The 576716-nt window shown below is 37.8% G+C and overlaps 10 protein-coding genes and 1 non-coding gene across 22 annotated transcripts in view; 4 read left to right on the top strand and 7 right to left on the bottom strand.

Moving 5' to 3' along the window:
* The first annotated feature begins 12899 nt into the window (after positions 1 to 12899).
* On the top strand, positions 12900 to 12981 carry trnas-aga (transfer RNA serine (anticodon AGA)). The gene has a single exon. It is a non-coding gene; the product is annotated as a tRNA-Ser (tRNA).
* Positions 12982 to 13145: 164 nt separating this feature from the next.
* On the top strand, positions 13146 to 30716 carry hs1bp3 (HCLS1 binding protein 3). The gene is made up of 7 exons (XM_052154146.1): positions 13146 to 13281; positions 15804 to 15969; positions 19092 to 19299; positions 19435 to 19618; positions 20841 to 20968; positions 23877 to 24003; positions 27075 to 30716. The coding sequence occupies exons 1-7, from the start codon at positions 13256 to 13258 to the stop codon at positions 27295 to 27297; spliced, it is 1062 nt and encodes a 353-aa protein (XP_052010106.1). The 5' UTR covers positions 13146 to 13255; the 3' UTR covers positions 27298 to 30716.
* A 1734-nt stretch (positions 30717 to 32450) lies between these two features.
* Positions 32451 to 33848, bottom strand: LOC127662800 (rho-related GTP-binding protein RhoB). The gene has a single exon (XM_052154150.1). It carries the CDS (start codon positions 33669 to 33671, stop codon positions 33081 to 33083), a length of 591 nt encoding a protein of 196 aa, XP_052010110.1. The 5' UTR covers positions 33672 to 33848; the 3' UTR covers positions 32451 to 33080.
* A 9353-nt stretch (positions 33849 to 43201) lies between these two features.
* zmp:0000001267 (b(0,+)-type amino acid transporter 1) lies at positions 43202 to 64550 on the bottom strand. 3 transcript variants are annotated; one of them, XM_052154142.1, is made up of 6 exons: positions 63780 to 64550; positions 49893 to 50026; positions 48904 to 49033; positions 48638 to 48762; positions 45363 to 45450; positions 43202 to 45153 (listed from the first exon to the last, which is right to left on the bottom strand). In XM_052154142.1, the coding sequence occupies exons 1-6, from the start codon at positions 64491 to 64493 to the stop codon at positions 44923 to 44925; spliced, it is 1422 nt and encodes a 473-aa protein (XP_052010102.1). In that variant the 5' UTR covers positions 64494 to 64550; the 3' UTR covers positions 43202 to 44922. The 3 variants fall into 3 exon arrangements, with proteins under 3 accessions (XP_052010102.1, XP_052010103.1, XP_052010101.1); XM_052154143.1 differs by lacking the exon at positions 63780 to 64550 and adding an exon at positions 58359 to 59095; XM_052154141.1 differs by lacking the exon at positions 63780 to 64550 and adding an exon at positions 53636 to 54355.
* An 8357-nt stretch (positions 64551 to 72907) lies between these two features.
* Positions 72908 to 113952, top strand: LOC127662798 (syndecan-1-like). Its single transcript, XM_052154148.1, has 5 exons — positions 72908 to 73097; positions 97085 to 97163; positions 100052 to 100536; positions 103777 to 103900; positions 107829 to 113952. Exons 1-5 carry the CDS (start codon positions 73032 to 73034, stop codon positions 107990 to 107992), a joined length of 918 nt encoding a protein of 305 aa, XP_052010108.1. The 5' UTR covers positions 72908 to 73031; the 3' UTR covers positions 107993 to 113952.
* Positions 113953 to 143154: 29202 nt separating this feature from the next.
* On the top strand, positions 143155 to 209347 carry tfb1m (transcription factor B1, mitochondrial). Of its 2 annotated transcripts, XM_052154145.1 has the most exons (9): positions 143155 to 143178; positions 147430 to 147563; positions 147978 to 148129; positions 148295 to 148403; positions 152489 to 152640; positions 154774 to 154893; positions 197512 to 197639; positions 200282 to 200587; positions 209133 to 209347. In XM_052154145.1, the coding sequence occupies exons 2-8, from the start codon at positions 147434 to 147436 to the stop codon at positions 200559 to 200561; spliced, it is 1071 nt and encodes a 356-aa protein (XP_052010105.1). In that variant the 5' UTR covers positions 143155 to 143178; positions 147430 to 147433; the 3' UTR covers positions 200562 to 200587; positions 209133 to 209347. The 2 variants fall into 2 exon arrangements, with proteins under 2 accessions (XP_052010105.1, XP_052010104.1); XM_052154144.1 differs by lacking the exon at positions 209133 to 209347 and having other exon boundaries at positions 200282 to 201025.
* On the bottom strand, positions 184166 to 185894 carry LOC127662799 (claudin-20). The gene is made up of 2 exons (XM_052154149.1): positions 185854 to 185894; positions 184166 to 185428 (listed from the first exon to the last, which is right to left on the bottom strand). The coding sequence occupies exon 2, from the start codon at positions 185322 to 185324 to the stop codon at positions 184593 to 184595; it is 732 nt and encodes a 243-aa protein (XP_052010109.1). The 5' UTR covers positions 185325 to 185428; positions 185854 to 185894; the 3' UTR covers positions 184166 to 184592.
* Positions 201217 to 373540, bottom strand: tiam2a (TIAM Rac1 associated GEF 2a). 5 transcript variants are annotated; one of them, XM_052154135.1, is made up of 28 exons: positions 373503 to 373540; positions 312287 to 312375; positions 310885 to 311953; positions 302035 to 302515; positions 301740 to 301912; positions 300227 to 300451; positions 284942 to 285127; positions 284720 to 284866; positions 283995 to 284039; positions 281368 to 281424; positions 263870 to 264037; positions 261668 to 261772; positions 261474 to 261552; positions 261281 to 261370; positions 260263 to 260475; positions 249884 to 249975; positions 219948 to 220136; positions 216043 to 216111; positions 214790 to 214915; positions 212066 to 212174; positions 209887 to 210066; positions 208311 to 208429; positions 208085 to 208193; positions 207030 to 207088; positions 205875 to 205977; positions 205699 to 205780; positions 205458 to 205615; positions 201217 to 202774 (listed from the first exon to the last, which is right to left on the bottom strand). In XM_052154135.1, exons 3-28 carry the CDS (start codon positions 311944 to 311946, stop codon positions 202191 to 202193), a joined length of 5010 nt encoding a protein of 1669 aa, XP_052010095.1. In that variant the 5' UTR covers positions 311947 to 311953; positions 312287 to 312375; positions 373503 to 373540; the 3' UTR covers positions 201217 to 202190. The 5 variants fall into 5 exon arrangements, with proteins under 5 accessions (XP_052010095.1, XP_052010094.1, XP_052010092.1 ...); XM_052154134.1 differs by lacking the exon at positions 373503 to 373540 and adding an exon at positions 354668 to 354799; XM_052154132.1 differs by lacking the exon at positions 373503 to 373540 and adding an exon at positions 315251 to 315652.
* Positions 372748 to 433882, bottom strand: scaf8 (SR-related CTD-associated factor 8). Of its 3 annotated transcripts, XM_052154139.1 has the most exons (21): positions 433715 to 433770; positions 421494 to 421577; positions 413838 to 413932; positions 393094 to 393138; positions 392756 to 392917; positions 392514 to 392670; positions 390023 to 390150; positions 389759 to 389935; positions 389564 to 389643; positions 389343 to 389463; positions 385369 to 385500; positions 385169 to 385278; positions 384873 to 385066; positions 382082 to 382182; positions 381691 to 381804; positions 379460 to 379616; positions 378145 to 378275; positions 377506 to 377644; positions 377343 to 377408; positions 377005 to 377229; positions 372750 to 375036 (listed from the first exon to the last, which is right to left on the bottom strand). In XM_052154139.1, exons 6-21 carry the CDS (start codon positions 392590 to 392592, stop codon positions 373517 to 373519), a joined length of 3474 nt encoding a protein of 1157 aa, XP_052010099.1. In that variant the 5' UTR covers positions 392593 to 392670; positions 392756 to 392917; positions 393094 to 393138; positions 413838 to 413932; positions 421494 to 421577; positions 433715 to 433770; the 3' UTR covers positions 372750 to 373516. The 3 variants fall into 3 exon arrangements, with proteins under 3 accessions (XP_052010098.1, XP_052010099.1, XP_052010100.1); XM_052154138.1 differs by lacking the exon at positions 413838 to 413932 and having other exon boundaries at positions 372748 to 375036; positions 433715 to 433882; XM_052154140.1 differs by lacking the exon at positions 433715 to 433770 and having other exon boundaries at positions 413838 to 413929; positions 421494 to 421517.
* A 1679-nt stretch (positions 433883 to 435561) lies between these two features.
* Positions 435562 to 550280, bottom strand: LOC127662626 (connector enhancer of kinase suppressor of ras 3-like). 3 transcript variants are annotated; one of them, XM_052153902.1, is made up of 25 exons: positions 550010 to 550280; positions 506822 to 506985; positions 502709 to 502911; positions 499824 to 499911; positions 497964 to 498005; positions 496258 to 496374; positions 495313 to 495372; positions 494351 to 494419; positions 491134 to 491280; positions 487272 to 487396; positions 485661 to 485842; positions 485373 to 485459; positions 482276 to 482529; positions 474572 to 474609; positions 472460 to 472505; positions 452182 to 452235; positions 451995 to 452034; positions 451719 to 451888; positions 447075 to 447148; positions 446776 to 446847; positions 444875 to 444933; positions 443502 to 443623; positions 439691 to 440042; positions 438219 to 438415; positions 435562 to 437324 (listed from the first exon to the last, which is right to left on the bottom strand). In XM_052153902.1, the coding sequence occupies exons 1-25, from the start codon at positions 550059 to 550061 to the stop codon at positions 437130 to 437132; spliced, it is 3009 nt and encodes a 1002-aa protein (XP_052009862.1). In that variant the 5' UTR covers positions 550062 to 550280; the 3' UTR covers positions 435562 to 437129. The 3 variants fall into 3 exon arrangements, with proteins under 3 accessions (XP_052009862.1, XP_052009863.1, XP_052009864.1); XM_052153903.1 differs by having other exon boundaries at positions 437185 to 437324; positions 438335 to 438415; XM_052153904.1 differs by lacking the exons at positions 435562 to 437324; positions 438219 to 438415; positions 439691 to 440042; ... (7 more) ...; positions 472460 to 472505; positions 474572 to 474609 and having other exon boundaries at positions 477998 to 482529.
* An 8412-nt stretch (positions 550281 to 558692) lies between these two features.
* The window catches only part of qpct (glutaminyl-peptide cyclotransferase), a 19265-nt gene continuing 1241 nt past the window's right edge, over positions 558693 to 576716 (bottom strand). Inside the window, exons 2-7 of the mRNA XM_052153030.1 lie at positions 566772 to 566918; positions 566108 to 566389; positions 564106 to 564273; positions 563249 to 563348; positions 562712 to 562828; positions 558693 to 559567 (exon numbers count right to left, since the gene is read on the bottom strand). Coding sequence (XP_052008990.1) covers positions 559392 to 559567; positions 562712 to 562828; positions 563249 to 563348; positions 564106 to 564273; positions 566108 to 566389; positions 566772 to 566918 — 990 coding nt within the window. The 3' untranslated portion in view covers positions 558693 to 559391. The remainder of the gene's footprint in view (positions 559568 to 562711; positions 562829 to 563248; positions 563349 to 564105; positions 564274 to 566107; positions 566390 to 566771; positions 566919 to 576716) is intronic.

Here is a 576716-nt window from a genome sequence, read left to right as displayed (position 1 = left end):
AGTGGACTAAAGCTCAGTTCTGAGTGGAGCATGGGGCACACCAACTGAGACTTTAGAGCTCTGACTAACAAATTGTCATTATTTTTATGTTCTTAGTGTTCAGGCTCAATAGGGAATTTCCGTTTAGCACAACATGATGTTGTCAAATCAAATCAAATCACTTTATTGTCACACTACCATGTACACAAGTTCAACAGTAGGTGAAATTCTTCCGAGCAACATAGCAGTCATGACAGTGACGAGACATATACCAATTACAATAAACAACATACTTACAACACAATTTACATATCAAATGTACACATACTTACACAACACGATAATTATATACAATACACACAATATAGAATACAATATAGAATACAATAAGTAAGGAGTATATGAAATATATATATATACATATACTGTGTATATATACATATACTGTGTATATATATATATATGAAGTAGTATATTGAGGAGAATATGTTGACAGTCCAGTGTGAGATTATAGCTGAATAAAGTGCAGTGCTAATTATTGATCCTGATAGATCAAGTGTTCAACAGTCTGATTGCTTGGGGGAAAAAGCTATCATGTAGTCGGCTGGTGCGGGTCCTGATGCTGCGATACCGCCTGCCCGATGGTAGCAGTGAGAACAGACCATGACTCGGGTGGCTGGAGTCTCTGATGATCCTCCAAGCTTTTTTCACACACCGCCTGGTATATATGTCCTGGAGGGAGGGAAGCTCACCTCCGATGATGTTCCTGGCAGTTCGCACCACCCTTTGCAGGGATTTGCAGTTGTGCGTGGTGCTATTGCCGTACCAGGCGGTGATGCAGCCAGTCAGGATGCTCTCAACAGTGCTGGTGTAGAACCGTGTGAGGATGTGGTGGTTCATTCCAAACTTCCTCAGCCGTCTCAGGAAGAAGAGGCGCTGGTGAGCCTTCTTCACAACGGCCTCAGTGTGGACGGACCATGTGAGTTCCTCAGTAATGTGGACACCGAGGAACTTGAAGCTGCTGACTCTCTCCACCGGTGCTCCATTGATGGTGATGGGGCTGTGTTCTCCGTCTTTCTTCCTGAAGTCCACAACAATCTCCTTGGTTTTACTGACGTTGAGGGAGAGGTTGTGCTCTTGACACCAGCGTGTCAGAGTGTGCACCTCCTCTCTGTAGGCTCTTTCATCATTGTCAGTGATCAGACCTACCACCGTCGTATCGTCAGCAAACTTAATGATGGCATTGGAGCTATGTGTTGCCACACAGTCATGTGTGTACAGGGAATACAGGAGTGGGCTGAGAACACAGCCCTGCGGGGCTCCAGTGTTGAGGGTCAGTGATGAGGAGGTGTTGATGCCCATTCTAACCAGCTGACGTCTGCCTGACAGGAAATCCAGGATCCAGCTGCACAGCGAGCTGTTTAAGCCCAGAGCCCGGAGTTTCTCATCAAGCTTGGAGGGCACTATGGTGTTGAATGTTGAGCTGTAGTCTACAAACAGCATTCTCACATATGTGTTCCTTTTTTCCAGGTGGGAGAGAGCAGTGTGTATTGTAGATGCAATGGCATCATCGGTGGAGCGGTTGTTGCGGTAGGCAAACTGCAATGGGTCCAAAGAGGGGGGCAGAACAGAGCAGATGTGATCTCTGATTAACCTCTCGAAGCATTTGCTGATGATGGGGGTCAGAGCAACAGGACGCCAGTCATTTAAGCAAGTGATTATAGCTTGCTTCGGAACAGGCACCATGGTTGATGTTTTGAAGCATGTGGGGACTACAGACAGGGAGAGGGACAGATTGAAAATGTCCGTAAAAACACCAGCCAGTTGATTCGCGCACGCTCTGATGACGCGGCCCGGAATGCCGTCTGGACCCGCGGCTTTACGGATGTTCACCCGTCGGAATGATCGGGTTACATCCACAACAGAGACAGAGAGTGAATCAACCTCTGTAGCTTCAGCCGCGAGTGCTCTCTCCGCGAGGGCCGTGGTGTTGTCCTCGAAACGAGCATAAAATGTATTAAGTTCATCCGGAAGAGATGCAGCGGTGTTCATGGCGGAGACTTTATTCCGTTTGTAGTCCGTGATTGTGTTAATTCCCTGCCACATACTTCTGGAGTCAGTGGTGTTGAACTGACCTTAAAGTTTGTGCCTGTACTGGCGTTTGGCTGTACTGAACTTAACTGGCTTGTTTACGCTCCTCCGTGTTAGAAGAATTAAAAGCGGAGGTCCGCGCAGTGAGTGTCAAACAAGCCTAAATAGGGTGAAGTCTAAACCTCTGTTTATTGTAATATTTTTTAACTAAGTGTACATAGGATACTATGGCATGATTATATAAAGCTATTTTAACTCATGTATGTTGGTCTATCTTTGTAAATTTAGTGGTCATGACCTCTGGGTAGAAATAATGTTACTCTAATTAAGTGTTTACTATCTAAGGGGACTAAACAAAATACTTTAAGATAAAAGGGTAAGCGTGAGCAACCATCTAATTAGTATTTAGTCAATTACTGTTTTAATTACCAATACTGGCATATTTGTGACACATATTTGTGACACATAGTCTCGTATTGGCCACATACACGGCCAATACGAGACTCTCTAAGCGTCAGGAATCCGAATGAACGAGTACAATATAAAACAGAGTTAAATACGATAATTGAATGTTAAATCTAATTTAATAATAATAACTAAGATTAGAACATTAATTTATCCTTAGAATCTTAATAGATAAAATAAACGAGGATCATAAAATGAATAATATAGTTATTTAATTGGAACGAAATAACTTAAACTGAATGAGCATGATAAGACAGAACACGCAGGAGACCTTCAGCCACGCCATTGGATACCATCCTTGGGCCATTTGGATGGCTTTCCTATTCCCCATTTCCCTTATTCCCCCTCCCCCTTACAACATCAATTCAGATTTTATACTTTTGACATATAAACACGCACATCAACCTGAAAACTTTATTTAGCGTTCATGTAAACTGTACATACAGAATCATTGATCCAATTAAAAAAAAAGTGTCCATGTAAGCGCAGTTAGTTTAAACAGTGTCTGTATGTTTATTTCAAGGGTCGACTTTAACGATGTAGGGGGTGCTTCCTACTGGAACTCTAAGCTGTTGTGTGACATTGTAAATTCTCTTAATGACCCCCTCTGTCTGTTGGTAGAATTATGTTCATTTTGACATTTGTTAAATTTGTTGTCATATGTTTGTGGCAGGGCGACAGTGAGAGAGAGAGAGAGAGATGAAAAAAAAAAACCTCTTACTCGCCAGTTCTCTGATACACCGCAGCTTGTTCCTCGGCCACTCCTCCACCCTCTATCGGACGACAGCCGCGCCTCTCCGAGCGGATCAGAGGCAGTCCTTCAGCCCCTGGTGGACGGAACACCCCGCCGCGTTCTCGGGGAACAGAAGGGGTCTCCCCCACCCCTGGCAGCGGTTCTCTCGCTCCAGGCGGTCGTCAGTGAGCCCCTCCCGGCTCGCGGTCGCCGGTCTTAAACCCCGCCACGTTTCAGCGGTTGGTAGGCGACTACTCCGCCCCTGGCAGCGGCCCTGACCGCTCCAGGCGTTTGGCTAGGAGCCCCTTCTCCCCTCCCGGTCGGCGGCCATCGTCCTCATTCAGGCGGCTGGGCTCTTCGTCCCCCGGCAGATGGCCGCGGCTGCTCCGTTGGGGTGGCGGCAGTGGCGAGAACTCTACTACGGCGTATCCCTCCTCCCCGGGCTTCGGCACCAGTGTAACATGATCAATGGAAAGGAGGAGGCGAGAACCGGCTTTTCAATGTAAATAATAGTTTAATGAGAAACTTAAAAGACAACATAAACACACACATGACGGACATGTCCGCTAACGATCTCTGTCTCCCGCACGACACCCTGCATCGACCTTTAAACCTCAGAGGCTTGATTAGCCTAATACGGGATCGGGTGTGTATGATCATGACCCGGCCACGCCCTCCGCCCTGCCACAATGTTATATAGCTTATCTTTTTCTAACACAATGTGAATATTTTGAAATAGTTAAAAATAAAAGCTTTTTAACCTGTTCTTCATCAAAAAAGCTTCATCTTCAGCTTTGGGGAAAATGGAAGGATGTGTACGTAAATACATCCTTTTTTATCTGATTTTGTCTTTGTGTAATTCCTGCAATGTGACAGTTAAAAATCACTATCAGCTGATAAATGTGATTGAAACCTTTAAACAAGATTTTAACTTATTATAAATATGCCACCATTTCAAATAATTGTTATCTTTATCCATTTTAAAGTTGGCATAAAATGGAAATCGCAACCAAATTTACTTCCATATTGTTGCAGGCTAGTCAAAGACAAGGATAAGACCATGATTCGTGTGAGTTTTTAACTGAGATTTAAAGAGATGCATACAGAAAAAACAGGTTTAGGCAAGAGACAACTTAGTGATTGTGGACACAGGCTTCATACCCATAAGACACCTGAAGAAGAGAAGCAAATCTAATAGAGATATCTAATAACAGTTTCATTTTGCCAAAGAACATTCCATGAGACTCCCTACACACAGACAACCCACATCCATAGCGATAGCAGTAGAAACAGAAATAGCAGTTGGGTACTTTGTATTTTAATGGAAACAGACAGAAGAACAAGAAAATGTTTCATTCAAAGACAGCATTCGGGCTGCAGCACACAGCATTTGCTCCAGAAGCTTCTATAAGTTCCTGTACTCCCCTCTAGAGTCTGGACACCAATGGCCCTCTGAGGGAAAAGAGAAACAGAGGACTAACAGAAACGCTGATTTTTGAGAAACACTGACATATACTTAGCGACCAATACAGACATATTCTGATGACGTCACGATAAGCGGGGTCGCAATGTGATGGCTAGCTAAAGGCTAAAGTACGGTGTAAAGGCACGCTAATGTTTATCTGGCTGTTTCTCCTGTTTGTAAGTGTTCATCTGTTGCCTTTGTGGCTCTTTAATTAAATATTTTATCTCTTGTACACCTGTGTAAATGCTGAATGACAATAAATTGAATCTTGAACATACAACTCTAGAATTCTTTACGTTTACATTAAGCAGTCAGGTTTCAATGTTGCAACTTTAGACTGTGTTGTCTAAGCGGGGTCACTTAGACAACACAGTGACACGAGCGTATATAAATTGCCAGGGTGGCGTTCGCTCTCGTCGCATGTTGCAACTCGACTCCATCTCCTCCTTTGCATTCAGCAGCGGCTGAGGTCACTGCACGCCACTCATATCCCAGGCAACCTAAACATCAGTGAGAGTGGAGACTCCACCCTTAGCTGGTCTAGTTGATTTGGGATTGGTTCAGCAGAGGTAGATCTGTTTGTCTCCCGAGATTCCGAGACTCTGGTACTTTCTGACAGAAGCCCCACTCGGCACAGACGCACTGGCACACAGCTGGCCCTGGGGGCTGCGCAAATTTGCATTTTCCCCAGTAAGCCTACTTGTACAAGTCCTGTGCAAGGTCAGGGAGGTCGAGGAACAAGTCATTCTACGTTTAGAGTAAGATTAAGTTAGGGTTAAGGGGAAGATTAGGATTAGGGGTAGACATAGGTGTGGGGTTTCTGTGGGACTTCAAATAAACACAATGTATGAAACTCACATTTGGCTCTCTCAAGACTTTCGGCAATCAGAGGGTAACCTTCTAGATACAACCAATAGAGGGAAGTGCATAAAATTTGGAAGGAGAATTTTGAGTGGTTCTGCGCAGAACTTGCCAATCTCAAACAAACCTTTTGGGACACGTGCCATTGTCCTGAAGAATAGAGTCAATTTATATATATTAGGGCTGTCGATACAACACGTTAATAACGTGCGATTAATTTGACAAAATTTAACGCGTTAAAAAAATTAACACACTTTAATCGCAATGCTTAACTGAGAAATTCAAGCTTGTAGTACCACCTGTTTACTCCAGAGGGCAGTAATTGAAATTTCAGCAGTGTGAGCAACACACAGTTTATACAGTGAAGAAAACAATTTCTTGCATTCAAAACACTTGATGGAGCGCAAATGCGATCTTTAAGGGATCTTAAGATGTGTTTAAAGATTGAGTATTAAACTATATTTAACTCGACATAGTGACCTAAACATTGTATTTTTATGACGCAACACACCCGAGACGCGACACAAGCATGTCTGATGCAGGTCGTACGGTCTTTACCTCATACATATTTAATTAACAACGAGGTTAAGTATGTGTCTTTTAAACTGTTACACTGTTTATACCCAGTCAATCTTTATTTAAGAAACATGCTCCCTGAAATAGATCCACTTTGCTCCTTCTGTAATGCTGTAGATGAAAAGTTTGTTTGTTTGTACCTCTATATTAACTAGTTTTTCTTTGCTTTATAAAGATATTTTATTTGGTTTTCACAGATTTGATAACTTAAGTTAATATTTTCTGATTAATCTGTTTATTTTTCTTGCCAAGTTTTTAATACATAAGTGTAAATTTATGTCTATAAAGCCCCTATTTGCACTTTTTTGTAAAGACTTGAAATATTATTTAAAAACTCTTTGTACCTCCAACAACTCCAAAGCATTGAAAACCATTACACTATGTAATGAATATAATGTCTTGGCATTATTGTAAAATATATCTGTAGTATTGTGTACTATGTATACCCCTGGCTTGTTTCCAAAAAAAAAAATGTCTAACGTAGGTGTAAATTGACGGGTCCCTAAAAAAACCCTCACAATAAATCTCCAACTGATTGACAAATTCACTTGTGAAATGGATTGCTGTGAACTGTGTGCCAATGATTGACTTATGATCAAAAATATGGTAGTAAACAATACATTGTATTCTAAAGCCACTTTTTATATGGTCTTATCAATGATGAACTCTTCTGCCACAAGAATGTAATGCATTTTAATTATCTGATATATCTTTCAACCTGAATTATCTAATCAACCAATCACATGGCAGTTGCTTCAATGCATTTAGGGGTGTGATTCTGGTCAAGACAATCTCCTGAACTCCAAACTGAATGTCAGAATGGGAAAGAAAGGTGATTTAAGCAATTTTGAGCGTGGCATGGTTGTTGGTGCCAGACGGGCCGGTCTGAGTATTTCACAATCTGCTCAGTTACTGGGATTTTCACGCACAACCATTTCTAGGGTTTACAAAGAATGGTGTGAAAAGGAAAAACATCCAGTATGCGGCAGTCCTGTGGGCGAAAATGCCTTGTTGATGCTAGAGGTCAGAGGAGAATGGGCCGACTGATTCAAGCTGATAGAAGAGCAACTTTGCCTGAAATAACCACTCGTTACAACCAAGGTATGCAGCAAAGCATTTGTGAAGCCACAACACGCACAACCTTGAGGCGGATGGGCTACAACAGCAGAAGACCCCACCGGGTACCACTCATCTCCACTACAAATAGGAAAAAGAGGCTACTATTTGCAAGAGCTCACCAAAATTGGACAGTTGAAGACTGGAAACATGTTGCCTGGTCTGATGAGTCTCGATTTCTGTTGAGACATTCAGATGGTAGAGTCAGAATTTGGCGTAAACAGAATGAGAACATGGATCCATCATGCCTTGTTACCACTGTGCAGGCTGGTGGTGGTGGTGTAATGGTGTGGGGGATGTTTTCTTGCACACTTTAGGCCCCTTAGTGCCAATTGGGCATTGTTTAAATGCCACGGCCTACCTGAGCATTGTTTCTGACCATGTCCATCCCTTTATGGCCACCATGTACCCATCCTCTGATGGCTACTTCCAGCAGGATAATGCACCATGTCACAAAGCTCGAATCATTTCATATTGGTTTCTTGAACATGACAATGAGTTCACTGTACTAAAATGGCCCCCACAGTCACCAGATCTCAACCCAATCCGAGCATCTTTGGGATGTGGTGGAACGGGAGCTTCGTGCCCTGGATGTGCATCCCACAAATCTCCATCAACTGCAAGATGCTATCCTATCAATATGGGCCAACATTTCTAAAGAATGCTTTCAGCACCTTGTTGAATCAATGCCACGTAGAATTAAGGCAGTTCTGAAGGCGAAAGGGGGTCAAACACAGTATTAGTATGGTGTTCCTAATAATCCTTTAGGTGAGTGTATATATGTTTCGAACGGAGAACAAACACCATACTGAAGCTACTACATGGAAGAAAACATGGTGTTTAACAGCCAACCCAACAAGACGCAACATGCAAAATGCTGAATTGAGGCAAATTTATGGCCAAAATGATAGGGATGAGGGAAGTCACTAGAGGAGTAATCACAGGAGTACATCCTTCAATATTGATTGAGGAAATCAAAGTCAACTTAAAAGGCTAAACATATAATGTCATGCAAAGATAATAGGAGACAAGACAGTCTCTGTATAATGATACAGTTTCGAAGTCCATACCTAATTGGGTATTTTTAGGTAGGATGATCTAGCAGGTAAGGGAATACATAACACTGTCCTTAAGGTGCTTTAAATACCAGCGGATGGGACATGTCTGCAAAAGCAAACAAAGAAGTACAAAATGTGGCGGAGAACATAAATAATAGCAGTGTATGGGAATTGTAATACAATGCTGTAATTGTGGTGGGATGCACGGTGCTGCATACAGAAAATGTGAAGTGTAAAAACATGCAAGAGCTTTTTTTTTTTATTTACAAACTTCTTTCACGTTGTCATTATGGGGTATTGCTTTTAGAATTTTTAGGAAAATAATGAATTTAATAAATTTTGGAATAAGGCTGTAACATAACAAAATGTGGAAAAAGTGAAGCTAATATATACTGTATACTAACTGATATACACATGATTTTGAAATCACTAAATAATATGAAAATTGATATGGGTCATTCTACAGGAGTGGTGCAAAATGCTGTCCCCTGCATATATATATATATATATATATATATATATATATATATATATATATATATATATATATATATATATTATATTTAATATAATAATATTTAATATTATAAAATATATTTATATAATATTTAAAAGGGCATATATTGGCAACTGACACATATTTAGAAAAGTCAAGTTGACTTCTAACAGAGGCAATAGAATTAATTTACTTAATAGCTTTACAGATCTTTAAAAATAGTGGTTTATATGTTATTTTCTATTGCGTGGTGCATGTCTCCCTATCTAACCCTGAAAAATACTAAAAAATTAAACACCTAAATTATTTTTAATATTTTTTTAAACACTTAAACATAATGCACCTTGTCAAGTCCTACTAATATTTAGTTGTCATAAGTTTTCTACCTTTAAAAAAAAACATGTATTTAGAGTGAAAAATTTGTTGTCAATTGTTTTATTTTTTTTTTTTTGTTGTTGTTGTTGTCAATACTGATACAAACACAAAAAGTCCCTCTAGACTGAAGCAAAACTTGACAACACCCCAAACTATGTGACCAGGAAGACAAATTATGCAATTTCTTCTCCTTGGACCATATCGTGAGTAGATGTATTTTAACATTTTGAAATAATATTGTTGTAAAGTCAGAAAACATGATGTGTTTTTAAAAAGTGCCATTACCGAACGTATTGTTAGTTTTATAAAACACAAAATGTGACATTTGTAAAAATTACATGAGTTTTTTGTGACTTTCCTCTGTTCATATGAGTAATGTCTAGAATTCTACTGTGCTGACATTTTAATATAAGGGGAAGATTAGCTTGAATTGTCAAATGTGAAACAGTCAATACCAAAAAAAAAATGTCTTTCAGATTTTATTTTTAAAAATGTACTTAATTTATACACATAATACATACACTCACCGAGCACTTTATTAGGAAGACTTGTACTCCTACTTTTTCATGTGATTATCTAATCAGCCAATCATGTGGCAGCAGTACAATGAATACAATGCCTAAAATCATACAGATATGGGTCAGGAACTTCAGTTAATGTTCACATTAACCATCAAAATGGAGAAAAATTTGATCTCATTGATTTTGACCATGGCATGATTTTTGGTGCAAGACAGGCTGGGAATTTCTGTATCCTACTGGGACACACAAAACTCTCCAGAGTTTACTCAGAATGGTGCCAAAACAAAAACATAAATCATCAAGTGAATGGCAGTTCTGTGGACAGAAATGCCTTGTTGATGAGCAAGGTCAACAGAGAATGTCCAGACTGGTTTTAGCTGATAGAAAGGGCAAGGCTACAGTAACTCAGATAACCACTCTGTAGGTGTGAGCAGAATAGCATCTTACGTGCTAACACTTCGAACCTTGAGGTGATTGGGCTAGAACAGCAGAATAATTAGTCTGATACTTAATTAAGACCATAATGTTCCTAAAAAATTGCTTAGTGAGTGTAAATCTATGTACATTATGTTTTTACTTGTAGACTGATACAGGCGGATAGACACAAGGGATGAAAATGTGCCCAAGAGTACAGCTGTGTGAAGGATCAGGGATGACCCCATAAGCTATCAACAATTAACTTACAAACCGAGGGGAAAAAAAGACAAAAGTAAAAGGGAACATTAAAAAAAACGTGCCAGCACACATAGGAGTGTATAGTAATGAGATTGTAGAATAGATGACATTAAAAAATGAACATGATCTATATACAGATTGATTCAGGGCGAGGATAAATTAAATCAATGAATGGCAGATGAAATTGGACTCTCATACAGGAAGAGTTTATAATATATAACCATCAGTTAAACACATACTGTGTCTCGTTTCGAAGGCTCCGTGATAAATGGATTGCGTCCCTTGAAGGCTGCAGTATACTGAGCGTCCTCTTTAAAACAATGCCTCGTTTAAAAGAGACGGCCTTCGCAGGACGAAAGGAAACGGAACGTATCATGGTTGCTATGACAGCACGACACTATTTAACAAGCGCGAGCACTTTGAGTGAGAAGGGAACAAAGTCCCTTAAGAAACGAATGTATGAGGTACATTTTAGGAGAGTTATAAAGATGTAGAGAGAAACGAACACGTGTACTTTTAGTCTAATACTTTATTTTAATTATATTTTCATATAATTATAAATATGATATACTCTGCACCCGTCTACGGGGGTATTTCAACTTGGGAATTTACACTTGCGTTTGAACATATTTACGGGCAAATTTGTGTGTTTTTTTGTGTTTTCCCACTAAGGAAACATCTCGTGCATTCCCCGAATTCCCGTGAAAGAATGTACATACTGTAGGCCTACATAGTGAATGTAAGTGTTATGTTATGTGCGACCAGTAGATGGCGCCAATAGGTTATGCTATGTAATCTTACCTCTGAGTCAGCCTTGTGGAGCAGTACCTCCTGTTCTATGTGCACTGTGGTTGTGCTGTTGGTGTGTTTTAACACCAGGGAATAAAGTACCAAGTTAATTACACACTGTTGTATCATATCGTGTCTGCACAAGAAATGTTACACATACAAAAATATTTTAGCCTATTTTTAGGACTTATGCATTTCAATTTCATCATAAAATGACATCAAACTGAATTCTGTTGTTTAAGAAATTGAATTAAACTTAAAATATTTAGTTTTTTACTCAATTCAATTAGCTGGAATTTTGTTATGAAATCGAAATTTGTAACTCTGATTTATTTTTATTATTATTATTATTGAGTGTGTAGAAAAGAGGAGGTTTTATCTAGATTGCAATTTGGGAATACAGGATACCCAAAAAAAAATAATTCTCATCATTTTCTCACCCTCATGCCATCCCAGATGTGTATGACTTTCTTTCTTCTGCAGAAAACAAATTAAGATTTTTAGAAGAATATCTCAGCTCTGTAGTTCCATACAATGCAAGTGACTGGGTACTAACATTTTGAAGCTCTATAAGGCACATCAAACCAGCATAAAAGTAATCTATACAAATCAATTTGTTAAATCTATGTCTTTAGAAGTTAAATGATAGGTGTAGGTGAGAAACAGACCACTATTTGAGTCCTTTCTTACTTTAAATTCTCCTTCCTAAACAGTAAGTGGCAATATGCCCGAAGATTGTAAATCACCAAAAACACAAGAAGAAGAATGTGAAAGTGGAGATATACAGTAAAAAAAGGATTTAAGTGTTGATCTGTTTCTCCCCCACACCTATCATATCGCTTCAGAAGACATTGATTTAACCTCTCAGGTCATATGGACATATTACCTTTTATGCTGTATTTCTGTGCTTTTGGAACTTCAGAATTTTGGTCACCATCCACTTGTATTATGGACTTACAGACTTACTGAGATATTTTTCTAAAATAATTTTTGACTTTTGCAGAATAAAGAAAAGCCATACACATTTGGGATGAATTATGAGAGAATTTACATTTTGGGGTGAACAATTAAATGCATCTTTTACATGCAACATGATACCGGTTGGTGTTGTTTTGGTGGAGAAATGGAAGTGGTAGAGCATGAGACAACGAAGAAGATAAGAAATTGATATTAGAGACAGGTTTATAAGATATGGTAAACCAAAGAGTAGCCTCAGAATGAGTTTTTTGGTTGACATAGGGTTAGATGAACACTTATGATGGCAGGTATTATAGAAATAATTTACATTGTTTTAACGCATATTGCACACACATGATTGACAGTCATGTGGTGTGGACTAGGACCGACTAGGACGGTATGGGAATTGTTAAGGCCTGCTATTGTTTTCTGTAACAATTGTCTAAAAACGCTAATATCCTAAAAAAGAAGTAGGCTACCCACGGAGACTTGAATAATTACGACACTGTGAAAAACAGGATATTATTACTTATAATACATAATATATAATTGTATTGTTACTTATGTGCAACGAAAGCTCTACTTAGTGCTTCGGGAATCCCAGCCCAAATATGTTTCTTACTCGACGTATTTTAAGCATAGATTAAATGCTAGAGTAAATTCATACTTAAAGTATCAAATAAGACAATTATTTCACGTGTTCAGAATTCTATAGTTAACATTCCTCAGAAATGGCGTCAGTGTAGTCGTGGCCGAGTGGTTAAGGCGATGGACTAGAAATCCATTGGGGTCTCCCCGCGCAGGTTCGAATCCTGCCGACTACGATGCTTTTACGTTATTCGCTTTTTAATCTATTGATATTTCTTAAAAATAAAAACAGATATGTCCAGATATCTATAACAATCGAAATAAACCATGTTTGTTTAGCATGTTTAGCTTTTCAAGCAGCTAGTATGGGAAAAAACGCAAACATAACTGTTGAACTCGTGACTTTATTACGTCATATGGGATTTCAAATTCCTGATTTCAATCTCTTCGTGTCACTTCTAAGCAATTTCACAAGACTAGGACCGTCGCTGCTTGTGTACACGTTAAACAATGCCAGATGGACTTATCACAAACAGGTAAATCGTCTGAAAACGTCAAAGGTTTCATTGTGTTTCGCTTAACATAGAATGCGATTCTTGCTATCTATGCTAGTTTCAGAATTGCATGTTTACATTTCAAACTGACGGTTGACTGTGTGACGCTTAAATAAACTTCGATTATAATCAACGAAGCCGTCTTCTCTGCATGCTCGCAATGTTTGTTTATTTTACTGAGTGTTCTAGTTTGTAGTGTAAATACATTATTAAGAGTCAGTGAACGGATTCAATATGTAATTTATGGGAGCAGGTAGAATTTGCCTTTACAACACTTTTTGTTTTTACTCATTTATAATAATAATACACGTTTGAAGCTTGGACATTTTGCCTCAAACGTCTTTGACATGTCAGCAGTCATCATTACCAATTTCAGGTAAATTTAACTTAATCAGTTCGGATATAGAGTATGTGCACTATACTATACTAGTATGCTGTACTAAACTAGAATTGGCTTTACTTGCAAACAGCATTTAAACATCAGACGACATTTAAACAGCAGGCAATATACATTTAAATAGAAACTACATATTTTAATAAACTTTAAATCCTTCCTTTTTTAAATCAACAACATCTGTGAAATACTTCCCTCTACCCTCCATCCACATGTTATTCTCATTGATAACAGCCAAATATGCTCTGTGCTTTCTTCACCTCACAATTTCAGCCAAACAGGCACTTGAGCAATATTACTGCTGTCTTGAAGACAAGTGTTATATGGATAGTATGCATACAGGAAAAGTGCAGCTTTTTTATTTTATTTTTAAAATTTCTACCAAGTTAGATCCTGGGCCAAAAATGCCCCTGAAATTCAAAATGTGGGAGCAAGTAATGCTGTTTCTGTTTTATTTATATAGATCACATCTGATATCGTTCTTAATATTCTCTTCTAAGCCTAGTTATACACATGATCACATAAAAATGGTGTTGATTTTTTCATTTTTTGGACAGGAGGTAAGATCATCTGAATCTTAATATTCAAATTGTGAATGTATTTGAACTGATTTAAGTATATGAATAAAAGGATGACCAAAAAATGTCCCTAAAAAAATCAAATCCAGAGGGCCCCTTTATTGAAAAGTTAATTTCTGACACTGGTCAGATCTGAAAAGAATTCATGTTCGTAAGTCGAGATAACGATTTAAAATAATGATTTGATGGAATTAAAATCATGACCTTAAAACCAAAAACTACATTAGGAAGGCATTTTTACTTTAACACGCTCAACAAATATATGTGTGTGTAAACTATTGCTGTTACTTTCAAATATTGTGGGAGGAAGGAGAGAATTGTCGAGCATGTGCACATATGAGTGCATTGTTACACGCCCTAAGATCATTCCAAACTCATATGACTTTATTTCTTACACAGAACACAAAATGAAAGAATGATCAAGGGCAGTTGATAGTGACTCACTTTAAAGCTGAATTATTCTCGTTGGCGTTAAATTTATCCCTGCTATTTTCCTTTATTCCCTACAGAAACCGCAGTAAACAGATGAACTGTGAAATGATTTAAATTGGTCTTTAGCTCTAAAGTAATCTTTTCATAGTTATAACAATTATGCAGTGTTATTGCTAATGTGTACTGTTACACTAATATAGATTTTGTAGTATTTTAAAATTGATTTATAGTTATGAATAAACAATTCACACAAATCCAAAATGTTTACCCTTAAATACATACCCCGGGTTTGTAGTCACCCTGACCTCATTTTACCTCCTTTACCTCATCCATTTTTTTTTTATGGAGGTACAGTATGCTGCCACCTCTTTAGTATTCCTCAACCCTTTTCTTATGAATTGTCTAACAATAAAAACATGCCAAAATTGCAAAAAAAAAAAGAATTATGAAATTATTTAATTGCCAAAAGTGTATTTAATACTGTCACTATATATATATATATATATATATATATATATATATATATATATATACATACCCTTCAATAAATCATATTTTATGATTATTTCATATCTATATAAGTTTAATATCACAGGATATCTATTTCTTTGTTTATTACAAGGTAAATGAGTGCCATGTTCATACAAAAGACTACTATATCATGTCGATTTTCTGTACAATAATGGTGAATTATCAGAATCCCACATACATGTACACATAAATATTACACATGTTATTTGTTCCTCAAGGAGGCGATGTTTCGGTAATTGGCTTGATTTGCATTTGACATTGTTATTTGATGAAGCAGGAAGTGAACTATAGCAAGTTTAACACATGAACAGGATGATTTGGCTACCGGTAATTACATTTTAGGTGTGTTACTGCAATTGTGTAATTTGTGCATCAATTTAGACTCAATAAGTGCCTGAGAAAATACAAATGTGTAATTTTGTGTTATGTGAAGCTCAATGTGTGTTTGAAAGCCCAGTTGCATCTCATGAAATTTCAGTGTGGAAGTAATGAATCCCGTTATATATGACAACGGTTATGAAACGAGATTTTGTACTTTTTTTCTACATATTTATTTCTTTTTAAAATAGGCCATTGCAGAATGAGTCCACTGGAATTGATCTGCACGTGCCACTGTATCAGGAGGTCAGAGGATCGATGATTACAGGACATGTGGAATATCAGATTGTTGTTGTGACCCGCCTTGCTGCTTTCAAGTCTGCAAAACACAAACCAGGAGATGTTGTGCAGTTTGTTGTAGGTGACTTAATTTATTACAGTTGAAGTCAATAGTTTACATACACTTAGGTTGACGTCATTAAAACTCTTTTTTTTTTTCAACCACTCCAAAGATTTCACATTAGGAAACTATAGTTTTGGCAAGTCGTTTGGGACATTTACTTTGTGCGTGAGACAAGTCATTTTTCTAGCAATAGATTACAGACAGATTGACAATATTACAATTCCAGTCGGTCAGAAGTTTACATGCACTAATTTAACTGTGCCTTTAAGCTACTTGGAAAATTCCAGAAAATGATGTCAAGCCTGTAGGCAATTAGCTTCTGATAGGCAAATTGGAGGTGTACATGTGGATGTATTTTAAGGCCTACCTTTAAACTTTACCTGACACAATGTGAAAATTTAAGAGAAATCAGTCAAGACCTCAGAAAAAAATTGTGGACCTCCACAATTCTGGTTCATCCTTGGGAGCAATTTCCAAATGCCTGAAGGTACCACATTAATCTGTACAAACAATAGTGCGCAAGTATAAAGAGATAAACCACAGTAAAACAAGTTCTATATCAACATAACCTGAAAGGCTGCTCAGCAAGGAAGAAGACCGCTCCAAAACCACCATAAAAAAAAACAGACTACAGTTTGCAAGTCCACATGGGGACAAAGATCTTACTTATTGGAGAAATGTCCTCTGGTCTGCTGAAACAAAAGTGTAACTGGTTGTCCATAATGACCATTGTTATGTTTGGAGAAAAACGAGTGAGGGGTCTAGCAAATGGACAATGACCCCAAGCATCCTCCAAATTTATGGCAAATTGACTTAAGGACAACAAAGTCAAGGTATTGAAGAGGCCATCACAAAGCCCTGACCTTAGTCCGATAGAAAATTTGAGGGCAGAACTGAAAAAGCGTGTGCCAGCAAGATGGCCTACAAACCTGACTCAGATACACCAGTTCTGCCTGGAGGAATGGGCCAAAATTCCAGCAACTTCTTGTGGAAGGCTACCCGAAATGTTTGACCTAAGTTAAACAATTTAAAGGCAATGCTACCAAATACAAACAAAGTTTATGTAAACTTCTGACCCACCGGGAATGTGATGAAAGAAATAAAAGCTGAAATAAATAATTCTCTCTACTATTATTCTGACATTTCACATTCTTAAAATATAGTGATCCTAACTGACCTAAGACAGGGAATGTTTTCTACAATTAAATGTCAGGAATAGTTAAAAACTGAGTTTAAAATCTAGTTGGCTAAGGTGTGTGTAAACTTATGACTTCAACTGAATTTTATTGTTGCGAAAGATTCTGGAACAGTACATGCCTGATCATCATGAGCTAGTTTTTATACCTGAGATTTAGTACAAGTTTAACTGGGTAAAATGCTTGTGTTGGAAGAAATGAGACCACAATAGTTATATTATAGTCTTGCTTAAACCTTACAGGTTAGTATAAAAAGCACTTCACATTATTTTTTTAATGTACTAAGGACAAAAGGATATTTAATCATCACTTTTTTCAAAGGGCGCTGCAGATATATAAACATCAAAAACCATTGGTCTGGTTTGGTCTTAGAAATTGAGGTGTCAGTTTGCACAATGCAGAGATCACAAAGATCTCTTAAAGTGCTCAGAAAGTCAGTCAAAGATTATGAGTCCGGAAGGACTTTTATGGCCATTTGCAAGCCATTTTGTTTTCAATCACTCCACAGTCTGGAAGACAGAAGTGTACAGTCAGCCCCTTCAACTATACAAAGAAGGGGTGACAAAAATGGGGATGGAAAATAAAAAACATTCTTTCCCCCTTTTATTTAGGGGGGTGTTACTCTACGCTCTGAATGGAGCCAATTTAGGGAATAATGTATTAAGCATTTAAAAAAAAGTTATTTGAATGTGAAAAACGGAAACATACATTAAAATGCTCTCTTTTCAGGTACAATTAATACTGGAAAGATTTATTTAAACTACAAATCTTCGTTTTAAAGTGTTGTTTTTAGGAGTTTTTTTTTAACTTTTAAAGTTTTTATTTTCTTTTTCCCCAGACCCTAATAGATAATTGACCCTATTATGAAATGGATGTGTGGATATGAAAATTGGTTCTGGCATCTGTGAATAGTTATTTGCTAGATAGTGTAAGCGATAGATGCAGATTTGTTGCTGTAAAAAAGAAAAGTGTAAACTTAAATACTTTTTTTGAACTTAGGTTACTATTCTGGCTCCATAGGCCTGTACTTTCACAGCGCTACAGAGAAGGGAACTATTAGTGTTCCCCTAATAGAGCGCAACAGTACCTGCCCACTTATTCAGCCATCTGGGTTCAGAAGTATTTTCCCCAAAAATTTCTTCCATAGAATTTTCATAAAATTTTTCATAAGCCATAAACTAAACCAACCAGCTCTGAGCTGAATCATAACATTACTAACTTTATTTTGAGGCAAAAAATTATTTGAACAACAGACAAAAAGACAAAGGTACAAGGCCTTAACTTCTTTCTTACAGTCTTTCATGAGGGCACAGACTACAATCCCATGAAGCATTGCTAATGATTTAATTGAATAAAAATATATATAAAATATAAAACTATTGATTTTAGATTGTTGATTATAAGTATAGAAACAATATATTTTAAGTTTATTGCAAAATATTCTGAAATGTACTAAAAGATAAGTAGTTTAAGGGTGAAGAGACACTGACTCGATTACATTACTCACAGTGTGTCATGGGAGTGGGCGGTCGCTGTGGGGCACATTTCGCGGGGGTGCTCCGATTTGTGAAGTTTTCTCTACCGTATCATGGGTAATGTAATTGTTTACCATGAATTCTGTTTTCAATCATGATTGTTAAACAATGAAGTTGAATGTATTTTTACTTTTGGAACCAGACTTTTACACTCTATTGTGGTGAACAGTTAACATGCCCCAGCTAAAGACAGCTAGTAGTCGTTCTCCATGGAGTATTTTACGGGAATGTATCCAAATTACACACATTGTTTTATAAACATTATTTTCTTCAAACAAACAGAATAATTGCATAAATGCATAAATCTTAAAAATAGGCTAAAATATTTTTCAGTGAAAGTTGCTTAAAGAATGATTTGATGATTATTTGTAACAAATAATGTAATAGTATTTTTTTTTCCTACAGGTCTCCAAGAAGTACAGTGAACTTGATGAGTTTTACCACAGCCTGATGACTAGATATCCTAGCATCACTCTGCCTTTAATGCCTCGCAAAGCCCTGTTTGTGGGTGAGACAGATCTCCGTGAGCGTAGGGTGGCTTTTGACGAGCTTGTCAAATTCATTTCCAAACACCCAATGCTGGCTAACTGTTCAGAGTTACTGGAGTTTTTAGGTTGGTCAGAATGATGTAATGTTGCTTTAAGCGATGCTAGTGGACTTATTAGCCTTTTATTTTGTATAGTTTTTATTTTATAACTACTTCTGTATATACTATAGATAGTATTTGTGTTCTCTTTGATGCTTGTAGGAGCAAAGACAACACTTTCTGATATTAAAACCACTAATAAGCCTGAAAATGCGGAGGAAGATGGCCTGGATTTTTTTGGACGAGATGAACCATCCAACCTTGGGTCAGTGTCACACACAAAAAGTGTAAAACCACCTCAGCCACCTGAAGAGGAGGAATTATTCGACCCATTAGGCAGTGAGCGGTAGGTGCCTTCAACTCCAGTATTCTGACATTAACAAACAAATGGAAAAGAAAAATAAACTTTTTTTTCATTTTCTGACAATTGCTTTTTATTGAACTAGTCTGATTTGAATGCCTCACAAACTTCAAGATAACGTGATACAAAAATGACTTTTGATATTATAGTTAAGGCATTTGTGTCTTTACAGTTGTTGAGATAATGGCAGGATTGATAATCTTATGATTTAAGACAGGATTGAATTTCCAATAGCTTTCCATCAAATAAAATAATCTTCATGTCACAGACCTGAAATTGTAATGTCTTACTATTAAGGAAAAGAAAGACCTATATCCTCCAAAAGTGTGGTGTGCTCCCTCAGATATTTGACCATGATCAACACAACTTCCAAAATTAATAAAAAAATTAAAGGTATACCAATATATCGGTTTTACGATTAATCTTGCCAATAGTTACTTTATGGAACTATCTGTTATCGGCAAAAATCCATGGCCCTTCATAGTAAGGAAAAACATTGTTTTATCATTCTATAAATCAATGTTAAAGAACTATCGGCCGATTAATCTGTTCTCAGCCTTTTCCACCACCTTAGGCAAAATCCACTACCGGACGACCTCTAAAATGAATAGATAAATAAAATCTGAAATAATCTTAATTTGGTCAGTCCGATCGAGTCACATCTTCCACAGATCTTTATTTTTAAATGATCATCTTCTAGCCACCCTTCTGCCATATTGGTATGCAGGAGCGGAGTAACAATCTGAAACTTTATATTTTTTGCATGCGTTAACATATGCCATATGCATTAAAGATAAATATATATATTTTATATGATTTATTACATGAACCAAGATTAAATGCTGTAAAATATTGTTCATTGTTTGTTCATGTTAAAACACAGCCTTATGTACCGATTAATTGTATAAATGTTATTATTGCACTGATTCACTGTGTAAACGGCAATCAAATAATGCTGTTCAGCAGTGCTGTTTGTGGCCACTAGTGTTATCAATAGCTTACCCTAGAAGTATTGTAATGTACTGTTCCCTTTCTCTTGATCATGTTGTCTTCACTCATGAATGTAATTTCAGTGCAAATAAAAAGCTCTAGTATTTGGAACAAAGGTCACATTGAGCTATTATTCATTATCTTTATAGGGCCTAATTTGGGTATGAGCTGGGTAACTCCACTTTCTGCATTGTATGATTGTGTGACTTCATCTTAGGTGTAAGAAACACATGAATCCTAGGAATGTGTCCCCAGTGGTCAAGTCTGTCCCTATACCCAAACCCAAAACACTGTTTGATGAGGAGGATGACCCAGACAAGGGACTATTTACACCTGAAGTAAAGGGTAATTGTTACATTTTCTACTTTTTAACACTACTCCGGTAACTTGATTGCAAAATATTATTGTTTAGTACTAAAAACATATGCATGTACAGTGCATCTGGAAAGTATTCACAGCGCTTCACTTATTCCACATTTTATTATGTTACAGCCTTATTCCTAAATGGATTAAATTCATTATTTTCCAAAAAAATTCTACAAACAATACCCCCATAATGACAACGTGAAAGAAGTTTGTTTGAAATCTTTGCAAATTTATAAAAAAAATAAAAATAAAAATCACATGTACATAAGTGTTCACAGCTTTTGCTCAATACTTTGTTGAAGCACCTTTGTCACCAATTACAGCCTCAAGTCTTTTTGTGTATGATGCTACAAGCTTGGCACACCTATTTTTGGGCAGTTTCTCCCATTCAACTTTGCAGGACCTCTCAAGCTCCATCAGGTTGGATGGGGAGCGTCGGTGCACAGCCATTTTCAGATCTGTCCAGAGATGTTCAATTGGGTTCAAGTCTGGGCTCTGGCTGGGCCACTCAAGGAAATTCACAGAGTTGTCCAGTAGCCACTCCTTTGTTATCTTGGCTGTGTGCTTGGGGTCGTTGTCATGTTGGAAGATGAACCTTCGCCCCAGAGCGCTCTGCATTCATCTTTCCCTTGATCATGACTAGTCTCCAAGTTCCTGCCACTGAAAAACATCCCCACAGCATGATGCTGCCACCACCACGCTTCACTGTAGGGATGGTATTGGCCGGGTGATGAGCGGTGCCTGGTTTCCTCCAGACATGACACTTGCCATTCAGGCCAAAGAGTTCAATCATTGTTTCATCAGACCAGAGAAATTTGTTTCTCATGGTCAGACTCCTTCAGGTGCCTTTTGGCAAACTCCAGGCGGACTGTCATGTGCCTTTTACTGAGGAGTGGATTCCGTCTGGCCACTCTACCATACAGGCCTGATTGGTGGAGTGCTGCAGAGATGGTTGTTCTTCTGGAAGGTTCTCCTCTCTCCACAAAGAAATGCTGGAGCTCTGTCAGAGTGACCATCGGGTTCTTGGTCACCTCCCTGACTAAGGCCCTTCTCCCCCGATCGCTCAGTTTGGCCAAGCGGCCAGCTCTAGGAAGAGTCCTGGTAGTTCCAAACTTCTTCCGTTTATGGATGATAGAGGCCACTTTGCTCATTGGGACCTTCAATGCTGCAGACATTTTTCTGTACCCTTCCCCAGATCTGTGCCTCGATACAATCCTGTCTCAGAGGTCCACAGACAATTTCTTGGACTTCATGGCTTGGTTTGTGCTCTGACATTCACTGTTAACTGTGGGACCTTATATAGACAGGTGTGTACCTTTCCAAATCATGTCCAATCAACTGAATTTACCACAGGTGGACTCCAATCAAGTTGTAGAAACATCTCAAGGATGATCAGTGGAAACAGGATGCACCGGAGCTCAATTTTGAGTGTCATGGCAAAGACTGTGAATACTCATGTACATGTGATTTTTGTTGTTTTATATTTGTAACAAATTTCCAAGATTTCTTCTTTCACATTGTCATTATGGGGTATTGTTTGTAGAATTGAGGAAAATAATGAATTTAATCCATTTTGGAATAAGGCTGTAACATAACAAAATGTGGAAAAAGTGAAGAGCTGTGAATACTTTCCAGATGCACTGTATATAGAGTCAAAAATATATCAAGTCAAGTCAGTTTTATTTGCATAGTGCCTTATTGCCCCTAGTGCGCCTGTGGCAAGTAAAAAAGTATTTAGACAAACTGTTGAAACGAACAAGTCATCATAATAATTATCATTTAAAGAAAGCAACAAATTACATTTATTTTCTTTCTTTGTTTAGATTTTTGTCAAGCTTGTCATACTTGGGATGTCTCGATACCATTTAAAAAAAGAGATTTAACTATGTGTACAGATATGTCCTCTGGTACTCACCCATACGATACAAGACCATGCCTTCTCTGAATTATACATATCAACAGTTTTTCAATTTGATCAAAATTGTTTCTAAATAAATGAATTCATTAAAATTTAATCAAATGAAAACAATGAATTTTCAACATCATATTGGATTCGTTTTATCAAATGAAGTGCTTTTATACAGAAGTCCCCTCCATTTCTGTGTGTTTTTGGCACCTGCCCACACATTCACAAATGCTCAAATTTGAAGTGCAAACTATATATATTTATCTCATTTAGTCACAGCCTTTGTGGTTAAATAATCACAAGAACATAATGTGATTTTAATTTGCTTGCAGAGTGTATAAGGGATGACATATGTACGTCAGATGATATTGGTTTTTGGTACTAGAGCATTTATATGAGCATGAGTACGAGTACCTGAATGCGGTATTGGACCATCCTTACAATATACCAAAAAAGTGGTAGTGCCAGTCTTGCCATCTGGGGGTAAAGTGCCACATGTCGCTCCGACACTGTATTATGTTTTGGCTTCCGTTAAACACAAAGCTGATATTGTTCTTAGGTTTCTACTTTTAATTTTAAAACATGGTCAATACAGCTTGTGTGCTTTAATCCAAGTCTCTCAAGCATAAAATAGCTTTGTGTAAAGAAAAAGACCAACATTTAAACCATTATTCAATAAAAAAAACTTCATCTGGAGCTCACAAATCACATCTGTGCTTGTGTTCCGTTCAAAAAGGGCAGCTTTGGACACGTTATGCCAAGTTTGACCCCGTTTATGCACTACTGACACAAAGCATTAAAAAAAAAAAAAAAAAAAAGTACCTCAAATGAGATTTGAGTGCTAATAACATAAGGTTTAGTACAAAATTACAGAATTTTCATATTGGGGTGAAATGTTCCTTTAGGACTGACCAACATTTAGAGTATGGGGTTGCTACCTCTAACAACTAATGTCTCTTTTGTGTCTTATTTTCCCCACAGCTGATATGAGGCTATTTGAGGACCCACACTTTGGAAGGACTGACATTTTGATGTGTTCAAATGCCAGTAACAACAGCATTCCGTCTAATAATACTAAAATTGACGAAGATATAGATGAGCTTTTCAGGTAGGATTTCAGTTAATTATTGCTATTTCTTACAAGTTTTAAATACTCATCGCATAGCCATGAAGATTAAAGAACACACAGGTAAATAATTTGAAAAAGCATACAGTGGCCCCAAAATGTATTTCAACACTGAAGCCACACTAAAAAAAATGTATTAATATACATTTATACATTTCTTTAAGTATGAGAACTCAATTACAGACGTTTTGACTCCTGGAAGTTGCGTAAAGCTAGACAACCAGACCTAATGATTTTTAGTCCGCTCTTGACATGCAAACTGTTCTCACAGTGAAGTCGGAAACAGTAGGTTGACCTTTTGTTTAGCTGAAATTATTCTGGGCTTACCGAAATGCGAAACACTACCCCCAGTGGCCAAAGCAGTAAGTTTTGTTGGGCTTATGGGCACGTGTGAGCTCCATTTTCCAAGTGTAATGTCCATGGAGGGGTGCCAAAAGTGAGTTGTGAAGCAAGTTATTTTCAGCTGCACAGTCTGTACAGTGAAGAGGAAGACATGTTTATAAACTGTATCCTTCTACCCAAACCCCTAATCAAAACTTAACACGTGCAACCTCTGAATTGCACACATCACTGATTATGCGCTCAAGATTACTTCTTGGTTTCAATGCGAGATTTGAACCGGGGTCTTCCATGCTGGTGATGCAACATGCTTCTGGTTGTGCCACAGGGGAAGATGAACACACTGCAGCCGATGCAGAAATGTCTGATATGAGATGCCTCTTGTCGGTGAGTCATAATGTGGCCAATCCTAGGGTACTGGAACTCTTGGAAACAACATGCCGACTTCCCATGTGATTATGTGGGAACTGTATGTTTTAATAAACTGGTTCAAAAAATGTTAAAGGATTATTCTGCATTCAATGCAAGTTAAAGGGTTCGTTCACCCCAGAAATGAAAATTCTCTCATCATTTACTCAGCCTCATGACATCCCAGATGTGTACTGTAATATTTAAGTACTTTTTCCTTCTTCAGTTGTTGGTGATTTACATTCTTTGTGCATATCACCGCCTACTGGGCAAGGAGGAGAATTTATTACAAAGAATTACTTAAATATTGATCTGTTTCTCACCCACACCTATCATATCGTGTCTGCACATATGGATTTAACCACTGGAGTCAAATGGATTACATTTATACTCCCTTTATTTTGGCACCCATTCACTTGCATTGTGAGGACCTACACTGCTATGATATTCTTCTACAAATATTTATTTCTGAGTGAACTATCACTTCAAGCTCAATCAACTGCATTTGTGGCATAATGTTGATTGGCAAAAAAATTATTTAGACTCCTCATCCATCATTTTCTTTAAAAAAAATAAAAATAAAAAAAAATCTGGGTTACAGTGAGGCATTTACATTGGAAAAGAATTAAGTCCAATCCGTAAATGCTAAAATATTAACAGTTTCAAAAGTATAGCCACAAGACGTAAACAATAAGCGTGTTAACATGATTATGTGTGATAAAACCACTTTTCTGTGTAAAGTTATGTCCAATTTTTCATTTCATGACGGCATAATGCCATGAACCCAATAAACCTAAAATGACTGTAAAACCAACTATTTACAGCTCAAATAATCCACAAGTTTAAACAGAAGAATTAATGCAAGTGCTTTTATAAAATTATAAGTTTCACATTTCTGCCTTTTTAACCCCTTCAAAAATCAGGCCCCATTGGCTTCACTATAATATAGTTTTTTGCTTTATTTAAAGAAATGAGGGACGAGTCTAAATAAATATTTGTGCTAATCAGTGTTATGTCACAAGCAGGGTGCAAATTACAGGGGGGTTTGACCCCCTAATCAAGGCTTGATACCCCCCGAAGGATGTCAAAGCAGGGGGGCATATTATAGTAATATGAAGCTTTATTTTTAAATATGCACAATTCTATAGCTCTGCTTGATTTTAAATGAAAGTGGTTCAAGTGAATGCATTGAAAAAAAAACCTGCTCATTCAGGGACACGCATTCATTCCACATATGCACCGATCGCATCGAATGTATGTGTCTAAAATGTTTGTGCAAAGTTCAGTTGAATGATAAAGTTTACCCTCTTCATCTTAATGCTGATGATTGTAATGTATGAAGCAAGTAAGCTGTCTGCTGATATAATAAAAAATAACCACAAATCTATCAACAAAGCTGAAATAAAAGCTTGCATTTTACATCGTTTGCTCAAAATCATCATTGGCCGGTAGAAGAAAAAAAATAAAGAAACAAAACTGTTCTATTTGAAATGAAAATAAGATTCTGCCCTCATGTCATACCAAATAACATTATTAAGAATAATGAATAAAATAAATCTTCTTTTTCTATTTTAAATATCCTGATGGTGGCGTTCTAAGACAAAAGCACTAGGTTTGATCCAAGAAAAAGTTCAATTAAGCTCTATAATGATAGCTAATTATAGCAACAAGGGGTGATATTTGCACATAAATGCATCCTCCTTTTTGTACTGATATTTAATCACCAGTGAAGACAACATGAGCAGGAGAATGAGAACAGTTTTTTAATATACAATGAAGAAAAGTTAGTTTAGGAGTAGATGAGAAAGTAAATATTTAAATTTAGGTAGTCTATCCATGGAAGTATTGTTTGATTAATGTTTATTAACTCTATCGGTAACTCATTACAATATGGTTGTGGGATACATTAACAATAAACAATTAATTAAAATGAAAAATGTAATAAAAAAAATTACACCATTTCATCATGGTTTGTCAATTTGTACATTACTAGTTTTTTATATTAAACAGTATTAGTAATGTTTTCATTCATTACGTCATTAAGAACTAACATGAACTAACAATGAAAAATATTGGATGTGGGCTATAAATTAACATTAACCAAGATGAAAAAATTTGTGAAAAATTATTCAAGAAATATTAAGAAAATATTGTTATTTCTTAAACCTAATTTGGAATGTAGTAAATTTGACATGTGCATGTGTATATAACCTTAGCGTAAAGTGTATCATTAAATCATGATCCCCAACATCAACACAACCTCAACACCACTGCATCCTAGAATGAGATTTATTTTTCCTCTTTAGGGTGGAAGTCGATTTGGACAAACTCCTGACCGTCAGCAAGACGGTCAAACGTAGACCAGATACTGCTCCGAAACCCAAACCCGAAGTGAAAGGAAAGTCGTCCCCTGTGACCCATACTACTGGGCTGCAGCAGAGCAGAGCTGAAGCTATGGATCAGATGGATATCCTCCAGTACATCCAGCAAAATGACATGCCAGCCAGTGAGGATTTGGATCTTTTTTAGCACTTATGTTCTGGAACATACCAGCTCAGTGACACCAGCATGACTCAACAGAAACACTCAATGAATGTTGTCTAAGAACCCTTGCCTTGCACTTTACATCCAGAAAGACAAAAATGTGTTGAGCTCCCAACACATTTTTCAGTTGTCATTTATCAAGGTGTCTGTCCTTTTGACATCCTCAAGGTGCCTTAACATAAAATACCTTTGGACCAACATGGAGTAAGAAAGCATTTTGATGTGGTTAGAAATACAGATTACTGGATAGACATGCATGTGTTTATAAGAAGTAAAGACTTCAATAAAATTAACATTCTAACATCTACTTAACATCTTGAAGAAACACAAGAAATGTTACCGATAGGCTTGCATTCTTAAAGCATTAAAATGATTAGCCAAAATCTTTGAATCGCTCTGTACTGATCGCAAATGTTATCAAGCAATGCCAGATGGTGATTTCAACAATGTGGCCTGCATTTGTGTACCACACTACTTGAATTACATAATACCTTTTTCAACAAATCATTTTGATGTTTTAGCACTACTTTTGACATTTACACAGTCATTAATTATGACTTTACGGAATTTTCAATGCATTTGTCACAAATATCACCTTAAATGTACAGTCTGAATTGCAAAAAAGTTGAGACTGTATGGAAAATGTTAATAAAAACAAAAAGGAGTGACTTGTAATTTCTATTCACTCTGGGCTATATTGAAAGCACTCATATTATAAGATGTTTTATCTTGTGAATTTTTTAAAATAATTTTTGTTATATACACTTATTTCAAATCAGATGATTGCAACACAATTCAAAGAAGTTGGGTCAGTTGAGTGTTTGGCACTGTGTAACATTACCATTTCTTCTAATTACACTCGTTAAGCATTTGGGCACAGAAGACATTGTGGCCCTGTTTCCACCTTGTATTAAGATACGTCTCGGGTGATCTGATCACATGTGGTCAGATGAGACATCACAGTTTACACCTGGTCACTTAAATGTGTCTCCTGTGACCACTTGTGGGATTTGGAAGGGAAGATCTGTTTCATGTCAGTGTGTTACTGCATGATAATGAACTGTGGCAAAGTCAGAAAAGACAATGAAAGTGGAAAAAAAACTTGATGCACGCCATTTCTCCCAGATGCATCTGAAATTTAATCTAAGCACAAAAATTAACATTTCGAGCAGAATTGTCCATTTATTTTAGTGTATTACCTGTATTAACCTGAGCTGCAGATGTTCGTGCATCTCATAAGTGTCCCTGCATGTTGATTTCAGACACACTGAAGAAGATCTGTGAAGTTATTATCCTTGTGTGTATATATACGCTCTCTTAATTTTTCAGATCAGACGATTAACTCCTTTTAAAACTCTTGTAACCGGCAAAGATTAAAATCTTGTGTTAGTTCAGTGGTTCATTGACAGGTGAGGGGTGGTGCTTCGCTGCTGCCAGGACAGATTAGCGTTTACACCTCAAATGTGATGCGGTTTGGGGGGGGGTTATTTGATCTGAAAACATTTTAGACCCTTTTAGAGCTGTATTTGGTGCTGACCACATGTGATCCGATCACCAAAAATGCATCTTAATAACAGTTTGAAACGGTCTATTTTGTTAATTTTAGCAAGTGGAATTTTCCCCATTTATCCATTATGCAGGTTCTCAGCAAAGCAATTGAACTGTGCATTAATTTGTTGTGTTTTGCGCTTCATAATGCACTCCATACACCGGTTGGAGACAGGTCAGGACTTTTACTCTTTGACCCAGAGAACACGACGGCTGTTTGTTCCCAAAACTATTTGAAATGGAGCACAAAACATTCCACCGTTCTACTTTTCATCTCAGATGAGACCGAGCTCAGAGAAGTTGGCAGCGCTTCTGGACAGTGTTGATGTATGGCTTCTGCTTTGCATAATAAAGCCTTAACTTGTATCTGTGGATGCAGCAGCGAATGCTGTTGAATGACAAAGGTTTAGCAAAATATTCCTGAACCCATGTCATGATATACATTACAGATAATTGACGGTTTTTAGACCATGAGGGATCGATGATCATGCTTACTCAGAAGTGGCAACGCTGCGAAGGCCCCATACATTTGCGCACGCTGAAGAAATGTATAATGGATGAATGGGTGAATATTCTGCTTGCTAAAAACACTTGTGTATTCAGTGCCCAAACACTTAATAAGTGTTATTAGAAGAAATGATGATGTCACATAGTGGTAAACACTCGACAGTCCCAACTTTTTTGGAGCGTGTTGCAATCCTGATTTGAAATGAGGGTATATTTATAAATGAATATGTATATTCATAAGGTGAAACATCACATATTTCTTTGTTCATCAAATTCATAAAAATGTTTAAAGCTGCTGTTCTTTCAATATAGCACAGGGTTATTAGAATTAGCAAGACACTTGTTTTTGTGTTTCATTGTATCAACTTTTTCATAATTTATGTATTTAATTTTTGAATAATGAAACTTTATATAATAGTGTATTTTTGTCCCTCCTTTTGTGCTTGTACAACATTAAATGTCTTTATATATTCTATAATATTAGAAATGTATTGTGAAAAAATGGCACTACTGTGTTGATCACATGCTTTGATTATTCACTCGTTTACCTTCATTCAAGCATATTTACAACAAAAACAAGATGTATACAACATTATAAGATGTATATTCCAGTGCCTTCACACATTTCACTATAAAAATGTATTCCCTTTCTAAATGGCTTATTTTCAACTGCGCTGTTTTGTATAGACATGAAGACTTGCCTCTGGAGTTGTTAAAAAATTCAGCCTGTCATTTCACCACCCAGACACTAGAATGCACATTTACCTGAAATTTGTGACCCTTGTTCTCTGGCTTTACACAAACCTTAAAGTCATGGACATGTCCACTGTTATTTCCCATGAAATAAGATTCAGTTTAAAAGAAACTGCTAAACAATTAGCTTGAACGATCAATACTAATGTAAACAATTATACAACCCACCGAAGGGACTATCTATACCCCTCACAGCCTTATTTTCATTTCCAGCAAATCAAATAAATATGGCACTACTGCGAATAAGGTCTATACCCAGAGTTTGAACAAATAGTTTGTGTTCTATCGTTCCATTGAAATAATAGAAGTTCTAATCATGCCCCGTGTTATCTTGAAGCTATTTATTATAAATAGTTGTGTACGGGTTACCACTTAGGTTCCAAATGGTTTGGTACAAAAAACAAACAAAAGAAAAAACCATTAGATTGTTTTCTCTTTGTTTATGGCTTTTACATGTCCTGTGGCAATAAAAATGCATTTTTGTGTTGTCAGGACAACAACATTTACTTTCCTTTTACACCCTATGCTTTTACATTATATCAAAGACATTCTAAAAAATATTTTTAACAAGGCTGTTTACATTGCAAGCGGTGCATTACAGTCACTTCTGGTGTAAACCGAGTAAAGAAGGTTTTCTTTAGATTCTCCTCTAAACCTTTCACAGCAGTGATGGACTGGACTAGAAGGTTTAATTTAGCATGCAAGGGAGGAAGTGGTTCATTCTGAATGGATCTGAATGGCTGCATGACAAATAAGCTGTGAAGCTTAGGAACAAAATCAACCATTAATAACTGGAAATGGCCCAGACTGCATTGGACACTGCCTCAGTCAATAAAACAGCCACTGTTTCATAGTTTCTACTTTTTAAGCAATACAGAATTTCTTACACATTTAATTTAAAAAAAAAATCTAAAGACTGGCAAAGCTGTCAAAATGCCTGTGCCACTATGTTACTGCAACTACTAGAAACCAATCTTTTAAATTAACATATGAGTGCTTTGTGATGAGAATATGATGAAAGATGTTTTAAATGTCTGTTGCACAATGTTTTTTAGGAATAGTTCACACATAAAAAAAAATTATTCTGTAATAATTTACTCACTATAGTGTAGGCATTATATATACATACATACACAGATCAACAACATTAAAACCACCGCCTAAAATTGTGTAGGTCCCCATTGTGCCACCAAAGCAGCACCAACCCTCATCTCAGAATAGCAGAACATTTTTTCTTCCCATTCCGATGGTTGATGTGAACATTAACTGAAGCTCCTGACCTGTATCTGCATGATGTTATGCACTGCATTGCTGCCACATGACAAAAGTCTCTAGAATTTACTCAGAATGGTGCAAAAACATCCAGTGAGTGGCAGTTCTGTGGATGGAAACGCCTTGTTGATAAAAGAGGTCAACAGAGAATGGCCAGACTTGTTCGAACTGACAAAGTAGGTAACTCAGATAACCACTATATATAATAGCATCTCAGCTGTTTTGGCAGCTGAGGGGGACCTACACAATATTAGGCAGGTGGTTTTAATGGTGTGGCTGATCAGTGTATCTATATATATTTTAACATTTTCTTTATACAATACTCCAATATTTTCTGTAGATATTAGTTATAAGCAATTAAACACAATATATATGGGTATTTCCCAGATAGCACAACTACATCTCTAAGATGTCTGTTCAAGAGCTTTTCTTCTGGAAAGAGAATTCAAATCTGGTAAGCATCTTAAAAAGATCAGATTTACAAGCATTCTAAATCATAAACATCTCAAAGACATCTCATGAATATCTTATTGACATCCGAGAGGAAACATCTTATAAATGTATTGTAAATTAGCAAAAATGTAATATATGCCTCCCAGATATAAAAACACATCAAACAGATGTCTGGGTTATGTATGTGTGCTGTTAGGGTTTTGTACTTTCCAAAAAAAAAAAAAGGTATTCTTTTCTAATGAATGCCTCTGATAACACAAGGACATCACCCAGACATGTATTTGATGTGCATGTTTACACCTAAAGACGTTTCTTCTCAGATATTCAGCAGATGTCTTTGAGACGTTTAGATTTTGAATGTTTGTAAATCTGATCTTTTCAAAGATGTGTAGCATATGTTAATTAGAATGTGATGCTTTCCAGATGCAACGCTCTTAAACAGACATCCCAGAAATGTGGGTGTGCTAGCTGGGGCTAATCATGTGACTAGCCGGGTAGCCCAGTTCTCCCCTGTAAATTTAAACAAGTTCTAGGAGAAATGTACACTTGTGTAATCTGAGGAAATTGCCCTCGCACATGCAAATTACCAACACATAGACTACTGAAACAATTAAAACATGGTTTTATTATGGCTTGTTTAACAAAAGACTGCAGAATCATCACTACCTAGTGAGGTAAAACGACACGTATGTATACATGACCTTTAATTAGGTTGTGTTAAACAAAATATTAATACAGCCCAAACTCAGTGGTGAATACTGTTAAAAAGGTACATTTCTTTTGCATTACACTGAGACCCAGTACAACATAATACATGTTAAGCACTCTTATGCCGATTATAGTGGTTCCTTTAAGCGACTAAAAAAACATTACTTTTCAGTCCATGATGCGTTTTCAAACAATGTGAGTTTTGAACGTAAGAAAGAAAAGTGATGTTCAACCACAGGTATTTCACTGCTGGCGATGTCATTCACACTTATATGGTTTCTTCATTCGTGAAGACGTTAGTTTGCCTCAAAGCGATTTACAATGCAGTGGCACAGCATCAGATTCGTGCTATACGACAGCCGGCCATCAGTAAACAATCTCAGCCGGACAATGGATCGCACACGGGGAGACTCTCGGCTCAAACACCAAATAAATCTGGCAGGAGGCTCATCAACCCCGTCTAGGCTCTTTGCACATTTGAGGGCCTGAACGAGACCATATCTCTCAGAAATGAGGACAAAATGATCTCACAACAAGTTACAGCATTTGGCACAGCCTCCAGACGGTCTGGACCTCTTCTGCAGCGCAGCCCGCGTGGCCGTCTCGAAAACCTCGCGAACGCCATCCTTCGTTTTCGCCGAACACTCCATGTAATCATACGCGCTGATCCGTACGGCCATGGCCCGGCCATCCTCGATCTTAACCGGCTCCTGTTTCATCCTGGCCAGCTCGTTTCTTACGTTCTCATCATTTCGCAAGTCCTTCTTATTTGCCACTAATATAATCGGCACGTTGGGGCAGAAGTGCTTAACTTCTGGAACCCATTTCTCGGGGATGTTTTCCAATGAGTCCGGACTGTCAACGGAAAAGCACATGAGAATCACGTCAGTGTCCGGGTAGGACAGAGGACGGAGCCGGTCGTAATCTTCCTGCCCCGCGGTATCCCACAGTGCCAATTCCACTTGCTTGCTGTCCACCTCGATATCTGCTACATAGTTCTCGAAAACGGTGGGCACATAAACTTCTGGGAACTCGTCTTTGCTGAACACGATGAGCAGGCATGTTTTCCCACATGCACCATCCCCGACGACAACCAGCTTCTTTCTTATAGCAGCCATTGGATCTAAATGTTCAGTCCCCCAATATAAACAACGGCGATTATTAGTTGAAATTCTTACTAAAACAAACGCACTGATTTTGCGTTCGAATCAAGCTCGCTGGTCTTTACAGAACCTTTCATTTGAGAAATGGAATTCCACCATGAAATTTTCATCAAACACAGAGCCCGGATGAGTCTTTATAAAGTGCCTTGTTTCTTTCCTAATATAGCAGACCAATTGGAAGCTTTAGTATTGCAGCTCCTCTTACAAGAAGATAACCGGATTGGTCGCTAGTTTATAAGGGGAAGGGTTTATTCCAGAGACAGCTTGGAAAAATGGACTGCGCCCATAGAAATTAAATAGGTAGAAAGGAATATCAACGAGCCAAACAGAAAAGTGGGCGGAGCAGTAGTGCCACACTGTAATAATTATTATTATTTTGGAGTACACTTTATTTATAAGATTAAAATTCACGTTTGTTTTCCTAAATTTGAAGGCATTTAAGTTTAATTGTCTCATACTATACAATTATATTTCATTGTGATATTTCACCCACCAAATAAAAATAAATAAAGAGTAATTTGTATAAAGCAAATGTTTCATTTACATAATTTTAATCACATTGGATCCTTTTAGCAGACTGTGTTGATGCATTTTCGCATTAATTTATCAGCATAAATCTTTTTATTTTTAAATTTTGCAATTATTTAATGTAAATTTATAAAATTATTCTTTGTGTTTATTACCCTTGCGTTATTAATAACAATATAATAATAAAGTCAATACTGCTGCCATGGGGCTTCAAATACAGTTGCTGAGGAAGTGACAGTAAATTGGGCATCTTTCTCTCTTCTGACATAATGCATCTCTCTCTCTATTTTATTTTTTCCTCTTTTGGAAATGTATGGAAATACAACAGTTGGAGACCAAAAATAATATTTGCTATGGTCTCCCATGTACCGCTATTTTTTATGTTAGTAACAACAACAACATTTTCACAACAACAAGAAGCTAGAAAAAAAAGGAGAACAATATGCAGAGGAGGCGAGGACGTGGTCGAGCATTCATTTTGGGAGAGAGGAAGCGGTAAATGTTTGCACCTGATATGAATGGCTGGTAATTGCTGTTTCTGTGTTCACAGTGAGAGACAGGTGAAGTAATAAGGGGCCAGACTTCAGAGTGGGAGAGAGAGCCCATCTGACAAGTCGTGTGTGTGTATTGGTCGCTGCAATTCCCTGAGCGTTTGAGTGTATCTGTAAAGCTTCAGCATTACGCCGTCAAGCAAACGTGTCTTCTGTTAATAAATGTAACTTTGAGTTGGATATGTTTTGGATCATTTTGATAATCCCACTAAAAACAACTCAAACACACATTACTCCCCTAGACTCTCTTTAAGAAATAGCAAATGCGTGTCAAAGAAATGGCTCACGGCAACAGTTGCTAAAACAGGATTGGTCAGAAACACATTTAAGGTGGGGTCAATTACAGTAATTTCGAGTCAGACATGACGTGAATGCAGCTTCAGTCACAGAATGTGGATACTGTAAATGAATAGGGACAGCCATAACCAACATCTGCCTGTCGCCTGCCTGACTTCTCTCATAAAATAGCAATTTTATCATAGTAAACTCATAGTTTACTCCAAAAGGATCAATTAGTGTAAAACGTGTTGGAGATTAGCAAACAAGCAGTCATTTTATTAAGGGGGCTTTCACACTAGCACTTTTGGTGCGCACCCCGGTTCGAATGACGTCAGAGTTCGGTTCATTTGGATGATGTGAACGCTGTCTTCCGAACTCGGGTGCGCACCCACGAACCGTACTCGGGTCCGCTTAAAAAGGTGGTCTGGGGTACAGTTCGCTGATGATATGAACGCAATCGAACCAAACCGCAGAAGTGAACCGCTATTGATGACGTATAATGTGGTCGTCAGTCTCACACGCGTCACTTTCAAAATGAGCGGAAAGGGTTTACTTTCGTGCGTGGTGCGTGCGTGTGTTTGTGTGTGTGTGTATACACTTACCTTGACGAAAAGCGGGATTGACGCACACGCACTGCAAGCAGAGAGATGATTTCTGCTTGCCTTCGCAAAAATTGTCTTCGGCGGACAGCCCGCTGTCTTTTGAACGATTTCAGTATTTTTGCGGCAGACAGACGCAAGTATGTTTCTGTATCTTGATGTTGAAAACAAAACCAAAGGTTAAAAAAAGAAGAACAAATGTGAACCGAGCAAGTCTATTCATTGAATTTTGGCGCTTTTCATTTCAGCGGTTATCAAGCAACACGATTACGCACCAGCTGCAGCTTGATGATGCAAGCGTACCGCGGTTCGGATGCAAATATATAATGTGAACACAGTCCATCGGGGGGAGGGGGGAGCAATCGAACTCGGGTTCGGAACAGGCAATCGAACCAAGTATGAAAGCCCCCTAAGTGATGAGCTGTTTTGTCATAAAAGCAGTTTATTCAGTGTACTGATGCATCTCATCCATTAACGTTCATTCAAAACAAACTGCCTCTGTTCTCCTCGCCAGTGTCCCGCTGCGTAACACTTTGTTTTGCTAACCTTGAATGCTCCTCTTGGTAGAGGAGTTCTGGCTTTTACTAATGAGTAGGGATGTGGTTCGGTTAACCGTTCCATGCGCCACTAACCGAATAGTGATTTTGGTGTTCGAATATTCCACACATGCAATAGAGCGCAACAGAGACAGCCCACTTTTTCAGCTGTCTGTGTTCCGGAAGTATTTTCCCCATTCATTTCTTCCATAGACTTTGAATAAAAGCCTTCATAAAAGAGTTGTGAGCCATGAACCAAACCAACCAGCTCCGAGGTGAATCACAGCATCACAAACTATTAATTGAGGCAAAAATGTATTTGAAAATCAGGCATAAAGCCAAAGGTACAAGGATGTGTACTTATCGTGTTTCATGAGGGCACGGACTACAATCTCATGAAGCATTGTGAATGATGTCCACCATACATCCATCTTCAACCGCTTATCCGAAGTTGGGTCACGGGGGCAGCAGCTCTAGCAGAGGGACCCAAACTTCCCTATCCCAAGCCACATTAACCAGCTCTGACTGGGGGATCCCGAGGCATTCCCAGGCCAGTGTGGAGATGTAATCTCTCCACCTAGTCCTGGGTCTTCCCCGAGGCCTCCTCCCAGCTGGACGTGCCTGAAACACCTCCCTAGGGAGGCCCCCAGGGGGCATCCTTACCAGATGCCCAAACCACCTCAAATGACTCCATTGGAAGCAAAGGAGCAGCGGCTCTACTCCGAGATCCTCACGGATGACTGAGCTCCTCACCCAATCTCTAAGGGAGAAGCCCGCCACCCTTCTGAGGAAGCCCATTTCGGCCGCTTGTACTTGTGAATGATGTCATTGAATAAAAAATGAAACTATTGATTTTAGGTTGTTGATTATAAATATAGAAACAATATATTTTAGGTTTATTGCTAAATATCCTGATATGTACAAAAAAGCCACAAACCTTTTTATCATCTTGTAGATATGCCAAAAGTAGTTGCATTTTGGTATGAAGTTTATACTAAAATATGCCCATGCCACTGATATAAAGTTTCTGTCTATCAAGCTTTCGAGATGTCTCAGTCAGGAACTACGCCACCTATGTCCCAGATGGTAGCCCGGTCGGAGTGCCACTCACGTTCTTCACGCCGTTCATCCACCAGCCAAGCTGCAGCACGAGCCCGAGCAGATGCAGAAGCTGCCCGCACCAGAGCACAGTACGCCAAACGCCAGATCGACATGGAGGTTGAGAAGGCGCGCATCGAGGCAACGCTAAACGCTCTGAAGAAGGAGGGTGAGGCTGAAGCAGCGCTTGCTGCAGCTCATGTCCTGGAAGCGGCAGCTGACGAGGAGCACCATGCCATCGACCTCACTGAGCAAGGCATCTCCCCTAAAACGCCTCCTTCCATCAGACAAGCTCGAGACTATGTAAATGCTCACTTCACCAACTTCAGTTCAGAGGCCAAAGAAGAAAGGCCCGTCACAGGACAAATGGTCGGTCATGACGACTCTCACCATCTACAACAGAGCCGAACACCAGTCGCTTCCTCTCCAGGTGAACATCTCACTGATTTTGTAGACAGGGAGCAGCTAAAGTCCCCTACACACATACAAATGGACATTTCACCCCAGCCTAGACCTTCAGTGACTCCACAGACTGAACTGTCGGATCTAGCAGCCTACCTAGCACGCCGTGATCTGCTCACAGTGGGTTTCAAGGTTTTCGACAACCGTCCTGAGTCCTACTTGTCCTGGAAGTCCATCTTCTGCAATGCCATAGTAGGCCTCAACCTCAAGCCCAGCGAAGAGCTTGACCTTCTAACCAAGTGGCTCAGTGGGGAGTCACTTCAACATGCTCTGAGGATCAGGGCGGTCCATGTGAACAACCCACAAGCAGGCCTCCAACGTTTGTGGCAGCGTCTAGACAAGAGTTATGGCTCCCCAGAGGTAGTCGAAGCGTCGCTCTTCCAACGCTTACAGACTTTTCCAAAGATATCCAATAAAGACGCTCATCTGCTGCAGGAGCTTGCAGATCTTCTGCTAGAGTTAGAGTATGCTCAAAGTGAAAATTATCTGCCAGGCCTTAGCTTTCTAGACACCCCAAGGGGGATAAACCTGATAGTTGAAAAGCTCCCTTATGGACTCCAGGAGTCATGGGTGAAACAAGGGACAAAATACAAAAGAGACAATGGTGCAGTATACCCACCTTTCTCATATTTTGTTCAGTTTGTAAATGACTATGCCAAAATGAAAACAGACCCTAGCTTTATGCTACAAAGTTCAAACATAGTAGCTCCAAAGGTTGACAAGACACTGGTAAAACCAACCAGATACAGAGTTCCTGTTGCAGTGAACAAAACAGATATCAGTCAAACAAATGGCACAGCCCAAACATCCGTTTCCAATCCGGACAAGCAATGTCCTATTCACCACAAGCCCCATTCACTCGCTAAATGTAGGGGATTTAGATCAAAAACACTTGACGAAAGAAAAGGTATTCTCAAAGAACATGCTATTTGTTATAAGTGTTGTTCTTCCACAAGTCACAGAGCTAAAGACTGAAAGCCATTATCCAATGCTCAGAATGTAACAGTGATGTTCACGTGTCCGCCATGCATGCTGGTCCACCTCCGTGGACACCCCTTCCGCACCCCCAGACAGCATTTGCCCAACAACAGGGACCAGGCCCTCAGTCGTTTAATGTCGCTCCGCAAAATGCTGAAAAGGAAACCTGAAATGAGGGAGCATTACGTTGAGTTTTTGGATAAAATCTTCAGTAAGGGCCACGTCGATCCAGCTCCTGCTCTTACTCCAGACCAAGAATGCTGGTATCTCCATAGTTTCGGAGTTTACCACCATCAAAAGCCAGGGAAAATTAGGGTAGTCTTTGATTCAAGTGCACAATACGACAATGTTTCTCTCAATGACGTGCTACTAAAAGGGCCAGATCTCAATAACACTCTTGTGGGAGTTCTGATGCGTTTCAGGTTTGACCCATACGCAGTCATGGCAGATGTGGAGCAAATGTTTCACAACTTTCTAGTCAGAGAGGACCACCGCAACTACCTTCGCTTCTTGTGGTTCAAAAACCACGATCTGGATGGAGAAGTGCAGGAATTCAGGATGAGAGTGCATGTATTTGGGAACTGCCCCTCCCCATCAGTGGCTATCTATGGACTGAAACGGTCCGCGATGGAGGGAGAAAGGGAATACGGCAGTGATGCAAGAGAGTTCATTGAACGTCACTTTTACGTAGATGATGGACTAAAATCATTCTCTTCCACAGATGAGGCCATTGACATTCTCCGTAGAGCTCAGAAGATGCTGGCTCAGAGTAACATACGCCTGCACAAAATCTCAGCCAACTGTCCTATCATCACAAGTGCCTTTCCAAGTGAGGACCTTGCAAAGGACATGCAGGGACTTGACTTCGGGCAGACTACCCCACCCATGCAGCGCAGCTTAGGCTTGGGCTGGGACTTGTCCACAGACCTGTTCAAGTTTCAGGTAACAGTCAAAGAAAAGCCCTTCACTAAACGGGGAGTGCTGTCAGTCGTTAATAGTGTGTTCGACCCACTTGGCTTTGCCGTCCCAGTCATTGTAGAAGGCAGGGCCATACTGAGAGACATTTCCACTGACATTTGTGAATGGGACACCGAACTGCCTAAAGACAAATTACAACGGTGGCAACAATGGAAGGACTCCCTCAAATATCTACAACAACTTGAAATCCCCAGAATATACACCTCAATACCACTATCTGCAGCTCTAACTAAGGAGATCCATGTCTTTTGTGATGCCTCCACTAAGGCAGTGGGCGCTGTTGCTTACCTCAAACTCACGGATAGAGATGGACACAGTGAAGTGGGTTTCCTTTTCGGCAAAGTACGGCTTTCCCCAAAACCAGACATCACTAGACCCAGACTCGAACTTTGCGCAGCAGTCCTGGCTGTTGAGGCTGCCGAGTTAGTCCTGGAGGAGCTAGACATCGCAGTCGAACATGTGAGCTTCTACACAGACTCCAAAGTAGTGCTCGGTTACATCTTTAACAAAAAGAGACGCTTTCATGTTTATGTGCACAACAGAGTAGAACGCATCAGGCGCTTCACACAAGCCCACCAGTGGCATTACGTGCCCACTCATTTAAATCCCACCGATCATGCCACACGAGCACTGCCCGCTGAGCAGCTCTCTAACTCCACATGGATCAGTGGACCTGCTTTCCTTTCCAACTTGGGAAAAAGTCAAGCACAGGCAGAGTTGTTTGATCTTGTAGACCCAGAAACTGACAGCGAATTGTGACCTGCGGTTACTACATGTGCTACCACTATCTCAAAGGATGGACTCAGTAGCGTCAGATTTGAAAGGTTTTCGAGTTGGAATGTACTACTCAGAGCTATATCCAAACTCCAACACATTGCCCAGTCGTTCAAGCTGAACCCAAAGAGCTCCTGTCATGGCTGGCACAGCTGTAACGAACACTCATCCGAAAAGCAACATAACCAGGCCAAGTATACTGTCATTCATATTGTTCAAAGGGAGGTTTACTCCGAAGAAATGAGACAAGTTGAAAAAGGTGTCCCCCTTAAGAACTCAAGCCCACTCAGTAAACTGAGCCCGTTTGTTGATTCGAATGGAATCCTCAGAGTGGGTGGGAGGCTAAAACGCGCGAAGTTGACATCGGACGAAACAAATCCCATACTCATCCCTGGAAAGCACCACCTTGCTCAGCTTATTATAAAACACTTCCACGGGAAAGTATGCCACCAGGGCAGACATTTTACTGAAGGGGCAGTAAGGACTGCAGGTTTTTGGATTGTGGGAGGTAAAAGAGCAATACGCAGAGTGATATTCAACTGCGTCACATGCCGCAAACTAAGGGGGAGACAACAGGAACAGATCATGGCTGAGCTACCAGAGGACAGGCTGTCCACGGACCCTCCTTTCACACATGTAGGCCTTGATGTGTTCGGCCCCTGGCCTGTCATGGTCAGAAAAACACGTGGTGGGCAATCGGATGCTAAGCGATGGGCAGTCATATTTACATGTATGAGCACACGCGCCATTCATGTTGAAATTATAGAATCAATGGACACGTCGTCGTTCATAAATGCCCTGCGTCGTTTCTTCGCCATCAGGGGTGCAGTCAAGCTTCTTAGATCCGATTGTGGGACAAATTTTGTAAGCGCCTGCAAAGAACTGCAGATAGACAAACAGGGGTGTCACAACAGCAAACTTCACAGCTTTCTCAAAGACTCTGGCTGCAAATGGCATTTTAACCCCCCACATGCATCTCATATGGGTGGCTCTTGGGAGCGCATGATTGGGGTCACACGTAAAATCCTCGATGCAATGCTCCTGGAACATAGACATGCAAGACTCACTCATGAGATATTAGTGACATTAATGGCTGAAGTCACTGCGATAGTAAATGCTCGTCCACTCACAGCAGTTTCATCAGATCCAGAAAACCCAGCCATTCTTACTCCTGCTATGCTACTAACACAAAAAGTTGCGACCCCACCGGTCCCACCAGGTCAGTTTGTAAGCAGGGATCTTTTCAGAGCACAATGGAGGCGCGTGCAATACCTCGCCAATGTTTTCTGGAGCCGACGGCAGGGGGAATACATCTCAGGACTTCAGAACCGCCGCAAATGGAAAACAGTGAAACCAAATCTACAAACAGGAGATGTTGTTCTGCTAAAGGAGGCACTTGAACATAGGAATAACTGGCCACTTGGACTCATCACCAAAATTTTCCCAAGCGAGGATGGACTTGTTAGGAAAGTAGAGGTGAAGATTTTCCGCAAGGGTGAACTCAGAGCCTACATAAGACCTATAAGTGAGGTTGTGTTGTTGGTGTCCAAGGACAATGCTTAAAAAAAAAAAAAAAATCAGGCATCTTGGTTTATTGTATTTTATCTGTATTCACATGCTGTTTATGGATGACATCTTCCTGATGTCAGGCGGGGAGTGTTCTGGCTCTCTATGCTCTCTAGTATTGCATTAGTTCGCCGATGTATTTCTTTGTCCCACCTCTGGGGGTCAGTATCTCCTTTAGCGGGTCTTGGGTTTCTTCTAGGATTTCTCGCGTGCGCTAGTAAAAAAAAAAGAAAACGCTCGGTAGTGATGTGCGGAAGCAGCAGGCAGAAAAGTTGGTCTCACGCGGTGTGAGGGTGTTCCTGAGGCGTTTACATTTCTACTCTCCTCTCAGTCCCCCCGTATATCTTTGAGAAGCGTTAACATGCCATAATCTGTAAGTACTTAATGGCCTATGTTGTTTTCTAAATAATCTGTTATTTGAGAGGTTATGTTAACTCTTCCTAGCTAACGTTACTAGCTTCATGTTTAGTATGCGATCGCGCGATATACCATAAGTCGATGTTAGCTCTGTTTTTCTCACAACCCGGTCGTCAGATTGTCTCTGTGTTTCCTGTATAGCTTTGACGAAGTCTGGGTGAGTTCGCGTTCGACTAAATCTAACTAAAAAGGGAAAATCCTGTTATACTTTTACAAAATAATGTAGAAAAATCAAAATTTACAACTTTCTTATTCAGTAGCGGGAATGTATGTCGGGGTCTCAGATATGTTTGAACAGTATTCTGAGCCGCTTGTGAATTTGTGTACTGAAACCGCAATTATCTGCAGTATATTTAGCAGTCCGCATGATAGCGACTTCATTCAAGCTGTATTGTTTAATCACTGTAATCTTGTGATTCTTATGTTTTGTATTCTAATTATTTCCAATATGTAAAGGCACTACAATGTGCTTTGGTTTGTTAAATAATGTATCTTTAATAGAGTTTGTTTGTATGTTCACAGTTTTACAGTAAAAACAACAAGAAGGGAAGATAGTGAGAAAGAGAAGTCTTCAGTAAAGACACTAAGAAGAAAACTGAGTCTTGTCATTCCTGGAACCGCCTTTCATTGTTGTATTGTTTAGCTCGCTGCATAGGCTGAGTAGCTACACACTCAGCTGAGGGCAGAAGAATAACGCAAGGCCTCTTTGAGCTTCCATATAAATGCAGTAAAATTGCTTTATTAAAGTTCAAATAATACAGAAGCAGGTCATGTTAATAACTATAAACTCAGAAACTGGCATTTCTCTGTGTGGTCGGTGCCTCTTCTATGGGTTGCGCGAATGTCCCGATCTAAGGGGGAGAGATTGAAACTTCACCGGCTGAGAAAGACTCTGCCTCGGGGAACTCCTCCCTCGCGCGCGCACGCTAAATGCAGCTAAATTAGAACTTACTCGTGACTTATTTAATCATAATATATGTCACTGTGCATTTCTTATCATGAAGAAAATTGGCAATATGCAGCTTTATTAATAAGAGAGCACTTTGCACATTAGTTTGGAAATAGTTTTTTATTAATTCTATTGTATGCTTGTTCATTTAGGCTTTTTTTTTAGTACTTGGTAAAAACTTAAATGAAAAGTTGCAAAAGTTGAAGCAAATCTTATATAAGTGTTCAACTTTAAGCATACATTGTTCAGTTTTGTTATAATTAATAAATAATATATTTAAATTAAAGTGTTGCTCAATGGCATATTTTTGTTCTTAGTTCTGCTGCTAATGTAGTAATGTAGACTTTGTTAATAAAAGAGTGTTGTTTAGTAACCTGTTTTTGCTTTGGTACCGAAAATGGTATCGAGTACCATGAAATTTCACTGGTATTGGTACCAACTACTGAAATTTTGGTACTGTGACAACACTAATGCAGAGAGTCAGTATTTACAGTGTTGACCCTTGTTCTTCATAACCTCTGCAATTCGCTCTGGCATGCTGGATATCAGCTTCTGGGCCAAATCCTGAATGATGGCGATCCATTCTTGCCTTATTAGTGCTCGGAGTTGATCACAATTTGTGGGCTTCTGCTTGTCCACTCGCCTTTTAGGATTGACCACAGGTTCTCAATTGGATTAAGATCCCAAGATATACTAATTTATATTGATATATTTCCCCAGAGTTGTCATGTGACATTATTATTCTCTTGGCCTAGTAAGAGGGCAATATGCATGAAGAATGTGAATCACCAAAAATACAAGAAGAAAAATGGGAAAGTGGCTTTTCATGTGGAGGCTGACTGAGCAGGGAGGATAATTTATTGCAAAAAATTACACTGTTTCTCACCCACACCTATCATATCGCTTCTGACGATATGGTTAACCACTGGAGTGGTATGGATTACTATTATGCTGATTTTTGGCTTCAAATTTTGGCACCCATTCACTTGCATTGTATGGACCAAAAGAGATGAGAAATTCTTCTAAAAATCTTAATTTGAGTTCAGCAGATTAAAGAAAGTCATACACATCTGGGATGGCATGAGGTTGAGTAAATGATGTGAGAATTTCAATTTTTGAGTGAACTATTCCTTTAAGATTTAATTTAATAAGACATCATAAGATGCCATTTAAGCATTTTCACACCTTCCTGTCATTGTTTTAGAAAACAGTAATTATTAAGACAGATGTTTTGATTTTTGATACACAGAGAAACAATAACAAAAAACATTGTCATTATCACATTTTCAAGAGCCATACCATTTTAAGGATAGAATTGAAATGTTGAATGATTCATATGTTTTTGTTTCTCCTTTACACAGTGTAGTAAATCAAACATATATTGCATTTAGAATTGTGGATGCATTTCTCTCTCCTTGTCAAAAATATTGCAAGGCTTGCTGGGTTGAGTAAAAGTTGAAAAGCAATAGAATTGACACTGTTCCCTCAGCATCACAGGTTTTTGTCAGTGGGTGCCACCTCCAGTACGAGTTGGAGGAAGACTGTGAGTTTATCCAGTATTCCTGGGAACAGCTTGAAGTGAATGAAGGGGATGTAAAGCAGCATTCCACTCAGGATGAAGAGGGTCACATAGAGGTACTCAATCTGAGGGTCATCAATTATGGGTGCCAGCACCAGAAACACAGCAGCCAGCAACACAAGGATAGGGATGATGATGGGCACCTAGGAAGGGTAAATGGCAATATATTTAATGAATGGTAACTCATCTGTCATACTGTCTACTTCTTGAAAAGAAGCATGATGTTAGCTAGAAATAGCAACTAAAATAGACAACTAAAAAACTTAACATGATGAAAGAACTTTGCTCCAATGGACACTTTTTAGTTTTGTTTGAGCAGTGTCAGTGAGCTTTAGGCCTGTGATGGTCTCACCGTTATTGCTCGTGGAAGTTCAGGTTTCTTGATTTTTAAATACAGAAGGCCTGAAAATGTGACCCCATAGAAGAACCAGGCAGTGAAGCTAAAACACACATGGAATAATGTTAGAGAAACAAAGCATATTCAGTTATCAGTTCTGTACACAAGTTCTAAAAGTGCAAAACTTTAGTTCCACGTGTTAGTTTCTGGTATCGTTACAGTGCTTGCAAGGCAGCATTGTGTTGATAGCCCTCTAACATTCTTGTTAGGGGTTTGTTCTTGGTCCTCAGTATGAAACTTCTGCAATTAATTCAAACCAAACCACTTAATATACAGACTCTTTTCAAAGTTTGTTTTGTCAGTGGCAGTCCAGACTCACATGGTGCACGAGACAAGATCAGACATGAGACGTCCCCCACATCACTCCACTCCACAACTCAAAACACAAAATATTTGAGGGGTACTCGAGTTTGGACTCAGACTCGAGTCCAAGTCATAAGTCCAATTTGAATGGACTTGGACTTGTTTGACTTGTTATATAAATATTTATATATTAACAATTACATTACAATGATTGGTGTTATCTTTCTTGAGTCTATTTAACCATCTGTTCTAAAGCCATTTGACCATTTATATTATCACGATTCTTTTGCAGCCTTGCAAGCACACGTATTTCCTTTAAGAAATGCAAATCTTTTTAAAGCTCGGAACACATTGTGTCGTTTTGTAGTCCGTTCTGTGGCCCGCTCGGTTCTGCCGATGGAGCATCGGCACACCGGAAAAATCCCCATTATGCCAGATCACCAGTCCAGCCCTGAATACACCCTAACATTCTGTTTTTAACCACAAACTTAAAGCCATGTTGTCATGCTGTTCTTTAGAATGACTAATGCATTACAATTCTTGAGTGAAACGAATGATAGCCTACGTCAAGGTTTTAGATTAGAATTTAAGCGGTAGTTTTATAATCAGCGTGCACAGGTCTTGTAAATGTTCACCATTTCCTTTTTTTTTTAAAGATTTTTAAGCATATTTTTAAGTTAATTAGATGGGGTGAGCTTAGTGTATAAGAGCTTTTCTCATTGAAGGTAAATTATATATTTGGGCTTTAGTGGAGTGGTTTATAAAGGATCCAATTTTATGTTTTAAGTGTATTCATAATAAATTTGCCATGTATAACGTTAGCTGCTGTTTCTTCATACCTGTTTCTTCACATCAAAGTCACTAATCTTACCGCACAGAACTGCATTTCTGTCAGCACGAAACGAGGCAAGCCCGTCTAGCTCGTCTCCGTGAAAACAAGGATGCAGCAGTCTCTAAGCTCATGCTGTGTAGTCTGATGGAGTCGGATGTAGTCCAGTTTATTGTCCAGGGAGCAAACATTTGATAGTAGGATAGACGGGAGAGCCGGCCGGCATGGACTCCCGCCCTCTTGCCGCGCCTTCGCTTCTTCGCACACCGCTCACGACATCCACCTCCCCCGGGCACCGGCATCAGGTGACGCCGAGGACTGGAGGCCTGGTCTCTGCAGCAAGCTGAGTTTGCGTTGCAACTCCTGCAGATCATCATGCAGCTTGGTTGTTGCATGAATCTTATATTTTAATTTTAATATTTTAGCAATGGTAGACACGAACACCGGTTGCTCCGATGTCCATGTGCCATAAATGTCGGGCTAAGTGACAAAAATAGCACCTGCGTGCTACCGTGCCGCCATCTTGGATCAACTCCAAAAATTAAACACTCAGTTAATTCAATTAAACACCTCCCAGGATGTATCCTTACCAGATGCTCGAACCACCTCAACTTGCTCCCTATCTGTTAGGGTAAGCCCAGCCACCTTGCGAAAAAATTTCATTTCGGCCGCTTGTATCTGCAACCTCATTGTTTCGGTCACTACCCAAAGCTCATGACCAAAAGTAAGGGCAGGAACATAGATTGACTGGTAAATTGAGAGTTTCACCCACAGACTTGGCTCCCTCTTCACCAGCACGGTCCGGCTATCAATCTCATGTTCCAGTTTACCCTCACTTAAGAACAAGACCCTGAGATATTTTAAGTCCTCCATTTGAGGAAGTAGATCAATCCCTACCCAGAGGGGACAATCCATCTTTTTAGACAGAGAACCATGACCTCACATTTGGAGGTGTTGACCCTTATCCCAACCGTTTCACACTCAGCCACAAACTGCCACAGTGCATGCTGTAGGTCACAGCCTGATGATGCCATCAGAATATCATCATCCGCAAAATGCAGAGATGAAACCCTGAGGCCCCCAAACTGGACACAATCCAATCCTCGGCTGCGCCTTCAAATCCTGTCCATGAATATCACAAACAGGATAGGTGACAAGGGACAACATTGCCAGAGTCCAACACCCACTGGGAACAAGCTTGACTTACTACCGAGAATGCGGACACAGCTCTTGCACCGGTTATACAGAGACACAATGGCATGCATTAGCGGCCCCGGGACACGATTTTCCCTCAGTACCTCCCACAAGACACCCCTGGGGACGCAGTTATAAGCCTTCTACAAGTCCACAAAACACATGTAGACTGGGTGAGCAAACTCCTAAGCCCCCTTTAGGATCCTCACTAAGGTAAAGTGCTGATCCACTGTTCCACGACAAGGACAGAAACCACATTGCTTCTCCTCTAGCTGAGTCTTCAATCCAGCACCCTAAATTAAACTTTACCCCACTAAATATAATTATTCAGTCATAATGCATTGATGTTTTGTTTAAATATAATTTTTTGGTCTATGTATTATGATGTAGGTTCACTGAACTCTCAGTGGGATGGAAAATGAGAATACCACTCTCACCATTCTACCACTCACACATTTAAGGGGGCCACTGATGGGGCTAGGCCTATTGACCCCATCCACCCACCCCACTAGAACTGCCTCTGTTGACTGAGCTTAACTTGTATTGAATCCAGAACATTCCTTTAAGGAATATTTCAGCAAAAAATACCTTGTTCTAACATAACAGTTTAAACTGAAACAGAATCTGGACAAATTATTGCATTTCTTAAGACTTTAATGAGCCTCAATCTAATACATAGATTGAGATGTTTTTGGAGCACAGTTTGAATAATATTTGAGTTCTGAATGTCATAGTATGTTTTCATTATACTGTATAATGAGCTCTTATCTTTAATCATAAGGGAAATTTGATCATGATATGACCCCTCTGATGAAAAGATGAAGAGCTAGTTGTCAGATAATGTCTAGTAAATGTCAGAAAATTTTTGACAGATAATGTCATAAAAAAAGCTTCTAAATTGTACCTGAAGAAGTTGACTATGCTCTGGAAGTCTCCGGGAATGAGCACAATAAGAGAAATTACTGTGGTGAAAATGAGGGCTGGAGATGGAGTGAGCCGGCGCATGTGAGCCATGGCCAGAATATCTGGCTGAAAAACAAGGAACAATTAAGGATTGTTCTTGTGTCTGAATATAGGAATGCAACACAGTGTAATGATAATAAGAGTACCCTACTGTTACTGTTATGTCTCCAATACTATTTCCAGCTATTACCAATACAATTGTCTTACCATGTGTCCCTCTCTTGCTGCTACATAGCACACTCTTCCTCCACTGAAGAAAGATCCATTTAGAGATCCGAAAGCTGAGAGTGCTGCAGCCACAGACATTATCCAGCCCCATCCTCCTAAAACTTTATTCCTTTCACATAAAAACAACAAGGGTACTTTAAATGACCAAAGTTCAGCAAGGTTTTTGAAAGCTGATTGGTCCTATGACATGTAATCGGGTTGCCAATCAAGTTGATTCTCTTGCTTTGTCTAACAATTACATTTTACAGTTGTCCAGATAAGCTAGTTTGACTGCAACATGCTGCAAGAGCTTTTCTCTAAAAATGCTATTTGTTCAGGTGGTTACACAGTAAGGTCTGCTTTTGGTCATGACACATAGAAGTGCTAATTAAGGTAATTTGTTAAATATTCAGCATGCCTCGCATTTTGTCTAATGTTGACTAACTCTGTATGCCTGTGTATGTTTAAGCAGTAGCAACTCTCCATACTTGCTCTGCAGCAGCATAGCAGATCTAGTCCACCAAGACCAATATCCTATCAATTCATCATACACACATTAACATGCTAAATTGTTCAGAGAGATGTCATGACTGAACTGTATTTTTTGCAACATACAGTATTTAACTAGTTTCAATATTTCAGCATCACACAACTGTACTATCAAAACACAGGATGAATTAAGGTAATCTGGGACAATGCCTTTTGAGGGACATTTCACCTTGCTCTCTGTCTCAAATGGAGGGCAGTTACATGTTGTTATCCAATATTTACACAAAGTTATTGATTGAGTAAAAAAAGCATAGAATGACCAATTGTGAATGCTGCCTATTTTAACATGACCATATTTTATCTGGGTTGGCCTGAAGGCTTGGGTTGACATCATAGTAATCTACAGAAGTCAAAAGTGTAAATATATATAAATATACAGTATATCCCATATTACTATAATTCAATTTAGTGGTTACATTGTGTAGATCTCAGTACCTTACCCCCAAGTAACAGCTACAGCACTGGATGATATCATCTCAGTGGGCGTCATGACAACCAGATAACTGACATTGACCAGTAGGTACAGAATTGTTACCATGGGAATAGCGATCATCAGGGCCCTTGGCAGGTTCACCTTAAAGACAAAATCACTTCATTAATTACATAGTTGTGGAGATAAACTATAAAATGTTGCAATTCTTTGTAACATATTAGGATTTATCACCTTCATCAAATAATAATAATATCTTACTTGACTTTATTACCTCACTCTCTCTCTCTCTCTCTCTCTCTCTCTCTCTCTCTCTCTCTCTCTCTCTCTCTCTCTCTCAGTTTGTCAAAATTGTACGTTATCAAAACATCATAAAGTTGCAGAAAACATGATCCTCATCTCACCTCTTGCCTTTTCACCTCCTCAGTGACATAGTTTAAGTTGTACCATCCAGAATATGACCACAGGCATTGATACAGTGCCATTTCAATAGGACTGACTGCAAGTTTTGTGCCTGCAAAGGCAGTCTCCACATTGCTGAGGCTTCCATAGTTTCCCTTTGCAAGTGTTACTATCCCTCCAATAACTATCAACATCAGACCTACCAGTTTAGCCACCATAAAGACAACCTGAATAGCCATAGTAAATTGTACATTTACCAAAGCATGGGTGGCGCACAGCCTGGGTAAAATTGTGCCACGGCATACTTGGCCAAGCTCAGGGAAATTGCTGTAATTCCAAATGGCTTCACCATAACATGGTTGTCAAAGCCACAAAGAATGCAGGCAAGGTCCATAAATTTGCAGGATATAGATTCTGTGATGATGGTGCCTATAAATATTTAAGGAATGCATGGGCAAGGAGGACACTGGGACCAGCTTAACAAGCACATAGACATTTCTTAAACCTAACATAATACAACTTCACGTGCTGCTTCCCCGCAAGACACGCCAAACACACACACACATCTCAATGTGTCTCTCTCTCTTTCTTGTTTGCCACTGGCTCCTCCCCTTAAATACTCCCACCACCCCTCACTGGAACACGAGATGCCTCTCGGCCTCTCCCTACTCGCCACGTACCCCCATCGCCAATCTCTGCATATAAAAAATGCAGCACACATGCATATTAAACAATATACTGCCCAGATGACCAAACTTGCCCTAGAACTCCCAATTTAAATCAGTACAAACTGCAGAGACATAAAAATTCCTGAGCCAGTCATAATGCCCGCAACAAGAGATGCAGCACCAGTCAGCCCCAGCACGCGTCTCAGGCGCAACTTTAATTTTCTGTGCTTTCATGGTGCTGAAATGCAGAAAAATGTTTGTGTCTCAGCTCTTCATTTTTGAAGAGTATAAAATGAACAAGGCAAAATATTTTAAGTTCAAAGTTCTTGTTTAATATTAACTACCCTTGCAGCAAAAGGTCTCTTTTGATTTATGGCTTCATAATATCTTGAATTTTCAGAGACCTGTTATCTTGCAGGTATATCTGTGTGGTCTGATAAATAGCACTGTGCAACCTTTGTAATATGTGGCACCACATGTCCCTTTTCATAGCAGGTTGTACACTTATCAACAAAACAACAACACACTGAAAACCCTAATAAGTTTACTCTACTCAATTGATTGTGTAAACAAATTTTGTGTCATTAAGTTTACTTAACTTGGATGCTCAAGAGCACAAGAACACAAGATGCAAACATTTTAACAGGATGATTTGTGTGTATTAGGGTAAATTTTGTGTAATGTAGCTTTTAAGGGCAGTACTACATAAAAAATCTAATAACAAAATATATGATCTTTTATCTCTTATATTTGTATACATTCTAAAAGAGTGTGAAAACTTCTAAAACAAAAAGGGTATGCAAACTTCTGCACTTAAGTGTGTATATAGTTTGTGAAAATGTAGTTTATATATATATATATATATATATATATATATATATATATATATATATATATATATATATATATATATATAATTCACAACATAGTAACCTAAATTCAAAATCCCCACATCTCAACATTTAAGTGCTTGTACTACATAAAAGTGCAGTGTAGCTTTCTGAATATGACATTGTCTGATTTACCTCCATGCTTGTGTGGAATTAAACATTGACTGTGACAGCAAAACACATAGCTTACATTTTAACGTGTGGCAGAAAGAAATAGATTTGATTCTTTTAGCTCCTAGTTGAAAACTCATTGTTTATATTCGGCCATTCTAACTTGCACTTACTGACAGGACGACAAGGAACGCAAGTACATGATGTCATTACCGTGGTTAAACCAATCATGTACTTCAAATTACATGGTGTGATTTTATTGGTTTTACAAGCCATATCTTTGGCTACCTTTGTTTAGAATACTCACGTGACCGATTTTTTTCAGAGTAAGTCGGGACACTAGAAAAAATGCTTAAATATGGGACTGTCCCAGGAAAAATGGGACATCTGGCCACCCTAGTGTAACTATCAGTGTGTGTGTCTCTCTCTCTCTTAAAAAACAAGAACAGCATTAATTTGTTTCAATCTACCTCATCCCTAAAGTCCCAAAGCACGTCACTTCTGTGCTAGTCTTTAATTACTTTAACATACAAAACTTGCTAACGTGCTGTAAAATTGTCTAAAATTGTCTTTCTTAACCTTTCTGGTAAAGGTACATCTGCTATTTACTCAAGCAATAACTTTCTGGCTTTTATACATACTGTATAACATCAGATTGCTGTTCAGAACTGAATTTTCTCATTTATGTTAAAGACTTTTTCATGTCAGAGCATTTTAACCTTGTGAATGCTCAAACCAGTAATGTCACAGTTTTGTTCACACATTACATACATTTATGGCAGTGTTATAACAACTCCACAGGCAACAACACACAACAACAGGTTATATATAAACTGGACCTGTACAGTGATGGTCGTGTTTGACACTCCCCATCCATACTCTGCCCCCATGTCTCTGAGTGAAATCATGTCCTTATTTCTATTCATCACTCAAGTTGTTCTGTAAATCTAGAGACATCTGGCTTTTTCAGTTGCCACAGCCAAATCTGAACAGTCTAACTATTTACATCAGGTCCTGTCCCTCCATGGCCTTCTTTATGTCCAGCATAAAGACTCATTTTAATTCCATCACTTTTAATACTGTCTGAGGTTGAAGAGTATTTTCAAAGTCATGCTCCCCCCCCCCGTTTAATTAGTATTATGATGTTTGATTGTTCTTTCTCTTTACTTGTCTTCATTTTCTTTATCTGTTTTGCTTTGTTGAACTGTACAACACTTTTCGGCTCAACTGCTGTTCTATATTAATAAATGTGCTATATAAATAAGCTTTGACGTGAATTGATGACCTCTAAAAATAATTAAAGATAGTAGGCCTATACAGTATGTCCCCTTTACGAGCATAATATTTTTGACCAGACATATTAAAGCCATTTAACAGAAATTCAGATATGTACACAAAAGAAATGTGAAAGATTCTGCATCCACTCCAGATGACATGCATAAAAAAAAGAAAATACTGAGTGCACCTTTATAGGTGAAGTGTATAATTTCTGCATCACTTTTGGTACCAAACGAAATTGCTAAATTTATGAGTTTTCAAACAGGAGTCTCTGCATATCAAGTTGAAATAAGAAAGTATTTTATCAAAAAATGTATCGGAAAAAATTATATCCTGAAACTTCTGCATCCTTTCCCCAATTTTATACATATATTTTGTTACTTTAAGTGAATTATGACAATTACCTCAGGATGTTTAATCTCTTCAGTTACAGAGTTCAGGTTGTTCCAACCATCATAGGACCACAAACACTGGTAAAATGCTGTACCAATAGCACTGACACTCAGTTTGGTCCCGTCCATGGAGTTTTGGAGACTGTTGGAGGTGTTCCCTTGTATAAGTAGCACAACACCCCCAGTCACAATCACTACCAGTGCCAGCATTTTCACAACTGTGAAGAACACCATGACTGCCATGGAGAGCCGCACATTAGAACAATTCACAACTGCCAATAGCACAATCCCTGTGGCTGCTAAACACTTAATCACTCCATTTGGTGGCGGGCAATCATCATAGAAAGGCGCAAGGGCATTTTGAGCAAAGCTGAGTGCCACTCCTGTCATACTGGTTGGCCTTACCACAACAACTGAGGTGAAAGCAAATATAAAGGCCATAAGGTTGCCTGAAGTACGTAAGATATAGATATACTCTCCTCCAGACTCACGGATCACAGTTCCCAGTTCAGCATAGCACAAGGAAGCTAACATGGCCAACACTCCACTAGCAGCCCATATTATTAGACTTGCACCTGGACTCCCAATGTAAAGTAGCACATACTGAGGAGACATGAAAATTCCAGATCCAATCATGACCCCTGCAATGAGGGACACACCACCCAAGAGCCCTACTTCAGTCTTCAGTTTCAGCTTCTCAGGTGCCCTGTCCTTGTCAGATGCCATAGTGGAGTTGTGTTGGCTTGTTTAGATTTTTACTCTGACAAATTACAAATGGACAGGGCACTGAAATGTAGAGCAAGGTAACACCCTTTACAATTGAACCAGTTAATGATTAACTGCTTGATGTCAAGCTGAAAGCAAAATTGCTCTACAGCAGCTCTGGAAGTAACAGCCATGGACAATCTTTTTCACTTTTATTAAGCTCCTGAGCAATAAAAACTATATTAACTAATTGCTATTCTCTTAAGCTCTTCTGAATTACTTATCAACTTCAGCTAAATTGACATCACTCCAACTTGTAAATCATCTCTTTATATGTTGGCTTACAATATAACTTTTAATTTGCAACAAATTGACATGGCTGGTTTAGTATAGGGAGATCAGTTAGTGAGCAGTGCAAGAAAAGGGTAGATCTGCATGTTATCCAAAGTGTATCTCTCACTTGCTCAGGCTCACACTAATTAAAGGGCAGTATTAAAATAGTGTGGTACATGAAGTCTATGCAAAAAGGCTGGAACTACCCAAATATACACCAACCATTGCCTGAGGGTCACAGCAGTTGAACACCTCACTGTTGCAGGTCTCTAATTGAGAGCTATTTATAGTTAAATAAATAAATACAATCTAATTTGATCTATTTAAAAGGTTTACTTGCCATTATCAATATCATATAAGTTACCCTAACTTACTCTTGATCCCATTTATAGTCACTACAAGTGAACTAGGGATATAGACAAGCCACTAGTCCTACAGCGTTCCCTCGGTCATGAACGAAATGTCAGGTAATTTTTAAATTGTGATTTCCAGGGTGGGTTAGGGTTCTTCTTGCAAGATTGTCTGTTCTTCAAAGACAACATGCAAGTCATTTAAGTGAGAAAAAAAAAACACCACAGAACTACTACATGCTATTTACATGTTAACACAGTACTAAAAACGAAATATTTATCTAAATAATCACAGTTTCAATAGTTTACAGTTGTAAATGTTTCAAATCACATTCAACTACTCTAGTTTCCAATTTCCAGTTGACATGTCTACCAAGGGGCACCAAAAGCAAGTTGTAAAGCGAATTGTTTGTAGTAGTAAATTATATAAGACAGTGAAGAGGAATGCCTACTTTATCAAATATATGCCTAAACTCAAACTGCAACCCAAAATCTAACCATCAGTGGGGTAACATAAATATGCAACCTCTGAATCACGCTTTTTTATTATGCGAACGCGATTACTGCCTAGTTTTCACACAGAACCAGAATCCCATTCTCTGTGGCTGCTGACAAAACTATTACATTCGCATCACAGGAAAAGGTAAACACATTTGAATGGATGTACAAATATCTGATTGCAAACGGTGAGGAAGATGGTAAGATACCCCCATCCCTGGAGAAAGATGCCCCACTATGGTAAACTTGTCCCAGCTGTCACCTGATGTTTACAAAATGTATGACATTCATATCATTATCATCCTCATTTAAATATTTTTCTTTTGAAAGCTCACATTAATGTAAGTCAAATCAAGTACAATCCCAATCAAGGAGATACTGTATATCTGAAAGGTAGCATTGTTCTAGGAATTATATATAGGCCTAAACATAAATACTGTACATAAATAGACTTCTATAATGAATTTTTAATTGAAGAGATGTAATGATCGTTTAATCATTCTGCTCAACTAGCCTATAGGTTATGATGAATAATGATACATTATTCATCAGTTACAGTACATTTAGCACAGTGCTACGTTGTAATGTCTTAACCAAGCAAATTAATGCAACTTTTATCAATCCAGCAGTCAGGCCTGTTAACGTATTCAAATATTAGTTTTATGAAATCTCATAAAATCTGAAATTCTGTCAAAATTAAATGATTTAGGAATGATTCATAAAAATAAGGAATTCTGACAAAAATAGACCAGGTTTTATATTGTCTGGCTTCAAAATCTTTTCAAAATATTTAACTAAGGAAGAATGAGGAGATCTTTTGCAATATAGCCTGTTATGAAGCAACATGAAATACTGGAGCGAACTACTTACCCATTGTTTGAAATCAGACATCTATTGTCTATCTGTCTTAGTTCCACATGCAGTGACTGGTACACAAACACACTTTCTGTCATTAAAACTGAATGAATCTAGAGTATATACAATTCGGCAGGAAATAAAATTTGACCCTATTTATTTACTGAATGCATGTTACTGATCATATTGGGAACGGTTCATCCATGCATATTTGTTTTTTTTAATATATAAATAGATTTGACCTTGTAATCTTTAATCAAAATGTAATAACTTGTTATTCAATAGATGTAACTGACTGTTATCTGCTGAACCCAATAATCAAAAGTTTTTAGTCAGTTTTAACCCCACCCGCTCAAGAACCCATCATGTACACAAACCTAGCATCGGTCGAAGCAGCAAATGCATAGATGATGAAAAGGTAATTTTGGCTGGACCCCACTGGCTTGAATTCTTACATTTTGAAGAAGGAGTTTATGTTTGAGACATTTCCCGCCTGAATGAGATGATTACTTCTGAATGAAACGTGATTCGGGTGCAGAGAATGTGGCTGGAGTTTGTTCAATTAAAGTTTGGAGTTTTATTTTTTTATACAAAAATATGAATAAAATACTTTGGGGAGTTATCTTGAGATACAGAACAAGTAAGTATTATCTATTCTGTTTATTAAGCGTATTGTGACTCAAAAAATTGTAATATTGTGATCTTGTGACTCTTGCTATTTACTTCCAACTGGCAATAAAAAAAAAGTAGAAACCCAATTTGTCCCACCCCCATTTCTTGTTTCAGTTGGAGATACGTCAAAACACCAATTAGATCTGAGCTCGTCAATGCACTTCATTGCAACTTTAAGCAGTTTATAGCTACACTTTGGAGTTTGTTTTACTCTCCATTTAATCGCCTTTTGCATTTGACCCCTCTCCATATGTAAATTAGATTTTTGAATTATCAAATTTGCCCTGACCTCTGAGTCTCCTAGTGCCTTGATCTCTGAGTCCTCTAGTGCCTTGACCTCTAAGTCCTCTAGTGCCTTAACCTCTGAGTCCTCAGCTGCCATGACCTCTGAGTGCCCAAGTGCCTTGACCTCTGAGTGGCCTAGTGCCTTGACCTCTGAGTCCTCTAGTGCCTTGACCACTGAGACCCCAGCTGCTTTGAACACTGAGTACCCAGCTGCTTTGACCACTGTGTCCCAAGCTGCCTTTACCTCTCCATCCCAAGCTGCCTCGACCACTGAGCCCTCTGCATCTCAAGCTACCTTGACCACTGAGCCCTCTGCGTCCCTGGCAACCTCGACATCTGAGCCCTCTGTGTCCCCTGCTGCCTTAATCTCTGAGCCCTCTGCATCCCTGGTTGCCTTGGCCTCTGAGCCCTCTGCATCCCCAGCTGTCTCAGCCACTGAGTCCTCTGCGTTCCCGGCTAACTCAACCTCTGAGCCCTCTGTGTCCCCTGCTGCCTTGATCTCTGAGCCCTCTGCATCCCCGACTGCCTTGACCACTGCACCCTCTGCAACCCCAGCTGTCTCAACCACTGATTCCTCTGTGTCCCTGGATGCCTTGACCACTGAGCCCTATGAGTCCCCAGTCCTCTGGTCAGCCTTGGTCTCTTGCTACCTTGCCTGGTCCACCCTACTCCCCTGACCATCTTCTGGATCCCCAGTGATCTCCTGCTGATTGGCTGGTCTGCCCTGGTCTCCTCCACAAACATTACACATGTAATGTCTTATTTTTGTATGTATATTCCCCACTGATCTCCTGCTACTTTGCCTGGTCTGCTCTGGTCAAGTGAAATGCTTCTTTTAGAAATTTCAAACCACCTACAAATTTTACAACATTTATGCATTTACAGATCCATTGTGACAAACTTATGGAAATCCCTCTCACTTTGTCCATGTATCCCCACATGAAAAACTTTGTTTCACATTTAGTATAACTAAGTATAATTTTAAATAATAAATTATCTGCTGACAAGTGTGGCACAAGTGAGTGTGGCATAATTACCTCAGGATTTTTGATCTCTTCAGTAACATAGTTTAAAGTGTTCCAGCCATCATAGGACCACAAACAGTGGTATAATGCTATTCCAATGGGCTTGACACTCAGTTTGGTCTCTTCAAAGGAGTGTATGAGGCTGTTGGAGACATTTCCTTGAATGAGAAGCACAATTCCCTCAATCACGATCACTACCATTGCAAGCACCTTTATGGCCGTGAAGAATACTGTGACTGCCATTGAGGAGCGCACATTCAGACAGTTCACAATTGTCAATACCACAAGTCCTAGGGCTGCCAAACCCTTCACTGCTCCATTTGGTGGTGGGCAATCATCATAGAAGGGTGCAATGACATTTTGGGCAAAAATTAGTGCCACCGCAGTCATGCTGGTTGGTCTCACCACAAAGTTAGTGGTGAAGGCAAATATAAAGGCCATAAGGTTGCCTGAAGTATGTAAGATGTAGATATACTCTCCTCCAGACTTACGGATCACAGTTCCCAGTTCAGCATAGCATAAGGAAGCTAACATGGCCAACACTCCACTAGCAGCCCATATTAATAGACTTGCACCCGGACTCCCAATGTAAAGTAGCACATACTGAGGAGACATGAAAATTCCAGATCCAATCATGACGCCTGCAATGAGGGACACTCCACCTAGGAGCCCTACTTCAGTCTTCAGTTTCAACTTCTCAGGTGCGCTGTCCTTGTCAGTTGCCATAATGGAGCAGTGTTGTCTTGTGGTTTAAGTTTTTAAGATTTTTATTTTAGATTTTAAATGGACAGGATGATCAGGGCAAAGTAACATACTTTAAAATTTAGAGAGGTAATCATTACTTGTTTGAGATCTAAATTTAACTGAAACTGTATTTAATCATAAGGGGCAGATCATGCTGGTGTCTGGCTATTCATTTATATTTCCCAGACTTGTCCTGATTTCCACTTTAATCAAGTTCATGAGGTGAATGTGTAAAAATAAAGAATTCAAGTTCACATACACCATACTTGATAACAGTGTGAAATGTGCAACAAATGGTTTAATTATTTACATTTCTGCATAATTAAGTTGCAAATTTCAGTTATCAAAATCAGTTATTCTCAATTTACTGCAGGTGGCAGACCTCAAAAATAACAAATCAACAGTTGTAGACCACCCTACACCCCAAATCTGAGGGAAATCACCAACTTTTATTCTTGTTTAACTGAAATGAACTAGAATGTGACTTTTGGCTAATGACCTGAAGCTTATAAATACATTAAAGGAATAACAACCATGCCAAGTTGTGCATTGCCCTTGCAGGAAAATTGCACATGGAATTAACACTCCAAGTTGGATACACAAAAATTGGATAAGGTGTATGTCACAGTCATGGCGCATAGCCCACACCTAATGCAGGTACGAAAGTAGAGCATTACATCTTTCAATACTGGATAATCTCATATTATGAGGAACAGGTGTTAACTCCAGCCTATGAATAATTAGGTTCTACTTGGTGCTTCTCAAAAGGTAAACAGCTCGTTAATATGGGCAGGTAGGGCAGAGCTCAACCACAATAGTCTTCCAATGAAAGCATTGATCTATTCCAATGTGTGGGCCAAGCAGGTGGGCCATGGCATAGACTAAAAAATGTTATGTGAAATATTCAAGTTTTTTTTAGATTTGGGGTACTTAAATCATACTTGTCATTATTAACTTTACTAAAATAAAAATATTAGGGGACCCCCAAAGTCTATTTCTTAATTCTTATCTTATCTCCATTCAACACAAAACAATCAAGATGGTGGCCCATGTTGTAGCAGCATTGTTGTGCCTGCTATCCACTTTAAGAACGCTATTAAATGTTACTTTGTACAACCTTCAAATTGCATTCCTTTCAAATGTGACGGGAAGTTTACTCAGAATTGCTCTCCAGCGCAGAACACAAGGACAATTGCGTTTCAGAGCATACATAGAAATTATGCAGGGCAACGCTTCTAATGTTTTTTCACATGCGAATTAAAATGATTTGTCTTTTCAGATATTTCAGTATGGATAAGCGGAAACATTTGAAAATAGAAGTGTGGACAGAGAGCATTTCGTAAAAGAAAATGCCATTTTTCATATATATGGATTAATATGGGCATAGCCTGAACAGACTTAATTTGAGGTAGTAGTTACTTAGTAGTATTTTCAGAGGTCTTGTAGATCTGGTTTCTACCCTACACAGCACAAACATGGGAAAACACCAAAGTTATACGTCCAGACCATGCAGAATGAACTGCTGAATTTTATGCTTGATGAGGTCATATCATAAGCGGCTCTATCTGTACAAGACGATTCAACTACGGATGTCTGAACTCGTTTCCAACTCTGTATTGTGTTCCATTATACTGAACCAGAAAACCCCAAACAAGAGTGATTCTATTATTTTAAATCAATTGATGGAAAAACAAATGCCAGATGATCCCTTAAGTACGTTAGGCACAGTTAAATACAGTTTGTTCCCCTGAGAGAGTAGACTTATAGCACAGACATTTGATGGGGCTAGTGTTATGCGAGGAGCATCATGTGGAGTGCAAAGTGACATTTACTCCAATGAGCATTTTGTGCATTGTAATGTATATGAAGTTTGGTGATGAATTGATTTCAGCTTTTTTCACAAGATCTCCAAAGAGAACAGCAATTTTGGATATGATAGCAGAGATGCGGCTACTGCGTTAATCTTAGACACAATGGGACCTCATAGCCATGCTGTCAGCACAGTCCATGAGAAAAAGTATTCTTCTGGAATGTTCTGTAGCTATCCTGGCATCTCGAGGCTCAAGTTTAAATCATTTATTTGCATTCACTGATAATCTGTATTGAACATGTTCGATAGGATATTTTCTGAATGTTCTAAAGTTTTTTCACAAAGAAATCACAAAAAAGGCAGTGGAGGCATATCCAGTGTTAAACTAGCAATGTCTACAAACTGAACTTTCACTGATATACGAGAACCCTGACTTTAAGACACTTGTCTTAAAAGAATTTGCTGGATTTATTTAATGAAATGGTAAAATTGCTTTGGATCCTCATCACTTCATCAGTGACGACTGCCAATTCTGAAAGATGTTTTACGACCCCAAAGTGGATTAAGAACTTTTTGAGGAACACTATGTCGCAGGACAGACTTAATGCATTGGCCATATTATCAACTGAAAAGCAGTAAATGCACATAATTTTTTATTTTAACAAAGTTAAAGTTCAATTTTTATAGTCTGAAAAAAGGTTGGGCTAAATTACCATATACGTAAATGTACATGAGGTCAATGATAAATTATGTCGGCCTGTGTGGTAACGTGTAAATAGCATTTCAGTAGTTCAACTTTCAGTGTTTTTAACGACTCAGTTATTCAATGTTATTAGAATAGGCTATTTTGCAATTTGCACTAAGAAAAGTGATTTTCTTTGATATAAGAATGTAAGACAACATTCTAAGATTAAGCATTCTCATTAATAACATCCCAACAATGTTGTAATATGTTCCCTGTCATGTAGTGTAAATGCATAATAAATAGAAACGTCTCCAAATCAAACATTAGAGTGCTACTACCATCTTGAGGTGAAATTGCAGTATTATGCCACAGCCCTCCAGAGTTTAGCTTCAGCCTCCTTGTAATCTTCAAGCACTCCTGAAGGCCTTAATTAGCTGCTTCATGTGTGTTTAATTAGGGTTAAACTCTGCTGGATTGTGGCCCTCCAGGAACTGAGTTTGACACCTGTGCTCTAAATGCATCATGAGGAGGCGAGGATAGAGGATGGAGGAACCTTACGAAGACATTTGAGCGAGGCAGCACAGGAGCATCCAATGCAGAAGACTTTTTTGTCAAAGCACCTGGTGCATGCATAAATTCTCCTCCCCCTTCTCATCTGACACAACAGTTTTAATTCATGTTTCACCTTTCCAGTTGAAATAAAGCACAATTTACACGTACTTTTAACTGTGCATCTTAACTGCGCCCAGTCAAAATCTACTAAACTGTCCGTACCTCAACACCCCTGGTCCCATCTCAATCTTGACTTCATCACAGATCTTCCTCCTTCCCAGGGTAACACAACAATCCTGGTAGAAATAGAGCAGTTCTCTAAAGGGTGCCATTCAATCACACTCAAAAAACAACCTACTGCTATGGCAACCGCAAACATCATTATCCACTACGTTTCATCTTTATGAATAACATGTGAAAATGTTCCGTCTGAGGAAATAGAGGTCCACAATTCACTTCTTGTGTCTGGAAAGCATTCTGCCAACATCTCAATGTATACATTACTCTCACATCTGGTTGCCACCATTAGGTGAAAGACAGACAGAGACTTAACCAAGTGAGTGAATGCTTCTTTCGGACATACTGACAAATCACTGGTATTCACTAACTGGCAGAATACATAAGCAAGACCTCCACTGGGCTTACTGGAGCTTTTTTATTAAAATGCTAAAAGCAAAAGTCTAAGCCTGATTTTCATGTGCTTACTAAAGTGAAACTTAAATGTTGTGAAAAAGGGGTGCTTCTCATTTCTGAAATTGTGCATCCTCATTTCCATTCCTTGCTCCACCCTCTTAGGCAATGAGGAAAGGATGGAAGGGAAGGAAAGGAAACTAGGACAAAAGAATCAAAGCAATATGTAATGAAATGTCTTACACTCTCAACCGTGAGTTCAAAGCATCGGAGTGCTTGACGTTATGTTGTTGAAACTCGATTTATTCATATTTTCATAATAAAACCTAATAATTCAAGATGCGCAGTTAAAGTATGGGACAATTATGGTTTATTTAAACTGCAAAGGTGAAACATGAATTAAAACCCTTGTGTCAGATGTGAAAGTGGAGGAGAATTTATCTGTGCATCAGGTGCGTCGACCTAAAAAGTCTTCCGCATAGGATACTCCTGTTCAATACAAAACTAGGGAGGGGCTCTCTCATGTGGAAGTGACCAATGAGCCAAATGTCTGAGACTGAATTCATAATAATAAAACTAAATCTTGGGTAGGCCTAGCCCTCCTTTGTCAGTCGGTCTATGTAACTTATTAAATTGTAATCTAGGACGCTTACCATTCCAAATGAAGGACTTCTCTATGTTATCAAATGCCCAGATCGCTCAAAAACCTTTTTATTAAGGGTCAAAATTAACTAAATAAATCTGACAAATTTGCTGGGAATTAAATGCCCAAATACTTAATGCCCTGTTTGGGCCACTGGAAGGTGCCCAGCTGAAAAGCCGTTACTGTTAATGTCTAGTTGCAAGTGGGTATGGTGAAATGCTGAAAGAATAGTAATATTGATTTTTCCTTTTGTGCATTAACTGCTACCTTGTTGAATGTCAAGAATATTTTTATGAGAGTGACATGCTACTTTTAAAGGCATGGAAAATTTGGTTGTCAGAGTGTGGAAAACAGTGGTGACATAATTACCTCAGGATTCTTCATCTCTTCAGTAACCCGATTTAAGGTGTTCCACCCACTGTAGGACCACAAACATTGGTAGAATGCTATTCCAATGGGCCTGACACTCAGTTTGGTCCCTTCAAAGGAGTTCTGGAGGCTGTTGGAGGTGTTCCCTTGAATGAGTAGCACAATTCCCCCAATCATGATCACTACCAAAGCCAGCACCTTTATGGCCGTGAAGAATACTGTGACTGCCATGGAGAAGCGCACATTCGAACAATTCACAACTGCCAAGAACAGAATACCTGTGGCTGCCAAACCCTTCACTGCTCCATCTGGTGGCGGGCATTCGTGATAGAAAGGCGCAAGGACATTTTGGGCAAAGACAAGTGCCACCGCAACGATGCTGTTTGGTTTCACCACAACAATAGAGGTGAAAGCAAAAATGAAGGCCATGGGGTTTCCTGATGTATACAAGATGTAGATATACTCTCCTCCAGACTCACGGATCACAGTTCCCAATTCAGCATAGCACAAGGAAGCTAACATGGCCAACACTCCACTAGCAGCCCATATTAATAGGCTTGCACCTGGACTCCCAACATAAAGTAGCACATACTGAGGAGACTTGAAAATTCCAGATCCAATCATGACCCCTGCAATGAGGGACACCCCACCCAGGAGCCCTACTTCAGTCCTCAGTTTCAGCTTCTCCGGTGCCCTGTCCTTGTCAGTTGCCATAGTGGAGCAGTGTTGTCTTGTGGTTTAGATTTTGATAGATTTCAAATGGAAAAGATAAACTGGGCAAAGTTACAATATTTTGAATCTAGAAAGGTAATCATTACTTGTATGAGGATTGCAACTGCATTTAGAGAAGTACTGAAAGTCATAATAATGGGCAGACAATGCTGGTGTCTGGCTATTCATTTATCTATCTTTCCTGATTTTCACTTTAATAAGTTCTTGAGGTGAATGTGTAAAAAGAAAGTACATGTATAAATAAGTTCACATTCACAATCTTTGACAACAGTGTGTATTGTGTAGCGGACATTTTAATTATTAATCTCTGCAAAGAGTTTAATTCATTTGATCTAAATCAGTGATTCTCAAACTTTTTCAGTTGGTAGACCATCAAGGTAGGGTCAGGAATAGCCCGGTTAGCTGCACCTACCTACCCAATTCTGGTTGATGGTGGAACTATACCCTGCATGGCAAAAAGCTTGTTTCCCCATTGACATCCATTCAAAATGAGTGATGTATTTTATGTAAAACAAAATTTTTAAAACAAATATTGCATTACATTGTGGTAGGTCTTTTTACTAGAGATGCACCGATCGACCGGCCAGGGACCGGAATTAGCCGATTTTCCGCATGCTCGGCCCGGACCAGTGACCGGCCGGTCAGCCTCACGTCTTTCTGATTCCAAGCCGGTCCATTTTGTTGCCAGCAGTGCAGGCAATAACGTCACAGCTGCACGTAAACATGTCATTGGCATGGAAAATCTTCACTGTGAATGAAGAATACATAAAGTTCGAAATGTGTAATAATTGTAAGGCCAAAGTAAACCGTGGGGGAACCACCACAATAACTTTCGGATCAACAAACCTAATTAGACATTTATAACACCATCACCCAGCTGAAAATGGCCATTTTAACAAAGAAGCTAAAAAGTGAAAGAGGCTAAAGCTAGCCAGAGCTCAGAGCCAGTCACAAATCATTCCTTGGAATGAGCAGCGAAAAGACCAAAGCAATTACGAGGAAAATTATGGAATTCATGGCCCTGGATGACCAGCCGTTCTCCATAGTTGAGGACAGAGGGTTCAGAAATCGGATACATTTCCTCGATACAGAGTAGGAGGTACTTTCCGACGTCGCGTTGCCCGAGTTGTTTAATCTCGTGTCATGTCACACACGCAGCCTGTTATCTGTCAACATTTGGGTACACAAATCTGGGAGAGGGGAAGTGGGGTGCTGGATAACAGAGGCAGGCTAAATACTATACATATTGTGCTGTTGTGATTTAATGTGCTGAGTAATGTAATTTTTCACACCGTGTCCGATATTAAAATCAGTGCGACACACATTGCAAAAGGCGTGGGCATTGTCGATATGGCTTCGGGATATGAAATTCAATTCTTCCATCCAGCTGTTGTTAAATTTACATGTATATTTAGTTTTTTTCACTGGAGCACCAGCTGAGTCTTCTCCTCCCCTCTACCAGTGATGCTTGATTTAACATCCCGCGTCTACTGCCTGCACAGATATCAACAGCGCAAATGGGTTGTACGTTGCCAGATTGTGGTCATAAATGATTTGTAATTTGTATGATGTGTCGATTGTGTGAGTAGGATGCGTTTCATTCAAGATCTGGCAACTGGACCACCTTGGAATAATAGATTGATGTGATTATTCATATAACGTGGTTTGGGCCATACAAATTTTGTTTTTTTGGGAGAAATGACAAAACGGGAGACTATCGGGAAAAACGGGAGTGTTGACAGATATGGTTACAAGCCGTTCCCGAAGCAGTGCTCAGTTTTACATCTAATGTAAGTTGAGCGTATTGGACACTTCAGTTTTTCAGATCTTTGTAATTGTTTTGTTAGATGAGTAATAAAGAGAAAAAGGTCCATTTATTTTTATAAATGGACCTTTTTAGTGGGAAGTGGGAAATGATAGTGGGAAACGACATCTGTTATATAAAGCAACTAATTTGCAGTTAATTGTTATTTCTACCTCTTTCTAGTTACAGAGCACTTTATTTTGAGAGTTGTTTAAGTGAGAGAAGATCCTGTAACTTAGTGCAGTTTGGGGGAAATTGTAATGTTTAATAATTTATTTTATTATGAAAATAAAATTTAGCATTGAAGAAAGGTAGACTTTGTTTGTATATGTGGTCAATAATAGTTCTTAGAAACAAAATCGGAATCTGAAAAAATCGGTATTGGCTGGTCACACTTGCAAAAAATCGGAAATCGAAATCGGCCAAGAAAATTGCAATCGGTGCATCTCTACTTATTACTATTAATAATTTTTTTTAGAGGGCTCTACAAAGCAAGAAATTGACATTTTTATTCTTGTCTGTTGCTATTGTCACAACTCAAGGGGCGGTCACATACATTCTCACTGCGAAATTCTGCAGGCGAAGTTGGCGTGGGTGCACGTTGAGCATGTGTGAAACCAGCAAAAATATGTCAAACAAACTTTTTTTAATGCTGCACTTTATACACACTGAGACTGAAGTTAAAAAGAGTTATGTTTAAGGGGCCGTTCACATGACAACGTTTTCAACTAAAAACGTATAAACATTTTGTGCAATTTGGCTGTTCGTTTACAAGACAACGGCATTTTGGGTTCTGAAAATGCAAACTTTTGAAAACGGGTTTCAAAGTGCAAGTTTTTGAAAACGATGCTGTTATCGTCTCTTTGTAAACATACAAAAATGCGAATTTGTGAAAATGATGTCATGCGCACTCACATTACGTGTTCAGTCTATGGGCATGCGCGCGAGTACTTCAAAACAATGAACATTCAAAACTACAATGGCGGACTACAGGACTGTGTTTTTGCAGCTTAAGAATTTGAGTTTATTGACGCTTCTCCAGCAAAGTGTAGATTTATTGCATCACTACTATGACCAGCGATCACCATCTTCATTGTTTGTATTCACCGCTCTGTGGAAGAATATGTGACCGCACCTTTACGTTTGAGCCTAAAGTGGCACTTAAAAGAGCAGCATCAATTGTTGGGTTTCCATCCAACTTTAGTTTTTTTGCCAATTTTAAATTAGTGCTTAAAAAATCCTGAATGTAAATGCTTGATGCGATAAACTCTCAAAATTCTCTTGTTGGCTTTTCCACAGTTTTGCAAAAGTAAAAATATGCATTAGCATAATGGAAACAGTTTACTTGCAAAATGATGATGTGTTTTGACCATTTGTGCATGTCTTCCTGCTCTTTCTCAGCAAAGCATTTATTCTAACATAGCCCTTGAAATTTAGATGTGTTTAACCCACAGCTTGTCCTCACGATCTGGCAGAAATGTTTTGACCGCGGGCGCTCCCAGGTATACGGATGCTGGCAGCGTATGATCATTGCATTCATTTCAGCCTTTATTATATGAGATAACTCATTCTGCAGCATCTTCTGGCAGCATTTAATACAATTATGTACAATTCTCCAATTCCGCAAATACAACTCTATCCGAAGCAAGAATTCAACTGCTCCATCATGACAAGTCGCACTGCCTCAAAATAATGCGTATGACGTAGTGGGTGGAAACGTGCAATGATTAGCATTTTTTTGGTAACATTTTTAGAAATGCGCATAAAGAATTTGTAACATTTGGATGTAAATCCTGCTAATGAGGCTCTTGAGCTAATGAACCTCCTTATTTCTGTATAATATATCACAAACTTATAAATTTGGCCGGTTGTCAAATTAACGTCAAAGCACCCATCGATGAAACTATTAATAGAGTCAAAGCAAAAAACATTTTGACGACTAAATCTCAGCCAATGCACACACACACACACACACACACGCAGATTCACAAAATCCCTGCATCAACACAATCTTTGGATTACAGTATCTTAATTTTGTTATGCTTTCATGCCTCCAACGTCCATATAATGGCATTTGATTAGTTATGTCCTCAGTTTGCAAGTGTGATGTAAATTGGTGGGCCTACCTCTTAACTTGTCTGCTTGTCAGTGCGTTCTTCTCTGGATATTTGTTTGCTGACTTTGTGAGACATGGTTTTAGTAGTCTTAAATATTCATTGTACATGATTGACTACAAAAAAACTGGCTTAAAAAAGCCCAAAATCATTAAGTGTCAGGTGGAATATCCATTCATTTAATAGCTCTTGGTTCAGGCAAAGAGTGGCTGAAATGTTGTTTAATAGGTTGCTGGATTTTGCTATGCTTCACTGTAATAAGAAATGGTAAGAACACATTAACACAGAGTACACAAAGTGACACTTATTGGTCATTCCAGGAAGTGTCTTCCATTAAAGTTGCAGTTCACCTAAAAACGACCATTCTCTTATTATTTACTCACCATTATGCCTTTACATTTAGTCACTGATGCCATCTCAAAATTGTATTATTATCTTTCTTTTGTGGAACATAAAGATTTTTTGAAGGATATATGATTTGTTTGTCCATACCATGCAAGTCAATGGAGTCCAAAATTTTCAAACTCCTAAAAGGACTAGAAAGCCACTGTGGCTGATATGTTTTGAAGCAATAAAATTCATTTCAATGCTATTATTCAGGTTTTCGGGTTTTGTTCACTAAGGTATGTACAACCAAGTCATTTAAGACTGAAGCAATAAAAGGCTTCATACATGAGTTACAAAGTTAATATGCTATGTAAAAAAAAAGATATATCAGAGCAATTTAATAACTGATTATTTCCATGTACTATGGATTGGAAAATATACCTGCTAGTGGGATGGGCAGTAACATTTTTACTAACGGGAGTGAAAGGTGCTTATGTGACTGTATTGAATTACAAACCTGTGCTGGTATTTGACATATAAGATCATGCGGTTTTGCAAAATGTTCAAGCCCTGATACTGTTTTTTGATGTGAAATGTGTTGTTTTGGGGTTTGTTTGACACAAGCTTCGATATCGAACGTCACCTCCGATCCTGTGCTTATCAGCTGGCCCCCATCTTCACACAGATCTTCAATAGATCACTGTAGTATAGTGTGAAGTCCCTTGCTGCTTCAAACGCTCAATTATTATCCCTGTCCCTAAGAAACCAAAAATCACAGGACTTAATGACTACAGACCTGTCGCCCTGACGTCTGTGGTCATGAAGTCATTTGAGAGACTGGTGTTGGCCCTCCTGAAGGACATCACTGGACCCTTTGTAGATCCCCTTCAATTTGCTTATCATGCAAACAGGTCTTTGGATGATGCAGTCAACATGGGATTGCATCATGTCCTGCAACATCTGGACAGACCGGGGACATATGCAAGGATCATTTTTGTGGACTTCAGTTCAGCTTTCAACACCATCATCCCAATAACTGTCTGGTTAGGTGTAGCTACGAAATCAGATATCAAAAGACTGCAGAGGACAGTTCGGACTGCTATTGGTTATTGGTTGCCTCCTGTCAGGAACAGTCTCCCCCCCCCCCCACCCAGGCTATCCATCTCATAAACAGTTAAAGCCACCCCATTGAGCAATAATTATGTGCAATACACAGTTTAGTCTATTTATATAATTTTTTGGTCTATTTATTTATTTTTTATGTATTTTTTATTATTTATGTCTTGCTGCTGTTTTTGTATTGTTTTTTGTATTGTTGTGCACTGGAAGCTCCAGTCACCAAGACAAATTCCTTGTATGTGTAAGCATACTTGGCAATAAAGGTGATTCTGATTCTGACATCACTACATTTTTGTATAGTTTTTTTCTGGAGGTATTTTTTTTTATCTCAAACACTGTAAATACATTTTGCTGAACTACATTTCACTTTTTGCACAATAAATGACTCCATGGATCTTATATGTTTTGTTACCCTTACATGTTCCTCACACAAATCAATCGCATAACTTCAGGAAGACATGTAATAGACCTGGAACGAAACGGGTCACTTCAGTAAAGCAGAATGTGCACAACGGATTAAACATTAAGCATTGCAACCTAATCAATGTTGTTGATTAAACATTAACCACTGTGAATAAATGTTGAGTTCAAATGGAATGAAAATCATACACCAACATATGTTATATGACAAACTTGTACCCAAACATATAATTTCATGATGATCATGATGATGTTTGGCCAAAGGTTTCTCATCAAATACAGACATTAGATGGTGATTTTAACACCTACAGTGCAGGGCTCTTGAATAACCTGACTTTGTTTGCCATATAGTCCTGAAAGCAGTATGTGCTTCCTTGCACTATGGCCAAAATGTTTAATTAGGACTGTCAATCGATTATAAATTTTAATCCATTTAAGTACATTACATATATATATGTTGATGTATATGTGTGTGTAACAGTTATAGGATGGGCAAGGGGGAGGTGGAAACCGGCTGAATAGTCAACATAAAGTTTAATGTAAAACTCAACTTTTAACAACATATAAGACAAACACACACACATGCAGCGCGGCCATGTGCGTCTCTCTCTCTCTTGAACTGGTGTCTCTGGCTCCCCCTTATACCCGGACTGACTTACTCGCCCTCCATCTCTGGAGGGGAGACTCTGCCCTTCCGGCCGTTCTGTCAGCCAATGGTCCAACCCGCCTCCTATGAACTTGTGGGAGAGACGAGGGGAGGCATGGGGAGATGGAAAATGTGAGCTGGAGACACAGAGAGAGAGAGAGGAGAGAAAAACTAGTTTTCCGGTCCCCGAACACGCAGTCACCAGGTACTCAACCGCTCCTCCGCCCTCTGCCGGACGACAACTCACTTCTCCCCCAGGTGACGGCAGCGAGCCCTCCGACCCCTGATGGACGGAACTGCTCCTCCCCTTATTGGTGGACGGCAATGGTTCCTCTGGCTCTCGCCGGCCGGCAGCGACCCCTCTGTCCCCAAGCAGATGGCCGTGGCTGCTCCTTCTTATGGCCGGCAGCGGCGAGGACCCACCACAGCAAATCCCTCCTCCCTCCAGTGTTTCACCACCATTGTAACAGTTAAAGGATGGGCAAGGAGGAGGCAGGAACCGGCTGAACAGTCAACATAAAATTTTAAAACAACATAATACATAAGACGAACACACACACATGCAGCGTGGCTGTGTGTGTCTCTCTCACTCTAACTGGCGTCTCTGGCTCCCCGTTATCTCGCTCTCTCACTGATCATCTGATTCAGCGCCGGCCATGCATCCTCATGGTCCGGCCATGCCCTCCTCCTCGTCACATATATATATATATATATATATATATATATATATATATATATATATATATATATATAATTCAGATATTCAGACTGAAACATATTGCATTATTGTGGCAGGCGAGCATTGATTAGTCAAAACAAAAAAGTGACTTCAGAAGTAAATATAATCCATTTTGCAATTGGGTTTGTCAGTCTGTCCCATTTTTTCCCAGCTGTTAAGAACGCATCCTGTGTGAAAGGCTCGTGGCTGTGGCTGTGCTGCATGTGAGGTTTGTTGATGTGCACTGACTGTCCCTTGCAGAAAAGTATATGAATTTCAAGCATGAATGGCTCCGATGTTAGGAAAATACATACGGAAGATTCCATAATGGAATTTAAATGTGGGTCAGGGGGCAATATTAATTGCTTAAAAACACATTTTCCTAAAAAAAATATTTCTAGTTGTAAGGGGGCTGTCTCCCACATTATATGGGGGGAAAGAATACAACAGAGTGATGGATAATTATTATTATTGTTTAGTACAACCTCTGATTGGGATAGAAATACCAATGGTGAATTAAAGACATCAAATTAATTATATTTTGAAAAGTTAACCTTACTTAAAAACCAGGGGGTAGTTCAAGTAAATAAATGAGGTCATGGGGGTTCCACTCACAAAAACATTTAGGAAACCCTAATATGAATAGTCAATCTCCTTTCAGTACAATTTTTCGTTGAGCTATCAGGTGAAGATTATGCATTACCCTGAGACTCACTTTTAATCTTCAGCATTTTATTTTATTCTTATTTAAGTTTTGTTTAAATTTCGAAAACCATTGTGCAAAACCACATTTTTATGTTGCCCTATTTTAAGTAATACCTAATAACCCAAAGGCAGTTTCAAACAATTTCTTGCAGTGCAGTTATTGTTTAATTGTAATACACCTATACAACTGCCATATAAAATGACATCATGTCATGAAATGCAGTAAAAGGTACACTGATGTTTGTGAACACGATGAACAACAAAAAGCGTGCACAGAGCTGGTCTTTCAGTGAATGTGGTCGAGCAGGTTCAGAATTCGGTATTAATAATTAGAAGAAACAAACTCTCTTCTGTTACCAATTGAAATCGAACCTGTCCTGATCAAATACATCAGTTTTTGGACCGAGTCGTCGACACGTTCAGTTCGAAAGAATCGCTTCTGCTAAATGATTCGGACAGTCGTTCCGGATGTACCCAAATATGGTCTATAGGCGGGCACTATGAACACCTTACTTCAGGCAATGGAAGGTGGAGTTTACTTGTAACAAAACTCGGCATTTGATTCATCGTTTAACGCTTGAGGTTTTGCTGTGTCAACACACTTTTGAAGTTAAAATTGGTGTCTAATTCGGGATCACTATTCAACGATCTTATAAAGTAGCTTGAAATGAAGATTTTCTCGAATCCAGCGCTGATTCTGGGTCTGTTTGTATGGATACCTGTTACGTATTCGGTAAGATCAAAATCATTTATTATGTCTTCTAAAACTAAATCGTGATATCCATTAGATTGGCTGTACTGTTACTGATTGAACTTGCATGAGGTGCTTCTATTATTTAGTCGACTTGTTACTGCTGTTTACCAACTCTCTCTCTGTGTGTGTGTGTGTGTGTGTGTGTGTGTGTGTGTGTGTGTGTGTGTGTGTGTGTGTGTGTGTGTGTGCGCGCGCGCGTGTGTGTTCTGAAATGAAAGCAGTAGATTTGTTATAAAAAAATATATAATTTCAAAGTGGGCTCACGTTGACCGATCCAATCACAAAGGAGATTAATTTGTTTATAGAACACTTGAGATGTTATGGAATGCCAAATGTGATTGGAATTAACAGGAAATTGGGCACCCTTTTCTTAAGTGGTGATTTTTTTTTTTAATAAGCATTATCTTTGTTATTAAAAACACAAAAAAACAACCGCAACATACTGTCTCAAAATGATCTGCATTAGTTGACAAATTCTGATCTATACTTATTGCCCCTATATCTACACAAATCACTATAACCTGTGGGGGCCTTTTACCCCAAGTGTTCTTTTAAACCTATTTAGGCATGAAACAGTTTTCTGTTTTCTTTTCACACAAATTATGTGTAATAATGTTGCTTCATGTTTTTTTCGATCTTGATACATTTTGTGACCAGAAAGCTATTTTTTTCTTAAGGGGAGACTTTAGCCCTGTGATACCCAACAGTTTGAATGTATTTGAAATGTTTGCCCAGATAAGTTTTTCTTAGTTAATCTACTCATTAGAGAACTCATTTGCTTGTTTTAGTTGTTTTGCAAACTTATCAAATAGTTCTTCTCATCCATGATGGGCAAACAGCAGATCAACTGACCATACAGGGGTAAAGTTGTTGTTGATTAGCAGCACCTATTGTGAATCTGTTAATTGTGACCTTGTTAATAATTTGGGTCACTTTCTACGTGATCATTCTTAGATGATTCGCCTCTCATAATCGCGTCACCTTTGGTGTGCAAAGGCCTTTAAGCATTAAAGAAACTGCCAATTCCTTGGGATAATTACATCAGTTAACCCATTGTCTCTCACACACTCCCCCACATGAGTTACTCACTTGCAATAAAAGCTTTGCCCATTTCCAAGTGGTATTTCTAAAGGTGTTTGTCTGTTAAAATAGGGTGCATTTGTGTGAAGTGAGATTATGTGTTCAGTTGGTTCCCAGGCAGCATAACTCTTGTCTATGTGATTGTTGAGTAATTGATGACACACTTCCTCTCTTTCCTTGAACTTGTGACTCCTAGTCTGGATGACCAAAGCTAAAGGTCAGTTTAGACCTTTCCCACTAGTTTTAAACTCATATGTCAGACAACTATGACTACTGTGACAGTGATTACTTTGTGGTTGTTGCCATAACAACAAATTCATTGTTTTGCTTGTAAGTTTGTTCAGGTCAGAGGCGATTGCTTTAACATGGGAAATAGAGCTTTCCCAAAAATGTTATAAGAAATGTGCAATGACAAGTTTATATGAAGAGATGAACTATATCAATTGTTATTCTTTGTGCATATCAATATTTGAGCAAATACAACAAAAAAAAATATTTAAATTGCAACATGGCAAATTAAGGCAAACTTAATTTATTTAAAAATACTTTAGCCATAAAGAGGTTATTTCTCCTATCTGCTTAAAAAAAAACCCAGCCAATTTAAAATATTATTAATGTTTTTCTCCCCTTTTCACCCAATTTGTCATGCCCAATTCCCAATGTGCTTTTGGGAAGTGATTCGCCTCAATCTGGGTGGCAGAGGACGAATCCCGGCTGTCTCCGCGTCTGAGACAGTTAAACCGTGGCTTGTTGAGCGTGTTACCACGGAGACATAACGCGTGTGGAGGCTTCACGCCTTCCACGGCGGCATCCACGCTCAACTCACCATGCGCCCCACCAAGAACGAACTACATTATAGCGACCACGAGGAGGTTACCCCACGTGACTCTACCCTGTCTAGCAACCTGGCCAATATGGTTGCTTAGGAGACCTGTCTGGAGTCACTCAGCATGCCCTAAATTCGAACTCGCGACACCGGGTGTGATAGTCAGCATCAATACCAAGCGTGCCACACAAGCCCTCAAAAGTGAAGCCAAAACTCCCCCCGGTGACTGGTCTTAGTATAGGTCATAAACCCCGCCTCCCCCTCTTATTCAACGGGACGTGAGACCAACTAACCAATTAAATTACACTTCACATATCTTTTTGCCAAAGATAGTTTCTGTCATTTACTGTAGTTTCTATCACGTTGATGTCATTTCAAGTATTTGTTTTCAAAATAAGTTTGTTTTTAGTTAGTTATTTGATGCTATAAAAACGGTGCTGTGACATCATGATTGACAGCTGTGATTGACAGCTTGTCAATGAAGTAGTCACTGAAGCACCAACTGACTTTTTTTCGGGATCTTCGGCGCACTGAGGAGATTGGAGCTTTAAATTTAATATCTACATTTCAATAATTATTTCAATTATTTTTTGCGATTGATTCAGCGAGAGTGAGGGCGGGGCCTTGATTTTGCGGCTTTACTTCCTGCTCACTACTGCGCAGGTCTGGTCCCGAAATCGCAACTGCGCAGACTCAAGTCCCAAGATGTCTGCGCCCTCTCGGGACACTGGCGGCTTCAGTTCTCACCAGTGGAAAAGAGTGAAGGGGCGTCGTCCATCTTTTTTTACAGTCTATCAATACTCTCCGAGCTAACCAGGCCCCACACAATGCATGTTAAGTGAACTCCAGGGGTGGTAGCCAGCGTCTTTACCACTGAGCTACCCACGCCCTGCCAATTAAAATTTTAAATGCAGTTTAATTCACTAGTCATATTTTAATGATTAAAATGTCATGGTTTGTTATACCCATGCTCTGGGAGTGTAATATGCATGCAGGGTCAGTTTAGGAGTGTCGGCTGTTCAGATCAGATTCTCATATAGGCTACATTTAAAATGTCATGTGAACAACCATCAATCTAGCGTTATAATTGTTAGTTTACATAATATCCATATCTAAATGCTGTAACCTACATGAAATGTTTCAGTGTTGACTGAACAACTGATCCTGTTGATAGATTGAATTTATTGTTCTTGTGTAAGAAATAACGATGTTTTAGCAGCCACACAATAAACTGTTCTGTACAAAAAGAACTATATGCAATACAAATAAACATTTGTTTGGACATACATTTTAAACATTGTACACAAAAGTTAAATGTTCTCTGTAAAGCAACTATACAACAGTATTTATTATTAAATACATTTAATTGATACTGTCAATGCCAACCAATCACACTAGCCAACAGGAAATTCTGCCCACCTTGCGAAATACACTGGACTCACTGAGAATATCGTAGATAGGTGTGTTCAACTTGATGCAATGCATGGCAGTTAGAAATGATGTCCTACTTTCATTGGCACCGCTTCTGCATCACCATGCCATTGAGTTACAGAGAGAGCGAGGTGAGACTAGCTGCCTGGGTCAGCCGCTGCAGTTACCCCAGGCGATTCAGCTTATTCATAATTGGCCAGACTTTCCAACAATGACGTGCATTTCATGTTTTTCCTGACACTTTCAGTTCCGTTAATGGGAAAGTTCACAGAGAAATTAAAATTCTCTCGTCATTTACTCTCCCTAGTGCCATCCCAGATGTGTATGACTTTCTTCTGCAGAACACAAAGATTTTTAGAAGAATATCTCAGCTCTGTAGGTCCATACAATGCAAGTGAATGGTGATCAGACCTTTGTAGCTCACTTACATTGTATGGGCCTACAAGAGCTGATATGTTTCTAAAAATCATTGTGTTCCGCTGAAGAAAGAAAGTAATACACATCTGGGATGGCATTATGTTAAATAATATAATTGTTTTCATTTACTTTCACAAAAATGTGTTTTTATAATGGTAAAAATATCTTGTCATGTAATCTTAATCTTATATATCATGTTTATTAAAAAAATATAGCTGCCTGCCGCAATTATGGGGCCAACACAACTGAAGCCTTTGAGGTTAAACTGAGGTGGTTTTAAGTCACTCTATGTGGGATCTGAACCTATGACCTTCAGATCACTAGGGGTGATCTTTATCTGATGCAACACACTGAGATATTATCAGTTGTAAAAGTTAAAGCAGTTTCTTATCATTTCAAAAGGCCAAACAAATGCTATGGCCTAAAATGATAAATGGAGTATCAATGGGGAAAACAACTGTTGGACAATATTTTCAAATGTTATAATTTTTCATAAAATGTATTATTTCTTTTGTTAACTAGGTGCCCTTAGGATTGACTAATATATATATTTTTTCAACTGATACAATTCTGTCTCATAACTGATATTCCGATTTGACCAAAACTAGGGCTGCACGAAGTGGAGGAAAATTGCGATATGCGAGATGTTGTTGGAAAATGCGTTATGCGCTATGATAATCCGATGAACATCGGAACCACTCCACCCAAATAAACTGAAGTTTATAGGAATAAAAAAAGGACTGTCCATCCCAGAGATCACAAACATAGCTGTCTTTTGTTCCAAATTGCATATAGACTGCATATAGTATGTACAGTTTAACAGTGGCGGGCCGTGCATTTAAAGTCTAGGCCTTCAGTAAGGTTTATGCCATTAAGAAAACACAGTTTCACAATAAATAAGACACACTATGCCTTTGGACATCATACATTATGTCGCAGCTAACTAGTAATACCAATTGTGGTTAAAATTCATCAATTATTTGTGTGTTTTTTTTTTTGTGCATATGAATATAAAGTTAATTTCACCATATCCTAAGATAATTTGTGTTTTTTTATTTTTACTCTAATTCATGCTCGTAATATCTTCAAAATTAGTTCATTAAATGTGGGACTTTTAATATGAAAAATTATGTCCAGAAGTGCTTTTCTTAGACATTCGCTTTCTGCTTTGGTTTAACCTGCTTGATGTCAATCCATGCTGAATTTGATACAGAGTGAATGATTTCACAGGACAACCCATTAAATATAACACATCCTTTGATATATCCACACAGATCACAGCAATGGCTGAATAAACAAGTTTGAGTTAGTATTCTGGCATTTGGTCTCATATTATCTACACACAATTCTACTGCACAAATAATTGAAAAAATTATCAAGATTACAATTACAATTATATAATCGTGAAAAGTATCAATTACAGCATTCCATTGAGGTGAAACCCATTGCGCCAAAATTGTATATTTACAAACATATTTTTGGGGCCACAGCTATGCACAAATTATGACACGATCCATCACCTGAGGCAGCACCTGTGCACACTACATGCACACACACCAAGTGGCAATTGCATTGCTTTAAACACCACATTTAATGAGCATCACACACTGTGCTTGTTGTTGTAGATGACAGAAGAGAGCACTTATTTTTGTGAAGAGCGCAGTGCCTGCATAATATAGAATTATATAATTAATTGCAACATTTTGCACAAATAATTACACTGATAAATAATCAATGTCTTAACCTGAAGTGAAATTATATTAATGGCACACTCTTTAGGAAACATAGTGGCCAAATAAAAAGCACACTACAATCTTTGCTAGACTCAAAATATTGCTTAATTTTATATAGTAAGCAAAATCACCATGATACTATTGTGAATAATTGATAAAGCACCCAACTTTTCTGACAGACCACTATTTTTACCATGTTTTTACCTTGAGCAATGCGTATTGTTTTTAAGGTTGTATAATAGCCTAGTAGTTTCCTGGAATAGGAAAATTAAAGACTTTTGTTAAAAACCGCATATGATGACCAAAATAACATTAAGTAAATATTAAACTAGTTTACCTATGAACTTCACTGTTTCCTGTTTAATGCACAGTGCAGAGTAATGCAGTATATTGACTTTACCACTCTTCTTTATATAACCACCAAATGGCGTCATTTATCGGTAAATTTGATATTGAAAATGCAATGCCCATTTAATCAAAAATATGTACATTTATAAAGAGCATTAGCAGAATAATTTAACAGTCCTTCAGGGCTGCACAATTAATCAAAATAATATCAAAATGGAGATATGGTCATATGTGATCATAAAACTTCAAAAGGCTGTGATTAAAGACAGATAAACATGTTCTGTGTGCACATGGGGATTGTGGGGTCTTGGTTTTTAATGCATTTAGAGCAGTTCACATGCATTGTGAAAGAGAAGTACTGCAGGTATCAGCATTTGCACAATTCCAAACTTTATTAACCACTACAAGTTAGTGTACAAATCTACAAAGGTGCCATAGCATAACAGAAAAGATGGAAATTACAGCGTTTTACTTGTTGCGGAACATTGTGAAGTACACAATCCACTTTCCGTGTCAAAATAAAAGCTCCAGGTGTAGGTGACATAAATAGGTCAGAAATATATTTCTACCAGGAAGACTCACAAACTTAAGTTAAGTTGAAATTACATTTATTTGATGAAATAACATTGAACACAGAATTGTAATGTCTCATCGGTGGTCTGTTGAGATTGCCACTTGAACCGTCAGATCCTACTGGAGATAAGAGGCAGGGGGGAAGAGCCTACCCCCGTGCAGGACATGACTCAACTCGTGGCGGTGGGGAGGAGGAGGTTGCCGTGTTGGCACACTGAAACAGCTGAGGTAGATTGAAATCAGGCTTTTGAAGCAATGGCTGACATATGATTAGGGCTGGGCGATATGGCCAAAATTGTTATCACGATAATCTTTTTCATATTGTTTGATATTTATCATGATATACTTTACACATTGCACTTTCTTTTTTTTAATTTCAAAGTTGATGGAATAAAAGAAGACAAAATTAATTCTAAACAGTCAAAATAGTCTCTACAAAACTGCACAGGGGGTCCAGAGACGGCCAAAGCATTGGGGTCTGTGGGATCTTTTACCAATTTTACAGTCTTTTACCGTTTATCAATTGAAAATGAATGTTAAAAGATCAGCTGTTTGTTCTGAAGCATAGTGACATCAGTCCAGTATTTGTTGGAATATTTTTTATATTTCTTTAGATTCAGATACCCAAGTATGGGGGCATAGAAGCCCTTGTGACTGTGGAATGATGCTGAATGTGGGTTCAGGGGTGTCCCAAGAGAAAATTTAGAAAGTTTTTTTTTTTTTTTTTTAATTATAAAACATTTGTATATTTTCATTAAAGTGAGAGACTAGGCTACCAACTAGTAATTTTAGTCTTTCCTTATCCATTCCAGACATCTAATTAATTTTCATAAAATTAGAACAGAAATTGATTTGTTTATTATTAAAGGCTCGTAACATGCTGATTAATAAATATACATTTAGAAGGGAAAATGTTATGGTCTAAAAGGTGCTTTGAAACCACGTTAACTCATGCAGCGCTTGATGTCTACACACATGCAGGGAAAAGAGGCAACGTGTGAGGAGTGGGACAGGGCAGAAATTATGCATGTTTGGTGCTAGAGAACAATATTCAAGATTATAGCGCAGAAAGATCAGAGCTGTTGTCCACATCACTGTTGTTCTGTCGCGATTTTCGCTAGAGATGATGAGAGGGCGCAACCGTTGCCATGATGGAATCAATCCGGTGTCCGACATAACCTAATTGTTAGCACGGCAGCTAGCATTAGCAAGTTCATCCAGTCTGACCCTACGTTACCACTGGTGCGTTGTGAGCAAAGCTGTGAGCGTTTTTAATTAATTCCTATGAAAGCCGAGCGTCATGCTCGCAAGGTGGATAGTAGGATTGGCAGCGGTGCAGAGCAAGCTCTCTCCTAGCGCTGTGAGCACCTTTGAGCGGATTTTGTCCGCAGCCTGAGAAAGCCGAATTGCTTGTGTTTTAGCGACATGCAGTAAATATAGAAAATTCCCAGCCCTACATATGATTGGCTAGCAGATAACTTGATAATAGCGTGACGATGTACAGCTGTGAGTCTTTCGTTAGAACAACACTTACATTATTTTTATATTACATTACTTTATAATACTCAAAATAAAAATGATAATTCAGTATTATATTATAATAATAATTAACTTGACTGGGTCCCACAGTAATAATTTAGTATTATGCAATATTCAACTGGGTTCCAAAACATACGTGGAGAAGTTTTTGCACACCTTGTTTATTCACAGAACATTTTTCAGTTAAAATATGTATGTAGGTAAATAATGATTTTTATTAAGCTACTACATATCATTGTATGTAAAATATACAATTTAAAAGTGCATGTCAATGAAAATGATTAAATCTCATTAACCCATTCATTTAGTGAAAAATTGGGGAAACATTGGCTAAAATGGCTTTTAGGATGAAACGATGTTTCCTCTGGGTTTTTTTTTTAAATTCATAAAAAAAATTAATTGAGCCATTTCAGTGTATATTGAATATCATCTATAGATTGAAAAATATATAGATATCATTTTGGTAGCCGTATCGCTCAGCCCTCAGTCCTAAGTTCTAGTTCAAACGATACATCAGTTTGTTAAAATTCAAAGTGCCATTTTGTCTGCTATAATGGCTGATCATATGGCTGATTCTGCATGTCCCATGGAATCCATAAACAACAATGCTCAATATTTTAGGTCTAATGGTTTAATTGGAGGCAAAAATGACCCAAAACTATTTGGAGACAGTTCTTTTATAGACTACTTTACTCATAGGATGCGCTGTCACCAAACGTGGTATGTAACCTACAATCATGGTTTTATTGTAGCATTCCATATAAATATTATCAAACCTTAGTAAGGTACATTGTCAATTCCCCAAATAAGGAAGAGAAAAAAATTCATACCCACCCCAATCAATTTCTATTATTTCAATCTTTATGCATGAATATGGAAAATAGAAAAGTGTTACAGCAGATCCTGATCAAAACAAGCCCCCCAAACAATAACACTATGCATAGGTGTTACAATTATCCTCACAGAGCATCATACTAACTTGGCTATAATACTGTGTTTCGCAGGGACTAAAAACGGTTCAAGGAACGAAAATTAGAACAAATTGTTCTTCATTTGTTCCGGAGTGAAAACATTGTTCTTAAATGCTGGTAACCAGTTATAACTTGTTAATTTTTTCATGAAACCAAAGGCCAAATGGTTTATTACAGTAATGTTTGGAATTACACCACTTCATGTTGCATAAAAAAATGAACCGTGCTGTGATCTTGAAGGAAACCGCTGCATCACACATTTCTTTGCCTAATCGCCCATTGTAGATGAAGCATTGTGTGAATGAAGACCTTTTTAACAACTATGTATAATTACTACATATACTGTACATGCACAGCTAATCCAGATACAAGGAAAACATTATTAAAGGTAAAGTACATTTTTCAGTTGTTTCCAAGTCTTCTCTGAATTATTGTTAGATTTGATGCATTAATACAGATTTGATGCTGATGGGTTTTGAGTGAGCAGCAGATCTTTAATAAAAGTTATACTTAACTGATAATTAAATATATGCTTGTTATGATTTTAATCCTGATAAATCTTGTTTTTCCCAGACCACATTGCTTGTCTCTCTTGTGAGATCTGGCATCACTGCAAATGGTATTTCACCCACCGCTTAGCACAGAGTACTGTCATTTTGAAAATAACTTTATTAATCGTTCTTTTATTTCGTTCTAACCCGTTACCATTTGGAATGGAGGCTGCTGAACTTCTGAACCAGAAGGAAAAAAAATGTGTTATTGCTCAGACAATCCGAAATGAAAAACATTTCGTTTTTAGTCCCTGCTTTCATAGGAACACACATGCTGTTTGTGCGCACACGCTTGAGACTGCCTGAAGAAGAGAAGCTACCAAGTATTTAGGGTTGCTAACGTTTGTTTTACAATATTCGTTCCTTATCAAGGCTATCAAAGTATCTGGGAAACTTCAAACTATCTGTCATTTGGTATTCTTGTTAGTAGTATTCTTGATTCATCATTGTCATCAGAACACATTTAATAAGTTTTAAGATAACGAATAAAGCACTTGTTATTTTATTATCTTTGAGTCTTGTGAAATGTGTTCTGATTAAGATGAATCAAACATATCTTGAGCCTCAAGAAAGATTTATCTGACTGAGGTGAATAACCTTTTGCTGCAGGACGATTGGGTGCTCATAAACTGCACGCTGTATAAACTCTGCCAAGTCCTGCAGGTTTGACATTTTATAAATTATGCCAAACAAAGCAGAATGACATTTTTTTTCTAAATGGATAAAACCACATTGTTATCATCATTTTATAGCCAATATAATTTTAAAGGTCTAACACAAATCTTTGAATTGATAATGGCAGAAATGCAGTATTTTTGTGCCCATGTGAAGATATGATAAAGAAATGCTTTAATTGATTATCTACCCCCAATGAATGAACTAGTTATCATCCAGCATTTTGTGTTCATTGTCACCTTCTTTATCCACAAATTTGATATGTTTAAAAAAAAAGAAGGAAAGGCTTTAAGGAAATTCCCATTACATCATAAACATGTCCCAACAGTTCACATACTGTACATCTGAAGACATGACTACTTTAGCATTGTTGTTGCTCATTGGATTGGATTAAAGCTTATTCTGAGGGTACATTTTCATTGGTAGACTGATCCCACGCCCAGTGTACTGTTTGCTTTGGCTTGGCTGAACTAACGTGGCATCTACAGGTGATCAGCCCATGTCGTCTTGTTCCCAGGCTTATGATCATAAAAACTTCCAGTCTCACTGTGAACTTACCTTGACTCCTATTTCTTTCTAGATGTCTAATATATACGCAACAAATACAGAATCAGCCACAAAGATTCACTAAACAGATTTTAACTCTTGACCTCAGGATCAGTTTTGAATCAGTCACTTTCTTAGCGAATCATACAGTGTATTCAGTGAGCCATCAGTGAGTTCACAACTGTCTGGCAGGGACTGATTACCAACCGGGCCAATAGGGCCAGTGCCCAGGGGCCACTGACTACCAGGGGACCTTTGACTACCCGGGGGTGCCCTGGGCTTTAAGGCTGCACAATCTAGTGTGGCGTCCTTCGGTCGGCTTGCAAATGCTCACATACGTATTTGAGCATGCTCTGTTACTCCTTTTATACTGAAATGCACAATTAATCAAATTACAATCGTAAATGTCCTAGTGTGATTATTAAACCTTTAAAGGCTGCAATCTTAATCTGCATGAGCTGCATGCTTTTAAATGAATTTTGAAACGGACTGCTCGTACTCATATATTGGAAACTCCACAGATATTGAAGGTCAGTTGCATTGTATGAGATGACAAAGCAGAGCATTCGTCCACTGTGAAGCACACAGCACATGTAGACTATATATTAATATAATTAAATCCCAGCATTTGCGCTTTAGGTCATCACACTGGGCCATGCAGTGAACTGTTTATCCGGAGAAGTGAAGCTTCGGTCAAAAACACACATCAAAATAAAAGCAGGATTAAAAATAAAAGCAAGATGCTGGAAATGTAAGAAATTGCAACCGAAATATATTACAACAGTATAGTAAAATGTAATATTCACTGCAGTAATATTAATAATAACAAATAATAAATAAGCAATATATCACAAGCAAGAGTGCTGTTGTACTACTGAATGAATGTTTGTTTAAAAAAATACAATGGTATGTTGAATAGTAATTGTTCTATTTTCACTTGTTAAAAGTTTTAAGAATTAATTTTATGAAATTGAATAATGGAATGCTGAAATAATAATAATAACAATAATAAAGGAAAACAGGATTTGGGGAAGAAAATCCCTAATTTCAGTAGGGCCTAATTTAAAAACACTTAAGCAATGCATACTTAATTGAGAAACACTTAAAGGAAACATGCATAGTCTATGCATAAATAGACTAAACGTGTGTCTTCAATAGCACAGTAACATATTAGCATATGTTTGTTGTGGTATCAAAATTGGTATCAAGTACATGAAATTTCACTGGTAGTGTGACAACACAAAACACAATAAACTGTATCTGGGTTTTCATTCAGTTTGATCTCTTGGAGCCTCTGTGTCTGGGCCACCCCGTCACAGTAAGGAATGACAAAGTACATATATAATGTTGTTTTTTTTAAAACTAACAGTTAATGAATCAGTTAGCAAAATGTTTTTTTCTCGAATTTTTCAAAACTCTGTAAAAGGAGGTTGCATTCAGCCTGGTTGCGTTAACCAGGCTGGGTGCGGACAGCCTCTTGTCATCATACCTAATACAGTCTGAAACCCCTTTAGATAAGCCCACATTCCATTAATGGCAGTGAGGCTGCTCAATGTAGCCTTTGAAAGCCTCTTGTCAATGTATCCTGTGATGTCTGGGACAATGAAAAGGACTACAATGGAAACAAAGAGAACTCAGGAACTGAAATACCATATAATCTTAAACTGTATAATTTTGATGATTCCATTTAAACATATAACGTTGTTTTGATGACAGTGAGGCAGTTTTAGACTCTTGACATGTATATATTATTACATGCAAAGATGGATAGGTATATGCAGGGTCCAGAATTAATACTCTCCTAAATACAAATGCGAGTGTAAATCAGCATGGCTGAGTAAATAAAACATCCCTGTTAACACATGTACATCTCTGAGATGTCTGTTTTAGATCTTTTCATCTGGAAAGCATCACATTTTAATTAACATCTGCTATACATCTTAAAAAGATCAGATTTACAACCATTCTAAATCATAAACACCTTGAAGACATCTGATGAATGTCTTATTGACATCCAAGTGGAAACGTCTTACAGAGGTATTGCAGATGAGCAAACAACCTAAAAAAATACATCTTCCAGATGTAAAAACACAGATCAAAAAGATGTCTGTGTTGTTTGGGTTACTGGCTTCCTGTTACTGGCCAGTTGGGACAAAGGTATTTTACACATACATGGTAGTACGAAGATATAATACATGCTTTAAATCACAATGTAAGCGTGATAGTCTGATTCTCGCTGATGTAAGTGATGCAAATCAAGTTTTCTAAAGAAAAATGTTTTTGCAAATTTTCAGAAAACTTTTACCTCAGAAATTGCTAGTGGTCTGTTGGTAGAAATTCTATCACCAGAAGTTTATAGGATACCTCAAGTTTATATCCTTTTTTTTCACACACATGTGAAATATTCATCACACTGAGTCACTAAAATGAAAATTTTAGCACTTTTCCACTGCATGTTACGGTTTGACTTTCTTCAACTCTACTGCATTACTTTCCTGAGCTTGCATTTCCACTGCAGTTTAGCGCCACCTCAACGTGGGTGGGATTATAGGCTGATAGTTATAGCTGCGCTGCCTTCTGCTGTAACTTAAACTTGTATCTTAAACACGACACAAACTGACCTAAACAATAACACGATCGCTAGCTGTTAGCTGCTAGCTCATTGTGCTGCATAAAGCAGTTGTTGCATGGTGATTTTACACAAGTGTAACAGTTAAATTGGCCTGGTTGTTTTAGAAGCAAGCTTCCAGTAGCTGCTCAACTATATAAAGTGAAGATTTAAAGCAGAGTAGTGTTAACATAACAAAACATACCATCCTCCATCGTGGATCAACGCCAGTCCAGGGCACTCTTCCTCCCATTGCTCGCCGGTTTAGAAGGCACCCATTTGGTCGAACCACTTCCACTTTTCCTTGATGGGTCTGTAGTCACTTTTCTTTTTTTTTTACACTGTTGGTTGTTTCCGGTGGTAGCCGTGTGCGGCCAACAGCTGATCTTCCTGAGAGACTTTTTCATTTTGCTCATCGCTAATGAGTGGACCGTCTGCACCTCGTTTATTGACCATGGCGTGGTTTTGTGCGCAGCCATTTATTTTTTCACAATTTGGAATTTGCGTGTTGAAATTATACTGTTATCGCTGTTGCTAAATTTAAAACTAGCGGGTTGATGTCGCGTGTCGGAAATCCAGTGACACTGGTAGTGATGATTCTCTCTGACCAATCAGTGAACTGCAGGATTTTGACGTCACATTTAGTATCAGCTCGGCTCGCTTGGAACCTCAGCTGAGGTGGTACTAAAAAAAAGTACCAGGTACTATCCTCAGTGGAAAACCACAAAAAAGCGAGTAGAGTCGAGTTGAGTCGAGTTGTACCGTGCAATGGAAAAGCCCCATATGAGGAAAAAAATTACAGATTAACTTCACGTTTTAGTCATTTCGTATATAATGCTACAAGTGACTGCTAAATAATTATGATAAATTAATAATTAAAAAATTATTTAATGCAATAATTATTCATGTCTGGTAAAGTTTCTAAGTTTACCCGCCATTAGCAGGTGTGGCAAAAAAGTTAGTTTTGGAGTCTGGGTGTACTTCAGAGGGTGCTAAATGACTCAGAGTAATCTACAGTATAAGCTAACTCCAACAAATCTCATAAACTGTTTCTATTATATTTGCTTTGATGATAAACTATGAGGTGAATGCCCTGGTATCAATAAAGAGCCCTGTGAGAGTATTGGCACTGTGAGATTTCAAATTCTTGCACCTTAAACATGTGCGTTCTCACATGGATGTCTCTCAAAAGCAAACTTATGGAAACGCCTCAGATTACTAGAGAGTGGAGCTTACTCTGGAAGGAACATACGGTTTGAATATAAATTAGTGGGGGTGTGCACTGAGATTTTGCCTGTCATGGTGGAGATTGATGACAGATCGTGCCCTTCCTGCAAAAGTGTCGGTCAAAGACTGGCAGATGCTTCAGTAGAAGCCCCCAGGGTTTTGAGGTTCCGGGAGTAAGATAGATAGACATGAAACTTATATGTTTAACAATATCTACAGTACTGTACAAACGTCTTAGGCACATTTGATTTTTTTTAGTAAAAACATTTGTTTTTATTCGTTATTGTATAGTAAAGTGTGTGGGACGAGAGCCTAAATTCTGAAGAGATTATAGGTCTTAGAAAGTGATTCTTCATAAATAGGCCTAATAAAGGATGGCAATGCCAAAAGCATGTAAAAACATGCACGTCTACTCCGATTCAATGTGATGTCAATAATTTTCTACAGCTACTGTTCTTTGAACAGACTAAACTGCTACTAAACCAGTAACCCCTCCCAGTCCACAAATAAAACTTGTAGCATGTGTAAACTAAGAGTGGAAAGTCATTCTTATTAGAAGTAAAATTAATTCTGCACTGCACTCCAACAATTGCCAGGTACAAGTTACAATGGTTTTGGTACTTCTTACAGAATTAAGAAAAAGTGATGTCGATGTGTTTGCAGATTTAAACTTAGTATGTAGACTTGAATAGGTGTCATTTAAGCTGTCAAACCACAAAAAGACATACTTGTAACTGAAAATAAATTGTGTAGGCTATATGAAAGATACATAAAGATACACAGCTGTAAGACTGTAAATGTTTGGTGGCGCAACATTCACATCATCCAACAGTTTGATGAGCCTTTTTACAACAAAACTATTTATTAAAGCAGTTTTAGACAGAATCTGCAGAATTACATTCAGAAAAAAGTCTCTGCACAATGCATTTTTTGCATAATAACAGGAACATCGATTTTAGCAGAGAATTTGATGTCAGACAGTAAACAAGCAGCACTTTTATGGCTGTTTCTGCGGTGTATTAAATGACTAAAGGTTAAGAATTAAAGAGGCTAAACTTCTCTTTGTTTGTGTGGAAATCTGCACAAATATAGCTTCCTACAATGCTGTGAAAAAGTATTTTCCCCTTCCTGATTTCTTCTATTTTTGTGTATTTTTCATACTAAATTGTTTTAGATCTTCAAATGAGATATAACATAAAACAAAGGCAGCCTGAGTAAACTCAAAATACAGTTTTAAAATATATATATATTTAGTAACTATGGGGGCAAATACCTTTTCACACATGCCCAGTTGGTATTGGATACATTTATTTGCTTCAATAAATAATATTATCATTTAAAAACTGTATTTTGTGTTTCTCAAATTGCCTTTGTTTTATGTTCGATTTTTTATTTTTTTTTTAAACAATTTTGTATGAGATATATTTCTACTGTATAGAAGAAATCAGGTTGCTACCAGTCGCACCCCATTTCTTGCCTCCCTCCCATAGAGTTCAGTTTGATGCAGAGCGTTTTAAATTGTTGACTGATGCACGTTTACTCCAGTCTCAGCCTCTGACCTCTGTAGCTCCTTTAAAGTGACTAATGGCCTCTTCTTGGTTTTCCTGAGAAGTCTACTTCTTGCTTTGTCGCAGAGTTTTGAGGAACAACCTTTGTTTGGGTGGTGTGTTGTAGGTTATTCAATCCAAAACTACTAAAGGGGATGTCTAAATGCTTTGATACTACTTTGCGATATTTACTCAGCCCAACAAATTTGTCATTTAATTTTAAAGAAGGCGAAAAGAAAGAGAAACAGACATTTTGAACCACCCAGGTAGCCTAAAGGCGGCAATATACTTCTAGTGAAATCAAAGAATGAGTGTGATGTCATTTCACACAAAATTTGTCCAAAAAGTCAGTTTAGATTTTGTTACGGTGCTTTGAATCAGCTTGCCAGCTTTGTACTGGCAGTTAAAGACCTTCATAGTGCCATTGATCCACATAATAATTGGTGGGTGTAACCTGCTGCTCCACCTATTGCACCTTGACCCTAAATCTGTATGATCATAGAGACAATTTTCAATATTTGATTAGTCTACTAAAGGAACCAAATATATTCAAATACTCTTAGGTGCCCTTTCACTCTATCATTTAATATAACTGCTCCATTTATGTGCCTTTGTCTGAAACTAAATCAGGAATATATTATATGCTTAATCTTGAGTAAATGTGGAGCTCTGCACTGAAAAAAAAAAAAACGTAAAAAATGCTCGCCTTACCAACACAAACTCTTGTTTAATCTCTTTACCATGCGTGTAGGCAATATGACCATCTCAAAGGGTTAGTTCTCACAAAAAGTTTCATTTTTGGGTGAACTAACCCTTTAACAAGCTCTTCTTAATTTGCTACAAAAATAAAATGTTACGTTTTCATAACATATTGATTTACTGTATAACATACTGTCAAACAAATGGACAAAACATCATACAGATCAGAAAGGTCTCTAGTAGAAAGCAACAAATATTGTACCCCTCACATACCAAATATATATCAAGGAAAAGCCGTGAAAGTTTATTCGTTTTTCACATTTTGCTTGTTAATGAAACAAAGTGTAAAAACAGCAGACAGTCCCGATTGAAACTAAAGGTAGAATATATATATATATATATATATATATATATATATATATATATATATATATATATATATATATATATATATATATATATATATTTTTTTTTTTTTTTTTTACTATCGGTTATCAGCAGAAATGTATGCCAATAGTTGCAGTCTGATGAAATAAATAATTTTGCACAATACTGTCAATATCATAAATGTGATTCTGCCGTATTAATCTGGAAAAAATAAAGGGGGGGTTATTGGGGATATCCTATCATCTGCATTCTCTGTGGCATTCACCCTTCCCTCAGAACAACTTCAATCACTCAAACTTCACAGCTGCTTCTGCCTCACACTTTTTTGCTGTCAGGACAAGTAAGACAGGTTTATTTAAATGAATTAAGAGAAATAAAATTCACAGAAATAAAACTGCTTTGAATCGTTGTCACAGTTGCTTACAGGTTAAAAATAATTATTGTTAAGCTGTACAGAGACCCTAAATAGCCAAGGTGGTGGGGACAAAATGAGTGGCATGATAAGCAATAAGAAAATCCTTTGGCTTTCTCTCATGAAACTTTGTGTTCCCCCAACAAACTTTGCGTGCACTTCCCCTAAGAAACTATGCATTCTCTCTCAAATGATTTTGCATTCTCTTGCAAAACCTGTGCTCTCGTATATGCATTCCTGTACCTGAATGCTCTGCAGGCTATTGCGTTTATGAAAAGTAAGTCGAGATGACTACTTGGTGCCTACTTTTTGTGGAAAACTGTATCCTGTAAAGGGTGAGAAATATACAGTGACTCCTTTCTGTATTGCATAATTACATCATACATAAATCTGAAAACAAACCAAAAAAACTCTACATACACACACACACACACACATATATATATATATATATTGCATGTTTTCCCAAACTACAGGCCTAATGGAATTTGAATATCATATGCTCAAAAATCAAAAAAATATTTATATACATGTATGTTAATGTGGCCGTCTATCATGTGCCAGCAGATGGCTACAATTGTGTTATGATTGAGTCGATCATTCAACATTGACATGTACCAAACTGCATAAACGATGCCTCAACAGGGCACAAAGTGGGGGACGGTTCACCGTTCCCCACTTTGCTTGGTACATTTTCCAATTTTTTTTGTGTGTATATACACCGGTCAGTCACAACATTAAAACTACCTGCTAATATTGTGTAGGTCCCCCTCGTGCCACCAAAACTGCACCAACCCGCATCTCAGAATGGTATTCTGAGATGATATTCTTCTCACCACAATTGTACAGAGCGGTTATCTCAGTTGCCGTAGACTTTATCAGTTCTAACCAGTCTGGCCATTCTCTGCTGACCTCTCTCATCAACAAGGCATTGCTGTCCACAGAACTGCCCCTCAATGGATGTTTTCTGTTTTTGGCACCATTCTGAGTAAATTCTAGAGATTGTTGTGAGAGAAAATACCATGATATCAGCAGTTATAGAAATAATCATACCAGCCCATCTGGCACCAACAATCATGCTATGCTCCAAATCACTGAGATTACATTGATGTGAACATTAACTGAAGCTCCTGACATGTATCTGCATGATTTTATGCACTGCTGCCACACAATTGGCTGATTAGATAATCGCATGGATGATTGTTGGTGCCAGACAAGCTGGTTTGAGTATTTCTGTAACTGCTGATCTCCAGGGATTTTCACACAACAGTCTCTAGAAAAAACATCCAGTGAGTGGCAGTTTTGTGGATGGAAACGCCTTGTTGATGAGAGAGATAAACAGAGAATGGCTTGACTGGTTTGAATTTACAAAGGCTACAGTAACTTGGATAACCACTCTGTACAATTGGGTGGGTGCTATGGGGGACCTACTCAATATAAGGCAGGCGGTTTTAGTGTGTGTGTGTGTGTGTGTGTGTGTGTGTGTGTGTGTGTGTGTGTGTGTGTGTGTGTGTGTGTGTGTGTGTGTGTGTGTGTGTGTGTGTAAACATATACACATATATAAACCTATAAATATACGGTACTGTGCAAATGTTTTAGGCACTTCTGAACTATGTTGCATAGTGAGGATGTCTTAAAAAAAGGCCATAAATAGTTTATTTATTTATCAGTTAATGTCTCAAAAAGTCCAGTAAACATCAAAAAGCAAAATCAATATTTGGTGTGTCAACATTTGTCTTTAAAACGGCACCAGTTTTTCTAGGTACACCTGGATACAGTTTTTCTTGGTTGTTGGCAGATGGGATGTTCCAACCTTCTTGGAAAACTCACCACAGTTCTTTTATCTGTCTCAATTGCTTCTGTCTCTTCGTGTAATCCCAGACTGACTCAATAGCTACGTTCTCACTGTCAGTTCTGCGGATTCATCATACCTCCTAGGGCCCAAGAGCCTTTGGCCAGCCGATTACTCTTGGGCCAAATAAGGACTGGTTTCTAAAGGTGGAGTCAATGTCAAAGGCAGAGATTAGCGAGATTTTCATTTCCCAATTTTTCATATCTAGCTACCAGTTAATAGATCAACAGAGAATGCAGAATCGTCAGTAGATGAAATCAGGGCTCTTCTGAATATTTGGGCTGATAAAAATGTGCAAAGTCAAATCGACATCTTAAAATAATCTCAGAGAACATTTTCAGTATGACCACTCCGAAAAACATCTAAATTATAGTCTATTATTATACCTTACATCTTAAGATAGTTAGATATAAGTTAGGACCATAAGATAGTTACACCACTGACTGTATTAAAAATATTGGCGGTTATTCCACTATGTGCTCAATAATAATAATATTTTAAAGGCTTAGTTCACCCAAAAATGAAAATTCTGTTAAATACAGGTATGATTTTATGCACAACACATTGTACTGTATCTTTTATTCTGCAGAACACATTAGAAGATAATTTAATGAATGAATGTTTGTTGGCTGAATTCAATACAATGGCCGTTCACTGTGACTTTATCATTTAATAAAGCATCCAAACGTGTCATAAAGCTATTTAAATAAAAGTTCTTCGCTACGTATGATGTCGTTCACAGCATATGGACAACTGACACAGAATTTATGGCATTGTGGTTTGGCTGACAAAAAAGGTTGGAACCACTGCTCTAAAAAGTCTGTCAATTTACGGACTCTCATACTGTTCCAAATACATATTCAAAATTTCTTTCTTCCATGGGATACAAAAAGTGTTATCTAGCAGCATATTAGCCTCAGTCACCCTAAGTTTCCATTATATGGAATACTGATCAAATAAAGATGAATGGTGATGGAGTGGAGTTTCTAACCTAACATCTATTTGTGTGTTCCATAGAAAAAAAACAGGCCATGCAAGTTTGGAACAATGTGGGTGGGTGAGTGATTGATTGATTACAGAATTTTAACTTTTGGGTGAAATATCCATTCAAAGTTCCCATGAACTTGAGGAGCACAGTTTTCTTTGGCGTTTTGACGTATTTCCTACTGAAACAGGAAGTTGGGGCGAGACATGTTGAACAGCAGGTCCTTTTTTTTAAAACAAGCCAATAGTTAACATTGCTGCATGGCAAAGATACATGTATACACCATTTCCACCAAAATTGTGCTGAGAAACATTCTCAGTACCGGCACGCTTTTCCACTTACTTGAGAACCAAACGATGATGTAACTGACCATGTTAGTATATAACCAGCCCACAAACAAACATAGCTCATATTGGTCTTTCGAGTTTTAAAGGGGTCTTGACATGCCTTTTTATTATTTTAAAATGTTCCTTGTGGTTCACTTATAATATTAGAAACATTTTTACACAAAAAAAACAGTCATGTATTTGTAAAATAGGTGTTGATGTGTTTTGTGGAGTCGGTCAGATGCAAATGTATGTGTGTGAGACATACAATGTGGAGGAAGTAGAGAATGAGTTGTTTTGGCAGCTTGGTTTCGTCAAAGGATCTTTATGCAGTGAGGAGGAAGATTTGTGTTCTGATAATTTTAATTTTGCCATCATTATAAAATCACTTTATTGTCCCTCAACCATATACACAAGTGCAACAGAGGGTGAAAGTCTTTGGTGCAGTTCCGAGCAACATAGCAGTCATGACAGTGATGAGACATATACCAGTTTACAATAAACATCAGATTTACACAACACAATTTACATATCTAATATACACATATTACACACAACACACTATACAAATAATACTGTAATATACTATGTGCAGTATGCAATATACACATATACACAATAGTATATATAAAATATACAGTAGGTTGTGTTGTGCTGTATTGACATTCAGGCTGTCAGTTGATAGTCAGTTGTCAGTGTGTTGGTAAGAGAGAATATATTTCATGACAGTCCAGTGTAAGATTAATAAAGTGCAGTGCTGATGTGTATTGATCGTGAGAGATCAAGAGTTCAAAAGTCTGATTGCTTGGGGGAAGAATCGGTCATGAAGTCAGCTGGTGCGGGTCCTGATGCTACGATACCGCCTGCCTGATGGTAGCAGTGAGAGCAGCACATGGCTCAGTATGGTTTTACGTCCTGCTTTTGATGCACCAGTCAAAATGAATAACATAAAATTCACATGCACCGTCATTTCACACACATTAACTTTTTTAAATAATCATTTATTTTAGACAAACCGGGGAAATGAACACTGACATGCGTAACATACATAATTCAGTGACTTTATTACATTGCAGGCTGTTTTTAATGCCATTATCAGGAGTCATTAAAATATATAGTGTAAAGCTTAAAGCATAGCAATTCATATATGACAGGGTTCCCCAATGAGTTTTCACCAATGGCCAAATTCTGTCAACTATACAAAGCCAAGAGCCACAGCCCTTGATGTTATGACAATATGTTTGTACTAAGGACGTGCACTAGTATTCGAATATTCATTCTGCAATAATTATTCGAATAGTACAAATTAAAAACTATTAAAATTTCACAAAGTTTTGCTTTGCTGGCCATATACAGTGAGATGCATGTTAAATCCTGAACACACAAACTAAATCTGGCATAACAGAATGCACTGGGTGGCGCTGTTGAGTGTGGACACAAGTTGGTCACATTTGTTGAGCAAACGGTTCTGTCAGTATGTTCAGATGGACACCAGAAAAGCGGGTTATTGTTAGAATGTGGCTTACTGTGAGAACTGGATTCCTGTTTAAATGTACTGGATAAGCGATGTACACTTTACTCGTATATGTCAGAAAGCAGAGTTCCTGTTGCAACTTAATCCCCACGATGCTTCTGTAAACAATAAACATGGCATCCGAGAAAGACTATACTAGCTGAGGTAAGGGACATTCCATAATTTAAACTGGTGTGTATAAATTAGTATAGTTTGCTGAGCACGTGGATATGGTTGTTTTTCTCAACAAAAACATGACTATTATATGGTGAGTGTTTATAATCCTGTACGTTAACTGTGTCAGTCTACTTCATTAGCAGTTTCTTTTTCTTTGCTTTGTGTGAGATTAAATGTTTTCATTCTATTCTTTTTTTTTTTATTTATTTGTTTTCATGCATTGCTTGTTGAATATATATAACAGAAACACACAGGACACAAAATAAGCTTGTTTTTATTATAATTAGAAGCTTGTTTTTTAATGGTGACGCAACCTATTACAATGTCTCTTTCTCATTTATTACCATCATTTAAATAATAGAATGTTCGAATATTATAATTTTTTTTTTATGAGCTTAAATATTCGAATACCAAATGATTGATGAATGCCCATCCCTAGTTTGTGCTGCTGCTATTATTAGAATGTTGTTAAGAGTCACAACATAAATATTCCAAAAAATGTATTAACTTTTTCTCCGTATTAGTAGCCTGTTTTATTTATTCAAACAATTATGATCATTTTGTTTGTACACAGATACACAAAACTACAAAACTTTGCCTTTTGAAAATTAAAAAATGAACTAACAAATGAACAATTTGGATCTTCATGTGGAGACATGTATAGATGTTTATAGAATAATAACAACGCAGCCTACTGTACAGGGGTGAAATTGTTTTTCTTTTTTTTTTTTCTTTCTTTTTTTTTTTGCAGACTCTTGTGTATAGACCTTTACTCCAGAAATTCATCTCGTGAAATTTTCACCGATTTGGTGTGAACAGGCATTTAGCGCGGGCTAAACATTTGTCTCGGGCCACCTATTTAGGAACCCTGATATATGATGTGTTAGGGATAGTCAGACAGTTTTTATTGCAAGATAAACCCCAACAGGACAGGTCTTGTATCATCTGAAGGGGTTTATTTCGTGATAACAACCGGCTGACTGTACATTATCCCGCTTATTGCACAGCTACAAACCAAATAAATAAATAAATACATTGGGACAAAATATGAATGAACTACAGCCACTTTCTTTGTGTCCAACTCCAGCATTTCATTAAGAAGTGATCATCCCTATGCCCTATTCCCTTTTAATACTATCACCCTCCACTTTGAGAGCTTCAGAGAAAGGTGATAAGAGTCAGTCAGAAATAATGTTTGAAACAACCACACAACATGGATTGTTCTCCCTTCTAAGTGTCCTGTGAAGGCATTATCTATGCAGTTTAGAACATAGGCATGCACACTGAGCAAATGTAAGGGGCAGGTACACAAAAAAAGCAGTTGATTAGACTGCAGCTTTGTGATGTCATTAATTTCTCTGGGACTTTTTAGCTGAAAGAAAATATCTGCTGAAAGTAAATTTGATCAATGATTAGAAGTACACTGCTACAAGACATAGGCTGAAAGTAACACAACTTTCATTTTGATTTCATAGGGTCTTTTAAGGTTTTATATTTCCAGTTACATATTTCAGTGGTTCAAGATTACTTTCTGTCTCCGCAGTTGTCTACAGATGCACCTGAGGATCAAGACACATCAGGAGATGATGAGGAGTTCTCAGGGTCAGGTTTGGCAGAATATGGTAAGTCACAAACCCACTACTGCAGGAACTGTATTTGTGGCAGAACTTGCTGTTAAGTTACTGCATAATTATGTAATCCAAGTTCTCACTGATTTTAATAATAGTTATTACTAGATTATAATAATAAAAATAATAGTTTACCCTAAAATTTCATTTATGTCATTATTACACACTTTAGTGTCAGTCCAAACCTGTATAACTTTCCTTCTTCCATGGAACGCAAAAGGTGTCTTCACAATGTTTATTTTCATAATGCAAGAGAAAAAAACCTGCACCAAATAAAATCACAGTTTAAGTAGTCAGTACAACTCATGTACTACACCGATCAGCCACAACACCTGCCTATTATTGTGTAGGTCCCCCTCGTTCCACCAAAACAGTGCCAACCCGCATAGCATTCTGAGACGCTTTTCTTTACACCGCAATAGTACAGAGAACTTATCCAAGTTACCATATACTTTGTCAGTTCAAACCAGTCTGGTCATTTTCTGTTGATCTCTCTCATCAACAAGGCGTTTTTGTCCACAAAATTGCCACTCACTGGATGTTTATTGTTTTTGGCACAATTCAGAGTAAATTCTAGAGACTGTTGTGCATGAAAATCCCAGTACATCAGCAGTTACAGAAATACTCAAACCAGCCCGCCTGGCACCAACAATCATCCATGCGATTATCTAATCATCCAATCATGTGGCAGCATTGCAGTGCATAACAACATTCAAATACGGGTCAGGAGCTTCAGTTAATGTTCACATCAACCATCAGATTGGGGAAAAAAATGTGATCTCAGTGATTTGGATCGTGGCATGATTGTTGGTGCCAGGTGGGCTGGTTTGAGTATTTCTGTAACTGATGATAACCCCCAATAGCTTTTAAATGTTAATTAATAACACCCCCAACAGTCCTCATAACCTGCACAGATATACCTCAATAATTATGCAACGACTACAGCCAATAGCATGTCCTCAAGCATTTACAACAATACGAAATATATATGACATTAAAGAATATTTACTTGTAAGGACTATAATTCTGTGTAGTTTTTAGGGGTGAAAAAAAAAAAAACACGTGTTTCGCCAACCATGGTTCGGTAAGCATTTGCTCCACGGTTCATGTCTAGTTTAATAATGCATCTGGATCATACAGTTTGGCGAAGAAAGTAAAGCGGCAAATAGATATGTGCCGTTGTAACCTACGCTAATGCACCTTTATGGCTCTGTAGATGGACACACTCTGCCTGTGTTTCACGTGGGTCAACTTTCTACAGGGAGAAGCTGTCCTCTTAATTGTTAGTATGTTAAATTAGGTGATGACATCACCGTTCTGCATGTGTTAGTTGGCAAAATACAAGCAGAGAAAACAAGCGAGAAGCCCCTGCGTCATTTAAGTCTCCTGTCTGGGAACTTTTCCTTTATAGTCAATTACAACAGCGATGGTCAATTTTTACAAAACAGGCACTGTTTGCAGACATTGCTCGATGCAAGTGCCGTATACTGGTAATACATCGATATTTGATTAGCTATTTACGCTGACGTCACCTGAGGATATATATAGCGCGCAGTGCGCACAGATCCACTGGTGAGCCCGAAAATACACACAGACACACCATCATAAAACAGGCACTTGGTGCTAGTTCAGACAGACATGAAATAAGATGCTTGAGGTGTTCATAGCCAAAGTTATGTTGCCCTTACTCTGTTGATGAAGATGTGGGATTTACCTGTATGATTAAAATACTTGAGTCGCATTACGACATCCATTCTCTTATTCATTTTAATAGCAAATGTATTTCTTTATATTTATGTACAGATTCTAAATGCTGAATATTCATTGAGTTGATTTTGAAATGCACTTTGTTCATGCATGTAGCGTAATAATGCAGGTATTAAGTTAAAATGTTGAGTTAGTAATTAAGAGTTTTGTTTAGTTAATGAAAATTAACTGTAGTTTTACTATAGTAATATTGTAGTAACAATGACTGCTATCACCATTGTTTTCTTGGCAGAAATCGTAGTTTTAAACTATGGTTAGCCATGGGGATTTTTAATGAGGGTACATCTCTTTGTCTTGTTCCAAATAGAATATTTTTACCTTGGATTTGGCAGTAATATTTTTTCCCTGAATATAACAAATACAGAACCATACCAAAACCGTGACCCTAAAACCATGATACGAACCGAACCGTGAGAAACTGGAATCATCACACCCCTAGTAGTTTTATCATCTGATATGTAAACTATTATATTTTGCCCTTTGCACCAAGAAAAGTGAAAAAAGGCTGACGTCTGATCGATCCATCTAGCCACTGATCTACAAACGCCCTGGTATCACCATTTTTATAATGGAGCCCCTTTGGCATTTTCAACATGATATAATAAATGGTCTGTAGGTTATTTTGAGCTGAAACTTCACAGATACATTCTGGGGACACCAAAGATTTAGATTACATGTTGTGAAAAGTGGCATAATAGGAGCTCCTTAAATGTTTTATTTGAGTGTGAGTAAATACTTAAATTTCGTTATGTTCATTGCACAAGTGATTGCCTCAAAAGACCATAGTGCATGAGTTTGATCACTGTTACTGTGGATGTTTTTTTTGTCCTTTTTCAAGCTTGATAGACCAGAATCACTATTCACTTGCATTACTTGCATTATGGCAAATAAACCTTGTAAAGACTTTAAAAAAAAAAAAATATATATATATATATATATATATATATATATATATTTTTTTTTTTGTGATCCACAGAAGAAAATAAGTTCTAAACATTAGGGTGAATAAATAATGACATAATACATTTTTTGGGGTAACCTATGCCTTCAGTGCTGTTTAAAAAGGTTTTGATAGCTTGGAAATCCCATTTTGACCTTTCATGTAACTAATGTAGATATCAAAGCCACAGAACCTGCCTGGATTACGGATGCCCCGGTGACGCTTTCAGAACAGACCACCAAAATACAGATAATCACGATAGCTCCACATGCCCCCTCCACTGTTTCTCAACCCATGCTGACAACTACCCAACAAGTTATTCCTGAAGATGATGCTTGGCAGGAAAAAACAACAACTGTTAGTCTTATGGCTGCAGAAGAGACCACCAGTGAAACAACGGTTTCAATTGTCAAAGAAGATAACAGACCCACGGTTTCAATCAAAGTCAGTGACAAAACAACTAGTGTTCCTCATATGGAGACAACACTTGTGCAGAAAACAATTGTAGCTGATGTGGTAAATCCTGAACGTGAAGTTTCGGGTGATGGTGCAATGTCCACCACTGTTCTGACCACTACAGAGGGCCGAGAGCTCATTCCTCCCAGTTTTGAAGACAACTACATTACAGAAGTCATGACAAAAGATGATCATTCTGAGTTGGTAAGTACATACCTACAAACTTGTTGCCTTCAAAATTTGCTGTTTTGAATTAGGGATGCGTATTTACAAGTAATTTTGTTGTTAAGTACTGTAATCCATGAAAACGAGTAATTGATTACTCGTAAATTAAAATATAAATAAAAATAAGTATGACAGGTATATGAAATGCATGTTTTGTTTTATCAACAAATGTTACCCAACAGTTTCAAAATGAGAACTCATTAGTCAGTCTTAATTGAAAAATAACTTTTACACTCACAAGGAGCTCACATAGAAACCAACACTGACGGTATTAGGGTAATGCCCATTTATAATTTTGGAGTCTGCATAAAGGCTATCATATTTTTATCATTTCACATGTTATTATTCAGAAAAAATGTTTTCGAAAATTGTTTTTTTATAAAATGTGCTCATATTCAGAGATTTAATGCACAAACACATACTGGTCTGATTAGCTTCCGAGTTACTTTTCAACATAAAAGCAGATCCTCGTTTGTTGGTTGCACGACTCCAAGAAGAACCGAATGCAAATCAAAATCAAAACATATAAGCATTGCCACACTTGGCTTCACTCAAAAGTACAGAAACCATTATTGCCCCCACTTATGTTGCACGGAAGATGGGAGTGCGATGCAAGGCGGGACTTCAGTGCCTTCGGAGCAGGTTTCAGTCTCCGGGCGTACCGTCAGCCGGCTGCATACCACACTGTCCGCTGCCCATGTATATGTTGATTTTTCTAAACAAAAATGGTAAGGATTGCCTAGCAGCACAATTTGTGAGTAGGCTGGCTGTTTTTATGCTTCCATTGTTAAACTGCCAAAAGTTATCACCTCGTAGGTTAATTGCACACTGCAAGCGATACGTTCGATTATTGTTCATTACGAAATAAATGAAGGAAACATATTGATGTTCATTCAAATGTTGATGTAATAACTATTGCTAAACATGCAAATCTGCCATGTGAGCTTGTTTAGTTTCAGCCAGTATAGAACTTTGTCATGCCTTTTTGGCCACTTGTTTGATTTATGACTTATCAGTTAATGGTTAATACTAGTGTTTACGGAGGCCTAGGTAGCTCAGCAAGAATTGACGCTGACTCACACCCCTGGAGTCGCGAGTTCGAATCCAGGGTGTGCTGAGTGACTCCAGCCAAGTCTCTTGGCCAAATTGGCCCGGTTGCTAGGGAGGGTAGGGTCACATAGGGTAATAGACCTTGTGGTCGCGATTAGTGGTTCTCGCTCTCAATGGGGCACGTGGTAATTTGTGCGTGCATCGCGGAGAGTAGCATGAACCTTTACATGCATAGTCTCTGCGGTGTCATGCACAACGAGCCACATGATAAGATGCATGGATTGACGGACCCCATAGGTTGCGTATTTATTGCAATACGTAGTAAATCTCTTAAACTTGAATCCTCCACAATATCAGTCTTCAGACTCTGGCTATCTGCTTTGCTAAAGCAATTGTGAAGCCACATTTACGATTCACGTAAGGGCATCAATACCGTTGTCAAATGCTGCTTTGAACTCCACATGAAAAGCGCTTGCAGACAATGTCTTATTCTGCGGTTTTGTGATAATTAAGACTTGACATGCTTCAGTGGTAAATTGCGCCTTACAGAGGCTGCAAAGTACTTGATTTCATTACATGTCCCATCTGGATTTGGTTTGTACAACAAATTTTGTAAAGAGGTACTTTCTTCATTACTTGATCATTGACACAGATTTGCTTTTGTGTGTGTGACCCCATTTATACCTGGTATTAAGATGCGTCTCAGGTAATCTGATCGCATGTGGTCAAGTGAGACACATTGCTGTTTACATGTGGTCACTTAAACATGTCTCCTGTGACCGTTTGAGATAGGCTTTGGAGGGGAGAGATACTGTTTCATAACGACATACTTCAAGCACCATGTTAGTGTGTTACTGCATGACATTAATGTGCAATAAAATCAGACATGTCAAAAGAAAGCGCACAAAAAAGGTACTCTATTTCTCCTAGATGCATTTGAAATTGAATCTAAGCTCAAAAGCAACATTTTGAGCAGGATTAACCATTATTTTAGTGTATTACCTGTATTAACCTGAGCTGCAGATGTTCGTGCTCCTCATAAGTGTACCTGCATGTTGATTTCAGACACACTGAAGAAGATTTGTGAATTTCTCACTCTTGTGTGTATATATCGGTTTATTTTATTTTTACGATCTGGCAATTAATTCCTTTTAAACCGCTCGTAATCGGCAAAGTTTAAAATCTTGTTTTAGCTCAGAGGTTGATTGACAGGTGAGGGGAGGTGCTAGGCTGCTGCCAGGACACTTACAGGACGGATTAGTGTTTACACCTCAAATGCGATGCGACCATATGCATTTTTGACCACATTCGTATGTGTTTTTTTGTGATCACAAAATGTTTTAGACCCCGTTTAGACCTGTATTTAGCGCTGACCACGTGATCGGATCACCAAAAACACATCTTAATACCAGGTGGAAACGGGGTCTGTGTTGTTATGTGTGTTAGTGTAATGAGCCCAGACATGCAAAGGTTCCGTCCTACTCCAACCAGTGTTTAGAATCATACAGAACTGAATTAAATGTCAGAATCTAAAATCAAATCGGTAAATGTGTAAATCGGTATTAAGAAAAATGTACGCGTTCAACAGCAGTTTTGAATAAGCTGGTTTTTGGTTGTTATCAGCGTATTGGTGTACATGTAAACACTCTCACTGTCAACTTAACCACAAGTTATTAGAACAACCAATCAGTAATCGGCATTACGAGTCATTGATTTAAGTATTTTTAAACTTATAATGTAGCATTTTTAATATTGCTTTCAAAAAGTACACGTAAAACAAATAAAAAAAATTGGCTCATTTCGAGTCTAATGATTGATTGAATTATCAAAGCAGATTCAGTGAAGTGAGTTTTCTGTCTGATTCAGACCATGTTTCAGACCAATGACTCCTGTGTTCAATTCAGAATGAACTGTCAATCTGTTCAACTGATTCGTTAAGAATATATGCACCAGTTGAATAATTTGTTTGCTAATTGAACAGCACGTTGCACTGTATGTTTGGTTTTACATGCAGTCAGTGAGAACACAACAGAACGTGACTATTCACTGTTAATATATTATACAGTATTTCTCAATTTAAAGTTTTTATATATAAACTGGATTCAGAATGAAACATTGTTTTTGAATCAAGTTGAATCTCCCATTAAACTGCAACTTCTCTCTCTACAGGATTCTGACTTTCACTTTGACAATGAAATTATTCCCAGAAGAATAGATCCTGTGAATGATGATGGAATAGCACAAGGTGCCACACAGAATGAGAGCTTACTAGAAAGGAAGGAAGTTCTCGCAGGTTAGTGTCTGCACAGAGTTATCCATTTAGAAACAGCATAATGTATGAACTTGTGTTCAGTAATATGTTTGCTTATGAAGTTATGGTTCATTTTTCATGTTTTTAGAGGTTTCAGTCATAAACTAAACCTTCTCTGTACTGCATGAAAACATTCATTCATCAATTAGCAATTTTGTATTTGTACATCTCATATATTCTGGATTAATGTTTCCATATTATTTATATTTCAACCAAACATGAAAGTTCTGTTATTACTTTCTCACTGTCATTTTGTCAGAATCAGAATGCTGTTATTCTTCTCATGGAAGTTAAAAGGTGACATTTTGAAGAGTCTTCACAAGGCACTTTTCCAGTGTTGGGTGTAATCTGATAAAAAAAAGTAATCTAATTACTTTTAAAAAGTAGTGTGATTTAGTACATTTTAAAATCCTTAAATTATAAAAAAACAAATTATTTTCAAGTAAATTACTAGCGTTAAACATTTTTAAAATGTTATGTAGAATACATTAAAACATGACTTATGCTCATATGTACTTTTTGTGTTGTAAGTGAAAAAAAGCTTGTGGTGCTGAGTGTATCTGTAACAATGAACAAGGGGGAAATATAGACCTTTTTTTAATTAGTTGAGCGGAAAATTTTCTTTTCCATGCAGCTTAAGTACATAGACTGTCACTCTTCAAAAAGGCTGTAAAGAAAGATAAAACACCTTAAAAGTATCATAAAATTTGTCAAAATCTTCTGAAGCCAGCCATATGGTGATCTTTTAGGTTACAAATATTAAGTTATTCACTGAAAATCTTCCCCTCCACTTTGCTCTCAAATATCATTCTTTGTTTCACAGATTTAAACTGCCATGCTATATTTGGCTATTACCAGTGCAATAAATGAGACCAAAACTAATTCTGTTTGGCATCATTGATGTCAAACCTGTTGCCAAGCATCCAGTCATGGTGCCATGATTTTAATTTTTGGGTGGGCCAGTAAAAGACATTTCTGTTTACATTTGAAAATACAGGCCATGTTTCATGTAAGAAAATATTCATTATTCGATAGAACTTGCTATACTGATAAACCCAAACAAGAAAAAAACAACCTAATTCAACTTTTAGATGGTATATACGTTTATTTAAATGTTACCTAAAAGGTCTCAATTCCAGCCACTTTATATTATTTTAAGAGCAGCTCAGTTTGATTAATTCCATATCACACCAAACCAAGATGGATATTGAAGTGCAAACATACTGTAGATTGACAGTAGAGAGAAAGACACAACTGCAGTAAAACATTAACCAAAAACTAGTCGCATACATTTTAAATGATAGAAAATAATAATCGCATAGTCTCTGTCATAACCCGAGACATTAAAGACAGCTTCTGATTTATAAAAATGTAACATAAAATAATAAAAAATATCAAACAATTAAGCCAAATATAGTAAACAAATTACACTGTTAAAGTGTGAAGTGTTTAAGTGGTTAAGTCTGTAATATACATTAAAATAGGCTAATTTAAAACTCTCTAAAATATGTGGTAAATGTGTCAATCTTTGAGCAATATTTGCACCACCAAATTCATAAAATGACTAATGTGCTCTGCCATACATTAAGATAATTAGCAATAGGGTTCTTTTATCCACATTGAGTTTATTTCACTGGCGTAGCTACAGATGGGTCTGGGTGGGCCAGTGCCACCTATTGGCATTCAGGCCCACCCAATTATTGTCTTATAACCCCTATTCCATCAACAGCCTAAGGTTAGAGGCTGTTGGGGTGGATAATGTCAGCATCAAATGCTTTTAAAACAGCAACTCAAAAAAACTAAACTAGATCGATCTCATTATAATAAAGCTATTTACACTGAACACCCGATGTGACGATGAGAGGTGCATACAGTTGATGGGTATCCCGTATCGTGCAGCGGCTCCAACCACTTTTTTTTCCCCATCTAATAAAATACTTATTTTCAAATGTTAATTGATCGCTATGAATTGTATTAATTAGGCTATATATTTAAATAAATTCTAGCCTGTCCATCAAAACCAGATCGAGTTTACATTTAGATGATGAATTAAATAAATTTCGATGTTAAAATGCACTCAAAACTCATAGAAACTGTCTTGCCACGCTATCGCAGCAGTGTCGAGTTGTTACGCAGTGACATGATCAGAGAGAAAGAAAAAAAAAACAAGTAATTTTATTGACAGAAAACCATAGGCGGAGATTATGGCGGCAATACCTATTTTGTTATTTTATCCATCATTCATCCATCCAAAGACACGCCAGCAAATTGTGCTAGGAACAAAATGTCCATTCTGTTTTTACAAATTTCTAGGGTAAATCCCCATATAATAATGAATGTGTTCTCAGCCACAATGCCTCCTAACATTCTGCATGTAAAATAAAAAAAATAAAAAACATGTCTGAATGTACTCAAACATGAATATTGTTGATTGATCTTTTAATGTTCTTAAAGTAGACAACCTTTAGTAGTTTAATGTCCTAAATACACCCTGGAAACAATTAGCTAAACATTAAAAACTTCAAATGAATAAATAAAAAGTTTACAGATCTAATGCCATCGATAATTTCTCTTGGCCCACCCACCTAAACATTTCTGCCTACGCTACTGAATACGGGACAAATCGCATCTCATATTGTTTAGATACGGAACACATCATTTCACCTTTAAATATGGGACGATCCTGTATTTTATGGCATGGGTGGCAACCCCTACACATGTGACCGTAAAATAGTGCAATAAACATTTAACTAAACTATTTAAAATATGACTGAACACCCCAATGCACATAACTGACATTAAAAATATGAAGATACTATTCCCATCAAATATTTTAAGTAATTAAGTAATTCTCATTAAGTATATTATAATTTTTTACCATATATCTTTTAGCGTTAGAATTACGAATATTTTTTTTTTACAATGCCATATGACGTAGAATATAGCGAGAAAGTCTCGTAATAATAAAAATAATAATAATATATTTTATTTGTATAGCACCTTTCATTCATCAAGCCCAGCTTAAAGTGTTTCATATACTGTATCTGAAATTAAAAGTCAAAGAGTGTGAGGGGCCTGGGTAGCTCAGCGAGTATTGACGCTGACTAGCACCCCCGGAGTCACGAGATCGAAACCAGGGTGTGCTGAGTGACTCCAGCCGGGTCTCCTAAGCAACCAAATTGGCCCAGTTGCTAGGGAGGGTAGAGTCACATGGGGTATCCCCCTCTTGGTTCGCGATTAATGGTTCTGTCTCTCAATGGGGCGTGTGATAAGTTGTGCGTGGATCGCAGAGAGTAGAATGAGCCTCCACATGCTGCGAGTCGCTGCAGTGACATGCACAACGAGCCACGTGATGAGATGCGTGGATTGACATCTCAGAAGTGGAGGCAACTGAGACTTGTCCTCCGCCCACCGGATTGAGGTGAGTAACCGCGCCACCACGAGGACCTACTAAGTAGTGGGAATTGGGCATTCCAAATTGGGAGAAAAGGGGATAAAAATAAAATAAATCACTAAACTAAATAGCAATTGAAAGTAAAACAATTTACACATTTAAAATGAAATAAAAAGGTGAGTAATACATTCACACTTATATCAACCAAATTTTTTATAAAATGTAATGAAATGCTTTAAAATATGTGGATAATTGAAAGCTGTTTAATTTTAATTGGTTAAATTTAACTGAAATCTTTAAAAATGTAAAGTTCGAAATTGCTGAAAAACTCTTGAGAACAGAGGTAAGTTAATTACCTTCAATAGTGGTTTTACAAATGCACATTTAAGGGCATTTGGGAAGATTACAATCTACAGCGAGCAATAGTATGCAGGTTGGGAACAACATGAGCATGTATGAAAAATTATTTTGTTTAGAACTATTCTTTTAACACACTTAATTTTTTTTTTAATACAGGTATTATAGCTGGTGGTGTGGTGGGTCTGATTTTTGCCATCATGCTGGTGGCCCTTATGATCTATAGGATGAAGAAAAAGGACGAGGGCAGCTATGAATTAGAAGAGCACAAGCATCCTAAAGGCTATCAGAAACCTCACAAACAAGTGGAGTTTTTTGCATAAAAGACTCTTTATTACCGACTGTCCTGGCTCTCATTCTATTGCAAACACTAAACTTGAGATGCATTAGCTTTGTTACCCATCCTTTTTTAAAAATCTATTTCATGTCCATTTTGGACTATCGACCAAGGGTTTGTTTGGGTTTGTTGACCATCTGGCCCAAATTTGAAAACTCCTCTGCTTTTATTTTACATGACCGACCCCAATGTTTGTGCCATTGTGACAGTGGGTAAATGTTCCCTCAGTTCCTGTAACTCTTTTACTGCCTTGAGTAACTGAGATGGCTGCCAAAGAGACTGAAAATTGAGGTTGCGCTTGTTTCTTTGTGGCAAGATTGAGAATTAAAATAACGTTTACTTTTTGCGTAGCATTAAATTATGACCAGCCCTCTTGCTGATTTAATTTAGGCTTTATATGGTCTTTTTTTTTTTTGTGCTCAGTAAAAAAAATATTATAATAATAATGGTAATAAGAAGTTTTGCTAGTGATGCCCACAATGGTTACTTCTAAATGTGCATTTCAGCCTCAAGCTCTAATCTTTTTTTTTTTTTTTTTTTTTTTGTCATATTGAAATTTATTTTCAGTGTTTCTAATTTGGAACCAAGAAAAATAATCATTTTTTAGGGTTCTTAAAATGAGTGTGGTGCACGCTTTATTACCTCAATTTGTATTTTTTTTTTTTTAAATACCCAGCTTCCTTGAAATGGGCTATAATGTCATTGTTAAAGTATTTTTGTTTTTCACCTGTTAGTAGTAAAAAAAAATTATATATATATATATTTTTTTTTTTTTGTATGAGTGCTTCGGGTATATGATTCTTAAAGGAATGGTTAACCCAAAAATGAAAATGATCTTATCATTTATCACTTACCCTCATGCCACTCCTGATGTGTAGAAAACTATTGAACACAAGTTTTTTAGAAGAATATCTCAGCTCTGTAGGTCCATACAATGCAAGTCAACATAATCCTGTACTTTGAAGTTAAAGAAAAGCACAAAGGCAGCATAAAAATTCTCAATATGACTCCAGAGGTTAAAACCTGGTCTTCAAAAGCAATATGATGGTGTGGATGAGAAACCGATCAATATGCAAGTTCTTTTTATTATAAATAGATGGAGCCTTATAGATTACTTTGAAGCTCAAAAAGTATATGAAGGCAGCATAAAAGTTTTGGACCCTGTTCACTTGCATTGTATGGACCTATAGAGCTGAGATAATCTTCTAAAAATCATCACTTGTGTTCAGCAGAAGAAAGAAAGTCATACACATCTGGGATGGCATGAGGGTGAGTACATAATGAGACCGTTTTAATTTTTGGGGTGAACTATTCCTTTTAGACTAGATGCAATCTATGTTTTTAAATGATTAAATAATAGGTAGCTGAGAAGAAATGCCTTTTTTCAGTTTATGTTTAGCACCAAAATACTGCTGTTGTGTAAAGGTGTTGTTGTTGTTTTTTTTTTGTTTTTTTTTTTGTATCTACCCTCAGTTATTTCCATTATTTCTGTTAATTCTTTTAATTATTTGAGTAGAAGTTGTGGATCTTTAGATTTCTTTAAATGGCTTTGAATGGGCTAAATTCTATTTCCATAGTTGTAAACACTTGTGCCTTCAGTTTGTCTTTGCTGGAACCTGAACAGTCTCATTTGTTGCTGCTGTACACATGACAAGCTGGCCACTTTTGTTGAACAAATCTATTTATTATCTGGATGTTTAATTAAAACAAAGCCTCTCCAATGTTTACATACTAGTTACTCTATCTCAAAAATCACTAAATATTGTAGATCTTATAGCATTGGATGATGTTGCAACATGATCACATGGGAAGTTAGCATATTGTTTCCAAGAGATCCATTAACCTTGGCTCAAATGCATTATGTTGACTTACTGACAAGCGGCAACTCCTATCAGTAATTTTAGCATCGACTCATGCATGTTTACCTTCCCCTGTGGCATGACAGGAAGTGCATTGCTTCAGCAGCATGGGAGACCCAACACCAACACTTACGGCTTTGACCACTTAGACCCAGTGTTTTGAATTTCATGTAAGCAATGACCAATTTTAGCTACAGAAAACAATAAGGTTTTTATAAAAATAACCCTGTTTCCGTGAAAGGAGGGAATCAAACACTGCATCACTTTAGCTGACTCTAGGAGTTATCTCCACAGGTGTAACCATTCTCAGAAACTCTTAAAAATCTCGTCAATTTTAATTAGCAGAAAATGCTCTTTGCTCCACCTCCGCGTGCGTCATCAGGCGTATATACGCCGATGCACAGTGCTATCTCTTTAGAATGTTCGACTAAAAGGTACAGAGTGATACTCGGCCCTTGTAGTGCGGCCAGCTTACGCAGTGTTTCATTCCCTCCTTTCAGGGAACCAGGGTAACAGTCGTAACCTTATCGTTCCCTTTCAAGTTAGTCATTTCAGTGCTGCGTCATATTAGCTGATGCTAGAGGAATGTATACCATCAAGCCATGCTACTGATTTGCATGTGCAATGATGCCATAGTTTCAACACAGAGGAACAGTGGCTCTACTCCAAGCCTCTCCTGGATGTCTAAGCTCCACACCCTATCTCTTAGGGTGAGCCCATCCACCCTGTGAAGAAAGCTCATTTTGGCAGCTTGTATTTGCTATCTTATTCTTTCGGTCACTACCCAAAGCTCATGACCATAGGTGAAGAAAGGAACATAGATCGAGTGGTAAATGGAAAGCTTTGCCCACAGACTTCGCTCCCTCTTCTCCACCACTGTCCAGTACAAGGACTACATTACTGCTGCCGCTGCACTGATACACCTATCGATCTCATGCTCCAGTTTACCATCACTTGAACAAGACCCTGAAATACTTAAACTCCTCCACATGAGGAAGCAACTCACTCCCTATCCGGAGGGGACAATCCACCCTTTTCCGACAGAGAACCATGGCCTCAGATTCATGGGCTAGGTGGTAGAGTGGGTTGGCCACTAATCGCAGGGTTGGTGGTTCGATTCCCGGCCCACATGACTCCACATGCCGAAGTGTCCTTGGGCAAGACACTGAACCCCAAGTTGCTCCCAATGGCAGGCTAGCGCCTTGCATGGCAGCTCTGCCTTCATTGCGTCTCATTCACCCATTCACACACCAATGTAAATCACTTTGAATACCACTATGGTTAAAAAGGCGCTATATAAGTGCAGACCATTTACCATCCTGAGGTGCTGACTTCCATCCAAACTGCTTCCCATTTAACCCATACTGTAATTAACCAACCATTATTTACAAAACAACCATTTTGGTTAAGGGCTTCAATTTTTGAAATCTGTGCCATGTGGAAAAGGATAGACCTGTTTGGATGCTGATGTTTCTGTAATAGAAGGACTGCATTTTGTGCAATTGAGTTTTAGTGATTCATAGTGACTAAACACACCTGCAACAAGTTCAAACCTTTACATTACAACTACTGGAGGAAGTTGCAACATGACGTATGTTGTTTGATTTAGCCAACTCACTGCTCTAAACTATCTAAAGATTATTGCCTTCAAAGGAAAGACCAACTGCACACAGTTGTAAACATAAGAAAATGTACTGTTGATGTTATTGAAAGTTCATTTTTATTCATCTTTAAAAGTGAAACTATCAAATACAATGAAGGAAATAAAATGTACAGTAGAGGGAAAAATTAAGCAAACGTTACAAAAATACATAATAGCATTTAATCACATGTTTTTTTCACTGATTATCTGTAAGTGGTCTATAAATGGTTATCTGAAATGATCTACACTCACTTCTATTATATATGGAGATAATGCCTCTTAAGCACTCAAAACAAGAAAGAAGGAACATAACTCTTCACGATGACGTCATGTTTCAAGAGCCCGTCCCTATTTAGTATTACTAGTTCTTTCTGTTGAAAATCACTCCACTTACGTAAATGACAAGAATGTACTTGATGGTGGCGCTGCAAAGAGTTAGCTAATGTGTCGAATGATTCAATCAACAGTCTGGCAAGCTGAAGCTCGTCCAAGTACAGTCAGACACCAAACCCCTCCCTCTCCATTGTTTAAATACTTCTTACTCAAGTGTGACTAATTTAGACCCAGGCACCATGATGAGTAAGCGATGTGTACTAAGAGAGTTGCTCAACTCCAAAATCAACTGTTCAAGTACACAGATGACAAATTCAGCCCATTGTAAATCTCTTTAAAACAGTTCACTCAAAATATTATAGTGAATTTTTTAGTTTTTTTTAGGTTTATAGTGTTATGTCAATTTATGTAATTGGCACACATCTTGTCTTTTATGTAAAAAGTTATAGAACATTTCCACCGTATTTTTCACCAGGAAAAATAAAATTGTCTAGCTCATTAAACATGTTGATTGCGGGGCATTTTGTCATGTCTATGGGGTATATTATCACTAGGCTAAAAAATGTAATATAATCTGCACTTAAACTGGGAAATGCAGATTCTCTGATTTACTAAATCATATTATGTGTGATATACACAACAAAATAGTTTTTCACTTATCATTTTTTTCCTTTTAGATTAATGTTATTCTCAAAAATATGCACTCTACTAGATTACATTATGTAGGGTGAATGATATCCAATCAAATCTGTTCAACAACAGCACAAAAAATATTTTTGCTTTTTTAGAGAATTGTTTTAAGGTTATTCCATTCAGTCTACTGAAATGTTTTAAATGGAAGCTCACTTAATACATTTGTGTTGGGACTACATAAATACTTTTTGTTGACAACTTAAACTGGGCAGGCAATTTGTAGGTCCCAGCATGCTTTGCTAAAATTATGAAATTAAGTGTTATTTTATGTATTTTTAAGCAAGAAAAGTGGGAGGCATAATAGTATATGTAGAATTAATGTCTAATTTTATTTAATGAATTGTATAAAATTGCAACATTTAGTGTAACTTGCCTCAACCGGACATTCTTGAAAAATACCCTTTTCCACAGTTCAACCTTGACCTTTATTATATAGTTGTTCCTTGCCTTCATTTATGCCAGTGTGGATTTATTGTGTTGCCTGTTCCTTTACCTAAGAGCACTTACAAAAAATGCTGATTTTGGAATTTTAGTTTGAAGGATAGAACAAAAATAAATCATAATAATAGTTCTGGACAAGGTGTGTGAATCTACATACGAAACCTCTGCTAGAGAAGACAAGACTTTGTGGGATTTTGCGACTAGTTCACCCAAAAATGAAAATTCTCTCATCATGTACTCACCTTCATGCCGTCCCAGATGGGTATGACTTTCTTTTTTTCTGCAGACCACAAATTAAGATTTTTAGAAGAATATCTCCATACAATACAAGTGAATGGGTGCCAACATTTTGAAGTTACAAAAATCACTTAAAGGCAGCACAAAAGTATGACTGCAGTGGTTAAATCCATATATCCATAAGGGATATGAAAGGTATGGGTGAGAAACAGATCAATATTTGTCAATTTTTGCTAGAAATTCTTCTTCCTGCATGAAAAATGTGAATCGCAAAAAACACATGAAGAATGTGAAAGTTAAAGTGCCGCCTGATTGAGCAGAGAGGAGAATTTATCATAAAAACATTTATTTTTCATTTGGACAGTCTTGTACATTGTATTAAAATTTCTTAATCGTTAACGTACTACTTGTTAGAAATAATATTTTATCTATTTGATAATTTCATTTCATTTTTCAATCCAAGCGAAATTATAGCCTCTATTTATAGTTCAACATACAGTACAAGCATTTGTTTTAAGGTCATTCTTTGGATTCAGTAATAAGTTTACTTATTTAAAAAAAAAAAATAATGGAAATGATTCTACACAATACTGATTATAAAATAAACATCTACCTACTGCTCTTGTGTTCCTTATAACAACTAATATAACATTTATGACATTTTTTTATGTGACTTAAGTTACAAGTTGTGTGTATGTGGTTTCATTATTTTGGTGAAAATTTGAAATTCAGATTTTGAACTAAAATTCTGGTTTGTTGTGCTAGCCCTCAACATGTCAGGCTGTGCTCAGCAAACAATACATTGACTTTTAATTGTGTTCCTGTTTTATTTTTCCAATGTTGTCACTCTCATCTATACCCACTGTCCCGTTACAGGGTTGAAGACTGTGACAGGGTTAAAGGGACACGTTAATTTTGTGTTGATTAATATGAAATTGCTTCCACGATTTACCCTAAACATTGTATTCCATTGGAGACAACCATTTAATGAAGACAAAAGACACATTTAATTACTAAGCCACACTCAATATTGAAATGGACAAAACCACTGCAGATTTTAAGGTGACTATTACGTTTATTATAAGGTGACTTATTCTCCACAGGTCCAAAATATTACTGAATGAAGTTGAATTTAATGTATGAAAGTGAATGAACATTTTCCTGGAGCAAGAAAAATGCAAAAACAGTAGAAAATGCACCGGTGTCAAAACATCTATTTTTACAGGAAGATCAAAGTGCTAAGCTACTACCAGGCAAGCATGTGTGTGTGTCTTACCCACACCTCCTGTGTTTGTGAGATGCCACACGCTGTTAAGTATTTCATCAAATTAGGCATCTAGAGAACACCAGGAAAATTGGTTTGGTCAAGCACACTTGACTTGGTTTTTTAATGCCAAGGATAATGCTTGGATACAGGTCATAATCATATTTCATTTTATTCCTCTGTCCAAGGACAGTGGGATTTCCTCACTGGATATCTATGCTGTGAGCTTCCTGATCAACTGGTAGTGATTCCGGTGTTGTGACATTCTTCCTGAAACTGAAATGATGCATGTTAAAACATATACAGTTTAGGCCTTTCTTTGTTGAATGAAGACAGCTGGGAGTGAAGACAAATGTATGTTGTGTTGGATCAAACTGAGTTTTCAGTTCTTCATTTGATGACCTTGAACTCGCTACATACAGTAGAGGTTCATGCGAAGGTGTGGGCAAGACTCTCAGAAGAAACACCTTAATTCAGAAGAATGGAGACTCAAAACTGCATTCACATACAGGCTTGCCTAGTAGTTTAGAATTAGATATACAGTACATGGAGTATCCCTCATATTAAAAACAAACATATGCTCTATGCAAGATATTTTCAAACTGACAGTGGCTGTGGTGGCAGATCTGTGACATGAGTTTAAGTTCTTCTGTGTTTGTCTCATCTTCTTGCTTCTTTTGAATGCTTCTCTTCACAGATTATACCAACTCTCCCACCACTAGGCTTTTTTTTTATTTTCTTCTTCAAAATGGCCATTGTTCCTCATGTGGTGTAGGACAGAAGGCCACATATCATGCATAAAATAAAACAAGTTCTACAGTATATGTATTTACGGATTAAATTATAATTTTTAAAAGTTCTTATTTAATATCTTAATTTCATGTGATGGGGTTGAGTTGTTGAGCTTGGCTATACCAATATGACGAACATACACTTCAAAATATGAATTCAAATTATAATTATTACAATTATTACCTGTTTCTGCACCACACTATTGAAGACAGCAGAATTATGTCATTTCTGGTAAATAATGTCACTATGAGTGGAACCAACTTTTTATGGGCTGAAATGGTTGGTTTTACGGGGCTGAGTTCAGACTGAGGGACAAACAATATTATAGACGGTGTACACACTTTATTAATTATTTTCTAGGTACAAATTCACTGAAGTGTAGGGTGGCCAGACGTCCCATTTTTCCTGGGACAGTCCTGTATTTAAGCACTTTTCTAGTGTCCCGACTTATTCTGAAAACTTGGCGTATTGTCCCTTATTTCACCTCTCCTAAAATTTCTCTGTCGCCTATGCGGCTTTCTCAGTCGTGTGAGTATTCTAATCAAAGGTAGCCAAGGATACGGCTTATAAAACCAATAAAATCACACCGTGTTATTTGAAGTACATGATTGGATTAAACTATCCAATCACAATGATCTATCAATAGATGTCCAGTTAGTGAACTGATTGAAGTGTCAGTATGAAAGAGCACAGTTGAAATTGCGGCTGGAAACATTTCAAGGAAGCATGCACGTACATTTAATGAGGATCTTCCAAAAAAAGTTTACATTTCAAAAAAGGAAGCTCTCTTTTCCATAACCCATGGAGGCCGCACCAACATTGCACAGCTTGTTCATACAAAAAAGCATGTGGTGCTGCTAAAAGTAAGTGTGCCACACCAAGTGTTAGTGATGTTTTTGTGAAGCAAAGTTCAGAATCTGCACACAAGTGAAGGACTTTTTGCTTATCATTATGTTGTGCACGGCCATAGTTTTTGGTCGGCTGACCACACTGCGAAATTGATCAAGAAACTGTTTTATCCAGTATTTTCTTCTTCCCACACCAAATCTGAAGCTGTCATATGCAACATACTCGCTTTTGTGCAGCTGGACTATCAGAAATTACTGCAGCATGGCAACACACACTTCCTGTCTCTTGGTCCAGCTCTTGAATGAATACTACACGTTTTCATTGGTCTGCGTGTATATTTTCTTTCTCAAGAAAAATGCCCAAAGTTTCTATGAGACATATTCAGCAATCCTTACACTAAACTCTGGATTGGCTTCGCACTCAAGCAAAGAGCCACTTTTAACCGTGCACTGAAGATAGTAGAGCAAGACCACTTATCAGCCACTGAAGTGGCTTTGCACATTCATGATCTAAGAAAAGTCTTGCAGGCCATGTTGGATGAATCATTTATACCGTCTGACAGTAAAAAGCAGTTGGATGCCCTGGTTGAAGCTGGTGACATGATTTATTTTGTGCAGTCAGAAACTTTTATTCAGTATCGGTGCATTACCTCCAAAATTGGAGCTGCTCATTGGAGAACACAGAAAAACTTGAGTGGGCCCTACTGAGAGACATCCCAGAGTGGAAAGGCATTCAGAGCAGCCTCCAACACTTTTACCCCAGAATCCCCACTCTCAGTTTGATTGACGAAACCACGATTTTGATGAGTGGGCTTGCGTGAAAAACGTTGTCACTCATCACATCACTGAGTGGAACATGAACAAAATGGCCATGTCTGAGAGATGGACAGACATTTTTCGTGACCTGGAGAGCAAGGCCATCAACTTAACCGAGTCTTAACCAAGGTAGTGGAGTTTGTTTTAGGCCTGCCTGGGACATTTGCATCTGTGTAGTGTGTGTTCTTATTAATGAACGAAGTATGGACACTGGATACATCTCGAATCAGTGTAACAGTCATGAAGGCAATGCTTTTCATGCATTTTAATTTTGGACTGGACTGCTCTGTGTTTTACGATAAACTCTTGAAAGATAATCGCAAACTAAGAAATTGCCACCAGTGAAACGTACAAGGCAACAACAGTTACAGATGTGTATGTACCTTCTACTTCACATTGATCTGTGCCTAGGTCAATACATCAGTTTCCTTTTTGCTGGGAGGGGGCTGTCCCGTTTTCCAAAAGCAGGAATCTGGTCACCTTGGTGAAGTGCCTCAGGGACATGGCAAAATGCTTAGTGTGACATAGAAAGAAGAACTATTTTTATGATAATGAAAATTTGTATCTATTCAACTAGACTCGTCAACAATAACACCATCCAGGTCAGCCAGAAATCTTAGGGTTGTGTTTGACGATCAGTTGATCTTCATGGACCACATCGCAAGAAAATCCAGATCATATAGATTTGCACAGTAAAACATTAAGAAGATCAGGCCCTTAATATCTGAGCATCCCACACAACTCCTGGTCCAGGCTCTTGTTATATCTATACTGGACTATTGCAGTGCTCTTCCTGCATGTAAAATAAACCTCTGCAATTAACCCAGATTGCAGCAGCACGATTGGTCTTCAACGATCCCAAGAGTGTGAACGTCACGCCTCTCGTCATTGAACTGCACTGGTTGCCAATGGTTGCTCATGTCAAGTTCAAGGCATTGATGCAAAACTCCACCCAATCAGCTGATTCTCTAGCCTCCTACAAGAAACCTCTTAAGACACATCTCTTTTAGGAGTACTTGTTCCAATCCTACTAATGCAATTTATTCTTTTTCTTAAAAAATAAATGTAAAGAGAAAATTTAATCCAATAATTATTTTCATTGTAATAGACATATCTTGTAAAAAGCTTTTAACATTTCTTTTTGGTGAACCTCCACTTAAAAAAGTCTGGGGGACTGAAATATTAACAAATCCCAAGAATGATCCGTTAAATCTTAAAGCCTAAATTATACTTCAGTCAGACAGAATGACACAAATCTCGTCATCAGCAGAGTGCACAAGCTCTGAACCGGCACATCCTGATTTTTCTAACCATCTTTGAACATGCAGACTAATTAGTGTGTCCACAAAGTGGCAACAGTCACATCTGAGCTGTTGTTGTCACTAAAAACCACTAGAAGAAGATATAATCACTGCTAAACAACAGGAGACAAAGGTTAAAACAACAACCTTGGACGTGCATGTCAAGAGCACGTGTGTGAGGTCTGGAGATACCTGCAATTGTATAACTTGAGTCTGAAGGACAAAAAATACATCTTTATGGGTCTAAACTCCTGAAGGGAAATAGTCCATTGTCTCATAGCAGTTGTAGCATGCATGCGCCAAACGCCTGTAAATGCTCTCACAGTCAAATGAAGTATAATTTGACAGGATCACTTTCGACTTTACGACAATGAGCATTTGCATCAAAATTGAAGTATACTTTGGGTTTAAGCAAACTGCTACATAACTCATTTGTTTAGGATTTAGTTTCCATTAAATACAGAAAACCTTTTTTGCCAACTATATATTACTAGATGTAAATGCATGGTTGAAAAGGTGGTATTGAATAATTCCTGAGGGTTCCACACCACAGAGGATGCAACATCAATGGAGGATGCAGCTTTTTATTAGGCAGTTCATCATTTTCTCTGGGAATTTAAAGTGATTGGATTAACTGAATTTCCATAATTTAGCATTTAATTTGAAGGCCTAGTCTTAAAATGCATGGGCTGGATTCGATTCAACCTGATCCTTAACAGTTCTAGGTAGACAATATGTCAAATAATTCAAAATCCTCGGGCTCTGCAGACACTTAAATGCTCAAGCTGACACCCCTAAGCAGGCCGCAAGCCCAGGAGCCGATTTGGCCAGAGACATGAGGGAAATTCGTAGAGAATTGTTGAGCATATTGGCAATTCTGATGAAGGTCATTGCTGATTTGGAGGATCTTGCTGTAATACATCGATCGATCACTACCATGGAGACCAAATTCACTGACGTGGATACAAGAGTGGAGGATGTTGAGAAACAGATCAATTATCTGGTGGAATAACATCCGAATTTTTGGAATTCCTGAGGACGAAGAAGGTCGGGATATGGTGAAATTCCTGGAGGGGCTCTTTCCGAGTCGCCTGGACATAACCGGCCATAAGCTGGAAATCGAGCGAGCTCACAGGTTTCTGGCTTGGTGATCCGCTGAGGTAGACAGGCCCCGATCAATTCTGGCCAAATTTATGAGATCATCCGATAAAGATTTCGTGTTACGTGAGGCGAGGAGTAAAGAAAGGCATTTTTGGAAGAATCACAGTATTTTCTTTTTTCCAGACTTCGACAACAGAGAAACGTGATGTGAACGTGATTAAGGAATGCAAGAAACTTACATCAATGGAAGGTTGCTTTTGCACTGATGTTCCAGGCCAAATTGAGAATAGATTCCAATGATGGCTGCAAAATATTTACATGTCCCAAGTAAGCAATGTCCTTCATAAAGTCAATGGACTAAGTAAGTAATTTTTTGGTAGTCACATTGCAGCCAGGTTGACCAACTCACTGAACATTCACTTTTCTTTTTTTTGTGCTGGTTCCACTAGTGGCTGGAGTTTGTTTTGTGGAGGAACACACCTTCAGGACAGTTATGTGGATGAATCTACATGTTCTTTGTGTTTATTCTGCCTATTGGCTTGAGTTTGTTTTATATATTGTCTTCTGTTGTGTAATTCTGTCTCAAAAATGTTTTATAGATACACCAGACTTGAGCAATCCGACAGCAAAGTTGTCGTGGCGGCTCTCGTAAGCGTACAGTTTAAAGGGATAGATGCCAGTTGGCCCTGTCATGCGCTGGGTTAATGTGCAAATTTTTCTTTTGTTTGTTTGTTTAGTATGGGGTTTGATTGTTGGAATGGGGTCTTTATAATTTTTCTTTGACACGTAAGCTATTTTTTCTAATATATCAAAATGTTAAATGTTAATATGAGTGGATTGTCTCTCTACGCATGGAATGTGAAAGGGTTGGGGCACCCCATAAAAAGAAGGAAGGTTATTTCTTTTCATAAACATAAGTAATATGATATAGTGTTTCTTCAAGAAAAGCATCTTTCCCCACAGGAAGCTGAACAATTTTGGAAGATATGGGGTGGACATGTTTCCTTTAGTGCTGACTCAAGTAAGAGCAGGGGAGTCATTACACTTATAAATAAGCATCTACAATTAAAATGTCATTATTGTTTTAGCAGAAATTCAGGGGCAAAGTTTGGCTAATATTTACACACATAATGCTTATGATCATGGCTTTTTTATAGATCTTGAAAAATGTTGCATTGCTGGCACCCCTCATGCTATAATATTGGGAGGAGACTTTAATCTATTGATGAACTCAGTCCTTGATCATAGTGAAGCAAAAGTCCCTCATATAATCTGTTGTTGATTGCTCAATTGGAAACATCTTAGTCTCCGATAACACCCTGGTGAGTTTAGAGGTGTTGCCACATGCAGAGAAAAATAAATCATAGTTGCCGCTTTAATGTATCCCTTTTGCAAAATTCTGAATTCCAACAAATGTTAAAGGCTGAAATCAATGTTTATTTGGAGACCAACTGGTTCTCAGTATCCTCAGTGGGCATGGCTTGGGAGGCACTTAAGGCAGGTGTCGAATCAAACAGGATGCCTCATTCACAAAAAAATTCCAAAGCACAAGAAATCATCGAGTTGGAAGGGAATATTAAACGTGCCAAGGCAGAGCTAAAGCGCTGAATGTCGGCTGATGGCCTCAGAGAATTGACCTAATTGAAATACAGATATAATACTATTTTGTTGAGGAAGGTGGAGTTTTGGCTATTCAGGGCAAGACAGTCAGGGGACAAAGCAGGAAAGCTTTTGGCTAGATATATGAAGCAGAGAGAGCATTTCTCTACCATTCCCTCAGTGAAATCTACTGGTGGTGAAATATTTACCTTGGCCATTGATATTAATGCTTTTAAAGAATTATATCTTGATCTTTATAGTTCCAAGTCTTCGTCTACTGATGAAGATATTAGAAACTTTGTGGAACCATTAGAACTCCCTAAACTGAGCTTGGCGAGGTAATTAAGGCCTTGCCCACAGGCAAGACTCTGGGGCCAGATGGCTTTGCCGCTGAATTTGTTTGATTTTATGCTACAGAGCTGGCTCCACTTTTGTTTGAAGTTTAAACGCAATCATTAAAGAATGGAAAGCTTCCGCAAACCATGACACAAGCCCGGATTAGTCTGATTCTTAAAATGGATAAATATTCATGCGAGTGTAAGAGTTACCATCCAGTTTCCCTGATCCAACTAGACAATATTGTCAATTATTTTGGCTAACCAATTAAGTAAAATTTTGACATCACTTATAGATATAGATCAGGTGGGATTTATTTTGGGCTGCAGCTCTTCTTATAACATCAGGCATTTCATTAATATATCATGTACACTACCGGTCAAAAGTTTTGAAAAACATGAGAAAAAAGGTTTTTCATTACCTCAAAAATCTTTTCATCTGAAGGCGTAAGCTTAAATGTTTGAAATGAGTTTTTTAGACAAAACTATAATTGTGCCACCATATTAATTAATTTCATTATAAAACAAAAATTTTATAACAAAAAAAGGTTTTTGAAATTGATGACTTGGACCAAATAATAAAGAAAAGCAGTCAATTAAGTGCCCAACATAGATGGGAACTCCTTCAGTTCCTCAAGAGGTTGGTTGAGAAAATGTCAAGAGTACATGTCCGCAAATTCTAGGCAAAGGGTGACTACTTTGAAGATGCTAAAAAGTTTTGATTTGTTTTGGATTTTGTTTAGTCACAATTCATAATTCCTATAGTTCCAGTTTTGTTATCCCATAATTTTGATGACTTTACTATTATTCTATAATGTGAAAAAAAAATTAGAAAAAGAATGAATAAGTGTTTCAGAACTTTTGACCAGTAGTGTAGTCAGTGGCGAATGATCAGACTTCAGTCACTGCCATCTCACTTGATGCCGAAAAGGCATCTGATATGATAGAATGGGATTATCTTTTTAAGATTTTTGAAATAAATGGGTTCAGGAATACTTTTATTGGATTGATTCATTTTCTTAATAGACACCCGGTTGCAGTGGTACAAACAAATGGATTCATTTCAGATAATTTTACTCTGGATAGGAGCACCCGGCAGGGTTGTCCTCTTTCCCCATTATTGTTCTGTCTTGGCCTGGAACCATTAGCAGCTGCGATAAGAAAGGAAGATTATTTTCCAGGGCTGGTGGCACCTTAGCTTTTGTGTTATGCAGAGGATATTTTATTATTCATCTCTGACTACACTAGATCTAGGCCTTGCCTCCACATAATTATTTATTCCTTTTCTAAATTCACAGGATACAGAGTCAATTGGTCTAAATCTGAAGCTTTGGCCCTGACAGCATACTGCCTAGTAACGGCTTTTCAGCTGGGTGCATTCTAGTGGCCAAAACAGGGCATAAGCATTGTATTGCCAGCAAATTTGTGTGATTTAGTTGTGATTTGACCCCTTAATAAAAAGGTTTTTGAGTGATGTGGACATATGATCTTCATTACATTTATCTATGTGTGAAGGACTCCACAAACAGAAGGGAATGAGGACACAGAGAAGCAGGTTTTTCCAGACTCAGGTAATGCTTTTAATCGGCCACTTCAATGCTTTACAGCTTCACAAACTCAACAGTCTCAGAGGCACGTAGGCACTCAAACTCATTAGCTTCACAAATATAAACACATCAGCTTTCATGAGTACTGTAGGCTCCCTTGTGCCAGACTCTCTCTGCTTCTCTGCTGATGGCGTGGCCGTTTATATGCCACTCTCCCTGTGCTCACTGGAATTAGAGACAGGTGCTAAACATAATCTAGCTCAGGTGTAAGCTCCCTTACCACTTTCTCTCTCTCCAGACGGACACCCGACCACGCCCCCACTGCCACACTTTGATTGGGTTATAAAAATGAATTGTATTCCAAAGTACAAATACCTGCAACAATCTCTCCCTGTATATGTCCCCCTCTCTAATTTCAAGCAATTTGATAGCATTCATTTCATTTGGAATGGTAAGCATCCCAGATTACATTTCGATAACTAACATTGGCCGATAGACAAAGGTGGGCTAGGCCTAACCAAGATTTTGTTTTATTATTATCCATTTGGTCTCAGACATTTAGCTCATTGGTCGCTTCCACCTGAAAGAGCCCCTCCCTAGTTTTGTATTGAACAGGAAGTTCTTGCACCTATTTTTTCATTGCAAAAAGAAAGAGGAAAAGGTCTGCTTTTGGAAAAGTTGTGGAGCTAGATAGATTTTCTAAATACTTTCTGTTGATGAGGAAATTTCTGTGTCCATGAGGAAATAGTGTCCCTAAAAAATAATCTGACGCCCTCACAGCAGATCGGGGCTCTGTGTAGGAAGGAGGAGTGTCCAAGGGATGTTCCCCTCCTAAGGTTCTACGATGCGAGGGGCGGCAGCTTCTGTGGCTGTCTGTATTCCCAAGTGCAGGAGAGTGTTAGGGGAAGGATGGCCTGGCATCCATGTCAGTCGGCCACGACACGTGCATCAATCCCCCAAAACTCACACCGGGGATGCAGGTTTAGCAACGCATCTAACTCAGCCGATACACTCCCGACTCTGCTCCTGGATCTGCGAGGACGCCACTGTGCACAAATGGAGATAGAAACCTGCTTACCGAGGAGAGGTGCGATCTATGTTTTTATGGCAGCTGTGATGAGGCTCCCTCACATCAGGTGTGCCTCATCATTCACTGCCAAAACGAGGCTCTTTAAGTTGCACCTCTCCTCTTTCCTGCCCATTCCCGATGTGAACTTGGGTAAAGAATGGCCCTAAGAGGCGGGGCGATGATGATGAGAGGGAGGGGCAGGTTGTTCTGCCACAGTATTTATGCATTGAATGGGAAGCAAGTGTCATGAGACTGTGTGTGTAAACCATTCGAGCAACACGTGCTACTGATATCAGTTCAGGCAACTCTTCAATAGGTGATTCGTGCAAGTAAGCGTCCTTTTGCATTCATCTGGCTGCGCAGTTGAGAGAATGAGAGCCTACAATTTCTTGTTTTCTTTGTTGCTTTTTGCTTTCAGAACGACACGTGATGTAGATAAGCTATCAATGTTTGGCACAGTGATAACAAGGCATATTACAAATGGCACTTCATGTCAAAAGGTTGCTGACCCCTGCCCTAGGCGATACACTTAGGCCGGCTTCAGAGTGTTTCCCTAGACGCTTTACTAACGGCTAGATTCCGAGAATTTCATTAAGAGCTTTATTATGGCTAGCTTCCGAGCATTTCCCTTGCCGATTTACTAGAGCTGGCTTCAGAGCATTCCCAAGGTGCTTTTTAGGGATAGCTTTCCATTGTTTTTCTAGGCACATTGGTAGGGCTAGCTTTTGACCGTTTCCCTAGGAGTGTTATTAGGGCAAGTGGTCACAAGCGATCCCCTCTAAATGTGACTAGTGCTAGCTTATAAACGTCTTCCTATTGGAACTTTACTAGGGCTGACTCCTGAGCATTTCACTAGAAGTTTTACTAGGGATATACTCTGAGCATTTCCCTTTGCACTTTACTAGGGCTTGTTCTGAAGGTTTTCCTAGGCCCATTAGTAGGGCTAGCTTTCGAGCGCTTCCCTATTGGCACTTCACTAGGGCTGGCATCCATTGATTCACTAGGCGCTATCCTAGGGCTAGGGCTGATTGTTTGATCTGAATTGTCTTCCCTTGGTTTGTGTCCCATTGGCCCCAATTCTTCCCTAAGCTTCTCTCATCATATGCACTCAGATCTATCATCCCTGTCTCATTAGTGAATCTGGCAGCACTCTGATCTATCATACCTGTCTTTTTATTGGGTCTGGCTTGGTTTAACACCAGTTCATGGGCCCACGCTATTCTCCGCAGCATCCACGCACAACTCACCACGCGCCCCACTGAGAGCGAGAACCACATTATAGCGACCACAAGGAGGTTACCACATGTTACTCTACCCTCCCTAGCAACTGGACCAATTTGGTTGCTAAGGAGACCTGGCTGGAGTCACTCAGCATGCCCTGGATTCGAAATTACGTCTCCAAGGGTGGTAGTTAGCGCCAGTACTCACTGAAGACACAACTTGTATCTGATATCTGTGTTTACATTAATCTCCCACCCAAACTCGATGATTCCATTGCTGGTTGCTTTCACTTATGAGCTCCATGGTTCATTCTCAGCTTTTGAATGGCCTTGTGCTACTTCATATTTTAAAAGTAGGCAAAATTGAATACGATTGCAAGTAATTAGGAAAAGAAGGTGAAAGCATTTTTTTTTTACTGCTGCCATGGTAAGAACAGCTTAAATGATTTCCAGATGAGAAGTGTTGCTAAGACCAATAAGTCAAGAGTGGTGGGACCAAATCCACATGTTTGATTACAGGGAGTGGGTACAAAATTTCTGCCTCAAAATTTTTTGCAAGCACCTACAGGCCTGTCTGCTTCTTAAGTACACGCCGTTAAGAAAAGCGATCCCTGTGCGCAAACGTATCGCCCTTGCCTTGTGGTGGCTTGCCACCACAGGGGCTGGCTATCACACACTGGTGCTTTTGTTCAGAGTGAGCCACTTCTCTGCGTGTTACATTGTTCAAGATTTTTGCTGTGCAGTAAAATGAAAGCTGCTCCACAAGTATGTGAAATTACCACAGGGTGATGATCTTCAAAATGTGGTGAGGGGATTCTACACCTGGGGTTTCCCTCAATGTGCTGGAGCAATTGATGGGAGTCACATTCAGATCAGAAGTTTTTCCAGTCTTCAACTGTCCAGTTTTGGTGAGCCTGTGCCCACTGCAGCCTCTGCTTTCTTATCTTTTCTTATCAGACAGGAGTGGAGTCTCATGTGATCTTCTGCTGTTGCAGCCCATCTGCCTCAAGGTTTGACATGTTGTTCATTCTGAGATGCTGTTCTGCTCACCACAATTGTACAGAGTGTTTTTTTTTGTTCTGTAGCCTTTCAGTCAACTCAACTTTTCCCCCATTCTTATGGTTGATGTGAACATTAACTGAAGCTCCTGACCTGTATTTGCATGATTTTATGCATTACACTGCTGCCACACGATTTCTTGATTAGATCATTTCATGAATAATAGGTGTTCAGGTGTTCCTAATAAAGTACTCAGTGAGTGTATTACTGCTCATTCCAAGATAAATAAGTTAGATTTTACTTAAAAGACACAAATTCCGATTTAAATATATGTAAAAAAAATATATATATATATATTATTTCAAGATGTGATTGAAAAATACTCCAAAATGGTCTTCTGCAATTATATTGTGTGTATGTTGCAGGTTTGGGCCACTGTTTCTGAGGCTGTTATATACAATACAACACCTAATCCAGATACAGAGAAGAAAGACCTACGTCTTTCAATGAGACCGTGAGCCAATGTTTTCTTACAAATTACTTTTAATATTAGGCCTATACTATGCGTCATAATTTTTTCTGTACAATGTTATTCTTAATGTGCCCTATTCCACATATATATTACCTTGTGTTACCCAGGTATTAATCCAGACATTATAAAAAATATAGTTGGCTTCGTGAGTCCATTTGGAATATACTTGTAGCAAAATACATGTTCAATATAAACAGGACGTATATTTATGCAACAGCACTCTTTACTCATCTCACTCGCATAAAAACACAGATTATATATCCTCAGAATGCATCAACATCATGGAAAGAATATTATGAAACGGTTATGCCAAATTAGCTAAATGAATGCTTTAACTGTGTTCAATATATTCATCTCTAACAGCTGAAGGTGCGGGCACGAGACTGGTATAAATGTTTATAGAACATCAACAGCACTGCCTACTGTACAGGGGTGAAATTGTTTTTGATTTACATTTTTTATGCACTCTGTGTGTGTATAGACCTTTGTTTTTCTTTATTGAAATTATTGCAATACTTTGTTACATTATCCATTAGAACAATACATTTACATTTTACATTTACATTTATGCATTTGGCAGACGCTTTTATCCAAAGCGACTTACAGGGCACTTATTACAGGGACAATCCCCCCCGGAGCAACCTGGAGTTAAGTGCCTTGCTCAAGGACACAATGGTGGTGGCTGTGGGGATCGAACCAGCAACCTTCTGATTACCAGTTTACCAGTTGTGTGGTTTAGACCACTACACCACCATACCACTCCGCAATATCAATATGAATGCTAATAGGTCTAATAATTGAATCTGCAATTAAAGAGATTTGTTTGTGTTACAAAAGTGAAACAAAAAATGTCATGTATATGATAACACACCTTCACTTTCTTTTTTTATTTAGTACACTTGATAATGAATGACTGGAATGCTGCATAGAGTAGTGGTTAACACACTCAACATAACATTTAAGCACTTTGTGTGTGTATTCGAGTCTCATTCTGACCGAGTTAAACTAAATTACAAGAATGTTTTTTTTTTTTTTTGCACAATCTGTCAAAGCATAAATATATTATATATTTTTATTTTTATTTTATTGATTATATAAAACAAAATGTTATTTTAGAATAAAAATAAATTATTGTTTGGTATTTAAACTAATTTTAAAACAGGCCAATTTATACATAATCTGCAAATATTGAACTTACGTCTGTACATTTATTTTTATTCCAGGACATTGTAGACAACAATAAAAAATACAGTAAATAAATGTTAATGCATGGTGTCATTGTAGCTGCTTTTAACTCAAGTCTTCTCATTGCATTTTACACACCAACTGATGTCCTCATCATGCGGCATTTCAAGCGCTTCAAAACAGTGAACCATTTTCCAAAGCAATTGGTTCAATTGACTCAAAGTTTCGGAAAGCTTTGTTTCTGCCATCTTTAACGTTAGGTAAATGTTTTCCAGAGCATCACTAAATCAAGACAGCCATTTCGATTGTGTTGCAGGCCAGGATTAAAAAACTGAAATATACAGAAGAGTTTGTGAACTACTTGAAAGAAGTGTTCCATCAAGACCTGGAAGAAAGATCCATCACTCTACAATGGGTATGCTCAGCATTCTCAATATGCTAGTTGATGAATTTGGATGAGCAAAATGTTTCACAATATCAGAGGCATTAATTACATCTATGTTTATTCCCTCTCAAAGATAAGTGAGGTGTTTCATCAATTGCCAGAGTTGATGAGGCAAGCGAAGGCCCTTGGATTGTCATAGGAGGACATCAGCAAGAAACTGAGACAGTTGTGCTTCTATTACCCATAATTTTTCGGATGGGACCAGTGGCACAAAATTGAAAATAAAAAGTGGCATTGAACTTAAAAAAAATAAATAAATAAATAAATTGAAAATAAACTTGAAAATAAATTCTACCAAAAAATCTTTTTTCCGAGTGTCTTCGTTGGATAATCATCACACATCACAGTCCTGAAACCCGCAGATAAATACATGTTGAAATCATAAAGACCCAAAAAGTGATGACACAACATGTTTCACAATACTTAGAATTGTAAAACATGGAATTTTAACCATTTTTGTGACTATGTATTTACACCATTCCCAAAAGTTAATTTGGCAAGCAATTTAATTACAAGGCCATCCCAAAATTCATAGTGTGGTAAAGACTATTTAGTGGAAAGCAATTATGATTCCAATATGTATATCCTTAATGTTTTGTATGTATTGTAATGTATTTTTAAGAGTGCATCTAGCAAACCATTTTATTCCAATCACACCATTTCAAAATTCATTAACTACATCCAATTCGATACACATTTAGGATTACAATATGCCTGTCCATATATTCCCAAAGGTACATGCATGTGGCACAGCATGTAATTCCATTCAGAGCATCTCATAATTCAAAAAATACTTAAACATTTGGCATGACAGAAATAAGGTGGCACCATTCCAAAATGTTGATTGAAATTCCATTACAGACATCTAGCACCTAGAACAATTTCTGGATTCCAAGAAGTCTTTACATGTAGTTCAACAGAGCCATGGATAAACCGTAGATTGCAACAAAATTACAGATTTGATGATTTTTCCTATGGACAACGTGAGTCTTAGGATAACGAAAGTGGTGTCAAATTGATGGTAGGATCGAGTGCTACAAAGACACATGGTTAGATTTTAGTCAGATGTTATCATCTTCCAACGAAAAATCAAGAAAATATATTGGTATCCATTCCAAGAAAATGTTCCTATAATAACAACAGGGGCACTGATGATGCCATCCTTACTGTGGTGCATGGCATTGTAAAACTTTCAAAAGCTAATTTGCGTGTGAAAATATTGAGTGACAAATTTGCAGCATGTTTAGTTTTTTTGTAAGGGCATTTTGATGTAATTCTTCCTCATGATCACGCAGTGTGTTTTTATGAGCTGAATGGAAGGCTAAACAAATGTTATAATGTGACGAGACTGCAGTAAATCCAACAGACATGCGCAGCACGTGCAAGCAATTCATGGATCACGAGCCGACAGCGATTCACTTTTCTGTTAATCGCCAGCGCAAACGCTTTGGTATGTGTTTATTCATTATATTAGTACCTGCCCCATCACCAAAAATCCAAAGTCTGGGGCAAAATACATTTTTGTGCTCAAGACCTCGCAAATAAAATTCTGAAACTTTAAAATTTCATATACATATTTAAATATTCTAACATTTTAGTAAAGAACCAAAAAGCATGGGCTATGTCCCCATCCTCCAACTGGCATCGCCAGAAAGTAGGTGTGTCTTTAAGGCCAAGACTATACAATCTGGAGAGAGCCCACTAAAAATTATGCAGAATCTTAAATCGAACGAGGCGCACCCTTGCATCTCTAGATGCAGACTTTACCTTTTTTCTTTCTCCATTCTCCATATTACAGTACTAAATTCAAGTCTCTCTCCCATAACTTCTTAAGATATGTTAAAACCCCATCCCCTAAACTCTGAATTAGCCAGGAATAGTACACTGAAGCCTTGTGACCATTTCCAAAAGCAGCAAGCACCATTTCAAGAGTGTCTGCCGCTTTAGGGGGCTGCGTACTACACCCAAAGATGGTGCAAAGTAGATGGCGCAGCTGTAAGTACCTGAATTGAGATCTGGGAATCCCAAACCGCTGTATAAGATCTCAATGATCCTTTTTCATACAGGTCACAAAACGTATCAACTCCATTCTATCCAGCAGAAAGGGGAGTTGTTAATGTACAATTTAGGGTTTAATCAATTACTTGCGGCAACATTCAGGTAAATGCCCGAATTGAACATGTGGGAAACATTTTGTCCACACTAAATGCATGTGCGAGATAACGGGATGTACCTTTACTTCTCCGGGCAGCTTGGTAGAAATACTTAGCAATGGCAAGATAGGGGCAAGGACATCCTGTTCAATAAAGAGACAGGAAGGGGCTCTCTCAGGCAGAAACGACCAATGCGCTAAATGTCTGCAATCAAAAGCATAATAGTAAAACAAAATCTTGGGGAGACCTCACCCACCTTTGTCAGTTGGCCTGTGTAACTTGCTGAAATGCATCCGAGGACGTTTACCATTCCATATAAAGGATTTAGCTATACTATCAAAATGGTTAAAATTAAAGAGGGGAACTACAATGGGGAGAGCCTAAGGATTTTGAATTCTAGTACAATTATGAAACAGTGTATCGAATCTCACCGGTTTATGACACACACAAAAATTGAAAACTAGGTCCTGGTGCTTTACCTGTTGGCAATGCTTCAATTACCTCAACAATATTAATATTAACAATATTAATGAATATTAACAATATTAATATCTGAGTCAAGAGAGTCTTTTTATCATTCATCAATTTAGGAAGTTCTAATGGCTCTAAGAAATTGCAAATACCCTTATCAGTTGACAAGGACTTACATTTTACATTTAAGCAAGCAACTTACAGAGCCCTTATTACAGGGACAATCCCCCTGAAGCAATGTGCCTTGCTCAAGGACACAATGGTGGTGGCTGTGGGGATTGAACTGACAACCTTCTGCTTAACAGTGTAGTGCTTTAGCCCACTACACTACCATGAGACTTGGAACTATAAAGATAAAAATATAAATCTTTAAAGGTCTTATTAATATCTGTGGCAGACATAAATATCTTGCCTCCAGAAGACTTCACTGAAGGAATAGTGGAAAAAAAAACTCTCTGTTTTATGAATCTGTCAAGAAGTTTTCATGCCTTGTCCCCTGACTCAAAGTATGTCTGTCTTGCCCTGAATAACCAAATCTCTACCTTCTAAAGCAACATAGTGCCGTACCTATATTTCAGCTGAGTCAGCACTCTAAGACCATTGGATGACATTCAGTGCTTCAGCTCTGTTTCAGCACTTTTAATACTTTTTTCCAATTCTATGAATTCCTGTGCTTTGATCTTTTTTAATGAGTGAGGCATATTGTACGATCCGCCCCTAAGAACTGCCTTAAGTGCCTCCCATGCCACACCCATGGAGGACATTGAGGACCAATTGGTTTCATCATAAACTTCTGTCTTTAACATTTGTTGAAATTCAGGGTTTTGCAGAAGGGATGTATTGAAGCACCATCTATGTGATTTTCTTTTCTCTATATGCAGCTACATCTCTAAACATACCAAAGCATGATCTGAAATTAAATGTTCCCAATTGAGCAATCAGGGGTAAAAGGAATGAGTGACTACATATATATATAAAATATATAAAACATGTAAAATATATATATATATATATATATATATATATATATATATATATATATATATATATATATATATATATATATTGTAGAGTAAATCTTATTATCTGATGAAAAAAAGGTTTAATCCCTCCCATATGGTTTCAGAAGTCTCCAAATGTCTGCAAGACCAAGATTTTTACTCATCCTTTGTAGTGTCAATGTGGCGCTAAAGGGTCAACACTGTTGCATCAGTAAGGACAGGGTCCATTAACAGATTGAAGTGTCCACCCAAAACCATATCATGGTGGATCCCAGCTGCTTATAATTTTACCTCAAAATCTATAAAAAATAGTTCTGATCATCAGCGTTGGGTGCATCGATAGTACTGTCTGGTGTTTTTTAATTTTTTTTATTTACGTTTTGCACATAAATGTATTAAATAAAACAGGCCCTAGTAAATAAACACTTCGAACCCACAAAATGAACTTAAGTCAATAAAGGAAGAAAGAGCAAATAAAAGAGTAGAGCTAGAGTCAGTGGGCAGCCAACAGAATAACAAACCCTCCTCATCAGTAAAATGTACGATTTGTAGTCTATATTGATTAAGTGCAGGCAAAGTTACCCACTCACTCCATTGATTTAATGAAGGCCATAGCTTTTTGTAGGCATGTAAAAGTCTTGCGTTCATCCTTGGCATAAATTCTCAGCTTAGCAGGGTATAGCAATGTGAAGCTCACCTTCTGTTCATGCAGAAATTTCGCTTAGCTTGCGTAGCTTTTGCAAATTCCGGCAAAAAACATAATGTTGCAGTCCTCCCAGCACAACTTGCCATTATTCCTCGCTGCTCATAGAACAAATTCTCTGTCTGCCAACCACAAGAATCTTGCCAGGATGGTTCGGGGTCTGTCGCCTGTGTCGATCACATTCGGATTGAGCATATCTAAGAACTTGGTCATATCTTGACCTTCCTTTCCCTAGGGGATTCCAACGAAACAAACATTATTACGTCTGCTCTGATTTTCCATATCCTCTATATTTTCCCACACCTGGTCCATATCAGCCTTGGTGGCAGCTGACTCCAGAAACTCAAATATATTTTCAGCATTGTCTCTTCTTGTAATAAGGATGGACAGTTTCACCTCCACAGATGTGATAACTCAATGTATTTCTACGAGGCCCTCCATGCCTGACGATATTTTCGTTAGTGCTGGATAAATGCTCGCTATGTCTTGACGTATGTCATGAGGCTAACTGTTATTATCATCTGGACCCCTGCCATCGTGATCCAGCAAGGCATCAGATGCATGCGAACGCAAGTGCCTTTTACTGTCCCCACAGGCCAACTATTTTTATTTTACCTGTCTACACTCCCAGCACAGTTTATCAATCAAAACTATTTCAGTTCTCACCAGTTAATATTTATTAAACAAATAATTGTAGCAAAATTAAGCAGAGCTCGCTTCTAAGCAACCAGCACTCACATAGCGTCTCAATGCCCTGCCTGCAGCATCTCGATGGACTCCACAGAGAATAAACTGTCCAATGTCTCCACTTCCCTGTCCAATGCTTACATCCCTTCTCTTGAAATGGAATGCATAGACAATAAATGACCAATTAAAGCCAATATCAGCCATTTACCAAAAGACACATTTGTGTACTCCCGCAGTCATTTCAGAATGGATTTCAAAGACACTTAATCATTAATCTTACAGTTAATTAATATCCTTTAGTTTGAAACATTTCCCAACAAGAATCTTCTCGGTTTATTTAATCAATACATGACTTGTATAGTATTATTTATAGTTAACTTATACTGGCATGATCTACCTTTTTCCTACATTCTGTGATGCTTACTGCGAAATATGGGCAGTACTTCCATCGTCAAGCAAACACAACTGTTGTTGCGGAGTTCGACCATTCATTCTTTCATTGTGGTGTAGGGATTTTGAGGAGAGCATGAATAAGAGGATATACATCAATCACAATATCAGTGTGTTACTGAATGATAATAAACTGCAAATAAAGTCATAAAGACAAAGAAAGCACAAACAAAACTGCGGTGCTGTTTCTTCCAGATGCAGTTGAGATTTAATCTAACCACAAATGCAACATTTTGAGCAAAATGATCAGTTGTTTTAGTGGAGTACCTGTGTTAGTTCAGATTCAGATGTGTGTGCTTGTACTTGTCAGCCTGCATGTTCAAATCAAACAGACATAGTGAGGAAGAGCTGTGAAGTTCTCATCTTTGGGTATGTAATTGTTTTTTTTTTTCAATCTTCCAATTAGACGGTTATTTCCTTTCAAATCTGCACGAAAATGTAAACTTTTGTTCAGCGGTTCATTGACTGGTGAGAAGTGGTGCTTTGCTGCTGTGCGGGATGCATCAGGATGCCGTTTTAAACTTCAAATGCAATGTGGTTTTTGACTACCTCTGTATGTGTTTTTGTGACCCAATCACAAAACATTTTACAACCCGTTTACAACTATATTTAGCACTGACCATTTGTGAATAGACCTGGTTTCTCCCAAGAATTTCTTTCTCCATTAACCAACATCTTATGAGTTTTGAGCTCCCTGCCACAGTCACATTTGCCTTACTCAATGGGGGCCTAAAGACAATAATTTAAGGCATAATTTCCAGTGATGTGTTTCAGTTAAACTGCCCAACATGGACTTTAATACATTACAGATATAACAGCAGAATTTTATGTAAAGCTGCTTTGAAACAATGTGAAAAGTGCTATTCAAATCAAATGAAGAGTAAAAACCCTTACAAAAAATCTAAACAAGCTGCAAACTTGCCTCAAATTTGCAGCAAATTTGCTGCTTGTTATTTTCACATGCAAATGAGCTTTTGATTTGCCTCAAATGTTTGCCAGAAGTTTGCAGCTCTTTGCCAGTAGTGGTAAACCTCCTGCAAACCTTTGGCAAAACAATGGACAATTTGCTCATTTGCATGTGAAAATTATCAGTGGCGAATTTGGGGCAAGTGTGCGGCATGAACTCTTGATTTTCGCAAGGAAAAGATAAAAAGTTCAGTATTTGAATATAGTGTAATTTTGCTCGCAGTATTGTATAGGCTCAAATATTAATATAAAATCTCTAAAAGCATGCCCATAATACAATCAAAAAAAGGGTAATTTTGTATTTCATATATATGCCATATAACGATTAGACTATGATCAAGAGATTATGAGGTGCCCCTAGGGACATTATTCAGAATTACCATGCACATACATGTACTTTTCCTCTCACATACACATATGAAACCAAATTCATTCACATACTATAGTGAAATGCTCACACACATACAAGTGAAATGCTTTAACAAACACAACTGAAACGCTCTCATACATACAACTGAAAATGTTACGCTCACACACACAACTGAAATGCTCTCATACATACAACTGAAAATGTTACGCTCACACACACAACTGAAATGCTCTCACACACACAACTGAAATGCTCACACACACACACACAACTGAAATGCTCTCACACACACAACTGAAATGCTCTCACACACACAACTGAAATGCTCACACACACACACACAACTGAAATGCTAACACACACACACAACTGAAATGCTCACACACACACACAACTGAAATGCTCTCACACACACAACTGAAATGCTCACACACACACACACACACACAACTGAAATGCTCACACACACACACAACTGAAATGCTCTCACACACAACTGAAATGCTCTCACATACACAACTGAAATGCTCACACACACGCAACTGAAACGCACTCACACACACAACTGAAACGCGCTCTCACACACACAAGTGAAATGCTCTCATACATACAACTAAAATGATTACACTCTCACACACACAACTGAAAAGCATTTCAGTATGTTGTATGCAAGCATTTCAGTATGTTGTATGCAAGCATTTCAGTTGAAACGGAAGGTGGTTAAAGTACCCACTCCACTCCAGTTGGTGGCAGTAGTGCATCTCAAGACGAATAACTAGAAGCTGTTGAAAGAAAGCATATAGGCGGTGGGCCGAGTCCGTCTATCTCGTTTAGTTTTTGATTTGATAGTTACCCAGCAGCTGTCTGGCTCATTTTTTTTATTGTCTGTATGAATAATTCACAAAAAGATTACCGATTGTTTCCAACGCCAATTGTTGCACATTAAAGTATAAAAATAGATTTAATTTTGCTAGCTGATCACAAACGTTGGCCGGAGTGAGATCCAATCAACGCTTGTGTTGTTACCTTGTTGAATTGATTTGGCCAATCACGTTATTCGTTGAACCGGCGTCGCGTGACTCGCGTCAGTCTGAAGCCAAATGAGTCTACAACCCAACCTGGAGAGACCGGTGTGTCTCGGCAAGACAACGTCAAGGTAAGATTTGTTTCACAATGATTATACACCCCTATATCTTAATGCTTTTCATATAAGTTGTATTTAAGACTGCAAGCTATACTTCGTCGTGAATATATGCGTTGTCGTTGATGAGAACAGAATGTTGGTAGTGGAGCAGTAAAGCTAGGTCTAACGGTATGTTGCTTAGGCTAATCCAAATCATTCGGTACATACACAATGAACTAAGCAAAAGTATTCAAATACGGGATAATTACGGGTAAATATTTAAACGGGAAGACAGTAGGAAATAATTTGACAGGTATGTCAAGGTTGGATTGGTTTATAGCAAGCTACCTAGGCTACAAGTAAGCTAGACTAATTATCAGCTAAAAAGAGTGCAAAGCAAAACAAAGATACAACTTTATAGTGGTAGTCATGGAGTTATATAAGCCATTTATAGTTGATCGTCACAGTTTATACAATGACACAATTCTGTGCATGGTAGCTTATGTGATTTAAAATTATCTAGTAATGTGTGATTTCTGTGTTTATTTATCTGAATATAATTCAGTTGTTTATCTAACACACAGACACGGACAGGACAACATCATATCTCTCCACACCCAAATGACTACAGAGGTGATCGTTTACAATCATCACATCAACAGCACCATGAATGGAGCAGGTCAAGATCACGGAGTTGCTTAGTATCCACATCACAGATGACCCATCTTGATCTATCGACACCACCAACAGAACCTGGCCAAGAAATTCCAAAAACCTCTGCACTTCCTCCCACAGTTGAGGAAGGCTCATCTCCCACAAATCCATCCCCTTAACTTTCTATAGGGGAATCATAGAGAGCCTCTTCCTTCCACCCCCACCCTCCAATAACCTAAGGGCAGCTGATTGACTCTTGCACAAATACACTGGTAGTTTACACTATGATGCTGCTACATTGGTTTATTTTTTTTATTTTTAAATTTGCTATGAACATTTGACCCCACTTTCACACATATTGCACTGCCTTTTGCTAATTGTCATGTCATACACTTGCACTGAAATACTATATTAATTAGGGATGAGTCACGATTTTCGAATATTCGATTAGTTGATTTTATTATAGAATATTGAATAGGATGTGCGGGATGATTGTCTTTAAAAAAATCCCCATGTTTTAGTTGTGGTTATAAGTTGCAATCCTAAATTCACATAATATTTTTATACATTTTATAAATGTATTCTTAATATTTTTTTTTTTTGTTTGTTTCTATGTTTGAGCTTATATATCTCAATATTAATAACAGTCTGGTTAATTTTGAGTCTTGAAATGTAAACTCTCAAGGGTTGGCTTTCTAAATATATGTTGGTTATGTGTATATTCAGAATGACTTCTGAGCAGCAACCTTTTTATTTTGGGGATGTCATGAATGCATCACTTGCCAAAATTGGGGCTGACTAGTAAGGGGTTAAACGTATATAAATGAAACGTTTTATATAAAAATTATACATTTGATACAAACCTTCACTGTTGTTAGCTGCATTTTCTATCTTCTTACGTGCTCTTCTTATGTGTTCTTTGTTGGTGAAGAGCATGTAGCATTCTCTGTGAAATCCAACATTAGCCGGCACATCTTGGACGTCTTCGAATTTAAGTTAAATGCCAATACGGCTTTTTCAGCTACTGTATTCTCTGTGGTTTGCAGGTTCACCCATAAATTTGTACATTGAACAATCTTTGCCCAACTTGTCTGGGAAAGGGGGTTACAGGGCTTTTTACATTTGAGGCTAAATGGATAAAACACCTTATTTTTACCTCAGTATTACTGAACTACAGAACTAAATTTACATTTTTAATGATTTACAGCAAAATTGTAATTTCAAGAACGCAGCTTCCTGGTCATCTGTGTTCATTATTTACATTGGTTGTCAAGGAAACGGGAGGTTTTCTAACGTTATGATTAGTACTCCTGCTTATTTGCCGGTTTAAAAAAGTAAGAGTTTGTAAGGACATTTTGCGTCAAATGTGCAAACAACAAAGTTGGAAACAATGTCTGTAGTACTTATACGATTTTATTACATGACCTCAGCAAAAAAAGACTTACACAGCTGTGAGGTAAGTATTAAATTCATAATTTCGAGGTCCGGCCCATCGCCTAATAGTAGAAAACCGCGCCTTCCACAACATAAGCGCTTGTTGACCGTTAGTTCGCCCGCCAATTGTGCTACACCAATGTCTTCCCAACAACAGCAAAGAACATTAGTCGATGCAGCGGGCTTGCTGAACACCATATTGGCTTCAGCGGAGACCATCAGAACACTGTCAAATGCCACAACAATCGGGCAGCAGCCGACCGTTGCAACTCCAAGTGTGGACACGTCGATGGACGATCACCTAGCGTCGCTCTTCCCTTCCCGCCAGCGTAGCAGCGTTGCATTGTCAACTGCAGGTCCAGTCAGGAGAGAACGTGCTCCACCACGTTATCAAGCACAGCAATGTTTCAGCCCATGGACGTCAGGCAAAGGAGAACAAGGTAAGTTAGCTAGAAACCAGCTTGCTTCAGCTTGTCATTTTTATTTCCTAATGACGAAAATGGGTGTTTGGAGGATACATCACGTTATCTACAGCTAACTTAAGTTAGGTGCTGTGATTAGTGGTCTTCCTAGTTTTAAAAATGACAAGCTGACGCAAGCTGGTTTCTAGCTAACTTACCTTGTTCTCCTTTTGCCTGACGTCCATGGGCTGAAACATTGCTGTGCTTGATAACGTGGTGGAGCACGTTCTCTTCTGACTGGACCTGCAGTTGACAATGCAACGCTGCTACGCTGGCGGGAAGGGAAGAGCGACGCTAGGTGATCGTCCATCGACGTGTCCACACTTGGAGTTGCAACGGTCGGCTGCTGCCCGATTGTTGTGGCATTTGACAGTGTTCTGATGGTCTCCGCTGAAGCCAATATGGTATTCAGCAAGCCCGCTGCATCGACTAATGTTCTTTGCTGTTGTTGGGAAGACATTGGTGTAGCGCAATTGGCGGGCGAACTAACGGTCAACAGCCGCTTATGTTGTGGAAGGCGCGGTTTTCTACTATGCTTTCTTTCAACAGCTTCTAGTTATTCGTCTTGAGGTGCACTACTGCCACCAACTGGAGTGGAGTGGGTACTTTAACCACCTTCCGTTTCAACTGAAATGTGCTTCCGTTTCAACTGAAATGCTTGCATACAACATACAGGTCCTTCTCAAAAAATTAGCATATTGTGATAAAGTTCATTATTTTCCATAATGTAATGAAAAAAATTAAACTTTCATATATTTTAGATTCATTGCACACCAACTGAAATATTTCAGGTCTTTTATTGTTTTAATACTGATGATTTTGGCATACAGCTCATAAAAACCCAAAATTCCTATCTCAAAAAATTAGCATATCATGAAAAGGGTCTCTAAACGAGTTATTAACCTAATCATCTGAATCAACTAATTAACTCTAAACACCTGCAAAAGATTCCTGAGGCTTTTAAAAACTCCCAGCCTGTTTCATTACTCAAAACCGCAATCATGGGTAAGACTGCCGACCTGACTGCTGTCCAGAAGGCCATCATTGTCACCCTCAAGCAAGAGGGTAAGACACAGAAAGAAATTTCTGAACAAATAGGCTGTTCCCAGAGTGCTGTATCAAGGCACCTCAGTGGGAAGTCTGTGGGAAGGAAAAAGTGTGGCAAAAAACGCTGCACAACGAGAAGAGGTGACCAGACCCTGAGGAAGATTGTGGAGAAGGACCGATTCCAGACCTTGGGGGACCTGCCGAAGCAGTGGACTGAGTCTGGAGTAGAAACATCCAGATCCACCGTGCACAGGTGTGTGCAGGAAATGGGCTACAGGTGCCGCATTCCCCAGGTCAAGCCACTTTTGAACCAGAAACAGCGGCAGAAGCGCCTGACCTGGGCTACAGAGAAGCAGCACTGGACTGTTGCTCAGTGGTCCAAAGTACTTTTTTCGGATGAAAGCAAATTTTGCATGTCATTCGGAAATCAAGGTGCCAGAGTCTGGAGGAAGACTGGGGAGAAGGAATGATGGTCTGGGGTGCCATGTCAGCTGCTGGTGTTGGTCCACTGTGTTTTATCAAGGGCAGGGTCAATGCAGCTAGCTATCAGGAGATTTTGGAGCACTTCATGCTTCCATCTGCTGAAAAGCTTTATGGAGATGAAGATTTCATTTTTCAGCACGACCTGGCACCTGCTCACAGTGCCAAAACCACTGGTAAATGGTTTACTGACCATGGTATTATTGTGCTCAGTTGGCATGCCAACTCTCCTGACCTGAACCCCATAGAGAATCTGTGGGATATTGTGAAGAGAAAGTTGAGAGACGCAAGACCCAACACTCTGGATGAGCTTAAGGCCGCTATCGAAGCATCCTGGGCCTCCATAACACCTCAGCAGTGCCACAGGCTGATTGCCTCCATGCCACGCCGCATTGAAGCAGTCATTTCTGCAAAAGGATTCCCGACCAAGTAGTGAGTGCATAACTGAACATAATTATTTGAAGGTTCACTTTTTTTTTTTTTGTATTAAAAACACTTCTTTTATTGGTCGGATGAAATATGCAAATTTTTTGAGATAGGAATTTTGGGTTTTCATGAGCTGTATGCCAAAATCATCAGTATTAAAACAATAAAAGACCTGAAATATTTCAGTTGGTGTGCAATGAATCTAAAATATATGAAAGTTTAATTTTTATCATTACATTATGGAAAATAATGAACTTTATCACAATATGCTAATTTTTTGAGAAGGACCTGTACTGAAATGCTTTTCAGTTGTGTGTGTGAGAGTGTAATCATTTTAGTTGTATGTATGAGAGCATTTCACTTGTGTGTGTGAGAGCGCGTTTCAGTTGTGTGTGTGAGTGCGTTTCAGTTGCGTGTGTGAGAGCATTTCAGTTGCGTGTGTGTGAGCATTTCAGTTGTGTGTGTGAGAGCATTTCAGTTGTGTGTGTGAGCATTTCAGTTGTGTGTGTGTGTGTGTGTGTGAGCATTTCAGTTGTGTGTGTGTGTGAGCATTTCAGTTGTGTGTGTGTGTGAGCATTTCAGTTGTGTGTGTGTGTGAGCATTTCAGTTGTGTGTGTGAGAGCATTTCAGTTGTGTGTGTGTGAGCATTTCAGTTGTGTGTGTGAGCGTAATATTTTCAGTTGTATGTATGAGAGCGTTTCAGTTGTGTTTGTAAAAGCATTTCACTTGTATGTGTGTGAGCATTTCACTATAGTATGTGAATGAATTTGGTTTCATATGTGTATGTGAGAGGAAAAGTACATGTATGTGCATGGTAATTCTGAATAATGTCCCTAGGGGCACCTCATAAGAGATTGTTTTCCCTTACATTGCATGTAAATTGAAATGCATTTGCATTGTATGCATTTTACACTGCGTTTTGCACTACACACATGTAAATACGTTATGCTCTATACTGCCATTTTATCATTATTATTGCTATGCAAGTTAACAATAAGCTCATAAATCTCCACTTTTCCAACAGCTCTCCAAAGCGCTCTTCTCTCCTAAGAGTTCTACTTTTGTTTTTGGCAATTCACATTCTTCGTGCATATCGCCACCTATTGGGCAAGGAGGAGAATATATTGGAAAAGAGGACTTAAATATTGATCTGTTTCTTACCCACACCTGTCATATTAAGTTGTATGGATTACTTTGATGCTGCCTTTATATGCTTTTTTGAGCCATCATTCACATGCATTGTATGACCTCCAGAGCTGAGAAATTCTTCTGCAAATCTTAATTTATGTTCAGTAGATTAAAGATAGTTATAAACATCTGGGATGGCAAGAGGGTGAGAAAATGATGAGAGAATTTTTGGCTGAACTATTCCTTTAAATGCTGTCCAACTTTATCAGTATCAACCTGAGCTACTTTGCAAATATGCCTCTGGTATAAAGTGAGAGAGAGTGAGAGGAAAAAGTTTTCTGTAGAAAAAATTTAGACTTTCTGCACTTCTGTAGACTTACTGCAAATTATCATTACCATAACTGGGTGGACAGAGTTATTGTATAGCGAATAGGCATCATTGATGACTAAATATGTCTGATTTTACTGTATGTGTTGAAGTATATTCATCTGTCTGAAGTCAAAAACCTGCTTTCAGAAGTTCAAACAAGTTGTTTTTGCAGCTTAGTATCATTAATTACTCTTTTTGGACTAGAGGAAGTTTTGAAAATTACTCCATGTTTTCATAAGAACTCTTGTCTCAAAAGATTATGGAACATTTTATTTTAGTGTGTGTGTGTGTGCGCGCGTGTGTGTGTTTGTGTGTTTGTGTGTATGTGTGTGTGTTTGTGTGTTTGTGTGTACGTGTGTGTGTGTGTGTGTGTGTGTGTGTGTGTGTGTGTGTGTGTGTGCCAAATGTCCCCACAAGGATAGGAAAACCTGAGATCATCTACCTTGTGGGGCCCATTCAGTGGTTCCCATGAGAGAAATGGCTGATTAAACATATTAAACAGTGTTTGATTTTTTTGTTTATGTAAAATGCAAAAATGTTTCTATGAGTGAAAGGTTTAGGGGTAGGGCTATGGTGTTTAAATTATCGTAAGATCTGTATCAAATTAATAAAATGTATGAATGTATTTGGAGAGTTTCCACAAATATAAAAACAAGTGTGTGTGTGGGGGGGGTTGACTTTATGAAATAACTACAATCTTAATTTCACTAAATGTTCTGTAAGATTGTAATAATTTTTTGCAATAAACATGCAATAAGATGCGTGTTTCAAGTTCGCTCATTTGTGAAACTGGCTTCAGAATCTCCAGTGGCCACTACAAGCCATTACAACGACGTCATATAGCACAAATGTGGTCAAGGACACCGGGAAGCCCCGCCCATATTCCAAGATTGCCATGATTGGCTAGCTTGTCCATTCTACACACCCCATTGGAGGAAATAATTACATCGTCAGGGGAACCGCCTTCACAATAGGAAGAGATCGGCACTGGTGAGGAAAACGTGTTTTTACTGTGCCATGTTTAGGGCTTTTATTTACAGCGTTGTTCTAATTGAAGATAGAGGGTGTTATCCAACTTCGTATTTGAGCAAGAAGTCAGCGTTTAAGGATATCACGAGGATATTTTTATTCTACAAACAATACGCTAATTTGTCTTGTTTGTTAGCAAACCACAGTCGTCTATTTATAGATAGAACATGCATTATAGTAAAGGTATATAGCCCTCCGTGCAGAAATGGACTGGAGGGACTGCACAGTAATGTTTTGAATTAAAACGGAGTGCGCTGATCCACGGGGTGGTCTCCGTTATTGCCCGCAAATGCAATGTTGGAAAGTTAAATTCTTTAAAAAAAAAAAAATGTTATCAAAGCTACAATCGTTACATAAATTGTAAAGCTCAGCGCATGTTATGTAAATTTTAGTCTGAAAATATTTAAGTGGAACAATAATTTTGACAGTTTGCCTGTAAAAGGAAGGTTCAGACATCAACCACTAGATGTCGCCAAATCATTATGAATTTTGTTTCCATTTAAAACGATAGTTCACGCAAAAATAAATATTCTCTGGTCATTTACTCACTCTCATGCCGTTCCCAGATGTGTATGACTTTCTTTCATCTGCTGAACTCAAATTAAGCTTTTTAGAAGAATTTCACAGCTCTTTTGGTTCATACAGTGCAAATGAATGGGTGGCAAATTTTTGAAGCTGCAAAAATCACATTAAGGCAGCATGAAAGTAATCCATAAGACTCCAGTGGCTAAATCATATCTTCTAAAGCAACATGATAGGTGTGGATGAAAAAACAGATCAATATTTAAGTCCTTTTTTTTAAATACTATATAAATTGTCCTCCCTGCTCAGTCACTCTCACATTCTTGGTGTGTTTTTGGCGATTCACATTTTTCATGCATATCGCCGCATACTGGGCATAGAGAATAGTTTCCTAGAACTTCCCTAAGCCCAAAAAATGAGTTAAATATTGGTCTTTGTCTCACCCGCATCTATAATATCACCTCTGAAGATTTGGATTAAAACACTGGAGTCGTATGGATTACTTTTATGCTGTCTTAATATTCTTCTAAAAATCTTCATTTGTGTTCTGCAGAGGAAAGTCATACACATCTGGGATGGCATGAGGGTGAGTATATAATGAGAGAATTTTTTTTGTTGGGTTGGGAACTATCCCTTTAATGTGTCTAGGTATCTTGGTTGGCAAGTAACATGGACAAGAACTTTTTTTATTATTCTTAGTTTTTACAGTGTAGGTAAAATTGTATATGTGAAAGTGTATATTTAAAAGTAAATAAATTATTTTTTATCTTTTGCACTGAAATAGGACAGTGAGGTCCAATAGTCAGAAACCTCATTGTAAATCAGGGATTTTTTAATATATATATATATATATATATATATATATATATATATATATATATGAGTTTAAGGAGGACGAAGAAAGTTTCTGTCCTACTTCCTGGTCTCTAATTAAATGTAAGCAAATGTATGGGATTAACCATGTTAAAGGGATAGTTCACTAAAAAAAAAAAAAAATTCTGTAATCATTAAATCACCTTCATGCTGCCCTTAAACCTATATACAGTGGGTACGGAAAGTATTCAGACCCCCTTACATTTTTCACTCTTTGTTATATTGCAGCCATTTGCTAAAATCATTTAAGTTCATTTTTTTTTCCTCATTATTGTACACACAGCACCCCATATTGACAGAAAAACACAGAATTGTTGACATTTTTGCACATTTATTAAAAAAGAAAAACTGAAATATCACATGGTCCTAAGTATTCAGACCCTTTGCTGTGACACTCATATATTTAACTCAGGTGCTGTCCATTTCTTCTGATCATCCTTGAGATGGTTCTACACCTTCAATTGAGTCCAGCTGTGTTTGATTATACTGATTGGACTTGATTAGGAAAGCCACACACCTGTCTATATAAGACCTTACAGCTCACAGTGCATGTCAGAGCAAATGAGAATCATGAGGTCAAAGGAACTGCCTGAAGAGCTCAGAGACAGAATTGTGGCAAGGCACAGATCTGGCCAAGGTTACAAAAAATTTCTGCTGCCCTTAAGGTTCATAAGAGCACAGTGGCCTCCATAATCCTTAAATGGAAGACGTTTGGGACGACCAGAACCCTTCCTAGAGCTGGCCGTCCGGCCAAACTGAGCTATCGGGAGAGAGGAGCCTTGGTGAGAGAGGTAAAGAAGAACCCAAAGATCACTGTGGCTGAGCTCCAGAGATGCAGTCGGGAGATGGGAGAAAGTTGTAGTAAGTCAACCATCACTGCAGCCATCCACCAGTCGGGGCTTTATGGCAGAGTGGCAGACACATGAAAGCCCACATGGAGTTTGCTAAAAAACACCTGAAGGACTCCAAGATGGTGATAAATAAGATTCTCTGGTCTGATGAGACCAAGATAGAACTTTTTGGCCTTAATTCTAAGCGGTATGTGTGGAGAAAACCAGGCACTGCTCATCACCTGTGCAATACAGTCTCAACAGTGAAGCATGGTGGTGGCAGCATCATGCTGTGGGGGTGTTTTTCAGCTGCAGGGACAGGACGACTGGTTGCAATCGAGGGAAAGATGAATGCGGCCAAGTACAGGGATATCCTGGACGAAAACCTTCTCCAGAGTGCTCTGGACCTCAGACTGGGCCGAAGGTTCACATTCCAACAAGACAATGACCCTAAGCACACCGCTAAAATAACGAAGGAGTGGCTTCACAACAACTCCGTGACTGTTCTTGAATGGCCCAGCCAGAGCCCTGACTTAAACCCAATTGAGCATCTCTGGAGAGACCTGAAAATGGCTGTCCACCAACGTTTACCATCCAACCTGACAGAACTGGAGGGGATCTGCAAGGAGGAATGGCAGAGGATACCCAAATCCAGATGTGAAAAACTTGTTGCATCTTTCCCAAAAAGACTCATGGCTGTATTAGATCAAAAGTGTGCTTCTACTAAATACTGAACAAAAGGTCTGAATACTTAGGACCATGTGATATTTCAGTTTTTCTTTTTTAATAAATGTGCAAAAATGTCAACAATTCTGTGTTTTTCTGTCAATATGGGGTGCTGTGTGTACAATAATGAGGAAAAAAAAATGAACTTAAATGATTTTAGCAAATGGCTGCAATATAACAAAGAGTGAAAAATGTAAGGGGGTCTGAATACTTTCCGTACCCACTGTAAATTTCTTTCCTCTATGGAACACAGATGGAGAAGTTAGCAAGAATGTTAGCCTCAGTTACCATTTACTTTCACCCCAAAATTATTTATTCACCCTCATGCTCACCAGATATGTATGACTTTGTTTCTTCTGTAGAACACAAATGAAGGTTTTTAGAAAATATCACAGCTCTGTAGATCCATACAATGCTAGTGGATGGTGGCTAGAACTTTGAGGCTCCAAAAAGCACTTAAAGGCAGCTTATAAGTAATCCATAAAACTCCAGTGGTTTAATGTCTTCAGATGCCATATGAGAGGTGTGGGTTAGAAACAGATCAATATAAGTCCTTTTTTACTATAAATCTCCACCTTTGACCAACCCCGACCAGTAGATGGCGATATGCACAAAGAATGCGAACTACCAAAAAAAAGCAATTAAAATATTGAAGTGAAAGTGGAGATTGATGGTAAAAAGGGACTTAAATGTTGATCTGTTTCTCACCAACTCCTATTATATCGCTTCAGAATTTATGGATTTAAACACTGGAGGCAAATTGGATTACTTTTATTTTATTGGCTTACTTTATGTGCTTTTTTGGAGCTTCAAAGTTCTGGGCACTATTCACTTGCATTGTATGGACCAATAGATATTCTTTAAATAATTTTGTTTGAGTTCTGCAGATGGAAGAAAGTCATACACATCTGGGATGGCATGAGGGTGAGTAAATGATGAGATCATTTACATTTTTGGGTGAACTATCCCTTTAACTGCTTTGCACAAATGGTCATATGTTTGTGCTTCCATTGAAGCACACAAGAAAGATTGGGATAATACTGGGATAACTTTTTTGCTCAAACTTGAATGTTGGCTGTCCTTAAAGCAAAAGATTTATAGCAAATATTAAAAAAATCTCAAATTCAAGCAACTTTTTTTTTATCAGACTTTTCACAAATTAAGTAAATGCTGATAATAACATTTCCTATGAAATTTCCTAGAAAAGAATGCAAAATAGACCCACCATTGTTTGTACCATTTTCATTTAATGTAAATAAAGGAGAATGGCAGCCACACAGAAACTGACTTATCGGTTACCACCTTTGCCCACCATCGGGGAGATCATCAAACTGTACAATCTGAGAGCAGAGAAACAGCTTTCCCAAAACTTCCTCCTGGATATGAGACTCACAGGCGAGTAAACTACTGCTCACTCAATTTTAAATGCATTAATGGTGTAATTTTTACCTTATTAAAAATGTTTTACTCGTACAGACGTGGTACAATAGTTCTTTTGAAAAATATGTTTCATGCCAAGTCATGTACACTCACTAATACTACTATTAGCTTTATCATAATAACCCCCCTGTTATTGGACACTTTTGCTCAAAGAATAAATTAATAATGGCTGACTGTGAATAGCATATTTATGCAATGTCATCTGCAACTAAAAATATTGATTCTGCTTTACTGCATCCAAACCGCTAGGTGTCGTTGCAAGTGAAATATGACTGCCATATATGCCAGGTCTAAAACTAATGAGTGCAACTTTTAATATTAAGAATGTGGATACTGAATGTTAACAGTAACTTTAAATATGGATTTCAGATAAGATTGTCCGGCAGGTAGAAAACCTGAAGGATGCGCATGTGTGTGAGGTGGGCCCTGGGCCGGGGGGTCTCACCAGGTCTATTCTGAAAGCTGGAGCTGCAGACTTATTAGTGGTGGAGAAGGACACACGATTTATCCCTAGTTTACAGGTTTGCATATCCATATATGCATACACTGATGACCGGTTGAACTTATTCTAATTTAAATCCTTCTAGTAGCTTTATGTATTTTTGCACAAAGCTAATAATTATTGTCTTATACACATGTATGTTGTTGTAAAGACGTTTTGGGGTCTTCTTTTTTTTTTTTTTAAGCTTTTGTCAGAGGCTGCTCCTGGGAGAATGAGGATAGCACATGGAGATATCCTTTCATACAGACTGGACAGAGGATTCCCAGCTGATGTCACCAAGACATGGGAGGATGGTAAACATTGCATGTGATCTCAATTGCAGTGCAGTAAATAACTAATAATTTGCTATGGAAAATTATGAAAATAACTTTATTAATCTTAATGTCTCAGGAATAGTTCACCCAAAAATGAAAATTCTCTCTTCTTTACCCCGCACCGTATCAAATCAATATGCGTTATGCGCAACACAAACGAAGATATTTTAAAGAAGACATGATCTGAATATATCCATTTAATTCAAGTCAAGCTCCAAAAAGGACATAAAGGCAGCATAAAATGAATACATACAACTCAAGTGGTGTATGCCGTCTTCTGAAGCAGTAAGATCGCTTTGGCTGAGAAATCGATCAAAATGTTATTCCCTGTTCACTGTAAATACATGAATATTGAATTCATGAAATGAATTGGTTCATTTTATTGTATTTATAATCAATTAGATGAATTAATCGTTGAATTCCATCACATTTATTTAATGCAGTTGACATTTACCTAATTTGACATTTAAATGATTTCATTCTGTTCTGTATTATTTCTGGTGCAGTATTCAACATGTTTAAAAGGATTATATTGCTTTAACTATTTGAAATGTTAAAATGAAGAAACATTCTGTAATCATTTAATTATGACTTAATCGTTTAATCGTTATTTTGTTTACTGTAGTAGACAAAATGTATTTTCAGAAAGTTTTCAGAAGCTGAAATGAACTTTTCCCAAAAAGGGGCTATTTATTAATTTGTTTTTGAATTTTAGGAATTTAGAAATTTGAAGGTGTTTTTTTTTTCTCACTAAATAAAAAATATACAATATAATTATTTTATGTGAAGTACTTGCATATAATCAATTAAAATAAATTATCCATATAAATAACTAGATTGAGAATTTAAAACCTCTTACCCCTAAATTTTATCAGTATCAACATGTACTTTATACAGTACTATGTAGTGTGCCTAAATAGAGGAATTCTTTATGTGGGCGTTTTCTGCCCCCATATTATAAATTCCAGGTCATTTTTGTTACTTTTAGTTGCATTTTTTTTCCTGAGCCCTCATCATTTCTGACCATGTGTTTATACAAAATATATATATATATATATATGTATATACACTCACTGGCCACTTTATTAGGTACACCTGTACATCTACTTATTAATGTGATTATCCAATCAGCCAATCATGTGGCAGCAATGTAATATATGAAATCATGCAGCGCTTCAGTTAATGTTCACATCAACCATCAGAATGGGGAACATTTTTTTACCGTGGCATGATTTTTGTTGCCAGACAGGCTGGTTTGAGTATTTCAGTAACTGTTGTTCTCCTGGGATTTTCACACACAACAGTCTGTAGTGTGTATAGAGAATGGTGCGAAAAACTAAAAATATACAGTGAGTGGCAGTTATGTGGGCAAAAACAGCTTGTTGACAACAGAGGTCAGAGGAGAATGGCCAGACTGGTCCAAGCTGGCAGAAAGGCTATGGTAACTCAGATAACTGCTCTGCACAGTTGCAGTGAGCAGAATAGCATCTCAGAATGCACAACATGTCGAATCTTGAGGTGTTGGGTTACACTTCAGTTAGCCAAGAATAGAAAACTGAGGCTGCTGTGAGCCTACCATTTTTGTATCTCAGCAGAAATCCAGATTTGTCAGACCAGGCGATGTTTTCCAAACATGTACTGTCTGTTTGGTGAGCCTGTGCCCACTGCAGCCTCAGTTTCTTGTTCTATGCTGACAGTAGTGCTACCCAGAGGGGTCTTCTGCTACTGTAGACCATCTGCCTCAATGTTCAACGTGTTGTACATTCAGAAATGCTTTTCTGCATAGAACTGTTGTAACGTGTGTTTATTTGGGTTACTGTCACGTTCCCGTCAGCTTGGACCAGTCTGGCCATTCTCCTCTGACCTCTGTCATTAACAAGCCATTTTCACCCACAGAACTGCCGCTCGCAAGATGTTTTTTGTTTTTCGCACCATTCTCTTTACACTCTAGAGACTGTTGTGTTAAAATCCCAGGAGATCAGCAGTTACAGAAATATTTAAACCAGCCCATCTGTCTAAATAACTGAGATCAAATTCTTTTTCCCCCATTCTGATAGTTGATGTGAAAATTAACTGAAGCTCCTGACCCATATATGCATGATTTTTTACATTACACTGTTGCCACATGATTGGCTGATTAGATAATCGCATGTATAAGTAGATGTACAGGTGTACCTAATAAAGTGGCCATTGAATGTACATATGTGTGTAATAGTATATTGTAACTAAATCAAATTATTGTCACTGTACAACATTTTTCTGCCTCTTACCTTTGTCATATTATTGTAAAGTGGGTATGCTTAAAAATGTAACTATCAACTATATTTATAATATAAAGGATTCATAAATATTTTATGGTTCTAAAGCTGTAAAAGTTTTTAGAGTTTACATGCTGTGAATATGTTCATATTGTACATTTCAGCATCTATCCAAACATACCAATATGTATGTTTAAATGTTATGTACAAATAGCTATAATAAAGAGATCAGGCTAAATAATCTTCCCCTCTGTCAAAGATCTAATCAGATATCATATGCAATCATATTCAAAAAACCTGCATGTATACCCTGCACAATTGAACAAAGTGTGCCAGTTCGAATATGCAAAATGAAGAATGAGATTTTAGAGCTGCAGTGAAGGGTATGAGTGAGGAATAATCCAGGACTAGCTGTGCGTTAATTGATTCTCAATAGACAATGTGGAGGCGAAGAACCACCAGACACGAAGTGCATTCAAATTGTTTAACGCACACCTAGCTGTGGTGGATTATCCCGCTTATACCATGATCATTGCCAGCATTGATTAGTTACTGCGGTCACTGATTTTGCAGAGCAAATTTAGACTGGAAGAATAACAATAACGGTTAACTTTCTCTACGGGTCATCAGATCTAGAGTTCTACCCATTCTAAATCTGACACAGAGATAAAATACTGTGATAATATTACATTTATTTGAATTAAAGAAAAAAAAAAAAAGCTGTACGAATAACTGGAAAATGTTTTTTGGAAACCAAACACTCTTTAAAAACTGAAATTAAATGCACAATCCAGAAATAATAATAATAACAACCACATAATGTAAAAGGGTCCTGGCTCTGACACCCATCAGACTTGCTACACTATATTCCTGTCCAGAGGATATTTGAGCAGAGGCATAAAACTCTCACAATGTCTCATTATGGAGAACAGCAGAGCTGGCACATTAATATAGAACGGTGATTAAAACTGACTGGAACTACCTGTGCATTAAACTTTTTAACGCACACGTTCCAGCCAATCAGAACTGAGTATTCGAATAGACCATGGTCTAATAACAAATAAATTTGCTTTGTTCCTCACACAAACATTCACATGGCTTCAGAAGACTTGGAATATACAGTAGTGCATGAGATATATGGACACATTTTATGGTGTTCTTTGGTCTTTTTGGAGTCATTGTATTGAAAGAGCTGCATGGATCTTTAAAATGTCTCCTTTTGTGTTCCTCGGAAAAAATAGAAGCATACAGATTTGGAACGACATCCCGTTAGCTTACCGATAAGTTAGTAAAAGATATTTATTTTTTTTTTGACTGAATTATTCCTTTTATTTATTTGAGTTTTCTCATTTCATACCTTTGCTCATGTCTCTGCATCGGCTGCCAGATTATGTTCGATTTCAGTTCAACACACTGTTCTTGGCCTATACAGCTGCCAATGTCCTAGCAAAGCCTTACATACAATCCTTCAAGAATTACACTCCAGAAACCTGTTAGAACAGCACTTTATTTATGTTGCAGTTGCATTTGCTCATTTTGGTGTATGTACCGTAGCAGCTTGGTTATGCATGAAATAATTAGAAACTAAATTAGGTTTTATTTTATCTGCTGTTGTTAGGAGCTGTTTCTTGGTGATTAAGGCCTAGCTAAGCAAACGTCTTGTATATTCAGCTGAATGTGCTGGTATTTGCCAGTAATCTGATTTGAACACTGTATTGTAGCTAAATTTGACATATAATTGCCTGTTAAGAAGGTACAGTACATGTGTTCTTTAGCACATGACATTGTGTGTGTTTCTGTTTTTAGTACCACCTAACTTGCACATCATTGGGAACCTGCCCTTTAGTGTGTCCACCCCTCTCATCATAAAGTGGCTGGAGCAAATGTCCAACAGAAGTGGTCCCTTTACGTTTGGACGTACAAGGCTTACACTGACCTTCCAGAAGGAGGTGGCTGAAGTAAGTTCAACAGTCATTCATGTGAAGGTGTACTTTTGAACAAATAAAGAGGTTGCAAGTGGTGCAAAAAAACTTTAATGACATTATAAGTATCATTTTAAGTAATAGAAAAAATATGATATGACTATTATAAAGCTGCGGTGTGTAATTTTTTTTATGTAAGAAATCATTTCTCCTCTCCCAGCTTAATATGCAGAGACAACAATAAGCCAATTTGTAGGTTGATTCCTTTAGAAAGTGCAAAAAATAAAACTTTGCTCTGTTTGTTTGAGAATTGCTACCACCTGGGCTGGGGACTGAAGGGTTGAGGATTCGGGGAAACCTGTTTGATAATGATAATTGTTTTAAATTACATTTGGTGGGCACTGACACACCATACCAAAACAGACACTGGCTTTTCGACCTGACGCTGCTAACAGCTTGGATGGTCCTTTTCCTCATTGGCCTGCAGAGCACATCAGCTTTTTTTTATTTTTCAAAAAACTATTCTGATAAGTTGGACTACAAAAACATTGCACTGTTCTACTTTCTATGTCAGATGAGACCGAGCCCAGAGAAGCATTTCTGGACATTGTTGATGTAGGGCTTCTGCTTTGCTTAATAAAGCCTTAACTTACATCTGTGGATGCAGCGGCGAATGCTGTTGACTGACAAAGGTTTACCAAAGTATTCTAGAACCCATGTCATGATATCCATTACAAACGCATGATTATTTTTAATACAGTGACGTCTTAGGGATTGAAGATCACGAGCATTCAGTAGTGGTTTTCCAGCTGGACAACTCAAAACCACATAAAGCCTGGATTAAGTGCATGGCTGTGTAAACAGAGAGTGCCGATGTTAGATTGGCCTGTATGTGTGGCACGTCATAAAGTATAAAATACAGCAACGAAGGCCCTGTACAAGAGATCTGCATAATGGATGAATAGGGGAATATTCTGCTTGCTAAATTAAAGAAATTTGTGTCTTAAATTAAACTTGTGTCTTCAGTGGCCAAATGCTTGAGGCATTATTAGAAGCGTTATTAGAAGAAATGGTGATGTAACACAGTGGTAAACGTGACTCTCCTAACTTTTTTTGGAGCATGTTGCTCCTCAGAAGTGGAGGCAACTGAGACTTGTCCTCCACCACCTGGATTGAGGTGAGGAACCGCGCCACCACAAGGACCTACTAAGTAGTGGGAATTGGGCATTCCAAATTTGGGAGAAAAGGGGGATACAAATTTTAAATAATATAAAAAAAAGAATTATGTGTTGTACTTTCGATATAGCACAGTTTTAATTACATTTACAAATCAATCATTTTGTTTTATTAGGATTTTCCAGGCTGTTTTTGGGATTGGGGTTGTAATTGGAGGTCGACCAATAGTGGATTTTGCTGATATGATAACTAAGTTGGTGGAAAAGGCAGATAACCAAATAATCGGCTGATACTTTTTAAAATAGTTTTAACAAAATTCTTAGTCTTTCCTTACTTTGACATAGAGGCTACAAGAGTCCAGAATGAATAAAATCTGAAATGCAGTTTATTGATAAACCAAAATCCCAATTGTAACCAAAAACAAAATGGAGATTTGGTGCATAATGTAGGACTTTATACAGTAAACAAGCCCAAACCACACAAGGGGCTCTTATTTGGAAATGGCTGAGACTTGGCTTCATTGCAATGCTCTAATTCAAGCATTCACCAAATTAAGCTTTTTATAGCCTAAATATTCACCAGATGAAGAGGTTTGTGTAAATATACACTTACGGCCACTTTATTAGGTACACCTATACATCTATTTATTCATACGATTATCTATCAACCAATCGTGTGGCAGCAATGTAGGATTTTGTAGGAACAAAAACAAACTATCTGCAACCATCGACATTGATATTTGCAGATAACCAATAGATCTCAAAACACCTTCCAGCACAGATTAATTTGTAAAACTGATATATCGATCTTCCTCTAATTGTAATAAAGTAAATTATCCGTTGATTTATAAAATCAGAACATGAACACAAAAAGTTCTAACAAGCTACTGCAATTGATAGACTCACACAGAGCAAACAAGAATATTTGACTTGGAAATACAATGTTCAAAGTCAAATAAACTCCATGGCACTCTTTATGTGCTTTTTTTTCCAGAGGTTAACAGCCAGTACTGGAAGCAGCCAACGCAGTCGTCTGTCTGTCATGGCTCAATATCTCTGCACTGTCAAAAACTGTTTCACCATCCCAGGACGTGCCTTTGTTCCAAAACCAAATGTAAGTCTTTTGTCTGTCTCTTTCTTCTACCATTTAGACATCTGTATCTCTCAGTGTCTGACTGCTCACGTGGAAGGATGTGGGTGTTAGCTCATTAGAAGAGCGCACAGTCAATGTTGTCTTAGATATGGAATCAGAGATGGTGACTCAAAGTGTCTAATGATGCCTGCAGGGCCTTTGGTGTGCAGTTCTTGTGTGCCACGTGACAATAAGAACTTTGTTTGAGGTTTCAGCATCGACTTGTAAGAGGAGTCCAATGATGAACGAATCTCTGCACAAAGTTCCCTCATTTGTAAATATTTGATCCAGCCGGAGTGCTTGGGAATAAGATGATAGGAAAGTGGGTCGAATTGAGCATTCTCTTGGATTAAATGGCATGGATGATTATTTCATCGCACACCGAGGCGCGCTGCTTCGTGGGGCTTCACACTAGCAGTAATTGAAACATCTGCTCTTGATAAAAATTGTACAAGAGTGATAATGCACAGTACATATACTCCTGAGAAAAAGGCCTATGTGTTTTTTAAAGAGTAACATTGAGCTAACACTTGTAAGATGGCTGAGGGATATGTAATGGCAATGCCATTTTGCATCTACTTAATTCTTTTTTCAGTTTTACACTATTATGATTCACATTTCAAATTAGAGATTTGATTTTGAACAAACCTCTAACCCTCAGTTATTAAAGGGATAGTACACAAAAATGATAATTCGCTCACCATTTACATCCTTTTTTTCTTTTGTGGAACAGAAACCATGATAATTTAAAGGATATATTATGTTTTTTTGCCCTTATTATGTCAAGTTAATGGGGTCCAACATTTTCAAGCCATGAAGGCATCATAAAAGTAATCCAGTGGTTTAATCCATGTCTTCTGAAGAAATACAATTGCTTTAGGTGAGAGGCCTTTTTTCCTATAAATCTTGACATTTGCATCCTCCTTGGCGCATTAAGAGAAGCTCGTTCACACACTTGTGCTTTACGGAGGGTTTTCTTTTTTTTGGGGGGGGGGGGTTAAATTACCACAGTCACCAAAATGTTGATGATAAACAGAAGACATAAGAAAAATTCAACGTCTTATTGATGTATAATGATACAGAGATTGCGGACTTGACAACCGTGTGCAGCCTCAAAGTATCACAATTTGAAAGTCTGCACTATGTTTCAGTCGAGATGGATGTCAAGATTTATAGTCATTAAGGAACTATATTTTGCTCTGTTTCTCACCCAGTGATTGTACCGTTTCAGAAGACACTGATTAAACCGCTCGAGTCATATGGCTTACTTTTATGCTGACTTTATGTCCTTTTTAAGCTTAAACATTTTGGACACCATTGACTTACATTGTACGAACAAAAACAAGTCATACATCCTTCAAATCATCTTCATTTGTGTTCTGCAGAGGAAAGAAAATCACACAAGTTTGAGACTGCATGAGGGTGAGTAAATGATGAGAGAATTATAATTTTGGGGGGAAACATGTGTCAAACAACTCATCCAGCAGCGTTTGTTCTATGGACATAATTGATACCTCAGAAATTCAAACCTTAAACCACTTTCCTAAGTTATACTTTTCACCTGGCATGAAATTTAAAATCTAATTTTATATTGAGATATGTAGAGATTTTCTTTATTGACTAAACTGAAAATAAATGGTGAGCATTTAGCCTGCAACCCTGAATCTCAGCTATATAATTATTCACTAAACTTCATTAGTGTTTGTCTTCAGGTATCTGATGTTGGGAAGACATTCATCTTATGGAAGTGCAGAATACTAATTTGTATTTATAGAGACATAACTGCTTATTATCATGTTCACATTTGAAGTTGGACATAACATGCAGTTGATGAAAATCGTTACTAATACACACGTTATGTCACAGCGTATACTTACCATGTGACTGAGTGGCCCTGCAGTGCTAATATTGTATGTCTCAAAGGTATATATATAATTATTTTATTATTATTATTATTAATTTTTTTTTAACTACGAATCATGCTCCCGGTGGGCAGTGGTATGCGCACGCAACGTAATCGCATTGGCATTTGAAACGTGAGAACTGATGCACTTGCGTCACACACGGAAGAGCTGTGCTGTTTACAAGTGAGGAGGAGGAACGCTGTAAAGTAGCTTGGTTGGTTTTGATCTGCTTTATTCTGTTTCTTTGCTCACAATGGTGTGTTTGTGTGTTTTATCCTGGATGTCTCACATGAGTGGAGAACATGAGATTACGTCTGTATCATAGCAATTTGAATACGTCTCACAAGAGACCTTTTGGACTTCACCCTCCCGTGAAGCTTACCCTCACCTTGGATTATAGTTAAAAAGTACTTAAATATTTATATTTTTTGAACACCATTTAACTGCTGGAATCATATCGATGAAGTTTATGCTGACTGTCTGTGATTTTTGGAGCTTCAAAAGAGAAATCTCCATTCACTTGCATTTTAAGGAACTACTGAGCAAGATATTTTTCAGTTTTTCTTCAAATGTGTTCTGGTGAAGAATGAAAGTCATACACACCTGGGATGTCATGAGGGTGAGTAAATAGAATTTAAATGTTTTGGTCAACTATCCCTTTAATACAACATATCTCACTAACCTAAAACTTTAACCTAAACCTAACCAACAGTGATCTAAAATTAAATGAGAGGTGAATAAAACAGACACCCTACGCTTAACCAATGGCTAAAGCTAAACGATAGTGTCCAAAAACAAAATGAGAAATGAAAATGCTTGACTGGTCTCAAACCATGTACTTCAGAGTCCAAAATCCAACACACTATCAGGTGAGCTACCACGGAAGCTAAAAGCTATCGAATAAAATGCACAGTAGTAGTACACCTCTATTTAGAAACTTAAAACTTTGTTATACTGTACGTTATATCAACGTTCATTCTTTGAGACTAGGTTGCACTTTCACAATCCAATCAATTTCTGATGGTTGAAGTCAAGTCCCACACCACATTTTTAATCTCGTTGAATTTCCTGTTTCGCTCTGAAATATGTCAAATTGTGTGATTTAATATATAATAAAATTATATGATCAAATAAAAAATGCAACATAGTTTAAATTTTATCATGCAATGTCTCAGCTGGGCTATATCTGAAAGAAGTAGGGGTTCATTTGTGCAGAGAACACAGAACGCTGTGCAAAGTTAATAGGATTTATTGAAGGTTTAGGGAGAATATCCATCTGAGAGTAAGTTGCCACACATGGTGTATAATGCACAGACTCCTGTTATGCTCTTGTCAAATTAAACGCATTAGAGAACTGAATATTGTGCAGCTGGTAATTAGCGCTAACTCATTCACTGTATTTCGAGAACAACCCTGAATTGCATTGCACTAGATTCACACTATGGATGGGATTAATAAGTTCACTTTGTTCTATTTCTTTATAGAACCCCTTGGTGAGGTCAGAGGAAATTAGCTGCACCGTTTGAGAATAGAACAGAGTCGTTCTATTTATAATCATGAGCTGATATCGGCACGCCACAAGGGATGTTTATTAAATGTGGCTTGTTTTTTTTTTGTCTGGCAGTCTTGTGTGGCCGCTGCAAGGCACTTTTTTCTGTCACATTGAGTGACTGTGGTTGTCCTTGAAGGCTTGTGTCCACGGTGATTGGCCGCGTGTTGTATGGCCTAAGGCCCGTACTGCACTTGGTCTCCTCTGTCATGGATCGTATTTGACGCCCACACCTGGCTGATCAAATGGCTTAAACCACATGCTTGCCCACGCAATGACTGCTAAATGCTAAAGTGTCACATATTTAAACAATAGTTCTCCATTCTGGCTTGTTTGTCTTATTCAGCTGCTACTCAAATCAAATGAATATGTCTCGTCGCCCACATTGTGTCTGCTGCGGCACAGTTCCATTCGCCAGAATAATTGCAGTCTTTGGAGTGACTGAATTAATATAATTATCATCTCGCCGTCATCAGATGTAGAAGTGGTTCAGTAGTTCCTCCCCCCCTTACCCATGGGTTGATGTGTACGGTCACAGACATGCAGCCAGCTGCTACTACAGTGTCCTTCTCACAAACAGGAAAGACGGACAGCTCGAGGATACACTCCTGACAGAGATTGATCTAAAGAGAGAGTAAATTGTACCTCAAGCAGATGTTTGTCTGGATATTGAGAGGAATTGCTGCACTGGCACCTCCATTTCTCTGCAATCTTTCACATGACCATACACATTTACGTGTGGGTGGATGATATAGGAAAAATGATTGAATAGCCATAAATATGTGCCCAACAACTTCAAGTATATGATAACTCTTTTTGGTATTTTAGCCTGTCTGTCCTCAACATTTTTTCTGAAATCTTACTAAAATTACTTTTAACAAAATAACTGTAATACAAAGAGATTTTTGACAGAGTGACATCACAATATGTGTAGCTCATTTTTTACTGTTTAAGACTTCTCATCAAATCCACACAAGTGAATAAACACAGATGTAATTAACATTAAAGGAATAGTTGCCCCCCCCCACTAAAAATAAAAATAAATATATTATCTGTCATTATTTACCAAAAAAAGGTAAATGGTCTGCACTTATATAGCGCCTTTTTTAACCTTAGAGGTTACCAAAGTGCTTTACACTTTGTCCCATTCACACACCAATGAAGGCAGAGCTGCCATGCAAGGCGCTAGCCTGCTATTGGGAGCAACTTGGGGTTCAGTGTCTTGCCCAAGGACACTTCGGTATGTGGAGTCGTGTGGGCTGGGAATCGAACCGCCAACCCTGCAATTAGCGATCGACACGCTCTACCACCTGAGCCACAGCCGAGATAATGAATAATGTACTGCACTTGAATAATTTGCTGCACTTGTTCTTGATTATTGCAGCCCAAAATGACTGAACTTGCTGTGGCTTTTCCTCAGAAATTGAGATGCCATTTGCATTTTTTTTTTTGTTGTTGTTGTTGTTTAACAGTGAGAGTCACAAAAATGTTAGTATACTTGTTTAATTTGTATCAATGACTCTTTTAGTGCAGAATAGCTGAATATGCAATTAGCATGGAAAAAAGTAATAAATACACACAAAAATAACACAATTAAACTGGTGAAACCCTTGATATATCTAATATGAGTTCAATGGGAGACCCGTAATTTTGACCGAAATGTATTTATTTAATTATGTATTTATAAATCAGACACAATGAAAAACACACACAAATACATATGCACACAAACGCACACAAAAGAAATGGTTGAGACTATACAGGGCAATTTTTTTTTTTGTCAAATAAAAATCAATCAGCAGAACACACAGAAGTGAATGAGTGAGACTATAACAAATCCTCAGTGCAGAATAAACACACACACTATGAAATGAATGGGTGAGACTATAACAGGATTTATTTTGTTGAATAAAAATCAATCAGCCCTAATGCAGAACACACACACGCACACACACACCTAGTTTAGATCAAAGTCTTAGTCTGACCCCACTGTGAGAGTTTACGCTTAGGTATGGGAGCTGCACATCATGGTCAGGTTTGACTGTAAGCATTTGTGGCATTATTGTAAAATCTCACCCTCCAACACAAGTGTTTTAAAAAACTGCTACAAATTTTACAAATAAATGTCTAACTAATTATATATCCATTGCATAACTAATCTAGAAATTAAGTTTGTTACAACATTGGCTTGTAGAAATCAGCCAATGCATGGGCCATTTTTACCAGCATGGCCCTTGTTGTCATTTCGTGTAATTTATTTTTATTCCAGCAAATGTCACCAGAGTGATGACATATTTTACATATGACATATTTTGATGTTTTGGCAATCTTTCAATTTTCTCAAATGATTTAAAACTTACTTTTGATAAGTGAACAAGGGTTACATTTTCTTCCTCAGACAATCCAAGTAAACTTTGGTATGGTTAAAACTGTAAACTAAAAACACAGATATTTGGCCTGTTGCGATTATTACATCGCCTGATAGCGCTAATTTGATGTAACTGTAATTTTTTTAGATTACTTCAAATATTGAGTTCAAATTCGAATTACATTTTACTAATTTAAATTGAATATATGGCATGAATGCCATGTTTGATTCTCTCATTATCTGGTGCAACAGTGCATTATGTGAGCCCTCGAAATGACAATCATCAACCTGCTCTGTGCACAGCACTCAGAGCTGCTCCTGAAGTGATGTATCATCTCTCTCTCCAAATAAGCACACAAGAAAAACTCAGCGATGGATGAGACTGGTAAATATTGTGATATTCCGTGCTGCAGTCACTTATTGTTGATTTCATCGTTGTGTGTCGCGTTAAGAGTGACGCAAAAGACCATTTGAAATCCAAATTGAGCAGCCAGAGCATCCGGACTGAGACGCTTCTGAAAAAATCTGATTTCAATCGCAATTTGAAACCACCTCCTGATGTGGTAAAATCAGATCTGGATACAATCTGGATATGCAAAAAATCAGATTTTTAGTAGCAGTCTGAACAAGACCTTAGTCACCATCTTTGATTTAAGTCAGGGGTGGGCAACTATTTTGGTATCGGGTTTTAAGTAGTGCAAGGGGGACACATTGTATTCCTTTTGAGATACAATGTTCTGAATTGATTTGGTTTTTGTAACTTTTAAGCCCAGAAATAGTTGTGTACTCAATTTTCTGAAGTGTATCTGTGACTAATGGGACTATTCTGCAATTGCCTAAAGTATTGTATTGCTCTACATTTCTATAGATACCTTATATCAGGCATAGGTATAGATACCTTTCTATCAGGCATTAACAAACTGAATAAAGGCTGAGCTTATACATTTAATTTACCATCTCTACTTCCCTGTTAATTTATTATTCAATTTAACAATCTCTACATCAGGGATCTGTTTTAATATAAAAAAATGAAATTTATAGAACTTTTACTGTTCGTTGCAAAGCATGTGAGTTTACTTATTTTTTTCTAAAACATTACCTGTTTACATGCTAAAAGAGTCATGATGTGGGTCTCTTCGATGGTTTGTATTGCAGCACACAACTGAATAACACCGTGAATAACACCGGCTGCATGACTGTGATAAATGATTACTGCAAGAGTTAGATTAACATACAGGTGTGAAGGGACTTCAACATTTCTAAATTGCACAAATAAAAAATACATTAGTCTCTGGCTTGCTTTTGCTCGCATGTCAATGATGCCGAGATCTGAGAAGGTTTACCTGCAAAGCAGCACCAAACATCACAAGCAGCCTCAAGAATGGACACAGAGTAGCCGTATAACACTTTTCCTTGAGCAGAATATTGCACTACAGATCAAGTTTGTTCAAAGGAGAAAGCGAGAGACAGAAAAAGCGCACTTGCATCCATGGTTGCCAGATTGCACAAAATAAGTATAACATTAAGCAGAATATTTCCAATTTGCACAAGTATAAATCTCAAACTGGGGGTGTTTCGTCTCTTATCTGGCAACCCTGAGCACGTTAAATGCTTGTGGAGATGCTTCAGGTCCCAATGCAAGTTAACTGAAATATCCAATGAAAAAAAAAACGCTTTAACGATAAATGAGCCGCGGGCCACATTAAACCACGTGGAGGGCCTGATCTGTCGCGTGGGCCGTATATTGCCCATGTGTGATTTAAGTGCATTATTAATATAATTTGATTTGTGAGTTGAATAAAGAATAAAATTTCATTTTGTTCATTACACAAATTGATTGTAACACTTCAGTAGACTTGAAATATATAGTGCATAGATTGCTTTTATTTTGTATATATAGTGGGGGTTTTTTGGTAATTTTTCGAGCTTGACAGACAGGAGTCACTATTCACTTGCAGTATTATTAATTACACACTACACATTATTAATGTGAAGACTTTTTATAAATTCACCTTTTGTGTTACACGGAAGAAAGTCATATGGGTTTGGAGTAATATTAGGTTAGGTGAACTGTTCCTTGTCTTTGTCCTTATCAACAAGATTAGTTCAGATCTATGAACTTTCTCAATCTTTCCTTCAAGACCACTTTTGTCTTCATGTGATTTGTGTTAATTCCCTTGACTTGTGGTTCTGTATAACTTGCGTATAGTATAACTTTTTAAAAAGCTCTGAAAAAAATTAATTTCAGTGTACAGTAAATGTGCTTAAGTACTGACTGCACTTCCATTATAATCTGATTATTGAACAATTCATTAGTAATGTAAACTGACAATTAGACAATTCACCACTTTTTATGCAGTGACTGGCTGGCCATGAAAAAGTGTGTCATTTCAACAATCATCCAATATGATATATTTTGAGAAGGCTTTAATTTTCCCCCCCCATTTTGTCTTTTCTATCCGTGAACGTTATCTCTTTCCTCCCTTCCAGGGACCATCACAGAAAATAACAAAATCCCATTTTGAATAATGGGGACAAATTTGGTATCAGGAACACTCCATTTCTATAAATGGGGTCAAATGAGGTACCAGAAGTAAAGTTATTTCAATGTCTCAAAGCCATCAGCCTTACCCTAAATAAATCAAGGCCCCAACATTTAATTAAAAAATGCCCTATTTGAATATTAAATGCAGTCATACATTATTTTAGTGTTTGTGTTTCTGAGCATTTACATAGGTAAGCACTAAGTGCTATTAATTAACACATTCTTATAGTTATTATTATATAGTAATATTAATTAACTTGAATATTTTATGCACATTTCTTAGTGTCATTTTGTATATCTACTATTTACTATTTTAATTTGATGCAACTCCTTTTTGGGTCATTTTTTGGTACTTGTACAAGGACAAAAGGTAAAGAACTATCAAAACTAATGTGTGTAACAGACCCTGCACAGACCCAGTGTTAGCCTAAATGCTTTGGATTTTGTCCAAAGCCCATTAGTTTTTAGGTATATTTCAACACGTATTAATACATTTATAAAATCAAAAGTTGTATATTAGTTACAATAAACTAAGATGAACTAACAATTGTATTTTTATTAACTAACATTATCAAAGATTAATAAAAGCTGTAGTAATATATTGTTCATTGTTTGTTCATGATATCTAATGCATTAGCTAATGTAAGCCAATGAAAAGTGTTACCGGTTTTGAACAAACTTGAAATTCCACATCCAATCAAAAAGGTTTGGTTGCTATCTGCTGTTGTTTTGTGCTACAGGAAACAACAGCGCTATTTTGGGCTGATACACCTCCCACATAGTTAATTAACTTGATTCATTATTTGTCTACTGCCCTTTTGTTTGTGAGGCATTTTTTCAAAAGGCTTTAGGGAGCTTATTGAAGGAAAATCATAGTGTTAAAAAATGAAAAAATTCTCTCATCTTTTACTCGCCCTCGTGCCATTCCAACTGTGTATGACTTTCTCTCTCCTGCAGAGCACAAACAAAGATTTTAGAAGAATGTCTCCTCTCTGTAGGTCCATACAATGCAAGTGAATTGTGACCATAACTTTGAAGCACCAAAAAGCACATAAAGGCATAATAAAAGACTCCAGTGGTTAAATCCATATTTTCTGAAGTGATATGAGAAACAGATTAATATTTAAGTCAGTTTTGCATATAAATATCCACTTTTACTTCCAAATTCTTTTGTGTATGGTGATTCAAATTTTTCATGCATATCGCAAAACTGGTAAAAGGTGGAGGAAAAAAGGACTTAAATGTTGATCTGTTTTTCACCCACACCTATTGCTTCTGAAGACGAGAATTAAACCACTGGATTCATATGGATTACTTTTATGCTGCCTTTATATGCTTTTTGAGCTTCAAAGTTCTGGCCACCATTCACTTGAATTGTTTAGCCCAACAGAGCTGAAATATTCTTCTAAAAATCTTAATTTGTGTTCTGCAGAAGAAAGAAAGTCAAACACATCTGGGATGGCATGAGGATAAGCAGTACATTTTCACCCAAAAAAGCATTTTGCCCTTAAAACAAGACCTTTTGCCATCTCATGAACAGCATGAGAAGATAGTATCCATGTAAACCAAAAACATCCTGTATATGTACATAATATGGACTTAAATAACCACTTTAAGTCCAAAAGCAGTTCAAATACTCTTAACCTTGTTTATGGATCGTTACAATGATCCTCATTGCAGAAACAGTGTAAAAATCCCTCATAACACTACATGTTTTGTGTGGGCTGAAAATATCTAAATCTGTAAGCTGGATGGTATTATTTTCATACAGGCTCTTTTATCTTAGTATTCTGTACCGCCTGTCTCAGCAGTTCACAGCGCACCAGGCAAAGGCTGTATCATTATTCCATTGTGCTCACAGTGCAGAGTGTGCATACGGACCCTGGAGTGTATCCAGCAGGGCAAGGTCATTCACACTGTCTGACAATCATATTACATCTTCCACTTCGCTCATTTCACCAAGAGAACACACTGGCCAAAATTAAAATAATAATAATAATAATGTTTGCCAGTAACTGCAGGCTTCTGCCTGTGAGCTGATTGATTGCCCTTGGACTTGTATTGTGGCATATCATTACAGCTGATGGGATTTTGATGGCTGATGACGTTTAACACTGATGTTTTCAATCAGTTTAACTGGTGTTACATGACACAAATGATCAGTCAGCACTTCATATTTGCACATAGACAAATCATGGACTTCTCTGGTCATGCTATGAAACGGGTGCCTTTTTTCATGTTTGATTAGTTGATTTTAAATATATTCTTGTTAGATTTTAAAGACAAATAGTACATTTAAGTGTTAATAAATTACATTGTGTCATCTCAAGCTATATTAAGAAACTGTAACATATGTTGGGACATAAGTATGTATTCAGAAAGTTGCAAGGTTGACAGTTTAAAAGAGCAATTTGACAACTAGCCTTGTGTTCAAGGTTGTGAAACTACAAGGTGGTTCTTAAAGAATTTAAAGATGATACCTTTCAAGTAGATATAACATTAGTTGATGCAGTAAGTATCATGAACTAACAATGATTTTTCACAGCATTTATTAATCTTGGTTAATGTTAATTTATCAAAAAACAATAATGTCATTGTTTGTTCATGTTAGTTTTTATTGCATTAACTAATGTTAACGTACAGTGTACATTGTATATTGTAAAGAAATCTGTTCAATCTATGATACAATTATAAACTTAATATATACTATCCTACTGGAACTATCAAAGTCCCTTTAGGTATTGCTAATGACAAAAAGCCACATGATGACTTAAAGTTCATCAAGAGTGACCCTTCCAGGTGCAATAATTAACACACATGTATAGACAGTGCACAGTGTTACTCACACAAAGCAACAACAGGGTAACATATGTGTACATTTTAGTAAATGTAAAAAATGATTACTCTAGCTTGCATTGATTTGTCATCTTTACAGTGTCATCATGTATCAATCCTAAAGTAGATAACCTTGTCATATAAATGCTTTAATTTGAGTAAATTTCACAGGTAAACAAAACAAGTAAATTTTAATCAACTTTTAGAGCTGGTGTTCCCAGCATGCACTGGGCTTGAATACTTAATGAGCTTGCATAACTTGTTTGTAAGTTGATTTAAACCATCTTTATTGTTGGTTTTTTTTAGGTTTGGTAACTTAATGTTGTGTGAAGTCTGAAGTAATTTTTATTCACAAAATGACCAATTTATGAAAACAAAAACGTCATCGTGTTTGCAGCTCTGGATCTTGTTTTTATTGCCAGTTAGGTGATGTTGTCTAATACAGGGGTTTTCAAACTGGGGTCCGCCAGGAGGTGCTAAGGTGTCCGCTGAAAATAAAATACCAAATTTGACAATATTATTCTTACATTCTGCTTTTTAAAGGGTATAAATATACAGTGCATCCGGAAAGTATTCACAGCTCTTCACTTTTTCCAATTTTTTTAATGTTACAGCCTTATTTCAAAATTGATTAAATTCATAATTTTCCTCAAAATTCTACAAAAAATACCCCATAATGACAACGTAAAAAGTTTGTTTAAAATCTTTGCAAATGTATTAAAAATAAAAAACGAAAACAAGTATTCACAGCCTTTGCCATGACACTCAAAAATGAGCTCCGGTGCATCCTGTTTCCACTGATCATCCTTGAGATGTTTCTACAACTTGATTGGAGTCCACCTGTGGTAAATTCAGTTGATTGGACATGATTTGGAAATGCACACACCTGTCTATATAAGGTCCCACAGTTAACAGTGAATGTCAGAGCACAAAACAAGCCATGAAGTCCAAGGAATTGTCTGTAGACCTCCGAGACAGGATTATATCGAGGCACAGATCTGAGGAAGGGAACAGAACAATTTCTCCAGCAATGGTCCCAATGAGCACAGTGGCCTCCATCATCCGTAAATTGATGAAGTTTGGAACCACCAGGACTCTTCCTAGAGCTGGCCGCCCGGCCAAATTGAGTGATCAGGGGAGAAGGGCCATAGGCAGGGAGGTGACCAAGAACCCGATGGTCACTCTGACAGAGCTCCAGCGTTTCTCTGTGAAGAGAGGAGAACCTTCCAGAAGAACAACCATCTCTGCAGCACTCCACCAATCGGGCCTGTATGGTAGAGTGGCCAGACGGAAGCCACTCCTCAATAAAATGACAGCCCACCTGGTGTTTACCAAAAGGCACCTGAAGGACTCTCAGACCATGAGAAACAAAATTCTCTTGTCTGATGAAACAAATATTGAACTCTTTGGCCTGAATGGCAAGCGTCATGTCTGGAGGAAACCAGGCACCGCTCATTACCTGGCCAATACCATCCCTACAGTGAAGCATGGTGGTGGCAGCATCATGCTGTGGGGACGTTTTTCAGTGGCAGGAACTGGGAGATTAGTCAGGATCGAGGTAAAGATGAATGCAGCAATGTACAGAGACGACCTTGATGAAAACCTGCTCCAGAGGGCTCTGGACCTCAGACTTGGACGTTTCATCTTCCAACAGGACAGCAACCCTAAGCACACAGCCAAGATAACAAAGGAGTGGCTACGGGACAACTCTGTGAATGTCCTTGAGTGGCCCAGCCAGAGCCCAGACTTGAACCCGATTGAACATCTCTGGACAGATCTGAAAATGGCTGTGCACCGACACTCCCCATCCAACCTGATGGAGCTTGAGAGGTCCTGTAAAGAAGAATGGGAGAAACTGCCCAAAAATAGGTGTGCCAAGCTTGTAGCATCATACACAAAAAGACTTGAGGCTGTAATTGGTGCCAAAGGTGTTTCAACAAAGTATTGAGCAAAAGCTGTGAATACTTATGACATGTGATTTATGTATTTTTTTTTATTTTATTTTTTTATTTTATTTTTTTATTTTTAATACATTTGCAAAGATTTCAAACAAACTTCTTTCACATTGTGATTATGGGGTATTTAGAATTTTGAGGAAAATAATTAATTTAATCAATTTTGGAATAAGGCTGTAACATAACAAAATTTTGAAAAAGTGAAGCGCTGTAAATACTTTCTGGATGCACTGTATTTCTATTCAATTAAAAAAATCTTTAGGTTTGTACATATATTATTACTCTAACAGTGGGTATAAAAAAAAGATATGCGTTCAACTTAATGAAAGTATTATTTTCCAAATGTTTTCATATTATAATCATTTCTTTTCATTTTCTTAATTTCCTTTATTACAAAATAACAGCCAATTATTTAATTTTGCAAACCACACATTGTCTTTATAAGATGATGCTTATGTCTTTCTAACACTGTTTAAAAGGGAATTTATTTCATTATCGCGATTGCCTGACACATTTTTACGTTTGGCCAATTTGTTTCTTATATATCTCCTTTTTCTCCCAATTTGGAATTCCCAATTCCCACTACTTAGTAGGTCCTCTTGGTGGCACGGTTACTCACCTCAATCCGGGTGTCGGAGGACAAGTCTCAGTTGCCTCCACTTCTGAGACATCAATCCACACATCTTATCACGTGGCTCGTTGTGCATGACATCGTAGAGACTCATGTGGAAGCTCTTGCTACTCTCCGCGATCCACGCACAAATCATCACAACCACGAGAAGGGTTACCCCATGTGAATTTACCCTCCCTAGCAACCGGGCCAATTTGTTTGCTTAGGAGACCTGGCTGGAGTCACTCAGTACACCCTGAATTCGAACATGCAACTCCAGGGGTGATAGTCAGGTCAACACTCGCTGAGCTACCCATGCCCCCTGGCCAATTTGTTTCTAGAGGGTGCTGAGAATCGCCTCGTGACGACAAGTCACGGTTCGTTTTGTTTTGTGCCCATCATGTTACTACAATAATAGACCGGTGTGCAACAAAGTGTCATTTAAACGGTCTGCATATCAGAGCTGTGGCAGATGCGTTTGAGCTCATAATGTTAAAGTGCTCCCCTGTTTCATTCTCCCTCTCTCTCCTCAACAGTTCCCTGTAATTTTTCTAATGATAAAAGGCAAATATCAATAAAACTTCTATTAAATACTGTCTGCAAATATGCAGATATCTCGTTTAAACGGATATAATTCACGAACCTCATGAAAATCCAGCGTCAAAATCTTCCCGTCAAGCACTGATCTAATATTTTCCTCTGAAGCTCGTTTTCTATCAGCCAGAATCAAAACATCAGGATCAAAAGTTCCTCTGATTTACAAAGCATGACTGTCACTCCATGACAATCCAAGTAGCTGATCCAGGTCGTTCAAAATCTCGGTAGATTGCTGCTGCTCGTGCTGAATCCACATGAGTGCAACTTCAAAGCAAAAGCGCTTCATGTGTGCTATGAGTAAGTGTCATATTCACTGTGCGCTGTATGTGCAGTTGGTTTGATTCTGTATTTTTTGAGAAAATGCGATTGTTTATGCGCACATGCCATCCATGGTTGCTGGACTACTGTGTGTACTGTTATTTCCTTCCGAATATATTAGCAATTACTTCATGTGCAAATAAATTACAAACATTTTATGACTATACAGATATCTGAAGAAACTGCTACCTACTATCTAAAATACAATATTATTTGATATTTTTATATTTTACATTATTATTATTATATATATTTTACATTATTATTATAAATATAATGCTAAATAAGAGTTTATTCATTATTCCGCAATTTTATGTTTATGATATTTGCTATATTAAATTGTGGGATATATCAGCATTGTATTGGCCTATCGGCCACCCTGCTCTCTGGATATCGGCATCAGCCATTAAAAAAAAACATAACGGTCGATCACTAATTATCACTATATTTTTGATGGATTGAAATAGTTCAATGCTTTAAAAGGGGGGAACATATGATAGTAACATGTTTAATGCACAAACTTGGGAAACAATCTTGTCTTTTTAACAATAGTACATTATGATAACTAATATATATATATATATGATAGATAGATAGATAGATAGATAGATAGATAGATACACACACACACCAAATGTTTGGAATGATGTACAGATTTGATAGCTTTGCAGATCCTTGGCATTCTAGCTGACAGTTTGTCCAGATACTCGGGTGACATTTCTTCCCACGCTTCCTGTAGCACTTGCCATAGATGTGGCCGTCTTGTCACTTGTTGTGCACCTTACAGTCTAGCTGATCCCTCAAAAGCTCAATGGGGTTATGATCCATAACACTCTTTTCCAATTATCTGTTCAGTGTCTGTTTCTTTGCCCACTCTAACCTTTTCTTTTTGTATTTCAGTTTCAAAAGTAGCTTTTTCTTTGTAATTCCCATAAGGCCTGCACCCCTGAGTCTTCGTTTTACTGTTGTCCATGAAGCTGGTGTTGAGCGGGTAGAATTCAATGAAGCTGTCAGCTGAGGACATGTGAGGTGTCAATTTCTCAAACTAGAGACTCTGGTGTAATTATCCTCTTGGTTAGTTGTACATCTGGCCATCCACATCTCTTTCTGTCCTTGTTAGAGCCAGTTGTTCTTTGTCTTTGAAGACTGTAGTGTACACCTTTTGTATGAAATCTTCAATTTCAAGCATTTTATAGACTTCATTCCTCAAAACAATGATTGACTGATGAGTTTCTAGAGAAAGCGTTTTTTTTTTTTACCTAACATTGACCTTAAGACATGCCAGTCTATTGTATACTGTGGCAACACAAAAACAAACACAAAGACAATTTTAAGCTTCATTTAACAAACTAAATAGCTTTAAACTGTCTATAATATAATGGCAAGTGATTTTCTAGTACCAAATTAGCAAATTAGGATGATTATTCAAGGATAAGGAGTGATGGCTGCTGGAAATGGGGCCTGTCTAGATTTGATCAAAAATGAATTTTTTCAAATGGTGATGGAGCTGTTGGTTACATCATTAATGTCCTGACTATACTTTGTGATCAGTTGAATGCCACTTTAGTGAATTAAAGTATCAATTTCCTTCCAAAACAGCTAAATCTGTACATTATTCCAGACTTCTCGCTGCCAAAAGAAACACAGACACTGGACGACAGATAATCGTGAAAGAGTGTTATGGATTGAGCTTTTGTGGGATCAGCTAGACTGTAAGGTGCGTGAGAAGTGCCCGACAAGACAGACACATCTATGGCAAGTGCTACAGGAAGTGTGGGGTGAAATGTAATTTGAGTATCTGGACAAACTGACAGCTAAAATGCCATTGATCAGGAAAGCTGTCTTTCCAGTACGTGAAGGATTTTTGGATGAGAAGAATTCTGAACATATTTTTCCAAATGTAATAGTAATTTTTCACGTAATTAATGTCTTGACTGTACATTGTGATCAGATGAATGTCAGTTTGGTGAACAAAAGATCCAATTTCTTTCCATAAGAGCTAAATCTGTACATTATTCCAAACTTTTGGCTGCTCGTGTATATATAAAGAATAGACAAAATGTGTATTTTAGATAATACAGTATACTGCCTACAATATAATATATGACAGACACAAATGGCAATTTAAATTTTTGGTATTTTATTTTTATAGAATTAACCCCTTTTTACTCTGGCACATCCCAGACTTTTTTGTCCCTTGTGTACAGTTCCACCGAATATGGTAGTTAGGTTCTGGGGTTTGTACAAATGTGAATGCATAAAAGCTGCAAATAAACTCTCTGCCTAGTGTGTGTGTGTGTGTGTGTGTGTGTGTGTGTGTGTGTGTGTGTGTGTGTGTGTGTGTGTGTGTGTGTGTGTGTGTGTGTGTGTGTGTGTGTGTGTGTGTGTGTGTGTGTGTGTGTGTGATGTTTCTTCAAACATCTGAGCCCAAAGCAATGGCTCGGTCATTACCACAGCACAGGGCAAAGACCTTTGACGTGAATTTAGGTTAAATACACAGAAGATTTGATCTCATTAGAGCTTCCACATGTGAAACAGTTTTTACACAAGCTGTTGCATAATCAAGACCAGATCCCCCTAATCAAGGTCATGTGAATCTTCTTGTCAGAATGGATGCAGTGGACCATAATGAGAAGGTATAAAAATTCTGTTTTAGAGCCAAGCAAAATATGTTGGCCAAAAAAAAAACTGCAAGGAGATTAACAACAGTGTTTTACATGTTTATATTTTACAAAGAATTAATCATTTTAGGGCCATTCTTTTGCACTGTAACAATTGTTTATAAAAATGAAACTATTTCCATCCAGAATTGTCAAAACTGTAATGTGAAAAATCTTATTTAGAACAACATTGGAATTATATTTTGTCTAATAAAGTGCTGCATAACAGAGCATCACAGATGTTAGATACTGTTTAAGTAAAATACAATTACTACTGATTTATTATTAGTAGTAGTAGTAGTAGCATTACAGTGACTATTACATACATTTACAGTGGTGATATATTTATTTAATACTTTTTCCTATAAATTTACCTTTAATTTTGATGGAGCTTTTATTTTTCAGTGTTTCTGAGTTGTTTTGATCAAGCAGCTCTGACTTAATGAAGGCAGATTCACACTCTGGATAAGCCGGTCGCTACGTGACTCAATAGGGGCTTTTCCACTGCATGGTACAGCTCGCTTTTTGGGGGTTTTCCACTGTGATTAGTACCTGATAATTTTTTTTAGTACCACCTCGGCCCAGGTTCCAAGCGAGCTGATACTAAATGTGACGTCAAAATCCTGCAGATCACTGATTGGTCAGAGAGAATCATCACTACCAGAGTCACTGGATTTCAGACACGCGACATCAACCCTCTAGTTTTAAAGTTAGCAACAACGATAACGGTATCATTTGTTTACGTGACTTTCAAATGTGAAAAAAGAAATGGCTGTGTGCAAAACCACGCCGTGGTCAATAAACAAGGTGCAGAGAGTCCACTCGATAGCAATGAGCAAAACAGAAAAGTATGGAAGTGGTTCGACCAAATGGATGCTATATAAAATGGCGAGCAATGGGAGGGAGAGTGCCCTGGACTCAGCCACGATGGAGGATGGTGTTATGTTAACACTATACTCTGCTTGAAAGCTTCACTTTATTCAGTTGACCAGCTACTGGAAAGCTTGCTTCTAAAACAACCAGGCCAATTTAACTGTTAAACTTATGTAAAATCACCATGCAACAACTGCTTTATGCAGCATGATGAGCTAGTAGCTAACTGCTAGCGGTTGTGTTATTGTTTTGGTCAGTTTGTGTCGTGTTTAAGATTATGTCACTGCAGTAGAGGTGGAGCAACTATGACGATCATCCTATAATCCTACCCAGTTGAGGGGCACTAAACTGCAGTGGAAATGCAAGCTCAGAAAAGTAAAGCAAGTAGAGTGGAGGCAAGTCAAACCGTAATCTGCTACAAACGGAGCGTGAGATGCTCATGATGGTGTTTTCCCTGTATGAGACTTGGAGGAGCATTAATAGGAATGAGCAGCCGGTGTCGGCACGACACTGTCTCCACACATTCACAAGCACTCAGATTTGAATTACATGCTAGCTATATATTCATCTCATTAAATCGCAGCTTTTGCGGTTAAATAATCTCACAAGGACATAATATGATTTTAATTTGTGGGCTAAATGTTTACGTAATGTCATTTGTACATCAGATGGTATAGTTTTTTGGTATCGAAGCATTTTTACGGGTACATGAGCGTAATATCGGGACATCTAATTACTAATACTAATACTTTCTCTTTACTTAAAATGGTGAGACAATTGTTACTAGACCATTTTTAGGTTGAAGGGATAGTTCACCCAAAAATGAAAATTTTCTCATCATTTACTCAATCACCTGCCATCCCAGATGTGTATGACTTTCTTCCGCAGAACACAAATTAAGATTTTTTAGACGAATATCTCAGCTCTGTAGGTCCATATGTTGCAAGTGAATGGTGACCAGAAGCTCAAAAATCACATGAAGGCATCATCAAAGTTATCCATCCACCTCCAGTGGATAAATCCATGTCTTCTAAAGCCATGTGATTGGTTGGTGAAAAACAGATCAATATTTAAGTCCTTTTTAATATAAATTCTTCTCACTGCCAAGTAAGTGGCAATATGTACAAAATAATGCAAATCACTAAAAACAAAAGGAGAAGCATGTGAAAGTGAAAAGGGAGATTTATAGGCCCTGTCCCAATTGGCACACTTGATTTGGACTTGCGGTCTTGTGCCCTTCATATACACATTCCCGCGGAGTCCATGAGACCATAGGGTGTGTCATTTGACATTTTAGCACTCTGAGGGGTGCTCACAAGCGCCCCCTTTGCACCCCTTCGTTTTCTCTCCCGGACGGGCGCTTGACCACGCCCCCGCTGCCACATACCCCCACCGCCCGACTCAGGCCGGGGCGTCATCCGGCCTGCCTACCACCCCCCCCCCATTTCTGGAGAGGAAGTCGGCGACAGCCATCTGCACCCCCGGTCTGTGGATCACCTTGAATTTAAAGGGCTGGAGAGCTAGATACCAACGGGTGATCCGGGCGTTAGTATATTTCATGCGATGGAGCCACTGCAGTGGGGCGTGATCCGAGCAGAGGGTGAAGGCCCGCCCCAGCAGGTAGTAACGGAGGGTGAGGACCGCCCACTTGATGGCCAAACACTCCTTCTCCACGGTGCTGTACTTAGTCTCCCTTAAGGAGAGCTTCCGGCTAATGTACAGCACCGGACGCTCTCCCTCCACCACCTGCAGAGTACGGCCCCCAGCCCTCTGTCTGAAGCGTCCGCCTGCAATACAAAAGGAGAGAGAAGTCAGGTGCATGAAGAAGCTGCCCCCACAAAGTGCGGCTTTAATCTGCAAAAACGCCTGTTGGCATTGCTCTGACCATTGGACCGGATCTGGAGCCCCCTTTTTAGTGAGGTCAGTCAGCGGGCTGGTGACATCCGAATAATTAGGCACAAACCTCCTATAATAGCCAGCCAGCCCCAGGAACTGCCTCACCCCCTTTTTGGTCTTGGGTCTAGGGCAAGTCGCAATCGCCGCGGTTTTGTCAATTTGGGGACGCACCTGGCCATGACCCAAGTGGAACCCCAGATACCGTACCTCCACAAGCCCAACCGCGCACTTCTTAGGATTTGCTGTGAGCCCTGCCCGCCGCAGCAATGGGTCACCATGGGATACTCGTGAACATCCCCATGCACACACCTCACCCTCACCAGTTTAGCTAAACCCAAAGCCCCGGGTTGAACCAAGCGTTGGTGGATGGTGGTCTGATTGCAGCCGGTATCCAGCAAAGCTTGGTAAATACCCCCCCGATCCTTACCGGAATCCGGTATGCTCCAGCCCGATAGGGGGCAGCCTGCGAGACGTCGGAGACCCGCACCACAGTCCCCACCTCCATCAGCGGACACTGATCCCGGAACTGGTCCGGGTCTCCGCACCTCCAACAGGCCGGCACAGGCGTTGCGGCCGCACTTGTGCTGGCGGGCGCCCCCACCTGAGGAGGAGAGCGGCTGAATGACGGGTAATGGGAGTGTACATTCTCCCATGGCCGGGAAGTTGGTCTCTGGAACCCTCCACGCCTGCGCGGGGCAGGAGTGGGCCCTGGGGAGAGAACAGAGGGAGAGAACATAGGGGAGGGGGAGAGGGCAGGGGCAGACACAAGGGAAGGGGAAAGAGAGAGAAGAAGAAGGCTCGTCCGCCCTCGGGATCGCCGCCAAGTGGTCCTCCGCCATTCGAACAGCTTCCTCCAGCGACGCCGGCGATGGCACTGGACCCACCCCGTCGTCTTCCGAGGCAGCCGTTGAACGAACTGTTCCAGTACCACCTGGTCGATTACTCCTCGACGCTGCGGTCCCCGCGAGCAGCCACCTCCGACAGGCGCCCCGGAGCCGTTGAGCTGAACGCGAACGGGCGATCGGACATTTCTAATTTCATGCCCGGAAGAGCTGGCGATTCTCTTCCGGGTCCGACCGACCCGCTGCAGAATAGACCTCTTCAGATCGGCGTAGGCCTGGAGGTTTGTCGCCGGCAGCTGCTGTGCCGCAAGTTGAGCTTCCCGGACAGGAGGGGAATCAGGCGGGCTGCCCACTGTTCGAGGGGCCAGCCCCAGATTTCTGCTGAGCTCGAACAAATCGAGGAAGGCCTCAGGATCATCTGCTGCCCCCATCTTCTGAAGCATGGGGGCAGCGTGAGCTGGTGTCCGGGGTCACGGTTGTGGCCGACGCTGCCTCCTGGCTGAGGAGGCTCGGATGGCGAGCCGGTCCTCTGCCTGAGCCCGCATGATTTCGAAAAATCGGCGATCTTGGTCCTGCCGGAGCTCAAGCAGGGATTGCTGGTGGCCTTGATGCAGCGTCGCAAGGGACTGGAGGACTTCTGCCAGCTGGGAGGACTCTATGGGGCGACCACTTTCCATGCTTGGAAATGTTGTTTCCTTTAAATTCCCGGGTTTCGGCACCAGTGTAGCACTCTTCACATGAAGGACGACAGGAAATTCGTATTCCCCACAAGGTAAGCTTTTTAATTCACATTGCTCTTTACATTATAACTTAACACACACAACACAATAACAGCGCACTGGGTTAGTCTGTCATCTTCCTCCCCTGGAGGCCCACTCGCTGCCCTTTTATGCCGCTCTCCCCGTGCTCACTGAAATTAGAGACAGGTGTTAGACATAATTTAGCTCAGGTGTAAGCGCCCTTACCGCTTTTCTCTCCCGGACGGGCGCTTGACCATGCCCCCGCTGCCACAGTTAGTATCACATTTTAGTCTTTAGTTTTTCTTGGTTGTTGGCAGATATGATGTTTCAAGCTTCTTGGAGAATTTGCCACAGTTCTTTTGTCTATTTAGGCTGTCTCAATTGATTCTGTCTCTCCTTGTAATCCCAGACTGACTCAATGTTCTGTGGTGGTCATGCCATCTGTTGCAGGGCTCCTTGTTCTTCTGTTCTAAGCTAAGGTTGGAGCGGTAGTGTTGAACTTGGGTCGAACCTGGCGACCCAAGTTCGATTCCCGCTCATGGCCAGCACCATCTGAACCTGTCCCGGGCCTCCCTAGGTCGACTCAGCCTAAAATGAGTACCTGGTGCTGTGTATAAAACATCGCCACTGGGGAGACAAAGGCGGTCGGGCGGCGGTCGGGCGTGGTCGAGCCTACAATACTGAACCTTTTCACAATATTCTAATTTTCTGAGATTCTGAATTTGGGGTTTTCATAAGCTGTAAGCCATAATCATCAAAATTATATCAAATAAAGGCTTGAAATATCTTACTTTGCTTGTAATGAGTCTATATAATATATTAGTTTCACCTTTTAAGTTGAATTACTGAAATTAATGAACTTTTGCACGATATTCTAATTTTTTCGAGTTTCACCTGTATATTGATTGCGCATTTCTTGGAAACCTTTTTTTTTTATTTAAATTTTCCCTACAGCACTCATAAAATGGTTCTTCGCCATCCAATAGAGTCTAATCTGATTGATTATACTACAACACAACCTGAAAGAAAGCTGTTGTTACTCATCCCTCAATGCTTAATTGGATGAATATATGTTCACATTGACACTCATGAATACAAATTAAGATGTGCCATTGGAAACCCGCCTCTTCTCAGCATTCCTCTTGCGCTGGTTTTCTAAGAAATTAATGAATGCTGATTTTATTTATTGTTATGTAATAATCTAAATAGCTATGCTCTCGACTTCCATTTGGATGCCAGTCATTTGTTTGAAAATGTTGTCTTCAAATCAACAAAATGGAACAAATGAATTACAAAAAGATGGCCATTATTGGAACATACTTCTTCCACCAAATTTTATTAATAAAAAATATAACTACTTGCACAAGCACACTGAGACAGCAGTACAGAAACATTTGGACAGTATTCTTTCCAAAATTAACATGTGCAGAAGCGTCCACTAAAAATAAGCTGTATTTATCCAAGGAATCATTAAATAGGGTCCAGGGCCGAACAAAAAACAGTTTGTTTGGATCATATGAAACACATTTTTTCTAGCGTGCTAATAAACAAGCTGCATCATAACAATATATGAATAGTGTGTCTTTATAATTACCAAAACATCTCTTTGACACATAGTAATACTATCTACAAATAATAATCTTCAATTTAGTGTATTTTATTAGCATGTACAGCAAAGAAAAAAATAAATTGCTTTCAAATGAGGTTACACAATTAAAGGTGTAAATGTTTGTCTTCTTATAAAGAAGATTTGCTGTGAACATGCTTGGGTGTTGAACAGTGCTATCAGTAAATAAATGAAATGCATTAAATTGTACGGTGGCCCCAAAAAGTCAACATTGATGTAATGAAACTTACATCACCCTTAAAAATATCTGAATGTCATTTCATTATATACAAGATTACAAACCAAGTAGCATCTGCAATAGCATTTTCACAGATTTAAAGGAATAGTTCACCCAAAAATGAAAATTCTCTCATCATTTACTCACCCTCATGCCACCCCGATGTGTATGCCTTCAGCTCTGTAGTTCCACTCAATGCAAGTGAACAGTGACCAGTATTCAGAAGGTCCAAAAAAGGACATAAAGGCAGCATAAAAGTAATCCATAAGATTCCAGTGGTTAAATCCATGTCTTCAGAAGCAATATGATAGGTGTGGGTGAGAAACACCCACAGATCAATATTTAAGTCCTTTTTTTTTTTTTTTACTGTCACTCTACACTTTTACTTTTACATTCAGACACTTACTAGTTGGGGCAGGTCAAAGGTGGAGAATTTAAAAAGTAGTAAAAAATGACTCCTATTAATCTGTTTCTCACTCACACCTATCATATCACTTCTGAAGACATAGATATAACTAATGGAGTCGTTTGGATTACTTTTATGCTGGCTTTATGCTTTTTAGAGCTTCAAATGTTGGTACCCTTTCACTTGCATTGTGAGGACATACAGATCAGTAAATGATGAGATTTAAAAAAATAAATTTAAAATTTTGGGGTGATTTTTTCCTTTAACTTTTCTGGGCCAATTTGCAGTGATTTTTAACAAACTTTCCCAAAGTAATTAAGCATGCAAGTCAGTCCTCTGTAAGTTCACACAGGTGTCTCAGCAAAGTAACCATTTCATTACATTAACTATGGACATGTTTTACTACTGTTTCACAACAATGTCCAAAACTATTTGTCTTCAGTTTGAATTTTATTTGTTTAGTTTTTTTAAACCTACTAAATTATGTATGAGAAATGTTTTGCTAATAATTTGTGCTGTATTTCGTAACCCTCCTATTGTCTTTAGAAACTGCACCCTCCTTTTGTTTTTATGGGTCATTTTTAACCTGTATTGAAAACCATTAAAAATGCATCAATTCTTGATTAGTGTACAATGGCACTAAAGTCCCCCTTATTATTAATGGAGTAACATAATAAAATGAAGTAAAAAAAACTTGGCAAAAGTTGACCAAGGATGTCTCAGACTTTTAGCATTTTGTAATATCTTAACTATATTACAAATAATTGAGATTTCTTATGCTTGTAAAAAACACGACATTATAGAGTTACAATTTTAGTACATGACAAATTCACAAATTAATCTCTTTTGCTTTTTTCATCCGTCAAAATGGGCCAAATTTGCACTCTCATTGCAACAAATTCATTCCTACCCACTCATTTCAAACAATTTGTTTGTTACAGGGGTTTAGGGAGGTGCTGTAATAGCTAATTCTGCTAATCATATGTTTTTTGAGAAAATACCACCTTATAGGTCTTTTACTATCAGGGGGATTTCAGACACATTATAACCTATAATCTAAAATCATGTTAGTAAACGTATTAACTAACATATTACCCGTTCGAAACTGCAAAAATAAATACTGTGTGTGTGTCTGTGTGAACAAACCCCGTTTTAGAAGAACGTTTTTGGGAAAGATGCAGTACCCAGTGTAGCAGGTGGGGGAGCTAGAAAACAGTATAAGAGCTAGGGGCTAAATTTAAGAACATTTAGAAATATTTTTAGGTCAAATTTGATTCATAGATGCACAAAAATATTCTTAAAGCTGTATAACATCCAGAAAGTTGAAAGATCACAACTGCTGCTTCACATATGGGTCAGATTTGACCCGTTTTCTCTTAAACAATTATTTATAAAAATTAATTTTCTTTTTTTATTTTGTTTGTTTTGATAGTCTTGACAAACACATGATGTTTTGTTCCAGTACCAAAAACTATGCAGATTTTTCTTTACCTGTCCTGAGTCAAAAATGACCCTATAAACATTAGGAGGCTTATAATAAATACCACTTTGTTTGAAGTTAGCGCCTTAAGTGTCCAAATACTTTTCGGGGCCACTGTATACTGTTTTGCAGAGCTTTGATGAATATGAAATCCCAAAGCACAATTTAAAATCAAACCCGCCCTTGTGCTTTGGAACTTCAGGGTGAAATACTGAAAATATGCCTGTTGATATGTACTGTTAACCTTTGCATTTTGTAATGCACCAGATGCCTTTCAAAACCTTAAAATCATTTTGCAGTTGGCAAACATCACCTGCACATACATTAGTAAAAGTAGTCTTGATTTGGCACATACACAACTGTAACATTTCAGTGCATGGTTACTTTTGGAGGGTTGGAGGAGAGTGGTTATTGCATTCAGTAATGACACATTGGTAGTCGTTATTGTCTAGGAGCTGGCAGGGCTTGCTGAGGAGGGCGTAATCTGCCCAAGTGGGGCTGCACAATACCCGGCCGTGCCCACTCTGCATGCCCGCTGCTGCCTGCAGGGGGCGAGCTGGGCCCAGCCATCTGCTCGCCTGTGGGAATCTGCTTTAGAGGAAGAATGCGCGTACCATCCATCACTGCCAAAGCTCTTTTTGCCACAGCAGAACAACACTGAAATTGCATTCCTCCCTTCAGCAGTGTTGAAATGCATGAGCACATCCAAGCCCAACACACACTTACTCCACACTTGGCACAAGTTGGGTGCTGGGTAAGGGGGTTCTTTTCTACATGCTTGTGTGGGGGTGTATGTTTGTACATGCACTGACAAATTTGCACATGACATGCAACTGTTCTGGCTGTTAGAGGCAGCGTCCTCAAGTGCTCAAGGAGAGAGGGATGGCATGCACAGGAGCAGTATGACATTTTGACTTAAGTCACTCACATTGAAAGGAATATTAATATCTATGGGCAACATCTGTGGTATTACCGCAGAGAAGTACCAAGTCTGGCACACTGTAAATTATCACAGAAGAGTTTGTAAAAACGAATGGGAAATGCATTTACAGTAATAAAATTGGAAGTCAAGCAGGCAGCACTCCAAATAAGCCATTTTAAGTGCATAATTGTGCACAGGTTTTCTGTTCAACTTTACAAACATGCCAGAGATGCTGTCCATAGACTTTATCGAGTAATAGTTCACCTAAAAAATGAAATATCCTGTCATTATTAAATCACAGTCTTTTCCAAATCCACTCCTATTTGATTTTATTTCTATTGTGGAACAACAACGGGGACATTTATCAGAATATTCAAGCTGTTCTTTTCCATGCAATGAAAATTGCCAGTAAAAGTGGACCATAAAAGCAGTCCAGATGACTTTTGCCTTAAAAATGTTGCTTGACAGATGTGATCAGCATTTACTGGTATTGTATGGAAAAAGAGTTTTGACATTTTGCTACAACAGGTGTCTGCAACCTTTTTGACATGACGTGTCATTTAAATTTTTCTTTGTTAATCACTGTGCTCACTGTGATACATTTGTGCAAATCCAGATGATCTGTTATCCCAGCATATAGCTGGGCAATATCGAATATTCGTGAGATTAACGTAATGATTTGGCTGATGATACAAAATTAAGTTAATACAAGTTAAGCTCAGTTGACAGCATTTGAGGCATAATGTTTACTATGACAAAGAATAATTTCTTTAAAAAAAAGCACAAATCTTGGTTACAATGAGCAATAAATGGGGCATAAACAATATGTTTGTAAACATGATTTCAGTGTGATAAAATCACTTACTGACCTATTCCGTGTAAAGTTATAACCAATTTTACAAGTTTGTTGCTATGACGATATAATGCCATAAACCCTAAAACGACTGTAAAAACACTGATTTAAACAACTGTACTGCTTATATAATTCAAGTTTTTTTTGTTGAAGTGCTTTTATAAAATTGTGACTTTGACTTTAAAGGAATATTCTGGGTTCAAAACAAGTGTAACTCAATCGACAGCATTTGTGGCATTTATTGTGTTGATTACCACAAAAATGTATTTAGACTCGTCCCTCCTTTAAAAAACATCACGGTTACAGTGAGGCACTTACAATGGCAGTGAATGTGGGCCATTTTTGGACAGTTTAAAGGCAGAAATGTGAAGCTTATAATTTTATTAAAGCACTTACATTAATTCTTCTGTTAAAACTCTATACATTATATCGTTAAGGCAACAAAGTTGTAAAATTGGCTTTAACTTTACACAGAAAAGGTGTGTTTTTGTGGTGTGAAAGGTGTGAAAAGTGATTTTATCACACTATAATCATGTTTACACACATATTGTTTGTCTTGTGGCTGTACTTTTGAAAAAGTGGTATTTTAATGTTCAGAAATTGACCCCCATTCACTTCCATTGTAAATGCCTCACTGGAACCCACATTTTCTTTTTTTTAAAGAAAAGGAGGGGCAAGTCAAAATAATTTTTTGTAGTAGCTCAACTTGTATTGACTATTACTTTAAAAAAATGTAACCCCACCGTCATTGCCTTTTAAGGACTGTGTATGCTGGGTTGAGTGTCTCTTCTTTTTTACATAAAATGCTGTTCTGAAAGCAAAAAAAGAAAAAGAAAATTTAGGCTGTCATCCGCTCAACCATGCAGCGCAATCAACGCAAAGTGGAATCGTCCAATTGGTGGTACTTATGCCGAAGGTTGCCGATACCTTTCCTATAAGAATCTACTTTTGCACCTCACAGAAGAAAGAATATCATATTGGTTTCATGAAGGTGAGTCAAATTATATTTTGTATTTTTGGGTGAACTATTCCTTTAAATTGAAAAAAAAAGAGAATGTTCTTTTAAGAGAACTTGTATTGTGTCAGCCTCTTGTAGAGTTGACAGTATGTCAGCAGATACACTGCTGACGCATTTGGCTGCAAACGTGTGGCTGCTTTTGCAAATTTGGAGAAAAGGAAATATCACCTGTCAAAGGTCTGTGAGTACTTCCTGTGAGAGTGGGTATTGCCATATTGCAGTCTCATCGGGTGCTACTCTCGCTGCCATGAAAATGGTGCCAGTTACTGAAACAGAATTTGGTTTCCATTTTTGTTTTAAGCTTACTGTATGTACTGTATCTCTGTTTCTTAAAACAAAACTGCTCTATGTACACTTTTTACTGATTATGTCCTAAATATCAGAGTTGGTCAGCAGGGCAAGGACCCTCTCATCTGAGAAAGAGTGTCGAAAAGGGCTTTGTCTCTAGACACCAACCCCTGCTGTGGGCTGGAGTGATTCATGACAGCCTCCGGCACATCGTGAGCAGCCCAATATAGAGACGACCACCATTCTCCCTCCCTCTAGACAATACACGTATTTGGGTGTAGAATACCGTTTCCATGGCAGTGAGTAGCAGCATGAGTGAAAAGCACACATGCAGCAGTAAGTGTGTGTGAGTGGCGAAGAGCATGCACTGAGCTCAAGGCAGCTTCTTTTTGTCTGGGGAAACATACATTGAAGTATTGAACAGCACAATGCCACACCGTCCACTCGCAGCCTCGATATGGAGTTTCACGTACATGCCTGACCCAGCAACACCTATATACTCTCTCCTCCAAACAGTTTCAGCGGTTTATATATGACAGCTCTTTAGGCACAGGCTATATGGCTACAATTCAGTCTACATCAGGCATTCCACTGCATTATGCACAGGCTTCAGAAAGCATGCTTAGGCAGAATATCAATCATCCTAACAGCTACCAAAATAAGACGAGAAACTTCATTAACGCAACCATTACTCAAGTAGAAAAAGAAATCTCCCAAACAATTCTCCCATACTATTGCCTCTCAGAGACATATTGCCATCTTACTTTGAACAGAGGTTACCAAGCGATTGCCTCCAAGTTCAATCTCTGTGAAAGAGGAGGGGAGGGTGGGGGGGGGGGGGTTAAGTAGCAGAAACATTCCCTTGTTACTAATCCGTTCCCAGAGGAACACTTTAATAAGATTTATGAAGATGCTGGATATGTGCATTTATTTATCGCCTGCACACTGCAGTGTTGCTCCCACTTGCCCCTCACAATTCACAATCCGTCTGTTCCAAGACGTCACTTGGGGGAATGCCTCCACCACTTGTGCTTGATGATCTCTAAAGGGGAGAGAGGGATTGTTGGTGGGAAAGACTTCAAAGTCATCCTTCTCGCCCTGTCGTCTCGTAATCGCGAGAGCCAGAGGAGTTGAGTGGCAGTGCGTAGCACATGTCCAGCTCCTCCACTGGTTTCCCGTTATACGTAGTCCTGCAGGCTGTAGCCAGTCTTATTATCCAGAGGTGAGAGAGAGCAGTACTGGTGCTGGAGCTGGTCCTGTTGTTGCTGTTGTTGCAGTAGTTGCTGTTGCTGCTGCAAGAGGAGTTTGTCTGGAGGGAGCAGTATCAAATCCTGGGGGCCATGCCGCTTACCCGAGCAAGAGAAACAGAAAATGGATCCACCCACGAAGAGGAAACCAGATGAGATGAAGGCTACGTAGACGGCACCGCCCGGCTCAAACTTGTTGCTCTCGGGCACGTTGGCATCGAGGAAGCTGACAATGACCTCATTTGTGTACCAGGAGGCAGGCACAAGGCAAAGGAAGCCGGAGGCCACGAAGCAGGATCCGGCCGCCATGGCGGCGTGGCGTTTAGCGCGCCATCCCCCACCCCAGCGAGTGCACTTCAGACCCAGTGAGGCCAAACACAATCCCAGCGCCGCCAACACACAGGAAAGCACCATAGTGGTGCGTGCCGTCTGCAGGTACGCGGGCAGCGCCAGCACAGAGTATTTCAACGTACAGCTGAACATGCCCGTGCTGTACCAGGTGCAGTCCATCCACAGCCCCTGCATTTGAGAGATGGCAGTAATGATGTTGGAGCCAACGTCCGCGCTCACCTTCCAGTTGGGCAGTAATGTGGCCACCGTGGCACCCAGGATGCCTAGCAGTGCCAGCACGAAGGCAAAGATCTGCGTGCCCGTGGACGCCATCCTGCCGTGGATCTTAACCCGGCCAACATTCACCCAGGCTTGCCTAGTCTCCTCTCCTTCGGTGGCAACTGCAACAGCAGAGACGTCTCAGCATTTGCGCCTTCCTGAGGAAATAAGCGAGAGAATTACACTAGTGTCCTCCTCCCCCAGCACACTGGGAACAAAGAGAAGCATGCACACAGTACACATGATGAGGAAGCAGGTTCCTGACTTTGATTTTAGTGCTGCTGTTATGCCTTTTCTGTTCATGCCTCATGCCGGTATCTGGATAGAACAAACGAGTTATAGGAGGAGTTGCAGTGTATGCACTCGGCGTTGCGATATCTCATCACTGAAGTCTGTATCAGTTTTCCATGCAATCAGGTAAATGAAATAAAGTATCGTCTTCGACACACGTGCACAGCTTGGCTGCACATTTTTCTTTTCATTTGTATTAGGCAGTAACAGAAACCTTTAATATTGTGTCTCACAGCGGAGATTGAAAGGTTTATTTATAATAAGGAGAGGAATGCAGAAATCCTGTCCTTACCTCGGCTGGTGCAGAGCGAGCTATGACTCGTCAGGTCTCCGAGCACACACACAAACACACACATACATGCACGCGCGCACACACTCTGGTAAATACATAAACAGAGGGTACGCGGTCGTAAATATTCTCAGTGTCCTCGGCTGCAGCGCTGTATGAGAGGACATCCGTGATGGAGCGAGGATGCCGTTTTCAAAGCTGCACGAATGATCGAGTACGTCACGCAGCCGCGGTCTCTTAAGTTGCGCGCCTGAAAGTGTCCTGTATGATCGTTGCGTTATTTATAAGCGCAAAGATTTTAAAACCTAACCATGATCGTATTTAGTCAGCGTTAGATTCACACCAACGTCGTAATTGCAAATGTAAACTTTTGTCTCATTTTCTTTATGTTCAGAGTCTGCTTGTTTACATGAAATATCGGTTCATATTTCTGCTGATGTCTACACGTCATACGTGTTTAGGCTATTGACATTATGCGAACAATCACCTTATTCAACATCTTTTTTTCCAACTACCTCCATTTTTGTTCGTTGCTCTTGGCGTACACTGGATTCTAAATTAATAAAATACTTTAAAGTTTTCAGGAAGCGGTTTTACTGATATCTAAATGTTTAAACCCCTTTTCTGTCACAGACCACTCACTTTACCATACAAATGTGTAGGTTGTCCTCAATATAAATTATGCTTGTTTTTATGAAATATTGGTTTATATTTTTGACGCTGTATAGGCTACCAGCTACATCATACATTGAATGTGTTAGATATTGGCTAGGCAAACGATCAACAGCACAAACTCACTCACCCCTCAACATCTTGTTTTTGGTGCTTTTTTCTACATTTATAAAATACTAGTTGTTAGGAATAAAAGCCATTTTACCCATTTCTAAATGTTTCCATCCCCTTTTCTGTCACAGTAGACCACTCACTTTGAAGATTGTTCCCCAAATGAATTAGGCTTGTTTTAATCAAATACTGGTACATTTTTGTTTTAATCTACGTATTAGCTGCATAGTGTTCTCTGAAAAAAATGACTAGTAAGATTTACTTAATTTTTATTTCGCAAGTTTTTACAGTAATGTTTACTTACAATTATAATATTTATGGTACATAAAAGGTTCCATTTGTGAACATTAGTAAATGCATTATGTATCATGAACAAACAATTAACAACATATATGTTACATCATTTATTAATCTTTGTTCATGTTAGTTAATAAAAATACAATTGTTCATTGTTAGTTCATGTTAGTTCATAGTGCATTAACTAATGATAACTAATACAACCTTTGATTTTAAATATGTATTAATATAAGTTGAAATTAACTAACAAATGCTTAAGTCTTTTTCATTGTTAGTTCAAGTTAACTAAATGTTGATAACTAATTTTAACAAATGGAACCTTATTGTAAAGTGTTACCAACTTTATTTGGTTAAATTTAACTACATTTAAATGAACGTATTACTAAAACATGTCACATTTTGATCTTTCCTTACAAACACATTTTATCATGTACCACATGACATGCCACAGGTGTGGCCTTCCACAGGGAACCTTAATGCATGCTATATTGTCTTTAAGACAACATCTTGCATTATTGGCAATAGAAATAAGATGTGCATGCAGACCTCAGCCCTTGATGTTTAAACACGATGACGGTGACAATCAACAGATCCTTTTTTTGATCATGAATGTGTTATTTTAAGTAGTAAGTGATCTTCAGACTGCACAAAACAAAAAGTTACCAAACGTAAATACCAAATTAACAATAAAAACAGTGTAAATAAACTAGCAAACAGTGAAACCATGCAAGCTCATTCATAATTCATGCCCAGTGCACTGAAAAAAATGGAAAGCTCTTTTGAATATACTAAACCTGTACACTTAAATTCAAACTAATACATTTATGTTTGAGATGAGAACATAATTATATTGTGTAAAGTCCAAGTAAAATTTAACACCATCATAAAATAGTGAAATGATTACATTGATTGGAAATGACCAAATTGATTCGGACTTCTAACAGATAGTGTTCGCTCAGCATTTTTAATTGCTTTCTCAACTGACATTATTAAATTAATTTAATCCAACACAATTCTTTAGCATTCGGTCTCAACACAATTTCATTGTGTATAATCCAACTGTGTTTACTAGGGATGCACAGATACCACTTTTTCTCTTCCCTTCCGATAACGGAAATCTCAGTATCGGCCGATACAGTGTTGTTTTTGTTTTTTTTGGCATAATCAGTTTAGAATATCTTTACATTATTGTGTGGAACTTTTAAACCCTCATGCTTTTATTCTGACATTCTGAACTCTCCAGGAAGTCCTATATGTGTCTGTTTGTAGGCAAGTTCATAGTAGTTTAGTTCACTTCTATTCAAATTCTGAAAAAAAAAAAAAAATTCACCTCCAGTGCCATAATTAATGCATATTATAAGTGAACCAAACTAATGAGCATCTACATCTGAGATGTTATTCGTGAGTAGAGCGTGAAGGCTAAAAATAAGCGTGAGAGTGTGTGTATCAGCAGAGCAGCGCCATTAACTGGTACGCTGGAACGGCGCATGCGTTTATTTATTAAACACAGCCTTTTGTGATTCACCAAAAGGTATCGCACGTCTTCAAGTGGCTTTGAATAAAATGCACGGGTCATATGAACTACTTTAATTGTGTTTTTATGATTCTTTTATATCATTTTGAGCTTGACAGCAACAAATATGACTAACACACAGTATTGGATTTGGATCTGGCTCGTCGGACCAATATCTGATCTGTTTAAAACATCAGTATTGGAGCCGATACCGATCCAGGTGCATCCCTAGTGTTTACTTAATCCAATTGTGTTGGGACTGTGTGATAAAGTTTTGTTGAATTCTGAAATGGTACAGGGAATTTACATTTCTCAGATGCTTTGCATGAGACTGGATTTGGAGAGTAAATTTTGAAATTAAGTGTTATTTTAATGTATTTCTACACAAAATGAAAGAAATAGGAGAATTGATAGTGTTTAATGTTCTGTTATGTTGGGATTTAGAGACGTTTCTGTCATGGTGTATATTTTTCATGGTTACCATTGTGGAGAAGAGTGAAGCTAATGGTTAGGTCGAGGTGGTTTTGTGATTTACAACATTGTACTTTGCTGAACAATGTGTGTATATTGTTATTGTCATGAAGCAAAAACTAAAAGATCATCAGCGTACAAAATGATTGAGGATTCTCAGTAGATTCTCAGCAGCAGTATTATTGCCATACTGAACAAAAATATTTGTATTATATGCTAATGTGTATTGTTGCTAGCTAGCAGCAAGCTGTTAAGTTATGTTGTGTAATTTGGACAGTTTTAATTTAAGTGAGGTTAACTCAATTCCTTTAGGTTTATGCAACACAAAATAGTTTCATATTTTTTCATTTCATATTAAGGAAACTTATGTTCATTATTTTGATCCAATGTCCATAATTTAATTCTATAAAACCAAAAATGTTCAGTGTGCTTGGAACACTAGCTTCGAAAAGTTTTATTTACCTGTGAAAATTACTCAAATTTGCAAATAAATACAAAGTTTTCTACTTTGCAGGATTTATACATGATGACACATTGTAAAGATAACAAACAACCATGAATAATATTTACTTAAAAACATTAAGTCAATTCTACATTCAAACATGTAATAATGAATGCTCTAGCTTCTAAGTTCACGCTTAAACTAACGTATTCAATGTAAAAAGTACTTAATCTTTTCGTTATATTTACTTAGCAACAAAATAAATAAAGTTTTCACTAGGTATGTTGTTAATTAAACAAACTTCTGGTTTTACTTGAGAATTGTGCAAGATATATTAATACTTCTTTTTTTTTTAAATCTAGAATTTTGTGAATTTTGTCAATCAATTGGCAGATTTTTTTATACTTGAAGCATAAACCACATTATTTTATTTCTTATTTTTTAGAGCCAGTTTTTGCAGCACTCTTGTTTTTGTCTAAATTACTAAAAATCTGTCAGGTAAAAAAGCTGTTTTATTGGAAGATGAGCAGTAGAAATATGCACGTATGTGTCTAAGGTAAACTGGCATGTCCCTTTCAACTGGAATTCAAGGTGTTCCACTATAGTGGCAATGCGCCTCTATCAGCCCTAATCATATGACCCACCACTGAGCAGGAACATTCACACCGCAGGAGGATGAACTCACAGCTGCTGCCCCTATAAACCCCTGCACCCCCACCCCTCTCGTCCTCCATGTGTCCTCTTGCTGCTGCAGGGAGGGAGTGGCTATATGGCCTTGGTTTAGAAATGACAAAGAGGGCAATGAAGGACAAAACATGCTCTTAATATATCTCTGAAAAGACATTCAATCTATCTATCTATCTATCTATCTATCTATCTATCTATCTATCTATCTATCTATCTATCTATCTATCTATCTATCCACTCAGTGATCACTTTATTAGGAACAACTGTACACATACTAATTAATGCGATTATCTACTCAGCCAATCGTGTGACAGCAGTGCATAAAATCATGCATATATGGGTCAGGAGCCATGGAGTTGATGTTCACATCAACCATCAGAATGGGTGAAAAAATGTGATCTTAGTGATTTCAAGCGTGGCTTGATTTTTGATGCCAGACAGGCACCTTAAAGCTGTCTTTTGTGTCAGCAAATTCTGTAAGCCTTTACCTGGATAACAAACAAGTTTGTGATGCACAAAAATTGGAGCAGGAGGTCAGCTGTTGTTGTCTTCCTCCCTCTATGAAATCAATACTTCTACACAGCGAACCGATTGACAGCAGGTCTGAAAGGGTGGTGTGCTCTTGTACCTTTGCTGGTGATGACCTTCAGTTGGCATGCATTTGGGCCCTGGTGGCGTGTGGGGATGACAAATGTCTTCTGTTTCTGCTGCTTTGTGTGTCTTCACCTAGTGTGTCTAAGTGCTGATGCTGGGGTTGTGCTGGAAAATAAATAATGAACGAAAATGTGTAAGGGGGGCTGTTGACATGCACCCAGGGAATGCGGATGTGTTGGGAGCTGACGTGTGAAGATGCCGAAAGCAATTATAAGCATGGTGCCTTGATTTTATCACCTCAAGCTATCATGGGCTTGAGTGGACAAGTGGTCTTTTTCATTTGCATGTGCCTTTTTATTATTTAGGCATCCGATTCATTTGTTATTCACAGCTGTTGATGGAGGACTCATTTCATTACCCTGCTGTAGCTGTTTGCACGTAATGCAGATGTCAAAATGGGTTTAACGCAACTGCTACAGAAATGACTGTTTAAATTCACAATAATAAATGGAAATTACTTTCCGCTGTACAAGAGGGAAGTGCGCAGGTTTCCACACCACTTTGATTTATGACCCTGGTGCTTTTTCTTGTGGATTTACTGTTCAATCAAATGGGAATGCTTTTCACTGGCCTGGCATTCCTAAAGGGTTAGCCCTTTTAACATGCTTTTCCTCACTGTCCGTCTTGCCTTATATCCTCATCTAGACACCTTAGAAATCTGAAGTCTCATAGGTTGGAGAGAGTCTTCCTGCGAAGCATTTTATATCTCAGAAGCACATCAGTGGTGCCTTTGTTTCCCATCGATGCCTTGGGCTGTTCATGAAGCGTGGGAAGAGCCAGTCGAACAGTAAAAACAAGCCTCTCTCTGGCAAAAGCCCTGTCAGGCTGCGCCGGTTACTTTCTCCACTCGTTCAGCTTCCTCATCAGATCCGAAGTAACCGTGGTTGTCGTTTGAAAGTGCTGTCATGATTAATGTATTCCTTACTCCTTACAGGACTTTTTTGTATTCCTCTCTGTAGGCATTCCCCAGCTATATACCCCATTGTTCACTGTGTAAAGGAAATTATAGTTACTCAGATAGCCCTAAGGGCTGTCACCTCGATTCGATAATTTTCCTTAGAAAAGACCAATTAAACTTCACACCGTTTGTATTGGGGTGCAGTTATGCTCAGGTGCAAACGGATGTGCAAATGACAGTTTTTGCTGAAAGGGGTTTGCCACTTTTTAGGCATCTGTATATCAGATTTTTAATCACACAATATATGTTTAACACAATATATACGTTTCTCTCTCTCTCTTTCACTCTTTCTACATATATACAGAATATGTATATTTATATATGCATATAGACTGTGTGTATGTGTGTGTGTGTGTATATATATATATATATATATATATATATATATATATGTATATATATATATATATATATATATATATATATGTATATGTATATGTATATTTAAGCAATATCACATGAGCAAGAGTGCGATATGGCCCTACATCAGCACTGCTGTGATTCGGCCACAGGCACAAGGCCACGAGATAATTACAGCAGTGCTGATTTAGGCCCATATAGCACGATTATGAGTGTGATATTGCTTATATACAACAGTTCAGTGAACAAGTACATTTTAAAAAATTAGGAAAAACCGAGTATGGTCATAAAAATGCATTTGTGCATGGAACTACTTTCTTACTTTCATATATATATATATATATATATATATATATATATATATATATATATATATATATGTGCACACTTATCACCATAACATTAAAACCGGCTGCCTAATATTGTGTAGGTCCCTGTGGCAGGGCGGAGGGCGGGGCCGGGTCGTGATACACACCCGGTCCCGTATTAGGCTAATTATGCCTCCGTGAGGTTTAAAGGCTGACTGCAGAGGGCCGTGCGGGAGAGAGAGATCGTTAGCGGACATGTCCGTCATGTGTGTTTATGTTGTCTTTTAAGTTTACCATTAAACTATGATTTATATCGTCAAGCCGGTTCTTGCCTCCTCCTTTCCATTGAATACCTTTACACTGGTGCCGAAGCCCGGGAAGGAGGAGGGATGCGCCGTAGTAGAGTTCTCGCCACTACCATCCCCCCAAACAGAGCAGCCGCGGCCATCTGCCGGGGGACGAGGAGCCCAGCCGCCTGAACGAGGACGATGGCCGCTGACCGCGAGGGGAGAAGGGGCTCCTAGCCGACCGCCTGGAGCGGTCAGGGCCGCTGCCAGGGGCGCAGGAGTGGCCTACCGGCCGCTGAAACGCAGCAGGGTTTAAGACCGCCGACCGCGAGCGGGGAGGGGCTCACTGGCGACCGCCTGGAGCGAGAGGACCGCTGCCAGGGGCGGGGGAGACCCCTTCTGTTCCCCGAGAACGCGGCGGGGTGTTCCGTCCGCCAGGGGCTGAAGGACTGCCTCGGATCCGCCTGGAGAGGCACGGCTGTCTTCCGATAAATGGTGGAGGAGTGGTTGAGGAACAAGCTGCGGCGTATCAGAGAACCGGCTTGACGATATAAATCATAGTTTAATGGTAAACTTAAAAGACAACATAAACACACATGACGGACATGTCCGCTAACAATCTCTCTCTCCCGCACGGCCCTCTGCAGTCAGCCTTTAAACCTCACGGAGGCATAATTAGCCTAATACGGGACCGGGTGTGTATCACGACCGGCCCCGCCCTCCGCCCTGCCACAGTCCCCCTTGTGCCGCCAAAACGGTGCCAACCTCTTCTCAGCACAATTTTTCGGAGCGGTTATCTGAGTTACCATAGACTTTGTTAGTTCAAACCAGTCTGTCCATTCTCTGTTTACCTCTTTTATCAACAAGGCATTTCCATACACAGAACTGCCGCTCACTGGATGTTTATTGTTTTTGGCATCATTCTGAGTAAATTCTAGAGACTGTTGTGTGTGAAAATCCCAGGAGATCAGCAGTTACAGAAATACTCAAACCAGCCTGTCTGGCAAAAACAAACATCCATGGGATTAACTAATGGTGTTTTGTGTTCCTTGCCACAGTCGCTTTCAGCTTGCTCACTGTGGTTATTAATACAATGATTATTTAATTACTTATTTTTAAAAACGATAAACAATCATATTTTATCTAATTACACAATGATGATTCATCGACATTATAATTTTATCGTCTGTTAATGCCTGATCTTCTGTAAAGCTGCTTTGAAACAATGTGTGTTGTGAAAGGCGCTATACAAATAAAATTGACTTGACTAATCAGCCAATCGTGTAGCAGCAGTGCATAAAAGAATGCGGATACGGGTCAGGAGATTCAGTTAATGTTCACATCAACCATCAGAATGGGGAAAAAAGTGTGATCTTAGTGATTTGGACCATGACATGATTGTTGGTGCCAGACAAGCTGGTTTGAGAATTTCTGTAACTGATGATCTTCTGGGATTTTCATGCACAACAGTCTCTAGAATTTACTCAGAATGGTGCAAAACCAATAAACATCCAGTGAGCGGCAGTTCTGCAGATTGAAATGCATTGTTGATGAGAGCGGTCAACAGATATATATCTCTAGATATATATACAGTGTGTGTGTATGTATATATATATATATATATATATATTAAAATCCTGCCTCTTGACCTTTTATGTAAATTTCACTACACACTGAAAATATTGATTACTCGCGTTGCACTACATAGATTTTCATCCAGTCAAATGCTCTCTTGAATGAGGTTGTCCTTCCCCCTGCAGCCGACAAACTAGTTGCAAATCATGGTTCATGGCTGTGATGTAAACTGAAGTCTTTTGGTTATTTAGGGCCGAAATGATATGTCCCACCCAGATTTCCTGAACTCCCTGAGCGATTTCATGGGGTCTTTAGCGTGGAGTTGATTTAAGGTAGAATAGAATTAATGGTTGCTGTGGTAAATATTACAGGCAAGTGGCAATTTACACCATGTAGCTCTGTTCCATAAATCATTCTCCAGATGAATTGGCTCAGTCCTTTTAGCAGAAATGCTGCTGCCTGTACCAATACATGAATTAATCTAGTCATTCTCCTAAATCCCAAGCTATGGAATAAAAATGGTCTAATTCTTCAGTGGAGAGTGAAATTTTAATCATTCACTTATCAGTGTTTCTTTGAGACAAAGGAGATTTGAATATACCTTGCAACATTTTCAGACATTCAGAACAAAAGTGACAGAGATTCTGTGACTGAAAACAACACGATCGCATGAGAAGATTGTTGTTTTCAGAAAGTACCGGTACCTTAGGATCGGCCACATTGTGCCAACTCACTGACAAGCAGCATCGACTATCAGAGATTTTTGCATCGATTCCAGTGTGTTTACTTTCCCTGTGGGGTGATTTGAAACGCATTGGGTCAGCATCATGGGAGACCCGGGTTCAAATCCTGCATTGAAACCAGGAAGTAATCACGTTCAATGATCAGTGACAAGTGCAATATGGAGGTTGCAGTTTCCCCTTTAATATTACAGAACATATTTACTCCACTGGTTAGGCTTAGATTTGGGGTTTGGGGGTTCAGTTTATAAAATATGCATTTGTCTTCACTGTATTACAGCCTGCACAGATAAAAAACAATTCTCTTCGCAACTTGCTTTTGGCGCCCCTCCATGGACATTTCACACGGAAAGTACACTCATGTCCATACGCCAAACAATCGCTTTGGCCATCGGGGGCAGTGTTTTGAATTTCGGTTAGCACAGACTGAATTTAGCTATAGAAAACTCAACCAACTGTTTCCAATTTCATTTTGATATCAGTCTGCTTTAATAACAGCACTCAGAGCAAGGTAAGTGACAGGTGGCCAAATTGATTTCCTTAATGTTGCCGCTCTTTCTGAACAACTGAGGCAGATGATGGCAGATTGAAATGGTTTCTGAAAGCTCTTGTCACATTTCCACATCTCTGTCATCTCCAATGTAGTGCGGTTTTGTGGCCCCAAATGCCCGTCAGTAGCATTTGTATCCTTGTAAAAAAAAAAAATAATTTAAATCCTTGTATCCTGCCCTTAATTTATTTAAAGAGAGCCCAAGAGTGGATGGCTCTCACCCTGTTCTAGAAAGCCCACTCAACCACCACATAAACGTCCTGCATGACTGCAGTTGGTTTTATGTGATACCACAGCAAGCAACACTGCTGAAATGCAGCATTAAATCAATTTGCATATTTTCTCTGCCACCTACAACTAATTGTGTTTTCTTCTGTATCTCTATTATGGATTTTATAACAAGCCCTATATAACTACAGGAACTGGAGGGGTGGAGACAGCAATTAAACGTTTCCACATTTCATGATACAGTACATACACAGTACATAGTTAGCTGAAAGAAAAACAGAGCAGTGTTAGGTCTGCCACTTTGAAACTATACTCTATCAAGTTGCTCATAATGTTTAAGTAGTCAAGTTACCCTTATAAAATAGTAATCTACAATCTACTAATCAGCAGTTTTTTCGGTGTCTGCAATGTTGCTCTTAAAACTGCTCAAACTTCTACTCAAACAGTGAAATCTCTCAACAAAAATAATTAACTTAGCTCTAAATTGTTTTTTGCAAGAAAATAGGCCAAATAGCTATGTTGTCATATAGTAAATAACTGTGTGTGTATCTCTGAGCTGCCGAATGCTCTGCTCTCAAAAGCGTGATATTACAATTCATACGCTGTCAGTCACATACAATTATTGTCTGTGTGTTGCAAAGTTCTGCCCATTTGAAAGCTCGACCAATCATCATATAGAGAATCAGGCTTCCAGGCAGGACAAAACTAAAATGATTGAAATCCCAATATCCAATAGGCTATGAGAGGAAGATCCAATGCAAATAGCAGTTATGCAGTCCCCATAGACTCCCAGATGCAGGGCGTCCGTGGGGAACCCAAAATGACATGTTTCGAGCCTCTTGTCCAATCACCATATATCTTTTGTGCCACTGATTTAAACAGTACAGGTATCTGCCATTGACTGCCATTAAATCTGACTGCCATTGAGCTCCATGAGCCATGCATCCACTGTCTTTTATGACCTGTTCATGTAGACAAAGGCAGACTGCATGAACAGAGCTGATTTGTGATGTTTTACTCTTTTATTCACTAAAGTATTTAAATGCACAAAAATAATGTCATTTATATAGATTATTTTTTGACACAAATTAAACTACGATACCTGCATACATTATACGTCCTGCCCGTGATTTTGCATAGCACTTCTCGTCTGGTGTGCGACCAGACATTTGATTCTCTGCTGGTGGCTGTGCTGGTGTTTGCACACTATTTCTTTTTATTGCGCACACTGGGGCGAAGAGCTGCCCTTTAACGGAGTGAGAGAAATACGGAGCTAGTAAATGTGATCTGAAGAGGTGCGTGGACGGCTGTACCGTCTATGGCACGGTTACTTAAACAGTGTCATATAAGCTTTATGCTGACTGAGAACTGGTCGAGAAAGATGCTGAAGACTGGCGCTATTCAACCCCTTCACTGCCAGGACAATAACCAGCACCAACTCGACCATCACATAACACCCATCATCCGCAATACGTGCTCATGAAAATCTAGAGACTACTAACAGCACTAGAATGCAGTTATAAGAACATTTAAGTAGCAAACGTGTAACAAGAGGATTACTTACTATTCACATTTGAAGAGGCTTGTTGTGATGGTCCTTCAAACAGGTGTTACTGTGGCAACCGGAACTTGCTTGTCATGGTGCAACGTCACCCACCTCCTCCTCTCCTGCAGGCTCTCTCTCTTTGCTCGTGTACCTCTCTCACTAGTTCTCATTCCGTTTCAGCTCTTGAATGCGCTTTTAATGTCTGACTGTAACATGCTGTTGTCTGTGTGTGTTTGCATCTCATCACCCGTGGTGTGTGTAGGTGGATGTGGGGGTGGTGCACTTCACTCCGCTGGCTCAGCCCCAGATCCAGCAGCCCTTCAAGCTGGTCGAGAGAATCGTCAAGAACGTCTTCCAGTTCCGGAGGAAGCACTGCTGCAGAGGGATCGAGTAAGCACTTCTCAGCCATTCCATCAACTGTTCCTTAAAACTTCTCCATCTCTACCTCTACTCCCACTCTACTACTCATCCAAACTCCTGTCTTTTTACCCCTACTCAATCTTCTACACCTACATATCTGGACTACAATTGTCTGTGGCTTGTAGACAGTGCTTTTCATTAACTACATTACTCCCACAGTCTTGGGTGATATTTTTTTAATGCTAAAATACTTTTTCCTACAGTTTGTCAGGTTAACTCTTAAATGTTGACCTCTGGTCTTTAGTTTTTTTTTTTTTTTATATATTACGCCACATCTTTTGTAATTCTCAACCTATCTCTTATGAATAATGTATAAAAAATGCAAAAATTGCGCAATATATATATATATATATTTTGTAATGTATTAATTAAAAAGGGTCTTTAGTGACCCGAAATATGTAGTAGTATCACTTTATTATATTTGTGCTTTCATAAATCATACATCTACCTACGTTTACTATCACAGAGATATCCATTGAGATATCCATGTTAATTACTAGAAAAATGTGTCCACATACATATGCATGCTATTTGTTACTCAAGGTGGCACTGTTGTTTCAGTGATTGACTTGATTTACATTTGACATTGCTATTTGACAAAGAAGTAACGTGGAAGTAAACTATAGCAAGTGGTTACATGGTTCATGTGTTAATATGAACTAGATAATATGACTATTGTCATTTGCATGTACTACCGGTACTGAAATTTTGTAAGTAGGACATCTATTTGGACTCAAGAAAATACATATGTGTTTTAGCTTATGTAAAGCTTGTGCTTTTTGTGTAGCTCAATATGTGTTTTTTCAGCCAGTTGCATGGAAGTAATATATCCTGTTCTATCACTTGTTTTATTCTCTTTTGAAATATGAAAAACAAAATACATAAAAAAAATATTATTTTCTAATCCTCTTGAAAATGCTTAGAAAATCTATTTTTAAGATCCATTTCTGATAGATAAAAAGTGCTGGGTCGCTAAAGACCCATGGTAGAGTGGTGGTGGCGTAGTTGGCTAAAGCACACAACTGGCAATTAGAAGGTCGCTGGTTCGATCCCCACGGCCACCACCATTGTGTCCTTGAGCAAGACACTTAACTCCAGGCTGCTCCAGGGGATTGTCCCTGTAATAAGTGCACTGTAAGCTTTGGATAAAAGCCTCTGCCAAATGCGTAAATGTAAATGTATGCAATAATGTTTGGCAAAACACCCATGTATTTAAAGGCAGGGATGGCTAACTTTGATTGTGCTGAGGGCCAACATTATAATTTTATTTTTTTTATCCTTTCTGGGGCCAGATAACAAATATGCATTCTCACATTGTTCACCCCTTACCCAATTTCCTCATTACTGTGGGTTATATATATATATATATATATATATATATATATATATATATATATATATGTGTGTGTGTATATATATATACACACCGTTATATACATCAGGCACAACATTAAAACCCCCTGCCTAATATTGTGTAGGTCCCCCTCCCCCCTTGCCACATAAAAAAGCCAACCCATGATGATATTCTTCTCACCACAATTGTACAGAGCGTTTATCTGCGTTACCGTAGACTTTGTCAGTTCTATCAGTCTGGTCATTCTATGTTGACCTCTCTCATCAACAAGGCATTTCTGTCCACAGAACTGCCCCTCACTTGATGTTTTTTGGCACCATTCAGAGTAAATTCTAGAGACTGTTGTATGTGAAAATCCCAGGAGATCATCAGATACAGAAATACTCAAACCAGCCCATCAACAATATTCCAACAATCATGCCACGGTCCAAATTACTGAGATCAAATTTTTCCCCCATTCTGATGGTTGATGTAAACATTAACTGAAGCTGCTGACCTGTATCTGCATGATTTATTCTCTGCACTGCTGCCACATGATTGGCTGATTAGATAATCGCATAAATAATTGTTGGTGCCAGACGGGCTGGTTTGAGTATATCTGTAACTGATGATCTTCTGGGATTTTCACACACAACAGCCTCTAGAATTTACTCAGAATGGTGCTAAGAAGAAGCACAACTGTTTTGAACTGTTCTAACAAAAATAAATAATTATGTGGCACATTATTTTATTAGTAGACTAGAGAAATGACTGATGAAAATGGAGCTTTGTCATCGTAGGTAAAATATGTATTTGAAAATAAATTAAAACTTTACTGGTGCATAAGGTAGTTATTTTTTATTATAATTATTTATTAATTTAATGTATCCAGGTCAGATTTCTCTATGTAGGGAAAGAGTTGTAAAAAATTTGTGAATTCAGATACCGCTAGAGACATGTCCTGAATGACAAAAGAATGTCCTTGAAATCCTGGCACTCTTCAGACTGAAATGCATCCCAAAATGTTTCAGATTTTACTGTTTACGCTGAAGGTTTTAAATCGGATATGCTTAAAATCAGATTTCTTTCAGCTTTTTGCAGTGAATTCAAAAATTATGAATCATTGCAATGAGAAAGATGTGGGAGAACGTTTATCACTCCAGCAGCGGCATTACCATCATGTCACTGCTTTTCAATATTTGAGAATCTTTTAGAATCCCACTTCTGTGCAACTTTTCTAGTTTTCAGCATGCAACGACTGTTCTCTTCTTTCCTGCAGAATGCTGTTCCCAGAATCACAGCGTCAAGAACTGACGGACGAGTTGCTATGCGCCGCCGATGTGGATCCTACACTGCGGCCCACGGAGATCTCTATTTCTGAATTCAGGGCTTTAGCAGATGCCTACAGCAAGCTCTGTCAGGAGAACCAGGGCCTCATCGACTATGACTTCAGAGAAGAACTCCGACTGAAGCATCAGTTAAAGAGACAGTGTGGCAGCGATAGAAAACAGCGTCACCTTCACACCACGATTGAGGGAAATGTTAATGGTGGCCATTAGCACGAGACAGCGGACTGCTCTCAATGGTGAGATTTTCATCCGGCAGAGCCATGAATTTTTCACATGATTTCTTTCTGTGCTAAATGGATGTAGATGCCAGATGCCTGTAGAAACATAACTGTAGCATAACTATGGGGGAGTGTTACACTGGTTGTATTTTAGAGGAGATGCTACAGCTAAATGTTCAGCTTAAAACATGTGAACTGCGTAAATTTGACATTCAAACACTCTGGCAGGGAAGTGAATAAAGGCTTTTCAAAAAAGTAATTGGAAAATAAATTTGTGCACAATTTTTTAAAGAAATTGTAGGAAGTATAACGGGATTGTATTGTTCTAATAATGGAGAAAAGAGATGAATACCCACAAAACCTGTCAAATCCTAAAACACTAATGGGAATGCTTTAATCATGTTCTAGCTAGGGCTGCCAACCATCTGACAGAGAAAGAAAATGTTTGCCAAAATTGACATTACAAAAAGAAAAAAACGTTCCTAGTCTAAAAATAATACTGTGTGCTTGAAAAAAGTTATTTGTGTCTCATCCTGCCTCTGTCTTGATGTGTTTATAGAGAATCATTTCACAATGTATTCATCATTTCTTTGTATTTATCAAAAAGCCTCTTTGCCTCTTTTTGCAGATAATTCAGAACAAAAATGACACACAAATTAAAAAGCCCCAACAAAACATGAGACACTTTTTATTGCAGCTATAACAGTTTGATCTCTGAAGTGTCAAATGTATATAAAACCTAAAAAAAAATTAAGTTACAATAATCCATGATAAAACATTATGTACAAATTTGAACAATAAAAAAAATGCCTTGGAAAACTGCAGGCTTTATTTCAGTGGTAAAAAGCACATTTAATCCAGCATAAGACTTTAAATTAAATTAATTTATGTTTACAGTTTACCACTTAATAATCAATGAGAGTGTGATGAATGGTGCGCTAATTAAGATAAAAATAAATGCAGGAATCTCCTGTCAATATTTCACATGAAGAAAAATCAAGTCTTGATCCAACTGCTTGGCTTACTATTTAAAAAAAAAAAACAGCAAATGAAACAATAAATAAAAAGCAAATCCATGACAAGGTAGCAATACTAAAATGTAAAGCAAGAAGTGTATGTTGTGTCTAAAATATAAGGCAAAATTAAAACCTGACAGAATATATCAAGTAGTTTTCACTCTTATTAGAACTCCAGTCAGGCACAGCTCAGATAGCTCTTGGTTGTGAATGTGTGTGGGAGCAGACTGGCTTTAGTTTAGCATCAGCAGCACTCCAAGTAAGAAGGGTAAAGGCATGTAATTTGGTTCTGTGGTGCAAAACGGTTGCTATGTGGGCAGTTTAGTAAATTAGTGCTGTGACTCATGGGGAATTAAGCAACTCAACATCAGCCTTAATAAAGGTCTGTCATACTGTGGCAAAACAAAGGGTGAATGATCATTATGATTTCTCTGAATTGGTTAAATGGATAGACAGACTTATCCATTTAACCTTTGTTGCTCCCCTCACTTTTCTACTAACTTTGCCTAGTTTACATGGGGAAAAAATGTAGTCCACATCAGGTCAGGCATTGATGTGATGAAGCCCTTCTAAGTGTTGTTATTTAGACCAAGTAAAGGATGCTATTAACTTGTTGCTGCAGGACCGTTCTTTGTCTCCATGGTGCCGTCATAAAAGCAGTCCTCATTGACAACAGACGTCAGACTTTGCACACTAAAGTCCTTCTCCAGGAGCGAGTTAAGGTCCATGCTATTTGCCATTGAATCAGTCTGGCTGTGTCGACGCACCTGCACTAGTTCCGCCTTGCTACGTCGCCAGCTATTCGTGCCTCCTCTAACAGGCTTGCGTTTCACTGCGTAGAAGTGAGCTTGTCTAATAGAAGACCGCCTTTCTGGAGTGTCCACTTCTCCGCTCTCTGGCAGCACACGGGGAGCGGGCGCCTGCAAGGCCTCCTCTGTCAACCGAAGCCTTTGAAACTGGGCCTCGATACAACTGGGAGAATCTTCACGCTCCTGTCGCTCACTGTGCTCATCGCTTATGATGTCGGATTCTTTGAGGCCACTGAGGAGTTGAGAAGCGCCAACGCTGCTGGTGGTCTCGCTGCTGATACTTATAGAGTCTGAATCCAGGAGAGCAGGACTTAGCAGGTCATTGTTGAGGGAATTGTCATTAGAAGGCTGTTTGCAGAGCCAAGATGCTCGAGAAGAACCTGCCAACAAATGCCAAATTAAGTAAGAATATGAACATCTGGTAAAGCCTGCCAACACTTTCTGTCATCTTAAATATCATTGCAAGAAACCATGTACTCAATACGATATTTTCACTCCACAGTATCTATATGGTGTCAACACTGGGCACATGCTGCAATCCATGTCTGGGGTTAAAGGAATAGTTCATCCAAAAAGAAGACATTCAATGATTGACTTGAGTCTTGTGGATTACTTTTATGCTGCCTAAATTGGACAGTCAAAGTGCTGGCACCCATTTAATTGCATTATAAGGATCTGACAGAGCTAATCTATAATCTTCTAAAAACCTTCATTTGTGTTCTGCTGAAGAAAGACAGTCATACAGATCTGGGATGGCATCAGGGTAAGTGAATAATGAGAGAATTTTCATTTTGGGTGAATTATTTCTTTAAAGGAATATTTTCAAAACGTTCCTTGTGCCCGACCCCAAAGATCGTATCCTAGTACTGACCCTAGTTGCTATGTGATAAAACTAAACGGACGGCCCTTTTGATGCTATGCCAGCCATTTTCCCTGTACATCTGAAATAAAATGATTTCACAAATTATTTACAGCAATCATCGCGGTCCAAGAAAATCTGAGGATAAGAAAAGACAGAACAGATCCTGAGATACTGTTTTTTGTTTTGTTTTTTTGTATCAAATTTCAACTGCTTTTATCACAGTTGCACTTTGAGGATGTTCTTAAGTCTTAGCGCCCACCCCCATAGCATTGGAAATTAATTACGTTTAGATTATCCTGTTGTCCATGTGTTTTATGTTTTAAAGAGCACCTATTATGTTTTTTCAAATATTACCTTTCATGTAGTGTGTTATAGAGCTGTTTGAGAATGTAAATAGTCTGCAATGTTTCAAAAATCAAAGTGCACAACAAATGGAGTTATTGACTCCCAAAAGAAAGAACTGATTCTGAACACCTGAAACGAGTCGTTATTAATTCCTGACTTACTTCCTGTACTAACCTACATAATTTGGTAACAAAAAACCCGCCTCTGGTCTTCATTGGCTGCTCGCGAACAGCTTTGACCTGCCCTCAAACACTACACTAAGCCAATCACAACAGACTGGGACATCTAACCAATCAGAGCAGAGTAGATTCTCTGAAAGGAGGCGTTAAGGAGGAGTTTAGAATGAATGCTCGATCATTGAACAAGTCGTTTTTGACACTGGGAAAAAAAGGTGTCTACTGTAATACTAAAAAAAAAATATTGAGCAAATTAAAGTGTTTTTTGACCTTGGATGCATGTAAATCTACTGATTGAGATCTTTAAAACAAAATTAGGCACGTTTAAAAACCATAATAGGTGCTCTTTAACATTGCGCTCACAAGATACAAGCCAATTAGACATTATAGGCCACACCCAAAAATGCATTCTTATATCTTCCAAACAACTAAGAAATTGAAAATCTTTCGATAACTTTTTGTTAGGAGCATCTCTAGATAATACATACTGTACCAAATGCCGGGCGAATCAGACTAATGGCTTAGGACAAGTTCGAAAAAGTAGTTTTTATTGCAGAAATGGAAATGCTCATGACCATATGATTTGGGGGCACTGAAGTATTTAGAGGAAATACAATTAATTTTATTCTAGCCTGTACTGTTCTTAAGTCAGCAAAAATGGGAATGAGCTTATTATACTGCCACCTTGAGGTTGATTCTCACAAAATGTGTTAAACAGCTTCTTGTAGACACCCAGCTTGTGTATACAAAGTTTCAAGTTATTAGGTGATGAATTTCAGCTTGATCTCATAAAATTTACATGAACATGACAACATTTTTGCAATTCAAAATGTACGCGCTGTATAACATATTTGGCTGCAGGTTTCCAGTGAAATGTCCAGCTGGGGGTGCCAAAAGCATGTCAAATGGTGTCGTATTCAGACAAGGTGAATTTGTGAACTGGTGAATGTAAAACTTTTGCCTGAAATTAACCAATAGTATTTAAATTTTTTTTTTTTTTTAAATGAGACGTTTAAAAAAAGACATCCTTACCTTATCAATGCCTAAATCTAACCATCAATGTTTTAAAATGCAGAAGTGAAATTAAATATCACATTTTATGAAACCACTTCATTGCCACTTCTATGACTGAGTAATGTCACGTGTCAGCTTAAGTTCATGGCTGGACTTGAACTGCAGTCCTCTGACTCTATGTCCAACGCCCTATCAGTTGAGCTACCACACAAGCTAATCATGTTGTTATAAGTCTATATACTATGTAGGTGAGTCTGTAATACAAGCATAACAATTTATAATTTTTCAAAAGATGTGTTAGACTCTGCTATTTTATGACACACATTTACTCTTGAGTAATAGACCGAAGTTTTGCAAAAATATATATAGTCACGCTTATAATATTAGACCAGGTTGATGAAATTTGATTGAAAAAAATCAACAAAAATTGTCACCAACAGCAAGGCAAATCAATATTTTAAGGACTTGTGATTGGTTAGCACTTACATGCTTTTGCATGTATGCCAAGTTCAAACTTCCTTGAAATGGTTGCGGAGTTAGGACACCCTTTAAGCAGAATTGGGAAAGTCTTAGTCAGCATCTTAAAAATGAATACATGTTGATGATGTGCAGCTATAATGCTTCCAGTCTAGACAAGGTATCATTAAAAAAAAAAGTCAGACTGACCTAACTTGGCCGAAGCGGGCAGAGTTTTCCGGAGGGGAATAAGCTGCTTTTTACAGGTTCCCTCAGCAGGTTGCTCAGCTCTAAGCATGTTTCGCCGCACGTTCTCCCGCAGGATGGAGCGAATCACCTTGATGATGTTGACTTTGCACTCTGGAGTGCTGAAAGTGAAAGAATAATGTGAAATCTTCAGCTCTTTATGGAATAAAAATTGAATATTAAGTAGCAAACAGGTAATACCCACCTGCTACACAACTGGAAAACGGTCTCTGGTCTGCCCTCTTTTTCGGATTTGGTGTGGACCAGCTCCCAGATGCAGTCAGTGTCTGTAGAAAGGATTGGAAGGTTGATTATTTATATATGTTGGAAATGTTCATTAGCTTAACCCACAAGTTCAGATAGGCCAGATATGTCTTTTACCTGCAGTATTGCCCAGTCTAACTTTCAGTGCTGACAAAGGAATGAGCCAGCGAAACTTAAATGCATCCTGCTCTCCATGGGAGTGCGCTAATCTTGAAGTTGGCTGCCAAACACACAAAGGCACATGATATTTAAAGACTTGCTTAGTTTAAAGGGGTCATGCCATTGTAAGAAATAATATTCTTTCATTTAAAAAACAAAAGTGAATCAGTTTGATGTCCTATGTTCTAGATGTAGAACAATATAACGGCTTTATCGATTAATCGGTCACGATAGTTGCTATTTGGAACTATCGTTATCGGCAAAAACCGATGTCGATAGTGGCTGATAGTTTTTTTATTATTATTTATATTTTTCCGTGTTCATCTGTGGCAGAATTGTTCGAACGGCTTGGTTCTACAGAATAACAGCGACCTCTAGACGCGAAATAAAAACAATCACTGACAGTTTATTTGGATTTTCAGTATCTAAATCTTTCATCATTGACTATATTTATCCATACATTTATCCTAACTTCAATGCACATTTTGTTATTTTGATTAGATAATCAAGTGTTCTAAACTGAAGCAAGGGTATGCGAAGAAAAAATTTAATGATATGGAAGCATGCCCCACCAGCACATACTGTACATCACATTTTCAACTTCATATTGTGTGAATAATAATACAAAAATCTGGTGAAATTAGGTTTTCCACCATCTTAGTTATCACTATCGGCATAATTCACTATCGATCCACCTCTACTATGTACACTTAAATTACTTTCATATCTCTAAACTCCAAAAAGCAACAAATATGGCTAGTTTTGACATCAGTGACTCCGCATAATGCAGAGTTTGCAAAGAGGCTGTTATTTAGGGCAGCACAAACAATACTAGACCTAAACAGCAAAGCCGCAGTCCACACATAAGCATTGTTACTCATTTCATATACAAAGAAGGCATTTACAGTCAAATTTCTTGAAGTCTTAAAGTTACAGTAGCAAAAATCTGCTTGTTTAATTCCAAGATTCAGAGAGAGAGTGTAGAATATTGTCATGAAAAACTAAATTGAGAATGTTTTTGGTGGAAGAAACCTTGACTAACAATGTAAGAAGTGGATCTTATAAAACTTATGACATGAACCCTTTAGGCAACACAAGAGTTATTCGACTCACCATCTTCTTTTTCAGTTTATTGTTCTCCCTGTACAGCAGTATCATGGCTCTCTTGAAAACTAATAAGACAAATGAGAGATTTTTTATGAGTCATGCAGATTTGAAGATTTAATTTTAGAAACAAAGAGAATTCTTCATCTTTGAGGCTGCAAAGCTGCTGCCAATATATGTAAAACAAGCCCAACATACTTTCACAAAGCTATAAAAAGCCTCCTTGTGGCAGAAGCATTCTGATATTATTATCATTTTTTCTGAGTCAATATAGGAAAAGGCTCGATTAATGCCGTCATTTAAAAAACTAAAGAAATCGGAACACTTTAAATTAATGTTCCCTTTGTTACTAGTTTATAAAGGGGCTTATTACTAACTCATTTTATTTACAAATACATTGTAAGTTATTAAGTTAAAATAATATGAATAAAAAAGGCGACTTTCGTGCAAACTTGCCAAACAGCGCACATTTAAACTGACTAATAAATAAACGTATTAATCATTATATTATTCAAAAACAAAAATGTATGCCCTAATTTATGATTTATATCTCAATGCAGCTATTAGATTACAGTCTGCTTTGTGTTTATATTATGGTAACATCTTCACTTACTAGTGTTGTCAAAAGAATGTTGCTACTCCACTTTACATTAAGATTTTATAGGGTACTAAGTGTTATTAAGCATTTATAACATCATGTAAAATGGTTAACTGTTTGGCAGGTATTGCATGAAAGTCACCCTTTTTATGCATCTTACTATATCCAAATATCAATTATTTATATTGCATTTGTAATGTATTATTAGTAATTAATGAACCCCTTATAAATCATTAACAAAGGGAACATTAATGCACAGTGTTACCAAAAAGTAAATAAATAAATGTCATGACCATTCAAGCTATATTTCTCAAGCTTAGTCATACAACTTTGAAATGACATTAGGGTTATTAAATGACTGAATTTTCATTTTTGGTGCTACCATTTAAGGTATAAACATTTATTTTGGCATGTGAAAATATAACTAAGAATGTAATGTTATTGTGGGAAAGAGAGCAAACCTCACCAAAAACATTGAGATCAGGATCTTTTTTCATACGACCCAGCGATGGGAACGGGTTGAGCCACATCACAGAGGAATGCATGAGGAACTGTCCCATAGAAATCTCTGTGACCTTTGAGAAAAAGAGGAAGAGAAAGACAAATGATAAATGGAATATGCAATAGAGACAGTCAATGTTAAGTCAGGGCATTAACCTGGTGCAGGGTTCAGACTAGATTTGTAGCTGTACCTCTTTCTCAGAACCGCTTTGTTCTGCTACCAGCTGATCAAACACAGCACCGTAGTCTTCATAGATCTTCTGCATCTCATTTATGTGGCTTGCAACTTTCTCCATTTCCTTAAATGCCTCTGTAATAAGAAACAACGCAATCTGTAAAACTTTATCTGTAAGAGTTGACTGTGTCTTAAAGAAATAGTTAGCCCAAAATGGAAATTCAATAGCTATATTATGTAAGTCCTTTTAAAAGCCGGGTTAAATATATCCACTAATTGATGAGGTGTGGGTCCTAATGCCCCAGTATATTGATGGGGACACTATACTATAAAAAGGCACCATACTTCGAATGAGACGTTAAACCGAGGTCCTGACTCTCTGTGGTCATTAAAAATCCCAGGGTACTTTTTGTAGAAGAGTAGGGGTATAGCCGGGGTGTCCTGACCAAATTCCCCCCATTGGCCCTTCTCAATCACGCCCTCCTGCTAATCCCCATTCATTCATTCACCTGTCATGTTCTGATCACCTTTGCAAAGACGAATCTATACGATTCAAGCCTTGCTGAAGCACCCCTATATCATCACTGATCTTCCACCAAATTTCACAGTGGGTGAGAGACACTATAGCTTGAAGGCCTCCCCAGGTCTCCATCTAACCATTACAAAACCAGTAGGAGGATTGATGATGATCTGGAGGTGCATTAGCAAGGCTGGAATCGGGCAGATTCATCTTTGTGAAGGATGAATGAATCAAGCCATGTACATGGTTATCCTGGAAGAAAACTTGCTTCCTTCTGCTCTGACAATGTTCCCCAACTCTGAGGATTGTTTTTTCCAGCAGGACAATGCTCCATGCCACATTGCCAGGTCAATCAAGGTGTTGATGGAGGACATAGAAAACACAATCTCCAGACCTGAAACCCATTGAAAACCTCTCGAAATTGATCAAGAGGAAGATGGATGACCACAAGCCTTCAAACAAAGCTGAAATGCTTGAATTTTTGCACCAGGAGTGGCATAAAGTCACCCAACAGCAATGTGAAAGACTGGTAGAGAGCATGCCAACAAGCCTGAAAGCTGTGATTGGAAATCCGAGTTCTTTACACTAAATATTGATTTCTGAACTTTCAGAAGTTAAAACAATAGTATTGTGTTGTTTAAAAATAACTATGCATTATTCGAGGTATGAAAATATGGCATCTTTTTTGCTATTTTGACCATTTTCTGCAGACAAATGCTCTAAATGACAATATTTTTATTTGGAATTTGGGGGAAATGTTGTCAGTACTTTATAGAATAAAACAAAAATACTAATTCTATTCAAACACATACCTACAAAAAGTACATCCAGAGACCATTTTGCAGTGGTCTTTAAATTTTTTCCAGAGCTGTGTGTATGTATGTATGTGTGTATATATATATATATCTTTGTAACTCGACAGCCACACTATGCCTAACATCTTTTTATATGTACGTTTGGGTTTGGAACAACATGAGGGCGAGTAAATGATGACTTTAACGAATTTTTAAATGTTTGGTGAATGATTCCTTTGAATGGATTAAAATCAACCCCTCCTGTGTGTGTGACATACCTGTGAGGTGGTAGTGCTCCTCACTATCTGCATTGGTCAGAGACACCAGCTCGCGGAGCAGCAGTGGGTATTTCAGCACTCTCTGCACTGGTTTGATTAGGTAGGATTCTAGTGTGGTCGAGTGTTGCTTGGTTGGATTCCTTGCATCAAGGAACTCCTTAAAGGATCGATCTGTTTTAGCTGGAGGGGGAGAAAAATCATAAATGTCACACACTGAGTTAGAAATACTGTTTTATCAGTGGCCACTGCTGGTAAGTGGCTTCAGGCAATGCACACAGGGCACAAAACACATCCACAAGGAGGCAGCACAAGCTGCCTGACACCTCATTACAACTACTGCAGTATAAGTGCAACACTGCAGACAATGAACAACACCAAGGTGATTATAGAGGAACCGGACCGATGGTGCTACATGAAGAGTAAGCACAGTCTCATTGTGGAGAGACTGGACAGTTCACTAAAGCCAAGTCCGACTGTGCGACCTCAACAATCTTTGATGTCCGAGTTCATGACCTAAATCTTAGGATTTTTGTTAACACATTGACTGGGTGATCAATCATGACACAAAAATGTTTAATGGTACTGTTTTTATTTATTTTCTGAATGTTTTGTGTTCACTCGCCTTCAAGTAACCATTTTTTTACCACAGTAACCATAGTTTAACCATGGTATTTTTAGTAAAATCATAGTAATAATTAATTGTATCCAAATCAACCCCCCCCCAAAGAAAACATGGTAATACAGTCGTGGTTAAAAATGCAAAAACATTTTGAGAGTGAACACAAAACTTATTGTGAGTTAACGCAAACTATTACATGGGAATGCAACACTTTTTGTGAGTGAACGCAAATCCTTTTGCTAGTGAACACAGACTATTGTGAGGGAATGCAAAACTTTGTGGCAAAAATCATACAGTGTACACCCCCGCGTACAGTGAGTGACAGTTGGCAGCGGTTTACGGTGGAGTTAAAGCGATAGTTCACCCTAAGATGAATATTCTGTCATTATTTGCTCACTTTAATGTTGTTACAAATCCAATGACTTTGGCCACATCCAACCTAATACTTTTTACATTTCAAAACTTATTTTGCTTTAAGCCTCTCCCACCCACATTGGAACGGCAATTTCTTCCACCAAAAGACTTTCGATAATGCTCTCCATAATCAAATACAACTCTGAGCCATAAAAGACACTAAGAAACTGAAAACAGAAGTTTCAAACTTAAATTAGTTTAGATGTGGCCTTTCTTTCTCTATATGTCCCGCATGTATACAAAAGGAAATGCTAGGCAGAATGTTAGGGGCCGACAGCCTCAGTCACCATGTTATGCAAACATTTTCATTCAGCTTAACATTTCCTTTTAATGTTCCACAAAAGAAAGACTGTATAAGGTTGAGTAAATTATGCATTTTTAATTCTCATTTGAAATGAAGGCTCAGCTATTCCTTTAAATGGCAACACTTCTACAGAATAAATCTATCACTTGCGTTGTCGTTCAAATCAAGAGGAGCTATTAGAGCTGTAATTGAGGCACTCCTCACCCCAGATGGATTGACACTTCAGGGAGCAATTGCCAGGCAATTAACAAGTCAACACAAAAAAGCAGTTTGTACTTTGCAAACGGAAGCCTTGGCACAACAGAAGCAGTGTGTGAGAATATGTAATTACAAACACTGCTGACAGACGGGCGTCACGCACTCCTGTTGTTGCGTCTGCAGCGCAAGTGCAGAGTGTCATGTCTTGACCTGGTACATTGTTTCGTATAGTCATTAAAGAGTCATTTTTGAGGCTGCTCGGATGGATTGTTCTCATCTTGTAATGGGGCGAGGTGCAGTTTTCTGCTTTGAACGTGAGCTGGGCATCTAATGCTCTCATTCATTGTGCACCGGGCAGGCTGCCCAAGATGGAAAACCAGGCCAATGCTGCACGCCTAAATTACGTTCAACATTTATAGTCAGTTATATTCTACCTCACTAATAATTAATTCTCTGTAGGGAAATTATGAGAAGATAAACCAACTACGGAGGCATTTTTTGTCAGCTTAAAACATCCCAAAGGGACCCACGCAGAATTTGGGCCATTACGTTTGTTCAATTGTTAATCTTTTAATAAAAATGATCCAATTTTAATTCCCTGAGAAGATCTACATGGGAATAGATGACATGAATGTCTGCTGTACCTCGTTCTAGAACCTTCTGCACTTTGATGTGGTTGGCACAGAAACCGCTGTAGAGTTTGAAGTGTTCTGCGTAATATAGAAATGAGCCACCCAGCGAGAACAGCAGCTTCTGCAAGAGGAAAGACAGACAGAGATGCTGAATCATGGAAAAGAGGGGAGTGTGACACAAAAGAATACTGAATCACTTTTAAAGGAAAAGTTCCCCACAAAAATTCTGAACTCAATTATACTTACACTTAATGTCATTCCTAACCTCTTTGACTTTCTGCCACGGTATACACAAGGAGAATTTCTAAGCTGCTTTTTACCATTCAAAGCATATAGTGACCATGGACCTTCAACATACAAAAATGACAAAAAGCACTACAATACAACCATAAAAGTACTTCATAAAAGTATCAGCATTTCCATCCCATTTGTTCAAGAGAACAAAATCATCACTTGCAGGGAAATTGGCACAAAATGGAAGTTGTAGCCACTGGGGAGGCCAATGCAGCTCTTTTGTTCAACAAAATACATTTCTTGCGGTTTAGAATGAAGTAAGCTCTGAGCGAATTATGTAGTCACATGGCTTGATAAGTGTCACATGATATGCAGGAAAATATTCTTTAAATTTTTTCAATCGTAGTTTAAGCGTATGTCTTCTTATTGAATAAATAATATATGGTAACACTTTACAATAAGGCTCCATTTGTTAACATTAGTTCACATGAGCAAACAATAAACAATATATTTATTACAGCATTTATTTAACTTGGTTAAATACATTAATTAACATACAGTACTTTGCAAAAGTTTTAGGCACTTGTGAAAAATGTTGCTTAGTGAGGATGTCTTCAAAAATAATGTCATAAATAGTTTTCATTTATCAATTAATGTCATGCAAAGTCAAGTAAACATATAAAAAGCTAAACCAATATTTGCTGTGTACACTTTTGCCTTAAAAACAGCACCAGGGTCAAATAAGTTTATGACTTACAATCTAATGAGAAAGAGAGTCAGCAGCGGCATGTTTAAATTACACAGACACAGTTGTTTTTTATGGAGATGATTGTGCTGAAATATCAGTGAAAATATTGACAAGTATTCCGATTTCGACCATGAGGTACAAGTCTGGTTGAGCATCTACTCGATGGAGGAAATCCAGAGAGATTTTGAGTCTGCAAAACTCAACTTTAAAAGTGTGAACAAGATTTGAGAGCTACAGTGGAGGGAAAGATATTCTGTGAATAAAGAAATACATTTAGGTCTGTTCTTGACATACATATTGTACAGCTTCAGATATGGATTACTTTTAGGCAGATTCTATGTGGTATGTGCAATTTACACCCCAGTCCAAAAAGTGGCAGATATTATTTACACCCCAACACTGGTGCAAATAATGTCAGTTACTATTTGCACCCATATTTAAATACTAACATACATATGGGCATCACAGCAGTGTGTTTATTTAGAGTCCCTCAGACACACATAATTAACCCTTACCCCTAAACTCAACCTTAACCGCACCTTAGAAAAAAGAACTTTGGTTTTACTACAGTAACCATGGTTTCACCATGGTATTTTTTGTAAATTTACAGTAGCCAAACATTAACCATGGTTACTATTTTACCACCATATTACTGTATTAAACCATGATTAATTGTATTAAAATTATGGTTTCTGCCAAAGAACATGGTTACTACAATATTAGTAATATAGTGATGCAATGTACACACAAGCGATGCAGAGCTGCGAAAACAAATGCGATCGACAGACCCTCCGGATCAAACACTTCTCTGCAATCCTCGACATTTGCAGTGACCAAATCACTGCAATGAAATCAACTTTTATATTTATTTTTATTTATTATTTTAAGTAGTATTAAAGGAAATATTAAGAGTGAAAACAGGAAATCAGATGGGAAAAAGAGTGGGACAAAACGCAGATTCGAACCCCGGTCACTAGGAAAAAAGTACACATTCAAACACCCACGCCACTGCCAGTGACATTTATTGATTAGTTTGTCTTTATATTTCTGTGGTTCCACCACCAGACTATTGGGGTGTGGAGCGGAGGGGGGCTGGGCCGGGTCGGAATATCGCACGTCCGGTCCCCAAACGGCCTGATGAGGCGCGCGAGGGATAAAGGCGGCCGGTGACGATGGTTCGAGAGAGAGAGAATTATGGGCATGTCCGTCGTGTGTTTATGCTTTTGGTTTAAGTTTTCATTAAATATTATTTATATTGACAAGCCGGTTCTCGCCTCCTCCTTGCCCATCCTTTGACTGTGTTACAGGGTGCAAATAGCTAGCCTGTGTGGCAGATACTATTACTCCGCTATTTTTATGAATCATTTATGGTGCTTTTTTTTTTGTCATTTTTGAAGCTGGTCATTCCAAGCCTTTATTGTATGGAGAGAAAAAAATATCTTCTTTGTGTTCCACGGAAGAAGAAAATCATACAGTTTTATATTGACATGAGGCTGAGTACAGCGAGAAGTGAGAAGCATTCAGAAACTTTAGAAAAATTATTCCAAATACAGAGATCTCATCCTCATTATCTTTGACAGGGCTTTAGTGCAAGCTGGCACCTGTCACCTGAATATGCTAAATGACACCCTGAAGAGGTTTAGTTGACATGCAGTTCAATTGCCCTTAACAGGTATGATTAAATTATGTACACGTCACAGACGTTCCAGATAAGAATATCCTATATGAAGTCAGTTTGTGCATTTGGTGTTCACCTTGAACTGCACAGGGGTTTCCAGCGTGCTGAAGTCTGGAGAGGAACTGATCTTCTCCTCCAGGGTCTGCAGGAAAACTTTTTGGAAATCCAGCATCTCTGGAAGACTGCCAAATAGACTCTCCATCTGTGGAAAGAAAAAACAACGGACCAATGAACACAAATCAACAAGATTTGCATTTCCTGAAGGAAATACCAGTGCTTGCAAGGCAGCAAAAGAACAGTATTACATTTTTAGGTAAGTTTTGGGTTTTAGGCTTTGGTTCTGTGTAAATCATATGCCACTGTCATGACAATCAGCGACAATTGACTTGTTTTCCGTCTATTGCATAAGAATCAGCACATAGAAGCAATGTGGGAGTAAACTATCGCAACTTCAACACATGGCTATTGCCATTTGTGTGCACTACTGGAATTCTGAAAATAGTGCATCTATTTAGTCAATAAGTGCCTGAGAAAATACATATGTGTATCAACAGTCTTGTAAAAATCTTGTAATGATTGTATTGAATCCTGTTCTATCATTTGTTGCATCATCTCTTTGACATTTGAAAAATAAATCATCAAAGTATGACTGAATATATTCAATTCTATTATTTTCTAATTGTCTTGACAATGCATATTAAATTTGACACTATCTTGGCATTTTGTAGATCCATTTGTGATAGATATACGTGTCGGGTCGCTGTAAGAATATTTGGTGAAACACCCATGCATTTAATGCTAATTACTAAGGCAAGATAGCGATAAGACAAGGTACTATTTAGCCTTTCACAGGGAATAAGACCCATTTAACATACAATAAGCATGCACAAGTTGTGCTAACACAGAGTTGCTCCTTCCGTTTCAGGCCTCTTGCTAAATGTTTATTGCCACGTTGTCACCATTATCTTGAGAACTAGCACTTAGGCCACTTTACTTTGGGTCATTGTTCAATTTGTGCGAGGGCACGATCCAGTGTCTATTAACAGGGATTTAATATGGCCCACTCCTCAGATAGTATTGACTGATCTCTCCTCAGGGACCATGTCAGGGTCAAATCCAGTTCACTGGCCAGCAGTGCAGGAACTGGTGAGTTGAACACACTAGTCTTTGGCATCAGTCACAGCAGAGGGGAAAGAGAGTATGTGAAGCTTAGCAACGCAGTGGCAAATGAGGCCAGATCCATTAATGCTATGAATGAGTGTGCGGTACCTGCCGACCCAATCCAACTTCGACCCTTTAAGCTAGTTTTGGTATGGGCTGTTGCCTTACCTCATCTTGGGTGAGAAAGGTCTCCTTTTGCAGGGGCTTCAGGTAAATTTCAAACAGGCAGTTAAGGTCCTGTGCAGAGGAGAGAGAGGAGTTCTGCTTAAGTAAGATACTATAGCCTATTTAATTGTTAATTTAAAGTTTGAGGTCTGAAGAAAATACACATTCAGAGAGTCCAGGGAGTAACAAGGTGTTACTGTGACTGCCCAAATCATACATTTGGTTACATATAAACACAATCCCACATATCCAACATTCATGATGCATGATCCTAAGTCGTTACATTTTTTTCTTGAACGAGTATTTGAAAATCAGACTAAAAGACAAAGAAACAAGACTATGTACTTACCGTCTTTCACAAGGGAATGATCTACAATCTCATAAAGCATTGCAAATTATGTAATTGAATAAAAAAAAAATGGAAATATATAAAACTATTGATTGTTGATTATAAGAAGAGAAACAATTTATAGTATTTTGAGTTTAATGAACTTTAACAGTGCGTTATGGAAGTGGGTGGACGCTACTTGTGTGGCAGGCTTTATTGGCTTCGGTTCACTGATTGGTAATGTAGTTGTTCATCAGAGATTTCCCTATTTAACACAATTTTTAAACAATATAGTTTGTACAACAAAGGCACATGCCATCGATGAACAACCTTGGAGCTCACGATAGGTCTGTCTTTAAAGGTTTATGAGTTGTTATTGAAAATTACTTTGTGTGGAAAAAATGGAAAGACAGCTTAGTATACAAAATTATATTGCATATTTCATTCAGCCTGGAACTGGAGAAATAATGGCCCGTTCTTGTTGCTGTCAAATCGGAAATATATAGACTGAAATAAAATAGGATATTTAAATGGATGGGTGTGTGTGTGTGTGCGCGCTTGAGTAGTTGGGGGTATTTTGGACATCCAGCCAAATTTGGTGTCTCCACAATTTTGTTGCCCAGACACTTTTCCGGTGGGCAAGTGGAAGAAGAGGAAGAAGAAAGAAGAAGCATAGTTTTAGAGCTCAGAGACCAATAATATCAACCGCTGCCATCTCCACATCAGACCACAATTCCTAGTCCGGACACGACCCAAAAGCTCACCTATAAAAGTGCTAAATAAGAATTTTCTAATTGCATATGAAGGTTTAGGCATGAACAGCAACACTTGCTGTTCCAGGTCTAAACACCCAAAGCCGTCCCTCGACGGCACCCAAACCCGCACTGCGTGATGTGCCCAGGTTACAACACTCGCAGACTGTCAGTGCATCAGCATGAATATTCTCATTAGGCTGATTTATAGCAGGCTGCCAGTGCCGATGCAGCATATCACAGACAAATGGCTCGTGCACAGGACTCTGGGATAGCACTCTTCCCCCCTCCCACAAATCACAGAGCGCTGGAATAATCAGATGCCTCCCTGACACACATTAACAGGGGGAGCACATTATAACCACACAGCTTTAATGCCAACAAAAGGTTCACTATGAACATCAACAGGGGGTGAAGCTGGCAGTGCTCGCTGCTTTTTTATAAATTGTATGCAAGAAGCCTCAGTGTTATTCATAAAGAAGATGAGATGGGAGGTGTTTCCTCTTTACCAGCAAAAGGAGTTCATTAATTGGCGGTCCTCTGGGACTCAATAAAGAATCTACTAGTAATCCAAGATATGCTTTCTGCAAAAATGAGTTTTTACCTCATTGGGTTTATCATATATAGAGTTGTAGGACCGAACTGATGTGACTTTCAGATTCTTAAATGTTAAAATACTTTAATCCCAGCTTCTACTACAGTTCAAAAGTTTCAAAAGTTTGGAATCACCAAGATATTTTTGTGCATGAAAGAAATTGATACTTCTCTCCACCAAAGATGCATTAAATTGATCTACTACCTTGTGTTTTGTTTAACTCTACTTTAAGCCTTAATCATTTGGAAATTATTATCACTGTTTTACATTTTATTTACTTAAAAAAGTCTATATTACCTTTGATGTCTAAGCCCCATTTTCAGCATTCTTTACTGCAGTCTACAGAAAAAATACTGTTTCACCTAATAATAATTAATAAATTATTGTAATATGCTAATCTGGCAGACTGGCACTCAAGAAACATATTACTAGAACAGATGAAATTTATTGTGCTAGTTAATGTCATTTGGACATTGTAATACGGGGTCTTTTTTCAGTTGCTGTAGTATTGAGTACACCTGAAGTCACTTTACCCTTGCAAGTCAAATTGTGGTTTTAAAATTGGACAAAAAGAAACAAATCTTTATAGAGATTCAACAGCATGTTTTACTTTGAGAGATGAAGGCTACTGTGCTTTCATGCACTACTGTCAAGAAAAATAAATCAAACTGAATCTAACCAGGAAAGAGAGAGAAGTGGACAGCCCATATGCACAACAACAGCTGTTGTTAGAAAGGTTTGGTTGGAAAATCTGTGACAAGTGTTCTACTAGCCAAATGCATCTTTGGGTAGTACTACAGAAAGCAAGGAATGAAACTTTGGCTTAATATCTTAATAAACTAGAATGTATGAGGTGTCACTGCTGCAAGTGGAGAATTCTTAGATGAGCAAGAAAGTTTGACAAATATAGAATTTGTTTAAATGGACATAGTCATTTGTAACATTATAAACGACTTGTTTTTCGAAAACCTACAAATTTCATAATGATTACAAACTTTTGAACAGTAGTGTAATATGCAAAGAAAACTATCTGTCCTGATTGCTCAGTCAGATTGCTCTCCAATTATGTACACACATTCCACATAAAAAAATGTTTAAGATTCAAGCACTTCAATTTGGTTACCAAATTCCATAAAATTAAATTGCGAAATATTGAAAGTAAAATTAATAAAACGTAATAAACTTAAGTTGTATTAATTTAATTTTGTTTAAGATTATGCAATTAATTTGGATGGAATTTTAGTATGAAATTTAAATGCATGACTCTTAAAACTAATTTTTCAACTGCATTTATTGTACACACGTAAATGTGTCATAAATGTATTATGGATAAAAATCCAATCTACTATTCCTGCACTAAATGCAAATATAACAGAGTTCCATTTGGGACTAGAAACTTTTACATGGAGACTGGTGTCTCTGAAGAACATAAATGGACATTTCCCAAACAGTGGGTGTTTTTTTTTAAAAACCGGATTGGTGTTTTTCAACCACTTTACTCGATTTGCCTACTTCATAGAGATACCCTACTTTCATTGGGTAGTTGAAAAACACCCATCCCGGTTTGAATATGCCCACTGATTGGGAAATGCCCATTTTCGTTCCGCATAGACCTATACTTCTTTACATATGCCCTAAACAACCAAGATACATTTACACTTGGCCTCGTCACATCTTATACGTGTCTCATAAACCTCTTTTGATTGAGTGATTAGATTGCTATATATCTCAAATATATCTTGGAGGGCATGCACTTGAACTTTTCATGAACTGAAAGTTACCCTATTAGTAAAAAATGCATGAAATGACTAAGTGTAAAAACCCCTTATAAGAGGGCTTTTCAAATACTTTCTCTGGAGAGTCAAATTATCCAGATGGAAACTAAAGAGGGGCCAAAAAATTATTAAAAATAATTTCAAGGTCTTACATTTTTATTGTAAGTAACATGAATATCAATTAACATGAAAACACCCACAATAGGGTTTATTTACATTAAATTCATAGTCAGGGGTATCGAATTAAAGTCTTTTAAGGTGTCGCCACGACTTCCTTTTCTAACATCGTCAGTTAACAAATAGGTTTCAACAAGCAGACACCCATAATTAAAACAGTTTTGATGAAATCAATGCAGAATATAGAGAGTTCAAGAGACTAGATGGCTCTCCACTCGGCACAAGAGTACATTCCTTACTGCTGAACTATGTTAACAGGGGATTACAGAGTCAGTTCTCACCTTTACATAGGATTTCTCAGTGTCTACTAATTCCTGGATGACCTTGCATAGTCTCTCTGTGGCAGACATGTGACGTGGGCAGGGCCTGATCATGGAGGGCTCTGGTCCCGCTGACTCCTTCTGGCCCTCCATTAGACCTCCAGACCCTTCCTGGAAGGAGTGGTACAGCGAACACACTGTATCCACGCTCTGCAGAAGACACAATTAAGAACATTCTATGTTAGATACCCACATGAAACAATGACATGACACACGGATAGAGGGGTATTGTCCAGTGTATGTTTGAATGTGTCTGTAATTACTAGATCTTTGGGGGGAAAGTGGTTGTCTCTGCGGTCCAGGAGGGAAATATCAGATGTTTCTGGGGTGAGTCTGCCATAGAGCAAAAGGTCTATTTTCACCATTTTGACAACAATTGATGGTAAACATTTTTTGCTCCACTTGTTTGTTAATGTTGGCTTTCAGATGTTCCTTGTGCTCAAAGACCAATTGGTCTCATTCGTAATTTTTTCAGCAGACAAAGGCTGTGTCTCGTTTGGAAAAGGGAGTAGGACACTAGCAAGTAGGACACTTGCGAAAGCATGTCCCTCCGGAGGTCGCATTTGTCGGCCGCATACAACATCGAGGCTTTCAGAAAAGCGAGTAGGGCACTACTACGAATGCAGCCTTCGAATGTGACCTTCTTTCACGGGAATTTGGAGGTCGCATGAGGTGTATTCTTAGTGGGCACTCACAACCCACAATTCTTTGCTTCAACGGAAATGTCTAAATATGATGTTCAAAAGCAAGTAATGTTAATTCCCAAGATGAAGTACCTCAGTAGATGGGTGCAGAGTACATAATATATATAATTATATTAATATATAATTAAAATAAAGAATTAGATTAAAAGTACACCTGTAAAATCTATTTTCTTTTCTCTCTACATCATTATATCTCTCCTAAAATTTACTTCATACATTCCCTTCTAAAGGGACTTTGTTCCCTTCTAAATCAAAGTGTGCACGGCCATCTTATTTAATTGAGGCTTGTTTAAAGGAGGATGCTCAGTATACTGCAGCCTTCAAAGGACGCGTCCTACCTAGCACGCAGCCTTCGAAACGAGACACAGCCGAGGAAACAAACCCTTCTCTACCTACCAAAAAAAATATTCTGTCATCAGACAAATTAAATCTCTAGTGTGAATAGGTCAGAGCTTATTTAGCAGAGAAGGGCCACTTCTATTAAAATTAATGCGAGAAATTGGAATGCTAAACCAAGGAGCACGGAGCGCCCAACTGTCAATGGATGTAGAAAGTAAGTCCCATCTTACACTTAAAAGAGCCAATCACCTTTTAGAAACAGACATCACCTGTCAATCAACTCTAGAACGTGAATAAGCATTAGCTATACAAGCCAGGAAAATTGTGGTTTTTAGTGTAATATGAGGTAAAGAATCACAATTTATGATACCAGTATTGTCAGATTTTTTGACTGATTGTAAATATGTTCTTTGATTGTAATCTTAACCAAACTTTGAGATTTCAGTGTCCCCCCATTCAATTAGAAAGGAGCTGCACAGGCATGACTGCTCTTCCGAAAATCTAGAGCTCATGTCAAATTTGCTGCAAACTTGCCGCAAATTTGGCACTTTAATTTTCACATGCAAATGAGCTTTGCAGCAAACTTGCAGCAAATTGTCTATTGTTGCAAAAGGTTTGCCGGAAGTTCACCACTACCAGCAAAGAGATGCAAACTTCTGTCAAACATTTACAGCGAATCAAAAGCTGATTTGCATGTAAAAATAAAGAGCGGCAAATTTGTGGAAAGTTTGCAGCTAGTTTTTATTTTTTGTAAGGGCATGGAAAGAGCATCCCGAGAGCATTCCAAAGATGGCTGATAGTGGACTGACTTGCTAGAAAGACTTTGGAATAGGTCCCGAGGAATTGGTTTGATTCAAAGTCTTTTTGAATATGCACCAGACTCCACCAATGTCGCTTCTTATTGCAACGGCTTGAGGCTATGTAATATAAAGGTGTAAGCAAACGTTTTAAAAACATAACATGCATGGACAAGCAGCTGTGGGCAGTACCAGCAAGCATATGTAGTGTGTCAGAAATAGTACAAGGTGCTAATAAACGTGTCCGTCACATCCAGTGTAGACAGTAGAGGTATACTGATATATCGATTATACCAATTAATCTGTGCCGATAGTTGATTTTTGGAACAATCTGCAAAAATCCATGCAAATAGTTGCTGATAGGTTTTTCATAATTTCTTAATTTCAAAATAGGAGTCCCTGGTATGTTTAGGGCTTCTTTATACTTAAAAGTCCCGTGTTATGCACCAAATCAGATTTTTTTTCCTGGTTATTATTGGGATTTTGGTTGAACAATAAACCGCATCTGGGATTTTCTTTATTTTGGACTTTTTTTCTGTACCTGCCATCGTACGGACATTTTTTTACATTCTATAAACCGATTTTAAAAACTATCGTCCAATAAATCACTTATCAGCCTTTCCCACCACCGTAGTTATCAGTATCGGCATAATCCACTGTCGGCCGTCCTCTAATATACATCATCATTGATTATAAAAGGAGCGATTTGCTTTTGATTTGACACCTCGCTCTGCAAACATCCAGTGTAGACAGGTAAATATAGACCTTAAAATCAACATGAAATAGTGTTCACAACCCATTTTACTTTCATAATGTGATATATTTGAGATATGTAATGTAGTCTGTATATATATTATTGAGCAGTGACTCTTCATGTCACAACAAAAGGGCTAGCTTTTCAAGTGCCCCTAAAAAATCAAGATGAAAAAGTTATATATTTAGTGCATTTTGGGAATATTAAATGCATACTTGAAAGCTGTCTGAGCTGTAGAAACATCTCTGAACTGATGAGTATAGTTTTATTGTGACATAATTGGTCCATATAAGCTGGGATGTGTGTGAAAGTATTACATAATTTATGTTGGATTTAAACTTGACTTACACCATATCCTCTCAAATATAGCAATTGTTTTTTAAGTAATAAGGGTTACATGTCATGCTACCAGCTTCACAGCATTTACGGTCTCCAGCCTACTTCCTACAAATGCATTACTTCAATACAAACAACATTATCGTTTACAATGAATGTCTCAAAATAAAAGCTGCAGCATCACTCAGAGCTAGCTCTCAGAGAGCTGTGGACAAGCAAAACAGCTGACAGGGACAGATCTGCTGGACCACAGCAGACAAATCAGCACCAAAGCCTTGTTCTGGCTTAGAACCAGAACTTACAGTATAAACTCAATACTGAAAAGAGCACAACTCCCTGCCTCACAAACCAATCAATCAGCACAACAACCGTTCTGTCTTATTGTGTATGTTTGGGTGCGATAGTCTTCAAACATTAACATGAACCCATTGACCAAAGACCTCACAACAACCAACCAATACACCGCGACAGAGAGCACACTGCAATGCAAACTGTGTGTGTGTGTGTGTGTGTGTGTGTGTGTGTGTGTGTGAGTGTTTGTGTGTGAAATGAGCTGGTGATTTAGCCGAAGAGCATTACGAGAGAATGGATTCGTACAAGGAACAAGCAGATTGCTTCTGCAGCTCCGTTTACTAATTAAAGCATGGACACTCCAGAGACTGTGTGCAGTAGAGAGGCTTCAATGTGGCTTAGTAAGCCGGGAAAAGGTGAGAGACAGTATGAAGAGGGCTCTGCTGCAGTGCAACAACAAAACGCTTAACAAACCTGTCAAGAACATGTCTGGGTCATATTTCACACCAAAATCTAAAGAATGAATGAATTAAATATATGTCTTAAATAATTAATAATTAAATAATGTCAAATTGCAAAAAAATCATCATGTTCTAAAATAGGTTTCATTTTCTTTAAGCAAAATTAAAATTCCTAGTTTGATTGATTTTTTTGACCTGGTGTAACGGTTACCCTGTTGCCCTTTGTTTGTAATTTTGTCACTTTTGGTATTTCTTAGTTTTCACTTTAGTCCCTTATTTAACTCCACGGTCCTCTGTTAGCGTTCGTGTTCACTGTTCATTGTTTACACCTGCCCTTGTTAATTTGCCTTTGGTTTCTGTTAATCACCTTGTTATCTTGTTTGAGTTCTGTTCTTTCATTGGCCCCTTTTCCCATGTTTGTGTATTTATACCCGTGTCTTTGTTCAGTCTTTGTCGATCGTTGTTTGATGTTAGCCTGATGTGTGCTTCTCTCCCTTGTTCCCTGTTTGTCTCTACCGTGGTTACCTTAACTAGTTTATGTTTCTTTTCCCCATCGTGGGTTGTTCTTTTGTTCATTTTGTGTTTTCTGATTAAATAAACTCAAACTGCGTTTGGATCCGCATCTCCTCGTCAGCCTCGTTATTCAAACGTTACAGAACGATCGACCGCACAATGGATCCAGCAGTTTTTCGGGCTGAACTATGAACTGCTCAGCCTGAAGCAAGGGGACCGACCTATAGAAGACCACATCCACGACTTTCTGGTTCTGGCAAACGTTTCAGACTTCCCTAATTTCTCCCTGGTGGTCTTCTTCCGAGGCAACCTGAGTGACGGGCTGAAGGAGCGGCTGCCACCGCCAACGCGCGACTGGACGCTCCGCGCGTTCGTTGAGGAGACCCTACAGATCTGCGGTTCTCCCTTAACAGTGGACATCCTCGAGGAGAACCCCGTAGCGCCTCCCGCAGTATTGACCCTCCATTCACCCGTGGTTCGTCCTTTCACGCCAGTCAACGAGCCAGCGCGGTCCTCTTCGTCTGCCCGGAGGAGGAGGAGAAGACAGGCTTCCGCCTCCCGGCCTACGGCCTCTACCGTCAGCAAGCCTGAGCCCTTGCCAGCCACGGTCAGCAAACCTGAAGCCACGCCGACCAGGAACAACATCCCAGCTTCGCCAGTCGCATCAGCCCGGAGGAAGAGGAGAAAGGGAGAGGTCTCTGCACTCCAGCCACCGCCTGCCACAGCCCCATGCTCTGAACCCCCCTTGGCTCTGCCCTCAGCCCAGCTGAACCCAAGCCGGCGCTTACCACGGCAACCCAGCCAGTGCTTGTAGCCTCGGACGTCAGTGAGCCAGCGCCTGTAGCCTCAAACGTCAGTGAGCCAGCGCCTGTAGCCTCAAACGCCAGTGAGCCAGTGCCTGTAGCCTCAAACGCCAGTGAGCCAGCGCCTGTAGCCTCAAACGTCCAGTGAGCCAGCCTGTAGCCTCGACCGTCCCTGAGCCAGCGCCTGTAGCCTCGACCGTCCCTGAGCCAGCGCCTGTAGCCTCGACCGTCCCTGAGCCAGCGCCTGTGGCCTCGACCGTCCCTGAGCCAGCGCCTGCGGCCTCGACCGTCCAAGAGCCAGTGCCAGTAGCCGTGACCGTCCAAGAGCCAGTGCCAGTAGCCATGACCGTCAAAGAGCCAGTGCCAGTAACCGTGACCGCCCAAGAGCCAGCGCCAGTGGTCGTGCCCATCCTAGAGCCAGCACCTCTCGGGTCTTCCAGGGCTCCTCCTCCCGAGCTTTCCAGAGCTCAGCCATCCGAGTTTCCCGAGCTTTCCAGAGCTCCGCCATCCGAGTTTCCCGAGCTTTCCAGAGCTCAGCCATCCGAGTTTCCCGAGCTTTCCAGAGCTCCGCCATCCGAGTTTCCCGAGCTTTCCAGAGCTCCGCCATCCGAGTTTCCCGAGCTTTCCAGAGCTCAGCCATCCGAGTTTCCCGAGCTTTCCAGAGCTCAGCCATCCGAAGTTTCCCGAGCTTTCCAGAGCTCAGCCATCCGAGTTTCCGAGCTTTCCAGAGCTCCGCCTCGAGCTTCCAGAGCTCCGCCTCGAGCTTCCAGAGCTCCGCCCTCAAGTCTCTCGAGTCTTCCAGGACTCAGTCTCTCAAGCCTCTCGAGCCTGCCAGGGCTCGCCCTCAAGCCTCTCGAGCCTGCCAGGGCTCGCCTCAAGCCTCTCGAGCCTGCCAGGGCTCCGCCTCAAGCCTCTCGAGCCTGCCAGGGCTCCGCCTCAAGCCTCTCGAGCCTGCCAGGGCTCCCTCAAGCCTGCCAGGGCTCGCCTCAAGCCTCTCGAGCCTTCCAGGGCTCCGCCTCCCGAACCTCTCGAGCCTTCCAGGGCTCCGCCTCTGAACCTCTCGAGCCTGCCAGGGCTCCGCCCCTCAAGCCTCTCGAGCCTTCCAGGGCTCCGCCCCCCGAGTCTCCTACGGCTCCGCCCCCAGAGCCTCTTGAGCCTCCTACGGCTCCGCCCCCAGAGCCTCTCGAGCCTCCTGCAGCTCCGCCTACGGGGCCTCCTGCGGTTCCACCCCCAGAGCCTTCTACGGCTCCGCCTCCAGAACCTCCGATTGCTCCGCCTCTCGATCCACTCAAGCCTTTGATGGCTCCGCCCCCCGAGCCTCTTGAGCCTCCTACGGCTCCACCTCTCGAGCCACTCAAGCCTTCGACGGCCCCGCCCTCAGAGCCTCCCGAGCCTCCTATGGCTCCGCCACACGAGCCTCCTACGGCTCCGCCGCTTGAGCCGCTCAAGCCTTCGACGGCTCCGCCCTCAGAGCCTCCTATGGCTCCGCCTCCCGAGCCTCCTCCGGCACCGCCTCTCAAGCCACTCAAGCCTTTGGCGGCTCCACCCTCAGAGCCTCCTACGTCTCTACCCCCAGAGACTCCAGAGTCTTCCTGGTCTCCGCTCCTAGAGCCTCCCACGGTGCCGCCTACCTCGGCTCCGCCTCCTGAGCCTCTTTCAGCTCCACCTCCTGAGCCTCCCGAGCCTCTCCCGGCTCCGCCTCCGAAGCCTCCATTGGCTCCGTCTTCAGAGCCTTCATCGCCCTCGCCTCCTTCGGCTCCGCCTCCTGAACCTCCTTCAATTCCTCCTCCGGAGCCTCCCGAGCCTCTCCCGGCTCCGCCCCCGAAGCCTCCATTGGCTCCGTCGTCAGAGCCTTCTACACCATCGCCTCCCTTGACTCCGCCCAAAACTGTTCCGCCTCCTGACCTGCCCAAGGCCTTACCACCTGAGTCTGCCATGGCCCTGCCTAAGCCTCCTTTGGCGCCGCCTCCTAAGTCTTCTATGGCTCCGCCTCTGAAGTCCTCCTTGGCTCCGCCTCACACGGCTCTGCCAGCCTCTGTCCTGTGGCCTCTTCCCAGACCTCCTGACCCAGTCCCAGTCCCGTGGCCTCTTCCCAGGCCCCCTGACCCAGTCCCTGTCCGGTGGCCTCCACCCAGGCCTCCTGACCCAGTCCCTGTCCATTGGCCTCCTCCCTGGTCCCCCAAACCTGTCCTTGCCCTGTGGCCAGCTCCCAGACCACTGAAACCTGACCCCGCCCGGTCGATACCACCCCGGCCTCCTAAACCTGTCCCTTTGTGCCCCCATGGACTGCCTGGTTGTCCCTTGTGCCCCCGTGGACTGTCTCATCTCCCTTTGTGCCCCCCGTGGACTGTCGCGATCTCCCTTTGTGCCCCCGTGGACTATCTCATTTCCCCTCGTGGCCCCCCCCCGGACTTCCTGCCTGCCCTCTGTGCCCCTTGGACTGCCTCCTTGTTCTTGTGCCCCCCCTGGTCTGCCTGTCTGCCCCCGGACTTCCTGCCTGCCCAGTGTTCCCCCCTGGTCTGCCTGTCTGCCCATGTGCCCACTTGGACTGTCTGTTTGCCCCTGGTGCCCTCATGTTGTTCTTATGGATTTTTGTCTTTTGTTGTGTGTTATTAAGGATCGTCTGGTATCCGATCCTTAAGGGGGCTATGTAACGGTTACCCTGTCTTGTCCCTCTGTTGCCCTTTGTTTGTAATTTTGTCACTTTTGGTATTTCTTAGTTTTCACTTTAGTCCCTTATTTAACTCCACAGTCCTCTGTTAGCGTTCAGTGTTCACTGTTCATTGTTTACACCTGCCCTTGTTAATTTGCCTTTGGTTTCTGTTAATCACCTTGTTATCTTGTTTGAGTTCTGTTCTTTCATTGGCCCCTTTTCCCATGTTTGTGTATTTATACCCCGTGTCTTTGTTCAGTCTTTGTCGATCGTTGTTTGATGTTAGCCTGATGTGTGCTTCTCTCCCTTGTTCCCTGTTTGTCTCTACCGTGGTTACCTTAACTAGTTTATGTTTCTTTTCCCCATCGTGGGTTGTTCTTTTGTTCATTTTGTGTTTTCTGATTAAATAAACTCAAACTGCGTTTGGATCCGCATCTCCTCGTCAGCCTCGTTATTCAAACGTTACACCTGGACAAGTTTCCGTGAATTTTACCCTGTAATGGTAGGACCACCCGCAGCAACACTGGGGCTCTGAGGATTTCTTCACAAACATTAATTAAACAGAGATTATGGGCTCTTATAAGCACTGTGCCGTCAACATTGCAGTGAAAAATTAGCATAATGCCTCAGCATGTAGGTTGCATGAAATATGTAATGTGGATACATGGCGTATAAATAGCATGAAGACTGCAGAGAGCAAAAAAAAAGATATATTTACTCAGAATCATATACCTTCGAACATTCTAGATTTAGTGATGAAAAACTCCAAACATTTAAGAGAGACATCATGTTGACATATTAATCGAATGCCCTGCAGTAGAATCGGTGGGAAAATGCAGTCTGGCACAGACAGATAACAGTAATTGTGGCTAGCACAAGTGTTGTTTGTTTTGCTATAGTCACCAGGAGGTTAAAAGGAGCTCCGCAGTTCGCCAATACTGCGCACAGCTTCCTGTTAACAAAAGCACCTGAAAACAATAAATTTGCACTGAATGAGTATTTGCTGTATGCTCATCCCAAGTTATTGTCTCTCAATGCCCACAGTCAGTAATTAGCATAATGCATGTCTATACCATCTCCATATAAGGAGGACTTTCCTCACAACACTTTTTAAAGATGCACTGTTGTCTTAGAGCACTCTATGAAATATCATAAAATGTCTATGTTTGCATGTAAGGTGACCCAAATATCTAATCAAGAAGGCAAAAAAGATGAGCGAGGATGACAGCAACACAAGAAATAACTACAAGAGTCGACAGCTTCAATTCCTGTTTTTCTCTTTAAGTCCCTGGATGACGGCTCCTTCAGTGCTGTGATACCAGCTGTCAAGAAACTTTAGTTCAGCGAACTGTACAGCTTGACAGAAAATCTTCATAACTCAACATTTTCAGAAAAGAAAATTGGCTTTGCAATGCACGTTCACTATTCTAGTTGAGAAAGTTCATATTTTTAATGACACATTGGCCCCTTTTACATAAGATATTGCCATCCATCTGGAGTGTCTCTGATGATCTGATCACAAGTGGACAGTGCTCAATACAAGTGTAAACTAGGGATGGGCATTTGTCACATTTCAGACTGATCTCACAGTAAAATCTGAAACAGTAGTTTGACTTTTCTAAGCTAAAATCAGTCTGTGGTTATCAAAATGCAAAACACTGCCCAGTGGCCAAAGCGGTAAGTGTTGTTGGGCGTATGGGCATGTGTGAGCTCCATTTTCCGAGTGTAATGTCCACAGAGGTGAGCCAAAAAAGAGTTGTGAAGAGAGGCTATAATTCAGTGAAAAGGAATTGCTATTTGGATCAAGATCCATCTGCAATAATTTAATAGTTGATCTGTGTCAATGCATCAGATTTATGTTTAGTTTTTTTGTTTTTGTTTTTTTGCTATTGCACCACATCTGCATTTTTTTTCAGAACATTCAGTTCGTTAACCAATAATATGTCTCCTCTCTTTCAGACTCAAATGACCGACTGGACACATTCGTTCAGTGGGTGAAATTGTATGTTATTGGCTCGTGCTACAGTATTTAAAGGCAGGACAAAGTAACACAAATGGAATTTGTATGTCTACAGGTCCTTCTCAAAAAATTAGCATATTGTGATAAAGTTCATTATTTTCCATAATGTAATGATAAAAATTAAACTTTCATATATTTTAGATTCATTGCACACCAACTGAAATATTTCAGTTGATTTTGGCATACAGCTCATGAAAACCCCAAATTCCTATCTCAAAAAATTAGCATATCATGAAAAGGGTCTCTAAATGAGCTATTAACCTAATCATCTGAATCAACTAAACACCTGCAAAAGATTCCTGAGGCTTTTAAAAACTCCCAGCCTGTTTCATTACTCAAAACCGCAATCATGGGTAAGACAGCCGACCTGAATGCTGTCCAGAAGGCCATCATTGACACCCTCAAGCAAGAGGGTAAGACACAGAAAGAAATTTCTGAACAAATAGGCTGTTCCCAGAGTGCTGTATCAAGGCACCTCAGTGGGAAGTCTGTGGGAAGGAAAAAGTGTGGCAAAAAACGCTGCACAACGAGAAGAGGTGACCGGACCCTGAGGAAGATTGTGGAGAAGGACCGATTCCAGACCTTGGGGACCTCGCGGAAGCAGTGGACTGAGTCTGGAGTAGAAACATCCCCGCATTCCCCAGGTCAAGCCACTTTTGAACCAGAAACAGCGGCAGAAGCGCCTGACCTGGGCTACAGAGAAGCAGCACTGGACTGTTGCTCAGTGGTCCAAAGTACTTTTTTCGGATGAAAGCAAATTTTGCATGTCATTCGAAATCAAGGTGCCAGAGTCTGGAGGAAGACTGGGGAGAAGGAAATGCCAAAATGCCTGAAGTCCAGTGTCAAGTACCCACAGTCAGTGATGGTCTGGGGTGCCATGTCAGCTGCTGGTGTTGGTCCACTGTGTTTTATCAAGGGCAGGGTCAATGCAGCTAGCTATCAGGAGATTTTGGAGCACTTCATGCTTCCATCTGCTGAAAAGCTTTATGGAGATGAAGATTTCATTTTTCAGCACGACCTGGCACCTGCTCACAGTGCCAAAACCACTGGTAAATGGTTTACTGACCATGGTATTACTGTGCTCAATTGGCCTGCCAACTCTCCTGACCTGAACCCCATAGAGAATCTGTGGGATATTGTGAAGAGAAAGTTGAGAGACGCAAGACCCAACACTCTGGATGAGCTTAAGGCCGCTATCGAAGCATCCTGGGCCTCCATAACACCTCAGCAGTGCCACAGGCTGATTGCCTCCATGCCACGCCGCATTGAAGCAGTAATTTCTGCAAAAGGATTCCCGACCAAGTATTGAGTGCATAACTGAACATAATTATTTGAAGGTTGACTTTTTTTGTATTAAAAACACTTCTTTTATTGGTCGGATGAAATATGCTAATTTTTTGAGATAGGAATTTTGGGTTTTCATGAGCTGTATGCCAAAATCGTCAGTATTAAAACAATAAAAGACCTGAAATATTTCAGTTGGTGTGCAATGAATCTAAAATATATGAAAGTTTAATTTTTATCATTACATTATGTAAAATAATGAACTTTATCACAATATGCTAATTTTTTGAGAAGGACCTCTACAATTGTTCAAAGACACTTTAAAAATAGAGTTTAAACACCATAACTATTTTTGCCACAAACGGCAAGAAAGCAGGTATTATTTTAATTGGTCAAATGCTGGGCTTGACTTCTACCAAGACATTGAAGAAAAAAAAAAAATAAATCACCAAAAGCCTAAATCTCTAGTTACAGTAGGTACTAACCACAACATTTAAATTTGAAATTAAATTCAATTTAACCGTGTGGTCTCCACATTTTTACACAGTCATAAATTGGGGATTCTGTTTTGTGCATACCTCTAAACTTGTCTTTTTCTCCTTAGAACACGATTGATTCACATGCCAAACTGAACGAATGACTTGGCCCCCTCTCGTTTGTTCAAAAACGAAAATCATTTTGTTGCCGAATGAGTGGTACTGTACTTCAGTGCGTACAAGAATGATATGTCCCACTCAATTGACCAACTGTTCAGTGAAGGGACATTTTCATTGAATGCTATTGGCTCGCTTGCTATAGTTAATCTTTAAAAGGCAAGAAAAGCCACCAAAGCAGCTTCAAACTAGAGCTCAATGGCTTTGAATGGGAGAGACTTCAGTGAACGAGAAATATTAGTCAGTGTATGGAAGTGAACAAAAAAATGTGTTCCCTTAAAAAATTTGATCATGAATGAAATATCACTAGCAGCCTGTCTTACCTCTTCACTTGTGACCGCGTTGCCTGAAAAATATGTTAATATCAGATGCAAACATGGCCATTATGCCCCTCCACCCACACACACACACACTCACTCACCATAAAGAGCAGCCTGTAAAGTATCCTCCAGGCAGCTATGGCCTTGTACTTGGTTCTCCTGGCCAGAGAAGAGCTCTTTCTCCTAATCTTACCCACCCTAAAAGTTGGCATGGTTGTTGCAATACTCCTCAATTCTGGTTGTCTAACACTCTCTCCACGTTAACTCATGACATCTCACCCTATTCCGATCTCATGTCAACTATCAAGCAGTTTCAAAACGTTGACAGTTATTCAGGGCCTTGTGACAGGATGCAAAAAATCATTCACTACCAGGTTTAGTGCACGTAGGCACTAGACAAAAACTGCTGCCCACTGAAATCTGCATATCAATTGCTGGCATGCATGACCCCTGCTGCAGCTTCCAGAGCACATAATAAGGTGCTCTAGACCAGCCTTTCAATAAGATCAACACAATGCCGACATTTCTGGTTGGCCTGTGGACAGTTGTGCTAACACTTCATTGCATGTTGAAAGCCGAAATGTGTGAAAATATTAACCAGAACTACACAGTTATGCAACAGTGGGAAAGTGGTCATTTTCAGTTTGTTTTTTAATAGAATATGCTCTTCAAACAGTCTAAACGTGGTCTTATTTTTTCATAAACATTCTGCCTGCATTCTCCACATTTTAGCTTTGGGCTTTCACGCAGCTCCCAGGCAAATATCATGTTCTTGAAAACCTTCATGTGAAAACATATTGAAGTAAACAACATTGCATGTGTTGTCTGGTTCTGTGTCACAGACAAAATAAACGGATCTGCTGCCCCTGTTAGTAATCAGAGGCAGCGTGAAACAGTGTTGTTTATTTCAAACACAGATCACCTGACACTAAACCCTGGCAGGATCTGAAGGACACATCAAACACACACCAGGTCAAAACAAACACCTCTATTACTAAACATACGAATCAGTTCCTTAAGGGGCTTTCAATTAAATTGTGTCGGGGCGTCAACGAACTGCTCAGCGCCAGCATGCAAGCGCTGCTTTGATCTCCACATGAAAAGCAGAGAACATTGTTTTGATTTTAGCACTGATATTTTTTACGTAACAATGCGCCATCTGAATTGTCCGTTAACAATTGGCTGATGCTTCAAAAGGTCACCATTAATGAGTATTAAAATACTTGAAGGAAATGCAACCAGTGGTAATGCTGAAGCTGGTGCTTCACTCCATAGGGTTCTATGTTTTAGTAATAATGATGAAAATCAAGTGAAAGCCCATTTAGACCCAGGGGGCAAAATACATTTTTTCCCAATCCTGTCAATGGCAAGAGAATTGAGAAAATGTACAAACTATAGATATTTCTTACTAGTTATTAAACAATATTTCACCAATCAGCAACATTAAAACCACCTGCCTAATATTGTGTGGGTCCCACTTGTGCCACCAAAAAAGCGCCAGTCCGCATATTCTTCTCACCAAAATTATATAGAGCGGTTATCTGAGTTACCGTAGACTTTGTCAGTTCAAACGAGTCTGGCCATTCTCTGCTTATCTCTCTCATCAACAAGACATTTCCATCTACAGAACTGCTGATGTTTTTTATTTTGGGCACCATTCGGAGTAAATTCTAGAGACTGTTGTGTGTGAAGATCCCAGGAGATCAGCAGTTACAGAAATACTCAAACCAGCCTGTCTGGCACCAACAATCATGCCACAGTCAAAATCACTGAGATCAAAATGTATTCCCTATTCTGATGGTTGATGTGAACATTAACTGAAGCTTCTGACCAATATCTGCATGATTTTATGCACTCATTAGCTGATTATAAAATCGCATTGATAATTGTTGGCGCCAGACAGGCTGGTTTGAGTATTTCTGTAACTGCTGATCTCCTGGGATTTCCACGCACAACAGTCTCTAGAATTTACTCTGAATGGTGCCCAAAATAAAAAACATCCTGTGAGGGGCAGTTCTGCAGATGGAAACGCCTTATTGATGAGAGAGGTCAACAGAGAATGGCCAGACTGGTTCGAACTGACAAAGTCTATGGTAACTCAGATAACCACTCTGTATTATTGTGGTGAGAAGAATATAATCTCAGAATGCTATTCTGAGATGCGGGTTGGCACTGTTTTGGTGGTATGAGGGGGACCTACACTATATTAGGCAAGTGGTTTAATGTTGTAGCTGATCGGTGTGTTTTTTGGAGCTTCAAAGTTTTGTCACAATTCACTTGCATTGTATGGACCAACAGAGATGAAATATTCTTCTAAAAATCTTAATTTGTGTTCTGCAGATGAAAGAAATGTATACACATCTGGGGATGGTATGAGGGTGAGTAAATGATGAGAGAATTTTCATTTTTGGGGTAACTAATCTTTTAAGCATACATACTTTCTGCATTAAAGTGTGTTTGTAGATCATTTTATAGCATATTCATTGGTTTTGCGAATTGGTTTGTGATGTCTTTGTTCCTAGAACAAAGTTGTCAAACACATTCAAAACAACAGTGTCAGGTGCATCATACATTGCTATACCGTTAACACAATTGTCGTAAAATGTCAACATTTTGTACAGTACAGTGTTTAGATATCCGAAAATCAAAACACAAATGGATGCATTTACTGCAGCAGTGAAGCAAGAAGGCTGGCTACTGTGTGCACTGATGACTATAGGCTACAGTATATAATTGAACAACATTTTAGCTAACTTACTGTAAGTTAGATAGGTAGAGTCTATCTGGCTAGTTAAGTCAGAGTATTGCTTTACAGGCTCTAAACGTGAACTTACAGATTGCTCCCAATATAATGAATGAACCTGCACAAGTCACACACTTGCTGTGTTAACAACTTCATTGATTATAATGGGAGCAATTAAATATGTCTGACCTTCCACTAAGAAAATAATTGCAAGCACCTACGATACCATTTCATCACCTCTCTCGTGTAGACACAATCTCTGTCAACAAGATAATGGTGCATGTCAGGGAAAATCACTTCAGGTTAATGTACTTTATTTAATTTAAGTTTGAATACTATAACATTTTAGAATTTGTTTACTTTTTTTATTCATACTACCCTGGCAATAGAAAAAGTAACTTCAGGTAAAAGTTTGTTGTCCTTTGAGAAAAGTAGTTGCCTCAAAGTCTTTTTTAAAGGATCTAGTAATGACACCTCATTGTTTATGTTCAGTTTTTGTATACAGTATAGCTTATTAGTTCTGTTTTAGCTAGTATCAAAAAGTGCTAGTCATATTCTTGAAGGTTCTGGGAAATAAAAATGCCATCTATTTAACAAAAACCCTGTAAATACCATGACTGATCAACATTTGCATGTAAAGTTGTGCACTTGATTAGCAGTATGGAACTGCAACAAAGAAAAACAAACAGTAGTGACTTCTCTAAGGTCACAGGAGAGGGACTGTGGGAGGCAGAAGGATTATGCCTCTTGTATGTCTGCCAAAAGGAGGATTATCCTCATTTGGCATATTCTGTGGGCAAGGTGTTAATCCAATGCTACCTGTCCTCTTCAACAAGTTCCCTCCAACAAATAGCTAATGGCTCTTTCAGAAATAATTTTTACATACTCATTTGACTGCATAGTCCCTAGGGGTTGCACCGACTATTCGAGTAGTGGGCTAGTCAATTTGTTTTGCTACTAATCGATGCATTGGGTATGTGTCAACTAGCCATGGTTACATGACTTTTGTTGCACTTGTTCTATATGGTGACCAGTCGACTGCTTTCCTGGACAATAAAGATAAATGAGCAGTCGTGCAAGCCCCAATATTCATGGCTGAAAACAGAAATTTCCAACTTCTAATTATCTAAACAAGAGCTTGCATAGAGCACTGCTCCTAAAACATGATAAAAGAAGCATGCTCGAGAGACCAAGTCAGGATGGAGTGTCCCTGGAGAAAGCTTTGGCCATTGCTAAGAGGAAAATGTCCTGTCAAACCGTAGAAGAGCTCTGGCAGGCTATGATTCATCCCTGAGGTTACAACAATTGTGCCATGTAGCCATCTCCTTTAAAGCCTTATAAATAAAGACATACTCACATAAATCTATGTGGATGGCCGTGCAAGCCAAACAGCTATTATATACCGTTATATGCTCTAGTGCACAATTTAAACTATTTTTTCAAGCACGCTTTAATAAGGAAACCCTCTGTGTCAAAAGCCAATCTAAGCTGTTCCAAAGGCAAAGGAGGCCACGTGGATCAAATATCATAATACCGTTATTATAATGAAAAATATTGCATTATATATTAATTTGTTGGCCCCAAAAAAGAACAGCAAAAATAACAGAGACCTACTTGGATAAAATATGGAGACTTTTCACTTAAGAACACTGATGTAAATCATTGTTTTTAAATGTGGTGAAAAAATTTCAGGAAAATTTCAGGTTCAATATAAGTTAATCTCAGTTGACAGTATTTGTGGTATTGTGTTTATTACCTCATAAACATAATTTCATCTTGTCCCGCCTTTTCCTTAAAAAATGCAAAAATCAAGGTTACGATAGAAGTGAATGGGGACAATTTTTGAAAAATGTAAAGCCAGAAACGAAAAGCTTATAATTTCATAAAAGCACTTACATTAATTCTTCTGTTAAAACCTGGGTATCATCTGAGCTGTGAAGTTGTTTAAATTGTAGTATTTACAGTAAATTTAGGGTTTACAGTGTTATGTCGGCATGACAACAAAGTTGTAAAATTGGCCATAACTTTACACAGAAAAGGTTAGCCAGCGATTTAATCACACTAAAATCAAGTTTGTTTATGGCTTGTGGCTATACTTTAGAAACAGTGTGTATTTTAACATTTACAGTTTGACCCCACTCACTTCCATTTTAAGTGCCTCACTGTAACACTTATTTTATTTATTTTTTTTAAAGGAGAGATGAGTCAAAATACATTTCATGCTAAACAACATAATTCCACAAATGCTGTTAATTTGTTGTTTAAAGTGTAAACATGTATTTTTCTGAACCCAGAATATTCCTTTAACATTTTTTTTTACCAGTCTCAACACCTAAAATGTGCATTTTTCCTTATATACTGATATAGACTTTAACCTAAAATATAGATGTTTATAAAAACAGCTCATGTTATGCATTATCTTTCCATCTCCAATAATGTAGCCTGATCACATGGCATAGCTATTTGTATGCTAATATTTGAAACATTTAAACATACATTTTGTATATTTGGATTGACGCTAAAACATACAATATGGATGTTTTGAAAGCATCTAAAATATAACGCAGCTTTAGAAAAATGAAATATTTACCGATCCATTATGAATATATATGATTTCACAAATTCATTATAATATGTAACAATCATGATAACAATCATGCCACGTTCGCAATGACTCAAATACATTTTCCCCCCATTCTGATGGTTGATATGAAAATTAACTGAAGCTCTTGACCCAAATCTGCATGATTTTATGCATTGCACTGCCGCCACACAATTGGCTGATTAGATAATCACCTGAATAAGTAGGTAAAAGTAATAAGACCTACTTTAACTGTGTAATTCAAGATTTTAGCGGATTCCTCAGTTAGGAACACAAATATGGAACCAACACTGTGTGAAGCAGAGATTTATGACTCGAGAACCATTTTTACATAAATGGCAATATGATTGGGCAGCTATTGAATAGGAATAAATCTATGATTTAAAAGCGATGAATCCAAAAGCATTTGTTAAAAGAGACCTAGCTACCATGAAAATAGATCCTTCAGCAGCATTCTGGCAGGTCACGCAGGCAGCGATATCCTCTAGCAGTCGGGCCAGCTTGTTCTGGACCAGCCGATGAAGAGTAAGAAGGGTTGAGTTAAGGAAGATGTCCTTGCCTTCCTTGACACACTCGGGCCAGAACCAGCACATGGTAAGAAACGAGCAGAGCACCTCAACCGGTGAGTGCTCGAAGAGGAAGAGCTCAATGAGTGTGGCGAGGTAGATGCACGGCCTGGCATCACGCTCGGTCCGCTCCGCCATTGCAGCTGACTCATTCCCATGGGCAACAGTGGCTGTTACTTGTTGCTCTTCTATGGCTCAGCTGTGTACAGGACAGTTAAATAAGCCCAGATTATTAGCCAACTCACAGCCATATGCTGACTGACTGGCTTAGTCACTCCCATCCCCCTAGTTCAAAGATAAACACTGGGGGTCTGGAGTTTGAAAATTGTGGGGTAGCTCCCAAAAACAGGCACTTCAATTGGCTGTATGTGCACATGTTTGCATCCGAAAATATATTAAGGAATGATCAAACTGTTTTGATTTCATTCTCAGAAGTTATTGGAGAAGCCAACCTTAAGGTAAAAAGAAAAGCTGAGCCAGTTTGAAGTGAAGATGAATTTAGGAGCATGATATTTAAGAGCTTCTTTAAATGGTTAATTTATGTGTTTATGATGGATGAACGTATGGTGCCAAATTAGGTAAGAGGAGTTGAGCTTAAGGAATATAAAAATTAAAAAAAATCCATATTATAAAAAGGATAGTACCAGTCATGCATGCTGAATGCCAATCATACTTAATACTCAAAATAGTATCAGCGATGACAAAAAACCTGTTCACCAAATGTGTAGTAGGTTTGAAATTCTTTAAGTGGATGAATGCTACTTTATACATTTTCTTGATAAAATAATGTTTAAAATTAATGGATTAATTATGATTTATAATAATTTTTGTCCTTCTCTGCTAAAAATTAGCTTAAAAAGTAAGCTGTTTTGATGGTCATAGCTGGTAGGTTTACTGGTTTTGGGCAATTGTTAGCTGATCAAGTGCAGCAAAAAAATTTTTTAAGTAGGGTAAATATTTGTATTACTTTATGTCATAACCGGTTTATAAAAGCAATATGATTTTTGTCAGGAGCATCTCTAGATTACACATACCAAATTTGAAGTGAATCAAACATATAGCCAATAACAATTTTGAAAATGTAGGTTGCTTAAGAAAAGTGGGATAATTTGTTTCTTTTAGAAAAGTGAATCCATAACTTAACACCATGTTACCCACATTTGGTTATCCATCTTTGAAAATGGGTGAAATGTAACAATTTATGGGTGGTGACAAACTGAGAGCCCCATGTATCTGGGATTTAACCATATATGTTCTTAAAAATGGAGATACAAAAAAGAAAGTTTGCTCTGAGACTAAAAGGATATTAAGATAAGTGTAATTTATCTAGTGTTATAGGCAATCCAGCTTTTCAAACAAATCAACACACACACAAAATAAATATGTTTTTTTCTATTTTTAGACTTACATCATTGGCATATCATGAAACAAGGGGCGCTCAATTAAACTGATTTTTGTTACAGAGTATGTCGGTGTAAAAATAAAATAATGACACTGCCACCTTTATAACGTTTTTTTTATGACCTGTAGTTTTACTCCAAAATCAATGATGCATAGCATTAAATATTTTGGATTTCTTCATCATTTATTTTTATCTTTCCCCAGTAAAAAGAAAAAAATATATAAAAAAAATGTAATTGAACAGAGGACCTTTGTTTGAGCTGACAGAGAATGACCCTAGCTATAAGAACAACAGCTATAAGTCTTTACAGGGCAGTCATTTCAGTTCAGTAATGACAACTCTCAGAAAGATTTAGCATGTTAATGTGGGTATGACATATTGATATTGTTCTTGGCGGACTAGATCTGATATACTGCTGTTGCTGCTGAGCAAGTATGGAGACCTGCAAGGCTAGAACATACACAGACATACTGCGTTAAGCATGTGGACCTGCTGCTACTGCTGGACAATTAGACAAACACAAGACATGCTGCATCGAGCATGTATTACATGCTGCTTCATAATAAGACAATACACACAATCCTCATGTAGCAGATCTAGACATGTTGAGCTGAGGTGTAGGTGGGTTTCAGAGAAAACTAATCGCAGCGTGCTGCAGTTAGGGTCAGCATACTTTTTGTAATTTAAATGATGACTGGCTACATGATTACATGTCAAAGGACCAATCAGCTTACACCATTTGAGCCCACTGGCTTCACATTTCACATGCGAGCTAACTGATTGGCTAAAAGATAACACATTTGAAAGAACGCATCAGCTTGTGTCATTCAGAGTTGCATGCCTGAACTTCAATAAAATAATTTTACCTGTAAAAAATTTTTTATTTTTTTTTTGCTCCAAAATCTACCTGAAAATTGTACAGTGCGGTGAAAAATTATTTGCCCCATCCTGATTTCTGACTTTCTGTTTTTGTGTATATCACATAATACATTTTCAAAAATTCTAACTAAATCTAACTTAAAACAATCTGAGTTTAAATTATATTGTTATTTATTGAAGCAAAACATTTATCCAATACCAACAGTGTGAAAAATTATTAGTTACTAAATCCCCAAATCTATGAAACTGCATTCAAAATGGGGTTCAGCTGGACTAGACACACGCAGGTCTGATTACCGCCAGCCCTGTTCAATCAAATCAACACCTAAATAGAACTTTTTCAGCAGCATGAAGTTGGCTAAAAGGTTTCACCCAATAGCACAATATGCCAAGGTAGAAAGAAATTCCAGAAATGATGAGGAAAAAGGAGATTGAAATACAAAGGTTTACAAAGCTATTTCAAAGGCTCTGAGACAAAAAATGAAGACTTGGCACAGTAATGAACCTTCCCAGTAGTGGCCAACATTTCAAAATTCCTCCAAGAGCACAGCAATGACTCATCCAGGAAGTCACAAAAAAGCCAAGGACAATCCAAGGAACTGCAGGCCTCTCTCGCATCAATAAAGGTCACTGTTCATGACTCCACTATCAGAAAGACACTGAACAAAAATGTCATCCATGGAAGAATGGTGAGGCGAAAACTACTAATAACCCAGAAGAACATTAAAGCTCCTCTGAATTTTGCCAAAACACACCTTAATGATCCTCAAAGCTTTTGGTAGGATGTTCTGTGGACTGATGAGTCGAAAGTGGATCTGTTTGGAAGGCAGGGGTCCCGTTACATCCGGCGTAAATCAAACACAGAATTCCACAAAAAGAACAACATACCTACGGTCAAGCATGTTGGTGGTAGTGTGATTGTGTGGGGATTCTGTCTTTGGATCTTTATGCAATAATTGAGGGAAATATTAATTCTGCTCTATACCAGAAAATCCAAAAGGAGTACATCTGGTCATCAGTCCGTGAGTTGAAGCTCAAGCACAACTGGATTCTGCAGCAAGACAATTATCCAAAGTATAGGAGCAAGTACACCTCTGAATGACTCAAAAGAAGCTAAATTCAAGTTTTGGAGTGGCCTAGTCAAAGTCCTGACTTGAACTCAATTGAGATGCTGTGGCAGGACCTTAAATGGGCAGTTCATGCAAGAAAACCCTCCACTGTGGCTGAACTAAAGCAATTCTGCAAAGAAGAGCATTTGGTTGCAGTTGTTGCTGCTAAAGGTGGAAGTTAGTTTTTCACATGGGTGATATTACAGTATATGTGTGTGTATAAACTACATTTTGCTCAAGTTGACAGGGAATGACCCTGAAACAACAACTGTCATCAAGAAAAATGACATGTCTCTACAGGAGTGTAGGGAGTAATTTTTGTCAAAAAGCACTCCAAACTCTTTAGATCAAAAGGTTTGAGCAGTTTGGGAAGCACAGTGGCATCAAACATGTTAATGAGCAGCACAGCAACACAGCCATATGCTGCCTGCAACACCACATCATAAACCACACAGACTATAACACAGGAATATTGATATCTGATTACATCATAAATGTAATTAAAATAAAAAGCAGTCTCATCAAGCCTAATGGAGTTACAAATCTAGGGTCAAACACAATGTGTTGTATTTGGACCTGTGACAGCAGCCGTATTAGTGTAATGGAATCAATTAAGATGCCATGTTTTCATATTTAAAAGTATTTCATTAGAGTAATTACAAACTGGACAAAACATGTGCTTCTTTGGACTCTGATAGCAGTTGCCGCATTATACAGGTGAAACTCGAAAAATTAGAATATCGTGCAAAAGTTCATTAATTTCAGTAATTCAACTTAAAAGGTGAAACTAATATATTATATAGACTCATTACAAGCAAAGTAAGATATTTCAAGCCTTTATTTGATATAATTTTGATGATTATGGCTTACAGCTTATGAAAACCCCAAATTCAGAATCTCAGAAAATTAGAATATTACATGAAATCAATAAAAAAAGGATTTTAAATACAGAAATGTCGGCCCTCTGAAAAGTATAATCATGCATATGTACTCAGTACTTGGTTTGGGCCCCTTTTGCATTAAGTACTGCCTCAATGCGGCGTGGCATGGATGCTATCAGCCTGTGGCACTGCTGAGGTGTTATGGAAGACCAAGATGCTTCAATAGTGGCCTTCAGCTCTTCTGCATTGTTTGGTCTCATGTCTCTCATCTTTCTCTTAGCAATGCCCCATAGATTCTCTATGGGGTTCAGGTCAGGCGAGTTTGCTGGCCAATCAAGCACAGTAATACCATGGTCATTGAACCAGGTTTTGGTACTTTTGGCAGTGTGGGCAGGTGCCAAGTCCTGCTGGAAAATGAAGTCAGCATCTCCATAAAGCTTGTCTGCTGAAGGAAGCATGAAGTGCTCTAAAATGTCCGGCTGCGTTGACTCTGGACTTAATAAAGCACAGTGGACCAACACCAGCCGATGACATGGCTCCCCAAACCAACACAGACTGTGGAAACTTCACACTGGACTTCAAGCATCTTGGATTGTGTGCCTCTCCATTCTTCCTCCAGACTCTGGGACCTTGGTTTCCAAATGAGATGCAAAATTTGCTCTCATCAGAAAAGAGGACTTTGGACCACTGATCAACAGACCATTTCTTTTTTTCTTTAGCCCAGGTAAGACGTTTGACATTTGAAGCCCATGTCCAGGACCCGTCTGTGTGTGGTGGCTCTTGATGCAGTAACTCCAGCCTCAGTCCACTCCTTGTGAAGTTCCCCACACATTTGAATGGCCTTTTCCTGACAATCCTCTCCAGGCTACGGTCATCCCTGCTGCTTGTGCACCTTTTTCTTCCACACTTTTCCCTTCCACTTAACTTTCTATTAATGTGCTTTGATACAGCACTTTCAGAACATCCAACTTCTTTTGCAATTACCTTTTGAGGCTTTCCCTCCTTGTGGAGGGTGTCAATGATGGTTTTCTGCACAACTGTCAGGTCAGCAGTCTTCCCCATGATTGTGAATTCAACTGAACCAGACTGAGAGACCATTTAAAGGCTCAGGAACCCTTTGCAGGTGTTTAGCTGATTAGAGTGTGACACTTTGAGACTACAATACTGAACCTTTTCACAATATTCAAATTTTCTGAGATTCTGAATTTGGGGTTTTCATAAGCTGTAAGCCATAATCATCAAAATTATATCAAATAAAGGCTTGAAATATCTTACTTTGCTTGTAATGAGTCTATATAATATATTAGTTTCACCTTTTAAGTTGAATTACTGAAATTAATGAACTTTTGCACGATATTCTAATTTTTCGAGTTTCACCTGTAAATATCCATTTTAAAGGGGTCATGACATGAGGAATACATTTTTCTTGATCTTTTCACATATAAAAGGTCATTCTACTACTAAAACCTACTGTAAGTTTCAACTCAAAACTTCCTTCTCACTGCAAAAAGAGCATTTGTTGAAACCAAGCTACCAAAACGACTTGTTCTTTACTTCCTCCACATTATGATGTCATACTGCGGTAGACATTTACATCTGACTGGCTCCACAACACATCAATTCCTATGTTACCATATTACTTCATTAGCTCCACCCAGTAGCGGTGAGACAGCAGGTCAGTCAAGAGCAGAGTGTCGATCAGAACAATTGGTGTTTACTGTCAAGTCTTAACAGAACAGCAGATCCAAAACCGAGCAATTCTGACAGAGGGTCAAAATGAGGGTGGAAAATGACCATGTTTTACAAATATAACTGATTTTTGTGCAAAAAATATTATAATATACTGTATATATCACTGTTTCCCCTATATGCATTCAGAAGTGGCGCTGCGCCGCTGCTGAATTATGAACAGCTTTATTATCTATTGACATGGTTCATTAACATGCATGACGCAACATAACACTTGCCAGCGCCAGTCAGTTGTGCTTTATACTGCATGCAGTCAAATGCAACACATGTATGAAATGAAAGGGACCCCACCATATACACGTACGCCTTCGCATTGACATCATCGTATAGCAGCCCATCAAAGGCTGTTTGTGAGTGCATACACATACACAACAAAGAAGCAGGAGAACCAACATTACGTCTCTTCTAGCAGATAGACTTTTACTCTGATAACTTCTTTGGCAAAGGTAGTAGAAATACAGGGCTCCAGACTGTTACTAAATGGTCGCATCTTACAATCATTTTTCCCTCTGGTGAGACTTACGTTTTTTTTGGAGGTCACACCGGTGCGACAACAGAGTACAGAGGACCCAGATCAATTATCAGCTCAATGACCATGCCAGTGCCAGCTCAGAGCAGTCTCACCCACGCAGTGCAAATCATTATAAACAGCTCTGTGAAAAACATGGTGCGAGACGCAAAACTCTTTTTTGGCTGGTGAAAAACCCTATGAAAACCATTAGTGTCTCTTGCCTTGATGATATAACGAGCTTAAAACCATGTTTAACGGCACACAATTATAAACAACACTGACCAGAACATAAATTATAAGGCTGTACAATCCACTCATCACAACCCTAACAAAATTGTACCTTGGATTTACTATAGTAACATTTACTGTGTTAACAATGGTATTTTGGTAGATGTGCAATGTGTTATATTCATACTCAATACTAGTATATTATTTATATAGTCCTTTTAAATAATTAATTTCTGTTACATTTATGTCAGATTAAAAACGTTCCCATTTAGTTTTTATAGTTTCTAAATGTATAGTTTCTGTCATTTCATAAAAAATATGACATAGTTTGTTTTGTTGACGTTACTTACATAGTAAGTAGTAATATCGTAGTAAGGAGCCATGCTTGGTTTTACCAGTGACTACCTGTGATCTAGTTACAAATATCAATTAAAACTACTGTATGTTTACTAATAGAGGACCTATGGCAACTTTCATAATTACTGTATTATGGACCAAGCGATCCATTTTTCTTTGCTGTAAAATCTGTTCTAGTATCTGATCTATGATAGTAGGAAATTTAACTGGCTTTGTTTGCTTTCAGAAATTCAAAGAGAGGACTGAACTTAATCAATAGGATCGCACATAGAATATTTCAATTTAGCCTTGTATAAATAAGGTAGGCCTATATATAAATAAACCTTTTTTATATTTTATATTATATTTTACAGATGTAATGGCACTTTTCCACTGCAGGTTACAGTTCGACTCGCCTCAACTCTACTCGCTTGAATGAACTTGGTGGCACCAGTGCCTCTGCTCTCATATGTTATTCTGGAGCCCTGTGGTGACATGTATGTTCTGTTAGACAGATTAATATTTTCTATTGTTTTTTACATTTAATAACAATACCGAAAGTGATTTTCTAAGTGCTTCAAGTGTCAAAAGCTCCCAGTAAATAACACACATGACAAGGCAAACATGATTAACCCATCTATTATAATTCTATAAACAGGTGTTTATTAGGTACACCTGTACATCTACTTAGTCATGCGATTATCTAATCAGCCAATCATGTGGCAGCAGTGTAATGTACAAAATCATGCAGATATGGGTCAGGAGCTTCAGTTAATGTTCACATCAACCATCAGAATGGGGAAAAATGTGATCTAGACAATGGCTTGATTGTTGGTGTCAGATGGTATTTCTGACGGTAAAGTATTTATGTAACTGTTGATCTAGTGGTATTTTCATGCACAACAGTCTCTAGAGTGTAAAGAGAATGGTGTGAAAAACAAAAAATCTCCAGGGAGTGGCAGTTCTGTAAGTGAAAACGCCTTGTTAATGACAGAGGTCAGAGGATAATGGCCAGACTGGTCCAAGCTGACAGGAAGGTGACAGTAACCAAAATAAACACACGTTACAACAGTTCTATGCAGAAAAGCATTTCTGAATGTACAACACGTTGAACATTGAGGCAGATGGTCTACAGTAGCAGAAGACCCCTCTGGGTACCACTACAGCTTAGTACAGGAAACTGAGTACCTAAGTGGGCACAGGCTCACCAAAACTAGACAATACATGTTTGGAAAACATCGCCTCATCTGTCAAATCTGTATTTCTACAAAAAAAAATGGTAGGCCCACAGCAGCCTCAGTTTTCTGTTCTTGGCTGACAGAAGTGGAACCCAACATGGTCTTCTGCTGTTGTAGCCCATTCGCCTCAAGATTCGACATGTTGTGCATTCTGAGATGCTATTCTGCTCACTGCAATAGTACAGAGCGGTTATCTGAGTTACCATAGCCTTCCTGTCAGCTCAAACCAGTCTCTTCAATTCTCTTTGCACTCTAGAGACTGTTGCACGTGAAAATCCCAGGATATCAGCAGTAACAGAAATACTCAAACTAGCCCATCTGGCAACAACAATCATGCCACAGTCTAAATCACTGAGATCACATTTTTCCCCATTCTGATGGTTGATGTGAACATTAACTGAAGCTCCTGACCCATATCTGCATGATTTTATACATTACACTGCTGCCACATGATTGGCTGTTTGGATAATTGCATGAATAAGTAGGTGTAGGTGTACCTAGTAAAGTGGCTGGGGTGAGTGTATATTACTAATATTAAGTCAACCTCAAGGAACATTTTAAAATAATAAAAAAAAGGCATGTAATGACCACTTTTAAAATAATTCTTATTGCTGAAAAACAACAAAATCTCATTCCCATTAACGCAGTACATAACAAATATAATGTATATTACTGCAACACATTCATGAAAATCAGTCTGTTAAGATACAATTTGATGTTTTTAAAATTATCATGAATTAAATTAATAAACAAAAATAAATCATTTAAATAGAGTGTAATGCTACTGAATCGTGAGGGGTTTAAATGCACTTGTTGTTTTGAAAATGTCACAATGCCAAAAATCTCAATGGTCCTAAAATAGGCTTCATTTCCTTCTTGCAAAACTTACTTTTCTTCAAAAAAAGATTTTTAATGTAATATGAGACCTTCCATGAGATTCCCCACTTTATCTTCCTTGAAGCCTAAAATAATATAAAGAATGAAATTGAGAAGATCTGCATACAGTACATCTCATGTAGAGAGGCATTTCTGAATAACACTACCACTAGAGTCAGCTCATAACTGACTGTCACATTAGCCGATGATGCATGACATCAGCAACTCCATGCATTTAAATATAAACAGACCCAGATGCTTGAGAATTATGAACTCCTTAAGATGTTAAAAGGGACTCTGTTTTTCATCTGCAAACAATAAAATTGATTCCCTCCTTCTAATCCTCCTCCTCACTTGATCAATTTTAAACAAGCAAAAGAGTTCATTGACGTGCTCAAAAATGTAGCCTAAAAGTCTATTATATAAAATAGCATCTTGATATGCTGTGGCAGTGTTTTACTAGCAAAAACACACCCAAACTCTCATTGTCCACGTGCATTTACACTCACCATCTGGAAAACTGGGGCAAACTACTTTTATGACCAAACATCTTAAAAAATATGAATTTTTCAATGTTTGTTATTTATTTTGTCCTGAAGCAGAAAGGCAATATGACTCATCAACATGAGCCTTTAATTAATCCATTTGCACATCAAGAGCCGAGCAGGCCTCGCGCTGTATCCACCCAAATCACTAGCAACTCAAAGAGAAATGAATCTCTAAAGATGAGGAGACCCCCTGTGCACAGATTTAAGCTTAAGAAAAAGAGATTAAAAAACCAACCGCATACAACACTTCACTTTCAACTACAAATCTAGAAAAGAAAACAATCTTTTCCCATAAAAATATAAACAACTCGAACACAGGGGACTTCGGGATATTTCAAATTCGATATATTAAGCATATTAATGTTTAGTGCACGTCAAGGAAGCAAACACAGACATGAATATATACATAAATATATACAGGGTGAATTCCATTCAAGAGTGAGCATCACTATGCCCTTCCCAATAAGAAGCCATACTCTACATCTCTGCCACTTTACTTTGAGTCGGAAATTGTACCTTGATAATGCACAACAAATTAGTAAAAAATTAATAAATAAATGTCACTCCAGCCTAGATGTCCTACATGCATTCATTAGAGACGCTCGTACACGTGTCCTGGGTTGAGTCTCAGGGTGAGGAAAGTAAGCCATAAGAGTTTGGAGCAGAATGAGCGTAACTAAATTATGAGATAATTATTTTTAGGTGAACTATCCCTTTAAGATTGTCTTTTCAACTTGCACAGTCAGTGTGGTGTTTTGTAAAAACAAACAAACATACATGAAAATATGTAAATATATGTAAGGAAAATTTTCAGTTGATAGTCCACTTAATATCATGTGTTCAGAAACTGCTAAATGTATTATCTTTTCTCCTAAAGTGACAGTGGGATCATGCATTACTTTCTGCCTTTTTAGCTGATGTGTAGAACCTCAAATGCAAATCTTGTGACAAAGATGCTAAAAACAGCTATTTTATTTTTTATTCTTTTAAAAGGTGCACTCAGTATTTTTTTCCCCAATTAAAAATGTTTTACTCCTAAAGAAATGAATTTTTGACCACACACACGAGATGAGGACTCTAGTCATATATCAGTAGCCTTATAAAAGCTGTTTTATTCTACATGGGGCAGGGGGGCCCTCATGGGGATTGCCATTTTAGAATCACATGACCAGCTAAATACTACTCACATAATCTCAATAATCATCTTGTCATTGGACACTTTCATTCTTGGATTAAATTAATCATGGCTGATTGTGAATAGTGAATTTCTACAATGGCATCTGTAACTGAAAACTATTGATTTTGAATGATGCTGCATCCCCACCACTAGATGTCACTGTAAGTCCAAGATGACACAAGCAACACGTTACTGAGTGCGCCTTTAAACTATAATTTGTAAATGCCTCTTTTCAAGAGTAAATGCTATATGTACCAAGAAAGTACCAATACCATTGACACTCTTTTTATTTAATTAAATGAATGAATAACATTTTTAATTAAGCTCTATTTGATTTAAATTCAACTAATTGCATCTGCGCCATGCTGTGCCATCTAGTTCGACTGAAAAATTATAACAATGTTTTTGCAATGCAAACACTATCAGTCATGTTTATCACATTTCAATTATTGCTCATTTATTATGATGCTCTGCCCATTTGAAAGCTCTCCTAATATTGACAGTTTTGTGATATGTTACAATTTTATTCACTAAAATATTAAAATACAAGATGTATAATATTATGGACAGGTGGGTAGATAGTGACAGATAGACAGAATCATACTTTCATTCATACATGCGTGTATCTCTAATAGCTCTATGACATCCTTCAGCCCTGCATGTGAGGACTTCATATTGAAAGCTCATATTGATCAAAATCAATATGAGCTTTCCAGTGTCTCTTCTGTCTCGGTCAGAGAACAAAATATGGCTGAGCCTGAGTGTGTTTAGCCTTCGGCATAAATACAAGCTCTTGTGCTGGTGACAGTAATGAGCAGCAGTGTGAAGGCCAAAGATCTAAAAAGAGGCTAATTATTGAGTGATAACGAACAATGGCAGATGAGCTTTGACAATGCAGCTGCTGCTAAAAACACACACAAACACACACACACACACACACACAAATACACAAGCACTTTATAGAGCACATCAAGGTGAGATGCTCTAAAAAGGATAAAACAATACAAACTTTTGATTTAGCTTGAAGACACAAGGAGCAACTATTTATAAAACTGCACTGCAATGTGCCTTCAGCATTTGTGTAATTGAAGGTTTCGATGAAAGCACACTGGGATAGTTCTTACCTTGCTGTGCTGCACTGCTCGATGGCTGAGGTGCTGATGTTGAAGATCATCATCTACAGCTACACCCAAGAGTTCTGCCACACACGACACATCTGAGGAGAGAACCCATTGCTCAACACTAAGTATAATTCATGCAAGTAAAAGCAGATTAACATTATTACATTGCATTATTACAAGTTCTCCAGCTAAAATCAGTGTGTGATAACTGAAATTCAAACCATTGTCCCCCAGTGGCCAAAGCTGGAAGTGTTTTTGAAAGTATGGGTATGTGTTGAGATCAAGTTTTCAGGTAAATGGTCCACAGAGGGGCGCCAAAAGCGAGATGGTTGTAGATGTAAATGATTACAGTGAAAAGTTTAGAAGGAATACCACCTTGTTGTTTATATGAGGGAGCAGGTCAGTCAAGAGCAGAGAGACAATCAAAACAGTAGGCATTTACTGTCAAGTCTTAAAGGAGAAGCAGCACCAAAACAGAGAGTTTCTGACAGAGACTCAGAATGAGGGAGGAAAATTATCATGTTTATCAATGATTACTTTTTTCTGCAAAAACTTCACTAATATTATAAGTGCACCTAAAGGAACATATGAAAAAAGTAAAAAAAGGCATGTTATGATGCCTTTAAACCAAGTATGTTTTACACATTGTATGCAAGGGTACCAAAAAGCTTATGTAACTATCTACAAAGCCGTTTTTGCAAGGAGCAATCTCCATCTTTGCATGTTTGTGGTTGCTAAATGAAGTTTGACAGGGTGGTTTCAATGACAGGAATAGGTTTATTGCACAGAACTGCACAGGAAAGCCATAGTATGTAATCATTCACTTTTGTTTAGTGTGTATGGTCTTCTGTGTCATTACAGAAAATATAGAGGTGATGACCACTGTTGCTAGGCATAAAGAAAGCCCTAATTATGAAAATGACATGTTATCATCAAACCTGCTTGGGCACTCCAATCAACATGCTTACAAGTGAGTTTGCATGCATAGTCTCAGTTGAGCTAAAGTGTCACATAAGACGTGTGAAGTAAACATTAGTTTAACATTCTGGGATGACTTTCTCACACTACATAACCTAACCACTTAAATAACTGCAGAGGGAAACTAGAACTTTGTAATTGTCATGTATTTTCATGTCAAATTTTCAGGATTTTCTCCACTCTACACTCTAAATATTTAAATTTTTTCAGTTCTCTAACATGGCATGAAGCAATCTCTCTTGCATTGTGTTGTGGTTTGGTGCCATGATGCAGTAGTTTAGGACATTGTGAAAGGGTACAACAGCAGCTGATTTGGCTTGCAGTCGTAACCTCTTCACAAATGGATTTGGTATTGCAGCTCTTTTGACATTTAATCACATGCAGAATATTAATTATAGATATCTACAATAACATTTCCACAAGTAAATACTTAACTTAAGTAATTACTTGAAATCCAATTTTGGATATTAAGAATGATTATTAACTACCAAAAAACAATTACTGATATCTTTAAGTGCGATACATTAATAGACTTTTTAAAATATTTGTCATTCACTCCTTTTCAAAACACAATAGCAGATATCTAAAATTAGTTTTTTTTTTTTCTTGTTAAAATTCCAATTTCATACATCAGCAATGAACTATTTACTAGTCAAGTTGTATTTATTTGTATAAAGCTTTTCACAACACACATAGTTTCAAAGCGGCTTTACAGAAAATTATTCTGTAACAAAAAATTGTGCTATCAAAATCCTCATTGTGCAGTTATGATGAACAACATAATGAATACTAAAATGAATACTAGTAAAAACTTTTTTAAACTATTAAAAAAAAAAATTATATCAATAATTACAGTGTTACTAGCGCAAATGTCTATTTCTGATACCAACAATTGAATTACAACTAGTAAAAATGCACATTTTTGATATCTGTAATTTCTTTCACTTTTTTATTTGTATTTTTCATAAGTGGCAATGCTAATTTAAGATATCTGGAAATGGAGATATCACTTAATTGTAGAGTAATTAAAGATATCATAAAAAGGCTTTCTTCAAAGTTGTAATCACATTACAGATATCTGAAATTAAATCTGCCACTACTGAAAACATTTTTAATAGTAGTTTTTAGTTACGAGTCAATGTTTAAGTCAATAGTTGATATCGGGAATTTACATTTGCACTAGTGAACAATGTAATCATTAATATCAAAATACTTTTTTTTACTAGTATGTAGTCTATTACTGAATTGTGAAATTGGAATTATAATTTGTAAGAAATACATTTTTGAAATCTGCAATTATGTTTTGAACAGGAGTAAATTACAGATTATTGTGAAATTCTAACAGTTAAAATGCAATTATAGTTATTAGTAATTATAGTTTTTACTAATTCTAGTTTTGATATCAAGAATTGCTATTTCCGCAAGTAATGACATCACATTTGATATGAAAGTGACATTTATTACTTCACAACAAATACGACTTTTATAACTATACATCAAAACATGTCACTTCCTGTTGACAGTTGGTGGCGCTATAACTATAACTTAATATTGGAATGTTGGTGTAATCAGACCTGGACTGTTATCATACATGTGAAGTTTGGGGCAGATTGGACATTGTCTGTTTGAGTTACAACATCTTCCATTTTCATGGTGAAACATCAAAATATGCCAGGCCGCCACAGACACGCCGTTCAAAGATAACTCAAAAGCTTACATTAGATTGACTGAATATGATGTTGATCTGAAAAATGGACGAGAACAATAAAAATGGCTGACTTCCTGTTGGGTTTAGGATATGGCTCTAAAATACTTTTTTGTACATGTTGACATGTTACATATGTTTTCCAATTTTGTTATGTGTAGGTGAAACATGGAGCAAAGGCTGCTTCGTTTAAATTTTGTAGGTGGCGCTATCAAGCCATTTTGCAACACTTAATTCTAAAACCTTTGTTTTACATTTTCTCCACTTTTGAGGTGTGTGCAGAGTTTCATGATCTTTCGAGCATGTTTAGGTCTCAAAAAGATTATTAGTTTCAAATAAAAATTTGTCAGGCCGCCATGGACACATCCTTTAATGAAAACTCAAAAGCTTCTTAATTTAACATCACCAAGGCCATTGTATTAGACTGAACAAATATGATGTTGATTTGATTAAATCTCTGAGAGGAGCTTGTTAAAGTACAAGACCTGGAATTAGCTGTTGTCAGTAGGTAGCGATATGACGATAACTGAATGTTGGCATGCAGATGTGTTCAGGCCGGGACTATTATCAAACTTTTGGAATCAAAATGTCTGATTTCCTAATGAGTTTAAGGCATGGGTCCAAGAGACGTATTTGTAGGTCTTGGCATGTTACACATGTGTTCCGAGTTTTGTACATGTAGGTGAAACGTAGCGCGAGGCGCACAATGTTGAAATTTTGTAGGTGCTGCTATCGAGCCATTTTGCCACACCTCATTCTGAAACTCATATCAGATGTAAATTTTTACCACATCTGGCGCGTGTCCAGAGTTTCGTGAGTTTTCGAAAATGTGATTCACTTTGGAAAAAAGAAAACTGAATAATAATAAACGGAGCAGATACAATAGGGTCCTCGCACCTCTGTGCACGGGCCCTAATTAATGGTAAAAGCCCTGATGTGTTATACTGAAGAAAGCACCATTTCCAGGTTCTGAACGCGTGTTCCTGATCGGTTGATGTACAAGTTGTATGTTTTCGTAAGAATGATGTTGAACGAACTGGTATGAATTTTCCACTTTGTAGTCTTGTTTTGAATCCTCATGAGACTATTTGGTTGGTGCTCATATCAAGCCAAAGCTTCAGCTTCTGCAGCATTTTCAATCTATTACCATGGAATTCAACTTGTGGTGAACTAGACTTGTGTGGCACTTTAATGACTCAAAAAGTCCCAATTTTCCCCAAAAATTCTTATTTAAAGAAGCAAAGTATTTCTTTGTTTGTTTATGAAGCACTGGCAAATATGGCAGTTGTCTTGAAATTATACTGACACTCGTAGACAGCATCACATGCGGTAAAAGCAAACATTTTCAGTTTGACACTGATGCCACTGTAGAAAGTGCTGACCAACCAATCAGAGATATCCATAATCACAATTAATCTTAGGGCTTACACTCTGAAGTGTTGCTATAGTTGTCAATAGTAGAGGTAGTTATATCAGTTTTACTGATTACTGATCGTGCCGATGCTGCCAATAGAAAATCTAGGTTGATAGTTTTTCTTGTTTCCCCTAATTTTTTTATTCCTCATCAATAAACTTAACTTGGTGATGTATATTTATGCAAATGTCTTCATCTGGTTAATATATATAGGCTATAAATAGCTTAATTTATTAAATAATTACATATAGAGCATTGTAACAGAGCAAGGTCTCTGTCGTTTCAAAATAAATGTCCCAGGTGTGTTTTGAGCTTGTTTACAGTTAAAAGTCCAATGTTACGCACCAAATCTGAATTATTCTGTTTGGAATTTTGGTTGCACAATAAACTGCATCTGGGATTTTACTCATTTAGTACTTTTGTAGCCTCTATGTCTGTGCCCATCATATTCAGGAAAGAATAAGAAAATTTGTATCATTCTATAAACTGGTTTTGAAAACTATCTGCCAATTTATCGGTTATCAGCCTTTTCCGCCTTAGTTATCAGTATTGGCAAAATCCACAATTGGTCGATCTCTAATAAACAGCTTGAAGTAGTTCACTAACATATGCCAAATTTCATGAACAGCTGTGTAGACAGACACTTGTTTCATAGAGGAAACAAGTGTTTTACAGTGTGGCACTTGCAAACAAAAGTAATGTTTGGCGAATGTTGAGTACCGCTGATCCAATATTTGAAGAGCCAACAAGAATTGCACAAGAACTGACTCGCTAAACTGGCTCTGCAAGACTACAGTATCAAACATGTATTTGATTATTAGAAACAAAATCATCTTTCTTGTAGATCTTTCACACATTTAAACTCTTTCAAGCATCCTGCAATCCTATATTATGCACCATTTCATGGATTTTACAATATAAACAATTAGTTATTTATCCATTATATGTTTCAAAGTAAAAGTGTTTTTTTGTACAGTCATCAATCTAGCTGTTTTATTTTATTTATTTATTTTTTATAAAGGTCCTTGGTACTGATACTTGGTCTCGGCAGATACCATTAATGAAATGCTCAGTATTGAACATGCTGTGGTGAGTGAACCCTTCATACGAACTGAAATTTATATTGGTTAACTATAATATACCACATTTATTTAGAGTATCGTTGATATACTAAAATATACTACCAAAATACATATAAACCTTTAACAGTTTTATATATATAAAAAAAAGTCTGGCTTGCAAAACACTCTTGAGCAACTTTGTGAATGAAAACAATATTACTCATTGCTCTTGAGAGAAAAACAAAACAACATTCTGTGCACTGAAATTTACATTTAGCAGACTTTAAAACTGGTAACGACAAAGATCCTTCACAATGAAGCAAAATAATATTTCATAACACGACACTAGGACAACAACAATAGGCTTGTCTGACTTGTTTAAATGATACTCCAGGACAGGGACTATAACCATTAAGTAGGTTAATCGTGGTTGAAAGTTTAGCCTAATAACATTAAATCAATCAATAAATCAAACATCACACACAACACAGACACCTACCAGACAAACCTAAAAGTAGCCAGGGTTCGAATACGGCATGCGATCGGTTTATCAGTTTAACAAATGACTGAAAGAGTACAGACAACAGTCCAGTTAGAGGAAGTCTACAAGGAAAGTTGTGGCTTGAGGAGGAAGTTAACACGCAAGGTGTGACAAGTGATAAATATCTTCAAAAGTGAGTTTGAATGCTAATAAATAGAGAAAATTATATCATAGATATATTTAGGCCATTTTTAATGAGAAAATGTACAATCACATTGAACTCTTTTTTTTAGAACCAGGTCACATTTGATGTTCAACAATGCAACTGAGCAGAGACGACACATCAGGATCAAAAACTATTTCTTCAACATTGAAATTATATTAATTTTGCAGTGTTATGGTGAATGTGTTGATGGATTGTGGGAATATGTATGTGGAGCTGAACAGAGAGAATCCGATAGTAACAGCATGTCAACACACCACTGCAAGAAATATCAATTCAGCAGGAAAGCAATACTCTCTTTCTCACCAACTGTCATGTATTATCTATATATGACATGTATTATATATACAGCTGTCACCTTTTATGTATGTTTCACTAGAGTGTCAAGTAGATAAACATTAAGGGATATAGCACAGAACTATACAAGCAGAGAAGTGACTGTGAACTAAACTACTTCTCATATTTAAAAAGTTGGTAAAAACTTCCACGAAAGCTACATTTTTTTTAATTTTTTTTTTAAAAGCAAATACATGTACATGCATGAGAACTTTGTGGAAATTCTTCAGTATGCCTGATATCAATATGCTGGGTCACAAATGAAAAGCACACACATCTGAATCTCAGTTAATAAAGGTACACCAGTAATATAACGGAGAATTCTGCTCTAAACGTCATGTTTAAGCTCACATTAAATGCAAGTATAATTCAGAGAAATGGTGCACTGGGTTTCAGCGCTTCCTATTGCTTCTGTTAGTTTTGTGTGCTTTATTTTCATGCAGTAATACACTGATGTGGTGATTGATGTAAGTTGTCATGAATTCAGAGACTCTCGCTTCGACTTCCAAACTCAAGTGGTCAGAAAGAGCTCGCTTGTCAACTTGTGATCAGATCATCCAAACATTATCTTAAAGGAATAGTTCACCCAAAAATGAAAATTCTCTCTTCATTTATTCACCTTCACGCCATCCCAGATGTGTATGACTTTCTATCTTCTGCAGAACAAAAAGGAGGATTTTTAGAAGAATATCTCAGTTCTGTAAGTCAATACAATGCAAGTGAATGGTGATCAGTCCTTTGTAGCTCCAAAACCACATAAAGGAAACATAAAAGTAAACCATAAGATTCCAGTGGATAAATCCATGTCTTCAGAAAAGATAAAATAGGTGTGGTTAAGAAACAGATAAAAATCCTTTTTTACTCTAAATATCTTCTTTCACTTTTACATCTGCAAGTCACATCTTTTTCTCACCCACAACTATCATATCACTTCAGAAGATATGGATTTAACCACTGGAGATGTATGGATTACTTTTATGCTGCCTTTTTGGGAGCTTCAAAGTTCTGGCCACCATTCACTTGGACTTTATGGACGACCAAAGCTGAGAAATTCTTCTAAAAATCTTAATTTGTATTCTGCTAAAGAAAGAAAGTCATACACATCTGGGATTTCGTGAGGGTGAGTAAATGATGAGAGATTTTTCATTTTGGGGGGAACTATCCCTTTAACATCAGTTGTAAACAGGGCCATAGACACTAAACTAGTTCAGGCTGGTTAAGATGTTAAGATGTTACTCGTTATCTAGCTAGCTTTGATTAAACTGATATCAAAGGTGATAAAAAGAATAAGAATAGTAGAAATACTGACAAAAGTAATTTGTCAACTTGGCAAAAGGAAGGAGTGCTGCTGATCTAATCTTTGAAAAGCAGCCCAAAAATTTGCTGATTAAATCTGTCCTTGATCATCCACTAGAGTTCCTTATGAATTGTGGCAGGGCGGAGGGCGGGGCCGGGTCGTGATCCTACGCACCCGGTCCCGTATTAGGCTAATCAAGCCTCCGAGGTATAAAGGTCGACTGCAGGGTGTCGTGCGGGAGAGAGAGATTGTTAGCGGACATGTCCGTCATGTGTGTTTATGTTGTCTTTTAAGTTTACCATTAAACTATTATTTATATCATCAAGCCGGTTCTCGCCTCCTCCTTTCCATTGAATACCTTTACACTGGTGCCGAAGCCCGGGAGGAGGAGGGATACGCCGTAGTAGAGTTCTCGCCACTACCATCCACCCCAACGGAGCAGCCGCGGCCATCTGCTGGGGGACAAGGAGCCCAACCGCCTGAACGAGGACGATGGCCGCCGACCGCGAGTGGAGAAGGGGCTCCTAGCCGACCGCCTGGAGCAGTCAGGGCCACTGCCAGGGGCGCAGGAGTCGCCTACCGGCCGCTGAAACGCAGCAGGGTTTAAGACCGCCGACTGCGAGCGGGGAGGGGCTCACTGGCGATCGCCTGGAGCGAGAGGACCGCTGCCAAGGGCGGGGGAGACCCCTTCTGTTCCCCGAGAACGCGGTGAGGTGTTCCGTCCGCCAGGGGCTGGAGGACTGCCTCGGATCCACCCGGAGATGCACGGCTGTCGTTCGATAAAGGGTGGAGGGGTGGCCGAGGAACAAGCTGCGGCGTATCGGAGAACTGGCGAGTATTTTTTTTTTTTCATCTCTCTCCTCTCTCTCTCACAGTCACTCTGCGTTGGCCTTTATCCTCTTTTAAATTTTACAGTTTTTTGGGGGGGTACTACACTGTTACAGGAAGTACCCCCCATTTTAATTATTTCTGTTTCCCTCCCCGGGCTCCCCAGCCTGAGAGAACGAGGGAGGAATGTGGCAGGGCGGAGGGCAGGGCCGGGTCGTGATCCTACGCACCCGGTCCCGTATTAGGCTAATCAAGCCCCCGAGGTATAAAGGTCGACTGCAGGGTGTCGTGCGGGAGAGAGAGATCGTTAGCGGACATGTCCATCATGTGTGTTTATGTTGTCTTTTAAGTTTACCATTAAACTATGATTTATATATCGTCAAGCTCTCACCTCCTCCTTTCCATTGAATACCTTTACATGAATCTTTTACACATTCAAACTAAAGCGTCCTGCCATCAGAATTTTATTAAACAATATGCTATATTTCTAGCGTGAACGCACCATAGCGCTTACGTTACTGATATGTCTGATGACTGCTGGCAGGAAGCGATTTTTTAAAGTTAATAAAGTTTTAATTACCTATATGTTTCTTAAACCAACCTATCGATTTGCTTCAGAAGCCATTAATTGATTGACTTGAGTGTGGATTACTTTTATGCAGCCTAAATATGCCTTTTGCATCGTCAAATAGCCAGCTGCGTAATGGCACCGTTTACTTGCATTGTATGGACAAACAGCTGAAATCTGCTTATAAAAATCTTCACTTTGGCTCTGCTGAGGAAGAAATGTCAAACACATCTGGGATAGCTTAAAGGTAAGTACTGTAAATCATGAGAGGATTTTCATTTTGGGGGGAACTATCCCTTTAACATCAGTTGTAAACAGGGCCATAGACACTAAACAAGTTCAGGTTGGTTTAAGATGTTAAGATGTTAAATGTTAGCTAGCTAGCTTTGATTAAACTGATATACACAGGTGATAAATGAATGAGAATAGTAGACATATTGTATATCCTCATATATAAAGGTTTGTTTGAGGAAGAAGGAATATCAAATTGTAGTTCTTTGTAAACAAAAGGAATTTGTCAACTTGGCAAAGGTAGGAGTACTGCTGATCTAATCTTTCAAAAGTGGCCAAAAAATGCTGAAAAACAGACTCACTGATTAAATCTGTTCTTGATCATCCACTAGAGTTCCTTGAGGATCTTTTACACATTCAAAATAAAGCATCTTGCCATCAGGATTTTATTAAACAACATGCTATATTTCTATTATATTTTTGTTTCTAATGCTAAGTTAATTTAAGTTTACATTAATCTGGATACTTTTGAAAGCGTTGTTTTCATTTCCGAAACGCTCTCCATCCACACTGTTGTTTTCAGCGTTTTCCCAAGAGTTGCTCTTCTGAAACACGATGTAAGAAACAAATCAATAATTAAAATCTTTTTAACTTTAAATCATTGCTTCTGGCCAGTGCTGGGATTCTGTTTGAAATGAACTCTCACGTGAAGTTTGTGCGTCTGATGACTGCTGGCAGGAAGCGATTTTTTTAAGTTAATAAAGTTTTAATGATATATTTGTTTCTTACAACGACCTATCGATTTGTTTCAGAAGCCATTAATTGATTGACTTGAGTGTGAATTACTTTTATGTCGCCTAAATATGCCTTTTGCATCGTCAAATAGCCAGCTGCCTAATGACACCGTTTACTTGCATTGTATGGACAAACAGAGCTGAAATCTGCTAATACAAATCTTCACTTTGGTTCTGCTGAGGAAGAAAAGTCACACACATCTGGGATAGCTAAAAGGTAAGAACTGTAAATCATGAGAGGATTTTCATTTTTGGGTGAACTAATCCTTTAATGAAGCATTCAGTATTGAATTTGCCATCTTAAAAGAATGGCGCACAAGGCATGAGATGCTTAAAAAACAGCTAAACACTTTGCAATGGTCGAAGACATCCATCTGTTGACATAGACTAATAGTTAGATAACAGCACAGGCAGACACAAGAACACATCCTATGTGAATGGTCCCTGTATATTGTGTTTTCAGTACCTGTTGAGGACTTGGCTCTGCGGTGCTTTTGGAGGTAATCTCTGTGCAGAGACTGCAAGTTTGGAGTGTTTGCATTTTGTCGAATGGAGGGCGGATGGCGTGCCACTGTTAACTGTAGAGTTTGTTCACTGAACAAGTTCTGGATCAGAGTCAGGTCTAGAGAGGGCACCTCACACCCATTCAGAACCACAATCTCATCACCTGGCCTCAGACCTAACAGAGATATAAAATTAACCAGATAGCATCATACAACAGGAAAAAAGGAATAAAGGAAACAAATGTCATAAGCAGGTCTACAGACAAAATCTGTGCTCAGAAACTCCACAGACAGTTCTTCTGAGATTTATGTGTCTGTTTTTATGTCATCACTCTTGTCTTTTGAAATCTGTACTGTATGTCTTTCTTTCTTTTGTAGAACACAAAATGAGTTATAGCAGAATGTCCGAGCAGCTCTTTTTCATACAATCAAAGTGAATGTTAACCATTGTTGCTAAAGATTTTCAAATTTAAGTCTGTACCACACACAAAGCCATTGTATGCACTTAGAAGTCTTAGACTATTTTGCACAAGCTGCATTAACTACTTTTAAGATGCAATAAAGGTGCTATTTTTTTGTTCCTTCGAGTTTTACTGCCCCATGGACCTCAAGAAGAAAGTCATGCAGATTTGGAATGACATGAAGAATGTAAATAATCTCAATTTTCATTCTTGAGTGAAATATACCTTTAATATTTTGGCTAATTTGTTCATAATTTCAGTTAAAAATGTACATTTACTACTCTTAGCTTTGTTTAAAACATTTATATCATGTTTCAAGTCATTCCTACAAAAAAAGGTCCACAGATTCTGTCCCGACCTAGTTATGATCAAAGAAATTGCAAATTATAGTAAATTAGTGTCTTCACTTTTGAAATATCTTATGTTATTAAGTATCTAATGGTATATAATTGGCTTCTCCAAACAAACATAACCTACATAATCTCAGAGATAAAAGCAACAACATCACAAGTGGAAGTACCTTCGCTGAAAGCAAGCCCATCAGAGAGAACTTCACTGACAACGATATGGCTGTTTTTGAGGCTGTCTACATAGCCTGTTACTGCAAACCCTTGGGAACAAGAAAAAAATCAAATGTGAGAAACTGTGTGCACGTTAAAGTGTCGTCCGTCCCCATGAGTTTAAAAACAGCCACTTTGCATTGAATAGCTTACCAAAGTCGCCAGTGTAACTGGCTCTAGACATGTGCAAAGTGTGGACGGTGAGTTGTCTGACCTCCAGCTCGTCATATGACTAGGGTGAGAAAGAAGGTTAGATTAGTGCACGCTCATGCAGTTCACCAACCCTGACTTTTTTCCACTGGGCTGTGATCCAGATACAAGTAGTGTAGCCATTATGAATATCTCACCAAGTCCCAAAGGAGCTCATGAGCTGATGGTGTAGATACATCCATCCTGTTTCCTACACATCTTATCAACCTTAAACAGTGCAGGCTGGGGTTCAGCTCCTTAAGCTTAGAGAAAAGGAAAACAAAATCTGTCTAAAGATGCTGTAATTTTTATAAATTAAAGTAAACCTTGATGCACATATACATATACACACACTGGCAGCCAAAAGTTTGGAATAATGGAAAGAAATTGGTACTTTTATTCACCAAAGTGGCATTCAGCTGATCACAATGTATAGTCAGGGCATTAATAACATGAAAGGTTACATTACAATTTGAAAAAAAACAAAAAAATCTGAATTTCTTAAACCACTTCAAAGTGTTCTCATAAAAAAAATCCTCCACGTACAGCAATGACAGCTTTGCAGATCCTTGGCATTCTAGCTGTCAGTTTGTCCATATACTCAGGTGACATTTCACCCCACACTTCCTGTAACACTTGCCATAGATGTGGCTGTCTTGTTGGGCACTTCTCACACACATTACAGTCTACCTGATTCAACAAAAGCTCAATGGGGTTATGATCCATAACACTCTTGTCCAATTATCTGCTGTCCCATGTCCCAATCTAACCTTTTCTTTTTGTTTTTCTGTTTCAAAAGTGGCTTTTTCTTTGCAATTCTTCCCATAAGGCCTGCAATTTTGAGTCTTCTCTACTTTTGTACATGAAACGGGTTGCGCAGGTAGAAATCAATGAAGCTGTCAGCTGAGGACATGTGAGGAGACAATTTCTCAAACTAGAGACTCTGATGTACTTATCCTCTTGTTTAGTTGTACATCTGGTCTTCCACATCTCTTCCTGTCCTTGTTTGAAGACTATAGTGTACACATTTGTATGAAATCTTAAGTTTTTTTGCAATTTCAAACATTGTATAGCCTTCATTTCTCAAAACAATGATTGACTGATGAGTTTCTAGAGTTTTTTTTGCCATGTTTGACCTAACATTGACCTTAAGACATGGCAGTCTATTGCATGCTGTGGCAACTCAAAAACAAACACAAAGACAATGTTAAGCTTCATTTAATGAACCAAATAGCTTTCAGCTGTTTTGATATAATGGCAAGTGATTTTCTAGTACCAAATTAGCAATTTAGGATGATAATTCAAGGATAAGGAGCGATGGCTGCTGGAAATGGGGCCTGTCTAGATTTGATCAAAAATTAATTTTTTCAACAAAGAAAATTCAAATTCTATTGTGATGCATCAGCAATGTCCCGACTATAATTTGTGATCAGTTGAATGCCATTTTGGTGAATTAAAGTACCAATTTCCTTCCGGAACAGCAAAATCATTACTCCAAACTTTTGGCCACCAGTGTATATGTGTGTGTGTGTATATATACACACATACACAAATACACACACACACAGGTGTATGTATATATATAAATATATAATAAAAAATAATAATAGTCTTATATTTGGTATCTTTTAATATTTCTTTTTTTATGGAAATCATTTTCATTTAATTTTTTTGTATTATGGTAATGAGAATTTATTTACATTTTTTGCAAAACGTCTTCTGTATCTTAAAATGGTCATATGCAAAATATAATTTCTTATTCATTTATAATTTAAATAAATAAGGTAAAAATAACCCAGACATGTTCTCAACAGGTTTCGTGAAATTTACCCTTATGCCAGTTGCATATCCAGACCTGTATAATTTGCCACAAAATGACATTTTCCAGGACTTTTTTCCAGGACATTTTTTCATTAACATAAACCTGACAATGGTCTGTCACTTGCACAGCACTGAAAAGGAGCAAGTGTGTACATGCATTGACATAAACTGTGACTGTGAAATGAATTTAAGTGAATAGAGGCAAGCTGCAGAAGCAACATTCCAAACCAAGACAGGTGTCATGCAGAGAACATGATGTCATCTAATATAATGAGCCTTCCTAGATGCCAGTGCTCATTATAACCCACACTCTAAGGGCAAGAGTAGAGCAAAAGCACAAGCACAAGCTAAGGACGTTTTTTGTTCTTAAATAAAGGAGATGGCTTTATCCATCAAAACACAAGAAGCTTTTAAATACTTTTAATTCTATCACGGGAAAGGGTCTGATATTTTTCCATCTTCCTTCAAAACCATCTCACTATATTTCAAAAATCAGAATCAAAAGCTTACTTTTGATGGACTCTATGCGTTGACCTTACCTTGCAGGCCTCAGTCAAGATGTCCATAACAGTGTGATGACTTTTCAGAAGAACTGTAACAGTCTGGTACTTAGGCATATAGACACAAGTTGGGGTTTCCTGGCTGCAATCCCACTGCTTGCCTTCAGGTGGCGCAATTGAGTAAATATTAGCCAAACTGTCCAAGCGCTGTTAATGAAAACAGAAAAAGATGGGGAGGACAAGAGCCTCTATTTTATTCCCTATTTAGTTAGTTATGATAAACACAGGCAAATCAGGGCACATTTTACTATTTATACCAGTGACAAAAACTGTCCCAGTTTACCTCTATTCACGCTTCACCCAACATTACTAATGGTGTTTGCTAATTCAGGGTAGCATACTATTCCTTATATTATAAGTTTGAACAAATAAGTACTCAAACATAGTGCACATTTTGTCCTGCACCATTTGTGCTACATACATACTTTAAATGATACCTAAAATCATGTGGCTTGCTGAGGAGGTGTGCTTTTACTTTTATAACTGAAGGATCTTATTATTTTTGCCTGGCAGAAAATAAAATGGGCAAAAACAAATTCCATAATATATACTTGAATTACAATTACATAACATTGAACGAAAGAGGGACCCAAGGGAAAATCAGGCTTGGGGTGGGCTCTTAGACTTGGAGCAGTAAGCAACCTAGAACACCCTAGCAACTACCTAGCATCACCTTCAACAATCTAGAAAACCCTAGCAACCACATTGCAATACCTTAACAACTACATTGAACACCCTGGAAACTACTGAGCAAAACCTAAGCAACTACCTAGAACTACCTTAGCATCTACCTAGAACACCCCAGAAACTACATAGAAAACCCTAACAACCTAGCAATGCCTTAGAAATAGGGCTGAAACAATTAGTCGACTTTATTGACAACTTCAACAATAAAATAATTGTCGAAAAACATTTTCGTTGTCGAATAGTCATTTGATCTCATTAAACGTAACATGAGATCATATGAAACTCTAATGATGAGAGCAGCACTGTAGCTCACGCCTGACTTAGGAGAGGAGGAATTAAACAGCTCACAGTCCAGATGCACTCTAAATTTTCCAAACAGCTTCAGGTGATCTAGATCGCAAATTATGAGGGAATTCTAATGCAAAAATACAAAATTAGTAACTACAGATGCACTCTCCTGTGGAATAAAGAAACACCTTGGCATTACATTTTAAATGCAGTTTTAATGTGTTATAGCTTTATTAAAGCTCAAATAATACAGAAGTAGATCATGTAAATAACTACAAACTCCAAAACTGCCATTTACCTGTGCGGACAGCGAGTTACGTGAAGTGTCCCGATCTAAGGGGGAGAGATTGAAACTGTACCCAGCTGAGGCACCCTCAAGCGTGCAAGCTTAACCCTTGTGCGAACTTTGGGACATTTTTGTCTTTTTCATTTTTGTTTTTCGATCATTTTGGCTGTGTTAATGCCAATGGCATACATCTTGCCAAATGTGTGTATTTTTGGGGGAATTTTTACATTTCAACCTCAGTTCCTATAATACACTATGTACACAAAATAGTTACACTCAGGACCTTAAAGACAAAAATGTCCCCATTGAAATCCATTAAAACAGCAATATTTGATCCCAGTGTCATTAAAGCATAAAATCGTGAATTCTATGATATTATGCTTTCATTCCAGAGCCCTGACTTAAAAATTTTCACCAGATGGCGCCATTTTTCTCATGTTTGGCCTATGGGGCAAATACATGCTTTTTTCCTATTTTCTGTATTATATAGCACTGCAGGCCAATTGAATAAATGATGCAGCTAAAATTGTGTGGGTGTGTAGGTATGGATGTCAGAGTGTGTTTTATATGTGTGTATTGAAAAATGTGTGTGTGTGTGTGTGTGTGTGTGTGTGTGTGTGAGCGTGTATTTATCACTTTGTGGGGACCAAATGTCCCCATAAGGATAGTAAAACTCGAAATTTTTGACCTTGTGGGGACATTTTGTCGGTCCCCATGAGGAAAACAGCTTATAAATCATACTAAATTATGTTTTTTGAAAATGTAAAAATGCAGAAAGTTTTCTGTGAGGGTTAGGTTTAGGGGTAGGGTTAGGTTTAGGGGATAGAATATAAAGTTTTTTCAGTATAAAAACCATTATGTCTATGGAAAGTCCCCATAAAACATGGAAACACTACGTGTGTGTGTGTGTGTGTGTGTGTGTGTGTGTGTGTGTGTGTGTGTGTGTGTGTGTGTGTGTGTGTGTGTGTGTGTGTGTGTGTGTGTGTGTGTGTGTGAAAAACAACAGAGGCATTATGTAAACAAACTGCCATTTAAAAGGTTAAAATCCTTCAAATGAATGAATATTTTGTAGTTAAGATCAGGAGTGATGTTGGTTAAAAAAAATAACTAATTGAAAGTGGAAAAAAATATTAATATATAATATTATTATGGCAGTTTTTTGACATAGATATTTTTGTCCTTTAAGGACCTGTAAGTAATTTTTTTAAACTGACACACAAGGGTTAATACAGCTAGATTATAATGTGATGGCTCGCGACTTATTGAATCATAATATATGTCACTGTGCATTTCTTATCATGAAGAAAATTGGCAATGTGCAGCTGTATTAATAAGAGTTTGTTTTTTGTGAGTTAAAGATGGATTGAAGTGAAAAGAAATGTGAGAGAGGGAAGTCTTCACCCCATTATACACTGCAACAAAACACGTTTTTTATTTGTTTTGGCTTGTTTTCCAATATAAATATCTAAAACTCCTTTAAAATAACATACATTTTCTTTAGCAGCTATACTGTAGAATATTTTTTTTTTTATCTGAGAATGTTGAATATAATATTAAAAATACAAATATTTTAAAATATCTCAAATCATTAAAAAGAAAGATATATTCACCTGAGAAGCAGCATACAAGATATTTAGACTTGCTTTTAGAGAATAGATCATGAATATAAGTGTATTTTGAATTTACTGCACTCACAGAAGTGAAATTGCACGTTTAATACAATATTTTAAGTCGGGGCACAAGCTGAATAATTGGTTAAGAGCTAATGATTAATTGTTGCAAGAAATGCTGAATAGTCGAAAAAATCATTGTAATAATCGTTATATTAATCGATGCAACTACCTTGTAATACCTTAAGCCTCATTCACATGTCGCCAGCCTTTGCGCTGGTGGTCGTCAGGGATGGGCGGATCTATACTAAAGTCTAGATTCTATCGATCCTCACATAAAAATCTTGAATCTGAAAGGATTTTTTTAACAAGTGATCTTATCATTTAGATTACATGCATATAAATGCATCTCATAAGCTTCAAAGCGAAAAAAAAAAAAAAGAATTATATGAGCAAATTGTTGCATGGCACCAGAACAATTTTTTCTTCCCCTCATATTGACGCGCAGAAATGCTAAAATACACTAGCAGTCACAGACAGCGCTCCCCCTTTCAGACATAGTGCTCGTTCAAAGAGGGAGCAGTGCTTTCCTGAGATAATGACAGACAAACAGCATCTGGAGTTATTCACAGTAATGACAAACCTAGATGTGACATGTTTTATAATGGGCTTGCATTTTTACAGATTTATTTGAATTCAGATTTGTTAATACATTGATAATGATCTGTAATCCTTGTTAATAAATGATACACTTATGAAAACTCACCATGGATTAACTGCAGTAATATTGTTTTTATTATTACTGCAAGTCCATGACTTTATTAACCATGTTTTTTTTTTTGTTGTTGTTTTTTTTTTTTTTGATCGTTTGTTTGTTTTTTGCAGTAAACAAGGTTTTACTGGATTATTGTAGTATCCATATGGTAACTTGGTTTTAGTAATAGTAACCATATAATAATCTAATGGTTCATGGTATGGAGTATCGCCCATCCTTAGTGGGCTTTCCTACTGCTGCCGCCACTCCACACTATGCACAATTGGGCATAGTAGCGTTTGAATTGCTGTTTACAGATGATACTGCTGATATAATTAAGATATCATACTTATTTGACAAGGAATCAGTTATTTTGCCTCTAAAAATGCACATTCTGCAGGGGGAGCGTTTTATATAATCTGCAGCAGCGCTTAATGCATCACACCAGTAAACAAGACGAACGTTATATCAATATATGAATCAAGCTCACTCACAATGGCGACACGGTTCTACACGCATCATTTTATTAAGCCATAACTATATATGTGGTTACAGACAAATTATATAGAACCGTGAAATCGCTCACATAAACTTTTAACTTCTCTGTCTGGAGACATGTGACGTAAGCTCCTCTGTCTTCACTCTCATTGGTAGTCCCTCGCGACTAACTTTAGGCTTGTTTGAGATGGGCCTTGCCTCGCCTGAAATGTAGGTGAGAGTAGGCGGCTGCAGTGAGGGGAGGAGTGAAAAAAGTGCAGGCAAGCCGGACACTTCCTGAATCTCGCTGTGTTGTGGACTGCAAACGTCAGCAATGGAAGTGATCGCGTTCGCGTTTTTTATCGCAGACGAAGTGGATGCAATTGAAATACCACTGTTTTTACACGAAGATGGTTATGATGAGGAGAATCACCGAAGGTGAACAGTGCTCATTACTAAAAATGGCTTATTCAGTAAATGGTAGGGATATAAATATCTAGAGTGGTATGTTGCAACTTGCATCTAATGAACCTTATGTTGTGTAAAAAATAATAAAAAAATCCCCATGATCATTTTAAATGTTATTATGGTTAAAAAAAATGCCTTACCTTGTTTCTGTTCTGCATTTCTACGGAAGAGGATTAGGGCAAAGCAATAATACAAAAAATAAAACCATCTCGTGATTAAAGTCATTATAATGCGAGATTAAAGTCGTTAAATTTCGAGAAAAAAGTCGAAATACAATCTTGAGAATAAACTCATTAAATATCGAGAATAAAGTCGTTGTGTTTCGAGAAAAAACTCGTTAAGTTTAATCTCGCATTATAATGACTTTATTCTCGATATTTAATGAGTTTATTCTCAAGATTGTATTTCGACTTTTTCTCGAAATTTAACGAGTTTAATCTCGCATTATAATGACTTTATTCTCGAGATGGCTTTATTTATTTTTTTATTGCTTGGCCCTAATCCTCTTCCATACATTTCTCACTTGTTGCATTATATATGCTTCATATTTTTTATCTGTAAAAGGAATTTCAATCAATAAAATAAAATTAATTCCATCATCAAGCAACCAATTTTTTTTATTTTTTTTACTCCCCATTCTTTATTGTCTCAGCAATTTCTTTGCTTACTGTTAATGTTATTGCTCCCTGGGAGTCTGATAGTGTTAATAACACATTCTCCATCTTGCTACAATTGTTAACTTTGTGGGTGCCTTTTATAATCAAAGCCATAATGAGAAATGATGAGCATACAGATGCTGCACTAAATTTACATTGTTATCCCTAATTATGGGCTAAACATTTCAGAGTGGGATATGGCACAGCTGATTAACCTAATGATGTGTATCCTACTTAAGGGATAGTTTACCCAAAGAAAAAAACATATTTGGGTGAACTATCCCTTTTTACATGAAAAATATTCTATATAAATATATTACACAATTGTTTGTCACCTTAATGTAAGTTTGAATTTCATGTTTAATGATTAGGAAAAGTGTGTACAGCAAATTATTATTCAAAAATAATATGAAACAAAAACACATTCTAAATTAAGAAATTAGCATGCATGTGGGTTGTGTTTACTGCACTCCAGGAATAAGACATACCCAGATAAAGAAATCAGATAAAAACACACAAACATGAGGCCTAATTGTAAAACCGTCACATTAGATGTATGTATGCATGTATTGATGGATTGACTAATTTATTTAATGGAATAATGTGGTACAAAAATGTCAATGTACAAAATGAACACAAGCATACAATACAATAAAGAGAAAATTACAACAAACAGGACTTCAAACCAAGAAAATAAAAATAAAAGGGTAAATAAAGCACATGTACTAATTACTAATAAAGTACTATAGAAAAAGTAAATAGTATTAGGCTATAGGTAATGGACTTCTTAGAATTAAGGGAAAAAAATATCAGCTGACAATCGCAGCCAATGAGCATTAAGTTGTGTCGTCAGCAAGTCGTTTCCCATCATGCTTTTGATCAGCGCAGTCGGTGGAGAGCAACTGCGCGCGACTGCAGAATCCGACACGTGCGCCTTGCGCTCGCGAGAGTTTTTTGACATACGTCAGCATGACATCAGAGCAAGGCGGACCGCTCTCGGACACATTTCTAATGTGCATTACGCGCTGATCACCGGTGATCGGTTCTGCGCAGATTTTGCTCATCTCAAACAAGCCTAATGTCTAGGACCTGGATGCAACGAATGAGGCGGGTTTTACATATGAGCGGAGTTACACGTGTTACCCCGCCCATAACAGACTGGTTAATTTTTCATGATACATGATAGGAGATGTGGTCGTCGTTGCAGATGTTATCATTGTTTGAGAGATATTGAATAGTTGAGCCAAACCTGTTGATTATAGTGCTTGCTTGTATGTGATATTCAATACTAAATTCCAGTGAGGAACAATTCGAGATTTGTGAAGGCTGAAGCTGACTTGAAAATGTTCTTAAACAAATGCCAAATCATGTAAATGTGTTTGGTGCTCATGCCTGTATGCCTCATGCAATATTCATTTTTTTCCACTGTAACGGACTATTTATTGACTGGCATTGGTTTCTGTGTGCATGTCAATTAGAAAGTCATTTTTAGACGAGATGACGGAGCACACGTTTTTGGAACGTGGAGGAGAGATAATCGTTTACAATCCTTCAAATAAATGAATATGAATCAATATAGAATACGAGTGAAAGCACTGCAACTATCTCAAGACCGGCATAACAATTTCCATCAATTCATCAGCCTCTTGTTTGCTGTTGTTGATGGCATAAATTAAAATGACTAAATTCTTAAAACGCAGACTAATCAATAGATCGAGCAGATACAGACGGCGTGGATAAAGCAAACTTGGTCAATGAAAGAATCTATAATTATTCATGCAAATTAGAGCCGTCCCGAGACATAAGCGAACTAAGCGACTGCTTAGGGCCCCCGTGGCCACCAGGGGCCCCCCAAGAGCACATAAATTACCCTTTTTTTTGTGATATATTATGTCGATGGACAATGGTAATTATACAAAAACTCAATATTATGTTAACGGGCTGCAGGATGCAAGCACAGTCAGACAGTTAGTTGATTGAAGAGGCTGCAGCATTGCAGCAAAACAGCAATGTCACAAAAAAGGACATATCCCTCTGGTGCAGAAAAAAGGAAAAAGAAGAAAACTGAGGAAGAGGAAAAAACAGCAAGTCAAAGGTATGTTAAGTAGCTAGGCTATGTTACGAGCTAACGTTAGCTGGCTAGTTAGTTAACATAACCTAGGTAGCATATCTTCTTATTTTAGGAAAGTTTTTTTTTTTTTATCACGTTTGATTAAACATCCGTAAATAGCCTTGGCATCTTAATATATTATAATACAACTTACAATAATACAATACTTAGCTAGTTTTAGATGAAAGTTTTTGTCTTTTGTATTAAAATAACTATTTATTTTTGTAATAAAAAGTAAGCTTCTGTTCCATAAACTTGGTACTGATAACAGCTTAACATTATTTACATTAGCCTACCATTTTAGGGCCTTTGCTTTTATATTCCAATATCATTATGCCTCAATTAACTAGTTATAGATTAAGAGTTGTTGTTTTAGGTCAACAGATGGATTGCTGCTGTGTGTAATAATTTATGTTGATAAAAAAAAAAAAACATTCTGTTCCATTAACTATGTACTCTTATGAAACTTCCCTAGGAGCATTGTTGAAATATTTTGGAGGCGGGGCACAACCAACGCCACCTGCCCCAAGTGCCAGTACTACAGCTGATGATGATACAGCAGGTGAGTTTTCAACAATCCCAGATCATTATATTTATATGGATAAACCATGCCATTTGTGAGATCTTTTTTTTGTTTTTGACAGACAGTTGCATTACCTTCTAATATCACATCTAACATGGCTAGCTTTTATTATAATAATAATAATTATTATTATCATTTTCATCTTTTATCAGGTACATCCTCTGCAGGCGAGGAGCACTTACCAGCACCTGCATCCACTGATCCTACTGTTCCTTCCATGTCTGTTTCAACCTCAGCGGATGTGGCAGGTAAGATAATTGCACAGCAGCCTTTGTATTTGCTCAGTTTACTGTAGAATATCTACAGTAAATAATATTATTAAATTATAATTAGAAATATAGAGATTAATATTTCTAATTATAATTATTAATGTAATACTGTTTATCTTAAGTTATTTTATTTGAAGTTGATTGTTCTTCACTTTTGCACATTGCAATTTTTTTTTATTAAAAGCAATTAAAGTGGTTAACTTGTTTACAGTAAATGCATTGTCTGCTGGATTATTTTGCTACTTTTCAGTACACCACATTAAGTATGCCACTTATTACTGTAAGACTTTGAATACTAAAGTGCAAATGAACACCTGACCACTCTTGTGGGTTTGCTACTGTTATAATTAAAAACCGTAGAAGGGTAAAAACATGCCAGGCAGACACTGGTATGATGTAAGCAACACAGCTACAACTAATACAATTGATAATGGGTGTGTTAGATTTATAGTGTGTGAATAATCAAGCATTGACTATAGGCAATTGTCTTGGCAGCACCGAGGGGCCCCCAAATCAAATTCTGCTTAGGGCCCCATAAAAGCTTGGGCTGGCCCTGATTGCAAAATAATCCCTCATGATGACCGGGAGACTAAAAGTGCATGAATGCTCTCGTTTTTTTCGAGAATTTCCCATTTCATACAACCGCATGCCTTATGAACAAATGATTGAACGAACAACATGGGTTTTTGTATTCTGTCCCTAATATTAGTATATTTGAAAACACATTTATATTACATCTTTATAACTTTTGTGAGAATTGGAGTGTGTTTTACCATTAATTTACAGTAGATGGCGTTGTGGGTTATAAAACAAAATAAAAAAAAGTTATGGGCGGGGCAACATGTGTAGCAATGCCCAAATGTGTTGTCCTGCCCCATTGTGCAAGTGCAGCCAGGGATACTTGACTTGTCTTGTCGCTCCCCACAGCGATCTCTGTTGCCAATGGATGCGACAGCTCATGTCGCCAGAAGTCGCAGTGCTCTCATTGAAAATGAATGGGATCGTGTTGCTTTGCTACGCAATGCCGTTTGTGGTGTGAGCGGGACATTAGTAATTAATTACAACACCCTAGTAACTACCTAGTAATGCCTTAGCAACTAGAACACCCTAGCACAGGGGTGTCCCAACTACGGCCTGCCGACTGCTCTGGGTCATTGCTAAGATTTAAAAAAATAGAACAGATTTTGTCCCACTATTGAGAAATTTTATGAAATTAATATACTGTACACTAGGTGTCGCTATCAAGTGCAGCCACATTTCACAGCGTATCGTCTCCACTAGTACGTTCTCTTTAGTTGCCACCAGCTTCATCCATTTGGAAAAGTTCAGGAGTTCAAAGGTTCAGGAGTTTTTTGCACCACGCAAAAAGAATGACACATATGTGAAATGATTGCTATCAGGTTAGATCCTTTGCTCATGTAGCCTACTCGTTTTCGATAAATTGTCCTGACACACCACGCATCATGCAGCTGAGTAGAGCTGTCATTTTCCAGCGGAAGCGGCCGCACCAAGTTTATTTACCATGCACAGAGAGACACGTGAGCCAAGCACACTTTCCTATAACAGCCTCTGTAGCGGTGGGAAGTTTAATTCATTGTAGTGATTTGGTTTGTTCTGATATTTTATTGAAACATGAAAAATTATTCACTAACTTCCCAGCACTATTTGAGAGTCAGGACATAAGAGAGGGCACAAGAAACTCACGGATCTCTCCCAGTACGCGCTTGCGCATCATCCAAGTTAAAGGGAGTGCAATCATTTTGATAAAAATACAAAAAATTAAATTGTATTTTTAACAGAAGTATCAACAGAACAGAAACTAGGATTGAATTACTAATATACTGTATAAGGGGGCCTGGGTAGCTCAGCGAGTAAAGACACTGATTACCACCCCTGGAGTTCACGAGTTCTCTTAGGTCTCCTAAGCAACCAAATTGTCCTGGTTGCTTGGGATGGTAGAGTCACATGGGGTAACCTCCTCGTGGTTGCTATAATGTGGTTTGCTTTCGGTGGGCACATGGTGAGTTGTGTGTGGATGCCGAGGTGGGTGGCTTCTTTTTTTAAATTATTACATTGAAGCTGCTTGCGGCACCTTATTTCTTTCTGAATCTGGCTTCCCATAGAAAAGTTCTGGACACACCTGCCCTAACAACTACCTAGAATACCCTAACAACTATCTAGCAATACCTTAGCAACTTCCAAGAACACCTAAGCAACTTCCTTGCAATGCCTTAGCAACTAGAACACCCTAGCTACTACCTAGAATACGCTAACAACTATCTAGCAATGCCTTAGCAACTTCCAAGAACACCTAAGCAACTTCCTTGCAATGCCTTAGCAACTACCTAGAACACCCTAGCAACTACCTAGCTACGCCTTAGCATCTATAGTAAGGCTGAAGCGATTAGTCGACGTTATCGACAATGTTGACAATAAAAAATTGTCGACAAAAATTTGTCGTTTAGTCATTTGATCTAATTTTATGTAACATGAGATCACTTTAAACTCTAATGATGAGAGCAGCACTGCAGCTCAGACCTGACTTAGGAGAGGAAGAATTACACTGCTCACAGTACAGATGCACTCTAAATTTTCCAAACAGCTTCAGCTGTTGTAGATCATAAAATATGACTCTCATTGTGGAATAAGTGGAGCTGGAGCTGCCGCTCCACTGAAGCAAAACTTGCGTGTCGAGCATCTTTAAAGGAAACACCCCAACCATTACATCTTATATGCAGTTATATTTAATGCATTATAGCTTTATCAAAGTTCAAATAATACAGAAGCAGATCATGTAAATAACAACAAACTCAGAAACTGGCATTTTTCTGTGCATCAGCGTCTCATCTATGAGTTGTGCGAAAAAGATGCATTCACCTGAGAAGCGGCATATAAGATATTTATACTTGCTTTTACAGAATAGAAGTTGAATATAAGTATATTTTGTCTTTACTGCACTTGCAGAAGTATAACAAAGTAAAAAAATACACTTATATACTAAATACACTTACTGTATATTTAAGATACATTCTCTTAAAGCAAGTCTAAAGATCTTATATGTTGCTTCTCAATTAAATGTACCTTGTTTTAAGGATTTTTAGACATTTTTAAATGGAAAACAAGACTAAAACATTTGCAGGATTTTTTTTGCAGTGAATTTCTATACTGAATTAAATTTATAAAAAGTATTTTTTCCCCCTTTAATTCAGTGAATGTCATTTAGAGGTATTTTTAAAAGATGTTTTTTTTCCCCCCCTCTGTATTGTTAGTAAGCATGTTTAATACAACCTTTTAAGTCAGGGCACAAGCTGAATAATTAAGAGCTAAGAGCTAATGTCGAATAATCGTTCTAAAAATCGTTAGATTAGTCGATTATAAAAATAATCGTTAGTTCCAGCCCTAATCTACAGTACCAAGCAATGCCTAGAACACCCTAACAACTGCATAGCAAAGGCTTAGCAACTACCTGGGACATCCTAGCAACTACCAAGCTACGCCTTAGCAACTAAATAGCAACGCCTCAGCAACTACCTAGAACACCCTAGCAACTACCTAGAACACCCTAGCAACTACCTAGAACAGTAGTTCCCAACCTTTTTTCCAGGGGACCCCTATTTTAACTTTCAAAATCCTGAATGACCCCTACCCAATTAAATAAAATTACTGACATGAACAACATAATCATTTGTTATTTGCTGAATAAAATGAACACAGGCTCAATGAAAACAGCTAGCAATATGCACATGTTCACAAGAATACATTTTCCTTGTAACAGGAGCAGAATATTATCTGTTAATGTAAATATCAATGCAACAGAGTAGAAATCTCAAATGTATTCATTTTACTTAACCTATAAAAATTGGAAATATAAAACAAATCATTTAAGAACATTAATATTGTGGGATGGGATAGTCACCTAATAAGTTATATGCATATTTATGATATTTATTCTGAGCACTAGTCAAAAGATCCCTGAAGTTCTGGGGTCTATTTTGATAGTTCAGGTTTTTCCAAAGGAAACAACTAACTAGCAATGCTTCAGCAACTACCTAGACCACCCTAGCAACTGCACAGCAAAGGCTTAGCAACTACCTAGGACACCCTATCAACTACCTAGCAACGCCAAAACAAATAACTAGCAATGCCTTAGCAACTACGCACCTAGAACACCCTAGCAACTGCATAGCAATGCACTAATATGTGGTAAGATAGTCTTAGCTGTGGCTAGGCAGGCAGCAAGAAAAAGTAAAAAAAAGGTGATTTAATTTTCTTGTCAGGGCATGCTCCAAACAGTGTAACAGGGTTCCATCCACCAAAAATCCAATACAGGGGGAAAAAACTAAAAAAAACATAACAAAATAATATTCACATGAGAAACATCAAACACGTTGGCTACTGACCCAACGGTCACCCTTCGTTCTCTTCTACTTTTTGTCCAAACAATTAGACTCTTTATAGTTGCGGCTCCTCCCCTCAAATTCAAACATACCAATGGCAAGGCTGTATCAAATGCAATCTACATAACTTATTTATAAGATCATATCAACATTCAAACATGAATATTAGCATCTTCGTTATCAAGCTCTATTTTCATCATGAAAACCAACGAGAATCTTAAAAAACATGCATTCAATGTAATAACATTCAACATTTTCAATACTTGAACTCCTCCTCCTTTGGGAAGGTATAAATCAGGCTTCCTGTTGGCGAGCCCCTCCTATTAGGAAGTTCCAGGAAGAAGGTAAGACAAAGATTCACCATTAACAAACAGATCATTATTCATATAAGTTACATTCACCTTTTCTCATTTACAGGCACAAAAGGCTAAGACCAACAAACATGAGTCGCAATGAAATGTGCACCTTTCACTCGAGACATGTGTGAGACAATACAGTGAATAAAATCATCTTGAACACAAAACCCATTGTTTGGTTCTTTGAATTGAAAGTTACATACCTCCCTTTATCACACACTTTTTAGCAGCTTTACAGCAGCACTGCAGATGAGAGTTTTGCACAGACAAGTATCAGTCTTAAGAAATCATAAAAGTCTAGTTGTACCTTCTTATTTATGATTAGTGTTATCCAAAGGATTTGCTTACAAATCCAAAATAATATGATGTGGTCTAGATACAGATTTTTTTTTTTAACCTTATAAATATTATAAGGATATATTTATGAATTCAAAGATTGACAAAATAGTTACAACTAAAGCTTGTTCCATGACTCACAGTGTGGCCTCTACTGGTTGTTTAGATGCATAATTCTAAGCTTGTTTAAGGATGTGTCACTGAATGAAACTCACACTGGAGATTAAGTCTCTAGTGTTGGAAACAAACATGCCTATCCACCTTCACACACAAGAGAAAGCACGTCATGTCTCGGTGCCAGAGGTACAGTGTCCACAAATTTCACTCAATGAAGTAATGGCCTATTTTAGAGGGGGAACACAGAGTTACCTCAGAAAAGTGTATAACTCCCTGCTTGTCCAGTCAGTTGTGTGAATGTCGCTCTGACCCGCAGAATGACTGTGCATTTATTCAATACAGTAACGGTCAACTTTCCAAAATAGCAGCCAAGGGCAACCACCCAGCATACGCCTCTGTGTGTGGCTGTCAGCACCGCAACCCTGACTTAAAACTTTCCTCTCCAAAGTGGGAAAATCATTTATAGAGGCTAACTTTCACCAACACATGCTAAAGATGGAATGATGGAGAAAAGACTCTTGCTGTCTGGAGTAACCGCCATCTTTAAACACTGCCTCTTAGCAACTACTAACACACAAATCTTGGTGTTGGACACCATGAACCTAGTTATCATGCTTATGCAGAATGTTGAAGTGGCATTTGGTGAGGAACCACTGAAAGCCCTAAAATCACACAGTTTACATGTCCCCATTAACAGAGCAGATCTGTTTTAAATAAGACTATTTTTAAATGAGAAATGATGACAGTTATGGTTATTAACTACAACCCTAATTCTGAAAATTTGGAACAGTATGGAAAATGCTAATAAAAACAAAAATAAATTACTTCCATTCACCCTGTACTGTATTGAAAGCACTAAATGTTTTATCTTGTGAATTTAATTGTTTTTATATATATATATATATTAGGGCTGTCGATTTAACGCGTTAATTCAGTGCGATTAATTTGACAAAAAATAACACGTTAAAAAAAATTAACGCCATTAATCGCAATGCAAAATTGTAGTACCACCTGTTTACTCCAGAGGGCAGTAATTGAAACTTCAGCTGCGTGGCAATGCGCAGTTTATATAGTGAAGAAAAACACCCTTGAGCAGCAGAACACAAACATGCGTTACGTTCTTGCATTCAAAACACTTGATAAAGCGCAAATCCGAACTAAAGGATCTCAAGATGTTTTCTAAGTATTAAACTATATTTAACTTGACACAGTGACCTAAAAATTTTATGTTTACGCCACACAAGCATGTCTGATGCAGGTGTTCATTGACGGATCCTTAAACAAGCCCTCATAATAAATCTCGAACTGATTGACAAATTCACTTGTTAAATGGATTGCTGTGAACTGTATGCCAATGATTGACTTATGATCAATAATACGGTAGTAAACAATACATTGTATTCTAAAACAGCTTTTTGTATTGTCTTATTAATGATGAACTCTTCTGCCACAAGAATGTAATGCACTTTAATTATCTGAATATGTTTTTATTTTATTTTATATATATATATATAATTTTCATATATTTAAAGATATCTATGTATCATTATTTCATCATTATATATTGAATTATTGTTATATGAGGGGCTTTCTCAGCATATATTTGTATATGCGATTAATTGCGATTAATTTGATTTAAAAAAAAATATCGATTGACAGCCCTAATATATATATACACTGCAACACACTTCAAAGGAGTGTAGACAGTGGTGTGTTTAGCACTGGGTAACATCACCATTTATTCTAATGACACTTATTAAGCTTTTGGGCACTGAAGATACAAGTTTGTTAAGTTTAGAAAGTGGAATTTTTCCCCATTCATCCATTATGCAGTTCTTCAGCTGTACAATTGTATGGGGTCTTTGTTGCCATATTTTGCACTTCCTATTGCACCACACATTCTCAAATGGAGACAGGTCAGGATTGCAGGCAGGCCAATCTAGCACCCGCACTATCTGCTTATGCAGCCATTCACTTGTAATCCAGGCAGAATGTGGTTTGACGTTGTCCTGCTGGAAAATGCAGGGACGTCCCTGGAAAAAGACAGTGTCTAGGTGGAAGTATATGTTGCTCCAAAACCTGTACATATCTTTCTGCATTAATGGTGCCCTCACAAATGTGCGAGTTACCCATGTCGTTAGCACAGACACACCCCCATACCATAACAGACACTGGCTTTTAAACCTGACACTGAGAACAGCTTGGATGGTCCTTTTCCTCTTTGGCCTGGAGAACACAACAAACAAGTTTTGCACAAAGAGTTTTGCACAAAAAAAACAGATTCCACTATTTTATTTTCTATCTCAGATGAGATCAAGCAAAGAGAAGTCGACAGCGCTTCTGGACAGTGTTGATGTATGGTTTCTGCTTTGTATAATAAAATCTTAACTTGTGGATGCAACCGTGAATGATGTTGACTAAAAAAGGTTTACTAAAACCCATGTTCATGATATCCATCACAGATGAATTATGTTTTTTTAAGACAGTGACATCTGAGGGATCGGAGATTACATGCATTTAGAAATGTAAGCACAGCGTAGTTCTAGCGGGAAGACTAGCAGCTGTACATCATCGCACCATCACATTGCTGTTTCAGTGTGCTAACATGGCAACCTCCACCACCACACCACCACCCGTTGAGTCCCGTCCTGCACGGAGGTAGGCTCCTCGCCGCTGCCTCCTATCTCCGGCAGGATATGACGGTTCCGAGTACTACAACTTCGGACCGCCAGACGGGGCCTACGCCAAAGAGAGACATTACTTTTCTGTTTTATATTCATCAAATAAATGTCATCTTCAATTTCACTCAAGTCTGCGAGTCTTCTTGATAGAAGTGGTTTTCAGGCTTTCCCTATGTGCACCGAGATTTGACCGGATTCTTTGAATCTTTTAATTATATTGTGCTTGCAAACTGTGAAATTAGCTATTTGTAATTTGTCTTGGGGAACATTGTTCTCAAAGCACTGGATTATTAGCTGATGTATCTGTTGGCAAATTGGTGAGCCTCGACCCATCCTTGCTCTTGAAGCAATAGGCTTTTTTATATATAGGCTCCTTATACATAACGATTACCTCACTGGTTTAACATCTTCTGTTTCACATCACCTTGTCATTTCAATGCATCAGATTGTTATTAGTCCTAAATTATCCCTGTCTAAACTTTTTGGGAGTGTGTCTCAATCAACTGATTTGAAATGAGTGTATTTTAAAAATATATATATATATATATATATATATATATATATATATATATATATATGTGTTGTTGTAGTGCTTTCAAAATAGCACAGGATGAATAATAATATTTGTATGCATATATCACACAGAAACAAGCCCAATTCCAGAAAAGTTGGGACAGTATGGAAAATGCAAAAAAAAGAGTGATTTGTAAATATTATTCATCCTGTGCTATTTTGAAAGCACAGGAGATATATATATATACACATACACACACACACACACACACACACACACACACACACACACACACCAATCAGCCACAACATTAAAACCACATGCGTAATATTATGTAGGCCCTTGTGCCACCAAAATGGCAGAATAGCATTCTGAGATGATATTCTTCTTACCACAATTGTACAGAGCGTTAATCTGAGTTGCCGTAGACTTTATCAGTTCTAACCAGTCTGGCCATTCTCTGCTGACCTCTCTCATCAACAAGGCATTTCAATCCACTGGACTGCCCCTCAATGGATGTTTTTTGTTTCAGACACCATTCTGAGTAAATTCTAGAGACTGTTTTGTGTGAAAATCCCAGAAGATCAGCAGTTACAGAAATACTCAAACCAGCCTGTCTGGCAAAACAATCATCCATGTGACTATCTAATCACCCAACCGTGTGGCAACAGTGCATAAAATCATGCAGATTTAGGTCAGGAGCTTCAGTTAATGTTCACATCAAGAACAGAATGGGGAAAAAATGTGATTTCAATTATTTGGGCCGTGGCATGATTGTTGGTGCCGTGGATCGATAAAACAATCAATCAGCAACTAACATCAAATAAAACAAAACATCTTCTAGTTGTAAAAAAATAAAAACTGTATTTCACTTACACAGTATCTTACCTCAAAACTACAAGGAGGAAAAGTGTCTAGATGTCCTGCACCATCACTTTCAAAGATCTGAAACAAAGGGGGGGAGGGGGGGTGATCACTACACAGTCTCTAAGAATCGTAGTAATTTTCAGTCAGACAGAACAGAGCCATGGTTACAGACATTCATTTTGATAAGCTGACAAACTATCATTTTGTTTCTAAATAAAAATTCAGCAAAGCAAATTTCTTGTAGTGAATTCTTAAAAGCTTTTAAAGCTTCACTGGAAGTAAAGATCACTATAATGGTTAGTTGGACACATATTCAGGTTGAATGTTCAAAGAGAAGACTTGTACAGTCATGTAAAATGAGCAGCATCATACACTCAAAAAATTATGTATATTATGCATTTTAATTAAACAAAATTCTTCAAATAAAATGAGTAATCTTTATCAAAATAATATAAGAAGAATTTAATATAAACTAAATATTTTAAGTTTTATTAATTTAATTTTGTTTCACAATTACACAATGCAATTTGATTAAATTTTGTTATGAAATTGAAACATGTAAATTTTAGGATCATTTAATTTCATAATCCTCTCTTGTGTGTTTATTTATTTATTGCATTATATATTTACCTATTTGATTTTATTTTTTGCTGCCTTGATTTTAAGACTGATGTATGTGTACACAGCCTCTTCACATTTGATATACTGCTACATTCACACAAAGAGATGTGTGTTTGTTGTGAGCTCCAATATAGCCCCATCATTCAATAACAGCCTTTTTACAAAGCCTGCATTACATTGCTTTCAATGGATGGTCTTTTCATGGGAAGTTTGGAGATCCAAAACTCCACTTGTGATGGTACACTGAATTTATTTATTTTAATCTTAAAAGATACATTTTTTTAATTTCCAAATAATCTGACCATTAACACCTTATAAATGACAGTTTGGCATCATCAAAATACTTGCAAATACTGTACATGCCTGCTGGAAAGTCCAGCTTAAGATGATAGACAAGGCTGGACCAGCAACAAACAAGGTTTCATGTTCCAGCCAATGACCAGTGTAGAGATTTCTGCTACCAGTTCTAAAACACAGCTAATACCAGCTTCAGATCCACTTTCCAGCAGGGAGACCAAAAGGGAGGGACTGGGGGAACCCAATTTAGAGGCTAATATGAGATATTGGTGAACAGGATTACTGTCAAGGACAAGTAACTAATGATTTGATTCTTTATGAAAGGAAGACCAAACACTGGCTTAAAAGGATGATTCTCTGATTTAAAGATAGCAAGAGAAAACAGAGAGAGAGGTGGGGAGACAAAAAAAAGACTTGATTGATTATGCAGAATCTTAGTAAAAGTTTGGCCCATTTAATATTTAGCAATTAGCAAAGGGCTCTTACACAAACCATCTGTGTGTCGCTGCAGGGAAGAGTACAGCAGGCTGCAATTTACCACATATGGCTTTTAATAATTTATAATACATTTTTCCCTCTGTCTGTTTCCACACCTCTGCCTTCTGTGGTGTGAAATTAAATTGGGGCTTGTTAGGCGTTACACAACTCATGTCAGGGAGGGACTGGGACTCCATGACAATGACGGGGCCATTTATTTATTTTGGGCCACTTGAGATGCTATGGGATGACATGTGCATGCATTAGTGGTAGGAGCAGGGGGGACAATAGGTCTTGTCCGAAACATAATGAGATGGCTTTCTGTTCTGCCTAGTGCCTACAAAAAGAGCTGCCTTCAGACGCAGCATCCAAAACAAAACGGAATCTCTTTCAGTCCATTTGCAACCCATCTTACTTCTGTAATCTTATGTATTTCTGAGTGAAAAAGGATTTTTAATGAGGAAAATGAAAGTATAGTGCACAGAGGAATCGGCACAACACGACCAGGAATGTGCATTAAAGAAAATTATATTTTGATTTTATGTTGACCTTCATCTAACCCCATTTCATGTTAGCCGATGCTATTTTCACCCTGGTGGAAATAAAAGTAGTTGCAATTTACTCTCCTGTGCAAATAGTATTTAACTACTGACACAGTATAGGGGCATCACTGCAGCATGTTTATTGTTTTTATTTAGAGTCCCACAGACTCACTACACCAACCCCTACATCTAACTCAAACCTTGCTTTACAAAAATTCACCTTTACTATTATTACATATAGTATCACCATGGTATTTAGTAGTAAAATCATAGTAAAGACAAAATAAAAAATGGTTACTATATTAATGCAATATAAATGCAAATGCCCCCAGGAAGTAGTATTAAAGAAAATATGAATTATGGAGACAGGAAACAGAATGGGGAAAAGAGTGGGACAAAGGCCCAATAGCTTGAAAAAATAGCTTGAACTATTGCAAGTCATATTTTTCAATATTAATTGGAATTATCTATACATGGTATGCTGCAATACAGTTTGGTCAAAAGAAGACATATTGAACAAAATGGTATCTTAGGAACTACCTTAGTGGAGTGCCTACAATGCCTTAAAATGCTGTTTAGGTAGGCTGCTCAGTATGTTTTGGAACAGAGATGTTATGTCACAGGCAACAAAGGGCAAACTAGAAATGCATCTATATTGCTACAATGAGCCATGCTATACCAGCTGTGGTCCAGTAAACTAGAATCCCTTACCTGAGGAAGACCACTGTAAGAACAGCAGCTCAAACCAGTGGAATCCTTTTCATAGGACAGAATGAAAAAACAACATGAGGGACCTTCCACCTTTTATGCAGACCAAAACGTGTTACTGGGTGGTAATAAAGCGCAACAGACTCAACAAAACAAGCATGTTACTTGCTATTTAGTTGCCACTTTTTATTAAAAACTGCATACATAACTCTAATTGTCATGACAGTCCCCCCAGAGCAAACTGCTGTTAAACGCCTTGCTCAAGGGCACAGCCATGGCAGGAAATCTATAAAATTCACCTCACCTCATGGGACCCAACTCCCTGGGTTTAAAAACACACAGTCCAATGCTGTTCTTCAACTACTACTTTATCACCGTTATTACCACAATGCAGTAAAATCTCAACAGGGAAGAAAAAATAACATCAGCTTCATCAAGGTTTCAAAGCTTTACAATTAGTAACCAGATATGAATCCCTACATCTGAAAATAGACTTCTTATTATCACCAACAGTGCATTTCTGGGAAGGAGGTGGAGATGGAAGAATGAACAACATTGGTAATGCTATCAGCACTGTAATTACTACCTTTTAAAAGTCTTTATCAAAGTCCTTTTTTCTTTTTTTTTCCACCTGTGGGAGGAATTTACCATCAGCATGACACATAAATTTACATCAGGATGTTTTAACACTTGAGTCCTCTTTAAAAGAACTAAAACCAGAGTAATACCTGTGAAACGGAGGGCTTTTTTTCATGACCCCGCTTGGTAAGGGTATCCAGGCCCTTGAGGGACGAAAAGACCCCTTTCTTACTGCGACCTTGGAGGGACAGAGACAGGGAACGCTTTCGCATTGTAGCCTCATCTCTGGAACAGATCTGAATGACAAGAAGAGGTCAACTACACTGACATTCAAGGTTTGTATGTGGATAACTCCGATAAAGGCAACTAACCAGAGCATGGAAGGAGGAGACAGAGAAAATTCCCAGTCGGGCAAGTGCTGATTTGGTTAGGCGACTGGCAGTGGCCAGAAGACTCTTGGGGTTGGGTAGCTCACCCCCCTGCAGACTGGCCAGGTAGCAACGCATGCGGAACAGGTCCATGTTGAAGCGCTCAAGGTTTTGCTCCCACTGTTGGATCTGTCCACAAATAAAAACACTAGTTAATGAGGAATAACATCTTATCTGCCAACTGACAAACAGCTGCCCTACACAAATATTTCATTACATGTATTGGTTTATTTAAAAAGTGACTTACAGTGGATTCAAGGTATAAGGTGCAGTCACATTTACCTTTGCACAGTGAAATTCCACTGGCGAAGAAGGCTTAGATGGATGTGAAGCACATATGAAACCCGCAAAAAAACTAATTACCATGCAGCCTTTTTTTAATGCTGCATTTTATATTCTGGGAGATTGAAGTTAAAAAGAAACTGGCTGCTTAAATGAGATCCTGGTCCATTGCAAATATTCAATGCATATAGAGGTCACTAAGCAAATTCCTACTGGTCAACAGAAAATTCATGTGTCAAAGTTATCCAAACTTGAACTCCACACGAAATCCACAAGGAAAATTCTTCGCCACTGGTATTCCATCACATGTAATTCCTGATCTTAAAAGATTCCCATTGAAATTACTGTATTTTGGCTGCAAGATTCCGCACTGCAAAAGTTAATGTGACCACGCCTTTAGAATGTGTGTTTTCTGGGAATCAAACTCATGAACCTGCATTGCCAGCTCCATACTCTACAAGTTAAGCTACATGAACACTAGTCTCAGCTTCAGATGGCATGCCCCATTCCATTCCCTAGATTTATCAAAGTTTGTCAGGTTGGTGACATCAAATCTTAAAAATATATTCAGGTTTTTGTTTGAGTCACCTAGTTGCAAGTAAACTACAAAACTACTTACACGGAATGGTGAGGCCTGGAATGCACCCCTGACCATCGTGGTTGTGTTTAGGTCAGTTTATCGATTATAACTTCAGGTTTTGTTTGTCATTAGGCAAAATGATGGGTATGAACAGGAGAGTTAGGGGTTGTTTACATCAAAGTTCTTTGCATGTGTCTGTGCTGTTTTTCTGTTCTTTATGTAAATACGCAATGGACGGACGTCTTTGACATTTGTGCCATGTCTCACTGTTTTTATACTGTTAAACAAGATTCCAGATTGTTCTTCACCAGGTAAAGTTTCAGCACTTGATAAACATGTTTGTTTTTTGTTTTTTTACTCTGGTGTGCTGAGTGGCAAATGTTGCCTAGAATAAAAATACAGCATATTGCAACATATTTATTTGCTTGTAAAAGAAATTATGTAAAGAGTGAGGTTGGGATTTGACGTACCAGTCGGGTCAGTTCACATGGTATCAGGTACGTGCTTCAACTTAATGCCCATGCAGGCCTCTAGTATATATCTATGATATCCCCAGCCCTAAACAGTACATGTTAAGCAATCAGTCAGAGTTTGTATTATTTTGATGTCATACAGACAGCTCTTCATGTCTAAGTGTGCACATCTTAGCCAGAATTGATAGCAATATCGACCAGACATTTAGCCAGAGCTGTAATTACTCACAGATGTTATCATTTGTAATAAAAGACATGGGGGGGAACCATTTGGGGGCAATGGTTCTCCAGCCAAATAACTCACTCTTTTGATGAAACACACAGAATAGGCCATGGCCATTAGTTGCAAAGTTCTTTGAACATTTATCATTTTGCTAATGAAAGGGAGATTGCCCACCACTATATTTCCTTAAAGGGTAACTAAACACCTGCTCAGAGTCTGACTCCACCCACTAGAAATATTTGAAAATGCAGGAAAAGTGGGCAGACCCCGGTGGGGATAGAGGGAACGAACCGAGTGCGGGGCTGAGCAGGTGGGGGGCACCTGAGACTCGTAGTGACGGATTAATTGACAGCTGCTGTCAGACTCTATGTTATTATTATTCCTCACACGGTCGCAAGACGACATGTACATGAATCTGGCGTGGTGAGCTGGAACCTGCTTACGTCAGCTGTCACCGCTTACGTCACGATGTACCGCAACAGCCAATAGGAAAATTCAACTGCAGTAGACACCGTTCAACCTGAAGAGGGCAGCACTCAGACGTTTTTACACCATATATTGTAGAATTAAAACACTTTATACACAAATGTCAAAAAAATTACTTGAATCAATGACCAGTACTAATAAAGCCCCATGCTTACAGATCATTAACTAAAAAAAGTTGGTTTAGGGTTTAGTTACTCTTTAAAAAATATAGCGTTTGATGATGTTTGTTAGTTGTTTTAATAGCACAAATTATTCTTCATCATTACATGCTGTCCACTTTTTATTTTAAAATATTTATTTGAATTAGCAATACAAGATTTCATATATAGCAATGACCATTAGACGTAGATAAAGAAACATTTACACTACTTACCTTGGCAAAATGAGCATTTTGGGCATTTACTTTGCTTTATCTGTTGATTTGATGTTTTGTTTTAGCCTGAGTCAGCATCTTTGAATCCACTTCCAATGAGTTTGAAGACTCAAGCCTCATTAAGGTATAATTAAAAAACTTCTGGTATTTTAAATCCTTTTAGCTCAACCTCACGCAATTAAACCAAGCATGAGACTGGACAGAGATCAGACATTGTGCTATGAGCTCATGGGAACCTTCCCCTCCCTCATAATGGATTTTAGCAGAGTGACACTGGATACTAGCATCCACCCATTACTACAAAGAGAGAGTCCATTAAGGCCATATTGGCTTGCCACATTCGTTGAAACCAATTTGAGAAGTTTCTTCTAATTGTTTCTCAGGATATTTGATATCAGCTGATAGGTATATGTGTGGATTAGGTGGGGGGGAAATATTGCTGTAAGATCGCTCTAGAAGAATGTATTGGAGCTCTAGAAATCCCTAGTCCAAAAGTCTGTTTACTGATCATCTCATGTATTTTGCACACAAAAATGGCTAGAGCTGGCTCAAGTCATCATTACCAATCTGATTGGCTGGATTTAAGCAACTTCCAGGAATCAGGGTGCACCAGTCCCCCTGAAAACACAGTCGTGTCTAAAAGGTAATGGGTTGATACAGTACTACGAGTGCTTTTGAGGAAGAGCTGATTTGCCAAACTAGATTTGCCCATGTTCGCAAGATGGAGACTGGTGTCATCAAGTCTCTGAAAAAGAGATTTTAAGAGTTTTGTTTGAGACAAAGCAAGTTAGGTAGATATCCATGAGCAGAACTGTATATTTTGCTTTGTTTTCTGGGTTATAAATGTTAAATAATCTGTACTAATTTCTTTTGTACGGATAAAATTCATGATTAGAAATTCTACACACATTTCCACTAATTTATTCTGTGTTTTCTGTACAATTGTGGTATGAACTATTCAGTGTTGGGAAAGCTACTTTGAAACTTCATATTCTCAAACTACAAGCTCCTCATAACTTAAAATCAGTTAAACTACAGTCAAGCTGCTTTTTCAAAAAGTAGTTAGCTACACTACAAGCTACTAATAAAAAGTACCCAACTACATTTCAGTTATAACAACTCTCAGAAATATTTAGCATGTTAATGTGCGTATGACATATTGATAGGATACTGCTCTTGGCGGACTAGATCTGCTACGCTGCTGCTGCAGAGCAGGTATAGAGACTTGCTGCAGCTAAAAAAAATTCACACAAACAGAGTTAAGCATGTGGACATGCTGCTACTGCTGCACAATTAGACAAAATGCAAGACATGCTACATCGAGCATGTATGACAAGATGCTGCATTTGTATTTTTGTAAAGCAGTTGAAGGTGAGGGGATGTTTCTTTTTTGCTGAGTTTCTAACGATAAAATTCTAGAATTCAAATCTGCAATCAGATCTGAATCATTGTATTAAATTAGGGTGACATTGGCTTATGTAATTAACATAATTTTACTATAGTAATCATAGTTTAACCATGGTATTTGTAGTAAAACCATAGTAACCACAAAATTAACCATTGTTACTAGAGGCACTACTATGGTAAAACAATTGTTAGCCAGATATGGAAAGTACATTATTACTGCAGCAAACCATGATGAATTGCATCAAAACTATGGTTTTCACCAAAAACTCGTAGTTAGTACAGTCATGGTTCTTGCAATATTACTATAGTAAAACCATGGTTAATTTTCATAATGGTAAAACAAATTGGGTGACAACATTAAATTGAATATAAATGTATACTAATAAAAGTAGAACACAAATTAACTTGAAAACACCCTATTTTATTTAGCTTAAAATAAGAAGCTGAATGTGAAGAATGTGAATTAGTTCATTTACATGAGCCTTCCAAAAGAACCGACTCACTAAAATGATACGGTTTCCCAGTGCTACATGAGAGAGCACATTTGATTACTCCTTTGGTTGTATTGCTGTGTTTGTAATACAATGTGACTAATGTAACACTGTGTGAAACACAGCGCTGCTCAAATGGAAAATGTAGCTTGTTACTGGAAAAGCTACACTATTGTGAAAATAGTTATGCTACAGAAAAATGTAGTGTTAGTTAACTACTCCTCAACAAAGCAACTATCTCAGGTTTACCCACCCCTAAGTGACACGTAGAAACAATACTGTGGTTGGTCACGTTCCATGTTGGACAGACAAACTCTTCCAGTCAAAGTGGGTGGTTTTTGGCAAGAATAAGAAGCAAAGTGGTCCAGACATTATGCCAATAGTCAAAGGTTTGCTATGCAACTTAGAGCTCTGGTAATACTATACCACAGTGGCACTCCCACAAATCTAAACTGGTAGAACCGCAATCGTTGCCACAGATTGCACCCATCTGGATGCGATGCTTGGTCACATTCTCAGTCTCATTAAAACAAACATGGAATGTGCCTTTCCTGGCAGATATTCCTCTCTTTCACTTGTCTCTCTAGCACGTTTAATTGTGATGCAAGATGATTATAATTCCTTTTGGGAAGAAGGGTGAGGGGAGGTCAATGGAGACTTCAAACTGCACAGCTGGCACTGATTTGCAGAGACAAGACTTCAAAGTGGTCCAGTTTCTCAGGCCACTCTAACCTCTTCCCCTTTTCCAAATCCCTCATCCAGTGCCTGGCACCCTCTAGCAGGCTAAACCCTCCTTTGACCTTTGAATCGGCTCCAGAGGTTCCCACGTATCATAATCTTGATTCTTATCAGGCAGTAGGTCATACAACCTCAAAAGCAGTTTGTGACAGAAAGATTAACATGCCTTTTCAGAACATGATAAATCCTTAAATGGGTTATCCCCTTGTTTCAGACACAATACTGAGATTACTTTTAGCTAAATTAAGGTTAAGATTATGGTTTGGACATTCTTTGACATTCTTTGACTCCTTAACTGGTTAAAAGCATAAAATCTCAGTTGTAAATGAGCAGTTGTACCTTCATCCTAAAGGATTAAAGAAATTAAAGTCAACTTTTCTGCCTTTCCTGATTGAAGACTTCCAGAAAATGGAGATGTATTGCTGTCTGTTAGCATTGAGGCAACACATGAGTGTAAATTAATTTTGAAGACTTTAAAACTTTATAGACATTACAGTTTCATTTCAATTCTGTACATGATTTTCTGTAAAGCTGCTTTGAACCGTTGTGTGTTGTGAAAAGTGCTATGCAAATAAAAATGACTTGACTCATGTCACAGGGGTTGATTTTAATTAAAACTTTAATTAAAAGAAAGCTTTTTTTTTTTTTTTGGTGTGTGAAATTGACATTAAAACTAACTTGAAAACGGTTTTACCTTGCCATGCTTTTTTCATTTTTGGTACTTTTCAAATGCCTTTTAATGTTTAGATTTGACTCTTTTAGTCTTGTCCCAGACCCAGACCCAGACTTTCATTGTTAAACTATGAAAATCCAATATAAAAATACAAATTATTACATGTTAAAAACATGTCATAGATTATACATGTTATTATAATATAAATAGAGAGTGAAAGAAATATAAAATTTATGAATTTGGCAATTAAAGAGTTAAAATCCTGATATTTTTTTTTAAACATTTAGTAGTTTTGAACAGGACTGAGTTTGATTAATAGATTTATGCAAAAAAATGTGAAAAAAATATTTATCTGATACATTTTTACAGCAGTTTAAAGTAGTGGCTGTTTTCAGCCACGAACATAACGAAAGGGTAGTGAATTTGCCCACAGTGTACTGTTGAGTTTTTGAAAATTTTCAAAGCATTTTCCTAAAATATGTGTGAAAATAAGATTTGTCACAAAAAATCATTCCATTTGCTGAAACACGGAGAAAGTTATGGCCAAATTACGACTCAACAACACCCCCCAGTGGCTGAAAACATCCCAAACAGCACACAAGGGTTAAGGAAAAGAAAATTCAAGCTAAATACATATTGTGAGCAAAATATTTTTATTGGACGTCATTTCATTCAAGCTTTGATTATGCCGAATATTGAAAAGTATGTGAAAATATTATTTCATTGTAAAATGTTAGCTATGAAATTAAACTTAGCAAGACAAAGGAGTCAGTTATTTAATTAAAAAAAAACAATTACATTTAATTTCCATCACCGTTGTTTCCAGCACAGAATTCTATTAAACACAATTACAAAAATGACACAGCCTAATTAAGAAAATTAGTAAGAGTGCAAAAAATTTGACTATATTTAGTACAAATCCACAGTGTTAAAAGTGTCCAAAGTTGAAGAAACACCCATTTATGCTAGTGAGACTTAGCACGTGTGGAGGCTCATGCCCCACCAAGAGCGAGAACCACATTATAGTGACCACGAGAAGGATATCCCATGTGACTATACTCTCTACAGGCCCCCTGGACTTTTTTAATAATAGGATCAAATGGGGGCTTGTGTAGCTCAGAAATGATTGACGCTGACTACCAGCCCTGGAGTCTCGAGTTCGAATCCAGGGTGTTTCTCGCTCTCAATGGGGCACGTGGTAAGTTGTGCATGGATTGCAGAGAGTAGCATGATACTCCACATGCAGAGTGTCCGCGGTGTCATGCACAATGAGCCACATGATAAGATGCATGGATTGATGGTCTCAGAAGCGGAGGCAACTGAGAATTTGTCCTCCGCCACCTGGATTGAGGTGAGTAACCACACCACCATGAGGATCTACTAAGTAGTAGGAATTGGGCATTCCAAAATGAGAGAAACAAATTATAGTAATTAATATGATCAAAAGGGCAGATTCCATTCATATCAAACTATTTTGGCAAGAGTAACTTAAGTGTACTTTGGCAATGCTTTATTAGACACGATATATACAGATATAAAACATTTTGAATGCGGAATTTATTATAATTTGCTGAAGTTTAAAATCTCAAAACTATTATCTTCTCTGGCTGCCGTTCAGTCTCTACAAGTACCTGACTGCAGCTTGCTGAAAGGCCAAGTCCTTCTCAGTCTCTGTAGCATGCACGTTGGGTCTCACTCATGTGGTTTCGTATTTGACAGTGGTTCGGATGAAACTGAGTGAGCATTTTCAGGCAATGCGAAGAGGAACAGGTAGGCAAGTATCTATATCCACAGTAAAACAAGACCTTTATCAACATAATCTGAAAGGCTGCTCAGCAAGGAAGAAGCCACTGCTCAAAACCACCATAAAAAATCCAGACAACAGTTTGCAAGTGCACATGGGGACAAAGATCTTACTTTTTGGAGGCTACCCAAAACGTTTGGCCCCAAGTTAAACAATTTAAAGGCAATAATACCAAATACTATTTATTTATTTATTGTTTATTTGAATAGGGACAGATACAAAAGAAAACACAGATTATTACATAAAGAACAATCCGATGCCTGTATCACAGTGTTTATAGCCGTGGCTAATTCGCAACACCTGTCCCTAGAGGGCTTTTAACAGTTAAGATAATAAAGGAATAAAAATTTCTAGTGAATACAATAAAATGTCCAGAAACCAGTTAGCACCACTAAAAGTTAATATAGTAAATAAACACATGCACTCGAACTCACACAGATGCACACCTCACATACACACAGCTATACATTTCATATGGCATGATCACACTGCTGCTGCTGTATGATCCAGGCTTTTGTTAGTTTTTTGAAGGTGGACAGTTTAGTTAAAGTCTTTATATTTGTAGGAAGCCAGTTCCACAGATTGGCTCCTTTCACAGAAAAAACATTTTGGGCAAAAGATGTTTTACAAAACGGAACTTTACAGTCTCCACATGTAGCAGCTCTTGTTGATCTGGAGGATTCCAGCCTGTTCACAAATTTATAAAGTGGCTCAGGTGCAAGTCCAGTCAAACATTTAAAAAACAACTTTATGTGTCTAAGATTAACAAAATTAGCAAAATTTAAGATTTTATGTTTACTTAAAATATAACAGTGATGGAATCGAATGGGCTTTTTATCTCAAATTTTTAGAGCACGGTTGTAAAGTCTCTCAATGGGCTTTAGGGTAGTTTGGCTGGTCTGAGACCAAACAGTGGTGCAGTACGACAGGTGGGACAGGATCATAGTGTTCAGAAAGACATGAGCACATTCAAATGTTAGGCTGCTCTTGAGCATTCTGAAACAGTTCATACTGGCCTTCACTTTTCTTGAAATGTTTTTAATATGACTTTTAAAATTTAGCTCCTAAATATTTTTCTTGTTCTACCTGATCGATGAGTTCGCCATTTATTTTAATGTTAAGGGCATTTATTGTCCGAGTTCTTGTTATAGAAAAACACATAGATTTAGTTTTCCTCAGATTAAGTGTTAAACATGATTTGTTTAGCCAATTAAACACTTTCTCAAGACGTTTGGTCAGTGTACTGCCGATAACAGCAGGGCTCTTGCCGGACACATAAACCACAGTGTCATCGGCATACATCTGAAGACCAACTTCAGGACACACTTCAGGCAACTCGTTCACATACAGGCTGAAGAGAATAGGCCCTAGTATGGTTCCCTGAGGGATTCCAGTGTTTTTACATGGGGCAGATTTTACATGATCAATAACTACACATTGTTCTCGACCCTGTAAGTATGACTCGAACCATTATAATGCCTGGTGTGACGTGTTATATAATGACAGTTTTGAGATAAGATGGCTATGGTTTACTGTATCGAATGCCCTCTTTAAGTCCAGGAATACTGCACCCACGATGTTTCCTTTATCAAGCGGCTGCACAATATTTTCCAATAATGCGCAGATGGCTGATTCAGTGGAATGGTTCTGTCTGAAACCATACTGTTGAGGGTGTATATACTGATGTGTTTCTAAATATTGAGTTAGCTGTTCTGAAACTATTGTTTCTAGTATTTTTGACATTACCGGAACTAGACTTATTGGTCGATAGTTACTAACGTCTGTGGTATTCCCGGACTTATAGATGGGTTTAACCAGTGCTTTTTTCCAAGCATCTGGAAATATTCCAGTCTTAATAGAGACATTTATAATGTGGGTCAAAGGTTGACTGATAATTTGGGCATGTTTTTTGAGGAAAGTTGCGTCTATGTTGAAGTTGTCTTTGGATAAATTGGTATTCAGGTCTGAAATAGCTTTCAATACCACTGCCTGATCCACTTCTCTAATTTTAAAGGAATTCTCATTTGCTGATGACGCTATGTTTATGTTGCTACTGGGCTCGCCATCTAAAAAATTAGAAGCAAGATCTTGTACGGATTTAATGAAAAAATTATTAAAAACATTAGCAACTTGGACAGGGTCTGATATGTTTTTTCCTTCACATTTTAGTTCATATGAGTTATTTGTATTTGCATTAGGTTTAATTAGACTGTTTATTTGTTTCCACATTGCTTTACAATTTCCTTTAGCTTCCTTTACTAACAAAGTGCATGTAAACTTCTGACCCACTAGTAATGTGATGAAAGGAATAATAGCTGAAATAAATAATTATCTCTATTATTATTCTGACATTTCACATTCTCAAAATAAAGTAGTGATCCTAACTGACCTAAGACAGGGAATGTTTTATATGATTAAATGTCAGGAATTGTGAAAAACTTTTTTTGTCATTAACTATTTTTACTGATTCCAAACTCACATGAACAGCACATGAAAACACAGAATCAACTTTTAGCAATATATGCCCCCCTCCCGTCACCCAACATACATTCCAGTGGTCAGACATTGAATAACAACAGACACATATATAAACAGACAATTCATAGAAAATAGTTGATGATAAAAAGACATCAAAACCAACAAAAAAAGAAAAAGGGTTCCACATATTAATACATTTTATATATATAATCTTAACTGTCCCTCTCCACTGCTCCTCCATGGCAACCCTCTAGGAAGGCCAAATAAGTGCCCCACTTGATGCCATTAGCATCCAAGCTGCCCAGCCATCTACGCAACATCTTTTCAAAGGCCACCACCCATCCCGCAAGAATAACCTTCCTGCCGATCAAGTAGGGTAAAGACCCCAGTGTTTTATGTGTTTATTCCCTACGTTAATACCAACCCAATAATATATATCACCCAAAATACAGGTCTGGGGCAGAATAAAATCTGAGTGCTCAAGCCTTCACAGACATATCTCTGAACCCTTGACCAAAACTCTTGAATCTTAGTACAGAATCAAAAAATGTGGGCTATGTCCCCATCCTCCAACTGGAATCGCCAGCAAGTGTGTCTTTAAGGATAAGCCTACACAATCTAGAGGGAGTCCAATAAAAGCGATTCAATTGAATGAGGCGCACCCTTGCATCCCTAGACATAGACTTGACATTTTTTTTTAATTCTACCACATTCTTCATCCTCCAGTATTAAATTCAAGTGTCTCTCCCATAACTTCTTAAGATATGTTAAAACCCCATCCCCTAGACTCCGAGTTAGCCAGGAATAGTATGCTGAACCTGGTGACCCTTTCCAAAAGCAGCAAGCACCATCTCAAGAGTGTCTGCTGATTTAGGGGGCTGCGTACTACACCCAAAAGTGGAAGAAAAGTAGATGGTGCAGCTGTAAGTACCTGAAGAATTGAGATCTGGGAATCCCAAACCACTGTATAATATTTTCAAAGGATCTCAACGCTCCATTTTCATACAGATCACCCAGTGTAGCAACTCCCTTCTCAATCCATTCTGTCCAGCAAAAAGGGGACTTGTTAATGTACAATTTATGGTTTAATCAAAAACTTGGGGAAACTTTCAGGTAACTGTCTGAATTGAACATGCAGGAAACTTTTGTCCACACTAAATGCACGTGTGAGATAACAGGATGTGTCTTTACTTCTCAGGGCAGTTTGGTAGAAAGAATTTGCAATGGCAAGATAGGGGCAAGGAACTCATGTTCAATAAACAGCCAGGGAGGGGCTCTCTCAGGCAGAAACAACCAATGCGCCAAATGTCTGAGACCAAAAGCATAATAGTAAAACAAAATCTTGGGGAGACCTCACCCACTTTTGTCAATTGGCCTGTGTAACTTTTTAAAATGCATCCGAGGACGTTTACCATTCCATATAAAGTATTTAGCTATACTATCAAATTGTTTAAAATAAAAGAGGGGAACTTCAGTGGGGAGAGACTGTAGTAGGTAGTTGAATTTTGAAATACAATTAACTTTTATAACATTAACCTTCCCAGACATAGATTAATGTAGTGAAGCCCACCTGTCCACATCGCTCGAAAACCTTTTTATTTAATGGGTCAAAATTAACTCTGACTAAATCACACAAATTTGCTGGGAATAAAATACCCAAATACTTAATGCCCTGTTTGGGCCACTGAAAGGCGCCCGGCTGAAAAGCCGTTACCAGCAGTACGCTGTCAGAGCCAAAGCTTCGGATTTAGACCAATTAGCTGTGTATCCCGAGAACTTAGATAAGGAATTAATAATGTGGAGGCAAGGCATAGATCTTGTAAAGTCAGAGATGAATAATAAAATATTATCAGGGTAAAGCAAAAGCTTATATGCCACGCCTACCGCCACCACCCCTGGAAAATCATCCTCCTTTCTTATGCTAATGGTTCCAGGGCAAGACAAGAACAATAATGAGGAAAGAGGGCAACCCTGCCGAGTGCCCCAATCCAGAATACAATTATCTATAATAATATAAAAACAAGATAGAATTCTTTAAAAGCATTATTAATATCAACGGTCGAGGTAAACATTTCACTACCAGCAGATTTCACTGAGGGAATGGTAGAAAAAGACTCTCTGCTTTCTATATCTAGCCAGAAGTTTTCCTGCTTTGTCCCCTGACTCAAAGTATGACTGTCTTGCCCTGAATAGCCAAAACTCCATCTTCCACGACAAAATAGTGTAATATCTATATTTCAATCGGGTCACTTCTCTGAGGCCATCACACGACATTTGGCACTTCAGCATTGCCTCTGCACTTTTAATATTCCCTTCCAACACCACAAGTTCTAGTGCTTTGCATTTCTTGAAGAATGAGGCAAACTGTATGATCCAACCCCTAAGAACCACCTTAAGTGCCTCCCAAGTCACACCCACAGAGGATACTGAGGACAGTTGGTCTCCATATAAACATTGATTTCGGCCTTTAACATTTGTTGAAATTCAGGGTTTTGCAAAAGGGATACATTAAAGCACTAACTATATGATTTATTTTTCTCCGTATGTGGCAACACCTCTAAACTCACCAGGGCATGATCTGAGACTAAGAAATTTCCAACTGAGCAATCAACAACAGATGAAATTAGGAACTTAGATATAAAAACAAAATCTATTCTAGAATCTTATGGACTGATGAAAAAAAATGTATAGTCCCTACCAGATGGGTTCAAAACTCTCCAAATATCTGTGAGACCAAGATATTTACACATCTTGTCAAGCATCAATGTTGCTCTAGGGGGGCTTACACACTTTTGCTTCACTATAATCAAGGAATGAGTCCATAAAAAATGTAAGTCTCCTCCCAATATTATATCATGAGTGGTGCCAGCAGCTTGCAACATCCCTTCAAGATCTATAAAAAAGCCCTGATCATCACTGTTAGGTGTGTAAATATTAGCCAAAATCAACCTTTGCCCCTGAATTTCTGCTAAAACAATAATGACTCTTCCTAATTTATCTTTACTCTGTTTGATACATTTGAAGTGTAGATGGTTACTTATCAGTGTAATGACTACCCTGCTCTTACTTGAGCCAGCACTAAAGAAAACATGTCCACCCCATATCATAAAAAATGTTCAGCTTCCTGCGGGGAAAGATGCGTTTCTTGAAAAAACACTATATCATATTTCTAATGTTTAAGAAAATTAATAACCTTCCTTCTTTTTACTGGGTGCCCCAACCCATTCACATTCCACATGGAGAGAGACAATCCACTCATATTAACATTTGACAAAAAATGTATTGTGTCACAAATAAAATCATAAAGACCACATTCCAACATTGGTGCAAAAATCAACCCCAAAACATCCCCCAGAACAAAAAAACAGAAAAAAGAAAAACGTGCACATTAACCCCGCACACAATAGCGCCAACCAGCGTCCATCCCTCTAAACTCAAAGAGTACATGTACGCCTACGAGAGTCCCTGCGACAACTTTGTCATCAGATTGCTCAAGTCCGGTGCTTCTATACAAATTTTGAGAGACAGAAAAAAATCTATAAAACAAACTACATCCAATATACGGAATATGCAAAAAGAATGTGTAGATTCATCCACGTAACTGTCCCGAAGGTGTGTTCCTCCACAAAACTAGCTCCAGCCGCTAGCGGAACAGCAAAACAAAAGAAAATAAATACCATCAGTTTCCACGGGCATTCAAAAAAAATTTTGTGAGCCGGCCCATTCGGCTGTTACATGAGTGTAACAAATGCCCTAATCACTCCAATGTTTGCAAGAAATATTCCACAAAAAATCTATGAAACAAACTCCATCCAATAGGAGGCATAAGCACAAAGAACATGTAGATTCATCCACAAACTGTCTTGAAGTAGTGTTATTCCACAAAACAAACTCCAGCCGCTAAGCAGAACCAGCACAAAAAGAAACAAAAAGGCACTCAGTTTCCTCGGACAGTCAAGTGAATATTCAGTGAGTCAGGCCCACTCAGCTGCATCAAGAGCATCACACAATGACTTACTAATTCCATTGAATTTATCACTTGCTGTGGGCATGTAAATATTTTGCGGCCATTTTTAGTATCTATTCTCAATTTAGCCAGAAACATCAGTGCAAAAGCGACCTTCTGTTGATGTAAGAGTTTCTTGCATTCCTTGAATCGATCACATTTCTCTCATTGAATTCGCAAATCTGGGATAAAGAAAATGCTGTGGTTCTTCCAAGAAAGCCTTCCATTACTCCTCGCCTCACGTAACACAAGATCTTTATCAGATGATCTCACAAATTTGGCCAAGATTGATCGGACCTCTCAACCTCCGCGTATCACTGAGCCGGAACTCTGTGGATTTCCAGCTTAAGGCATGTTATGTTGAGCAAACTAGGGAAGAGCTCGTCTAGGAATTTCACCATATCTCAGACTTCTTCGTCCTTAGGAATTCCAACAATTCAGACATGAAATTTCGCCAGTTACGATTCTCTTCCAACTTTTCCCAGATGCACTCCAAGTCTGCCTTGGTCGCTAGCAGGTTAATAGCTAATTCCCTCTCTGATGACTCCAGATAATCGATCCATTTCTCAAAATCTGCAACTCTTGTAACCAACTCAATGAATTTCGTCCGCCATGGCAGTAATCGGTCGATATTACAGCAAGATCGTCCAAGTCAGCAATGACCTTCGTCAGCATTGCTGACATGTTCAACAGTTGACGCTGAATCACTGTCACCACACTGGCCAAATTTAGTCCTGGGCTTTCGACCTGCTGCTCAGGGGCTTCAGCTTGAGCATGTAGGTGTCTTTTAATGTCTCCAGAGCCCGAACATTTTGAATTCTTTGACATATTGTCTTCATAGAAAAGGTATGAACAGGGTGTATCAAATCTCACTGGTTTATGACACAAAAAGCATTCACGCGTCCAAACCTCGCATGGTGTCACGTCTGCTCCAAAAAGTTTAAATATATTTGGCTAAGGTGTATGTAAACTTCTGACTTCAACTGTGTATATATATATATATATATATATATATATATATATATATATATATATATATATATATAGACGTGTCCTTCCATATGTCTGCCGGTATCAATTAGTAAAAGTTTACATGGGGCTTATTTAATAAAAAAGCTAATTTATATAATTTAATGAATAATATGTAGCAATAAAAAGGACTCAATATCACAACTACTAAATGTTCAAATGAGTTTTATCAAACTGTTGCATACCTGATTTTCAATAGCCTTTCTATTCTTGGGGTCGCCAACAATGGATAACTGCAGCTCTGCCATTTTCTTCATCTTGCCATCCATATCAATCTTCTGGACAAGACCACGGATCTGCCCACGTAACAAATGCAGTGTGTCCTCCTTCCCGTTGCGTTTGGCAAACAGAGACGCACTAGCTGAATGAATTGCAGTTACCCAGTTCTCTAGGTCAGTCTGATTGGAGGCCTAGAAAGAGGGGACAAAACCTTTAAGATTGATCTACTCTGAGTACAAGTTAAACAGTTCTGCTGGTTCAACGGTAAATTGTATATAGCATTTTGGATGATGGTGTGCTTGTAAACAAGCATGGGATGCTAGTGTGATGGCTGCTACATATGAGTGTTACATATGTATTTTCTCAGGCACTTTGAGTCTAAATAGACACAACTTACAGAATTTCAGTAGTACACCCACATTCACGTGTTACACTTGCTATTGTTTATTTCCACATTGCCTCTTAATCAAATAGCAATGTCAAATGTAAATCAAGTTCATCACTGAAACAAGAGGGCCACCTTGAGTGACAAATAGTAGACACAATATGTACAGTATGTGTACATATTGTACTTTTTACTCCACTGAATGTAAGGTTTAGGTTTGGGGAAACAACCTGTACAGCTAATGTAAAATGTTGTTAGACAATGACTTAAAAGTAAATAGTATTTTGATTCATTTTTTATTTAAGTGATAAATTAAGTCAAAAATCAGATTACAATTTTAAAGACTTAATTATGGCAATTTTCCACTGCACGTTACGTTTCGACTCAACTTGACTCTGCTCGCTTTACTTGTCTGAGCTTGCTTTTCCACTGCAGTTTAGTGCAACCTCAACGTGGGTGGGATTATAGGCTGATCTTCATAGCTGTGCCACCTCTACTGCCTTGATATCATCTTTATCGTGACACAAACACACAATTAAGGAGCAATGGAGGATATCGAAGGAATGGTGTTCTTGATTCTCGGCACATGGCTGTTTTTCACAGCAAGACAACAAACTTTGTTTCAAATGAGGCTGACAGCAGCAAGACAAAATACAGCTAAAAAAACAGGAGAGTTTGGAAAATCATACAACAAAGCACAGACTCCTGTTTTTCATCACTGTTTTAGCTCGGCAACGCACAAGGATAAGCTAACCTGCCATCTAGCTTATAGATTCTCTCTGACCAATCAGTGATCTGCAGGGTTTTGACATCACATTTAGTATCGGCTTGGCTCGCTTGGAACCTCGACCGCGGTGGTACTAAAAAAGTACCAGGTAATATCCACAATGGAAAACCCCCAAAAAATGAGCAGAGTCAAGCCGTACCACGCTGTGGAAAAGACCCATTAGTAATTTGTAGTGGATTACTTTGAGTAATTTACCCAACACTGCTGAGCTACTGTAACACTTGAAGCCATTCAAAACATGCAATGCATTTCTTATTTCTACTGAGTCGTTTTATGTTTCATTTGTAAGTTGAGTTTCATAACCAACCTGAAAGAGGTAGACGTCGCCATAGGCATTACTGAGGCAAAACACATTCTCTTTCTTGGGGTGTTCAGGAACGGCCTGGACTATACCATCCTCCGCTAACAGGGCATAGCATGGAGACAGCTCCTGCTCTGAAGATGCTTTTCCATAGGTCTCATAGAACAGCAGTGTGCAACCTGCAAAAAAATTAATAAAACTTCACTGGTCAAGTAAAGAGGTAGTGGTATGTTCTTACTGCTAAAAGGTGAGTGGTACTGTAAATAAGAGTGGTAGTTTACAGCAATCATGGCATACTTACCCTTTAGAGTGACCCAAAATTGCTTCCATTTTCGACGGCCCACAAGCTCTAGTTTGCGGTCCTTGTGCACGGTGAGCAAAGGCTTGAAGGAGAGCCACCCTGCCCGGCGAACTACACCCTGCTCTTTTTCAAACAACAGGTCGAGCTGCTCAAGAGAGCCTAGTGTTCCTTGACTACTGCTCTCCATCTCCTCTGTGGAGCACTCGCCCCACTCCTCCCCTTCATTTTCTGCAGGATGTCGGCCAGTCTTCAACTCCCTCATGAAATTCTTGTAGATGTTTTGCCGCAAGGAATCGGTGCCCAAATGAAGGGCACCGGCAGAGCCACTGTGGGTGTGCAGTGCCTGAGATTGAGAGCGGGCTCGAGACATGACGTTTGGAACCCCCAGAACACTAGAGACCTGAGAGGGAGAACTGGTGTCTGCAGTGAGGCCATCCACACCGCTATCAAAGCAATCAATGGGATCGTTATACCTCGGCTCCTAAACACAATGGTGAAGAGACATTATGAGAATGGGGTTATGTTGCACTGTGAAATCCTGTTAACACTGCAAAAATGATTTTCATAAAAGGTGCACTTAGTTATTTTTCAGTATTGTTTTCCATTAAAAAACACTGGCCAAAGGTTTTTCTTGTTTTAATCATTCAATAAATTTAACTGAATTTAGTGAGGATTATGCTTCAAAAACAACAAATCAAATTCCATATACAGTATATTATCTGAAATCAAGTCTTATAAGTGGTGCTTGCTTTTTTAAGGGATATTCCAGAATCCCTAACCAATACCTTTACAAAAAAATCTAGTGTTCTAGTAAACTTGCTGTAAATTTGCCGCAAATTCGCCACTCTATTGTCACACGCAAATAAGCTTGCTTTTCCCACAAATGTTTGTCAGAAGCTCTTCGCCAGCAGTGGTGAACCTGCAGCAAACCTTTGGCGACAATTAAGAGTTTACCGCAAAGCTCATTTGGATGTGAAAATAATGAGTGGTGAATTTGCAGCAAGTTTGGAACAAGTTGGTGGCAATTCTAGATTTTTTGTAGCATCCTTTATGAAGATAAATTAGTAGCAAAACTGCCTATTCCAACTCTTGGATACCTGGTAAAACTTTACATTAACAAGTGGAAAGTGGTCTTCATCAATAATATACAATAGTATATCAGTGAATGTAAATGTATTGATAAGTATGGGAGTTTTACAAATCTTTTTTTAATCCCATTTAATTAATTCTTAAAAAAAGATACCATTGGATTGATAGATCCCTCCATTGCAATGAAAAGCTCTGCTTTTCCCTAAACAAAACTGCGTGGGCTGGCGCTGTGGCATGACATCATCACATACAAAAACGTCCCATTTCATTGGCTAGGCATGAACCAATAAAACGACTTCATTGCCGCCTCCCCTGCCAAACACTGGTCTTGCTCCCTCACATCAGTATGATACAGGTTTTTCGCAAAAGTAGTTGCAAAAGTCAAGGCATGAAGATTTAAAGTTGCAGTGCCAGATTTGAGAGGTTGTAAGTGCCAATTTGTGGTTGTACTGCAAAAATGTACAAAGTACAAAAGTTAATGTGTAACACAAGTTTGTGTCTATAGTTGAACTTATGTGAATGTCTGTGATGAGGAGGAGGGCATGGCCAGGCCGTGAGGCAGTACGGCCAGCGCTGAATCAGCTGATTAGCAGTAGAGCGAGATAAAGGGAAATCAATTGTTAAAGGGTAACTAAACACCTGCTCAGAGTCTGACTCAACCCACTAGAAATATTTGAAAATGCAGGAAAAGTGGGCAGACCCCGGTGGGGATAGAGGGAACGAACCGAGTGCGGGGCTGAGCGGGGGGGGCACCTGAGACTCGTAGTGACGGATTAATTGACAGCTGCTGTCAGACTCTATGTTATTATTATTCCTCACACGGTCGCAACACGACATGTACATGAATCTGGCGTGGTGAGCTGGAACCTGCTTACGTCAGCTGTCACCGCTTACGTCACGAAGTACCGCAACAGCCAATAGGAAAATTAAACTGCAGTAGCCACCGTTCAACCTGAAGAGGGCAGCACTCAGACGTTTTTACACCATATATTGTAGAATTAAAACACTTTATACACAAATGTCAAAAAAATTACTTGAATCAATGACCAGTACTAATAAAGCCCCATGCCTACAGATCATTAACTAAAAAAAGTTGGTTTAGGGTTTAGTTACCCTTTAAGATGATGTCATGGCATTGTGAATTGTGAATTCAGAACAAAAGAATAGAATTATTGTCTGTGAGTGCAAATTGCAACATTCAACTTCAAATGTTTATTTTGCAAGTTTTCACATCGGTGCGGTGAGTGTAAATTTCAACTTACGAGTACAAGTATTTATTGTATAAGTTCTCAAATCCAAATATGCAAGTGCTCAAATTTAGCTAGTGATTTATCTTCATAGTTCTTCTTCCATACTAGTATCGGCATCTAACTCATCCCACACCATTTGTCATAGACCCATGAATGAGGTGTCAAATTGTTCAGCTTATTGAGGAAAGTTCTTATATGACTTTCATAAGTGATCAGATGTACGGGTTTTGCAGAGCTGGGCAAAAAATTCGACAGACTTAACATTGACAAAGCATCAGTGGGCTCATTTCATTGGATCAGAATGTCATTGAGGCTTGGGAGTTGGCTCTTTTGACTAGCAAACAGCCAGAGCTCCCTAACAACCGAACCCCATAGACTTGCATTAAAAATGGATCAGAGGGATATCTTTGCATCAAAATGTCAAAGAGACTTCCGGGTTGCCTCTTTTGAGTCGAGCTAGTAAGCTATTGAACATGACCATTAACATGAACATTGAGCAACATGACCAAGACATATATTGCCACCAAAACATCATAGAGACATAGGGGTGATTTCTTTTTACTTAGGATGTAGCATGTAGCCTTTAAGTATAACCCTGGGAAATGCCTAAACATTCTCTAGCAACCATTTAGAGCACCCTAAAAATCATAAAACTACAAAATGTGGAGACATGAGGTTGGGCTCTTTTGACTTGAGGCCATGTATTGTGGCAATTGGTGGGATATTGTGGTGATGAGATTTGCCACAGAAAACACCACTCACATTTTCTTTTTACTTTATTTAGTTATCTTACACATTTTCGCTACTAAACAAAATGTGTCTTGTTTTAAGGATATTTAGCAATTTTTACTAATAAACAAGACAACAAAAAAAAAAAACAATGCTAAAAGTACAACTGTCCTCAACACGTAATGTCCATGGACAATCTGTGTTTTAAAGGAGCATCAGTTGAAAACTTATTTAATAATAGCCATAAAAATTTTTCTGGTCTTACTGAAGAGAGAAGTTCCGAAGCAATCTGCGTACGGGGACTGAGTAGCTCAGTGAGTAAAGATGCTGACTACCACCTCTGGAGTCACAAGTTTAAATCCAAGGCGTGCTGAGTGACTCCAGCCAGGTCTCCTAAGCAACCAAATGGCCCGGTTGCTAGGGAGGGCAGAGTCGCATGGTGTAACCTCCTCGTGGAGTTAAACATGGATGCTGCAGAGAATAGCGTGAAGCCCCACATGTGCTACATCTCCGCAGTAATGTGTTCAACAAGCCACATGATAAGATGCATGGATTGACAGTCTCAGAAATGGAGGCAACTGAGATTCGTCCTCTGCCACCCAGATTGATGCAAGTCACTATGCCACCATGAGGACTTAGAGAATGCATTGGGAATTGGGCATTCCAAATTCGGGAGAAAATAAAAATAAAAAATAAAAAAGCAATCTGCGCATGAGAGCCATTCTCTTGCATCCTTGTTTACTTTACACTACAGCTAAAACCATGTGGAGGATTATGACAGGAAGATTACAAATAAATAAACTAACAGGATGACAATGCATTCCACAGACTATGTTCAAGTTACCCAGGGATTTAGGGATTTTAAGCAGCCTGGCTGTGGTGGATCTGAATTGTGCCCAAATTTCTTTGAGCCTGTCAAACTGTGAAAACTCACCAAGAATGTTTGTTGGCCAAAAGTGTTTGGAATGGCTCAAATGAGTCACTGAGGCTATTGTGTTTGGACCCCCTAGCAGCACATGCAACATAAACCATGCTCCAGATAAGTTAGCATCCTACGAAAAACTGTCAGTAAAAAACTTTGAAATTCACTAAACAGATAAATGCAGTGGTCAAATCAAGTTTCTTTCAATTAAGGCTCTTAGCTAAAGTCAAGAGTTTTTTATCATTTAAAGAGTTCAAGAGAGTAATACATACTTTCATTTCCTCTTGTCTTGACTACTGCAATTCACTGTACACAGGAATAAACACATCTTACATTAATGGCTACAAATGGTTCAAAATGCCACTCGGAAATATGAACATATCACCCCCGTTCTACTTTCTTTGCACTGGTTGCCAGTCCGTTACAGAATTTATTTTAAAATGTTGTTATTAGTTTTTAAAGCCTTAAACAGATTGCCAACGGTTTATCTTTCTGATCTCCTGAACATTAATTCACAGCCTTGATGCTTGAGATCCATACACAAGAAACTCTTGAAAAGTCAAGGGATGATCGTGCTTTTGCAGTTGTAGGTAGGTATAAACTATGGAACAGTCTTCCAGTATATCGTACAAATATTGAGACAGAGATAAAGTCTACCTTTTTGAGCTGGCTTACAAATAATCTCAGAGTCTATCCTTGGTTGACGTATCATGTGATGGGATGTCTTTCACATTTCTATGGGTGTTTTATATTGATGGTCTTAAATAATTGTTTTAAGTAATTGTTATGTTATGTTCTTGTTGCTGATGTTGTACAGCACAAATGTCAACCAGTGTTGTTTTTATTTGTTCTCTATTAATAAATGATTGATGGATTGATTGATTGATTGATATTTATAGACTTTGGTTTCACATACAGTTAAAGTAATAAGGAAAAAGCACTAATTAATTATGCATATTGCTGCCCAAACTTTTCATATCATTTGAAATGACTGTCACCAAGTCATAAAGTACTCAACAAACATGTTATCAGATGCCAAAGCTTTATAGAGCAAACATTAAAGTTCATTAATGGGAAAATTCTGTGACCATAAAACACGTCTATAAAATATAAAAGTGTTATTTAAATAAATGCAGTTTCTTATGTTTGATCTATTGTGTTGTTGTTTAACAGACATTCTGCAGTACAATTTGTTTGGTAAATTGTTTTTTAACTCATTTTCATAAATTATGATTCTTCATAGAATGACAATCACTACGTAAAATGGGTGCTGATTCTCCTGCATTTATGAGTTATTAGGAAGCACAAGTCTTTAGAAGTCATTTTCTTACTTGCTCCACCCTTTCCAACACCTCTACTTCTCTATAGTAAATAAGGCTGTGTGCGTTCTATGATAAATAATGCTCTTTATTATTATGTATTTAATGAAGATCAGATCTCTGGTTTCATGCAAATATCAACAACTTTGCACACATGTTCTACAAGCCATAAGGACAGTGATTTGTTCAAGATCTCTGCAGTTTGCCTCCAAAAATTAAAAGGATTCTTGTTATTTTTAAAGGCTGCATAATAATTTATTACAAACTTGGCATAGAGCTGGCCAGCGACAACGACTACCCCAGAACGTCTACAACAGCAAAACAATTCAAAGTAACTGAAAATGACATTGCAAGCACATATCATGGCTGCTTTTTTTTGTATTACACAAGGTTACTCAATTTTAAAATGCCATTATTAGAAACCAGAGACATAACTAATTTAAGCAGATGACAGAGCTAGTTTTCAAGCAACCATATGAATTACTGCTCAGATACGACAAGGACTGTATCATATCATGTTACAAGTCTTCAGTGAGTAATACCAGCATGACTATTTACAAAACCTTTCACACACACTGACTCACTCAGCACAGGAATGATATCAAAGAGCTATTCTCACCCACTGATGTTGATTTACTTTTGGCATGCTACATTAAAATACAAAACAAAACATTAAAAACCACAGCACATGTATATATGTTTTTCTGTGTTGAATATGTGAATCAATAAAAAATTGTTAATCAGAAAAAACCCAGAGCACAAGAATGGATCACACCTGTGATGATTAAGTGGGAAAGAAAGACTTTTCTACTGCACGTTACGGTCTGACTCACCTCAACTCTACTCACTTTATGTTTGAGCTTGCATTTCCACTGCAGTTTAGTGCCATCTCAATGTGTGTGGGATTATAGACTGATCGTCAAAGTTGCGCCGCCACTACTGCCGTGACATCATCTTAAACACGACACAAACTGACCAAAACAATAGCATGACCGCTAGCTGTTAGCTACTAGCTCATTGTGCTGCATAAAGCAGTTGTTGCATGGTGATTTTACATAAGTTTAACAGTTAAATTGGCCTGGTTGTTTAGAAGTAAGCTTCCAGTAGTTGGTCAACTAAATAAAGTGAAGCTTTAAAGCAGAGTATAGTGTTAACATAACACCATCCTCCATCGTGGCTGAGTCCAGGGCACACTCCCTCCCATTGCTCGCCGGTTTAGATAGTTAGACCACTTCCACTTTTTTTTTTTATGGTTCTGTAGTTACTTGTAATTTTTTTTTACTTTTCTCTACACTGTTGGTAGGGCAGGTGGTCGCCATGTGCGGCCAACAGCTGAGGCACTTCCTGAGAGACATTTTCGTTTTGCTCATCGTTAACGAGTGGACCGTCTGCACCTCGTTTATTAACCACGGCATGGTTTTGCACACAGCCATTTCTTTTTTCACAATTCGAAAGTCGTGTGAACAACTGATACCGTTATTGCTGTTGCTAACTTTAAAACTAGCAGGTTGATGTAGCGTGTCGGAAATCCAGTGACGCTGGTAGTGACGATTCTCTTGGACCAATCAGTGATCTGCAGGATTTTGACGTCACATTTAGTATCGGCTCGGTTCGCTTGGAACCTCGACCGAGGTGGTACTAAAAAAAGTATCAGGTACCAGGTACTATCCACAGTGGAAAACCCCAAAAAAGCGAGCAGAGTCGAGTTGAGTCGAGCCGAGTTGTACCGTGCAGTGGAAAAGCCCCATAAAAGGCTATGAAGAACACATTTACATTTATGCATTTGGCAGACGCTTTTATCCAAACCGACTTACAGTGCACTTATTACAGGGACAATCCCCCCGGAGCAACCTGGAGTTAAGGGCCTTGCTCAAGGGCCCAACAGTGGCATCTTGGTGGTGCTGGGGCTTGAACCCACGACCTTCTGGTCAGTAACCCTGTGCCTCAACCACTGAGCCACCACTGCCCCCGTGCACCACTGCACCACTGTGCATGTTCACATGCACCACTGTGCATGTGAACACATGCACATTCAAGCAATAAAATGTACAAATATCAGAAATAATATTATGACTATATGCCTATTAGCTACACAGTTTAAAGTAAATGTAAAATGTAATAGTTATTTTATAAGATTAAATTTAACAGATACTTAGAGTGCCTTATTTAAATGATTCCTTGCTCTCTTCATCTCCACGAAAGAAATCAGGTTTCCATCTTTCCCTTTTGTACCAACCATGTGCAAAACACTACCTTTGCAAGGAATGCTTCTACCGTCATCTTCAGAGCACCTTCTTTGCACTGTTCCGCTTGAATGTATCCTGATTTTAATTTGGTAGAGCCCCATGGGTTCCTTATCTCATTGAGTTGGCATGGTTCAGCAATATTGTGCCCTACATGGGATGCTGTTTTGCTCCTGACAAAACAACATTACCCACAGTGACACCAGCCACAGGTAACAAGCATCAACCCATCTGACCAATCTTTCCTTTCTAGGCATTCACTGACTGTAAAAGCATTTTTGGCTCATTTTCCAATGCGAGTGGTCAATGCAAATACAAAGCTTGCAGCCATGACGGTTCTGGGTAGGGCTGAACGATTTGAACAAAAATGTTAATTGTGATAATTTTGAAAAATATTGTGGTAACCATTTGAATAGCAATTTAATTAATATGATAATAAGAAAGTATAATAATAATAATAATAATAATAATAATAATTTATTAATAATATTATACAATAGTATCACACTTCTTTAATAATTTTTTAACTTGCATGTGCCATTTCCATGCAGTCCAGTTGAACCCTTAAGCCTTTATTTTATTTTGGCAGAAACATTTATTTTGGTGGAAAACTAAAGGAAAATGTTTTGTTTGTAGTCGAGTTGACAACAGTTTTAATGCAGTTAAACGTGCTCATCCACAAAAACCCAGAGCTACGGGGTTACTAGATATAGTAACTTTTTGCACACTGAATGGAACTTGAGCACACCTTTTAACCCCGAGCATGAGAGGGAATTTTTGTGTATCAAGTATAGACCAGCTCCGAAAACACTGTATCATGAGCCTCATGCATGCTCAGACTATGTTTAATACACTACAGATAGAACAGAACTGCTCAGAAACCACTGAACTCGATTGTGTTGCTATAGGGTTGCTTAGGTGTTCTGAATGACATTGCTAGGTGGTTTCTAGGGTGTTGCTAGTTGGTTAATTTCTGACCCAAGTCAAAAGAGCCCACTTCTTAAGTCTTTATGATTCTATGGTCCCGATATATGGCTCAGGTACCACCATAAGTGTAAGCCTATGGGAAGTCTGTTTGCTTTAAAAAGTAATAGCACCACTCTATATAACAAGTTGTACGATATGAAGTATCCACTAACAGTGCACATTTATGCACCAAAGTTTAAATTGTGGAGTTATGGGTTTATTGAAATTTGAATGATGAGATCCAATTTACTAGCCCTTTCTACTACAATTTTCTAAAACAAATCTGGAACAAAGATATATGCACATAAAAACAAAAGAGAATTAGTTCTTACCTGTAACTTACTCTTCCTTCTGGTCAAGCTTCCTGTCCAGTTACTTATTCGCCTAAATCTGTTCCTGATCGACTCTTTCTTTACAGTCATCTCTGGAACCGGCTTAGGTTTCCGACAAGGCAAGGTGAAAGATGAATATTGCCCCGGGCACCCATCAGTACTGGGTTCCTCCATCACAGACACAAAGGAGGATCTGTGTTTTAAAGACTGCAGATCCTTAACTGTGGGGAAGGTGGCAGCAATTTTGTGATCCCTGTAGAGGTCAGCCATAGTAATGCCAGGCAACTGCTGAGCAAAAACCCCTAGATTTGCCGGGGGAATACTTTGTATCTCACTGCTAGGGGACACATTTTCTGAATCATTAGGCTCCAGACCAGTGCCCCAGGGCAAGTCATACAAGGAACCATCCGAGCTTAGGGAACTTCCTTTTCTGCTCTTTAAGCTGCCAGATGCCTGCGAATCTCCAAGATGGGCTTCTGCTGTTAGACCAGAAACACAAGAATTGAACTCTACAGTAGGGGAAAACTTGAGAAGCTGAACAGGTCCAGTGCAATCATCCAAGAAAAGGGTACTGCTGCAACTGTTGTTAAATTCTACTCGTACACTGCCATCTTTCTTGATAACGACCCTGGGACTGCTCTGATCTTCAAGGTCCTCAAGCATGGGACGTCTTTCAGTTGTCTTCATTGTGTTCAAAGTGAAACCATCACAGGCTTCTTTACCATTTTCTCTGAGAGTACCATAAAAGCAGCCATTTTCAGGTATTGTCAAGCAGCCTCCAGGCAACAAGCCATCTGAAACCCCATTCCACTGACCACTGGCACCACTCTTTAGTTTATGAGCGATATAGTCATAATGGTGGGATAATGTGTGGTTGCTTTTCGACTTTGAGGTTCTGGACTTTAATCTAGAGAATCCTGACCCAATGTTCCAAAAGCCGTGAGGCGATAAAATGTCCTCTTTGGCAGGGCAGAGCTTCAATGAATAGGGCTTTTGTCTGCCTGGGAGTAGACTATTGCTTCGAGAGCCCTGGATACTGTACTGGCTCTCAGAGTTTCCCATCCCAGATCTAGAAAGGCAAGTGAAAAATTCCTTCAGTGGCATTCTTATCAGGTTTAACATCATAAACCCCTGGCTAAACACTATGCTTGCCCCATGAAGACAACTTACCTTAACCCCCTTGAGGTTGAAGCTCAGCTATTTATTTTAGAGCTCTCCTCTTATGGATAACAACCACAGATAGATTTGTTACTCTTACTCAGTTACTGTGCTTCGTTTGGTCATGAATTTAACATGTTGTCACCAAAAAATAAAACCTTAGAGACAATCGATTGAGACTCTCGAGTAAAGTGTGTTGGAATAATGTCCCAGAGGTAATGGTAGTGATATGATACAGACTTACCATGGATGGTATATGGCCTCTTATGGCCCTGCTGTCTGTTTGTTCACCATCTCTTTTTTTACTTGATGCCTCAACTATGTTATGGTCATCTGTGGGACAAAAAAGAACATATAGTCTTATAAAGCCATGTACCACAGGTATTAAATGTGAAACACAACTAACAAATGTGGTCAGTTTAAAAGGATTGAAATAAAAAGTTCTCCAAGGTTACACATTCAGTTTAAGACTCAGTGACTTATGAAAGAGCTATTGGCCTCTCTATGTCCCCATGCAAACTTTAACATTACTTGTATTTTCTCCCAATGACGTCATGCCTTTTTTCCACACAAATTCCAGAGAATATTTTTGGTCTGCAAGGCCAAACAAGCTTCAAGCTGGATACCTCCCAGTCTACAATATGACTATGAACATTCAAAGCTTGTACATTACAAACATTACAAGAAAACAGTGACCATGTTAAGCGATCTCAACTGAGTGAAGAAATTATGCTGCCTTGTCTTCACATGATCGGATTTATCGTAAATACCAGTTTCCTACTCGGAGGTTGCACATGGAAGCCCCCTTAAGTCATAATTTCCAGTGAGAAACTGGGATAATGTTGATACCAGAGTTTCTATAAACATTCAACGTGTCGGAGAAGAGTATAGTTTCAATAGTGAATAATATTTTACAGCTACCATATTATCACTTGCTGCTTCAGTCAAATAATTTAAGTATATCAGTAGATATTTAATGCTTATTGTGTATTTTTACACAGACAAAATAATGTATTTTACCAAAATGCCTTCATTGTCAGCCACTTGGCTAGCATGATTTATGGTGTCAAAATAAGAGTACCCCAAGAAATATACATGAATGAACCTGACATCCTTCAGGTTTCCAACAACAAAGCACTAGAACGTGACATGCTCGTGCCCAAAAACAATGTAGGTGTCAAAGTAGGTAGTGCACTGAGTCACAGCCGCTGATCACATAGGTCAATGTTAAAAGACATTAATTAAAAGCAGATACCAAATTTTCCTGAAATTTTTGCACTGGTAAGCGGTTTCGAACCACAGCAACGGACTCAAAAACATCTTTTTAGATAGATTTAGTTACAATTTATGTCACACCTGTCCTTTCTTTGATTTCCCTAGAAGTATATTGGCGCCTTAAACTGCATTATCAAAAAGTCACACAACTCTCAGCAGGATAATGCCAAAAGGCTCTCCAAAATCAAGTTGTGGCCATGCAAAAGGCACATCCCATAAATTCAGAAAATAATAGGAGCCTAGAGCTAAATGGTCTTTCCAACAGTGTCATATCATTTTCCATTGCATAAAGATAGTTAGTGTACTGCTGTTACATAAGAGTATAAGTTATTATTAGACATGCAGCACTCCAGATCACTTTCCCCCTCATCATATTACAGTCACTTGACAGCAGCAGCTGAACAGTGTTATAATGTATAAAGACAGGACAAAGGCCACTTTCACTGAAAGCAACAGGAAGTGACAAAATGAAAAGTCAGGAAGTTGTTCTGGAGACAAAAGCCATGTTCACACACACACACACACAAACTCATGAACACACACGCACACACACACACATGGTTAAGACAACTATCCTGGCCCAAAAGGACAAATCATGGGTTTAAAAAAAAAAAAAATTAAGGCTGTCAATCAATAAAAAACATTTTTAAGAATTAATTACATGATGTGCCAATTACTCAATCTAATTATTTGCAATTAATCACAATAAAAAAACAACAATTAATATTTGCAAAGAAAGGGCCACAAATAAAAATTATTCAAATATATATTGATTATAAATTATATGAAATTCTATTTACAAAATTATAAAATAAAATACATAATAAATATAATAATTAGTAGAATTAAAGTACATTACATTATTGTTGCAGACGAATAAAACATTGATTAGACAATACAAAAAGTGGAACACTTTGTATGTGTACACATGCATGAGACGGATGCTTTTGGAGTGTCTCAATTTGGTTGTATCACATCATAAATGTAGCATTTTTAGGACGCTTTGTAAAGGTAAACGTAGTTTGAAACTTATAGAAACACGTCTCGAGACCCCTGCATTCGGAGTTGTGCTCCGTCTAACTGCGTTTGAATGCAAGAAATCATCCTATTCAAGGTTTGCTGCCTGTACAGCTGTGCATTGCCTGTAAAGCCGGAGTTGCACTTACTGCCCCATGCTGACTTGGACTCTGCTGACTTGAATTGCTCTGATGGAATGGAAATTCCTTATTGTGGTCTGGGGGTATGATTAATTGCACAACTTTTTTAATGCTTTATTTTTTCTATAATTCATCAAATTGAATTAAATTGACAGTCCTAGCATTATATATTACATAATATAAGACAGTACAGTTTATTTTACATTATGGCCAAAATAAGAGAGCTGGTTGGTTGATGGTTGAACAAGACTGGATTTTTGCTCTGTCCTGAAAAAGTCTCCAAATGACCATACTGATCGAATAAAAAGTCTCATGACTTCTCTATTAAATGCCAGCTGGTGGAACATTTCATGATGTGACCATCAACAAAAGCCTTTCCATCTCACAAATCTTTCTGAAATTCTGCAGATAGTGACAGAGTTACATACTGACAAGAGTTCAATAAAAAATCAAAACCCTTCTCTGAGAACCAACATGTAAACATTGTTATTAGATTTACATTTATTTATTTAGCAGAAACTTTGATGTAGTGACTAACATATGAGGAATGCAACAACAGAAGTGATCACCGTTATTGTAAACACACTATATGTTCAAAAGAGGTAAAGGTAAAGTTAAAGTTAAGCAACAGCAAAAGCCAGTGCCGTAAGTACACACCTGCAGCCTGGAATACAAAGCTTTGAGGGTTTTGTTTGTTACATTTACCTCTTAATCTAGTTATTAAAGAAGAGAAAGATAGTGATAAAAAAAAACATTCAAAAACATCTTTCCCTTACCTTTGTGGAAAAGCTTTAATCTATTTTGCTTTGAAAAGCAAGCAAGAAAGATCCAGTCTCTCTGATCTCAACCTCAGTGTCAGCGCCCAAAGAAAGACTTCTACTCAGACGAGACAAACTGACTCACACACAAAACCACACACACACGTGGAAAGACCCGCCCTGGTTGCGAGTTACTCTGACTATGGACAGCACTGATTCAGTATGAGAGGAAAATCTGAGCGCCTCTGTTTTGTGTGTTCCAATCAAGCCAGGCCGGGTTTCTAGTTTATTTGGTAATGTAAACTCCACAAAAAGTCCACTTGAAGTTACGTCTCCATTTGGTCAAAGCTGAAGATGCTGCACCAACTGCAGTTTTCCATGCAGGTCTAAAGGCGACCAAATGTCCAGAGCGCTGTGTGACCCTACATTCCACTATCACCCCCACACTGAGGGGCAGTCTGCAGCCCGCCTGAAAGCGGAGGAAGGGAGGGAACATTGAGTGGAGGAGGAGGGGATGAAGCTGGATTGGTTTTCAACTCCACGGGGAGCAGAGATCATAGTGCCAAATCTCTGCAAAATTTGATTACAGTGATGTTAGATGTCAAGTCTACATACATTTACTGGATACAACCTTTTAAGCAAGCACAGCAAATGTTGCTTTTGCCCAGCAAGCCTCAAATCCAACATGCTCTGTGAAAACACACGTTCTTTCTCAAGACATTGTTGAGGTTAAACAGAACATTCATTGGGTAAACCGCAGCAGTATGAAGGCAAAAAATAGGATTACGGCTTATCAGACAAGCCTGAAGACAAATTTCTCCCAATGTGATTTCTCATATCACTTGTTGAAAGTCAACAAATAATTAAAAGTAAAAAAAAAAAAATTATAATAAGCGAATTAAGCGGAAATAGAAAGCCAAAAACATCTCTCAAACATACTCAAGAATATCAGCAAGTATATTTCACATAAAGATACTGTTCTACACTCTAAGATGATTAGTGTTTTTTCCAAAAAAAAAAAAAAAAATAGAAACATCTATCCATCCATCCAGCAATCTATATCCATCAACAACCTAGCTCGCAACCAAGCAATCTATTTATCCAGCAATCTATTGAGCTAGCAATCTACATATGCATCTATCTATGTAGCTACCCAGATAGCACACACACACGTCCCCGAGATGTCTATTTTAGATATTTTGATCTGGGAAGCATCACAATCTGATAAACATCTTCTTAACATCTTAAAAAGTTCAGATTTATGAACATTGTAAATCATAAATATCTCAAAGATATCTGCTGAATGTCTAATAGACATCTGAGAGGAAACAGATACAATACGTCTAATAGACATTTGCAGATGAGCAAACAAGGTAAAATAGTCATCTTCCAGATCTAATCACACACATCTAATAGACATCTGGGAGATGTACGTGTGCTATCAGGGTAACAATCTAGCAATCTATTTATCAGCAATCTAGCTAGCAATCTAGCAAGCAATCTAACAATCTATTGAGCTAGCAATCTAGCTATCTGTCAAACTAGCATAGCTAGCTAGCAATATTTCTATGTATCTATCTAGTAGCTATACATCTAGCAATCTAGTAATGTATCTATCAGCAATCTATCTATCTATCTAGTAGCTATCTAGCTAACAGTCCAACAATCTATCTATCTAGCAATCTATCTATCAGCAATCTAGTTAGGAATCTATTGAGCAGTCTAGCAATTTATCTAGCAATCTAGCAATATCTCTATCTAGTTTTTAATAAAGATAAGCATCCAAAGGATGATCCCAATTAGCCAGATCATATATTAAAAGATGTCTCGTGGTGACTTGTGATTAGCTCAACAATGAAAGAGCGCAATGAGTAAAGAGGATCAGGGTGACAAAGCAGATCTGCTATTGTGAATGCTCAGAAAAGAGCTGGTGCTTTTGAAATAGGAATGTCTTTGTGGGGATTAGTAGCACCAAGTCATACATATTCACTAAAGGCATGGTCCTGCTAATTACACTCAGAACAATGCTCTTGTCTTCGCAGGGCTGTCCACAAAGCTAATTAACAGCATCTGTCTGCTCAATCAAAAGTGCACTAACTATATAAAATAGAGCAATAACACATGAGCAGGATTAATTAGATTTAGTGTGTATGATACAGGCCATGGTTTTCGTTTTGCATCAGTTTGGCAAACACAAGTTTCACAGACCAATAAATCTAACAAGCTTCAACATAAGACCCATAATGATATAAACTGAGCGAATGGTCAAGACAGCAGCCACCCTGACGCTATTGATCGCAATGGCCAATACACACATCATCACATAGTTAGAGGTCTATCAGAAAAAGAAAAACACTATATAGGGGACAAAAACAGCAGCTGTGCAAAATGGAAGTTAAACATGAATCTGAAAAAAAAAATTACAGTCCATCTATTACTACTACTTCAGCAGTGAAGATTGGCATTTCAGTCAATGAACGACTGTATAAACTTGTTTATCACAATAGGTTCTACTGTCGGTTTCCATGCCCAAGTTCTTGGCTTCAATCAGCTTGTGTTCTTGTCAGTTTTTTACAGTTCAGTGTAGCAGATGAGCTGACAGACAGACAATGGAGATGGACAGAGATAGGTCACCCACATCACTCGACACTCTTGCTGACTCTCTTTAAACTCCTGTTCAAAAGAGCTATACGTCAAGGATGATCCCAAGAGCTATCATGTAGTTTCAGTGTCTCTATCTTAACTGACACAAATGTTAAAGTTGTAGCATAACAACAACTCTCTATATAACAAATAGCTCTACCTATTACCTTGGGGTAACACTTCTGGTTGTCAATGTGTGTCGGTTATGTTCCGCAGAAAAAGTCATACAAGTTTGAGATGACATTTTGGTGAGTAAAGGAGAATTATAATCTTTGAGTGGACTATTTCTTCAAGACATGTTTTCAGAGAATACTTTTCTCGCCTATTTGCAAACTGTGTTGCCTAAATCTAAGTTTAGTGACATTCATTCTGAAAGAGCCAAGTCATGACTATAAATGTACACCTGTACCTGAGTATTGTTGCTACATTGCCTACATTAAGGATCTTCTTCTTTCAGCTTCTTTCAGTTTTTAGGCCAGATGCCCTTCATGATGCAACCCCCAGTGGCTGGGGGACACTCACTCACACCTATGGGGCAATTAAAGTGGGGGAAAACCAGAGCACCCAGAGGAAACCCACACAAACATGGGGAGAACATGCAAATTCCACACAGAAAGGCCCAGTTGAGCCGGGAATCTAACCCAGGACCATCGTGCTGTAAGACAACAGTGCTAACACATGAATGCATGGCAAGTTTAACACATGAACTGGATAATATGACTATTGTCATTATTGTGTACTACTGAAATTCTGTAAGTTGGACATCTATTTAGACTCAATAGGTGCCTGAGAAAATACATATGTGTGTAGCTTATGTTTTATGTGGAGCTCAATGTGTGTTTTACAGCCAGTTGCATCTCATGCAAATTCAGCATGGAAGTTATGAATCCTGTTCTATCACTTGTTGCATCATCTCTGAAAAATAAAACATCAAAATATAACAGTACAAATTTTAATTTGTCATTGTCTAGAAAATTGTCCATTATTTGGGCATTTTGTAGATCAATTTGCGATAGATGTACAGCACATGGTGGGTGGCTAAAGAGGTTTGTAATAGTGTTTGGCAAAACATCCATGCATTTAAGATTATAGAGTTTACACACATGGTAATATCACTATAATGCACAGTCTCTCGCTTATTGATTTATTAGCTAATGGCTTAAGAAAAATGTATTTAATTCAAGACATATTCTCTGAAAACAAGTCTTATCTTAAACAGTTTTGCTTCACAAGTAAATTAATCTTGTAAAGATATTTAGATGTTCTACTGATCAAGAAAATGGTTTCTGCTAATACATCATGGAGCCAGATATCCCAGCCTCCAGAGACAAACTGAGCATCAAAAAGAATGAGAAACCGCAAAGTAAAATCTGTTACAGACAGAGTATGTGTGTGTGTGTTCTGATATCACTTCATCCAAGAACAGAAACAGTGATGGTTCAGTGATAAATCAAAGCAATCTGGGTGACCACACATGACCAAATGCTGACAAATGAAAAGGAAGAGACAAGGACAGGCATGGATACAGTTCTTATCAAGTGAACCATCTTGTGAGATTAAATGGGTGTAAAAACTGTGCCCACTGATATTAGCCGCAATCTATCTCAACTGACGTGGACGACACACATTGGGGAATCTAAATTGTATTATCTCAACCTAAATTGAATAAGGTTGACCTGACTTGCTCTGTGGGTTTTTGCCGAGCAATCTGTCGAGGTGTAAGAGCTATGAAATTATGGCGAGTCTGCTGCAGTTCAGTGCAAGAAGAGAAAAAGCACTATATGCTCAACCATCAGAGAAATTGGCCAAAAGGAAGGTTCACTACTGACCCGTCAAGAGAGGTCTGACACATCAAAGCATGACTTTCTCTGAAAGACTTCCAAAATGCTTTTCTTTTATTGGTGATATTGTCTACAGTTTTTAGCTTTTTTCCAGTTTTCAGACAAAAACAGACCATGAAAACAAACAAAAATAAAACAAATTAAATAAGTAAACCAAACAATGAGTAAACCATGTATTTCAAACAAGCACACAATCAAGTAAAACAAAAATATATAATCATTAAATAAAATAAAATAAAAAAAACGGAATACATAACAATTAAACAAAAAACATAATATAAACAAAAATAACAAAAATAAAACAAACAAAATGAAATAAACAAATTAAATAAGTCAAAATAAATCAAATAAACAAAAACAAACACTAAAATAAACAAAATAAATAATCAAAAACCAATATATATATATATATATATATATATATATATATATATATATATATATATATATATATATTATTTGAAATGAACATTTTTCTTGTGGCTCAACTGGTACAGCATGGACACTAGCAATGCCACTATTTATAAAAAAAAAACTGATCAAATGTAATCCTTGAATACACTGTAACTTAGTCGCTTTGGATAATAGCATTAGCCAAATGCATAAATGAAAATAAACAGAAATGTGGTTATAAAAAGGAAATGCAAAAAAAAAAAAGAAAAACAGTGTGAATTTTGTATAATTCTTCAAGAGGCAGAATTGGACTATGATTTTTTTTTGCCACAGTATATTTGTGGCTTAGGCACACAAACATGATTACGTATTGTTTTAATAGCACTTAGAAACCAGCTGTCATCCTTTGATTGAGTGTGTGTGTGTGTGTTTGGCCTAACATCAATCTTTTTATCTAGAGTGATTCATTGTCTTTCTTGAGAGCATAGGCACCTCGGAGTCTAAAACATCAGGCTTTGTTCTAGGTTAAAGAGATTTTCTATACTGCTGATTTGTCCTTAGAGATTTACAAATAAGAAACATTAAAGGTCAAGTAAGTAATTTTTGTTTGATGTTAAAATACTATCCTAGTAGTAGCTCCTAATGCAGCTTAATGTGCAGAGACAACTTTAGAAGCCATCCTTAGGTGGTTTTCATTCCGTGGCTCGTTCAATATTGGTCTGTTTATTTGAGTAGGCCGACATGTCAACTTTTGGCTCAATCTAATATATACAGGACCTATTTGGAAACATTATATTTGTCATACGGCTTGGTGCCAAATGAAAAAACAGTGTGACAAGACTTCACCCCCAACCCCCCCAATTAAAAAAACCCAAAACATGTTACAGATTGAGGAAAACTGTTCAACAACTGATGGTCAAGATTATGATCCAATGAAACATTTCAAATAAGAAATACAATCTGACCACAATGGTATCATATGTGATGCTTTAGCTAAAATGAAATGAATCAAGGCCAGCTGATGTGCAAGTGCTTTCTCGAGTAAACAAACAGGAAAAGGGGTCGTTTCACTATAAAGTGGGACTACTTCTGTCATATTAAGTGTTAGATTTTTCTCATAAAATACAAACATGTGTGTTCTGTTTCCTCCCCTATAATGTCTCTGGTATTAACAAACTGATAATGGCATAATGATTGTGAACCAAAAAGTTGTGATTTTTAATTAATTCCTTGTACAGATGTTTTCTAGCAGCAGTGGATGATCTATCACGACAATGTTTGGACAGAGTAAACATTGGATATGTTTAACACAAACCACTGGGTTCACATTTACAAACACAATGATGACTGCCAGTAACGTGACCCTACATCCCTGAAGGTTGATGGCCCCAAAAGGTCAGGTGTTACACTAACACTACAAGACAAATGCATGCCACTGGATCTTCACTATAGACTTCAGGTATACAGTAGGGCAGGGCGATATATTGAATATTCATGATATATTCACAATCATTTTTTACATTTTGTACCTAATTGGCAACGGTGGCTCTGAATAAAAAGAAGAAAAATGTTTGCTACTTTTGAAAGTATTTTTGAAAAAAGAAACTGTTTAAAACAAGAGCGTAGGTTTGATTTAAAAAATCAAAAAGTTGGTAGGGACTTATTGCTAGGATAATATTCAGAATGTTGATATTCAGAAAATGTGAGAAAGTCAGTCTGATAACACAGGCAAAATAACAATTTCCTCATTTAACAATTAACTTCTGTTTCTCTGCCAAATCATCTTAAAAATTGACATGAATATTAATAATATTATTATTATTACCATTGTTTCTACAGAATAAACGGTTTAGAACTGACCACGTTCAAAAGGAAATTGATTCATTTTCAAGTAGATCTACATGGAGAATACAATGATATCCAAGGGTATGAACAGTCTATGAATTATCCATTCATGTGACATTCTATGAATTATCATGATTAAACAAATGGAAATCTACACAAGTCAAGGCCAAATTAACAAGTTACATGTGGGAAAAGGACAGGATGTAAAATTTAACATTTTGATCTGAAAAAAATTCATAAAGCAAGCTTTAGGTTTAAAACTAATGACTATTTTGATCACAAAGGCCTAATTGTATTGTATTTTATTGATAAAATATGTTTGTTTGTTTGTTTTTTAAATCACCGCCCAGTTTCGCGCCCGGCCCACCGGGAAAACTCCCGATTCTCCCTATGGCCAGTCCGCCCCAGACCATCACCAATATTCTTAAATTGGGATTTAGTACTCTATGGAGTTATATTACATCTTAAAATCCTGCACCTCCTTACATTCAAATTCAAAGGTGTCTTCCATACAGCCTTATCTCATGAAATTTATGTGAACATGACAAATTCTTTGCAATTCAAAATATATGTGCTGTCTATCACGTTTAGCTGCAGGTTTCCAGTGAAATGTCCAGCTGGGGGTGCCAAAAGGATGTAAAATGGTGTCATATTCAGATGAGGTCTTAAGGGGAATTTTAGATCATATAAATGAGATGCTTAATAAGACATCCTTACCAAATCAATGCCTAAATCTAACCAGTAGTGTTTTAAAAGGAGAAGTGAAATGAAAAAACGCGAAGAAACCATCTAATTTCGTGCCGCTTCTATGACTTAGTAATCTAAAGCTTGAGTTCATGGCTGGACCTACACTGTGGTCCTCCCCCTATCAGGTGAGCTACTGCACGAGCTATTCGTGTCAGAATAAGTGTATTTAAGTAGGTGAGTCTGTATTACAAGCATTAATATGTATCATTTTTCAAAAGATGTGTTAGAGTAAAAGTGTGTCATAAAATAGCAGAGTCTGAGTAATAGAGAGAAAAATAAGTATTTATAAAGACATAATCAGCCATTAAAGTCATGATTTGAGTGAAAGTGAATAAAACACACAGTTGTTGTAGCGCCTCTAGTGTTCATTTCTCCTTGAAACTGAAGGGAATTGTACCTGGAGACGCATCTAACAAGTTTAGCAAAAATGTATATAAAGTCACGCTTTTAATATGAGACCAGGTTGCTTCCTTAAGATGGCACTCACTGGCTGTAAAAGCAGATTCATCTATTGGGACGCATGCAAAATTCAAGGACATTTTTATGAAACGTATGCTTGTACAATTTATTCATTTCAAGGATTGGACACAAGATACAAAAATAATTCTGCCTGTGTAAACTTCAGAAAAAGCTTTTTTCATTTGAAATCTTACAAAACACCCATGATTGGTGCATCCTGAACAGCACTGAGAAAAGTAAAGGTGACGTGTGAAAACGCCATTTATACACTGCTTCAGAAGAGGTATGACAACAGTTTACAGATGATTAATGATACTAAAAAACTTTAATAGTGGTTAAAATGAAAATCAAAGCAGTATAAAATGTATAAAACACTTGAAAATGTTAGTGTGGACGGAGAGCATTTTGAAACGTAAAACCCGTTTTCAAATGTATCCGGATTAACGTAGATGTAGCCTGAGTTTACTTTGCGTGATGCTGCATCTATGCCGCTAGGTGCAGAGCAACATAAACACAATTACTGAAAGTGTCTTTCAGCCAATTCAGAAAGAAAATACGAATGCACTGATACCACTTTTTCTCTTCCAATCCGATTCCGATATTTGCATAATCAGTTTAGAATATCTTTACATTATTGTGTATAACTAATTGTGGGTACTTTTTAATATGTAAAGAAACACAAACCTCTAACAACACTGTATGTATATGTATAGCTTATTAAGAAACACTTTATTATTAACTAGTCTGTTGGATAATGGAGCAGCTAAATTAACAGTATTCAAGTATAAGTTTTCAGTAGAAGACTTTTTTGCATTTTTTTTTTCAACTTGTATCTGGACTTTAAAGGATTCAGATCTCTTTTTTTGCCCAATTTAGTTGTAAAATATCAGCTCACTTTTCATTCACACAGTTACTTTTGTAACCCATTCAACTTAAATATTTTTATAATATGTAAACAAATAATACATTATTATTTTTGTATTATTATTATTATTGACTTTTTAAAATTTTAAAAACAACAATAATTTATTTCAATCATACACCTTTAACTTTAAAACCCTCTGGCTTTTATTTTGACATTCTGAACTCTCCAGGAAGTCCTGTGTGTGTCTGTTTGTAAGTAAGTTCACTGTAGTTTAATTCACGTCTTATTCAAATTCTGGTAAAATCCTCCTCTGGTGCCATTCTAAATGCATATTATAAGTGAAACAAACTATTGAGCAACTACATCTGAGATGCGGTTTGTGAGTACCGCTCAAGTATTGTGCACTGCGTGAAGGCTAAAAATAGCTGCGAGCGCTAGTGGCTTGAGCATTCTTATGTGTGTGTCAACAGAGCAGCGGCATTCACTAATGCGCTAGATATGCATATGATATATTTACTTATTAAACACAGCCTTTTGTGATTCACAGAGCTATCACAGGTCTTCAAGTGGCTTTGAATAAAATGCACAAGTCATATGAACTACTTTATTTGTAATACTTTCATTTTTGGAGCTTGACAGTAACGAACATGTCTAACACACACTATTGGATTTGGATCGGGCTAGTCGGACCAATACCCGATCCGTCTAAAAATCTCAGAATTGGAGCTGATACAGATCCAGGTATCAGATTGGTTGCATCCCTAAAAAATTAATAAATATCAAGATATATTTTGAAAAGCGTAAATAGGCAAAAAATAGATTTTTAGAAATATCTTACCAGCTCTCTACATTCTGCAGTCTCTCATTCAAATTCAAAGAACAAGAGGAAAATTTCACTAGAAGCACGACTAATAAATATAAAATACTCAGTCATGTTACCTAATGAAAAATATCTGACATCTTGGAGACAGACTAGATATGAATCTTGGACTGCAAAAGATTTTCAATGAAAAATCTCATTAACAATGCTATTAAGGCAAGTACAGGACCTAAAGTGTGTCTTAGGAACTGCCTTTAGATGTTTACACCATCTTATCTTTGTTGCTATTGAAGATTTCACTACTGGAGATTAAATCTGGAAGTGTGGACTGGTGAAGATAACAAAAGAATTACAGGAATCCTTTTCATTTTGCTTGATCAGTGATGTGATCATGTTAATGGCTAGTGGTGTGACCTTGCAGACAGCAAAAGACTGCCAACACCTCTCCTCTTCAGAGCTCCAAGTTGCCCTTATTCAAACAGACACAGAAAACTATGCAGTGCATGCCTCAGTGTACCTGAGGAATCCTCAAATGAGCTATGGGGTATGAGACTTTGTGTTTCCACTGGAACAAATGTGGTTTGAAGAGATTTGTCTAAGAATACACTACTTGCTTTAACCACTGTGGTTGAGATTTAAGCTGTTATCATTAAAAGATTAGGAATAATTTACCAAAATGACAATTTCTTTATTTACTCTAATGTTTTTCCAAACAATACTACTTTTTTCTACAATGGAATACTAAATTAATGTAATGTTAGACTCAGTGCATTTTATTCCATATAATTAAAGTGAAGTAAACAAGGGTGAGTAAATGATTACAGAATTAACATTTTTCATGTAGTCATGTCTGGGATATATTTAACGGGTAACTAAACCCTAAACCAACTTTTTTTAGTTAATGATCTGTAAGCATGGGGCTTTATTAGTACTGGTCATTGATTCAAGTAATTTTTTTGACATTTGTGTATAAAGTGTTTTAATTCTACAATATATGGTGTAAAATCGTCTGAGTGCTGCCCTCTTCAGGTTGAACGGTGGCTACTGCAATTTTCCTATTGGCTGTTGCGGTACTTCGTGACGTAAGCGGTGACAGCTGACGTAAGCAGGTTCCAGCTCACCATGCCAGATTCATGTACATGTCGTCTTGCAACCGTGTAAGGAATAATAATAACATAGAGTCTGACAGCAGCTGTCAATTAATCCGTCACTACGAGTCTCAGGTGCCCCCCGCTCAGCCCTCGACTCGGTTCGTTCCTCTATCCCGCCGGGTCTGCCCACTTTTCCAGCGTTTTCAAATATTTCTAGTGGGTGGAGTCAGACTCTGAGCAGGTGTTTAGTTACCCTTTAAGCAATTTCAATATGAGCAAGAGTGTGATATGGCCCTGCATCAGCACTGCTGTACTACTAGTGCTGATTTAGGGCCATAAGGCATGATTGTGAGTGTGATATTGCTTATATATAACAGTTCAATGAACAAGTAAATAAAAAAAAATAAAAAAATTAGGAAAAACTGTGTACGGTTACTTTCTTACACGATGGATCAGAATCAGGTTCAAACCAAATGATGCATCCAATCCTCTCAAAAACATACTAGAAGAACTTCAGAACTTCTAGTATCGCAGCTTGGGCTGTTTCTAACATGATATTGGAGAAACAACTCTGTGTGTGTGTGTGTGTGTGTTATCAGGTTTGAGTGGTTAATGAGGACTTTTTTTTAGGTTACAAGATGGTAATTACAAGGGTATTATGCTATAAATGTGGATTATGAGGACATTTCTAGTGCCATCAAATCACTTAAAAACATACTAAACAATGTTTAATTGAAAATGTAAAAATGAAGAGGGGTAGGGGATAGAATCTATAGTTCATACAGTATAAAAATTATCATAATGATAGCTGCACCAAAATGTGTTTGTGTATGTGTCTGTGTGAGTGTGTGAGAGAGAGCGATTGAGTGTGATCGACTGTTGATGATGCTGTAGTCTGTTAGTCAAAATGCATCCTATTTTCTCAAAGGAAAAATAGCCGTCCAAGCGGGAGTATTCCTCTCTATTTAACAGTAGCCGTGCGCAAGAGTATTTCATTATAGAATGCAATGTCCTTCGCCATTTTGTCCTCTCCAATGTGGAAAGTCCGGTAAGAGGTAAGCACCTTGAGTTTGTTTAATTAATCAGTCTGATGTGGCTCTCAGCTGTGATGAGCCTTAATGCTGAAGTTGTTCGTTTAAAGCCGTTTAAAGCTATTTCCTAGCTTTAGTAGTGTAGTAGTAATACGAGGGATCATGGAGCGCTGTTGAATATAAACACTGAGTGACGCTGACACACTTCACCCCACCAACTGGCTCATATTACACACAAAAATTGTCATTTGCCTCCACCTGCTGGTTAAAATATGTAATGTCACTTTTATTGTATTTAAATTAAACGTAAAGACACAAATGGCTTTTAACACATCTGCACTGCTTATAAAATTTAGTTTAGAACAGCACGAACACAAGTGGAGTGATACACACTGTAAAGTGTCGGGTTAGCGGTCTAACATTGGGAAGAAAAAGTTGTGGAAGTTCTGAGCAAGTTCTTTTTGTAGCTTAGTTTCAATAACAGTTTTGAGTTCTGAAAGTTATAGTATGTGTTCATATTACAATTAACTTTTAAATTACAAAAGGAACACTGGGGAACACTATTCCATGTGAAATAAACCAAATATTAGAAACTTTTCCTATTTTTGTATTTTTTATTTTGTTAATACTTTCTTTTTACTACTTCTAAAATGCCATGCATTATTATTTACTGTGTAATCCATTATTTTTAGGTGGAGGGTCAAAATGAACATTTTTGACAATATGAGGTTGGTGGGAAAGATTACTTGTTGCATTATAAGCGAATGGTGGGATTTTTTGTTGTTTTTCCATAGATAAAGTGCATATACTTTAACTGGAAACTCTTTTAGATTCTGGTTCAGACGTTCCTTTTTTCTTTTTTTTTAAGGCCCAATATGGTTAAATCCCAGAGATTTGGGGCTCCTTCAATCAATTGTTAAATTTGACAGATTTTTAATGGTTGAAAACCAAATGGGATGAAGCTAGCTTTTTTGGTATAAACAAAACAAAGTCTGAAGTACAAATAATGTTTAAACTAGAAATGCAACAAGACCTGAAAAAGTATTTGAGGCACACCATGTATTTACTGTTTAATTTTGCCAAATTTCTGTTTGCAAAATCAATGGTGTATCTTTTATAGAGAAAAACAAGAATTTTTCATACAATAAATCACAGACACTTTAAACATGTACACTTGATACTACTTGATAATATAATATGATTTATGCAAGTACTGTGGTGTAAAGTGTATATTGATTCCCAGGGTACCAGCCCCGGAAACTGTGCTGTAAAATGAGAGAGGTGCAGAAAGAAATCACATCCAGATCGTGGGCTGAGCTCTGAGTCAGTGTGCTATAAATGACTGCAGATCTTAGCCAAACTGCAGAAGCAGTGAACTGTGTGCAATAGAGTTAATAGAGAAACACTGTGATAGACAGCTGTGAATGTGACAGATGGTTAAAGAGATCCATACTGTATATTGGATAATATCCCAACATGATAACATGGGAAAATAGTGAGTTAGTACCAAATTTCTTTAACCAATACAAAAATGGAGTAACCAGTGGATCAATATCATTGCAAAGCATCTCAAATGTTGCTCAAAGCCTATCATCACAATGATGCTACAATTACCTTCCCAAAACTGCCTGACATGCTTTTGCTCCCAGACAGAAGACATCTACCACAAAACACAAGCAAAAATTAAGTTTGTCAGAGCAATGTCTGCATGTCCTTAAATGGATAGTTCACCCAAAAGTAGGTCACTGGTGTTTGTATTAGATAGAGATATATTTTGCTGATATTTTCCATTGGATAATTATCTAATTACCCAGCCTATTGTCAGGTGTATATATTTGTAGACTTGCAACAGTGGTTGTGTTGATTACCTGATGAAGACCTAAGTGGCTGATACGTTGTATTATTAAAATTATGTGAGAGAATGGTCAACAGTGTGCAGTCCCTATTTTATTGTTTTCTTTATTGATGTTTGATTTTGCAACTGTGTACATTTTTTTGGATGTGCACATTTTTGTACTATAGAAACTTTCAGAAGGACAACCATCACTGCAACACTCCATCGATCTGGGCTTTATGGCAGAGTGGCCAGATCATGTGCAAGACACATGAAAGCCTGCTTGGAATTTGCAAAAGAGTGTGAGAAACAAGATTCTCTGGTCTGATGAAACGAAGATGGAACTGTTGGGCGTCAATTTCAAACGTCATGTCTGGAGGAAACCAGGCACCACTCATCACCTGCGCAATACCATCATAATGGTAAAGCATAGTGGTGTTAGCATCATGCTTTGGGGGGTGTTTTTCAGCGGTAGGGATTGGGGACTGGTCAGGGTTAAAAGAAAGCAGAACACAGCAAAATACAGAGATATCCTTAATGAAAACCTGGTTAAGGAGCACTCAGGACCTCAGACTGGGCCAAAGGTTCAACTTCCAACAGGACAATGACCCTAAGCACATAGCCAAGACAACGCAAGAGTTGCTTAGGGACAACTCTGTGAATGTCCTAGAGTAGCCCAGCCAGAGTCCAGACTTGAACCCAATCAAATCTCTGGAGAGAGCTGAAAATGGCTGTCCACCGACACCAACCTGACAGAGCTTGAGAGGATCTGCAGAGATGAATGGCAGAAAATTCCCAAATAGACTTGAGGCTGTAATCGCTGCCAAAGGTGCTTCAACTAAGTACTGAGTTAAGGGTCTGAATACTTATGTCAATGTGATATTTCAGTTGTCTTTTTAATACATTTGTAAAGTTATCAAAAATCAGTTTTTTGCTTTGTCATTATGGGGTATGGAGTGTAGATTGATGTGGATAAAATTATAATTTATAGCATTTTAGGATAAGGCTGCAAAAAAAATGAAGGGGTCTGAATACTTTATGAATGCACAATATGTCTGGAGATGCATTTATAAATATTGAAGGTCTTTATACCTTGACACGGTTTCTAAAAAATGCAGCGGTCCTGCGCGAGACGCTGAAAAAGATGCACCGTAACGGTCAAAAAGCGTGCACCATATGTTTACATAGAAAAACAATTGAAAACTGTCCTGACGCACACAAAACAAAACTTATACTTGAAAATCTTCCCAACCCTGGCCCAAATACTGACAGATTGGTTTGAAGACCTCTACTGCATGTGTAGAACATTCAAATTGTGATTTTGGAATTTGAATACAGGCTTTAAGCATTTAACCAAATAACAACTCTCTGTGTAAATCCCTAATAGTGACAAGTTGTAAGACCGGCGAGTTGACAAAGCTAAGAAAAGCTTAAAAGGAACAGTTCACCCAATAATGAACATTCTCTCATCATTTTCTCATCCATATGCCATCCCCTAGAGTGTGACTTTTGTTCTTTCGCTGAACACAAATTAAAATTTTAAGAAGAATATCTCAGCTCCCATACAATGCAAGTGAATGGTGGCCAGAGCTCCAAAAAGGACATAATGGCAGCATAAAACTAATCCATGCGACTTCAGTGGTTAACTCCATGTCTTCAGAAGCAATATGATAGGTATGAGTGATTTTTTACTATAAATTCTCATACCAACCCAGTAGGTGGCGATACGCATGAAGAATGTAAATCGCCAAAAACAAAAGAATGTTTATGTGGAGATTTATAGTAAAGAAGGATAAAAACTATTTATCTGTTTCTCACCCACACCAATCATATTGCTTCTGAAGATAAGGAATTAAACACTGGCGTCATATTAATAAATTTTATGCTGCCTTTATGTGCTTTTTATATCTTCAAAAGTTCCGGCCACCATTTACTTGCATTGAACGGACCTTCGGAGATGAGATATTATTTTAAAATTCTTCATTTGTGTTCAGCAGAAGAAAGAAAGTCATACACATCTGGGATGGCATGAGGGTGAGTAAATAATGAGAGGATTTTCATTTATGGGTGAACTATCCCTTTAACTTTATGCAAATAAGGAATGAATGATGCAGCAACAGTGGAAGTAAAGCCATTGTATCTGTCTCCTGTGAGGTGCAGACAAGACAGAGAAGTTACTCTAAGTAATTTCACTGTAATATGGTTGGTCTCTGCAAACATACTGGGATAGCCTATAATAATAAAAGATGCATAAACATTGTCAGAAATGGTTGGCATTCTGAGTGAGTTTCATTCATGCATGGATAATCATTCATCTTGTACAGATGAAGTCAGAAGTTTACATTTAAGATACATTTCAAATACATTTAAGTTCAGTTTTTCACAATTCCTGACATTTAATCATAGATAACTTTCCCTGTCTTAGGTCAGTTAGGATCACTACTTTATTTTAAGAACATGAAATGCCAGAGTAGTAGTAGTGAGAATAATTTATTTCAGCTTTTATTTTTTTCATCACATTCCCAGTGGGTCAGACATTTACATACACTTTGTTAGTATTTGGTAGCATTGTCTTTAAATTGTTTAACTTGGGTCAAACATTTTGGATAGCCCTCCACAAGCTTCTCACAATACGTTTTGGCCCATTCCTCCAGACAGAACTAGTGTAACTGAGTCAGGTTTGTAGGCCACCTTGCTCGTACACGCTTTTTCAGTTCTGCCATTTTCTATCGGATTGAGGTCAGGGCTTTGTGATGGCCACTCCAATACCTTGAATTTGTTGTCCTTTAGCCATTTTGCCACAACTTTGGAGGTATGCTTAGGGTCATTGTGCGAGCATTAAATTCCTGGCTGATGTCTTGAGATGTTGCTTCAATATATTCACAAAATGTCCTTCCACATTTTGCCCATCTATTTTGTGAAAAACACCAGTCCCTCCTGTAGCAAATCATCCCCACAACATGTTGCTGCAACCCCCATGCTTCACAGTTGAGATGGTGTTCTTCGGCTTGCAAGCCTCACCCTTTTTCCTCCAAATATAACAATGGTAATTATGGCAAAACAGTTCAAATCTTGTTTCATTAGATTTTGTCCCCATGTGCACTTGCAAACTGTAGTCTGTTTTTTTATGGCAATTTTGGAGCAGTGAATTCTTCCTTGTCGAAATGGGACTCGTTTTACTGTGGATATAGATACTTGTCTACCTGTTCCTCCAGCATCTTCACAAGGTCCTTCGATGTTGTTCTGGGATTGATTTGCACATTTCGCACCAAACTACATTTATCTATAGGAGACAGAATGCGTCTCCTTCCTGAGCGGTATGATGGCTTAGTGGTTCCATAGTGTTTATACTTGAGTACTATTGTTTGTACAGATGAATGTGGTATCTTCAGGCAATTGGAAATTGCTCCCAAGGATGAACCAGACTTGTGGAGGTTCACAATTTTTTTCTGAGATCTTGGCTGATATCTTTTGATTTTCCCATGATGTCAAGCAAAGACACACCGAGTTTGAAGGTAAGCCTAAATACATCCACAGGTACACCTCCAATTCATTACATCTCCTATTAGAAGCTAATTGGCTAATTGTCTAAAGACTTGACATAATTTTCTGCAGTTTTCTAAGCTGCTTAAAGGCACTTAGGCAACTTAGTGTATGTACACTTCTGACCCACTGGAATTTTGATATTGTAAATTAAAAGTGAAACAATCTGTCTGTTAAAAATTGTTGGAAAAAAAACTTGTGTCATGCACAAAGTAGATGTCCTAAACGACTTGCCAAACTATAGTTTTCTAATATTAAATCTGTGGAGAGGTTAAAAAATGTGTTTTACTGACTTTAACCTAAGTGTATGTCAACTTCTGACTTCAGCTGTGCATGAATTATAGACTGCTGCAATTTAACTATCAATGCTTTCCCCGGCAGAATATACATTTTAAGAAAACCAATTTCTTGTCAAATTCGAATTACATATTATTTTTACTGACAGTACATCCCATTGGCAATCAGATTTTCAAAATCTACGATCAGTCGTGCATCCCACTTATAATGTACGAGTGACCAGCAGTAGGAACACTAGTAGGGACCAATACTCTACAGAAGTGTTTAGCAATAAGATCAATGCCGGTGTGATCGGGGCATTAGAATTTAGTAAGAAAAAGGTATCTTAGAAGGCATAATTGTACTGCTGTTACACTTTTCAGGGAAATCAATCCATAAATTGCTTATAGTTGTATCTGCATATTGTGCTGGGATTTGAGAAAGCATTTTAACAGTGACAAAACTGTGTAAATCACCTTTAAAACGCTGTCTAGGTGGACAGCTTGCTAGGATTTGGAGTTACAGAGTGCCTTCATTTCTCATGGTCGTTTATCTTCGGCCTGCCGGACAGCATGTCTGAGATGAACCAGCAGTGACGCTGCTTTGCGCCCGAACCGAGCAGACAAACAGATGCCTGAGCACTGAGAGGTCAGGCTGTTCTTTCACTGAGAGGAGGAGGTAGGATTTGCTCTGCGTTTTATTTGTTCACGCTTGGACAGGAGGCAGAGACAAGCTTCAGCCTGTGGAACACTGATTGACCTGCCTTGGTAACCCAGTCTGTTTATCTGCACTTATGAGAAAGAGTGCAAGCGTGCGAGAGAGAGTGCCTCAGGGTGAAGAGAAAACTCTATAGCAGCATAAACAAGATTATACCATAATCATAAACAGATTTACCATTGAACAAACACTGTACCAAATTTTGCATTAGTATTAGATAAGGTTGGGAACCAAGAGCCAGTTTCTCATTCAGAACCGCTTTCTTTCAAAATAATAATAATAATAATAATTTTTAAATACTGGACTCGAGCAAGTTCCTGTAATGGTTCTCGAACATGCAATCTTTAATCAATGCGGACAGAACACCACGCTAAAATACTGTGATTACCTTTGCTACTATTCAGCGGCACTGCAACACGGCTATTCAATTAGCAGTATGAAACATCCAGAGCAACCAGTGTAGACAGATTCTCAAACAAATGACAATTATGTGTTGTTCTTTTGAATCAATGGCATGAAACATAAGTGTATCACTCAATAAAATTCACTTTCACTATTTGTTAGGTTTACAAAATCCTCCCTTGTTCATATTACAAAAAAAAAAAAAATGCATGTAATGAAGTGAACTGAAATCAACTGAGTTGTTTCAATGTAAAAAAAAGTTTACTTTAACCCATTTGTGTTTGGACAACATGAATCAGTTTTGTTTTGTTTAAAAAAGGGGGATGAGGATTTCTAGTTCCCAGCATGCTTAGCATGGGTCTCACCAGGGTTACTTTGTGTGTTTTTGTGCGAGATGAAGATATACTTGTGAGTGTTTAATGTTTTGGTATGTTGAGATTTCAAAGAAGTTTTGAGGTTTACCATTATGGTGAAGAGTGGAGCTTGAGTTTAGGATGAGAACAGGTACATGAAGGACATCATATTTATTGCTCTCTTTATTGAGCGGTTGCTATGCTAACCATAGCATAGTCACCAAGCTGCAGTCTGTAGTGCTTTACACTAGCATGTATTCAGCATGCTAACATTCACTGTCACTAGCTAGTACATAAAGAAATAAAAGTTTCCTTTGAGTCATATACTGTAAGATGGTTCTTCTGAATCCTCACCGCAAAACATACGTCAATAGGAATGACACTTGCAAGCCATTTTATTTAGTGAAAATATCTTACTGAACTAACTGAAGTCATTGATTTCTTCAAGTTGGACTCAAAATAACACAAGAACTGTTGAGGCCAAAGTATACTTTGGTTTTCCATGTGCCGGAACATCTCACACAGTGTGTGACAATATTTTTGTCATCAGCACATTACGCCGGACCGTCAATGTGCAGCCCGCTTTTTCTAGATACACGGACAGTCCTCATCTGTGTGTCTTGCCAGCGCATTCGCCTGCCATTGACTGTACTAAAGAGTATCACAAATCAGTCGTAGTGCACATGTGCTAAACGAATCTGCATGTGCTCATGGTCTAAATAATACACTTTAAAAGACTGAGCACTCAACCCTGCATGAGATGGAATTGCACAAGGAAAAATGAAGTATATCTGAGCCTTTACTGTATTTTGTGTACTCAAGGCTTGTGGGACATAAATCAAAGATGGTTGTTGATATGACTATTTGTAGTTAAAGACTGTTGTAATTAGTTGCATTTTATAAAAAATTATGAATGACTAAAATATCTTAATTAAAAAGTCTGTATACACACCATTTGCAAGAATCTGTTCTGTTAAAATATGAAATGATTGCATCAAATATAACCTTTATATTATCCTAAGTAACAGTCAAAAGTACTAAAAGAATAATTATTGGGCCTGTTAAGGAACTGGAATCGGAATCAGAACTGGAATCTTCAGATTTAGACGGTGGGCCGAGGGCCCGTATCTGCTTTACTTTTCGAAATGGATGATCCCCATGGAGGGAGAACCTGAATTTCTAAAGTTGGGACGGTTGTTTTATTCTCAACGATATGAAAAGTGTTGCCACTCCCATTTATTGCACATTTTCCCCCGAAATCATAATGCACGACCGTAAATATGCAGGCAAACGCGGTTGCCTACTATATCAGTGGAGCCAATAGCGTGGCAAGATACTGACATAGGATTATTATTAACCAATCAGATGTAACTTATTTCGAACAGCTGTCACACGGATGATTCAGCTGTCAGACACGAGCAGCATCTGCGGCGGTAGCACAGTGACTATCGCCAAGGACATTGTTTTTGTGATTGTAAGTATTCATTTAATTAGAATATGATATCTATAAAAAAAAAAAATTGTTTTGTACACTGTGTTGTTCAAACGTATGTAAGCGTCTCGTTAGTGCCGTTTTAAGTAGGGTAGTTTCAGCTGGCTAACTAGCAGTAGCTAGCATGTCTAACGTTAGGTCACAGCTCTGAACCAAAACTACGACATTACTATTAGATTAATGCATCCTTCATTTTAATTCAGGCACCGGGTATAATCTCGATAGCAGGTGAAGTGATACCGTGCTTCACTAGCCACCAAGTCCCTGTCTTGGATATGGAGAAGGAGAGACTCATCCCTTCTCCCTTCAGCGGCGAGAAGCAATTTCCCGGCATGGAGTGTTTCACACTATGTTTATTTTTCTTTTACCCTTTTCCTGCTGTGTGTCTGAACCTTGTACTTCTCATGTTTGCAAATAATGCATTGTACTGGAAGCAGGTGTGGGGCCTGCTTGGATGTGTAGAGATCACGGGCATTAGACCTCAGAGCCCGTGTTTTTACTGGAGTTTTTACTGGAGTTGCCTCACCATCCTCTGCCTCTACCACTAAAAAAAGTGCAAAACAATAGATTGAGGTTCTGCACCCTTCCCCACATCACTGATTAAAGAAAAATGGTTTGTAACTTTCAGCAGGGGAAAACTCATGCTCCATATATTGGTTTCACCTGTTCCCTTAACATGGTTAATAAACCAGTTTCACAGTGTTCAGGTGTCTGGCCTTGTTGATGTTAATAATGCCATAATTGGAAGGGTACATTTTTGCAGGATGTTTTTATTATATTACTTTTAATACACTGTATATAACTATATTATTTGTACTATTATACTGTTACTGCTACTACACTGCACATAACTGTATGTGTTTGTTCATACTGCATATCCATTTCTATTATGATCTATTATGCACATTTATGTAATTTATATTACTGTAAAACATACTACTTTCTTAAATGTATACTACTGTCTACACTGTACCGAATGTCTTAAACTGCACCACCTATCTATACAATATAATACTGCACTGTATGTCTTTTACTGCACCTCCTGTCTATACAATATAATACCAACATTCATTTGCAGTTTCTTCAACTAATACTGCCTTCTCTTCTCCTTTGTGCTCGTTCTATCTTCGTGATATTTGTGAAATGGCTGTAGCACTCCCTGTGGTAGCCAATGTTAGCTGGTTTGACTAACTGGATTGTAGGTTCCTGGCTTTGTAACTTGTATGCCTGTACTGCCTCTTCTGCTATAAGACTTTCTCTGCATTCAAGGTCTTTCCACAGAAACACTGATTTAATAAATTTCTCCCAACTTATGTCTGTGAAGGGAATAGTGGGTCCATTTCCCTCACATATATGCATGCAGCACTTCATGTTTTTGCCATTTCTTCCACAGTAAAAATGTCATAGACATTTCATCATAGACATAATAAATACATAGACGCCCAATTGCCCGTTGGAGCGTACGTCAAATGTGCTGCCACATTGCGGAGGGCAACTTTCCCATAACTTTCATACCGTTAATTGAGAAAAATGTGTTTCGTGTGCTGCTTGGGGCTGTACAAATCGCCACACAATTGAAAACAGGTCTCGAGGAATTACCTTTCACAAGCAAGACTGAACATTTGTTTCTGGTTGTATTTGGACGTTATATAATTTGTAAATAATTAGAAATTTCAAAATACTACTGTTATTGTGTCACGAAATGTAGTTTTAGTAGTGTTTCAGTCGACAATGTAGTTGTCTAAAGATCAAATCTATGGTTTATTCATAAAGATAGAGCCTATTTAAAATTTTGATCTGACGTTTTCGGAGTGAGAGATCTAGGCGTTCAGCGCTCATGTACCCCACCTGGAACAGACTTACCTCGGCTAGTGCTTCTGACGTATGCCGCTGGCTCTGATGTCTAGTGGTTAAACATGAGATATAATTTGTCTTGTGTATATCTAACGGGCGATCTTTGGTCTCATTAATCTATAATTTGTTCCTTGGCAAATCGTTTTGGCTGAGGGCAAAGTGAAGTTTCATAACTTTATATTTAGGCTATTTTAACGTTGTATCCTGCTGTAGATGTCTATGGTTTTTATGATGTTGTGTTTCCAAGCAATACCATGGATCAAATTTTTGTCATACAATGTCCTGTCATTTCGTTGTAATCTTTAATAACTATACCATTCTGATTCAGAACGGTATATTTATTAAAGATTACAACGAAATGACAGGACATCGTATGACAAAAATGGTTACATAAAATAAAAACAGTGAAAATGCATAACGTTACCTCTACATTCACATTTTGTGTCAAACTGAATATGTAGCATAAGTGGGCAAAATGAGTTAACAAGTTTAATCTTTCCTGGGCTAAAATCACTTCTCAAAAAAATGTGCACAGACAGCAACTTCATATCAGCGCGCCAGTGTGTTGACAAACGCGTCACCAACACCGACACTTTCCCACGCACGCTATTGGATGAAGGCAACAAATACGTCATGCATGTCGGACCCCACATGTAGCCACCTGCTCTATTCGCCGGGAAAATAACCTGGAGAAAGTTACCGATATTATAGTAATGTGCAAAGTATGTGGGTGGCAACAATTTTTATTTGCTTTGTTGAGAAGTGTAGTGGTTATATATAAAAAACTGGGTTATCCAACCCCACAGATCATCCGAAAACAAGAAATTTCCCCTCGGCCCACCGTCTAATTCCTTACAATTCCCATCCATAGTATTAGCCATATCACCAAGTGAATGAATTTTTGTCAAAACACAGAAGAGTTTAATTGGATGCACAACCTTTAATGTGAACAATAGATATAGGTTAGTGTTTTCCACTCCCCTTTAAAAGTTGATGAGCCTATTTGTTATGCTACCCTAAGTATATGCAATTGTATGGTTAATTGATTTTATAATTTGCATTTAACATTGATTTTTCACGCTGTCCGCAAACCTATCAGAACAGATGTTAAAGTGTAATTGTTTGGCTGTTCAGTGCATGACTCTCTTCTTCAGACAGACACTGCACATGGGCAAAAGGGTGGGAAACAGCTTGTTAACAAAACTCACTGCCAAATGCGAATATTCATAAAAATGCCTCTGGCGTAAACATGAATGACATTCAAAGACATTCAAGCTTGGCACATACTTCATCAACTGCCAGAATCCAAGACTTCATCTGTTCAACGCCACTACAACCAAAAGACTGTGATAATGGATCAAATACAGCATACTTGCATAATTCTTAAATTAACCATTGATCACTACATGCAGGTGATTAACTTTTAATGATTGATAATCAAAGGGTTAATAGTGGAAAAGTGTATGGTTTATAAAAGTAATAAACAGAATACAAAAGGAGAACAGTAACTGAGACACTCAAATATCTGCATTGTTTCACAGAACGGAAATAAACGTCAGACTGAATATTAGCGCTAGCCGTATAAACCTTATTCACACTAGCGCATAAGGATGACAACGAGGCTGTGAAGGATAGACTTACAGTCTCTTCAATGGCACAAATGGTATAAAGCTAAAAGCGCCTAGATCACATCTGATTTTCCACAGCTCATGTTGTCTGATGTTTTTTGTACCCTGAATTTTCTTGGACAGATATTTTATCAATGTTTTGTCTGTGGAACGATCCAAAAACACTATAAACTGTAGTTCAGCCCATTGAAGAGACTGTATGTCTATCCCTCACAGCCTCGTTGTCATTCTTGTTCAAAATCAAAGATGGCGCTAGATTGAATAAGGTCTATTTCACATCTTGCTCATGTTAAAAGCAAAAATTATCATTATAAGTTACAGGGTGATTCTCACGAAATCTGTCAAGAAAATGTCCTGGTCCTATTTAACTCCACAATCAAAATAAATTAATAAGAAATTATACTTTGATAAAAAAAAAATTAAATAAAAAAAAAGCATATTTTTAGGGACATTACATTTTCTTTTAACATTGTGACATTACTTTCACGACTGTAGCATAAACATGACCATTTTACGGTAATGAAAATAATTGTAAAAAAACAATGGGAAACATAAAAGTGGTACGTCCGGACACACTGTGGTAATGAGATTTTGGTGTAAAATGTGTTTGTGTCCTGAAAAAAATCTGAAGTGTAGGCTACATTTTCTTTTAGCAAAATCAGTTCTTTCATATTGATTTGGGGTTCAATATGACCAGGACATTTTATTGACAGGTTTCACCCTATTACAAACACATGCTCTTGAAATGGTGCAAAGTTAAACAAACCTTTATCTTTAACTCATACACTGCCAAACATAAACAACTGAACTTCTCTATTATGTTCTCTAAAGTTGTTCTGGAAGAAGTAGCAGCAAATGTGTTACAACTGCTTTGTCGTGTTCAAGGTTGGTTAAAACATACTCATAATATTTGTTACCTCCGAAAGTTTCCTATGATTGACCCTCCCCCAAAATCAAACAACTCCCTGTTAGCTGAGAGTAAACAGTGCAGAGTAGAGGAACAAGATAATAGGAAGAAAACACCAAAATGGACAAGCAGGTCATGGATATATTAAACATGCCATTACGAGCCAAATTAAATTCTGAACCTCAAAGAGTAAAACATATTTAAACAAATCTAAAAATCTGAGCTCAAAGTTTCCAGTGAGGCAATCAAACCACAGGGTTTAACAGCACAAATAAATCTTTCATCCTGAAATTTAGCCCTCTTTGTCTGTAGTTGCAGAGGTACCTCATAATAATAATAATTATACATTTACATTTATGCATTTATGCATTTAGCAGACGCTTTTATCCATAGCGACTTACAGTGCACTTATTACAGGGACAATCCCCCCAGAGCAACCTGGAGTTAAGTGCCTTGCTCAAGGACACAATGGTGGTGGCTGTGGGGATCGAACCAATGATCTTCTGATTAACAGTTGTGTGCATTAGCCCACTACGCCACCACCTCCTCATATTATACCATTATATTATTATTATTTATTAATATTATATTTTATGTTTGGGCACAGAGGTGGATTCAGTGATGAATTTAAAAAAATATATTTATTGAATGTTTTCTTTCAAATTACTTTTTTAATGCAGAGTTTACACTACATGATTTTGAGCCCGATTTTCACTCGCCGACAGTTTTGTGGTGATCGCCGACAAAAACCTGAAATCGTTGGTAAATCAAAGCTCGCTCCTGTGATCGATGAACGTAATGTATGAATTATCAAAGATGCGATATGAGAGAAGCGGCGACGCGTCACCGATGTCAGCGAGATATCTACAATTTTAAATATCTGGACCTGTCTGCGATTCCAAATCATGCAATGTGAAATAAGTTTTGACTGAATACAACTGCAGCGTTGACCTACAGCCAAAGAGAGAGCAAGAAACGGGGGAAGGGGAAGTTTCAGTGGGAGGAGTCCTGATGTACCTGCAACAGAACATCAACTAGCATGGCTGCGGTATCAAGAAAGTCTCATTGGACCGAAGAAATTGAGAAAAAATCTGTGGAACATTGGAAGGAGCACCAGTGCCTATTTGATGTTTCCTCTGAACTGTACCACAACCGAGTGGAGAAAGAGAAGAGTTGGAGAGAAATTGCCAATTCTCTTGGACAGTCAGTTAAGCAAATAGGTCGATTTTTCAGTAAGAGGTACTTTTTCATATTGTAACCATTAAAATTCATATCTTGTGTTACTTCTCGCGTATACTCTATTGTGAAATGTAATTTGGAGTCCAGGCTGAGTTAGTCTTTCCTTATTGTGATGGGTTTCCTTACTGTAAATGTCTACTAATTAAAACATTTTATCACAAGAAGTCATTGATATATTTATCACCTGCTGCTTCTCATGCCAGAGCCGGTGTTCACCCAGGGAAGCGATCTGCCAAAGACTGACCACTTTTCCACTGACTTGGATCAAACTGATCGGTTTCTACAAAAGCAGGCTACAAACAAACACAGCACATTGCGGTATTTGCTAACAATGAGGCTGGAGCTATTGTGCACCTCAATGCAGATGAATGAGAAACAAGCGAGTAAAACGTTTAAATATATCCATGTTTTAAATCACAATACACTAAACAAAGAATAAAGAACACTCAATCGTGATGTACATCCCAAGAAACCTCAGAAAAACTACTGCATTAAACATACGAAGAATCTCCAGCAAGTTTCCAGCGTTGCGTATTCATTCAGAAGTGATCATCCCTATGCCCTATTCCATTCAAAGTCAATCAGATGGCTGTAAGGTGATAACGGCCATTTAAAACAAAATTTAAAACAAAAATAAAACACTACAGCATGGATTGTGCACCCTTCAAAGTGCCCTGCGGAGTCATGATCAGTGCCAGTTAGAACACAACCAGACACGCTGATCAGATTGAGAGGGTGGGGATATTCTCATTCTAGAAAGCATTTGATTGGTCAAAATTAATGCAGTGCACTTTTTTTGGGTCTTTTAAGCCAGAAGAGAGAGACTGATGATTTTATAATGTTAATATCTTCTTAAAACTAATTTTGATAACGTTTACAAGTAAACTATTATATAGTTGGCCTTAAGTCTAATAGATATTGTCTAAAAACAACAAAACTTTATTTTTTATTACACAGGGCCATTAAGGCTGCACGATTGATTGAATTAAGATTGAAATCACAATACGGTATTGTGTGATTACTAGACCTTGAAAGCGTACATATAGACAGCATTCAGTGATTCAGTCAGAGTTTCAGTCAGCATTATGTAAGCAAGCAGCGCACTCCAGCAGTTTATGGCATTATCCATTACTTAAAAGGGCATTTTGTTCCTTTTAGTAACTTTTTTTATTTATCCATGATGTAGTTGACATTTCCTTGGAATTGTCCAACATATCTATAATATGAATTTGTGGTATTTTATTATATACAGTAAAAACATGTGAATGACATGTGTTGTTTTGAATGGCAAAAACAGAAGTGCAAAATAATCTTTTTTCACATCAATCATCATGCTTTGATGTTTAGTTTTTAATTTTTATAAAATTTTTATGTTCTATTTACCTTTCATTGTGGGTTTCTAAAAAAATGTGTCCTGTGTCCTGTGTTCAACAGATTCAATCCATGTTCAATGGAAATTATTTATTTTTAGAACAATGAAAAGCTTTTGTACATCTTTGTACATTTTCTGAAACATAATTTCTGAGCAAAACAGTGATCTGATGATAAAATAAGTGGCAAAGTATCTGCATCAGTATCAGCCAATAGTTTTCTGTTAAAATTGGTATCAGCCAAAAATGTTCATATCGCTGCATCCCTAATCAATACAAATTACTGTTTTTATCACAAATCCTACCCAAATTTTCCTCTAATTTCTTCTCTACAACAGTTCTCTACAGTATTTAGATTTTTTCACTTACAATGCATTCAAGGTATTCGTTTTAACAGACACTGCAAGTAATACTTGGAGGGGGATGAAAAACATGCACAGTGTATAGCAGCAACAAATGGGGGCAGTTCTCAGAGTACATGCAGTGAAATACCACAAACCCCTTACACTTTTGTCCATAATGGCCCATCTGGAGAGCCAAACAAATGGCTTGTTGAGTTTGGAGCATGGTGGGATAGCGATGACCCATAGAAATTAATCCCTTGGGCCAGATCACACACTCAAACCTGGTCGCATGCATGAGAAATGACATCACTACAGCTACTTAAGCATATGGCGGAGGGGAGAATTCTATTGAAAACTCTATGGCATGTGTCTCTCAATAACATGGACATCAGAGTCTTTGTTCTCCTGGCACATCTTAAGGTCATAGAGGATGAGCTGCCATGGATTAAGAGAAAGCTTCTCAAATGACAAGTGAATGTCGACTCCCAGGAATAGCCACAAACTTACAGTCCATGCCTTCATGATTCAAATGCAGGTTATACAGCATTTTGTTTGCAAAGCTTACATTACGGATATGACCTAAACTTAATAAGAGAAAGCGATGACTAAACCAGTTGATTCCTTTTCTTTTACACTGGATATGAAGTTGCGGCCCAACACTGTACCAAAATAGTTTATTGTACAAAAGTAAACCAAAGTGTCCTGAACCATCAAAGATCCAGCATAGCACAATTGGGGGGACGATGCATATTAATGGTCAAAACTCAAGTCACAGCTAGTTGACACAATTGCTAACACTTCTGGAATAAATTTTACCAATTTCCCAAGTAAGTATTTGACCTGTCATATTGTTTTTATTATTTGTATTAATTATAGTTTCCACCCAAAAAAATCAACTTTAATACCTTTTAGAATTTAAACGAAGCAAAAATGCAATGCTGGATATTGTGGTCAAACATTTTCTATATTTACACAACAGAGCCTATTCAGTGAATCATAAACTATTACAAATTATTTTCAGCTGTTTTTGTGCTGTCTGTCATTACAAAAATCTTTGATTTATGGTATACATCGTATAGTAAATATAATACATTACATCAAGATGGGTATTGTTTTTTATTATATTTTAATCGTACCAACAAATATCTCATTACAATCAATGGTCCTCAATATTAAATATTAAAATTGCTTAAATATTCATGAATTTACCATTACTGCCCAGCATAGCAATTTCACAATATTTTTCCAAAATTCATACTAAAACAAAACATGCATAAAAAAAAAAATCATCATTTTAAATCAGTGACTTCCTGAAAACACTTTCAGGGAGGAGACAGAAATTATAACATCAATATCAAAACTTGGGTCTCTATGAAGGTTAAAATCAACTATTGAAATTGCTATATTTATCAGTTACAGGATATTTATCAGTTACAGGTCATGTAAATAATTGGGCATATTTTTTCTTATGCAGTTCATGGTAATATGCTCAATTATTTACATGACCTGTAACTGATAAATATCCTGAAACTGGACATTTTAAATCTTTAGCCTTTCAGAAGGGGTGTGATGGTTTGCTCTGACAATGATTTGATAACGATTCTCTACCGGATCTGGGCCATTATTGGGCCAAAACATTTTGGCTACCTGGGATGCAAACAGCTTTAAATAAAGACACAGAAAGCCAAATTTGGCAGTATCCATCTGTCTGTCTGTCCATTCATTTTATCTTATGTAGGTTTGCGGGGTGAACTCGGCTGCTTAAACTTTCTTTCAAAGTGCCCTTTCTTTCCCTTTAATCTGGCATGCTTTTGCAAGACAGTTCTTGTAATATGAGATAGACACATTGGGTATTCATATATAATGATAATTAATTCTTTAATTTCATAATCAGTGCATTGATGCATTTTTCCACCCCTACATTTCAGTGTTTGGAAAATGTCTGAATTTCAATATTTTCATGCTCTCACCAGCCTGTGGTCAGCTCAAACAAAGTGTTTCCTCGGAACCTGTATGAACCTGTATTTAATATAGTCTGGGTACAATTTTTTTTTACATTATTCACGGTTTTTGAGGATATCCCGCAACCATTCCATGTTGGGATTGGCCTACTTTGGCTAGCTACTATGAAATGACAGATGATTTAATGTCAAAATACCATTTTTATTTGGGCACATGGCCTTTAATGTCAACAACAAGGAAGATGGGATGTTCATTAACCCATTTATTTTGCTATTCAAACTATGCACGATTATAGGGCTGGGTAAAAATATCGATTTTTAGATTAATCCCAATCTTCATTTAATAAAACTCACAAGCAGTGCAGCCACGAATGAGAACCACTCACTGAGGAAGCACAACACAATATAGGGATCTTGAGATGCGATTTTTAAAGATTCCACTAGATACAGCATCCTAGACATGCACCATTTATGACACTGAATACCAGTGAGACTCTCCAAACACGTCTGTCTGAGGCACGCACATGTTAATGGAGAGACAATTAAAAATAACGCAGATGGAGTGCAAGAACATGTTCTGTGAGAACTGGACACATTGATGAACTCAATGCAAAACAGATTGCTGCAACTGTAGTTTGTTCAATGATATGAGAATAAAGCAAACAATATATAGAGTTCTTAAGCCACTTTTTAGATCGTCTAATCAATGCTATATCTGCCACAATAATGTGATTAATTTCAAATTGAATTTCAATCCGTATGACATATTTCCTATAGGCCCTATATATTACATTTTAAAATGTTTAATTATTATGCATAATTTATATTAATTATCTTTATTCAGGGGCCTTTCTCAGCAAATAATGATGTATGCAATTAATTTTGATTAATTCCATTAATTAATTGGCATGTCACAATTCATTTTATTAAACATTTTAATAGATTGAAAGCCCTAAATAATAATAATCAAAATAAATTTTTCTACACTCATTTATTTAGAAATTTCTTAAAATTACATGCATCAAAATAATATTTTTTTACTTTATTGTATCCATCTGTTCAAATCTCATATTAATTTCCTATATTAGATTAAATGGAGCCCATCTTTTTTCAAAAAACTATTTTCTATTAATTTCACATGTTACCATCTCTATAGAATATATTTTCAGTACTTCTAAAACAGGGGCTTCTTATCTTCTCCAATTTCGTGTTATTTGTTTAAGGGCTGTAATTCTTTATTTTTTTTTCCCTCGCCAATTTGGAATGCCCAATTCCCACTACTTAGTAGGTCCTCGTGGTAGCGTGGTTACTCAACTCAACCCGGGTTGCAGAGGACAAGTCTCAGTTGCCTCCGCTTCCGAGACAGTCAATCCGTGCATCTTATCACGTGGCTTGCTGTGCATGACACCGCAGAGACTCACAAAATGTGGAGGCTCATTCTACTCTCTGCGATCCATGCACAATTTACCACATGCCCCATTGAGAGCAAGCACCACTAATCGTGACCAAGAGGCGGTTACCCCATGCCCCCAAGCAACCAGGCCAATTTGGTTGCTTAAGAGACCTGGCTGGATTCGAACTCGCGACTCCAGGGGTGCTAGTCATGCAGCGCCAATACTTGCTGAGCTACCCAGACCCCACAAGGGCTGTAATTCTTAAGATCCTAAACAAATACAGCTCATCTCTATTAAGGACTACAGGACATATAACAAAAAGAAAATTTTCTTGAAAAGTTTTATTGACTTGTATTATATACCTCAAAAGGGGTGAATATCATCTAATTTATTTAAGTTTAATCTTTCAGACAGCTTTTTAATTGTATAATTGTATCATAAAATTATTTCCTAGCCATATTTGAATACTAGTTCCTCAAATGTAATCATCCCTTTTTCATCATACAGTTGACAATATATTATAAATCCTTTACTCGCCCAGAAATTAAAAACACCATCAGAGTCATTTTGAGTGAAATCTGAATCTTGTGCTATTTATCTTAAACAAGTCGTTTCACCTATACAGTAATATACATTACCCACATTTTTATTTTTCCCATAGAATATTAATGTGCTGTAATACATATGTAAATAATAATAAGGTAATAAGGTCTTTACTTTTGTTAAAAACAATATCACATCATCTGTGTAAAGTGCAAGTTGATTTTCTCCTGCCTCAACTTTAAGACCCTTCACTCTACAATTAATTCTTATATATTGTGCTAGAGGATATATATACATAGAGCAAATATTAGAGGTGATAATTGATCCCCTTGTCTTGCTCCTCTCTTTAATTCAAATGTTTCTGAAAGATTTCCATTGAACCTCACACTTGCATTTTATTGACTGTATATCTCTTTTCATCAAATTAATAAACTTCTGGTTAAAACCAAAAGCCTCACATGTTTCAAATATAAAAGGACATGACAAACTATCGAAAGCTTTTTGGCATCCAAGGTCAATATCAATACTTGGATAAGACGATAAGTGTTCATCCCACATTAACAAACAATGAAATTTTTTTTCACAAATCCTGTTTGATCTAAATGTACTATATTTGGAATTATATAAGAGAGTCTTGCAGCTATTATTCATGTGAAAATTTTTTATCTACATTTACAAGAGATATTGGTCTGTATGTTGAACACTTGTGTGGGGTCCTTTCCTTCTTTTAATATAACTGATTTAATTGATGAATTCCATGTCTGCGGCCACTCGCCTTTTTCTAGGATCAAATTAAAAACTTCAGGTAATATTGGAGATAACAGTTCATTAAATTATTTATAAGCCTAATTTGTGAAACCATAATTTCCAGGAAGTTTTTTCAAAGTACAGTGAAAATCTCTGCCTCAGTAATAGGATAAACTAAGTCATTATTTTGTTGGCTTGTAACTGTAGGGAGATTTAAAGAATCTATATCGATCTGTGATATCTCTGGTTTATAAAGAGTCTGATAATAATTCCTATAACGTAACGCTATTTCTGTCTTTTCCTTCCATTCATTGTTATTTTTTTATATATATAATTCTCAGTATCTTTAAAAAAATATTTATCTTAGAAAATAGTTATTAAAGCTACATACTGAAGTCCATTGTGAATACCAAAAATTAATTTCCATGATAACTGCTGCAATCTACTAAAGTTTTTGTTAAAAATCTCAAATCTTTTAACCCTTAATACATCATTCTTAAACAAACATATAATCTAACCAGGAATAAATATAATGAGCTTCAGAATAATAGCTCAAATCTTTAACACTTGGGTGCATGGCACCACACATCCATCAAACCCAACATCCATTAACCTGTGCCTGGCACAGAAGTGTTGCACCCTTTGATGATTTATGTTTTTAGGTACTCCGAGTATCTAACCTTTCATTCATAACAAGATTAAAGTCTCCACCCATAATATTAATACACTTTGTCTCTGTTACAATCAAAGACAAATCTTCTTTAAATATTTAACTTGTTCTCCGGGTGGATTACATACATTTAACAAAGTTAAAAATTGTCCTTCTATATCTCCTCTCATCAACGTGTTTCTTCCCTCTTTAAATGTCTTACAAAGTTATTTTTTAAAACTCAAATGTTTTTTGATCAGTATTACTACTCTTTTAGCTGACGTATATGATGATGAAAATACTTGGGCTTAAGCTAACTTTTCTCATTTTGAGTTCCTCTTTATTTAAATGTGTTTCTAGTAAAAATATAATTTCACCTCGATCACTCTTAAGTTTCAGGACTATTTTCTTTATTTTTATTGGGTTGTTTAAGCCATTTGAATTTAGAGTCGTTATTTTTTAAGTTCATCCATTTATTTACCTTTTTCCCCTTATCAACCTCTTCAATATATTCCTTCCATTTCCTTCAAATTTTCTACCATCAAGAATGATTCTTACCATGTTATTATTTACTATGTTGATGCTTATCTTACAGGAGGAAAACAAATGAAAACATCTCCTCTATTCCATTTACCATCATCATTTTAACAATGAAAAACAAACAAAAACACAAAAAACGAAATCTTTAAATTTACTTTTAAATCGAACTTTTATTTTGACATGAAGGCATTTCTGGTTCTTTGTTTTTGACGGTAGTTTTACACTTCCAGATTAGACATTGGTTACGTGACCCAGTATTTCATTATGCAGATTATTTATACAGCATATCCTGTGTGTGTGTGTATATATAACACTCTATATAACCTGCAGGTGCTGCACGTTTAATATTAAATAGGCGCTCTCTAATGTCATCTACTACAAAAAGCATGCTATGCTCAAAATGTGGAGTTTCACAAATTCACTTTGCAGCACGCAGCTCATGCAGACAGTACATTTAATTAAATAACATCCATTTGTGGTTTATTAATTCACACTAGTACATATCAGAATTTTTATTTGATAAATAGTCAATTTCTGTGTAAAAGGAGTCTTAGAACACATTTAAAAGCAGCTGGGAATCAGCCAGACAGTGCGGAGGGACAGAGCTTAGTAAAGCGCTTAAGGACAGTAAGTGGCATGTTACTTCTGTTTAATAGTGCCGATCAGTGCTTGCTTATCTGTTAACTTAGCCAGCCACAGTCACGGCCAGGTCTTTTACTGAACGGACACAAAAAGTCTGAAACATGAAGGGCCACGCAAGTCCACCAAGGGGCGTGACAATACAGACCTTGCAATAGCAGGTGGGTCTTCTTATCACCAGACTGTGTGTTCTCCACCCTGCCGTGAGTCCCTTGGCACGGAACAAGAGTAATCCAAAGTAAATCGTATTTATGTAATCAGATGGACCCAGTTCTTGGCAAATTCATGTTGTCGTTCCATGGTCAAGTAGATAGAAACACAAGACAAGTGTGTTTGAGCCAAGACGGTGTTCTGCAGAGGCAGTGCTGCAGTATCATTCATTTTGTTACATTTAAGCAATCACTAGCTGTCTTGACCTCAATTTACATGAAGGATTAATGTAGTGAGAAATTATCAGTTCTTTAGTATGTTTGGACAGAAAAAACATTTTGATCACAAAGTCCACGCAATTTTTCGCTCAATTTTTTTCCACAGAGTTTTATTATTGTTGTTTCACCAATTTTTTATTTACCCTAAAAACGCAGCATTTTTGACATTGAAAATGGTGTCCAGCATGGGCATTTTGGCTTTCATAAGCTTTCAAATGGCACTTCAATATAGGACACAATGCCTTCAATACGGGACATTTCGAGAAATTTGAGCACTTAAATATGAGACGCGGCATCCGACTGGGGTGTGTGGAGGTGGTAAAAATATCAGATCTGTGCATTTGTTCATAAAGTGTTAATGCAGATGTTGGTGCTCACTGTACCCGAGTCATTTGAAAGGATCAGGTTAGTGTAATACTGTGTCATCAATGGAAAAAAACTTATGAAGGAAGGAATAAGGATTGGATCTAGTGTCTTGTAGCTTTTTACCCTCACACATCCATCACTCAGAACAATAGATGCTATTCTGGAGATGCAGCACCAGCTGTGTTTACTCTTATGATTAGTATCTGAAGAACGGCTGCCTGACCCAGTGTCAGCTGGATGCATACTGGACAGATCAATCACTTTCTCTCTTTCACTCACTCACTCACACACACACACACACACACACACACTTTCCCTCAATTGACTTCTATTGTTTTTTATGCTAACCCTATCCCTACCACCTCAAACAAACTTAGTTATTGCATTTTTTGTAGCTAACAATTTTTTTTTAAGAGTAGCTCAACTGTAGTTTAACTTTTTAAGTTATGAGTAGCTTGTAGCTTGGTTTCAAAACAAAGTGGCTGTCCCAACACTGGGAAACCAAAATCTGATTGGCTCAAAATAAACAATATATCAGGGGTCGGCAACCTTTTAGACACGGAGTGCCATTTTTTTATTTTCCTGGTCAATGGCTGTGCTGGCTGTTAAGCCCTTTTCGGTGAATCACACATGCAAAATCCTAAAACTTCATTTCCAGGTTTAATTTATATTTTTAATAGACTTTTTAACCCCACGATGTGTTTTTATGTTTTCTCTTTAAATTGTTTAATGTAATTTTGAGTGTAACCATGGTATAAGGAGGATGTACCTGCATGCTGGGTTGGAAATCTCAAGGATTAATAATGGTGTTTTCCTTATTACATTGCGTGTTGTTCTGAAAACAAAAGTTAAATGAAACACAGAACGTAGGCTGTCATCCGCGTAGCCTGATCGAAGCAAAGTGGGTGCATTTACTCGCGAGCTTAACCGAAACATGAAGCACTGACGGCTTGTGAAGCGCAAATGGCTTGCATGTGTCTGTTGGATATACTGGAGTCTTATCACATTTTAACTTTTTATTTAGTCTCCCATTCAGCATATGAAAACACGCACGCACGCAGATCATGAGGAAGGATTACATCAACATGTAGATTGGAATGCAGGTGCGGAATTTATATAAATAAAACAGTCTACTCCTCTCTCACCATTGCTGGCATGCCAGTGATTACACCTCCGCCTGCCAATGGTGGTACGCATGCCATAGGTTGCCGACCCCTGTAATATACAGTATAATGGCAATCTTGAAATTAAGCTACATAGTGACCAACCAAAAAAAAAGCCTTTTAGAACAGGCTTTCATTTCCAAAGAAGAGATAAACAATAAGTACATCAGTGTAGAAGTACAAAAATCCTTATATTACAGTTCCGTCCATTATTGTGGACATATCCTTCCAATTGGAGGACAGTGCTCAGTTCATTTAACACATCACTTTAACTCACACTGACGTTTAATCTTCTTTGTCTTTTTAAACCATGCAGGCAACTTCCGAGACGTGACATGAAAGAGAACAATTCACTTTGAATAGTGGTATTAATCTTCTTAAAGCTTTCAATTTGTCACCAATTACAGTGTTGGTCTGAACATGAACAGGCCATATGTCCAGTTAGGTTAGTCTCTCTGGTTAATCACACCATGGTATGGTAGGTTAGTGGCTCATATAGGTATTTGTTCAACGGTCAGTGTTTAAAATTGACAAAATGTATTTGGTAACAGGTGTGACTCTCAAATTGCCCTTTACTGAACATTTACGCATTGGCAGATACTTTAATCCAAAGTGCAATAGAATGTAGGCTTCAAATGCTCAACTACAAAGCAAATCTTGAGATAAATACATTTACATATAAAAAGTAAAATTTTCACGTTAATAGTAACCTTATTTATATTAATTGTAATAGGCAGTATGAGCTATCCTTTGCCTTTCGTGACATCAAATATGTAACCAATAAGCCATAATTATGTTTGAGATCAGGGCTGCATTTCCCAAAATCATTGTAAGCCAAAGTAGATCGTAGCAGCAATTAGCAGCAATGGTCTCTACGATCAATTTAAGCTTAAGATGCTTTTGGGAAACACAGCCCAGGTCAGTGTCTGAAGCAGGGGGAAAAAATTGTATACATCCATTGTTAGACAAACACCAGAGAACCGAACATGCCTGTGGTTTGTATGTCTGTCTTTATACTGCCAGGGAGAGCTGGTAAGGAAAAAAAAACATTGATGAAAACTTAAATGGTGGCTCACCGCCTCCAGGAAGCTTTCAACACCCATCTTACCTCACCTGCTTTTTATAGCCACTCTAAACACAGTTGGCCATGTGAACATAGACGGCCCTTGTGCAGTTAATTTTCAGCCAAATATAATTTCCACAAGACATCATCAAACTGACTAAGATTATCCATTTATGGCCAAAAACTTGTGTACCACATATAAAATTATTAATAACTGCAAATCACAAAAAACTCTATGCTGCTGCCCTTAGTAGGTAGTTGCAGCTATACAGGGAACCTTTGCCAAATGGCATCCCTGGACCTTCTTTCAGCGGTCAGTCTGTATTTGTTCTATTCATTGACACTCTCCAGGGTTCAATAAGCCCATTTTTATGGCAGTGTTCTTCTCAAATTTACAACCACACCCTACCACTAGATCTTCCCATTCCACAAAAGCCTGAACCTTAATTATCACCACGCGAGACTGACGGTCCACCTTTAATTGAGATCATGAATCACACTTCTCACTTAATGAATAAATAAAATAAAACAAACTAGCTAATAAACTAACACCCGCGATTTGTATATCACAGCTTTGAGAAAATGGCCATTATCTTCTGTTCCAGATGTCTGAATCTCACACTTTTCTCTTTGTGGTAATTCCAAACCTACATTTGAATAGTAGTTTGCATAGCATTTGCTTTTGAACAAAAGTGGGTCACAGCATCATCTAAAATACTACACTTTCAAAATGTATCATTTTATACACACATGCAATAGGCGTAACGCACAATATACCTTTCTCCTTTATATGCCAACATTATTTCATTCAGCATTATATGTCATTCTACTGCTTTTTTCTTTTCGTAGAGCTTTTGTATATTCTGTACATTATAGCAATAGCATTTTGACAAGGGCTGACAATCGATTAAAAATTATAATAAAATTAATTACATGACATGCTGATTATGAATTGAATTAATTGCAATTAATCGCATATATCAATATTTGTTGAGAAAGGCCAACAATTTAGATATTCAGATTGAAAAATAGTGCATTATTGTGTTGCATTGAATAGACAATATGAAAAAAAGTGGCTTTAGAAGTCAATTTATACTTTTGTTTAATTCCCATTTCATAAGCCTACAGTCGACATCAATCCATTTTGCAACCAAGTTTGTCAATCTGTCCTGTTCTCAGAACGCATTCTTGCTGTTTTTAATTGTCGTCGATGTACGCATGCAGCAGGCGGATGCTTTTGGAACATCTCACTGGTTTTCCGCATAATAAATGCAGCAGGTTTAGGACACTGTGTCAAGTTAAAAACAGTCGAAACTTTGAAAGCATGTCTCGAGATCCCTGCATTCAATTGTGCTTGATCCAAGAACACGTCATGCATGTGCGGCTCATTCTGAGACTGCTCTGCTTGTGAGGTTTGTTGTGGGGTGCTGGCTGCCCCCTGCTGATGCGGCTCATAAAAACAAAAGTTGCATGTAGCTTTAATTTCTCCAATAGAAGGAAAATACATATTTTTTATTACAGAATTTTGTACAGGTTAGGAGGAATTATTCATTGCGTAAATGTTTTTATTTATATAAATAATAACACTAAATGAATATGTTAAATCGACAGCAATCATTTTATTGGTCATTATTAGTGCAAAAAAATAATTTTGGTAGTATTTGGTTGGCCCAGAATTGCATTTTCCACTAGCACATGATCAGGGAACATTCAATATAATGGCCAATAGAATTTAAAAACATTACATTATGATTTTGCATAACGTTCGCCAAGTAAATTTGACTGAACTAAAATACATTTTGCTCATACAGGAAATGCTATTTCTTTTAACAATAGGTACCCCTATTTTTAGATTTTGTGTCTTAAATAATAATGCTGGTTATTGTGAAAGGGTTATTTTTCTAACATTTTGAAATTTAGAAACCAATTTATCTAAAAATGCCAAAACGCATGCTTATTCGCATGCACCAACTGTTTTATGAGTTAAATAATCCTTATCGACAGGTTTAATAAGACAATGCTTAATCTGTTATAAAGTTTAAACGTGTAACATTAGTAAAGATAAAAGAGCTTTATACATATAAGACAATGATTCATTATCATAAAAAGAAAGCAGCTTGTAGCCTCTATTCACCTGCAGTAGCCTACACCCGCACCAGATAAAGCTATCTGAAAAACAATGACCACGAGAAACCTATTGAGCTCTAATTAAATAGCCCAAAGAAAAACACAAGCAACTTGTACTTACCAGTTCTAAAACGCAGGACCGGATAAGAAATAGACGCTAATCTGTGTTGTTTTACGGTTACATTTATTGGAATCAAGTCGACTTGTCTAGAACAAAGTTTTATTCCAGTTCTCCTCTCTCAACAGATTTGAGCACAAGGACTCGTCACTCGGGTTTCCATTCAACTCTCTCTACAGTGCGTGAAGCATTTGCTACGCCCACAAAGTGATAGACAACACAGTCTACCAATCAGATTGAAGTAGTCGCAGGAGCGCTCCAATCAAATCTCAGAAGGATTGGAGTCCAGAATGTTTGTCAGAGCAACGCGTGTTTGGTTGCTGGGTTACACTGTTAAGCTCATTTAAATCGCTGTAATTGGACCTGTAAGAGTGTGGCAGTGAAGTTTTGATTATTCTTGTTTCAGGGGAAATTACTACTGGTGAGTTGTGTAGTAGATTGAACCTAAATTATTTTTCTCCCTTTAATCTCGCTGTTCAGTGATTAGATTACTCTCAACATGTTAACAAATTAAATTTATCACCACAGAGCTGTTTTATAGGCTATATGCATTCAGAATACACCTTTAAATTGTAAAAATGAAACCAGCCACATAACCCTTTTCCAGCCTAATTTATGCAGTAAAACAATTATGAAACAAATCAAATTATGAAACAGCAAGCATGTAAAAGGTAATGAGCAAAAATATCCAATCATTCTTTTGTCTAATAACTATTGTAATTAATAAACTGTAAAAAATTTTACATTTAAAAAACACATTAAATTAAGATGAAAGTAGATGAAAAGAAAACATTCCATTATATATATATATATATATATATATATATATATATATATATATATATATATATATATATATATATATATACATACAGTGGGTACGGAAAGTATTCAGACCCCTTAAATTTTTCACTCTTTGTTATATTGCAGCCATTTGCTAAAATCATTTAAGTTAATTTTTTTCCTCATTATTGTACACACAGCACCCCATATTGACAGAAAAACACAGAATTGTTGACATTTTTGCACATTTATTAAAAAAGAAAAACTGAAATATCACATGGTCCTAAGTATTCAGACCCTTTGCTGTGACACTCATATATTTAACTCAGGTGCTGTCCATTTCTTCTGATCATCCTTGAGATGGTTCTACACCTTCAACTGAGTCCAGCTGTGTTTGATTGTACTGATTGGACTTGATTAGGAAAGCCACACACCTGTCTATATAAGACCTTACAGCTCACAGTGCATGTCAGAGCAAATGAGAATCATGAGGTCAAAGGAACTGCCTGAAGAGCTCAGAGACAGAATTGTGGCAAGGCACAGATCTGGCCAAGGTTACAAAAAAATGTCTGCTACCCTTAAGGTTCATAAGAGCACAGTGGCCTCCATAATCCTTAAATGGAAGACGTTTGGGACGACCAGAACCCTTCCTAGAGCTGGCCGTCCGGCCAAACTGAGCTATCGGGAGAGAGGAGCCTTGGTGAGAGAGGTAAAGAAGAACCCAAAGATCACTGTGGCTGAGCTCCAGAGATGCAGTCGGGAGATGGGAGAAAGTTTTAGTAAGTCAACCATCACTGCAGCCATCCACCAGTCGGGGCTTTATGGCAGAGTGGCAGACACATGAAAGCCCACATGGAGTTTGCTAAAAAACACCTGAAGGACTCCAAGATGGTGATAAATAAGATTCTCTGGTCTGATGAGACCAAGATAGAACTTTTTGGCCTTAATTCTAAGCGGTATGTGTGGAGAAAACCAGGCACTGCTCATCACCTGTCCAATACAGTCTCAACAGTGAAGCATGGTGGTGGCAGCATCATGCTGTGGGGGTGTTTTTCAGCTGCAGGGACAGGACTACTGGTTGCAATCGAGGGAAAGATGAATGCGGCCAAGTACAGGGATATCCTGGACGAAAACCTTCTCCAGAGTGCTCTGGACCTCAGACTGGGCCGAAGGTTCACCTTCCAGCAAGACAATGACCCTAAGCACACCGCTAAAATAACGAAGGAGTGGCTTCACAACAACTCCGTGACTGTTCTTGAATGGCCCAGCCAGAGCCCTGACTTAAACCCAATTGAGCATCTCTGGAGAGACCTGAAAATGGCTGTCCACCAACGTTTACCATCCAACCTGACAGAACTGGAGGGGATCTGCAAGGAGGAATGGCAGAGGATACCCAAATCCAGATGTGAAAAACTTGTTGCATCTTTCCCAAAAAGACTCATGGCTGTATTAGATCAAAAGGGCGCTTCTACTAAATACTGAACAAAGGGTCTGAATACTTAGGACCATGTGATATTTCAGTTTTTCTTTTTTAATAAATGTGCAAAAATGTCAACAATTCTGTGTTTTTCTGTCAATATGGGGTGCTGTGTGTACAATAATGAGGAAAAAAAAATGAGCTTAAATGATTTTAGCAAATGGCTGCAATATAACAAAGAGTGATAAATGTAAGGGGGTCTGAATACTTTCCGTACCCACTGTATGTATATATATATAGACACACACACACACAGCCAAATGTTTGGAATAATGTAAAAATAATGACATTTTTTTTTCAGAAGTTCTTAAATTACTTCAAAGGGTTCTCATAAAAAAATCCACGTAGGGGGGCCTGGGTAGCTCAGTGATTATTGATGCTGACTACCACCCCTTGAGTCACGAGTTCGAATCCAGGATGTGCTGAGTGTCTCCAGCCAAGTCTCCTAAGCAACCAAATAACCAAAAGTAACCTGAGCTAACCTCCTTATGGTCGCAATTAAGTGGTTCTCACTCTCAATGGGGTCCATGGAAAGTTGTGCATGGATCACGGAGAGTAGCATGAGCCTCCACATGATGAAAGTCACCGCGGTGTCTCGCACAGCAAGCCACGTGATAAGATGTGTCTCAGAAGCAGAGGCAACTGAGACTTGTCCTCTGCCACCCGAATTGAGATGAGTAACTGCGAGGCCCTAGTAATTAGTGGGAATTGGGCATCCCAAACTGGAAAAGGGGATAAAATAAAAATCCTCCACGTGCCACAATGACAGCTTTGCAGATCCTTGGCATTCTAACAGTCAATTTGTCCAGATAATTGGGTGACATTTCACCCCACACCTGTAGCACTTGCCATAGATGTGGCCGTCTTGTCGGGCACTTCTCATGCACCTTACAGTCTAGCTGACTGAGCTCTTTTTTTTGACACAAAAGGTCAATGGGGTTAAGATCCATAACACTCTTTTCCAATTATCTGTTGTCCAGTGTCTGTGTTTCTTTGCACACTCTAACCTTTTCTTTTAGATTTTTTGTTTCAAAAGTGTCTTTTTTTTTGCAATTCCTCCCATAAGGCCTGCAACTCTGAGTCTTCTCTTTACTGTTGTACATTAAACTGGTGTTGAGCGGGTAAAATTCTATAAAGCTGTCAGCTGAGGACATGTGAGGCATCTATTTCTCAAACTAGAGACTGATGCACTTATCCTCTTGTTTAGTTGTACATCTGGCATTCCACATCTCTTTCTGTCCTTGTTAGTGTACATCTTTGTATGAAATCTTCAGTATTTTTTGGCAATTTCAAGCATTATATAGCCTTCATTCCTCAAACAATGATTGACTGATGAGTTTCTAGAGAAAGCAGTTTCTTTTTTTGCCATTTTTACCTAATATTGGCCTTAAGACAAGCCAGTTTATTGCATACTGTGGCAACTCAAAAACAAACACAAAGACTATGTCAAGCTTCATTTAACGAACCAAATAGCTTTCGGCTGCTGGAAATGGGGCCTATCTAGATTTTATCAAAAATTATTTTTTCAAACAGTGATGGTGCTGTTGTTTACATCAGTAATGTCTTGACTATATTTTGTGATCAGTTGAATGCCACTTTGGTGAATTAAAGTATCAATTTTCTTTTTGAAAAAGCAACATCATTAAACCAACCTAAAAATGGCTTGCTTACAAATAGTATGCTTGATTGTGCATGTTAACTAGGGATACGCTAAATAATTTGAACTTCATGACATTACACACATCAGCTTTAATTATTTTTTGCCATTTAATTTATACACCAAATTAATTCATTACTGCATCACATTTTCTTTAAAACAGTTACAGCAAAAACTTTTTTATTTTTTTAAGCGAGGACAACGTCAAAGGTATAATAAAAACACTCTAATCGACAAGTCTGGGAGTTCCAGGACAGAACGCAGTGCACTTGTGTACAATTATATGTCATGAACTTTGAATGACATCCTGGTATTTCCATCCACAATTCTCTTGACAATACTGTCTTGTCTAGATCAGATGCGGGCATGTTAAAGACCATTTGAGTGCATGTGTGCACTGTTAAAATCAGATCTCACTATAATAATATTGTGATCTCAAAGGGTCCATGTCTGAGCAGCAGTCATCTTCAGCAATGCCACATTCATAAGAGCAGCAAGTAGCTTTTAACTGCAACGAAGGCATGAATATCTCTAGCCTGTATTTTCTTTACACAAATATACACGGAATGTATAATTTCAATGCCCTCTAACGACTATGAAAACAGAGGCATCATCAAAGCAACTTAAAAGCAGAATCAGTAGTTTTGCAAGGTTTTTTCCCCCCTAAAATACTGTGCTCCATGGTTTTATCACAGTATGATCCAGCTCATTATCAGGCACTTTTCCAGGACTCTATAGAAGACATGAGTCTTTCATGCACAGTGGCATGATAATTTGTCACGTGGACCACAGTGCAGACATAACATCAGAAATAGAGCTCATGTTTGTCCCTTAGTAACTCTTAAACTACTATTTAATCCTAACAGTTACAGAACAGCCACAAGGTGCAGTTTGTAAATGTATAATTCTCATGAATTGCTGCTTGAATTGAACTGGCATGTTTAAAGTGCATCTTTAATGCACTTAACGTGATATCTAATAGACCTCAAAGGGCTTAGCTGATAGAAATCAATGAAAAAATAAATATATTTCCATAACTCTGAAGTCAAGTACATTGATGAAGGGTCATGACAGATAATTCAATAGACTCAGCAGCAAATACCAAGAGAAGAGTATTTGAAACATACAGCATCAAAGGCTGTTTCTATGGAGAAAAAAACAACAACATTGGGAAAACATATAAATGGATGTGTAGTGTAACGTGCTGTAATACCCACTAATTAAAGGGTTATTTCACCAAAAATGAACATTTTCTCATCATTTACTCACCCTCATGCCATCTATGACTTTCTTCTGCAGAGCACAAAGATTTTTAGGAGAATATTTCTGGTCTGTTGGTCCTAACAATGCAAGTGAATGGTGTCCAGAACACAGAAGTTCCAAAAAGAAGATAAAGGCTGCATAAAAGTAATCCATTTGACTCAATTGGTTAAATCTATGTTTTCAGAAGCAATTAGATGGGTCTGGGTAAAAAAAGAAAAATATTTAAGTTCTTTTTTTTTTAACTATAAATGTCCACCTTTGATCAGTCTCATCATGTAGGTGGATGAATATGGAAGTGAAAGTGTAGATTTTAAGTAAAAAAAGACTTTAGATTTTATATATCTAATTTATCGGTTTCTCACCCACACCTGTTATATCACTTATGAAGTTATGGATTTAACCACTAGAGCCGTATGGATTACTTTTATACTGCTTTTATTTCTCTTGTGGACCTTCACATTTCTGGTCACCATTCACTTGCATTGTATGGACCAACAAAACTGAAATATTATCCTAAAAATCTTAATTTGTGTTCTGCAGAAGAAAGTAAGTCATACACATCTGGAATGGCATGAGGGGGAGTAAATGATAAGAGAATTGTCATTTTTGGTTGAACTATTCCTTTTAAGGGTAGTAAGGGGTATAGGCCATAATTTAAGAAGAATTATCCCAGATCTTGTTTCATGCAATGCATCTGTGAACCTCTGATTATTGAGACTTGCTAGTATGGGTTTATTTGTTTTCATTAGACCATGGCAGGTGTATGTGTGTGTATATATATATATATATATATATATATTACACAATACGTGTATAAGTGTTAACTCAAATGAAAAAGGCTATGGGGAATACCCATTATTTTTGGCCACAGGAAACATATGGGGGCATTTAAACTGTTTTAATTTAAAACAGAATTTATTGGGGAGTTTAATTATTTTGTAGTATTATTTATGTTGTTTTGTTGCAAATAGGTGTTTGGTGTGATGTCCTCTTTGGTCAGACTTGACCGTTAACACACGCATTTCTGTTGAGAATTAAGTCTGTTTAATGATTGACCTAAAATCAGTTATAATCTTAATGTGAGACGTGTTATTGTATGATCTAAAATGTAGTCAATTACAACATTTAAATAGCAAATCTGAGTGATGTCGCATCCAATTTGCATCAAGTTAAGCAACTTTAATACACTATTTTGAGACCTCATTCCTTAATTGAGTTGAGGGAAAGAGTTTACTCAGAAATGAGTTTCCAGTGAAGGTCTATTTGAGCTATTACTCTGTTAAATTAAGAATTTAAGAGCACTGTTTCACTTGTATTTAGTTACTTAATTCACCTACAAATTATTTTAAATGTTGCAACATTACAATGGAGAAAAACAATCCAATACAATTTCTACTGTTGAATTAATAACTAGATTAGCCAATGTAAAGTATCAGCAAACTAATTAATAGTTTCCAATCTTGATTTCCTAATTAAGGTCAGGATTGGGATCAGTGGAATACATAATTCTTTCTTGAAAAGGAAGATCAAAGACAAAGAAAACGTATGTAGATTAGAATGCTTAATACAAACAGTTTTGCTAATCTAAGCACAGCGTTCAGACATCACATGCAGATGTTAAAAATATGAGTGAAATGTGAAAGTTAAGGCCCATCCATTATTTCTGTTCTTTGCAGATGAATATGCAGAGTGAACTATGTAAACCTCTTTGTAGGTTGATTTCACCTAAAAGTGTAACATTGTGGGACGGTGGCACAATTAAACTATCCTCTGTTTGCTCATTGCTCCAATAGTTTGGGACGGGACTGTTTGTACAACCAGTGGAGGACAGGGGGAGTTTTCCGGTATCTATTTGAAAGTAGTGATTATTCTTGCAATTCTGTTTCGTGATGCTAGTGGTGCTAAATGAAAAAAAAAGTGTCTTATCAGTAATTTACAACAAATGATGATGGCTGTCACATATTAATGTTATTAAATCTGAAAATAGAATATTAAATGTAATAATATATACATTTGAATAGTTATAATACTAAATGTTTTAAATATAATATTAATTATAATCAATGATAAATACTTTTTCAATGAATACTTGAATACAATGAATACAATCAGCCACAACATTAAAACCCATTAGGCCCCCCTCGTGCAGCCAAAACAGAGCCAACACGCATATTCTTCTCACCACAATTGTACAGAGCGGTTATCTGAGTTACCGTAGACTTTGTCAGTTCAGACCAGTCTGGCCATTCTCTGTTGACCTCTCTCATCAACAAGGCATTTCCATCCAATGGACAGCCGCTCACTAGATGTTTTTGGGACCATACAGAGTAAATTATAGAGACTGTTGTGAGTGAAAATCCCAGGAGATCATCAGTTACAGAAATACTCAAACCAGCCCATCTGGCACCAACAATCATGCCACGGTCCAAATCACTGAGATCAAATATTTTCCCCCATTCTGATGGTTGATGTGAACATTAACTGAAGCTTCTGACCCGTATCTGCATGATTTTATGCACTGCTGCCACGATTGGCTGATTAGATAATTGCATGGATGATTGTTGGTGCCAGACAGGCTGGTTTGAGTATTTCTGTATTTAGGTCAACAGAGAATGACCAGCCTGATAAAACTGACAAAGTCTATGGTAATTCAGATAATCGCTCTGTACAATTGTGGTGTGAAGAATATCATCTCAGAATGCTATTCTGAGATGCGGGCTGGCACATTTTTGGTGGCACAAGGGGGACCTACACAATATTACACAGGTGGTTTTAATGTTGTGGCTGATCGGTGTATGTCAGTGTTGGTTCAAGTGATATTAGCCTGGGAAGAACTTGGTTTTGGATTAAAAATAAGAGGTACTGCCCATCCCTACACTGCTGCTGTGTTGTGTGTGTGTGTGTGTGTGTGTGTGTGTGTGGGACAGAACGTTGCAGGACTTCTTTATACATGCATGAGGATGTGCATTAGGACATCCTTTCTTTGTCTGCTGCTGACCAATAAAAAAGCCAGCACCAGAGCCAGTCATATCAACAGACATCGTTATGCACAAGCCCACAAATATACCTCTCCTGAAGCATACAAGCAGGGTATGTTAAGATGTGTTATGTCCCCTGATGTATTCTCATTCAATTCTCACACGTTCAGATTGGTGTGAGCCTGTGCATTGTTCACACAGGGGGTTTTTAATGCAAGAAGGATTCCCAGAGGAGAAGAGAACTGGAAGAAAGACTTGAACGATGGTGCAGCCACAAAATTAGATGTTATAGGCAGGATAGAAGATAGATTTTGCTGAAAGATCAAATAGTAATTACATAGTTACACTTGTCTGAATGCATGTTTTCATGATCATAAAGAGACCCTTTTGATTTAAATGATTACACCAACGCATTTCTTTTTTTTTAACTGATCAATTGGACCGAATAGTGAAGAAAAGCAGAAATTACAAAACCTTTGTACCACCACATGTATGAAGCTGGTTGAGAATGGCCAGAATTTTCAGAGCTGTAAAACAAAGGGGTTTGAAGAATCAAAATGATAAAACCAATACCTCAAACTATAGATTCTGGTTGGATGAACCATGTTTGAAGCTGGTGATAAATGACCATAAGCCCCATACCTATTGGTTGTTTTTATTAAAACGAACAGATATCAGCCTTTAAGGTCACATTAAAACTGACTTGAAATATATTTACCAGGCCTTCATTATTTATTTTGGTACTTTTCAAATGCCCTTTTATGTATAGATATTGCTGCTTTAGCCTTGTCGCAAACCCTAAATTTTTTTACTTTTAAATTACTTTATAAAAATATGAATTATTACACGTTTAAAACAATGATAATTTAAACAGAGTGAAATAAACCTACACCATTTCAATAATTATTGACACAGCTGTGGCATCATTTCCACCACACCAAAATATTTGGTGCTAGATGAAATATGAGAGATGTGATGTTTGAAGAAAACAAATAAAGGTAAATAACACTTTTGAGTATTTGTAATTAGCCGTAATTTCCAAACAAGCTGGAATTTTGCCAAGTTCTGCTGGAAAAAGTGTAAAATAATTGTCTGATTATATTTAGGATCATTTTTTTAGGATGCATAAAATGCTGTGAAATTATCCTTAGCAAGACAAACAAATAAAGTTCATTATATATATATATATATATATATATATATATATATATATATATATATATATATATATATTCTACTGGATTGCAGATACACACACTGTTGATTTGAAAAAAATATGTATTAACAACACTGTGTAACAAATTGATTTTTGGTTCCTGGGTAGTAAGTGTTATTTCCTAATTGCATATGCCTCAAAAGTATAGAAAATGGCTATTATTCCCCCCAAACTTTGCTTTTGTGACCAGGACAGTGTTTGATTTTGAAATTTACCTATTTTACAGAACATTCCAGATAAATTCAGTGCAGAGTAAACTTGAAGTAACTTCTAGAACTTTCTAGTAATATAAATAGTTATATAAATACAGGGGCCTTAAGCCCACCAGTTCAGTTTAGTTCCAGCTGCCATATTGGATACATATCTGCATTTTTCTGAGATGGCTTCAAGAGGCTGCAAGCATCCGGCAGATGCATTTTGCCATGTCTGGCCAATTTATCAAGACAAGTGCGAAAAAGCATCTGCTAAGATGCGTGAGGCCTGCAAGACATATTTTGGCATGCCTGTCGGGGATCTAGACAAACCCTGTGCACCTCATTTCACCTGCCAGCACTGCAAAAATCTCTGGAAGGTAAGATGGACAATTGTTGCTCGGAATTTTATTATAAAATGTGGTAATTATTTAAATTGTAAAAGTTGAAAATTTTTAAATTTTCCATGTTATTGAAAAAATATATATGAAAAATGTTGCGAGAATCTCTCACACATTAGTCATGGGTGAAATAAATGTATTTTTGTAGGATGGTATAGAGGGGAAAAGAGAGTCATGAAGTTCGCCATCCCAAGAATTTTGCGGGAACCCACCGACCACTCAAGCAACTGCTACTTCTGCATGGTGGACCCTTCCAAATGTCGGACTGGCAAGAATGCACCTGCTATCATGTCTCCAGACCTTCCTTCATACATCACCCGGTGCCACACTGCCATGAGCTCCCCATACCCACTCCTCCAGAGAGAGAGCAGCAAGTCAGAGAGCGAGGAAGACATTGTAGATCCAGATGACAATTTCAGAGGTGGAATTGTGGAGAGAACCCCATACTACCCCAACCAAAAATACCTCATTGACTTGATTAGAGATCTTGATCTCACCAAGTCCAATGCCGAGCTTTTGACATCTAGGCTGAAGCAGTGGAACTTGTTGGATGAAAGTGTGCAAGTCGCAGGTCAGAGGAAGCGTTAAAATATCACTGTCCTGCTCACAGAAGCGAAGTTTGTGGGGAATAATAGCCATTTTCTATATTGTTGAGGCATAGGCAATTAGGAAATAATACTTACTACCCAGAAATATTTCCTTTCTAGAAGTCCAAAGAGCTAAAACTGCCTGATGCTGAAGAAAAACCCAATAATGCACCATGTTGCTGCAATGCCTGGCAATGGCAAATAGCCTAACAGTAAAGATAATGAACTATAAGACTCTGAAGAACTGTTTATTCTGTGAATTATTAATAATATATGCAACTGTTTACTGGACATTGAAGTCTTTAGTTATACTGCTGTTGCAACAGTTTAATAAAATGCAATAAACCAATTGAATCTGTGCATGTGTTGAAGTAATTTTACCATGAGTAGGAATACATTTTAGTGGTTTTACAAATTTGATTTGTAAAACCACTAAAAACACGGCCTGTTAGACTCTCATGGTTAATGCTTTAATACAGTATAAGAGTTATAAGATAACCATTTCTGGTCACAGTATCATTTCCACTCTTCAATTTGTGCTATTCAAAATTTTGGTGACTTTGATACTATTTTAAAATGTGGAACAAATAATAAAGAATGTATAGGTGCAAAAATGAAAAGGGCCTTATTCCATTTTCTTTAGGAAGAGAAAGGGAGGGAGATAAAACTTGTAATTAAATCTTAGCTTCTAGTTTACTCTTGTAAATATTCAGTGAAATTAGCATTTATTTAATTCCATGCAGGGTGAGGTCCCAACAGGCCGAAGGCCATATGCCCTGTCACAGGTTTTAGTACTGGGCTCACACCACAAAGGGAAGAAACAGGAAATTGGGTTCATTTTCTTATTTCATGCTTCGACAAATCCATATCCTTGTTAAATGACGATGAAACTCAAACCTCAATCTCTAATCTGATCGCTTGTTTGGCAAGCATTGTGGGGGAGGGCACAAGGGAGCACAGATGCTTGCAGTCATTAATAAACATGATCATGAATAATTAAATCTCCCTAAGTGGGCAAATACTGATGAAGTAAATTGACGGACCAGATTGGAGCAACCGCAGGGGGGGACTGCCAAGAGGTTTAGAGTCACAGAGAGTACCGCTGTCCAAATGTTGCATTTTCTTTGCAGGGTTGAAAGTCATTGATTTGCAGTCTTACACAAAATATGATTATCATTTAGTAGGAAGTTTATCAATCACTGCAGGAAGTTTTATGATGAAACTAAGAGTGAAATGCTTGGGGGAACATTTTGTCAGACGTTGGCCATGTTCAGGATGAAATATGATTTTGTTTTGGTATGTGAAAATGCATTATACAACAAAAATAACCATTTAAAAAAAGCAGTATGGTACATTGTTGTCACATCATGTTACATGTACAAGGAATGCTCGGAGTTAAATTCAAAGCTCAAATCGACAGCATTTTTGGCATAATGTTGATTACCACTAAAAATTATTTAGACTTTTCCCTCCTTTATTAAATAACATATATATATCCCTAGGATCTGCCACATTGTGCCATCTCACCAATAAGCGACATTTCCTATCAGACATTTTTGCATTGGTTCCAATAAGTTTACCTTCCCCTGTGGTGTGACTGAAAGGATGTTTCATCAGCACCGTTGGAGACCCGGGTTCGGATCCCGCGTTGATCGGTTACTTCCTAAGCCGTATATGACCTTACACCGAAAATGGAAAGCCATTTAATGCGTTTATATGACCACACACATAGGTTTAAGCATAACTGGTGTAAGAATATCCATGTTAACGCCCTCATTGTTTATTAAGTATAGACACAAGGTGAATATTATACATGTTAACATGCTTTCAGTGTTTACTTTTGAAACCATGTGTATTTTAGCATTTAAGGACTGGCGAAATTCACTTCCATTTTATATGCCTTACTGTAACTGTGACATTTTCTTTTTTATTATTTTATTAAAGGAATATTCTGGGTTCAATACAAGTTAAGCTCAATCGACAGTATTTGGGGTATAATGTTGATTACCACAAAAAAAATTAAACAGTGACTCCTTTTCTTTAAAAACAAAACAAACGATCAAAAAAACGAGGTTACAGTGAAGCACTTATAATGGAAGTGAATGAGGGCCACTTTTTGGAGGGTTGAAAAGCAGAAATGTGAAGCTTATAATTTTATAAAAGCATTCTATTGTTAAAACTAGTATTATTTGAGCTGTAAAATTGTTTTAATTGTAATATTTACAATCATTTTAGGGTTTGTTGACAAAATCGTCATGGTAACAAAGTTGTAAAATTGGTTATAAATTTACACAGAGAAAGTTAGTAAGTGATTTTATCACACTATAATCATGTTTACACACATATTGTTTGTCTTGTGTCTATACTTTTGAAAAGGCGAGTATTTTAACATTAAAAAATTGGCCCCCATTCACTTCCATTGTAAATGCCTCACTGGAACCCAGATTTTTGATTTTTTTTAAGAAAAGGAGGGGCAAGTCAAAATAAATGATTGTCGTAATCAACATTATGCCACAAATGCTGTTGATTGAACTTAACTTGCAACATTCCTTTTGTTTAGAATAGCATCCAGTCTTCATCTAGGAATCACCTAGAAATCACACATACTTCTCTGAGATGTCTGCTTTAGATATTTTCCATCAGAAAAGCATTGTATTTTAATGAACATCTGCTAAACATCTTAAAGGGATCAGACATCATAAACATCTCAGAGACATCTGCTGAATGTCTTATTGGCATCTGAGAGGAAACATCTTAAAGACGTATATTGCAGATGAGCAAATAACCTAACAAATACATGTTCCAGATGAAAACACACATCAAATACATGTCTGGGTGATGCAAGTGTGCTATCAGGGTTAGCTTGCATTTTATATTATCATTTTTTTGTAAAAAGGTTCTAATATTAGATTTTTTTGATAAGAGACGTTCGTGGTTGCAGTTAATTTGTCTTGATTTTGACAAACTCGACCCCTACATCCCAAACCAGTTTGGGGCACATTCAATTGTTAATGAAGGCTCAAACAGAAAATCAAATGAAGCCCGAAGGCTCATATCATTTACATCTGTTTTAAACAAACAGAAGCTTTTTACTGTGCATCAGAGGTTGGTCCTCTTGCCCCACCCAGAGTGAACAATAAGACTTTTGTCACAGATCACAAAACCAGGTGTCAAAGCCTGAGGCAGTGCATTAGTCACTCTGTCCTGTGATAGACCACCAAACAAGTGTCTGTGATGGAAACATTTCATCATGCTGACACTCTTAAAATTATATACATCCTTAACAAGGACAATACAAAAATTGTGCTATCTGTACATTGTTCGAAACTGCCTACCCTTTTGATTCGATTTTTGCTTGTCTTGTCTATTTTTTAATCTAATTTGTCTTGATAAATAAGCAAAGGTTTTCAAAAAGGTTTGGAGTCAATGAGCAAAAGCTTAAGAGCCAGTTCCATTGTTTTCGTATGCAAGTAATGTCTTTGAATGCACCAAAATGTGGTTACTGTGACCGGAGTGGACAAGTTTGTGTAGATAGCAATTTTGAAGCGTTTGGCAAAGTGCACAGGTTTAATAGTTTGGAATAAATATTTTAGTAGCCTGCAGAGGAGTCAGTCTGACATCTACTGGTTAAGATGTTCAACTGCTACAAACATCAAATGTGGTCTTTCATGTGTTAAGGGGTTGTCTTCTAAATGGTTATTGATTTTGCTACTTTGAAGAAAGGTATAGGTCAGATAACAATTGCTGTACTTTTGTTTCAATTAAGATTTACCTATACAAGAATCAAAAGCTAATTAAATCCAGTTGATAAGCACCAATTCTTATCGAATTTTGACCACCAACATTCCAAGTTCTCCCTAAAAGCAAGAATTCAAGGTCTGAACTCACTAACACACAGTGCTAGAGAGGCCTAGCATGATTGTGTTTTTTCCCTCACCAATTTAGAATGCCCAAAACCCAATGTGTTCCAAGTCCTCGTGGTGGCGTAGTGACTCGCCTCAATTTGGGTAGCGGAGGACAAAATCTCAGTTGCCTCTGCATCAGAGACCGTCAATCCGGGCATCTCACCACGTGTGAAAGCTTCACACTATTCTCAGTGGCATCCACGCACAACTCACCGCGTGCCCCACTTAGAGCGAACCACATTATAGCGACCACGAGGAGGTTACGCCATGTGACTCTACCCTCCCTAGCAAACGGGCCAATCTGGTTGCTTCGGAGACCTGGTTGGAGTCACTCAGCACACCCTGGATTCAAACTCACAACTCCAGTGGTGGTAATCAGCGTCTATACTGAAATGGCTCACAACACATCTAAAACAATATACTCATCTCTTATATACGTTAGAAGGAACAAAAGAAAGCTATCAAATTGTAAATTCCTGAATGTAAAGTTTTGTTTTTGTTTCCAGTAGTGTTTATGCTTTTATGTTTTCATATCGGAGTTGGGGAACATTCACACTAGTATGCCGTTTTTGTCCACCGAAATATTTACGTTTTCAAAGGGTAAAAGGAAACTGAATAAAAACAAAATGAATGAGGATTAGTTTTTTGAAGATCTCCTTTTCGGTGGAGGAAAATGCAGAAAAGAGGCAAAAATGTATGTGTTTTCAAACAAAAACGAATAAGTGTGGACATGGAATTAGTTTGGTCAGGTTAGACCCTAGTATGCCTCCAATCATGTCCATTGCCTTCTGAATGTCCTGGTCATACAGGTTTCAGTCATGTACCCTCCACTACATCTTTTTAGAGACAAATACTCTCATTGGTCTTCCCATTACACCTAATCCTCTCCCACCTCCAATCAGTTTTACTCTTCTTCCAGACTACTGCTTTTTTTACATTAATAAGTAACTGAGTTGTACTAGGCATCCTAAAAAAAATGATAAATTATTAGCATATAAGCACAGTTAAATGGAATTGTGAGATTGGGAGCGGAGGTCTGGCCCTCCACAGAGAACAGCTTGAGTTGAGGCTCCTGCTGAGAGCTCAGCAGGTTACAGAACTGTTTATGGTGCAGAGACTAGAAATGCATGTTTATGAAGCCTGCAACACAGACCTCATACACTTTACTTGATGCTCCATTGTATTCTACCTTTTGCAGAACCTCAAATGAAGTCTGAGATTTTTGCTGATTAAACATCTTTTAGATTTTCTGGCAGGAAAGAAGCAACATGACCGTGCCCCACCCCACAGCACTCATGCCAAGAGAGCAGATGGCTGGTTAAGCAGCAGATTCACGTTGTCAGATAATAAACCAGAAGTATGTTTGCTGACACACATGGTCAGGTGCTGTATGCGAGTGATTCGCAGTGCACTCACTGGCAAAGGATTCATGAGTCACGAGGTCTCTATGAAATCTACTTTTAGCTTTTATGTCGGAAATATTTAAATCATAAGAGTGATAATTCAATGTGGGATCTGTGGGTATTTAAAAACAACTGACAAAGGGATCATTGTAATTCAATCATTGCAGTTCTTTAATTTGAGTAAAGTTAAGGTTAAATTAAGTTATTTATATTAATAATTTGAAAATCTTTTACCAATTTTTATTGGAAATTTGTACCAAGCAATAACTTAAATTGGCATCTTCATTTGAACAACATTGATATTTTGCTTTTAAAGTTTACTTCAGTTTTGTTTGCGTTGATTATTATATCTTTTAAATAAAGAACAATTTAACTGCATAGTTTTAGCCCTTTTGTAAAAGCTTAATATTCATATTTTCACAAATCGATTTAGGTTTAAACTAGATGGTAGTTTTCTGTCATATTTAAGCAAAATGGATATTATAACTTTAGATATGAAGATAGATTTGGGCTCACACTGACTGATCCAGTCACAATGGAGATTATTGGTTTGTAGAATACTTGAGATGTTCTGAAATGACAAAATGTGATTAAAAAGAACAGAATATGGCTGATCCTTTTCTGAAATTGTTCATTTGAATAAGCAAAATCTTAATCTGCATCTTGCTGTATCAAAAGTATTTGCATTAGTTGGCAAATTTTGCCCTATTAACTATTTGCCCTATATTTGACACTATTTCACCTTAACTGGAGGCCTTTTACCCCAAGTAATGTTCTCATTAGCTTCAACAATTTGGAATTACTGTAATTGCATGTTTCCGATTTGTAAATATTGTTTATGTCACTCATAATACAAGTTGGGAACTCAATTGTTATATCAAAGAAAATGAAAATTTGGTGCTGGAAAAAGTACTTGAAAGTCCTTGATTTTCATTTAATGATGCCTGTATGAACCCAAGTTGTATTTGTGCCAAATATTTATCATGTTTGGAAATCAAGGTTGACATGTGCTTATTATGATTACAAAATGTCACTCACCTTTCAGTTTTGCCCTCAAATTTAGCTCGTCCTTGTGATCCAGTTAGTTACAAACTTAGAAATTAGCCTAAAATTGGGCCACATGCTAGCGATAATTTTTTTCTCTTGTTAAAATGCCATTACGGAAATACTCTGAAAGTAAAACCAAGTGAAGTCAAAGGGAAGGTCCTTTTTTTTTTTTTTTTTTTTTTTAACAAGGGAGAGAGAGAAAAAACAACAACATTCTCATGCTTTTATAGAATACACTTTCTAGTTATCTATTCCTGTCTTGCACACAAAGACAAACTCTAATGTATATTTTACAATGTGAATAACATTCCACCAAGGTCAGGGGACATCACGTGTAAACTGAAGACAAGTAGTTTAACTAAAAAATACACTGAATATTTTGCAAATGAAAAGACTTCCAGTTTAAGGCCAGAAACATATTTTAAGTATATGTACGCAGATGTGAGTGCCTGGTCAAGTCATTGCAATGTGCAGTCCGGTTGAACATGTTTATGTGCTTTCTTGCGTTACTATGGAGGTAACAAACCTCAGTACTCAAGAGGGTCAAAAATTACCTTAAATAGTCTGTGCCACTAAACTGGATGTGTTATTATTCAAGTAAGTTTCAATAAATGTAATGACTTTAACTAACTTGCTCAGCAAGATTCTCTTCAAACTGTTGCTTCGCCATGACAGTAGTTTCTCGAAAGCGAAAACTCGCTGTAGAAGTGGACGATTTACACCAATGCCCAAATCTAGCTCCCCTTCCAGCATCGTTGAGAATGCAATGCATATTCACGTTGTGTTATGAATTGCATTCCAAAACATTTTGGAACTTCACTTTGAACACACTTAAGTAAATATGTTTCAGCATTATTCTGCAGTAAATACTGGTGCAGATTATGTACTGAGCTGCCACATTTAATGTATCGGAGTGTGAACCAAGGTGAGTGGCATCAAAACTGCAAATATCAGAAACCTTTGAATACATGTGTGGGTGACATTGATAATTCCACTGTGTGCGAGACTGGATGCGGCATGCAGTGCTGCTCTACTGGTAAAGGCGAGTGGGTAAGAAGAGATTTAAAGACAAAAATGTAAACAAACATCTGGTAGCCTCCCAATTTAGATCAGTTCACAGCCAAACAAGCTCAATATGGGGCTATTATCATTTGGCTCATGGCTTTTTATGGTTTTGTGTGCAGATGGTTTCTCTTCTTGATAGAAAATACAGTCCTAAAGCATTTGTAACAAACAAAGCATGTTTATTTGAAACTAAAACAGATTGCACCCAACATCCATTTTTCAATGTATAGCCTTTTCTGACTTAGCTCTTGTTTTCCAGGGTAGTATGATGAAGAAAAATCACAGACATTTAATATTTGGATGATACAGCATAGTTTAATTTTTTTTAAGGTTCCTTTTCAAAGCAACTAAAAACCAGTACTGTTCTCACTGTATGTACGTATATTCTTTAAAGACAAGAAGCATTGGACAACACAGAGGCATTCATGTCAAACTTTGCAGCTGCAGTTTTGAAAAGAAAAGACGAAACAGGCCAGTGCTGTTTTCAAGTATTCTGCAATCAATCAAAAGGGGAAGGCCAGAATCCTTAAACTCTTCCATAGGAAGGTCAATCCTCTTTCTCCCTGCATTTACAATTAGGCTACACAACATTATGGCAAGCATGTGTCATGAAAAAAAAAGAACATAAACCATCTAGTTTAAAACATTGGGGTTGCATTAAAAACTAAAACCAGGGAATAAAAATAAAATATTAAAATCTCACCTACCATTGAGATCCGCTAGTGTGAGCCACCTATAACGCACGTACAATTGTAGCTTGAAAGGTAAAAATCATTCATTAAGACATAATCTAGCGCATTGAGTGGGTCCTGTGGGAGCTTTTGAAATGATTACAGAGATGACAACTATACAAAATGATCTTTACCTACTGAGTGATGATTATGTTTCCTCAGTGTCTGTTTTCGCTAGCTCAGGTTCAGTCTCAGCGTCCACCTTTGGCCCAGTCTTTTCCATGTCTGCATTCTCAGAAGAGGAAACAGACATTTCTGGGGTCTTCTCTTCTTTCAGGGGCTCGTTCTGGAAGCAGGTGGGTGTGGAGGTACGGGATGGACTACAAGAGGGCTCTGCAGTAGGGTGGGATGCAGGTTCCATAATGTTTGATTGAGGCTTTGAGTCTGTCTCCGGTCCATTGACACTTAGGGCTTCCTTCTGCTCTTGGCTGCTTGTTGCCTTTTCAGGGGGGTCGAGAGATGTGGGCTTTAACTGCAGCTCTGGCTTCATCTCCGGTTGGGTTTCAGCAACTGGTTGTGTCGGCTGCAGTTCTGGCTGAGGCTCTTGCAGCGGGGTTGGCGTAGTCGGCAAATCAGTTTGCACTTGTCCCTGAGGTTGGGCAAGCAAGGGGGTCGGCAGAGGGAGTAGCGGTTGAGACTTGGGAAGTTGGGGCTGTTGCAAGAGAGGCTGAGACTGAGGAGTAAGAGGAGTCCAGCGGCCCCTCTCTCGCTCTATGTCCTTCTCATTGTCCCTTTCCCTCTCCCGTTCACGCTCTCTCTCGCGATTCCATTCTCTGCCACGTTCACGATCCCGATTCCTTTCTCTCTCCCTTTCACGGTCTCGCTCCCGGCTGTGGCGATTGCCATTCATTTCGCCTCGGAAGTCCACGTCCCTGTCATCACGGTCTTTCTGCCTTTCCCAAGGTCTGCGACGATCATCATAGTCCTGGTGCATGTTGGCATTAAAAGAAGTTCCAGCTCCACGGTTCCAAGCTGGTCCTGATCCACTGCGGCCCTCGAAACGACTCTGAAAGTTAGGGTTGGAACGCTCCTCTTGGAAACCCTTTGGAGCTCCAGACATCCCTCTCATGTCTCGTTCATCAAAGTCACCCCTGGGTGGACCCCAGCGACTTTCTGCTCTGAAACCCCCTGACATAGTTTCTCTTCTACCCTCTGCTTGCAAGAGTGCTCTTGGAGGTCTTTCCAGTAAAGGTGGTCTGGAAGGGACAGGCTCAGTACGCATCTCCAAAGGAGGGGTCTTCAACAACCCTGTGCTCTGCTTCTCTGGTGGTGGAAAACGGTAGTCCTGATCTCCCTCTTGTTGGGCACCTACATCTGACCTGGGTAGCGTCTGATTATTGTTTTTTGCCAGGCCGTCAGGTCCAGCAGATGATGGGTTAGGTGCTCTGGCAAAAGCGCCCTCGGTGCGACTGAACTGCTCCATGTGGGAGAAGGGGGCCCGAGTACGTGCTTGGGCTTGAAGTGAAGCATCCAAGAGGTTGTTGGCTTGATGTGCAAGGCCCTGCTGCATAAGGAGGGGGAAGCGGCCTCCAGTTCCTTGGAGTAGGTTGGGCCGCAGCTCCAGAGGAAGCAGACCTGCCATGCGCTGGCCAGAGAGAGGATGACTTAGGGATGCAGAGGGGTGCATGCCCAGAAGACCCATTCCACTGCGCACAGCATTCTGCATTCCTGCCCAAGAGAGAAATGAAAATAAGTTTCACCCAGCGTAAGGACTAAAATGCAGTGTTAGGACTGAAACATACTCTATACAAGTATGTGAACACCAGCACTTATAATAATGCATGTTCCATTTTGCGCACTGCCTCATTACACTACAACAGTCGCACTATCAGAGCTTCAGGCTGCAACTAAATGGTCACATTTTGGAACCATTTTTCCTGCTGGTGCCACAAAGTCGACAGTCTCTTGATTATGCACTAGTGGTGGGGGAAAAAAATTATTTCAGCGATTCATCGCGAGTCATACTCAACCGATTCTGAATCGGCAGAGCAGAGGCACACACCAAAGTCAGATGTAGAAACAAAGACACGAGTTAAGTGCATTCACTAAAGTCAAATGCACAAACATGACTGTTCGCAGACCTGCTGTATCAAACACATGACCATTTGTGCCCGAATGAAACTATGATCCCAAATTCTTTCACAAACCCACACACACATAACAACAGGATAGTTTATTCATGATAACAAGCCAACAAACAACATGAAAGATGAGCTCGCACCCATTATTGCACACAACGGGGGAAAACAGAAGAAAATAATGACGAGGCAGCGGTCTGGGAGATTCCGATGCCTTTCTCTAATCTTGCACGCGCTCCATTTCATTGGCTTTTGCTTTATTGCCGGTCACCGATAATAAAGGTTTGAAATCCATAGTAGCTTTTGCGATAGGGTCGTGCCATCAGATTGAACTGTGCATACGAGACACTTGATACATTTCTGAAGCAACAACTGCGCTATTTAAACTGCTTTACTATCACCTGTGCAAGTGAGGAGAGGAGAAGCTGACAGCTGCACTCTCATAGAAGAAGATATATATCTAATCCTGGATCAGCAACTTCCAGTTGTGGTTAAAAATTAAAAGGAATAGCATGGCATAATTAATTTTAAATAATTAAATACTATTAATTGATTTACAATGCTTAAAGAAAAACAAAAGCATTATATAATCAGTTGAAGTAATTTTTGAAGTGTTTTGATGAACCAATATTTTATTCTTGGGTTTTAAGGAGATTGTTTTATAAGGTTCCAAAGAAAGAAACTGAAAAACTGAGATACTCTTTTAAACTATGGAACCATTTATTTAATCTTGTGGATGTTCCATGTTTTGTTCACAGCTCACACTGAATGTAAAAGGCCAGTTTATGTAATGTTTTTAAAACAGCTGTTAAATAAAAAGTTGAAAGGGAAAAAACAGAGACTAAAAAATAAATTTTGAAGAAACTGAAAACAAAGAAATTGAAGGACAAGATGCATCATAATGCATCGAGTATCGTTTTATAATAAAATCGTTACCCTTTGAATCATAATCAAATCGAACCATGAGGCCAGTGAAGATTCATACCTCATGCATTTTCTGTTGCGGATTAGAGAAAAATCATAACACAAACGTTTCAGAAGCAGAACAAAACAGAGCTACGCGGGTGAATGGACAGAGCTGTGCGAACTACTCTGTGCGAGCGCCGAGTAGGTGTGTTTACTTGTAGACCACCTCAACTGTGTAGTGCTGCAGATCATTATAAACATTGCCGTGAGAACCAGTGAGAAGCATAGTGCGGACCACACAATTGTTCGAATGCTTCAAGGGAATCTCGCAGAGCAAAAGATTTAAGAGTAGTCATGTTTGCTGTCTACCTGTATAACAACACATCTGATTTAATGGCATGGACATTTGAAGGTAACTCTAGTCTCTTCGAGTACTTGGGTTTAATACTGCCACAATAACACAAAATGCACAAGTATGTACAACAGGACCGTGCTCTGGTAATGCGTTGGGCCAAGCATTTGCATCTGCGTAATTGCATTTTTTCCCAATTCATTGAACCATCAAAATAAAGTAATCCATCAATCCTAGAGGCACAACCATTGTTCACATTAACAGTAATATGTACATTTTATAGGACAAAAAACTATTTACCCTGTAGTGTTAGCTCAGGTGTTGTCTCCATAATATCTGCAGACTGAGACATTTTGTCTGTGCTGCTCTGTGGAGGCTGTGCTCCCACAGGGTTAAAGACTCCTGCCCCAGGCATTGCTGATGGAATAAAACTCCCAGGAATAGTGCTGGTGGGAGGAATCATAGCTCCAAACGGAGAATTCTTGCTGTTTTCTTGAGTGGTTGGCATTGAAGGCTGCACTAGAGCTAGAAAAGTAAAGGGAGAGACAAAAAGTCGTTTAGACAAAAAATACAAAATTGCTTTCAAAACCAATATTTTAATGAAGTATAATTGGGATTTCAGGGGCTGTTTAACATACGGGTCTGTGCCGAAGCAAGACTGGTTCCAACCGCTGCAGGTGCAACTCCAGGAGTGGCCATGAAACCTGTGAAAATGGAATAGATATATTAATAATAATTTAAAAGAATTGTACACTACACCTAACAGCTTAAATGCTGACTGTTCATTGAAGAACTATGTACCTGGGGGAGGTTGTGATGCATTAAATCCAGCCCTTAGGAAGGGTGGAGGGGGACCAAAGCCTGGTGGGGGCATTGACATGGTGACAGGGAAGGATGGAGGCACAAGGCCAACAGCAGAGACTGTTTGTGCCACTGGAATCTACACGAGACACAAAAATTGCTACAAATGTGAAACTGAAATCAAGATAAGGAACATATCCTGATTTAACCGAACACAGCCAATGGGGTTTATTGTGAGGTCCTAAAATTTAAACATATAAACTTATATAAGATCTTTTAAACACCTGAAATAATGTTTCTGAAATAATTCCATTTAATAATTATATTAAAGGATTAACTACTGTTTAGTTCATGTGGTGTGGATCACTCATGCTTTACAGACATTCCTTGTTAGGATTTTGTGCATGCATAGTCCATTGCTATGACAACTGCGAATGATGTCAATAAATTATGCATTCTGACTAGCACGTAACTTAGTTCAAGTTCAGCTGTGCATTCGCTTCAATGTCTGAGCAGATGTAAGGTAATATATTTATGTTGTGGATATTGATGATTCATTTAATATATACACGTAGTTAAATTATGATTTTGCAGGTAGCAGAAACCTACAATCTGGTTGGCAAGATTAACACTGCATACCTGTACGGGCATCATGGTGATGGGCTGTGTAAAGGCCTCACTGGGTGTGCTGCTCGCTGTACTGGCTTCAGCGGTCACAGCTTGACTTGAAGTATCTTTGGTTGTCTCTGTGTTCCGCAGAGCTTCCCATTCTGCATAAGAAAATAAATAAATATGTTGTATATATATATATATATATATATATATATATATATATATATATATATATATATATATATATATATATATAATAAATGAAACATGCTATGAACTAGGGATACTCTAATCAGGATTTTATTTATATAAATTTTTTCAGCCAATACCGATCTTGGTCACCTGATCGGCCGATACAGATCCTGATCATTTCACCTTTTATCAGGACCTTGGTCAAAACTGGCTATATGTACATGCAAGCTTTCTGCACACCGTTACTATTAATTTAATTTTCCTCTTTCCAGTAATATCACTTTGCATAGCTTTTACAGACAAAAAAAGTTTAAAAGGCTTATAAAAAAAGCCTTTTGTTCATAAGACTTTAAAATGTACATATTCTCTATTTTTAGATAGCCCTCTAAAGAAATTAAGCTTAGTGTCAAACTGAAGAAAAACTGATAAACCAAAAGTCAATTAATTTAAACTTAATGCAACATTTTTGGTTATAGATTCATTGTCATTATTCCATATAATTATTATTATTCCTCATTTTATTTGTTAATTTTGCTAAATTTTAAATACTTTATATTATGGTATGTTAATATTGTATAAAGAATTATGATATTTATACATTCCTTCCCTGCATTTTCATTTAGTTGGATGATTGTATTAATAGTGCAGCAATTGTTAATGCGTTAAATTGGGAGATATTTAAATATTATTAAGATGTTTGAACTACACCACATATCGTAACTTGCGATGCCTATGCCCAGAGACTGAGAAGCTGCTGCCGTGAATGTTAATACGTTCCACAGCTCGCAGTTTTCCCTTCGCCTTGTTGCTTGTGAAACGCCACAGTACAGTACACACATTTTTCATATTCGCCACACCTCTACCACTGCGTTCTTAACTGCTGAATCAAGTTTGTTGTCTTACAACACCATGCCAGTATTCCTCAATCCTCCATGATGCCATGCCAGTGCTGCTGAAGACTTAAAGAAGTCTTTTATAACATGAGCGACCCGTTTATGCAATCGGCCAAATTACTGATCACCGATCGTGTCATAGGCCGATACAGATCAGTGGTTGATCGATTGAAGCATCTCTATTATTTCAAAAGTTATATAATACATGTTATGTTAATCTGCTCGTTTACCTCCTATAAAAGGAAAAAAATTCTCACCATTGTTGACTGTCTCTTGGTCAATCATGCCTCCCTCAGCAAAATCATCCAGGTCATCTAGTTTGACCTTCTCCCATGGGATGTAAGTGACCCCAAGGTCAACATCCCAGAACTGTTTATACTCCTGTTTAACACCTTTATTTAGGGCCCAGGCGATCTGCACACAATGCCGCAAGATACACCCAAAATATACTTCTAAATTGCTGTACAACATAGGCAGAAAATGTAAATAAATAATAATACAAATGTATATTTATACACACACACAAATGTAAACAAATAATAAAAATGTATATTTATACACACAAATATACACATATATGTACATACATACACACACACATACACGTACATATATATATATATATACACACACACACAAATACATACGCTGTTTTGCACAGTTTTTTTGCACAATAATTTTATATTAAAGTGGAAATACGTTTACATAAACAGAGTAGAGGCCCTCTGTCGTTCTGTGTTTTGCCTGTTGTTTTCATTAAAGCACTGTAGCACATTGAAACTTTTTGTATTTGCAAGATGCTATACTAGAGCTGCTAAGTTCATTACTTGACTGCTGTTTTGCATATCATTATAGTTTTCTAGAACATTACATTATTTGGATAATTGATAAAAAAAAAATCTGTTAAATTTGAATGTTAAAGAACTGAAGAATAATATATTTAATAATGTTTTAATATATTTTCTGTCCAATTTTGGTGTTACTTTCAATAAAAGTGATAATTTGAAAATTTTCGTTTTCAGCCAAGGGCATCCTGAATTTTAATTTCGGTGCATCACTAATATATACATATACACACACACATATACATATATATATATATATATATATATATATACACTCACCTAAAAGGAGTATTAGGAACACCTGTACAATTTCTCATTAATGCAATTATCTAATCAACCAATCACATGGCAGTTGCTTCAATGCATTTAGGGGTGTGGTCCTGGTCAAGACAATCTCCTGAACTCCAAACTGAATGTCAGAATGGGAAAGAAAGGTGATTTAAGCCATTTTGAGCGTGGCATGGTTGTTGGTGCCAGACGGGCCAGTCTGAGTATTTCACAATCTGCTCAGTTACTGGGATTTTCACGCACAACCATTTCTAGGGTTTACAAAGAATGGTGTGAAAAGGAAAAACATCCAGTATGCGGCAGTCCTGTGGGCTGAAAATGCCTTGTTGATGCTAGAGGTCAGAGGAGAATGGGCCGACTGATTCAAGCTGATAGAAGAGCAACTTTGCCTGAAATAACCACTCGTTACAACCGAGGTATGCAGCAAAGCATTTGTGAAGCCACAACACGCACAACCTTGAGGCGGATGCGCTACAACAGCAGAAGACCCCCACCGGGTACCACTCATCTCCACTACAAATAGGAAAAAGAGGCTACTATTTGCAAGAGCTCACCAAAATTGGACAGTTGAAGACTGGAAAAATGTTGCCTGGTCTGATGAGTCTCGATTTCTGTTGAGACATTCAGATGGTAGAGTCAGAATTTGGCGTGAACAGAATGAGAACATGGATCCATCATGCCTTGTTACCACTGTGCAGGCTGGTGGTGGTGGTGTAATGGTGTGGGGGATGTTTTCTTGGCACACTTTAGGCCCCTTAGTGCCAATTGGGCATCGTTTAAATGCCACGGCCTACCTGAGCATTGTTTCTGACCATGTCCATCCCTTTATGGCCACCACGTACCCATCCTCTGATGGCTACTTCCAGCAGGATAATGCACCATGTCACAAAGCTCGAATCATTTCAAATTGGTTTCTTGAACATGACAGTGAGTTCACTGTACTAAAATGGCACCCACAGTCACCAGATCTCAACCCAATAGAGCATCTTTGGGATGTGGTGGAACGGGAGCTTCGTGTCCTGGATGTGCATCCCACAAATCTCCATCAACTGCAAGATGCTATCCTATCAATATGGGCCAACATTTCTAAAGAATGATTTCAGCACCTTGTTGAATCAATGCCACATAGAATTAAGGCAGTTCTGAAGGCGAAAGGGGGTCAAACACAGTATTAGTATGGTGTTCCTAATAATCCTTTAGGTGAGTGTGTGTGTGTGTGTGTGTGTGTGTATATGTATATGTGTATATATATATATATATATATATATATATATATACATACACACACACACACACACACACACACACACATATTGTATATCATTAAGAGTTATTAATCTGCAGTCCCCACATACTTTGATGACTTTTGAGCCAATCTTGTAGGAGCCAGTGCTCAGTTTTTGAAGGGCACGGTATGCATCCTGTCGATGCACCATACAGATGTACGCACAGCCTCTGGGAGGAATCATCTGGAACAAAAAGTTGCGGTGAGCAGTAGTCAAAATGAGCCATTGAAAACTTTCAGGTTAAAGCTCTCTAAAAAAAGAATATCTGAGAACCTGTTGAGGTGTCCTGAAATACAAAGCATTTTTAGGGCACTTCTAATTACACACTGGCTAGCAATATTTAGAGACTCCAAAACATGCCTCTTGGCTAAATTGCACTAAACTTCTCTAATTAAAAGGTAAACAGATCTAAGCGTTATTGCAGAGCTGAGCTTTCCAGGATTATAGAGACTCAACTCACATTGATAGATTCAATCTGCCCAAACTCTTCAAAGAGGTTTGTAAGATCTTGTTGGGTGGCCTTCTTGTCCACTTGGCCAACCCATAGAGTAGTGCTGCAAACTGTAAGAGGAAAAAGGAGATGATGAAACAAAATAAGAGGTGAATGATTCTTAAAAATCAAGTTACTTTTGATTACAATTCATTAAACAATAAATAGCGACAGACCAATTTATCGCTCGCCCAATATTAGCCTTTCACAAATATATCGGTATTGGCATACGCGTCGATATGAAAACTTTTTATTTCAGAACATATAATGCAGAAAAAAACGCTTGGGGTGATTTAGAATTGGTGTCATAACGTAGTTTGTCCAGCAGAGCGTGCTCCGAATCCATTGTTTACAGGGATGAGCTGACGTTGGTTCTGCAGACAGTGTGGAGTTAAGCAGTGTCTTCATGGTAAGTTGCTAACTAGTTTGTGAAATACATACCGCAAAGTTAAACAATGAGCCCATAATTTTCCCTTTTCAATATATCTAATATAACATTAACCCGGTCCCTGACAATCATGCCACTCATGTTTATCACATCTGTTTTTCTGTTAGCCAGATATAGTTTGTCAGTAATGTAGCAGATTGAAAGGCAAGCATAAGAGCATCTTTTTCAGCTCAGCATACAATGGTGCGGTGGTGGATTGTGTATGTTGAGTGTTCATGCTACATTGTTACCTAGTTGGTGAGACGATATGCTGGAAAGTAAATAAACAACGTCCGTCTTTTAAGCTCCGTGACAACAAGCTTTTAGCTAACTAGCTAACAACATAGCTACTTTCATAGCTTGTCAGCTGAGTGGAAATTAATGAACTAAAACTGCTTTGTTCAGGATTCGCAGTTTGGTACCCCCTTCAACCGAACATTTAAAAGTCTTTCCACCGTTGAAAGTTTCCCCTGAACTTGTTATTGAACACAGCTGCCACTATTTATCTCTTGACTCGGCAGGTGTAAATTCTTATTGTTTTACAACCTGCCCGTAATTTACTGGCAGTATTAAAAGAGTTAGCATTTGACTGATACTAAACCGTACTACTGATGTTTTAGTAATTTATTTAATTTTTTATTCTTTATTTAAATGGTCAGCAATTGACTGATACTAAACAGTACTGATGTTTATTTAGCTATTTATTTTATTTGAATGTATCCTTATTTAAATTGTCAGCCATTGACTGATACAAAACATACAGTACTAATTTTTATTTAGCAATCATTTTAATGTATTCTTTATTTAAACGGTCAGCAACTGACTGATACTGAACATACCGTACTGAAGCTTATTTAGCTATTTATTGTATTTTTATTTATTCTTTCGGAGTTCATTTCTAGAATTTGTTGACTATGTATAATAATAATAATAATGTCAAATATTCTTTGATAAAAATATTTGTTTAAGAAAGCAGCCTTCTGAGTACCTTTGCATAGTCATATTGGTGCAAAATCCACATAGAAAAGGTCCGTTTTCATTCCAGCACAAAAATTAACTATATCAGCCACCATATCGGTAATCGGTCTCAAAAATCCCATATCAGTCACGGTCTCTAAAAATATCTTATAAGGCTGCTGATCAATTTAGTTCGATCAATTGTATTAAAACGATTTGTAAAAAACCCAGCAATTATTCCTCCTGAACCCTATGTAAATTCTGCAATAAAAGTACTTTTTTTTTTTTTTTCCCCACTACCGGAGCAATTTTAAGGTGCACTAAGTAAGTTTTTAGCTGGCTCTTAATTGTCGATTCCAGTAGTACTTGTACTCTATACTGACACCTATGGTTCAGGATACGGAAAGTTTGTTTACTATGTGCTGCCGCTTCACACCAAAGACGTTTGCTTATCTTCTGTTTTGTTACTTTTAGTCTGTTTTCCTCATCCAACACATACCTTCTATGGACATTCTTCTATTCAAAACAAACTGATTTTTGCGCATTGTCGCGCTCTGGTCTGTGGCTCGCAAGCTCTCTGGCCGCCGAACACCGCCATGTGATCACGCTTGCGTTTGATATCATGGTGTTTATACATTTATCCACAATGTGAAAGCTGCAGGTAGTAGCAATTTATTCATCATTCCAGCAGGGACCTCTTGTTTGGAAATTGTATCTTTTCAATTGCACTCATTCTGTTTGGACTGTCTGGTGAATCACATTCCTGCTGATTCATGTGATCACTCTGGACTATTTCATTTTTTTGTATAATGAAATCATAAATGAGGAGAACCAGTGCAACAAACAATAAACTGATGTCTAAAGCCACCTTTTGTAATGCCTAATCAATCCTTTATTCAACTGCCAGAATTCTATATTTCAATCTAATTATCTAAATTATTCATTACATATATTTTATTGAATTAAAAATTATTTACATTAAATTATCACCTTTCTCAGTGAATTTTAATATGCGAATAATTAATCGGCATATCAGGTAATTAATTTGATTAAACATTTGTGTCTACTGACAGCCCTAATTTCCCACAAGGTACATGTAAAATTTCCCAAAGAAATTTACTTCATAAGAATGTATTAAATAAACTTAATTTGAACATTTTCTAAAAACAATGTCAGTGGCACACTCGCTGCCACAATGCCCGAGGCAGGGCATCGTGGTTGCTAAAGTGTTTTGAGCAGTTGTTAGTACATTGCCATGTGGTTGTTAGGGTGTTCTATGGTGGTTGCTTACTAGCTAAAAGTAAAAGAGCCCACCCCCAAATCTGATAAAATTTTATGGGGAGAAAAATATTGGTTCCTCCATCCAAGAATTCCTACCACTGAGAAACTTTGAGCGGATTGGAGGAAGCCCTTTTTTCTGTCGTTCCTTTTCTCTTTCCCGTGCTCGTCGTTCACTGGAGTAAGAACGGGAGGACTTCCTTTTTCTGTCTCTAGACCGTGATCGTGACCGCTTCCTGTGTTTACGCTTCCGTGAGCCAGAGCGTGACCTTGACCTCCTCCTCTTAGGTGACCTGTGGTTAAAGAAAGATTAACATGAAAACATACCAACCTGTGGTTAGAAGATGGACAGTGGGCAAACTGTCAAAGCAAGTGAGGACTGTTTAACAAAATACCTAGAGCGAGATCTCGAGCGTGTTCTTGAGCAGGTGCTGCTGGTTTTCTTCTCTTCAGACTCAAAGATCTCCTCGTCTACAGTATCCTGTCCTTCATCAATATCCATGTCCTGCAATGCACACGACTGTTAAACTACTGCCAATTCATGACTTCTAAAACAGGCTTTTTCCCTCAACTAAGATTTTATATCTGGACTTGCCTGTTGTTGGTTATCAATGGAGTCATCCAATTTTGCTTCTTGTTCAGAGAGCTGTGGTGGGGCACTGTTTTGACCCGAAGGGGCAGAACTGTCAAGACCAAAGATGCTTTCCTGGCCCTCAATGGTCATGGGCTGTCAAAAATGAAGTGCATTAATATAAACATCAGGGTATGAAAATTTTCAAAAATAAACCAAGGCTTGGGTCGAAAATGCAACTGAACGTGACAAAAATGGGGGTCAGAAAAACACACCCATAGATCATTTCCAATTAGATTATATTCTATAAGACCTACATTTTAATGGGTTTCAGGCTACTCTAGAAACTGCAGTGACTGTAATGATCAGATTTGTGTATTGGCAGTCTCAATGGGCAAGAGTTTCTGAATGTGAAGCTAATATCAAAGATGTAAAAGTGTATAAGTTTAAGAATCTGCCAGTAATATGAAGTGTACATGAACAGTTATGTTTCCATTCAAGTAAGTTACAAATTTAATTACTGTGAAAAATCTGAATTTTGCAAAACAATTTATGAAAAGCAGCGTTTCAATCTCATGTGTTCAAACTAAAAAAATTGTCACTTCCGGAGAAATTGTCACAAAATAAATGGAAATGGAATTTGTATTTAAGGCTTTTGTTTAATGTAATTACTTATAAATATAACTTGTATAATAAGTTTCCACTGTTATGCCGATGATACCCAACTTTATATTTCTTCTAAACCCAACTAAAATTCACAACTCTCCAATTTAGCAGGTAATTGGACCAAAAATATTATTTGACTCTTGATGGATGTATGTTTACGTCTTCTTCTAAAGCCAAGAACTTGGTGTTATATTTGATACCAATCTATCCTTTGAAAATCAAATTTCCAATGCATGTAGAACAGCATTTTTCCACGTCAAAAATATTGCTGAATTACAACAAATGCTCTGTTGCTGATGCCAAAAAATGAATTAATGCGTTCATGACTTCAAGACCTGATTATTGTAATGCATTATTGGGAGGACGTCCAGCAAGTTCAATAAATAAACTTCAATTGGTTCAAAATGCAGCAGCAAGAGTGCTGACTAGAACTAAGGAATATGATATATTAGCCCAATTTTATCGCCGTTACATTAGCTACCTGTTAAATTCCATATTAATTAAAACATTTTGTTAACTACTTACAAAGCTTTGAATGGTCTAGCTACACAGTACTTGAGACCTTCTCAAATGCTATATTCCATCACGTTCATTACGATCGCAAAATTCTGGCTAGTTAATAATTCCAAGAATATCAAAATCCACAAAAGGAGGTAGATCCTTTGAATACTTATTAAGTGCATGCTCCTAAACTATGGAACTGTCTCCCTAACACTGTTCGGGATGCAGATACACTCACTCAGTCTATCAATTTTTTGCCAACAAAAGCCTTCATCAGCCAACTAACAAAGGACAATTGCATCTATACAGATAAGTGTATTACATCATTAGAGACTATAAAAGGGTCTACTTTTATTTGTGTACACTCACAATAACAACAAAACCTTGTGCTTTTGTAAAATAAAGAAAATAAAAAGGGTGAGCTGTAAGCAGTCTCTGGGTTCGCAAGCATATATCTGAAATACGTCACAAAAATGAACAAACTCCGCGAATACTTATCACACAAACATGAAACATATGTCTAAAGAAAGCTTAAAATGTCTATTTTTAAATAAAACAATTCAAATTTAAAACAAATATTCTCCTGCAATGTAATCTGTATGAAAGAAAGTGATTCCACCCACCAGCAGAGCGTGCCATTCATACGCTAATGTGCTGAGACTATCAAATCAAATGGTAAACGCCCCTGACTGTGCCTTAAAAACGAAGTAATTCACTTTTCTGCACATTTGAAAGACAGCACGATACACAAGTGAGAAAACTCCTGGATAGTGACGAAGAGTTACAATTTTCCTCAGAAGAAGAGCAGGACTCCGATGAATGTTTGTATTTTGAAGAGAGACTTGATCCAGCCGAGGATAGAATTTTGGACGAGTAAGCCATTTAGTTTTCATTAGTTGACATGCCATTTTATATAAACATGTACATATTTTACTAGTGGGACACTTGCCAGCCAGGATTCAGAGTATTGAAATTTGAAATATGTCCTAATAGGCAAGTTTTAGTTACATTTAAATGCTGTTTTGGCTAAAGCAGGAATTTAAATTTTATGCTGTATAATATAAATATGATATAAAAATAATATGAATGTTTAGATTATATTTTAACTAGTGTTTATGCTGCCTCATTATCATCAATGCTTGCAAATATGTGTTCAGGTTAAATTAGTAAAATCCACTTTATATATGCCCATATTAGAAAATCACCATCTTATAATGATTTCTGAAGGATCATGTGACACTGATGACTGCAGTAATGATGCTGAAAATTCAGCTTTGATCACAAATGCATTTTACAATATATTCAAATAGAAAACTGTTCTTTTAAATTGTAAAATTTTTTCAAAATATCACTGTTTTTACTGTATTTTGGATCAAATAAATGCAGCCTTGGTGAGCAGAAGAGACTTTTAAATGGTAGTGTAGGTCTAAAATTAAGTAAAGTCTTTATGTAAAGAAAATGTATATTCAGATTACTACTTTTAACTTAAAACTTGATTTTGATCATTAAGTCTCCTCACATTCATTCTCTTTGTCACATTCCTCATTGATAGGCCAAGGGGAGGGGTCTTTTGTCTCCTTTGGTGTGAATTACAATCAATATTCATTATAGTTCATGCCTCCTCGCATATGACCTTTCTAACAATAAAAGTGTCATACAAAAGTTCAATTACTATATTGTTTTGTATGAATGAGTGATCAGGATGTTTTTCACATAATGTTTTAGCAAAAACTCTAGGCTACAAGATCCAGTTCTCAAAAGGCTTGTGGACAAATATTTAGTATGTGTTTTATGGCCTTATTTCAATGACTTAAAATTTTGTTTTTTCAAAAAACATGCATAAACGTTATTTTCTCAAAAATACAAACATGTACACGTTGCTCACATATTATTGTAGCCCAGTTTGTGTTGAATACAGTGTTATCAATCTTTAGCCATTAATGTGTTTTTAAGCAACTGAAAAAAGCACAAATGTCAAGGCATGTCAAAACTTCTCCAGGGCCCAAAACACCCTCAGACCCCAGAGGATTAATGCATGATTTCCTTTAGAGCAGCTTTGAAATGACGTGTGTTGTGAAAAGAACCATTCAAATAAAAATGACTTAAGAACCTTACGTTTGCTTGTAATTTGCATCAGATGCCTTATATCTGAGAACGCAAATGTGTCTGGCAGTTCTGAGTGGTAATAATAGCCAGTTTTGAACAAATTATGTATTCACATGATTTTCGCGACTTCCTTGATGTGCATTTAGGAATTTATTTGGTAAATGTGTTTCCATCGTAGGCTATGCAAGTCTTATCAAACAACACGTTTAGGAGATTTTATTCACATCTTGGTGTTTCCATCCAGCATTTTTTATGCAACATCCAAAAATTCATACAAAATATTTGGATGGAAACCCAGCAATTGTCTATGGTGGTTAACAGTGTTATTTTGCTCTATGCAAATAGCTGATTTTGGCATTTTTCATTGTTACCTAATGTATCTGTTGGTCTTATTATTATTCATGTGCATTTTCTGCCAATGGGGTCTATTCCAACCAATTGAACCGTAAGGTAAAAAGTTGTGAAATTTGGCACACTGATAGAAGACAGTCTCAACTATGTCTGACCCAAACTTGGGTTATCTAGCTCAAACCCTCTGGTGCCACCAACTGTTCAAAGTTGCACTTATATTTATGATTATAACTTTTGAACCATAAGGCCTTGAATCCAAATTCTTTTTCCCCTGATTAATTTGGAAATATGGCCTCAAATAAAGGTTAAAGCAATATCCCCGAAAACCAATTCTAAACAAAGACAATTGCCTCATCCTTTCCCTGATTTCCTACCTTCTGTTGGTGCTGCTGGTGCTCCAGTAGCTGTTTCTGAAACTGCTCTAGGTTTTGCTGCTGAAGTTGCTCAGCCAGCTGATGGAATATTGAGTTATTGATGGACTCAGACACCACAGGTCTACAGTGAAATGAAGACAGAGACAAAAACAATTACTGTTCCCTGTTTTTGTTCTTTATCAAATGGCTTTCTTTGAAAAAATTGCACAACCACAACATACAACTGAGATGATGCAGAATCTTTTTTTGAATCTTCATTGCGCTCCGACTCATTCCCAAAATCGAACTGACCCAAAAGCTTCTGCAATAATACATAATAACAAATAGTAGTGTTATTCAAGGCTTAGGACAAGGTGTAAGAGGCACTGTTTTAATTTATTACGGCACAAACACTTTGTGTCTGAGTGCAATTTCACCTTGTTGAAGGAGGACACTCTCTGCTCCAGTGGGTTGAGGGTGTTGGCTGCTGCGGCTGCAGTGAGCTGCGCAGTCAGGGCCTGCAGCTGCACCACCAGCCCTGCATCCAGCGCCTGCAGCAGAGAAGGTTGTGGCTTCTGCTGCTGCATCTGCAGGCTTTGCACCAGCTGCTGCAACTATAAACACAAACCTGTCACAACAGAGCAGAACATACAGCTGTGCAGAGCGCGCATTGTGTTATAACAAAAGATGAGAAATCATACCTGTTGGCCCTGAGGGCTCTGTAAGATCTGAGCGACTGCAGCCACTGTGTCCGTGTTGGAGATCTGAGATGCCCAGTCTGGAAGACTTGGCACAATGTTGGCTGGGGTGGCTGGGGTTGCAGGAGTTCCTTTAAGGAAGAAATAAAGGATATACACAGAATTTAAAACCGTTATAATATTACATAGACTCCCATAGACTAAATTTTGGACAAACTTGACTTAATTTATATTTCTTATGATCGCTTAAACTATTCCGCCTGCAATTTTTCATACCCAAACATAAAAGCTCATATTATATGCATACAGTGGTTTAACTGCAAAATATTGGACACATTATACAGAAAATCCCCCAGATTTCTTACGATGAACATGTCTTTAAAAGCCTGTGATTCAGGCTCTGTTTGCTCTATGTCTCTGCAAATGTGTTCCAACTAGGTGGCAGCAAGTACCAAGAAAACAAATTTGTAACACAGCTGAGCACTCACCATGTGTTGTCCATAGGCATTCAGTCTATTTTGTGTTCCCACTTACATTTCCTTCTGTTTAGTTGAAAGTTTCAGGGGTTAAAAACCTTTTGATCTAAAGGCTCATGCTTAAATGCCTCAAAATCATTTCACAAGTTATTTGGCTAATATGGAACATGGTGCTAACAACACCACAATTACGGGTTTGATTCCCAGAGAACTAAAAATAGGTAACATTTTTAGCTCGCCACTTTGGATAATCATCAGTAACATACTTAAATATAATGTTTAAGTAATAGTAGACCAAAATAAATTGTGCCTACATGTCAATTCATTTACAAAAAAAAATGTTGTTGTAAAAATATTTTGAAATAGACCAGATAGTGAAATAAAAACAGCCATTAAGTAACCAGCACCGATAGTAGTGGTGCACAGATAAGGAAATTCGAGGCCGATTCGATGACCAATATTTTAACACTGTAATCAGCCGATACGTCTTTTTAAAGTGCCCTTTGCCACACTTTTGCAAGTTATATGATAATGCCCCACACTGTAAAATTACATTCAGCTTACATAAACTGTGAATGTGACCCCCACATTGACTCTTGAAAATGGGGACCTTACACATGAAATTCATACATATTTAAAACAAACCGGCATTTTCATCTAAATAACAGCATGTCTCAAAGTTTAAATTATGAAATGCTTAGAATTGCCAATAACCCACCCTCCAGTGGCCACAATGTTACACTTCAAGGGCTGAGCAAGTGCTTATTCATTAGTGTAGCAGTGAGTGTGTGTGATTTCATGCATGATCCAACTGAAAAAAGATTGGCTCTGAATGTAGACACGATCGGACACTTTAAAGAGTACTTTTACTATTCTAAAAAACAAATAATAAGACAGCAAAAATCAGCTTAAAGCTAAAATATAAGACAGTGGTAGAGTAAATCCATGATTTCTGCAGCTATAGATAAAACATGCAATGACAGCGAACACAGCAAAAAAAGATAGAGCTTTTAAAATGAAAGATAACATACTCAATCGACTGACAGCACTAATCAAAACAATATTAACATATTTCACTGTAATTAAATCGCATACATTTTTCATTGTTCATGGAGTAATTGCAGATTTTGAAAGTGCTCAAATTTAACCCCATTTATACTTTTCCTGACAAAATACATTTAGTTTCCGCTTAGAAAAGAAAACTAATGTAACAAAAAGTTTATTAATTTTCCAAACAAAGCATTTCACAGTATAAAGATAGAAATGCACTAAAAAAAGCACCAATTCAAGTAACATTAAACATTTTCAGAGGTCAAAGGTGGAGGTTGACAAACTGAAATCACTAGTCCCCTTAGGTTGCCCATTCATTGCAATGGGCATTATATCTCATCCTCCACAATATTAATCATGGCTATCCACTTTGCTACAGCAATCGTGAAGCTGCATTCACATGATTAGCTTTTCACATTTATTTACGCTTTGAACACTTGAATAGCGCTGCAGAGTAAGTCTTGTTTCACTTTTAGCGCTGGCACAGGTAATGCACAATGCAGCGGTGAAATGCTGACGCTTCGCGAGTCATGAGAATACAGTTTTATTACAAGTCCAATCTGAGTTTCTTGAAAAAAAATTATAAAAAATATATGGTTAAGAGGGCTATTCTCCATCACTTCAACATTGATAGGAATCACTGTTGTGCGTGTACGTTAGTGTAATGATCTCAGATATATCGCACAAGATTCCACCATACTTCAACCAAAAGAAATTCTGAATCTAATGTCAAATTGGTAAATGCATTAATTTTGTCAAAAACCAAAAAAAACTTAAGTTAAACATGTTAAATTTATTGCATACATTAACACTTCAATTTCGACAGCTCTAGTAATTGTGCAATCAAATGTACTGGCATATCAAATCATATATCAACTCAAAGCAGTGCAACTGGTTTCTCTGAACATAAAACACATTGTCACCTTTGTGCATTATGTCACAGGATGCATTCTGTGCATATAACTTACCAGGGGTAGTGCTGTTCATGGGTACAGCACTACTGGCAGAGACGGGCGTGACGCTGGGGGGTGGGAGCCCTGCTGCCATATCCAGAAGAGGCTGGATGATGTCACTCTTAAAGACACTGTTCTTCTGCCATAGATTCAGCACTCGGACAATCTTACTCTGGAATGCAAATACAGAAAGAGTGCACAGACTGTGTACAGGCAAGTCTTTTTCCCAAGTGATTACGGAGGAAGGAGGAACACACCTTGTCATCAGTGGGGCAGCGGTAGAGGTTCTGGAACGTTGCAATAATGTTTTTACTAAAGCGGGGAGCAAAAACATCTTTTTCTTGACCAAACTGGTGACGAGACTGCCGCACAATGGAGTCGATCACATATAGACCAGGAACTTTGTATTCAGGCTTGCACTACACATACACACAAGAGTGAAATGAAGAGAATGATGAAAATCTGCAGCTAGTTTGGAACAAAACATTGCTAAAATAACTCTAAATGGATAAAACATTTGATTTTGCTTTCAAATTCTGCTTCAAAATATCTTTCAGTACAAATAAATACATTTAGCAAGGCAATAAGCACTGACCTTTTGAACAAATTTCTCCACACTTTGGACGACATGCTTGTAGAACTGAAAAAGAGCACAAACACAAGAAAAGATCAATTTTTTCAATTGAAAATTAAGTGCAAGTTAATTGCATTAAAAGGAGATGCCAAGATGTCAATTCACTTTCATCTGGTCACTGACCAAACCAACCAAGAAATAAATATCTAAAACTAGCCATGCTGACACAAACAGTTTAATGAAAAGTTACAGTGCATCAGTGACTTAACAATTTGTACCATTTAGAAAATTCCATGGTTTCCTTAATTCACCTTTACAACTACCAGTACTACATACTTTAAAAGCCTTATATTGAATGATGTGTGCACTAAAAGAAAAGATGCACCCAAAAGCACAAATGAGAGAACGTAAGTTTTCAGTATTAGATCACAAATGGATAGCACTAGATGGCCAAGTGTAAAAGCATTGTTATCGGATCACTGAAAGCACAGTATTAGTAAGATAGTGGATTTTGCTGCTATTGATAACTAAAGGTGATGGGGAAAGGCAGATAACCAATGAATAGGCCGACAGTTTTTATAAATCGATTTATAGAAGTAAAAGAAAAATTGTATCCTATACTTCCTATGACGTGCACAGACAAAGAATCCAAAATGAATAAAATCCTGATGCAGTTATTGTTCAACCAAAATAAAAGAAGATTTGGTGCATAATGTAGGACTCAAGTATAAATAAGCCTAAAGTACACAGGGGACTCTTATTTTGCAATTAAAACATGAACAACTATCTGCATAGATTTTTGCCAATAACAAAAGTTCAAAAAAGCAACTATTGGCATTGATTAATCGGTAAAACCGATATATAATTCTACCTTTAAATTCTAATACTGTTTTTATCCGCATACAACTTCATATGTAATGCAGAGTTTACACTACCAATAATTATCCATCACCTCAAATATCCCATGAATTATTCCGCTAGAGCACCTGGAATAATTTGCATTCATCATACTTTTCCCTGCTGTCTGCAACCCTATCAGAACACACCTGCAACCCAGCTAGGGTCCCACCAGTTGAGGGCTTAAGGAATTATTTGGCAGTTTTGTACAACTGCAGGTCATCGCTGCACTCGAGCCAGTCTCTCGTGAAACACCACATCTAACAAAATTGTGATTGTGATTTTGTTTCTCATATTTAATCTCAGATTAAGCATGTCAGAAATATGTTGCACTGGTTCAATATAACTCCAGGCAACGATGAAGAAATAATGAAATTGTGAAGACGAAAGCATTCAACTGGATCAAAGACTACAGCAAGACTGTTTGAATTGCATTTGTTGCCCTTCCTATAGTCACGTAACTGCTAAAATCAGCAAATGTATGGCCCAGTAATTTCAGCGATACAAATATGCTGAATCGTATTCAATAAAATCATGCTTTCTGCCTCATTCTATGAATGGAACCCACATGAGATTAGTAAAAGAAGCTGTAATAACCACTCAATGAAAATCAGATAGATATTTGCAGTAGATAATATGTAATTTTTAGGGCTGTCGTTTTAACGCGTTAATTCAGTGCGATTAATTTGACCAAAAAAAAATAACGCGTAAAAAAAATTAATGCAATTAATTACATTTAAAGCTTGTAATACCACCCGTTTACTCCAGAGGGCAGTAAGTGAAATTTCAGCTGTATGAGCAACGCACAGTTTATACAGTGAAGAAAACAACCCACAACACAGACATGCGTTACGTTCTTGCGTTCAAAAGACTTGGAGCGCAAATGCGAACTAAGGGATCTCAAGATGTGTTTAAAGATTGAGTATTAAACTATATTTAACTTGAAACAGTAAACTAAACATTTCATGTTTATGATGCAACGCACCAGAGACGCTACACAAGCATGTCTGACGTAGGTGTAAATTGACGGGCTCTTAAACAAGCCCTCATAATAAATCTCAAACTGATTGACAAATTCACTTGTGTAACGGATTGCTATGAACTGTGTGCCAATGATTGACATATGGTAGTAAACAATACATTGTATTCTAAAGACGCTTTTTGCATTGTCTTGATTAACTCTTCTGCTACAAGAATGTAATGCATTTTAATTATCTGAATATTTTGTATTATTTATATATTGTGGACTGATTGAAGTGTATACTGCTAGACAGAACCGATCTGTAACCGCATTATCTAGGACAGTTAGTTTGATTTCGGAAAAAAAAAAAAAAAAAAAAAAAGTTACATTTTATGTTGGACTAATGCATTTACATTACATTTTGAAAAGACAAATTATTTTAGTCCAATTGAAATCAAGAGTTTTAAAATATGTAAATTGTGCCAAAGGTTTGCCACCACTACTGGTGAAGAGCTGCAAACTTCTGGCAATAATTTTCACAACTCAAAATTTACAAATTTGCCAGAACTCTAGATTTTTATAAGGACACAGGACATAAAGCATAAAACACAGAATGTGACATATTTGGGGATAAATGAATGAATAGACAATGAATGAAACTAAAATCATGATATGTCAGTTCAGGGGTGACCAAAGTCCGGCCCACAAGCTATCGGTGGACCTCAGACTTCCCCGATGTGGTTCGCAGAACAGTTTAGAAATGGAACAGAATTTGGCCCACTATGGAGAAATTACATGAAATTAATTTTATGGAGACTGGACTTTGCTATCATGTACAGCCACTATTCACAGCACATTGTCTCCACAAGTGCGTTCTGTGCTGTCGACATCAGCTTCATCCACTTGCACTCATTATTTCCAAGGATGAAGCACCACAAAGAAAGAATAATGCAATATGTAAAGGATTGTCATCAAGAGTCAGTTTCTGCTGCTCAATCCAGCGTGTTGGTGGCACTAATCAATCGGCAAACACCGGCATTGGACAGGCATCTGATACCCCCAAATATCAGATACTTAAAAATAGTTGCACTTTTAAACAAAAATCCTGTCTGTTTTTGAAAGTCAGCATATGATGTTTTGTCTTAATGCACATTATTTAATATGTAGCCTATATCACAGTGCCTGTTATACTCTCATGGCATTAAAAATAGCAGCAAGGCTCAGTAATTCATTTGTACTAAACTCATAGTAAAATGCCATAAAAAGATCCTTTACCTGCAATATTTTACTGCAGACAAACAAAATGCAGAACTACACTGCTATTTTATTGCAAGGATAATATAACAAAGTACTGCAATAATTTAAAGACAGTGAGCCAGTGTTTTCTTATATATTATTTTTAATATTATGCTTAATATTTTATAATATACCCGTTATTCTTAACTTACATTATGACACATGTATTTATATCAATGTTTCTTGTGTTATATTATCAAGGCATTATAAAAAGAGAAGTTGGCTTAAGGAGTCAATTTGGAATATACTCGTAGCAAAATATATGTGCAAATAGAACTCTTTAGTCATCTCACTCGCATAAAAATAACACAGATTATATACTCTTCAAAATGCATCAACACCATGGAAAGAACATAATGAAACAGTTATGCCAAATTGGGTAAATAAATATTTTAACAGCGTTCAATATATTAATCTCTAACAGCTGAAGGTGTGGGCAGGAGAGCGGTATCAATGTTTTGTAGATAACCAACAGCGCCGCCTACTGTACACTGGTGAAATATTTTTTCATTCAATTTTTTAACTGACTCCAGAAGTTCTTCTCTCAAAATCGTAATGGATTTGGTGTGAACAGGACTTAAATGTCACGATACCTTGCGTCATACAACTGATCAGAGCTGCTGTGAGAAGAGCAGACTGACCATACTCTTCCAGAACGTCCTCTGTAGCACTGGGGAATATGATGTAATTAACAGGTTCATTCTGTTGTTTCGTTGAAACAAGAAAAATTATTCACGGGCTTCCCAGCACCATTTGAGGACAAGTAGAGAGCGCTTAGAACAGTCCACGTCTTTACTTGATGCATGCGCTTAGCTGATAAAGTAGTTGAGCAATAGTTGTTTTGATTAAATTAAAATTGTATTTGTAATGCCAGCTACAACAGAACAGAAACTACAACTAGAGAGTGCTGTTGTACTGAATAAAGTTTAATGCTTTTTTTAATGCTTTCATTAACACTGTAATGCTATCTCTTATTTCAGAATGGACTTTGAAAACACAATCTTTATTATCATGGTTCAAACAATATCCTTTATTTTTTAAATATTGCCTACCAAAAACAGTTACTCAGTTTACTCAATTAATACTGGACTTGTATAACAAATAGCTAACGTTGGCATTATGTTCATGCTGTAAAGCCAGAGAACTGGGCGCCTAATGAAACAAAAAAAAAAAAAAAATATATATATATATAAAAATTAGGTTTTTGAATGAAACATACACTACAGTACGATCTGCTTTGAATCAATGTGTACTGAAAAGCACTGTTGCTCAGCACTCTGACAAAAAATTATATTGTTTTTAGATTATGCTACGAGGATCTGTAATAGAAGCACTTCCTTTGTTAAAAAAATAAATTAAAAAAAAAAAAAGAATACAATGGTATGTTGAAAAGAAAAGTTGTTTCATTTTTATTTGATTCAAGTTTTGTGAATCCATTTGTTTAAACAGTCTTTGGTGATAAACCTGAATTAAATTTTGGGGAAAATATAAAACTGATATCATAGGGCCTTATATAAGGTTAAAGGAATCCAATGAATGTAATCTAAATTTGAAAATGGAGTGAGTACTCGCACTACAAAAACCCAATAAAAAAAGAATGCGTGATGACAGTAAAAAGCACTGACACACATTGAATTAAAGGTACAATGAAATGCTAGAGTGTTCAGCAGCAATGTAATTCAAATCAGAGAATTAAGAGATTTTACTCATGATATAAGTTACAGACTTGAGGAGATTCTGTAGCCATTAGCACAACTTTGAATTATTCTGTATGTAGCACATATATAGGTCTGCAATGAATCTACAGCCACATAATTCTGCAGAAAGCTCAACACATTTCCACATAATTTGAACCGCAATCATTCATAAAATTCTAGACATCCCCGGCATGGTAATTTATTATGGTTTCCTGATTATAACTGTATTTTGCATGAATAAATGTTTAGCGAATTAATTTAAACATCAGGTAAAATCTTTACATTTGACTACATCAGGACAGTAACCCTGGAGTTAAGTGCCTTGCTCAAGGACACAATGGTGATGGACCTGGCAGGATTCGAAACAGCAGCCCTTTGATTTCCAGACTTAAGCTTTAAAACTACACCAACATCACATTTTACTCACACAAACAGATATATTATCTAAAATGTGTTCACTAATTTAAATATAGGTTTGAATATAGAATGGTAAATATTTAACATCATTAAAATCTGCTAAAATAAGGTTTTTTTGCATACACATTAAAGTGGACGTTTGGTCCACTTTAGTTGTAAAAGGTAGGGATGCACATATATCTTGTTTAGAGTCAGAGTACTAAAGCTTTCTTTTTGGTACTCACTGATATTTACATTTTAATATTGCTGTAATTTTCAACTACAGCACAGTGTTTTCATTCAGAGGTAAAAGAAGTTCGAAACAGCTGAGCAACGACATACTGTTGGCGAACATTCATACACTGGCCACAAAGCTGTGAGAGGCATTTAAAGGAACATTTAAATTTGAGAACACTCAAGACTACATGTTAAACATGGACTAATATGGCTTTAAAATGTGTTATCAATGACTTCATGCCTCATTATACGAGTACAATTCACATGAGATCAGTAAAAGTTGCTGTTTTAACTACTTGATGATTTTAAGTAATATAGATGCAGTAGATAATGTGTAATTTGCAATGTTTACCTTATGCATTCATGGCGCTAATGTGCTAACACGCTATATGCAGCAAAATAAACTGCACTGAATGCACTCTGTTATTGTAATTAATGATGACACTGATGCTCCTGCAAAGATAGGTGTGTAAAGAAGTGTTAATGAGTAGACAAAAGAATGATGGTAGGCTAGGGTTGCGTGGTTTTACCAGTAATAAAAGTATCAAAAACAGAAAGAACTCAAAAGGTCTGACAAAATAATTATTATTATCTGTAAGCAATATCACAAATGCAAGTGTTTTATCAGCATGTTGTGATTCAGCCATAGCAGCCTTGTGCCGCAGGCAATCAGATTTTTTTCTTCATTAATACTGTGAAAAAGCTTTGTTGTGCAGCATTTTATTTTACTAATATTAAATATTATATTTGTATTTGATTACAGCTGTATCAATTTGATTAAACACAATTTGATCATAACATTTAATTAAAACATTCAACATGGAATCCAGAAAAATACAAATGGAAAACGCATAATTTGTATTTGTAAGACTTTGCGCAGTTCTTTAAATCAAGTCATTTTCTGTGTAATTTCACAGAAATATGTTGATTATAGTATTGATACTGAGGTACCAGGGCTGGTATTTAACTGAAGCCAAAATTTTGGTACTGGAGCAACCCTATGATCATCATCTTACTGTGGGCAGAAGACTGAATGGCAGAAGAGTGTAGCTGCATGTCTCTATGCGAATGATCGGACAGGTACATTTACATCAGCTCGCTAACCACTGCATGCCAGTGTGCTCATGTTGACTGATTTTAACTGACTGAACAATGTAACCAGAATCTGCTGTCCGCCTGAAAGTAGATGGAGCTCCAGATATTTATGAGAGGAAAAACATCTAGAAGATCGGATCATGGACGCTTTACTAAAAATGAGAGCAGTTCAGCAAAGTTACACACACAACTACCTAAATAATTCACAGTCAAGAAAGCGCTAGCGGCTTGCTATCCGGCCAATATGATATTGTTGTGTACCGAACAAGACAGCACTGACAATGCAATGCACAGAGATCGACTGAACACCACTGAAAATACGACATCAACACTTTTGCGTAGCTAAATGTTTTTTCATAACCATAGTGTTGTCACAGACAATAAAGTTTCTCTTCTTATTGCAATGTTTATTGGCAATTCGGCTTATTGTGCGTTAACGGCACCTACTAAGCTGGAATGTGGAGCGTCACAAAGTCACTCAGTGGAGTCAAACATCCGCTGTAGATGATGAAATTGACTAAATGTTTTCGAAATGAGGTGAAACACTGTATGTAGGCTTAAATCCTAAACAGAGTATACTTTAAAAGGTAGCTTACCCTCAGGAGTTTACTTGTTAACAAACAAGTTACTTACATTTATCTTTGAGGTCTAACAAACATGTGGAATGCATTTCCTCCCCCATTAATGGAATGAAATGGTAACTACTGTTATTGAACATCATGAAAAATACCATGATAATATTTTTGGCCATATCGCTCAGCCGTAGCCAATTCAGGGGCCTTAAATAACATAAAATACAGGATAATCACCAAGGAAACATAAAAAGCATTTTTTTTTCCTATCTGATACAAGTATGGTTATGTTAGAAATATTTTTTAACGAACCAATTGACTACAAGTAATCAAACTTCCCAACGCTACTCTTCAACTTGAGCAACGGTGTCTGTGTGCGCATAATGGACTGTGTGCCCGCTCGCACCTAATACATTTATTATATGTATAATTATTATTATTATTATTATACTTTATATACACTTCGTTAGGAACACCTATACACCTACTTATTGATGCGATTATATAATAAGCCAATGCCGTGTGGCAGCAGTGCAATGCATAAAATAGAGATGTCCCGATCGATCCGCAGCCGATCTAAACCGGCCAATATTAAGTGTTAAACCTGTGATCGGCCGATTGTGCCTAGATTTAGGGTCGATCTTTTTTTGCAGCATGCAGGCAATCACACATACACTGCTCCCCTAGTGAATGACGGCTTTCTCAGCCCTTGAAGCATGACAGAATGGCCTATGGCGGGTGAGTTGGTGGCAATTCTAAGCATTCACGAATTAAAAATTTCAGACATTATGTAATTGAGACGAATATGCCGGTTTGTTTTTAAAAATGTGTGTATGAATAGTAATTTGCCCATTTTCTAGAGTCGTTACGGTAGTTATTCGGACTCGTTGCACAGTGAACAGGATATAGAGGCTGCTAACAGGTTTAAAAACAAATTAAACAACAAATACATGATACATGACGTGAGATGTGACACAGACGTTGCACTTTTAGCTTTACTCTAACACGAGCGTTCTCGGTGTCAATTAAAGACGTGCACTCTTCAGGTGCTCTCAATATCTCATCAGTCACTCATCCCAATTTAAATCAGATTAATGTTGGTCACAATACCACTAATAATAAATATAATGGTTTAACCTTCAATAATGACACCATGTCTACATGCATTTGCCTAATAATTAGTTATTTGTGTTACAGCAAAACTCAAAGACGGTAAACAGACCATACATATTAATGATTTCTCATTGGAACAGTTTTAGAGCTTGTTATGAATACATGTTTCTTAGTTTTGAATGTATGTCTGCGGTGTGTGATGCTTTCATGGTTTTCACTGGCTGTCAGTATGTCACAATGGCATTTTGATATTGACAACAGAACTATTAATAACCGTTTGATTATTGTTGAACTTGGGACTGTTCAAGAATAACTGTTTACGCCACTTTTAAGTGGAATTGCGAAATTCCCCCTCACAAGTTTTTATAGGATACATTTTTTTGTTGTAACTATTGAAGTCAAGCTGTTTACATTATTTTGTAAGTGTATGTAAGATCTCTCTTCATCCATACATAACTCATAATCTGGATTTATGATTTACTTTGTACCCAAATATTTAAGTTAAAATAAGCTATTACACCATTCTAAGTAGAAGTCGATTTTATTTGAGTTTTATAAAAATGCAAGCTGAACCAATTTAAAAGCATTAAGCTGAAGACATCTTTTATTTACTTTGTTTACAAAATAACTAGGTAAACAAAAAACAAACAGTCTGCAGCTCTATTATCTAGGCAAATACAAGTATTGGATAGGGACTCGGTACCTGCAGATATTTAACATTTAAATATCGGATCGGGGGCCAAAAAACCTGATTGTGACATCCCTAGCATAAAATCATGCAGACACAAGTCAGAAGCTTCATCTAATTTTTACATCAACCATCAGAATGACAACAAAATTAGATCTCAGTGATTTTGACAGTTGCATGATTGTTGGCATCAGAGGGGCTGGATTGAGTATTTCTGTAACTGCTGATCTCCTGGGATTTTTGCACACAACAATCAGAGTTTACTCTGAATGGTGTGGAAAACAAAAACCATCCAGTGATCGGCAGTTCTGCAGACAGAAACGCCTTGAGTCAAAGGAGAATGACCAGACTGGTTTGAACTGACAGAAAGGCTAAGGTAACTCAGATAACCACTCTGTACAATTGTAGCGAGCAGAATAGCATATCAGAATGCACAACACCATCCTCGAGGCAGATGGGCTACAAAGCAGAAGACCACATCGTGCAATTTAATAGGACCATAGTGTTCCATAAAGTGTTCAGGAGTGTATGTAACATATGCCTTCCAGTTAAACCCTGGGACCTTTATTTTGGTAAAAAACGGAGGGAAGATCTTTTAAGTTTCTGTGTGTAGTTCTCATCACCAACTGTAAGCATAGGATGACAGTTGTCCAAAATGTCAAATAGTAGAGTTGCAAGATATATCTAAATATTGCAACGACTTGTAATAATGGAATGATTTGAATACTGCCTATTATTTGGTGTGTGTGCTTGCAGAGTGCTTAGACCCAGATCCAATGAGTCTCGGGGCTCAAGACATTCGCCAGACAGACACATTTTAGTAAGTTGTACTGTATCTTTCAATTCAACATACCCTCTGATATTCTTTCATGGTTTCTTTTCATGCTGTAAGTCGTCCCATCCCTAGACCAGAGTATGTAAAGGTTCACATTAATGTTAATTCTGCACGAAAAGATTTTTTTTTTAATCAAATATTTACTAATTTACTACTGCATTCTTAAGATCACAGACTTCATGATTCAATATCATCAGAAAACTTATATAACTTTCTAGCCTAAACCAAAGTTTGTACAAATGTGTAAAATACTTAAGTTACATACAAAAGTTACAGGTTCAATACAAATTAAGCTTAATCGACAGCATTTGTGGCAAGTATTGATTACCACAAAAATTCATTTAAACTCACTCTTTTCTTTAAAAATGCAAAAATGAGGTTCCAATGAGACACTTACAATGGAAGTGAATGGGGGCCATTTTTGAACATTAAAATACTCACTTTTTATAGCCACAAGACAATAAAAAATACATAAATATGCGTGTAAACATGATTTTAGTGTTATAAAATCACTTACTAACCTTTTCTGTGTAAATTGTCTCTCAGTAACTGTGACTTTTGCTTTTTTTTTTTTTTTTTTTTAAAAAGAAGAGGAATGAGTTGAAATAAATTGTGGTAATCAATATTATGCCAAAAATGCTGTTGATTGAGCTTAACTTGTATTGAACTTGGAATATTCCTTTAATAAAAAAAACAACTTATAAGAACCAAACATTTAGCCATTTGCCAATCACTGCAAATATCTAACAAAAGCATAAATATTTTACATAACCATGTAGCAATGGTTATTTTTGATAATCCAGTGAATTATGTACTTCAAAAGAAAGGTATTATTTTTAACAAATGAATAATTCTGGCATCACTGCACATAAAGCTGCCATTATAAACGATGAAGATCTCAACACTGGAGGTTGTAGTTTTCTGCATGTTTTTTAAAATTTCATCATGAGTTATCATGGTATAAATGCTATAGCACTCCGGTTGACATTTCAACTGTCCCACAAGCCCAACATCAGGTTATGTCCTGAGCTACAGAATCAGACAAGAGCTGGCTATATTTTAGAGTTAAGGTTTGTTGCTCTTCTAGGCTGTTCATCAAATAAGGACTAAGGAAATATTAACACTGTTGTAATGATGCCCAAACTAACAACTTGACTGATCATTGTTTTGGCACCGTTTTGACACTAATGCATATTAGTATGTCAAGAGTAAGAGTTAATGAAATACACTGGATCACAATTGCATAGTGAATTAACACTTGTTGAAACAATTGTTATACCATTAAATTAATTGTAGCACTGCACTGATTAACGAAAGTGGCTCATCAAGATTATCCAGCTCTATCATGTGTTAACATTTGAAAAATTAAACCGGAAACCTTAGTATGACTTTCATGACTTAGTCACTTTCCATGGGCATGCCAGCTGAGTCTGGTGTGAGAGTGTGATGCGTGTTGCAGGCACATAAAATTGCAAGAGCTTTCCAAAATCACAAGCTCTATCTATCGGATTTTATTGCATTCCAAATTTTGCAGAATGCCACAGCGAAATTTCAAAAGCAAAATTTATGAAACCCATCTTGCATTTGGCACTAAATACGCTACTCATCTGAAACTTGCATCTAGGCATCAGCATTAAAGCCTGGTTTCACAAGCGTGACTGGTGATCCGCTGCAGAGTAATTCGTGCAAGTCAGTGGCTATTACACTTTACATTGGAAAAATGCACCCCTTTATAAAAACATTTACAACGATAGTATTTATGTAATATACATAAATAGCATTTTATATGTAATATCAGGGCTCAACAATAAGGATGGCCTAGTTGCCCAGATAAAAAGTATTTTCTATGAATGCTTTACATTTCATTTTTAATTTATGTGCACAGTAGTTAAAGACATCTATTATAAAGTGCAAAGCAGGTTTTTAATGAGTCTGCCAGGATACAAAGCAATGTATACAATTTAAAATATGTTACTAAAATAAGCATGTGTACTTTCAGGGACACCAAACAGAATTGTAAAAATACTGTTTTCAAACAGATTTCCAAAAACGCCCTCCATCAGCTATTGGTCAAATATGTATATATTCCAGCCCTAAACTTACACCATTGGTTGAGCCAATGGTTGGTGACAGGCTGGCAGGGTTGCTCAAACAAACAGATCAAGTTGAAAAACAACACAGGGAAACCGTTTTTATACTTTTTGGGAATACTACTAACAATTTAAATGTAGCTTGTGGAATTAATATGCGAAGACTTTAAAATATTTAGCAACAAAACTCATCATGTACATCATGTTAATTCTGTTCCACTAATCTGACTAGACAAGCAGTGTTCAATAACAGCACTGGAATGTTTCAATAACTAATACTCAAAGTGTACACTTATGTTCGCTACACCAGAGATGGGCCACTTCAATTCAAATTAATGGGAGAAATTGGTACACCAACCAAGGAGCCAAGCACACAATGGTCAACGGATGCAGAAAGTCCAGCCTTACAGGTGAAATAGACAATCAATCGCCTTTTAGATTTAAACATCGCCTGTCAATTAACTTTGAGAACACGAATGCGCATTACCAATACAAGCAGGGAAAGCCATGTTTTTTTAGCATAATATGAGCCTGACTGAGAAGAGGAAGAATTCCACAGCTCACTGTCCAGATGCACTCTAAACTTTACAGCTTCAGGTGATGTAGGCTGCACAGTATGAGGGAATTATAATGCAAAAATACAAAATAAGTAAATACAAAAGCACAGCCTGAAACTTGCGTGTCGAGTGTCTTTAAAAGGAAACACCTCGGCGTTATATCTTAAATGCAGTTATTTTTTATTTGTTATAGCTTTAATAAAGTTCAAATAATATGGAAGCAGGTCATGCAAATAACTACAAACTCTGAAACTGGCATTTCTCTTCTATGAGTTGCGCGAATGTCCCCATCTAAGGGGGAGAGATTGATATTGCACCTGGGTCATGCACACACTTGCGCAAGTACGCTCATCCCCCTCACAAGTGCTTGCTGCAGGTAGATTATAACGTGATGGCTCGTAAGTTATTGTATCACAATACAGTATATGCATCTGTGCATTTCTTATCATGAAGAAAATTGGCAATATAAGAGTTTGTTTTTTTGTGAGTTAAAGTTGGATTAAAGTGAACAGAAAGGTGAGAGAGGGTAGTCTTCGCCCCATTTGACACTGCAATGAAATGTGTTTTTGATTAGTTTTTGCTTTGGCTTGTTTTCCATTATAAATATCTAAAACTCCTTTAAAACAATGTACATTTTCTTTAGCAGCTATACTGCAGAAGAAAAATTGTTATCTAAGAATGTTGAAAATAATATTAAAAATACAAATATTTGGGGGCCTGGGTAGCTTGGCAAGTAAAGCCACTGACTACCACACCTTGCGTCGCAAGTTCGAATCCATGGCATGCTGAGTGAATCCAGTCAGGCTTCCTAAGCAACCGATTGGACTGGTTGCAAAGGGGGGGTAGAGTCAAGTTGGGTTAACCTCCTCATGGTCACCATAATGTGGTTCTCACTCTCTGTGGGGCGTGTGGGGAGTTATGTGTGGATGTCGCAGAGAATAGCGTGAAGCCACCACACACACAAAGTCTCCAAGGTAACACGCTCAAGCCACATAAAATGTGCAGATTGACGGTCTCAGACACAGAGGCAACTGAGATTCTTCCTCCGCCACCCAGATTGAGGTGTCACTACGCCACCACAAGAACTTTGAGCACGTTGGAAATTATGCATTCCAAATTGGGGAGAAAAAATATCTAAAACCCTTTTAAAAAAAGATGCATTCACCTGAAAAGCAGCATATAAGATATTTAGACTTGCTTTTAGAGAATAGATCTTGAATATAAGTGTATTTTGTCTTTAATGCACTCGCAGAAGCATAACCAAGTCAAAGAAATACACTTATTTAAACACTTTGCAGTGAATTTCTTCAATGAATTAAACTGAATAAAAAGTTACTTTTTCGCTTTAATTCAGTGAATTTAGAGGCATTTTTAAAAGACTTCTGATTTGTTAGAAAGCACGTTTATTACCACCTTTTAAGTCGGGCACAAGCAAAATAATTGGTTAAGAGGTAATGATTAATTGTTGCAATAATCGCACAATAGTCGTATAATCGTTAGTTGCAGCCCTACTACTAACAATATCATACTGCAATTAGTACGTACAACAAGATAACATTTCACACTGAAACACCCTGCAACTATCCAAACTGATTACCTGAGCAACTTAAGTTGAAACATATCTAGCTCAGTTTTTCCCAACCTTTTTTGCCTTCAGCACTAGTAAGTCTCAAGTACACCTTCATCGACAGATCATAAAGATCAATCAGTACTGGTTTGATCTATTGACATGCATATTAGGGCTAGGTAATGATAAAGATTTCCTGATTCGATTCTGAATAACAAGCACTCTATTGATTCAGTTCTGATTAATTTGGGAATATTTTATTATAAATGTCCCTTTTGATTACATATGAAATACGACAACGTCAAAATGCATATATACAACGATCAGCCACAAAATTAAAACCACCTGCCTAATATTGTGTAAAGGTCCCCATCGAGCTGCCAAAACAGCATCAACATTCTGAGATGCTTTTCTTCTCACCACAATTGTAAAGAGTGGTTATCTGAGTTACCGTAGACTTTGTCAGTTCAAAACATTCTGGCTATTCTTTGTTGACCTCTTTCATCAACAAGGCATTTCCATCCACAGAACTGCCCCTCAATGGATGTTTATTTGTTTTTGGCACCATTCGGAGTAAATTCTAGAGACTGTTTTCCGTGAAAATCCCAGGAGATCATCAGTAACAGATATACGCAAACCAGCCCATCTGGCACCAACAATCATGCCACGGTCCAAATTACTGAGATCACATATTTTTATCCATTCTGATTTTTTTATGTGAACATTTACTGAAGCTCCAAACCACGATCAGTTTGAGTATATCCGTAACTGCAGATTTCCTGGGATTTTCAAACACAACAGTCTCTAGAATTTACTCGGAATGGTGCCAAAAACATCCAGTGAGGGGCAGTTCTGTGGATGGAAATGCCATGTTGATGAGAGGTCAACAGAGAATGGTCAGACTGCTTCAAACTGACAAAACTATGGTAACTCAGATAACCGCTCTGTACAATTGAATGCAATTCTGAGCCGCGGGTTTGTTCCGTTTTGGTGGCACGAGGGGGACCTTACACAATATTAGGCAGGTGGTTTTTAATGTTGTGGCTGACCAGTGTTTATTGTTTATAGGCATAACTTGTACTATTTACATGTATTAACATTGATGTGTGCTCAATCGGTCTATTTAAGAATGGTGATAGCATCTTACAGTAGTGTCATTTTTGGCTTCTTTTGCACATCTGTGCTATGTGTGAATCAGAATTTAACTTTGTTTTTGTTGTTGTTTTTAAATTAACAACTGACTGTAAAGAACAGAAAGGGTATTAAAAGAGACATTATTCAATGACAAATGGATTGAGTGGATCTCGTTTTAGAGCATTACATGGAATGGCTTAAACCAATTTTCTACTTTCAACACGCAGCGAAAGGATCAAGTGCAAAACGGCCAAATTTTTCAAAACACATCTCAGGTCCCCTGCATCAAGACCCCATCAGTTGCACTCAGCAGGGTTTCTGAAGCTAAATTTAAAATGTAAGACATTTTATCTAACCACAAAGCCAACATTGAGCAGAAATGTCCATTATTTTAGTGGATTTCCTGTATTAACCGGAGCTGCAGATGTTTGTGATTCTCATGTGTCCAAGCATGTTGATTTCAGATGCTGAAGATCTGTGAAATTCTCATGCTTATCTGTTTCTGCCCTTTTAAACTACTCATAACCAGCAAAGATTAAACTCTTGTTATAGCACAGCGGTTGATTGACAGGTGAGGGGTGGTGCTTCTCTGCTGCCGGGATGCATACAGGACAGATTAGCATTTACACCTCAAAATGTGATGAGTTCACATGCGTTTTTTATTACATAATACTTAATTTTTGTGATCTGATCACAAAAAGTTTTACACCCAGTTTAGACTTGTATTAAGCACTGACCATATGTGATCGGTTTACCAAAAACTCATCTTAATACAAGGTTCATTCATTGATGCTCAAGAAGGCAATACAAGAAACAAGGGAATGCAAACATTTGAAAAGGATGATTTGTGCAAATAAAAGTACATTTTGCATTATGTAGCTTTTAAAGGGCAGTACTACATAGAAAATATAATTTTATCTCTTATAATTGTAAACATTCTGAAAGGGGTATGCAAACTTCTGCATTTAACTGTATGGACTATAAGGTTTGTGAAAATTTTATTTTATTTTAGATTTTGTTTCACGATTTAACCACATTTTAGCTTTTTTATGTACAAATTCCATTTAGCCTATTCTATCCATATGATGTCGCTGGTCATGTCAGGTACACATTTTAACACAAAATTGATCACTAAAAAAACATCACTGGAATCTAAAATTCAAAATCCCCACATCTCAATATTTATGTGCTTGTACTATGTAAAAAATGCAGTGTAGCAGTCTGAATGTGACATTGTCTGATATACCTCCATGCTTGTGGGGACAATGAACACAGTGACAGAAAACACCTTGCTTTCATATTCACGTGTTGCATGAGGATCAGCTTCTTTCAGCTCATTGTTGATAAGCATTTTTACTGGTGCATTTCTACTTGCGTCGACTGACAGGTTGACAGAGCGTGAGCGGCAAGTGCATGACGTCTTTGCCAACCAGATACTGTACATTTAAGCAGATTTTTCAGATGAAATTTCTTCTCTTCGCTGAAAATGATACCAGACATTAGCGAGAAAGGCAATGAGGAATTGAAAACAGGACATGATTAAATTCTTTAAATTGAGAACTGTCGGGACACCTCTTAAAAGCGGGACTGTCCTGGGTAAACCCCGGCGTCTGGTAATACTTAAACATAACAAGAAATCAATCCCTCATGCAACATTTACTGCCATAACCATAAGAATTTATGACTTGTTGTACCGATTTAAGACCTTTTTAAGGCCTTAATTTGTGGAAGGGCGAATTAAGACTTTAAGACCTTTTTAAGATCTGCGGAAACCCTGACTCAGCTTAGTTGGTTTTGAATGCTAAAACACGTCCTGTGTGTACGTCCCTCGAATCCTCTTCAGAGTGTTGAGTGATGTTGCTACCCCAACTTCAATCAACTGGATCACAGGTACTGCCCAAATGGTACCAGCCAAAATCATTCAAATTGGTTGATAGATGCGCAACTATTGCATTGCCATAAATGATCATTGCAGTCATTTCCATGTATTCAAGAGATGTGCACAATTATATATATATATATATATATATATATATATATATATATATACACACATACATACATACACATATATATATATATATATTTCAAAATGTTGTCGAAGTGTTGACTGATCTACTAGTCGGTAATTTGGTCCATCAGAGCCTGATCAGATGCATTCCTTAGGGGATGTTCAAATAGGACGCATACAAAAACTGCAACAAAATGGAACAGAAATAGTATTCACCCCCTTTAAAGCACCGCTGCTAAAAATATTGACGCTAAAAAAGAAGAATCAAATCGGACAAGTGAGCATCCTGAACCATGCCTTAAGGCTAAACTACGCATCGGTTTTCTGTGTGCCTCCATGTCTCGCACAGTGTGTATCGCAGAGTAGTCACAGTGCACGTGTCAAACACGTCCATACGGGCTTACGATAAATTGAGTAAACTTTTGAAAGTATACTCAATGCTTGAGTCATAACGACATGCATTAAAAGCAAGTACACCTTAACCTTATCCCATGCCCATTCACATGGTCTATAACGGAGTTGATTTTGGGCTTGGATGTCTTAAAAAAGTTGCACTAAAGGCCAATTTAAAAGTCACCTGCAGTATTATCATCACTTAACTGACACCTATGTATTCTTAATAGCAACAAATAAAGCCTTGTAAACACTGCAGAGAGGGACATTCTGATGATGGGATTTACCAAGTTCATCTACATATGAGTCCATTGGTCTAAAATTCTAATGTTATATCTATATTACTTTTGTTTTTAATCATAGCTGCTGATGGCTCTCCTTGTCAAGGTAGAGAGCTTGACATGCACTTTTGTCCAGGTATTTAACTTGCACAACAGCATCACATAGGAATTTAAGGCCAGAGAAGCGGTTAACCAAAGGCATACATATTTAATTATCTCTGCATTGTGCATTCTGGGCATTCATTTTATGATTTTTCTATGAATCATGGGCATGATAATCTAGTGCAGGTAGTACAAGCAGTGCTTCCAGCTACCATCACCTTAACAGGTTCAACATTCGAGGAAATCCCCAGATCTAAAGGCAAATCTGTAGAAAGCTTTGTCTGAAGTCTTACGCTTCTTAGCGGAACTTAACAGCAACTATCAGCAACATTATCGTACAATCCACACTGAAAACAAATTTAAATTCATCAAAACACAAACATAGGATTTGACCTTAATACTCTTTGACCAGAGTTTCATACCAGGGCTGCACAATTATGATAAAAATCATAATTACAGATTATTTCCCTTGACATTGTAATTCGATTAGTAAAATGGCAAAACAACAGCCTTTAATCTACAGGCCTTACAAAATTAATTGTGGTAGCTGGTCATTATTAATCAGTTTCAAGTCTGATCCACAGATGCACAACTAACTACTGCACAAAAAAATGCTTTGAATTCACACAATTTAATCATGTACATTGCTTCCACATGAATCAATTAAAGTAACATCAACATATTGCTTCCTCTTGGTTTAGCTCATTAATTCTTTGTCAGAAAACATAATTTGTTCACGCAATTTCAACAATGGATAAAGTTATTTTAAATTTCGCCAATGAAGTAGCCTCAAAGGGTCACATTACTAATCTATAAGGTTATATTAGTTAACAAAATTTAAGCTAGCAATAGAAAACATTAGCATGCCAAATAGTAACTGCTTCTTGAGTAAAGCAACATCAGCATGTTGTTTGTGTGTCCGTCCAAAAAAAAAGAAAGGAAAAAAAAAAATTTTTTTTAAAAATGAAGAAAAAAAATATCCACTCCACCACAATGTTAACCTAGCGTAACAGAATTGGTTCTAAATTCCAAAATAACAACACTAAGAACTTTTAAGTCTCCCCCTTTTCACATATTGCTCAAAACATCATAAAAACACTTAATTTAAAAAATGTTCCCAAGCTAAAAGTGCTGTAAACTACAATCCCCTTGCCTATATTGTTGAACAGACTTGACCGGTTCATATTCACCCTACATAATGTTATCTAATAGAGTGCACATTTTGACGAAATTACATTAATCGAAAGCCAAAAAAAAAAAACTATTCCAAACTATTTGTTGTGTAGATCACAATTAGTATGATTTAGTAACTCGGACAACCTGCATCGTACTCCCATTTTTTTCCAGTGTGTTCGCGTCGTCACATGAAAATTAGAAATGAAGAAACATCCCCTGAGACTTAAAAAAACCATTAGAATCTAAGAGAAACATTTTTAATTATATTGAATTCTCTAGAAGTCTTGCTGCTCGCTTGCCATGATGGTGTTAAAACCCAATATATACTGCAAGCAAGGTGACTAAACTCAACTAACAAACTAACAACTGACATGGTGCAGACACACTTAAGAAATATATACTGTAGTGTAGACAAGTGTTGCCCACATTTTGTATAATTTATTCAACACACAATAGTTTTGTCCATGCTGCTGAGAGGACCAATGTGAGGTTTACTACTTAGGTCTTTATTTAAATGTGCACTAAGTGAAAGTACCTCAGTCATTTTTTTCCCCAATAAGAAAATGTACTCCTAAAGAAATGAATTGTAATTTTGAAACATATGTATAAATTCATGACCACACACATAAGATGAGGACTCTAGTCATATCGGTAACCTTATAACAGCAGTTTTATTCTACATAGAGGGGGTCCCCTCATGGGAGCAGGCATTTTTGAATCACACTACCATCTGAATACTACTAGCTTAATCTCAATAACCATCATGTTATTGGATATTTTCACTCTTGGATTAAATTAATCATGGCTGATTGTGAATAGTGAATTTCTACAATGGCATCTGAACTTAAAACTGTATTGATTTTGAATAATGCTGCATATACACCACTAGGTGTCACTGTAAGTCCAAGATGACATGAGCAAAAAAAATTTACTGAGCGCGCCTTTAAACAAAATCTATAAATCTGATGTATAAAACAGCAATAAAGCAGTTCAGGGACACAGCTTCTGCTTGTTTTAGATGTGCAGCCTCTTTAAAGAACATGGCAGGCAGATGCCTCACACAAAAATAAGAATCTGAAATGTAAATACAATTAATGGAAGTTATTAAATCGCAATTACAATATCAAAAGAAACCATCGATAATAATTACTTGTCGTAATGATGCAGCCCTCTTCACCACATCATGGACTGACAATTTACCAGATTTGGCGCATTCATTATTATCAGGAATGTTAAAAAAATGTGCTTCCATCGTCTAACATATCCTATTTAGCAATGATCACTCTTACGTTCATGTCACTTTGTCAAATGCAAAATAGACGCCTAAAGCTTTCTTAAAAAAAAAAAAAAAAAAAAGAAGAAAAAAAGAAAGAAATTACCATACACTCAAGCTAAAAGACCTTTACAGACAAATTGTCATATAAACCAAGAAGAGATACTAAAAGCACCTGCAAGCATAAAACCAAACAGTTCCATTAAAAAAAATCCTTCCAAGTCATTGCTCTTCACCGGAAATGGCTAAATACAGGTGTTATGACATCACTGAAGCAGTGAAGCTTGGGAACCTTAAGGGCTCCTCCTAGACCTCCTGCCTACATGAAAGAGCGTTTTGAGTCAATTCTCATATGGCTTCTTCCATCCTCTTTTTGAAACAGCCCATCTCCTACCTAAGCTGGTTAGGGGTTCCCTTATCTCTTTGAAACTCTCTCTCGCCCCATCCTCCTGCTTGACTTTCAGTGCTTTGGGGGAGCTGGGAGAGCTGCTGAGGGAAGGGGAAAGAGGTGTTATTCAAAGAAAAACAAGCAATATATTAGGAGTTAAAATACCAACAATGCAACATTGGCAATGTCCCAGAAACACCAACACAATTCAATTCCTGATAGAGGGTCATGGAAAAAATAACATGTTTTGCATATATATTTAATGTGGCCCGCGGCTTATTTATCGTAAAAGCGTTATTATTTTTCATTGGATATTTCAGTTAACTTGCATTGGGACCTAACGTGTCTCCACAAGCGTTTAACATGATCGGGGTTGCCAGATAAGAGACGAAACACCCCCAGTTTGAGATTTATATTTGCGCAAATTGGAAATATTCCCTCTAATGTTATACTTATTTTGTGCAATCTGGCAACCATGCCTCTTTTAGCATGTAAACGGGTAAAGTTTTAGAAAAAAAAAAGTAAACTTATTTTTCATAAATACATTAATTTATTATTATTAATACTATTATTTAAGACTAGCACACTGACCGAACCATGGTAATGTTTCCTTCTGTGTAATATGTAATATAATGTGTATAAATATGTAATGTTATGTAACAAACGGGATAATAATGGGCTCAAATATGTACATATGCTCTTCAATGTTTAAAAGGGGGAGAGACAAATTCCTGTAGATTTTGTTGTTGACATAATCAACAAAAATAATGACACTTTATGCATGTCCTTGTACTGGAAAACCATGAAAACTATGCAACATAAAAGGAAATGCAACCCAGGATACATTAAATACAGTTTATGTTTAATCTATGGCAGGTCGACACTTGATGTCCAATGTAAAATCTGTCCTGAAGCAAAACAGTTGAGAATCACTGAGATAGTTACAGACAGGAGCAGTATATTTTTATCATGTTTATAATTCTGTTTATTATAATTCTGTTAGCTTTCTTATTTTTTCTATTTATTTATTTTTCAAAAGGGAGACTTTTTTTACACATATGTACCAAGAGTGGACGCCACATCATTCTTAAAAGTGTAACACATACTTCAATAAAATAAATGGTTTCAAGTTTCAATTATAATAAAGTGTTTGCTCAAAAAAAAAAAAAAATGTTTTTCAGATTTTGATATATTGAGTTTTGTCTTGATGTTTAGTAATTTATATTGGTTACAATATTTCAAAATTCTATACTTCCAAAAACAACAGTAATGCTGATATCTCTTTTAACTGTTTGAAATGACTGTTTTAGATTTTAATTTGTTTTTAAAAATCATTTTTACCCATGACAACAGACAGCTTGCAGCAACCAAGCAACCTGATCTCATTAATTTTTAATGAGAGCTGCCGACTTCCAGCAACACAAGCAACAGCAACCATTGGCGACATAAATGTAGGCGTGACCAACGATACGACAAAGCCGGGAAAAGTTTGACTTTATTAAAACGAGAAATGACTTCTGGCAGTGACAACCAATGGGAGTGAAGACAACGGAGCTCACGTCATCCGTCATGTCATCCAAATTTTAGCAAGTATGAGAGCATGAGCACAGTACTGGTCTTGTTTAAATGCTCTGATCCCAAAAAGCGATATCCCACAATGCATAAAAATTGTATCAAGCTGTGAATGACTGAAATAAAGAATTAAACTAATGGTTCTGTATTCTATATCTCAATACATAATGGGAGTAAATAATATGAGCTCAAGTGTTCTGTATTTGATGTTATTAATAGTGGAGTTATCAGATCTTGGAAAAAAAAAAGAATGCTACCCAAAAATCATTAGCCCCACTGGACTGTACTTGAAAATTACAACATTACTAAAATACAAGTATTGGCGAGTACCATAAAGAAAGTACAAGTTCTCATATGCTATTTCTAAAAATAATTGTCTTGATACAACTGTTTTATAATCCTAATAAAAAGGTATTTGCTATTGCAGATGAATCAGTATTACATTTGATGTAATAATTTCTTTCAATGTAAAAAACCTAAAACTAACAAATCCAATCTACTTTTGCTAGACACTGGGCAGATGGATTTGTTCAAAAACACCAAACTTCCAGAATAAAACCAGATTGGAACCAGATCTGCAATTTTATGAGAAATTTCATCTTCCAAGGAATAAGGAGCAGCACAACTGGAAGCTTTGTTCATTACAATCTTAATAAATAGAATTAAAAATAATTTCAAGCACCATCCACTTGAATGCATGAGATGTGAGAATGGTATTTGCCTGCATGTCTGGCATGTAAAAATGACCATTTGCCAATGGATGTCCTCGTGATGCTAGGTTTAGGTAAAGACTTTCCATTTACTACCAAATGTTTGGGATTCATATCTCCAGAACCAACCAAAGCACTAAAGAGGCATCACACAAATTTAAACGGGTAATGACTCGAATAATCACATTTCCCTTGATCTTTTGACATAGATGTCATCGTACTATAAAAGCATACTTTAAGTTTCAGAACTGAAAACTTCCTCCTTACATTTACATTTATGCATTTGGCAGACGCTTTTATCCAAAGCGACTTTCAGTGCACTTATTACAGGGAGAATCCCCCCGGAGCAACCTAGAGTTAAGTGCCTTGCTCAAGGGCATAAAAGTGGCATCTTGGTGGTGCTGGGGCTTGAACCCCCAACCTTCTGGTCAGTAACCCTGAGCCTCAACCACTGAGCCACCACTGCCCTTTTTCTTCCTTAAAAGAAAAAGATAAACCAGGCTCTAGAAATGGGCTGTTTGGAATTTGTGGAACTTGTGACATCACATGGACCAAATATATCTACATACGACTGCCTCTTCAGCAAGACATCAACAACTAGTTTTTGTCATTGCACCCTTGGCCCTGCGCACTGGTGCTCAGACAGCCACACTCACACAGGTGAAAGAGGAGAGTGATTGGCCTGTCATGAGACATTACACCAAAGGGGAATATATTCAGTATATAAATTTTTTGTTAATGCATGATTTTCTGTAAAGCTGCTTTGAAATGATGCATATTGCGAAAAGCACTACACAAATAAAAATGACTTGACATTATAAATTCTCCTTCCAGCCCAGAAGGTGGCGATATGCACGAAGAATGCAAATCACCAAAAACACAAGGAGAATAATAAGAATGTGAAAGATTTAAAGTATAAAAGGACATAAATATTGATACATTTCTCAGCCACACCTATCGCATCGATTCAGAAGACATGGATTAAACCACTGAAGACATATGGATTACTTTTATGCTGCCTTTGTGCTTTTGGAGCTTCAGAATTTTTGAAGCACTATTACAGCAGCCATATGATACCAATACAGTTGAAGTCAGAAGTTTACATACACCTTAGCAAAATACAATTAAACTCAGTTTTTCACAGTTCCTGATATTTAATTGTAGAAAACATTCCTGTCTTATGTCAGTTAGGATCACTATTTTAAGAAAGTGAAATATCAGAATAATAGTAGAGAGAATTACTTATTTCAGCTTTTATTCCTTTCATAACATTTCCAGTGGGTCAGAAGTTTACATACACTTTGTTAGCATTTGGTAGCATTACCTTTAAATTGTTTAACTTGGGTCAAATTTATTGGGGTAGCCTTCCACAAGCTTCTCACAATAAGTTGCAGGAATTTTGGCCCCTTCCTCCAGACAGAACTGGTGTATCTGTGTCAGGTTTGTGGGTCTCCTTGCTCGCACACACTTTTTCAGTTCTGCCCACAAATGACAATCAGATTGAGGTCAGGGCTATGTGATGGCCACTCCAATACCTTGACTTTGTTGTGCTGTGGCATTTTGACAGAATTTGAGGTATGCTTGGGGTCATTGTTCTTTTGGAAGACCCATTTACGACAGAGCTTTAACATTTTTACTTTTGTCTTTAAGATGTTGCTGCAATTAGGGTTGGGCGATGTCCCCTAAATTGGCAGTTGACGATGTTGACAGTAAAACATCGCGATGGACGATGATATCGTCGGCGGCGGGTGGGGGGGGGCTGTGGGGGGTTATATAATTTCATATCATTTTCAAAAATGATATGACAAATTATAATTTCGTTATTTTACTAACCCAACTAATGACTCGTCGGCGCTTTATCAGTAGGTTGCACGACACGTGAAGCATTTTTTATTTAGCTTTCACTTAAGAAGAGTTGTGCACTTTTTATTTTAATATATCTCTTTACATAAATACTATTTTCCACTTAAAAACTATAATTTCGTTATTTTACTATCCCAACTGACTCATCTGCGCTTTCCAATAGGTTGCACGTAAGGGGGAAAAATATTTCTTCCACTTAAGAAGAGTTGTGCACTTTTAAGCACTTTTTATTTTAATATATCTCTTTACATAGATATTGTTTTTCTACTGAAAAACTATAATTTCGTTATTTTACTAGCCCAACTAATTAGTAGCCTACTCATTCGGGCTTTTTAATATATTGCGCCTAAGAAAAAAAAGTCGTCTTTGGGCAGTCTTCTTGCGAAGAGTGCAGTCACAGCCACGCTCACTGATGAGCAAAAGGTCGAGGCAGAAATGACCATGTACCTGCAGCAAATGGCCATTGATGGGGAAGACGACGACAAAATGTTTCCGTTCATTGCAAGATTAGCACGGAAATATCTGTGCATATGTGCTACCAGTACTCCATCAGAGCGGGTCTTCTGCACAGCGGGTAGTGTAGTTACTCCAATCCGCAGCTTATTAAAACCAGATAAAGTGAATATGTTGGTATTTCTGGCCAGAAACATCGAAATTTAAACACGGTCTATGGTGAAAGATATTAGATTTCTTTACGCATTTTTCGCCATCCGTTGCGGAGCTATTCGATTTTGCATATTATTTTTTAAACGTTCATTTGTGTATTTCATATGACCACTTTACAATATTTCAATAACATAATTTATTTTGTAGCCTGTGCTGAAATTAATTGTGCTGCTAATTATAAGTGAAATGTTAATGCCGAGTTTCGGTCTGAGTGTTGTTCCCGTTTTCTTGTTCTTCTATGTTTTAATATATGTGTGTTATTCATATTCACCTTGTTTCTTTCATTTGATTTGACATTATGGATTTATGGTCAAGGAAATTTTTCTTTAAAAGTATTAACCAGACAAAAGTTATTTGACGTTTGCTGGTCTGGGTTTATCTTAAACTGCCGCTTCAGTGTATACAAGAGCTATGTGACAATGAGCAAGATTTTCTGAGACACTACAACTACTAATAATTAATTAATAAAGGCTTAAAATAAAATATTTTAATCTAAATGTACAGTGTAAGACATGTAAAAAAAAGACAAGCTAACAATGTCCAGATCAATATTTGTGTAGCCTGCCTGACACGGTATTTTCACAGACTAACACGTCACGTCTCTGGCATATACTACAGTATTTAAAATAGCATATATGCATTAGTTATATTCTCAGTTTAATTTACAGAGCAATCCCTGCAAAGTTTTTATGTTAACTATAGAAGAGACTAGGATTAGTCCATCGATATCGTGATATCGTCCATCGGCACAACCCTAGCTGCAATATATATCCACATAATTTTCCTTCCTCATGATGCCATCCATTTTGTGAAGTGCACCAGACCCTCTTGTAGCGAAGCACCTAAGCCTCACCCTTTTTTTCTCCAAACACAACGTTGGTCATTATGGCCAAACAGTTAAATTCTTGTTTCATTAGACCAACAGACATTTCTCCAACAATTAAGATCTTTGTCCCCAGGTGCACTTGCAAACTGTAGTCTGGCTTTTTTATGGAAGTTCTGGAGCTGTGGCTTTTTCCTTGCTGTGAAGCCTTTCAGGTTATGTTGACAAAGGACTCGTTTTACTGTGGATATAGATCATTGTCTACCTTTTTCCTCCAACATCTTCACAAGGTCCTTTGATGTTGTTCTGGAATTGATTTGCTCTATTTGCACCAAACTATGCTCATCTCTAGGAGACAGAATGTGTCTCCTTCCTAAGTGGTATGATGGCTGCATGGTCCCATGGTGTTTATATATGTGTTTGTACAGATGAATGTGGTACCTTCAGGCATTTGGAAATTGCTCTCAAGGATAAACAATTAATTTTTCTCTGAGATCTTGGCTGATTTCTTTTGATTTTGCCATGATGTCAAGCAAAGAGGCACTGCCTTTGAACGTAGGCCTTAAAATACATCCGCAGGTGCACCTCCAAATCAGTACACCTCAGAAGCTATTTGTCTAAAGGCTTGACATAATTTTCTAGAGTATTCCAAGCTGCGCAAATGCAGTTAACTTTGTCTATGTAAACTTCTGACCCACTTGAATTGTGATATAGTCAATTAAAAGTGAAACAATCTGTCTTTGTTTTAGTCATTGTTTTTGCAATTCTGGTTGGTGACTGTGGAGGAGGGCATGGCCGGGCCATGAGAGTGCACACCCGGCGCTGAATTAGCTGAACAGCAGGAGAACGACATATAGGTGAGCCAAAGTCGCCAGTTAGAGAGAGACGCACGCGGCCGCGCTGCATGTGTGTGTTTATATTTGTTTTATGTTGAGTTTTACATGAAAATTCCATTGACTGTTCAGCCGTTTATCGCCTCCTACCACACCACAGCCGTCTGCCGAAAAAGGGGCCGGAGGACTTCAACCATCCGCAAAGGGTGGAGTGAACTGGCATCCACCAGCGGGCGGAGGAGCGGTTGAGGACTGGGCAAGAGCGCGTCCAGGAGCTGCAAACAAGTGTATCTGCTTGCCCTTTCCCTCTCCCCATACCTCTCCCCCAGGTTCACAGGAGGCGGGGTGGACCACCGGCTGATGGAACGGGAGAAAGGGCAGCATCTCCCCTCCAGAGGTGGTCCGGTGACACCCCGGTCTGATTCGTCGGGGGAGGAGTGTGACGAAGAGCACGGCATGGCCGGGCTATGCAAGGCCGCCGCTGAATCAGCTGATCAGCGGAAGAGTGTGATAAAGGGGAGCCGGAGGTACCAGTTAGAGAGCGAGAGAGATGCACGCGGCCGCAATGCATGTTTTTTTTATTTGTTTTATTTTGAGTTTTACATTATAAGTTACGTTGACTGTTCAGCTGGTTCCCGCCACCTCCTTGCCCATCCATATACTGTTACAGTGATGCTATTGACGGAGAAAACACATACTTCCCCTTTAATATCTGTATTTGTGTAGACTCCACTAAGACCAATGAGATTTCAGGCTTTTGTGCATATTAGCACAATTTCAAGACAAAAACATAACCCTTCAGAGGCAACCGCTCTTAAAACTGCAGTTCTCTGAAATCTGAAACTATTAAAAAGTTAAAACTTTTCAGAGGTGGGTAGATTTTCTTTATGGACTGTAATAAACCACATATATTATTCTGGTCAATCTTTATATCATGTTTGCTTCATTATAAGCTACATTTACTGTTCCTTTAGAAATATCACCGTAGTAGATATTTCATTGCAAATGGCCTAAGGGTATCTACGATAGTATGAGCAAAATATACTTAAACTTCTTGGAAAATAAATTGCATCATTATTTGCTTTAAATACAAATAATTTTATAAAAATGTTAGGGAGATAAATCTAGAAATGGAGGGTGAGAGGCTCCATATTAACTTGGGCCTGATATTATTTTACCTTGTTTTGTAACTTACCTTTATAGCTTTAATTGCTGATTTTGTGATCTGGGTCATCTTTGCTTTGGAGATCGGTGGCTTGTATTCATTCAGAGAGTACAGCTGAAAAACATGGAAAAATATCGTAGTTTAATGTTTAAGTCAACTAAGTGTCTTTTGTATGTCATAAAAAAAACTTATATGCTGGATGGCTTTTATTTATATTTGTGAATTTATAATATATTTGTAGTCATATTGTCACAGTCTATTTACTGCTAAACAATTTAGGACACAAGAAATACAAACCTGAATATGATTTTAGTTTACATTTAATTAGGGCTGGGAATATATTCCAAAAAGAATCTATTTCTCAATTGTGAACTGGCGATAGGAATCGAGAATCGACTCGAAACATTGGAATCAACTCCAAAGCTGGAATTGATTCCTTTCGGAGAATCCGGTTGATATTTTCTGACTTATTTTTTGTGTTTAAGATAAGATAAAATATACTTTATTGTCCCACATTGAAACCCATGTCAATCTTTGTTTCTAAATGCTGCCTTTTCCCTATAATGCAATCCTTTAGATCTGTAGTTATATTTGGTTATTGTTCAGGTGCATAATAAAAAAACATTTGTGAGTACACCATCCACACAGAAGTTTATACAGCTCGTTATCGTTTATGTCATCACATCAATATCTTTATCATTACAAATATCCCAGTCTGAGCAAAGGAAGCATCCTTTCATTCAACATTGATGTAAACTTCCGACCACACAGTCACTGTTTTCACATGTGGTTTGCTGCGTTTGAGCATGGATTTATATGTTGGAATAAGTTGGATGGTATTGTGGTCAGAATTGGCCAGAGGGGGTTTAGGTCTGGCCACATAGGCCTTTTTGATGTATCCATAGCACTTATCTAGGGTTCTATTAACCTGTGTTTCGCATATTGTTCGAACTCAGGCAGTGACAAAAACAGGGGTGTCCAGTGTACGCTGTAATTGTTGATGAACGCAGCCTACAATGGCAGCTGATGCTCTTACTGCATTCCCACTGGGAGAAATGTAAACAGCACAAACAATCTCCCTCAGGAGGTAAAATGGTCTCAAACTCATCCTGAAAACCTCAACATCAGGGCAGCAGATTATTTCCCTAATTGTGTACTATTTGCGCCAGTTATTATTCACATACACACCCATGTATGCGCCACCCCGTTTTTTTCTTCTGTCTGCTGGCACAAGCGAGAACATCTCGACTTCAAGAGCAGTGAAGTACTGGGAGTATATTGGTTTAGCCAGGTCTCCGTAAAAACCATAAAACTTGGTGTGGTACTCGAAACATGCTTTGGTGTTAGCACGGAGGTTAGGTTGCAGACTCACACATTTAGCCTCATAGTGATCTTGCATTGCACAGTATCATAGAAGGCAAGGTCAGTTTCCTCGTCGTCTTAGACGCTACTGTATTCAGTCTCACCTGCCTCTTTTCCGCGACCGCCTGTAGTGTTCAAGTTGCAGACTCACACATTCAGGCAGGTCCAAGACGAGAGCGAAGTGCAAGCAATGCATCTCGGGTGTAACTGATGCCCACAGTTAATGTTTGGCATGGTGGAAAGAGTCCCCATACGATAAGCGCTTAGCAAACTAATTGAATGATCATGGCCATGTTAACCTTAGCACATTTTCGCAGCATTAAGCAAAGCTGCAGGACTTATCAAAAACGATATCAACAACAAACGAACCAACAAATGCAGCAGACCACGAGCCCGGGTCACAAGCAGAGCCACCTTGACCCTTGAACTACTACACATTTCAGAAGCCTAACAGCACTAATATAATTTACAAAAGAATTATAAAACGGCTGCATCTTAAAGATCATCAACCTGACTCCGAGTCTTTTGTAGTCCGTCATCATCAGTAAATCTGCTCCGTTTGTTCATCTGTATTTGCTATCACACAAGCACTTCAACATAACTGCTTTTCAGACCTGTATTGTTTGCCTGTAATTTTTACTTTGGATTAAAATAACATGCCAAATTTGTGACAGTAAATTGGCAAACAATAACAACTTCCCCGATGTTACAACACTTATCTGCAACAAGGAGATGGCAGAGTTGAGTCAGCTTCCCAGATCACATCAATAAATCAATATGTTAAAGTCTAAACGATTAATATGCTGCACTTATAAAAGTGAGAATGTAATGCTTCTCTACTCGTTCTGGACATTTTTTTACAGTGTTTTAAAACCTTATACACTTTTTTTTTTATTAGCCTACATTTTACACAATTTTACATTAAAATTATTTTATGAAATCAAATAAAAAAAAAATAAGTTTTAAATACATTATATGAAATAAACATGTACAACGACCTAGATTTTAAATAAAACTGAATGACAAGCATTGCAGTCTCTAGGCACGATCATGATTTCAAGCTCAATTACACTTCTTAGCGCTTGATGCATATGGAGAGCGCTAGATGACTCAAGGAAGTGTAATAATCGAGCTTGAAATAATGATCGCTAAGAAAATTGATGATATCAAGATTTATAGTGATAAAGGAATTATATTATGGTCTCTTCTCACCAAAAACCAACTGGGTCGCTTCAGAAGACATTGATTAAACCACTGAAGTCGTATGGATTTCTTTTATGCTGCCTTTAAATGTTTTTTTGGAGCTTCAAAGTTTTGGTCACTATTCACTTGTATTGTTTGGAGTGGACAAACAGGGATTAGATCTCATTTAAAATATATATTTATTTTTGTTCTGCAGAAGATATATATATATATATTCTGTTTAACATCAACCGGTCCATTAAACAGTGAATGAAACATCAACACACATTACTGATAACTAATGTTCAATAACGCAGCATAGGATCTATCTGAACCAGTCAAGACGCAGAGTGAAGTCTAATAACAACCGGAATAATCACCAGCTCGGCTGCTCGCTTGTTGCTAACGATAAGCAAGTCGAAAGTAAAACACAAAGCCTGTGCATCAAAATCTAGCCAGATAATCTAGGCAGCATTTTCGGCATCATAGGGTCGTTCTGAAGCAGCAGCCTTTTTCGGTAAAGATAGTTTGTAGTTTGAAATTCAGATTTTGATTGGCTTTAAACCAGCTATGCGCTGTAGTAGACATGTAAATAATGTTGCATGTTATTTTTCCTGATTATCAGGAGGGCTTTCATATATCAGGACCCTTAGCATTATTATACATTATATTCAGCATTATATACAGTTTAATATAGTACAATCATCTGTAAACCCTGTGCAAATTCACTTTCATGCGGAAAAGTCTCACAGACTAACATGCGCTTACAGGAGCAGGAGAAAGCACTTTAAAACCCGGCACACCTTGACTGTTGAGACTTCAGTCTGACATCTATGAAAGCTGCACAATTGATTACATGGAAACTGAAATCGTGGTATGATGTTGGACAGTTTAACCCAAATGATTGCACTCCCTTTCTCCATTGTGATTGGTTTAATTGATGTGGATGTGCGCGCTCGCATGCTCAGAGTTAGGACTGCACGATAATAGCAAAAATCATAATTGTTGATTACTGCTCTTTATATTGTAATTGCGATTATTAATGCCGATTACAATTTTTAATTACCGAGACATCACAAAGTGAGCAACCATGTGGTTCTTCTGAATAGCAGATTTCAATGGTGGATATGAGCTGCGCTCCAGTTTCTTTTAAGCATCTTTTAAGCATTATATTGTACTGTATTGTATTTTATAGTGAAATAATGTTTGTTATGGTAAGGCATATGAAAATGATTGTAAATTGATATCCATGGTATAGAATAAATTGAATTATTGGTAAATTACTGGTTATATTATTAGTCCACATACAGTAAATATTATTGCATATTCAATATTCAAACTTATTAACAGCTGATTTAAATAGTCCAAGTTACTTGGACGATTTAAATCAGCTGTTAATAAGTTTCAGTAAGCCCTTTCTTGGAAAGACGGGACCATTCATCCCATTAGATCTTCAATGGTGATCTTGTTCACGTAAGATCATCTTTAGATCATTTTTGGCCTCAGTGGTTGCACTTTGGAAATTAAAAAGTCATTTGCGATCAGTTTGTGCGATTCATGAAAATGTTAAATCTACCAATAGCAACTGTGTGGCAAATGGGTCTTATTAGAACAGACGTGATAACAATGAAGGGATTCCTGAAATATGCTATTCATGTCATATTCTTTATGTTGGCTACACCTCCAAACACACTTAGAACAGTGTGACAGGGCGGAGGGCGGGGTCGTGATTATACACACCCGGTCCCTTATCAGACTAATTAAGCCTCCGAGAGGGATAAAGGCCGATTGCGGACGGTGGTGCGACGAGAGAGAGATCGTTTACGGACATGTCCGTCATGTGTGTGTTTGTCTTTTAAGTTAATCGTTAAAATATTTTTATATCGCCAGGCTGGTTCTTGCCGCCTCCTTTCCATTGAACTGCTTTACACTGGTGCCAAAACCCCGGAAGGAGGGAGGGATACGCCGTAGTAGAGCTCTCGCCACTACCATCCACCCCAACGGAGTAGGCACGGCGGGGAGAAGGTGCTCCTAACCGTGCGCCTGGAGCAGTCAGGGCTGCTGCCAGGGGCGGAGGAGTCCCCTTCTGGCCACTGAAACACGGCGGGCTCTGAGACCGCCGACCACGAGCGGGGAGGGGCTCGCTGCCGACCGCCTGGTGCGGGAGACCCCTTCTGTTCCCAGAGAACGCGGTTGTGCGTTCCTTCAGCCAGGGGCTGGAGGACTGCCTCCGATCTGCCCGGAGAGGCGCGGCTGTCATCCGTTAGAGGGTGGAAGAGTGGCCGAGGAACAAGCTACTGCATATCGAAAAACTGTTTTTTTTTTCATCTCTCACTGCCGATCCGCGTTGGCCTTTTCCCTCTTGTTTCAATTTTACAGTGTTCTTTTGGGGGGTACTACACTGTTACAGGAAGGCTCCCCTGCCTGAGAGAACGAGGGAGGAAAGTGACAGGGCGGAGGGCGAGGCCGTGTCGTGATTCTACACACCCGGTCCCTTATCAGGCTAATTAAGCTTCAGAGAGGGATAAAGGCCGATTGCGGACGTTGGTGCGATGAGAGAGAGATCGTTTATGGACATATCTGTCGTGTGTGTGTGTTTGTCTTTTGTTTAAGTTAATCATTAAAATATTTATATCCCCTGGCCGTTTCTCGCTACCTTCTTTCCATTGAACTGCTTTACAAACAGTTAAGCTGAATTATTTTATTGCTATTTTGTACAAATCAAATTCACATTGGCCTACTCATTAACATGACAAAACCAAACTGTTATTACATTTTTAATAAACTGTACACAGAAATCGAACAACACGACAAACTCTCCCATTACAATGACTGCTGTTACTCACTGCAGGTTTACACTGTTTGAGATCTGCATTTCGACGCGAGTGCAGTGCCGCACCACACAACGTTCTGCACTCTCGCAAATGCTCTCATTAAAAACAAAGCTGTCGAATCAGCATAACAACTAAATTATTTACACCGAGTCTGTGCCTTGATTAGAACAGGATCGCTTTAGTATTGTCGTGTTGCTCATTTGCAGTGTATTTAACCATCTACGTTCAAAGCGAGCGGTGCAATATGCGATGAATCTAAAATAATTAAAAAGTGCTTTTCGCTCTTGTTCTACAGCTTATTTTTGAGTGTCAGGTGATGTTTCTTCAGTATTATTTGTCGTGTGCTGCACGAACAGAGCAAGAACATAAAGCAAGCAGTGACTGGTTAGAATACTCAAACCAAAAACACATTGTAAATAGAAACCATTGACGCAACAGGAGCAGACTTAAATTGAACGCTGTAATTGTCAATTTTCAAGATTACATAATCGTGGCAGCCGTAATCGTAATTAGTTTTTCGATTAATAGCCCTCCTCGGTATAACTGAGACTCGCTTGTGGTAAAAAGTTTTGCGAAATACACGGCTGATTTTGAATTCATAACATGTTTACATTATAAAACAATAAATAGCAGTAAAATGTAAGTGATGTGCTGAGAGAAACAACTCTTGCACATCAAATGCACAAGCACTCTGTCAATGCACTTAATGCAGCAACCGCTCCAAATTAAACTGTATGATTATTATGATCATCTTTGAGGTGTTTATAAAGGGCTCTCGAGCGCAGGACAACTTGGGTCCTGTTTTTTCTCCATAATTTTCAAACGAGTTTCATCATGCTACACATTTTCACTGGGCTGTAAAGTGATGTCCCTGAAGGAGCTGTTTTAGATAAGAGTCTGATTTGGGAAAACTTTCACAATCACATTTGGTCACGTTTGATAACTAATCACAAGTTCTAAAAACTGACCATATTCACAGGTCACAGTACGCTCAAAAATACCTTGATGATTTGTATTTTTTCACATATCAGTTTTTGTCTCTTAACCATTTTTTTGAGTTCTGGAGTAAACAGTTTCCCCAAAAAAATTTAAAAAATACATTTTTATAGGCTTTGAGAGGTCACAATCTTGAAACACGTAATTATGATAGAAAAAAACTCTAGTTTTACACAATTGTATTTGTGAAAACGCTCACAGATTGAAAATCCTCAGTTTGATGGTTTCATGCATATTGGCATTTTGAATCATTCATAAACTAAGCCATAAAACCAATAAACTTCTACAAAATGACCAACTAGACCATCCAGATGTGATTTTTTTTCAGTTTGTCATTTAACCTTTTTTTGAATCCTTGAGTCAACAGTTTACCTGAAAAATCAGAGTTATAAGATTAGTGTTGTAATTGCTCTGTTTTAGTCTTCCCCATTCATTTCCTATGGTGGGTAAAAAATTACCTGGTACACCACGAGATACATCTTTATTTCATCAATAATTAAAGTTAATATAATATGGGAGCGTGCCATGTAAATAAACACAAACTCCAAAACTGTCATTCTCTGTTCGGTCCGAGCCGCTTCGACCAGTCAAGGAAGAGACCAAATCTGACCAGGAGTCGATACCGTGAGAGATTTAAAGTTCCGCCTGCTGATGCGCACTGTAACACAGAGACACTCATCTCTCACCCCCACTGTCTGCAACTTGCACCGGCACATCCTGCTGGATATTTTCATCATTACAGCTGAAACAACTTAAAATACTCCGTCATTTTGGGGCATACAGATAAGTGTAAGACATCATTAGAGACTATAAAGGGTCTACTTTTATTTGTGTACACTCACAATAACAACAAAACCTTGTGCTTTTGTAAAATAAAGAAAATAAAAAGGGTGAGCTTTCAGCTGTCTCTGTGTTCACGAGCATATATCTGAAACACGTCACAAAAATGAATTGAAACTCTGCAAATACTTATCACACAAACATGAAACATATGTTTAAAGAAAGCTTAAGATTTCTACTTTTAAATAAAACAATTCAAATTTAAAACAAATATTCTCCTGCAATGTAATCTGTATGAAACAAAGCGCTGTACATTTTTTACAGGCTTAGCTCATTACAGATAATGTGATCCCACCCACCAGCAGAGCGCGCAATTCATAAGCTAATGTGCTGAGATGATCAAGGGAAATGGTACACGCCCCCGACAGTGCTTTGACAGAGGTTTGATGTAAACAATTCATTCATTTTACTGCACGTTTGTAGCGATACACATGCGATAGGAAGGAAGAGTTAACATTTTCCTCAGAAGAAGAGCGGGACTCTGATGAACGTTTGTATTTTGAAGAGAGACTTGATCCAACCAAGGACACAATTTTGGACTAGTAAGTCATTTAGTTTTCATTAGCTGACATGCTATTTTATATAAACATGTACATATTTTACTAGTGGGACTGTTTCCAGACTTGCCAGCCAGGATTCAGAGTATTGACATTTGAAAAATGTCCTAATAAGCAAGTTTTAGTTACATTTAAATGCTGTTTCGGCTAAAGCAGGTATTTAAATTGTATGCTGTATGATATAAATATAATATGTAATATGATATAAGATTATATGAATGTTTAAAATGTATTTGATCTAGTGTTTATGCTGCCTCATCATCAACGCTTGTGCTTGCAAATATGTGTTCAGGTTAAATGAGTAAAACACACTTAAATATGCCCATATTTGAAAATCAGCATATTATAATGATTTCTGAAGGATCATGTGACACTGAAGACTGCAGCAATGATGCTGAAAATTCTACTTTGATCACAAATTGCATTTTACAATATATTCAAATAGAAAATTGTTCTTTTAAATTGTAAATTGAGTTCACACAATGTTTTTACTGTATTTTGGATCAAATAAATGTAGTCTTGGTGAGCAGAAGAGACTTCTAAAACTTTTTTAAGGTAGTATAGGTATAAAATTAAGTCTTTATGTAAAGATGTAACTTATGTAACTTCTTTTAACTTAAAACTTGATTTTGATCATTAAGTCTCTTCACATTCATTCTGTCATACTCCTCATTGATAGTCCCAGGGGAGGGGTCTTTGTGTCCTCAGGTGTGAATTATCTCAATATTCATGTGAATTACCTCAATATTCATGATAGTTCACGCCTCCTCGCATATGAGCTTTCAACACAAAAATTGTCTTACAAAAGTTAAATTACTATATTGTTTTGTATGAATGAGTGATCAGGATGGTTTTCACATCATTTTGTAGCAAAAACTCTTGGCTACAAGATCCAGTTCTCAAAAGTCTTGTGGACAAATGGTTAGTATGTGTTAAAATGGCCTTAAACCACGCATAAACGTTTTCTAAAAAATGCAAACATGTACACACATGTTGCTCACATATTATTGTAGCCCAGTTTGTGCTGAGTACAGTGTTATCAGACTTTAGCCATTAATGTGTTTTTAAGTAACTGAAAAAAAGCACTATTCGTTATGGTCTCGTAAACAATTAGTATGTTCTTATCTATTGATCTATTATATTTAGGTGTAATACTGAGAAAATAACAAGTTTGCAGTAGTGCAAATATATTATTTAATTTTGTAAAAACATTTTAATTTGAAACCATTTTATTTATAGTTGTTGCTAGTTTGTATGTTTGAGTAGAGAAATACACATTTCAGCATCATCAGTCATTTGTGCATTTTCCTTGATAACCAAGCAAGTTGACTCATGATACCATTTGTTTATTATATCTCAATATTAACCTCAATAATCGCAATATGACTTTTTTCCCCAAATCGTGCAGCCCTAAGTTGTCACATGGCCTAAACTCATTGAATCCAGGCAAATGTAGGAAAAGTTACAAGCCTTGGCCCACCGAGATGGATAATATTTTTTGAACCAATACCAGTTTTGTAAAGACTATTTAGACTTTTTAGGATTTTGTGTTCTCTTCTTTTTTGGGGAATTCATAAAAATGTGCAATGTGCAAATGTGATTCAATAGCGTGATAAATATCGATATCGAATTATATGAAAAAGAATATCGTGATAATATTTTTTCCATATCGCCCAGCCCTAGATAAAGATTTTTTTTTCAATACTCTCATGTCAGGGGGCCTGACTACTACACCTGGAGTCAAACGTTCGAATGCAGAGCGTGCTGAGTGACTCCAGTCAGGCTTCCTAAGCAACCAATTGGCCTGGTTGCTAGGGTGGGTAGAGTCACGTTGGGTTAACCTCCTCGTGGTCGCAATAATGTGGTTTTCACTCGCGGTGGGGTGAGTGGCGAGTTGTGCGAAGATGATGCAGAGAGTAGCGCAAGCCTCCACATGCACTACGTCTCCAAGGTAACAAGCTCAACAAGCCATGTGTTAAGATGCGCGGATTGACATCTCAGACGCAACTGAGATTCGTCCTCTGCCACCAGGATTGAGGCGAGTCACTACGCCACCACGAGGACTTAAGAGCACATTAGGAATTGCGCATTCCAAATTGGGGAGAAAAGGGAAAAAAATCTAAACAAATTCAAATAAATAATCTCATGTCAGCCACATCCGTACGCATTTCCGTTAGGTGATGAAGCAACCGCATTACATTAATTTGACTTTATGAGCGCTAAATATGCTTTTCATGTGGGACATGGATGTGTATGGGGTCTTTGAAGCCAAATGATGCTCTGCTATCTGTGAGGCATGCGCATGTGTCAACCGGGCTTCCCACAAAACGTAAGCTCCTTTTACAGGATCTGTGCGAGCACATCAACCGGGCACTCCTTAAAATGTGAGCTCTCGGAACAAAAACAGAGCGGCTCACATGCACGATTAATTTGGGCTTCCATTGATATCGCTGCGCATGTGACCCATTTGAATTTTACGTGAGAATTTGCCATTTTAAATTACCATGGTTCAACCATGTGAAACATCTTGACAACAACGACATTCTGAACAGCACTAACGAGGGAAAGAGAAACACCTGCTCAGCTCCAGCATCAGTTACAAGACTCCACACATCTACACAAACACCCTTACTAACATTTATTCTTAATAACAGTTAACCATAACAGAATTTTTAATTGTGGAAGTTGTAGCCAAGAAAACCGTGAACAGCACGGATAGTTGGAAACAAATCATGGATATGTATTTTTAATTGTACAAAGATGAAAATTTCATCAAATGAGTGACGATCACTTGTGTGATTTTATTTTTTATATTATTTATCTGAATAATTATTTTCAACATCTGAAATACCTTATTTTGTTATGAATGTCTCAATGTGTATAGAGTCAGTTGAATCAAATAGTCTAATTATATTTTGGTTGCATTTGAAGGCAAAACAAATATGTAATTGATTGTGTAAAACAGGCACATATGGTAATATCGATCGCAATAGTATCGTGGCAGATTTTGAAGTATCTGCAAATATCGGATCGCAGGCCAAGAGAATTGATTCAAGATCATATTGTGATAAAACGCTTGATTTACACCCCTACCATCTTTTATTACTTTTTTGGCTTACATCCTTGATTTTTCACAATGCCAATCAGCATGAAGCCATTAAAAGGACTCAAATCTGAAAGTTTTAACAAATTAAGTTGTGTGTGGAACTAGTGTTTATCCACCATAATTATCATGTTTCCAGAATGTGACCTCTCAAATCCTATAACACCAATTTTTCAGATAAACTGTTGACTTAAATACTCAAACAAGGGCTAAGAGACAAATCATGATGGTCTATTTAAACCTAGTGTTGTCATTTTGTAGAATTCTAAGAAAGGAATTGTTTTTTTCAGCTTATTTAATCATATTCCACATATTCATAATTCATATTCCACAATACCAATATGCAAAAAGTCATCAAAATCTGTCAAATAGATCTGTGAAAGATTTCACAGATAAAATGGCCTCCCGAGGCCTAAATAATATTTATTCTGATGAATTGTGGAATCAGAAACTTAAACCATTAGTTAACTGATATTAACTGAACTGTGAAGGTCATTTTGAACCAACTGTGACCCATCTAGATTTCATTTTTTAAAACGATAAGCTAAACCCCCATTACTTTTTTGGCTTATATCCTTAATTTTTTCACAATGCCAATATGCATTAAGCAATCAAACCGAGTCAAATCAATCTGTGAACAAAATCACAAATCAGACTGGTCAAGATGAGTTTTTCAGTCTTCTTAGGTGTTCAACTTTTGAAGGCATTTGCATTAGATTTTGAATTGTCCAATTTAAACGACCGATTGCAGAGCGGAGGATGATGTCATCTAAATTCACAAATCAGGAAGAATAGCGTGCAACATTATTTACATGTCTACTACAGCGCATAGCTGGTTTATTGCCAATCAAAGTGTGAATTTCAAACCGCAAACTATCTTTACCGCGGTGTCTTTTTGTGCTGACTCGGAACGCGCATGATTATGCCCAAAACCGCTGCAGACTCGGTCCGGGCCTGTGATGTCCTAAGTGGGCAGCTCGCTAGGTTTGAAACACTAAATGTGTTGCGAAAAACGTTACTGCGTTTCCTACTAGAACTTCTAAACTGAAGGTTTTGTGCAATAAAAAGCCAATCCGTTACTACATTATTCTACATTTTGGCTGGCTGGCTGGCTGGCTAGCTAGCTGACCAGCTTTGTCAACATTTTTTCTTCTAGATAACGAGCAAGTAACACCACTAATCGGCGGATATGTGACTCGTTTAGTCTTCAAAGCGTTACTCGAAAGATCAAACGAGTCATTCGGACGTTTAAAAAAATGCAATCTTGTAATTATGTAAGTGATATGTGGCCTGCACCACGAAACCGGCTCGCTTACGACGGCGGCCTACACTCGAATCGATTGTTTCTACATTCACACAAATAAATAGCAAACAAACCTCGCCGTTAAATGCCTTGACGGCCTCCATCGTGTAGTTTTGGGGTCTGTTCTTTCGAACAGAATTGAAACGCTGAACCTGTTCGTCCTTACAGCCGACTTGGCGCACGCATGTCCCGAAATTAACGATGGTCGAGACAGAGAAAGACGCCAATATGGCTGACAGCGTGAAGACAAACACAGACCGAATCAGCATTGAGTCGACTCCCCCAGGCAGGAAGAGTCAATAGTCAGCGGGTTTAATGAACAATGGATGATTCCTGACGATTCCCGTTGACGGTTTTGATCATATCATGTCGAGGCTTACCAGATTATTTTTCAGCGATGCTTTAAGATTTCTTCATTATGTTTTCAACAATACATGAACCAATTTTATTTTCGTTCGTTATTTTCGTCCATTTGAGTTTGAAAGAGTCGATTCTAAGGATTCAAAGAATCTGATTTACAATTTATTTACTTTATTTACTTATTCATCTATCTGTCTACATACAAATAAATAAAACCATAATTAAAATAAATGCTCTTTAGACAGCAGTAATTTCAAGTGGCTTTTTATTTGTTTGTTACCGTAAATGCATTGACGTTTTGGTTTTGGGAACTACCTGCAGAGGGCGCTCAGCGCTCGGAAATGTATTTAATAAATAGCATTCGAATCTCAGGAAGGTTTCAGGCTTATTCTAGATACATTTTCACTAAATACACATTTCAAAGATATAGGGAAAACATTAGACAATGATATACAACTAAACCCAATTTTAGTAGCCTATGAGAAACGATCAAAAAAACATTCCTGCAACCGCAAATAATTGTGATTGGTCCATCATCATCCGCGCTGTAAAAGGTAACAAATAACGTGACAGCTTCGTCCCTCGCTTTCCAAGTAGAGGTAAACGTGATGATGCTATTATTCTGTTACACAGCATTAATTAATATTTTATCATAATATAAATGTAAGAGTTATACCAGGGGTATTATTATATAGGTGGAAATAAAAATAACAGCGTTTTAAAGGAATACTCCGGGTTCAAAACAAATTAAGCTCAATTGACAGCATTTGAGGCATAACATACAGGCTTATTATTAAAAAAAAATAAGCACTTACACTTACAATAGAAGTGAATAGTCAGAGACTATTTAGCAGAGACGAAACACTGTTTTTTATTTAAATGAATGGGATAAATTGGAACGCCCAACGGTTAAACGAATGTAGAAAGAAAGTCCCACAGGTGATACAGACGATGCCTGTCAATCAACTCGCACATGCGCATTAGCAAGACAAACTGAGAAAATCTAAATTTTTAGCATAATCCGAGGGAAAGAAGCACAATTTATTAAACCAGTGTTGTCAGATTTTACTGCTGATTTGAAATGTGTTCTCTGATCTCATTCTTGATCAACCGTTTTGGAGATTTCGGTCTTTCCCCTTTCAAGTCGAAGGGAGCTGCACTTGTTCATATTGAAAATAGCCGCCCGGGAGCGTTTTAAGAAAGGACGCCAAGTGGACTGTCCTGTGCCCAGTCTTCCTCAAAATACACACTCAAACGTAGCTTTTACAGGCGGTGTGTTGACAAGTCACGATAACGAAGTAGTAAAATTGCATAACTTTATTCGAATAAGGTAAGTGATGTATCACATTAAAATCATGTTAAGTTTAATGTTTACAACTTGTGGCTATCCTTTTGAAACAATGCATAGCCAATTTTAACGGTCATGGATTTGTCCCCATTGACTTCTATTGTACTGCAAGTGACAATTTTTCACGATTTTCTTTTAAATATACAATGTTGAAATATATATATATATATATATATATATATATATATATATATATAGTGTGTGTGTGTGTGTGTGTGTGTGTATTTCTGTTAAAGGGCCCATTAAAGCATCTATAACCAAGCCAAATTCATTGTCTTTGTGAACACAAATGGCCAGTAAAATTATTTTATTTTATAAACATTGGTACGAATGTTTTTCCACCACCAAATTGTGAACAAATATCTCTAATTCCACTTTTCATTCAAGTTGTTCAAGACTAAATGATAAAAAAAAATAATGATTAAAAAAAAAAAAAAAAGTCAAACGTTCATATCAGGGGCTAATTATAAACATTTATAACAAGAAGTATGTATAACTACAATATTATTAGTAATTCTTGAACACATGAGCTAGGTGACAGACATTCATGAAATCCAGGGTCAACCTGTGCAGAAAGTTTCAAAAAGGGCAGTAGACATCTTGACTGACAGGCTGGGGACTCATTATTGTATTGTGTGAACATGTTTCACACAGTATGCATATGCACGTGCACAACAATGAGCAAAATTTGTGGGGGGGTTTAGGTACATAATTTTGGCAATACAACTCTTGAACAATTCTTGTGCAGTATAACACCCTTGTTCCAGCTAATTGTTTTTTATTTTAATCTTCCATAATCATGCATTTTCAACTAGTTTTAACTTTTAATGCTTTCTTTACATTGTAAGCTTTAACATGAAAAAAAATTATGTTTTGTGCGCATTATTGGTGATGGTGTCTAATAGACTGCATAGCATAATTAAAGCTTCACTGTGGTAGGCTTCCATATGTCATATGATACATCACTAAACATGTGTTAATAAGTTCAAAATGTATAATTTTCTAATAAAATGACAATTTAAATTTGATTAAATATAAGTACCATGTACATCAGATTTATATCTAAAAGTTGTATTGACTGAAATGTTTGTGAAATTTACTCACTTTAATCAATATTACGTTATTAATATTAAGTAGATTAATATTGTTCAAACTGTGCAAAAAAACTTGCAATATAAAAATGAATAAATCTATCTTACTAGTATTGTTTTTATAATTCTTCTCAAACCTTTGTAATTCAAAAATAGCAAGCTGCTTAACAATATAGTGGCATCAAACGTTTAATTAATAAATGTATCTAAACAGATCTATTTACAATCCAATAAAAAATAAAAATGGAAACATACAGGCTGGATATAATCACCACTTCAAGTTACTGCCAGGTTAATTCCATTTGTGCTGTACGTAAAGAGTTATCAACAATAAAAAAATCATATAATTAAATCTTGAATTTATATTTGGTTTTCCATGACATCTTAAAAGGCTCAAATGAATGTGACTTGACAGAAGTGAGACCTCACACATTTTAAACAGGTGTGCTTTAGAAACAATTATCTTACTGACCAACCAATTAGTAACAGACTGGTTTGACATTAGTAAAAAAAAAAAAAAAAAAAAAAAATGGTAGTCTTAGTTTTAAAACAAATAAGACTTCATGACAGGGTTTTATTTCTTACATCAAAAACTGAAAAAAATAAAAAAATAAAATCACTCAATTCTTGCAGTGTGTATGTTGTGACATAGTTACAAATATGACAAAGACTGAGGACTATTTTCAGTGTCTATACACAAGTTTCTGTTGAAGGGGGCACAGCTGAGGTACCAGCACCCTCCAGGGGCTGATCATGCAGGGGGTGGCTAAGAACGATTTCCTGTAGCAGGACAGTGTTGTTTTCTTTCCACGCCCTCAATTTACTTGCAGTGAGAGAAGGGTCAGCCAGTATCTGCTCCAATGTCAGTAGATCTGCCTCTTTAGCCTAAATCAAACGGAGAATAATTTGTTTATTTCAATTTACATTTACAAATGTTTTTCCAACGAGAAGGGTGGTAAATGTTCAATATATACTGTATATGATGTTATTTAATGATAGCAGAAGATGAACACACACATTTGCTGAAATTAAATGAATGTTTTTTTTAACAAAATACATTTTCACAAAATTCACAAAAAAATATGTTAGTTGGCCAAGCAGACACAATTATTGGGTGATATCAACAATTTCAAATTATAAAGGGCAATAAAACGAAGTGGAAGGCTCATTGCTGACTTAGATAATTAAAAAACATTGTAATTATCGATTTGTTTCTTATACCAACCTATGGTTTGCTTCAGAAGACATTAATTGATTGTGACGAGGAAGAGGGTGTATACTTGCGTACTTACGGTGTATAATGTATTCTTTACAATTTAACAGAACCTACCTCTAATTAGTGCTATAAGGAGCATGTCACTGTCACAGAAATATGCCTGACATTCAATTAGGACACAGTTAATGCGCAAAAGAAAATAAATCCATATTTCTATTCCTCTAATTCATTGCATACAGCCCATTTACACAACCAACTTCTTATGTTATCAATACTATAAAGGAAATTGAATATATAATAGGAAGCAGATGTTACAATAACCAAAGAAGAACCTTCAAATTAAAATGGCACTTGACCCAGCCCATTAGCGCTTTGCACACACGATTTCGCCAACCCACTTGCGCCTAGACTTAGCGCATACTTGCACAAAAATACCAAAACTTCATGGCCATGCCTACTGATTTTGCATGCATGATGTATTGCATAGTGCTGTGCTTAAGACACACGACTCTTAAAATAAGGCCCTCAATCTCTAATACGGTTACTGAGAGGAAACGTCTCACCTTAAGAGTGCTGTTGAGGGTTCTGATGACATGTATTTTTTCATTGAGTGCCTGGTTTTTGCAACGCTTTACAAAGGAGGCTCGTAATTCCCCTTTTGATGATGGCTTCCGCTCACCTGTTGGAGATAGGCTGGCCCTTTTCAAATGCAAATATAATTTTTCCATCTCATCATCAGTTCCTTCCTGTCCATCAAGAACTGTAAAAATAATTATACAGTACATTAGCACTTAAAAACTTAAGGTCTTGGGAATATAAACCAAAGCATTAAACTTCGTGTGAGTTTTTATCAATAGATTTATAACAAAGATTCTCAATACACTACATGGCCAAAAGTTTGTGGACACCCCTTCTAATTAACAGGTTTGGCTAGGCCAGGGGTGTCAAACACCTGGAGGTCCACAGCCCTGCAGAGTTTAGTTCCAGCCCTGCTCCAAAATGCATCATGTCATCTTCAAGCACTCCTCAAGACCTTGATTAGCTGCTTCAGGTGTGTTTAATTAGGGTTGAAGCTAAAATCTGCTGGAGTGTCGCCTTCCAAGAACTGAATTTGACACCCCTGGGCTAGGCCCTTAAATTCCAGTGAAGATGAACCTCAATGCTATGACATACACAGATGTTCTAGACTAAAGAAATTTGCTTCCAACTTTGTTGCAACAGTTTTATTAAGGTGTTTTTTTTTTTTTTTTTTTGCTCCAGCATGACAATTGCTGGAGTTCCATCCACATATTCCTATGCACATTTTGGGATATGGCATAAAAAATGCTGGACTGAAATATCAAGATGCAACTAAAGTTTACATTAAAAAAATGTATACGCTCCCATAAGGTGGATAAATTGTTTGGTAACACATGTGGTAAGAAGATATGCGCATACCGAACACATTTACCGAATATATTCCTATACAGTTTATATAGGAATATACTGTAGATGCGCATCAAAAAAGTTGTGTGATTTTGCCTCAAGCCATGTGAATACATAATTTCGCTCCGAGAATATCATTAAAATCAACGCATAGCTTCTCAAATGTTGCTTTGGTTATTTTGATATGCCAAAACCTGTCATCAGAAAGAATGGTACCATTACCTCCCAAAACTGTCTGACATGTTTTCACTCCCAGTATAAGGCATCTGTCAGAACGTATTTTGTGTGCACTCTAAACAGCAAGTAGGAATTTACTTAATTTAATTAAAGAGCTACAGTAGCTTCAATTTACTTTTCCATTTGCACCAATTTCCCCAAAAGTGATGGTTTTGCTCTCTTAAAGAGAGTGTAAGCTGTAGTGAGGACCAACTCTTTATTTACACCAATAGTTTTGAAATTAAATGCTCAAGCACAATTAAGTGAGTTTTTTTGGGTGTCCACATACTTTTGGCCATATAGTACTGTACTACTACCATTTAATTAATGGTCATGTCTTGGACTAAGCAATCTGTTTGAATACATTTGTAAAATGTGTTCCCAACTTGCTCACTCTCGTGTCTGGAGTCATTTGAGGTCAACTGCATTTCTGGTTCCCCTGGTTTTGTGGGTATCTCCATAGGTGCTGTACTCGATGAACATGCAAGAGGTTCTTGAGATGGAGCAGTGGCTTCACTGCATTGTGAGGCCTCCATTGTTATGGGACTGATTGTATGGATGACAGCAGAGCAGACCACTGTTTCCCCAGCAGTAGGGGTGGACTGGGAGACGAGGTCTAACCAAGACTGTCTATGTTTGGTCAGAGAGGAGACCGAGCTGTGGGAGGTCATCGTACTCACGGGGGAAGAGAGGGTACCAGTGGCTTCGCTGGGAACAGGGGAGGAATATGGAGGAGGAAGGCTACCCTAATGGAAAAGAGGCATTAGTTTCACAACTCTGTAAAGTCAGCCTGGTGTAGATTTATTTAGACCAGAATTCAAGTATAGCTCTTCTAGAACAGGGGTTTTCAAATTGGGGTCCGGAGACCCAAGAGGGTGCTAGGTGGTACATGGAAAATTCCAGATAAAAGACAAAAGCGTTCATAAATGTAAAAAGTAAACATTTATAAAGTAAATTTGCCATTATTGACATTTCAGTTTAAACGGAAATGTTTCTCTTCAGGTTAATTGGGTAAATTATTGGCTAGAAAAAAAGATATGCTGTCAACGTGCTACAAATAGGCTATATATTTTCCAGATAATTAGGGATGCAACAAAATATTTTTTTTTTACAAAAAACTATAGGGCGATACCAATATTTTGGCACTTTATTTGGTCATCAGATCACTGTTTTTCTTAGGAATTATGCTTTAAAAAAAAATAGGTTAAAAAAAAGCTGTTCTTACATAAAATATTTCCATTGGTTATGGATTGGATCTGTTGAACACATGATAGGCCAACATTTTAAGAGCTCCACAATGAAAGATAAATCCAAGATAAAAAATATAGCTGCTAGCAGCAATTATTGGGGGCCAAGCACATATGGAAAAATGATAAAAATAATCTGATTTGACAGGAAAGATCTAGTGAAACCTTAACTCAAACCTTAACTGCCTTCAAAGAGCTAACGGCATATTCACTGTTCTCTTACAAAGTCATTCATGTTTTATTGTAGGTAAATGTAATATTTAAACCACCTCAGCTGCAAGTTTAAAGTGAATACATAACTGAGATTTAAATCAGAGTTTAAAGTAATGGAGCAACAGGATAAAAGTCATTTCAGATTTAGAGTGAAATTTAAATCAGGATCAAAACGATGGTTTAAATGCAACCCTGAAAATTTTAGATAAGTTTAAAATTTGGTGCAATAGAATTATCAGATAAACCTTGATTTAATCTAAATTTAACATTAATCCTGGTTGGTGCACAGTAATGTATCTTCTGAATGATATGACATATCAAAATTCTTTGGATACATTTTTGTCAGGAGGGCCTGTAAATTATGTATACCAAGTTTCATGTCAGTCAAACGGCCTAGGACGAGTTTTAAAAAGTAGTTTTTTTCAAATATATCAAAACTGAAGAAAAAGTTTCAATTAAACAAATGATTTGGGGGCACTGGTGGATTTAGAGAAGCTACAAATGTTTATGGTAGCCCATACGGTTCCGGAGTTATGAGCAAAAACACAACTTGGCTAATTATAGCCCCACCATGTGGTCGATTGTAACAAAATTTGATACGTGTCTTCGTGTAGATACCCTGCTTGTGTATAGTAATTTCCATAACCCATGGACATCCCAATACGAGTTATAAGGTTCCATTTCTTCCTTTGGCAGCCATTTTCATTCATTTGTTGAACCTATTTTTTAAGAATATGTTAGCATTTAAACCAAATAAGATACACATTTAATTTGAACCTTGTCACTCAAACGGCTGCAAAGTTACAGATTTTAGTTTTAGCGCCCCTTAGGGGTGGAATAGTATGAAAATGTACTGACATCTAAACATCCTGTTGTTGTGTACAGAGTTTTGTTACGTTTGGAGTTTGCGATGAGTAGATATTGATCAATTACTGATCAATTACTGAAATTGCGTTAAACCCAAGTAATTTTATCGTTAATATTTTCGGAACGATTTAACGTTTCAAAATTATTTTCAATATTTTTGTCAGGGGGATCTGTAGATGATGTACACCTAATTTTGTGCTGATCGGACTAACGGTCTAGGAGGAGTTTGGAAAATTAATAAAAAAAATGAAAAAAAAAAAAAAAATGCCAGAAAACAATTATAGACGGAAATTAAATCGGAGATATACAGGAAAAATCATTTTGATTCTAGCCCTTATAGTTGCAGAGATATGAGCCAAAATGTAAACGTGTTTATTATAGTGCCACCTAGGGTCAAGATGGGTGTGCCTGATTAGTGGGGGATCTGATGCCCAGATACATTTAGGGCAGAAAAATAGATAACAAGAAAAAGAAGAAAATCAGTAAAATTACATTACTGTTCCGGCAGCTTCGCTGCTTGGCCCCCTAATAAAATTACATTGTATATAAAGTTGAAGTCAGAAGTGTACATACACTTAGGTTGAATTAGTTAAAACACATTTTTTAAACACTCCACAGATTTAATATTAGTAAACTATAGTTCTGGCAAGTCGTTTAGGTCATCTGCTTTGTGCATGATATGATAATTTCTTCCAACAATTGTTTACATACAGATTGTTCACTTTACATTGACTATCACAATTCCAGTGGGTCAGAAGTTTACATACACCAAGTTAACTGTGCCTTTCAGCAGCTTTGAAAATTCCTGATAATGATGGCAAGCATTTAGACAATTAGCCATTTAGCTTCTGATAGGAGGTGTACTGAACTGGTGGTGTACCTATGGATGTATTTTAAGGCCTACCTTCAAACTTAGTGCCTCTTTTCACGACAACATGAAGACTTTCACCCACTGTTGCTCTTGTGCATATGGTCGTGTGACAAAGTGATTTGATTTAATTTTGATTTACATCAAAATATACAGCGACCCTTAAATATTTTAGGAGGGGTCCCTCCCAAGGTGATTTTCATATTTGGGGTCATTGGCATCAAAGCATTGGAGATCTCCTGTTCTAGAACATGGATTCTCAACTGGTTTTGCTTCAAGAACAAATTTAACATTGGAGACTCAACATAATACCAAAATTGTTTATGGTACAGAAGTAAACAAAAATGTCTTAAAAATCCAATATTGAAATGTATTCTCTTTTACCATGGACTGCATGGGCCCAACAATATGCAACATTTATTTCAGGACTGAATTGGCAATTTTTTCAAAAGCAAAAACAACTTGTTTGAGCCATTTCATTGGTTTTGTCAATTATATTTTATGTTATTAAATTAATTTAAAATCAAATCTACAAGGCCCACAGATTACACACATCATTTGTGCTTGTCATCGTTAGGACAATGGCTCAAAACCGAAGAGGAATTTTTTTTATCATGCTCTAAGTAGCAAAAACAAGCAATGTTTCTCCTTGCTGCATGAACTTTTGTATTTAATGTGGTCCAGGATGCATTTTAGTTTTCCTTGCAATGTTTTGTTCACAGTTTTCATGGATGCCATGCAACCTCACTATTAAAAGCTGATAAGTCTATTTATTTTGCCATCCTAACAATACATAATTATATGGTTAGTCGCATTTTATTATTTGCATTTAGCATTGTTTGTTCCCTGCTATCCGACACCCTATCAGGACAGATCTGCAATCCATTTTTGGGTCACGACCCACCAGTCAAGAACCCCTGCTCTAGACCATAATGTGACAATATTTAGAAACTTGAAGTTAGTAAATAATTTATAAGCATGATATACACTGATCAAAACTGGGAACTTACCTGGTGTGCAGTGCTTGAAGGACCATTCATACTTGCTCCACCTTGGGTGTTCTCATAGTATGGTGGAGGAGGTGTGTCAGTGGACTCTGCTTCCTCATGATCACTGGCCTCACTGTAACATTCTGGGAAGGAAAAACACAAAAAATTACTCAAACCCATCTGGCACCAACAATCATGCCACAGGCCAAATCAATGAGATAAAAATGTTTTCCCCATTCCGATGGTTGATGTGAACATTAACTGAAGCTCCTGACCCATATCTGCACGATTGGCTACATATATATATATATATACACATACATACACACACACACCCGGTCAAAAGTTTTGAAATACTTCACTGAAATGTTTCTCATGATCTTAAAAATCTTTTGATCTGAAGGCATATGATTAAATGATTGAAAATAGTTTCGTAGACAGAAATATAATTGTGCCAACATATTCATTTATTTCATTATAAAACTAAAATGTAATAAATAAAACGTTCTTGAAATTGACCAAGACCAAATAATAAAGAAAAGCAGTCAATTAAGTTCCCAACATACTGTAGATGGGAACTCCTTCAAATCTGTTTGAAAAGCATCACAGTGTGATGCCTCAAGAAGTTGGTTGAGAAAATGTCAAGAGTACATTTCAGCAAATTCTAGGCAAAGGGTGACTACTTTGAAGATGCTAAAGTATAACACAATTTGGATTTATTTTGGATTTAGTTTAAGTCACAACATAATTCCCATAGTTCCATTTATGTTATTCCATAGTTTTGATGACTATTATATTTGTATTTTTTTTTTTTTCACATTTTAGAATAATAGTAAAGAATGAGTAAGTGTTTCAAAACCTTTGACCGGTAGTGTATATGAATGTTGACTTCCAAAAAAATTTAAAAAAATAAAAAAAATTAAAAATTATTATATAATATATATATATAATATATATATATATATATATATATATATATATATATATATATATATATATATATATATATATATATATATATATATATATATATATTAAAATTATTATGCTACAAATGCTGTTAATGGAGTTGAAAGTGTACTTTATCACTGTACATTTCTATTTTCTTTAAAAAAAAAAAAAAAAGTTAACTGTCAATGTCACAAATTTGCTTGCATCAAAACAAATATACGTGATGGTCTAAAAAGCAGAGTACGTAAGATTGTGCACAATTTCTACAATAGGTCACTAATTAAATATAAGCAAATCTGTGACAATGACCATGCTACTGTAGCTCCTTTGTACAAAAGGTGAGATTTATTTGCTTAATTTGTATTTGTTTTTTTTGTACTGGATAAAAACATTTTGCACCCGACTGTATGAATATTTTAAAAGTGCTGCATACAATAACTAACCAGCTATATGACCTTCGGGTTCATACTGAATAGATGCCAGACCAAGTTTATTCAGCCATCTGAAAACACAAGACATCAGAACAAGTCAATGATAACTACACATGATAATAAGACCTTTAGATATTCATATTAATAATTATATTCTATTATTGACAATATCAATAGTTTACAGTGCCAGAAATTAACTTTTATGTGCACCCTGGATTAGATTTTTAAAGGGATAGTTGTCCCATAAATTAAAATTCTCTATTTACTCACCCTAATGATATCCCAGACGTGTATGATTTTCTTTCTTCACCAGAACACATTTGAAGAAAAATAGAAAATCATCTTGCTCAGTATGTCCTTAAAATGCAAGTGAATTGCGATTTCTCTTTTAAAATCACAGACAGTCAGCATAAATGTCATTGATACGACATGATAAGTTATTTCTTCTAAAGCGATATGATAGCTTTTGGTATGAAAAAAGATAAATATTTAAGTACTTTATAACTATAATCCAATGCTTCAGGAGAAGGTGGAGCCCAAGCAATCTCTCATGTGACATTCACATTGCCATGGATACCGAGGTAATCTCACACTCTCCACTCGGTTGAGACATCCAGGATGCACCATTGTTAAAAACAGATAATAACTGATCTAGATCAAAATCAACAAAGCTACTGTACAGAATTCCTCCTCCTCACTTTTAAACAGCGCTGCTTTTCCAGCTGTGACGCACGTGTGTCAGTTCTCCCATGTTTCAAATGCCAATGCGATTACATCACACATGTGTACCGCTGCCGACCAGAAGTATGATTTAGAGTAGAAAAAAGTACTTTCTGCACCAAAAGCGATACTATCACTTTAGAAGACATGAATTTAACAGCTGGAGTCTTGACATTTATGCTGACTCTGTGATTTTTGAAACTCAAAATAGCTTTTAACTCTTTCCCTGCCAGCGTTTTTTAAAAAAGTTGCCAGCCACCGCCAGGGTTTTGGACGATTTTCGCTAAACTTTAATGGCCCGCAGAATATTTTCTTCCATGAATATATGAAGATGCTATATATCAAAATAAAGATCTGGGCCTCTGCTTTTAGGCAAAAAAAACGATTTTATTTTATCTTCATTTGTTCTTTTTTTATTGCGACTTGAACAGAGGTAGGTTTTGTCAAAAAACAACATTTCAGACAAAAAGCTGAGAAAAAGGCATGTTTATGTCTGATATTTTGAGCTTCTCATACTCCATTTCTTCATGTTTGAGACGATCGCAGTCTGTTTCTTTGATCAAAGAGTTGCGTACTCTTTCAAAACATGCGCAGGGGTCTTGCTTACCGTATAACACCTAAAACACGGAAACCCGGAAAATTCCGTGTTTGGCGGGGAAAGGGTTAAGGACCTACTGAGCAGAGATATTTTTTTTATTTTTCATCAAATGTGTTCTGGTGAAGAAAAAGTCATACACACCTGGAATATCATGAGGGTGAGTAAATAATGAGAGAATTTTTATTTTTGGGTGAATTATCCCTTTAAGGGCATTTTTTTTCCCTTTATTATTCCGTTTCCCTTTATCATTACTATAAAACATAAAATGTCTAATTTGTTTATGTCAAATACCTCTATATAATCAATTCATTAATACACATTCTCAAAATTGAAAACGTATTACATCTTACCCTAAGAATTAAATCAAAACATACACATTATGTCATTAATTATGAGTTTATCTAGGACTATAATAAAATGTTAAGAACTATATCAGACGTTACAAATGGAAAACAGAAATAATTACAAGAGTAATTTTTGACCCCATATCTAGAATGTTGGGCAAATTAATTTTTACTGTAAATGCAATTGACAGTACTACTACAAAAATACATTTTCAGTCAGTGGTTTAAATTTCGTATGTCAGTTGACTTACAGGTTCATGTCCTCATTGCTCTCAGCTGCAAAGTAAAACATCATGACTTTGGGGTGGCAAACTTTGATCGCACTGTGTGAAACAAAGATAAAAAAAATAGTGTAAGAAAAATTATGAAAGGTTTTGCAGTTGTTCAGCTCAAAAATATTTTGTTATTACCATAATGACATCAATGTGAAACCAGTAGAGGAAATACTGTAGCCAAACAATGTTCAGTTTGCATGTGGATAACAAGTAGCAATCCATTAAAATATGCTTACATTAAAGCTAAAATTAACAGACATAAAAATGCCACTTACTATTTTTTCTTACATTCATATGCCCTGTCAATGACAAAATCAGTCAAGTTGATGAAGCCCTCTGCTTTTTCTGCCTGAAAAAAAGAGAGGGAAAAAATTACAGCAAAAATCTAGTTTTACAAAGTTGCTCTGAATTTTCTTAAGGCACACAATTGCACATTCCATATTAGGCATTTGGGGGCAAATTAAAAGTAACAGTCAGTATCTGGTGTGGCCACCAGCTTCATTAAGTACTGCAGTGCATCTCCTCCTCATAGACTGCACCAGATTTACCAGTTCTTGCTGTGAGATGTTACCCCATTCTTCCACCAAGGCACTTGCAAGTTCCCAGACATTTCTGGGGGGAATGGCCCTAGCCCTCACCCTCCGATCCAACAGGTCTCAGACATGCTCAAGGGGATTGAGATCCAGGATCTTCGCTGGCCATGGCAGAACACTGACATTCCTTTCTTGAAGGAAATCACGCACAGAACGAGCAGTATGGCTGGTGGTGTCATGCTGGAGAATTGTGTCAGGATGAGCCTGCAGGAAGAGTACCACATGAGGGAGGATGTCTTCCCTGTAAAGCACAGCGTTGATATTGCCTGCAATGACAACAAGCTCAGTCCGATGAAGCTGTGACACTCCGCCCCAGACCATGACGGACCCTCCACCTCCAAATCGATCGCGCTCCAGAGTACCGGCCTCGGTGTAACATTCATTCATTCGATGATAAACGCGAGTCCGACCATCATCCCTGGTGAGACAAAACCGTGACTCGTCAGTGATGGGCACTTTTTGCCAGTCCTGTCTGATCCAGCGAAGGTGGGTTTGTGTTCATAGGCGACGTTGTTGCCGGTGATGTCTGGTAAGGACCTGCCTTACAACAGGCCTACAAGCCCTCAGCCCAGCATCCCTCAACCTATTGCGGACAGTCAGAGCGCTGATGGAGGGACTGTGCATTCCTGGTGTAACTCGGGCATTTGTTGTTGCCATCCTGTACCTGTCCCGCAGGTATGATATTCGGATGTACCGATACTGTGCAGGTGTTTTTACATGTGCTCTGCAACTGCAAGGACGATCAGCTGTCCTTCATGTCTCCCAGTAGTGCTGTCTAATGCTGCGTTCACACCGGACGCGAATAGCGCGTCAGGCGCGAGTGATTTCAATGTTAAATCAATGCAAAGACGCGTTACGCGCGTAAAAAATTCCTGCGGCGCGAATGAGGCGTAGAGCGCGGCGCGGTATAAGCAAATACGATGAATGGTGCATTTTGTGCATTCACGCGTTTGACGCGAATTCGCCGTCTGCCGCCCGAGTTGAAAAATCTGAACTTTGACGTCAATTCGCGCCGCGTTAACCAATCAGGAGCCTAGCTGCCTGCTGTCACTCAGGAGGTAAAGTGACGTAAACTTTCATTATTATTGTAATGTAAAGACAACCAACATTAGTGTCTGGACAGTGTTGAATAAGGAAAAAAACACAGGACAGGTTAATTACTTTTGGAGGCTGGCTCCATTTATCATCAAAACAAAAATAAATAAATAATTTAACCTGATATACTACCATGGAAAACCTGACATTTTTAAAAAGTCTCAACTTAATAAATGTGCATGTTGTGGACCTGACATCCTGGAACTGGGGCTGACAACCTGGGAAAAAAATCCAAAATATAATAATAATGGACTATTTTTAGATAGTTTAGCTCTTTATAGGTTTGTGGGTGGCTCTTAAAAGAGCCGTTGTGGGGAAGTCATGAGGAGGACTTCAAACGCTACTCCGTCGGCTGCCATGGTACTGCTCCCTCCGCCGAGAAGTGTGCCATGAAGACATCCCTCACCCGGAGTGCCTCTCTGGAGGAGTTGTTGGCCGCAACCCGACCCAGACCTGGCAGTGGCTCCTCTCCAGCATGTCCCGCGCCCCTCGCTGGTGGACCCAAGTACGGCGACGACGACCCATACGCCACTGTTCTGCTCTCCAGAGCAAATACAGAGTGGTGACTCTCTCCACGAATGCTCGATCAACATCAGCCATCTTGTAAAAAGATGGCCGTCATCGGATTTCGCCTCTGACGCGCGTCACGCCTTATGCTACGTTCACACCGGACGCGAATAGCGCGTCAAATTCGCGCCTACCGCGTCTAGTTATACGCTTGACCACTTTGAATCCATTCGCGCGTCAAGAGCGAAATTGACGCGCGTAAAAAACAAAAGTTTGAAGCGAAATTTACGCGCGTCAATTTCGCTCTTGACGCGCGAATGGATTCAAAGTGGTCAAGCGTATAACTAGACGCGGTAGGCGCGAATTTGATGCGCTATTCGCGTCCGGTGTGAACGTAGCATAAGGCGTCTCACAGTACGGACATATCTGCAGTCCTCATGCCTAAGACACGTTCACACAGATGAGCAATGACCCTGGTCATCTTTCTTTTAGTGTTTTTCAGAGTCAGTAGAAAGTTGTCTTTAGTGTTTTTATAACTGTGACCTTAATTGCCTTCCGTTTGTAAGCTGTTAGTGTCTAAACGACCGTTCCACAGGTGCATAATCATTAATTGTTTATGGTTCATTGAACATGCATGGTAAACATTGTTTAAAACCATTCCAATAAAGATCTGTTAAGTTATTTGGATTTTTACAAAATTATGTTTAAAATACAGTGTCCTGAAAAAGTTTATATATGATATTTTATTATTTAAAGCAATAAAATTCATTCATTTTAATTGAGTGTCCAAATCTATATATATATACACACATTACTGTGCAAAAGTTTTAGGCACTTCAGATGTTTCACAAAATCTTTTGTCTTAAGATGGTTAATAATATATTCAATTTTAGAGTGTCAATACGAAAAAAAAAAAACATTTTTGATTTCCATACATTAATTTTGCAAATAGAAAAGATTAGAATAGAAGAACAGGGAGCCCTGCAACAGATAGCCTACTGAATATCGTGTCAGTCTGTGATTACATAAAGAGACAGAAGCAATTGAGACAGCCTAAATAGAGAAGAATTGTGGCAAATTCTCCAAGAAAAAAAGGAACATCCTATCTGCCAACAACCGATGTCCAGATGTACCTAGGAGAATCGGTGCTGTTTTAAAGGCAAAGGTGGCCACACCAAATATTGATTTAGCTTTTTTTTTTTATGTTTAATGTACTTTGTATGATGTTAATTGATAAATGAAAACTATTGATTGCATTATTTTTTAAAGCATCCTCACTATGCAACATTTTTCACCAGTGCCTAAAACTTGTGCACAATACAATAGTGTTAATAAAATATCCATATATATATATATATATATATATATATATATATATATATATATATATATATATATATATATATATTATTAGGGCTGTCAATCGATTAAATGTTTTAATCGAACTAATTACATGGTGTCCCGATTAATTAATCGCATATACAAATATTTGCTGAGAAAGCCCCTCATATAACAATAATTCAATACATAATGATGAAATAATTATACATAGTTATCTTTAAATATCAAAAAATTATATATATATAATAAAAAAAATATTCAGATAATTAAAATGCATTACATATTCTTGTAGCAGAAGAGTTCATCATTGATAAAACAATATAAAAGTAGCTTTAGAATACAATGCATTGTTTATTACCATATTATTGATCATAAGTCAATCATTGGCATACAGTTCACAGCAATCCATTTCACAAGTGAATTTGTCAATCAGTTGGAGATTTATTATGAGGGTTTGTTTAAGAACCGTCAATGTACACCTGCGTTTTTGTTTTTTAGAAACAAGCCAGGGGTATACATAGGGTGACGACCTGGCTATTGCTCTGTTGCAGGTCAGCAGACCTGATTTTGCGGGACAAGTGGGAGAGATAACGTACTATTATTGTACTAGGTGAATAAATATTGATTTGATATTAGATGTATTTTTGCAGTGATGTTAAACGTTAATGACGGCGCTGTGAACGTCACTCAGTTTGGCATAAGGTCTACGATACAAACTCCTTTTAACAGCTCAGACCTACTCAATGTAAATATAATGAAGTGAAAATAATAATCTAATCGTTAAAAAGCACATTTCCAAATAAGCACATCAATTCCATTATTAAAGACTTGAACAATTAAATGCGATCTTACCAGATTTAGTACATCTTGAATTAAAAAAATGTTGTCTGATCTGGCTGCTTCGAGTAGGGCCTTCTCATTCATTATGACTGTATAACTCCTGACAGGTGTAGGTGTTCACTTTCACCAGGAGTTCACTTGTGTGTCTCGGGTGTGTTGCGTCATAAAAATAAAACATTTAGGTCACTGTGTCAAGTTAAATATAGTTTAATACTCAATCTTTAAACACATATTGAGATCCCTTAGTTCGCATTTGAACCCTTAGTAACGCATATCTGTGTTGTTTCTTCACTGTATAAACTGTGTGTTGCTCACACAGCTGACATGTCACTTACTGCCCTCTGGAGTATACAGGTGGTACTGCGATTAAATGCGTTAATTATTTTAACGCGTTATTTTTTTGTATAATTAGTCGCACGTTATTAACGAGTTAACTCGACAGCCCTAATATATATATATGATCTTTTATTAACACCATTCAGTAATAGAGCAAACAACAGCATGGTATGGGTTAGGCAGACAGATGGCATTAATATGACTCACCATTTGATTTGTGTACCAGTACAGAGAGGTTTTCTTTAGCACAAACCAATACTTCTTCCACTTAATACCCAGAAAGCCCTTCCCCTCTTTCTTTCTATGGAGCCAGCCCTGATGATCCACTGGGTCCAGATCTTTCACCGAAACTCTCCTCCTGCTCATTCTGGGGCTTCCTGATAAAACAAACAGCACAAATTCCACATGTGCATATTAAAATGATGACACAGGCAAAATACTTATTACTTAATCACAGGATGATTTGCATAATATGATTCCTACCTCCACAATTCTTCTTCTTTGACTTTTGTCTGAGGGACACCTGCATGAAATTCATGAAATATCTTGTGTTTTTACCATAAGCACATCATGTCTTGTAATCATGCTTTTTGTCCCTTTCATATTCTCTCAATGCAGACCAATGAAATAATTAACAAAATGTTTCATAGATAAGAAAAATTATAATTACTGGATTGTACTCATCCGTGGCCAAACGAGGAGCCAGAGAAATGGGGAAGGAGGCCTATAAGTAGACCAAAGCAAACATAAAAAAAGCATTAAAGGCAGTCTAGTGGTCAGCAGTAGCCCTTTAATAGGTGGAAATGCAGACAAAAGAATCACACCATTATCTGGAATAAGAATACAAATCAGCCTCTGAACAGTTATACAGTTAAATGCAGTGCCAGATATGAATTATAGATATCTGCAATAAAATTTTCACTAATAAAATTTTTTTATATCGGAAACTACAGTACATTAGCACTATTAAAAACTTTAATTCTTAATATTGTGTTGGCTCGACCTGCCCCTCCCTCTCGTTATAGTCGCCCCGCCTTCAGCCAGGCTCACAACGGGATAGGGCAGGAAAGAAGAGGTGCAACTTTTTAACCCTGTTTATACCTAGTATTAAGGTAGTGTTGGCGGTGGCATTTTCTGCATAACGCTGCCCCCTTCGGCATATAGGGGTACCGGTTTGTGGCCTGTTCTGCATAACTGGAAAAGTCCCGGTTCTCTCGATGGCCAGTCTGACCCTGGTCGTGGGGGGAGATGACCGCACGTGCCATAGCCTACGGGTAATGGGTGCCGAGCCGACCTCACAGTCGCCATGGCCTTTGGGAAGACGGACCACGACAGAGGCCGCTGCCCCTCAAGCCACGAACGCGTAAGGGAGCACGTTGCGGCTGTTGGGCCATTCCTGGATGCCTGATTCACCTTTATTTTGAACACTGTCCCCATGGACACTATTTATTCCCCTTTGGAACTTTTTTATATTTATAATTATTACAAATAAATGCCTCTCCAAGGCCTGACGCCACACCCCATGTGTCGGTCTCTTGCTCACCCCACCACAATATCAGTAATGAAGTAATTACTCATGGAGATACCCATTCTTGATTTCCAAAAATTTAATTTCTACAATTATAACATATTGTTATTGATATCTGCTGCTAGATTTTACAAGCAGAATTTCAGTGATGACCTGCAATTACAGACAAAAAGTATCAATCATTCATTTCTTACTAGTTAAAAATTCACACAGTACTACTTACTAGCAAAAATTATTTTTTATATCAATAATTGAATACCATAAAGCAAAAATACTTGTTTTTGTTGATCAATTGAACATTTCAGTTGTAATTCAATTGTTGATATGAGGAATGGATATTTGCACTGGTAACAATGTAATTATTGACCTATTTTTTTTTTCCTTTTTACTAGTAAGTAGTACATTTCTGATATGTGTGTTTGGGATTTCAACAAGTCAGGAATTATTATATTTATCTGGAATTGTCTTTTGAACAGGAGTGAATGAAACATCATTGTGAAATTATGGCATAGTGATAATGCAGTTACAGTAATCAATAGTTCTGTGTTTTAATAACTGAAATTAACTTTTTGACATCAGAAACCAGCATTTCCACGAGCAACTACATCCTTTATCATATCAAAAATTAAAAAATTGTGGGTGGGTATTTAATGCATTAATTTCTGTGATTAATAGTTGACTGTTTTAAGCATTAAAAAAATGCTTAAGTGCAGTGAGCAGTTTTCTCTGAAACTCCTAAACAGAGCTGTTGACATACAGTTGTAGAGCCTGCTATATGAAGCTGGTGAGGAGAGCCAAGAAGCATAACTTCAGTCTTATTACTGTTAAGACAAAGACAATTGTGTCATCCATGTTTTTATCTCAGAAATACAATTTGAAAGATATGAGACCTCCACACAATGGCTAGGTTTAGAGTGGACGTAGATCTTAAGATCAAGTGATCTTAAGAGCTGACCAAGAGATAAAATGTAAATACTAAAAAGGGGTCTAAACTTGAACCCTGGGGACACCAGAGTATATAGAACCAATATCAGACCTACAGTTACCCAGAGAAACAAACTGCGTATGATCATGTCGAAGACGGCATTAAGATCAAGAAGGATAGAAAGAGAGCCAGAGTCTGAAGCTATCAGCAAGTCATTAGTAACCTTAACCAAAGCAGTTTCAGTACTATAGAGTTTTCATAAACAAGATGGGGGGATTTATCCTGAAGTCCACTATCATATCCACTGTTTTGAGTGTGTTCAGCTCAAGGTTGTTATGACCACACCAGACAGAGAGATGTTCATCCTCCCATTTGTGGATGAGGTCAATAACCATGGTGTCATCTGCAAACTTCAGAAGCTTGACAGAGGGGTCCTTTGCAGTGCAGTCATTTGTGTACAGAGAGAAGATCAGTGGAGAGAGAATGCATCCCTGAGGAGCACCAGTGCTAATAGTGAAGGTCCCAGATGTGATTTTCCCTAGTCTCACTAGCTGCTGCCTATCTGTCAGAAAGCCGTTCATCCACCGACAGATTGTGGCTGGCATGGAGAGGTGGGTCAGTTTGGTTGAGAGAAGATCAGGCATGATGGCATTGAATGCTGAACTTAAGTCCACAAATAGGATATAAATGGTAAGGTGATTAAATTATTGAGAGGCTACAACAAGCTCCAAGATTTTAGCAAGAAAGAGGAGATTAGAAATAGGACAAAAGTGGTTGAACATGTCCAAATCCATGTTTTTGTAACTGGAGTTACAGCAGCAATCTTAAATGCTTCTGGCACAAAACCAGTATACAGTCATTTATTATTTTGAGAACAGCCAGACGCAGAGATGTGAAACAAGATTTAAATAAACTAGTAGGGAGTGGATCTAGTATGCTAGTGGTAGCTTTCATGCATGATACTTCTTTACTAAGCAAATCAGGGTCAAGTTGAGAGAAATTTGAGAGAGGGGTGCCAGAAAAACTAGATAAAAACAGAAGTGGTGAAGCAGAAGAGACAGATGGAGTAGAAAGAATAAGTTTACAGACATTGTCATCTTGGAATTAACAAAATTATTACATAGTTGATGTGAGACTGGCAATGTGGTGACAGTTAACTTTGAGCAGTATATTTATAGTATGAAAGAGATTCCTGGGATTGCTTTGGATATTTTCAATAATCTGAGAAAAATATTGTAACGCAATACATATTTTGGGGTTCAACAAAATCTCCTTTATTGACATCACCAAGATAGGATACAGGCAAATATTATAAACAGACAGAAGCTCCAGCATCTGTAATATAACACCGTAAGCTTAGCACACACAACTCACAAAAGTACCTAACAAATAGCACTACACATCAACTGGATGGTGTGAGAAAATAATACTATGTACCCATAATCCTTTGCAACGTGAACAGCCAATCAGAACTAGGTATAAAGTTATCCTCATCGGCTCTTATTAATTTAGTCCTCCAATGTGACGTAGTCCCGTAGGAAGCGAGGCCATGCTGTGTGCGTCAGTGACATTGCTCCACATTTGTAATCTGTCCACGCGGGGAAAGAGGTGTAGGCGACGGCAGCCCCGTTATGTCCATCGATGGCGCAGTACTCGACGGGTATATAAGGTCCTCAAAGACCTCAGTTGTTGGGACCTCTGACAATGTCTGGTACAGTGCCAAGCGGTCACTATGCAGTACCACTGTCCGGTGCCGCTGAGGCCCCATCCGAACCCTGTATACGTCTGAGATCTTTTTCAACACCTCACAGGGTCCCAGCCAATGAATATCCAATTTAGAAGAACACCCTTTTAAACACCTCAGTAAACCCAAACCTGATCTCCAGCACCAAAGTCCTGGCTGTTTTTCCTTGCGTCATTAGAACGCTTCTGGTATGAACTACCCGCAAACGGTACAGCAGCTGGCAGAGGTAATCTATACTGGAGCCACCAGGAATTAGGTGCCCTAGAAAATTTAATCCAGCTCTTGTTAGTGAAGATGGTAAGCTGAATGGTAAGCGTTCCATTAGACCGTCCCGCTGCAGGTGAAGTGATACGGGTCTTTCGCACCCCCAACTGCCGACAGACCTCCGTGAATACCTCCACCTCCAAGTTCCGCCCTTGATCGCTGTAGATCTCCTCAGGTACCCCGAACCGGAACATCTCATCTAACTTCCTCGCAGTCGTGATGGCACTTTGTTCAGGAATCGCATACGCCTCCAGCCACTTCGTTAAATGATCCATGGCGACAAGAACGTAGTAATTCCACGCCTCTGAGGCGGGAAATTGCCTGAGAATGTCCACCTCAACACTATGGGTGCCCCCATCAAGTACATGGCATGTGGTCTTTGAGATGGCCCTTTTGGGCAGTGCATACATTGCAGCAGTGCACATACAATTCCACGTCTTGACAGGCAACCCACCCAGTGGAAACGAGTACGCAACCATTTCAGGGTCTTTATTAAATGACCCACACCACCGATCCTTGAGTACTTGTGGTTGGAGGTAAGCATCCATAGTGCATGAAATGTAGAGGCCGTAATCATGACCCACATTCTTACAGGCAGGAGTGCCTGCAGAAAACTGTAAAGGGCCAACTCCCCCTATACCCCCACCGCAAACTGTGGGTACCCTCGTCGGACATAGAATTGGACATCTACCGGGGCACCAGGCTTACACCCGCCATCCTCCGATGAGTAGGCAACTTATCCTGCCATTGCTCCATGTACACCTCTTCCCAAAACGCCACTCGAGTGCTGCCATGAGTGTCTCGTAATGCAGCTGGACAGTAATAGCAAGATCAAGAACAATCTGCAGGGCCAGACCACTCTGCAACAAGACTGTACAGATCCCACAAGATCGGTGTTAAATCACAGTTCAACATCACACTTCTGACACCACTGTAATGCCACACAGATTTTGGGCTTCAACAACATCTTTTTATTGATATCACCACAATAAGATGCGTTATAGACACAAAAGAGCATTTGCATTTAAATCATAACATAAATGTAAACATATCATACTATGAAATGGTGTTCTATGGACATAGCAGTTATTGAGGTAGCAGCCAGGTATAAAGTGACAATGAATTAAACTGCAACTCTGGACATGTGCAAAAGTTGGAATGTGTTCAGGTGTGTGTGTGTGTGTGTCAGACCAGTCCCTGAGTATTGAGGAGTCTGATGGCTTGGAGGAAGAAGCTGTTACACAGTCTGGCCGTGAGGGCACGAATGCTTCGGTACCTCTTGCCAGACGGCAGGAGGGTGAAGAGTTTGTGTGAGGGGTGTGCGGGGTCATCCACAATGCTGGTTGCTTTGCGGATGCAGCGTTTTATGTAAATGTCTTTGATGGAGGGAAGAGAGACCCCTATGATCTTGTCAGCTGTTCTCACTATTCTCTGCAGGGCTTTGCGGTCCAAAACGGTGCAAGTCCCAAACCAGGCAGTGATGCAGCTGCTCAGGATGCTCTCAATAGTACCTCTATAGAATGTAGTGAGGATGGTGGGTGGGAGATGTGCTTTTCTCAGCCTTCGAAGAAAGTAGAGACACTGCTGGGATTTCTTTGTAATAGAGCTGGTGTTGAGGGACCAGGTGAGGTTCTCCTCCAGGTGAACACCAAGGAATTTGGTGCTCTTGACGATCTTCACAGAAGAGCCGTCAATGTTCAGTGGAGAGTGTTCCCTATGTGCTCTCCTGAAGTCAACAACCATCTCGTTTGTTTTGTCCACATTCAGAGACAGGCTGTTAGCTCTACACCAGTCCGTTAGCCGCTGCACCTCCTCTCTGTATGCTGACTCGTCGTTCTTGCTGATGAGACCCACCACGGTCATGTCATCAGCGAACTTGACGATGTGGTTCGAGCTGTGCATTGTTGCACAGTCGTGAGTCAGCAGAGTGAACAGCAGTGGACTGAGCACACAGCCCTGGGGGGCCCCAGTGTGGTGGAAATGTTGTTGCCGATCCGGACTGACTGAGGTCTCCCAGTCAGGAAGTCCAGGATCCAGTTGCAGAGGGAAGTGTCCAGGCCCAGCAGGTTCAGCTTTCTAATCAGGTGCTGAGGAATGATTGTGTTGATGACCCCCCGCCTGGGGGAAGAAGCCTCCCCAGGGTAAACTTGAACCAGCTGTCATCCGATTTTTACAGAATGTATAAAATACCTCTGCTATCATTCTTAGTTAGGGCTGGGCGATAAAACTATATCGATATATATCACAATAAAGAAAATCCACGATAAGCTTTTGAAGAATTTTCGATATTTACTGTGTGTAGCTAAAACACAAGCAGTTCGGCTTTCTCAGGCTGCGTTTACATTGGGGGCGACGAAATCCGCTCAAAGGTGCTCACAGCACTAGGAGAGAGCTTGCTCCACACCGCTGCCAATCCTACGATCCACCTTGCGAGCATGACGCTTGGCTTTCATAGGAATGAATTGAAAACGCTCTCAGCTTTGCTCACAACGCACCAGTGGTAATGTAGGGTCAGACTGGATGAACTTGCTAATGCTAGCTGCCTTGCTAACAATTAGGTTTCGGACACCGGATTGATTCCGCACCGCAAGACTTCATGACAACGGTTGCACCCTCTCATCATCTCTAGCGAAGAGCGTGACAGAACAACAGTGATGTGGACAACAGCTCTGATCTTTCTGCGCTGTAATCTTGAATATTGTTCTCTAGCACCAAACATGCATAATGTCTGCCCTGTCCCATTCCGCACGCATTGCCTCTTTTCCCTGCATGTGTGTAGACATGAAATGCATGAGTTAACGTGGTTTCAAAGCACCTTTTAGACCATAACGTTTTTCCCTTATAAATGTATCTTCATTAATCAGCATGTTACGAGCCTTTAATAATAAACAAATCAAATAAACAAATCGATTTCTGTTCTAATTTTGTGAAAATTAATTAGATGTCTGGAATGGATAAGACTAAAATTACAAGTTGGTAGACTACTCTCACTTTAATGAAAATATATACAAATGTTTTTTAAATTTTTTTAAAAAACATGTTCTAAATTTTCTCTCTGGACACCCCTGAACCTACATTCAGCATCATTCCACAGTCACAAGGGCTTCTATGCCCCATACTTGGGTATCTGAATCAAAAGAAATATAAACAATATTTAATTTTAATGTAAAATATTCCAACAAATACTGGACTGATGTCACTATGCTTCAGAACAGTTGATCTTTTAACATTCATTTCCAATTGATAAACTGTAAAAGACGGTAAAATTGGTAAAAGATCCCGCAGACCCCACTGCTCTGGAGCCTATTTTGACTGTTTAGAATAAAACATTTCTTCTTTTCTTCTGTCAACTCTGAAATAAAAAGTGCAATGTGTAAATGTATATCATGATAAATATCAATATCAAACAATATGAAAAAGATTATCGTGATAACAATTTTGGCCATATCGCCCAGCCCTATTCTTAGTAATATACAGTACTGTGCAAAAGTCTTGATGTTTCACAAAAACATTTATCTTAAGATGGTTCTATATCTTTAGCTTTAGTGTGTTAATAGGAAATATTCAATTTAGACTTCCAAACATTACTTTTGTAAATAGAATAGATTAGAATAGAAGAACAGGGAGCCCTACAACAGATAGCATGGCCCCCACAGACCCCCTACTGAACATCAAGTCAGTCTGGGATTAAATGAAGAGATAGAAGCAATTGAGACAGCCAAAATAGATAGAAGAATTGTGGCAAATTCTCCAAGAAGCTTGGAACATCCTATCTGCAAACAACCAAGAAAAACTGTGTCCAGATGTAATTAGAAGAATTGGGGCTGTTTTGAAGGCAAAGGTGGTCACATAAAAAATATTGATTTGCATGACATTAATTGATAAATGAAAAGTATTTATGGCATTATTTTTGAAGACATCTTTACTATGCAACATTTTTCACCAGTGCCTAAAACTTGTGCGCAATGCTGTATTTTGAAATATAAATTAAAATATAAAATCTAATATTTTATGTTAACTGTTTATTTTCACAATTTAGTTGAATAATTGAATAACTGAACAATGACAGGCAAATCAAATATCAGAATCCCAGTGAAGGAGATTCATCTGAAAGGTAAACTTATTCTATGATTTATAAACCGTTCAGGCCTATGAATTTATACTTATAAAAGACATATTTCTAATCCATTTTTCTAATTGAAGGCATGTCATAATAACAATACTACGAATTTGAATTCCACTCAATTAGCCTATTAGGTTATAAGGATAAAGATGTTTGAAATTTGCATCTAATGCATAGAAATATTTAACAATAAGGTAATAATTATTCAATTGATTAATAATGACACCAGAAACAACCGCCTGGCCCAATCGTGAGTGGAGGGGGTGGGGGCATCTTACCCCAAGGGACTTCCTTTACCTGGTCACTTCAAAATAGGAACAATTTTTTTTTTTATTTCAAAAATCTAAATACTTCACTGTGTCCACTGAACAAACAGCTATAACAACTTTAAATATCCAATATAATAGAAAGTTACAGATCACTATATTCCAAGGACAAAGAATTTGATCATTTAAAAATCATCAAATGTGCAGATGGCACTAAACAGGTTGAGCATGTGCAAGTAATGATGACTTAGAAATGAACACATCTAAAACCTATGGAGGTCATTGTTGTACACCCCATTGCCATCAGTGGGTGATTCGTTTGAAGCCTGTCAAGAAAATGTCCTGGTCATATTTAATCCCATATCAATAGTAATAAAAAGCATGAAGAAAACAAAGCCTTCATTCAGGACCATAAAGATGTTTATGCATTGTGACATTATTTTCAGGACTCTTGAGCACATTTGTCCAATTCTCAGTACTGCAATGCATATGGACATGTTACTTTTATTATAATTTTTTAAGCAAATTAAGCAAAAATAAAAGCCAGTAACAAGGGAAAACTACAATGATCTATAAATACTTCACAATGTAAAAAGTATATATTTTTTCAATGTTGCAGTATTGATGAATGTGGCCAAAACAGTGTGACGATAACCCTCTACTTTGTCAGCCTGGAAGAATATACACAATACAGAAGCCAAGCAAAATAGTTGAATCATTCAATGACCAGCATTAACACAGGAAATTAAAAAAAATAAAAATAAAATGGCACAAGCTTAATGAAAGCAACTATTGCCCAATTTCTGCAAAATGTCCATGTTCCTCTTTCAGTTAATATAGAATGACAGAACTCTAAAAAAACTGTATTTTCTTCACTTGCAACTGTATCATTCTGTTTTGGACATGTATTTAACACAATTGTAGCCCTGATAATCAGCCATAGACGGTAAATAGAAGGTATATTTCCAGAGGGCATTTATATCAAACACAATTTGCCTACATTCTTGCCATGATAAACAATATAGCCTACCAACAGTGGGTGTTACAATCAAACACTAAAACATATGAGTATGTACATAGACTATTAAAAGTGTGGTTGAAAAGAAATATTAATAGATGATTGATATTTTTGAAAGCTCTTTGAGTCCCCAGTTGTTTAGAAGATATTATCTGCTTCACCTGTATAATAAATGCTAATATATTATCTGGTTTACCTGTTCACCACACTCAAGCAGATGGAGCGTCTGACAGCCGATGTATTTTTTTTTGTATTCTGAAATTACATTTTACTGTCCTTCTATCACTTTTAAAGTTAAGACTTCAAGCCCACACTCTGCTCATTTTAGAGAGTTAGAGTGAGAGTGTGAGAGAGAGAGAGAGAGAGAGAGAGAGAGAGAAAAAAAAAGACTTCTGCTAACGGAAGACACATTTCAAAACACCCTTCAGTTCTTATTCTACACATAACAGCACAGTAGACATGCATATATCAATGTTGATGTGTTTCCACGATCACTCAACTGTTACAGGTGAAGGGCAGTCCCATTAAAGACATACACTCTCTGCCCTTTCTGACGTCATGAGCACTCTCTGCCAGCACTGTTCATAATATTTACAATTGAACTAAATTTAAAGAAAAGATTGTAAAAAAAAATTATAAAATCTAAACGCTATTTTTTATTTTCATTATTATAATTTAAATGTACAACTTTAAGAGATCCAAATTTTTTTGGTTATACAAATGTGTTTTGTGCAGAGCTCTTTGTCACACAGAAAAAATTCTTGACAGGTAACCTAAAAACAGCCTGGTCTCATAAATATTTTGTGACTATTTTACGTGCATCATTAAACTTTTGGCTGCAGTTTCCAGTGAAAGGTCCACCAGGGGGTGCCAAAAGTGTGTGAAATGGTGTCGTAATCCGATGAGGTTTTTACGGTGAATATTAGATGGAGGTTTTAATTTGATAAATGTACCTCCCTAACCTCAATTTTACCTAAACCAATAGTGATAAAAAATAAACTAAGAGGTGAACAAAACAGACATCCTTCCCTTAAACCAACAACTTAAAAGGAATATTCCGGGTTCAAGGCTCAATAGCGCCTCTTCTTCCTGAGACTGCTGAGGAAGTTTGGAATGAACCACCACATCCTCATACGGTTCTACACCAGCACTGTAGAAAGCATTCTGACTGGCTGAATCACCAGCTGGTACTGCAATAGCACCACCCACAACCGCAAAGACCTGCAAAGGGTGGTGCGAACTGCCAGAAACATCATCGGAGGTGAGCTTCCCTCCCTCCAGGACATATATAACAGGCAGTGTGTGAAAAAAGCTTGGAAGACCATCACAGACTCCAGCCACCAGAGTCATGGGCTGCTCTCACTGCTACCATCAGGCAGGTGGTATCGCAGCATCAGGACCCGCACCAGCCTACTTCATGACAGCTTCTTTCCCCAAGCAATCAGACTTCTGAACACTTGATCTCTCACGATCAATAATCAGCACTGCACTTTATTAATCTATTATCTCACACTGGACTGTCATAATTATATTCTCCACAATAGAACTACAGCAAATATATATATACAGCAAATATATATATATATATATATATATATTAAGTATATATAAAAAAAGTATATATAAAAAAAAATATATATATATATATATATATATATATATATATATATATATATATATATTTTTTTATATATACTTTTTTTATTGTATGTGCATTCTATACTGTGTGTATTGTTTACTGTACATTGTATATTATTATTGTGTTGTGTAATTATGTGTACATTTGATATGTAAATTGTGTTGTGTAAATATGTTGTTTATTGTCACTGTCATGACTGCTATGTTGCTCGGAACTGCACACACAACTTTCACCTACTGTTGCACTTGTGTATATAGTCATGTGACAATAAAGTGATTTGATTTCTTTAAAAAAGCAAAAATCGAGGTTCCATTGAGGTACTTACAATGGAAGTGAATGGGGACAAATTTATGAACGTTAAAATACTGATTTTTCAAAATGATAGACACAAGACATCAAGGATATGAATTTAAACATGATTTTAGTGTGATAAAAATCACTTGCTAACCTTTTCTGTGTAAATTTATAGCCAATTTTACAACTTCGTTATCATGCCGATATAATGTCAACAAACCCTAAACAACTGTAACAAAATGACAACTCAAACTTTACAGCTAAAAAAAAAATGACCAAAAGAATTAATGTCATTGCTTTGATAAAATAAGATCCACATTTCTACCTTTAAACCCTCCAAAAATTGGCCACATTCACTCAATATTTGCTTTTTTTTTTTTAAGAAAAGGAGGAACGAGTCTAAATAGAGTTTTGTGGTTATCAACATTATGCCACAAATGCTGTCAACGGAGCATAACTTGTATTGAAGCCAGAACATTCCTTTAACCTAACCAATAGTGTCCAAAAACAAAATGAGAAATAAAAGCACAAATTCTGAAGAAAACATATAATTTTATGTCGCTCCTATGACACTCTCGTCTCACAGAAGCTTGTGTGCTTGTCTGAAGCTGCGGACTTTCGAGTCCAAAGTCCAGTGTCAACCAGGTGCGCAATCGCGGAAGCTTATAACATTGGAATAAGCGTGAAAGTTAGTCTGTAATACTAGCACTAAAATGTGTAGTTTTTCAAATGATGCGTTTTAGGAAAAGTTAGATATCATAGCATAGCAGTGTGAAAATAAAAGTGTTTATAAAGTCATAATCAGCCGATGTACTCTGCGAAAGTGAATAAAACGCACAGTTGTTGTAGTGTCCCTAGTGTTAATTTCATCAGAAAACTGCAGCGAAATGTAGAACATGGCACGTTCAAGTCAGTTTAAAAAAATGATAGTTATTGTAACGTTCATTCTATGAGACGTGGTTGCCTAAAAATGTGCTTAACACTTAAACGTATACCTCGGGTCTTTAGAGACCCGGGGCCTAATTCCAACCCCTGTACCTCATCTATTTTTTGGAGTTGTGCCCACACATCTTTAGGATTCCTCAGTCTATCTCTTATAAATAGTTTAAAGCCCAAAGTATACTTTGCCTGTCCGCGTTCCGTGACAGTCTGCTTGACGGAATTTCCGTCATCAGGAGTGTCTCTGCGCACAGAGTTCACGTACAGCCACATTTTTCTGTCGGCTCGGATGGTGCGTGGACAAATGCGCATGGTTGGCTATTGAGATAGAAGAGTCCACTAGGTGGCAATACACAGTTGGGTTGTACTGTCAAACAATAGTCGAAGAGCAAATCCTTCTTCATCGTTTTGCCATGTTGTTCTTGCTTCTCTAAATGGCGGAATCTCATTATTCTCATTCTCTTCATTATCCTTCAGAGCGAATGTCCTGAAAATGACATGACTCGATGCTGCCCTCTAACGCCTGGTAGCGAATAACAAAGCAATTGTACCGCGCATGTGTTGAACGCGTCCATTCGTTCTCATCCGCTGGAGGTATACTTTCAAAGCTGTGCACACACAAATGTGCACGAGACAGAACAGAACGCGCAAAAGGAAGTATACCTGGGCATTTACACACACAAAAAAGGCAAAAAACAAACAAAAAAAAAAAACATTTGTATAATGGCTTAAGTATCAAAAGTTTATATTGTCTCTAGAGTGTGTAGGAGTGGTGTTTGTTTTGTTTTTTCCACTTCCATAAATTATATTTTTTAATAATTATTTCATATCTATTTAAGTTTACTATCATTTCTCATGTCTTATAAGAGAAATGAGTACAATATTTTTATCCAAATAAATACTAGATCACGATGACTTCAGTGCGACAATGAATTATCAACAATGTAGGCGTGTACACATACAAAATATACATGCAATTTCTTACTCAATGTGGTGCCATTGTTTCAGTGATTGACTTGATTTAAATTTGACATTGCTACTTGACAAAGAACAACATGAGCTGAGTGAAAATAATGAATCCTGTTCTTGATTTGTCCTGATTTGTTGCAGTATCTCTTTAATTAATGAAAAATAAAACATCAAAACATATACAAATATATTTTATGTTATTGTTTTACAATTATCTTGAAAATATTTTTTTAAATGTTACACTATACGGGCATTTTGCACAGCCATTGATAGATAGAAGTGCCGGGTGTCTAAAGACCCGAATATGTAAGAGTGTTTGGGAAACTTACAATGCATTTAAGGGTTAATGTGGTAACATGGAAATTAACTGGTTTTATTCAAGTTCAAAATCTAATTTAATATGACTAAACCTGACTACATTCAGTTTTATCAATAAAATATTTAAGAATTCGATTAAGTAGAAAGCTGATTGCAAGGAATTAATTTGCATCTGTATTTACACTGCACGTTTACTCACGCTCGATATCGCCACTGTCATCTCCTATTATATCATATATTTATAACCTATAATAGTATATAAGGTGGATAGATAGACACAAGTACACAGGGGCGCCCCCAAGGGGTGGCGGCCATGGCCACCACTGTGTAAACTCTGGCCACCCCTAGTATGATTTTTGCAGTGGGTACTATTAATTTGAATACATAATGTAAATTCACAATAGTTCGTGATGTGAAATTAAATAAAACACGAACTATGTGATTGGCACCCGCGCCACCACCAGAGTTTCACTGCCCCTTCCCCTCTCCAATCCCGTCGTTGACTACTCAGTCAGTGCAAGAAGCAGGACTGACTGACTGATTGATTCCACCACAGGAGAGCATCTACACTTTTAGGAGAGACGACAAACGGCAACGGGTATGTATGCATAACAGTAGTGGCTTATAGTGAAGACATGAATGTATGTTCTAAGTTAACTTATCCTCAGTAAAGTTTTTACAGTGTTGAATTAACATTAGCTGAAATTAACGCTAGCGCTGATAAGCTGCAAAGTTAGTTTACTAGCTATGACTAGTCACACTGTGCTATATCAATTTGCAGAGGATGAAGAGAAAACAAACAATAACACACAGAATTATGTCAAAATGTCGGTTTTGTCGAGTATTCTCATAAGAGCGGTCTTAAATGTGTTAAATAACGTCTTAAATGAACGTAAAGAGTTGTGAGAAAATGAGATGCCATGTTAGGCAGCGGCAGATCTTAAAGTCACAGTAGCCTAATAAACCAGTTGCTGTGATGTCTGTTATTAATGTTAATAAAAGAACAAAGGTATCAGAAAATTGTAGCTTTAATAAGAATTAATCTATATATAATTTATTTATGCCGGGCAGAATGTATGATAACTTTATTCAATTTCTATATATTTCCTATCTGTTAGACAGGTAGGAAGGCCACAGGTAAATACAACATCTATTCTAATGGGTTATGTGAAGATTGTTTTCAGTTCACTTAAATGAAAAAGTTGTTAATTTCCATAGCCTAATAAATGTTGAAATTGATATAGCTTTCAATTATACTGTAATGTTGAATATCTATCATTAATGTTTTAAAAAAGCAATTTCATAGACAGTCGTTTTTAACTTGCTGGATTACAAACCGCCATCAAAATGACAAGTTTAATTACATTCCAGCTGCTGTAAGAAGAGGCTACAAACGATTTGACACGGCTGCATTTTCACACGTGACAAATTGATTTTGGAAAATGTTTAACCAAAAAAAAGTTACAGACTGCGGCTTTAAAGTTATATTGTTACATTAACCAGAAAGAAATGTAAACAAGTATAACACACATTACACTGAATTTTTTGTTTGTTTTTGGTGCCAGCCCAAGATTTTGCTGTGGCCTCCACTGGCCACCCCTATTAAAATTTTCTGGGGGCGCCACTGCAAGTACAATCAACACTATTAATACTGTATGTCATTGTGGTGTCATTAGTTTTTTTGGAAATTTCAGGAATGTGTGGATCTTTGTGTGTTGTTGACCCTAATGATGTAGTCTTCAGCTAAAACGCATGCTCAGGTTACTTTAATTCCTGAACGAGTGCGCACCAGAGTCGCTTTCAGGGTGCTTTCACACTGGCAGTTTAGTTTGAAACAGAGCGCGGTTCGCATGTAAAATTGGTAATGTGAAAGCTGTCATGCACACCGCAGTACCGAACCAGAGACTACCTGTAGAAGGTGGTCTGAGTTCGGTTGCAATGGAACTGTAGCGTGATTTGCGTGAATGTGAAAGCAACTTTGACTCGGGTGCACATTCTTTCAGGATGTAATCTGCGCATGCGTTTTTGCCGATGATGACATCATTAGCTTCAACAACACACGAGGATCCACACATTCCTGAAAGTCCCGAAAATGTAATGGCACCACAATGACATAGACAGTATTAATAGTGTTGATTGTACTTGTGTCTATCTATCCACCTTATAAACACTATTATAGTTTATAAATATATTATATAATAGGAGATGACAGGGGCAATAACTTCACCTAATCACGAGCGCGAGTAGGTGTGCAGTGTATACAAAGATGCGAATTAATTCCTTGCAATCAGCGGTCTCCTCAAAAAACGCCATTTGCAAGCAGCAGCAAGCCGCCTTCCCCTGGACATCTGATGAGTTACGACATGAAGCGCACATATACGCAGTTGTCGTTCACTCTGCTGGGCATCATGGCACCAATAGCAAAAAAATGTTATTATGAGTCGCGTTGTGTTAACCATGCGTATTTGTGATGACCTAAAATGAACGCAAATGGACCGGGGTTTGATAGAATCAAGTGAGTGTGAAACCAGAAAAACGCTGAGGGGGACACAATCACACTTGGACCGCAGCAAATGTGATATCAATGTGAAAGCCCCCTCACATTCACACGACTCGTGCTACAGTTCCATTGCAACCAAACTCGGACCACCTCCTATAGGTAGTCTCGGGTTCGGTACCGCTGTGCACGCCCCGGTCTGCATGACAGCTTTTACATTACTAATTTCATTATGAAACGGTCACATTATTTCATGCTCTGTTTCGAACTAAACTGCCTAAATTGTCAAAAAAAAAAAAAAAGGCCTAAATGTAACAGCCTTAAATATAACAGTTTTGTCCAAAATGTAATGAAGACCCTAAATGTAACCGCTCTTATCCTAAATGTTATTATGGCCCTAAATGTAAAAACGCCCCTAAATGGAACACCATTTATTCCCAAATGAAACAATGGCCCTAAATATAATAACAGGTCTACAAGTAACAACTTTTGTCCAAAAAGTGATAATGGCCAAATGTAATGCAGTAAATGTAATAGCTTTTTGTCCTAAATATAATACTGGCTCTAAATGTAATAATAACAGGCCTAAATGTAAAAACATTTTGGCCTTAATATAACAATGGTTTATCCTAAATGTATTGAAGGCACTAAATGTAAGATCTGTTAATCCTAAATGTAATAATGAACCTTAATAATGAACTTTTTGTCCTACATGTAATGTAGGCCTTAAATATATTTTGGTGCTAAATAAAGGCCCAATAAGGTGTTAAAATAAAATAAAAGCCCTGAATGTAATAGCTCATATGAATAATTTATTAGGGAGTTATGAACAATAGTAACATATGAAAGTTTACCTTAATTTTAAGTGGAAACCTATGAACTGTTTATTAATGAGTTATCAAAACTAGTAAAACAAGTGGACATTTAATGTAAAGTGAATGGGTACATGGATTACATTATGTATAAATCATTACATAATTTTATAACCTTTAGGACCGTTTATTACATTTGAGGTTTTCGCTATTATAATGTTTTGACATTGTAATGTAATTTAACTCACAGGCATGTACGTGATAGGGCAAACTGGTCATCATCCTTTTGTCATTTCATTTGCATTTCATTTTAGAGAAGTCATGATAACAAAGAGAGTAGCTAACTGTAAATAAGCTTAAAATAAGCTAACCAAAGATGTATTCAATATCAAGTTTTGCTGAAGTGTTGTTACCAAATATTCACCACTAGATGTCACTACAGTAATAGCCTATCCAATAGGGATTTAGTTGTCATAGCAAGGAAGTTGAAAAGGTATAACGTCACACAGATAAGGTTAGTAAGAGATTTTATCAAACTAAAATCATGTTACATGCACAATGTTCACGTGTTGTGGCTATACTTTTCAAATGGTGTGTATTTCAGCATTTATGGACTGGCCCAATTCACTAACATTTTGACCACTTAATGGACACATGATCATTCACTGACCCCGATCCATTCAGCCTCTTTGGATACCAAATAAAAATGAAATATTTATGTCATGGCTGAAATGCTGTCCATGTGAGTGATACACCCCCTATCGCTGCTTCCTCTGCCAGTGTTTGTGGGATTAATTTCCCACCATGTTCTGCACATGTGATTGTCACGCCACTTAACTAAATACCCCTTGGGGGCCATGTCATGTTGCTGTAAGGCACAGAAGGTCCATTCTTTTCTTCTCTTGCTCTGTAAATGTTCTACCCTACTGTGTCAGCAACAAAGCAAGAGCTTCTTCTACAATGTTGTTTCTTACGGAGTAGTGCCCTAGAGGACGATGGCACCAGTATGCATCATCAGGCAATTGTTTAAGCACTGTTGCCTTTGTACGCCACAGCACTTTCAGAGTTTGTAATTACATAATGCAAACGATCATTTACACAAATACAATTGGAGTATAAAGTAACATTACAGGTCCTTTTTTGTCCTGAAAAATATAGTCTAAACACAATCAGGAAAAAATCTGAATTTAAGAACTGACTTACAGTCTGTATCTTACCCAAAATCAATTGTATTGCTTCAGAAGGCAAAGATAAAACAAGTCAAGTTGTACGCATTACCTTTATGCTGCCTTTTTGGAGCTTGAAAGTTTTAGACCCACTGACTTGCGTTGTAAGGATATAAACGCATATCTTTCCAGATCATGTTTATTTGTTCTCTAAATATTAAAAAAGATGGGGCTTTGTTGTTCTTAAATGTGCGCTGTGTATTTCAGAGGTTCTGTATTATACTGTGTAATGCTTAATTTTTAGTGTTTTGGTTGGAATCATTTAATAAGAACAAATATTCAAAAATAAGTTTAAAGTGTTTTCCTTAGCCTCATCACTGGCATGACTTTGTCTAATAACAGTTCGTAAAACAATTTTTTCCTACATGGATTTTTTACAAACGTTTTTACTGCATGTGTTTTTTAGCTGGCGGAAGTGATGTTTCAAACGTGATGCGTTGAGCTTTAGCATTTTCAAGTTCAAGACTAATATCTCAAATAATGTACATTTTCACACAGCGTGGGGCGATGGTAAAGCATTCGACTAGGGCTGCACGATTTGGACAAAAAGTCATATTGTGATTATTTTGAAAAATATTGTGATTTGAACTGCGATTATGATGTTTTCCACATGTTCAACTGCAAAAAGACTGCAAAAAAAAAAAGCCCTTTTAAAAAGAACCTTTTTTTAAGACCTTTTTTCAGTTCATCCACAAACAAATAAATATATAAACAATAAAACAAAGTCTTCTTCATATCCAAATGTTACCGTCCACCGTGTACCTGTTTTTATCCATTTTGTGATAGGGTCTCAGCCCACAGTCAACTTGAATATTAGGGATGCTCCAATCAGGATTTTAACATCTGATCTACATTTTTTTTTCCATCTCATCAATCGATGCTGATCATTTAACTTTTATCAGCAGCTCTGTCAAAACTGGTTACATGTAAGCTTTCTGCTCAATGTCACTGTTAACTATATTTCCCTGTTGGTAAAACCAAAGTTGTTGCCTAGTTTTTGCTGTCAGTCAATAATTCAGTATACACAAAATATAATTGTTACTCTTTATTCCAGGCCTTAAAAACTAGTAGGCTTATACAAACTATTCTTTACTGTATATAAGATTTTCCTAAAGAATGAGGCTTAATGTCAAACTGAACTTCAACTGATAACCCGTTGGTGTAATTAAACTTAGTGAACATTTTGGTTAGTTTTAACCATATCATTTAATAATTTTTATTCATTATTTTATTATATTTAATTTAGCAATGCATTATATAATAGTAACTAAATATTTGATATAGATTTATTATATGTATGTTGATAATATTAGTTCCGCTTTCACTTGTTTCCGCAGGGAGTGTAATAAGGGCACGCTCTCTCGTGAGGGAAACAAATGACAAGAGATGTTTCTGGACTCCACAGGTGTTACTATTAATGCTGTTTGCTCAGTAATCATTTAATAAAGATGTTTGAATTATAACTCATCTTGTATTATGCGATATTATTATGATACCTATGCCTTGCGGAGACTGAGATGCTGCTACCGCAGATAATAATTGTAAAAACGCTTCACGCAAAACGCACCAGTTTAGTGTAAATAAAGTGTTTAGCGCACTTAAGCAAACCGAACCGAACTCGGAGCACTTCTGTTACTCTAAGCATGAGAGGGAGTTGTGGAGCACAGAACCGCTCTGAAAACACTGTAATAATGTAATACTTAATATAGACTGGACAGAGCAGCACAAATAAACTTTGAAGGGAGCAGACTATTTATTTATTTATTTAATTAAATTGCACAAGGTCATATCGCGGTTTCGATTTTATTTCGATTAATTGTGCAGCCCTACATTCGACTCACATTTGTAAGGTCCTGTCTTGAAACAAATGTTTTGCTGGTTGCTACATTCACCATTAATCGCAATTGTTTTGTCAAGCCAGCATCACGGCCAGGTAACTCTGCCATTTCCGCTACATAGAGCAAGCTGCAACTGTAGAGTGCATGAAGTGAACAACATTCCACAAATTTTCGGTTGAAGAAGTACATCATCCGGGTACTCGTATTAAACTTCTTTTTAGATAAAAACTAGGCACTTAAAAGGCATTGCCGAACAAAAGGCAGCAAACAATCTAAAATGAAACATTTTTTGATGAAAATTGAGATTTGAATGTGAAAAGTGGATAAACATGCGTTGTGCATTGCTGTTTGGAATGCCATGAATGCATGTGTTTGTATTAGTGCGAGTGTGTTTGGACATGTTTTACATACACCCAGAATAAAAAAGAAAATTTCTGAAACTAACAGGTTCTGTTATTCTTTGACAGGATAAAGTGAAAAGATTTAATCTAATTAACTTTAGTGCAAACTAAAATTATTTTAGCAAAAGATCTAGAGGTGGTTCTTACCGCTTGAGAGAAAGACCAGGACCGCATGGCAGTGTTGCTGTACCTCCTAAAGAGATGGTGACAGAAATCAAGCATTTTAGATGTGGCAAATTTCTGATTAACTGTACATCTAAAGCAATTTTAGAACACAAACAATAAGTAAAATGATTTAGAGGGAGTATAATATTTTATACACTCACTGAGCACATTATTAGGAACACTATGTTGCTCACTGGATGTGTTTTGTTTTAAGCACCATTCTGAGTAAATTCTAGAGACAAATCCCAGAAGATCAGCAGTTACAGAAATACTCAAACTAGCTCATCTGGCACAAACAGTCATGCCACAGTTAAGATGACTGAGATAAAAATATATACATATATATATATATCTTTTATGCACTGCTGCCACACTGGCTGATTAGATAATCGCATTAATAAGTAGGTGTATAGGTGTTCCTAATAAAGTGCTCGGTGAGTGTATATTCCCTTACAAACATTTGCATGATTATAATACAGTAAACACAGTTTAACCATGTTATTTGTGGTAAAAACATACTAACCACAGGATTAACAATGGTTACTAGTCACAGTATTAATACTACAGTAAAACCATGGTTACTATATGAAAATATATATGTAAATACAACTTGTGCCGTTTTGATTTAATGTGCAGAGTAACGTAATTTTTCCCACCGTGTCCGATATTAAAATCAGTGCGACACACATTAAAATGCGTGGGCATTGTAGATATGGCTTCGAGATATGAAATTATATTCTTCCGATATTTAATTAAATTCAATGTTAAATTGACATTTTTTCATCGGAGTACCACACCTCAGTCTTCTCCTCCCATCTACCAGTGATACTTGATTCAACTTCCCGCGTCTACTACCTGCGCAGATATCAACAGCGCAACTGCGTTGTAGGTTGCCAGGTTGAGTTCACAAATGGGGTGACATTTGTATAATGTGTCGATAGTGTGAGTAGGATGTGTTTCATACAAGATCTGGCAACTGGACAACATTATTATTATTATTATTATTATTATTATTATTATTATTATTATATATTGAGGTGGTTTTTCATATAACGAGGTTTGGCCCATACAAATTACGGGAGTTTCACGTGAGAAATAACAAAACGGGAGGGGGGCGGGAGATGGGTGTGAAATACGGGATAATCCCTGGAATACCTGTTGACAGGTATGATTTATATCACTTATAGAATGAGAAAAGCCGGCTCGCGGTTCTTTTACCTTTTTTTTTTTTTTAATCCCGCGTTTTCAACGTGAGGTCTGCTCATTGCTACCCCAATAGTAGGCTAAAGGGTAAGTAACACCATGTCAGTCCTTGTGACAAGCCAAAAGACCTTTGGCCAAGTGTTTACCTCCTTAAATATGCTAAAGGAATTATCCACATGCCTATTCAAAATGGAAGTGTTTATGTAGTTAAACACTATATTACTGTATGTGTATGTGACAAGTGACACCACAATACCATCTCTGGTCTCAAACTGCAGTTGTATATTTGGCACATAACACTGTACTACTATGATTTACTCTGGACACGCATTCTTAGCCTAGAGATATTTAAAGTTATGTCAATTATTTCTCAATTATGCAAGCAATGATCTAGTTGAATTCACTCGAATGTGTCACTTTTGTTTTCTAATAGTCTTGAATAGGCTTGAAAATGTTATTCTATCTTGGCATTTTGTAGATCCATTTATAAAGTGCCAGGTTGCTTAAAACCCAAGGCATATAATGATGTTTGGCAAAACACCCAAGCATTTAAGGGTTAAATGTCCAAATACTTTTTGGGACCACTTTATAATAGACCTTAACTCATAACTGTGATTGTTCCAAATCCTGGGGTTGGCTCTTCTGTTCATACTTGGGATTTTTACAGCATGATGTCATGGCACTATTGCACGCTATAAATATACATATAAATCGAGGCGCAGCCAGGCCACAGTGCGTCTCACATCCTGACAGGAAGAATGCATTCCTGTTAACCATCTGAGCAACATTCATTTGTGCCAAGATTCCTCCTGACCTTTTTGTTGGGTTTATAGTGGATGTGCACTGCACTAAGCCGATACTTCTGGAAGTGTAATTTAATTCTGCACCCACCTGTTTATGAATGCGTTGTTGGAGGCCCAGTCAGGATCCTGTGGCAGGACATAAAGAAGTGTTAAAGTATGATCCTTACTCGTTTCATTTGCTCTACTATGGTTCAGAATTTACAACATCTCCTCATAGGAGTATTCAATTATTGATAAAGAAATAGTTAATCTAGAAGAACATGACCACTTTGGAGTAGTCGAAATACATTTTGGGAGTCCTGCTGTGATATCTAAAAATAACAACCTGGTCTCAAATCACTTTAAGATACCTAAATTTTTGCAAAATGATTTTATGTGGCTCGTTTTATGCATCACAGTCAGTTTCTTGGTGAAATAAACAATAGAAGCACTACAACAACAATGACTTTCACACAAATCACAAGTAAAACCGCAGATTCTCAGTTCATAAGTGGCTCCGTTTCTCACACAATGCCATTTTATGACATAAAAAATACTTTTACTATAGCATTAGGGCACATGACTTGTAAGGTGATACTTTTTAATTTTTACAATGCATTACATAACCAACTACATTTATAAGTTCATTTGAATGTGATTAAATTACACAGTAGCTCGACTGATAGAGCACTGTATTTATGATGCAAAGTACGGGATACGATTCCAGAAGAGCAAGCAAGTCGATATATGTGAGCCGAAAGTTTCATAGAAGCAACACAAAATTATGTGTTTTTTAAATCGTTTTTCATCTCACATTTGCTTTGTGTCACTTTCGGTTAGATTTAGGTTTAGGGTAGAGAGGTCAATTTTGTTGATTTAAAACTCGATAGAGCATTAACCTCAAAAAACATATCTATTTGAAGGAATATTTAACTCACTTTTAGCGCCACTCAGTGGACATTTCACGTCGGAACTGTCACGATATGTGTAACTAACCACATAACATTGTTTGCAAAAATGTTGTAGGAAAAATTAGAAAAAAGGCTGAAAAAATACTTTAAACACCATTTTGGCAATTCTGTAAACATTGTACATGTAGCCTATATGACTTCATATTAATTGCGACTAAATTGAATATTTGTATATATATATTAAATTAACTAGTAAACATAAAAAGCTGTTTAAAATGGTAGAAAAACTAAACTTTCCCTTATACATCTTTAGCTAAAATCTTGATGTTGATAAAAAGAAGAAGTCGGACCCACTTTATATTAGGGGTCTTTAACTACTATGTACTTAAAGGGAGTTCACCCAAAAATGAAAATTCTCATCATTTACTCACCCTCATGCCATCCCGGATGTGCATGACTTTCTTCAGCAGAACACAAAGATTTTTAGAAGAATATCTCAGCTCTGTAGGTCCATACAATGCAAGTGAATGGTAATAAGACTTTTGTAGCTCCAAAATTACTTAAAGGAAACATAGAAGTAATCCATTCAACTCCAGTGGTTAAATCAATGTCTTCTGAAGCGATATGATAGGTGTGGGTGAGAAATAAATCAATATTTAAGTCCTTTTTTTACCCTAAATCTCCACTTTCACATGTGGTGCCCGTTTAGTATAACTTTCACATTTGAAAGTGAAAGTGGAGATTTAGGGTAAAAAAAGGACTTAAATAATGATGCGTTTCTCAGACACACATATTATATTGCTTCTGAAGATATGGATTTCTATGCTTTCTTTGTGATTTCTTCACTTGCATTGAATGGGCCTACAGAGCAGAGATATTTTCCTAACAATCCTTGTTTGTGTTTTGCTGAAGAAAGTCAGTCATACAGATTTGGGATGGCATGAAGGTGAGTAAATTATGAGAATTTTCATTTTTGGGTGAACTATTCCTTTAAGAATGTTATACTATGCACTTATATATGTTGTTGCATTATTCTTACATCTAAAGTACCTGCATTTAATTATGTTTGTAATAACACTGTTAACCTTACCCCTAAACCTAACACAACCATCACCCTTAACCCTAAATTTACTACTAAACCTACCTGTACCTTAACCTCAGTAGCAGCAAATAGGAATCTTGTGAGAATTTTGCAGAACAGCATGTAGTTACACAATAAATACATTGTGTTGCATGTATTTTAATGTTAGTACATAGTAGTTAAAGACAACCAATTTAAAGTGGCACCAAGAAGTCTTTATACACATGATGTCAACCAAGCCATAGACTAGTGGGGTTTAAATGACAAGGGCTCCAGTGTATCCATGACTAATCAAGGTCTCTTGTGAACATTTTCAAGAGAGGTATAAGAAGAAAGTAATGATCAGATTACAGAGTCAGAGCAAAAAGTGTTGTATTCCAATATGTCCGTGGGAAAACAGGTCTCTAATGTATTCATGCAGAATATAATCTAATATTAAAAGAGTAAATTCACATTCCATGCAAAGCTAGAGAATGCAGTAGGCTGTAATTCATATTGCAGACTGTATTACTACTTATTTGATATTTCACTCAAGCAAAGACCACAATGCATTTCTTCAATAAAAGTGAAGTACATTTAATTCAGCATTTTGCAAACAAGCAGAGTTTAGTCTTTTGTGGAGAAGGGTAATGCATCAAATATGGGAAAACTTAAAAGGTTAATATGATTGGATTATTAAGTGACACTAGAAAAGTAAGATGATAGACCAAGCCAGAGCGAAAATGCGGAGAGAAAACAAAGACATCGGAGAAAACAAACTCATCAGTTCTGGACAAAACAACTCCTTTCAAACTTTTGTTTGCATGGATCTCTTATCACTGTATGAACCGTATCCCCTGATTCTAGCTAAAACCTTGATGTAAAGCAGTTCACTTGAATTATTGTAAAATGAACACAAATGGTCAGTTGTGCCAGAGATTATTTAGCAGAGATGGGCAACTTCTATTAAAATTAATAGGGAACAATTGGAATGCTCAACGGCAACCAACTGTCAACAGATGTAGAAAGGAACTCACCTTTTAGATACAGACATCGCCTGTCAATCAACTCGATAATGCGCATGTGCATTAGCTATACAAGACGAGAAGACGTTTTTTAGCGTAATCTGAGGTATGATACCAGAGTTGTTATATTTTATTGATGATTTGAAATATTTCCTTAGATCATAATCTTGACCAACCGTTTAGGAGATTTCGTTTTTTCCCATTCAAGTAGATAGGAGCTGCACTGGCATGACTGGAAATAGTTTCTCGAGAGCATTCCAAATATGGCCGACATACTAGAAAACTTGTGGTTGTGCCCAATTTTGGGGAGTAGCTAACTAAAAGTAGTGACACTACTAACTTAATTACATTTTTCAGTAGTGTGACAGAAGCTTAGATATTTTCACAAGCATAGCTTTTCCAGTAAATTGCTTCACTTCACTTGATTATCACATTTGACCTCCAACTGACATGAAAGACACTTGTAAGCGTATCTTCAAAAAAAAATAAAACATTATTAAGACAATAATTAAATGAAGACAATACAAAATCATCTGGAATGGTACCTTTAATTGACATCCTAAAGTGGTACAAAATGCAAGCACGGTACAAAAGTGTAACTGTGAAGGCCAATCCTTAATACTGCATAATCCCTTCTGCATAATCCCATTGCAACAAAACAAACATAAAATTCAGTACGCAGTGGACAAATTAGCATTATTAGGAGATTCTTAAGTCATTTCAATAAACTGTTTAAGCTTAAGCTGTCACTGTCAATTACAGGTTTAAAACACACACACAAAAAAATAATACAATTAAAAATAATATAGATTGACTAATCTAAAATGCAGGTGGGGTTATTTAACTGCCCCACAGGTGCAAATAATAAGGTCTTCCTATGTTTCCTTGATTATTGTGCACAGTTGAAAAAATATAAAATTGCGTTTTGAGGTCCAGAGCAACACGTTACACTATCACTTAAACCTGTTCTATCATGTTTCCTCAGCAAATGTGGTTTAATCTCAGCAAAAGGAAAAAGCAAAACCAACTAATGGGTGCATACTGCAGATTTGGAAGAGGATAACGATGTCAAAGTTTCACTCTCAAACAAATAGTTAACGCAAAAATGAAAATTGCATCATCACTAACCATCATGTCATTCTAAAAAAATCCTGTATTATGATTTATTTGTATTTATTATATTTTTTTATTTTATGTGGAACACAAAAGGAGATATTCTGCAAAATGTTCAAGCTGAGGTTTTTTTTTCCAAACCACAAAATCAGTTGGAGATTTATACTGTCAAGCTATAAAATGGACAAATAAACACCATAAAAGTACTCCATATGTGCTATATTCTAGATCTATTTTTTAAAGACAGACTTTGTGTCTTTTAGGAGTTTGACAGCATAAATAAACTTCAACTTTTATGTTTTTTTTTTTCCACAGACCATGCAAACAATTTGGTGAACTAACACTTTAATGAAAAACAAGAATAAAAAGCTAAAATTTACCAAAAAAAAAAGAAAAAAAATTATTACCTAATATTGTGTAGGTCCCCCTCGTGCCACCAAAACTGCGTCAACCGGCACCTCAGAATAGCATTCTGAGATGCTACACTTTTCACCACAGTTGTACAGAGCGGTTATCAGAGTTACCGTAGACTTTGACAGTTAGAACCAGACAACCAATCCTCTGCTGACCTCTCTCATCAACAAGGCATTTCTGTCCACTGACTTGCTTCTCACTAGATGTTTTTTGTAAATTCTAGAGACAGTTGTGTGTGAAACTCCCAGGAGATCAGCAGTTACAGAAATACTCAAACCAACTGGCACCAACAATCATGCCACAGTCCAAATCACATTCACAGATCATATTTTTCCCCATTCTGATCGTTGATGTGAACATTAACTGAAGCTCCTGACAGGTATCTGCATGATTTTATGCACTGCAGCCACACGATCGGCTGATTAGATAATGGAATGGATGATTGATGGTGCCAGATGGGCTGGCTTGAGTGTTTATGTAACTGCTGATTTAATCGAATCTGTGGTAACTCACTATTTTTAAACAAATTCTGGGGTAATATAATTCAAAGTGTAATGAATCTGCAGTCTAAACAAAAACATCCAGTGAGTGGCAATTCTGCAGATGGAAATGTCTTGAGGTCAATAGAGAATGACCAGACTGTTTCGAACTGACAAAATCTACGGTAAATCAGATAACCGCTCTGTACAATTGTGGTGAAAAGATTATAATCTCAGAATGAACTTGAGATGCGGGTTGGCTCAGTTTTGGCGGCGCAAGGGAGACCTACACAATCTTAGGCAGGTGGTTATAATGTTGTGGCTGATTTGTGATATCAGTATTGTTAATGTACCCATCTCAGAAAGCAATGCAAAATAGCACAAAATGCAAGATCAAAAACACTTCAAATAAAATTAAAAATAACTTACTCTCAACACATAAATGAGACAACGCAAACCATGATGAAACTCATAGTAACTTAGGAAAACAATTCCCCAGACCTCCAATTCCATCCACTGAAGGTTATTAATCCAAAGCAAAAAGACACAAGAAACAACAGGATGCATTTGTTTCTCTGTAAAATGTTCTGTTAGAGTTTAAAAATGAGAGTTTACTAAACTGTTTGGAAATACATGGGGTTTGGTAGAAATAACTGTTAAAAGTTTTTTCTTTTTTTTTTTTAATTCAGATTACATTTTTTTCAACCATAAACTATGCAGAAGTATACTGTTACATAAACACTATGAATTCCATGGACATCACTGTGGAAATTTGAGGTAGATGTACAAGTGTAAATGGCTAGATATACAAATCAATATTGTAGCTTACAAATACATTTTCCTGAAAAGGCAAATTAACTAAATCAGATATCGTTTATCTAACTTTCCCCAGAAGCATTTCCAAACATTCATACATTTCTGAAGTTAAAGCCAAGTGTGTAATTCCTGTAATTTAATGAATGTTTTCAAACAGGTTTCCTGAATACTCCCCCATCTGCCATTTGTCAGCAAACAGATAGCCCAACCCGAAAGTCACGCCATTGGTTGAGCCAATGTTGTCGTGATTGACTGGTCAAGATGTTTAAACAGAACAATGTTTTGGCAGCGCCACAGAGTGACATGAATTACATTTAGCTGTCTTTGACTATTATGGAGCCCCTTAGAGGACAAGGATTTAACTTATTTTATGAAATAGTTTTGCCTCCCCTCGCAATAGTTTTGCATTCCCTCCCAATTACTTTTTCCATCCCTTACGAAACTTAACCATGGTTTTACTTAGAGATGTGCACGAGTCATCAACTAATGGTGTACTCATTCTGCATCAGCTAGTCGACAATTAAAAAGACTACTTGAATATCGCAAATTGATTTCGTGGTGTGTAGTCAAGTGTGGCAATACTTGCAATATTTTGATTCCTATTGAATTATTGTATTGGTATTCAGTTCTTGTTGGAGTCATGCAAACCAATGAACAAGGATCTGCTTTTATGGTGAAAGAAAAGGTGAAGAGGTACAAGAATCTCGGAAGCTTATCAAACCAGTATGTATGCGTGTTAAATCTTTGAAAACGGGCGGAGCACATTTGATAAAAAGCTAATTTGATTCAATCCTTGTCAGTGTGAACACTCCTCATGGCACCAGTCTCATACATACTAACATGTGTGATGTTTACAAGAGTTATAGTTATACTTCAGAACAATGTGACAATTTAGGGATGGACTGATATGGAAATAATGTATTTGGAGGCCGATTACCGATATATTTATATACCTGGATATTCTGTAAATATAAATTTTGTTTGTCCGATTACAAAAAACAAAAGCATCATGTTATAAAGCCACATCCAGAGCACTTCTAATGAAATCAATCATGTAAAGTAATTTTCTTCAAAATGAGCCATTTTCTACTTGTCCGTGAGTTTGCACATGTAATTAATAACATTTTGTCACAGATGTCCACACAAAATATGCAGTCCAGCAGAAAATGCATGATAAACAAATCATCTGCAAAATACACTGTTGAGTATTGATGGTGAAATATTATATATATCAACGCAAACCTTAGAAACTCAGCCTTCCAAAAACATTAATTTTATAGTCCACTCAGATATCAGATTTGAATAAATATCCGGGTGAGTGCAAATATTTTTCTTATATTTTAAAATCTTTTTTTTTTTTTTTCACCATTTTTATTAATGAATATTGTTTATTTCAACAAAATATAAATTTCACATATGTGTCATACATGTTATTTTTTATTTATATTTTAATTTATGAGTAATCGATTACTAGTTTTGTTTTGTGGGTTAGAGTGCTCGATTACAAAATAATTTGAAAATGCCCATTCCTAGTTTTACTACAATAACCATATAGTTACCAAAATAAATAAATAAATAAAAAAAATATATAAATATATATTTTATAAAATATATAAAGAGATATATATATATATTGCGAGGGGAACGCAAAACTATTTCAGAAAATAAATTGCCTCCTTGTTCTCTAAGGGGCTCCGTAGAATATTAAACCGGGACAGGAGAAACATTAAACATAAAAAAAATTACACACTCCAGCTCTACATCTAGTCATTTTAGACATGTTAAAGCAATCTAGTCAAATGGTAATATAAGCAAATTAGAGGCACAAAGACAAATCCAGAGTAGGAGAATGAAAGCATGAAAGAGACCATGAGAAAAGAGCCACCACAGAGCTGGACAAAGGCACCAAGGCGACAGAAAGGTAGCCCAAGGTGGGGGGAGAAGGCAAAGCTGACATTAGTGAGTCAATAGCTTAAGCCGTGTGATCCAACTGACCAGTAGCGAGGGCTCCGCAGGGGGCCGTTTGGGGGTGGATGTCATGGGGGTCTTTTTGATTAGGTCCTCATGATAAGGGATGGTGGCGCTGTTGTGTAGGTCCGCATTGACCGTTATTCGGCTGTTCCTTGCGTGGTCTGCCCCATGAGAGTGTTTCTGTGCTTTGGATTTGTATGATGATCTTGGCCCCGGGGCCTCCTCAACGATCGTTGGTATGCGTTCGTCGCTTAGGTATCTGTACAAAAGATCTTCACCTAGAGACCAGAATATTTAAAGGGGTGTCAAGTAAACTTTAAACTCAATAAATCAATGTTCCAACAATCGTATATAGTATAGCACTCAATCTGAGAATGAAATATACTTATTTAGTAATTAAATAAAGTCACAGAGGCTTTGCTACTATGAGTGATTTTACCAGCTTTACATGGTAAGTTATTCAAAAGGGGCATTCACATGACGGCAAACTGCAACGACAGAGTAACTTAGTCATTAATTTTCAATTTGCGACAGCAACCGTTTGCGATGTGACAAAATTATTTTGTGCAAATGAACAGCGATGCAATTTGATAACTACCGCTGGGAGTGCAGACAGTATGCCCCCTGACTTGTTGCATACTGCAGTTGAGCAGGAATGCTTACTAGCCACCAACATTAGAGACGGTTCAATCCTTGTCAGTGTGAACACCCCTCATTGCACCAGTCTCATACTAACATGTGTCATGTTTACAAGAGTTATAGTTCAGAACAACGTGACAATTTAGGGATGGACCGATACGAACATTTTGACCGATACGATAACAGATAATGCAATGTATTTGGAGGCCGATTACCGATAGATATATTTGCTGGTAAATCTATATCTGGATATACTGTAAATATACATTTTGTGTGTCTGATTACAAAAACAAAAGTATCATGTTAGAAAGCCTCACCCGGAGCACTTCTAATGAAATCAATCATGTAAAGAGGATTATTGTTTTTGTTTTAAAACTTTTTATTTGCAGAAAACAAGGAACCTGCAAAAAAACATCTAAAACGTTTTAATAATTTACCAAATGTAGCCTACTTTGAACCAGTTAAAGACATTTGACATTCATATGGCCAACTTCATTTTATTTATATAAAAAAGCATAATGACTCCACAGTTTAAAATTAATTTGAGGAGCATCATATATACATCAAATTATATCAGAAATATATATATATATAAAAAAAATTGGCATATATCAAATGAAAGCTCATATTCAGGAATCAAGAATATGACTGCAGTTTATGTTGTTGCCATTAAACTACAGTTCGAATTACTATCAAAATATTCCCAAAATGAAATACGAACAAGCCATATCAGCTCCGATCACTAGGGTTGGGAACCGAGAACCAGCTCTTTTTCAGAATCGGTTTCATTCTTTAAAAAAATACCATAATCGTTTGATCTTCATGACTTTCGGTTCCGTTAATGATTCTCCTGCGTGCAATTTTCCACCGATGCGGCTGGAACACAGTCCTGAAATAATCACTATGAGTGTTTCCAACAGCACATCTCTGCAACAGCGCTGCCCTCTACTGAATCTACAGTGTAAAACACACACAGCTCTACTAGTGTATTTAATTCCTGATCAAAAAAGTCTCAAGCCAGCTTTTTGAATCTACAGCACGAAACATACAGTGCTTCCATTTATAATCCTGTACACAAGTAATCTTTTACTGATGTGCAAGTTATGAATGTCCAACTAAAAATTAAATAAGAACTATTGAAGTGTCACAAGCCTGAAGCACAACATTAGGCTACATAACTGTCAAAAGTGTAAACTGTCTCTGGAAATGTTACGGTTTATTTAATGATGACCTGTGTCTCTATTTAAACAAGCAGTGCAGTTATTGGCTGATTGTTCATATGACAAATGTATAAGATACACAAGTTTTGTTGAAATAAGTGGAATTTTATAAAATAATAAATGAATTAATGAAATATGCCATCACATTTCTTGTTGGTGTAGATTTGTTTATTTAAAATATAGCTAGGATATATTATTGGATTGTATTTATGTCTCTCGAAAGTCTGCAAATACCCATTACAAGAACTGTATTAAATTAATTTCTTATTGGATTTATCTGCTCTGTAGAAATCTGAAATTCTCATTATTTGGTAAGTATATACAATAAGAATTGCATTTCTCATTTCAAATTATAAAAAAAAAAAAAAACGTACTAAAAGAATGACTGGAATCATTCCTGGAACCGTTAAGGACACAGAATCGTTAAGAGAAATCGGAATCGTAAAATTCCTTATGATTCCCAATCACTGATCACTGCTTTTGTTAGCCCCAAGTAGCCCCAAACTCTATATACATTTTCTTAAAAATGAGCCATTTTCTACTTGTCCGTGAGCTTGCACAGGTAATTAATAAAATGTTATGTCACAGATGCCTGCAGAAAATGCATGATAAACAAATCATCAGCAAAATATACAGTTGAGTATTGATGAAATATTATACAGAAACGCAAACCTGAGAAACTCCAACAACACCTTCCAACAGCCTTCCAAACAACACCTAGATTAAGTTTATAGTCCACTCAGAGGCCGATATTATTTGAATAAACAGTGGGGAAAGTGCATGGGATCACAAAATATACTGAACGCATTTGGACAAGCACATGGTGAGTGCTCAGCTGCATTAGAACACCACCTGCATTTCAGATCTATATATATTGTGATGGATGGTGAAGTAATTTTTGCTAGTATTTGCTGCCATCTAGTGGAATGAACACTGATTGCAGGAACAGAGCAAACAGAGCCTGAATCACAGGCCTTCAAAAACAGAATAAACAAAATGATGTTCATTATAAGACTATAAACGTATATAATATTATTTATGAATTAATGGAATAGTTTTTTCATTATTATTTAGGGGGTGCCTGTAAAATGAGACCAATATATAGCAATAAGTCCATTATCTGTGTGTAAGGTGAGCTTTTAAATTTGGCTCTGAAAAATTGCAGGTGGCAGGAAAAATATGCAGTGGAGCTTAGGAATGAAACATTTATTCACGTTTTAACTTCATACGGGTACAAATTTTATTAAACCCTGAATACATACCTTTCCGTCCATGAGTCCAGGGCTTCGCATACAGATTTGCAACACTCAAACTTGTATCCACTGGCATGGAAAGAGGCCGTGGTTTTCCTGTGTATACCGGTCATGAGAAACAAACACAAAGTCACACTCAATGTAACAAAGAAGAGGAGAAATTATATGATTTATGTGACACAGTATGAATGCATTATTTATATTAAAAATTGATAACTGATGACCAATTAAAAAAAAACAATTTAATTGTGTTTTTAATTTGAATGTTGTGGTAAAACATTTTTTTAGGATAATGACCATGTGAGGAAGATCTTCCTCTCGGTCGCATCTGTACGTTGACCTCAACGGGGTGAACAGACAGTTTGTCGTACTCTGCAATGGTGAAGCACTGATGGCCCTCCAGATCCAAGAAGGAGTTTGGAGACTCAGAGCCTTTAGGTCTGGCATTGATTCTGGTGAAGGAGTCATTTCTTACTTCCCTATAATAGAGGACACAAGTTTATATAATCAGTAGGAATACATTAATAATTAAAAAAATATATATGAATAATTTAGAGGCTCTTCTTCTGTGTTTATGATTACAGGTAGTTTTAGGTACCTTTCATCAAGTAAATGTATGGCAATGAAAGTTCAATGAAACCATTTCTAATCAGTCAAAATACAAGAGTCAGAAAAGAGCAAGCAGAGGTTGGTAACACGTTGCATTAATGTTTCCTTTGATAAGTGTTTATATAAAGGGGTTTCATTAATGACAAAAAATTAATTTATAAATGCATAACAACATGCAGAAAAAGAGTGACTTTAATGCAATTTCTGCTAGAGGTCGATCGATAGTGGATTTTGCCGATAACTAAGGTGGTGGGAAAGGCAGATAACGGATTAATCGGCCGATAGTTTATAAAATGTATTTTTAGAATGTCAAAAAAAACTATTCTTCCTTTCTTAATATGACAGGGACAGACAAAGTTTATTAAATGAATAAAATCCCAGATGCAGTTTAATGATAAACTAAAATATAGATTTGGTGCATAATACAGGACTTTTAAGTATAAACAATTCTGAACCAGAACTCTTATTTTGAAATGGCAAAATTATGAAAAAATTATCAGCAACTATCGCCATCGATTTTTGCCGATAATGGCAAACAGCTACTATCGGCACTGATTAATCGGTAAAACAGATATATCAGTCTACCTCTAATTCCTGCCAAATAATTTGCCATTTTAACTTACATGTTATAAATGCTTAAATGACACTTATTCAACATTAGTTACCCAAACAAATGCACCTTCAAGTACAATGACGCATTTATTAAGGATTTGCCAACATTAGAAACCTATGTTCTATATGGTTTAATGGTCATCTGGTTTATTATATGATATACAGTATGCTATGGATGAGCACTAAGCACTGAAAAGTTTTTTTTGCAGTGGACTTCAGGTAACTAGGACTAGACACGTTGGAACAGCACTTGAAGAACAATTCTTTTGATATCAACAGGACAAGAAAAGTGACAACTTGTGAGTCAAGACAATTAATAGAAACAAAAAGTGGACTGTAACAAAACGACTTAATGCCTCCTTTTAATCTCACTATAGCTGTCTTTTTTTGCTGCATTGTGAAAGAAGTGATGTATTAGGGCATTTTATGTTTATGATTAATTTAATATGTATGAATAAGTGTATTTATTAAGCATTTTTGACATGCAAATTAAAATGCACTCTTTCTGGCAAATATTGCATAAAAGATGCCCTTGTTGTTATAACTGCATATCGATATGTACTGCCTATTTAAATGACTTATTAGTATTAAGGCACTCCTTTAAAATCCCTCAACAAAGGGAATATTGATGTAAAGTGTTACCCAGAGGTTTTGGAGTTTGAAGGGTGACAGTCCTCTTTGTCTTACCGTGGTGTGTAAGGCACTGAGGGTGGTGGAGGGATGTACAGGTCCAGTATAGCTGGCTTGTCTTTCCTACTGTAGAGGTTGGTAGAATCACCTGATGATTGACTTTTATTAGGAGAGGTGGAGCTCTGTAGAATGTTACAAAAACATTAGTACACCCAAAAAATATCTTTCCACACTTTTTTTGTGTTGATTTTCTCCCCTTTTCTCCCCAATTTGGCATGCCCAATTTCCTATGCTCTCTACTGCTTTGTGGTGGCATAGCTACTTTCTTCAACCTGGGTGGCGGAAGACGGATCTCAGTTGCCTCCGCTTATGAGACAGTCAGCCCATGCATCTTATCATGTGGCATGCTGAGAGTGTTACCGTGGATAGTTAAGCACATGTGGAGACTCACGCTATTCACCTTGGCGTCAGTGCATAACTCACTACATGCCCCACAGAGAGTGAGAACCACCATATTACATTTACATTAAGTCATTTAGTAGATGCTTTTATCCAAAGCAACTTACAAATGAGGATATAAGCAATTTGTCATACAAAAGTTAACAACTTCAGTATCACACTGCCAAGTTCTGGAGCAATAAAGATGCTAGCACATAAGAAAGAGACAGACAAGGAATTAAGTGTGTGCAATTAGTTGTGGATTGGTTAAGTGCTCGCGGAACATGTGTGTTTTCATTAGTTTCTTTCTAGTAACATATAAATGTTGTATCCTTTTTCTCATTCCTCTGGAATGCCCAATTCCCACTACTTAGTATGTCCTCATGGTGGCACGGTTACTCACCTCAATCCTGGTGGCGGAGCACAAGTCTCAGTTGCCTCCGCTTCTGAGACTGTCAATCTGGGCATCTTATCACGTGGCCGTTGTGCATGACACCACGGAGACTTGCATGTGGATGCTAATGCTACTCTCCACGATCCATGCACAACTTACCATGTGCCCCCTTGAGACCAACCACTAATAGCGACCACGAGGAGGTTACCCCATGTGACTCTACCCTCCCTAGCAACCAGGCCAATTTGGTTGCTTAGGAGACCTGGCTGGAGTCACTCACACACCCTGAATTCGAACTTGCAACTCAAGGGGTGGAAGTCAGCGTTAATAATCGCTGAGCTACCAATACACCCTCAGCTGTTTCTTGAGTACTCCGATGGTATCAGCAGATCATGTGGAGGTTGAAAGCTCATTCCACCACAGAGGAACAGAGAGAGTGAATGATTGAGAAAAGGACTTTGTGCCTCTTTGCGACGGGACCACCATGGCCGCTCCTTCATTGACTCCAGAGAGCAAGTTGGGACATAGGCCTAGAGGAGTGAATTGAAGAAGGTGCTGTTCCATTGGATGTCCTGAAGGCCAGAGTCAAAGCCTTGAATTTGATGCAGGCAGCTACTGGCATCAAGAGTGGGGTGACGTGAGCCCTCTTTAGCCGATTGAAGACCAGATGCACTGCAGCGTTCTGGATCATCTGGAGTGGCTTAATCATGCTAGCTGGGAGAATGGTGAACAGGGCATTACAGTAGTCCAGTCTTGAAATTACCAGAGCTTAGATCAAGAGTTGTGTAGCATATTCAGACAGGAAAGGTCTGATTTTCCTGATGTTGTAAAGTATGAACCTACAAGACCAGGCAGTTGATGAGATGTTGGCGCATATATATAATTATTACAAATGGTGTCCAACATTTGACAGATTCAGATTTCAAAGTCTGTGTGATTTCATGACTGCATACATCAATCATAACGACAATGTGTTGCTGCCAGTTACTGTGTGATAATAAAGTGCACAAAATGAACAAGATTAAAAAGTACGCAAAATTTGCACACTTTCTGACGGTTATACTTGGATTTAATCCAAGCGCAAACATGACATTTAGAGCAAAATTAGGAGGTATTTTAGTGGAGTAGGCTACCTATTTTATTCAGCTTTAGATGTAGGCTACGTCCTTCTCATCTGTGCCACTTGGTCACTGCTTGCATGTTGATAGCAGACATGCTGAAGAAGTCTTGGTCATGTAAATGTGCTTTAAAGCAGCATGTATCAAAGTTAAAAAAAATCTTGTTTTAGTGCTGCGGTTGATTGACAAGTAGAACTTTCAACCTAGAACTCCTTGGTTTCACCATACTCGCGCTTTGAGAGTTAAAAAAAGAAAAGAAAAAAGACATATCCACTATTGCGGATATACAATTATAACAGATGCTATACCCTCCTAAATGTCACTCTAGAACTGAAACGAATGCAAGTATGATGAATAAAAACAGAACATGATGAAAATTTTACAACTTTTTCCATCAGAGTGATAAAGATTGTTTTCTAGCGCAACCCGTATGGCAAATGATTTGTTTGAAGAACAGAGAACAGCATGACCTTTCTGTAGAATCATTCCCAGTGATTTGGTCGTCAATAATATGGGAAAAACACCAATTAACTTTTTTTTGTGTGTTCTGGTGAGTATGCCGAAAAGCAGTTTTATGTTGTGTCCAAGTGAAAGTGGGTCCAATTAAAGTCTTCCCTGAACCATTTACCCCCGCCTCCCACTTCCTCCTTCGTAGGGAAGGCAGAGATTTGCCACATTGTTGTCGAAACCCGGGAACTGGAGAAAGGCGGCACCATCATGGAGTCCTCGCCACTGGCTGAAGATCGCAACGCCGAGGAGAATCCTGATCCGGTGGTGCTCGAGCAGTTTTTTTTGCCGGTGACCGAAAAGGACGGCTGCGTGGGTTCAGTGCCATTGCCTAGCGTCGCAGACGGAGGCATAAATATGTTTGTCATTAATTAAAAAACTAACCCTTTAAGTGAATCTAACTAAACCAGCAACAAAAATTTGCATGCCATGAACATCTAAATTAAAATCCATTTATTCATAGCACAATCTTAATTCTGAGATTTATAAACTGACACAACAAAACTTTGTTCAAACAATACTGGTGAATATTGTTGTAACTACAGGCCCTTCAATGAAACACATGCACTATGATACCTTGTTCTGATTTTGTCCCACTGGATATGTGAGAACACCTGAGGAGACAAGCTTCACTGCCAAAGATGAGACTTGATTACAGAAGCCCTGTGTTCCTTTGAAAGAAGGGAAGTTTTGTCTAGACCGCTTTGCAAGCCTGAGCTATTTTTAAAATGCAAGCTTCAATTGCTATAGTAAAAATGTCTGTACATGTTAGATATAGACCCTTGAGATTGACACATAATTTTCCACACAAAGGACAAGAGGGTTTGAACTTTCGCATTGTCCCGTATCATTCAGTGCTTGTAAATGGCATTTGTTTAAGGACAAGTCAGCCCTTGACCCAAGACCCCATGAAATGACTTAACATGCAGTTTTCTTCCCTGTGCTGACATATTTCCTATTGGCAGGATTTTTATACCAGGACATACCATAAGGCACGTTCATTTATTGATTGATTTTTTTTTTAAATTGTTGTGCTGTTGCACTGTTTTTAAGCCCTAAAAGTGCCTAGTTAGCTAAAACCATAAGTCCTAGAGATGCCAGATCTTCAGGTGGTCTTCTGTTTTCTGAAATGGATCTTAAGGAATTTACATCTTGATGTGATCAGACTTAAGCATGATGCTATGCACATCTATCAGGGTCAACACCACTCTGTATGACATCACCCTGATGTTGTGCTTCTCAGCTGCTAACGGAGCATGAAACAGTGAAGTATTGTTCTTACAGATGACACCGTAATGCACAACCACACAATTTGTTCAACTGTGATTTCCAAGACAGAGGCAGCAGATACAAGCTTCTTAAAAGTTGACACTAAGTGAACACTTCATACCTAAAATGTCTTTGATTCACGTTCTCACAAGCAGAGACTTAAGATCAGTTCAAGATTGAGTAAATGGCACACCTGGGGCATGGCTGGTTTCCAGCGCATGTTCTTGAGAGGTGCTGGGGTGAAGCCTGATGTTCCTGTAGGTCTTTTCTTTAACAAAAGCACCACACATTCAGGGTCTTCTCTCAGCTTGGCCACCAGGTTCTTTAGCTGCCAGCCCACCTGGAGAAAGCAATCACAAACACTTCAGAACAATTCTGTTTATCCGGGCATGAGCAATTCACTGCTGTATTATCTCGGACTGAATGACTGATTACAGCTCTGTTCCAACTCCTAGTGAGCTGCGACAAACTCAGTAAAAAATTAAATAAATAAATAAATAAATAAATACAAAAAAAATAAGGCAGTTGAATCCAAAATGGCAGTCGATTTAAAATTTGAGATCATGAGGAATTTAGCGTGCAGTAGATAAAAAAAAAAGAATCGGCTCTTTGGAGTCTTTATGTTCGAAATAAGCCTACACCTGGCTGCAGAACCGACTCACTCATAAGAGTAATTCATTCTGAATCGGACTATACCTTTAACGCTGTGTTTAATGCTGTAGATTCAAAAGAGTAATTTATTCAGAAAACAGAATACACTGGTCACGCTGTATATTTGTGCTGTAAATTTAAACGAACCGGCTCATAAAAGTCATGTGTTTGGAAATCGAATAAGACTTGTCGTGCTGTATATTTTGAGTTGTAAAGTTGAAGTCAGAAGTTTACATATACCTTAGCCAATACAGTTTAACTCAGTTTTTCCACAATTCCTGACATTTAATTGTAGAAAACCTTCCCCGTTTTAGGTCAGTTAGCATAACTACTTTATTTTAAGAATGTTAAATCTCAGAATAATGGTTTAATAATAGTAGAGAATTATTTAAGCTTTTATTTCTTTCATCACATTCCCAGTGGGTCAAAAGTTTACATACACTTTGTTATTATTTGGTAGCATTGCCTTTAAACTGTTTGTGTCAAACGTTTTGTGTAGCCTTCCACAAGCTTCTCATAATAAGTTACTGGAATTTTGGCCCATTCTAACAAACAGAACTAGTGTAACAAAGTCAGGTTTGTAGGCCTCCTTGCTCGCACACACACTTTTCAGTTCTGTCCACAAATTTTCTATCGGATTGAGGTCGGGGCTTTGTGATGGCCACTCCAATACCTTGAATTTGTTGTCCTTAAGCCATTTTGCCACAACTTGAGGTATGCTTGGGATCATTGTCCATTTGGAAGACCCATCTGTAGCCAAGCTTTAACTTCCTGGCTGATGTCTTGAGATGTTGCTTCAATATATCCAAATTATTTTCCTTACTCATGATGCCATCTATTTTGTGAAGTGCACAAGTCCCTCCTCCAGCAAAACACCCCCAAAAAATTATGCTGCCTCCCCAATGATTCATGGTTGAGATGGTGTTATTCGGCAATTTTTCCTCCAAACATAATGGTCATTATGGCCAAACAGTTCAAATTTTGTTTCATCAGACCAGAGGACATTTCTACATAAAGATATTTGTACCCACTAGCAATTGCAAACTGTAGTCTGGCTTTTTTATGGTGGTTTTAGAGCAGTGGCTTCTTCCTTGCCGAGCAGCCTTTCAGGTTATGTTGATATAGGACTTATGTTTTACTGTGGATATATATACTTGTCTACCATTTCCTCCAGCATCTTCTCATGGTTCTTTGCTGTTGTACTGCGAATGATTTACACTTTTCGCACCAAACTCTCTAGGAGACAGAATGTGTCTCCTTACTGAGCGGTATGATGGCTGCATAGTCACGTGGTGTTTATACTTCCGTACTATTGTTCGTACAGATGAACGTGGTACCTTCAGACTGTTGGAAATTGCTCCCAAGGATTTTTTCTGAGGTCTTGGTTGATTTCTTCTGAATTTCCCATGATGTCAAGCAAAGAGGCTTTGAAGGTAGGCCTTAAAATACATCCACAGGTACACCTCTAATTCAACACACCTCCTACCAGAAGCTAATTGGCTAATTGTCTAAAGGCTTGACATAATTTTCTGGAATTTTCCAAGCTTCTTAAATGCACAGATAACTTGCATGTAAAATTCTGACCCATTAGAATTGTGATATATTCAATTAAAAGTGAAACAATCTGTCTGTAAACAATTGTTGAAAGAATTACGCATGTCATAAACGAATTAGATGTCCTAAACAACTTACCAAAACTATAGTTTACTAATATTAAATCTGTGGAGTGGTTAAAAAAAAAATAGTTTTAATGACTTCAGCTTAAGTGCATGTAAACTTCTGACTTCAACTGTAAATTCAAAAGAACTGGCTCCGAGTCATTCATCCAAAATTAGACTACACTCCTCATGCTCTAAGATTCACGCTGCAGATTCAAAAGAACTGGCTCATGGGGGCCTGGGTAGCTCAGCAAGAAAAGATGCTGACTACCACCACAATGTTTGGTTCTCGGTGGGGCATGTGGCGAGTTGTGCGTGGATGCCGCAGAGAATAGCGTGTGCCTCCACATGCGCTTCGTCTCCGCAGTAACGTGTTAAACAAGCCTTGTTGCGCAGCTTGATGTCTCGGGCGTCGGACGATCCCACCCGGATTGATGCGAGCCACCACGTTACCACGAGGATTCCAAATTGCAGAGAAAATAAAAAGAACTGGCTCATTAGTCATGTGTTCGGGAATTGAACAAGACTTGTCATGCTGTATTTCACACTGTAGATTCAAAAGAACTTTTGGGAGTCATTTGTTATAGATTGGTTGTTCTAGAGTCTAATTAGACTGGTCTGTTTAATAGCAGTATTGCAGTGCCACTGAATGATAGTGAAGGAAACACTTGATGGACAACTGGTATTTGTTAAAAAAAATTAACTAGTTCTATAAAATAACAGTTTCTCCATTTCCGACCCCATTAAAACATTAAAATCTTGTATTGTAAATATTGAATAGTAAATTAAAAAAAATTGTTAAATGTAATTAAAATATTCGCTTTATTATATTTTTACTATTGAACCCAGTTTTGTGTGCTATGCACTTATCAGGCAACAGGCTGTATTTTTTCAGTCGAGTTTCCCATGTCCTCCACATAAAGAGTGATATCTGTGCCACACGGAGGTGCTGCCGATATACAGTGTTTCAGTTCAGTCACTTGATGGGGTTCCATTTCAGTTAGGATGCTGCCTTAGAAGGTAGTTGTCACTTTAGGCAGTAGACAGCAGTGCATCTCACTAGGCTTTGGAACACAGCTTGTGTATATAAATATACTTTACCACTGTCTGCTGGTTGACTTGGATGACCTCATCTCCAGCGTGGATCTTGTGTGTCATATCTGCTGGGGACTGAGCAACCATGAGATCAGGAGATTAGAGGGCAAATTCTATGAATGCCTGTATGATTTTAGGTAATATTAATATGATTTTGGGTAATCTTAATATCTTTTGGGACTCTGGGTTCATATCATACTTTCCCTTTGGTATCTAAAAGTGGTCTTGATTTTTCAGGCCTGGAAAACACAAATTCCCTGATACTTCCAGACTTTCCATGAATTTCATTAAATTTAATACATTTTTCCTTAGAGGAATAGATTTTTTACCCTAATCCATAAACCTTTCAATTCAGATCTATCATGAGCTCTGATATCATTAAGTGACCAATATGTCAGTCAGTGTCAGTAAGTGTGATTTCAGCTTAATTCCAAAAAATCTAGGTTAATAACTACACTACCCATAAATCCTGAAGAGAGCGCTACCAATCAGTGAAGTTGCTGTTACCACTGAAACGGAAATTAAAGCAAAAGCATTCAGCAGAGACCTCCCACTCCCATGAAGCATTGTGAATGACATCATGTTGGTCTTTCTAAACGCTCAAAGTTTTATACTTTTACAGCATATTTTAATATTTTGCATAAAATTTTAAATACTTCGTTTTTTCTTATAATCAACAATCATTGTACCATGTTGTTTTATTTGATCACAATACTACTGGAACCAAAGATGCTCAAAAAGTGGGGTCACTTTTGTCCTCTGTACTTCAAGATAAATCAGTTCAGGTGCAGAATGTCCCCATGTACCATATGCACCCATGAAAGAAGCTCCATCTACTTTCCATGAGTGTATTTATTTAGACAGAGCATTACACGCCCACTGAGGCTAAATTTATCTCGCTCATTGGCATCATCAAGCGAAAAGTCTATGATGAATCAAAGACTTTCGTCATTAGAGCTCTTACTCACATTCTCAGTGGTGCCCGTGATGACATGAAGCCCATCGTAGGTGGATTTGATGTACATGCCCTGAGTAACAGGAAGACAGAGAGAAAACATGAAAATGAGTTCGCAGCTCTATATACAGTTGGCAAACAGGAACCTGTGACCATAGAGATGAAACAATTTGCTGCAAATGTACCAAAAGTTTCCATGGTACATGGTTTTTAGACATGCAACATGGTAGTAACATGGCATTCTTTGAGAGTCATGAACAAGTCCGGGTCATATTTTACCAGATTTTTAAACATTTTCTAATTGAGATTCAGATTGTCACTTTCATGACAATCAGAAAATAGCAGAATATAATATATTTTCTTATATTTGATGTTTTATTTTTCGTTTATCAAACAAATGATGCAACAAATTATAGAAAAGGGTTCATTCAATCCATGCTGAAATTTTATGACACAACCACATATTGAGTTATACATAACACATCAGCTACACATATGCATGTTCTCAGACACTTATTGAGTCTTTAAATAGATGTACATCTAGGTGGAAATAGTCATATAATTTCATGTGTTACACTTCCTATAGTTTAGTTTACTTCCCCTTTGCTTCTTCATCAAATAGCAATGTCAAATGTGTATATCAAGCCAATTACTGAAACATCATCGCCACCTTGAGGAAATAATCACATGTATAATATGTATGTGTACGTGCATGAGGGATACTGATAATTCACTACTATACTTGATTAGTATAAATATAGTTTGTTATGCAATAAAGTTCTGTGATAGTAAACTTATATAAATAATATGTTTTGATTATTTAATATCAATATAAACACAAATATATATATTGCAACACTTATTTTATTAAGATTATTATTAGATTCAACTTTCATTTTCATATATATTATATATACAGTACAGTATTTTTGAAAGGAAAATATTTAAGTCTTCTCACCAATCCCTCTCCTGGTTTGATGTTGGTAAGCTGAACTTCCGACAGACATGCTGACTGACTCAGAGGATCGGAGGTGGTTCTCACCGTCTGGTCAAAAATACTGTTTAACACCTTCGACTGAAATTAAGGAGAAAAGAGTGTTTAGCAACAGAGTGCTGGATGAATTGGCAGTATCTTCAAAGAAATTGTAAATCTTTAAAATTCTAAAGATCCCTGGTTATTTTAAAATAACTCTGCATTAAAAACTGAAATTATCCTGGCAGCCTGTGCCATTCTGTGTACACACATCTGTAGGTTTCCTTGAATGCATTTGCCCAACTGCATGAAATTATGAGGAGAGAGGATATAACTACAAAGCCGCAAGGGGAGTTGGGAAAATTAAGGTGCCATTAACTGATTTTTCAGTTTTGGACAAGTGGAGGGATACAACACTACAAACCCTCCCTCCTCCATGCCCCCAAACCACCTCTTTTCAAAAGCCTAATCACAACTCCATGTCATCATTAACGGGGCAGTTTTGTGGCAATCACAAAAGGGTCTTTCTTTTCATGCAAGCTTGTTACAAGCGGCCTATAAGTGATATACAATACAAACTACAAAAGGAATGTTCGTCAATACAATCTTTGAATTTTAGCTTGACAAAGCAATGTCTGAACTTTTACGTTTATTTAGCCTTATAGTCAGAAGCATTTCAGTGTGCCAAGTGTGGTGGATGTAGCTTGAAAGATCTAAGAGAAGTTACAGTTTACAATGTTTCCTCAGGTTAGAGATAAAAATAAAATGTATAAAAGCATAAAATAAATAAAGCAGGTTTGTGCAATAACAGTACAGTATGTTAACTTTATCAACCCAATTTTCAGCAGCAGTTTTGTGGACTAAAATGTTGCTTATGACAACATGTTAAACACTTTAATCTAGTGCAACCATACATTTGTCCCTGGGAAACAGATCTATCATGTTTACTTTAAAATTCCAAAATAATCCCCCTTAGTCCAACAAACCATTGGCAACCCAAAAACAATCTAAAAGTTATCTGAGATTTGATTTAATTTTCCTCTCATTGCACATGGACAACACAATGTCTGCTGAGTGTAAAGTGTAAACAAGACAAACAGCAACATTTTAGTTTTGCATTCTAGAATTGCAAGCTTCCATGGTTTAATCCGAATTATACATGTGTAGCTGCTAGAATTGTTTTCACATTAAAAGCTCAACATAAAGAAGCTGTGGTGTAATGACAAGAGAATGAAATTTAGCCGGGTGGCCGGTGCAGAGATAAAGGGGTGCCAGGTGGGTGGGAATTTAGAGTGTTGTTAACAGGAAATGATGGATGACGAAAAGCAAATGAAGCTTTTACATTTACCCAGCTGTCTTTGACATTTGGTAGCCTTTGTAGCAGTCAATTTAAATGAGAAACATGCTTAAACTAGTTACTTTATCTTTATTTCCACAACATAAAAAACAAGACCCAAATACAAGACCAAAAACACATCAAACTGAACCTAAACAAAAACAAAATTACAAAACAATACAAAAGGAAAACACAAAACAATACAAAAGCAAAACACAAAAAACAAACAGCCAAATCAAAAAGAAAAAAAATATCCCAAACTAAATCAAAGAAATAAAAACCAAATAAAAACAAACAAAACAATAATAAATAAATACAAATGTAAAAATAAAGGCTAGTGTAAAGAGATACTTACAACATCCAAAATCTTCTCTTCCATGTCATTCACAGCGCAGTCCTTCACAGAAAAAAAAAAGAAAAACGTTTCATGAAAGAGAAATATTTCAAAATCCTTGCGAATAATTCTAACAAAAACTTTGTCACAAAGCCTCAAATAAACTGCTTTCAGCTTTGAATCACATCTCCACATCCACTTAGAGACAAGATAAATACACAACACAATGTGTGAGTACAGCAATATGAAGAGGAGGACATGGAACACCAGCATCTAGTGCTTTAAGGTTAGAAGTGTTCAATAAAAACATTTTAATATCCAAGATATCATATACAGAAGTGAGACGGACAGTACACTGAAAGTAAACCTGGAATCTGTAACTAGATATTTGCTGTGCCAGCTTTAAGTCTGAATGCTCAAACTTTTAATAATAATAATATCTGCTGAAGCAACAGAGATGAAGGAAGACAATAAGGGTTACAAGAGAGATGTGTTTTGAAGTCTCAAAAAACTAGCGACTCGCATGACAGGATTTTAATCAACTAACCTAAACTTATATGAATGGCCATACAACCCTGTTTGACATAAACAAAAGAGATCCTAACAGGAGTCAGTGTCTGTATAACCCACATTGATTGGCTGTGCTGCATTCTTGTTCTCTATTAACAGGATGTGCAATCTAATACATTTTTCCCACACCATTAAACCTGACTGGCCTGGAAACTACCAGTTAATGGAGTACCCGAATCTCTTGACCTCTGTGGCATACACAAACTTTCAGAAATTCCTCAGCATTCTTTAAATATTAAAAGAGTTGACACAATTTCCAAAGGATTAAAGGAATGTTCTATTCTATATTCTAATATAAAAATTCTACATTCAATCTTGAAGGTTTTGTATAAAGACAAAAGGTACAAGACTGTAGCTAACATCTTTCATGAGAGAATGAACTACAATCTCTTAAACAATTGCAAATGACATAACCGAATTAAAAACAATGAAAAAAATCTTCGTAAGGTTGATGATTAGATGTACAGAAACTAGCTTACTGCAAACCATTCAGATATTTGATATTGCATATTGTCGATTAACATCCTCAGAGCTCTTTGTATGCCTGTCTTTATAGTTTTATAAGTTTAAATCATTAAAAATCAACTAAAGAACAAATGAATGGGATTTTTAATTCAAAAACCAGACTGTTGCATTCTATTGTCAGAGAAGTGGCCTAGTGGTTCATGCATATGCTCTGATCCCATTCCCCACTGTTCTCCATATCTTTTCCTGTCTCCCCTTTCATCGTCCCGGTCAATAAACTGGCAAAAAGTCCACAACAAAACCATAGAAAGTGAAATATGAAGACATCCAGCATATTAAAGTCAGTCATTAAAACATTCCCATAATCATTCTAAAGTAAACACACAAGGCAACCATCACTTCATCCACATCTCAGTCTCTGATAATGGCAGCTATGAAGTCACCCAGATGCAAGCCTCCCACTGGGAACATCTTACAGAAGGCAAAACGCTCTGCACAGCCAGGAAGATAATATAAAGGAATGCTGGCGGCGAACTTTAAAAGAGTGTCCGGGCTTGTTTAATGGAACTGTTAACTCAGAACCTGTGACTTGTACGTCGGGGGGTCTACTTATTATTGTCTGAGGTAAACCCCGAGAGCCAAACACTGCAAGACAACATATGGTCTTATAACTAGCTTGAGGACTGGATCAAATCCAGGTTTCCAGCTCTAGATCCCCCACTGGCAACAGTGTATAGAGTATAAGATGAATGCGTCCCAGAACGGCCTCATAACAGAGAGTTCTAAGGAGGTGAACGTTGGCGTATTCCGAAGTTGAGGTACTGAAGCAAGAGATATTGGGCTTACCTGTTGAACTGTAGTGGTGAGTTCCAAACACAACTGAATGATTTTGTTCTTGGTAGTTGTGAAATCGCTGATCCCTGTCAACGGAGTTCTACACAGAGAGGAAGAAGGTACGGTTTAAAGACAAGCAACATACACACTGTAGAACCCTAAACAAAAAAACTAAAATTCTGAAATTATTTATATCTACTCATGTCAATGAAAACCCATATGAAAATATTTCTTCCATGGAACACAAAAGGAGATGTTCTGAAGAATGTTTAAACTGCTCTTTGCAAGTTGGATGGCAAACAGTTACGTTCAACCTCCAACAAGAAAGGACAGATTTTCAGTCCCTGAAAATCTTTCCTTCCACTGTAACTCTCCATTTGCGCTTGCATTCAATTCAAAAGGAGATGTGGGAAAACCAATGGTTCTTGACATAATTGACATTAAACTGGTACGAGATTTAAAGTGAAAGGAAAGATTTTTATGGAATAATAACAACATGAAATTTGGTTGCATATGAAAGTGAATTACTCGCATTTACGAGGGTTGTGAGTAAAAGATCAATCAATTTTAAGAATCAATATATGGATCACGATTAATAGGAAATAAATTTTTTTTAACCAGACCCATTTTAGAAGACTTGCAATGATGTTTAATAGTTGTAGGACCAACTTTTATGGAGCGCTTTCTATGCACCGGTCACTGCATGTTTGTTTGGAAAAGGACAGCTGGGACATTAAGCCACATATCTCCTTTTAGGGTGAGTAAATGATGACTCATTTACATTTTCAATTTGGGTACACTAGTCTTTTAAAATTAGGGTATGGACATCAAAATGTTTGTGACTATTTGTACAACGGGGTTTTCCAATAGCAGAAGAGAAAGTTATTTCCATTGCCATGTGTCTGGAGTTCTTTGGTCATAATCACTGCGGCTGGCAATGAACATGCTGCCATGTGAAAACACAAATCTCAGTCAAACAGTTTCCATTGCTTTCCCCCCAGAACAATTGCAATACGCAACATGTAACATGTTTCCACAATAAGCTGGCTTTACACTAACTGATTTTACCAATGATTTTCAGGTGTTAGCTTCATTAACATAATCACTAGCCAGGCAGAGGGAGACGGAACGCCCATTAGTACCAGTTAATCACTTGACTGTCTGGACTCCCAGCTGAGTTAATGCTTTGAAACACTGAAAATACACATCAGACTGCTTGAAATTATCACTGGCTGTGGGTGGGGTGGGAGCACACCATCAAGGCAGTAACCAATGAGTGCAGTTCATGAATAAATGTTTTTTTGCCGCAGGACGAAAAAGTTTTTTTTATTTTCTGCAGAAAATCATGAAAAAGCACCTTATTATGTTTAGCTTTTTAACACACTTGTTAGGCCTTGCACTAATGCTTGATCTGGGAGGACAAAAAGCATATAATAATTTATGCCATATTAAATCGCAAAATAAACACATCCAAGGTAAACAATACATTGCCTACCTTCTATATCGATTTATAAACGTTCATAATGTGTAAATAAAAGTGACTGTTATGGTCGCATTCTTACCTCCAATTAACCCTGAAGAACTTCCAAGCCATATTTGTCCATACTGGAAGTGTGGTCTTATGTGGATTATGTTATAATCAGCATATCATGTTATATCATGAATTCATTTGAAAATAATAGACAGCCCTAATTGTATTGTGTTGCCCTGTTTACTTTACTTGTAAGTGCATTTTTTGTTAATTGAGGGATGGGTTGAAATAAACGTTAAGGTAATAGACATTGCCATAAATGCGGTCAATGGTGCTTAAATTGTACTTAACCCAGGGCATTCTTTTAACTGCACTGCAATGTGTTTCTATTAAATGTATGCATAATGTCATTAACACACTTTAGTTCTATTCTAAAACCTAGTGAACTGCCTACCTAGAGAGCATTTTATGTGTAGACTGTTCCAAATGGTAGGCAACATAATTATAATGTTTTTTGACAACATCTAAGGTAGCACTGCATTGTAGCCTTTATGAAGAAGCAATACCAAAAGGCTGATGATAGTGGATGAGTTGAGAAAAATTTTGATTATAAATATGCTTATATTAAATTCAATATGAGAAGTATTGATCCAATGCAATGAAAATTTACTATACCCAATATCAGTGTGTTATGTTATTGTGCTTATTAGAGTCATGTCGTTAGCAATATGCTGCCATCAAATTCTACTGGGGGTCAAGTGATGTCAGCAAGAGAATCACGTAGTTAGCTTAGCAATATGCTAATGTCAAACTCTTTTGGTATCAATTGTGAGTCGAGTATCATGTTGCTAGCTTAGCAACAAGCTAATGTCAAACACTATTGGAATGAACTGTGTAAAATTCTGTCAATTGAGCTTAACTTATATTGAACCCAGAACAATCCTTTAAAAGACATACAGTATGTCCTTCTAGCGAATGTTCATAGAATAGCAGAGCACAATCTCTAACCACTGCCTGTTAGTAGTAGACAGAGTCTCATTAGTTTTAGGAACAGAGCGTTTGTGCTCACAGAAATCACTCTTTCATGTGAGAGATATGGTTAGCTGCTCAAAGAAGAGGTGAGGAAGAAAGGCAGACTGGATCTGGTTTCAAATCTCTGTCTTTGCAATTTTCTCTGGAAATACAAGTGCTACTAATGCAAGTTTGCCTGCAGTCTGAGTCTGTGCAGTGAAACATATGACCTTACAGATGGTTAATGGCAGCTTTAATATTTTATAATATATACAATATTTTGTAAATCATCTTTGCTCAACACATTAGAGCCATTTACATGCATTATTTCACTGTATTGCATGTCCATATGCTTCCTTTGAATTAAAGCAAAAAACACACACACAAAAAAACAAGAATAAAAAAAAGTTTGTACCTGTCTAGCCAAGCCAGGAGGTTTTTGGCTGCTCCGATAAGCTCAACCACAGAGGAAAGGAATTCATTTGGAAGCTTGCTAGATGTGCTGTTTTCATTCGTAAGACTTTTCCTGCGTTCTGATGTTGCACTGTGAAGGCTGTTGGTGACAGCTCTCATCTTCACCACCAGGTTCTTCAAGTTATCCGTCTCCAGTCCATAGTTCTGAGGAAGAGGTGGAAAATGACAGGTTTGTAATATTACCAGAATTCACCAGATGCTACCATGCAGGTATGTCTAGATTAGTGCGCACACGCACGCACGCACGCACACATACACTTGACTGCATTTATGTTTTAGTTATTTCTGATCTTAAAAATACAGTTTGATTTAAAGACTTATGCTTAAATGTTTGAAAGCTGTAAACATGATCCCTATATGCATTCCAAATATATGAAGAAAAAAACCCACACAAGACTTCTTGTGTCCTCACATGCCATTGATTTACAACACTTTCAAATACGCTAATAGTTTGTTTACTTTGCAAGTAAGAAGTTTATGCTCGACTTGCCCCAATTCAATTTATTTAGTACACAGTTTCATTCTATTTCTGGCATGCAGTGAATGAGTGCCTTGTCCAATAGATGCAGCATAAAGAAAAGCACAGTCTATTCAGAGTGATTTTTTTGCCACACTGAGAACAAGCTACTGCATATTCCATCCATCCATCCATCCATGCAATCCAATTACAGTCCACATATAATCTGAAATGGTGTGAGAAAGGCTTGAAATACGACCATGTTATGACTTCCAGGGTTCTTTGAGGCTTCTGCTTATTGGTTTATATGGTTGCTTTCACCTGACAAGGATGGGAACATGAAAGAGTTCCCCAGTGTCTGCCCATCAGAGCTTAGAGAGATCTCAGTATAGATGGAGAAGGGAATTTGTTTCTGGTTCTGCATGAAAAAGACTTTAGTACATTCCATTATAGAGGGATCTGGAGAGCTGGTAACACTAACACTATCTGACTTTAATACTTGGCCTGAGTACCTTTAATATCTTTTCCAGAGCTGCGAGACAAAAGGAGGATCATTCCATAAAGAGGCTGTTAAAAGGCCAAAACAGACATAGGTTTTGGGAGAAACCATCAAGTACAATCTACTGTAAATGTCATTATATCATGGCATCACTGAATGCATGATTATGACTGTCTTACAGATGCTCCAAGGAGTTGATTAATTTTCTATAACTGCATGGCTATGAAGAAGTTCAAGGTTTGTCAACCACACTACAGTTCGTCAAATTGAGGATCCAGCTCTTTGAAGCTCAAGAAAATTGAATAAAAATGACAAACAATTATTTATTGATTTATTTATTTCCTAAATTTGTATCAATTAGAGGTAGACCGATATTAATTAATCTATGCTGACATTTGCTTTTTGGAACTGTGGTTATAGGCAAAAATCGATGGCGATAGTTGACGATAATTTCTTCATCATTTCAAAATGAGAGTTCCCCAGCCGAAAATACTTTAATTATATAAGGTCTAATAATAACTATAAGGTCTGGTTGAGATAACATGCTCTCACAAACACACAGAACCTTGTTGTTATTGCTACCCTGCTACATAATTAATACAAAATGTATTTTGGTTTCTCTATTGAAAAGATACATTGCTTAAAACAATGAAGACACTGCCACTTTATAAACTATATATTTAGATACAAGTAGGGCTGTTGATTTATTAAATAAAAAACAATGCATCCAAAAATTAAAAGCAAATGAATTATGCCCCTGACCCTTATGTAAACTTGGTAAAAAAGTGTTGAAGTTTTTGCATTCAGCAGTCAGCAGGGGGCAGTCAGATCAGGCTTTAACATGGCCATTGGAAAGAGTGTCTTTCTGTCCTTGTTAATACCAGTTGTCTTTTGAAAAATGTAGTGTTCCACCTTTGAATTAAATCTTCAGATTTTTTGGCAATTTCAAGCATTTATTAGCCTTCATTCCTCAAAACAATGATTGACTGATAAGTTTCTAGAGAAAGCCATTGCTTTTTTTTTGCCATTTTTGACCTAATATTGACCTTAAGACATGCCAGTCTATTGCATACTGTGGCAAATGTTAAGCTTCATTTCACAAACCAAATAATATAATGTTTGATATAATGGCGAGTGATTTTGTAGTAAAAAATTAGTAATTTAGCATGATTACTCACGGATAAGGTGTTGGAGTGATGGCTGCTGGAAATGGGGCCTGTCTAGATTTGACCAAAAATAACCTTTTTCAAATAGTGATGCTGCTGTTTTTTACACCAGTATTGTCCTGACTATACTTTGTGATCAGTTGAATGCCACTTTGGTGAATTAAAGTATCAATTTCCTTCTGAAACGGCAAAATACTTTTGGCCACCAGTGCATGTCCGTCCATCCATCTAATATGTGTGTTTATGTACTTATTTGTGATTAATCTGATTAATGAATCAGCACATCATGTAATTCATTTGACTAAAACATTTAAGCAACTGGCAGCTCTAGCCACTAGAGATGCTTTCAAATTAGCAACAGGGGCTTGGGGGACTTTCAAGAACTGGTATTATTTGAACAAACATTAAACAATGTCCTAACATTTAATAATAAATTATACTTTTATATTCTATCAGCCACCAAAATTTGATGTCTGCAAATGCATGAAAAACATACAATAATTACAAACAAATGCATGCAGGAAATACAAGTACAGATCTTTTAATCTTGCACCAATATGTCTTTTACTCCACAGAAAACAGACCCAATTTGGTGCTTCTGTTCTCATCCATCAGAAAATACTATCAAGAGAAGTGAAGGAGTTTAAACAAGTAGCACAGGGTCATTGGTCGGGATTACTTTTTTGTCTAAATGTGTTAACCTGAACCATAGTAAAAAGGTACAGCAACATGTTGGCTTTGAATAAGTTTGGAACTAGTAGGGTAGTTTATCAGAGAAAGTGGTGTAGTTCTTTGATTAACTTTCCCCATGGCACAAGTATCATGTCCAAATGGGCTAAAGACATTCAGAACTTAATATTTCATATACTCAAGGCTCTTCATCATGGCGACTTCTGCAGTTCCATGTACCCTTCCACCACAAAAATAATAAAGTCCAGATATTTTTGGAAGACTTCAGAACATCTCAAACAAAACTGAGGATTTGTAGCAACTGTCAGCTTTTGATGCAAGGGGTCTAGGGTTAATTCACTCATACATTAAGTAACGAGTGCTGGACACTGGGATGTACTGTATGATTAATAAGCAATGACATAACCATCAGTCAAAGTTCTTTTACCTAACCGTTTCCATGTGTCAGTATCAAGTCTTTGTATTTTGTACTCCATGGGATATCCACAGACACCACCGTCTCTCCAAACAAGAATCTATTCACTTGTAAAACTTTTTCAGATTTTTCAGGATTGTAGCTAAGCAGCAACATAATTCAAAAAACTATTATGGAGCATATTGCAAGCCTTTCTCAAAGCAGATTTTTGGGTGAGGGCTCAACCTCTATGTGACTAATAAATTCAATCTGTATTTAAATTAGTTGGTCAACAGAAGACAATGATGGGGAAAGATTATATTGATTCGGCATTATTATAAGGCAGGAAAGGCCACCAGAAAGAAAGATGAAAGATAAAGGGATCACAAAAAAACACACAAGCCTAAATGGAAACATAAAAAAAATAAATAAAAAAAAAATAGTTTCATTTCCCAGTAAAAATATTAAAACAACCTTAAAACAAGATAAATTAACTTGATAAGCAAAATTTATTTTTTTCTAAGTATATTTTTCAAACCCCATTGGCAAATAATTGTTGGGTTTTAATCATAAATATAACAACATTTAGTGGTATATGCTATAATAAAAAAAATAAATAAATAAAAAAACAACACACCTATTTGACAATGTGGTAATTAAATAAATGTAATTTAAAAATTTAAAGTGATGTTATAAGTGATGTATACATTGACAAATCAGAGACCCTCCCAAAGAATTTCGATCTCAAGAGGTTAATACCAGGTGTAAACCACAATCTGTCTTGGCTGAATTTAATACAAGTTGTTAACAGTGCCTAAGTGGCACAACAAATGTGGAAACAGACTAACCAGAGCACAGAGCAGATCTACTGCCTCCAACACCAGCTCCTGATGGCCAATGCGGGCCACGCCCAGTTCCTCAAGGTCTTGATGAGAGATCTTCAGTAGCTGCTCTCCATTTATTTTCTCTCTCTCAAAGCTGTGAACATACTGTTGGAGGCTATCATCCAGACCTTCAAATGAAGAGCAGGAAAAAGAGAGAACAAAGAAATAAGATTATTGAATAAGCATTTATCCTTTCCACATACAGTACTTGATTTTTAGAGCATTGCTTTGCAGTTGCTAAGGTGTTCCAAGTGCTTTTTTAGTGCGTAGCTATGCGGTTAGGGTGATCTCTAGCCTAAGGCCAAAGAGGCCACCCAAACTCTCTATGGTCTATATTATGCTCTCTATATGGCTTACATCCCTCACTCAATGCAAGTCACCTTTCATCAACAAGGCACATTCATGTCCATAGTACAAATGGTGTAGGGCAAGTTTATTCAAATCTCTTTCCCCAAGTATGAGCAATAGTAACAATAGTGCTTGCCTTAGCAAACTCCCCTACCTAAATGTTCTTGTGATTCTTTTGAAATGAATCTGAAACATTTCAAAGGGCTGCCTGTTAATTATAGATAAGAATACACAGAGAAAAAAAATATAGAGAGATCACTTTGTTCTAACAAACAGGTGTCTTTATTTCTATAGAAACATGGTTCCTTGTGTTGACACAGCAACAGGAGAGTATGGAGCTTCCAGATACCATAAACATCATGCCATTTCCACCTGCCAGTACGTGTACATGTGTGGATGTGGGTCAAGCTGGTTAAAGTTTTTTTCCCCTGCAAAGGGTCAACTGTAATTACAACAGTTCGAATGGGACAAGCCTACAAACTCACCGAAAGTACATCTTAAAGGAAACTAATTCCAATGAACTGGTTAAGCAGGATTCTTCAGGACTTTGTAAAGCACCGTTCAGTTTCTTTACACCTACTTCTGTTTGGAAATGTTGATGTATTTCCAGCTTAAAATAAACAATTAATTTGGTAAATTTTGGAAGGACATGAAGGTGAGTAAATAATAGCATAGAAAAATCAAACCATCATGACAAATTGTTATCAAAAGAATTTAGATTAATCACATTAAGATATAAGCCAATACATTTTTTTCCGTGGCCAAAATTAACTTATCAACCCATATCTTCTGAACATAAGATTTGAACTTATCAAAAATGGTCAAACACAAATGCGAAGACATTTTGAGGATGCATACCAAATTTCGTCCAATTTTGTCTATAGCGGGTGCTGAAACTAAAAACTAAAAAAGATAAACGATGACAGAGTTTCCATTTTTAGGCTAATTTTCCCTTTAAAAACAAATGGAGTTTACGGAGCTAGCATAAGAATTTTGCCTTGTTGACATGAACGTCCTATACACCTACCCAGATATACAAAGCACTTAGTCACCCAGTCTGCACTGCCAGTGAAAGACGGTGAAGGATGGTGCTGTGGGACGAGGGGGATGGGTCTTCACCCAGTCAAAGGCACTACAGAGACACGGCAGCTGCAAAGATCTGGCCTTGTGCCCTCTGCCTCAACAACTTGACAGCCCAGACAAAACCACTGACCTTAATATTCAATACACCATCCACCTCCATCTATCTTTGCAAAACACTGTCGAGGCTCCGCTATTTCAATGAACTTTACCAATGGCAATAGGAATGAATTGCTGGAAAACAGTGACATATTCTAAGTTCTAAAACTATCAATTTAATGCAAAGGCTGTTTCCAAAAAAGTAATAACGACAATTATGCTACTGTACTTTCTAAGATACCAGGCAAGCTGTTAAACAATACAAAAACCACAGAGATGTGAGTTTACATGCTGGAAGAACTGGACAAATGTTGTAGTCCAAATGTTAGCAACTTATTGTTAGTAACTCTTGTTTTAAGCTATGACTGTGTAATTTGTTGTAGAACAAAACGTGAAAGTCTCTTCAATGACCATTTATACTCATAGAAAACACTGCAGTACTCTTTTGCATTCAATGTTGAAAAGTAACAATAAAAATTCCATGTAATTAAAACAGACTAGTTTAGCCAGTTCTTATTAGAACATCATATAGTTACAAAGTTTCTGCAGGTTTTAAGAAGCTACATTTAAGACTTTAAGACCTTTTTAAGACCAACTCAAGAAAATTGAAGGTATCACTGAATCAAAATTGCATTTTGTTTTTATTTAGTACTGCCCCGAAGAAGCTATTTGAAATAACACATCCTCGCATATGTATTCCACATGACAAAATAGTAACTGAATTTACACACGTGATCCTGTTAATAAGTTCATATTCTCTTGGTTTCTAAGATGGTGGGTTGCTTTCTCGATGATCAATGACTGTTTGTGTAATAATAGTTCATGAACATCTGCTTTGTCCTGAGCAGTGAAGATGTCCACTTTTCCACCCAACTACAGTAAAATAATTTGGTTTCTCTGTATATTCTGCACATTTGAGTTCTTCCCAAGAGTGACTATATATGAGGTCCAGATTTTGACATTTGAGGGACTAATACACAACTATTACAAAAGGTGCAAACAATTACTGATGCTCAAGAAGGCAACATAAGAGGAACCAAGGGGTGCAAACTTTTGAACAGTAGTTGCTATGTAGCTTTGAAAGGCCGTACTATATAAAAAATATAAATCTCTTATAGAATATTTGTATACATTCTGAAAGGGGTGTGGAAACTATAAAAACAAAAGGGTTATGCAAACTTCTGCAATGGGGTATATGCTATTTATTTTGTGAAAATCTATATTTTATTTTAGATTTTTTCACAATTTAACCACATTTTAGCTTTTTTTTTTTAAATGTACAAATTCCATGTAGCCTATCCTATCCATATGATGTCATATTGCAAGTGTAATTATAAAATTACTTCACAAAAATTCACAACATTGTAACCAAAAAAAAACAACCCCCACGTGTGAACGTATAAGCGCTTTTACAACGTAAAAAGTGCAGTGTAGCTGTCTAAATGTGACATTGTCTGATTTACCTCCGTGCTCATGGGAAATGAACATTACAGAAAAATACTCGCTTACATATTCACGTGTTGCATGATGAAATGAATTGGCTTCTTTCAGCTTGTTGTTGAAAACACATTTTTTATTGATGCAATTCTACTTGTGCTGAATGACAGGATGACAAAGAGTGCGCACCAAGCGTATGACGTCATTGCCATGTATCCAGATACATTTCAGCTGATTTGCAGAAAGACTACAATGAAAGTATCGTCAAATCAACGTGCAACACTTCGAAATTGCTTCTCTTCTCTGCAAAAGATACCAAACACAATAGCGAGAAGGAAAATGAGTACATAAAAAAAAAAAAAAACAATACAAAAAATACAAATATTTAAAAAAAAAAAAATCAGTGAGCCTACCAGCTGAAACCAGGAAATAATTACCATGTTTAGAGAATTGTCGGGACACACCTCTTCAAAACGGGATGTCTTGTCACCCTACTTAAACGCAATGGGAAAACATTCCCACAACGAGAAAACAATCCCTCATACAACATTTAATGTCATGACCTTATGAATTAAAGACTCGCTGCTCTGAATGAAGACCTTTTTAAGGCCTTATTTTGCGCAAGGGCGAATTAAGACTTTTTAAGACCCACGGAAACCCTGCAGTCAATCTAGCAACAAACTACTGTATATAGAGTGCAACACTGTCCACCCACTATTTCAGCCATCTTGGTTCCAGAAGTATTTTTCCCATTAACTTATTCCATAGGGATTTCATAAAATCCTTCATTAAAGGGTTCTAAGCCATTAACCAAACCAATCAGCTCCAAGGTGAATCAAGCTATTACAGACTTTGGTATAAAGCAAAAAACTATTTGAAAATCAGACAACAAGGTACAAAACGGTGTACTTAACTGTCTTTAATGAAGGAATGCACTGTAAAATTCCATTAAGTATTGTGAACATTGTAATCAATTCAAATAATGGAAAAGTATAAAAAATAAATAGTGATTTGAAGTTATTGATTGTAAGTGTAAACAATATACTCAATTATATAAATTTTTTGAATGTGTATGTACAGTGTGCCATGGGAGTGGGTGATTGCTACAAAGCCCTTTTGGCGTGCTTTGTTGGCCGCGGTTCCCTGATTGGTAGATTTTCCCCTCAGAATCATGGATAGTGTAGATCTTCACCAGGAATTCTGCTGATAAACACGGATATGACTATAACAGAACAATGTACAATCGATTAACAACCTCTAAGCTCATGGAAGGCCTCTTTTTTTCATTGTTAAAAGGTAAATAAATAGAGATTTTTAATTCCGGAACCTGACTGTTACAGTCTTTTAAATCAACAAGTAGATTTAGTCAAGTTTCTTGTGCGCTAACTAGGTTTTGGACCACAGCTCCAATTTCAGGTAACCTAGCTCCAGGCCTAAGCCTCACCAACGTATTTGTTTGTCATACGTTTCTAATATTTGGATCAAAATTCCCATGCTAGCCTATCATTTGAGCTTCATCTCTACTTTAGTGCTTAGTGTCTTGGCAATAGAGTACAACAGGAAGGTTACCAAGTAAAAATCCCATACATTCTGCATAAAGGATAAGATGTACAAAGATAAACAGGAATGCACCCTACCATGAACTCTAGAGTTGTTAAGTAATGGTATGTTGAAGCCATAAGTCAATGTAATTTCAAATTTAAAAAATCTTGTTTAATTCCCAGAGTCCTGGTAAAGTACAACATTACTCAGAATACTAAAGAGAGATCTACCAATCAGAGAAGTCACTGCTACAATAGAAATCACTGTTGGCAGATTTTTTGCAAGATGATGGAGGCTAGCAAGTGTTAGCCATCAACCTAGCTTGAAACCTGACTAGTATTAGTTACCAATTATTACAAGAAAAATCCTTCAAAAAACACAAATATCCAGATTGATTCAATCACATAATTCGCACTGCTTTATGGGGTGAGGACTTCATTAATGTCCTACTCATGAGGTCTTCTACCTTTATTATTATTTTTTTCCACAGGTTTTTAAAACTTGTTTTGCTTGACAAAGCTGTAATGTTGTGATAAATCTCAGGGCTGGTTGGTTGGATCAAGGTTTAAAACTCTTTTTTTTGTTTTTCTAAATGCCAACAGAGAAAATGAATAGGGAAAAATACTTCGAGTCCATGCTGCTCAAAAAGTGGGCCGTTACTGTTGCTCTATTGGAGAAACCTATTACTGTATGTGAACATGTTGTCCTCCATATTAAGAATTCTTTCCATTTCCACAAGCTTTAAAAAAAAAAAAATTATAAATCTAAAACCTCTCTACAGAAAGAATTTGGGATTGCAGGGAGATGAAATATTCTCTTTTTAACCCGCACTTCTCACCCTGCCAACCACCAATGAGACTATACAGACATATACAATCCCACCAAGCCAATTATCTATACAATTCTAACCTATAATACAAAAGTGTACAGGTCCCATTGGAGAAAACACAGAGACCTCAAAGAGATAAAATTTCAATTCAGTGATGAATAGAAAAGGCTTGAGTAGTAGTTTACTGTGAGGTGAACAAAGTGGGCCTGTGAAATTTCTTCAAAGAAAGAAGGCACAAAGCATATTATTCTATAATGAAACTGTTAACAGCAGCATTCAAACATTACTCAGGGTGCATCCTAATTTTGTTACAAGAGTAAAAGCCGTAGTGATGATTATAACTTGGAGGTGAGGGGCCAGAGGATGAGCCCCTAACAAGTAGAAATTTCTATATTAGCTGCCCACACCCTCGGCCAGGAGATTATCAACGTATTTAAGGGGTAATACAAATTGTGGCTGTACATGTATCCAACAAATTCATTTCACTGCTGAAGTGTCTGTCAATCTACCTCAATAGTGGGCTAAATGCAGACTAATCTCACAGTGAAATCAGAAAAAGCTGGTTGACTTTTCTTTGCTAAATTGGTCTTTGCTTACCGAAATGTGAAACACTGCCCCCAGTGGCCAAAGCGGAAAATATTGCTGGGTGTAGGAGTATGTTTGAGCTCCATTTTCCGGGTGTAATATCTATGGATGGAGAGTTGTTTTCAGGTGTACAGGCTGTAATACAGTGAAGCATATTTCATGCATATAAAAAAAAAAAAAACAGAACCTAAACCTCAAACCTAAACATCACTGAAACCAGGTCTTAATTGCATTCACATAATCAAAGCAGGACCTGAACCTGGGTCTCCTACACTGCTGATGCAACAAGCTTACATAGGAGATGGCACTCAGGGCCGTTTCTATTCATAGGCGAACTAGGTGGTCACCTAGGGCGCCACCTGCTGGGAGGCACCAAAGAGGGCTCATCAGGCTGAATCACTCATTTGGCGCCCAGCCTTTCACCGGTTCCACTTTTAAATCACAACTTTTCCTGTATAATATCCTTTCGGACGCCAGAAACAGCCAACTTCCACTTTTATGCCCAGGACGATCTAGAAAGCACCAAGGAACTTCAGGGCTGTTTGGAAAATGAGGTCATATACAGTATACTCCATGTAGTATATACGCAGTACTAGAGGTTGACCGATAGTGGATTTTACCAATGCCAATAATTAAGTGGGCAGTACCTACCAATAACAGATTAATCAAATGATAGTTTCTAAAAATGTATACTGAATGAAAACGTAACAGTCAGTATCTGGTGTGGCCACCAGCTGCATTAATTACGGCAGTGGATCATCTCCTCATGGACTGCACCAGATTTACCAGTTCTTGCTGTGAGATGTTACCCCACTCTTCCACCAAGGCACATGCAAGTTCCCGGACATTTCTGGGGAATGGCCCTAGCCCTCAACCTCTGATTCAACAGGTCCCAGACGTGCTCAATGGGATTGAGATCAGGGCTCTTCGCTGGCCATGGCAGAACACTGATATTCCTGTCTTGAAGGAAATCACGCACAGAACGAGCAGTATGGCTGGTGGTATTGTCATGCTGGAGGGTTGTGTCAGGATGAGCCTGCAGGAAGAGTACCACATGAGGGAGGAGGATGTCTTCCCTGTAACGCACAGCATTGAGATTGCCTGCAATAACAAGCTCAGTCCGATGATGCAGTGACACACCGCCCCAGACCATGACGGACCCTCCATCTCCAAATTGATCCCGCTCCAGAGTAACGGCCTCGGTGTAATGCTCATTCCTTCAACGATAAACGCAAGTCCGACCATCACCCCTGGTGAGACAAAACCGTGACTCGTCAGTGAAGGGCACTTTTTGCCAGTCCTGTCTTGTCCAGCGAAGGTGGGTTTGTGTCCATAGGCGACGTTGTTGCTGCCTTACAACAGGCCTACAAGCCCTCAGCCCAGCCTCTCTCAACCTATTGCTGACAGTCTGAACACTGATGGAGGGATTGTGTGTTCCTAGTGTAACTCGGGCATTTGTTGTTGCCATCCTGTACCTGTCCCGCAGGTGTGATATTCGGATGTTCCAATCCTGTGCAGGTGTTGTTACATGTAGTCTGCCACTGCGAGGACGATCAGCTGACCTTCCTGTCTCCCTGTAGTGCTGTCTAAGGTGTCTCACAAACGTTTAAACATTGTTTAAACCCTTTACAATAAAGATCTGTTAAGTACAATTTTAGATTTTTTTAAAACTCTTTAAAATGCAGTGTCCTTGAAAAGGGACGTTACTTTTTTACTGAGTTTATATGAACTAATATTTCAATATTGAAGTAAGCTGATTTTTATATTGACGTCATTTCATTAGTCCACAAGAGGTTGCAATAAATACATAAACCATTCAGCTCTGTTATATTATTGCATAGAACATACCGATCCTGGCTGTTGTGCAAAAAAGCTTTTGTCGGTCCATATTCTCAAATGTTAAGTCATGGTGTTACACTTGCACTGATTCATACTACTCCAGACTGAAGCTTCATAATAACAGTGAAATACCACATTGTTTTTTTTATTCAGTACAGTTGTATGTAGAGTAGCAATATTCACAGAAAGCAGAGGTATTCGGCTGAACTCGGTGGTGCAGTGGCTCAAACTATGAGCCTAATCCATGGGCTGATCAAACAGATGGAACACAACAGACTGGAACAGAACGCAAGGATCTCAAGACACATTTCCAAGTTGAACATCTTTCCTGACAAACATTTAAAAAACTCATTGCTTAATCTGAGAAATGCTTAAAAGAGAGCAAGACGCAACAGCCAAAGACCTCTAACAACTGTAGAGGGGCTGTTCACACGAATGCTTTTGCAACCATCCATTTGTTTTTCTATGTAAATGTGCACTAGACGAACATCGTTGTTTCCCTTTGTTTTTGTTTATTCAGTCTTGTGCAGGAGCACTGTTGATGATGTCTCTAATTAAAAAGAACTTTAAAACATATTGAGACACCTGCTTTCTGTTAAACTGTATTTGTTGTGCTGTGTCTTGTGTTTTTTTAACGCATGAATGTGATCGATCTGAAGTTATCGTATTACAGTGAGGATTTTTTTTTATTGAAATCAGATGCGTTTCTGATTTGTTTATACGTTTCTCTCGGCTGCATGAAGATATTAATTTGCTTTCTCATGTCACTAGCTTTAAATATGCAACTTAGCTGGCTAACAAATGCATAAACATGACCAGCTGGATATAAACAAATGCAAATAGATGGAAACAATCATGACATTTAAACATTTGGGAGGACTAGCATGTATTTGTCACATTGTCCTAAGCGCTTGAGGTTAGCTTTAATGTTAGCATCCTTGTCGGCAAACATACTGCTGGTCCCTACAAAAGCAGCATCTAGTAAACAAATTAATTACTTTATAATGATGACAACGTGTACTGTATACATACCTTTTCGTTTCTGAAGTGTTCCACTCCATGCAGAGTGTAGTCTCACGTGTCAAAACATACACCACAAGGCATCAGTGAAGTGATCATTTTAATTTCGCCTCTAGAGGCCTAACTCATACTGTATGACAGCGGACCCTTCCCAGCCATTCCAGAACTGGACGTAATGGGGAAAGCTTTCGGTCTGAATTTTTACCGATAATTCCAGAAATATGTTATCAGCAGAGATGGGACCAAGTCACACATGTGCAAGTCTCAAGTAAGTCTCAAGTATTTTTTTCTTGGGCAAGTCAAGTCAAGTCAAGTCAAGTCACAGGCTATGTCAAGTCAAGTCACCTTATTATTGTAATTTTACCTGCAGAATCTGATCATAATAAAGTGAAAAGACAAGATATAAGTAAGTAACTGTCAGTAAATTACAATACTCATGTTCAGTAAAATACATCATGGAATCAAACAAAATTGTAACTTCATAAAATTATTTATTTTTCACTTCTGCCAACAGTGTTTGAAATGTTTTAAATTTTCAACATTGAGTCCATAAAACAAATAACAGCTTAACATCCAACAGACTCATCTCAGAACACCTCCCTCTCTCTCTCAAACACAGTTACATACATTAAACTTTGTTACATTTCTCCTCTCTCACACCCACACACACACACACACACTCTCACACCCACACACACTCTCACACCCACACACACTCTCACACACACACACACTCTCACACCCACACACACTCACTCCCACACTCACTCTCTCTCCCACACTCACTCTCTCTCCCACACTCACTCTCTCTCCCACACACTCACACTCACACTCACACTCGTCTCTCGCGCTCTCACACTCCCACACCCACACTCACACACACACTCAGAGTATATCCATTAGTCATTACCTCTTTTACAAGGTATTGCACCTTGAGGTACCAGCGCGCGTGAACGTCATGGCAACGTACAAAACAAAGTACCTCGCGCGGGAACCACTTAACGTAAATGCGCGTAACTAACGTAAATCAAGCAGGCTAGTATGCAGCATAAGCCACGAAGTGTTGGCGAAATAAAAAATTAATGGACAGATTTTTTTTTTTCCAGCAAACTTCTTGCACAAAATAAATTCAAGCACTTTCAAGGACCTGTATCTATGTATTTTTATTTTCAAGAACTTTCCAGGGCCTTGAATTTTATTTTTCAGATTCACAAACTTTCAAGGATTTCAAGGACCCGTGGGAACCCTGCTATTATTACATTAGCTAACTACCAACTAACCAGATAAAATTTACAAATTGACAAGCACTTACTGGGCAGAATGGCTCTTCAAATGGCGGACGAAATTGGAGGTTGTCGTCTGGCTGTCCGCGATCTTAACGTTGCATGTCTTGCAAAGCGCTGTTCGTCTTTTGCCATCTTGATAATAATTTTTGAAGCCGAAAGCGATGACCCTTGGTAACGTTACCCCTCCGGCTGACATGTTGATGTGTTATCTGATTAAGTGGGCGTGGTGTGCGAAGGTACGAGAGGGCATGGCTGATGATAACCTATAGTGTCGTGATCCAGTCATGACAAAACTATTCTCAGCCTGCGCTCCAGCTGGATCAACTTTATTTTTTAAAATAATGTACATATTTTATATTCAAACTGAAAACATGATGTGATTAACACTCAAGTCATTCAAGTCTTCATGTCTCAAGTCAAGTCAAGTCCCGAGTCTTTAACTTCCAAGTCCGAGTCAAGTCTCAAGTATTTTATTTTTTATCAAGTCAAGTCACAAGTCATAAAAATAGCGACTCGAGTCGACTCGAGTCCAAGTCACCAAGTCACAAGTCCCCATGTCTGGTTATCAGTGACAATTAATCAGCAAAACAGATATATTGAGGTCAACCAATATTGTGATTCTATTATTTATATTATTGAATAACAACATTACCAATTTGACATTAGATTCTGACATTTTATTCAGCTTTGTGCGAGTTATACACACTGGTTGGAATAGGGAGGAACCTTTGAGACTTACTGGAGTCATTTCACACACAAAAAAAAAATAAATAAAAAAATTGTTCACTGCCAAACTTATTACAAAACCAACCCAGATGGGACCTGTGTGAAGCACAGATGGTACAGTGCCAGCTCTAAAAGTAAAGCAAGACATTCTATGCAGCGCTTTTCATGTGGAGTTCAAAGCAACACAAATCATGTATATGCTTCATGATTGCTGTAGCAAAGTGGATAGCCAGAATTAATATTGTGGTGGACGAGGCTTTAAGAGATTAAATGGCCCACTGCAAATAAATACACAACCTCAGGAGACTAGTTCTTTAAATTAGTCAACCGCTCACTTAGACTTTGGCAAATATTTAATGTTGCTTGAATTAGTGTTATTTTACTGCATTTCCATCTTTATACGGTGGAATCCTTTATTTGGGAAATGTTGATAAAATATTATTGTGCATAATGCATTTTGATACAAAATTTATAGAAATATTTTTAGAGTCAGATTTTTGCACTTTCAAAATTTACAATTAAATGGCAACAAAAATTATTGTTAGCTCAAAAATCATGCAATTAAATTTTAAATCGAATGATATACTGAAATCATAATTTTCATAATGAACATTGTCTTAATTCTTCATATTTATCTTTAAAACAGAAGAAAAAAAAATTTAGAAGCAAAATTTCATATTAAAGTCAAGAAAGAAAAAATACAAATAGGCTGAAAACCTTTTTTTTTTTTTTTTTTACGCCATTGGCAAATATTTTTCTTGTTACAAGCATAAACTATTTTTAACTAAATGTTTCTCAAAAGAAACAAAATTCTCTCTTTTTTTAATTATTATTTCTACTGGAAGAATAAGTAACAAAAGAAAAAATACATATAAATTGTCCAGCTTGGACGAGAAAATAAAATAATTCAAGGCTCATAATTGTGTCAGGTTTCCGCTACAATTTGGATAATTACACAACTGGATCAGTCTGCTGTTTTTGTTACCTCCCCCCCCCTCAAAACAGACATTGATGTGATGACCGATAAACCCAACACCTTAGTAATGCTCTGAAACTAAAACCTGAACAGCTGTTCTGCCAGGATGTATCCCAGCCCCCACTGTACAATGTAGAATCAACCCTATCCGAGCCCTTTACCTTCTCTTAGAATCTCTTAGTCTGAGACTAAGACAGGCCCCATGTCAACAGAATGGCAGGCTGTGGTTCTCAGGGGTTTGATTACATGAGAACCAAAGCCCTTCCAGCATCCACAGAATAAAGGACCTCCCTGTGGGAGTCTGACCTCCCTCTCCACACTTACTCCATGCCTTCAATGGCAGAAAGTGGGAAAAGTAGTGTGAACAATAGCCACTACTGCTGGTACGCTCTCTCTCTATATTGAGCCTTCCAGTAAACCAGTGGGGATTAAAAGGAATGTCCATTGTTTTTGGGTGGCGACCCTTTGTGGGAATTCCAGAATTCCACACTGATGCCACCTGGATAGAGATTTGTTATTGTTAAGGCAATAATTAGAAGAGAAAAAAAAAAACAAAAAAATTCCTTTGTGTGCAAAACCTATCATTAGACCCAAAACAAAACGAGGAAAGTAAACAGAGCACTGTAAATCAGATCAGAGGTGTAGTACAGAATGTCTAAATGTATGTGTTTTTACATGCACAAGAATACTTTTATATAAATCATAATTTGGTAATATTTCAATTATGTACAATATGTGTCATGTAAATGCATTAACCACATTGCCCATATTTCAGTCTCTAGTGAAAAAAAGACAGCTGAAATACACTACGCCTGTATTCATCAGAATTTCTTGTTTTGTACCATATTTGAATGATCCCCTATGATGGAATAATCATAAGATTTGTGCTTGTCCATACAAAAGTAAATTTATGTTTTGCAGGCAGTTGTACAATGGCATGCATTTGAGGAAACACAAGAGATGACAAACTTTAAAAGAAATGAACATTAAGCAATATATAAACAGTTGAAAGTACCATAAAAGTCTCATAACCTACATTTTGCGGTTTATTGTACTCTTGGGTGCTGTTGTCAAGAATATGAATGAGAACTAATGAGCTGTTGCAGAATTACCAAAAATTTGATTACAAATTAATTACATGACAAGCCTAATAATCAAATTAATTGCATATGAATATTTGCTGAGAAATGCTTCCAAAGAAAAATAAATCTAATCCCTACTGTTTTTTTTCTCTCCACATTTTAGAATAATAGTCATCAAAATTATGGAATAACATAAATGGAAAGGTTCTGAGATGCTATTCTGCTCACTACAATTGTACAGAGGTGTTAACTGAGTTACCGTAGACTTTGTCAGTTCAAACCAGTCTGGCCATTCTCTCTTGACCTCTCTCATCAACAAGACGTCTCCGTCCACAGGACTGCCACTCATTGGATGTTTTTTGCTTTTCGCACCATTCTCTATATACATTAGAGACTGTTGCGTTTGAAAACCAGGAGATCAGCAGTTACAGAAATACTCAAACCAGCCCGCCTGGCAGCAACAATCATGCCACAGTCAAAATCACTGAGATCACATTTTTTCCCCCATTCTGATTAACTGAAGCTCCTGACCCATATCTGCTAGAATATATAAATTACACTGCTAATCGCATGAATAGGATGTACCTAATAAATTGGTTGGTGGTATAGCATTATTCAGTTAAATATATTGCATTATTGTGACAGAAGAGTAAAGCATTAATTACAAAATACCAAAATCTTTACATGTCAATATACAGTGTTTTATTTCCATATCACTGAACATAAGCCTACAGTCGACAGCAATCAATTTTGCAACTGGTATCTTATTTTACTGATCTCATGTGAATTCTACTCATAGCATGAGGTGTGAAGTCATTGATAACACATATTAAATGTCATATTAGTTGACGTTTAACATGTAGTCTTGAGCATTATTTTAAAATGTAAAATATTTTTTTGTATCACCTTTTCTCCCCAATTTGGAACGCCCAATCCCCACTACTTAGTAGGTCCTCGTGGTGGCGTGGTTACTCGCCTCAATCCGGGTGGTGGAGGACAAGTCTCAGTTGCCTCCACTTCAGAGACAGTCAATCCACACACCTTATCGTAGTTTGTGTGTGGCCGCTGTTCCAAATTATTTATTTTTTTGTTACTTTCAATGTTCTTTTAATTTAAAAGCATGGTTGGTGTAAATGCCTCCCATCGGCAGCTTAAATTATAGCCGTTTATCCTGCTGTTTTTTGGTACCTATAGTAATAGTAGTTTGGAGGCAGAACTATTCATGGCAGCGCTAGTGTCCCACCCGTAACTAATTAAGAAAACACCTGTTGAGCGAAGCGCCAAAAAAAGACAACAGAAAATAAATCAGTGACAGCTACACAAAGTAATAAACATGTAAGCAGACAAACCTAGAAGAAAAACAAAGGAAGATTTAGCCCCTCATAAGAGACAAGTAGCCTACAAGGTCTTATAATGACCTCGTGCCTCATGTCTGTCATTGGAGGGAGCTACAGTTGGAACATTTTGTTACGTTTTACAATTACAAAACCATGTGAGATTTAAATAAACACTGTCTGTTACTGAAGTTATATGTTATTTATTGTAATGGCCTTGAAAACAAGTGCATAAGGCATTTGGTAAAAAAAAGTCCCCCAAGAAATTCAGCCTTCAGTATGCTAGTAACACATTTAAAACACTGTCTTGTGTAAGACGATGTATTGTTAAAAATATATTGTAAGAAGTATAGCGAAGTAATAACAGTTTGTTATTGAAGACAAAGTGTGCAATTTGTAGTATTTGGAATAGTATTTGACAAAATCGCAATTAATTTGTAAATGTACATGTAACACAAATAAAGTACACTTTAATAATCACTAATCAAGCACTTAATTACCCTACACATGCATATACTTAAAAGTATACCCAGTATACATAAAGTTGTTCCAATTTAGCAGACAAAAGTACACTAAATACTAGAGATGCACCGATTGCAATTTTCTTGGCCGATTCAGATTTTTTTGCAAGTGTGACCTGCCGATACAGATTTTTTCCGATTCCGATTTTCTTTCTAAGAACTATTATTTACCGCATATACAAACAAAATCTACCTTTCTTCAATGCAACATTTTATTTTCATGAAAAACTGAAGTGTCCAATACGCTCAACTTACGTTAGATGTCCAAATATCAGTTGTAAAACTGATTGCTGCTTCGGGAACGGCTTGTAACCATACCTGTCAACGCTCCAGTTTTTCCCGGGAGTCTCCCGTTTTGTTATTTCTCCCAAAAAAACTCCCGTAATTTGTATGGCCCAAACCACGTTATATGAATAATCACATCAATCTATTATTCCAAGGTGGTCCAGTTGCCAGATCTTGAATGAAACGCATCCTACTCACACAATCGACACATCATACAAATTTCAAATTATTTGTAACCTCAACCTGGCAACCTACAACCCATTTGCGCTGTTGATATCTGCGCAGGTAGTAGACGCGGGATGTTAAATCAAGCATCGCTGGTAGATGGGAGAAGACTCAGCTGGTGCTCCGGCGAAAAAAAGTAAATATACATGTAAATTTAACAACAGCTGGATGGAAGAATTTAATTTCATATCCCGAAGCCATATCGACAATGCCTTTTTTTTTGTAAATGGGCATTTTCAGCTGGGTGATGGCGTTTTAAATGTCTAATTAGGTTTGTTGATCCGAAAGTTATTGTGGTGGTTCCCCCACGGTTTACTTTTGCCTTACAACTGTTACACATTTCGAACTTTATGTTTTCTTCACTCACAGTGAAGATCTTCCACGTCAATGACATGTTTACGTGCGGCTGTGACGTTATTGCCTGCGCCACTGGCAACAAAACGGACCGGCTTGTAATCGGAAAGACGTGAGGCTGACCAGCCGGTCACCGGTCCGGCAGAGCATTTTGGAAAATCGGCTAATTCCGGTCCCTGGCCGGTCGATCGGTGCATCTCTACTAAATACACTTAAAAGTTATGCATTACTACAATTTAATTACAAATAAAATATACTTAGTACAAAATAAGTTGTTCCAAAATAGCACACTTCAAGTTAACTAATCATTAACACACTTGAAGCATACTGATAATTAGTCTGGATTCAAGTATACTTTTTTTCACCAGCAAGTACTATCCACAGTGGAAACCCCCCCAAAAGCAAGCAGAGTCCCTTGCAGTGGAAAAGCCCCATAAGTAGTGGTAATTGGGCATTCCAAATTGGGAGAAAAGAGGATAAAAAAAAAATAAACAAATCATAAATACATTTACTTTACACTTTGTTTTAAAGAACTTGCAAGAACTTGGCTAGTCATCATTTAAATCACTCAAATATGTACACATTAAAACATTTTTTTTTTTCCTTCAAATAGTGTTAGACACATTTTTACAGGTATTCATCTTAGGGGAAGACATTGGTGACGTTTTGCCAGCAACAACTCAGGACACCCTTTTGATATTGCAGTAATTGTGTTATTTTTTTTTGTACGTATTAAACTAAATATATTACAATCACATAAAATAACGTATGAAATTTCCCAGCCCTAATTTTTAATCTCACTTGAATTTGCTTGCAGTGCCTCACAAGAAATTCTAAAAGAAAGGCAGTCGGATTAAGATTCTCTCTCCCCACCCCCACCTTTAAATTTCAAATGACAGATAGGGAGACAAAAGGGTTTTTGTGGACCCTTTAAGAAGGATAGATAAGCAGGTTGAGGAGATGCTCTGGACCAGGATAGAATGAGGCATCATGGGATTGATGTCTTTTGCCATAATGTTCGTGGTTTTAGCTGACAGAGGCAGAAACAGCAGAAAAAGACAGACCAAATTGAAGAAAAACTTAACTGACAAGTTTGCTTAGGGTCACACACACACTCTACATCAGGATTAACTGAAAGGAAGGAGGACTAGTTCTGGGTCAATGTGTTAAAGCATTGCCAACCTCCTAATGTTTAGAAGATCATGTCCTTTTCTAGGCTAATTCATCATATTTGTGCTAGTGTCTGTGGAATATGAATGTGGAAGCTCTGTTCTGTTCTGTTGTGAGGGTGTGGAAACAGCCGGGTCAGTTTGAAACCAAGCTGGGATGCAGCAAAAATCCAACTTCAATTTTGTCAGACAAACTCAATTTTAAAAGTTGATTGAACTATCAATAAAGTCAACTTTTATGCCAGTTAAGTCACAACAACCTACATTTTTAAATCAATAAGCACATACAAAGTCAAGTTTGGTGAAGTTAGAACTTACAGGCTTTTGAGTATGCTCAGTTTGATCACTGATGCCCAGTCCTGAGGGGACCATTTGTGGGAGAATAAATCACCCCCCATTTAATACAATGTATTTATGATATGTAAATATTGATAAGTGACATTTTCATTAGGATGGTGGATTGTATATTATTTAGGGCTGTCAATTAATAAACTTTTTTTTTATTTAATTACCTGACATGCCGATAAATTAATCGCATACAATCATTATTTGCTGAGAAAAGGCCCCCAAATAAAGATAATACATATAAAATTTATTTCAGTTTGACATAAAATCACATTATTTTGGCAGATAAATAATTTATTTAAAAATACAAAAAGTGGCTTAAGAACACATTATATTGTTTGTTTTATTCTCATATCATTAAACAAATTTACAGTTGCAGCAATCAGTTTTGCACAGAGTCCATCAATGTGTCCAGTTCGGTTTCATCTGTGCATTTTACATTTTTGTTTTATGTACATGTGCGTGCCTCAGACAGATGCGTTTGGAGCACCTCACTGGCATTCAGCATAAAATACACAATTTTATTTAGGACACTGCGCTGCTTGTAAGGTTTCTTGAGGTGCACTGCCACATATTGATGTGGCTTGTATAAACAGATTTACTTCAAGCTTGAATTGCTCATATAATAGGACAATTCAAACTTTTAATACGGAATTTACATACACGTCAGTGGGCATTATGATTTGCATATTTATAGCACGTTATTTGTAATAAAATTTGTATTTTGATTTATTTATTATCATTTCTATTAAGCCAGGCATCCCATAGACTGTGATAAAACTGATTTCCACTGATATCTTTAAGGATGTTATCCAGTATTCACAAACATCTGTTATGGTCATGGAAAGGTCTTAAGAATTCACGGGACAACAACTGTGGGAACCTTATGAGGCGAAGCCTTAATATGAACTTCATATTGTTGCAACTGCTACTGAGCATGAACACTGGAGAAGCATTGAGGCTGAAGGGAATGCCCACAATCCCTTGCACTTTAATTTTTGCTCAAAGAATATGTTTGGTCAAAGTATGCGGACTTGTAAACAATTTGTAAATAATCTGTTTTGAATCAATAATGTTTTAGCTTTGTGTGTTTTTAATTATGTTTTGCTATAAAAAGTTGTGTTTTGTTTCAAGTCACCATCAGGGTGATTAGTTTTCGCTTTGATGAAGATTCTTCAATTATTAAGTACTTGTTACCTACAGTACAACACCTATTAAGTTAGACCAACTATTTGGCACTTTGGTGGGACTGGCACGTGATCTTATGTTGAAATGTAGATCTGTGTAATAAAGAATATGCAGCATTTTTGCATTGTTTTCAAGAATTTAGAAAATTCTGGACAGCTGCACTTAAAAATGCAAGTTTATTGAACATATACAATACTCGTTAATATTTTTGAGTGTGCTGAACTTATTGTATCGAGTTAATAGAATGTACAACCCAACCCAAATTGTTGCGTTGGTACAACATTTGCCTGAAGTAGAGTACACTCAAAAATGCTTTGCAGCTGCAGTGCAACTTCTCTGACATTCTTAATTGTCAACATCAGAAATGTCCACTTTTGATGCAGCATAAAATATATTGTTTATAGGTGGCAATGTTTGTTCCAAAACTTGGTGAGCTGCCTTTATGTCTACATTGGTAGCTACCTTCTAAGACAGCATCCTCATTGAAATGGAAGCTCACTAGAAAGTGAATGATTTGGAACCCTCTTCATGCACAGGAGGTGCTCCTCTCATGACTGATTCCAGTAGTTTGATGTTAGCATGGTGCGAAGTTACCAACAGATATTTGAAACAGCATAATGAAATACATAAACACATATTGGGTAAAATAATTTAAATAGATTTATCTAATTTCCACACACACACACTTGAAAATTGGCATTTTGGCAGCATTTGCAATTCATGTAAAAACATTTTAGAGAGTTGTGCATAAATTAAAGGTCAATTTTAAGTGAAGATTGGAACAAGTCTGAATTTTTACCCAGCCCTAGCTAAAAAAAATCACTTCCTACTGATGGACAAACAATGACAAAAAGGCCATTAATGCTAAGGATTCCAACAAAATCCCTTTGCGGCAAATTAGTTCAATCTGCCATTTTGATAACACCCCCAGGCAAATTTTTCTAGTTCTAGTTTCCTAATACAGTTCCTAGCAACTTCAATGTCAAAAATCTAAAATCAACAAAACTGTTGGCCAAGCCTAGGTTTCAATAACATGGTACATATCACCAATAAAATCTGACAACAATAGAATAAATAAACTTGCTCAAATAGGGGGAAAACCTACTGAACATTGGGATTCCTTCTCATGTTCATTTTCCAACAAGTGGCCAGACTCCTCCTCAAAGGTTATCTTATTCATCGTTGACTATTATGAATTTACATAATAGCACAATGCTGGTGGTTTTACACGTTCTACTTGTTTACACACAAAAACTGTTTTTGCCCTGAAGTCATTCATTAACAGACCAGTAAGATCAGCCCAGTGATCTCACACTTCCCAAAATCTTTTCATTACACATTACATGGCAATTGTTGTGACTGAAGAGAGGATGAAAGTCAGTCTGAGAGACCTGTAATCAGAAGTGACTTGGAGAACAGAAAGGCATCTGTGGCTGAATCTACCCTCCCCATTCTCTGCTAAATCACCCTCAGCCAAACCAAAATTACAGAGGCAAACCTCACATGTTACCCCCATATCTCAACAACTACCTTTATTTTAGTAAAAATATACACAGAACAAACACAAAAAGTGCTTAATTATGGAGGTCCTGCATCATTCTTCAACTTGTTGGTTGCATACAGACCCATTATGAAGTCAGAAATGTAATGAGAGCCAGAAGATGATATAAACTTCTCTTCAGGAGAAAGGAATGTGTAGCCCTCTCTTTGGGTGGTAGTGGAGAAACCACAAATCTATGCGATCTTCCTACTGAAAGGACTTTAAATGCAGCTATGACTTTTTTTTTTTCAGCTAATGTCTATGTACCACATGTGTGCCATACTGTCGATTGCCAAATCATTTTATCTCACCTATAAACTAACAGGAAACGTGTTACAGTAAATAAACTTAAAATGGAAACAGACCAGCAGGAATTACTGTTTAAAAAAAAAAAAAACATAATAATATATATATATATATATATATATATATATATTCTGTAAAATATTATGCCCATGAAGATGGCAGAATTATGTACTTCCAGGATTGCATGCACCAGTCAAGCAACTGCCATTGAGATGAATGAGAACACATTGCTTTATCTAGGTATTTAGGCTCGAGTTTACTTAAAGACATTTTTTCACGTGCTTGATCGTACTGTCCGAGGACTCGACTAGCCGGATATGTACTGAAAAATGTATAAATGGGATTTATTAAAATGCACACTTCACATTTCGGTTTTTAAGTGTCTGGCCCACTTGCTTCAAGATTCAATTACAAGTGTATTTACAGTAAATTATAAAGATTTGTATATTCTATTCCTTGCAAACCTTTGAAACACCGCAAAGTCAAATGAAACTACACATTTGATTTGAATTTAGATGGGTCATGAATTTACAGTTCTCTCATTCTACCGTTTTGCCAGCAGCCTTTTTTTAATTTCCATTTGAATGCAGAAAAACATTGTACGGTTTATCAAACTTTGAAAGCAACGCAATTTTTATGTAAAATCTACCAAATTTCAGAAACTTACTCATACTCTTATTTTTTTTATTTAACCATTTTTAAAAGGTCGAAACCAAACGTGGGGTCACATGATAGGATTCTATATTTTCGTGAAAAACACCATAGATATGATGTACAAATAATGTCCAAAATACACTATTACTAAGTAATAATGGACACTTGTGGCTCTTCAGTGCCTTTATCTAGTTTATTAGATAAAGGCAGAAATGTACGTATGCAAAAAAAAAAGTTGGTGGGATGGTCCTAATGTCTGTAATTACAGCCATCTCCCAAGGAAAATGAACTTGGGTTTAAGACAACAATGTAACAAAGGAAAAGTGTTATCATTTACTACTCAATTGAAAAGCATGAATGCTGCACTTCAGGGACATATTACATTTCACTTCAGTTATGCAAGTTAACTCCTTACACTTAAATATGAAATATACTGTAAATCAATAGAGTATTTGTTTGATGTCATGAATTCTGAATAGATCCTGAATGAATACTGTGAGAATGGATATAAAGACATTATAGCTTGTGTCTTTCAACGCGTGTGAAAATTTCAGATGCAGATGAGTCACAACTACCAGGCTGTTATGAGTGAATGACAGCATGACTGACTCAACCCTGTGATGCTGTTACTCTCTGATCTCTCTCTCTCACACACTCACAAACACACGCAGACACACAAACCTCTGACAGAAGACTAAGGTCAAGTATGTGCATGCACTTAGATGCGAATATGACATGCTGTACTGGAATTTAAACGCTGCCATTCGTACACCTGATGACCCCATGAAATGGCTTGACAAGTGCAGTTTTCTTTCTTGTGTTGACATATAAGACGTATGAGCAGTATATATATATATATATATATATATATATATATATATATATATATATATATATATATATATATATATATATAGAAAGGGAATAAAAGTCATTGTTGTAGCTTCGAGTGTTAATATCACCAGGAAACTGCTGCAATACGTACAGCAAGCCACGTAAAAATATAGGTACAGTAACGTATTTTTACAAACATTTAAAACAAATATATAACCACATTGAATTCATTATACAAAATAATTTAATGAAAAAATATGCCATAAATTAAGATTTGTTTTTTTAATGCAGTGGCCAAATGAAGGCGAGGGCAGGATTTCTCATGATGCCCTGATGTGGCCAAGACCTTTTGTCTGTGCATGCACAGTAACACCCTTCCTCTGTTTACCCAAATGCAGGTGCTGCATGAGAAGTATTAGAATGTGACCTTTACACAGTTCAATGGGAGACCCAATTCTTTTCTGTTTTCCCAAGCTGTGGAAAACACAATGTAATTTAACTAGTGCAGTCCTGTAAATCTCTTGTGCAGTCAAGTGAAAGCTTTGAGATCCATAAAATGTAGGTTTGTTACAATAAACAAAATGTAAAAACAAAAATGTGTACACACACACACACACACACACACACACACACACACACACACACACACACACACACTTACTTTATGGGGGCTTTCATGGACATAATGGTTTTTATACTGTACAAACTATATATTCTATCCCCTAACCCTACCCCTCACAGAAATCTTTCTGCATTTTTACATTTTCAAAAAACATCATTTAGTATGATTTATAAGCTGTTTTCCTTATGGGGACCGACAAAATGTCCTCACAAGGTCAAACATTTCGGGTTTTACTATCCTTATGGGCACATTTGGTTCCCACAAAGTGATAAATTCACGCTAACACTGGCTGAAATGTATACAATCATGGATAGTGTTTTTTTTTTTTTTTTAATTACCATGCAATCTCAACTTAAATACTTCATGTAGAGGGGACTTTATTGAACTGAGTAAACCCAACTAAACTAAAATTAACTCAAATGAATCCCTTTCTGTTACAAACTGGCTAGTACAGTGAATACTAGTAAGCTATAAGCTTGCTAATGGGAAACAATATGCTATGATTAGCATAGCAATTGCTCAATGAGTGAAGCAATATAGACCATTAAAAAGACGCAAATAATAACAAAGGAATTACAACGTGTTGTTGCTACGGAGCGTCTACATGCAAGAGGCAATGAAACTGAATCGTAGTCGGGAATATTGGATCACTCCTATTATAATCAATGAAGCCATTCAACAAAGCTGTCTGCATGACCTGTAGACAAGTATTTATTTTTTTATTATAAAAACACTTTTCTAGTCTCTGTCTTCCACGCTAGCTTGCATACTACTTCAGTTACTCTGAGAACTTAGAAGTCCGATATTGTTGACTTGTGTGACAAATTGCTTGTGTTCCTCATTTGTAAGTAGTTTTGGATAAAAGTATCAAATAACTAATAGTAAATGACTTGTGCAGCTTTATTCATTATAATGGGAGCAATATATAGTCACTTTTAGAGCGCTGCCTCTCAAACTTCCAATTAGTTGACAAATTTCATTCAAATTTCACGTGTGCTACAGTTGTTACTACTGTACGCATCCAGCTCTAGCTTCATTACAGTGGTTCATGTGTCCCTTTGTGGTTTCTTTTTCTGCAATCTAAACACTTTAATTTCTGTTAGTTCCAGGCATCCAGGGATAGGGCTGGGTATAGAGTTCGATACATTTTAGGCACCGACCGAATTGCCTCTAGACAATCAAGTATCGAAAAATGTCTTGTTTGGTACCAAATTTTGATACCTAATGAGTTAATCTCTTGCTGATGATTGGCTGCATTTAGGCATCAAGGAAAAACACTAGTTTATGCTGGTTACGCCCAGAGACGCAGCTCATACGTGATGCTGTAGTGTGTATGCGTCTCAACCCCCATAGATGGAAAATATGTGGAAAAGATCAAAAGTGTGGCTACATTCCACCAGGCTTGATGCCAACAGCGTGCGATGCAATATTTGCAACAAGATAATTGACCGGCGACATGACAAATCTGATGAAGCACTTGACAGTGCACGGGATAAAAGAAAGTTGCTCCGTCTCCGACTGCAAGAAGACCGAGCCAGTGCAGTCATCCTCTCAGCATCCTGCCACAGAACCTCGTTCAACATGCCAACCTCACAAATCCTCCTCCAAAACTACTGATGAATGCAGCGGCGCTATGACTGGGACACCGACATATAAGGTTAAAACAAGGTTTAGCAAACAAACAAAATCGGCTAACTTGTAGTGGTACACATGGTTGAGTACATGTTAAATTAACGTTTCTGTGCGTGGTCACATAGTCCTCTAAACTGGGACCTACATAACGTTAGAATTGTTTGGATGTATGGCTATAGATAGATAGCTAAATCGATGCTAAAATGCTTTAAGGTTGAACTTCAGTTCAGTAACCGATCAAGTTTAAAGTACATTAAACTAGTTATCTTGTTAAACAGTACTTATCCTTAGGGTTGGCCAAATTAACAGTTTAGCTTTCTTGTTTAGTTTTTTTTTTCATCTTCACATTAATGTTTTATAGCCTCTGCCGACCCTGACATGAGGAGGCCAGAAGGCACAGGAGGAATCTTTGAGTCTGTAAAAAAAAAGACAACAAACTAAAAAAATAAAACCAAAAGTTTGAGGTAATGTTTGTAATCTTGTTCAAACAGATTTCATAAAACTGGTATCGAAAAAAGTATCGTTTAGGAACCGGTATCAAAGGTATATGCAAAGTCAAGGTATGATATGATACCCAGCCCTATCCAGGGAGCATCCAGCCACCGAACAACATGGTCCACATTATAATAATGACATTTTATGACAATCATTTTAACATTAGTAAAGTTAATCAAGTTAAAGTCATTTAAAGTGTAATGCCTCCTGCTGTAGTTTTGAATGAGTATGACAACTTGCAGGAAATGTTCGAGGGACAAAGTCGTCACTTCCTAAAACCGACGAGCAGTCGTTAAAATGGTCTACAGAAAATACTCGAACCAAAAAGAATTTATAAAAAATAAAAAAAGATATTCATGTCTCAATACAAATAGGTAAAGCTTGAAACCGTTCAACAACTCAATTTTAATTCACTTGGTAACATGCATTTTGTGAGTAATATGAACAAGGGAGGAAAACTGACAAAATTGAAAATGCATTTTTTGTGTACATATATAAATGTGCTACACGAGATTGAGATTATGAAAGTACAGCGAAGAAGGAACTTTCCGGTGAATGACAATCATTGGTCTGTTCCTCACACAAAGCTATTATATGGCTTTAAATATATAGCACACAGTCTTATGAACTACTTTGATGGTGCATTAATTTAAATTTTGCATGTGCCTTTTATTAGTCCAATTGTGTGTTTATTAGGCATTCCATTTATTCCTGAGGATTAGCCTTCTGCCGCAACCATGACCGCCATGTCCCGTCCATCTTTCTGCCTGGTTAAGCACCCATGGAGGGCCAGTGAACCATGTATGCTGCACTGAGGTTGCATTTTCCCCATTGCGTTAAGCTGTGTGTTTATAGAGATCACTGCTCTTATGCTAGCACTACTAAGCTTCTGTAATCTGACTTTTGTATTTGGTAGTTCAGCTTTGAATGCAAAAGTCAGTATTCCCACCCCTTGTCACCTCAAAGCTGTTATAAACAGAGCATGGCTTCATGCAAATATTAACGGATCATCAAATAGAATCAAGATCTTTTGTGATAAGTTGAAGCGCATTGGAAAGGAAAGCACTGAAAACTATGTGTTGGCTCATCAACAATAACGTATGAAAAATAAATTGCTTCTATTCAGAAATTTTTTTTAGCTTTACTTAATTTGCATTAATGCATACAACACAAAATATAAATAATAAGGTGAAGTGATAAATCAAGTAAATTAATAATTGTGAGTTCCTTGAACTTTGTCTTAATCCATAAAATTAAGATTTTAAGTATTACTAACTCAAACGATCAAGTACAGAACTATGGTTGTTGGAAATATCCATAATCCCTTGCACTTGAATAATTTAAGCATGTTTAATGAAAAGGGACTTATTTGGGCATTTAATTAGTTATTATTAAGAAATCAGAGATTTTAGCACTTTTTAGTAATATTGATCTTGTTTTATTGTAATTAGTTGTTTTGTGTAAAGTCACCACTTCACAGATGAAGTTGGAGCCTGTTCAATCAATGTAACTTTTCCTAGTGCATGTACATTTTTGACGTGCTTTATCTGCAATTCTCTAGGGAATCAAGTTTACTGACCTCAGTCTTTATTTTCTTTTGAGCCAATTAAATTAAGAAGAAACAATAAAATTAATGATCATTTTAAAAAGTGTGCTATTAGGTGTTAAATCTTATTTCAAGTGAAATAATTTTTTTAATAGTTGAATGAACTGATACATTTGTGTATATCTAAATGTTTTTGTAGTTATGCTGACATAAAATGTCCATAACATATTTTTTTTTTCTGTGTGGTCAGATATTGTAATAATCAGGAACTAGCAAAGCTTGTTAGGCTGTAAGTGGATGCCAAAATGTGTTTCACTGTATTTGTACCATTAGTTTAAATTAAAGCTTTCTGTGGTGCTCTATACTGCACCATGCAAAAAATACAATCCCGTAAAATGAAAGAGAACAGGAAATGCCAGGCATCTCTTCCTTAAAACTTTCAACAGCAAGTCTCCACTTAATATTTACGAGAATCCCAATAAGATCCCATATGGAGATGTCATGGATCTAAGGGCTGACATATGGTGTTGTGATGGAGACAAAAGCTAGGTTAAACCACAAGTATAACAGAACCAATGGAAAAATGTAAGTCTTCGGTTTAATGGCAAGACACCATGTGTAGCACTGTAGCGGAATCAACTTGGCATATTAGTAGCATTTTACAAGTTTACAGATCTGACAATTCTCATGAAACTAGGGCTGGGACAACGCGTCGACGTCATCGATGACGTCGACGCAAAAAATACGTCGACGCAAAATATGCACGTCGATTCGTCGGACCCAAAACAAAGATGGCGGCGCCGGCAAGTAGTAACACGAGTGGCTCCTCAGACTATCAGAAGTGCAAGGCGGCATGCACTCGTTCCTCTAAAGTATGGGAATTCTTTACTTTAAAAGGAAACAATTCCGTGATATGTCGTCTTTGCAAAATGGAGATGGCCTTCCATTCTAGCACCACGGCAATGCACCAGCACCTTAAGAGGCGCCACCCGGTTGCAGCTGCAGATGACAGAGCACCGTAAGTTTTTTTTCAACTCCCCACTTTGCACTCGATGTTGGAGTAGGCTATAATACGTTGTCGACACCTAAAGTTTTCGCTTATAGCTATTAATAATGCGCTTATAGCTATGAATGTCGTGAAAAATACATAGAGGACACTGACAACGCGCTGACAGACAGGACCAAGCAGGTAACATTTAATAAAGTCTCAACTTTCAAATTTGGTCATTCAAAGAAAATTAAACCATAAATAGGCCAACTATTTTGTGGCTCTTTAATGTGTCGTGACAGATTGCCTCAGTTAAAGCTGCTCGTGAACCGATCATCTTTTCCTTGGTTAATTTATAGCATCAAATAGGCTAAACATGAATGTAGCCTACATCAGAAGAACTGTTGTTTTAACCCCGGAAAGATGTCAGTACAGTAGCCTACAATCCATTATTCAAATTCAAATCCACCGACGTTAATCTTCTCTCTCCTGACTACTTTGTCGGAGAAAAATGGCGTATTATGATTGATTGATCAGATCACCAGTCAATCAAACTCCCGGCAAATGTTTTTTTTTTTTACATTTTATACACCCCCACCCCCGATGAAACCGGTATTACCGGTGTTGTCACAAGTCGATTAATCGAATCGAAATCGAATCGGACTGAAAAAACTAATCGTTAGATTAATCAATGCATCGAAAAAATAATCGCTAGATTAATAGTTTAAAAAATAATCGTTTATCCCAGCCCTAGAAACACATTTTTATAGATGCATTATGGAAAGACAACAATGAATTCTGTAGTTTTGAGAAACTCTATATGCTACTTTTATAGACTCCTCAAATACCATAATAGCATCTAATGAAAATCATAGACTGTGGCAGCATTTGGGCAAAATGTTATTAAGTGGTTCATTACATGCATCATGGCAGTTCCAACGTGAAATGTCACGGTTACATTTAGGTTTTTAATGCTCGATCGATTTGTAAATCCACAAAATGTACTATACATCCCTACCCTTAAACCTAAACAATAGTGTCATAAAAAGCAAATGTGAGAACACCACAATTACTGAAGCAACCACATCATTTGGTGGCGCTTCAATGACACTTGGCTCTTCAGGACTCATACCCCAATCCTTTGCATCGCAAGTGCAACACTATCAGCTGAGCAACCACGCAATTGGGCACCCTTGCATTTGTAGTTGGTCATGTAAGTGAAACGTTAAAATGTATCACCTTACAAGACATGCATTAATGTGTTTTGGTGTCATTATATAGCATTTTGAGAGGAACAGCACAAAAAGTATGTGTAAATGAACGGATAATCTGCAGTGTTACAGTGTTATAAATGTGTGAAAGTGTCATTGTTGTTCGATATCTTTACCTGCTGCCACAATTATGAGCCAGTAACATTTCCCATTACCTGATACAGTTTCATTAGCCATGTTTCAATCCATGTGAAAAACCATATCGCAAAAACAATTTACAGATCAAGCCACGTTTCCATCCCATGTGTTCAAAAGAACTAAATCTTCACATCTGGGGAAATGTAGCCACTGTGACTCTTTACTTAATAAAATACTTGCGGATTAGTCAAAACATTCTAAAGAACATCTCATATCCCGGAGCGACAGCGTCACATGCATGTGCGTTCCTCCAGTACATTTATGCATTTGGCAGACGCTTTTATCCAAAGCGACTTGCAGAGCCCATATTACAGGGACAATCCCCCGGAGCAACCTGGAGTTAAGTGCCTTGCTCAAGGACACAATGGTGGTGGCCGAACCAGCGACCTTCTGATTACCAGTTTACCAGTTATGTGGTTTAGACCACTACACCACCACCACCACCACTCCACTCCATCATTATGACTTTATCTATTATATTTAAGTGTCAATAAACCTGCTTAAATAATTGAATAATTTTTCTCTGCAAACTCTATACAGGCTTTGGATTGTCTAGACACAGTTGATTTCAGGATGACCAGGGCAACATTTCAGATGTGATGATTGGGCCACTGGTTAGTTCAGTTATGAACTAGTTATTCAGTCACATCACTATTTATATAATGCACATCTTGTATTCCTAGTAAATTCAATAGTAGTTTATTCTGTAAATGTGTTTCCATTATAGTTTGTGCATTTTTTCTCATCTAATAAAAAAAATGAATCCACCTCAAACTAGCGTATAGGTTTTTGATACGCATTTTCAAGATTTTCTTTGTATCTTAGTGTTTCCATCCAGTGTTTTTTTATGCGATATTCAAAAATGTGCATTGACATACATGGATGGAAACCCAGCTACTGAAGAGCTCATGTGAGCGGAAACATATGAACAGAGACAACACTGATAAAACTTTTGACTAGATTTAGGGCAGACTTTAAGGTGGTGTAATTTCTGCACCTCTAACAGCACTACACAGAATTTTTTCTTTCATTGGCCTGACATAATATTTAGGATGAAAAAGTTTGACATGATAGTTTCTTCAATTTTGGGCACTGTGGATTTCTAGAAAGTAAAATCCTGTAAAAAAAGAAATTCACTCAACTGTTTTTTATTATTATTATTATTATTATTATTATTATTATTATTATTATTATATGGCTAATATCCATATCCAAGTGTGTGCACTTCACAGGAGATTAATGCCATTTATTTTCTGAAAGTCATGAAAAATACCTCAGTGTCATTTTGAACACGTTTCAAAATCTGTACTGTGTTTAATAGAATTCTGTGGTGGAAATGACCACATGTATTTGGCATAAAACGGCTGACTTCATTGTCTTGCTAAGGATAAATTCATAGCTAACATTTCATGAATCCTAAACACACACAATTAAATATTTAACATTTTTTGCACTACTGGCAAAAGTACAGTTTCATTGGAAGTTACGTCCAATAAAAATAGTCTGTACACAAGCAATATTTACCTTGAATTTGTGTTTTCTTCAAACTTTATTACTCGCCATATTCCATCTCAAGCATGCTCTTCACTGACACATTTGTCATCTTGTTTAACAAGTACACTAACTTTATATAAAAATAAATAAATAAATAATATATATATATATATATATATATATATATATATATATACATATACACATATATATACACATATATATATATATACACACACACATATATATTCATTAGGAGCTAATTTTAACACTCTCTGTTAAAATTACCATGGTTTTAAACATGTTTTACTTTGTTTTTATAATGGGTTTTCATATTGAAGGTCTGGGTCTAGGACATTAAAAGTACCAAAAATAAATCTAAAACCTGGTAAAACATTTCCAATTCAGTTTTAATAACATCTTCATATATAAAGAAAACAGTTGTAATCTGTTAGCTTAAAAAAAAAATTAAAAAAAATAAAAGTTAGCTCAACCAATGGCATGATTTTGGACTGGACTACCAAACAAATGTAAGATGGCGAGATCAGGAAACCTGTTTAAAAACAATTATTTTAGCAATTCCATTTGATGCCACTAGTGGCAAAGAAATTACACAATGCGCCTATAACGAATTTAGAGACTAAACAACGAATAACCATGGCCAAAGAAAGCAATATAGAAAAAGAAAGACAACTCTAGTTCTATATAACAGGCGATTTAGAAGTTTGGTAATGCATAATATACTCACTCATCTACAGTTTTTGTACATTGTATATTGCAGCTGCTTCTAAAGATTTTAAAAATAATGTAAGGCACTCAACTGTCCCTCATCGAGTGTGGGAGCAGAAGAGGAGGGATAAAAACCAAATTTGTATCTGTGAAATTATTCCCTCCAGTTTCAGAAGAACATTCCATGAATATACTCCAAACCAGAAGCAAAGTTTTAAAGATTGTATTTGGAAAGTGAATTATGTGACTTTAAATGCAACTTTGTGCTCTTGTGTTTGTTAGAGAATGAAAAATCCAGAACTTAACCAAATACATTTTCAGCAGCTGAAGGGGTAAAAGAAAAGTGATAAAGATCTTAAGCTAACAATTGCATAATATGGAGCAGACTACATAATGCCTCCAGCAAAGATAAAAGCCACTTGAGTTACACCTGGCAGGTACTGTCCCCAGGAGAGAGAGAGAGAGAGAGAGAAAAAAAAAAGCATTTATTGCAACTGTCTCTTATGCACAGGGAAATCAAATAACAATAAATAAATGAAACCGTGCTGAGAGACAGGAGCCCCCCCACACGAACCATTGTGCACCCTTAAAGCCTTAGGGTATTTCATTCAACACTGAACTGATCCAGCTCTTGTTCTTTCTTCTCTTAACTATAGACAGCGGGGTACTTCGTTTCTTTGTAAACATGCTTTCCCGCTGTCTGGTGTTTCAATATAGTGGTACAGTAGATGTTTGCGAAGCACCGTTTGTGGTCAAAGGCTATTCCCATTCAATTCAGGGTGGTGTAGCATAGTGGTTAAACATCAAGGCTTGTAACTTAAAGGCTGTTAGTTCAAGCCCTTCAAGGGTAGATCCATTAACATCACCATTGTTTGCTTGAAGTTCAAAACACCTGGTTACACCAATAAGACTGAACCCATAATAAGTGTATAATTAAGAGGATTCAAAAACAAATCATTGCGATGGAGAACCTGCAAGTCTGTCTCCATCACAGGATTTTATGTTGTTCAAAAAGGACTTATTTCTTGTTTTATACACCAATTTTCAATATTTATTGGGGTTTTATTGTTCAAATGTTTTATCAGTCCTATTTATTGGTTACGTTTAACTCTCATTTTAACTCATTCTTATGTATTTATTCAAAGACTTTGTATTTAAGAATGGGGAGATGAAGCTTAATTTTATTTCAAATAATGGTTTGTTCCAATTAGCAAAGGCGGGAAAATTGTGTATTTAAACCAGCTATCAATAAGGGAGAGGAAAAAAGATGGACAACAAAGGTTTGAGCACATGGACAAGGTTATGCTTGAGTGCAAATATACTCCAGCCTCAATCGTTTAGGGAGGGGTACTGCTGTTAGTACCAAAAACAGTGCTAGTTTTTTTAGACTGTTTTTTAAAAAAAAAATTATAAATGTAACCTTGTTTTTATAATTGCTTTTAAACACTTAGTTATTTTGCACCTCTAATGGATTAAACGCCTTTTTGGAACTTGGGGTTGGGGTGTTGTCTGTTACTATAAACTGTACTTTACTGTTACTTTTGAAAAATAAAAAACATACTTTTGAAAGTTTCTTCATGTTTCATCATTACAAGAACATATTAACGATTGTATTACTCGTACTGGTCAAGCTAAATTACAAAAAAATTCAGATGTCCATCCAGTTAAATGGGCAGCATCAGGGTGGATATTCAGTGGATAAATGAACCACTACATGGTCTGAGATTAATATCTAGGAAACATATTTGTAAACTAATATTTATGATTTTACAATCAATTTGACAAAACTTTATATATATTTTTTTGAATAAATTAATTTCCCATATATCTTCCCATAATAACAAACATGTTATGCTTGACCACATATGACTAACACCACAAAATAAAAGGAAAACATAAATAAAACAACAGATTTCTAAACTTTAAAGTAATTTGGCAGAATGGCTGATGTCCACCTCCATTTTGTGTGATGTCATTTCCTAACATATATCTTCAATGAAAGGTCATAGTATCATGACATAACAGGGTGGGCAATGAATCAAGGGACACACAGAAATCCTCCACTATCAGTGTTAAAATTACACACGCTTAATGCAGCTAGATTATAACGTGATGGGCTTGCAATTTATTGAATCATTATATATGGATCACTCTGCATTTCTTATCATGAAGAAAATTGGCAATATGCAGCTTTATTAATAAAAGTTTAGTTTTTTGTGAGTTAAACATGGATTGAAGTGAACAGAAAGGTGAGAGAGGGTAGTCTACCACCCATTAACAAAATTGTTACAAAAACACATTTTTTATTTGTTTTGGCTTGCTTTTCTCTTTTAAAACAAATGTAGATTTTCTTTAGCAGCTATACTGCAGAAGAAAAATATTGTTATCTGAGAATGTTGACTATAATATTTTAAAATATTTGTATTTTGAATATCTAAAAATCCTTAATAAAAAAAAAATTAAAAAAAGATGCATTCATCAGAAGCATATATTATACTATACATATATTATAAAGAAGATATTTATACTTGCTTTTAGAGAATAGATCTTTAATACAAGTATATTTTGTCTTTACTGCACTCGCAGAAGTATAACCGAGGGGAAAAAAAATACACTTACAGTTGAAGTCAGAAGTTTGCACATAGGATGAAGACATTAAAACTCATTTTTTAAACCACAGATTTCAAATTAGCAAACTATAGTTTTAGCAAGTTGTTTAGGACATCTACTTTGTGCATGACAAGAGTAGTTTTTCCAACAATTCTTTAAACTTAACTTTTAACTGACTATATTGCAATTCCAGTGGGTCAAAAGTTTACATACACCAAGTTAACTGTGCCTTTAAGTAGGGGTGTGCGGTACGACGATATTCAATCGTGAACAATTAAATTGTCTCCACAAGCTGCCTTTACAGAGAGATCGTTAGTATTAGGCTACGGTGCACAATCTATCAGCTGCAGTTCTATGGCTGGGACACCCGTCCCAACATGCAAAGCGAAGTACCTTCACATCCCTTATTTAGCAACGTAGCGGCATGGATGAAAACACGTAAGAGTTGGTCCCTAAAAGTAATACAACATAGGTAATATGGAACTGGTTTGGATTTTCCAAAAACAACGCGGCGCAAACAACAGTTATTTGTAAATTATGTAAAGATAAGATTCGGATGTCGGATGGCAACATGACGAACCTTTTTAACCACCTAAAAGAGTATGCTGACAGTCAAACAGTGTGAGGATCCCACGTGAGTGCATCAGCTCCAGCCATGCAGCCAGAGGATACAAGGCTAAAACAAACAACTCAAACGAAGCAGGCATTTGAGAAAGGCACTCCAAATGACAGGACAAGTGCAAGTGAAAGAGTTAACTGATGCAGTGACATTTTACCAGGCCAAGGATATGATTCCCATAAAAACCGTGGAAAATGAGGGCTTCAAAAGACTTCTCAAAATAGTTTATCTGCAGTACGAGATACCCAGCCGCAAATATTTATCCACCACGGCCATTCCACGGCTGTACTCCAAATGCCGCAACAAGATTGAACACAAAACTTAAAACGTTCCGTTTTTTGCTACAACAGCTGATTTATGGTCTAGTTGCACTAGTCCACACCAAATGAAGACAGTGAAATGGATCTTCTGGAATGGTGGAAAGTCAATGAGGGAAACTTTCCAAGGGTTTGCCAACTAGCTAGAATTCTAGCAACAAGTCCTCTGTCAGAAAGAGTCTTCAGCACTGGGGCTATATTGTCACAAGCCAAAGGGAAACTCAATCAACTGGTTTTCCTGGCTAAAAATCTGTGACTGTGATCTTTCATACTCTGTCTTATTTTAGAAGGAGATATAAATTGTAAGATGTGAAAGGCATGTTCTAAAGCTGCTGGGTTTTCAGTAGTCAGGATTCAGACATATTTTTGCACCTTTGGTTGATTGTTTTGGTTCTGAATCACCATTTCACTTTATAAAATTACAAGAGTTAGTTTACATTTTTAATTGACCTTATTTTTTTATTCATAGAGTTGTGTTTTTCCTTTTGAAACCAATGTATATTTTGGAAGTTATGCTAAAGTCTCTGATTGTATATGAAGATCAAGTTCAAGACCAAGTTAAAATTGTTGTTGAATGTTAATACTTTGCATAATTGCATTAGATTACAAGAGTTTACATTTTTATTTAACATATTTTAAATAAGCCATTTATATTGTTTGAAACTGGCTATGTCGCATTGTGAATAGACTGATTTGTGTGAGGATTGGTGTGTAATAAGCTACCTGATGGTTACAATTGTTATCAATGTTAGATTTTTCAAAACCAATGTTCATTTTGGGATGGGATTTATGCAAAAGTCTCTGATTGTAGTATAAATCATGTTGAAATTCTTGTTGAATGTTCTTAATTTGCAGAATTGTACACTTGATTAAAATCTGTTCGAAAAGGTACTTTGGCCTAAATGGTCTGTCATTATTTATTCTTTAATGTTTTGTTACCTTGTAGGGCTATTTTTTTAAATAGGGAAATAAGTTTGACTGTACTGTTCTGTAACGAGTTTCAGTCTAAAAGCCAATGTGAAAATGAATCGTGATAAGATCTTTGATCGTGATCCTGCCTGAAAAAAATTCCAGAAAATTATGTCAAGCCTTTTATACCATTAGCCATTTAGCTTTTGATAGGCAAATTGGAGGTGTAACTGTGGATGTATTTTAAGGCCTACCTTAACTCAGTGCCTCTTTGCATTACATGGGAAAATCAAAAGAAATCAGCCAAGACCTCAGAAAACAAATGTGGGCCCCTACAAGTCTGGTTTATACTTGGGAGCCATTTCCAAATGCCTGAAGGTACGAAGTTCATCTGTACAAACAATAGTATGCAAGTATTAACACTGTGAGACGACGCAGCCATCATACTGCTAAGGAAGGAGACATATTCTGTCTCCTACAGATTAACATAGTTTGGTGCGAAAAGTGCAAATCAATCCCGAACAACATTAAAGGACCTTGTAAAGATGCTGGCGTAAACAGGTAGACAAGTATCTATATCTACAGTAAAACAAGATCGACATAACCTGAAAGGCTGCTCCAGCAAGGAAGAAGCCACTGCTTCAAAACTCCCATAAAAAGCCAGACTACAGTTTGTTACAGTTTGCAAGAGCACAAAGATCTTCCTTTTTGTAGAAATGTCCTCTGGTCCGATGAAACAAAACTGACTTCAACTGAATATACAAAATACACTTATATTTAATATACACACTTATATTTAATATACAGTCCCTTAAAACAAGTCTAAATATCCTATATGTTGCTTCTCAAGTAAAAGTATCTTGTTTTAAAGGATTTTTTTAAAAATGGAAACAAGACAAAACACGATAACAAAAAGGAATTTCTTTACTGAATTAAACTCAAAATTATTTTTTTCTTTAAATCAGTGAATGTCCCTTAAAGGTATTTTTAAAAGATGATTTTGTCCTCTTTATTGTTAGTAAGCACTAGTAAATTGGACATTTTATCACAATACAATCTTCTTTCGATTCTCTTGGCCTGCGGTACAATATTTGCAGATACTTCAAAGTATGCCGCGATACGATTTGATTCAGGGCCCAGCAATCGATATTCCGATATTATGCACCTATTTTACACAATCAATTAAAAAACTGCCCTCAAATGCAACAAAATTATAATTTGAATATTTTATAGAGCTCTCTGAAAAGTGCACATTTAGAATCCACATTGGGACATCCACAAGAAAATAAGGTACTTCAGATGTTGAAAAGAACTACACAGATAATAATATAAAAAATATCAAATCACACACACAAGTGATCAATTGATTACAGCTTATTTTTCAGTTTAATCAAATTCAAAGAACTTACATGCCCAGTGTACTTAGATACCCCGGAGTCTTGTTTCCAACTATTTGTTTTTTTTCTCTGCTACAACTTCCACAGTTTTAATGAAAAATTATGTTACAGTTAACTGGGATAAATATTATTTAAGATGTTAATGTGTAGATGTGCAAAGTGTTATAACAGATGCTGGAGCTGAGCAGGTGTTTCTCTTTCACTCTTTAGTGCCGTTCAGAGTGTTGCCGTTGTAAAACATTTTCACATGGTTGAACTTCTCCATGGTACTTTAAAATGGCAAATTCATGTAAAATTCAAATGGTTTGCATGCGCAAAGATATCGATTGAAGCCCGAATTAATTGTGCATGTAAGCCGCTCTGCATTTGTCAGAGCTCACATTTTAAGGAGCGCCTGGTTGACGTGCTTGCACGGATCCTGTCACTGGAGCTTGCCTTTTGGAGGAAGGTCGGTTGACGCGCATGCATGGCGCATGGAGAGCAGAGCACAATTTGGCTTCACAGACCCCGCACACATCCGTGTCCACACAAAAAGAGTATTTAGTGCTCATAAAGTTAAATTAATGTAATAAGGTTGCTTCATCACCTGACAGAAATGCGTATGGACGTGGCTGACATGAGAGTATTAAAATAAAGATGGGCTACATCTTTTAAAAAAAAAAAAAAAGATTATATGTGCACTGCATCAATAACATTGGATCATTGGTAGGGATGCACCAATACCACTTTTTCTCTTCCGATCCGATATCGGAAATCTCTGTATCGGCAGATACCAATACCGATAGCTTTTTTGCACAAGATATCATGATAATAATAATAATTAGAGGTCGACCGATTAATCGGCCGATTTTTTGCATTTTTTACATAATCGGCAAATATCCACGCATATCAAGCCGATTATTAGGCAGGCGCATCTGTGGGCAGCCTAGTGTTGTTGTGGAACACGTGTTCGACGCACACTGCCCCTAGAGTCATTTTCCAGCAGAGTGAGCAGACCTCACCCAGTGCCTAAGGAAGGCGCTAAATTCCTTGGAGAAAACAGTAAGGATTACATTTGTATAACTTCTTTAGATTTAATTAAAAACTTTTGATATGTTACTGCCAACTTCAAGAAAAAACGTGACAAACGCGATAGTTGACATGACGTTCGGCTACTTTGGATATTGATAGCGTACTTGAATTTGCATTATCACAGCAGAAGGGTTGCTATCATGTCACAATAAGTAAGCAAGAATTTTGCAATTACAGACAGTGAATCTGAGACTTTTATTTGTTCTGTTTGTGTATCTTATATTTGAGAGGGTTGTCACTCAATGCAGAGAAATAAGTAATAAAAAAGATACCAACGCGCTATAGGCTATTGAAGGACTGGTTTTGGTAAGCTCGGACGTTATCGGTTCTGCTGTCGGTACTGGAGAAATTAAGAAAATACATTCTTTATTGCTATAAAGAGAAAGTTATTTTATCTCGCCAGCCATTTCTATGTATAATAATATGAAACCATTTGTCTGTGATGCAATTTAACTATTCGCAGTCAGAGAGAGAGAGAGAGAGAGAGAGAGAGAACTCGCTCACGCGGTGCCACAGCGAGCACAAAACGAGCCCAACACGAGCCCAGCTTAATGAGTGACAGAACTAAACATTCAAACATAGCCTGGTTTAAATCTGTGATTATTAGTCTGAGTTTATTTTAGATTTCGCCTTCCAAAGATTATAAAAATAATATTTATACATAAGTCGCATTCTGTCTAGCACAACTTCCTTCCCTTCACAGCGGTGCACTGACATTTCTCCTTAAAACTCAAACTTAACGTCAGAATCAGCACGATCGGTGATTGTTGTAAAATACATTGTAGCTACTGTTGCTAAATTGCGGGACACGTTTAATAATAAAAAGAGCGCAAGAGATACCGGTCCCAAGGTGGCGCACGCTCCGAAACACACCGCAACGAGACAAGCAAACTATAGGCTACTTTGGGTTTCATGCGTCTAAACGATCAACTATACACAAAAATATGTCAAAACGACCGGCTTGGAGATTCACTTAAACACAGTTTATGTCTTAAATGGATGTAGTTATGGAAATAGTTGGGGAGAAAATATGCTGCATCAGGAGCCTATTAGCTCTGAACTCGGTCTTAAAGGGGAAGCTGTCTATTAAACATGTGACGATTGAGCCATTACTGCAAATCAAACAACAAAAGGCAAAGAGAAAATCACTTACATCTCTTGAATGAATAACTTCTGCATTAATAAGCATTAATCTATCTATGATAAACTATGCAGTGTTATTTTACAATTGATTACTTTATTAGATTTCTTTTTAGACCACACCTGAACAGTAATGTTAGTAGACCTTCCAGAAATACAATTATTATATATATATATATATATATATATATATATATATATATATATATATATATATATATAACAAAAGAACCGTTAAGAATACCGTTAATACCGGATCGATAAGCAGTATCGGTAAGAGTAGTAATACCATTAAAACCTTAACGATACCCATCCCTAGTTATGCCTGTGCTTCTCTTGGATGCTCTGAATATTGGATTACGTGTCTGGATTGCCCCTTAATTAAAGCTGCATTTGGATCTCAACCTTCGTGTCTCGGAGCAGTTCGTAACACCTGCTTTGTTTATTTAATATATTTGTTATACATTATTTAGACAATATGTTTTTACATTATACATTTTTAATTTTAAGTGTACAAGTGCAGATTGTTCAAGTGTTCAATAAATGTATTTGTTGAGAAATGTTGTCTATCTTAAGTAATTATTTGTGTTACATTTTATCTTTCAAATAAGAGGTTAAAAACAAGCACATATCGGCCAAAATAAATCGGCAGCATTAATCGGCCATCGGCCGACCCGGATTTCAAAAGATCGGCATCGGCCTGAAAAAAAACTATATCGGTCGACCTCTAATAATAATATATCTCAATCGTGCAGCTTTAACTTTAAAACCCTCTGGCTTTTACACTGTGTGCCCAATTATTAGGCAAGTGAGTATTGCCTAATAATGCCAACTCCAAACCATATAAATTTGAATGCTTATTGGATTCAATCATTTTCAGGTGGTATGTACTTGTGTAATGAGGGAGGGTGTGGTGAATGTGACTAACACCATACATCAAGGTGTGCATAATTATTAGGCAGCTTCATTACCTCAGGTAAAATGGGCCAAAGAGAGATTTAACTGACACTAAAAAGTCAGAAATTGTAAAATTCCTTTCAGACAGACGCAACACTCTTGAAATAGCTAAACTATTGAGGCGTGATCACAGGACAATCAAATGTTTTTTTGCAAATAGTCAACTGGGGCACAAAAAACACATGGAATTTAAAAGACGCAAATGAACTGCAAAAAACTTGATAATTAAACGTGAAGCTACCAGGAACCCATTATCCTCCAATGCTACCATATTCCAGAACTGAAACCTACCTGGAGTGTCCAGAAGTACATGGTTTCAAGTGCTCAGAGACATAGCCAAGGTCAAGAAGGCTGAAACACGACCACCACTGAATATATTCACAAGTTGAAGCATCAAGATTGGGCAAAGAAATACAAGAACGACAGATTTTTCAAAGGTTTTATAGACAGATGAAATTAATGACTCTTGATGGACCAGATGGATGGGAAAGACAAAACTTGTGTTTGTTCAACAATAAAATTAATCCGGAGGAATACAATTTACCTAATAATTGTGCACGCTGTATATTCTGAACTCTCCAGGAAGTCCTGTATGTGTCTGTTTGTAGGGAAGTTCACAGTAGATTAATTCGCTTCTTATTCAAATTCTGGTTAAAAATTTTTTTTAATAAAGCACCTCCAGTGCCATTCTAAATGCATATTATAAGTGAACCGAACTACTGAGCATCTACATCGGAGAGGTTGTTTGTGAATAGCGCTCAAATATTGCGCACCGTGTGAAGGCTAAAAATAGCCGTGCATGTGTATCAACAGAGCAGCGCCATTCAATGATGCGCTAGAGCTGCGCATCATTGATATATATTTACTTATAAAACAGACTTTTGTGATTCACAGAGCTATTTATTCAAAGTGGCTTTGAATAAAATGCACAAGTCATATGAACTACTTTAATTGTGTTTTTATGGTTCATTTATGTAATTTTTTGAGCTTGACAGTAACAAGCATGACTAACACACAGTATCGGATTTGGATCTGGTTCGTCGGACCGATACCCGATCCATCTCAAAATGTCAGTATCAGAGTCGATACCGATCCAGTATCGGTAACAACCAGTAACAACCTTTCAAGTTGGTTTTAAATTGACAGTTATCATACCATGTACATTTGCTGATCTACGGTATTGAACAAAAATGGAGAATCTCATATGCTCATATCTCCTTTATTCCTTGTCTGCCTGTCGGACTCGTCAACTTGCGACACACACAAACACGCACGCACGCGCACAACATCAAAAAATAATGACACTTGATGCATGTCCTTGTACTGGAAAACCATGAACAAAACTATGCAACATAAAAGGATATGCAACCCAGGATACATTAAATACAGTTTATGTTTAATCTATGGCAGGTCGACACTTGATTTACAAAGTAAAATCTGTCCTGAAGCAAAACCAGTTGAGAAGCACTGAGTTAAAGGTACAGACAGGAGCAGTCTGGCCTCACTATTGTACACCTACAGTATATGTTAACTGTAAATAATCATAGGACATTACTTTAAAAGCTCAAACAGCTGATGTTATTTTTCATTTAGTAGTTCATTTAACATATAAACTAACATGCTTTAGTTATATAACATGTTATAGTTACATTACATTTTTTAGCATGTTTATAATTCTGTTTGCTTTCTTATTTTTACATTTTTACATTCTTAAAAGTGTAACACATACTTCAATAAAATAAATGGTTTCAAGATTCAATTATAATAAAATGTTTGCTCAAAAATAAATAAATAAAATAACACTTCTGTTTTCACTAATAATAGTAATTGTGTAATACCGTATACCTTGATACCATGAAACTGTGATATTTTCAGAGATGGTTATCATAGCGTGAAAATCTCATACCGTTGCAACCCTGGTTGGGGCACAAGCTGAATAATCTGTTAAGAGCTAATGATTAATCGTTGCAATAATCGCAGAATAGTTGAATAATTGTTCTAAAAATCGTTAGATTATCAAAATAATCGTTAGGTGCAGCCCTAATGGTGACAGAAGCTTCCAGTGCGTGTCCATGGCGCCATCTCAAACCATATGTGTGTAAAATTATAAAAAGTATTTTTGATTTTATAAAGCATATCAAAATTGTAATTGGGTGAAATACCACACACATTAGAAATTATGACTTAAATGTCAAAGAATTGTAGAAATGACCCATAGTGTTCCTGGGCAAGATACTGCTTAACATTGAAAAAAGTGTGGAAGGATGCAAAAACGCATTTAGTGTGTATGTCCCCTACTAAACTTAAAATGAATGTAAATTGACATTGACAGTAAATTATGGACTTCTGAAGCAGCAAAACAAGTGGGTATAAGCAAGTACTGAACTTTAGAAGTAGTTATACGCAAACAGCCCTGGGGGAAAAAGTAAGCATACTCTGTATACGTGCATATGGCCCCGACTACAACGCTGGTCAGATCCTTATAATGCAAGTAAACGGGTGCCAGCTTTTTGACAGTCCAAGTCACATTTACGCAGCATAAAAGTAACCCATGCGTCACCAGTCGATCAATTATTGTCTTCTAAAGCAAATCGATCGGTTTTTGTAAGAAACAAGTCTATAATGAAAACGTTTCTCAATTTAAATCGGCGCTTCCGTCCAGTGCTGCACTGCTGTATTAAATGTCCAATCTCTTGTGCGACGTTCGTACCTCTGTTGTAAATAAGTGCTGCTTTTGAATTCTCGCGTGGACTCGCCGACCCGCTTACGTCCAAGACAGCTAACTGCTTGTAGGAATCGCTTTTAAAAAGTTAATACGTCTTAATTTTAAACCATTATCCCGATTTCGCTTGTATGTCAACAGCTGAACCGGCGTTATTACCGGCATAATACAATGTATGCAAGTGTTGTGCGCATGCCCCATTCACGGGCTTAGCTGCGTCAAAAGCACAGAAAAACTTAAATAATTTCAAATACCAAATCTCGCGATTTTCTTACGAAGTCGTTTTTTTTATTTTTATAAACTAGTTAACAGGTGTTGGTTTTGTGTTTGGTTTGTATGTAAACGCGCTCTGACAAATACTATGATTTGAAGTTGATTTATATCCACGTGGTTAAAAATGCTCCGATTCCAATTTTAATGTAATTCACTGCTGCAAACGAACAAGTAATACTACAAAGCTGAATAATAGTGTGTTATGCGGCAATCATTTGCACAGATGACAGGGTATAATTATCTAGAAGAGTCGAAGTGATGACCTGTTTGATAAATCTGTCTACAACAATCCCCAGATCTGTGGGAGTAAAAGTATATTTATGCGTGAATAACAACGAATGAGTATTGGAAAACGCGCACAAAAGTGATCCCCCTAAATAATTTTAACTGTTTCCTTAACTTCCACAACGCAGAAGCAGTTTTTTTGTAAACATACAAGTTTGTTTTGTTAGTCCTCGAACATTGTTGACACGCTCTGACTTGGTTCCATCGAAACTACAGGTAGCCTTAACAAAGCCCTGATAAAATCCCTGCGCTCGCTTTCCATTAAGTTTATATTTGATACATCATAAAATATATAATCTGCAGCAAATTACAATATTGCACCGGTAAACTCACCTCTCATCCAGTCAACAACCTGCCTCGGTGTCCACTTTGTTACTGGATCCATTGCTCTACAACTTCTGTCCAGTCGCTGGAGTTCTCCTCAAGTGCTGAAGATGGTCAAAAAAGTGCATAAAGCAGCAGTGTGAAATCGTCGATGTTGTTTGAGATCATTCTTTCCTCTCAAAATCCAGAAGTAAGCACGCTTGTCGAAATGCTATATCTCCGTTTGAACCTGCCGACTCTCACACACGGACAGTGGCTAACTGGCACAGTCTGAGGCTGATAATCATGTGGAGGAAGAGTTCATCGGTAGGCAAATGGATCCGATTTCAGTGTGTTCCTCCCATCTGCCAAACGGAGGAGGAGCATCAACGACTCAACCAAACAGTGAAGTAGCTACTGGTGTCTCCTGAGTTTGCTTTTATCTTTCAGTTGATCATTATTCAAATGCACGTGTCACATATGGCATCATTATACTACTTTAGAGCAAAGAGATTTTTTGGACAGTCCTTGGGGAAAGTTTTCAAACATTTTGAAAACAGTTTGAATACTTTGGAATATTTTGAATACATTATTTAATGCAGTGCACGTTGTAGTTAAATTTGATGACCCTTTAAATACATAGTATATTACTTTAGCCTATATATTACTACTGAATATTTCTCAGGGTTCATTTCGTCCCCAACAACACTACTACAAAACTAAATCTGTATATCTATATCTATCTATCTATCTATCTATCTATCTATCTATCTATCTATCTATCTATCTATCTATCTATCTATCTATCTATCTAGGGTTGGGAGGGTTACTTTTGAAATGTATTCCACTACAGATTACAGAATACATGCTGAAAAATATAATTTGTAACGTATTCTATTAGATTACTCAAGGTCAGAAACGTATTCTAAATACTTTGGATTACTGCTTCAGCACTGGTAGATTTTTTTTCACATGTTTTGTCTCTAAAAACTCAATACACGTTGAAAATACATAATCTGAAAAACCTAAATATCTTATGCAGTGTTGTATCTAAAACAAGATTAATCAAATTGATCAAATTAGATTTTTAGATATTTTTAAAGGAAAACAATACAAAAATTATTATCAAGAATATGATTTTTGCCCTAATATCAAAGATCTTACTAGAAAAATATAAATTATGATCCAATGTGAATTTTCTTGATAAAAAAAATATGCCTGGCAACATGTGCATGTAAAATGCTTAGAGTAAAGCTGACAATTTACACAAGGTTTATTTCTTGAGCTACAAACTTACTTAAAACTAACTTATCTGTCTGCTCGTATGAATGAAACACGTCTTTAAAAAGTCTTTCACGACTGTTCAAATGCACTTTGGATTGCATCTTTTATATGTATACATATTTACATCTGAAAGTACTAAATATTATAATTAAACAAATGACAATAAAATGCAAAGTAATCTCTTCAGTAATCAAAATACTTTTTAAATGTAACTGTATTCTAAATAACTATTTAAATTGTAACTGTAGTGGAATACAGTTACTTGTATTTTAAATACGTAATCCCATTACATGTATTCTGTTACTCCCCAACCCTGTATATATATATATATATATATATATAAAGTATAAAGTACAGTCAGCCGGTTATTATCGCACAATAAACCCTGATGGGGATCAGCCTGAAGGGGTTTATTTTGCAATAACAACCAGCTGACTGTACTTTATCCCACTTATTACACAGCTACTATCCAAATAAATAAATACATGGACACAAAATATTTATTTGCACTGAAACTATATAATTTGAGAAGAAAGAAACCGCTGAACAGCTGGAATCAACCTCCGGATTGCGTTAGAGTTCATTTGGTATTTAATTAGTGACTGCTCATTATTCAGCCTATTAAAAGACTACTTGCCAAATAAATAAATGCATGAAACTGATTTGAAGTTGAAATTATTTTATTAGCTTACTTGTAGAGATCACAAAGTGATCCGAGAAGCAGGAGAGGCGGCTTGCCAAGGGCATAGATTTGGCTTGAATATTGGGGGAGTTGCAGGGTGAAGCATCTACGTGATTCCATTGATCATGGTCTAAATATTTCCAACCAGGATGAGTGGTCTGATACCTCTTAATCCACGGATGTGCGGTTGTTACACAGAGCAATATCTGACCACTGGATGGTGCCATTGACCAATCAGAATACAGTATTCCAGAGAGCCATGTAATCAATATATATATAACTGCTCTCTCTATATAGCTGGAGTCTTTTACTGATTCCCTGATCAAGTTAACTGTAATGCATACTTGTTACATGACATTTATTTAAACACATCAAATGTCACTTGAGTCACAATGGTCTATTCGATAATCTGCTGACTATATATATGCACACACACTGGTGGCCAAAAGTTAATAATGTACAGATTTTGCTGTTTCGGAAGGAAATTGGTACTTTAATTCACCAAAATGGCATTCAACTGATCACAAAGTATAGTCAGGACATTACTGATGTTAAAAACAGCACCATCACTATTTGAGAAAAGTCATTTTTGATCAAATCTAGACAGGCCCCATTTCCAGCAGCCATCACTCCAAAACCTTATCCTTGAGTAATCATGCTAAATTGCTAATTCAGTACTAGAAAATCACTTGCCATTATATCATACACAGTTGAAAGCTATTTGGTTTGTTATATAAAGTTTAACATTGTCTTTGTGTTTGTTTTTGAGTTGCCACAGTGTGTATAGACTGGCATGTCTTAAGGTCAATATTAGGTAAAAATGGCAAAAAAGAAACAGCTTTCTCTAGCAACTCGTCAGTCAACCATTGTTTTGAGGAATGAAGGCTATACAATGCTTGAAATTGCCAAAAAACTGAAGATATAATTCAAAGATGTACACTTAAGTCTTTAAAGACAAAGAACAACTGGCTCTAACAAGGACAGAAAGAGATGTGGATGGCCAGATGTACAAATAAACAAGAGGATAAGTACATCAGAGTCTCTTGTTTGAGAACTAGACAGCTTCATTGAATTGTACCTGCTCAACACCAATTTCATGGACAACAGTAAAGAGAAGACTCAGGGGTACAGGCCTTATGGGAAGAACTGATTGACACTTTTGAAACAGAAATACAAAAAGAAAGATAATTGGAATAGAGAGTTATGGATCTTAACCCCATTGAGCTTTTGTGGGATCAGCTAGACTGTAAGGTGCAGGAGAATTGCCCGACAAGACAGCCACATATATGGCAAGTGCTACAGGAAGTGTGGGGTGAAATGTCGCCTTAGTATCTGGACAAACTGACAGCTAGAATGCCAATGTCATTGCTGCACGTAGAGGTTTTTTTTAATAAGAACTCTTTGAAGTAGTTTAAGACGTTTTGAACAATGAACATCGACTTTAAAATATATCAAAGTAAATCTGTGTCATCTGTGTTTATTGTGCTACTCCCTAGTGACTGACTACAGATAATATTTTAAGATTGTATACCACCAACTTCACCCAGTTTATGGAAAACCCATATTACTTTGTACAGTGGAATAAATCTGGGGACTTTTGACACTGGAATTCATGGCAGTATCATGATCATGTGGTGTAGAAATGCTTGTGTCTGGAAACACCCAGTTCCAAGGCTAGAATCCAATCTGAGCTTCAGCCACTGTTTACAGAACATCTTGCTTGTAAAAGCCTTCAGATGGGGCATCTAAACACAATTTAAAATAATTCCTCCTAATTCAATCTCTGCTAAAATATGGTTGAGAATCTGGAAAAGTACTCGGTACACACATAAAATCTTTATTCCTATGATCCAAATATCTCAAGTCCTCAAATATCTTAAACGAGATTGGACAGTAAATATTGAACGAGATGTACAGTTATGTGTAGTATTCGACACTTATACAAAAATTAGACACTATAGTTAACAAAATATGGACATTATTTTTTTAGCATTTAGCTTTTAGGTTTAAATGTGCATTGTACCTGTCACGGTGTGGGTAATCAGGGGACGGCAGACAGAAGGTTAGGATCCAAACGCAGTTTAATATATATATATATATTAACAAAAAGGTAAACACAAAGGAAAGTCCACGATGGGAAAAACTAACTATCAAACAACAGAACACACAGCTAGGAGAACAAACACGATGGGCAGGAAACCAGGGCAAAGGCATGACAAGAAACCATACACGATATCAACATTAAACAAACACTGGAGCAAATAAAAGGTCCACGAGGGGAAAAGTAAACAAACACAAACTCACACACGGGTGAACACGAGTTGACTAACATCCACGAACAGCAGGGTAATCCTAGAACGAACGAACGAACGAACGAACGAACGAACGAACGAACGAACGAACGAACGAACGAACGAACGAACGAACGAACACGAAAAGAGGTAGCACACACTGACAGAGGCATGAACATGAAACGGTAACATTCAACAACGATCGACAAAGACTGAACAAAGAACCAGGGTTTAAATACACGGACAAAGTGGAGACTGAATGAGGCACAGGTGAAAACAATGATGAGTGCAGGCAGAGAGGAAGGCCGGGAATTGTGGGAAATGTAGTTTAGACAAGGACAGTGAAACACGGGGCGAACAACAAGGAAAACACGACATGGAGCGCGAACGGTGACGGGTGAAGTGGAAAACACGGAGCAGACAAGAAAACATGACATAAACGTGATAGTGCGACAGAGAACACAGGGCAGACAACAGGTAATCGTGACAGAATCCCCCTCAAAAGGACCAGATTCCAGACGGTCTTAAGAAACTGAAAAGGAAAAATAACAGGGATAAACAAATGTTCCAGGAGAGAGGGGCTAGAAAAGGGGAAAAACAGACAGACAAAAGGGGGCACAAGGGACACGGAGACAGACCAAGGGGGCACAAGGGACACAGAGACAGACCAAGGGGGCACAAGGGGAAATTAGGCAGTCCAAGGAGGCAAAAGGGGAGATGAGACAGTCCATGGGAGCTCAAAGGGCAGACAGGCAGACCAGGGAGGCCGAGAGGGCAGGCAAGCAGTCTCTGGGGGTGTGTGCAGGGAACCGGGTCAGGTGGCCCGGGGGACGTCCACCGGGTAGGGACAGATTTAGGAGGCCTGGGAGATGGCCGTAGAGCAGGGGCCTGTTCCGGGGACCTGGGAGGTGGCCACAGGACATGGACAGTTCGAGGAGGCCTGGGAGGTGGCCACAAGACAGGGACAGGTCCAGGGGGCCTGGGAGGTGGCCACGAGACAGGGACAGGTCCAGGAGGCCTGGGAGGCGGCCATTGGACAGGTCCAGGAGGCCTGGGAGGCGGCCTCAGGACAGGGACAGTTCCCGGGGGCGAAGCTGCGAGGGGCTCTGGAGACGAAGCTGAGGGAGGCTCTGAAGGCTCAGGAGGCTGAGCTGAGGGAGGCTCTGGGGCCTCAGGAGGCGGAACCATGGAAACCTCTGGAGGATCAGGGGGCGGAGCCGTGGGAGGCTCTAGAGGCAGAGCAGAGGGAGGCTCAAGAGGCAGAGCCGAGGAAGGCAGAGCCGAGGAAGTTTCGAGGGGCTCAGGAGGCGGAGCCGTGAGAGGCTCAGGAGGCAGAGCCATGGGAGGCTCACGAGACGGAGCCGAGGAAGGTGGCGCCGTAGGTTGCTCGAGAGGCGGAGCCCTAGAAAGCTCTGGAGTCACTGGGAGCAGAGCCGTAGGAGGCTAGGGAGGCGGAGCCGTGGGAGGCTCGGGAGGCAGAGCCGTAGCAAGCTCTGGAGTCTCTGGGAGCAGAGCCGTAGGATGCTCGGGAGGCGGAGCCGTAGGCTCGGGAGTCTCTGGGAGAGGAGCCGTAGGAGGCTCAAGAGGCGGAGCCCCGGAAGGCTCGAGGGGCGGAGCCCTGGAAGGCTTGAGATGCGGAGCTCTGGAAGGCTTGAGAGGCTTGAGAGGCGGAGCTCTGGAAGGCTCGAGAGGCGGAGCTCTGGAAAGCTCGGGAGGCGGAGCTCTGGAAAGCTCGGGAGGCGGAAGCTGTTGGACGGTCCTGGCTACAGGCGTTGGCCCTTGGACGGTCATGGCTGCTGGCGCTGGCTCAGGGACGGTCATGGCTGTTGGCGCTGGCTCAGGGATGGTCGAGGCTACAGGCGCTGGCTCAGGGACGGTCGAGGCTACAGGCGCTGGCTCAGGGACGGTCGAGGCTACAGGTGCTGGCTCTCTGACATTTGGGGCATCAGGCTCTGGCTGGTTGGCCGTGGCATGCGTGGGCTTGGGCTCGCTGGACGCTGAGGGCAGAGCCAAGAGGGGTTTAGGGCACGGGGCTGCGGCAGGCAGAGGCTGGAGAGCAGAGACCTTTCCCCTTCTCCTCTTCCTCCGGGCTGATGCGACTGGCGAAGCTGGGATGCTGTTCCTGGTCAGCGTGGCCTCAGGTTCGCTGGCCGTGGCCGGCGTGGGCGCAGGCTCGCTCACCGTGACATGCGGAGGCTCTGGCTCGCTCACGGTGACAGGCGTGGGCTCTGGCTCGCAGACCGGGGCAGGCGAGGGGTCTGGCTCGCAGACCGGGGCAGGCGTGGGCTCTGGCTCTCAGACCGAGGCAGGCGTGGGCCGGGAGGCGGAAGCCCGTCTTCTCCTCCTCCGGGCAGACGAAGTGGACCGCGCTGGCTCGTGGAGGGCGACTGGCAAGGAGGGGAGCTCGCTTACAGATGGGGGTGGCGTGACAAGAAGCGCCATGGGCGACTGGAGATTCACCACTGAGGGAGGAGAGGTAGGGTCCTCCTCAGCGTCGCCCACGGTTAACAGCGATCCGCCGACCCGCAAAGTCACCTCTATGAAGCCGCAGAGAGTCCACTCGTGCGTTGCCGGTGGCAACCGCTCCCTCAGTGAGGCGTTCAGATTGCCCCTGAAGAAGCTCACCAGGATTGGGTCCGGGAAGTCAGAGACGCTTGCCAGGTGAAGGAAGTCCTGGATGTGGTCCTCCAAAGGGCGGTCCCCCTGCTTGAGGCAAAGGAGCCGATAATTCGCCGAATAGGCTGCTGGATCCATGTGTGGTCGATCGTTCTGTCACGGTGTGGGTAATCAGGGGACGGCAGACAGAAGGTTAGGATCCACACGCAGTTTAATATATATATTAACAAAAAGGTAAACACAAAGGAAAGTCCACGATGGGAAAAACTAACTAACTATCAAACAACAGAACACACAGCTAGGAGAACAAACACGATGGGCAGGAAACCGGGGCAAAGGCATGACAAGAAACCATACACGATATCAACATTAAACAAACACTGGAGCAAAAAAAAGGTCTCCGAGGGGAAAAGTAAACAAACACAAACTCACACACGGGTGAACACGAGTTGACTAACATCCACGAACAGCAGGGTAATCCTCGAGCGAGCGAACGAGCGAGCGAACGAGCGAGACGAGCGAACGAACGAACGAGCGAGCGAGCGAACACGAAAAGAGGTAGCACACACTGACAGAGGCATGAACGTAACGGTAACGAACGAATCAACGAATCGAACGGTAACGAACTAACTCTAAAAAAGAGGTAGCATACACTGACAGAGGCATGAACGTGAAACGTAACATTCTCAACAACGATCGACAAAGACTGAACAAAGAACCAGGGTTTAAATACACGGACAAAGTGGAGACTGAACGAGGCACAGGTGAAAACAATGATGAGTGCAGGCAGAGAGGAAGGCCGGGAATTGTGGGAAATGTAGTTTAGACAAGGACAGTGAAACACGGGGCGAACAACAAGGAAAACACGACATGGAGCGTGAACGGTGACGGGTGAAGTGGAAAACACGGAGCAGACAAGAAAACATGACATAAACGTGATACACAGGGCAGACAACAGGTAATCGTGACAGTACCCAATTTTTAGGCATTTGGGGTTACAATTGTCACCACTGTTTTCTGAGGACTATTGATATTGATGATATATTTAGTGATAATGGTGAAAATAATAAAAACATCTATGTATAATGCAGTATATCTAATATACCATGAATACCAAACAAAACAAATATTTTTTAATGACGGATCAGCACAGAAAACAACTGAAAAGCATTTGGAATAGTTTATCGATTAATTGAATAAGCTCCAATGTAAAATTTTGACCGCTACACTCAGCATTGCATCGCTTAGAAAAATGGTATCAAATTCAAGAAATTAGATTTTTCCCAACAAACAATTGTAATTGAGAAAAAAAAGCAAGTCAAACACTTGGAAAATTGATGAATTGTACCAATATGTTTGCAACTGTGTTATCTAGCCATGACATTTTTGTGTGATTTAAGCAAGCTGCAAAAAAATAAATAAATATCTATTACCTCGAAACCTGTTGATGTGATACAATTCAGTGTCAGCTAATGTTGTATGTAGTTTTTACCCATATTTAATGAAAATATGATCTTTTATAGCTTTAAACAAATGTTCTGCTTTGCTGGATCTCTGAGGGTTAAATAGTCTTGTGTAAAGATAAATGAATTTTTTAAAGTACAAAAAGTACTGTATATTGCATGTCTTCATGTATTCACATCTTCTCAAAGAACTCATAAAACTAAACGTACTGTATGATAAATATACAAGAATTATAAAATGTTGCATTTCAGGACACTACATCAAGGTCAAAATATGTAAAAGTAAAAACAAAAAAAAAAAAACCTATATTATTAATAATGTATGAAGTTTTAAGATTTACATGAGTTGGACCCCAGCTGTTTATTAATAAATGAATGAACTAATGATTGATAAAAGCACAGATTTGTAAAGTGTTTATTTGACTTTTTGCTATGAACAGCTATCTAAAATTGATACATGTTAAATGTGACAGTAAAAGCTTTTAGAACCCAACGATCAGTGAGACATAACAATAGCAGCAGTATGAAGAATCACGCCAGCACTGTTTCTTGATTACTGTACATTTAAAGTGATAAAGCCTACAAACTATAAACTACATTATTTATTTGTCTACCCCACTAGAATTAAGATATATTGACTGCCAAAATGTTGTTTTTAATATTAAGTTCTACCTTTTGTCACTGGCCCTCTGTGGCAAAGTGACATGCTGAGCACAAACTGAGCTTCCAGAAAGCAAGAGGACATTGAGAAAACACCGTAGCTGAACACACATTCAACCGAGTAAATCTGCTCCTGAACCGCTCAAATGTCTTCTGAATTATATCAGTCCTAGTAACAGCACACCTAAGTGCATCTGGCTGCACATTCAAAATATTTACACAAGAACTAGCAGAAGATTTACAGGATCATGTAAATGTGTGATGGAAATCGATAATGCAAGACACAAATACAGTGAAAACCCTGGAATTGGTGAACCTGGGTAATTTGGAACACCAAATGATTCAGAATTTACTGTGCTTTTCAGTAAGAGGACTGTCATGGTTGATTAATGTTTTGGCAAAAAAGTAACTGAACATTAGGTGTTTTCAGGGGCAGGGTTCTGGATTTTCTTGTTGAGGTACTCGAGAACAAAGACCTGCATGATCTTGTTGAGATTGCTGATAGAGGTACGATCCAGGTTCTCCTCATTGTCATCAAAGGTGTGCCACACCGCAGGAAAAGGAGTGGAAATCAGATGGAGGATCTGAACCCCTGTGAGTGCAGAGGGATATAAAGTGAAATATACATTCTTGACATAAGGATCACCTCAATTTCATATGCATTTTTTTTTATATTAACATCCACAAATCCCAGTAAGGATACAGTATTAGAACACTTTCCACAATTAGGGTAAAAAATAAGGTTAAAAACTGAAGATGTTTTTATATTTTTAAATCAAGTTAACATTCCTTATTTTCCAAAAATAATTTCAATGCATGAAAAAGTTGAAAAAAGTATTCATAAAACCTCCAACTTCAGGAGGTCAAAGTCAAAATGATACAATAACAGTAATTTTATTTTCTATTAATTTTACATAAACCTTTTTAACCACATTTGGGACACTGAATCTACATACAGTTTAAACCCATGATTTGTGTGATTTTTGTTGATTTATAGCAACAAACATTAAATAAACATCAAAATTAATTAAAAATAAAGACAAAATCTATTTCTTACTATGGGGCTAACTAGTATAGGACCAAATGTTGGTTTATTATTACCGATAAACTTGTTTCCCATAAATGTAACATTTTCAACCATTATTTCTTGCAATACTTTTGGTAACATGGCTGAATGGTTGAACACTACGGATCTCCATAGAAGGACAGGGAGGGCATTTGTTTTGGGTTCACTCACAATAAAGTAACTATTGGATTTGTAGTAAAACCATAGTAAACACAAAATTTACCAAGATTTTACTATTGTATCCATATTTTAACCATGAAATTGGCAGTGAAACCATTGTAAGCTTATTAAGGCTAAAACAACAACATGAAAACTAGTAATAAAATCAAATAAAAATGGTAACAAAATCATAATTTTGTGGTTACTATAGTTTTACTACAAATACCAAAGTTTAGCTATGATCACTGTAATAAAACCATGGCTAACCCTTATGAAAATGAATCATGGTTTTACTACAGTAACTATAGTTTACCCATGATATCTGTAGTAAAACCATTGTAACCACAAGATTACCCATGGTTACTACAGTCATGGTTACTACAATATTACTATAGTAAAAACAATGGTTACTATATGGGTACTACATAATTACTGTAGTAAAATCATGGTTCATTTAATAATGAATTTATTGGGAAACCAAAATAATTGCAAGTAACCTCAAAAAATATTGCGGAGGAACACAAAACTATTTCAGAAATAAATTCTATTAATGTCCCTGAAGGGGCTCTGTAGAATGCAGTCAACACCATATTTTGAGTGAAAAATAGGATAAAAAAAAGAAAAAGGGATTAATTATTCTTTACTTTCTTGCTAAAGGATCCAAATGACATTGAAGTTACAGTTTTAAGGAATGTTATATTTTTAATGGGAAAAATCATGCAGTAACAGGGTTGCACACAAAATGTGGGACAGACATTAGATGCGTTTAAAACATCTACATTTCAGGCTAAGTTAATTTTGTGTAGTAACATAGTTTTTTTTGCATATAATACAGGTCCTTCTCAAAAAATTTGCATATTGTGATAAAGGTCATTATTTTCCATAATGTAATGATAAAAATTAAACTTTCATATATTTTAGATTCATTGCACACCAACTGAAATATTTCAGGTCTTTTATTGTTTTAATACTGATGATTTTGGCATACAGCTCATGAAAACCCAAAATTCCTATCTCAAAAAATTAGCATATTTCATCCGACCAATAAAAGAAGTGTTTTTAATACCAAAAAAAGTCAACCTTCAAATAATTATGTTCAGTTATGCACTCAATACTTGGTCGGGAATCCTTTTGCAGAAATGACTGCTTCAATGCGGCGTGGCATGGAGGCAATCAGCCTGTGGCACTGCTGAGGTGTTATGGAGGCCCAGGATGCTTCGATAGCGGCCTTAAGCTCATCCAGAGTGTTGGGTCTTGCGTCTCTCAACTTTCTCTTCACAATATCCCACAGATTCTCTATGGGGTTCAGGTCAGGAGAGTTGGCAGGCCAATTGAGCACAGTACTACCATGGTCAGTAAACCATTTACCAGTGGTTTTGGCACTGTGAGCAGGTGCCAGGTCGTGCTGAAAAATGAAATCTTCATCTCCATAAAGCTTTTCAGCAGATGGAAGCATGAAGTGCTCCAAAATCTCCTGATAGCTAGCTGCATTGACCCTGCCCTTGATAAAACACAGTGGACCAACACCAGCAGCTGACATGGCACCCCAGACCATCACTGACTGTGGGTACTTGACACTGGACTTCAGGCATTTTGGCATTTCCTTCTCCCCAGTCTTCCTCCAGACTCTGGCACCTTGATTTCGAATGACATGCAAAATTTGCTTTCATCCGAAAAAAGTACTTTGGACCACTGAGCAACAGTCCAGTGCTGCTTCTCTGTAGCCCAGGTCAGGCGCTTCTGCCGCTGTTTCTGGTTCAAAAGTGGCTTGACCTGGGGAATGCGGGGATGTTTCTACTCCAGACTCAGTCCACTGCTTCCGCAGGTCCCCCAAGGTCTGGAATCGGGTCCTTCTCCACAATCTTCCTCAGGGTCCGGTCACCTCTTCTCGTTGTGCAGCGTTTTTTGCCACACTTTTTCCTTCCCACAGACTTCCCACTGAGGTGCCTTGATACAGCACTCTGGGAACAGCCTATTTGTTCAGAAATGTCTTTCTGTGTCTTACCCTCTTGCCTGAGGGTGTCAATGATGGCCTTCTGGACAGCAGTCAGGTCGGCAGTCTTACCCATGATTGCGGTTTTGAGTAATGAAACAGGCTGGGAGTTTTTAAAAGCCTCAGGAATCTTTTGCAGGTGTTTAGAGTTAATTAGTTGATTCAGATGATTAGGTTAATAGCTCGTTTAGAGACCCTTTTCATGATATGCTAATTGTTTGAGATAGGAATTTTGGGTTTTCATGAGCTGTATGCCAAAATCATCAGTATTAAAACAATAAAAGACCTGAAATATTTCAGTTGGTGTGCAATGAATCTAAAATATATGAAAGTTTAATTTTTATCATTACATTATGGAAAATAATGACCTTTATCACAATATGCTAATTTTTTGAGAAGGACCTGTAGTTCTCACAAAAAAATTTAAAACAAAAATAAATACAAATCTGTGCCTCACTTTTTTCTTTAAGTACCCTATTAGTGCAAAGTGCTATTACATTGTTAATTTATTCATTTACCTTGGTTGAGGAATGGTATGTGGTCATCCAGTATTAGACCCACATGCAGGCCAGGCCAGAAATACTGAACCTCATTAGGGTGATTCTCTAGATGGCCGAGTGCATGCAGCCGACGCTCTAGATAAAGTAAAAAATAAAGAGGGTGACAAACTATATACTTCCACTACTTCAACATCACTTTAGTATATTCATTTATTCTCCTGAAATCACCAGAAACATGATCATGTCAAGTCGAGATATTTTTATAGGCATGCAGGGATGACGGACTGAACCCACATCCTGTAAATAATTCAGCATTTTGGTTTGAAGGAAGACCTCTATTCAGATGTAATATAAAGTATGAGAGGAACACTTGAAACTATAAATGTCATGGCCTGAACTGAAGTTAGTTTTAGGATCGACATTTGATTGTCAAATGAGATTCTGGCTGTTCGGACTAATCCATTAAAATAAAAAAACATATAAAAAACCCAACTAAATTACTCTAAAGGAAAAGGATGTAACACTCAAGTGAAAACAGAGCATTATAATGCCAACCGATATTCTGTAGTCTGGAAAGCCATCGGGTCGTCCTGGAGAGCTGATTACCGAAGCGAGGATTAGGACCTCCAATCAAGTCCAACAGAACAAATAGATCCTGATGAGAAATTAAATGAATAAAGTGAGAAGAAAAATTTTATGAAAAAGGTGAATATTTTTGTCATGCTTTAGTTTCAAGACTTTAACCATTAGCCCAACATTCTCAATATCTATGATGAACCATCTGCATACATAATGTAATTTAGGAGGTATTCAAATTCTCCTGTCAATTTGAATATTGTTTGAGTCACTAAGGAAACAGTGTAATTTGTGAGCCCCCATGCCTTAGTACAAATATAATAATTACAGTATATATATATATATATATATATATATATATATATATATATATATATATATATATATATATATACACAGTTTATTTGCAGTACCCAAAAAGTACTAAGTAATATTAGGTAACTTCATGTATTTAATATGGGTTAAGGTTAGATTTAGTACCTGGTAATTACTGTGTTTTAGCAATGGAATAAATGTAAGTGTAATGGAAAAAATGTAAATGCGTCACATTTCTGCCTTTAAACCCTTAAAGTACTGGCCCCCATTCACTTCCATGTTAAGTGCCACAATGTAACTCAATTTTTGCATTTATTTTTAAAGAAAAGGAGGGACGATTCTAAATGTATTTTTGTGGCAATCAACAATATAACACAAATGCTGTCGATTGAGCTTAAATTGTATTGAACCTGGAATTCCAACTTTAATTAAGATGCAGCAAGTGGATTCCTAGAACAGTCTGCTGGTCTGTCTTTATGTCAACTATACTGTATTTGAGAATCACTCAAAGAGAACAGTACAATGCTGTCGATCTGGCTGGTGTTGGTGGCTCCAGGCGGGTGTGCTGTTGTAGCCATCCTGTGGGCGAGATGCCGGGAGCCGTACAGAGAGTCTTCAGAGGTCCACTGGTAGAGTGCCTCCTCTCCATCGAAGAACAACAGCTGCAGAGATAGATCTGAGCCAGAGTCCTGCCAGAAAAATCACAATAAACACTGCCATCTACTGGTAACAGTACAGCATTCAGCACAATTTGTCTGCACAGAGTAATTGAAATTAATACATAAACACATGACCAGTACTTTCGGCATGAAATTATGCTCACCGAAACTAGTAGTGAATAATGCAGTGAACCTAAACTAGTGGGGTCATAGGTCTGTTCTTATAAGGTTGCAGACAGCAGGGAAAAACAATGCAACATTTTAGCAGCAAACGTGTTGCAAATTTGCAGCCCATTTTTCTTACATGCAAATGAGCTTGTGATTCACCGCAAATGTTTTCCAGAAGTTTGCAGCTATTCACCGGTAGTGGTGAACCTCCGGCAAACCTTTGGCAACAATAGACATTTTTTCACAAGTTTGCCCCAAAGCGCAAATGCATGTGAAAATGATCGGTGCCGAATTTGCGGAAAGTTTACAGCAAATTTGCTGTGAACTCTCAATTTGTGTAAGGGAAAATAATCAAATGCAACTCACCATATAATCATGCATAGTTTTAGAACAGCAATTTAAAAAGGCTAATTAACTTTTAAAAGGAAGGAGAACATGCTTACCATATCTTTTGTTGTTGACTATGTATCAATGTCTTGCATTCAATCAAGCTCTACAATATGTTGGCACAAATTCATCTTTCACTTGGTAGAAGCTAATCAAATAATAATTCCTTACCTTTTTATATATAACACTTTTCTAGGCACTCAAGCACATTACATAGTATACGGTGAATCTCCTCAACCACCACCAGTGTGCAGCATCCACCTGGATGATAAGACAGCAGCCAGAGTGCGCCAGAACGCCAATAGTGATATAGCCGATTCAGGGATGGAGATTATTAGGAGGCCATGATAGATAAGGGCCAATGGGGGTAATTTTGGCCAAGATACCAGGGTTATATCCCTACTTTATGAGAAGTGCCCTGGGATTTGTAATGACCACAGAGAGTCAGGACATTGGTTTAACATCTCATTTGAAAGGCAGTGCTTTTTTACAGTATAATGTCTCCTTCACTATACTGGGGCATTAGGACCCACACAAACCACAGGGTGAGCACCCCCTGCTGGCCTCCCTAAAACCACTTCCAGCAGCAAACTTAGTTTACCCCAGGAGGGTCTCCCATCCATGTACTTGCCAGGCTCATTGCTTTTTAGCTTTAGTGGACAACCAGGCGAGAGCTGCAGGGTGATATGTCTGTTGACATGTAATTTGAAGGATACATGCTTCATGTATCCTTCAAATTAGACAGATGCCAACATGGAAAGGTTGTTTAATATGACCCCATTTTGAAACCATGGACAAACTATTCAAGTTAAAATAAAAATAAGTAAATAAAGAAAATGACCTAAAGTACATTTAATACAGAGTTACTTGCATACAGAGTTGATTTGTACTGACCGCAGTGTGTTTTGTGGTTGCTGAGAGCATACCATTGAGTAAAAAGACACTTTGAATCTAGAATTAATTAGTTTACATGAACAATTAATACTTTATTTGTGTAAGGTCATAAACGGCCAAAGAACAAACCAATCGTAATGGGTAGATTTTTGCCCATTACTCTGTCAAATGCAGAGAATAACTTGATTATTTCAAATCTCATGTAAACTTGGATTTCTTGCTTGGTCTGATTTTAAAATAAGCAGATTTTTGGGAGTTATCAGCGTATTTGTGTGCATGCAAACAAGCTCATTGTGTGAGGTAAAGTAAACACAATAAACGGCAGTATACCGTAATTTCTGTGGCCCTTACTTCATGTATCCATCTTAAATCGATTTATCCTTTCCATTATCAATTAATCTTTAAGTTGCCAAACCTTTACAGTATTCAGCTCATCATCTTGTGATCTTGCCAGTTCCAGAATCATTGAGCAGGGCACAGCAGAATCTGTAGCACCGAGAAACTCGAGGCCATCCCACTGCGGAGGGTAGTATTTAGAGTCAAAGTGGCAGGCCAGCACTAACTGACGCTTTGCAGCGGGGTTGAGAGTGGCAATGATGTTGGTGAAGGGAAGTTGGCCGTAAGGAGTTTGAGAATAGAAGGTATCTTCCGTCACTTCCCACCGTGCTTTTAGTGAGCCGAGGGTCGATTTGATATGCTAAAGAGAGAAAGAGAGACTCAGATCCACTGTAGAGTTTAAAAATCAGCTTTCAGCTTTCATGCACGCACGCACACACACGAACGCACACACACACATGTTGGTGCAGCTATCCTTATGAGGACTCTCCATAGACATAATTATTTTTATAGTGTACGAACTACAGATTTTATCCCCTAACCCTCAGTAAAACTTTCTGCATTTTAACATTTGAAAAAAAACATCGTTTAGTACATTTATTTTTAACTATTTGAATTATGGGGTCACTAGACATGTACACATAAACCACATTTATAGCAGAATACCCTTGTAATTACCAGTTTGTTACCTAAAAAATGTCCACTTATACCACCGAAACCCACCTGCACACACACACACTGACCTGCTGAACATCTTGGCTCCCAGCAGAGCCTGGGTACCGCACGACAAGCATGGGCTTCAGGTCTTTCTGCCACATCTGGTCCAGATCAGTACGAGCTAAAACACTACTCAGTTCACTAGAGCTCAGTGTGGTTGCTTCATGTTTCAGCTGAAGAGAATTGAAAAAGATTACACTCTCATGTACTTCCTCCACTTTCACAATCTCTGTTTTACAAAAACAAAAACATATAGTGACCAGGAGCTGTCCAGCTCCAAAAAGGACAAAAATATTGCAAGCCTTTTCAACATTTAAAAACTAAACATTTAGATCTCAACAATTAAATTTTAATTTAGTAAAATTGTCCATTGTTGATATCAGCAATGGAATTTATACTAGTGAAAATGCTAATGTTTATATCAGTTATTTGCACTAGTAAAACAATTCACTCTTGAAAAAAACTATTTAAAATGATAATTATTGATATCTGTAATTGCATTTTCAATAGTATAATTTCACAATGATCTGTCATTCACTCCTGTTCAAATCACAATTACAGATACCTACCATCAGCTAATGTATGTAGGTAGTAAAAATTATAATTTTTATAACAGTAATTACATTTTTACCAGTATATATATCCATCTCTGATATCAACAACTGAATTTCAACTAGCGAAAATGCTCAATTTTAAAATTTGTAAATGTATTTCAACATATTAGATGTAGTATTTCAGACATCTGGAAAAGGATTTCAAATATCAATACATTTAAGAGTAAATAACAATATCATAAAAGGCTTTCGTACTAGATACAATCACATTAAAGCTTTCTGAAATTAACATTGTTACTACTGAAAATCAAATTAAACATATAACATTTTTGGAATTTGTTTTACTGGTTGCTATTCAGTTGTTGATTTCAGAAACAGACTTTTGCACCATTTAATTAAACACAAATTAATTACTGATATAAAAAAATATAATTTTTACTAGTAAGTATTACATTGCTGATATGTGTATATGGAATTTAAGAAATTATATATAGATATCTGTAATTGTGTTTTGCACAGGAATGAACGATCATTGTGAATACATATTAGTGAAAATGCTTAATTAATTACAGTTTTTACTACTTGAAATAAAAAAATAAAAAAATTAAAAAATAAGAATGGGTATTTCTGAGTCACGTGACGCCATGTGAGGATCGGATGTGTGAACGGCTAGCTCTACACACTTTGCTAGTTTTAACACTTTTAATGACATAAACCGGTGAGATTCGATACACTATTCCATAACTGTTCTAGGAGGACAATATGTCAAAGAATTCAAAATCCTCAGGCTCTGGAGACATTAAAAGACACTTAAGTGGGGGCCTGGGTAACTCAGCAAGTATTAACGCTGACTACCACCCCTGGAGTCGCAAGTTCGAATCCAGGGCGTGCTGAATGACTCCAGCCAGGTCTCCTAAGCAACCAAAATGGCCCAGTTGCTAGGGAGGGTAGGGTCATATGGGGTAACCTCCTCGTGGTCACTATAATGTGTGGTACTCGCTCTCGGTAGGCCGCGTGGTGAGTTGTGCGTAGATGCCGCAGGGAATTGTGTGGGCCTCCACATGCGCTACGTCTCTGCTGTAACGCGCTCAACAAGCCACGTGATAAGATGCCCGGATTGATAGTCTCAGACGCGGAGGCAACTGAGATTCGTCCTCCGCCACCCGGATTGATTCACTACGCCACCACAAGGACTTGTGATGTGAAAAGGGGAGAAATTCAAAAAAGACACTTACGTGCTCAAGCTGATGCCTCAGAGCACGCTGGCAGCCTGGGAGTCAATTTAGTCTGGTAAGTGTGGAAAATGCGGTGAGAGATGCTGAACATGTCAGCAATGCTGACGAAGGTTTTTGCTGACTTTGAGGATCTTGCTGTGATATGTTGATCGATCACTGCCATGGAGGCGAAGTTCACTGAGGTGGTTACAAGAGTGGGGAATGTCGAGAAACAGATCAATTGCCTGGAGTTATCAGAGAGGGAATTATCTGCTAATCAGCTAGCAAACAAGGTCAATTTGGAGCATGTCTGGGAGAAGTTGGAGGACAAGGAGAACCCTAGCCAGGAGAATAATATCTGTATCGTCGGAATTCCAGAGGGCGAAAAGGGACAGGATATGGTGAAATTCCTGGATGGGCTCCTTCCGAATTTGCTCGACATAGCAGGTCATAAGCTGGAAATCAAGTGAGCTCACAGGGTTCCTGCTTGGCGATCCGCAGAGGGAGACAGGCCCTGATCAATTCTGGCCAAATTTCTGAGATCATCCGATAAAGATCTTTTGTTACGCGAGGCGTAAAGGAAGGCTGTCCACAGCATTTTCTTGTTTCCAGACTTTGCAAACTAGACAAGAGAGAAACGTGATCGATTCAAGGAATGCAAGAAACTTTTACATCAACGGAAGGCCAGATTTATGGATGAATATACACACTCTTTGTGTTTATTCCACCTATTGGTAGGAGTTTTTTATACATTATCTTTTGCCATGTAATTCTGTCTCACAAAATTTGTATAGAAACACCAGACTTGAGTAATCCAATGGCAAAGTTGTTGCGGGGTTCTCGTAGGTGTGTATGGACTGTTTGAGTTCGGACAGACGGACGGCAATTGCAGCTGTCGTGCGTGTGGTTAATGCGCACATTTTCTGTTTGTTTGGTTCAGGGGGATGTTTGGGTTGTAATGGTTGCACTAATGTTGGAATGTGGTCTTTATAATCTTGTTTTTGACACACAATCAATTTTTTCTTATATGTCAAAATGTCAATATGAGTGTATTGTCTCTCTCTACGTGGAATGGGAATGGTTGGGACACCATATAAAAAGAAGGAAGGTTATTTCTCTTAAGCATAAGAAATATGATATAGTGGTTCTTCAAACACACCTTTCACCACAGGAAGCTGAAAAATCTGAAAAAATATGGGGTGGACATTTATTTATAGTGCTGGCTCCAGTAAGAGCAGGGGAGTCATTACACTGATAAGTAAACATTCATTCAATTCAAATGTAAATTAGGAAGAGTAATTATTGTTTTAGCTGAAATTCAGAGACAAAGTCTTATTTTGGCTAATATTTATGCACCTAATTTTGATGATCAGGGCTTTTTTATAGATCTTGAAAGGATGTTGCAAGCCGCTGGCACCCCTCATGATATAATATTGGGAGGAGACTTTGATCTTTTGATGGACTCAGCTCTTCAGATCATAGTGAAGCAAAATAGTGCAAGCCCCCTAGAGCAACATTGACGCTTCACAGGATGTGTAAAAATCTTTGTCTTACAAATATTTGGAGACTGTTGAACCTATTTGATAGGGACCATATATTTTTTTCATCAGTCCATAAGATTTAGTCTTTGCCATGATGAGCAGGTGAGCAGGAAGGCAGACGAGGGGCGAGGATCTAAACGCAGCGATACTTTAGGATGTGGAGCCGAGGAAGGTGGCGCCGTATGAGGCTTTAGGGGCGGAGACCTGGAAGGCTCTGGAGGCGGAGGCGAGGGAGATGGCGCCGTAGGCGGCTCTAGAGGTGGAGGCCTGGAAGGCTCTTGAGGTGGAGCCGTAGGAGGTTTCAGAGGCGAAGACCTGGTAGGCTCTGGAGCCTCTGGGGGCAGAGCTTTAGGAGGCTCGGGAGGCTCTGGGGGCGGAGCCGTAGGAGGCTCGGGAGACTCCGGAGGCGGAGCCGTGGTTGGTGGAGCCGTGGGAGCCTCAGGGGCAGAGCTGAGGGAGGCTCGGGAGGCGGAGCCGTAGGAGGCTCGGGAGGCTCAGGATGCTCGGGAGGCGGAGCCCTAGGAGACTCGGGAGGCAGAGCCGTAGGAGGCTCGGGAGGCGGAGCCCTAGGAGGCTCGGGAGGCGGAGCCCTGGGTGGCTCGAGAGGCGGAGCCCTGGGTGGCTCGAGAGGCGGAGCCCTGGGTGGCTCGAGAGGCAGAGCCCTGGGTGGCTCGGGAGGCAGAGCCCTGGGTGGCTCGGGAGGCGGAGCCCTGGGAGGCTCGGGAGGCGTAGCCCTGGGAGGCTCAGGAGGCGGAGCCCTGGAAGGCTCGGGAGGCTCGAGAGACTTGAGAGGCGAAGCCCTGGGAGGCTCGGGAGGAGGAGCCCTGGAAGACTCGAGAGACTTGAGAGGCGGAGCCCTGGGAGGCCCGAGAGGAGCCCTGGAAGGCTCGAGAGAGGCGGAGCTCTGAAAGGCTCGAGAAACTTGAGAGGCGGAGCCCTGGGAGGCTCAGGAGGCGGAGCCCTGGAAGGCTCGGGAGGCTCGAGAGACTTGAGAGGCGGAGCCCTGGAAGGTTCGGGAGGAGGAGCCCTGGAAGACTCGAGAGACTTGAGAGGCGGAGCCCTGGAAGGCTCGAGAGGCTCGAGAGGCGGAGCCTTGGAAGGCTCGAGGGGCACTGGCGCTTGGACGGTCATGGCTACTGGCACTGGCTCTTGGACAGTCGAGGCTACTGGCGCTGGCTCTGGGACGGTCGAGGCTACAGGCGCTGGCTCTGGGACGGTCGAGGCTACAGGCGCTGGCTCTGGGACGGTCGAGGCTACAGGCGCTGGCTCTGGGACGGTCGAGGCTACAGGTGCTGGCTCTGGGACGGTCGAGGCTGGCAATGCTGGATCGCTGACTGTGGCTGGCGTGGGCTCAGGCTCGCTGACCGTGGCTGGCGTGGGCTCAGGCTCGCTGACCGTGGCAGGCGTGGGCTCAGGCTCGCTGACCGTGGCAGGCGTGGGCTCAGGCTCGCTGACCGTGGCAGGCGTGGGCGCTGGCTCGCTGACCGTGGCCGGCGTGAGCTGGAGAGCGGAAGCTTTTCTTCTCCTCCTCCTCCGGGCGGACGAAGTTGGCAGCGCTGGCTCGACGATCAGGGTAGGCACGGGCTCAGACTCGAAAGCCGGAATCCAGAGGGGTGGTTCCTCGGCCGCGAGTTCCTTCAGAACGAGACTCACGTACTCCCTCCACGTGTGATCTCCGGGTTCCGGCGCTTCCCTCCGCCGGCATGATGGTAACCCGACCCTGTAGAGGGTTTTCAGGGAAGCGTCGTCGAACCCGGTGTGGATGGCGACAGTGGAGAATAGACGTGAGTACTTGTGGACGGTCAAATTTGCCTGGGCCAGTTCGGTGAAAACCGCTGCTAGATCCATTTTGTGGTCGGTCCTTCTGTCATGATGAGCAGGTGAGCAGGAAGACAGACGAGGGGCGAGGATCTAAACTCAGCGATACTTTATTGGAATAACAGGGCAACACGAAAACACACAAACAAAGAAAACATCCACGATGGGAAACAGTAAAACAAAAACATGGAAGAGTTAACAGACGGTGTAACATCGACGGGAAACAGGCATCCACATACACCAAGGACCGACAGGGGAATGGAGAAACAATCAGGGTTAAATACACAGACACAATGAAGACTTAACGAGACACAGGTGAGAACAATGATGAGTGCAGGCAGTGAGGGAGGTCGGGAATTGTGGGAAATGTAGTTTATAAAAGGACAGTGAAACACGGGGCGGACAACAAGGAAAACATGACATGGAACGTGATCAGTGGAGAGTGAAACAGAAAACACGGGGCAGACAACATGGGAACGTAACAATCTTGAACATATTTAAAAAAAAAAAATTATATCTAAGTCCCTCATTGCATCTGTTGTTGATTGCTCAATTGGAAACCTTTTAGTCTCAGATCACACCCTGGTGTGTTTAGAGGTGTTGCCACATATGGACAAAAATAAATCATATAGTTGGTGCTTTAATGTATCCCATTTGCAAAATCCTGATGTGACAAGGAGGAGGGACGGGCCGTTACTATGCACGCCCGGCCCCCAATTGGGCTGATAAGCCGAGGAGAGGGATAAGTGCACTGGGATGTGGCAGTTCGAGAGAGAGAGAGAGAGAGCTACACGCAGCAGCCGTGTTTGTGTTGTGTGGATTTTTGTTTTATTAAATATTATTTTGTATATATTATAATCAACTTATTTTCAATCAGATCCCGTCTCCTCTTTTCCCACATTAACCTTGTTACACTGGAAATCGAACAAATGCTAAAGGCTGAAATCAATGTCTATATGGAGACTAACTGGTCCTCAGTGTATCCTCTGTGGGTGTGGATTGGGAGGCACTTATGGTGGTTCTTAGTGGCTGGATAATACATTATGCCTCATTCACCAAAACAATTCAAAGCACAAGAACTAGTGGAATTGGAAGGGAATATTAAAGTGCCCAGGCAGATCTGAAGCACCGAATGTCGTCTAATGGCCTCAGGGAATTGATCTGATTGAAATACAGATATAATACTATTTTGTCATGGAAGGTGGAGTTTTTGCTATTCAGGGCAAGACAGTCATGCTTTGAGTCAGGGGACAAGGCAGGGAAATTTCTGGCTAGATATATAAAACAGACAGAGTCTTTTTCCAGCATTCCCTCAGTGAAATCTGCTAGTGATGAAACATTTACCTCGGCCATAGATATTAATAATGCTTTGAAAGAATTCTATCTTGATCTCTATAGTTCCACGGCTTTGTCTAGAAACTTTGAGGAACCATAAGAACTTCCTAAACTGACAACTGAACAAAACATTATCTTGATTCTGAGATAACCTTGGAGGAGCTTGGCAAGGTAATTAAGGCCTTGCCTACAGGTAAGGCTCCAGGGCCAGATGGCTTTGCCACTGAATTTTGTACATGTTATGCTACAGAACTGGCTCCACGTTTGCTAGAAGTTGATACGGAATCATTAAAGATTGGAAAGCTTCTGCCAATCATTACAAAAGCCCGGATCAGTCTGATTCTTAAAAAGGACAAAGATCCAAGCGAGTCTAAGAGTTACTGTCCAATTTCCCAGCTAGATGTTAAAAGCATAAGCTTTTGCATACTGCTTTTCAGCCTGGTGCTTTCCAGTGGCCCAAAAAGGGCATTAAGTATGATTGGGAAGGTTAATGTTATTAAAATGTATTGTATTCCAAAATTCAACTACCTGCTACAATCTCTCCCTATAGATATACTCCTTACTTATTTCAAGCAATTTGTTAGCATAGAGAAGTCCTTCATTTGGAATGCTAACATCCCAGATTACACTTCAGTAAATTACATTGGCCAACTGACAAATGTGGGCTAGGCTAGTCCTACCCAAGATTTTGTTTTTTTTAATTATGCATTCGGTAACAGACATTTGGCTCATTGGTCACTTTCACCTGAGAGAGCCCCTCCCTGGGTTTGTATTGAACAGGAAGTTCTTGCCCCAATTTCACCATTGCAAAGCCTTTCTATCAAACAAACATGAGAAGTTAAGTTACACCCAGTTATCTCGCATTTGCACATGGTATGGACAAAAGTGTCTAGAGGGTTTAATTCAGACATTTATTTAAATGTTGCTTTGAGCATTTGGCTGAACCCAAAATTATGTATTAATAAGTCCCCTTTCTGCTGGACAAAGGGGATTGTGAGGGAGGTTAATACGCTCGGTGACCTATGTGAGAGTGGAGTGTTGAAATTATTTGAAAATGTTGTTCAACATTTTGGGATTCCAAGGGTTCAATTCGTCAGGTATTTACAGCTGTGTAAATGTGTATTTAATGGCTCTGTATTATTTTTGGGAGTAGTATACACCCCCCTAGAGCGGCGGACACTCTGGGAGTGGTGATTACTGCTTCTGAAAAAGGCCACAAGGCATTAGTATTACTCTCTGCTAATACAGTGTCTGGGGCACGGAGCTTCAACTTCTCTCAAAAGATTATGAGAGAAAGATTTCAACTTGGTATTGGAGAAGTTAGTGTGGGCTAAGATTCTAAAAACATCAAGTCTACATCTAGAGATGCAAGGGTGCGCCTTGTGCAATTTCAGATTTTACATGGATTCTATTGGACCCCCTCTAGATTGTAAAGGCTTGGACTTAAAGTCACACCCAGGTTCTGGCAATGCCAATCAGAAGATGGGGACACAACCCATGTTTTTTGGTGGTGTGTTAAAATCCAAGATTTTTGGTTGAGGGTTCAGAGTTTGATGTGTGACATATTGGACACTCTAATTTCATTTTGCCCCAGACTCTGTATTTTAGTTATGTTTTTTGTTTTGATAATTCTCATGTTTGACCACAGGGATATTTGTTGAGGGTCAGGGTGGGGTTGGGTATTGTGAGGGGAAAGGGAATAATGGGGGTTAAAAGTTCATTTGGTGATATATATATATATATATATATATATATATATATATATATATATATATATATATATATATATATATAATGTCTGCTTTTCTGTTTCATTTGACTGAATCAATAATCGGAAAAAGAATAGGTATTTCAGTGAGTGACAACATCATTTTTAAAATCTTTAATTAACGTTTGACAAGTGCAAATATAATAACTGAATTACCATTTTAACCAGTGAAAATGTAATTGTTTATATCTATTAAATTCATATCCTGGACATGATTAAAAGTCAGTTTGGCTTTCCGTAATTATCTGTCATTCACTCCTTTTCAACATGCTATTACACATTTAATACACAGTAATGTGCTTCTTAATAGTAAAAAATGACATTGTTATGATTACAAATATTCATTCCTGATATTAAAACCTTAAAATTCTTTAAATAATCTGTACATTTCAACATGTTAGATCTGGTATTTCAGAAATCTGGAAATGGATTTCAGATATCAATAAATTGAAGAGTAATTAAAGATAACTAAAAAGGTTCTTACATTCCAGATATCTGAAATTAAAACTGCCACTAGTGAAAAGTGAAACCATATTACAGATATCAAATTGTATTATTTTCACACATTGAAACATTGCGGCAAGTTTGACATCAATGATGCCAAACATCATTGGTCCTCACGAGTGTTGTTACCGATTAGGAAGTGTGACATTTGAGAACTACGGTGGAGGGCAGGTTTTTCATTTTATGAGCAGTCAGAACATTCTGCATAATATCTCCTATTGTGTTCAAAGTAAAAAATAATGCAGATTTCAAATGACATGAGGGTGATGAAATAATTTATTTTAATTTTAATAAACTTTCTATACTTTTCAATTGTGGGTAAACTATTCCTTTCAGCTAGGGAAGATACACTTTTCTCTTAATTAATCAACATAAATTAATATCCTTAACCAAAACCAGACTAGCAATTTTAAACAATTATTTACTTGGATTCTTAACCCAGGAAAAGTGCTTTGTTACACTGTGATATTCAAAACTAAAGAAAATTCTATTTGTTTTGTTTTATTTTGATATGAAACAACAATTGAGCTGACTGTAACATGAACAACTTGAATGAAACAACTCTGTTATGTTCTTTGTTCTAAATTAATAATATGCCAATGTCTACTCTTACTCGAGTTACAGATTGAAGGAAAAACCCAACTTACATGGAATGCTGAATGACTCTTATTACAGTCAGATAAACATCTGGTAATTATACTTTTGGTTTAACTGCAGTGTTGCAGCCAAACTAGTGCAGTCTTGTTTAAAGGAGAAATTATACACTGCATGTCTAGTGCATAATTATGTGTTCAAACTAAACCATACATGCCAACAGAAGGTTTAAGAAATAAAGAAACACAGTTGCAGGACATGCATACATTATATATAACGCACCACTTGAACAGCTTTTGATTCTATTATGTTTCATGAATACGTTTTAAGCTGGATGATGAAATGTAAAAATAATTCTGCTCTAACCAGAAATTCAACCAACCACATTTGATCCCTCATTCTATTGATTTTCTACAGACATGCATGTTTTTGGTTTAGTCTCAAAGTCCAAGTGTTCTTGTGTAGACATTATTGATCCTTTGTGTTTTCAACAAGCATGAAAAAGAATGACTAGAACAAAAATTGTTATGAAGTTAAGATTTTGTAAAAAAATATCTGCCATGTAATTTGCGATTTTCAACTACATTATCACATGCTGAAAATATTAGTGCAATAGTAGCTTCATAAAATATAAACATACTTC

Source organism: Xyrauchen texanus, chromosome 22 (assembly GCF_025860055.1).
Source record: "Xyrauchen texanus isolate HMW12.3.18 chromosome 22, RBS_HiC_50CHRs, whole genome shotgun sequence".
Classification (NCBI taxonomy): Eukaryota; Metazoa; Chordata; class Actinopteri; order Cypriniformes; family Catostomidae; genus Xyrauchen; species Xyrauchen texanus.
The sequence above is the reverse complement of the archived record's forward strand: the minus strand, read 5'-3'. Positions and strand labels throughout refer to the sequence as shown.

Bases quoted from the DNA above. Each gene is read 5' to 3' on its own strand.
- hs1bp3 (XM_052154146.1), top strand. From the start codon at position 13,256: ATGCCAGATGGACTTATCACAAACAG. The intron at 19,619-20,840 runs GTAGGTGCCTTC...ACTTCATCTTAG, and splicing joins GACCCATTAGGCAGTGAGCG to GTGTAAGAAACACATGAATC. The intron at 20,969-23,876 runs GTAATTGTTACA...TTTTCCCCACAG, and splicing joins ATTTACACCTGAAGTAAAGG to CTGATATGAGGCTATTTGAG.
- LOC127662800 (XM_052154150.1), bottom strand. From the start codon at position 33,671: ATGGCTGCTATAAGAAAGAAGCTGGTTGTCGTCGGGGATGGTGCATGT.
- zmp:0000001267 (XM_052154142.1), bottom strand. From the start codon at position 64,493: ATGGCAACTGACAAGGACAGGGCACCGGAGAAGCTGAAACTGAGGACT. The intron at 49,034-49,892 runs GTAAGGTACTGA...TTTATGTGAAAG, and splicing joins GCTGTAGCTGTTACTTGGGG to GAATAAAGTTTTAGGAGGAT. The intron at 45,154-45,362 runs GTGAGACCATCA...TACCCTTCCTAG, and splicing joins AACTTCCACGAGCAATAACG to GTGCCCATCATCATCCCTAT.
- LOC127662798 (XM_052154148.1), top strand. From the start codon at position 73,032: ATGAAGATTTTCTCGAATCCAGCGCTGATTCTGGGTCTGTTTGTATGG. The intron at 73,098-97,084 runs GTAAGATCAAAA...CTGTCTCCGCAG, and splicing joins GGATACCTGTTACGTATTCG to TTGTCTACAGATGCACCTGA. The intron at 100,537-103,776 runs GTAAGTACATAC...CTCTCTCTACAG, and splicing joins AAGATGATCATTCTGAGTTG to GATTCTGACTTTCACTTTGA.
- tfb1m (XM_052154145.1), top strand. From the start codon at position 147,434: ATGGCAGCCACACAGAAACTGACTTATCGGTTACCACCTTTGCCCACC. The intron at 148,130-148,294 runs GTTTGCATATCC...TTTTTTTTTAAG, and splicing joins GATTTATCCCTAGTTTACAG to CTTTTGTCAGAGGCTGCTCC. The intron at 154,894-197,511 runs GTAAGTCTTTTG...TGGTGTGTGTAG, and splicing joins CCTTTGTTCCAAAACCAAAT to GTGGATGTGGGGGTGGTGCA.
- LOC127662799 (XM_052154149.1), bottom strand. From the start codon at position 185,324: ATGGCGTCCACGGGCACGCAGATCTTTGCCTTCGTGCTGGCACTGCTA.
- tiam2a (XM_052154135.1), bottom strand. From the start codon at position 311,946: ATGGGAAACTCTGAGAGCCAGTACAGTATCCAGGGCTCTCGAAGCAAT. The intron at 301,913-302,034 runs GTAAGTATGCCA...ATTTTTTTGCAG, and splicing joins ATTTTGGGTCACTCTAAAGG to GTTGCACACTGCTGTTCTAT. The intron at 205,978-207,029 runs GTGAGTCGAATA...TGTGTTTGGCAG, and splicing joins ATAAACTGAAAAAGAAGATG to CCAACTTCAAGATTAGCGCA.
- scaf8 (XM_052154138.1), bottom strand. From the start codon at position 433,744: ATGGAGGCCGTCAAGGCATTTAACGGCGAG. The intron at 393,139-421,493 runs GTAAGTTACAAA...GCTCTTTTTCAG, and splicing joins CAGCAATTAAAGCTATAAAG to TTCTACAAGCATGTCGTCCA. The intron at 377,645-378,144 runs GTATGCAGTGTT...TGTCTCGTGTAG, and splicing joins TCACCATGATGCCCGTACAG to ATTCCAGTGGCACAAACAGT.
- LOC127662626 (XM_052153902.1), bottom strand. From the start codon at position 550,061: ATGGATCCAGTAACAAAGTGGACACCGAGGCAGGTTGTTGACTGGATG. The intron at 496,375-497,963 runs GTAAGTATCTCT...CCTTAATTTCAG, and splicing joins AAGAGAAGATTTTGGATGTT to TCGAAGGTGTTAAACAGTAT. The intron at 487,397-491,133 runs GTGTGCCATTTA...AACATTCTACAG, and splicing joins GGAAACCAGCCATGCCCCAG to AGCTCCACCTCTCCTAATAA.